At 44.8% G+C, this 576,716-nt stretch overlaps 1 protein-coding gene across 2 annotated transcripts; it reads left to right on the plus strand.

Annotated features, from left to right (window-relative positions):
• The first annotated feature begins 32,226 nt into the window (after nt 1–32,226).
• On the plus strand, nt 32,227–305,972 carry C1_2H1orf159 (chromosome 1_2 C1orf159 homolog). 2 transcript variants are annotated; one of them, XM_085609641.1, is made up of 10 exons: nt 32,227–32,356; nt 59,876–59,968; nt 68,433–68,526; nt 70,372–70,447; nt 144,336–144,446; nt 240,911–240,976; nt 258,122–258,256; nt 285,413–285,438; nt 290,138–290,168; nt 303,070–305,972. In XM_085609641.1, exons 3-10 carry the CDS (start codon nt 68,452–68,454, stop codon nt 303,165–303,167), a joined length of 618 nt encoding a protein of 205 aa, XP_085465767.1. In that variant the 5' UTR covers nt 32,227–32,356; nt 59,876–59,968; nt 68,433–68,451; the 3' UTR covers nt 303,168–305,972. The 2 variants fall into 2 exon arrangements, with proteins under 2 accessions (XP_085465767.1, XP_085465770.1); XM_085609644.1 differs by lacking the exon at nt 32,227–32,356 and adding an exon at nt 32,453–32,499.
• Nucleotides 305,973–576,716: the final 270,744 nt, after the last annotated feature.

The raw sequence follows: 576,716 nt of genomic DNA on the forward strand, positions 1-576,716 counted from the left end.
TACAAAAAAAACATTTATTGATTTTAAAAAAAATCACGGGGTACGCGTACGGTAAGCTTACGGTAAGCGTACGGTAAAAAAATAAAAATAAATAAATGAAAAGCAGATTTAAGAGTTTAGAAATTAGGGAGCTCTAAAAAGAGCTGTTGTGTTTATGAAGTCATTTTTTTAGTGGTACCTACAAGTAAGTACCGATGCAGAGTCTAAGGTTCAAGAGGAAGACTCTGTTCCCTTCATCATTGAAGTGCACACCATCTCCTCTATAAATGTCTTGCATGTCATAACGCAAGTTGTTGTGGTAAATGGCACCCATACCATAGTCACGGAGGAAAGCAGAAACAGATTTGTTGACGTGCTTTCTTGCTTTGTCAATCTGTGGACAGAAATGATTGGACCAGTTCCATTTTTGCCTTTGGCATATGTTGGAAAACACAAAGGCAGTTTTAGGGAAAAGTGTAAACAGTTGTGCAAAGGTGTCCTTCATAAGCATTTCCAGACCTACCCCAGTCAAAGTGCCTAGGTCATTGCCACCACAGTGCACTATTATGAGGTCAGGGTGTTGGATTTGAATGAAGGATTTCACCAATGGCATCAATTGGTGCCACTTTAACCCTCTCTGACCAATCCATTTAATGTCTACATTTGGCAAAGCAAGGTCTCTCACCATACCTGTTTTCTCTGCAAACTTTTCACTCCAGAAGACATAGCTGTGCCCTACAATCCACACTGTGAACATCTTCAAAGGAGAACTGGATGCACTCAGGAGGTGTCTTTCAGTAGAATGGCAATATGAAAAGAAAGACAGTTTGGAAATGGAGGCATACATATTTTTTTCAAAACAAAAAGAACTGATTGGCTGTTTCATACCATTCTAGAATAAAAACTAGGCTGTATGTGTAAATTAATAGAAGCATGTTTTATATTGGTAAAAAAAAATGTGTAACCAAAGAACAGTACTATGGATTTGCTGTTAGGTTTGAAAAGTCAAGCACTCTTGCTCTGTGGAATTGAAACATTGTTTGGCGAACTTCTGACCTAACTCAACACAGCAGTGTTCCATGAGCTGTTGCTATGGTAGCAGGCAGAAGTCAAGTTGGGGGAAGGGTACTAGGCAGAAGTCAAGTTGGGGGAAGGGTACTTTTGGAAAAGGGTTGGTTTTCAACCAATAGAAATGTGTGATTACATTTGAAAAAAAGGGGGAAGCACTGAGATTTGAAACTTACAAGTATATGTGTGGAAAAATAGAGGGAAAGTTTGCCATTATCTGGTTCTGCTGAGAGGAGAGAGGTGAACACAACAGAGATCCTGGCTCTGATAATCTGCTGTTTGAGTGTCACATTTCTTTCACAACTAACTAATTTTAAAGGTGAGTTTACAGTTTGAGAGGGGATGTATGTGGTAACTTAAGAAATGAATAATAGAAATGGAAATTGTTTTTGTTGTAGTTACACATGGTGGTTTCATAATGTGTCAGTCTGTAAAAGTGATTTTCACTTGCCCCGAAAAAAAAAAGAGCAGTAAGTGTGCTTTCAAATTGGCAAAGAAATTTCGTTTTGGGACTAATGTGAAAACATGACTCTGTGTGCAGAGAGGAATTATAGGCAGAGATTTATTGCGTCTTGCTCTGGTGATTTCACAGTTGCATTAGATGGAAAGGGGGAGCGAATTTTTGGGGGAAGAAGCAGAGTCTTAGCACACACCCATGTGCTTGCCATGTATAGTCATGCACAGTATTTACAAGCGAGTGGGGTTTTCAGGTTTCAGTCTGTAATGCAAATACATTCAGCATCACTAAGGCTGGTTGCCCTTGCTGTAGTGTAGCAGTCTGGACATGGGCTTTTTAAAAAATCTGAAAAGTGGTTTCATAATGTGACAGTTTGTAAAAGTGATTTTCACTTGCCCAAAAAAAAGAGCAGTTAGTGTGCATTCAAATTGGCATAGAAATTTCGTTTTGTGACTATTGTGAAAAGAAATGTAGTAATATATTTAAATACAATAAAGGAATTGTTACAGAGAATCGGTGAGATCTGTACAAATAAAACTTTAGAATTTTATTGGATTACCATTGGAAATTTAATCAAAAAAGAATTTTAAAATTACTATTTGGTCTAAAGGAAATGAAATCAGATGTATTTTGGAGTTATTTGAGATATAATATTGTGATTATACTTCTGAAACAAACATATCAGACGGTATTTTAAAGAAATAAGTATTGGTATTAGATGATATTTTTTTAGAATATTATGCATTTCTATAATGTTAAGTTTAAGTAAAAAAAGAATCAGGGCTTTTTTAATACAATCTTTGTGATTGTTATTTTTTTTTGCCCGCTGTAAAATGATGAATGCAATTGCTTTCACAATTTATAGTGAAATGCAATATATTCTGAAAACAGCAAAAATAAGGCAAAAATATTTTATGGAAAAAAATGTAAATATGTGTACTGTATTATAAAATGTTTTAAAAATATTAATACTTTTTTCTTTTTTTCCAGATAGATATAGAAAATTTTCGAAAACTACAAACATTTTTAAAACTATTTTTAAAAAAAACAAATGAATAAATATTTTTTCAGTGAGTATGGTAAGTCAATAATAATAATTGTAGTCTCTCAAGGACCTTGTAATGTGTTTATTGATTTTTAGTGTTTTTTAAAAAAAAAAAAAAAAAAGTACGCGCACCGTACGCGTACGGTAAAAAAAAATAAAAAAAAGTTTTTAAAAACATATGTAAAAAAAAGATGAAAGATAAGGTTGGCTCTTAAAAGAACCGTTGTGTTCATGCAGGGACAGAGGAAAGGAAGCATGGGAAAATTATTCAAAGCGACAAATGTGTTGATCTATTTTGTTGTTCACTAGGGAAACACTGGTCTCCCTATAGCAAATTAGATCTTGACAAAATGTGCATCGAATATCAACCTTCCGAAATCGAGGGTTGATTTCCAGAGGGCCAGCAAAAGGAGATTCTCCCCCCACAGATGAAGGGCTCACCTGACCTGCAGAAGAAGGAGTCAGCCCTGCAGATGATGGTTCAGGATGAGCTGCTGTGGATGTACTGGCTTGTCTTTCTGAAGAGTTACCTCCAAAAAGATGACCATGTGTCCTTCTGTGTACATCCTGGAGGTGTCTCTTCATGGTGTGATTCCCAAAGGAATACTTCCTGTTAGGATTACCTCTAGAAAGTACACGCTTACACAGCTTACAAGTCACTAAGGGTGCATTTACCTTTTGCTGGCCTTCAGGAAAAGTAAAATAATCCCATACATAAGAGGGCTTTTGTTTCCTCGATCTCTGCCTCAAGACAGTGCTGCTAGTGCTAGCCTCACTCTCAGAAGAGCTCTGCTGTTCTGCCATCGTATCCCAAAGACAAACCAGCTCCTTCTCCCAAGGGATCACAAGCAGAAATGAGGGGAATGGGTGTGGTGTAGGAGAGTTCTAGAACTGAAAGTAGTTTCAACCAATCAAAAGTTGTGTTTCATGATCACATGACCTACCGTACGCTTACGGTACGCTTACGGTACGCTTACGGCAAAAGTGCGCATGCGCATAAAAAAGACACGCGCTTGCGCGCATGCGCATAACAGTCACTCCCGGCACTTCCGCGTAACGTGCGCGTGTAGCGTACACGCGTACGCGTCCCACGCGGAGTACGCGCGGCTACGCAAATTGCGTAACTATACGCAAGCAGCGTAGGAAAATTACGGACGTTGCGTAAACCGTACGCTTACCGTGAGCTTACGGTACGCGTACTAAAAAAATTTAAAAAAAAATAGAAAAAAAGTACTGCAAATAAATTTTACATGTTTATTTTAAAAAATATATTAAAAAAAACATATTTAAGAATTTTAAAAATTTAATCATAGTCTTTATAAAAGGTAAGAAAATTAAAATAAAAATATGTTAGAAAAAATAGAAGAAAAAAAAAAAATAGCATTTAAAAAACCTTGCAAATTCACTGAAAAAACCATGGGTTTCACACACGTTATAGTTAGGAATTAGCATTTAAAAAACCTTGCAAATTCACTGAAAAAACCATGGGTTTCACACACGTTATAGTTAGGAATTAGCATTTAAAAAACCTTAGAAATTCAGTGAAAAAACCAAAGGTTTCACACACGTTATAGTTAGGAATTAGCATTTAAAAAACCTTAGAAATTCAGTGAAAAAACCATAGGTTTCACACATGTTATAGTTAGCTGGACATTTTACTCGTAAAAAACCAATGAAATTCCCCCGTTATAGTTAGTTCAGCTAACTATAACTCGCGCGCCCGCAATGAACTGCTGATGACGTCACATATTACATCACTCATGACATGGTCAGTGACATCACTCATGACATCACTGATGACATCTCAAATGACATCACTGATGACCTCACTGATGACATCATCCAGTGAATGTGTGTTTTTCTGAAAATTAAATATGTTTTATATATGTATATCTCAAGGTTGATGGAAGAATAAATGGGTATATTACTGTCTAAATGGATGATTTCTTTTTGAAAAATTGATTATGTAACTGACTGATTAAGTGTATCATAGTGAATACATGGCTTAGTGAGTAATGTTTAAATATATAAATATCTGTATCATTTTTTCACTTTGTGTATAAGTGGCTGCATGGGTTGGTGAGTAGCTACATGGGTGTCTATATAGGTTATTAGTTGGTTTTTTGAGTATCAGTCTGAGTGTCTGCATGGTTCGGTGGGGGGTATGACGTAGTGCATAGGTGCATGAATGAGTGACTCACTGTTTGTATGTGTTGAACAGAGCATGTGTGCAGGACTGCATGGGTGGATGAGTGTGTGTATGGGTGTGTTAGTGAGTGAATGACTGTCTCAATAGTGTCTTTATGAGTAACTACATATGTTTAAAACTAGTATATGTGACTATTGGTTTATATATGTGAGTATATGTGAGAGTGAGAGATTGAAAGAGTTCCTGTATGAATAAGTATGTATTTCCATAAGTGATTGTTTAAAAGACTAAGTATGTGTAAGTTTCCGTAGAAGTAAGTGTGGTGGTGTGTGTATAACTGTATATGCAAGTAAATGTATGTTTGATTCTTTATTAGCATGAGTGACTATGTGTGTGAGTAGCTCTATGGATGAGTGGCATTGTGTTACAGGATGTATAGGTGTATGAGTACATATGATAAGTGAGTACATGTATGAGTGACTGTATTGGACTGTTGGTGAATGAGTGGATGTGTATGTGGATCTTAGAATTACTGAAGAGGTTGTTGTAACTGTTATTGGTATGTCCATTGTTTTGTAAATTTTAGTCTCTATTTTTGAATGTGTGTATCAAAGGTTTTATTAGGGGAAGAGGAGGTCTGCCACTCTCTCACAAGGATGATGTCATCAGTGAGGTCATCAGTGATGTCATTTGAGATGTCATCAGTGATGTCATGAGTGATGTCACTGACCATGTCATGAGTGATGTAATATGTGACGTCATCAGCAGTTCATTGCGGGCGCGCGAGTTATAGTTAGCTGAACTAACTATAACGGGGGAATTTCAATGGTTTTTTACGAGTAAAATGTCCAGCTAACTATAACATGTGTGAAACCTATGGTTTTTTCACTGAATTTCTAAGGTTTTTTAAATGCTAATTCCTAACTATAACGTGTGTGAAACCTTTGGTTTTTTCACTGAATATATATATATACACACATATACACAGTTAAAATATATATATATATATATATATATATATTAACTGTAAAAAACATAGGTTAAGGTAACTTTATAGTTAGGTGTGATAAAAAGATCCGGTTTTGTGTTTTGATTAGAAAATAAAAACTTAGAAATTCACTGAAAAAAACAAAGGTTAAAGTAATGTAGTAATGTATATTTAGGTGGATTTGTCAGTCACATTTTGAACTAACAAAAAACCCAGAAATTCACCCGTTATAGTTAGCAGCGCTAACAATAACCTGCGTCCTCACCATGAACTGCTAATTACCTCACATTTGACATCACTCATGACATGTTCTATGACATCACTTATGACATCACTGATGACATCTCAAATGACACATTGATGACATCACTGATGACCTCATCCAAACTTCTTTTGTACACATTGCTCCATAAACGGGTATACCATTAGAGCTATGAATGTAAGTCCAAAAATAGCTAAGAAGAATATGAAGAGTCTTTATTGCTATTATATAATAATCCACATTTGTAAAGCGCAAACAATCACCCGTAAGGGTCTCTACCATACAACCACCATATGTAAAGCAAGCTTGTGTTACATTAACCCTATACCATATAGTTCATGGGTAGCAGAGTTCATGTTGACTATTAATCACAAATGAAAGGGTAACCTGTCCTGCATACATTGTTCAATCTGTATACAACTGTTCAGGAAAAACCAAGTTCCTCCAGGTACTCAAGCCCTGTTGTATAACTAATGCCATGCTACAGACAGTCTTTACCTGTATCAAACCTGGACACTCAGTGACCCTACATTGAGAAATGTAGTGAATATGAGTAGAAAAGTGGGTACTGTTAACATGGTTTACTCTGTAGAGAGAGTTTACTCTGTACCACACTGTTTGCAGACAGTAAACATCTTACGAGAAATACACAACAAAGTATTAAAAAGTATCTACTAAATACAGTGTACACTTGATGCAAACCTTGTGCATAGAGCGCATAGTCACTTAAAATAACCAAAGTCAGAAGGTGGTAAAGATCACACTAACTGCAGCCTTCATACTATGGTGAAAACTTTACAGATAGCCCATCTTCTAAAGCAAAACAAGCACATGTATATAGGTTAGACACAGTCTTCTATGCCATGTAGAAATTGTCATACTGAGACGATTCTGTCTAATAACTCAAGGCTACTTACAATACATAGTATGTACTATGTAGAATATTTGCCGTGCTGGAAACGTTTCCTGTAGCACACAAAAACGTGTGTGGAACATAGGGAACACAAGTCGTCATCTTTCACTTGCACAGAGAGTTACTCTAAATGTAAAGCTTCATAGCATGTTCAATACCTGTATGCATTGTTCAGCATTCCCTCCATCATCTGTTCTTTTTGCTTTTATCACCATAAGTGGGAAGGGTATGCTTAAACGCGGATCCCATGCTCTCTGTGCCACTGGATTTAAGCTAGCCTGGCTGATGAAGGGTGATACCCCGAAACCTGTCCCAGGATACTTGTTTCTAGTCCAGGGAGGATCTGGCCTGGCAGTTCAGGCTGGACTGCTCCCATGAGGGGAAGGGTCAAGACGGATATGCATATGGCTGGGTCCAAACTGGAGTGGCATAGTGAGCAAAAAAACAATGGATTAAATGCAGATCTGTGATTGGGGTGAATGTGTGCATTGTTCAGCATTCCATCCATCTTCTGTTCTTTTTGCTTTTGTTGCCCTAAGTGGGAAGTGCATGTCCAGACATTTGTCCCGCGCTCACTGTGCTACTGGATTCAAGCTAGCCTTGCTGATGAGAGTTGATACCCCGAAACTGGTTCCAGGATGCTTGTGTCCGATCCATGGAGGACCTGGCCTGGCAGTTTGGGCTGGACTGTTCTCATGAAGAGCAGGGTCAAGACTGATTTGCACATGGGTGGGTCCAAACTGGGGTGGCAAAAATGATGGATTAAACCCATATTTGTGACTGGGGGTCAATGTTTACACTGTTCAGCATTCAGTCCATCATCTGTTCTATTTGCTTTTGTCTCCCTAAGTGGAAAGGGTGTTCCCAGATGTAGGTCCCATGTTCACTGTGCCACTGGATTCAAGCTTGCCTAGCTGATTAGGGGTGATACCCCAAAGCCGGTCACAGGATGCTTGTTTCCGGTCCAGGGAGGACCTTGTCTGGCAGTTCGGGCTGGACTGTTCCCACGAGGGGCTGGGTCAAGACTGGGGTGGCGTGGTGAGCATAGAAACAATGGATTATACCCAGATCTGTGACTGGCAGTGAATGTTTGCATTATTCAGCAGTGCGTCCATCATCTTGTTCTTTTTTGCTTTTGTCGTCATAAATGATGTCATAGAATATGTCATGAGTGATGTTATATATGAGATCATAAGCAGAGCATGGTGTGGGCGCAAGTTATAGTTTACACTGGATACCATTATTCTGTAGGGCCAATCAGATAGCTGAAAATCTTACAAGTGAACCTACCAGTGTCTAAATAGATCGAGAAAAAGCAGTCAGCATTCTCGGTCTGAGACCAGGGTTCTGAAATCTAGTACCTGATGACATTAGAGTATGTCTGGAGATGTATACATCTAATACATTACTTTCCACTGGACTTTTTAATATGTTTCTTTGAACTGAATGAGGCTTCTCTATGATAATGAATGAGAGAGGACTTTGATGCTCAGGGCACAGACCAGGATATACAATTTTAGAATGATACATGCATACATGCATTTACTTTATATAAGTACTTGTGTGAATTCATCAAAATGTGGTCAAACTGGTGGCAGTGGGCATGGACCACAAGTTACCTTTATTTTCAAGCTGGTTGCAACAAGCCTAGTTTATATCGGTGTGTTCACTACAATGACTTCACCATTACATGTTCATTACAGGTGATGTAGCAAAGCCTGATTGACTAAAATATGCTTTGCCAGCTTCTCTGCCGCTACCTGCTGCCATTGGTCCAAGGAGGACCACAGGAGCCACACTGCCCTGCTTCACTGGCGCTCACTGACAGCGTCAGCAGACAGCGCCTGGAGGCGCTTTAAAATCGGACGTGGAATCCCGTAGCATGGGACGTGCGCGGGCGTGCCCGGGCCGCGTCCGGTCCAAGGACGGGCCCGTCTGTGCCCGTCAGTGACAGGAGGAGACAGGGCTGGGCCCCCCTCTTTAGCCCAAAGTCTACAACTCTGCTACTCTGGTAAGACTCTGCCATCTGCACAATTGTTGCTGTCTGCAGTCACACACTGCGCGCGCAAACTTAGTTTACTTCCTGGTCAATCTTGATATAGAAATCCAACTACAAATTTTTATATAATTGACCAGCTGCCAAGAAAAGCGTACTTGCTGTTTCCATACCTTTTCACGATCCTCTTGTATGCGCAGTTTCCGAAGCCAAGCATACAGCATTTCACTGTCCGAAATTATATGGGACTTTTGGGACTGTGCTGCAATTGTTCCCTGTGCTTAGTAACTGGTTCAGGTGTTGTCCCTATTTGAGGCATCAATTGGAAGGACTGTATTACAGAATATTGTTTTTATTTAAGGCTCTGACTGTCCATGATCGCCGTGATTCTAATACATGGTTATATCTGGGGGGGATTAGTACTCATAATCTAGCTACTTTATGTTCTGTATCTTTACTACAAAGGTCGACTGATTAAGTAGCTCAGTCGGAAGCTGAAACGAACTGTGATCTTAGGGGCATACAGCAGCGATAATGGGTAAGAGGAAGGCCGTAGAGGCTGCGAGGGGGAAAAAGAAGCTAGCAAAACTCAGTGGGCCAGCTAAGTCAGCAGCTGATAATTGCATTCTAGCAGCAATTCACAACTTAGTAGAAGAAGTGGAAACAATCCTAGCCGGCGAAAGGGACCTAACATCTAATGGCACTAAAAAGATATCTTCATTCTATAACAAACAGAGCAAGCCAAACACTGTCAGGCCTTCCATTGATCCTATTATAGTCCATCATGCTAACAGTGAGAATGCTGCACATATTCCTTCATCCTCTCCGACGCAAACCCAGAGCAAGTTTGTTTGCCCCACCCCCGCTATGTCAGGGCCAGTGACACCTGACCAAGTTAGTTTATCAAACTATGAGGCTCCGACAATACCCTGTTACAATAGATACTCATTGCTAGAAGTCCGTCAAGAGGAAGATCAGGTAAAGCAAATCCCAGTTACTCCCCATGTGAAAGCCAGTAGTAGGGAAATTGAGACCCAGACCGAGAGCACAGACATCTATGTACTCATGGTTACCCTACACCAAAGATTTGACATTATACAAGACGTGGACACCACACACTTCGAACCAATTTTATCTCAAGCAAAACTCAAGGGAATAGTAAACCTCCAATGGGGAAAGCCACCTGTAATCAGAACTCAGGAACAGTGGATAGGTGCTCACCTAGTTCTCTCCCCATTCCTGCCTCTATGGAGGCTCCTTGTAATAAGAACTTTTCAAATGGTAATAATCTTTGTCAATCATTACCAGCCAATAACCATAACCTACATACCAGCTTGGAGGCTAGGCCCAGAATGCCCACATTTTGGCAGCAAGAGGCACCTAATAATAACCCCTCTAAGACTTATACACAAAACGGCCCAAACCGTAGGGCACAGAAAGGGCTGCGCAAGAACTCCAGACCAGATCGGGGGGTTATAGGTAGCCAACAACTAAGGGGATCTTATCTATTACCCCAACATATAACTAGTCCTAGGGAAAACGCGTATAGTATTTTCCTTACCAATGTCCCAAGTTTAAACAACAAAACCAGTGAGGATGAAGAGTCTCTAATAAATAAAGTCACGCATTCGATCAGAAATAAACGTCACTGCTGTGCTATAATAAGATCTGACATCCTAAAAGCTGAACACATTCGGCAAGAAACAGGGAACCTGGACAACATAAAATTAACTTTTCGTGCCAAATCTATCATAGATAATTTGATAACTATAAATTTAATAACACACTCACTCTTTGAGTCAAAAGTCAGTTTTAGATTAACAAAAACATCAGCGGTGAAGAGAAACAGTCTATCGTTAGCACCTGAGGGGACTCAAAATCTAGAATCAGTGGATTGACTATATGCGTGGCCTAGAGGGACTCCATCCAAGGGAAGCTCACATAGTTATAAAAATTTGAGGCACCCCGAGTCCTGAGCGGGAGACAAATGTTTTACACGACGCCCATTTGCACAGAAACCGTCTACAAGATCCACTAACAATCCATATGAACACTGCCAATAATAGACATAGTTCCCTAAGTAGAACCCCCGATAGGCCTCCCTCCGATATAGCCCTGAAAATGTTAAAGATGTTGTCCTGGAATATAGCTGGGCTACATCAAAAACTTTCTGACCCAGACTGGCAGGACTATGTTAATAACTTTGACCTGTGCCTCTTCCAGGAGACATGGGTGGTTGAGCCTTTGTATAAACTAGGCTATAGAACCTTTCATATAGGGGACATACCATCGAAGAGAGGAAGTCCCTCGGGTGGGCTGATATTCTGGGTGAAAATTACTTTAAATACCACTATAGAGATAGTGAACTCTGGAACCAATGACATATTAGGGATAAAGATTAAAACTGAGAATGGACTACTCCCACACCTCTTTAACATATATCCAAGACCACGGGGTGTACAAATTAAGCATTGGGTATCCGACATCTAGAGGAAGTGCTTGATAGCATTGAGCCACATGAAGCAGTCCTGGTGGGCGGCGATATTAACTGCTGCTATGAACCGATGTCCGGAATGGACACGATCTTCCATGAGGAAGATTTGGCTAGGAGAATTCACTCTACTTGCAACAAACAAAAAGGTGGCATGCTCTACATCTACAAACTCAAATATTGCACTTTACCATTGAAAGAGGGCTAAGGGCATGCAATGGGCGGTTCCCTTCAGAAAAAGGGTGTTTGAATACTTTTACTAGAGGAAATGCCACTTCCCGCATTGATTATGTGATGGCAAGCATAGCATACTGGAATAAAATCCAAGACTTTAGAGTTGATAAAATATGGGAGAGCGATCATTTCCCATTATGTCTAGATCTAGCGGGGAGTTGGTTTGCTAAACACCCATCGAATCCAAAAAACCTAAGAGAAGAGATTCGGCTCCCACTAGTAAATAACAATCGGAGATCTGTCAAATGGCCAACAATATTAGATCAGGTTGAGCCCCTCACTAACATATATAACAACTTCTGCGAATTACTAACGGGCTACGCAGAGTCACGTCTGGGGTCCATACTGTTCACCCAGATCCATCAAAAAATGTCTGAGATTATAAAAATACAGTTAACCAAAACCCAGAGGAAGACCACTAAACCAAGATCACGGCCAGAATCCTCGAACCCATGGTTCAATAAGGAATGTTCCAATGTCAACCGCAGACTCTTGGGGGCTCTAAAATCTAAAGATGTAAACCAGATCAGAACTGAAAGATCAAATTACAAAAAAGTAAGAATGAACGCCCTAAAGGATTGGGAGGACGCTAGCTGGAGTGACCTCCTTGTAGCTGCAAAAACTAGAGACCAATCCAAATTTTGGAAATTACTAGCATTGGGGAACAAAGGAAGTAAGGTGACAACTTACCCCTTTTTGGATCCCGGGACATGGCGCAGACATTTCTCTATGCTTTATGCCACACCAGATGTACTCGTCTTAGACTCACAAACACTCACTGAGGCATCCCTGCCTGAAGCACATACTACACACCTTCAATTTAGCTTAGAGGATACTGTGCTAGCTATAGATTGCATAAGTCAGCAAAGGTGCCTGGTCCAGATAAAATTCCTGGGGACCTTTCGAAACACACCCCAGATGTATGGGCTCCATATATGAATCAATTGTGCAATGCAATAGCCAGGGAAGAGCCTATCCCAGATACATGGATGGGGGCTGAGATCGTCCCTATCCACAAAAAGGGTAGTAGGGATGATCCAGCGAACTACAGGCCTATCAGCCGGATAGACATTACCCAAAATGTGTATTCCAAACACATTTTGGCCAAGTTAAATGCTTGGATGGATGAGAAAGACATCCTCTCACCTTGTCAGGCCAGTTTTAGACAGAGAATAAGCACAATAGATCAAGTATTCAGACTCTTTAGTATAGCTTGGAAGTACACAGAGATAAAACATGATCACATATGTTGCCTTCATAGATCTGAAGGCAGCTTTTGATTCCATTCCCAGAGATCTTTTATGGAAATCATTACAGAGTCAGGGAGTCCCAGAGAAGATTTTAGATCATGACGGGAATTTTGCAAAGGTGCGCTGGGGCCCAGGAGGGGAGCTGACGGAAGAAATCCCAATCAGGAGAAGGGTGCGCCAGGGCTGTGTCCTGGCGCCAACTCTGTTCCTATTGACATGGTGAATGACATGGTAGATCATCTACAATCAGCTTTACATGATTCCCCCAGGCTTGGAGTCACCCACATTTGTGCCCTCACCTTTGAAGACGAAACAATACTGTTGTCGCAAACAGCTAGGGGTCTCCAAAATCTACTTTATAGCCTTGATAATTATTGCAAGACAAAAGGACTTGAGATAAACCCTAATAAAACTAAATACATGGCTATCAATCCGCATAAAAACTTTCAGAAAAGATTAACATTGAATGGGGTGTTTGGGGAATGTGTCCCCAATTTTGTATATCTAGGTGTTACACTAGACTCAAAACTTACATGGAAGTCTCAAATAAATAGGTCAAATACAATACTAATGCAGAACTCTATTCCTGTAGTGAAGAAACAGCACTTCACCTCATCAAAGGCCATTACTCCCGCATTAGAGGTTTATAAAGCTAAAGCTCAATCAAATACACACTATGGATCTGAGCTATGGGGAGGAGAAAATCTTCAGCCTCTTATCATTGGGGAACACAAAATCATGAGAATGCTTACACGTTTGCCCAAAAATACCCCGATAATCCCTCTTACACATGATATTCGGATAAAAAGAATAGGATATCTTGCTGTATGGAGGCTATTGGCCTATTGGATCAGAATTTGGACAATGGAGGAATTAGAGATCTACAGGCAGACCTTGAGGGAGCTATTGCATTTGGATGTTTTTGTCACTCTTCCCTGGTTGGCCCACATCTGCATATGGCTCACCGACTTAGGTTTGAGCCGTTACTGGGCAACCCTGAGCTTACTGACCCCTGACTCAAAGAGAGAGATCAAATCTAAATACTGGGAATTCATAACGCACAAAGTCGCTTTAAATCCTGAGTTGGGGTGACTGACAACTCAATTTTTGTCTTTTAAACTGACCCCGAGCATTGAGCCCTTTTTAGATGAGATTCAACCACAACTGGCGAAGTCTCTCTATATGAAATTCAGGTACGAGATATTACAAGTCAACGCTTTTACAGCTAAATGAGCAAAACCTCAATTGATGGCTAGTGATCCTAAATGCTCACTGTGTACACTAGGTGCTAATGAGGATATTGTGCATATTCTACTCTTTTGCACAGCATATGCTACCCCCAGGCGCAAGTGGATTAAGCCCCTGAGCAGAAGTTTGAACATCAGAAGCTATTTAGAGTCGCTTAGAATTTTAAAATCTGACAGTGGCCAAATTATTGTATTTGGCGTTAATATATTTTTGTTAGCAGCCAGTCATATAAGATATAGGAATGGGCTTAAGTTTTTTAAAGTTTTAAAAAAAATAGATTTTTAGAATTTGTTATGTATATTTAACTTTATAATGGTTTTAGATTGAATCATCAAATAATTCCAGCAGTAGTGGAGCCCAAATTGGTCCGCTCATGCTAATTGAATAGTTATCTTTGTACTGTATTGGCAATAACTCTAATTAAATCATGTGCAATAGGGGTCATGACTAAAAGGAGAACTTTTAAACAGTATATATGTCTTGCATTTTAGACCCTTGTCAATAAAACACGTTTTTATGTTTAAATATTTAGATGAATGTAAATTACAATATGTACAAATATTTGTTTTATAAGCTTTGATGATTCTTTGAATCGAATAAAGATTTTTGATGATGATGATGAGACTAAAATATGCTTGTTTGTACCCTGGTGGGGAAGATTTTAGAATAAGGACCTGATTTAGAGCTTGGCAGATAGGGTACTCCATCACAAACATGTCAAATTCTGGGTCCACCTGCCTCATTTAGAGATGGGTGGATTTTAAGTATTCTGTCTGGAGAGCCCCCGTTGACTCCGTCGAATACTACCTCTGATGGCCCCACATAGTGGGGGCCATCGGACAAAGAACATTACACAGTCCAACCTATTCAGGGCGAATGGTGTACTGCCTTTTTTGACAGTAGGTCGTCATTGCTGTGGTACTGTCATTAAACGTTTTCTACATTGACAGGAACCACCATGGCAGCAGTTCCTGTCAATGTAGAGAGATGTCCATCAATCTGGTTGGCATCTCTAAATGTAGTGAGTGGAGGAAGTTATGTTTTTCACCATCCCAGCGGAATACATTTTGTCCACCAATCTCCAAATCGGCCCCTATGATACATCAACATGCCACTGCTACAACTCCATGATGCCCTTAAAAGGCAAGCACTGCTGAGCAAGTACTAAATATATGTGTTTGTATATATTGGGCTCAAGGGTATTCAAAGCCTAAATGCTTTGCATACAACATAAGGGCAATGGAACATAAATAATTTAACGGATGCTGGTGACATAAACTCTGATTGTTGATTTGTGGGCTGGTGGAGAGGTAATTAGGGCCATGTAGAGTGAAACAGTCAAAATATATTAGTCAGTTACAACCTATGTATTTGAAACCAGGTTTACAAGCCCCAGTGGTGTTAGTGCCGATGAGTGTGACTGATCACATAGCCATTCAGGATCTTATGTCTTTTTAAATGTTATGCATAAACAGTATACAACTACATAAGATACAGAGAACTTACAATGATATGTTCATAAGTAAGCCTACTTCATATATCACACTTAAAGTAGAAAGATTTAATCTAGCCTGTGTTGGAGCGGTCATCTTCTTTCATCGGGACAAAAAAAAAGTAAAGAGGAGGCTGGTAAGTATCCAGTTACAGTAGACCTGCTTGCTGAAGCCTAGGATGTTCATTAAGGTACAGTTGATTCAAATATGAGGTGAAGACAGATCTTTTGAATCTCGAGTAGATCGAATTACTGGGTAGCTGTGAGACTGCTATGTGATGAAAGACAATATATGCATGTGGCCTTCAAAGTGGACCACCATATGTATTCATTTACCCATTCAGTCTCTTAAAGCTGAGTCACATTGCTAGAACCATACCGCTGAGCTAAGAAGCAAGTGGATTACTGCCGAGCTATAATGACCAACAATACCATTGAGCTATTGAACTGGTGCTGTACACCCTAATGGTATCATTGAGCTAGAGAATTATTATGTGCAGTAGGCTTACTGAGTTACCGAGAAGCAAAAAGTAGCTTACTATATACCTACAGAGTTAGAGCTCACAACTTTTCCGTGGATCTATAGTACCACGATAGCGCAGCAGAGATGAACATAGAACGTGTGCAGTCGGATTAGTATTAACATTGAGCTACAGATGCGTAACACACAGCCTTACCACTGAATGACAAAACAGGTGACCTACTAGCGTCCGGTGCAAGAATTTGGACATACTTTTTATGCATCAAAAGGCGTATAAGAGAAAATATTTTTTATAAACACTATATTTTTTTATTTGATTGTTAGTTGTCACATATTTAACAAACTGAAACCTATTGTATTTAAGATACAAAGCTGAATACAATGATAGAAAAGTAGATGGAAGTTATTGTTGGGTGCCTGAATTCTTCTTGAGAGAAAGCAGTCCTGGGGTAGGGGGTGGACATACCAAGATGGAAGCAGCTGTATTAACAACCCTTATCCTGGAATCATTGTGTGTAAAGACAGGGCACTGCAAGAGAAACGCCAAAACAGTGCAGTTGGAAAAAAGAAGGAGAGAGTGGAAGGAACAGGAGTGAACCATGGAATGGGGCTGGGCTTATAAAGGATAAACTTGCTCTTTGAGGCAGGAAGGTACAAGAACAAGTGGCATTATTTGTTGTTCTTCTCTTCTACTGCGGGGACGTTGCTTGTAGAACTACAAGTATTGTGATGAATTCTTATATGGGGCACATGGGTCAAATACGAAGTAAGACAGGAAAATCACACACTTTTGAGAAGTCTATTGTTGAAGAAAGAATATTGGTGAGGGTTGAAGGGAGGAGGAGAAACTACTTTACCATGAGTACTAAGATGACAGCTCACTTTAAATCAGAAAACATTGAATTTCTGCTGTACATGACTTCTTTCAAATGCAAAAAAGAAACTCCAGATACACCACCACTTGCTTCATTCACCATTCGCATCTTATTGCACTTTCTGTGGAAACATATTTTCTGATGCTACCCCCTGAACCTTCCCCTGCCCACTTCAGATCTGACTTATAGTTCTCTGAGTAATTCTCTGATCAGTTTTGAATAGTCAGCCACTTGCACCCTAGTTTTGAATTCCTGTTGCCTGATTGTCATGCCCATCACCTTCATCAATTCTTGTTTGAGCATGAATAGGGGCTTGAACATTTCCTCATAGGAATCATGCTGATAAAAACGCATTATTTTGGTTGCTTTGCTAAGGGTCCCCTCAAATGAATCCATCCGGAGATACTGAGCTGAATGCACAGAGCTATTTCTTAGTGTAGTTGTGTCATACCCTGAAATAGGAAGTGTCATCTTCCTTAATTTTCAGGAAAAGACATACTTATTCATATACAATAGCTGTAGACCCTTGAACTGAACACAATTAACACAACTGTGGCCTGCAGAACTGGACACGATTCTAGATGAGGCATTCAGAGTAGACAGAATAATGCAGATGTGGTCTCTGAAACTCAAGATAATATTAGAAATGATATTTGAGAACCAGGAAATTCTCCTGATGAAACCTCTAAATAAGGCCTCATAATGGCGACCCAACTTTCCACTGGTTGTACCTGTTTTGTGATACACCATCACACCTCTCGTTTTGTCCTTGAATTTGTTACGTTTTACCAGGACATGATAACTCCAAGAACAATGTCTTGCTTGTAACCTAATAAGACCTCACATTCCATCTTGTGTTATTCCCTGTGATATCTGTGCTGTAGACTCTTCACTATAGGGGATCCAAATTGCCAACCCTCAATCTCCTTTTTGCTTGGTTAAATCTGTCTTCGTTTTAGGCAGTCTGTCAGGCATACTAACCTTATGACAGACCCCTTGGCACTATTCAGCAGCATTGAAAAATACAAAAGCCGTCCTAGAGAATATTTACATGTGGTTGTGTAGCGATTGTGACCTTTGAAAGAAATATCCAATCATAGCATTGTCTTTCACCCAGTAGTAGTGCAATAGTTATATACTATAAAACAAATATATTAAGTGTGGATACTTATGCATTGAATTATAAACATGTATTACACATGGTCATGGGAAAAACATGTAAAATTCAATGCTGCTCTTTAAGACATTGTCTTTAAAAATGTATGATGGGTGTTTGATTTAATATAACATTTACCTATATATATGTGCAAACGAAGGCATGTTTTGAACAAAAGCATGTCTAGAACTTGCCAATATGTTACTGGAAATCTTTAACAACTTACAAACAAATTCCCTTGGAAATGTATGTGTGGCAATCTGAATGTATGCCTGCAAACAGGAAACCAGAGTTGGGAACTGATGGCACACTAACTCATACACTTAAAGGTGAGAATGTGCGTTTCACTTTGGTTTTAATCAGGATAGTGACCACGCTTTATTAAAATAGTTCTGAGTGGATCTCCTATTCCTGTTTTATCTCACTCATTTCACACCTCACACGCACCTACACTAGTTAGTAGCAGGAACCCCTTACACACCTCACCCATCGGCATTGGAAAAAAAGATCTCCGTTAAGAAGGCCCCATTTGGGTGCCTTATCGGGCATTGCACCGCCGGCCCGATAAGGAGCAAGACCCGATGATGAAGCAAGACACCCGCTTGTTGGGTGTGTGAGGGTCTCCTTTCCACAAGAAGTGATTTTCTCTCCTGCGTACTTCAACACCTTCACCTTGGCACCTTTTTGTTTTTCTACCACACCCTGCGACACCACTAGGAACTGCATACCTATTCTGTTTCACTGCCTGTTGGGCATGTATGCTGGACCTCAATAAATAATAATTAGTATTATTTATAAGCCCTCTATCCCCTCGTTTGTTTGAGAGAACTGATGGCACACGTCACTTTATGTTCACCAACAGAAAATAGCACTATGTGATGGCCAGTCTGGGCAGAGAGATCAATCTAGCTCACCAGTGACTATGATAATGTAGGTACAGTTACCCTACCAGGCGTTGTGTTACCATAAGTGCCCTGGGCATTTACTTCCACTTCTTGCAACCTCAGAGTTCTTCATTATTATAGAAGGGACTGCAGATGCTTGTATGGCCCCATCTGTAGTACAGATTGTGATGGTGCACATTTTGTGCCAGCATGATCACAATGAGGTATTCTCTGATGTGAAAGGTGGTGTGACCCCATGCAAATGAGGACATGTTTTCCTCTACTCCATGCTGTATAACAGACCTCAGTAAACATGGAAACTGAGCTTTCTGGAGGAGCACTGACTATGAACTAAATAGACGTGGCACACAATCAGTACGCCTCACAATGACGCCCCTCGGAAGGGGAGAAAGGGGTTTCCAAGAACCCCGAGGCATCCCCCTGCAGGTGGGTAAAGTCATTCAAACACTCATCTGTAAGGCGATATCTGCCCCTCCTTTCAAATGCAGGTCGGGTTGCCGCCTGCACAGTGACAGGAAGACTGGTGGCATCAAACAGCCAATCCGTCTTTTACTAATACACTGTCTGTAAGGCAGAAATGAGTTCATGCTGCGCTGGGGACAATGTTTTTACTGGAATAGGGCCTGTGGTGGGTGGGTGCGCCTATTTGAAGATGCACGGAGGTACACGCCTGATGTGGGCCCAGGTCTTCAGCTTCACTGATGTGTTGTTTTTTATTCTCAAGTGTTCACAGTCAGGTAAATGTCATTTCAAAGAAACCAAATTCACAGAATCCCAATTCTGAGAAAACATTTTACCTAAACTGTTTAATAGAAAATTTCTAAATTAATGGCAATTATCATTTTGTAGAAACCAGTTCATAAAATTATTTTTTCAAGCATTGTCTTTACCAAGTTTTTTTAAGGCATAAACGCCTTTAATTGGAAAAATTGGTTCTCTCTTTTGGTGTCTCTACTAGATTTGAATAGGTCTTTTTCTCTTCACTGTCTTTCCCTTACCACATCCTGGCAATGGGTGACAACTGTTTTCTGCGAAAAGCACACGAACTACGTTCCCCTCTTTAAACTGCTTTTCCCCTCCCACGTTTATTGTCCTTTCACTCCTCATCATCATACTTCTTATTTGAGGGGAGAGGACATCACAGGCCCACTCTTTCATCCGTTTATTTAAATCAGTTAAATACCCATGCCCTTTTTTCCGTACCCTCAATCCTCCATAAATCTTTGCCTACCCTGCTCCCTTTAGCTCGCCTCTTTTTCTACTCTAGTATAAAATGATGTTCCCCTATCGGGATTCACTTTGGGACAAGCAATCTTTCTTTCCTTTAAAAACAGTACTGTTTATAATTTCATATTAATACGTTTCTACTGTTTTATTTGTTTTTTATCTTATTTTTGACCAACTGTATTTCTGTTAACTTGTTTTCCAGGTAAATATGCTTTCGGTTATTTGTGTTCTCAGAAATGGCTTTTTGTCATTTGTCTTTTTTTCTGTGAATTTACATACTATATTCTACACCACGAGTTTTACATTCATTCACTAATGTTGCGCCCGTGGACCACATAGGCGTTTCCAGGATCCACTAACATTTATTTAGAAATTTAAATGTCTGGCATTACTGCTGCATCACTCCGTTCTCATAGTTGTGCGTGTCGGTTCTGTCCACCTCCATTTTCATATTGGGAGTGCTACACCTGTCCTCCGTCTATGTGATTAATACTCCTGTGAGTATGCATTCGCATCTTTGAGAGTGCTACTCAATGGAACGCTTAACACTGGCATGGAAGTTTTAATTTAATTGACATATTTAATGTGAATGGTATTTATGGTTGCTGGTCCTGTTTTCTTCAAAACGCATATTTCTGAGAGTTATTCCAGGTGCCCTTGAAACCGAACACAAACATCCAGATTTGGCCTCGAGAACAGGACATAATGCTCAAGATGTGGCCTCCGGAACTGTGCATAATACTCCAGATATGGCCTATTGAACTGTATACAATGTTCAAAGGAAGCTCTTAGAGCTGAACATAAGTCTCCAGGTTATTTGGCACAAATATTGGGTGCAGGAGATAACACAGCTTCCCTTAATTGCTAGTTATATCTCTCCAGGTGCATCCAAATTCTCCTTTTGCTCTCCTCAAACCCTTGATTTGCTTGTTCTAGTAGTAGGTCATCTATTTTGAGGACTACAACACCACTCCCTTTCCACCTTCATCTGCCACCCTTACACATGTACTAGTAGATCCTCAAACACTGCTGCAACTAGTTTACAGTAGCTCATTTTGCTATTCAGTGAAACAAACCTGAATTAACTAAAGTCTTCCTCTAGGGTTATAGCTTAGAGAAAAAAGCAGCTAGGTTATATACGAGTGCACAGCCTAGACCTGTCACCTTGCAGTAATGCTAGTATTGCCCACCTCAAATGGCCTGCTGCTTGAAAGACCACAAATACAACATGTTTTTATAGAAATATGAGAGGCAACACAAGAGAAAGCTGTATATAGGTAATACAACACAGGCACAAATTTTCAGTTCACACGAAATATTCGCAGTATTCAGATGTTCTTTATTCCAAGACGCAGTGCAACAATGTTCACAGCCAACGCGTTTCGCCCGAACATGGGCTTTTTCAAGGCTGTTTGGGAATCATACAAAGATATGGAATGTATCCTTACTCAGTACACATAGAGAATTCATTTACAAACCATAGTAAAAGCAAAACGAAGGGAAAGAGACGTTAAAGAGAAATGAAAATGAAAGGAAAAGAAAAGAGCATGCTGATGACAGATAGGGAAAAACGCCAACAAGTTGTTCCAAAGATATAAGTGCGTAATAGACCAGGTTGGTGAACTGCCGTGAGTTGACTTAGTCACCCATGTGCCCCGTGTGAGGCGTGCGAGAAACTGAACTGGCATAGAAGTGACAAAAGGCTAGCTCATGTGACTGGACAAGGTTGTCAAAAAAGAAATGCACGAGAGCACAAGGTCTTAAGCCCTGTTAGCGACACCTTAATACTTTCCCCAATTGGACAGGTGTCTAAAACAAACACGGACCCAATAAAAGATCAAATCTAAGGTGAATTATTTACGAAAGAGGAAGCGAGATGTGAAACACTTACCACGCAATATTAACCGTAGATGCACAAAGTATGTTCCACAGGTGTCGTTGCATAAAGTATAGGTAGAATCTATAGATAATAAGGCCACATATAAGTAAATTCTTAGGGAGAAATTAAAATCAGTTGTCCTTAAGGCTCAGAGACATAGAAATACACTCACCAAAATGAAGAGTGAAACGTAAATGCTCATAAGTCATAAAGTACATCCGGGATGAGATTTCTCAAGGAGTCCTAGTAGTATTAGGTCTAGGAAAAAATAAATATCAAATTTGAGAAACAAACTCTTTCGTGAGAAACTACACTAGGTAAAAGGGCTAGTATCTGCCCAAATGTAATACAAGTACGCCCTATCTGTAAGCGGGCCAATTATGATCAGTAAGGAAAATGAATAGCACAGCAAACTCGAAGTCAAACATGAAGTATTCGATGCAAGATCAGAGTGCCACTAAAGCGAACCTGAGTAAAGCAAAGCTAGATCCTACCCATGACAAAAAAAGAAAAAAAAAAACCCTCACTTTATAGAATAGTATTCATTACAAATACACTCGTGTTACTGAAGCTTTGCGCCAACATCGTCAATCAATCTGAAGAGCTGAACTACACGTATGTGAAGCCCCCATAGATAGAGCAAAGTCCCGTTAGCTACGTATGACCGTAAGACAGAAATTCTAATCGAACCGCTACCCTTCTCAACCATATTCGCAACATGCGCATAGTTGCCCTACCCTAATTTAGCAGTTAAAAAGCCATCATATGACTCGAGTAAAACGTTTGGCTGAAGTACATCTATTGTGATAACAAATCTGTAGTAGAATGCAAGGAAGACACACTAAAAACCCAGACCCATGCTTACTTCAAATAGAGTATTCCAGGTTGTACATTCGGGGGGTCAGTAACGCCGTGCTTGCCGTCGTGTCGGAACGGTTACCAGGGGAAATGTCACAGTCAGCTTTATATTTCGGCGCCAAGGCGTGCGCTTCCGGGATGTCCCCGATAAAAAGTATAAACTAGACAGTGTAAGTATCCTAACTACTCCATCTTGGAGTGGTTCCGGTTTTTAACAAATGATGTCATGTCCTGTGTATGGCAAGCACCAAGCTATCGGACGGATGTGCTGCGCCATCTTTGAATGGTTCCGGTACAGGGTAAATATTATTACGATAGCGTAAACATAGCCCGAATAATGTCCAACGTTACTTAAAACATGTTAATAAGATTAAAATTACGTAAGGGAGCGGTATTCGTCCAAATCAAAAACGGTTAGTCTGAAGGAAAACCGTAACGTTAATAAGTATGATTATGAATGCATTCAGAACGGAACCGGATCGTATCGAAACGAAACAATCGTGAGCATTTAAAGCCATGTGAAACCTAAAATGCACTTTAAGCAACATATGCAAAAACAAGGCTTAAGTGAGCCAAAGGTACACTGACTCCGTGTTACATAGACGCAGGGGGCCTACAATAAATTCAAAACCTTTATATTTTTCAAAGGAGTAAATCGTGCAAGATGCAGCAGAAACGACTGTAAAGCAGTCATATGTGTGGGACACGGTACGTCCTGAAGACATCTTATTTTTTATTGGATCCAATGTGTAAAAAGGTATAAAAGTCGTTTTGACAAAAAGTTATGAATTATGAGACTCGGAAAATACCCAGAGTCCGGGAGGATACGAGACCAGAGAGTAACAAGAATGGAACAAAAAGCATGGATGGAGTATATCCACACCAGTGACCGAAATAGTCCAAAAATTACACCATGTGAAGGAGTGTAATTAAGTTGATTCAATAGTACAGCCAACAAGAATAAAACATGAGTGAAACAGTACAGACAAAGAGATTACGAGTATCTTACAGTGTACGGGTATATAACATGTCAAACATGGACAGCACATCACAAAATACACATTTGTCAAATTTGAACACAAAGAACATAATTCACAGATAGTGACATGTTACAAGTCCAAACACATAGGTTTTTCAATAAGCATTGTGTCTCTCTACGCTGTACAGATTTATAGAAAGTAATGCATTTCGTTATCACTATTGAAACCTAGCGTAACTGATCGCAAAATACAAATCCATCTTGCCTCCAATTGCCTAAGTCTGAGTTCCCTATCCCCACCTCTATTCATTGGTAGAGCCACGTCGATGCCATGGAAACGGAACCTAGATCTATCCACTCCTTCTATACAGGTATGTGAGACTAGAGCGTACGTAGTGTCTCCATGTAAAGCTGCTCTGCGATGCTCCTGTATGCGACTCTTGAGTGGTCTCACAGTGCTGCCCACATAGATTTTGTTACACCCACAGATCAAAACATACACCACATAGCTAGAAAGACAGTTAATGAAGTGGCGAATTGTGTAACATCTGTCTGTGTTGAACTTGAATGTGAGTGTTTTGTTACATCCCAGATGACAGATGTTGCACGAACTGCAGGTATAAAAACCAAGAGGTTTTTTGAGCCAACTTTGTTTCGGGGGGTGTGGCAAAGTGTAGCTGGGGCATAGGGCATCCCTAATGGTTTTACTTTTCCTGAAGGTCATGGAGGGCCTAGATGTGATTATGGTATTGACCCCCGACGCTCCCTTAAGAATTGACCAGTGTTTGCCCAGTATCTTAAATACCTCATGGTTGAGAGTGGAGTGTGTCGTGATGAAGGCAAGTCTTTCTTTGTGTTTAATGGTGTTCTTGTTGGCACTGTGGAGTAAGTCCTTTCTTTTGAGTTTAGCCGCCCTATTCTTTGCCAACTGTAGGACATCATGTTTGTATCCCCTCTGTTGGAGTCTGTTCAGTGCTAGTGTGGTTTGGGACTCAAATTTGTGATCTTCACTGCAATTTCTGCGAATACGTACCAGTTCTCCAAATGGGATAGCTTTTTTGGTAGATGTTGGATGGGCACTGGTATAATGAAGAATGCTATTGACTGCAGTGTCCTTTCTATGAAGAGTGCTGTGTACTTTCTTATCCTGGACATAGAGTTCAAGATCCAGGAAGTGTATGGTTGTTTGGGACAACTCCATGGTAAAGACAACATTGAAAATATTCTGATTAAGGAAAGTAAAGTACTCCACAAATTCAAACTCTGTACCGGTCCAAATGATAATAATATCGTCAATGTAGCGGCCCCAGAACTGAATATGTCCAATCCATTTAGATGCCATACGTGACCAGGCATGCATGTGTTCCACCCACCCCGTAAACAGATTAGCATATGAGGGTGCGAATTTGGAACCCATTGCGGTACCTTGCTCCTGCTTAAACCATGTGTTGTTAAAAAGAAAAAAGTTATTATCCAGGATAAGGTCAATCATGGATTTGAGCATGTCATTGTGTTCCAAAAGAGTTGCCATTCTGTTCCCAAGAAAGAAGTCAACAGCCATAATGCCCAGATCTTTCCTAATGCATGTGTATAGTGAAGTTACGTCTAATGTAGCAAACCACATACCATCCTCCCATTCCAGATCTTCCAATTTATTCAGAATATCTGAACTGTCCCTGACATATGATGGTAAATTTATGACTAGGGGCTGTAGGAAGGAATCAACAAATTGGGCCAAGGCTTCAGTCATTGAGCCAATGCCCGAGATAATAGGGCGGCCAGGAGGGAAGGGTTGTTTCTTATGTACCTTGGGTAGTAGGTATATGCAGGGAAACCTGGGGTTCCGAACGCTAAGAAATTTATGTTCAGTCTCTGATAAAAGCCCAATCTCTTTCCAATGTGAAAGACGGTCATTGATTCTAGTGGAAGCTGTGGGACAAGGGTTAGTAGGGAGCCTAGTATAGTTAGTAGTGTCATTGAGCTGTCTGAGAACTTCCCTTTCATAGTCATCTCTATTCATGATCACTACATTGCCCCCTTTATCTGCTTCCCTGATGATGATAGAGTCATTTTCACTCAGTTGTTGTAACGCTATTCTTTCAGCCTTAGTGAGGTTGTCTTCAATATGTCTCCTAGAACGTGTATGTAGTCTATCTTCCAAACAATAGAGGTCACGAGAAACCATTTCATGAAAAGCATCTATGCTAGAAAGATGTGTGCCCTGTGGAGTAAATTTGCTACGAATGTGTAGGCCGCTGTCATTTTCACTCAGTTGTTGTAACGCTATTCTTTCAGCCTTAGTGAGGTTGTCTTCAATATGTCTCCTAGAACGTGTATGTAGTCTATCTTCCAACCAATAGAGGTCACGAGAAACCATTTCATGAAAAGCATCTATGCTAGAAAGATGTGTGCCCTGTGGAGTAAATTTGCTACGAATGTGTAGGCCACTGTCACAAGAGTAATCTTGTCTAATGTACTTTATGACTTATGAGCTTTTACGTTTCACTCTTCATTTTGGTGAGTGTATTTCTATGTCTCTGAGCCTTAAGGACAACTGATTTTAATTTCTCCCTAAGAATTTACTTATATGTGGCCTTATTATCTATAGATTCTACCTATACTTTATGCAACGACACCTGTGGAACATACTTTGTGCATCTATGGTTAATATTGCGTGGTAAGCGTTTCACATCTCGCTTCCTCTTTCGTAAATAATTCACCTTAGATTTATCTTTTATTGGGTCCGTGTTTGTTTTAGACACCTGTCCAATTGGGGAAAGTATTAAGGTGTCGCTAACAGGGCTTAAGACCTTGTGCTCTCGTGCATTTCTTTTTTGACAACCTTGTCCAGTCACATGAGCTAGCCTTTTGTCACTTCTATGCCAGTTCAGTTTCTCGCACGCCTCACACGGGGCACATGGGTGACTAAGTCAACTCACGGCAGTTCACCAACCTGGTCTATTACGCACTTATATCTTTGGAACAACTTGTTGGCGTTTTTCCCTATCTGTCATCAGCATGCTCTTTTCTTTTCCTTTCATTTTCATTTCTCTTTAACGTCTCTTTCCCTTCGTTTTGCTTTTACTATGGTTTGTAAATGAATTCTCTATGTGTACTGAGTAAGGATACATTCCATATCTTTGTATGATTCCCAAACAGCCTTGAAAAAGCCCATGTTCGGGCGAAACGCGTTGGCTGTGAACATTGTTGCACTGCGTCTTGGAATAAAGAACATCTGAATACTGCGAATATTTCGTGTGAACTGAAAATTTGTGCCTGTGTTGTATTACCTATATACAGCTTTCTCTTGTGTTGCCTCTCATCTTCCTCTAGGGTCTTCAATTTACGAATGCCTCCCAGTTTCTCATGTATTTCCTTCTCTCACACATGGTAGTAACTCAATATTTTGCCTGAATTCTTGTTGAAAATTACAGTTACAGTTTCTTGGTCTGCACCGGTGCTTGTGCTTTAACCTACTCCTAGTGCTTAGGAGCTGAGGCAAGTGGAATTTAAATACGTGAAAGTAACTCATGCATGCGATTCTGAAGTTATGCCATCCTATAACAAATCATGTCTGATGTCTCCTACCTGCCGCTTTTTTCGAAACCTCTGAAAGGATTGCTGAATACTCTCCACCTCTGCCTCAGTTCCATCTCCTTGCTGGTGGCACGGCTGAAAGTACACTGTGAAACAGGTGCTTATTCCCTCCTTTATGTCTTCCATGCTCTCTTCCATAAGCAGCTCTCTAGATTGGACATGGAATAGCAGAGAAATAAACTTGATAAGTAATGTTTTTGGCAGTGCATATTATTATTCAGAACTGGAATTATTATGAAGTCTCCACCAAGTATCCACCAAGGACAGCTTCTCTGCCCAGAAATCCAACACCTTATTTTCTCTACAGAACAGTGCTGCTATCATTCAAGACAGCAACATCTCGTGGCCAAGGACGACTGACCTCCTGGGTTACTGGACTCAATCCCTGTAGGCCAGTGTGTCAGTTTCACTGTGCCTGGTTAGTTACACTCAATACCTTACAGCTGAAGAAAAGCCGCAGAAGGCTATACCGCCAAAGGAAATCCACGTTACAGCTCTTTTAGCCCATCAGAAGTAGCCCCTTAACCTTCAACTGCTCTCTCCAGCTCTGTCAACAAGAATCAGTAAGACAAGTAATCTTCCAGCACCTAGGCCTAGGCCTAGGCCCTAGCTGAGCAAAGTGTGCCTGGGTGTTGAACTTTTTTGCTTCTAGAAACCGAGAAACTCTGAGAGAGATCTTTACTCAGATCAGATAAAAAATGCTATTGATTTGCTAACTTGAGGCTGTTATCTAGTAAGTCCTAGGATCTCACAAAAGGTAACAAAGTGCTTCAAAATGAATTGGGGTAAACAGAAATAAAAACAGATAAAATAAGAATAGGGTGAAGAACAACAATACTCCTTACAGGGAGTCGAAAAAGGTTAGTATAGCTATTACAAGATCAAAGGTAATAATGGATAGACCATATTCTTCTTGCAGCAAGTTGAAAAAGGATTTACTGCAGCTAATAGTATTGTGTGTATTTACTAGGGTGTCTAAAAGTATTTTTATAATACTGCAGAGCCCAGAAAAGCAATCAACCATGTGAGAAAGAATTTAGGGCCAGGTTTGGAGTTTGGCAGACAGGGTACTCGGTCACAAATGTGACAGAGTACCCTGCCTGTCCAACATTCGGTCCATCCACTTCATTTAGATATGACTCACATTATGTATTCCGTTGATGGAGCTCATGCTGGCCCCATCAATGGAATACTACATCTGACGGCCTGACAGCGTACGGGCTGCCAGAGGAAGGTCAGTACACCATCCACCTATGTAGGGTTGAATGGTGTAATGCCTTTTTCCCCCCTGTCCGTTGCCCCCAAGATAAGCAAAGCAGTGAAAGGCAAGAAAAAAGCAATGATAAACACCACACTTTGGAAGAAACCACTTAAAGAATGGTTGTCATAACTTATTTGTTTTTTTCTGAACTCCCAATGTGTGAGTTTGTTTTTGAAAAACAAAAAAAGTCCAACATTTTGGTGTAAGGCTATCAAAACCGATGGCACCTGTTTACCAAACTTTTCGTACATTGAAAGGAACCACCATGACAGCAGTCCCTTTCAATTTACAAAGATGACCACTAGGTAGGCGGTCATCTCTGAAGTTGGCAGAATTAGTACCCTCAGGATGGTGGGGGTAATGTCCTTTGCCATCCTGACAGATAATACTCTGTCCACCAAAGTTTAAATTAAACCAATTATTTTTCTAGCTGAAAGTACTTAGAAAGCAGATTAAAGGAGCTGATCAGAAATATGTTTATGTGTCACATACAAACAATTTAAATAACTAGACACGTTATGTTGACTTGCCAGATCGAAGCTGACATTAGAAAAAAGTAGAGAAATATTCAGCAGATAAAAGCCAGGTCCTGATTCAAGACAATGCTCTTAGTAAGGATAGGGAGAAGACCATGAAGGGCACGAGATATACCATTCTTAACCAAAGATGTACAGAAAAAGAACAGAAGATGATGTTAGTTTGAAAAGAATAATGCTTGCACAAAAAAAACATAGGGTGTATGGAGACAAACGTAATACAGTTCCTCGATGGTATGTTTAGCACTGGCATGGATGTATTTAATTTAATTTACATGTGAAGTAGATGATAAATAATTCTGCAACACTTTTTTAAAGTTTAAATCTTATACCCGAATGGAAAGATTTGAAATTCAAGGTTTGTTTGTAATTACACAAACATCTCTACTTCGACAATTCTTTCTTAAGCCATAGTACATAAGGACTGGAAATGGAGATAGGCATTTGATCAATTCACACTAAGATCTTCATAAAAGTTAATACCATCAATGAAGGGAAAACATGGGATTCAAGCAAACATAAAAGCAGTATATACATAGGGCAAGCATCCAGAGTATAAACGGATATTTGGTTCAGACAAGTCATTAAAAATATACAAAGTTACACTCCAGAAATGATATAGCTGGAAAAAAGGAGGAATATTTCACCCTGGGACTGAAAAATTGCAGAATGTTAAAACAAATTAATCATGGGGGAATAAGGTATCATTAGATATCGTTACATATTTGACTTGCTGATTTAGCAAAGTGCCTGCTGCTTCCACAAACTGTAATACATCTGTTAACATGCTGTGGGTGCTCACCAGATGGATAGAAAATTATAGACTGACAGCAATTTCAAATGTTAAATTAATTAGCTAGCTCTTGTAGCACTCATCTTCGTCGTGTTAGAAGGACAGGGCAAACACATAAAATATGTGTAAACAATTTAACCTGCTGGATTTTTCATGAGGTATGGTAATCCATTTAGTTTGAGATTCAAAAATGGGGATCAACTGAACCTTTGAAGAGAATGAAAAAGGTAACTATTTTTCAAGTGCAAGAATTATTATAAGGCATCCCCTATGCTATGTCGTCAAGTTCTGGGCCACATCACAAAAAAATCTAAACCTATACTTCCAATAATCCAGACGAGAGGTATGAAAACGACACAAGGTCTAGCTCAGAAATTTGATAGAGTATGCAGGGGCCTAAATCTGTCTAGAGAGAAAGGCGGGCAATGGATACTTTCAGACATACCATGTGTCTATTAACAGGACCTCAGAAGTGTTGATCTGTGTCAAGGAGGTGTGAAAGAACAACAATGTGGAACATTGGGAACAATATATACAAGTACTTCTTCACAGAAATAGTGGGAAATGTAAACAAATCCTAATTAACATGCTCTAAAATAAGATAAAATATTACAATAGTATGTGCCTTTTTATTTTCAAATAATTTGTACTGGTCATGCATCCATGATGCTTCACCTGGATAGCAGAAGAACAGTAGTGTCAGTCTAAAATGGATTGAGGCTGAACTACTGTAACTTTGTCTATCTAGGTATGAAAGCTTCTTTACTAGATTGTCTACATATTTTCCAGACCCAGGGAGCACGCCTAGTGCTGGTAGTTCCTAAAAAGCGTGACGATGCTACTATGTTGCATCCTTTACAATGGCTGACAATCCAGCAGCACATTTTCTGTACAGTATTATGCCTAACACGGAAAACATTCTATAACAATCTTCCTGCCTTAGTTTCTACGTCATAAAATCGTGAGCATAATGCTTCCCAGCCACACCACTCGTCTAACAAACTTTCTTTCCATATACCACATTTTAAATCTAGATTGGGTGGAAGTGAGTTCTCTGTTGTAACTTTCTTTTAATGAAACACCTTCACTGCAGAAATGTGATACATTTCTTCTCATGTACTCTCTTGTAAGAACCTAAAAATGCATTTGTTTTCTCAGCTGTACATTCATCAGTGCCAACAAACCGCACCAGTGCAATATATAGGATTCCTTATATCTTCATGCAACGTGAAAGAAAACAGTGCAACGAATTCGGGATGAAGCAGATTTCTTCCACGATTTCTGATAATCAGCAAACACTATACACACACATTATGAGATAAAGTTATATGGAAATCAAAATAAATTCCCTTCTGCTGCTGTGTCCTCCTGAAAGAGCTCAATGTTGTTTGGGGGTATAGTTACAATAAATAAAGCCGTCTGGCTCTTTCATGAGCCTCTCCTGCACTAAATTGTCAATAGTGCATTAAGTCACAGTGAACATTTCAGGCGTTCTTGGTGTCCCATTCACAATAATCGGTCCCACGTGAGTTATTGGTCACTTACATACCCCCCTTTAAGATAACTCCCCACCTCCCCCGGTTATTATCCTTGTAAAGATGAGTACGACACAACAATCCTCAATCTTCTTTTCACTCTTATAGATATCACAGCCTCCTCTATCTGAAGTAATTTACCTCATACCCACCCCTACGTTAGTTTTGCGACTTTCCCCCTCTTGTAGCTATTGCCCTAAACCACCTTGCAGTTACTTTTTCCGGTGTCATTCGGTCATTAATCCCCCTGCAGGCATTAATTGCCTCATTCACCTTTTTCAACCAAGGCGTTACCGTTTCTTAGCAACCGCTAGTCCTAAGCGTGTACCGAGCGTGCCCCATACGTATCTCCTCTAAAAGCCATAATGGAGTCGTAGTTTGTAAGCTTTCTGTCTCCTTATACTGCCTGGAATAAAATGATAAAATAAAAACGCCATATCCCATCAGCCTAAGCGACAGGCTCAGTCAGGGTGTGACTAAACGTAGCGTGTGCGGGAAGCTCGACACAGGTGGAGCGCGGGGCGTGCCAGCACCGTAGAGTCTGTCGGGAGTTGTAGTATTTGGGCTCGCATTGCATCTTCGTCGATCAAATGACCCCAAACGATCAGGACTCGGTTTCCCGGCAGGTGCCTTGCGTTCAAGGCCGGGTCTCATTTGAAAGGGGAAACTGGGGCTGAGTATTCGAGTGGGCACCGAAAGCAGGTGAGTCTTGGGGGGCATTAAAGGGGGTTGTGTGATTTTACTGAAGCGAGCGGAGCTCTGGGAGCTGTAGTTTACAAAGGAGGTCTCAGCAGGCATTGCCATTGTGCTTTGTGGGCGAAGGACGCCAGTACCTAAAACTGAGGGTGAAATGATTTTTGTTATCCTGAGATACCAGGGAATTAATTGTTGTGCCACACGCTGGCTGGGGAGCGGAAGGATTCCAACATAATTAGTATACACGTGCACTTCCTTAAGTGTGCCTCATAGTATCAACAGGACCACGAGCACTATTGTCTTGAAAGGAATGTTAAGCACAAGGGGAAATAACCGTCAACCTCCCAAAGACACTGTCAAGGAAACGTGCATCCCATTTTATTCTTCGTCGTAACGTCAGCTCTATCTCCTATCTATAAACAAAAGCGCATGCATGCCAATAGACCAGAACCAGGCGGGAGTCTCCCGATTTTTGAAGCAAAAACTAGCTTAATATTGGCTGTTTCCCGTCTGAAATTGCCTTTGTTGCAATTGAAGTCAGCGGGGGAAATATAATCTCCTGATTAGTTTGTTAAAATCTCCCTCATTCCTATTCTAAAATGTTGGCATACGCCATGCTGTATGACCTGTTTCCCCCTATTCTAGCAATGCGTAGCAATGTTTATAGGGCAACAGGGCATATACAATTAAGTGTGGGAATGGTGGTGGACACTTAGAAGGGCATCAAAGAGTATTTGTTTCGAATATGGGGAGGGAAAATCTCTTAGCATGGTGTTCCATAGAAGTGTTCCTCTGGTTTGTTCCATTCTTATACATAGTCTCTTGTTGTTTGGTGGGTTTGACAAGGCTTGTTCTTGAACATGTATTTCTTCTTAGATGGTAGTAACTGAATATCCACGGCCTTTTTCGTTTTAATTAAATATTTGAGTTTTCACCATGCCATTTTAAATGTCTGCTTTGTTCGGGCCAGCAGTCTGTGTTGATATTTCAGTTGTGTGTGTGTGGGGGGGGGGGGGTTGGTGTTTGTTTTGGGCCTGGTCATTGAATAAGGAGTCCTAGCCCATTGCCTTCCCACTGGATGCTCCCCTTTGCTTTTCCAGATAATTGCTGAAGTTGTCACTTGTAGACTTCTGGATTTCGTTAAATCTCGCCCCATTGTAACCGCTTACCATTTAAGATTTTTGCCAAGAAATGGAAGGGTGAAGCCTTGCTGACTGTCTGGCAAAGCATTTTGCCAGTCACAGATCGTGGATCATGGTTAATGCTCCGTGTGTCCTGGTCTGCCTGCTATCTTCTGCGTTACTGGGAAATACTCCCCTGGAACGGTTAGTAGGATCCGGCAGGGCACAAGTCCTAAAAAAAGAAGTGGGGGTACTAACCTAATAAGTCAGTATGCAAGTGGCATCACAGTGTGTGACATCGAGGCGCATGACTTCACAGCTCATGACATCACACGAAGTGGCATCACAAGAAGTGACATCAGATCTTAAGCCCTCGCATATATGTTTAGCAGGTCTATCATTTTGAGTATACTTGCAAACCCTCCTGATGAGGATTCACACTTTTGTAAGCTTCACATCAGGGGCGTAACACAGCCCCCCGCGGTGCAGTGGGGCCCCCAAGCTGCAGGTGCCCCCTGAGCACTGTACTGAGGCCTGAAAGCTCCAGATTAAATGCGGAGTGGGGGCCCCTCTGTGTACCTTGCAGGGGGGGCCCTTTAACTTTCGTTACGCCACTGCTTCACATAAACCAATGCTGCCTTTTGTCAGCGTAAAGCTTCCTCTACCCATAGTGCTTTAAAAGAAAAATTGTGATATTTGAATTATTACAACGCCTCCTCAGGGGTCATATGCGCTATATAAATGCAATTTATTTTGTGCAAATACTGGGAAAGATCAACACATCTGACGTTCTTACAGTGCATACATGTCTCCTAAACCGAGCCTGAACACAGTGAAAAGCTGCCTCTCTTTTTTTTGTTTTTTTTGTTTATATATCTTTATTGGTATTTTTCTTTTTAACATGACTATCATCACGAATCCGTACAAAAATATTTAGATGTGGGTTTCAGAAATAAAAATCCCATGTGCGGAATAGCTTTGCCTAGCGCAGCAATATATAGTCAACACAAATATGCTATTCCCTATTACAGACATTTATATCATACGTGAACATATGTACGAATGCCTCTGTATGCCATTGCCCACAGTTGAGCTACATCATAGTTTGCACATTAGTGTCATTGCTAACTACTGCTTACTCATAACACACCTTATCTGAGCAGTCCTGACAGAAACTTGCGTGTGTGCACCATATACATACAAATCTTTGCCAGTCGGGTCCTATCATCTATTCACTGCTTAGTAGAAGAAGGGACTTGAGTGATGATAGAACGCATATGGCGATCACCAGTGAGTACCAATAAATCACATTTTCCAAAATGTTCTAAACAAACTGAAACTTAAAACATAAAAAGAACATCTGCCATCCACTAAATACAAGCAATGTCAATTGTGCATGATTGAATGCAGAGATGTATTATCAGTTCATTTCCACGTAGCCACATGCCTGGTGGATAGTTGATATATTGCACATAACCGGGCAGGACAGTTTGCCAACAAAGAGGACCCTTGTGTCTGAGGGCGGAGGAGGTATGGATAGCTATCCAGGACAGACCAGGGGGAACGACATTTATCCATTCAGTAGACACTGAGGCGTGTCAATTCCCCTTGGCTGAAAGATGGGGGGGGGTTGGGAGGTCGGGAGGTCGGGCTGGTGGGTTTATCACTGATTGACTAACTGGGTGGTATCGACTACTATCAGGTTGCCGGTCTGTAAGGCAACAAGCAACGTGTCCCTGCTCTATGCAATGGGGAACTTACGAAGCCCAGCTATCTCCTCTCTATGTAGTGCCGTACTTTCCACCTGAGCCTATATTATGAATGAACGCTTCCAACTAAGTATCTCCGGTGGGACTGCATTTTTCCATTTTTTAGTTATGCAACGTTTTGCAGTAATGAAACCCAGATCTCGAAACTTCGAGGTGACTTTATTCTTTTTTTGATCTGGCGTACAGCCCTAGAAGGCAGACTTCCCATGACAATGGCATCTCCGTATTCGTGCATGAAGCTAGGATTGTGATTACTTCTTGCCAGTAATGCTGAAGGGATGCGCAAGTCCACATCATATGAAGCAGGTCTGCATCAAAATGCTGACAGTGTGGACATGCAGCAGTGGCAATGGGAAAGTATCTATCATATCTGGCGAGCGATATGCCCTCTGTATAATGTATGTTTGAATAAGCTTGAACCTCGAGTTTCTGGGTATGTTTCTAGCGCCTGCTAACATGGCATCCCATTCCTTGTCTGTCCAAGGTCGACCTCTATCTGCCGCACATCGGACTTAAAGCCATTGCATCGGTCTCAGCATGTGTGTGAGAAGTGCCTCCACCAGCCAATGCACCACGTGACCCCGCCCAGTACGTGTAAATATTGACTAACAGATGCGTCGATGGCTCAATTGCCAGATCTCCCCAGGCAGTTGACAGAACTTTCAGGAGGGAAGTGTGTAACAAGAATTGGCCCGCTGGCAGTTCATTGTCTTCGACTAGCGTCTCGAATGTTAGTAATGCGCCATCCCTATATAGGTTGCCCAATGTATCAAGCCCTGCCGCATGCCAGGCCATTAGGGCCGCCTCTGAGGTACCCAGCCTGCCCCGTGGTGTCCCCATCAGTGGTAGAATTGGGGCGTATGGAGGTGTCTTGCGGGTGAAATATAAACTACTTTTATAGCATTTATGGGCTAATCCCAAGTGTAACTGTGTTGGCCGTGGGAGTTTGGCAATGGGATGGAACAAGTGACAAATTTGGGAATGAGTCCAGGGCTGGTGCATGGTCGCTGTGTCTTCCAGGCACTTATCATTCAACCACTTTATCGCTCATTGGAGCGAAAAGCTGCCTCTCAAGTATGTGTGAAGTGCTAACAAGGTGTGAGCCTTAGTTTCCCCTCTGCTGCGGTTGTTTCTAGGTGTGAGGCTCCTGACTGCTGCCAGCCAGGAGACTCCAACAAAAGGAGGCCTGATGAACCCTCAGATTTGGCCTTTGTTATGGGCCCAGCAGGAGTCAGAAATAAGAGAGCCCCATCCTGTCCCTGCTTGCAAGTTGTTGCAGATCGAAAGTAGATAAAAATGTGCAGGCGCTGCTGAAAGTGTCCCAGTGTTTGGAAATTACAACGGGACGAATTCCACATCTTTTTCAGTGGGCCCCAACTTCTTGACTTTCAGCATCCACCCTGTAAAAACAGTGGGTGGACGCGTCCACGCGTGTGTACCCCCCCTCCACCTCGTGCCCTGGGATCCGGGATTGCTATTTTTGGTTGTTCTTCCTTTCCGATCCAACCTGGAAAAAGAAGTTACCTTTGAGTAATGAGTACACGGAGTACAAAAGTACTTTTTTGGCCAAGATGGTGGTATGGATGAAAGTTCAGAATTGTGTGTTGCTGCATTGTTTCTCCTGATTACTATGTTTCTTTAATGTCTAGTGGGAAATCTCCTTTGCCGGTCTTGCAAGGATGACTGGATAGTGGTAATATATCATAGATGGAGATTAAACTTTTCTTTTCGTTGCAGGGGCAAAGGAGTAGTGACTAAGGGCCTGATTATGAGTATGGCGGTCTTCCGACCGCCGCACTTGCGGTGGTGGAGCAGTGGCAGTCCACTATCTGCCGTATTACTACTCTCACCATCGTACCGGCAGTAGATCACTGGCTGCGGCAGGGAACAGTTGTTCCCTGGTAGTGGGGGAGCTGCGCCACAATGTAAAATGCTCAGTGGGACTGCACCAGTCCCGCTGAGCATATTACGAGTTCCTGCACCGCCAGCATGGCAGGAGCCTCACCATGAAAAGGCTTGCAGTGCAGAAAGAAAGTGGGCCCTACAGGGCCTCCATGCCCACCCCCACCATGGGGATACATTCAGGGGGGCACATCATATGCCCCCCGTCTGTATTCCCCCAAAGTTCCAGCACGGCATGGACGATAGCGTCCATGCCTTGCTGGAACCACTCCCATTGCGGTGCCTGTTTTCCAGGCACTGCCATGGGAAATGCAAAGGAACGTCAACCTTCCACAAGTTCAACTCGCACTAGGGTGGGCGGTTCTTGCACTGATTTGGAGGTGCTGTGTCAGCGGAGAGCCGGTGCAGCACTACCAAAGTTGTAATTGACTCATAAATCCTTCTCCCCTAAGTGAAGTATAAGCATTTCACCATGCATCAATGGTTGTATTCCGCACCAGGAGTCTGAAAAGAATGGGATGATGAATAGATTGTTGCTCTACTCTGGGGTTGCATGCTTGCATTCTTGTTATTTCCTGTGGCTACTCCACATTCTTTAGGTTCTACCTGCACAGGTTAAACAGCTGACTTGGTTGGGGGATGTTTGACTTGGTGCATAAATGCACATCCTGCTTGCATTTATGTTGCAACAGTCTAACTGGATTCAAAAGCAAAAGCCGGGGAAAAAGAAAGAGCAAAAATTATTATTTTACAGTTATCCTCCCTACGTCGCAGACCCGCCGTCACATTAACTCATTCACACACGCATTCATTGGTGGGGCCCATAACACCAATACTTGCACGTTCTCATTCACAGTTCTGCACACAGGAGGGGGAACGATGCGCTGGACATGTGGTTGGGGGTACCTTATTACCTATAGGGAAAGAAAAGTTACTTTACAAAATATACATTAACATTCGCCACCTATAGATTCTTAATCTTAAACATCAAGGCACTCCGCCCACTTGGTCGACGGACCAATTAGTTGGATTGGTTGATTGTGATTTAGAACCAGCTAAAACACATTTTAAGACTCAAAATCCTTTATTCTCTTTAACGAAGAACCACAAACTCATAATTTCTGTTAATCAATATTTGTAAATCTAAAATTTCATTGTAATTGATATTAGCATTTGTCTCTTCAAAAGTTTAGAATTTCTAGATCAATTTATTTAAATCACAGAACATCATATTTACCTATTCTGGCTATCTGGGTTTTCTCTAATTCATTGGCTCTGCATAACCGAACTTTTGTCATTAAAGTGTCCAAATAAGCAGGCCAGAGCTCAGAGTCCGAAAGTCCTTTGCTCAACACGTTACAGTCCCAAAGATCGCCAAAAAAACAGAAGTCGTGCCAGCATCTGTCATCGCCTGTGGGGTCAAAGAGGGTGTGCAGTCATAGTAACCGCCGAATGTGCTAACCCCTCCCTATTCTACTACTCTTTTATAATAAATTTCGGGATAACATGAAACATTTTTGGGTGGAGAATATTCGTGATTGGCTAGTGGTAAACGTCTGATTCTTAGTCAGTATGGTTCACATGGATTTTGCTGATATGTTTCCGGAGATGATTTAATACTGATGTTGCAAAGTTTTGATTTTCACTTGTATGACTCTATTGTTCATTTATACCAGTTTCTAGTTTCCGGGGTCTTGGCAGTCCACCAATATCCCATCCTTGACAGGGTGTCCAGAGGTTGTTTTGAAAGTTCACGGAGCCACCTGAGTCTGCGCAGTATACTTCGCGCTCACGAGACGGTGGCCACTTCTGAACTCAGTTTCTGCCACCATATTGCGATAGGCCCAAATGTCAACTTAAGCGACACAAACACAAAATAATAATTAATACAAATAAATGATGCTTCTAATGTTATACCCTTACTAATCCCTTTATGTATTAGTATTTTCCTAGCATATAGCGACATTTAAAGCAATATATTCACCTTTATGGTCCTCCACGAAGATGCAAACGTCACAAAAGCAACATATATCTAATTTCCACATATACTACTATTAATATGCGTACGTATTTTAGTTATTAGTTATTTTGCCATGCAAATAGCAAGTTCCCACATGTAATTTTGTGTATGCAAATGGTTAGATTTAATATATCGCAGCACACAATTAGTAAATTATAATAAGTAGGTTATTCAATTAGTATTTTCATGCATAATAGAGGAGGTATACAACATTTTGCTCTACCTGCTCCATCACTATCAATACCTGTTTTGGTTAATTGTAGCTGGGGCAGAAGATGAAGAATATTCCTGTCAGTTGGTGGTGTACACCTAAGATTACTATATTGGTTTGTGGGTAGGAGAAAACGGGGTTAAATGTAAAAACATGCATTGTATCAGCAGTTATAATTAGTGTGCCTACAAGTTGACAATCCAATTTGTAGATTAGGTCAGTTAATCTCTAACCAGTTTTGATCTGGAAGATGAAGTCAGTTATTTTTTGTCATTTTGTTTAAATAGTTGCTGTTGTCGCCCATTTGCTTGTCTAGTACTTGAATTTGCAGCTCTGTCAGTGGCCATAGATATGGGCTTCAACTTGCAAGTTCTATTTGGAAAAAACCCTGATTTAATTTAAGACATATGTGGTCTGTTTACATGGTAGCAACCGGCTACTCTGATTTGAGGATGAATGTGACCAGTACTTATTTTGGAGTGGTAGGCACTGCTTCTTCCAACCATCTGGAATTTGTTGCCAACAACCAGTGCTGGGTGTCACTCGCTCGAGTCCTTCATTAGCAGTACTTAGTATGAGGCCTGTTCATTGCATCATGAGGCAATTGATGGTTACTCTGCAGTATCTTTTATTAGCACTGCTGTACAGGGTTTAAGAGCCACAAGTAATGTTGCACCACAATTAGATAATCAAGTTATTCCGTTTTAGTTACCTGACTCTCCAGTTTTGGTAAATAGGACACTCCCGGTATATTTTAGGAACTGTAAGTGGTTTAGGAACTCTGGCGCAGGTTGATACAGTGAAAAACAATAAGCCTAATTTAGAGTTGAAGATATTACTTCTAAAACAGTCGGTCTTTAGCTGCAGGATGGTGAAGTAGGGCAGTTATTTGACAATGGTAGATATGACCTTGGAACATGTGTAAAGCATTTATCCACTGTGCCATAGTTTTGAATAAAATCTGGTCCAATGTTCTCTTACACGGAATTGTTTTGAAGCCTCTTCTGCCTTTGTGATTTCTTAGCTTTATCACAGTGTTCTTTTCCCCTTGCCAGTCAATGGGGCACACTTTCCAGGAATAGAGCTGAATTGCATATGTTGGATATAGTATGTCCATAAAGTTTGTAATGTCCAAAATGCAAAAGTATTTGTGTCCGGTTAACTGGGATGCTTTGGGCATCTGATATGTTGGCGTTCTAATGCACTGGGCTGTATCACATGTATTGGAACCAATTAGGGCTTCATGTGATCAATGATCACTGAGGGGAACTGTACACCTTGTAGATCGGATAGCCAAAGCAATTTCACTTGTGGGTACTCTACTTCTGGGACCCATATCGTGCAACAGGCCCGTTGCACTCAAGAGTTTGGTAGCCGGAGAAACCCACAGGGCATGTTGCAACCACTAGACACACGGGTTGGACTGGTTTGCAATGGGAAATGAGTCAGTCCTCCATCACATATTAAGATTTTTTTTTTTTTTAGGTCTCGCCTGGCGTTAGCAGCACGCATGTGCTGCTCACGCCATGCGAGGGCCTTTTGGAATCGATACGGTTTGAGAAGGGTACTTTAGGCCACGCCCTTCTTTTTAATTGGCTTGCGTCAGCGTTTATGTTAAAGGCTGGCGCGTGATTGGCAATCGGGCTTCTGGGTGACCGCCTTGTCCACTTTTAGGACGGCCCATTTGGACAGCCCGACGCCATCTTTGTTCCCATGACGTGGGAGGGTTCGGTGTGCATGTAGATGTCTAAGCCCTGTACGTGGAGTGCACTATCAGAAATGGAGAAAGTAAGTGTCTGTCATAAACCTGCAGGATAGGCGAATATCTACGCCGGTCATGCAGAGTCTCCATGCGGAGTGAGTGATCTAGTTCAAAATCGGTGTGTTCTATTTCTCTCGATACTACCTTGATCATCTTCTGCTTGCTTTGACCCAGGAGCTACACTTTCCTAAAAAAGTTCTTATCACCATCATGCGAATATGTGATGCGCTGGGTGCTAAAGCTGTTTGTCCTGCAGTACGTCACAAACAGCATATACATTCTGCAACCTGCGTTATCACGATAGCTTCACGATACGTTGGTTCTGCAGCAATAGACATTCGATAGCTCGGCGATCCTTCTTGTTTGGGTTGCATGTGTGCCTTCGGCTTTCGATTCAAACCGGAAATGCTTGAAAGGCTGGCTGGCAATCAACATATGAGCCTGTGGAGCAGTGGAAGGGAGAGAGGTACAGCCAGTTGGAACATCTACAGGTAAACCAGCAGGAATAGTGCACCGAGCCCCTGCAACTCGGTCGTTAGAAACGTTCGAATTGTGCTGGGAATTGGTCGCCGTTCACCTATTTTTGAGTTCCTTTCAGCTTTGGTATATATGAACTTCTCCTTATCGCTGTATAGAGGTTCATCAATTAGGTCGTTAGAGAAAATGTGCTGTTCAAACAGAGGAATTGTGGTGGCAAGTGTGCTGATATTTCTGAAGTAGCCTGTCTCTTCAGTAAAGGGATCAGTGGACACATTAAGCTGAGCATTGGTCGTTGTTGGAGAAGAAGCATTGACTGCATTAGATCTGCGACCGCGGAGTTTCTAGACTGAACGAACACCCAACCTATCCATGTCTAGTCATAACGACTACTGTGATATCCCCAGGTATTGATGCCAGTGCAGCACCGCCTAATAAATTTGGGTGGGAGAATATGGGTAATGTAGGATGGAGTCAGTGATAGCTTCTGGACTGTCGGTACATATGCTAATATTTACATATTCAACCACAAAAAAAATTAACAAATGGAGGAGAAATGTCGTAACACAACTCTTCCGGTTTACTTATTGATGTAACAAGCAGATCTTATTTTATGATAGTGGAGGGTTACACAGAATCTGCCCCTGAGATGCCTGTGTGGATTGGGATATAGTACTTTATAGAGTTTATGAAATGTAATCTGTTAATCGTTAGCGAAAAAGCAAAAGACGGTTCATTGTCTGCAAATATGCTGCGGTGCCATTCACATGTGTAGGGGCTGTTGCATTAAAACTTCTTTCGGCGAACCACGGCGATCCTGCCTCGTTATTACAATACTTAACTATAGAGAGTTGGATTATATGACGCTTTAAACAAAAAAAATCTGCAATTGAACCGTACTACTGTGTGCACTTCATGGAGTCGTATGCTCTTTATCATCGTTTGATACTCTGTTATATATCGTCCATAATAGATTGGGTTAAAAATATGTATACAAAACTGTGCATTGTGGGCATAATGCTGCATTTCTTAAGGAGTTGAGATTATTTTATGCGTTTAAAAAAAACAGCCTTGAGGGGAGGAGCCTAGCGCGCAACCAAGATGGCCGCGTAGGTGCGAGGCTCCCGAGGACCTCCGCGACCTCCTGCATAAATCCTGACAGAATCCTGTCCCAGATGAGGGGACTGTATTTGTGAGCCCGAGCAGAGGTGACGCCCGTTTTCCGTTTTTAAATCGGACCTCGGACACCGGCAGGAGCATCGATTGAGGTTTGCGGCCTTCTCCACGCCGGCCCCCCGTATTGGAGTTGTGGGGCGATCCGGACACAAAGTGAACAACAGCGGCGGGCGAGGCTGGGTGGCTCGCGTGCCCCGCACTTTCACTTTCGCTTTTGCGCCCTCCTCGCTGCCAGGCGAGGTTGGGTTGCGGGGCGGTGTGCGGTGCTGTGGCCTCGTTGGGCTGCCCTGCCGGCCCGCCGGCTGCGAACCGTCCTGAGGAGCGGTGGTCGCCCCCCCCCGGCGCCCTTGAACGGGATTGTCTGCCCCCTTTTTGAGGAGATTGGCTCGATTCGGGGATTGCGACCATGGCCACAAAACAAGATGGCGACCGGGCCAAGGTGAAGTCGACCCGTCGTGGCACGGCCCAACAATCCAACAACATGGACCGCTACACCCTCCAGAAGGGATCTCCAGAGGTGCTGCGTAGGTCCCCCACGGGCCCGACTGATGCTCCTGTTCCGCCCACGGACCTGACCCTCCGGGACGTCATGGGCGCCATCGCCGAGATGAAGGCCTCGGTGGACCAGCGCTTTGACACTCTGGCGCAGAAGATCGACTCGGTCCTCGTGGACGTGGGCCTCGTGAGAGCCGATCTGTCTAAAACGAATGACCGGGTCGATTCTTTGGCCCACTCTACCTCGGGCCTCACAACTGACGTGGCGGCCCTCCAACAGGAGGTGCGCAGGCTTGGCCAGGCGAGCGCCCTGATGAATCGTCGACTGGAGGATTCCGAGGGTCGGGCCCGGAGAAACAACGTCCGCATTATCGGGGTGCCAGAGGGACGAGAGGCGGAGGCAGCGGATCTGTTCGTGGAGGACCTGGTCCTCACCCACCTACAGCCTCGGGGGCTGAGCAAATTCTTTGCAGTGGAGCGGGCCCATAGGGTCCCCGGGGGTAGGCCTAGGATCGGCGCCCCTCCGAGGCCTCTCATCGCCCGGATCTTCAATTTTAGGGACAGAGACGCTATCCTGCAGACTTCTAGGCTCCAAGGGCCAGTCAGACTTGACAACATGGATATTAATTTCTATCCTGACTTTACCCCGGCGGTCCAAAAGCAGAGACTAAGCTTTCTGGGTGTCAAACGTCGCCTACGAGACCTGAATCTCAAATATTCGATGCTTTTTCCAGCTAAGCTGAGGGTGGAGGTAGATGGCCGCACGCACTTTTTTGATCGTCCCGAGGCGGCCGGGGACTGGCTGGACACTTTGCCCGGGGATCGGGGCCGGGGGGGCGGGGGGGGTGCGGTTGGTGGGGAGGGCCCGCCGGGTCAGGCCTAAGGGACTAATGGTAGGCCTTGCTCCGGGCTGTGTTATTGTCACCATTGTCACCATTGACTATTAGGGTAAGTTCCCCTCCTGTGGAGGTCGTGCGGGGTCTGTTGGGGGATCTCCCTCCTCCTCTGGGGGACTAGTTAGTTTTCTTTCTATGGGGCGACAGGCACACTGCACTTTGGGGGGGCTGTTTGGGCTCATGCAGGGGTGCAGGGTGGGGGGAGTTCTGTTGGGATGGGTGGGTTGGGGTGGGGTGTGGTTCGTTTCTACCGCAAGGCAAGCCCTTTATTGTACTGGTTTTTTTGAGTTGCTCTCGGGGGGACAAATGATGGCATCTGTATGTGATGGGGGGTAGGGACCTGACTGTGTTGTCCTGGAACGTTAACGGGCTGGGGGATAGGATTAAGCGGGGTGTGGTCCTGCAATATCTGAAACGGATTTCGCCTGATGTGGTCTTTCTGCAGGAGACACACCTTATTGGTAACTCCTTTTGTGCCATGAATCGACGTGGTTATCGTTTGGTGGCCCACTCGGGCTTTACGTCAGGCTCACGAGGGGTGGGCATTATGGTCAAGACCTCGCTCCCGCTAGAAATAGATGAGGTGCGCCATGATGAGAGGGGACGCTACACTGTTTTGGTGGGGAGAATGGAGGGCAAAGTAGTCGTCTTTGTCTCAGTGTACGTCCCACCGGGGTTACAGTCCACCACCTTTGCGGACCTGGGACGCCTCCTTCTTGACCTTCCGGGGGGGCTTCTGGTGGTCGGGGGGGACTTCAACGCGGTGGTTTCTGGGACTATGGATCGTTATCCCCCTAGGGACCTCCCCCGGGCACAGGCGTGGCTGTCGGGCCTTTTGGACACACTGGGATTGGTGGACTGCTGGCGTTTAAAGCATCCCACTCAGCTGCAGTACACCTTCCATTCGGGTGCCCATGGTAGCCTTTCGCGGCTTGATCATATCCTTGTCCCTGCGGCCTATGCCGGGAGGGTGGGGGAGGTGCGCCATTTGGCGAGGGGCATTTCAGATCACTCCCCGCTCCTGTTGCACTTTGATGTCTTCCCGAGGGGGGAGGGCAGGGTAGCTCCAATCAACGCTTGGTACCTGCGCGACCCCACTATTCGCGCTGACTTGATTAAATCCTTGCAACGGTATTTCGAGGAGAATGTGGGGTCAGTCCTATCGGCTATCTCCCTGTGGGAGGCTTTCAAGACAGTGCTGAGAGGGGAGGCCCTCTCCTTCATTTCCCATGCCCGGAGGCGCGCACAGGAGGAGGTGACCCGGATGGAGGCCGAAATTACTGAATTGGAGGGTGATTTGGGGAGTGGGGTGACTGACGCTGCGCTCCACGTTCTGCACCTTAAGCAGGCGGCCTATAGGGCCCTCGTCACGGAGGCGGCCAGGGGCCTCAGCAGAGAGCAACAGGGGCGATTGTATGATGTGGGTGATAAGGCGGGCAAGTTGATTGCGTGGCTGGATAAGAAGGAGAGAGCGAGTCGTGTGGTCCCGCTGATTGAGAAGACGGATGGTGTGCGTGTCATTGAGCCGGAAGGCATTGTTTCTTGCTTCGCGGATTATTTTCGCGAGGTATATTCCCCGGTTTCTCCCTGCTCGGAGGAGGATTCCCATGCCCTGCTGCGTGACATCGCGCTCCCCTCCCTTTCTGTGGAGGACAGGGAGTTGCTGGATGCCGCCCCCACCTCGGACGAAATCGCCCTCGCCATCCGCTCGGTCGCTTCTGGCAAGGCCATGGGCCCGAACGGCATTCCCATCGAGTTATACAAGCTGCGACCGGATGTACTGGCACCCCACCTCCGCGCAATGTTCCTTGCGGCCCACTCGCGGGGCTCCCTCCCACCGGACCAGCGTCTGGCTACCATCGTGGTCATCCACAAGGAGGGGAGACCTCGAGATCGGGTCACATCCTATCGGCCTATCTCGCTCTTGAATGCGGAACCTAAAATCCTCGCCAAGGTGCTCGCCAACCGGCTGGTCGGCGTGGTGGGCGACCTGGTCCACCAAGACCAGTCCGGCTTTATCCCCCACCGCAATACGGCTCTTAATCTGCGACGCCTGCACGGCGTGCTAGCGCGTGTTCCGTTCGTGCGGGAGCCGGCCATCTTGGCGTCTTTGGACGCCACTATGGCGTTCGACACACTCGAGTGGCCGTACATCTGGGCGATGCTGGCGAAATTTGGCTTTGGGCCGGGTTTCATCAGCTGGGTCAAATTGTTGTACTCGGACCCACTAGCACAGGTGGTGGTGAATGGTCGAGTCTCGGCCCCATTCGGGCTGGGACGGGGCACGCGACAGGGTTGCCCCCTGTCGCCGCTCCTGTTCGCACTAGCCTTGGAGCCCCTGGCGGAGTGGCTGCGGTGGCACCCTTCTATCCGAGGTCTCCGTTGGACCCCTGAGTATGAGGACCGAGTGTCTCTCTATGCAGACGACATCCTTTTGTACTTGGCCTCCCCGCGCAAATCACTGATTGTCCTGGTTGATGTTCTGCACTCTTTTGGCCGCAATTCAGGCCTTGTCATCAACTGGGCCAAATCCTGTGTCTATGTGCTTTCCGGGGAGGCTCCTGTCCTCCCGCGGGGCTGTCCGATCCAGATTGCCTCGGAGGGATTTCGATACTTGGGTGTCTACATTACGCTGGACCCGGTGGCCCGCTACGAGCGAAATTTGCTTCCCCCCCTCCGGCGCCTGAAGGAGGATGTCGCGCGCTGGAGGCGCTTGCCACTCTCGCCGCTCGGCCGGGCGGCGTTGTACAAGATGATGTCACTGCCGCGCTTCCTGTACGCTCTCCAGAACACTATGGACTTGGTCCCAGCGCGCTACTTCCGTGAAGTGGAAGGTTTACAGCGCCGCCTGTTCTGGGATGGGAGGCCGCGTATAGCCTTGGCAAAGTTGACGCTCCCGTGGTACGACGGAGGGATTGCCCTCCCGGATATTAAACGGTATTACTGGGCCTCCCAGTTAGCTGCAATTAATCAGGGCCTCTATGGGCCCGCCCTAAACCCGGCATTTGAAATGGACAAGATGCTCCTACCCGGTGGCGACTACAATCGAGCGCTCTACGCTAGTGTGCCCGATTCCCGCTTGACGGGACCCACGCGGGTCATGGTGCGAGTATGGCACGCGGCTAATGCAGCTATGGGTTGGAAGGACCGTTTGACCCGGGCGTCACCGCTGTATGCGTCTGAGAGGTTGGGCTCTCTGTGGACCTCGAAGGGCTTTGAGCAGTGGGACACTATAGGCATCAGTACAGTGGGGGATCTCTGGACGAGGGGAGGATTTAAAACATTCGAGACGTTGCAGGCGGAGTTTCAGCTGCGGGGCAGTGAATACTTTCGGTACCTGCAGGTCCGTCACGCGCTGGGCTCCGTCTTCCCAGACGTGGCCTCCATCCCGGAGTCCTCCCCCCTGGAGGATCGAGTGCTAGATGGCCATGTTCCGGACAGCACGATCTCCCTCATTTACAAGAAATTGATAAATGATCGTTTGGGCTTACTGACTGGCCTCCGCGAGGCCTGGGTTGCCGATGGGCTGGAGTTGGACGACGAGGACTGGATTTCCGCGGTGGCCTCTCCGAAGGAGGTGGCCATCCCGGCTCGCCTTCGTTTCGTCCAGCTTAAGATACTCCACCGGGTGTACATGACGGGGCCAAGGCTTCTGCGTATGGGCTATGCCGAGGACGGATTGTGTAAGCGTGGGTGTGGTGCTTCAGCGACCTTTTTGCACATTTTGTGGGAATGCCCGAGGGTGGAGCGATTCTGGCGTGGTGTGCATGAGGTCCTGCGAGCGGTTACGCATGTCGCGCTGTTGCCTGAAGCGAGGAGATGTTTGCTGAATGTGTGGGAACCGACCGATTACTCGGTTCCGCAGACGCGATGGGTGACTCTGGGCTATATGGTGGCTAAACGGGACGTTGCACAGCTGTGGGGATCCCAGAGGTCCCCGGCGGTGTCGGCCTGGAAAGAACACATGGATTGGTGCATGTTCCGAGAAAAGGTGGTGTATGTGGCGCGGGGTAAGCCTGGGGCATGGGTGAAGATATGGGGCCCCTGGAACGCCTACCGCGGGGATATCTGCGAGCCGCCGTTGTTGCCTCCCGCTTCACCAGCTCCATCCCCCTAGTTTGCTCCCTCCCTCAGTTCCGAGCACAGTATTCTCCCGGTCCCAGACCTGTTTCCCTTCCCCTCTCGGGGGTTTTCAGTGGTTGGTTTGGGGTCCCCCATTTGAGGAGCATGTGCTGCCACTTTCGATCGTGGGTTGCCTTGCGGGTGTGTGTTTATTTATGTTGTTGTGTTGTATAAAATGAAACCGTATTGTGGGCTCAGAGCCACATGGCCCGCGTTGTGGATACCTCCTGCCTTAGTGTCTATGTAAAGCTAAGTGCCTCACTGTATGTATGTCATTTGTTATCGTCACTTTAGCGGCCGGCCAGAAGGTTGTAGGCCCCTACCTGTATATATTTGAGATTGCAATAAACGGTTTCAAAAAAAAACAAAAAAAAAAAAAACAGCCTTATTCAAGATTGCGTCATATTGGTATTACACCCCCGATCTACCATCCAAATGGCAATCCCAGTGTGATGGCCTCTGCTGGCGGGGCTGCGGAAGCCCCGGAACACTTCTCCACTTACTCTGGCATTGCCCAAAACGTACCCGCTACTGGGAAATGATACTGGATGACATTGATTTGGCCTTCGGCACCTCCATTCCCAGGCTCCCTGCTTACACTCGCTTAGGCTTACCCAACGCGATAACCTTTCCCTTGCGCTCTACTAGAGGGAGGCAGATGTCGCTTGCATTGAACGCTGCACACAGGGTAATACTGGCAGGGTGGAAATCGGACAAGGTACCGGATCACACACACAGTGGTTCCACCAACTCTGGAGTCTTCTAGGGATGGAGGAGCTTTCAATGGCAGCTGCGGGGAAGAGTAAAATTATGCCAAAACCTGGGCCCCTTTCATAACCATCCTTTCCACTGAATTCCGAGAACTGACCTGCCCACACTACCTCCGCATTCTGAAGTTGGTTCCAGAGGACACCGCTGCCGCCCCATAAGATTGCATATCACTGGATCTCTATTTCTTCCTGACGCAGTGGGGCTGCAAGCCACCCAGGGCACACAGACTGTCAAGCGTCCTTTCTTTGTTTTGCTCACTGAGGAGAGGGAGAGGGGGGGATGGGGTTTCCTATGTTTTCTTTATTGATGTCACATTATCTCTTTTGTTTTGTTCAGTGTTTGAAAACGGAATACTACTCAGAGCCTACCGATTTGCGGTTGGTCAGCATACTATCACCTTTCACCTCCAGATTTTCTAACTGGCAAGATTACCCACTCACGACACGAACAGTCGGTTGCTATTCCCCCTTTCGTTCGCGGCCGGCCCTGTTGGGTTGTAGGCGACTTGCTGTGTTCAACTCTGTGAGACCCTACTTTCATCGTTGCTATGCAAGCATGAACAGACCACGGCTAGCCGGCCCGCTGGGTTGTAGGCGACTTAACTCTGTTTACCCTACTTTGTATTCTGCCAATAAAAACAGATTTAACACTAACAAAGCACACTTGTGTGACTGACTACAGGTGAGGCATGGCATCCAATATCTTTGTCCACTAAGACCGTTAAAAACCAGCCTTGGACCTTAGTTATTACACATTTTCATTATAGCTAGGCTCAGTATTTTCGCATACACTGAGTGAGCTTTGCATTATTGAGGAGCAGTTTTGATACTTCTCAACATTTGTGGTTACACTACATTTGTCTTGTGATCCACACCTGCTTGATCAAGGACATTTGCCTCTGCTATTCCCTTATATTGGATTAAGGCCACTAGCATTTTATACCTTTTTTGTGGAAAAGTGAACAAATTAGACATATTTATGATCTGGTGATACCAGCTATTTGGCAATTATCTGTACGTTCAACTATGGTTTCTGGCTTGCAAAATGATGACAAAATTAAGAGTTTTATTTGCTCAAGTGGAAGCTTTACTAGGGTTTAGCATGAATCGGGCCTGTGCTGATGATTGTCCAGCGGTAACTCTTAAGTTGTTAATAAATTCCACATAAATGTGATGAAGTTATATTGAAAAAACATATATCTGTGCCTTTTGATGTGTGAGATGTGCGTCAGATTTTTGATTGCAATAGACTGTTAAAAATGGTAATTGTTTTAGTTTTGAGTACAAAACTGTTACTAATTTTAATTTATAAAATCATGGATACCCTCGCGTAAAATTATACCAATAACCGGAAGATCGCACTGTATCTGTGTCACTGTGGGGTTCACCCATCTCGCGCTACTATCTGTTTCTCAGCTGCTCCTCGTTCCTGCAGGTATTGTACTCTTATAACAAGACTATATTCCGCTACTCAGTGCACTTCTGATCAACAAAATAGCTGTGTGCCCATGTTGTTCTTTATTGCTTACGTGTTTAACCGCTGTAATAACTAGTGTTCGTGCTGCCTAGCTCAATAGTATGCGTTTTAATCAATCTTCCAGGCAATATGTAGTAATAGTCCTGCAGTATTTTTATTTGTATGACTCACCCGCTTGGTGTTGCATTGTTATCTACATAAACCTTTTTGGGCCTGTTTCTGCTAATTATATTCCAAATATTAATAATTAGTGAAGTTTACTTATCATTAGGATTCGCAGGTGAGGTTTTGCTAACAATTAGTTTCTTAAAACCCACACTCGGTTGCTTCCCGTTCTAGTCAACACTTATTATTTTGTTTTCACAAGGGAGTGAAGAGATGTCCTGACGTCATATTAACATCAAGAACAAAAAAGCATTATTTTAATAAACCATGCTCATAACTTTGTTCGCCCTCCCTTCCACATCACCCATAAAAATACAGGTTAAATCGCTAACAAACACCATTGCATTCTTCACAGCACACAGGCTAGCACTGTTATAATACAGTTAATAAATAAAATGATACTCCACTCACTCTGACACGTTTTATCTAGTAGAAAACCTATACAACAAAAACCGTCCGAATAAGCACATCACTGCAAACAAAAACTCCTATTTGAACAAGCATTAAAAATGCAATAGGTCTCGCCTTTCATTAAGTTAAAGCCATTTGCTTTGCTATACAATACAAGCAAAGCAAATGGCTTTAACTTAATCAAAGGCAAGACCTATTGCATTTTCAATGCATGCTCTGGGATTGTTTTGGCCAGGAGGGACAATCAAACTATTCTGAAATCCGGGCGATTGGTTGCAAACAAAATAAATAAAACTCAAATCCGTTGATTGAAGAGGTAAATCCTATGTGACATTCTGAGGTTGGTAGATTGGGAAATGTGACTTTCTGTGGTCAAGAATGGTACCAGAAAGTTAGGAGCAATGCAGGCTCGCCACACTCACAATTTTGAAATACAGGTCCCTACTTCTTGTCTTGCAGTTTTTTAGGTCTCACCTAGGCACCGCTTATGCTGTCTCTTCGAGACATTGCTGACTTGAAGCTAAGCCAGTTTTCCTCCCATTCTTTTAAATTGGCTCCTGGTACTGTCCTTTCCAAATGGTTGCTTTTGATTTGTCAGTAGGCTTAGTAATCCCTCCTTAGTATTACATTTTCTCCTTTTATAACCTCCCATGAGGACTGGCCCTTTTACTGGGTTACTTGGTATGTTTTATTTACAGTCTGTGAGCACTATTTTCTTAAACGGCTTTCTCCTATTGGAGGCAAGACATGCTTTCCTGCAATGGGGTCACTTTTCAACTCTCTGCTGACTTTCATATTATGCGTGGTGTATCACCTGGGCATGACGCAGTACCAACTTTCTTTTGCTTTGCATGCCCCGGCGCGCTCCTTCAAGTTCTTTTTCTTCCCCCCTCCCACTTTAAATTAAGAGCCCTCCTCTCCCCACTCTGTATTCTTGTTTCGCATAGGCAGGGGAGGTGGGACCGGTCCACGCCACAGCTTGAGGAGGAGTCCTCAAAATACACACTAGGACTCCGCACTCTTCCAGGGCAGCTGAGGCCGACTCAAAGCCATGCTGGTGCCGCAGCTACTTGCATGGCAGGCGTCACCATAAACACTGACAATGCTATTATTTAATAGCAAAATGTATTGTGTACTTTAAAGTAATTTTCATTTCTGTTGATTAAGTTGAGCTAACACACCGGGAAACATTGTTTAAAAAAAACAAAAAACGCAGGACTGGGGCATTGTGTGCTCTGAGACATGGAGTTACCGGGTAACTAACCATACAAGGCAGTCTTTCCTGCGCCTGTAAAATATTTTGATATTTTCTTTTAGCTTAACAACCTGTTTCATTCATCCAGTATTAATGTTCCATAAGCGCTATTATTTATGCTTTAGTACAGACGGTTCCAATATATTTTTCCTAAAAGTATTTGTGGTATTAAGTGTTTGTTTCAAAGGCACAACACACGACTTTATCAGTCGCGGCCGGCATTAATTGCGGGTGGGGGGTGCGGGCGCTAACACGGGGAGGAGGAGAGGGGTTAATTTAATACCTGTCCCCCGGCCGGGTCCCGCGTTTTCTCGGCTCCTGCTCTCCTGCCTCCGGCAGAAACAGGAAGCAGGCAGCCTCCCATCCCTCCCCTAAGCCAATCACAACACTGCAATGGCAGCGTTGTATTGATGGGGACGCTGCCCAGCCAGGGGCTTACGGGGAGGCCATTTTCTCCTTGTAGGCTGCATTGCAGCCTGCATGGAGAAAGGGCAGATTGCGCATGACTGGTTTGGGCGGCCCCAGAGGGCCGACCAAACATTTATTGCGCCCTCAGGAGTGGGCACACCACTCCTCCCCTGCTTGCAGTGCAACCCTGCCCGCCCGCCCGCAACCAAACCCTCCTGCTTTTTCGCAGTGTGAGAAGCAGAAACATAAAATGGTAGTTCTTTCCACTTTGTTTCTGCGTCTCGCACTGTGAGAAAGCAGTGGGGCGACTCTCCTCTGCCATAGTGGAGGAGCCGCCCCTGAACTTTACTGATTTCACCCACATACCAACTTCTGGGTAAAAAATGCCAGCTTGTCAGTAACATACTAACAAGGTGGTAACCACAGAGGAAACTGGGAATTATTTTACCTCAAAGACTGGGTAAATAAGTGTTGCGTTCTCCATAGCAAGGTGGATTAACACTGCTTTGGAAACACCGTTTTGTTCATCTAACCTGTTTTTTACAGCATAGTTGTGGCAAAAAAGTGACGCAGCTGGACATGACACCTGTTTAACCTATACACTTATGATTTGGGTCCATTTGTTCAGGTCGAAGGGATCGCTGTTTGCAAATTTTTAGCTATATTGTGGTCCAGGCTGGATAGCACTTTTTACAGGTCAGAGAAATGATCTGTAACTTCTTTAGTAGCACTTTTGTGTTTATTACTGGAGAAACCTTTATATATGGCAGAAGGTACCCGCTACCTTATATTTCTACGGGTATGACTGGTTCCAAAAGAGACCCAGGGGAGTCCCGGGAGGTATGGCTTGCGTGGATACCCCAACGTTTCTGTAGCCAGAATCCCCCTGCAAACCTCACATTTTGATGAAAACATCTACTGTTTCTCGAATTCTGTGTGCAAAAGTTGTAGGATCACCGAACTGACACAAATTTCCTACCACCCAGCGTTCCCCCAGGTCTCCCGATAAAAATGGCACCTCACTCTTGTGGGTGGGTCAAGTACCCGCGACAGGCAAAGACCCAAAACGTATTGCAGAGAGATCTAAATAACCTATCACAAAACAATCTGGTTTTGCAAGGGGGGGGGGGGTCACCTGGGTTTCTGGCCCCGGCGGCCATCTTGGGAAACTACCAAACCCACTCATTTCTGAAAACTAGACACCCGGGGTAGTACAGCGAGGTTTGGCTTGCGTGGACCCCCCAATGTTTTCCTACCCAGAATCACCTGTAGTGTAGTTCCTATGTCCCTGATTGGCTCTGCGCATTGGAATAACATACACTATAGATTTTACATAGGACTAGGTCAGTATGTCTCTATCGAGTATATATTAAACTTAATTACTTGTGTGTTCCAGCTAACTCAGAGGTCACTAGAAACTTCTCAAATATATAAGAAGGGATTAGTCGCTGACAACCGCATAAACATGACAACTTTGTTTCCCTTTAGAATCGGAACAGTCTCAGAAACGTGGAAACAATAGATAACAGTTTCACTCAGTCAATCGTGCATGCTTCGTTTCTACAGAGTTGCACAGAAATAGAGAGACGGGCGTTTCAATAAAAGGCTTTATTGAACAGTCTTATTTCTCATGCAAGAGTTATGAATTGCTACAATCGTAAGACAGACTGTGAAGTACAATATGTACGTGGTTAGCTGTAAGATCAAATACTGCAATAGCATGGTTTGTAGCTATGACATATATTAATCAAAATACATACATACATAAATAACATAATGCTAAAATGTGATACTCATCTGATGCTTCTAAATTGTCCTACCCCAGTGTACCTAACCTAAGTGCAGTACGAGGTTTGAAGTAGGTGCTGTTTCTAAAGTATAGCTAGCTGTATTTTAGTGTAGCCAAGAGTTTCCAAAGGTTTCTCTAAGTTCTGGCCGGCTCCATACCTGAGAATGAGAGAGGTTGGATTCTCTTTAAGTGACTCGATAGTCTAACCCCCCCGCAAGGTAAGTCAGAGAGCATTGGAGCTGGATTCTCTGCGAGGAGGATGGCCGCGTCAGGTCAGTGCATCAGGCTGGAACTCGATCTCCTTCCGAACTTGCCGTGGCGATCCACGTAGTCGGGGTTGGATCGAATCCTCCGGGAACCGCAATTTGCCAGGGCAAGTGCTGGTATATTTATACCTTGAAGGTGTCTCGGAAGGCCAGTATTGACGTAAAAGTCGGGCAGAGGAATGTCATGAATGATCCTCTAAGGAATAGATGTTCATGCATACTTGATGAGTTCTTGGAGAAATCAATATTCAAGCTGAGGGAAGTTCCTAAAGGATAAGGGTCTGGTTTTCCAAGAATTCGTTGTGACGTGGATGGACGGATGTAGGTGGCCATGCCTGAATTTGGTTTGTACAGACAATGTCTAAATAAGGGCCGGATTTCTATGTCCAAATAAGGGCAATGTGAATTGTAACTATATAAGGGCATAAATCGGGAAACCTATATACGGAATCTAAATCTGCACACAACACCCCTACAAACCTCAAATTTAGCTGAAAAAATCACTCAAAGGAAAATGTATCTTTCTTTTTTTTTTTTTTACAATGTTTGGTTTGCAAGGGATTCTGGTTAACAGAACCTTGTGAGAGCCAGTCAAGTCACCCCATCCTGGATTCCCCTGGGTGTCTAGTTTTCAAAAATGTATAGGTTTGCTAGGTTTCCCTGGGTACCGGCAAAGCTAGGGTTCACAATCTACAGCTAGGCACTTTGCAAAAAAAAGGGCCAGTTTGCACTGTAAAAATAAAGTGTGTCCACGTTGCGTTTTGGGCCGTTTCCTGTCGAGGGCACTAGGCCTCCCCACACAAGTAAGGTACCATTTTTATCGGTAGACTTAGGGTAACCGAGAATTGTAGAGCAACTGTTATTACCTATTGACTTTCGATGCATTTCTGCCTTCCAAATGAAAGACAATTTGTAAAAGAAAGGAGTCACTTTGAAAAATGTCCTATAATTCTCATGCTAGTATGGGTACTCATAATTTCGGAAATGTGCAAATAGCTACTGTTCTAAACTCTATATTTTGCTCCAATTTTAGAAATACTAGGTGTCATTTCATCCCGATTTTTCACTGCATATATTTTCCCAAATTATTTGGTATATACCCGATACATTATAAAAAGCCATTGCAAGACGCTGCTTAGTTATTGGCTCTGGGTTCATTGGGCTTTTGATGAACCTACAAGTCCTATATATACCCACAACCAGAAAGGTCCAGCGGATGTAACGGTATATTGCTGTCAAACATCTGTTCTAATTAGAAGAATTTATAGGTGAAAACGTTGCCACAAATGGCTGTTTTTCAACTCATTTTCAATTGTTCCTATTTTCAACTGTTAGTTTCTATAAAGAAACCTTGAAGGATTTACACAAATGCCCACTTGCTGAATTCAGAATTTTGTCTACTTTTCCAAAATGTATAGCTTTTCAGGATCCATTATTGCCTTCATACCCATTTCTACCATTAACTGGAAGAAGTTTGAAAGCACAAAAAATAGCAAAAATAGACTATGTCCCAGTAAAATGCCAAAACTGTGTAAAAAATGTTGGTTTTCTGACAAAAGTAAGTCAGTCCCTGAAAGCTGGGAAAATGGTGATTTCAGCCCCACAAACCCTTTGTTGATACCATTTGCAGGGAAAAAAAACAGTCACTTTCATTTGCAGCACTTTTTACCCCCAAAAACAAAATTTAGCTGTATTTTGGCTAATTTCTGGGTCCCTTCCACGGGCAATCCACAAACCCTGGGTACCTTTAGAATCCCCATGATGTTGGAAGAAAAGGACGCACATTTGGCGTTTATACGTTATGTGGTCTAAAAGTTACAGGAGTCTAAGCGCCAACTACCCCAAATAGCCAAAAAATAGCTTAGCACAGGGGGGAAAGGCCTAGCAGCGAAGGGGGTAAGATGATGTACACATTTTATTCTATGAATACAATGAATTATTTTGTACTATGACTACATTTTGCACGGCTTATGCATTCTTGTACTGTACTTTGGCTATTTAAATGCCATTAAAATTATTGAATGCAAAAAAAAAAGCTGATAAAATGAGGACTGTTGAGTTGGGTAACAATAATAATGCTTTTTCTTGGCACCTAGAGAAGATATGGGTTTGCTACAGTTATTTAGCACACTGAAGAAACAAACAATATTATATAACATTAAATCCTTATAAGCTTGCAATCTCTTTATACATAACTGTTTGTTTCCTTACTGTAGTTTAGTAGTAAACATATTAGTCATCTGTAATAAGACATAATGACTCAACTGTAATAAGCTTTAAGGCCGGCTTAAAAGTTAGCTGCCACCTTCCATTCTTCTTAAAATAGTGCAGCCCTCTTTTGTATCTCATCGCAGACAAGCATGTGTGCTTATTGTATATATTTTAAGCCATACCCTTTAATCACCTACACCACGTCTTTTTAAAATGATCCATTTCATAGCCCACCCCAGCTTTTCTCATCTCATTAAAAGCACTGCTCTCACGTCCTAGGATTCCTTCTATCCTTATCCCTCCCTGACAATTCCTGATCATGCCTCCATGGCTATCTGACCATCTGCAAACAACAGAACAGAGCATGAAAATAAAAAAGTAAAAAACATTGTCATTTTTAAGGCCAACAGCTCTAACTTTCACAAATGCGAGACCTATCGCAATTTAACTATGAAGCAACATGCGCTAAAAACTGCTGCCACCTGCTTCACCATCTTAAAATGGTTGAAGAAAATCATCTGGATGCTCCCTAGTGCTACCCAAAATACTGTTTTCCTGGCACTTGTAACATCTAGACTGGACTACGGAAATATTCTTTACTTGGGAGCAAATCGGGATGTATTATGTAAGCTTCAGGTGGTTGCAGAATTCTGCCGCAAGACTGCTTTGTAAACTCCCAAGAATGTCCTCTACTTCTAGTGCCTTGAGAGAGCTACACTGGCTTAGAGTGGAAAATCGGACTAAGTTTAAAGCTCTGAACTATATGTTAAAGATCAAGACCGGTACCTGCAAAAACTAGTCCGCCCCTATCAGCCCTCCCGCCTGTTGCGTTCCACATCTCAGGAAAAATTTGTGGTTCCTAGGGTCAAGCTTACAAGAATGGGTGGTTGCTCTTTTTCCTATCTTGGCCCACTCTTATGGAATTCTCTCCCCATATTGATTCGTAGAGAAACACTTTATACGAATTTCCGTAAACTACTAAAAACTTGGTTGTTCAATCAATAATCTTTCACTTCCTTGGTTCCTTCAGCTCTGCGCTGGGAAACCCTTTTTGGGTAGCTGTGCGCATTATAAAACTATTTTAACATAACATAACATTGCGGATGCTTGTCTTTTAGAGATTCTAGCCCAGCTGAGGATGACCTTCAGAGGAATCACCATTTTGTGCTATCTTGCATTCTACTTTTTGGATATTCTCATGTGAACAATCCCCTAGCTAAGTAGGAGAGCGGCATACAGTTCACTACGCGCCACAGTGAGATAAATCAAGCACTATTGTTATGATGGGCTATGTGGATTTTGTTAGGGACAGTTCAGTGCCTCACTCACCCCCTCAAGGGTACAGTGCCCCTGCAGCCACAATAGTCTGTTACCAGGTGCCACATTGCGTAGTATACTCTTAACTGTACATGGGATTCAACTTTGGTGTCATTGCCTAACCACTACAGGTTAGGTTGTATTGTTAAATGTTGAACAAAGAAGATGATGCTCCTGCTCATGCTTGATATTTGGGCAGATACTTCCCTCGCTGATCACACACCACATGGTGTTCATAAGATTTGTAGTTTTCTTGCACCTTGTACACTGCTAGCTAAATGCCTTGTGTATCATTTGTTAGAATGCAGGCTGTGGATTTGGCACATGTGAAAGGTGTTGGTTTGAGAATGCTTAAGGCAGTGGTCCTCTGCTGCAGTCTATGCTTCTCAGTATTAAGCTTTTTGGGGATGAGGGCAAACAAACAATGCACCACAGATTCTGGTGACTGTCACTTTAAGAATTGAAAAAACATGTACAGAAGCAGTGTCTTTAAATGTTGATTTTGGCGAATGACTGCTGATAGTGGAGTACCTGATGGTGCTGCCTGACTTGGAGAGGCATGACCAAGGCCATAGTTTGCTTTCAAAGAAAACAAGCTGTATTAAATGATTCTACTTTTCTCAAATGATTCTACTTTTCTCAAAGCCCTATCAGCCTTTAGGTACTCGCTGCTTTCTGGTTTGAGTGGCGCTCATGGAGCTTGAGGACTCTTGTTTTTTCACAGTAATATATATGTGTAACACCATGTCATCTCTAATCCCTGCTGCTTGGGACTGATACAAGTGCATCTCACTCACCGACCAAACAATACCCCAACTCTAGGTTGTGCTTGCACTTACAACGAATAAGAAAGATTTAGAAGTACGACGTAGGAGTCTCAAGTGAGGTTTCATCTCTCAGAAGTGTAATGTAACCTTTGTTCATGAAATGAAAGCAATTTCTTTTTTGTTCACTTATATCTATAACTTCTTTACTTGCCATCAGGGCCGGACTGTGAACCAAGACTAGCTCGTGCAAAAATGTTAAGTAAGCTATACATAGCTCCATGCTAGTGAGCGAGCCTGGTACTCTTCATTGGAATTGTGTGTGTGTGTGTGTGTGTGCGTTGGGTAGGTTTAGCCTCTCAACCCATTTCCCCCAGAAAAATAGGTCATAATGGTGCAAATTACAATACAAAAATTTTAATATATTGGTTCCACTGTTTCTGAGCTGTGTCGTGTTAGACCAGCCAAACATAGAAGAAGCCCTTTGATTGTAGCCCACCAGAAAATGTTCCAATTGGCCATGCCGACCACGTCTGCCAGGGCTGTGCCTACATTGTTTTCAAAGGATTATTTAATTAGGGCGGTGAGCAGGTAGGATATGACAGGCGCCTGGGGTATTGCATGTAAACTGTCTCTTGGTGTGGGATTGAAAATTCAGATGTTAAGGTTCTGCAGTTGAGATGATTTGAAGTGGTAGAATTCCCTTGCTGATTCAATCCTTAACTGTTTTTTTCCTTCTAGATTTTCAGAGTATCAACATTCCGTGTACCATTGCCGCGTCTTGGAGGTCGAAACAAAATATTTGGGTGTCTGGGCCCTGACAAAATCATAGAGGTAGATTTGCATATCCTATTACTTCACTTTCACCTATGTCTTAGAACCTGTAGCCTCATCCCATTTAATGCTTCCTCTTAATCTTAAGCAGGTGCATGATGATACGAGCCAGTGCAAGCCAGACCCTTTAATAATCTTATCAGGTTTATTTTGATGCAGTGGTTGTTGGGATAAATACTTCACAGTACTTTCCTTTAGAAACAATGAATGCTTTAGAACAGCCAGCAGAAGCCTTTGAAAAATGTTTTCCAATAAGTACAATGGAGTACAAACCTATCCTCTTATAACATGCTTAAAAGCCCCAATTCAATATCAAGGGATCTCATTCTAGAATGAAGATGCATGCACATCTGTGGGGATGCAAATTCCCTGTTGATATGCTTCCCATTGACTGCTCAAAATAATATAAACTGGTAACATTGGTTTATGATACACTTGGTAATGTTAATAATTAAACACATTAACTCTATTTATGAATTAGTTGGGTGTTGTAGTTAGCTTCCACTTAATGAAATTAAACTTGAGATGTTATTTGTTTGATTAAACTTTAATGCTTTTCGCTATGCTTAAATGTTATTAGTTCCATTAGTGAACCAGGTTTTCAGTTTCTTTTTACATCTTCAGAAATCACTTGTAAGGTTTTGAGGCGTGATTATCATTGTCTATTTATCCCCTCCACCAACCCCAAACCAAGGGACTGATTTAGATTTTAGTAGACTGGACACTCTGTTACAAACCCAACGGAGTACCATGACCGCCAAACCCTGGGTCCGCCACAGGAAGCAGATAATTCTGGGCCCAATTTCCCCCGTGTAATTCCTCCGTTTCTGTCCAGACTTTCACCCAGAGAGTTCAAAAGATCTGCTGTGTTTCCACAGATCTCCGAATTCCGATGGGGCCCTAACTGCTGGGACCGGCCACATCAGAATTGGGAAACCAATTTTGCTAAGGGGTATAGCCTTCAGTTTCATACTTCGAGAGATTGTTTATTTAACAATTGAGCTAGTTATGTCAAAGATTTTTTGTTCTATTAATTTTGTGTTTGGTGGTTATCAGAAGTTAAAACAACAAATATTCACCTACATTTGGATTGCTGTTCGCATGTTGTTTGACCTTTGACAGCCGTCCTCTTATTTCCCAGTAATTTCCAGCAAGAGTTTGGCCTTGACCTGCAAACGGAATTGTAATACCAAAATAACACTAAACTATCTTGGTGTTGTTTTGTGTCATTAAAAACCAATTTCCTTAACTCCTGACCCTGGTGGGACTCTTCATTTAATTTAAATTGTCTAACTTATGAGATCATGTAAAAACAGCTGCAGGGCTCTGGGGGGGGGGGGGGGGGGGAAGACCCATGCAGTTGTATTGTCAGGTACACCAGCTACTTGAGTGAAAAAAAGGTTGCATGGTCTTGTCTTTCAGGGTGTTGAAATAGCATAAATTCTTTGCATGATTAGGGAATCAGTCTCCAGTTAATTGTGGATATTCTCTTATGAATGAGAGCTCTTTCTATGTGCATAATGGCTTATACAGGAATGGCTCCATAGTGGAGAGCTCTCTACCCGAGTAGTCTATTGAAGGGCTAGCTCTGTGATGGCATGCTTCATAGAAGATATCTCTCTATGCCCGGACTGTCTGTATACTGTAAAATTGGCACCTGGGTGGACTACACTGCCCTGTAAAATTGGCACCTTGGTGGTTGACCCCCCACTGTAAGATACACTTTAAATATTGAACTGGCTCCACTGTGGCGGCGTACGCATTATAGGCCTCGCTTAATAGTGTAACATTGTCTCTGCTAATAGTGGCTCCACAATGATTCACCAATAGGAGACAAATTTTGTAATGATCTCAAACATTATAGAGTCATAATCCACATTGCTTTCATTTGCAGTAGTGTTGTTTGGAGAAAGATTTAAAAAATCAGTGATATACTATGGCTCCGATTCCTGGGGTTTTAATGTTTGTTTGCCCTAATGGTTTGGATTTATGTATTTAAGAAGATCTCTTTGGGTTGCTTAGCCGAATGTTTATTTGTGCTGTTTTTGATTGCAAGTCTATCTGATATATTATATGCCTAGAGCACTAAAGTTTTAGAAAGGCAGAGAAAATTAGAGATGTTGGACCAAACAACACTTCTCCTAGATGACCAGTAGTGCTCCTTAGTATCTGGTGCTATTGGCAAAAATTAATACTTTCCAGTTGAAATCAAATATTTAAAATGTTTAGTTCAACCATCTAGAATATTTGATTTTCCAGTTAACCCTTTAAGAATAGGAAGATGTGTAGCAATGAGGACACGTTTTTATCAAAACTATGGCTAGAAGATATTCACAGAATAACACAGTGAGACTCTGATTAGCGTTGTCATCTTAGAAGAACGGTCAGCCTGTCCTCTCTTTGTAAATGCTAAACGTTAGCTTGAATGAGCAAAACGTTTGACTTTTTTGTAGCACGTTTCCTACAAGAAATCACTATGTCACTCTTCCTACAGGCACAGGATTTGGAGATGCCTCAATGTTTTGTCACTGAAGGAGTATGCCTAGAACTTGTAGGAAAAAGAAAATAGCAGTAATAGTTTCCGTGATTAAACGACCAGTTCAAGTCATCTAAGCATGGTGTCATGAATGTGATTTTTAATTTTTTAACTCTTTCAGTGCCCCTACTTCACTGAGCTCCCATGATCACACTGCTATTAAATGGGAAAGGGACTGAATGTACCTGTGCTTCGGATCCTCAGTATCTCCTAATTGGTAATGGTTAGGCATGTACTATCCTTGTATCGATAAAAATATTCTTCTAACATATTCAGAAAAAGGCCCCGAATTACGACAGCCTTCAAAGCATAAAAATCTAAAGTCTTACTTTTTGCTTTGTATTATTCTTGCCCATTGATTATTTGGAGCAAAAATATTAATACAGCAATGTATGTTCACTATCAAACTCTGGTGTTAAATTTCACAATCCCTTGCAGGCTACATTTTCCCATTATGTGTCTGATCCAATCCCAACATGTTTGTTTTCCATTTCCTTGATGTGTTCTTCTTCGCCCTGACGATGGGAGCGGGGTTCACCAGTGTCATGATTAAGATACTGTCTCCAGCAGTGTTGCTTATTGCTGGCGAAGGAGTGCCCTGGGTTGCCTAGCAAATCTCATGGTTTGTGATCTGCGCATTTATTGAGTTTGGATGCACAATTGACTGCTACAAAAAATAGAAAAGTAGACAAGAAATGTGTTGTGGTGAAACTGCATTTCTGGGAATTTTACAAATATGGAGTGCTTAAAGTCAAAATTTGTACCACTACATTGTCGTTCTTAACTATTTTGTAGTGTTTTGTTTTTTAAACTTTTTTGATCAATCTCTTTAATTTCATTTTATTTACCATGTTTTGCGCTTTAAAAAAACTAATATTTGTACAGGGGATACCCTATGCAATTCTTGTTTTTTCTCTTCTTGTTTGCATCTCAGTATCTGATTTTTCTTCAACCAACTTATACTCCTCATTTCGCCCCAAAAAACTCTTTCAAAGAAATGTTCAACACAGAAATGCCTTACATTATAACAATTAATTTTGAAATGTACTTTTTTTTGTCATTCAAAGTGTTCATCCATAATTTAAAAAAATTTCAGCCAACGCGTGCTTTGCGGCGGTACATGCCGCTTCTTCAGGGCTGAAATAACAAGACGGAGAAAAAAAAATACATTTTACATCTTGATACAACAATGATGGTCATAGTTCAAACCTTTATGGCAATCATGTTGTGTGGTAGTAGAACGTCAACGAATATTGTCATTCCTTGTCCCCAGTTATATTAAAACCAAAGAAGACCATCACACTATCCAATTCTCTTTAAATTATCACACATTTACTGATGCTTCGAAATATTCCTAACTCACCTAGTTTCCATGTCATTATTATGTTCCCGAAACCAACCATCTCTCACAGATAGTACTGTTACCAATGTATTCATGAACATTTGTCTCTATTTGTGAATTGTATTGAATGCTCTCACAGCAATGGATAAGATTGAATTTCTAAACAAAAGAGAGACAAACTTAGATCAGAAAAAAGAGAATATGTTCACTAATTCTGCATTATGTCATTTGTTGGAATTGTTTGCAGATTTGATTTGATCTCAACAGCTACAAAAATCCTCTGCATGTTAATCCTGCTAACCCCCATTCTGAGGGCATAAATATAACCATTTAACATTTGAAAACAATATCATCCAACTCAGTTCCATTATGCTATCTCCTAGTGACACCCAACACATTATTAGCTCTCATACTCCCCCCTCTAATATTGTGTCAACTGTATGCAGGCAGCACGGGTGAAGATGTTGTTTTCAAGTGTTAAATTGTTATATTATATTGTGAGAATGAGGGTTATCAAGATTAACACGAAGAGTCTTTTTGTAGCTGTTGGGGTGAGATCAAATCTGGAAACAATTACAACAAATTTCATAATGCAGACTTAGTGAACACATCCTCTTTTTTTTATCTATGTTTGTATCTCTTTTGTTTAGAAATTCAATCTTATCCATGCATCAAAAGAATGTCTCAAAGCAATAGTAAGTCTGTGATTTTCAGAGAATTGGATAGGGTGAATGTCTTCTTTAGATTTAACATAACCAGGGACAAGGAATGACAATATTCTCATCAATGTCAAGAGAGTAATTTACTGTGAACGTTTTAGGACAAATGATTGTCATACAGGTTTGAATTATGACCATGGATGTTGTGTCATGATGTAAAATTTCTTTTTTTGTCTTATTTCAGCCCTGAATAAGCGGCATGAACTGTCGCGAAACACGTGTTTGCTGACATTATTTTAAAATATGGTTGAACACTTTGAATGACAAAAAAGTCTTGATTATGAAAAGAATTGTTATAAAGTAAGACGTATCTATGTAGAACATTTCTTTTTGAGAACCTTTTTGGGGAAATTTGCGAGTCAATATTTTGGAAGAAATTGGTCATATATCGTATTATAAATGGTTGTATGTAATGTTAAAAAGTCAGGATCATGTAAAATAAATCTTAATGAAGAGTCTATGTTGTTTTTGTGTTATGGATTGTAATCTCCCTACAAACTCCATAATTTGTAATGTATGCTTTGTATTGGTTGGGCACCATTCTAGTGGGCAGAGCTCTCAGCGGGCCAGCAGAACCTTTGTCCATGTTTTCTTTTAGAAACAGCTTTCGCTGTCTGATGACAAAAACCTGTTGTCTACAATACATAGATTAGGCCTCTTACTAATGATTTAATGGTTATCTTGTTTGTCTTATTCTTCTGATTTGATGATTTTCCTCCCTATTCTTGCTTTTGTCCCGATTATCGTTTGCACAAGCGTACATCTTGTAAAGGTTTCTTTCAAGCAATAAAATCATTCCAAGACAGCCGCTGGTGTGTGTACACGCGTGGCCATGTGCAGCAGCCACCTTGTACTGGTTTCTTATACTTCACGAAAAGAAACTTCCGGTAAAGCCACTCTGCCGTGCGAATATATGCATGCACTCACATTGGAAAACATGTTGAATGGTCTTGCCCATAAAGCATACCTAACGTTTACCTCACCATTTAGCTCTGTGCCTGCATTTGAAAGGTAAGAACTACTGTCTTTGCCTGGATGTGCTTTAAGGTTTTTTTGTTTTTTGTTGCTCGGGTATACCTCCCAGCAACCTCCTGCCAATTTCTTCTACCAGTCTCATTTCTCTCTCCCCCTCCCACTTTTAATCTCCCTGTTTTTGCTCTGATCATTCTTCTGTGCTGCTCTTCTTTTGCATCTACTTTTTGCAAGTCCATACTTGATGCCTCCATACCCTCCCTGCTGGTCTCCTATTTTCCGTCCTGTGTCACTCCTCAGTAATTCATTCATTCTGCAGACCTCCAAGGTGCAGTTGTTTTGAAATATTTTGCTGTTTTAAATGCTGTTGGACCCTGCGCTTTCTGGTTGGCTGAGGGATGCCCACAGGCAAGCAGGATCTACTGCACCCATCGGGCGGGGTGATAACACTTGCTGTATTACCTGTGCTCACCCTTGGGTAGCTTGGCACTGACAAGTCAGGCTTTCCTCCGAGGTAATATGTTAAGCAAAAGCACAGCAGTCACACGCAATAAGTACACTGAGTGTCACAAAAGAGACTTCACAAAGGATGTATGTAAATAACGTTTATATTCAACACACATTCATCTCATTATAACATGAACATCATATACTTTTGGGCATAAAACACATTTGAAAATATTACTAGCATTACTAGGCCCACTCATATCGTTATGATATCAATTGTATGCACAATGTGGACAATTCCTAATCTAACCCCCCTCTCCCCCCCACCCCCAATAGAGAGCATCCTTGTGCGGTGCGACACGCTGTCCATCCCAGGCCTACCCTACTAATCCTGATAATACAGTCCCACATGGTCATAGGGTACTTCCCGGGTCACAACAATATCAAAGATATGTACATACACGAACATAGGACACTTTTTATGAACACTGCGAGCCAGAGCCGTGAGGGTTATCTCAGTGTCAACTGTATTGTGCTTTTGGCATGAAATCAATGTATACAGCAGCACCGCCGGCCAGTGTCGTGAATCAAAGGCGGTCCGCAGACTATCACTTCCACACACACACACACACTCACTCTGCACCGATATACGCTGCAACAGGTATCGGCCAGTCCGTACGGAACACTCTTGCACACATACGCACTCTGCACTCTAATGCGGCACCACTGGTACCCACCAGGTCAATGGATAAAGCCCTGCAGACTCTATGCCCCCCCGCCTCCCTCCACCCTCTAGTTCAGCCCGATTGTCCTATATCCCCTGATGGAAGATAACCAACCCCTCCTCCCAGATACTAGGCCGCATGCGCCGAAGTCACACTTAATCTAAGTCCTCGGAAAGCAGGTGGAGAAATGTAGCACGTTTTAATTAGGAAGTAGACGAAAACAAGGAGAGTTTAGCTGCCACTCAGGATGTTCACCTACAGGTCTTGAAACGCAATGGAGTCCCACAATCTCCTGACCTGTGTCGGAACTGTCTCGGAAGCACTCCTTCAATCCAGTCAATCTCTCTCGCTACTACCTGGCACTAAGATGTCTTCGGTCTGGCCTACGCCTTTGTTCTCTATCCACGACATACCACACATTGTCATTCTGATCTACGCCACTCTCTTCTCGCTATGCCAATAACTTTTAACCAAGCTGAACAGTAGCTACTCTACTGTACAACATGGCTAAAAGACATTGGCAAAGTCAATAGCTCTCACATAGTCGATACCTATTAGTTTTGCCAATGCTTGTTTATTAAAAACCGTTGTCCGGGGGAGAGCCTGCAATCCTGACATGGTCTGTGTCCCTGTCTCTCATCACCTACCCATTACCTTTTTAGGTCTGGTTTGACAGTTTTACCTATTGCTTTCACATACTGTTAAATATTCTTTAAAATATACATAGCGTGTGTTTTGATTCCAACCAGAGCAGTATTACTCACTAACCTAATACTGTTGTCTGGAATACATATGCATTATGTGGAGTAAGCAATCCTGTTATTTAATAAAAAAATGTAATACACCTTTTTTCCTCCAGCATTGGCAAAGCCAAAAGGGCAAGGTTTAACATAGCAAAGTATTTGTGAATGCCTTTGATTACATGCTGTGGCAGTTGAAAGACAGACCTGTTGGCTTTATGCTTGTTCTTCTTGTGTGTGCAGTACAGGCGCGCAACACCCATTGGGCTCACCGGGCTTCAGCCGGCGGGCTGGCGTCCGTCAAATTGCAGCCGGACCCGAGTACTTCACAGGTCTTTAAAAGACCATTTACTCGTTAATGAGGCTTTTGTTGTGTGTTCACCCCTTCTTACAGCCACTCTGCCTATGGCTGGAAGACTTAGCCCCCCCCCCCCCCCCCCCCCCCCCGAAATCTTTTTCAGCCCCCCTCGAAATTTGGCTCTAGTTGCCCGCCTGGTGCAGTATACTTCCACTGGTGCAGTGGCATGTAAGGTGTTCTCCTATAACCAATCTTTCTGCTTAGTGGCCATATGTCCTATTTGGCTCAATCCGCCAGTGAGAGAGAGAGAAACGCACTTTGCATAATGGTATGTATCAGTCTATATTTATTACGAAAAAAAGGAAAGTGCCAGTCTAGAATGCAAAGCGCTGCTGGCTCAAGTTTCAAGGACTGAATGAAGATGTCACTTATGGCTAAAGGCCTCTTGACAGCCCTAGATGCACACTGCTGCCACCACAATGCTCAGAATACAACCCCTAACCCTCAGGAAAAAGTCTGAACCACCTGTTCTAAGCCGAACAACTGCAGCCAGCCCAGCTAAAAGGCATTTCATTTGCGTTTTGTGACGTCAGTCCTTCCGCTCTGTGTCAGGGTGTAAGCTTCCTGCTCAGTACCGCAGCCTGATTTCTTACTCTGACTTATGTACTGTTTTTTTCCCCCCTAGGTTTTGGTTTTTGCCGGCCATGGCATGGCCAAACACCGCTCTGCTCCTGTCACGGCTGACTCTGCAGGTTGCCTCTGAATCTGTCGGAAATCTGGTATGTACTGAAAAAAAAGCCCTCCCTGGAATACAGCAGCCGCCAGCCCCGTTCTTCTCTTAAGCATGCATCTAGAACTCAGTTAAGAATGTTTTACAAAAAGAGGAGCTCCTGTTCATTATCGGTGGAGGAAAGTATTCACTTTTCCACCCATTCTTCTGCATCCCCGTCAGAATGTTTGTTTTAGTTTGAAGCCCATGGCTGGGGAGAGCCCCAAATGGTAGGCTAATTTCAAGGGAGTGGCAAGCTGCCGCCAAGCCTCAACAACCTGTCTGGGATGTCAGTAGTGCTTTCGACCCCTGTCTACCACATGAAGCAAAAATTGGATATAAGCAGAAGCATAGCCACCAATAGGGCAGCAGGTGCAGTGGCACCAGGGCGGCTGTACCAAAATTATTATTTTTTTTTTTTACTAACTAACACGTGGATTTCGTCAGCACACTTCGCATTAAAGTATAAAATGATCTAAAAAATTACTTTCCTCTTTAAATATTGTATTCATTCTAGCATTCACACAGGCTCTCTGTATACCACTGTAATATCCTAGTTTTAGATCTTTTTCCTTAGGTATGCTTTCTTTTTCCTTTTTTTATTTATCTCCATTTTAGGCACGTTATTATAAATGTTTATATACGCTGTAACCTTTTATGTATAATTATCCTCTTATGCAGTTACTATTTTTTTTATACGTTTGTATGCTTATATTTTGAACATTATTGACTAGTTTATATTTGTAATCCTGTGATTTCTTATATCCAATAAAAAATATTTAACTGAAAAAAAAGTATAAAATGAATCATCAGCCAAACACCATACGCTTTTGCTCCTGATTCTCTCGTCCCACCAGCTATGCCCTCCCTGCCTTCCCTTTTGTATAGTGTTCCTGTGTCTGAAGTGAGGCGTAAAACAGTGTATAATTGAAATAAATATATATTAAGCATCAACGCATTATCAAGTTGCAGTTAACTATGCTAGCTCCCTGCTGTCAGTCGTATGTCAGGTTCATGTAGTAAAGCCTTTCCAAACAAAGTAGCAGCAAAAATGTGCAGCCAGCGAGCTGTTTAATTTGAAGACTGCGTTGTCACCAGAGTCACCAAGAACACAGCCAAGAAGGGCAGTTCCAACCAAAACAAGCATATTTAAAAAATACAAATGTTTTATGCCACCTGCCAGGGGAGCTTATTTTGGATATATGGACTTGTGAAAGAAACAGTTTTTTTCACAGCTGTTGAAAATAAGGTCTTCCAGCGTTTGATTTCTAACAAGCACTAAATCACCCAATTCGGTTTCTATTAAGTCAGTAGCGACTGGTATTTGAACTGTCCTTCCCAGCTCTTATTTGGCTGGGAGGCCTCCGTACCAGTCTTGCTTCAAAATATCACTAAAGCTTAGGAACCATGGCAGTAGTTACTCATGCATTGGTTGCTCGCAGGTTCTGGGCATAAGCAATGACAGCAGAAGGCCATGGTCTAACACTTTGTGATCAATCAGCAGTCCATGGTGCAGGGAATGGTAGGAACTTCTCATGACTTGACTGACCCTTGTCGGTGACCAAATCCATTTCTCACACACGAGAATTTGATGATGTTACATGTTCTACTTATTCTATGATCTTGGAAGTAAACTATAGCTTTTTGTATCCTTTAATGCCCAATCAAATTATGTGACCCAGCCTCACCGAGTTTAATTTGTCTTAAAACTGGGATTTAACGTCCATTGAATGATGTGTATTGAATGTCTTAATTTAAGAATGCTTTGTATTTCAGTAGCACTGTACTGCACGTTGTACTCCCAAATGCAGAGGATGCTAATGGCACAATAATAAAATATATTCTCTTTGGGCAGGTGTCGCTCTTAGAATGTTGCATGGTGCAACTCGACAGCAACGGCAGCTGCCCAACAAGCAATCGATGCAGTCCAGGTAGAATATTGATTTGTTACATATTCAGATGGTTATACCTGCAAGAAAAAACAAGTTCCTGTGAGTGCAGTACTATTTATTTGTAGCTATGTTGTTTTGTACACTACAAACCTAGTTATCTTTACTCATAATCCAAAAGTCTGCAGTACACATTTTGATGACTTCCATAGGACATTGCTTGCTGTATTTGTGACGGTAGATATACATTTAAAGGTTTTCCTTTTGTACGCATCAGTGAGCTAAACCTTCCAATGTAAGTACAGAGCAATCCTGAGTTGGGGAGAATTAATAGTCAAGAAGTATATCCCTTTATAATGTGTCTGTGAAAGCGGACATGTAGGGTTTTAAGGGGCAAGGCAGATCATAACGCTTCTTAGGAACTTAACTATTCCTCAAACTGTCCCTCTCTGAGAAATTTTGTAGTGGCCGTCTAAAGAAGACTAAGCAAATACCCACTTTTGACATAATTACCATTTGTAGTAGAAGGCTGGAATACTAAAATATCCTTTCTTGCCCCCAGGCTTAAAGACTGAGATCTCCAACCTTTTCAGTAGAAAGTGCTACTTGTGTGTAATGCAAATTATCCAAGGTTCTAATATTATCAAGTGTTGTAATAGGGACCACAACAGACGAGATTAAATTAATAGCCACCATGTGCAAGATTATCAGCAGTTATCTCCTCAGTGCATCAGGCAGGCTTACCAGCAGTAATGTGAAAAATGCCTTATCAGTTTGGAATGCTGGTAATGCATATTAGCCATAGCCTAGGTCCCCTGACACCAAGATAATAATATTGGTAAAAGGTCTCTACAAAGCCATTATTTATCACTCCGATATCCGCTTCATTTATATTTTTGCAAAGTCAACCATTTTTCTCCAAACATCAGCCTATGAGTTCTGAGAATGCATACATTTTACATCTTGATTACTCACTTTTTAATATTGGCTTACATATGTTAATGGAGGTGTGTGAAGTGCACATAATTTGCTTTCATGTAATTATGCGAGATTTCCTCGACCGGCGCTGCCGCAGGATGGCTGTAAGACCGTTAAGATCTAAATCCGGGCCATATTCACATTGAAAAACCCAAGCAAATTAGTTTGTAGAAAATATGGTTTAAAATCAGTTTAGACCATTTCCCCCTTGGTGCAGAAACAGTAAGATATGTCCATCTCAGAATCAAACCCTTTTCCTCCCATTCCTCATTGTGACAGCAACAAGCATACATTCGATCCATATTTTGCATTGCTTCAAAATAATATGTAAATTGGCCTTTTAGCTTCACCAGACACCCATTGATAACCTCCAGGTTGTTGCATCTTTGTGTTCTTTTTCCTTCTGTTTGATTGTAAATAAAACCTCCAAACAACCAATTACATTGTTTCATAGTATTAAGTGAGCAAGAATACAGATTAAGCAAGTTGAAACTGTTTTAGGATGCAAATTGCCATCCTATATATTTTCCTTCATAGATATAATGCAGCACATGGGATGAAAGTAGCGGTTTGTTTGCTAGTGGGCATAGTGAAGTGTTGGGACTGATGGTTGATTCTCATATTTTAATCTTGCCTGTTTTATCTTTTTTACTTTATATACCGCACCCCACACCTGATAGGGTAGGAGAGACTTTACATAGGTACATTTGCATCGAATACAGTACACGGTACACAGTAGCAAACGGTACACAGTAGCTGTTAGCGCAGTCTAGTACAATGTAGCTATGAGCAACCAAATTCTGAAAAATCTATTGGAAATGTGAAAATATGTACTGAAAAAAACAAAGGTTACAGGGACGTTATAGTTGGGGGTCAGTTTTCACTCGTACAAAACCAGAGAAATTCAGCAGTTACAGTTAGCTGAGCTATCTACAACTTACGCCCCCGCAATGCACTGCTTATGACCTCACATATTACATCACTCAGGACATGGTCAGTGACATCACTGATGACCTCTCAAATGACATTACTGATGACATCATCCAGTGAGTGTAAGTTTTGGTAAGAGTTTGATTGCTAAACATATATGCTAAGCTACTACAAATCTTAAAGTAGTAAAGTATGCGTCCTAGGAATGAGTGATGCTACTTTTAATATACATTATATGAGTGAATGTGTGACTGTATGTATCCTAGTGCGTATTGGTGTGTGAGTGGGTGTATAAATGGTTGTGTAAAGAGCTGTGTGAATGAGTGAGATGCTGTGTGAGTGGGTATGTCAGTGTATGTATGGCTGGGTGAGTGATGGTGTGAGTGGCTCTATCAATGGGTAAGTGGGTGTGTAGTGACTGTATGGGTGAGTGAGTGGGTGTCTGAATGGCTATATGAGTAAGTGACTGGGTGTGTAAGTGGCCGTATGGGTGAGTGAGTGGCTGTTTGAATAGATGTTTTGTTATGTAACTGTGTGTGAGTGGCTGTATTGAGTAAGTGTCTGTGTGAATGGCTGTATGGGTGAGTACAGGAATGTGTGAGTGTTTGTTTGGATATGTGAATGGGTATCTCAGTGGTTGTGTAAGTGTATGAGGTCTTCTATGGGTGAGTGAGCGGCTGTGTTGAGAGGCTGATTGAGTGAGTGGGTGTGTGACTTTGTACGTAAATAAGTGGATGTTTAAGTAAATGTATGGGAGAGTTATGTGGCTGGCTGTATGGGTGAGTAACTGGTTGTATGAGTGGCTGTATGGGTGAGTGAATGGTTGTGTAAGTGGGTGTAGAGGTGAGAGACTAGGTGTGTGAGTGGCTCTATGGAGGACTGAGTGGGTTTGTGAGTAATGGTATAGGTCTGTGAATGAGTATGTCGGTGGTTGTACAGGTGATTGAGTGGGCGTACAATAGGTTTTATGGGGTGTGAGTAGGTGTGTTTAGTGGTTCTGTGGATGATGTCCTCAGTGATGTCATTTGAGATGTCATCAGTGATTCCACTGACCATGTCATGAGTGATGTAATATGTGAGGTCATAAGCAGTGCATTGCGATGGCGTAAGTTTTAGTTAGCTCAGCTAACTATAACTGCTGAATTTCTCTGGTGTTGTATGAGTGAAATCTGACCCTAACTATAACGTCCCTGTAACATTTGTTTTTTTTCAATGGCTTTCTAAGGTTTTTTAAAATGTAATTTGCTAACTATGCCCTCCCTGTAACCTTAGTTTTTTTTTGTGTGAATTTCTATGTTTTTTTAACTAGTAAAACTAGTAATGGCAGTGGCGGCTGGTGACATTTGAAAGTGGAGAGGCGTAAAATTATTGTCGTACTGCACTGCCGAACAACCTACGGGGAGTGCGGCGAAGGGTGGTTCTACCCCAGAGAACATTTTAAAAAAAGAGTGGACAAATGGTGCATTTTCAAGCAAATTTGAGAAAGCAGGAAGGTTGATAAAGCAATTGTGAAAGAGCAGTTATTACATTAATAAAGAGCTATCATATAACAACATAGGTACCTATATAAAACTGCAAAACAAGTGCCCTACTGTCCCATTCAAAGCACAATAGTACTGGAGTGCCATACTGTCTCATTCAAAGCACAGTGACCCTTGAGTGTGAAACTGTCCCATTCAACACACAGTAGAACTAGAATGCCCTAGAGTCCCAATCAAAGTACACTAGCACCAGAGCTCTCAACTGTTCCATTCGAAGCACATTAGCCATGGAGAGCCCTACTGTCCCACTGAAAGTACAGTTGCACTGATGAGAAGCGCCTTACTTTCCGATTCAAATCATAGTAGCGCTTGAAAACTCAACTGTTCTACTCAAATCATTATAACCCTGGAGTGCCCTTCCGCCCTATTCGAAGCACAGTTTCACTGGAGTCCTCTACTGTTCAATTCAAATACAGCAACCCTGGAGTGTCCTACTGTCTCCTTCATAACGCAGTAGCTCTGGGGTGCCCTACTTCCCCACCAAAAGTACAACTGCACTGGCGTGAATTGCCCTACTGTCCCATTCAAAACAAAGTAGCACTGGGGAGCCGAACTGCCCCACTAAAGGTACAAAAGCACTAATGAGAAATGCCCTTCTGTCTCATGCAAAGCTCTGGACCGTTTGGAAGCCCTTCAGTTCTTTTCAAACCACAGTAACGCAGGCGTGCACTAACTTCCCATTCAAAGCCCAGTATCACTTATTGCATTGTGCCCTTCAAAGCATGGTAGTGCTGAAGTGTTCTACTGTCCCATTCAAAGCAGAGTGAAGGGAAGGCGTCCCTCCCCTAGCCACCCTTCGACATCGCATGGTACCTTATTTCTGAAGCATCCAGATTTGTAACCAAAATTGTACTCCTATATGTAGACACGTGGTTCTGAACAGCTGACCTCACTCCCTAAATACACAACCGCCTGGTTTTGCACAACTGCGAAAGGCGCAAAAAACACACATCTAACCCAACAGGGATGCCATGAGTTGCGTCAGAACTATGCACCTCTTTGGTATGCGTTAGTTTCATTCTTCAGCCTTCATGAATGCTTTCCATGGCCGGTGCCTACAACTCACAATCATGGGAACATTTGGCCGACATACAGCCTAATGAGATGTGACCGGTCAGGTGCATGACAGCTATTGCATCTGTGTCACCTGATAACTCCAAGATCCTGTTCCCACACCCTTGCGTGCCATCTGAATGGACTTCAGCAATCCAGATCTGGGGCTAGGCACGCTGTCGATATGGTTTTGGCTCTGTCTCCTTATTAATTTGTTGGCTTGTCCACCCCTGTCTTTAACATCTTGATGTGTGGTGTGAAAAGAGAGGGGGCTTCCATGGTGGTGACAGAAATAGGTGCACCTATTTGCATAACATTTAACAATGCCGATACACACACGTACAATTATTATATATACGGGTCTGTGTTCTGGGTATTTGCGTGTTTATTCATTAAGTTGTTTTACATGCTGCAGCTGAACGCTTTCAAGATGCTATAAATGCACACAGATTCAAAGCACACGGATTGAATACAAAATGTACAGTCGCAGCAAACATTCAGTGCATTGTGCATCCACAGTGTCCCTACAGAGAAAGGATGCAAGCCTGCATCTGGGGGATAGATAGCTTGATGCATGCCGTGTCCCCCGGATCTAAACAGTGAACCCATCAGCAGATGAAGCATTACACATTTGTGGGAGATTACAGAAAATACTGGCTGATTTACCCAGATTCCTACCGCACTATGGAAATAACATAACAGGCGACTCTCGGGCAGGTCTTATATATACCTTGTTTATCAGTTCGGGTGATGGTACTCGAAAAATGCTCCATCTAGCAGAACACTTCATTGGAGGCAGGTGTGGTGTTCCTTAGATCATAATTAAACCCCTGCATACATTTCAACGAGCACATACCATAATGCATTCATTGCGTTTTTTCACAGTCGTCTGAAAAATCACTTTCCCCTTTTATGTTAATTTACTTCTGCTTTAATTCATATGCTAACATTGAGGTGACTTTTCGAAATTGTCGAGTGTTGATATTGTGTTTTGTAATGTCTAACATTCCCTTCATTATGCAATTAGCTATTTCTCTTGTCTGCATTGCTCCAACTGTAATTGTAGTCAAGTGGTATTTTACTGCAGTTTAGACTTTAATCTGCTACCCAAACAAATGGCCATTGTTCTCTTTTCCCATTGTTAACAGAATTGTGTACATCAAACGAGCAGGTCAGCCAACAAAGCACTTAGAAACACTCCAACTTCCCTCTATGCTCAAAGGAAGAACCCCGATCAGGGGGCCACTCCTGCGACACAGCCACGCACAGCCCAGATGGAGGAAGACACAGCAGACCCCCAGTCTGGTGAACTTCTTGGAAATAGGCCATGCCCACACCCCCTGTCTGGAGGAAGGCACAGCGGACCCCCCAGCCGGGTGAACTCTGTCAAAATAGGCCATCCCCCCCCCACGCGACAGCAAGGCCCTAAACCGGCCTAGAGAAGTTACAAAATGCCCGCTTGGGCCTTACCTGGGCTGGGGAACTGACCGAGTTCACAACGTCAGACGTCAGTCCAGTCCTACACCCCTACTCTCTGGACAGCAACCTGCAGTAGTGCTGTGGCAGCGGCAAGCAACTATTGGACTAGCTGCTGCCGGCACTGTGCAGTAATGATGATTTAGATGGGACAGACTGCCTCTGCTCTAAAACGCAGTCTGTCTAGTGACTCAGTAAAAAATTGCTTCCGCCACTCCGAATGCCACACTGCAGAGTTGTGCGCGGGTAGCCGTCTGGGGTTGAGTCTGCGCATGCTCGATTCCTTGGCTTCCCGTCTGCCACACCCTTTTCCAACTAGTCACAGGGTGGCTCCCACCACGCCCTGTAACAAGTTGGGAAAGGGTGGAGTGACAAGCTCTCCACTCTCTCTGGTTGACGTGAAGGGTTAGCAGTCCCGGGCTTGTATTTAAAATGCCTGGGGCTAACTTTACCTCCATGCCATCAGGGGGTTGAGACTACGCCGTGCAGCTAGGTCTTTGCCGAGATGATGACATCACAGCCTTCAGGTTCTCAGCCCGGCAAACACGTAGGCTTCTTTGGGCCCGCCCCCGGAGCAAACACCAGGGAAGAGACTAGAAAGTCAGTCACGTGATGTCCAACAGCGGCGATATTGGTGAGTGGGAAAGACAGTGCACTGTGTTCAAGTTCTAGCAGTATAAAAGTGTTAGTGTTGTATACTACAATAAATGGCATCTAACAAATGGGTATTTTTTTTATTATGAAACACTAAGAACCCTGAGGTCTAAACTGGCAAAGAAAGAAAAGAATAGGTGACGTGTGAATAACAAACAAAGCCCAATTGACGTAGTCAAAGGGCAATCCCTTTTAAGGACGTAATCCCTCACTCACCCTGGGTGACATGCTTCATCATATGGGATTCTCCTCCCAGAGAAATATCCTAGTTTCTCTGGGGGCTACAACCCCCTCTCTGAGAGGGAGGAGCTCAGGGATGTTTTGGTGGTACACTAAAGGATGGACTAAATCCACATATGATGAGCTGATTCGTATGAGTGAGGGGTGCAGTGCTAACAAACTGATTGTGCAGTGGGAAAAGTGTATTAAAACTAGTCACGGGACAGCAAAGGGAATGTGAAAGAATGAGCTAGAAAAGTTCTCTTAGCATAGCCGTGCCGATGCTAGATTAAAATAGTGTACACCACTAGTCAACGATGTAGACTATGGTGATAAACAACAATAAATGGTCAACATGTTTCAGCCAACTCGCCTAAAGAGGCTCGGCTTTCTTCAGGACCACAAAAGCTACTGCAACATAGAGAGAACTGTGTGAATCCTACACAGAAAAAAGGATACTGTGAACACCCATAGACTGCTTTAAGGGTGTACGCCAGCTTATCATCTCAACATCACCTAAACAAAGAAAAACTGGGTATGAAAACATAGTGGTTCTGAATGCAAAGTACTTAAAATACAGAAAATGTGATCCAGTAACTTTTTGCGTTAACCACTCACCCGTAAACACTGGGTGGGACCATAACCTCCACCTGGCAACCGCTCAGGAAGGGAACACCGCTCTGAAAAAGGGATGTAAGACAACTCTAAATTTGGTGCTTACATCTCATGAACGAGTGTTCAAGTGAAATACTCTCTATGTGAACTAAAAATCCTTACACAAGGGAGACTGATATTTTCGCTAACTTTGAAAGTAAGAAACAAGAGTTCTTCATATAAAACGAACTCAGAAATTCAAACGCACTCCAAAGTGTATATATTACAAAGGATATGCTAATCAATGTGTCATTGTTAATAAAGTAAATAAAAAACAATCCAAGAAAGCCTCTGTTTAAGGAACTGCTTGCAAAAAAGAAAAAAAAGAAAAAACCATTAAACCTGGTACTCGATATAGTAAAAGTTAATCATGACGCATTGGCTGTATAACGAGTAACCAGGATACTAGAAAGAGGCACAAAAACGCCTTCCATGTAGTCAGATAGACCTTTCTAAAACTGAAAGTAACTAGAAAGTATAACAAAACGTGCCCAAAGGCTACTCCACGCGCTTACCTGTCCGTCGGGGAACCGAGGCTTGAATGAGCCTGTAGCCGGAGGTCCCGCGGGACTGGTAGCATGTGAAAATAAAAGCAGTCTGTGTCTGCAAAGAGTGGCCAATCAGGAAGCTCACTATAGGGAAACCAATCAGGGCTGCTCAACCGCCCGTGTCCCTGTTCCCTTGACAACAGCCAATGTAGCGTACGAGACGGCTTCTTAAAGGAACTGTACGAGTGAAGCCAAAGTGCTTGATCGTACTTAGAGCTCGGCAGTGACTTGACTGCCAAAAAACGAGGAATCTTCAGTCTGGACAGACACTCGCTCAGCCAATAAAAACAAATTAGCGCACATACGCTCGTCAAAAGCAAAACTTGTAAAACACCTAACTAGGTGTTACAAAGGAAAAACGAACAAACGAATCGTACTATTATGGCAAACAAAACAAAAAAACAGATGTCTCGGAGAGAAAAACTTTAACAGCTTAAGGACACAATAGAACAATGAATCAATCCAAGAATATGACAAAATAATTAAATAAGGGCAAACACTCGGTAAAAATACCTAAGAGTCTTGTTGAAATCCTATCTGTCAAAAAGAGAGAGGAAGGAGAAAAGAAGGTGTATCTGGCTCTCACAAAAACCTCTCTATGGTGGATAGTGTAAAAGACCGGGTCATTTAGAAAATGAAAAAAACTAGCTCTATGAGATTCATAGTAACAACCACGGTATATCATCATTCAATCCACTAACATGCGTATTGAGTTTGTAAACCCACCTTTGCTCTCGTTTAAACAGAAAGGAAGAGCAATCTGTCAGATGGGAGGGTATGAATGGTTTTTCAAGGACTGTCCAGTGTAAGTCCTTTAGGGCATGATTGACTGATAGAAAATGATTAGTGAGTTTAGTTGAAGAACGGTCACACCGTATGGTGCTTTTATGTTCCAAAATTCGGGTTTTTACCCGACGGGTGGTCATTCCAACATATCGTAACCCACACGGACATGTTATTAGGTAAATCAAATTGGAGCTATTGCAGTTACTGTGACTTCTGAGGGTCCAAGGCCTACCAGTGCCTATGTCGATCTCTTTAGTCACAGAAGTATGGCAACAAGCCGCACAGGAACCACATGGGTAGTGTCCTACAACTGGCGGCAATCCCCACAAGGTATGTTGAGTGTCTGCTTGATGAGTCCGAGGACGGGTGTGTACCAGTTGGTCTCTGATGTTACTGCTACGTTTAAAGGCAAAAAGAGGTTTCGGCAGCTTTACCTCTCCTATGTTTAAAATTTTCCAATTAGTCATAATGATTTTTTTGATTTGATTGGAAAATTTGCAGTAAGTATGTACACAGGTCAACCTGTGGATTTAGGGACCTTAGGTTCTAATAGAGCCTCCCGATTGTTGTTTGAGGCTCGTTTCGAGGCCCTTCGGATCAATTTCTTGGGATAATGCCTAGCCAGTAGTTGTTTAGATAAGTTGCTCGCATGTACAGGAAACCCATGGCGGTGAACGCTCTTTTGAAATACGATAGCTTTCACCCACGGGCATTGCGGGACAACTTGCCTTTTGGTCAATTTTTACGCCTAAAAAGAAATTGCTCCTCAAATGACAAATATCAGGAACATGCGAGCAACTTATCTAAACAACTACTGGCTAGGCATTATCCCAAGAAATTGATCCGAAGGGCCTCGAAACGAGCCTCAAACAACAATCGGGAGGCTCTATTAGAACCTAAGGTCCCTAAATCCTCTGACAACAGGTTGACCTGTGTACATACTTACTGCAAATTTTCCAATCAAATCAAAAAAATCATTATGACTAATTGGAAAATTTTGAACATAGGAGAGGTAAAGCTGCCGAAACCTCTTTTTGACTTTAAACGTAGCAGTAACATCAGAGACCAACTGGTACACACCCGTCCTCATCAAGCAGACACTCAACATACCTTGTGGGGATTGCCGCCAGTTGTAGGACACTACCCATGTGGTTCCTGTGCGGCTTGTTGCCATACTTCTGTGACTAAAGAGATCGACATAGGCACTGGTAGGCCTTGGACCCTCAGAAGTCACAGTAACTGCAATAGCTCCAATTTGATTTACCTAATAACATGTCCGTGTGGGTTACGATATGTTGGAATGACCACCCGTCGGGTAAAAACCCGAATTTTGGAACATAAAAGCACCATACGGTGTGGCCGTTCTTCAACTAAACTCACTAATCATTTTCTATCAGTCAATCATGCCCTAAAGGACTTACACTGGACAGTCCTTGAAAAACCATTCATACCCTCCCATCTGACAGATTGCTCTTCCTTTCTGTTTAAACGAGAGCAAAGGTGGGTTTACAAACTCAATACGCATGTTAGTGGATTGAATGATGATATACCGTGGTTGTTACTATGAATCTCATAGAGCTAGTTTTTTTCATTTTCTAAATGACCCGGTCTTTTACACTATCCACCATAGAGAGGTTTTTGTGAGAGCCAGATACACCTTCTTTTCTCCTTCCTCTCTCTTTTTGACAGATAGGATTTCAACAAGACTCTTAGGTATTTTTACAGAGTGTTTGCCCTTATTTAATTATTTTGTCATATTCTTGGATTGATTCATTGTTCTATTGTGTCCTTAAGCTGTTAAAGTTTTTCTCTCGGAAACATCTGTTTTTTTGTTTTGTTTGCCATAATAGTACGATTCGTTTGTTCGTTTTTCCTTTGTAACACCTAGTTAGGTGTTTTACAAGTTTTGCTTTTGACGAGCGTATGTGCGCTAATTTGTTTTTATTGGCTGAGCGAGTGTCTGTCCAGACTGAAGATTCCTCGTTTTTTGGCAGTCAAGTCACTGCCGAGCTCTAAGTACGATCAAGCACTTTGGCTCCACTCGTACAGTTCCTTTACGAAGCCGTCTCGTACGCTACATTGGCTGTTGTCAAGGGAACAGGGACACGGGCGGTTGAGCAGCCCTGATTGGCCACTCTTTGCAGACACAGACTGCTTTTATTTTCACATGCTACCAGTCCCGCGGGACCTCCGGCTACAGGCTCATTCAAGCCTCGGTTCCCCGACGGACAGGTAAGCGCGTGGAGTAGCCTTTGGGCACGTTTTGTTATACTTTCTAGTTACTTTCAGTTTTAGAAAGGTCTATCTGACTACATGGAAGGCGTTTTTGTGCCTCTTTCTAGTATCCTGGTTACTCGTTATACAGCCAATGCGTCATGATTAACTTTTACTATATCGAGTACCAGGTTTAATGGTTTTTTTGTTTTTTTCTTTTTTGCAAGCAGTTCCTTAAACAGAGGCTTTCTTGGATTGTTTTTTATTTACTTTATTGACAATGACACATTGATTAGCATATCCTTTGTAATATATACACTTTGGAGTGCGTTTGAATTTCTGAGTTCGTTTTATATGAAGAACTCTTGTTTCTTCCTTTCAAAGTTAGCGAAAATATCAGTCTCCCTTGTCTAAGGATTTTTAGTTCACATAGAGAGTATTTCACTTGAACACTCGTTCATGAGATGTAAGCACCAAATTTAGAGTTGTCTTACATCCCTTTTTCAGAGCGGTGTTCCCTTCCTGAGCGGTTGCCAGGTGGAGGTTATGGTCCCACCCAGTGTTTATGGGTGAGTGGTTAACGCAAAAAGTTACTGGATCACATTTTCTGTATTTTAAGTACTTTGCATTCAGAACCACTATGTTTTCATACCCAGTTTTTCTTTGTTTAGGTGATGTTGAGATGATAAGCTGGCGTACACCCTTAAAGCAGTCTATGGGTGTTCACAGTATCCTTTTTTCTGTGTAGGATTCACACAGTTCTCTCTATGTTGCAGTAGCTTTTGTGGTCCTGAAGAAAGCCGAGCCTCTTTAGGCGAGTTGGCTGAAACATGTTGACCATTTATTGTTGTTTATCACCATAGTCTACATCGTTGACTAGTGGTGTACACTATTTTAATCTAGCATCGGCACGGCTATGCTAAGAGAACTTTTCTAGCTCATTCTTTCACATTCCCTTTGCTGTCCCGTGACTAGTTTTAATACACTTTTCCCACTGCACAATCAGTTTGTTAGCACTGCACCCCTCACTCATACGAATCAGCTCATCATATGTGGATTTAGTCCATCCTTTAGTGTACCACCAAAACAGCCCTGAGCTCTCCCTCTCAGAGAGGGGGTTGTAGCCCCCAGAGAAACTAGGATATTTCTCTGGGAGGAGAATCCCATATGATGAAGCATGCCACCCAGGGTGAGTGAGGGATTACGTCCTTAAAAGGGATTGCCCTTTGACTACGTCAATTGGGCTTTGTTTGTTATTCACACGTCACCTATTCTTTTCTTTCTTTGCCAGTTTAGACCTCAGGGTTCTTAGTGTTTCATGTACTTTAGTTGGGGATCCAACCCTGTGTGGTCTTAACATTTCCCTTTGACCCTCCGGCTTTGAACCGTTTCTTTGTATATTTTTTTTATTAATCAACTATGAGCTGAGCACTAGTTATTGTTGAATGAATGTAACTAGGCGGAGCCCCGACGCCCCCGTAGAGAAACCGCCACTGAGTAATAAGGTTTGCATAGTGGTGGAGAAAGGGGCTGGGCCTCTGACCAGCTTTCAGGAATCCCGCTGTGTTTACAGGAGGGCTTCTTGGCCCCTGAGGTCCCTCAGAAGTAAAGTGAACATCATCCCCTAACCAGTAGTGCACCATGAGCGGAGCCGCGTTTACAGAGTGGTAGAGAAAGAGGGTGTGATTTCCAAAGACCTCTTAGCTATCTCCCTGTGTGGGACTTACTAGAGGTAACAGGAGGGGGAGTTGTCTCTCAAATAAGCCCTTGAGTGCCAACTTCCCCTCATGTTACTTTCAGTAAGCCCCACACAGCAGGATTGCTGAGAGGTTGTCGGAGGCTCCTTTCTCCACCACTGTGCAACACGGCCCCTGGCTCACTAATAGTGGGGGGATGAAGTCTCCTTGGCTCCAGGGGATCCTTGGGGGCCAACTACCCCTCCTGCCACCTCCAGTGACACCCACACAGCTGGATTGTTGAGAGGTTGTCAGAGGCCACACCCCCTTTCTACACCACTTAGCAAACGCACCTCCTGACGTATTACTGTTTGGGAGACGTAGTCCACTTTAGTCCTGAGGCCCTCAGGAGTAAAGTGGAATTCATTCCCCCACCAGAAGTGCGCCAGGCGGTGCGTTTGCCGAGTGGTGGAAAATGGGGATGTGACCTTCAAGTCCTCTTACTTACTGGAGGTAGAAAGAGGACTTGCTGGCCACCAAAGACCCTCTGCATTCAAGGGGATTTCATTCCCCAACCACCATTGCGCCAGGAAGTGCTTTTCAGAGTAATGGTGAAGGGGGTGTGGCCACTGGCGACATGCGGAGGTGTTTTTTTTATTAAACATTTTTTTGGAGCCCCCCAAGCATTATTTGTAAATTCCACCCGGAAGGTGGCGGTCCCCAAACATGGCTCGAGCCCCACCCCCACCCCCAAGTATAATGTTTTAATATAGCCCCAGGGAGGGGGTGGTCCTCGTGGCAGCAGGGGGGCCACTTGACACCCCGCATTTCAGTGAATCAGCCCTGAGGAGGCGGTGGCCCCCACACCCCCATCATTATTTATTTGCCCCTGGCCCACCCGGGGGCCTAAATTAAACTAAGTGAGGGAGCCTGCGCTTCGTTATTTTTAAAAAATGCGTCTGAATTTGCATATCCATTGCGACTACCACCAGTTCTTCTTTTTTATTTTTTTAAAAAATGTTTAAATAGTTTTTGGGGTGAATAGGGCTGAGGGGGTCAGGGTGTTTCTACCCTGCCACCTTTTTCCTCTTCTTCTTTTTTTAAATGTTTTTTTTTCTTGCGACGCTGTTCAATAGATGGTCACAAGATGGCTGCCAACACTTTTTGGTTTGAAGTGTTGGCAGCCAATCAGATCTCCGGCACAAGATCAGTAGGAGTTGCGGATCCACCTCGGCCACAGTTGAATATCTGAGAAATCTTTAAATTTCGCAGAAACTACCGAACGGATTTACACCATTTAACAAAAAGTTTGCTTTCTTGACCAAGAGCTGCCTTTCTGTCTAATTTGGTGTAATTCCATTCAGTAGTTCGGGCTGTAGCCGTGTTTACAGTTTCCTATTGAAATTGAGGGCCGAGAAAAAGGGGGGGTCCCAAAATGCTTTTTCTCCATGTTACTTGACGGATCACCCTGAAATTATCAAGAGAGCAGCTGAAGTGACTGCCCCTACAGTTTTGAAAATTTCGTGAAGATTCGTCAATCGGCATCTAAGTTATTTGCAAATCAAAAAAGGCTCTTCTTATGGAAACTGCAGCCTAACTATAACTACCTACTGGTGACCGCCAGTAGGAAATGTTCTATCTATCTTGATCATGTCTTTTGACTTGGTTATATCTTTGGTGCTGTTTGATGAATCTTCACAAACATTTCCCAAAAATGTATGCTGGTGGTTCTAGTTGTACATGTAAAGTTTTGGGGCAATCCATCAAGGAAAATTTAAGAAAGGGGGGGGGGGGGGTTTGAAAAGAAAAGTGTTTCTCATTTTAATTCCCATAGGTATTTTGAACATGACTGCATCCCGAACTGCTCAACGGAATGACTCCAAATTTGGCATAAAGCTCTTGGTTCAGAAAGCTCACTTCTTGTGAGTTGGTGTAAATCTGTTCAGTAGTTTTCGAGATATTAAAGAAAATCAAAATTTGTATATCTAGAGTTGTGACTAATTCGCAGCTACTTCACGACGAATCAAGAATGCCAACAGGAATGCACTGATTGATTGCCTGGCTGCCACCGGAGCAGAAAGTTAAGTAATGGGACATCATTCCCACGGCTCAACATCAAGAACAAAAGTGGTAAAACGGGTAAGGATAGAGGTACCCTGAACCCATGGCTGGAATATAGGGGTGTTTGTGTGACACCTTATGCATTCAAAACATAAACTTTTTTTCCCCTCATTCGATATTTGCAAATGCTTTGTGATGCTCAGCGCCGCCCCCTGTAATGTCTCAAATTCGTGAATATCGCCGAAAATAATAATAATAAATATCTCAAAAATGTCCTCCCAAAGAAAGGTAACAAAGCCGTGTCTCAAGCGAAAACTTTTATTTGTCGGTTGTAGTCGACGCGTTTCGCCTGCACTGCAGGCTTGCTCACCAACATTTGAATAAAGTTTTCAACCTGTATTTAAACACCTCAATGTGCCGCATCAGACGAAAACTACAACAGTAGTGTAATGGAAGACAGACTAGTAGTTTCACAATTCTTTCTTACGCTTGGTGAGGGACAGACCAAGGTTCTTATTTGATTTTCAAAACCTTATTGCCCAAGCAGTCTATTACACATACAATTTGATTCCATTATCAATTAAAACAGAATGCATTGTGTAATTTCCATAAATCAACAAGCATTTAGGCAGTCATGTCGCATAATAGCCGAAATATTTCTGCCATATTTAGATACCATCCAGCCCCACGATCTTGCCAGTCCACAAGCGAGTGTTACAGCATCTTCTCGCTATAAAAAAAGGGGACAAAACGTATCCAGTGGCACGCCACTTTAACCAGTACCATAATAGAAACACAGTAGGTTTAACCTATTTTGTAATTGATGCAATCCCACATTATTCGTGGAGTTAATCGTGAAAAGAAGTTAAGAAGGCTAGAGTCTAGCTATATAATCAAACTTGATACAAAGACCCCTTCAGGACTTAATATGGAAGAAGACTTCCACACACTATAAATAATATAGACTTTCACGTAGCTAGTAACCAACTGGTGCAGCAGTTTACACAACAACTGACAAAGTGATACAGATATTCGCACAGTTTAGTCACTATCCAATATATTTAGTGAGACACTATAAATTAGTCAAGTAAACAGTCAATCACACTGCTACTAAATCCTCCATCCAGATATTTATATTTATATATCCACTCATTCTTCAATGCAAATTGCTATATATATATAATACATATTTAAATAACGAACCAAACCACATTCACTGGATGATGTCATCGGTGATGTCATTTGAGATGTCATCAGTGATGTCACTGACCAGGTCATGAATGATGTAATATGTGACATCATCAGCAGTGGATTGCGTGCACGCGAGATGTAGTTAGTGCAACTAACTATATCGGAGGAATTTCAATGGTTTTGTTCGAGTGAAATGTCCAGCTAACTATAACACCCCTAAAACCTATTGTTTTTTCAGTGAATTTCTAAGGTTTTTTAAAATGCTTATTCCTAACTATATCAGGCCTGAAACCTACGTTTTTTTCTGTGAATTTCAAAGGTTTTTTAAATGCGAATTCCTAACTATATCAGGCCTGAAACCTATGGTTTTTTCAGTGTATTTCAAAGGTTTTTTAAATGCTAATTCCTAACTATATCAGGCCTGAAACCTATGGTTTTTTCAGTGAATTTCAAGGGTTTTGTAAATGACAATTTTTAATGTATTGATTGTTATACTCATTTTTTTATACTGATTTTCTACATTTTTTAAACTATTTATTTTGAGATTTTTTTAAAATTACATTATAATTACATTATACATTACAATACAAAATATACTTTCTCAGAATGAATTACTTTAGTTTAAATACTTTGCAAATAGGCAATAGACTTTTAAGTACAGTAGTTACAGTTGTTGCAATGGGCAACACAATTTCAAACACAATGCAACATTGAGCTCAATGTGTATTTCTAGTCAAATGCAATTAGTTACTTTATGGATTACTTTTCTAACCACAGGACTGGATACTATATTCAGTCCTTGGACATCTGCTGTAAACAGTTGAGTAAAAGCGTTTTGGTTACAGTAGTGATTTTTAAGGAATATTATTGTATTTTAAAAGTTGACAAATATTTTCACATAGAATCACCAATGTTATCCTATGGCAGAAAATTCACTTAGCAGGTAAGTAGTGTTATTGTTACTTTTTCTTACTCAGTGGTGGATCCTGGATCCAGCACTGGTGAATCTCCCGTAAACAGTTGAAAGAATGTGTTTAAGTCATACAGACAATTGTTTAGGTATATTTTTAGTTTGTGAAAATAGACACTTAGAAACTTTTCTGCTGAAAACCACACAATGGATTCCTATGGAAGGAAATACAAGTTACTGGTAAGTACGCTTAGAATTACTTTTCAGGGTCAGTGCTGGTCTAAAAGATGCAGCACTGGGTTCTCTCCTGATAACAGGTGAGTAAATCGGAATTCGTAGTAAGTCAGGCAAATCAAGAGAGCTGTCTAGACTAAAGATAACAAGCGACACAGAATTTACGTTAAATCCTTTGTAGACGTCTTTACCTGCCAATACTGTTTGCCCAAGCTGTCTGGGGTAGATTGGGTTGCCCATTGCTATTGATATTGTTTCCAGGGAAGACCTGGCTTCGCAGTTCGGTCTAGACTGTTCCCATGAGGCACGGGTTCAAGACTGATTTGCATATGGCTGGGTCTGAACTGGGGTGGCATGGTGAGCAAAAGAATGATGGATTTAACCCAGATCTATTGACTGGGGAGAATGTTTGATTTGCTCTGTATTCCGTAAATGGTGTCCCTGCTAGTAGCAAAACAAGTTTGAGGTAGTAGAAGTTAATAAAGTAAAAAATGCAACATTATACCTGGTACAAAATATTTATTATACAAATGCTGATGTTGTTCAAAATATAAGGCACATGGAGAATGAAACATCACCACCAAGTGGTTAGATTGAGATGGTGGATTGATTGAGATCAGGACAAATTTATGAACACTATAACATCCATCCTCTGCTTTCTAAAGAAGTTATTGGTAATGCTATTGATTTTGTTTCAAATGAAGTAAGCAAAAGGCGTACCCATTAGTGGGTGGCAGAAACGTTTCAAGACTCACTGTTTTCCACTAGAGAAGGTGAACGCCATGATGACTGGCTCGTACAGATACCAGCAGTTGAATACCAGTCAACCAGATTATATTCAGAGGATCCAAGATTTCGCCAGTGTATTCCATACATGTTCCATCTTCTGTTTGAAAGTTTCATTGTCTGGACTTTTTTTTTCATATGCTGTAAACTATATACTAAAGACAGGAGTAAATCTTCAAAACGCTTAGGCAAAGGAGTTTGTTGACAAAGATGCTAAGATACATTTTATACAAGAAGTTGTTTTGGATTCCCACAACCCGTCATTTCACAAGGAAGTTTAAACCGCTTTTTATCTATAGGCAGACATACACTGACCCGAAAATCATTCAAAGCACATACAATCAAAAAAACGGAGGCCTCGAAGTAGATTAATGACTACAATCCAGTCATTCTGAAATTGTGGCATGCCAGCGGGTTATACAGTTTGTTGCAGACAACTCCATTGTTGTTGCTCATTACGTCACTTCATATATAACCAAATCAGAGAAGACCGAGATGAAGGAGATGTGGGAGGAGATTTCTGCAGAAAAGAGCTTTAGCAAGAAATGGTTTAACTTCAGCTTCAAAATACTTTCCCACCGAGAGAATAGGGTCCTTTGGGTGCTCGGATCCGTTGAGTTCAGCTGGTTTGATCTCAAAGTCAATGGGGAATTGTTTGGGTAGGTCTAGGAGTTGCAGGCATGTGAAATAGTGTTGGTCTTTTCCGTAAATTCAGTAGCTGGCAGTGTTTGATCCAGAAAGCACAGATATTGTGAAATCAAATATGTTGGACACGTACTATCCAAGAAGGAGTCCACACCTAGAAAGCATGTGCCTTTATGAAGAACTTCAACACTATAGATATAGAAGTAATGTAATAGAAAACCTAGATGAAGGAAAATATGTGGTAGTTGGATGTGACAGTTGTTTGGTGAGACATAGCTATGGAAATCTAATTAACAAGAGAAGACTGAGTTGCCAAACTCCAGATAGAAGAGAGTATTTCTGTTTGGCATTTTTGCAACTGTTCAAGTCTTGGCCTGCTGAATCAGAACTACTCGAAGACTAGGATTGCTACAAAGATTCTTTCAACGCTGTAAAAGACAGCATTCAGTTTTCAGTCTTTCCAAACTACTTGTAAATGTTGAAAGATGAGATTCAACAGGAAGGAACCATTGCTGAGGTAGCTAAGGAGAGTTCACAAAGCAGACAAAGTTCTCAGGGCTACATCTGCCTGTGGATTCCTCACCTTTTTAATTACCCCTTGTGCCATCATTCCACAGAAACTTCTCTTAGCTCTCCCACGCCGAGGAGGATGTCACAATAGCACGGCTCTGCTTGCGACTTCGTATGACGTCATCGGAGCCATAAGAAGACTTCGTCGTCATACTGACATCAGTTCCCTTTTTTCCTCCCGTTGACGCGCAACAGTTTTTTCTGGGACTTTGCATTTTCTTTGTGTCTACTTTGTTTCTGCTGTTTCCCTTGGTGTAGCAGTGGTACGGCCACAACGAAGAGGCCGGGATTCAACCCTTGCAGAGAGTGTTGCGGCCATATGTCCATCACTGATCCCCACGACGATCGTCTCTGGTGTTTGTCGTTGGATCTTGACGTTGAAGGGTGTTTGTCTTGTCGGAAGATGAATCAGAAGGAGCGTGAGGCGCAGCTCTTCATGGCACGGGCAAAAGATGAGAGAGGTCGTAAGAGATCCAAGTCAAGGTCGTCGCCCTCACATACCCCACCACCCCACCACCTGCGCTGCCACTGGCACCACCGATACCGAGGATGCGCTCCAGAATGAAGGCCCAAAGGCTGTTGGAGGAAGATGAGTTCCAGCAGGACCAGGCGGAACAAGGGGAAATCATAGACACAGTGGATTACTTTGAGGGCCTTCAGGAGGCCAGTGGCTTGGACACTTCCCCAGACTGTGAAATTTCTTCCCCTAAAGCTTTGCCTTCACAGGATGTTGCTACTTATCATTCATTTATCAGAAAGGTGGCTGATCTGTTGGATCTGCCCTCAGCTGAAGTGAAGTCAAATTTATTGAGTGAAGTGTTGCATTCTCCATCTTCTATGTTTAAGCCTTTGTTGGCTTTTAACAAGGCTCTGACTGAGCTAATTATGGAAGTGTGGCAGGAGCCCTTATCTGCCCCTGTGGTATTGAGGGCAGTGGCGAAGCGGTATAAGGCTGCTCCTGGTGATCCGGCCTTTTTATCTCCCACCCTTCGCTGGAGAGCTTGGGGTTCAGGCTTCTTGTTCGACAAAGCAGTCAGCTGGTTCATTCCCCACCACTCCGGGGGATAGGGACTCGAAAAAGTTGGAGCAATCGGCCAAGAAGGTTTTCTCCTTGGTGAGCATGGCCTTAAAGTCTACAAATGCCACGTGCCTGTTGGGGAGATATATTCATGCCTTAATGGATTTTGGTAAACCAGTAGCTCCTAAACTACCGGAGGATGATCGTGGTCCCTTCTTGGAGGTGTTGGTAGATACGCAAGCAGCTGCCCATAAAGTGATCCAGTCTGGTCTAAATACTGTGGAATCTGTTGCCAGAGTGATGGGTTCCTCTGTCGCCGCCAGGAGGCATGCGTGGCTCAGGTCTTCTGGGTTCTCTTCGGATGTGCAGGCCACTCTTCTTGATTTGCCTTTCGATGGGTCCAGGCTTTTTGGAACAAAAGCAGACTCTGCTTTACAACGTTTCAAGGATAGTAGAGCTACTGCGAGATCATTGGGCTTACAATCTCAGCCTAGAGGTTATGGTTTCAGGAGGTTGCGAGGTTTTGGAAAGGGGGCTTCCTTTCAGGGCCATCAACAGCCTCATCAGCAATGGCAGCAAAATCCTTTGTACAAGTCGTACAGAGGGAAGGGTAGAGGCTGTCTGCGGGGAGCCTCCCGACAACAGTCTTCCTCCTCTTCTCCTGCCCCCAACACCGGTAATACAGGAAAGCAGCACTAGATCACCCATCTTAGAGCATATTTGTCCCGTAGGAGGCCGGGTGTCCCATTTTCAACAAAATTGCAAATCTGTTACATCCGATCTTTGGGTTTTGAATCTTTTTAAAAATGGATACACCCTCCCCTTCCTAGAGTTTCTACCTCCTAACCCTCCGCGTCAGGGCTGGTGTTCAGATGACCTTCTGCTGATCCTGCAGCAGGAGCTTCTGTCTTTGTTACAGCAAGGTGCGATAGAGGTGGTTCTAGAGCAGGAGTACTCGGCAGACTACGCGTGGAGTCTTCACCCGGAGGTGTTTCGCTGCGTTTTCAGATTGTGGGGGGTCTCCTCAGGTGGACCTATTAGCCACTCGCGAGAACCCGCACAGTCCATTATTCTGCAGTCTTCAGTATTCGATGCAGGGAGCATTGGGGACGTGTTCCAACTGGATTGGAGCTTTCGGCTTCTTTACGTGTTTCCTCCCATACCCTTGATTCCTCAGGTTCTGAGGAAGATTCGCCAAGACCGGGCCCAAGTCATATTGATCGCCCCGGATTGGACAATAAGGGTGTGGTACACAGACCTCCTTCACCTCTCCTCGCACCCTCCGCTCCGTCACCCTCTCAGGGCAGACCTCCTCTCGCAGTCTCATGGGCAGATTCTACACCCCTACCTCCAGAGCCTGCACCTTCATGCCTGGAGATTGAACGGGGCAACCTGAGTTCTTTCTCTCTCCCATCAGATGTGGTGTATGTTATTATATCGTCCAGGAAAACTCCACCAAATCTGTTTATTCTTCTAGATGGACCAGATTTATGAAGTGGTGTGGAGAGTGGTCCATTGATCCTTTGAAGTCACATTTATCGATTGTTTTTAGTTTTTCCCTTTCTTTGGCTTAGCAAGGTTGTGCTGTGGTGACGGTTAAGGGCTACTTGTCAGCTTTCTCAGCTTTTCTTTGTTTGCCGGACCAGTCGTCTTTGTTGAAGTCCCCCATTGTTATGAGGTTCATGAAAGGCCTCACCAATAGGTTTCCTCCCACTCCCTTCATAATGCCTCAGTGGGATTTGAATTTAGTTCTTACATTTCTGATGGGGTCTCCCTTTGAGCCTCTTCATAGTTGTCCTTTGAGGCTGCTTTCTTGGAAGACTATTTTTCTGGTGTCTATTACCTCGGCCATGAGGTTAAGTGAGCAGCACACTCTTGGGTCTAAGCCTCCTTTCACTACTATCCATGCAGACAAGATGGTTCTTAGGAGCAGGGCTGCTTTCCTGCCTAATGTGGTTTCTCATTTCCACCTGGGACTGTCTATTACATTGCCTACCTTCTATCCTCCCCCTCACCCTTCCAAGGAGGGAGAGAGACTTCACCCCCTGGAACCTCGAAGGGCGGTCAACTTCTATCTGGACAGAACCAAAGACTCAAGTTTGGATGACCAGCTCTTCATTGGCTTTGTGGGAAAGATGAAGGGCAAAGCCATCACAAGAGAATGCTTTCCAGGTGGATCATCTTGTGTATCAAGATATGCTATGCCCTGGCCAAGAAGGAGCCTCCTGAAGGTATCGGAGCTCATTCTACTAGAGCTAAGTCTTCCACATCTGCTTTGGCTAGAGGTGTTCCTGTAGTGGACATTTGTAAGGCTGCCTCCCTTCACACTTTTCGCAAAGTATTATTGCTTGGATTCTGAGGTGAGGAGGGATGGCAATTTTGCTCATTCTGTGCTGCTGGACTTTTTGATATGAGTAGGTGGACACCCTCCTCCAGGAGCGGGACTGCTGTGGGATTCAATTTAAAAGGTGAGAAATCCACAGGCAGATGTATCCATCAGAAGAACAAGTTACTTACCTTCGGTAATGCTTTTTCTGGTGGATACAGTATCTGCCTGTAGATTCCTCACTGACCCACCCTCCTCCCCGTTGTCCACCTTTGTATACTGAAAAAGTTGTTATTGTTTGACATGGTTGTTTTCCTATGTATTTTGCTTGCCATACTGTTGGTTGTTGGGAAATGCTTTGTTTCTTTAGCTTTTCCTCTTTATATAGTGTGTGTATTGTGTATATATTGTATACTGTGTATACTACAATAATGTTACCGCTTCACCCGTTCGCCTCGATGGCACGGAAAAAATGGGTCGAACTGACGTCAGCACGGCGACGAGGTCTTCTTATGGCTCCGATGACGTTATACGGAGTCGCGAGCCGAGCCATGCCTTTGTGACGTCCTCGTCGATGTGGGAGAGCTAAGAGAAATGTTTCTGTGGCATGCTGGCGCTAGGGTAATTCAAAAGACGAGGAATCCACAGGCAGATACTGTATCCTCCAGAAAAAGTGTTACCAAAGGTAAGTAACTTGTTCTTCTGGACCACTGAGTCTAGATCCTCTTGGACAACCAGTTATTCAAAATGAAGCTGCCTTAGCTATGAATTAGGTGGCGACTGCAGTGCAACAAGCAGGAGAGAAAAGTGTTGATTTTGAACATTTAGTAGCACAACTAAACAAATAACAGAAATACATTTATATTAAAGTAAAAGATAAAATAGAGGATGGTTTTCTGCACAGCAAGAAAGAATGTGACTGTTCTTCATTTAAGCCAATACTACTATACATCAGTGCTCAAGCTGGCACCGGGATAGGCTTTTCTAATAAACGTTCTCACCGCTTATCTACAGAGGACTTCAGAATTAAATGTATCGTGCAGTAACCGCACCAGCTGGATTAGCTGCACACAACATTAGAGAAATTATTTTACATTGACTACTTATGCTACCTGTTGAACATGAGAATAAACTGGAATACCAGAAGTTATCTGGTAAAGCTTGTCACGAGGTGTCAAGAGTACTGTAGAAACTGAAGCTTATAATCATCGATAAGGTAAGCATGGTTTCAAACTTCATGCTTGCCTTCATATACTTAAGAATGCAGCAGATTTTTTAAATAGATAGGGACGTGCTGTTTGGAGGAAAGCTTTTAATTGTATTCGGTGACCTACTGCAACTTACCTCCATCAAAGGACCGCCTGTTTTCAAGACCCTTCACCATAATGAAACAAGAAATTATTTGGGAAATATTGGCAATGTAAATATTTGGTTAAACGTCGAATACAAGGAACTAGAGCAGTATATGTGTCAAACATCTGATGTGGAATATGGGCATATGCTGAAGGACATTAGCATAGGAGTTCTGACAAAAGAGGGGAAACGTGCTTTCGAAAGTCGATTTTATCAGGAAACTTTTTCAGTAGTACAACTAATGTACAATTTCATTGAAGAAGAGAAATCCATAGTCTGTTTAATGCCAACACTTTAAGAGTGCTCCAAACAATTACTGAAACTGGTTAAAGAGGAATTTTTGAAATTACATCTATCAATAAAATGGAACACCAGGGAGTAACACTACTACTAACTGGAAAAACAACAAGCAAATTTTAAATTTTTGGAGAAGTCTGTATCGAACTGCAGGATTAGGAAAGTGTTTACGCATGTGCAAAAGGTGTTGAGTAATTTTGAGACGTAAGTTAAATGTTGAGGAAGGGTAAAGTAAATGTTGCTATGGGTAAAGTTATTGATTTAATTAATTTTCCTAATAGGGATGAGGTGGAATACGTGGCCATAAAATATGATCAGATTGATATTTGTGGTAGATTGGCCAATGTGTTGTAAATGATTTGCTTTGTAAAGGACTTATATGTCCGGTAGCATCAGTTTCCACTGACTCTAGCATATGCTGCAACTATCTATAAATCTCAAGGCTTAAGTGTAGACGCACCTTTTATTAATATTGGTAGCACTGTATTTAAAGAAGGTATGTCATTTGTTGCATTGTCTCAAGTAAGAACATTGTCTGGTTTGTGGATGATTTTGATGACAGCAAGTTAGTGCCAATGCAAGTTATGTCAGAGACCACAATCGGTTAAGAAGTGAATACGCTCCTCATTTAGGACAGTATCCCATTTAAGAAAAACAGATAATCTGTCCAAAGCGGAAGCTCACAAAAGAATCTATGGATGTTGCTGAAAAAGAGAACAAGAAAGGTGTTAAGGAGAAACAATGGAGAAAGAGGGAGATATTGTAGTTTACCAGTCGTCAAACCCTTATAGTGTCAAGTGATATGCAAATGTTGTTCTCAAGGTACTGTTTTATTTACCACATCTTGTAAAAGCAATTGAACAGAAACCACAAAGTAGATTAAGTTCTACACCCTGTTGTTTGCTGCCACGTTTATATAGTGATAGGATGGTAATACATTTTGCTTCAGGCATTCAAGACCTAGTAGATATATGTAGTGGATCAGTAGTATTTACTCTCGACACTCGACAAGATGCACAGGAATTTATAATGGTAATCCTTGAGGTTGTAGAAGAAGAACTTGATTGATAACTTATTTGGACTGATTTATTCATGGAAATAGGAGTGTGAAGATTTCTCTTTTATGTTTACCACTAAAATAAATACTGAGTGATTCCTGTACTTAACACTACCGGATTCCAGGATTCCAAAACTGTGCCTTTTGGCAAATTGATTAAAAACGCAAACCAAAATAGGGCCTGCCCAAATTGTTGACCGGTTTTATGTCTACATTGCACATATGAAGAAGTGGAAGATATCTTATATTAATGTTACAACGATGCAGAACAGATGGATCTAAATTGGAACCCGAAATTACAAACTTCAAATGAGGACAAATATAAATTTCTGGAATAACCTCTGCTTCTATAGCTATTCTCTTTCACGAAGGAGTTAATGTAACATCGGGACATTACACTGTCTATTTAAAGAGTGAAACTGGATGGACGGAATGCAATTACATCAACCTTACATTCACACCAAATGTGCCTTTCAAGCTACAAAATTCTTACCTTTTTGTTTCTTCAACCAAAGTTCTAAGAAGTATTTCTGAAAAAAAGTAATGTACAGTGTTTCTTCTACTTGGATCATCAGCGTTTTAGACTCCATGCGGCCTATCAGGAGTGAAGTCTTTAAAAAGTTCTTCAAAGTTCAAGAGTCCTTTTATCTTCCACAAAGGAGTTAATATAACATCTGGATATTACACTGTCTAATTAAAAAGTGAAACTGGATGAGCTCAATGCAATCACCACAGCCTTAAATTGAAACAAAAACTGTTTTTCAAACTACAAAATTGTCACCTTTTGTTTCTTCAACCAAAGGTCTATGTACTATTTCTGAAAAAAAAGCAATGTATGGGATTTCGTCTACGTGGATCATCAGTGTTTTAGACCTCATTCGGCCTACTGGGACTTGTATCTGCCAAAGAGTGAGCAGGGGAAATGGTTTAACTAGAAATAATCTCCCTCTGGTGGCCACAGCCCCAAAGGACTTGCACAGCTGCTCATGTTGGGCGGGGAAATTTGGGAGCATATATACTCCAGGTGGTCTGCCAATCTGGGTGTCAGACCATGTCCATGTCAGACACGATTGTGCTAGTGAAGTCTTGTTCTGAACTACTGGAGTCCTCCATGTGTGTCTTTTGCACTCGTTATCTAGGTGGTTAGGCATGGAGATTCCATCTTGCAGGTGGACAGCACAACAGACAATCGAACACTGAGTAATGTAAAGAGTATGCGGTTTTCTGATTACACCGTGGTGGTGCAACAAAAAGACTCACCTTTCTGGAAGTTAAGCGATGCCGCAGATCAGCAGGCACTAAATATGCCCTCATTTTCCCTGCGCAACTAAAAGTCATGCATGCTGGTGAAGCTATGTTCTTTGAGGCTGCTGGGAAAGCATGTGAATGTATCAACAGTCTCAGAGGTTGGCCCCATGCAGAGAAGGGGACACAGGCACTGGCTGCTGCAAAACTCTTGACCCCGAGTAAGGGGTCGTCTGTCGGCATAACAAGCTCAGGGAGAAAGAGACAGCTGCCTGACCTCAGTGGCTCAATGTCTAACCACCTGGAGAACAAGCTTCAAAGAGACACATGGAGAGGACTCCAGTTGTTCAGAGCAACACTCCCTAGCACAGTCTGATCTGACATGGATTGGCTTCTGCTGACACCCAGAATAACGTACTCACTACCTGGAGTAGTCTACGCTTTCTAATTTCCCCTCCCAACATGAGCAGCCGTGGGAGTTCTTTGGGGCAGTGGCTGCAGAGGAAGATTATTTGTTTCTAGTTAAAACATTTCCCCTGCTCACTCTGTGACTCTGTGACCTCCAAGCTATGTTGTTCCCACATCCATCCCTTTTGGCTTACCAACCCCCCCCCGTTGCGTTAAGTTAACCCATAGTAATTAGCAGTTTGAGCTTGAAAAAGTCTGACGGGCAGTGTCAGTAGACCCAGTCCATGTGTGAGAGTTATGTTGAGTATAATAATTGTTCTTTATTTCAGGCCGAGTTTGGTGGGACCCTAATAGCTTAGGGTGGGGTGGGCTAAGGATTGGCAGGGTGGCACACCTGGGGAAAACTAATCTTTGTGCACCAATTGGGAGGTTGAACCCCCCCACCCCATCCACCCACATTCACTGCATGATGGCACACAACCCAGAGTGGAATGTCTGTCCCACTACTCATTCCTGACATCGAACTTCAAAGGTTTTAAAAGACTACCCAAACAATATAACATTTACAATTATTTATGCCAGGGGGACATTTCTATTGCTTTACTACAATGGACACGTGTCCCCGTGTGGAAACTCTCTAAACTCCATCACCAGTGGGGCGGCCAGCTGATTAACGCCCCTTACCAAGCTTTTGCCCATAGTGGGTTGATCTGGATCAAGCCAGGCATCCATTCCAACTCACCCGACATTCTATAGACCCAGAGGGGTCAGTATGTCCTCTTAGACGCGCTAGATGGGGTGAAGGTTCTCATAGGCAGTATCTATACCCCAAATGCAGGGCACGGGGACAGTTATGATTCTTTTTCTGCAGAGCTAGCCCATTTTGCCGGCTCCCCATTCTTTTGGGGCAGTGAGTATAAAGGCGTAGAAGACCCAGATATCAACAAGTCCCATCCACCCCTGACCCCTGCTCCTGCAGCTAGAACAGCCAAAACTCTTTGACCTTGGCAAGAATATTGAGGTCTAGCAGGCACTTGGTACCATGAATATCCGGAACTAGCTGAGTACTCCTTTTACTCTCCTGTTCACAAGTTATATGTAAGTCTATTTAAAATATGTAGCAGTGACTCACTACTGTGCCAGATATCAAACTTTGAGCATTTCGGATTTTCTGACCAAAGTCCCTTACTCAAGCGTGTAACAAGGGGACTCCAGCGGCTCTTAATTCACCCCTGGAAACTTCAACCTGTTGCATTGGAGGATCCTGCATACAGGGGCACAATTCACACTTGCATAGATCCGTATTTCAGGGTAAACACTGTGTGGCAGACATGCCCATCAATTAATGGGATGCTTTCAAAACAGTCATACACGAGGATGCATCCAGGCCACATATGGCATCAGATTTCCACTGGCAGCTGAGCTTACAGCAATGAAGGCTCAAAAATGGACAATGTATCGAACACTATACACAATTGTCCTCGGAACATGCTGAACTATTTTATTAATTAGTGTCACAACTGCAAGCCTTACTCAACCACTCATCACGTGGAAAGAGATCAGTTGAGACGACACCTGGCTTGGCTCATTCCCTCCAAACAGAGGGAGGGCCCAAAAACACTGCCTAGTGGGACAGATGGCTGTCCCATTTCTCACTCAGCTGGTGATTGATAAGACATTTCTCGACTATAACGGACATCTCTATGCTGGCCCTGTCAACCACTGCTACATGCTGTTGATACAGCACATACAAGTGGCCATTACATCTATGGTAAAGACCACAGGCTTAGAAGGGCTGCCCGCTCAATTTTATGAAACGTACTCAGTGAGGATGGCCCCCAAAATTTGAACCTTCACTGAGCTAGGGTGACTTCCAGCTTCCTTTAGAGAAGGCCTACTGGTTCTGCTTCTCAAGCTAACCAGGGCATGGGTGGGATGGAGAACTATCGACCCCTCTGTCGTAAAAGTCGACCATAAAATAATTAATAAAGTAATCGCCAGCCGCATCCTGGAGGTCCTGCCAGACGGACAAAAAGTGGCTTTGTGCCTGGCCGCAGAACATCCTCAATATCCTCTTCATCGTCCATATTCCAACTCTGATCTGGATAACTCTACCAGACCTATATTATTATCCACAGACCTGCTCAAAAAGTTTAACACCCAGATCCTATACACCGATCCAATCACCAGGTTCCAAACCAGGTCTGTATTCTCAGAACAAATTCATAAACAGATGAGGGGCACATCGGGGGTCCTCTTATCTTATTTGCCCAAGGGGCAGAACCCTGCACCTTTGGCAAATATTACGGGCAGAGAGCAATACCTTGGGCCGTTACAGTGTGTGGAATGCACCATGCCATTGCATTATACACAAACACCATTCTATTCCATTTAAGGTTTTCCCCCTTTGAGATCACTCTTAAACAAGTTTGGCTGCCTGTTCAAGCTTCAGGTCGTTTGGACAAAGTTTTGGCCTTTTCACATCAACTCGGACCACAGGGGTGACCCCCTTTGGGCGCCCTCCTTTGAATACCTCGGTATTCATGTTCTTCATTATCCATAGGATGCTAAAGAGGCTAATATTTGGAAGGCTAGGAGGTTGCTCGGAAACAGTGGGGAATTTTAGAAGGAACGCCTCTCAGACGTGATGGGCAGAATTGCCATAACCAAGATGGTGGTTCTTCTCAGACTGCTTTATTATTATTATTATTATTATTATTATTATTATTATGCTAACTTTCCCCATGAAATACCTCCCAAACATTTCCGGGAGCCTAACTCCTTAGTGAACTTGCTGATGTGAAAGAATGAGAGGAGAGTAGCACTGACGATGCTGCAGCCCCCCGTTAACCTGAGGGGGGGGGTTCCCAACTTTACCTATTATCGTATGGCAGCCCAATTGCAATGGACCACTGAATGGCTGGTGACTGCGCCTCTGGAGGAGACAAAGTGGGCATGGCTGAACAGATACTCGGTTTGGTTACTTAGGCTCCTATGTACACAAGCACAGCAAACAAAAAGACCTATAGGTCCTTTTAGCATCTATTCAGTGGAGCAGAAGAGAGAGTCGCCTAGGCTGACACACATGCCAGATACAGAGAATTCTGTTGAGACCATTGTTGGGAAATCCACCCTCCAGGACAACAAACTGGTAACAGTGTACACTAGCAATCCAGTGGGACATCCAAAATAATGTTCAATTATTGCCATATGAGGATATTATGGTCACATATGGGACCACCCCTGCCCTCTTCCAAACATATGGCAGACTAGTTGCCACAATACACAACTTATGGGGCCCGACAGCACTCGCTGAACCCTACTTAAGCTCTATGCTGACCACACTGCTAACATTTGCAAATGGGCAGAAAAATGTTCTTCTCCTTTAAAGGGCCTTGCATAATAGATAAATGGTCCCAGAACATAGGGCATGCCACCATCAAAAAGAATTAGCCTCAACATTAGAATACCCCATTCAAGTCTCCAGAAATACTAGATTGCACCTCCAACAATTCCATTTCTGACATAGAGCTAATCTCACTCCAAATCAATTAGGTGTTATACACCATCATACAATTCAGCATGCCTAGATGTGGCACTGAAGATGCAGGCTTTCACCAGATGGTCTGGTCTTGCCACAATATGCTGCCCTTCTGGGCAGTAGTAAAATCTCTTGAAGAAACCACAGATTGCACTTATCTGCTAAGTTCCAAGAGCAGCCTACTAGGACTATTCCCCTACCCCAGAAAACGAAAGTGGGTAAACCGCTTCATTAGCCTGACCCTCATACTAGTGAAGAGAATCATAGCTGCTAACTGCAAATCATCCAGAGGACTCCGAATTCCACAGTGGAAAGGCCTAGTGTAATATTGGGCACACAAGAATTGGAATCCCCTATAGAGAAAATTGCACATGGTTGGGAAAACATGAACACACGCAAGTCTAGGACATTTACCTCGCATCCTTCAGATTCTCCATGAAGGTAGATGTGGGCACTGGTTCCTACATGAACACAGCTGCAACCTACAAAGCCCCAAATGGGGAGGCCACGAAGACAACCCAGTTCCCATAGAATCCACTATTGGAACTTGTCTCCCGGTTATGTCTATTAATGCCAACCACGCAGCAGAGGAAGGACCTGCTCCGTAACTACAACTAATACCAAGTGAGGAAAGCTTATTAGGCCAAAGTCAGAAATCCAGCTGACCCCCCTCTCCCTCATTGTATCACCCCAAGTATTCTTTGCCAAATTTATTGTCTGAGGAGGTTTGCTCTGTTGACCCTGCCACTCACTGTGGACTCCCACAAACTATTATTTCCGGACTGAAAGACTCAGTTTGGTTATGTTATGATTACTGAAAGACTCTACCAGATCCTTGTGGGTTACTTATTGATGTATGCCTAAAATTAAAATGCAATAAAAACACATTAAAAATCTCGCTTCCGTTTACACACTTTTCTTTATACTGACCACACATGACACAACAGCATTGTATAAACAGATCTGCAGAGTATAACATGCTATTTGTTCTTATTATTAAGGGAAGTACAGGGCATCATGACCCACTCAAGGCTTTGCCTCACATCTATAATGATCCCTTCCCACACTCAACAATGGTAAAAAAAATAGCATAGTGCACACTGTTCTTCTCCGTGTCTGAAATTGTCATTGTTAAATATATGATTACTGGTTGAACTGGCCTTCTTTCCATGGACGCTTTGTGCTTTTGGTTGAAAGATTAATATCATCCTCTTATAAATGCATACTTAATTCCTTTAGAGTCCTAATTGTCTGATAGGCTCTGCAGTAGTTTGCAATTGCCTATACTCCAGTGTGCCTCAGAGCAGACAAGAAGGATTTGATTCATGTTTGTTCTAAAGAGTGCATTTCATTGACCTACATCTTGATCAGATACCTATCTTTTCAGTTTCACATTTATATGGTAAAGTGCCATTGTGTTGTCCTAGTGGCTAGAGACCTAGAGAGATTTGCCACAGTACAAACATTCTTTTCTACTGCCACCAGGCATTGACGTACATCTGGAGGCTCTCCTGATACTAAATTGTAAGGGAGTAGAAGAGGAGATTTCATGCTGAGCTCTGGCAGAGTGCATATGGGCCAGTTAGTCACATTTTGAATGGTCTACCTGGCTGCTTTCAACACACTGTCCCTCTTAATTGTGATTCACTAGGTGTCTCTCAGTGGCATAATTCAATGTATTCAGTTTGGCATGATAGTTGCACTAAAGACTTGCATACTGTTATATATGGTCCATGATCTCATTATTTCTGCCCAGCCTTATGCGTTATTGAGCTTTTATTAGAAATTGGATAGGCGGCATCCCGTTTTAATTGAATGCAGCTGAAGCTGCTGTTGTCTCTCTCCTTGTTACAAACCCTCACCTGAGTTGTATGACCATTGTCCCAGTTACATTGTATTTCCTGTGACGTTACAATTCGAACTTTAGAATGTTGATGTCCTCCTGTAAAGTGAGATAATGTTGGTGTTCCAAATTCTTACTGCACTTAAGAATAGTTTTTGGCAGGTATACCAAGTCAAGGTCATGACTCCATTCCAATAATACAAGGAGACATGCATAGTAAAGGGGGCATCGGTAAATGCCAGGCTGGGCTACTTCAGTTCTCTCGGAGCCAGAACTCCCAAACATCATTCCCACTCTCCAGTTTTGCAATAACTGAAGCTGCCAGTCGTCTTTGGGGCTGAAGGAATGCGACTATATCGAGCCAGCCCACAGATCTCGTTGTCCCAGTATTGGTTGCAATAAAAAAAATTATGGTTTGGTACTGAAATTCCTTCACAAAACCATCTTGCACTGTTTACAAGGAGTTGCCTGTGGGTATCTGCCTGCTTAACTTCGAAAAATGCAATAAATGAAAACCTGTTTGTCACATGCAATGAAGAACAGTGGTTTAGTGGAACTTATCAAGAGTGTCAAAGTGAGCAATGAAGTCCCTTTTAAAGTAAAGACACACTACACACGAAGGGGTAAACAAATGTTACAAAATCATCGAAATGCCTGCCTAAATATCTTTTTTGTTGTCTCAATTATAATAGAATTCTTTATTGTTTAATTCATTAAAATTGTTACAATCTGCTGCATTTTCGTATGTAGAGTAAAAGAAAAGGAGAGGATAAAAAGGGGGAAAAGGATCAAAAATACAGCTGTAAAATTCATAACCAACATGCGGGTTTCAGCTAAAATGTCTGGGTTTACAAAAATGTATAACATCATTAAAACAGCAGTCCAGGCTGAATCTGAAGTGCTAGTGCATTGAGATAGCAGCTGCATCTATAGTTCCTTTATATCTTGGGGCTTTGAATAGGCCCTTTAACGCAGTGGATTAATGTTTGTTTTAAAGCACACCTTTAACTGTTCCAGCTTTTGGTTAAGAGAGTACATGGTTAAAATCTGCATTTGTGGATATTGATCTCGGTTCCGTGGGTTTGGCTGGTCTGATGTGCAGTTGATCTTCTGAACTTGGTTTATTGTATTTCCTTCTTTGCTGTGCAAGCTGTAGAATTGCTGTGATTCTGGCTAAACGGCCAGCTAATTGTTGCTGGTGGCTTCGGTTGTGTTTGTAAGGGGGACTCGGACTGCGACTGGGAATTTCCCTAGTCTATCTGTGGTTTGTACTGTTTTGACAGAGAAACACAGGTCCGAGATTTCTCTGCAGTGTCTTAAGACCATGGGTCCTGCAAATAGGGACTAACAGGCGATGTCTCTCACTAGCCATCATTGCAGCACAATAGGTGAAACCAGGATTCGTGTTGGTAGCTACATAGTTGGCAAGTAATTAAGTTGTCCCCCCGGGCCCAAGATGGATTGAAGTTCTCGACTGGTAGTGCAAGAAGCCTCATGTACGAAATTCTCTTCCAGATGATATGAACTGTCAAGGCTTTCTCAAAGTAATGCTGGGGTTTGCCCAGGATATAGGAGGCGTCCAGTTTAGAGAAGTTGGGTTGGGGGCATAAGCTTTCCAGATCTTTCGAATGAGATTTTCTTACCCTGTGCGTTCACGGATTTGTTTTCCAGGCAGTGAGCGGAATATCATGATTTTGCAGGTTTTGAACTTCTAATTCAAGTAGGCTTCAGGCCTCTGCCTGGAGCCAGCCACTTCAAAAATTAATTTGATTTGGGCTTTCAATGAGGGTGCTGGGGTAAGCAGGGTGCTGATGTAGTATTTAATTATGTCCCCTGAACATGTAACGTCCGGACGGGCTAGTGCCAGCTCCAGTCTGACTCTGGATCTCCTAGCCTGTCGGGGGAGTGTTGGAACCTTCTTATAAGCTGAGATATGAAAATGCATGAGAAACCTGTTGAATGCACCGGGGAATGCAAGGTCTCAATTATAAGTGATGACCTCATTAAATTTTGAGGGTAAGAGAAGATTCACACTTCAGAGTTGGCCGATTTCCCAATTGTCAAAAATTATTTATTAGTCACAATGTATACTCGTTGATATTCTTACTTTCAGAACAATTATGCTGATTCTATCAAAAATGTTTAACCAAACCCCTGACCATTATTTGCCCCTTCAAAGAATATCCTTTGCCCCTTCAAAGAATATCCTTTCACAAAATCACCTCTCTAGCCATGCCTAACATAAATAAATTGCAAAAGCAATTTTTTCCGTTTTCACCTGCAAAGACTGTTGTGTTTGTGCGATCCCTTGGTTTTGGGAGAACTTGTCCTTCTAATTAAACATTCTTGACACCATTCCCATTCTTTATTTTATAAGCAATAGAAAGCCACATTGTTCTTTCCTGCTCAGATCTGATCAACTAAACATACAGACTGTTCTGTGGGATAAGTGAGCCACCTAGGCTCTGACTCGCTTCAAGTGCAAGCTGTCAGATATGTTAGACTGTCTTAAACGTTTGTACTGAGTCCAAGATCTTTAATAGTTTTATCACTTCCCTATGTCCTTCCCTTTTCTGTAAAGATCGCAAAGTTTGAAAGTTTCCATATAACTTTCAAAACATGTAAAATATACTTCATATTTTTTGCTTACAATTTTCATCTAATTTATTTTAATTGAACATTCTTATGTTTATAAACCTCATTGACACAACGTTTAAAATTAGAATGCCAGGGTAGCTTCTACTCAGTCATGTTGCTATATATAGAAATATAAGCGGATTAATGATTGACCAGGAAGTAGAGACAAAGAATGAGAAGAAAGAAAAAGGCAGTAAAGGAATAAACCTGCTAAATTCCAAATAATGTTGCTATTGAGTTTGCGTGGTACAACTATGGAGATAAAAAAAGATAGATATGCAAACGTTTACAATACATAGAACAGGAAATTGCTTTGTTCACAAAGAAAAGTGACCTATTTTTACTTTATACCTGTGAAGGGTTTATCTGATTGACTTATAGTGATATACAGTTTATCTCCTGTTAAGTTGAAAAGGTCTATTTATTTCCGGCTACCGGAATTCATTTGTGTAAAAGATACAGTACGCTAATTTTATTAATACGCTCCTAAAATGTGTTCCTTAAATAAGTGTGGTAACACTTTGCCTGTTTATCTCTTCTCTTGACTAATTTAAAATCCTCTGAATTATTACATTCATTAGCCATTGTTCTATTACTCATCAAGCTAATTCTATTTCATTGCATGTTACCTTCTCAGAAGGCAAGTGTGAGCTCTAATATTGGGGTAGAGGGTAAATCTTTATATACTTATATTTTGCTGGTGGTGTATAGTGACGCTCTGCTTTCTGACAGACAGTTGATAGTGTTTGTGACCTTAGAGAAATTTGGAGTGGGAGAGCTGAGCATGCCAAGAGGGAGAAAAGGGCAAAAAGCGATAGGATTAGGTGGAGCAAGGGAGAAGAGGTGTAGAACATAGAAGGAATCTCCATTGACTTTTTAGAGGGATAGCAATAGCCTAAATAGGCAAAAAAATATTAAACATGTAGAATTTAAATGGCAAAAGTCTTTCTCTGCACATTGATGGATTGTAAATCCACTTTCTATTGCCTCCTGTGCTTGCTTTTTTGTTGGTGAAATTCAGCAAAGGTCTCAACCCTACCTGTCCGTGTTCTTTCTGCATTCCTACAGTGTAACCCATAGTCAATCAATCAATCCGGGGATTTATAATGCGCGCTACTCACCTGTGGGGGTCTCAAGTCGCGGGGGTGGGGGGGGGTGCAGCTCCGGTTCAGTCACAGAGCCATGTCTTGAGGTTCTTCCTGAAGGTGAGGAGGGTGGGGGATTTTCTGATGTCCACTGGGAGCTCGTTCCAGGCTTTGGCTGCGATGTAGGAGAAAGCTCTTCCTCCTGTTCTGGTTCTGCGGATGCGGGGGGGGTCTCTGCGAGGGCGAGCTCTGCGGAGCGGAGGCTCCTCTTGGGTACGTGGAAGGAGACTCTCTCGTTGAGGTATTTGGGTCTGATGTTGTGGAGGGATTTGTAGGTGTGGGTGAGCAGTTTGACGGCAACTCTCTTCTCGACGGGTAGCCAGTGGGGGTCACGAAGGTGTTGGGTCGTGTGTTTGTGCCGCGAGGTTCTGAGGACGAGTCTGGCTGCGACGTTCTGGATGGTCTGTAGCCTGTGTAGGACAGTTCTGTTGATTCTGGCGTAGAGGGCGTTGCTGTAGTCCAGTCTGCTGGTTATGAGTGCATGGGGGACGGTTTTTCTGCATTCTGGGGTTATCCATTTGAAGGTTTTGCAGAAGATCCAAAGGAAGTTGAATCTGGTGGAGACGATGGAGTTGATCTGGCGGGTCATGGTGAGGGAGGAGTCGAGGATGATGGTGAGGTTCCGTGCATGGTCTGTCGGGGTGGGCGGCCTCCCGAGAGCGGAGGGCCACCAGGTGTTGTCCCAGGCGGAGGTGGAGGGTCCGAGGATGAGGACCTCTGTCTTCTCTGAGTTGAGCTTCGGGCAGCTGCTTTTCATCCAGGCGGCTATGTCTCTCATTCCTTCCTGGAAACAGAGTTTGGTGTCTTCGGGGTTCTTTGTGAGGGAGAGGATGAGCTTGGTGTCGTCGGCGTAAGATACTATGCTGAGCCTGTGTTGTCTGACGATGGCGGCGAGGGGGGCCATGTAGATGTTGAAGAGCGTGGGGCTAAGCGATGATCCTTGGGGAACTCCGCAGTTGTTCTGTGTGGGTTCGGAGAGGAAAGGAGGGAGTCTGATCCTGTGGGTTATGCCGGCGAGAAAGGATCGGATCCAGGAGAGGGCGGTTCCTCGTATCTCTGCGTCGTGGAGTCTGGCTGCGAGGGTGCGATGTGAGATGGTGTCGAAAGCTGCGGAGTGGTCTAATAGGATGAGGGCTGCTGTGTGCCCCTGGTCTAGTAGCCTTGCGGCTGTCGTCAGTGGCAGCGAGCAGGGCGGTCTCAGTGCTGTGGTTGCTGCGGAATCCAGACTGGGAGGCATCTAGGATGGAGTTTTCTTCGATGAAGTCGGTCAGCTGGGTGTTTACGAGTCTCTCGGTGACTTTGGCAGCGAAGGGGTGGAGAGAGATGGACTGGTAGTTTTTCAGGTCCGTCGGGTCAGCTGTGGGCTTCTTGAGGAGAGGTTTGAGCTCCGCCCGCTTCCAGTCGTCTGGGAAAACGCCGGATTCGAAGGAGGCATTGATGGTGTGTCCTAGTTCAGGTGTGGTGGCGGCCCTGTGGTAGACTTGCGGCAGGCAGGGGTCTATGGTGGCTCCTGAGTGGGTGTTCTTCATGGTCACGGTGATGTGTTCGACGGTCACTCTATATTTTTTTACCACACTATTGTCCTTATTCATATCAGGGTATCATGGTCAGAGTAGGTTCACACTTTACAAATACCCCAAATACAATTTAAAAAAAAATCAAATATAAAAAGTGTTCTTTCAAAAATATATTGGCAAGTCGGTGGGTGTAGCTTCCTGTCGAGTCATGGATCATATGTGGTTCCTTAATTGATGTGAGTCAAATAATTCTCTGAAAATGTGTTCCATTATGGATGTTTTACCCAGAGATTCATGTTTATAGTTAAGAAAAGAAACCTTTAGTTCAATGCAAAATTTTGCTTAAATTGGCGCTAACAAATTGATTGACTAATATATATATATATATATATTTGTCATATATATGTGTATATATATATATATAATTGCTCCACTGCACCATAAAGAAAACGGATCACTCGCTGGCGGGTGCTGTTTGCACGGTGGTGCTCCGTGTGAAATATACGGCTCGCAAGGTCCCTTACACCCATCCGGAGAAAAAGGCAACAGCACTCGCGGTTTCGGTTTTTAGGGCCAGTCTTATTCCTTTGCGCTTCACAGACACGTTTCGGGGTTTCCCTTCGTCAGTGTGATATTGATATTGATATATATATATATATATATTATCTACTGGCGGTCGCCAGTAGATAGTTATAGTTAGGACCACGTTTCCATAGGAAATCCGCAACATTCTATTTTGAATAACTTTGGCGCCGGTCGATGAATCCTCGCGAATTTCTCAAAATAGGTGGGGCGCTACGCTCCGCTCCTACCCTGAAAGTCTCGGGGGGATTCGTCAAGCGGGGGCTGAGATAAAAGGGGGGTCCCAAAACGCGTTTTTCCCATGCATTTTTCCATAGGACCTTTAGACAGAGCTACAGCCCGAACGGCTGAACAGAATTACTAGAAATTTGGCAGAGAGGTAGTCCCTAGGTCAAGGAAGTGCCTTTTGTAGGTTTGGTGTAAATCTGTTCAGTAGATCCTGAGAAAATAGCATTTAAAAGCATATATATATATGTGGGCGGAGCCTAACCACACATCTCATCCTGAGATCTGATTGGCTGTCAGCACTTCATCCAAGAAGTGTTGGCAGCCATCTTGGGACCAATATACATGATAGCACCTCATTAAAAAGCATTGCAGTTAATAGAAGGTTTTAAGACTTTAGTTACATTATAAATCATTTGTTGATGGTACCATACTCATTTTAGGAATTGTGGTATGTTCTAAGGTGATTTCACCATGTGAAAAAGCCTTCTGCTGGGATATCATGATTGAGAGAAAAATATTTTCTCATGCTTTTACCACAGAGGTTTGGAAGGTGATCTATAGGCTAAACTGAGAGCTTATTTTCTGTAAATTCACATTATCTTTCTCAGTCATGTGAGAATGAAGTCTGACATTCTCAGTAAAACATGTACATCCAACAAGGGCAGAGACTGTCAGTTGATTCCTTTGTGTTCTACTGCAGCTTCCCAGAGTGTTCCAAAGAACTACTAGAGCGCTAACAGTCCTACTTATGATAAACGTATGGCACACCTGAAGCCATCTTGCTTGGATTAAAGTGGTAACTCTTAAAACATTTAATTTAAAAAGGAACAAAATGAGGGGGTTCATTTTTCAATAAAAAGTATGATTAGTGCTGCAGAAAGAAAAATTAGGGCACATTTTGAGTGACTTCTCAAATCCTCTTCTATTTCATTAAAAAATTCTGACATGCAGACTGAAACATGCACTTTCAATACCAGCAGCAGTTTTCCCTGGTGAGCAGTAGCTTTACTACAGTGATCTAATGAGCAAAAAGAGTGCTAACATTCTGAATTTATGGCAAATGTGTGACACATCTGAATGCCTTCTTGATGGAATCAAAGTAAAAAACTGAAAGTATTTCCTACTGAGGAGACTGCAGTAAATGAGGAAATTAGGAAACTTCATAACAAATAAGTCTCCCAAGATGGCCACCAGAGACAAAAGAGCCCAAATGTAGCCCAAATATCACCCAGATGTAGCCCAAGTATAGCCCAATGACAGAATGTCCCAGAATGTTCTTAAAAACAACTAGAGCGCTTACTGTCTTCATTATGACAAAAGTATGGCACACCTGAAGCCATCTTGATTGGAATAAACTGGTAACACTTAAAACATTTAATTTAAAAAGGAACACAATGAGGAGGTTCATTTTGCCATAGAAATTATGATTAATGCTGAAGAAAGAAAATGAGGGCACATTTTGAGTGACTTCTCAAATCCTCTTCTATTTCATTAAAAAATTCTGACATGCAGACTGAAACATGCACTTTTAATACCAGGAGCAGACTTCCATGGTGCAGTAGTTTTACTACAATGATCTAATGAGCAACTAGAGTGCTAACATTCAGAATTTATGGCAAATGTGTGACATATCTGAATACCTTCATGATGGAATCAAAGTAAAAAACTGAAAGCATTTCCTACTGAGGAGACTGCAGTACATGAGGAAATTAGGAAACTTCATAACAAATAAATCTCCCAAGATGGCCACCGGAGACAAAAGAGCCCAAATGTAGCCCAAAATCACCCAGATGTAGCCCAAATATAGCCCAATGACAGAAGTGTGCAAAACACTTATTATTTTGTGTTTTTGCAGTGTTATATAGTGCAGACTTGTCAGGTATTGGAGTGCTTTACATGAGCATTGGTTACATCACACAAGAACACATTCATTTTGGTTGTAGACATGGGGAAACTAAGTGATTTGACCAGAATCACAGAATGTCGAGCTGAAGCAGAAACTTCAACCTGGTTCCCCAGTTGCAAAGTCTGCAGTTCTGGAAGTAACACCACATCATCTCCCCTAAGTGCAACATTTAATCAAGTGGTCAACTGGATAAAAAAACATAAAGATAACAAATAATTTAAAAGTGCTTTGTCGCTATTTGAAAACTCAGAAAATATGTCCTTATTTTAGCCTTTTAGAGCACTAACCATAATTTTGATGCCAATAAGACCCTCTCATATATGTAATTTCTAAAGGAAATGCTCTAGGTATTACAGTTTTGATTACATCAAGATGATGTCAGGCGTTCCACACTTTTGTGATAAATATAGAATGTTAGCAATCTAGTTGTTCATTAGGATACTGTTGAGAGGCAGAGGCCAGGGGCACGGACTCTGAAAATTGAAGGCAGGTAGGAGGGTGCAAAGGCAACAATTTAACCACACTGAGCAGGCAGGAAGGGCCGTGGAAGCACAACAGACTATGGAGGGCAGTGGAAAGGGGGGCAGGGGCAACAAACCAACAATACAGGACTTGCAAGAGAGGCTGTTGGAGGCAAGATCTATTACGGGTCAAGGAAGCTAGGGGCGGTCCCCAGATCCCCGGGAGCCACCACAGAACTGAGCAGGAAAGTGAGTCAGGGACAAAAGGGGCACCTTAATTTGAGCCGGGGTGCCTAGGAACGCTTGCTCCAAAAATGAAGAAAACAGACATATGAGACATGGAATTGGAGGCAGAATACAATGGCAGTTTAATGAGAAGATGCAACTTCAAAGAAACCGCAGAATAGAGACATAAAGTACAAAATACAGAATCCAGATAATCATACAGCTGTCATGATATTCTCTGTATCTCAATTAATGTACTGACAGAGAGAGAGAGAAAACACATCTATAAATGCATCATGAGAAACAAGTTACACCAAGGAAAATGTTACCTAGGAACACTCACGTTTACTCTTAGAGCAAGCATTCCTGCAATTACAATACAAAATCTTTTAAATGCAAAAGTAAAGAGAACAATGGTTAAACATAACATGACATTTCATATAGGTAAAATAGAATAAGATACTTCAAGCAAAGCAGAGCAAGACATTTTAAGCAAAGGAAGACAAGAGCTCCCAGCTCTTGGGGAAAACCTGCACTGCCTGTTAACCTACATACAGACGGCGAGGTAGTCCGTCGATATCTGTGGGTGCTCCCTTTTTATATCATTTTGTGGGCTCCTTTGCACGCTACATCTACCTACGTATGCTACCCAAAAGCTTCGTCTGCAGATTTTACCAGACATTTCGTCATTTACCCACTTAATGCTGACAATGGACTGGGTGAAAAGGTCAGTCTCTCAGGCCAATCGCTTATCGTAAGTTCCATAGAGCAAGCAGAAAATAATGGGTATTGTACGGGAATTCAATATATTCATGTATAAAATCTCCTCAGTTCTCCTAACTTGACGCTCTGCGGTTGCCACTTCCTTAAAAGCGGGAAACCTGCCCAGGAAGCAAGTACCAGTCCAGGATGCAGCCTACTGTATGTCGACAGCTTCAGGGGGATGTTGAACTTTGATACCGAGCACGGAGCACTCGGGTAGGGTGGGGGCTACTGGTTTGGAGCAGAAGGCCTCGCAGACCTGCCTTCAGACTGCTATACACTAAAATTGCAGAGCTATGGTCAATTTAACAAAGAGGCCTACATATTGAACAGAAGGGCCTACACAGGGGTTTTATACTGGCTGAGTGGTAAGGATGTCTCAGGATAATTATATAGCAACACAGGACCCGCTGGTCAATTTAATACGGCCTACAAATGCAGCTGGCAGGGCAAGGACAAGGGTCTCATACTTCAGGTGTGGACAGAACGGGCCAGGGGCCCCCTGTGATACAAAATCTACCCTCCTTCAAGCCTGTGGCAATGTAATAGACCATTGTGGGCAGAAGGAAGAGGCAATGGTAGTACAACCATACATGCCAACAGACCCGATTCAGCCAGGAAACGTCCAATGTTTTTAAGCTCAAATGGGCTTTATTTGATCTGTCTCCTGTCTACAATATCCTCTTTTTCAATGTAACTCAAAGGGGAAAATCAATACCCCAGTTTTTTTTCAAAATCTCCCTCTTACCAAGTTCAAAATGTTCGCAAGTATGGTACATTGGATCATGGAAGGAAATGGGATAGGGACATGGACTTGGATAACAGAGGACAGGAGGGACATGGAGAGGTGCACCAAACTGACCCTGCAGGGCAGGCATCAGGGTTTGCAGCAGCACAATACACCACACGGGAGTGCAGCACAACAATCCATAGAAAGCAAGAGGGAGGGGACAGGACTATGCACATGGACAACAGAGAACAGAGGGGCAAGAGGCAATGGTAGCTAGCTGACCATAATGGACAGACAGGAGAGAAAGCTGCAGCATAACAGACCATAAAGGGCAGGAGGGACGGATCAGGGGCATTACAATGGAACAGACAAGCCAGGAGGGAGGGAGTAGGGCTGGGGGCAAGGGGGCAGGGCAGGAGCAGCAAGATAGCCATGGAGGTCAGGCAGGATGGGCACTAGAAGCAAGACACACCATGAAGAGCAACAGTGAGACTGTGATGGCATACACACAGACCATGGAGGGAAGGTGGGAGGGGGTCAGGGGCAGCTAACTGACCACACAGGGAAGGTGGGAGGGGCCATGGCAGCACAGAAGACCATGCATGGCAAGTGGGAGGGTTAGTGGCAGCACAATGGCTATGATGGGCAAGAAGGAGGGTGGAGGGGCATGCACAAAGGACGATGGAGGATAGAAGGGAGGGTCAGGACCTGTGCACAGACAAGAAAGTTCAGGGGAAGGGACCTCACAACAGACCACACGGGGCAGGCAGGAGGAGCAGCTGCAGCACAACAGACCAGGGAGGGCAGAAGGATGTGGCAGTACAATGGACCATGTAGGACAGGAGGAAGAGGATAGGGGCATGGCATGTGGACAGGCAGGGTGGAGGTGACAGGGACAGGTTACAGTCATCTGACAATGCTAGGCAGGTGGGAGGGGAGTGGCAGCTCAACAGAACACTCAGAGTAGATAGGAGTGGCAGGTCCATGGGACATGGTGGGCAAAAAGGATGGAGCAGGGGCATGCACAAAGACATCGGAGGGCAGGGGGAAGGAGAATAGGGGCAGCAAGCTAAGCACAGAGTTTAAGCAGGAGGTCAATGATGGGGCATAGAATTGGGCAATGGAGGGCAGGAGGAGTGGACTGGTGCATCATACTGAGGGCAGTGGCAGCACATCAGACCATGCATGGCAGGAGGGAGGAGGCTAGTCCATGGATTCACACAACAGAGGATAGGGAGGAAGGGGATGGGGCAGCAAGCTAACTGTTCAGAGAAGGCGGGTATTAGGAACTTTATTGTTTTTAAAACATTGTGTCTGTGCGAACTACTTAAAATATGAACAAGTATGCAGCATAATCTCACTTTTATTCAGGAAGAAGAGGACGTTTGTGACTGACTCCGGGCTCACTTGGCAGAAACACCCCCTGACCCTCCACCCCCTATCGCAAAATGTAATGCCCGTGTAAAGGGTAGGTGAACACAGTGTTATATAGAACATAGTCCTGAGAGCACGATTGAAAATGAAAACTAGATATAGTGTATGGTATAAACTATGCACCAAAAAGTGTGATATAAGATGAACCGGGCGTGAAATATAATATGCAATACATTGTGCGCAATGACGGATTCATTGGAGAGCGCGAGATAGCACAGGCACTAGCGCGTGCTATGCGATATGCGCCTTGGAGTGTAATATGCACAGGGCAGTGTTGTGTAACCTAACTAGTCTCTAAAGTTGTAATATAAAATATGTGCTGGGGAGTGTAAGGTTGCATATGCACTGTGACAAAGATATGGATCCCAGATTGTAATATGTATGGCATAGCACTGTGCGTTATAACATAGGCATCGAGAAAGGCACGTTAGATGGGGCAATATAACCCGTGCGAAGACAAGTGTGGCATGACATATTCACGGGGTGGTGTTACAGTGCACATGGGCTAGAGAGTGTCATAGCATATGCACTAGCTAGTGGAATAAAACACAGAGGTGTGTGGCACACGGCAGGCAATGGTGGGTGTAACACAGCATTGGGCTCTGTCAGGAGCGCGCTGTGACTCTCAAGTGATGTTCGTCCCCTTTCCAGAGAGTAAAATAAAAAGTATTACACATCCGGCAGTGGATGTGTGTTTTATTAACCGTGAGGGGGGTTTCTTGCATAGTTTTGGTCGAATTTTTGTCGAATCCCCTTTGAATGGCTTGGTGTGCATGTGTATTAAATGTGCCCGTCAATAGCTACCCAAGTTTGTATAAATAAACGACAAGGGTGTCTACCGGGATTAGGCACGGTAGGGCATCAGACATGTCAGAGCTTCACTAGTGGTGTAAATACATTCCACGTGGATTCATTGCATGCATAGTCGCCTTTTAATGAATATCACGCAAATCGTCATGGTGATAGGTACGTACGGTTTGTCCAGCATGTCCTAGGTGTGTCTATAAATATATATTTTTTAAAAATAATAAAAAACAGTGGCCGGCCCTGGGGATTGGGGTCAAAAAAATATAATTAGGAGACTGGCCCTGGGGGATGGGGTCATCAGGGCCAATAAATTAGAATAAGAAGGGGAACCAAACAGCCCCCCTCCTTAAAAAACTAAAATAAATAAAAGACTGGCATCGTACAGGAGGCCATGCCCCCTCCGTGCAGCACTCTGCAAACGCGCCCCCAACAGGTATCTCCAGTATGCGCCAGGGAGCTGCGCTGCAGCCAGGTGTTCTGAGGCCAAGCCCCTTTTTACACCTCTCTGCAACGCAGCTCTGTGGCGCTTACTGGAGGTACCTAGTGGTCTAGTTTGACCCTAGGGACCCTTAGGATTCAAGGGGACTTAATCTCTCAACTTAGAACAGCCACAGGGCGCGTTTACACAGTGGTGAAGGGAGGGGACGGGGCCTGAGGTGACGTGTGCAAACACGCACTATGGCACGTTTTAAATTGGGGATATAATTTCCCTTCAATACTGAGGGCCCCTGGGGGCTAACTAGCCCACCAAGTGCTTCCAGTAAGCGCCACTGAGCTGCATTGCAGAGAGGTGTTCCAGGCCGTGCCACTTTTTACACCTCTCTGCAACGCAGCTCTGTGGCACTTACTGGAGGTACCTAGTGGGCTAGTTGGACCCCAGGGACCCTCAGGATTCAAATGAACTTAATCTCCCAACTAAAAATGGACACAGGGCGTGTTTACACAGTGGTGAAGGGAGGGGACGGGGCCTGAGTTAACGTGTGCAAAAACGCCCTGTGGCCTGTTTTAAGAGGTAGTTTTAATCCCCATGCCCTCTTATATACTAGGGGCTTACAGAGGAGGTCATGCTAATCACAGGGGGACCCCAACGCATAATGTTCCCTAGTGTATGTAGGTGTTTTCACTGTATTCTAAGTGTCTTTTAACATAGCACTGGCTCTAGGACTGGTTAGTCAGGCTCAGTTACCACCAGTATCCGTCTGAAAAAGTTGAGGGTACAGGATGATTTTGCAACAAGGCTTCTTTCTGCTCTTCTTTTTGTTCTTTCTGCACGTTATCCTTCTTCCTGCACTTATCTTCGTATTTGAGGACTTCTGTTGCTTCTTTCTGCACTTCTTTTGTTTCTTTCTGTGCATTTTTTCTTCTTTCTTCACATGTCCTATCTCTGTAGGCATAGTTAGAAATTAGCATTTAAAAAACCTTTGAAATTCACAGAAAAAACCATAGGTTTCAGGCACGTTATACTTAGGAATTAGCATTTAAAAAACCTCAGAAATTCACTGAAAAAACCATAGGTTTCAGGGGTGTTATAGTTAGCTGGACTTTTCACTTGTACAAAACCATTGAAATTCCCCCGTTATAGTTAGTTCAGCTAACTATAACTCGGGCGCCCGCAATGCACTGCTGATGACGTCACATATTACATCACTCATGACTTGGTCAGTGACATCACTCATGACATCACTGATGACATCTCAAATGACATCACTGATGACATCACTGATGACATCATCCTTGTGATAGAGTGGCAGACCTCCTCTCACCCTAATATAACCTTTGATACACACATTCAAAAATAGAGACTAAAATTTTCAAAACAATGGACATACCAATACCAGTTACAACAACCTCTTCAGTAATTCTAAGATCCACATACACATCCACTCATTCACCAACAGTCCTATACAGTCACTCATACATGTACTCACTCATCATATGTACTCATACACCTATACATCCTGTTACACAATGCCACTCATCCATAGAGTTACTCACACACATAGTCACTCATGCTAATAAAGAATCAAACATACATTTACTTGCATATACAGTTATACACACACCACCATACTTACTTCTACGGAAACTTACACATACTTAGTCTTTTAAACAATCACTTATAGAAACACATACTTATTCATACAGGAACTCTTTCAATCTCTCACTCTCACATATACTCACATATATACACCAATAGTCACATATACTAGTTTAAAACATATGTAGTTACTCATAAAGACACTACTGAGACAGTCATTCACTCACTAACACACCCATACACACACTCATCCACCCATACAGTCCTGCACACATGCTGTGTTTAACACATACAAACAGTGAGTCACTCATTCATGCACCTATGCACTACGTAATACCCCCCACCGAACCATGCAGACACTCAGACTGATACTCAAAAAACCAACTAATAACCTATATAGACACCCATGTAGCTACTCACCAACCCATGCAGCCACTTATACACAAAGTGAGAGACTGATACAGATATTTACATATTTAAACATTACTCACTAAGCCATGTATTCACTATGATACACTTAATCAGTCAGTTACACAATCAATTTTTCAAAAACAAATCATCCATTTAGACACTTATATACCCATTTATTCTTCCATCGACCTTGAGATATACATATATAAAACATATTTAATTTTCAGAAAAACACACATTCACTGGATGATGTCATCAGTGATGTCATCAGTGATGTCATTTGAGATGTCATCAGTGATGTCATGAGTGATGTCACTGACCATGTCATGAGTGATGTAATATGTGACGTCATCAGCAGTGCATTGCGGGCGCCCGAGTTATAGTTAGCTGAACTAACTATAACGGGGGAATTTCAATGGTTTTGTCCAAGTGAAAAGTCCAGCTAACTATAACACCCCTGAAACCTATGGTTTTTTCAGTGAATATATATATATACATATACACTCATATATACACTCACTCCCAAAGTTGCACCGGCAGCCAGGTCACTCGCAGGCGGGTGCTATAGCGTGGTGGTGCCCCACGTAAGTATGCAGCTCCCAAAACTCCCGTATTACTCAAACAGAGTTAAGCACTCACTGGAGGGGTTAGGTATCGATTTTTCTTTATTTCGGCAGAAACTTCAAATAGCAAGACAGAGGCGTTTCGAATAAATCTTCATCAGTGTCTCATTAGCAAAACCGCGCGCCAACATTAAATACACATTACGTCATGTATCGCGCGACAGCGTGAACAGAGTCAAAAAAACGAGAAACAGATGATGGCAATGGTCCCACGCTATCACATTGCTCGTGGGGCGGCCATCTTAGAGTGATGTATTCACAAAAAGAATGTCAATAAGATATGTCTCTTATCCCTCAAGGAACCATTCCAAATCCAATAATCATATTTACAGTGGTTCATTACGTGTTGCTATTAATATGCAATTTAAATGAGTTACAATCAACTGTTCATCATGCAATACATATAACATTGATGATCTCCGTATCTGGGAGTCGGCATTACGCCATGTATTGGCTGTGGCTCCATATGATTTAGAAAAGTCGATATCATAGTATCATCTATGAAATAAAAGAACCGAGGGTGGACAGTCAAAAGGAAATGGAGAAGAAAAGAAAAGGAAAAATGGTGCGAGGAAGACAACTGTTAGAGAAGTGAGAAAAGGCATAACCCTAAAAGAAGGGTTTTGATAAAATGTATGCAGATGGAAACAAAACATATTGGGAATTTCAACGAATTTGCAAAATTCATAGTTCAACAGTTTCACGTGTGCTGTAAATCCCAAGGGTTTCCAATACTTTAACTGGCCATAGGATGGCTCGACAACCACAAACACTTGTACATTCTGGGTTTCAGCTTTGTTTGTATACATTCTAAGCATACTGTCAACTACATCTATACAACCTGAATGGCACCACCAAAAATGGTCTACAGCATTTTCATCTACCCAGGTGTACATTTAATTCTTCCCCACTATTGAGACCGTGCGGGGCCTTCGTATGTAGGTCAATAATGTAGCGGGACTCTAGACTACGCAATCTTTGGACCCTATCGCCACCCCTGATATTAGCGGGTACATGATCCAGACCAAAGTACTGTAGAAGCTCCCTATTGCTGTGATGATTGATGGCAAAGTGCCTGGCTACAGGGTAGTTGGTGTCATTCTTATTTATTGCGCGCTGGTGTTCTAAGATGCGCATTTTAACGCTGTTGATTGTACTGCCGATGTATTTAAGCCCACATGGGCAAATCAGACAATATACTACATGGGTGGTGGAACAAGTGATAAATTTATCTATATGTCTTGGTTGCCTAACCCCTGGGATGTTATATGTGAATACTCTTCTACAGTTCTTACAAGCCCTGCACTTCCCACATGGGAAGAATCCATGTAGAGCCTTGAGTGTGCCTGTGGGTTGTGTCAATGGTGATAAAGGACTCTGTACCAATTTATCACGGAGTGATCTAGATTTCCGGAAAGTGATCATTGGAACTTTTGGAACGTCCTTACCGATAACTGTGTCAGTTTGGAGGATATGCCAAAATTGCATATTAATAGCAACACGTAATGAACCACTGTAAATATGATTATTGGATTTGGAATGGTTCCTTGAGGGATAAGAGACATATCTTATTGACATTCTTTTTGTGAATACATCACTCTAAGATGGCCGCCCCACGAGCAATGTGATAGCGTGGGACCATTGCCATCATCTGTTTCTCGTTTTTTTGACTCTGTTCACGCTGTCGCGCGATACATGACGTAATGTGTATTTAATGTTGGCGCGCGGTTTTGCTAATGAGACACTGATGAAGATTTATTCGAAACGCCTCTGTCTTGCTATTTGAAGTTTCTGCCGAAATAAAGAAAAATCGATACCTAACCCCTCCAGTGAGTGCTTAACTCTGTTTGAGTAATACGGGAGTTTTGGGAGCTGCATATATATATATATATATATATATATATATATATATATATATATATATATATATATATATATATATATATATATATATATATATATAGATATATAGATATATAGATATATAGATATATAGATATATAGATATATAGATATATAGATATATATATAGATATATATATATAGATATATAGATATATATAGATATATAGATATATAGATATATAGATATATAGATATATAGATATATAGATATATATATATTTTTTTTTTTTATTTTATAAGTTTTATAGAGCGCGAACAAGACCCAAGGGGGTATCAGAGCGCTGTAGAGCGTTGTCGTCAGCAATTATACAGCAATTATACAGAACATAGAGAAGGTAATACATTAGTATCATTGGTGCAATCTAGCGCTCCAAGTAAAACATCTTACAATAAACTGCTGATGCAGTTAAAGGGGCTATCTAGGTCTAGAACAAAAAGAGGGAAAAATATGTCATAGAAGATCAGAAGAAGTATTTCAAGACTAACATGATCAGCGCGCTTAACTTTTGTTCATTAGTAGTCTTTTGACCAATTTTTTAAAGGAAGTAGTGGAAGGATTTGATCTGATCTCTGAAGGCAAGGAGTTCCAAATTCATGGAGCAAGACCAGAGAACACACAGTTGTACGATCTTTTCTTTTTGAATCTTGGAGGTCTCAGGAGAAGGGTGGACGTACTTCTGAGGTTCCTGTTGGAGCCCGATAGTTCAAGTTTATTAGCTAGATAGTATGGGGTATTGTAGTGTATGGCTTTATGAGTCAGACAGACTATCTTGAGTCGGATTCTTGCTTCAATAGATAGCCAGTTTAGCTGCAAAAGGTCGGGAGAAATGTGATCAAATTTCCCGGAACCCGTTAAAAGCCTGGCCGATGCATTCAATGTAGCTCGGAGAGGGGCCAGGCTAGCTTTGGGAAGTCCTAAGAGGGTCACCAGCCCATATTCCAATCTAGGGATAATCAGGAATTGAACCACCGGTCTGAGATCTTCGGGGGGAAGGAATGGTTGGATTTTCTTCAGTGTGTTGAGTTGGAGATTGGCTCCCCTAGTAGTAGCACTGATGTGTGCCTGCATGTTTAGGTGTTTATCCAAGGTGATGCCTAAAGATTTGGCTACAACGTGGGGAGTGCAGTTCAGAGCAGTTAGGTGTTTAATCCAGTCTAGGGTAGGAGCGGAGTGATTAGGTGGGGTGATCAACAAATTCCGTTTTGAGAGTATTTAGTAGGAGGTGGTTCTGAGCTAGCCATTGTTGAGTTTGGGCAAGTGCAGTGTTTAACATTTTTATGTCCTCTTACGAGGAGATCTTCAGGTACAATTGCGTGTCATCCACATGCATGTGGTATTGGATGTTGGCTCTGTTCAAAATGACCGCAAGAGGTTCCATAAATAGGTTCAAGAGAGTGGGCGAGAGCGTAGAAACTTGTGGGACTCCAATCCGGACAGGGGTTCTGGAAGCGAGGGCATGATTAACTTTGATCCTTTGCGTGCCGTTGTGAAGGAAGGAGGCAAACCAGTTTAGGACCGGGCCCGACAATCCCATCCTATGTTGTAGGAGATCAATCAAGTTTTTGTGTTTGATGGTATCGAAGGGTGAGGACAGGTCTAGAAGGATCAGGAGACAAGGGACATTTTGGTCGAGGGCTCTCACGGCGTTATCAACAATGTGAGTTAGTGCCATTTTGGTGCTGTGCCCTGCTCTGAATCCTGACTGGTGGGAATCCAGAAGTTGATATTTCTCAATATATTTGCAGAGCTGCGAGTGAACGCATTTTTCAAGCAATTTTGTTAGTCATTCTGCTGGTGATAGGTCGGAAGTTGTTTGAATCTGATAAATCTGCTTTGAGCTTCTTGGGAATGGGAGTAACTTGCCCAACTTTTAGGCAGTCCGTAATCTTTCCCTGTAAGAGGGATTCATGAATGATCCTGGACCAAAGAGAGAGAACGGCCATGATTAAATCTTTATAGAGCTTGGGGGGGGAGAGGATCATCAAAATGGTTTGAAGGTTTGATGGATGCCATGTTGCAAAGTAACTCAGTGCTGTCTGGTAGGAGAACTGCTCCAAGAGGTGTTGTTTTTGAGGTCCAAAGGCGAGTGTATTGTTGTGGATTCTGCCACCTCCCCTAATCCTGCCGGCAGTATCTTGGATAGCAAAGTTGGGGCAGTGTGTTGCGCTGTTCATCATTTAGGGCACCATTAAACAATGGTTTAGAGAGTTTTACTGGGATCCTTTTGAGCTGTTTCAGAGCAACCGAGTCAAGAATGTTGGAAAAAGTGTTAATGTAATGCTCCGAAAGATCATCAAGGTTGGTTAAATTAGGGGGGGGGCTGTTGTCTATTTTTAGTGATTGAGGTTATCAAACTAATGTCGAGGTCTCTCATATTGCAAGTCATTTGTTTCGCTTTAAGGGGTTGACCCCGTTTACCCAGTCCCTTGTCTAGGATGAGGAAGGGCATTTGAAAATGGTCAGACCAGTCACAGGGTAGAATTTCTCCTATTTTTATGAAGTTGTCTTTGGCAATGATGAGGTCTAGAGTGGCGCCTTTATTGTGAGTAGGGCCTTTACAGAGCTGCGAGAAATTGCGGTCAGAGAGGAAAGTCTTAAAGGAATAGACAACTGGATCATTTGTGTCATTCCAATGAAGGTTGACGTCACCGAGGAATATATGGCAGGGTTGATCCGAGCTCGAGCTAATGACCTCCATGATTTGCTCTGTGAAGACTAGATTGTCATCAGGAAGGTGATAGATCGAGTGTAGCCCACAAACCTTCTTGTCTTTGTTCCAGATTTCAGAGACTAGCTGTTCACAGGAGGATAAGACCGTACTAGAGGATTGTTTTACTGTGAGGTTGGAGCGATGAATGCAGGCAATGCCCTCTCCTGTTTTATCTAGTCTATCACATCTGAGTATAGAGTAGTCGGGAGGTATTAAGATGTCAAGAATTGGGGAGGAAGTATCATTGAGTCAGGTTTCAGTGATGATCAGAAGGTCCAAGTTACGTGCAATGATGAGATCAGAAATGTCAGCTGCATGTTTCATAGCTGATCTACAATTGAGAATCATCGAGTTGTTGTGCAGGTTGGCAGTGACCACTTCTTGAGTCAACGTGTTTATATGACGTATGTTCTATATGTTCAACTTTATGAGATTAAAACTCGGTTCTCTGTAAGGGTCAGCAACGATTGAGGGTATGTTGAGAGTAGAGTAGAGTTGGGTTGGGAGACCGTTTTAGAGTCAGAGTAGGACCCAAGCAGGGTGAGAATGTCTTCATCAGATAACTGAGGTGGGGGTCTGTGGGCAGAGTGGTGGTTAGGTAGAATTCTCGATTTCCAGCTAGCGCCAAGATAGGAGCAGAAGGAGGTAATGCCTTTGGTAGAGTAAATCTTCCGTGGGTTGTGGATATCATTCCTTATCGCGGGGGGTGAAACCAAACGTTTCCCCATCTTCAAGGAGAGCTGCAGAATGCTTTGTACCAACTCTTTGACTACCGAGATATCATGCTTGAGGTAATCCGTCTTCTTCTCAAGGCCATGATTGTTCAGGCAGTTATTCACTGGAGTAGCCCACTCTGGTGGGATAGGATCCACTTTTGTAGGGTTATTAGAGGTTTGGGTAGGACCATTGGCACAGTTACAAAGGGAGATAGGGTCAAACTCGAGATGGGGATCAGAGCTTTGAGTGAGAATAGGGAGAGACTGAGTGGGATTAGGAGAAGTAGAGGGTGGTGAGGCGTGTTGTGATAGTTTGGGTGATTGTCTGTCATTGGTCAATGTACCGGCGGCACCAACAAGGTTCCTGGCCCTGAGATTGGAGCATACAGAGCCTAAGGGGCGAGTATCCAACCCTACCTGACAGAGTTGGTAGGGTGGTCATCACTCCCGTTATTGGAATGAATAGTGTGTGATATAGGGGATTGAGGATAGGAGGTGAGGCCAGATAGAGGAAGGGAATTGGAGTGGATAGTAATAAGGTGAGAGGTACTCAGGTCAGTTAAACCTTCCGCAGTACGAGACAGACGTGTGTTTTTCAGGTTCGTAGTATGGGGGTATGGGATGGTATCTGTTAGGTTGGGTCATGCTGTGGGGAGTGTGTTGACAGACAGGAGCGTGGGCAGTAGGGAGGAGTGGCCGTCCATCGTCTCAAGCTCATTTCTCTTTCCATGGATTGCATAGTGTGGAGCAAGCTCGTTTCTATTTCCCCGAAGCAAAAGCAGCAGGAGGGAACCAGCGTGACCCCCGGAGTTCAATCCCAGTGTGCACATCTCTCCTCATCAATCGGCTGAGGTCAGCATGTTCCTCATGTGAGTTTCAGCGTGTCTGTGGTTGTGTTTCATGCCCAGGGTGCCCAGGGTGCGGCAGCTATGTTGAGGTCAGCCATACACAGCCAAGGAGTCCTTCCTCCGGTGCTCCCAAATGCTTCAAACAATCAGCAATGAGCCTCTCCCTAAGCCACTATACGCCCCTTTGGTGTCCTTGCAGCCAACCAACCCGCCCAGCCGTTACCTGCTCAAAAGTGGTTCGATAGAGGTTAGAGCGGCCGCCATGCTGGAATCAGGCATTGGTCCTCCACGTGTGTTCCGTAGTTTCACCACGCCGGTGGGGATCATCAGTGCTACCTGTGTAGCTGCAGCCGGGCGCCCGGCACTCTATGAGGCCATCCATCAGCTGTGAGCTCACAGGGTCCATGAGGCCCGAGCAACGCTCCTGACCTCTCCTAAAGAGGCGGCACTCTTGTTATTCCTCACTGGCGGGGGGAGGAAATCCCGGTCGTAGGCGGCTTATGATGGCAGCATCCCGCTGCTGGGGGCCGGCTCGCGATGTAGATGTAGACCACGGTGACTCCGCTGGCCAATCTCCCTCCTCCAGGTCCTCTTCAGCGCCGCAGGCAGATCGGATCCCCGAGCTCCCGATCCAACGCCAGGCTCGAGAATACTCACCGACCACAGTCTCCCCCGCAGCATCCAGGAGCCACGGGAAACAAATCCACGCACTGTAGCAAGGCAGTCTCCCCAACGACAGCAGGGCTCTTAGAAGCACGGGTCCCAGCTCCCAGTGCGGTGGCAGGCAGCGTCTCCGATTTCAGCACTTACAGCAGCATCACCGGGGGCGCAGGCACTCTGTTCCAGCACGTTGCGGGACGAGGGCAATGCAATTCTGCAGAGTTGATCAGGCCAGCAGCAACTCCAGGCATCGGCTCCAACCTATAGTTGAGAGGCTCCGCTCCAAAGTCATCAGGGAGCACCGTCGTCTCAGAAAGGACCCAGGTAGGTTTCTATCACAGTATGCTTCTTCGCCTTGTGAATATATATTCACAAGGCGAAGAAGCATACTGTGATAGAAACCAAAAAAGTTCACCTCCGCTCCTTCCTGGGAAGTTTCGGGGGGTGATCTGTCAAGCAGGGTCTGAGGGAAAAAAAGGGAAGGAGGTCCCAAAACGCAATTTTATTTTCTATAGGAACTCTAGACACCACTGCAGGCTAAATTGCTGTGTGGATTTGCATCAGATTTGGGAGAAAGCTAGATATTTGTTCAGAAAGAGTGCTTTTTGGTGATTTGGTGTTAATCCTTTCAGTAGTTTTTGAGCTATTAATGCTCCAAAACTTTGTATATATCTTGCTGCGGAAGTTCCGTGGACCTAACATCTCTTGGAGAGTTCTGTTTGAGTTCCACCACATCAACAATGATGTGGCGGCAGGTACCTTAAAACTCAAGACTTCCCTCAGTCCTAAAAAAAAAAAAGTGAAAAAAGAGACATGAGGGCAGGATAAAATTACCCTGATGTCTTAGTGGTGGGGTCCCACCTGGACTTTTATTTTGCAAATTATATTTTACCACAAAACTGCAGAGGATCCGTGAATCTGCAGCAAAATTTAAAGAAAAAAAAGGGGGGAGCTTCCGGGCTTCTTTAAAAAAAAAAAAAAATCAAAAATGGGTTCGGCCAGGTCTCGGGAGCATTCGGAAATGTTTACCTTAGCGAGACCTCCCTCCCTGATTCTCTGGTAGGCCCTGGAGACCTCATTCTCATTCCCCTGGGTCCGAGGTATAAAATGAAGAGGGGGGACATACAGCCCCTCTCCCAGAGCCAGATAAGGCCCTGGGGCCGAATTCTTTAAAAAATTTAATTAAAAAAGGTGAGACTGGGTGTTGCGTTGTCTCCCTCACCCACCCCCCACACCACCCTTGTAGCTGCACGGGCAAGGAATTCGTCTTCTCCCAGCCAGCGGCAGACCCCCATCCCCCGGGGCTGAGGTGGTTGACTATAGGTTGTGTAGGAAAATCTGATGCTTATGCTAACTCGTAATTTCAAATTGTCTAGTAATTATTACATGGGGTAATTACCCTAATTTGAAGCATTTACTGCATGTGCTAATTACCACAACACAGTAATTCTTATCTAACCGATTTCAGCAGCAGACACATGCCAAAATTTATTGAGGTGGAGGGTAAAAAGACAAAAATTGCAGAGTTGGATGCAGTTTGTACACATTCCACCTATTATGCCTCAATCTGGCCTACAAAACTGGGAAAAGGAGGTAATGATTTGCACCCTCTAAATTGATCCCAACCTGATGTAATTGTATTTTTTGTGAGCTTTAAATACACCCCTTAATGCGACCTACTCATAAACAGAATCTAAATGTTGCATTTCAATCTCCCATTATCATGTACAAAAGATGAATAAAGGCACAATTAAATCTAGACGTTAATTTAAACCCGAGCGTAAATCGACGTTTATTTTAACAATTCTGTGAGGGAGGTAAGGGCTGCCAACTTTACTATGTTGTCATGCATCAGAACTTGATTACTGAAAGCTCACAGTAACAAACATTTGGTGCTTTTATCATAAGCAGACAACACACTCCTTATATCTAAGACTCCGGCAGGGCTCCAAAAGCTCTTAGATAGATTCCATCTTTTATGTGTCTAGGGGGCTGATTGTTAACACCTCTAAAACCAAGCTTATGGTGTTTAACCCCTACAGGCCATATAGAGGTAATTTTACCTTAGCTGGAGCCTGCTTAGAGTGAGTCACAACGTTCGATTAGCTACGACTAAATGCTTTTGAGCCACAAACGTGCGGCAGGAGCATTAGCTAGAGAACATCACTCCTCACAGAGCAGACCTGTGGCTCCTGCTCTTACGATCTATGCAGCTAAAGCAGTTGGTTCAGCCCTTTATGGTGCTAAATTATGGGGTTTTGACAATGTAGATGGAATTAGCAGATCTGAACATAAATTCTTAAGCGATTTAGTGACGCTCCCTTGCAGTGTACCAATAAAACCCCTGCTGAGCGATATGGGCAGGCGTTCTTTTAGAGACATAGCCAGGCTGCGGCCCTTGTTATTCTGGGCCCGCCTGCGACACACTCCTGAGCTTACTAGCTACGCCTCCGCGCTCACAAAATTGATGGCCCTAGATGGCAACCAAAGAAAACACTTTTTGCGCTTGGCCTCAAGGAGTCGTGGGATACTCAAACCCCACCTAGTAAGGCTGAGCTAAAAAAGCGATACTGGGCATGGGTTGATGCCCAAGAGCTTAGCAATACGAGATCAAGAAGGCTTACAGAAGAATTTTATCTTCCCCCATCAGTGCATAGTTTTAGAACCATATTTAGCTTTCATCCAGACGCCACGAGATAGGGCACTTTACATACAGTTTAGGGTAGGTTCACTCCCAGTACGAGAGCTAACTGTAAAGTGGAGTGCCCCACATCAGACAACAGCGGATTGCCCCTGCTGTAAGGCACCGACTGAGAATGTGGCCCATCTTATGTTTGCTTGCCCCGCCTATAAGAGGGCCAGAATAAGATGGCTCAAACCCATCTGCAGCCAGTTGGGCATCTATGAACATAGTGTTGCTTTGCGCATTCTGAAGTCGGATGCAAGGTCTCTCTTTGCCTGTGGTGTGGCCAAGTACCTTGGCCGCGTTTGGATAGTAAGGTTTAAATTTTTACGTGGGACATCCCAATGAATTATGTTTTTATTATTTTTATCCTGAGCTCAATTGGTCTGTTTTATTTATATTGCACTGTGACTTTATATAATATCTTGCATTCAAGTTGGCATCGAATTAATTGTATTGTGTACTAATTTTTATCTTGTGTTTATGGATTTGCATATTTTTAACTGTTGCTTTTTGATAACTCTTATTTCCATCGATGATTGTATGAATATTAATGCTTTTAAGATACCTGTTATCGAATAAAGCTATCTTTGACTTGACATAAGCAAGTGGGTTTTCAGCCTTCTTTCTCTGAGCAGCAATCACACAGAACAATGAAATGCCACTCAGCGCTCAAGGTTCCATCAGCCATATCCCTTGAACACAAAGGAAATTAGGATTACATATTTTTATGATTTTTCTTGCTTGTCTTTTTGATTCAGCTACATTTAACATTAACATTATACTGATCAGTTAAAAGCCCATTTGCTTCTTCTATCAGAACATGACATTCACCAGGTGAGCAGTGCTTGGTGGGAAAATAACTTGAAGGTGGAGTAAGAAGCAATATCTATTCTTCATTGTATATTTTGGGTCAGGTACTTCATTGTTTTTTTTTGGTCCGGCATTCATGTTGGTTGGTTCAAGGTGACATTGTTGTTTTTAAAATACTATCTCCTCTTTATTTTCCTTTATTGCTTTTGGCTCACATCCTTGCAAACACGTATTCAATAAAATAAGTATTACAATGTAACATTATATCAACCAACCTTAAAGCATAAGTAAAGTGCTTAATACAACCTCATAATTTACAATTTCGTATTTCTTATGATTCACATTTAATTTACTATTTGTTCATTTGTTACAATGCGCATACAGTTGGCACTCCGCAAAATGACAACCTTCTTTTCATGTTCTAGACACATAGGTCCCAATTCCAAGTAGTGTGCAAAAAACCGAGGTATTTACTGCATGCAGCAAATGCCATTATCCAGGATGCAATATTTGCTGGGTAGTGAATACCTTGTATTCCACGTTTTTCACTTGACAATGAGGCATGCGCAATCTGTTTTTAAAGCGCTTAATTCTGCATTCATAGCTCTTTTTTTTTTTTTTTTCTTTTTTTTTTTACTCTGCTTTTTTTTCCCCACGGTTAATTTCACCAGCTGTGTCCCGTGGATATTTGCAATTGTAAAACTACAGTGGTGCAAGAATTATCTGAACTAAACCTATTTCCTCACAAATTCCTGTTTGCGCATGGATTGGATTTGAACCACAAGCTCATAACTGTGCCTAATGCCCCCCAAAAAATCACCTGTCTCGATATAGCTTGAGGGGCATGAATGAGTAGTAAATCTGCCGAGATTATACCCCCTGAGGAGAATAATGGTAAATGGATCTTTCACAGTATGGTTCACCAAGATGTTACAGGTGTTGCCACCAGTTATTTCCTTTTATAAAATTCTGAAACATCAGAGGTTCCAAATTATTGGCCAGTGTTACCCAAGTGATGAAGTATCTTATACTGTTCTTTAAAATTTCCAATCTTTAACTGCTCATGCATTTTAAAATGACTTTTGTACCAGCGTCTAACTCCTACAAGTATTTGGTGATCTAAAGATGAGGCTGACTATAAGGTATAGAGAAACCTAAAATTACTTGAGGCAACAGGAAGCCCAGGACCAAAATCTGAACTTGAGTGCCCTACACATCTTTACTGTGAGCACATCTTCCCTATCTCAAGTTCTGAAATTCCTAACAGAAGAGTAAAAAGCGAGTACTGTGACCTCTCTTCAGACACGACTCCACAAGATTGATTATGGTGCCATTGGTATTATATGTCGGGACCGGAGGTTCAGATTATGCTTTACTGTTCCTTATTTTATTGCTCAGCAGCCTTGAGAGAACAAATAACAACAAAAAGACTACAAATCTCATGAGTCTTTGTAATGTTCGCAAAACAACCATAGAGGCAGTTACATATAAACAATATCAAAGGACAGCACTTCCTCTTTCTTCACTGCTCAGCAGCCATATAAGTGCCTTTCTTTGATATTGCTTATTTCTGGGCCTAATACTTAAAGTGTAGTTGGTGCTTATTGGCAATGCGTTTTGGTGCTTCTTTATTTATTATTTAGTCACTCGACAAACGTTCTGTCAGTTGCGGCCGTCTTTCTGTATGAGCTCGCGGCCGCTCCTATTAGTGTGAGCGGCTGATGAGGAATTGAACATTTCCTGAGCCCGACTAATGGTGCAGGCGACTTGTGCCTTTGATTATTCTTTCCTACTCAGAGCGTTCAAACGCCTGCTCTGATCGGGGGAGTGTTAGAGGGCACTGTGCACGCACACGAATAGGTGGAGAGAGGTGGGAATTCCAACCACATTCTTGGCGTACCTAGGCTTCCATCCGAATACGCAAGTGACAGTTTCCGGCCTTTGGCAGTCTGTCAGATCTTCGCACGCTCAACGGGAGTCGGAGGCTTTCTTTTCCCCTTGCTTGCATCATTGTTTGATAGCTCCATTGCAGAGGTCATCCCGCGGAGCGTTAGTTCACTCTGCCAAGTGAAGTATTGCTTTACATCTTTCACATAAGTCTTGGCTCATTTTTCTCCACATATTTGTATTATTATTAATATATATATATATATACCGTGATCAGGAGCTGTGTCCAGCTTGAAACGCGTAGGTGAAGAGCTATGTAGTCAATAAACACCAACTGACTACACTGGAGCGAGTGCGGCGTTTTTCTTCATTTGCTTTTGGGATATATATATATATATATATATTCCACACAATTTTGTTTCTCCTTAAAAAATAAGCTCAAGCCCAGATCCATTAAGCGTGAAAATTAAACAAAACATGAAACAAGCACAACACCCGACGCGTTTCGGTGCAGCCGCACCTTGGTCACGGGTCAAGGAACTGTTTGTCAAGTTAGAATAGAAATAGTGCACAGTTACTAAACATAAACTGTCACATGTATTCTAATACATTTAGAAAGATATATTATCAAATTCTTATGAACTTAAATTCAATTCAAAATATACAATTGAAGGTATTTACAATTCAATAACGGAAATTCTACCGTCATGCTGTATGTATTGTCCCAGTGGACTAGAGACAGGAATAATAATTGTCTCGTGCAAACTGCAATACTGCCCCAGTGGGCCAAAATTCAAAATTGATCCACAATTTTGACACAATTCTAACACAAATCATGACATCGTCTACCCCTGTCAACAGTTCATATAAGGTTTTTCATATTTCATCTCTCAAATAACATACAATATCGCAAACAGCAGTTTCAGCAATTTCTACTCCCATATCTTCGACCTGAACAGCTGATAATTCTGTCACCTACAAAGAATTAAAAATATTGCCTTTAATACATCAAAATAACAATTAAAACAAACATGGCGTACAAAATGTTAAACTAATTATTTCCAACAGAACAGACCTGGTAAAATACTCTGCAAAAAACATATTAACCCAAATGGACCCACATCTCCTTATCCTTGTTTAATCCCTTCGGGTGTACTGTATCATACTTGATGATTAGTTTAGATTCCAGACATCTCAGTTCTCTCACTCGATTCCCTCCTCTTTCTGATTTCGGAATTCTATCTAAAGCACAAAAGCTCAAGAGACTTATGTTCTTATTATGAACTTCTTTTAAGTGTCTGGCGACGGGATATTGTCTGTCCTCATTGACAATTGCCCTTGTGTGCTCTAGCACCCGTTTTTTAACTTGATGAATAGTACTCCCTATGTATATTAATGCACAGGGACAACTAAGTGCATATACACAGTAGTCAGATTTGCAAGTTAGGTGTTTTGTTATGGCAAACTGTTTTTGATCTTTGGACAATACTATGTGTTTGCACCTTGTACTGTTTCTTCAGGCTTTACATGATTTACATGGAAAAAAACCCTGAACTGGATTCAAAGCTTTATTGTCAGGTAACGTGTTGCTACACAAGATATCTGTTAAGGCACTGCATTTTCTGTATGTTATTTTTGGCTGACCACCCAGTAATTTACTTAATGTGTTATTGGTGTTTAAAACATGCCAGAACTTCTTTAGACAATTTCTCATTTCCTATGATCGATTGTTATATGAGGTTATGACCCTTATAGGTTCCTCATCACTCATATCTACAATTTTACTTTTTAGTGTTGTTGCTCTGTCAATTGTCATTACTTTCGCACATGCTTGATTGATGATTTTCAATGAGTAGCCTCTTTCCAAGAATCTACTTTTCATGTTCTGCAACTCGTTTTGGAATAACTGATCGAAGCTACAGTTCCTTTTTGCTCGCAAGAGCTCTCCTAACGGTATGCTACTCATTAGATTTTTGGGGTGGCAGCTTTTTGCATGGAACAAGCAGTTTCCCGCAGTTAATTTTCTAAACAATCTGCTGGTTAGTTTGTCATTTTGTACAATGACTTCTATATCAAGAAATTCGATTTTTTTCATGATGTACAGTATTAGTACATTTTGAGTTATGTTGATTGTCATTTAACCTAACTACAAATTGTGTTGCATCTTCTTCAGTTACTTTCCAAACGCAAAACACAGCATCTATATACCTTACCCAGAGGACTACATTTTGGGTGAAGGCCAAGATGTTACTGGCCACCTGCTGCTCCCACCAACCAAGGTACAAACCTGCATAGCTGGGGGCGAAGCAAGTTCCCATCGCCGTTCCCTGGTTTTGGCAATAGATGACATTATTGAACAGAAAAAAAGTATTTGTCAAGCATGTTTTCATCATAGTGAGCAACATTTCTGTATGTTTTAAATAAGATAGATCACGTTGTTTCAAAAAATGACATGCAGCTTCAATTTCCAAACTGTATGGTATACATGTGTATAAACTGTTGACGTTAAGCGTCATGAGTAACATATCATCAGTCCAAACCACCTTGTCAATCACATTCAAAAAATCCCTAGTGTCTAGTACATAAGACGGGAGAGCCTGCACCAAGGGATGTAGTAAGTAGTCTATGTATTTCGATGTGTTTTCATAAGTACTTCCTATAGAAGATACAATTGGCCGCCCGGTGGGGTCTTATTATATTTATGTATCTTAGGTAACCGATACATAATTTGGAGTTTGTGGTAAACACACAAGATATTTAAACTCATCATCTGACAACAATTCCTCGTTTGTCCTTGTTAACAATTGAGATTTAAAAACTTCATTGCTCTTTTCGTAACTACTCCTGTTACTCACTTGATAACTCTCAACATCTCCCATCTGTCGCATGCCTTCATCTAAATACATTTGCCTGGGCCATACCACTAAATTTCCGCCATTGTCCGACTTTTTTATGATTATTGATCTATTTTCTTGCAGTTCTTTAACTGCTTGCTGGCTTCTAGTAAGATTGCCACCTGATGGTTTGGAACATTTATCTAGTTTCTTAAATTCAGAAATTACCCCTTTCTCAAATATCTCGATAGCCTCATTGTGTATTTGGGGTAAAAATCTTGATTTAGGCTTAAAATGACTGTCACTGGCACGACTAACATACAGTGTTTCCTCCAATACAACCTCTGAAACAGATTTGATGTTCACATTACCACTTTCCAATGCCCTCATGGTTTGTAACACGTTAAAATCAGCAATATTTAAATTGACCTGACTACTGACATTCACAGGTGTCACTTCTTGTATTTTTCTTTCAAACCATTTTTTTAACTTTAATTTTCTAACAAAGTTAAAAAGATCAATCCTCCCTTCTGTATAGTCGAATTTACTGGTTGGGCAAAAAGTTAATCCTAGTGATAAAACATCGATTTGATCAATGGTTAACTGAATATTAGAGAGATTAACTACCGTAAAGGTGTCCTTAATTTTTTGGTCGCCTTGCCCCTCGTTATCATTCCCATGTAGGTGTCTAATATTCCTTGCTTCTTTGCGTTTTTCTGTTGCCTCCTCTTGCGCCTCGACCTGGTGTATATTGTGGTCCACGGCTTTATGGTCCTTGTCGACCTAGGGCCATCATGGAGAATTCCTTTAAAATATTGTTTTTTACTCCTCCACTTTCATGTTGTTCTGGAGTGGATCTTGTGTCATCTTCTGGTCTTTTATCTGTCATTGGATTTTCATCCTCCAATACTGTTTGTTCTGGCACATTATATATTTATTTATTTATATATATATATATATATATATATATATATATTTTCCTGTTTGAGGCTTTGGGGGAACGGCACCTTTGCTAGTGGAACAAGAGTTGTTCTTTACCTACTTTACCGTGGCGGTTGGACTAGATTCATGGGAACCTGCTGAGAAGGAACATCCTCTTCTCCCCATTCACATGGGTCTGGTAGATGCTATCTACACATCCCTTGAGAGGGCTGTGTCCTCAGCCCTATCACCCCATGAGCCGCCGTATTATTGAACTCATGGTTCGGCGCAGGGTGGTCACCTCTACTGAGGGAGGTTGGGGGGAGCCCAGGGTGAACTCGAAAGGCCCCTCCAACGGCAAAGCTAAGGCCAAGATTCCGGCCAAGGCTCGGAGGACTGCTTCCTCTCCAGATGCCTTGGAGAGGTTGCGCCAGGCATTTCTTAAAAGACGCCTGGATTTTAGGGAGGTGCTTGAGGATTCACGTCCGGAAGGGACCCCCAATAACGATTCCTGTCCTCAAGGTGGGGCAGTTGATGGTACCGGGGAAGACACAACCATTCCAGACCCGCACTCAGATGACAAGCCTGGTCCGAGCAGACCCTGGCGACTGGAAGGCAGCTCTAAGAAGTCCCAGCTGGATGTACCTCAATCTCAGGACTCATCTGACATCTTGGGTATGCTGAACCCCGAGGGTATATATCATCCCCACTCTGCGGATTGGATACCGGCACCCCTTGTGGCGTCTTATGTGGCTAGGCGAATTTGCAAGCTGATTGACCAGGAGGTCCGTGGTCGCCTTAAGGCAGAGTGCCCCCACCAACCCTGCCAAATAAAGTGGCTTTCACCCCCTGAAATTGATGCCAGAATGGCCACGTTTATCAGCAAGTTTATCAAAGACCCTAAGAAGGGTCTGGACCTCTCTTGGCGGTCCTGCCAAGATAAGGTCTTGGAAATGCTAGGGCCACTTACCAAGATATTGGACATGGCAGAGGATGCCAAGAAGACAGGCCATCTGATAGACACCGCTATATTCTCGGGATAGGGACAAAGGGCTCTATGTGTCCTCGGCAATGCGCATTGCGTGTTATCTACTGAGCGTAGATGCTTGCTTCTAATTCAGATTGAGCCTCAACTTGGTGAGTTGGCCTCTACTGAGGCTGGGTCTGTAGCGAACGGAGGTCTCTTTGGAGATCCGTTTATTAAAGAATTATCTTGCTTCGTGAATATCTTCTCCTCCTTGGAAAAGTCACAGCAATCGATTAATGTGGTGTTCAGCTAGCAAATTTTTTGGGGGGCCGGAAGAGGTAGGGGGCACTCCTCCTGCCATCCTGTGGAGAAGTGTGGCTCAGGGGTTAGAGGCGGCAGACCCGGAAGCTGAGATCGGTCCTGGACCAGGGTTCAATTCCCCGCCTCGGCGGGTCTTGGGCTAAAAATTCCACGGACTCGATAATTCTCGCCCCGGTGACTCTTCGACTCACGGGTTCACACTCTGCGACTCTGGGCAATAGCTTGCTTAATCTCCACAACGGCCCCTCGCGGCGGGATGCCTGACTTTCACCTTGTGGATACCCTGCTATCTCACAGGGGAATACCAGGACGGGTTCCCTAAGCAAGCGCCGGGAAACCCACTGCGGGTAGCTGTGCGCTATATAAGCTCAACTACATTTACATTTACATTTACATCCTTCCAACGCCAACCCTCACAAGTTACAGACCAGGAGATCCATGCAGTGGCAGGACCAACGGAAAACGGATGTTCGGAGGGTTTTACCCATCGAGAGGCCGCAGCAGAGTTTGCGGGGGATGAGGCAAACCTCGCGGAGACAACAATGCATCTGGTGGACCCACCGGTAAGGATTACCCCTTTTTTCCTACCAGAGGTGGGGGGGGGGGGGAGACCTCGCCTCCGCGTCCTTAATAGAATTGAAACTTCCCTTCACAATAGCTAAGGCAGTTTATATTCACTTACAAATTACATTTTATAAAGCAGGCTTCCCATGTGAAACCAACTATTGTGTTGTAGTAGTGTTGCCCAAGCAGCATTGCCTTTGTGTTATGCTGCTTAAAATGAGGTGTCTCGGACAAGGATTCTCCTATGCTGGGGGTCACATAACCCTTCCAGAACAGAGTTTGAGTCTGTTTGTCTATTGATTGTGTTTCCAGTGTTTGGAACACTTCAGGAAACAAGAGATGAAATGTATTGTCATAGAGCAGCCAGACTGGCTTGTAGTCCCCAAGGTGTTAACATGGTCCAAAAACCTTTATACTGAGACAGTATGTATCTTAGCATAGTACTGAATGAATACATGTCCAAAATATTGGGCATTCAAGTATTTCACTGGAGTGTTTGTAAACTGTATCATGAATTTGCCTCATCGGGAGAATATTCGCTCTTACATGCTGACATGGAAAGATGACTGTCATCAACTCGGTTTACTTTGCCTTTGAAAGTAACTTCCAATTACATTTGAACATAATTCATATTGTATAGACGAAGTTAGTTTATTACAGCAGCAGACGTATACATTTGAGTGGCTCCCAGCCTAAGGCGAAAATCCATCTGAATACCATCGCCCTCTTCAGATATTAGACAAGCCCATAATGTTTGTTCCAGAAACATCATTTGTTTGCAAAGCTTTCAGGGCAGTTGTATATTGTCATCTCTGCCAACATGCACTAATTAATATGTGAACACTGTGATTTAAACAAGTGGGCATTGTCTCTATGTACAACCATCAGTCCTTTAATACAGAGTATACTTGGGCAAAGTATGATGATTCCTTATCCCTAACAACACCACTTTAGGAATATATGTCGTTACTACACAAACCTTTTCTTGGCATTTTTTACTGCGATGTTTTTACATCACAAATACCATTACTTCGCAAGTTTTTACTGCGAATGCTTTTAGTTCGCTAATGCATAATAATCTACTAAAAATGCTTTTACTCCGCAGAAAATTACTACGCGTACCACTACAACTTGTTTTTGACAACAATGCTACTTTTCTAATCCACACTAATCAAAATATCCTCGTAATACTCATCTACTGAGAAGTACCTCTACTAACAAATAATATACACATTTAAAACGTCTTACCTGTACAACGTTCTTCCAAACTTCTTGTCCATAGCCCCTTTATTCGCAAAATGACGTAATTACGTTTTTGCGTCTGTCTTCTTTTTCCTAAAAATAGAAAATGGACAATTGTGAAAAATCAAACCATTTACAAACCGTGCTCAAATCTTTTGTTTTTGTCCACTTCACACAATGTTATTTACTGTGCAGAATAAATATATTAAAATATATTAAATCGTTCCTGTTAAAGACTTTTTTTAACAGATGTTTTCCTTTTTTTTTCTTCGTCCTGCATATAATCTGCACTTAATATTTGCTAAAACTCTTTGTTCTTTCTATCTCTTTTTTCTAAATTCTACTCTTTGCTTTTCCATTACTTACATGTTTTAATACTTTCATGTACGCATTGCCATTTCTCTCGCATCCCTTCATTTTTTTATTTAATATTTTTCAATATTTTTCTTATAAACATGCAACTATTTCAAATATCCTCCCTCTTCACAATTAACATAATTTATTTCTTCGACTGACATTAGTAAACATTTTTGTTTCCTTACGTATACTGCTATGTTGCATGCTTCTCTTCCTCCACTTACCGATCCACCGTATGACGTATTGACGTTGATGCGTGTACATTTGGATCTTTCATTGAAAATGAAAACGGACAATTGTTTCCATTGAAACCTATGTAAAACCGTTGGAAAATGTATTTTTAAACATACACTTTTTTTAATCCATTTTTCCTGTTTTTAATATAGATTACTACTTCTTTAAAGAATAATATAATGTACTCTTTCATTTAGTCAATTAATACTCTACTCAATACTCAAGTATGTTTCTGCATTTTTAAAATATATTTCATCATGTCACTTATTCTAAATACACTATAAATATATGCAAATGAAATATGTGTTTAATACTTTATAATACTCCAGTATTTTTTTTTACTTACAATGTATTTGCGAAGTAATGGTATATGCGTACTACAAGCATGCAAACTTAAAGCATACAAAGTAAAAAATCCTGCTAAGTAAAAAATGCGTAGTAATGGTAAGTCATAGTAGTGTCCGCGAAGTAATGGTAGATTACCCCACTTTAGTGGTAATAAGAGATGGTTTAAGTGCGCCCTCCCATTTGAATAAACCAGAATAAGTTATTTTCGTTATTTTCAATTGCTGTTTTTATTTTAAAGTGATTATTTCCATTAGTTCATCAATATTGATGTGTACCACAGAGTAACGTGTACAGACAGCTGACATGTGTTTCGCGCCCCTGTGACTCATTAGAAGGTTACTTTCTCAAGAATGCAAAATAAGAAAGAATAAATTGTGATAAGTGATTGGATGTCAGGTAAGGCCATCACTGTGTGTGGGGTTTGGACGTGAAGGAACACCTGTGACCTCCTAGACAGTAATGAGGACTTTTGGTTACCTCCTAAGTATGTTGCTGTGTACAAGGGATATATCCATCATTTGTGCAAAACAGATTATAATCTTAGGAGGGTTTATAAAAATGACATCATCAAGACAACCATTATCCCTACAGAGCAAGCCAGCTCCTGTGAGACTGTTCCATCCTCCGAAGTGGATTCAGTGGAGGAAGTTGATACCGGGAGAGCTACATGTCCTATGGTAAATTTTCGCGAGGAGGTACGCAGACACCACTTGAGGAATGCACAAGACAACCGCACAGGACCACCAAATACAAAAACCCAAGCACAAAATACACTAGGGGTCCAGACAAGAGAAAGGAACGGATCAAGAACAAACATCAGACAACCAACTAATTGTCAATCTGTTAACTAAGGACCTGCACCAGCTACACACCCAAATACTGAATAAAGACCTTTCATTCTGCTTAATGGCAAGATGGAACTTTGTGCACACAAAAAATGATCTCTTCAAATTTACTAGGAAATTGAAGCTAACATCCTTTTTTGCTGACCAGTAAGGCCATAGACCATCATTTGTGTCCATTACTCTATTACCTAAAATAGTTTTGATAATGCGCTAATTTATATCAGGCTTGCTGACCTATAGCGAACTATTTTAATTAGAATTTGATACGGTTATTGAAGATTCCTCTCTTACTCGATCTGCAGTACCAGGGTAATTACACATATCGACATAACAGCACCAGCCAAATAGTAATGTCCCATGGCAATGAAGGGCTGCCTCTGGTTCCCTCTTCTTAGGTATACTTTACCATAGTTTTCTGCCCAAGGTAGATGAAACTATGATTTATAGATATGGCCTCCTCAGCTAATTACACAGTTAGGTTTGGCCATGATGTGAAAGCACAGAAAATTCCTTTCACATGTTAGACAATGTGTCACCAATGTAAAATAATTACACAAGTACTCGTCTTCGTGGGATACAATTTTTACTTTCTGCATGTATGTATTTATTCCTGCTGAGATGGAACCCTTCAAGACTTTGCTCTTTTGACTGTATTTGAATAACAACACAAGCCATATGGAAACCAAACAAGTATATTGTACTCTATTTATGAGGTATTATGTCTTGTTCCTTTACTTAGTGTTTTGTTTCTGCTCTTACTATTAACTCGCTGCCACATTCTTATCTACAAAGCATGTCATGTAGCATTAATAGGAGGGCTCCCTGCCTTCTCCATGTTATCCATTTACCTTCATTTTATGTCAAAGGCTAAAGGGACTATCTCTGTAAGTTTTCCACTTCCTTCCACCCCTCCCATCCCCATTTTTTCACGTATTCTTGCACCATTTATCAAGACTGGCCTTCAACTAAGGTAGCTAACTGCATGGACTTTGATAGCACTCAGACTGTCTTTCACACAAACGATGGATATATTCCTGGGACATCTGTCAGATGAGGTTGAAGTTTGGTTGAGACAAGGCTCAAGTAGCACCCTTTCAGCAGAGAAGAGCAGGCAGTTGAACCGGAAGATTGGGGAAGGGGAAGTTGACACTGCATTAAGACAAGGCAAGAAAGGAAAAGCCCCTGGCCCCGACAGCCTACCTCTAGAGGTATAAAAAAGTACTGGCTAGTGCATTAAAAACTATCCTTGTAGAATTCTTTAACAAGTTCTTTTTGAAAGGGGCTAAAATGCCAGCCTCATGGGATGAGGCTAACATCTCCCTAATCCTGAAGCCAGGCAAAAACCCACAAAAGTGTGATTCGTATCGGCCAATATCTTTGTTCAACTGCGACTATAAGATCTTTGCAACGATATTGGCCGACAGGTTAAATGGACCAATGGCGGAGTTGATCCATACGGATCAAAAAGGGTTCATTCGGGGTAGGTCCTTGAAAGAGCTGACCTTCTCGCTGATAGGCTCGATCGACCTGGCATCCGCTTAGAGCTTCCACTTGCGGTAATAGCTTTAGATGCCACCAGAGCTTTTGACCGGGTAAACTGGGCCTTTTTGCAGACTGTGGCAGAATCTGTAAATCTTGGCCAAAATTGTTGTAGTACATTAGAGGCTATCTACAGGACCCCAAGAGCTAGCGTGCTAGTTAATGGCTTCCTGACCGATCCGGTTCTTATCAGCAGGGGAACGAGACAGGGGTGTCCCTTATCGCCACTTTTATTCAATTTATACATTGAGCCCCAGCCAGGAAAATAAGGAAGGATTTAGAGATTGTACCTTTTCAGTATGAGGGCTGGTGCAAGAAATTAGCTTTCTACGCTGACGATATTCTAATTTTTCAAATAACCTTCAAAACACCCTAAGCCGCATTACAGCACTAACAACAGACTTTGGAAAAATCTCGGGTTATGAAATAAATGGGAATAAGACGGTGGTCATGACTTGGAATTTGGAAGCAGGGGAAGCACCCAATAGGGAGGCAATGAGGTATCTGGGAGTCATTATTCCACAAGACATCTCCAAATTGACTAAAGTCAGTCTGGAGAAGGCAAAGAAAGAGATCAGTGGGCTCTTAAAAATCTGGGCACACCTCCAGCTTACCTTACTAGGCCGGGTAAACCTAGTAAAAATATGTTCCTCCCAAAATTAACTTTCTTGTTTGACACCATTCCCCTCTCGTTTGATAAGGAAGCGCTTAAAAAGCTGCAAGGTCAAATCGGTAGCTTTATTTTGTCAAGCAAGGGTCCCAGAATAGCCTGGAAGAAATTGAGAAGAAGGGTGGAGAAAGGGGGCATAGCACTACCAGACCTGCTATTTTATTCATGGGCCTTTTTATTAAAAAATTGAAAAATGCTGCTGAACACACCCACAATATCAGAGATTTGGAGACTGCTGGGAGTAATGGCAAGGCAGGAGCCAGGGGGTAGTGTCGGCTTTATGTTCAAATATGCAGACCCTAAATATTTTAAGAAAGTCAGGCTAAAGATTCTGAGAGGCCTGGCTGAGACCTGGTATAGGGTCAGAAAAAGCCTTAAAAATACCATACTTCAGCCAAAATGGCTCCTATATGGGACTCACTTGGCTCACTGGTCTGGACAAAAGATGCACTAGCTCGACCTCTGAGAGAGGCTGGCCTAACGAGATGGAACCATATCACACAGGATGGTCTTTTAATAAGTTGGGAATCGTGTAACCATCTCTGGGAACGGCAAATGTCCAGATTTAAATACATGCAAATACATAGTTGGTTTCGAGATCCAGGCACAGTGATAGGAAGATCAAATGAGTCGGAGGACAGACTTCTGAACGAGACTGTACTTAAAAAGGAGCTTGCAACAATATACTGGCTGATGGTGGAACTGGAAGATGGGGCCTTCACATTGCCAACGGAACTGTGGGGAAGATGCTTGCCGGAGTCTTCGCTGGAATATAAGTGGCAAGTATCAATGGCTATGTTATTTAAAATAGTAAAACGAGCACACCTAAGAAGAAATCGCCTTTTCTCCATCCATAGAGCCTACTGGACGCCCCAGAGATTGTCAAAGTTCGGGAGCAGAGGAGACGTGGTTTGTCCTAGGTGTGGTAGTCCAAGATAAGGTGACGTACATATGTTTGTGGAGTGTCCGGAGATTCAGCCTTTCTGGAATGATGTGAGTAGGGTTCTGTCTACTGTGCTGGATATGGACATTAAGGTAAGCGTCTTGTTGGTTATTTTAGGATGTATAGATTCCCCCACACGAATAACGGATAACAAAGCAAGGCTGCTTTTTTACTCTATTCTGTTGGCACGCAGAGAAATTTGCAGTGGATAGCTGTAACCCCTCCAAAGCTCATTGTTTGGCTAATCTCTATTAAATATGTTGCCAGCTTGGATATGAAGGCCTTCAAAAAGCATGATTTTTGGTCTCCCTTAATAGAGTGGTGTGAATAATGAATGAACAACGAAGTCCGATGATTACGCCTTCCTCGCCTCGTCTGGCTATCTGGTCCCCCCTTGCTTCCCATTCTACGCCTCCGCGCATGAGGGAGAGCAGGGGAGTGATAACAAGGGAACATAGGTGCTTCAAATGAACGAAGGCGGAAAAGGTTGTAGCCAGTATCCTCCCTTTCCTATCTCTGTCTCCCTGCTTCTAGCACAAAAGGGCATGATACTCTATTCACAGGTGCAAATGGAATGGAGTTTTTAGAGGCAAATGAGGACAAAAACATTTTTAAAAAACAAAACAAAAAAAAACATACTCATAAGTGTCCAGACGTCCTCACTCTTGTCTAGGAGGTCACAGGTGTTTCTTCACATCTCAACCCCACACACAGTGATTGCCTTACCTAACCACACACCTCTAATCACTAATCGCAATTTATGTTTTCTTATTATGCAGCCTTGAGAAAGCCCCAGACTAATGAGCCACAAAGGGCAAAACACAGATCAGCTGTCTTTACACGTTACTCTGTGGTACACATCAATATTGATGGACTAATGGAAATACTGTAAAATAAAAAGAACTGAAAAATAATTAAAGGAACTTAATCTGGTTCATTCAAATAGGAGGACACTCTTAACCCATCTCTCATTGCTACTACATTGGGGAACGGAAGATCCAACTCCCTTAGAGTGGTCCACCTGCACAAAATTTGGGTATTCTGTAACAGGGAGCGAATGCTGGACCTTGCATTTCATTACTGCAATGACTTTAGTGGTAAACTGAATAGGGATTCCCAAGACTAATGATGAGTGATCTTTCATTTTGCTCAAAAACAGTGGAATGTCAGGGAAGTGCCTGAAGGTACTGATTAAACTACCCACCTGATCACAACTTCTTACGCATAATTCAACAGCTTGCTGTTTTTTTTTCTGTATAACGTAACTATTAGTCATAGTGGTGCTTAATATTATTGGTGAATTACTGCCATGTATATTTATTGCATACTCTCGAAAATCAACTATTTATATTAGTTTTGCACTTCAATACAATAAAAAAGAAAATTGCTAACCCTCACCAAGCCTGTTCCTCTTCTATGATACATGCATATATATGACTTTTGTTTAGCGGGTATGGTGTCGTTCAGTGTGCTCTCAGCCATCTGTCAGTTCTGAGCTTCAATCAACATTGGAGTCTGTAAAGAGATGGGCTATGCCATGCACAAGTTGCTAAGCGCTTATTGACCTGCAAAACTGTACAACTCTACTCCTATAATCTGGTATATAATTGCAGACGTCTCAAGTTCATCTAGTTATATCGTTTAGGGGACTTTGATAAGACATGAGCGTTAGCTCTTTCTTGTCTGTCAGTGTCCATCTATCAGGTGGTTCTGATTGTATTCAGATATGTTTGGAGTTTGCTGATCTTGTTGATGATATTATGCTTATTAGGTTTGAACTCTACATTGAGCATAACATTCCAAGTCTTGTCTCAGATGCCTGGGCACTCTAACCATATTACCAACCTCTGGACATATTTCTGGATCTGCTGCGGGCCTCTGAGTTGACTTTGGGTCCTTTACATCTTTCGAACCACTGTAAATTGTTGAAGTGTACACGCTTTGTTGGTCTTAGGTGTTATCCAAAGTATGGAAGTTTCTAATTGCTTGTTAAATTAAACTTCTCTGAATTTTGTTTTCTCCATAATTTGCTTAATACTTTAAGACCAATGTGTAATTGTACTGTTGTTTATAAGGTAATGTTTCAATATGTATTTTATGGGACTGCTTTGGTCTTCAAGTTTGTGTTTTTTTGGAGTTGGTGTGGTAGTCTAGTGTTATTGTTACCTAGTCACCAGTTTTCTGTTCTGTACTCGTATGTAGGTTGTTTTCGCTACTGGTCGGAAGATGGTCACAGCACCTGTGTAAAGTGCAAGAACGAGAGCAGTCTACAGGAGGGAGAATCGCTTTTCAACTTGACAGAGTGTAGAAATGGTAAGTGCCCCATACCACAGCCTTGTATTACATTACTGCAGAGTACAGAAGTGATACTCGCACTTCCCCATTGCTTCTCGTGCTGCTGCCCGCTTAATGCTGAATTGTTACTTGCACTGCTTCAAAGCAAAGTGTGGCACTGCCAGTCTGCTGATAGCTTCAGTGCGCTGAAGCCCTGGCTGCAAGTACCGGCTCTTGTCGGGAATGGTTGAAGGAGCCTCATATTGCATTTCTGCTAATGGATCTAAAGTATTGTTTATTGTAGCTATACTCATTGGCATGAGGAGACCTTATCCAGGAAATATTTGAAGGAAAAACATGCACTTCTTTAAACACCTATTTACCATATTCTATTTTAGAGGGTCATAATACATACTGGTTTTGGTTTAGCACCTTAAAGATAAGGCTTGATGAACTTAGACCAGAGCCCTCCTTTCCACATCTAAGGCATACATTGTCTGCTTTAATCTTGCTTTTCCTGAGCTGAAGTATTGCTTTATCAGGGTCCCGACTCAGAGACTTGTAGTATAGAGTTTGTTTAGGTCTCGTCAACGCAGCGCGCATGCGTTGCATAGGAGGGGACCTCTCGGAATAGATTCGCTTTTTTGCCCAAAAACGTGCATGCTTCTCATTGCTTTCAATTGCCACGTGTTCACGTTTGGCGTTTCCCTTGCGGGAGCGAGTGGCGTCGTCTGTTAGCAATTACCGCGTTTGCTCCCGCAAGGTAAACGCTGCGCATCCCTGCTGTCGGCCGCACCCCTCCCCCCCCCCCCAGCCCTCCCACAATTGGCCGCTAGAGCTGTTCAGAGGCATGCGACATCTTCTGTTGCCACAAACTGTACTTTCTGTAATAACCCGCGCCGACCAAACGGGACACATTATGTAAAGAGCAAAGTTCAGCAACATAGCTGTGAACATGTCAGCTGGATTATATGTAACCCTGGGCGTAGTTTGCGCTACTACGCACTATGCGAATTGCACATAGCACAATGCAAAAACACGTAGCGTAACAGGCATTTTTTGCTTGCTCGCGGTCCTCAACGTCAAGATGGCGACTGCGAGCGAGCAAAATCAACATCCCGGCGAGACTTTTTCCTCGTTCGCCATCAGCAACATCGAGTTGCCGATCACGAGCGTGGAAAATAAACCTCCAGGCGAGATTCTCAACGCAGGGAGGTCAGGTTTCTCATTGTGAGTGGTCACGTATGGTCGTGACCGCTTGCTATGAGAAACTACCAGTCCGCGTCACTCGAGTACAAATATACTCGGGCGGTAGAAAACAACCGCTTGCTCTGTGCAAGATGCCGTTTGCAATGATTGCACAGTGCGGACAAGCATCCGGCACTGTGCAATCAGTGCGAACAGCATTTCCCTACTGCACTATGCAGTTCGCGTAGTGCAAAGTGCACTTTGCGTAGCTACGCGTAGCGCTACTACGCAAACTACGCCCAGGGTTAATAATATGGTATTCGGGAGGAGGGTAGGGAAACTAATGCAGACAGTTTACACCAGTTTCAATTCTTCCGCCTCCAGGGTCTTCCCACGGCTCCCGCGAGCTCCATTCCTCCTAATTACAGCAGCATTCTTGAGAAGTCCAATCTTGCTGCCGGACCGGAGCTCACCACATATTGAACACAGGGCCCCCCTGACTGGCAAGGATGGAGAAATCAATAAGCGGCAGACGAAAACCTCTAATTGTGGTCTTGTTCTGTTCCTCACTGTTTATTTTGGGGTACTTGACTCTCAAAAATAAACCCCTCGGTCTACAAAGCAGCGTCTTCGTGTAGGAAAAAACAGCAATTAAGGGACGTCCTTTTCGGCACGGCCCATTACATTGCAACAGAGTAAATATCATTTAGTGCACATGCAGTCGTTCCAGTACCACTCATCACACAGCAGGCGTAACTTATCTACAATTCCAATAGAACAATGGATTTTGTAGACCTGACAGATCCTTTCCAAGCAAAGTGCAGCCATGCTAAATTTGGTTTGGAAATAACTCCCTAAGGGCCATGCCATGCTGGTAAATCCATTCCCCAATGTAATGTATTTAACAATGGAAGTGAAGTATTTTATTTCACATAGCGTTCAGCGTTTTTACAGATGTGTGCTGCTTTGGGTGTGGTGTTTTCAGAAGATGGCAGGCGACCAGATTGCATATTTTTTCACAGATACTTGGCATAGGTAGCCAGAGCACCATGCAGTAAGGATGTAAGGATGCATTGGACACACAGTGGTAAATTAACTAATCATTAAAAGCAACTCAGGAAACCCCCTCCTTTCTGTGCTTCATTTATCTTCTATAAAAAAAAATGGTTGCTATAATCAGGCACCAACCTTTTTTCAATAATTAATTATCATTTATAAAACGTGTGCTAGGAATCACAAGCACATTTGCCATGAACAGAATATAAATGTCCATATAAAACTAACAAAGGATAAAAAAACTGAAAGCTGGATGGTTTAGAGTGCGGTATGTATGTTAGCATTGATAGGTACTCGAGTGCCCGCCTGTTCAAGAATACTTGATGACAATAACTGAATTCAGAGCTTCTTTAAGGCCTGGCTGTAAGCCTGGTGTGGCGTATACCAGATTGTGTTATTGTGTAGCTATTTCTTCGCGCTCTCTTGGTCAGGTATATGTGGTGTTTTAGGGATTTATCACGCACGACGGCTCACATGCAGGCTGAGAGTATTCCAGCTACATAGCTGAAAGACATTTGCAAAGCAAATAGCTCTGGCTAAACACGAATAAGGTAACAAAAGCGAGACCTATTGGCTATGCCAATGCTGGTTTATTTTGCCAACATCTAGGCTGTGTTCCACTTTGGGAGTGAATGGCTGGATTTGACGAAATGGCTTAAAGTATTAGCACAGCCTTATTACATGTGCTTTAATTTGAGTGATCTGAGGTTTCTGATTGAAGCTTCTGTCACATGTTTCTTAAACGCCTACCAGGGCTTTGGTTTAGGCATGAACTGGAGGTTGTTTTTCATCCTCTATTACACCCGTTTATCTTCCCTCCAGGCATTGTTAAGGAAATGTTATGTAGTCCTCCGGTTTTGATGATTTGCCTCCCTGACCTTTTGTTGATGAGGTTCTCCACCCCGCAATTTTAAATGCCACTCTGTCCAGGAAAGAATCTAGTATAATGCACATAACCTGCACAGGGACCAACGCCCAGACTTCAATGAAAAGGGCGGAACACATGTACAGAGCCCTGCACAAGATCTCTCTTCCAGCCTTGGAAGGATCACTTGTGGCATCAGCTCCCCTGTGGTAAATAATTTAATTACCGGGACTTAATTTGATACAGAAAAATAATAAATATAGCTCAGTAAATAAGAGGCAGAATCCGTGGTATTAGAGGTTCGGAATGGGCTTTATTCCAATGGACGATTCGAATCGTTGACTCCAGGTTCCATCACCACGGAGGTTCAGGAAGTGAAGTACATACTTTATTGATGAGTAAGTACTTTTATACAATAGGCATTACATTGAAGCAAATGCAAGAGGCGTAACAATTGATAGTGTAGATAAAACATACATGCGTAGCAAAAGTGGGCGTAACTGGGTGTGACTAAAGAACGTCATCAGGTGTGATGTCATAATAGGGTGGTTCCATGAAGGAATTTCGCAATGTCAGCAGAAATACTTGGCAGAAATGTGCGCGCAGCAGCATGACGTGTGATTGACGTGCAACTAGGGGGTGAAGGGGACTTGACATTTAGCTCTACATGTGGCGACAGATGTCTGGTGGGTCAAGTCAACCTTATCCCAAATCATATCTAACATCCTATGTTTAAAGAACTATGTTATCCAAAAGAGAGTTCTCTTAGAGTAGAATCTTATTCCATACTGACTATACTGACTGTTAGTGCGTGTACAAGCGTCTAAGTGTCTACACTAGATGCGAGGGCGAAAGTCTTCCATAATAATAGGGCTATGAATTACTTGCATAAAGACAGAGAAGCCGGGCCTTTGCTCGGTAGCTGGAAGAATGTTTACTTAAACTACTAGACAGGAATGCATTGGGCAGGGAGCGGAGCAGATAATTTCGAAGGTGAAATACAGTTTTTTGGCAGGCAGCAAGCTGATGTCAGGCACCGTGAGCCGCGCAGAGAATGAGGACAAAGTTCATGGATACAGATGCAGGCTCAGACTGGAGCTCTCAGAGGCAGAAGGCAGGGAAAGCTTGATGGCAGAATCAGGGCCTACTCGCCTGAACTGTAAAATGGCATAAGTGAACCATATAAAGCCGGTGGCCTTTCGTACTTAGGAATGGAATATCCGGCCCATTCATGGCGGATCTGAAAGAGGACATGTTAACGGTGGACGCACATGTATTTGCGTCTTCATAACTGGAACTGGAGGGAACATACATGTACTTGTGATTTATACATGGAACCGTTGGGGTCCAAGATAGGGGACATAACTGATCAGAAAAATCCATATTTCCACATTCCCTCCTTGTCCCCTACTTGCCCGTCAAGAGATATCAATCTTTATCAATCCATTGATCTGTTCATATAGCATCATTTGTTCTTCTTTTTTCTTCTGGGACGAACGAAATCTTGGTGGTGGAATACACGATGTGGCACACAGACCACAGATCGCTGGTCCACATTGTAGACATAGACAGCAACTGAATAGTATGAGAAAGCCAATACCTAGGAAGGATAGGACCTTCCATCCAAAGGTAGATAATACACTCCAAAACCAACCGGACCAAGTCCAGGTGCCTGGATTCTGGTGTATCTGGCTTACAATCTTATGAAGGCGGGTTATGGCTTTATATACAGATGGCGAATTTTCTGGTATGAAAATGCAACAACTTGATCCGATGACCCTACAAGCTCCGCCCCTATCGGCCAGGATGACGTCAAGGACAAGACGATTTTGAAGCACAACAATCCGCATAGCAGACTGCTCTTCTGTTAAATTGCCTAAGGCGGAAATAGTTTCATTCACTACTGCTTCAAGGGTTCTAGTTAATCTACGTATCAGCTTACTATTAGTAACGGTACCTATATAGGGAAAGAGACCTTTATTGAAATCTGTGTATTTTTCCCATGCTGTTTCAGTGTAATCGACTATTGGGAGATCTCTCCTTTCTCTATTGTGTACTAACTGAGTATTTCTGTGATAATCAGGAGGAGCTAGGAAAACAGGTGGCAAAAGGAATGCTATATAACAGGTACCATCCCAATCTAGAGGTAGGCGTATATATGCGGTCTGACCACATATAAAATAGGAATGGCGGTAAGCTCTAAATGTCGACTTGCCTTGATCTCTAAATTCTATTACAGTGGTGCATCTACTATGGCCCATATGTATGGAACCATTCTTTCTTACACATAATTCACCTTTTACTCGAAATACTGACATGGCGGATAAAATTGGAGTAGCTTCGGATTCGACATTTAGGATCATAAGATTAAGCGTAAAATTACCTAATCCATATACTTCATTTTCTAGATCAGTTCCTGTTCTTTTGGGAAGTCCCTCCTTGTTAGGGTAGCAGACTTTAAGTAAAACTAAGTTCAAATTTCCCCATACCCAGTTGTCTTGATAAACTGCAGAATTCGAATCTTGGGAATTAATTAAACTAAACCATGCTCCACAGGAGCCGTTGTGTGTGAACGGGTATGGAAAGAGAGGTAGAATTCCTTTATAATTCTGATAGGCAGGGAGTCGGCCACAGATCCAACAATTTGTAGCATTGCTAACCTGATGGGAATGATGTAACATACTAATAAAAGTGTTATTGCGCAGCGCAAATCTATATGACAATTCATGCGGAGGTAATTCACTAAAAGAATGTTCAGCAGTAACATTATAAACATGTCTAGAAATAGGATAATATATGTGCAACAATATACTTGCAGTAATTATTAAAAGACTTAAGAAAAACAAAATTAATAACGTCACTGTGCAATGACTACGCAGTGATTTACAGTATGCATGTCGTTTCAACATTTTTCGGGTTTTTTCTCTATTCAGGTCTAAGGGATACATGTCAGAGACAAATTCAACCGCTTCACCTTGGAGAGGACTTAAACAATCAAATTGCCTGACTGGTTAGACCTGAGTTTCAGTTTATATTGTTCGTGATTACTTGATTCAACCAAAGGAAGTTTTGAGTCAATGGGTGAAGACACACGAGGTGTGGTATTTACATCCGATGGTAGTCCATGAAATTTCTTGATATGACTTGAATGTACCCAGCCTTTCCTGCCTTCGATCTTCACGGCTGTCCTTGTGGTAAGCAATACGAGCTGAGGCGACCTCCACCTAGGATCCAGCTGAGACTTCCGATCAAAGTTCCTCACTAAGACCAGATCCCCCGGAACTACGTCATGGGGTTTCACCTCAGTGTTGTCAGGAAAAGCTGCAGCTACCTGTGAACGACAAGATTGTAGTGCAGACATCAAGGAAGCCAAGTAATCTGTCAGCATATTACAGTCAATATCAGTTATTTTACGTGGTATAGGCGTCCCCCACATATTTGGTGGTCTGCCAAAGATCACCTCATACGGGGATAGCCCTGTTCGAGAGTGTGCTACCATTCTCATGTAAAAGAGTGCAACTGGTAACGCTACTACCCAGTCGACACCTTTCTCCCTGCATATTTTGGACAATCTAATTTTCAGAGTTTGATTATGTCTTTCCACGAGACCTGCTGCCTCGGGGTGTCGGACACAGTGGAACTTCCACTGATAACCTAACAAAAGTGAAACGTGTTTCATTAGTTCGGATGAGAACGGCTGGCCGTTATCTGAGTAGACAACACGTGGTAAACCGTACCGTGGGAAGAATTCTCGAACTAACTGTTTGGCAGTAGTCGGGGCAGTGTAATCTGAAACCGGGTATGCCTCTGTCCAACGGGAAAGAGCACAGACAACTACGAGAACATATTTGAATCCTCGACATCGTTCCATCTGGATATAATCCATCTGGAGGACTTCAAAAGGGTGATCAGGAGGCTGAAATCCACCCTGTTCTACGGGAATGCTTTTTCCTGGGTTGAACTGGCAACAGATCATACAGGTACGAACTTTTTGTTTAGCTGCTGCTCGTAAATGTTTGTTGAACCAAATGTGTTGAATGCTGTCTAGCATAGCTTTTTCTCCTAGATGTGCTGGACTATGTACAGTGTTAATAACGACTTGGACCATTGAATCAGGAAGGAACCACACAGATTTTTCCTTTGTCATCCATCCTTGATCCGTTTGGATCCCTCCTAACTCAGTCCATCTCTTTATTTCGTCTGGTGTAGCATGTGTCTGTATGTCAATTACGTCAAGAGCGGGATCCTTAACCATCATGCAATGTGTTGGCGTCGGGACTATTGTCTTTGTCATGTCGGATGTTTGAGTTTGAGCAGTCTGTTTAGCTGTTCTGTCAGCTAGATCATTGCCTTGAGAAATGATATCAGTAACTTTCGTATGAGCTTTACATTTCATAATTGATATTGCAGTGGGTAGATGTATTGCATCTAATAAGGCATGAATGAGGGGTCCGTGCTGAATGTGGGCACCGTGAGAAGTTAAATAACCTCTCTCTCGCCACAGCACGCCGAAGTCATGTACAACTCCGAATGCATAACGTGAATCAGTATATATGTTGACTTTTTTATTTGTGGCTTGAATACAGGCTTGTGTCAGAGCGACGAGCTCTGCTGCTTGAGCGGACAAGGTATTTATGCAATTTGTTTCAATGACTTCAGTGTCTGTTGTGACTGCGTAAGCGGCCACTAACTCTCCTGTACCTGTTCTCATACATGAACCATCTACATACAACGTCAGGTCTGGGTCTGATAATGGAACGTCTGTTAAATCTTGTCTGGGTTTCGTCGTGATAGTGATAACTTCAATACAATCATGTGCAAGTGGATCTGTTCCATTTACAGGTAACAGTGTGGCAGGATTCAATGTACTACAACGTCTAATTTCTATATGTGGTTGGAACAATGTTAATTCATACCCTGTAAGTCGCGCTATAGTCAAATGTTGTGTTTGTGTGCGGTTCAAAAGAACCTCTACTGCATGTGGTACTTGTACTGTCAATGGATGTCCTAATACTATGGCATCGCTTTGTCTGATTGCTAAGGCTGTTGCTGCCACTGATTTTAGGCATGCAGGCAAAGCCTGAGCTACGGGATCTAATGTACTAGAAAAATAGGCACATGGTTTGTGTGATCCTGCTTGTTCCTGTGTGAGTACTGACAAGGCAGTACCTTCGCGTTATGTAACAAAGAGTGTAAACTGTTTATTGTAACATGGTGTTGCTAGGACAGGTGCTTGACATAAAGCTTTCTTTAAACTTTCAAAAACGTGTGTATGTTCCTGAGTCCAAGGGAGGACAGTCAATGTGGCTGCCTCCTGTGTTGTCAATTGAATGAGTGGTTTTGCTAGAAATGCATACTGAGGGATCCACTGCCTACAATATGAAGTGAGGCCTATGAAAGCCCGCACCTCCTTTTGTGTCTTGGGTATCGGCATATTTGCAATTAGCTGGATGCGATCTGGTGTAAGCTGCCTTCCCTCCTTGGACAGCGAGTGACCAAGGTAAACAACTCGCTGGACACAGAATTGCAGCTTAGAAGGGGACACCTTGTGCCCCTTTTCGGCCAAAAATTGTAATACCGTCAGTGATGCTTTCTCACATTCATGTTCGTTTCTAGCGGTGATCAGCAGATCATCGACATATTGAAGCAGGGCAGTGTTTACTGGCATGTGGATACTGTCGAGTTCTCGTTTCAGTGCTTGGCTATAGATGCTGGGGCTTTCGGTAAATCCTTGAGGTGCGCGTGTGAATTTAAAGCTACGTCCATTTAAACTAAATCCGAACAAGTATTGGCTTTCCGGATCTATTGGGACGCTGAAAAAGGCATTCTTGAGATCAATTACAGTAAAGAATGTTGCTTCGGAATCAATAGCTGTCAGTAATGACGAGATATCTGGGACCACAGGGAATTGTGGCACAATGCATTTGTTCAATTCGCGCAGATCAATAACCAATCGATATACTGGCGGAGCCTTTGGATCTGTTCGTTTAAGAATCGGAATTATCGGGGAATTACATACATTGGAGTCTGTTTCCACAACTACTCCTTGGACAATGAGCTCGTCAATAATTTGCAGTAAAGCCACTACAGCATCTGGTGGTAACTTGTATTGTCGCATTCGTGGTAGTACCACTCCTGCCTTTAATGTAACCCGATATGGTGTAATATTCATGCAACCCACATCAGTAGGGCCTTGTGCCCATAAATGTGTAGGTAAAGTCTGTAGTCGGGGATCCATGTCTCGATACACATAGTGACCTTTGAAATCACGTAAAAACAATCTTACTCCTTCCGGAGAACAACATATTATAGCTCCTAGAGCTTTCAGTGTTTTTATACCTAACAGGTTTTCTGGACATGATTTAGTAAGCAATAAATCTGTAGTTCGGGTTAAAGGTCCTATCGTAAGTGGAAGAGGCTGTGATACTTCATTAACAATAGGTTTTCCTGAAAAACCAAGGGAAATATTCTGTGAGCCTGAGAGGGGTGCCCCTGGAACTTCACTACGTTTTATAGTTGTTCGACTTGCCCCTGTATCAAGTAAAAATTTTCTATCTTGGCGTAATAGTTCACTATGTACATAAGGTCCTTCTTGGTCTACAGGGACCTCGATAAGGGGTAAGTCAACTTCCCTCTCTAGGCTGGTTCATGCGTATCGTTGATAATCAGGATAGTCGTACTGTGCGGTCTGGTACAGCTGTCGTGTCGTGGTTTGTGTGGCAGCAACAGGCAACGCTGGTGCGGCTGGCACAAACTGTATAGACTGTTGTGGAGCTGGCATGGACTGTGCATGCTGTGGTGCTCCTTGTTCATTCTGATCCTGTCTAGGTGGCCGTGGTCTTTCTTGTGTTTTACCTGTGGCGATATTACGCTTTAAGACTGGGCAATCGTGTATGTAATGACCTGGTTGTTTACAATAGTTGCATGTCCCTTTTACAGGTCCTGCTGAATCACCGGACTGTGTCGTACCCCTTTTATGACCTTCAGCTGGAACTGTCTGGGAGACTAGCATTTTCATTTTTGTGTCTTTCATGCGTTTCTGTTCATGTTCTTGTTCCTCTCTAATTCTATTGTAATGGTACTGTAACATTTGTAACATTTGTGATGGGGTATTACCTTGCCAGGTACTCTCGAATTTTAATACTCTATTCTTCACCTGGGGCAAGGAATTTTCAACTAATTTTGTCACAAACAGATGTGGGTATGACTCGCTACTTGCTTTTATACCACTATTTATACCAAAACATTTTTCGAATCGGGCATAGAAATCACTAGTGTCTTCATCTTGCTTTTGTTTACAGGCTGATATTGCACCCCAGTCTTCCTTTTTCGTGGTTAATAAACGTGGCAGTACCTGTACTAGTAAACCTGGTAGTGCTTTAGTTTTATCCCCAAGCCCCGAACCTGGACCTCGGGCCCTTTCTTCATTTTCTAATGCTGTCCAGTCTATCTTTTGGTCTCCTACCTCCCACTCTTTTTCCTTGAGTTTTTCATAAATGCCAGCAGGCATTAATACCTTTAATATTGTCATAATGTCGGGATAGGTATACTCTCCCATGAGTAACATGTCTTTAATTTCTCGGTGAAAACCCGCTGGGTCTTTGTCATGACTGGGTACCACTTTCTTCATTTCTAACAATTCTATTTTCGATATGGGCGTATATACATATACACGTTTAAACTGATTGTCCTCGCCCTTTATTGGGTGTACTTCTCGTAAGGCATTCTGTCTGTCCATGTAATACGTCATTCTTTCCTTGATGGGCAGTGAGACATGTTCTGGGCATACAAAAAGAATGTACTGCTTTCTTTATTCTAGTATTTCTCTAATTAACTTAGTACCTGAACCTCTCCATCTATTCGTGAGTAATTCAGTCAATATATCAGGTAACGGACCAGGATCGGAATGTTGACTTTTATATAGTATAAGAAGTTGTTGAATCATATAAATCCCAGCTAAACGCTGTTCATCTGGGGTGAGGTTCAAAAATGTGTGTGCTACTGTATCATCACCATATTTTCCGGGACTGTCAGCCCAATGAACGGCTGACCTGGCTAATTCTTGTTCATCCATAGAATCGAGTAAATGATAACCCCTTCGTTCTCGGAGTAATTTGTCAGCGGCTTGGAACGAATGCTCGGGGGACCTTAGATTTATTGTAGGTGTTTGGAAATTCCTGTTATTATCTGGACATATCGGACGTATCGGGTCAGTGAAACATCTAGTACTATTACAAGATCTTCCTCTACCTACATAGGCTATGGTTTCTGACTGTCCTGTGGGCAGTCCTAATCCTTCCTCCTCCTCATCTTGTTCAAACTGGTCTACCGCTAATCTCTCTTCGTGTAGGCGTTCTATTTCTTTACGGATCTTTCGGCACATGGCTATTATACATTTTTGCCTATCATGTCTCCCTTCTGATATATTCTGGCTCCATCTGGTAAGAGTTTGCATTGCTTCCGGGTCTACCCCCGGTCGGTCTTCATTTCTGATCACACAATTTATGAGGAAACGTAACAGTTCCCCCTGTATCTCCACTTTCTGGTATTCCATAGCTCTGTTAATACATTCAGAATCTCGCCCTGTTTGGACAAAATGATATATATTATCTAGATGCACAGTCATTCCTGGTAACTTCCCCAAATACACCGCGGCTCGTCTGATACGTAATGATGCCATGATCATTTCGTCCTCTTTGCCGGGCACAGGGTCATATCTACAATCTACAAGAAGTTCCTTAAGCGTGCGGGCATTTATGAGTTTGGGGGTACGTGGATGTGCTGTTTCTTGAAAAGTAAGTTTATTTATTCTGGGTGGCGTAGAAAAAATGTTGGTAGCACCTCCGGTAGCCCCGTCTGGGGTATCGGGCGTGAAAGGATTCGTTGAACGCGATACAGCAACTATAGGTGTGGGCACAGCTGTAGAAGCAGCTGTAGGAACAGACGTGGAAACAGATGTGCTTGCCGGAACTGGTGTCAGGATTTGATGCTGTAGGGATACAGATACAGGATCTTGGCGTTGAACCTCCCCGGCAGACGGTCTATGTGGGGCGGGGTTAGCATACTCGGGAGCTGCTTCATCTAAATATGAGGAAAGAAAAACATCTTCTGCTGTTCTAGGATGCCCTTTAGGATGCATTTTTATTGGGAACAATGGGGGTGGCAAGTCTTTTGGTATCTCCGGAGTAGCCTTAGGTAATCCCTCGGCCAGAAGGGGATACATACCATTCATAAGGGCATTTCTTTGTCTGTCTACTTGTTCTGATGTCACTCGTGTACCTTCTTTAATTAATAGATTTTCTCGGACTTTATTTGAATTTTCCTTACTCTTCTCTTCCTGTCTACGTGCTTTTTCTGTACGTCTATACTATTCTTTACGCCATAATTCAATGGCGTCTTTCTGTGATGGTCTAGCTTTCTTTTTCCATAATTCTTCCTCTACTTTCACGATGCAATCTGCATCCCAGGTCCCAGCTGCGGGCCACCTCTGACTTTCTGGTGATTCCTTAGTGTAGTCTACTCATAGATCAAGAAATAATATGGCGTCTAGGCCATGTTTATGATACATGAAGTACCCTGGAGTGTCCCTAGGAGGAATGGGAACAGCTTCTTCGAGTACCCCTTTTCTAGTTGTGATCTGTCTTAGTTTCGAAAAGAGCGGCATACTGAGAATTGATCTGATACTTGGTCTTGAACAAACTTAATACAATAAACACAATAATGAACAGTCATTCACACCACAATATGCAGGACGTATTAACACATTTAACATTCAACATTTAAATGAGCAACAATGATGATGACGATCTAAGAAAACTTTATCACAAGACATAATCCTCGGCATTTTAACTGAATTATTCTGAATTTATATACTTGATATACTAGATATACTGCTAAACAGTACAGATACACTGCTAAAACAGTGCAGACCGGATTTGTGTACCCAAACCCGTCTGGACCGGCACAACTTATGTGTACGCCAGAACGCCTCCCCAGTAATGGTACTCACTGGGTAGCTCGGAACGGAAGGCCTCGGAACGGAACTGAACTGGACTGGACTGGACTCGAAAACTTCGGACACTTCGGGACATCGGAAACCTCGGAACTTCGGAACTTCGGAACTTGGTGGGCCTCTGTATACCTCGGATCTTGCTCTCTCAGCTAGGCTCTGGTCGGGATACTTCGCACTTCTCACCGCCTCGTCTGGGTGTTGATCGCAGCCTCAGTCGCCCCCGCTTGACCGGAGGGAGATACAGGAAATCCTGCTGGTACGCGTTTTTGTCCGTCCAGCTGTGGCAGGAGACCGGGCCTGCAACGCACCGCCGGCGCGTGAGATGAGAAAATGTCCCTGTTCGGGCGCCATTCATGTGGTAAATAATTTAATTACCGGGACTTAATTTGATACAGAAAAATAATAAATATAGCTCAGTAAATAAGAGGCAGAATCCGTGGTATTAGAGGTTCGGAATGGGCTTTATTCCAATGGACGATTCGAATCGTTGACTCCAGGTTCCATCACCACGGAGGTTCAGGAAGTGAAGTACATACTTTATTGATGAGTAAGTACTTTTATACAATAGGCATTACATTGAAGCAAATGCAAGAGGCGTAACAATTGATAGTGTAGATAAAACATACATGCGTAGCAAAAGTGGGCGTAACTGGGTGTGACTAAAGAACGTCATCAGGTGTGATGTCATAATAGGGTGGTTCCATGAAGGAATTTCGCAATGTCAGCAGAAATACTTGGCAGAAATGTGCGCGCAGCAGCATGACGTGTGATTGACGTGCAACTAGGGGGTGAAGGGGACTTGACATTTAGCTCTACATGTGGCGACAGATGTCTGGTGGGTCAAGTCAACCTTATCCCAAATCATATCTAACATCCTATGTTTAAAGAACTATGTTATCCAAAAGAGAGGTCTCTTAGAGTAGAATCTTATTCCATACTGACTATACTGACTGTTAGTGCGTGTACAAGCGTCTAAGTGTCTACACTAGATGCGAGGGCGAAAGTCTTCCATAATAATAGGGCTATGAATTACTTGCATAAAGACAGAGAAGCCGGGCCTTTGCTCGGTAGCTGGAAGAATGTTTACTTAAACTACTAGACAGGAATGCATTGGGCAGGGAGCGGAGCAGATAATTTCGAAGGTGAAATACAGTTTTTTGGCAGGCAGCAAGCTGATGTCAGGCACCGTGAGCCGCGCAGAGAATGAGGACAAAGTTCATGGATACAGATGCAGGCTCAGACTGGAGCTCTCAGAGGCAGAAGGCAGGGAAAGCTTGATGGCAGAATCAGGGCCTACTCGCCTGAACTGTAAAATGGCATAAGTGAACCATATAAAGCCGGTGGCCTTTCGTACTTAGGAATGGAATATCCGGCCCATTCATGGCGGATCTGAAAGAGGACATGTTAACGGTGGACGCACATGTATTTGCGTCTTCATAACTGGAACTGGAGGGAACATACATGTACTTGTGATTTATACATGGAACCGTTGGGGTCCAAGATAGGGGACATAACTGATCAGAAAAATCCATATTTCCACACCCCCACTACGTGGAAACCCCAAAGTAGACGCATTTGCTCTTGAATCTTGGCTAATGCTTAATGTCAATGCTTTAGCACCTCTAAATGCTTGGAGAGTAAGTGGTGGAAAGCCTATAAACCAGAGGACAAAGTGGCTTATATGGCAGCTCTAAAATCCCAGTACTGTCAGGTTAGAGCCGCCAAGAAAAGCTTTATGCAGAATAAGATCGGGACCGCTAACAAGAAGGGAAAGGAGATTTATAACATTGTGAAGTCGTTCACGACCCCTAAGGCTGCCACTAAGGAGTCTCCACACTCTGCTGAATGGACTTGCCAGCTAGCATCGTTCCTACATGATAAGATTGTCAGGATCCAAAAATCCTTTTCAGAGGGGACTACGGAAGACCCAGCTTCTGGTCCTATCCCTACTAGGGCGAGCTTTACCCCGGCACCCCCTGCGTTACTGCAGATACCTTTTCTGCAGCCTGAGACATCTATTGAGATTCTTAAGGGCCTTAAGTCTGGCTCGCCCGCGGATGCGTGTCCAGCAAAATTGCTAGCATCTGTGGCCTTAGCCATTAACCCTGTGGTAAGGTGATGAACTCATCTCTTTCAATGGGCCTCATGGCTTCCATCTCGAAGCATGCACACATTCTTCCACTCCTCAAAAACCCTCTGCTGATCCGAAGGTGCCTGGTAACTACAGGCCCATCTCTCTTCTCTACTCTCTCTCTCTAAGGTACTGGAGAAGTATGTGAACAGAGCTATTTGGACTATGCTGAGTCATAACCTCCTGCACATCACTCAATCTGGCTTAAGGGCTAATTATAGTACAGAAACGGCTCTGTTGGAGGTCACCGAGCACATCAAGGAAAAGCTTGAACAAGGTGGCAGAGCTTTCCTTATTTTTTTTGGACCTATCTGCGGCCTTCGACATGGTCCCACATGACAGGCTCCTGAAGTGGTTGGGTCATATTGGCATTGGCGGATCCGCACTCTCTTGGCTATCCTCCTTTCTTGAGGATAGAAGCCAGGAAATGTGTGTGTCCCCTTTTGCATCCCCCATGCCCACTCTGAAAGTGGGGGTCCCTCAGGGCTGTGTTCCAAGCCCTTCTCTCTTCAACCTTTACATGTCGCCCCTCGCATCTATGGCGGAAGCCTGTGGGGGCTAAAATAATTTCATACGCTGATGATTCACAGTTGATATTCAACTGCGAAAAAGGAGCAGATTCTGATGGTGAAGGGATCAGATCAAGCCTCACTAAGGTGTTTAACTGGCTCATTAGGAACCAACTAAAATGTAATTCCAAGAAATCGGAAATTGTCTTTATTGGCTCTCCATCTGTGGTTGACTGGAGACAATGGTGGCCGGAGGAGATGTCTCCGTCCCTCTCAGCCCAATCTATGGTTCAGAACCTCGGCATCCACATTGACAGCGCACTCTCTATGAGACCCCAAGTTCAGTCCTTAGTGGGCATCTACTTTGGCATGCTGCGATTGCTAAGAAAGTTATTTTCCCTTCTTCACTCGACACCAGGAAAACCGTGGTCCAGGCTCTGGTCACTTCCATACTGCACTACGTGATCATTCTGTACCTGAGCCTCCCAGTCGATCTCCTCCAGTGCCCACAAGTGGTTCAGAATGCCGCTGCAAGACTGTGCCTTAGGTTTAAGCCCAGGTCCCACATAGGCCCTCATCTTAAGGCATTACACTGGCTCCCGATGAGTAAAATTATCAAGTTTAAGACCCTGGTAATGTTTTCCAAAGCCCTTTATGGTAGGGTCTCTGGCTACCTCAGGGCAAGAGTCAGCCACTACTTGCCTGCCAGGTCCCTGAGGTCATCCTCTATGGGCTTGGCCTGCGTCCCCAGAGTACGCCTTGACCGGGTGGGGGGCAGATCTTTCGGGCTGGGAGCTCAAGCGTGGAACCAACTACCGGCTTCTCTCAGATCTACGACTAACCTAACGGTTTTTAAGAAACTGCTCAAAACCAGGCTCTTTCAATGCTAGGCCTTTGGGCCAGGTTTCTGTTAGTGTGAGACTTTAGTGCCGGGACACTCTTTGCTGAGAAGCTGTGCGCTCTACAAATGCGGATCATTCAGTCACCCAACCCTCCATTCTGCTACTCGTATGTCTTTCTGTTGTTTTTTGAAGCATCCACTTATCAACAGATTTTTTTTTTAAAGGTTCTCTAAATGACTTGTCATGTTGGGACAAACACATTTAAAGATAATATTTTGAATGTTTATATGCAGTCTCGGAAAATTTGATCCTAAATTAGTTGGTTGTAAAGCATTCTGTAAGCTATTGGTGCAACATTCTTTGTGAGTTCCTGAACAGCTGCGTGTTGAATCGGGCTGTAGTATTGGCGGAGTCAACATACCTTGGGGCGTTGGCAATTAAGTGAATCAGGTAATTGGCATAGCCTACTGTGGCATTGGTAACAGGCAGCCAGCTTGACACACCTTTCACACTTTGTACGCATCATGTGATGAAACAATGCTGAGAAACTTGAGACGTCCTGCCACTGTTGAGACAGGTGACTTCCCTTTTAATCCTGGTAATACTAAAGGAATGAAAAGACAACATGCACCAAACATCCATTGTCTTTTTTTAGCATTTCAAGCATGCCAAACCTACAGTGGGTGTGTTCCTATACATTATTCCAGCTGTAAGGCAATAGAAAGACTATACTGCCATTATGGTGTTACACGTGGTGGGACGTACTCAGTCTGCCACTACAGGCTACTCTATCTGACTTATGAAGGCAACCAGGCGTAACTGTGGACTCTTCTAAAGCTATACATACAGCATCAAGGCTTATTACTGTTCTTCATACAATCACTGTAGTTATTACTGGAGTAGCTACTATACTCGTGGGACAGTGTACTGGTTATTATGGCCTGGTGGTAAGCAATGCAATGGTTTATTATTTTGCAGATTATCATGTTGCGCTTTACTTCTGGGATCAGAATCTTGTTCTTCTCACTACACCATAAAAATGGACTGGCCAACACACATTAGGTGTTACTAAAAAAAGTAGCAGAACAACTTTATGAAAATATATAATCAGCAGCTGTCTCGGTACCGGGAAAGCAATGACCTGCTTCATTCCAGTCAATCTGGCTTTTGCCCCAGTTGTAGCATAGAAATGGTACTAGTTGAGGTGGCTGATTTTATTAGGTGCACCCTCGATGTTGGTGGCAAAGTTGTGCTGATCATGCTGGATCTGTCGGTGGCGTTTGGCACGATCCCCCACCACACTCTTTTGACCCGTCTTCAAGCCGTAGGGTTTGGCGTACAGGCGTAGAATTGGCATTACATTTGATGGGGAACTCTCTTTTCTTCCACAAGTCAATACAGTGGTAGGGACTTGTTTTGGCATGTTACAGATGCTTAGGAGGTTTCTGCACTTTCTGTTACTGTCCTCTAAGAAACTGGTGGTCCAGGCCCTGATTACATCTAGACTGGACTATAGTAATACACTATACCTAGGCTTACCCAACTATCTGACTAATAGGCTCCAGGTAGTCCAGAATGCAGCTGCCCGCGTGGTGCTTAGACTTCCCTTACGAAAAACATGTGTCCTCAGCTCTCAGAGAATTGCACTGTCTCCTCATAAGGAAAAGGATTATTTTTAAAACCTCCGCACTGTATGGAGTAGGGCCTAGATTTTTTTAAACAAGAATCTGCTTCTACATCCCCCCCCTAGAAAACTGTACTCAGCTAACCCCTTTCTGGTTAAAATGTTATGGATTCATAAATCCAGAATGGGAGGCAGGTCATTGTCTTTTTTAGGCCCATCTCTATGGAATAAACTTCCGCTGGAACTAAGATGTTTTACACCCATCACTCTGTTTAGGAAGAGGCTAAAAAATTGGCTATTCTCTAATAATTAACTTTCATTGTCCGCCCCTCGGTCCCACAACTGTCAGTGCAGAGCGTTAGGACACTCTACTGAGAAGCAGTTGCACTATACAAGCGCCTGTACCTTTAGATTACATTACTCAATTGTTTTTTTTTCAATTCTATTTATCACCAACTTCCTTTCTGGTTCTCAAAAATTTTAAATCCTTTAATGTTATTCGCCTGTGGAAGACTTCTATGTAGGACGTTTGAATTCACTGCTCCTGCAGCAACATGACATCTACAGGATTGGCCCCTCAAAATTCCTTGAACGGGCATTCAATCATAGCCCTTGTGGCTTCACCCACAGATTTTCTGATAGGAGCAAGGTGTCTTTTTTTGCCTCCAGTTTCTTGAAAGAATTAACCATCCATTTGTGTAATTTATCTAATCCTGTCAACTTATTTATGGCATTTATATGTATATAAGTGATGTTGTGTAACGCTACTGATCTGGTGGTCTCCGACTTATTATGTTTACATATACCTAAACTAATTATAGCAAGGAAATTAAAATATCTGTTAGAGACCTACAGCAGCAGATTCCTTTTAGAATATTCCCCAGGCATCAGACTGGATCCAGAGATTTCTAGCAGAACCCCTGCATGCCAGAAGGTGGCTTGGTTTAGCTCTGTGTGGACCGTGCCAGAAGTGACGTGTGGTGCCCACTTAGGTGCCACCCCATCGCTCTGACGTCAGTTCTTTTCTTTCCCGACTAGTCAGTGCAGATCTGAGAGAGCTGCTTCAAGTCCATTTTTGACTGACCTTTTCGCAACTTTGTGTTAATAGGTTTTTGAGATTTTTCATTTCCTAGTGTGTTAGGGATATCTCCTTAAGGAACCTATGAGTTTAAAGCCATTTGTGCCTGTCGCAGGCAGATGTCTGTGACAGACCCACACTTGGTTTGTCTTTGGTGCTTGGAGCTGGATCACTACTCCAAGACCTGCAAGGACTGCACACTATGCTCTCAGAGGTGAGTGTTCCCCCAAGCTCCTCACTGCCACATGTTCAGATGTCCATGTGACTTCATAGGGCCCGTTCAAGTGTTCGGTGAGGCGTGGGAGCGGTAGCACTTTAGTCCTCTCTCCTCTGCAGAGCCTGTGGTAGGGTCTGCTCTGCACCTTCCTGATTTTCCCAGAGTGACCCCTGCCAAGCTCAAAGAATTTTATAAGGACCTGCACCTCTTATTTGGGTATCCTAGCCCTCTGTAGTACCTATGAGCCCCACAGGTCCTGGAGGGCCCCCACCGAATTCCTGCCAGCTGGTTCACGCTTGGCGCCAGTCGGACCCCTTGGATTCAGTGCTGGATCTGGCGCAGTGCCGCCCGTGTGAGCATTACCTTCTCTGTTGCCCACTCCAGTACCGACGCTGCCAACGCCCCACGGTAGCGCTATCCCATTGTCATAACAGACTCCACACAGAGCTGGACTTGTCGTCCAACACCGGCTCCAGTGCCAACATGGACCATGCCCTTCGAGTTGAAGGTCGGGCCTATTTCTTTTGAACAACCTGGAGAGTGCGACAAATGGGAGAGGTCTGATGCCCTTTATGGATACCAGCATCCCCTAAATGAGACAGACGACAACTGGTATGAGGATCTAGCTGATGCCAGTGAGTTAGAAACCTTACCGAACACTGGCTTGGTTTTCCTCCTACCGTGGCTGCTCAGGAGGGAGCCTCCTTTGAAATGGTGGTTCAGAGGGCGACTGAGGTCTTGGACCTTTAGTTGCCCTCAGTTGCAGTAAAGTCTAACATCTTGACAGAAGTGTTTCAACCGGGAGTTGCCCCCTCCGAACACTTACTCCCATTTAATGAAGCCTTTATGAATGTCCTACTCTGGGCCTGCTCCAGGCCTTGCACAGAGTCTCCAATGTATAGCAGGATTGCCCTCCACCATTATCCTGCTACTGGCGATTACAGTTTCCTCACCCTGCACCCCAGCCCAGTGAACTTGATGGTCCAGGCCTGCACTTCCTGCTCGCTTGGCAGAACAATTTCATCGTCTGTGGCCCATAGGCACCATGCCTGATTGAGAACCACTGGCTTTTCGGGGGAGTCCATGCTTTGCTCATGGATATTCCCTTTGATGGCTCTTGCCTTTTTGTTGTGAAGACGGATGCAGCGGTGGAGCGCTTTAAGAATAGCAGAGCTACAGTCCTTGCCCTATCCATGGCCCTGCCAACCCCGGTCTGCCTTCTGCGCCTTTAGTAGCTATGGAAGTGTCTCTCAGCCGTGTTCTTTCCCTCCCAGCTGCCACAGCCAACAGGTTTCCTAGCTTTTTCATGGCCAAGGACATGGTTCCCACAGACCACGTGGGGTTACCAGAGGTCAACCCAGTCTAAAGTGGCTGCTCAATCCAGACAAACCCCCTCGCCCAGTCCACCTACATGTGACCAGTTGATAAAGGACCACGTTCTGTCTTTCTTGGCCAAGGGAGCCTTCGAGAGGGTGCCGGCATCAGGCATAGTTTGTGGTTGCTATTCCCGCTACCTTTTGGTGCCCAAGAGGGACGGAGGTCTCTATCCTGTCCTATCCTATCGTATCCTAGACCTGTGCATTCTCAATTTCTTCTTGAGAAAGAAGTTCAAGATGCTCACCCTAGCTCAGGTCCAGTCTTTCCTTGACCCTGGAGGCTAGATGGTGGCCTTGGACTTTTCAAGACGCGTGTTTCCACATCCCTGTACTGCCTGCCCACATATATTACCTGCGGTTTATGGTGGGTCAGGAGAACTTTGTTTGCTATGCTCCCCTTTGGCCTTACCAATGCTCCTCTGCTGTTCACCAAGGCCATGGCAGTGTTTACAGCACATATGTGGAGGTTGGGGGTTCAAGTCTTTTCCTGCCTCGACAATTGGCAGTTGAAGGCTCGCCCCAGGCAGTCTCCTCCCTCCTCCAGGCTACCGTGGACCTCCTACTTTCGCTGGGGTTCACTATCAATGTGCCAAAGTCACACCTGACTCCTTCTCAGACACTCCCTTCCTATTGGAGTCTTTCTGTGCGGTTTCAGGCCTAGCCTTTTGAGCGGTGAGTGAAGGATATTCAGGCTACGATACCAATGTTTCATCCTCTATCCGGTGAGACTTAGTCTGAGACTGTTAGCCTTATAGCCTCCTACATCCTGCTAGTGACACATGCCCATTGGCATATGCCGGTTCTGCAGTAGAATCTGAAGTTCCATCAGGGGAATCTCTTTGACATTGTCCAGATCCCAGAGGGAACTGCAAAAGACCTGTAATGGTAGCTGACAAACCACTGTGGGTCAGTAGCAGACCCCTCTCCCTTCTCCAACGAGAGCTGACTATAGTGACAGATGCGTCACTCCTGGGCTGGGCCAGCCATCTGGAGAGGTGGCGAGCAGAGGACTCTTGTCTCTGGGCTCCACATAAAACTGCTGGTGCTTTGGGTGTTCCGATTGGCTTTGAAAATCTTTCTTCCCTCATTAAGGGGAAAGCTTGTGTGGGTGTTCACGGACAACACCACTGCCATGTGGTACTGCAACATGTAAGACTGGGTGCGGTCGTGGAAACTCTGTCAAGATGCACTGCGTAGCTGGAATGTCATGGCATTTCACTGATGATTTAATACCTGGCAGGTGCCCTGAATGCCAGGGCGGAAAAACTCTGCGGTCACAAACGGCATCTAGATACAGAAGTGGTGCAAGGTCTCTTTAAAGAGTGGGGAGAACCTTGATCTGTTCGCTACCACTGAGAATGCGAAATGTTAGCAGTTTGCACGCTGGAGTTTTTAAGGCAGGTCGCGCGCTGAAACGCTTTCCGTCTCAAGGGGACTGCTGGCCTCCTGTAGGCCTTTCCCCTGATATAACTCCCGCTCAGAGTTCTCAAGACGACCAGGAACAACTGGGCCCATGTAATTTTTGTGACTCCGGATTGGGCATGGAAAGTCTGGTGTCCCGAGCTATTAAGCATGAGCATTGGTCCTGTGATCAAGCTGCCTCTTCAAGAGGATCTTCTGTCTAAGAAACAGGGGAGCATTCTGTACCCGAACCTGTTCACCCTCTGCTTTCGCGCATGGAGATTGAGCAGCAACAGTTGACTGCTTTCCACCTTCCTCCCGAAGTATGTGATGTTATTTGGGCAGCCAGGTGTCCTTCCACTAAAATGGTATACGCTTGCCGGTAGGACAGATATGTGGCATGGGGTGCACTCCAGGACACTGACCCTCTCTCTGCACCCCTCTTTAATGTCTTGCTATTTGTTCTGGCTTTGGCCCACCAAAGCTCTGCTCTGGGTACGGTTATCCGTCAACCATTTAATCATTTTTGCGGTTGCCGGACCAAGCTTCTTTGCTCAAATCACCCATTTTGACTAGTATCCTCAAAGGTCTCCTGTACATGTTTACTCCCAGGCCATTCATCATGCCCAAGTGAGATTTAAACCTGGTCCTGACTTTTTTGATATGCATGTCCTTCGATCCCATGCGCATGCTCTCCCTCCTTATACCACTTTGTACCTAGACAAGCTGGTTCTTCAAACACGTGTCCGCTTCCTTCGGAAGCAAGTGACACCCTTTCATATTCTCCAAAATATCACCTTACATACTTTCTTTGCTCTGCCTCATCCCTCTAAAGAAGAGGAGAGACTCACCCATCTGGACCCCAAAAAAGCGTTGTCGTTCTATCTTGACCGCACAAAAGAACTCCAAGTGGATGATCAACTCTTCATAGTGTATGTAGGAGCCAAGAAAGGGAAGGCCGTTCAGAAACAGACCATCTAAAAGCAGCAGCTGGTGCATGAGAGCGTTGGGGCTCTGCCCATATCCTTAGTGGCCCCTTTACTTAAGAGCCTTTCACCCACAAATAAAGTTATACATTTTAAACCAAGCTCATGTCGGACTGCCTTGCTCTGATGCAAAGGGGCAGGCCGTCGGGCATCTTCAGTAGCTGAAATGTACATCTTGATGCTGCGCTGTAGCGTAAAAAGGGCTTATGTACATGAAGCCCTCATGTATCCCTGGATCCTGCGTGACATCACATCCCAGTCTCCTCCTCCCTGGCAGCACTATAGAGATTAGCCATGGGTGTTTCACTCTTCAGCTCAGTCTGCAGGAGGCTGAATGTCAATCAAGAATACTTTCCCCACCCTTTCCCATCTTGTCATGGGGTGGGGTGGAATCAGGAAGCATCAACAATCACACCCCACCATGTGACAAAATGAATTTAGGAAAGTATGAGATACTGCGTACTTCTTGTTCTGGAATGTCGGCCGTATCTACTTTTATTTTTAGGTCTCTCCTACGTAGTGTGCATGCACTGCATAGGAGGCCTTTAGCCGTCGTGCAGCTCTTTTTCCAAGCACATACTCGTGGCGGCATACACCTTGCGGTAGTGCGCAGCGGTGCGCCCACAACCACGAGTATGGGCTTGGAAAAAGAGCAGACTGCTCTCTCCAGAACGCGCGCAGCACTCACGTCGCGGGTGAAACCCTCCGACTCTCTCTCCCACTGCAGCGCGAGGTTTCTACACTCGAATTTTGTCCACTCCAAAGGCGACCTTGGCGAACACTTCCCTTTTCTGTCCGCATTTGTCTTTTCTTCTTCCTTTCATCTCTCTTCCACCTTGATTTTCGCTTTTTGTTTCACTCTCTGTGCCTTCTCTTTGTCTCTGACCCTTTTGGCCTTGCCTTTTTCTGGTTTCTCCCTCTGACCCATTTAGCGATATTCTAACCGCTTATTTCTCTGTCTTTCCTATCGTAACCCTTCCCTCTCGATCCACTTCTTTTTATTTTCTCTTGTGCTCTGCCCCACATTCAGATTTCTCTCTTCTCTTTCTCTCACCCTCCCTCTCTTCCCTTCTCTGCGCCTCCTTCACTCATTCCCCTACTCTTTATACTTTCTCACCTCTCTCATGCACCTATTCTTACACTCTTTCTTTTCTAGCCCTCTCTCTCGCCGGAATGCGCCCCCCCAACACTGCTCTCTCTGTCTTTTCCCTTACTTCCGTAATGTCTTATTTTCTTGGATAATGGGGTTTCAATGGCAGCCGCAGCAAATGGTTTCTCTTCATACTTCATACCAATGAGGGTCTTGCTGTTTTGTTTCTTCAGCGACATCCAGAGGTCCTAGAGTAGTATTCGTGTACTCAAAGCAAGATTTGTGGCCATATGCATAATAGCTTTAATGTTGACACTGATTGGTTAATGGTCGGCGTTTGGGATAGGCATTAGGGAGCGCAATATAGGTATCAATTTGACACAGACAATTTGTAATACTAGCCTAGCCTAAGTGATGATGTTGCCTATCTATAGGGCAGCGAAGCACAGCTCTGCTCATCTGGGTGTCTTTTAAGGACTCTTTGTACAGCGTGCTTTTAGTACACAGAGATTGTTTTGCCATTTCCTTACACCCTCCTACCACAACATGCTTGAAAGAGTGGGGCTTGCAAAATTGGTGGATTACGGGTCTCTTCTCATTTTTATAAAGCGCTGCATGCCACAAGCATTTGCTACGGTGACTGAATAAGCTGCACCCATCCCACTAACTGTGATTTAAAACCATGAAAGGCCCCACTCTCTCATGGCCTACCCTACACCAAAATCGAGAGAATTGCCAACTGATAACAAGCCTGCTGGCAGTGACACAGACTTTTGGTGCATACAAATAACCTGCAGACAGAAAAGGTTAACAAGCATTTGCAATGCAATAGGCCTCGGCTTTGCAAGAGTTTGAGCTATTGGCATTGTAAGTGACAATGCCTTTTATTTATGTGTTTTGAAAACCTGCAAGCGGTGAGTAAACACACACTTTGTACTTATAGTCGTTGCATACGAGAAGCAAGGCTGGCAGTAACTGTGCCTCTTTTACTGCCAGCTATTAGTACAAACTGCGTGTTTACGGACCGCTTACAGGTTTTCAAAACACATAAATGAAAAGCATTGTCATTTACAATAACAATAGCTCAAACTCTCACAAAGGCGAGACCTATTGCATTGTAAATGCTTGTTGCTTGTACAGTTCTCTGCTACAGAACAGTTGTTCACTATAAAGGATTGATTTTGCTATCCTGAAAAAAACAGGAAAAGCGAACAGGGCAGGGAAAGTGGACTTCAAAAATATTCACGATGCCGAGGGGTTCCTTCCTCACAGCGAGGGTCGACTTGAACTACAATCTGTTGCCTTGGGGTGGGGGGAGGGGGGTCCAGGTGCCCCGGATCTCACCCTGGTGGTCACAGGCTGAATATGGATTCCAAGGGATGCTGAAGGGAGCCTCCCTGCTGCGAGAGCAGCCCCGCGGTGCCCCCCTGGCCTGCGAAGAGAGAGTTCAGAGGTCACTCACAACCCGTGTTTTTGTTCTGCTAATTTGGGCGCTGGAGCGTATTTGATAGCAGATTAAACATGATTGACACCAGCTTTTTTGTACAGGCTGCATTGACCTAAGGATCAGCGTTTTTAAAAGGTTGATTAATGGAGGCCGTTAACAGGAGATGTTGTTTACTTCAGCAGTGCAGAGATGCAGGGCGCTTGCAGAAACCGATGTAAAACAGACATGCTGACACACAAACTCTTCTGCCCTTCACGCGCACTCTCGTACTGAAGCTCGCATCTCTTTTTGTCCCCACACCCCAATACATGCACTTCATAAACCATGGCACACACGGTAAGCATACACACGCGAAGGCAAAAAACACCTCCGCTCACACACAGACTCATCTGATTCAACTCAAGCACACACACACTTTCTCACATGCATACCAACTCTTGCCCACGCCACATATTCTACTTCTCAACGTTTATGCAGAATTTACACAGAATTGCAATAAAGTGTTAATATGTCTACATTCTGCAATAAGAAGTCGAACAAGAGAGGTTCTGAGATAAGTGGTCTTAATTATGAGAAATGTTTTTGAAGTAAACAAAGGAATCTGCTCGTTCACGAATTGGACACCTCTCAACTCAGCGGCGCGCCATCCACAACTGGCGCAGGGGCCACTGAACCTACCTTGAGGCTGCAAGCCCTCTTTAATTAGGCCCTATACATATAAATACATGAATCTAAAAGCAATTTCTGTGGCCCGTACGACTTATGACACGTGAAGTAGCTTGACAACGAAGAATGACGCAATGCTAAATTTAAATACTCGGCATAAAAGTACTTTGTCAGGACGGACAATAAACACGCCTCTGTACATGACTACTGCAGATTTGTCTGTAAGCATTCTCAGCGCACATTTGGATTGTAGCCTGAGTGAGCCAACGTGGCTAATTATTGGCCCAGCTTTAGCTTGGGGGCTGCGGCTTGCTGGGACATCCCGTGATTGATGCTGCGGCTTTCTTTCTCCCTATGTTTAAGCCGCACCTGACTGTGGATTTTTGTAACAGTGTTTTTCCCTATCAACCCCATATGGAAAGTTAAAATAGTTTAGCACCAGGCCTTCTTTGTTCAGCCACAGGCCAAGTGGGGGTAGCAGGGGCGCCTTCCCTTAGCAGCCCAACATGCATGTCCCCCAAGCAAAGACACAAGGCGAGCGCAATGTATCATACCAACTCGAGGACTGTGGGTGGGTGCAAAGAGGGCTGGGGGTTTGGGTGTCTGCTGCTTTTTCAGAAAGGGCAAACAAAAAATAGCTCTTCGCTCCACTAGTTTTAATGGATGCGGTTTGAAACGGGAATCTGCTTAATTGTTTAAAACATGTCTTACGTTTCGACCCTTTTCACGATGCACTCTTAGTACAATTTAGGAACAGACTTTATAGCGCACAAGTACAACTGACACAAACCACCTGTTGGACTTTGTTCGGGGCACAAAGCCTAGAATAGCTCAGGAAGGCATTTTGTAACTTTACGGGACAGATTCAGCTATGCGTTGAGAAATTAATGCTTCTGAAGATGATCGCAGAGGGGATAACAAAACAAGAAAGACGAAAGAGAAAGTAAAACAGGAGATGATAAACCAGCCCGGCGGAGCGTGGCGCGCGCGCGCTTGGGGGCGGGGGAGCGCATTCCAGGCGGGGGAGCGGACCCTTTGAAGTGCTCCCAAAAGCGGAGTGCATGGCGGCACGATGCGCGTGATTGTGCGCGTGCTAGCCATGCAATCCGCTTTTGGGAGCACTTTTCAAACCCGCTTTCAATAGTCTCGCTTTGCGATCGCTTACGCGATAGCAAGGCCGAGACCTAAAAACCGAGGCATGCGGCTTAGCCTATGTGTGCACGTTTTGTTCAGCCAGCTTCTGGTTGCAGCAGTTGATGTTGGTTGTTGTTTAATTATATCATTATTATTTCCTAGTGCCCTCAAGTAACCCAGATGCACCTTTCTTTCAGACACAAATGCCTATTTTCATTGTTCATATTGCAGCACAAGTCTGAAATCCTTTCATTTTCCAGCTCCAAACATAACTTTATCCTCCCCGAGGACGCTGCTCTGCGAGAGCTGCAGTATCTACTCTATCGCCACATACTACCAGATGGAGTCCAGCTGTTCACACAATATTTGGAAGTAGGCTTCCCTCTAGGTGGTTATATTCTGCAACTACAGTGGTTATTGCTCAGAGTTTAGTTCTTGCTTGCCTCTCGTTTGTTTTCCATTGTTTATTTTAGCTTCACCTCCTATTTTTGTTTCAAAGGGCAACATTTAGAGTACAATTCAGTTAAAGGCAGCGTATATTTGTATACCCTATCAGTTTTCCGTTTCTTTGGCTCCAACTAGTTGCTCTACAACATACATTAAACACATTGGCAAAGCCAATAGCTCTAGCCAAACACTTATAAGGTCCCAAAGGCGAGACCTATTGGCCATGCCAATGCTCGTTTTAATTGGTACAGGACGGGACGAATTGCTGCATTCCAGCAGCTATGAAAGGAGTTTAGGAATATCGGCAGAACTAATATGATCAATTCAGCCAGCTGTCCATGCTTGTGAATTGGCACAGCTGCGAAAGTGCCATGAAAGTGACCTCCAGATATGACCCACGATGTAACTAAATCAGCGCAACTTGGGATAAAATAAATGTCCAATCTGACTTCTGAATTCCTACATAGTAAAGATTAAAAACCTGTTTAAGTATTTGTTTTCCCTTCACTTCCTCATCTCGCTAGGGAATGTGCTCACTGGAAGGATCTGTGTTTGACTCCATCGTACAGGTAAAATCCTGTTAAACTGCGTCAACGTTTAATCCTTTTGGATAACATGAGTACCCTTAAACCTTTTGGGTTCATAGCATGTGAGTATCAAATTCCTCATTCCATCTCCCCTCAACTGAGTGGGCATGTTTACTTGTATTGATAAAGTATATAGTGCTTTATCTTTAATTTTGAATATGGTGTTCTCACAATATCACAGAGCACTGTTTCAGTGTCAATGCTAGCTATGAAATAGCTATACCAAAATGGGCTATTCCTCCGCACTAAACAAAAATAGAACACATACAAGCCTAGACAATAACACAAAATTGCAAGCAGGCACAAAAAAACAGATGCACACAAATACAGTAAATGCACACAAATAGACAACCAGACACATACACACCGCCTGCCCTGATAGACACATGGGCATACACGGACAGGAAAAGGGCAGAGAACTACACAGGCATAAACCTAGGCACACACTTATAAACCAGAGAAAACAAAATCTGCTCTCAAATTGTTTAATACTTAGATTTTAAATAGGGCCTCAAAAATGCCATGTGTTATGAGTAGAGAAAACCAAACTGTGTTCTATGCTTGGTACAGTGTTGGATATGCTCAGGAGACTTGTCGGCAACAGTTAATTTCTTAACTGGTGTGCATCGAGTGAAGCTAGTTTTCTGGTGGCATTTGATAAGAAGCAGCTCACAATGATTGCAGATCGCCTTATTGAAAATGGACACATCTGCAAGCGGAATGTCTGATGATCTGACCAGACCTCTTGCCTAGTCAAAATTTCCCTCATCTAGTGAAATTCTTTCAGAAATGTCTATTGCAATTGTGGTCTTTGGTCAATTTCTTAGATAGGGTCTGCTGTAAAGTTAATTATTTTAGTAAATTTTTTAAAAACAAATTCTAAGGGGTAGACCCCACAAACTCTCCTTGGGAGAGTCGGTCATTTACATGGTACAATTCCACGTGCAGACTTAAGCCTCACCACTTTTTGCAATCACCAGCTGCCACAGCCATCTAAAGATGGGTAGTGCTCTGCATAAAGATCTGCTATGCATTGGCCATGAAGCAACCCTCTGAGGGCTTGCGTGCTCATTCTGCCACAGCTAAAGCTGCGACCACTGCATTAGCTCAAATAATCTTTGTCCTGGACATCTGTCAGGCAGCAGTGTGGGCATCTCTGCACGTGTTTACCAAGCACTACTGCCTGGATAGTCAGGTCCGTCGTGACAAGCACTCTGCTCGTTCGGTCCTGCAGGCCTTTTTGATCTAAAATATGTTTTGCTGCCACACCTCCAGGGAGTTATTGCTTTGGTATCTAATCTAAGGTAAGGAATCTGTGGCTAAAATGCTTTATCAGATGAGGAATTCTGATGGATACATCTGCCAGTGGATTCCTCACCTTGTGACTATCCCCTGCGCAAGCATTCCACGGAACTTTTTTCCCCAGCTCTCTACGCCGACGTGGATGTCATAATGCATCGGCTCCGCTCGCGACTCACGCGACGTCACCGGAGCCATAAGAGAGCCACGTCGGCGTGATGACGTCAGTTCCCTTTTTTCCACGCCGTTGACGCGCAACGGTTTTTCCAGTACGCTCCTGCTACTTTGTAGTCCTGTAGTGTTACTGTTGGTAAATTCACCATGTCTTCGACTAGGAAGTCCGGTTTCAAACCTTGTAGGGAATGTGGGGGCCACATGTCAATGACAGACCCCCATGAAGATTGTTTGTGGTGCCTTTCTTCTGACCACGACGTGGAGGACTGTTCCAGCTGCAGAAGGATGAACCCCAAGGCCTTGAAGGAAAGAGAGGCGAAGCTCTTCATGGCCAAGGCAAAGAAGGAGAAGAGAGGTAGGAAGAAGGAGAGATCGAGGCCAGAGTCGTCGACTTCGCTTTCTTCAAAGTCAAAGAAACATCACAAGAAAAGGAAACATAGCTCTCGGCGCCGGTCTTCGAAAAGCAAGGCTTCAAGATCGACTTCGCCTTGACGTCCAAGTAAGGATGTGTCTCCTTCTCCATCTAAGTCTCCAGAGAGATCTCCTTCGCCGAAGCGGACTCCGGCGCGGTTCCCGGCGCAGTCTCTGGCGCAGTCATCGGCGCAGTGACCGGCGCGGTCACCGGCACCAGTGGAGTCTTCTGCTTCTGAGGTCGAGCAAGAACAGGAAAAGGAGCCTTCTCCAGAGCCAGCGGATACTGTGGCTCCTGTCGAGGACTTTGCGGTTCCGGTTCCAGGTACGCCTCAGCCGCATCCAGGATCGATCCCTTATCCACAGTTCCCCACTCCGGGTATGGTTTCTACGCATTTTGTAAATGCTATGTATGGGATTTTTCAACGGGCTGCCTTTTTTAAAAAGTTTTCAAAACCTTTATTTGAGAGAGTACATCAACAATACAGCCTCACGCCTACAACCCCTCGGGCCGGCCGCTGTCCATCACAATTCTAGCCATCATCTGTAAGGTACACAGCCATATATCCGACAGCCCGGAGGCCCGGTGGCGAGAAGCAGTCACTCATCTTCCGCCTCAGTTCAGTCCTGTGCTTACTGAGTTCGGGATCATATCGGTGCATTTATCTGTAAACTCGCATGTCTACCCTGTGCAGAGCCGGCATAGTCCTTCTCATGGACATCGGAGCAATATTCCACTGGCACCTGGAAGGCGCCATTGTCATAGTTATGCAGGAGACACAGCAGCGCCCTCCCCCGAGCCTGAGTGAACATGTCCTGCGGCATTATACTCTTCCGCAGCTCCCGCCACGGCGACCCCAGTATTGAGTCACAAGGAAAGACCTCCCCGCAAGCCGTGCATCCACAATCACCACCACCCATTCAGTCTCCCTCACCGACCGGACCATCAAGCTAGCGTTCCTTCTGCCACGTCTGCGTAAGGGGACCTCCCCCCCTCTATTCCTAGGGCGTCTCCGTACTGGTCAGCACACCAAGCCATCTCCGCAGCAGTGTCTCCTATCCCACGGCTGTACGGTCTGCCGTTAGAGGCATAGCCCACTCCGGCAGCGGTCGCCCTACACCCAAGCCGATCATCCCATCGAATCCAAATCACACAACCTCCCCCCGCACACATCAGTCCCCAGTCGTACCCCGCCCGCCTCCCGAGTTCCGTCCAGCCCAGAAGTGCCCTCAGCTCCTAAATATGCTCTGAGCGGGTCCCAAATATCCTTGGCCCTATTACGCGGTCGTTGTGTTTCTGCATATATTAGGTTCTGTTCCTGACAGTGTAGTAAGTCGGCAATCCACTCCTTAAACTTCGGGGCCCGGCCCCTCCCCCACCGACAAGCGACTCTCCGTTTCGCCATTAGCAGTGCGATATCCCCAAACTTCCGATGCGCCTTGGGTAGCCTCATGGTATAACCCAACAGCATCGTGAGCGGATCACAGTCAACCGTGTCTCCTATCATGGTCGTCAGCGCTTTGTGGACCTGTGTCCAGTATTCCGCCACCGCCGGACAGAGCCATGACAAGTGTAAAAAATCCGCCCCCTCCATGTGACAACGCTCACACCTGTCATCCTCTGCCAAGCGAAACCGCAACTTCCTCGCAGGCGTGTAATACATTCGCTGCAGGAATTTATAATGGATCAGCCGTAACCTGCAGCTAGCTGCTATCTGCGAGGTCATCCCGCAGCAATACGCCCATTGCGCTTCCGTTATATCCCTCCCTAGATCCGCACTCCACTGCCGGAGCGCTCTGCACCCCCCGTCGCCACCATGCTCTCGAATACTTCGGTACAGGTGGGAGACCAGATGTTTGCCATCCTCTGACGTGAGCACTAGTTGTAGAGGCAACACCACCGCAGGCTCCTCTGGGAAGTGCGGAAGGATGGCCCTCAGTCCCTGCCGCAGCCGAAGATAATAAAAGACCTCCAGCGGGGTATGCTGAACCCCATGGAACCACTGCTCCCTCGTCTTAAACCGCCCATCCAGGAAAAGGTCTCCCCAGGACCTAACCCCCAGACCAGCGCACATCTCCTGAAACCCCTTCTCCCGCAACAGGGATAGCTCTGGGTGATAAGCTAGTGGCAATCTTGGCGCGTACAAGAAGGGGAGCGCAACCTTGCGGAGGATCCGCTGCCACGCATCCACCGTGCTCGTGACCGTTGCCGCCGGAGTGTCGAGCACCCCGACCTGGCCGTAAATAATGCCCTTTAGTGGCAGCGGCCGAACAATCCAGTCCTCCACAGCCAGCTGCGGCATAAATGGCGTAGGCGCAAACCAGTGGTACGCAAAGTGGGCCTGAGCGCTAATGTAGTATGCCAGAAAATCAGGGACATCAAACCCCCCTGTCCCATAGGGCTGGGTAATGATGGACCATGCTAGTCTTGGCTGCTTTCCAGCCCAGAACAATCTTATCAATTCTGTGCGGAGTGTACGGAAGAAAAAAGCGCCCGGATAGTAAGGGATATTCTGGAACAGATATTAAAATGGTGGTGTTGCCTCGGTTTTTATAAGTGAGGCCCTCCCAGCCATGGTGAAAGGCAGGGAAATCCATCGTGTCACATCCTCTGTTAGCTTCGCTACCGCCGTACCATAATTTAAACGCACAGTCTCTTCCCTAGTCTGAGATATCTGTATCCCCAAGTACCGCAGATCGGTATCGCACCAATCAAGTGGGTAATCCAGTGGGAAGCGGCGCACTGAAGGGGTCAGGGGAAAGAACTGCGATTTCTGCCAATTAATTTGTACCCCGGATATCCGGCCTAAAACCAAGAATTCCCGAAGCAGGGGGTTAAGATGCGCCTCCGGATCCACCACATACAGCGTCAAATCATCAGCATACAATGACACGTCTATCTGACGTTGGACGCATTTAAAAGCGCTCGGCTTGTGCAGTTGTCGAACACGGCAGGCCAATGGCTCGATCGCAATAGCGAATAACAACGGGGACAATGGGCACCCCTGGCGCGTGCCTCTGGTCAATGAGATCGGGCGCGACATTTCCCCATTAATTAAGACCCTCGCCTTCGGGTCCGTATACAACAATCGCACCCAAGCAACAAATATTTTCGGAAACCCCATCCTATACAGAATAGCAAATAGATAGTTCCACTCCACGGAGTCGAATGCTTTGGTAGCATCGAGGAATACAGCAGCCACCGGCAACTCCGGCGCAATAGTATGCATCAGGGAGAAAAGGGTACGCAAGTTATTGGCCGTGGAGCGTCCCGGGATAAACCCGGATTGGTCTGGGAGGGCTATTTTGGGCATCAGTAGCGATAATCTATTAGCGAGCACCTTCGCCAATATTTTAGCGTCGCAATTTAACAGTGAGAGCGGTCTATACGCACCGCAGTCGGTAGGGTCTTTGCCCGGTTTCAACAACGAGGTGATCAACACCTCTCTCATGGACCCAGGCAATACTCCTACTTCCAGAGACTCCTCGTAGACCTCCTTAAGAACGGGGGCAATAATATCCACGTAGCTTTTATAAAATTCCGCCGGCAGCCCATCCAGGCCCGACGCCTTACCGTTGCTAAGAGACATAATGGCTTCCCGAATTTCGTCTAATTCGAATGGTGCCCCTAGAAACTGTCTGTGGTCATCGCTCAACCAGCACAGTGCGACATTATCGAGAAACCCCCCAAAATCCACCTCGCCTACACTGCGTGCTGTATATAGATCTTTATAATGTGCAGTGAATTGCTCCAAAATGCCCTTGGTATCTCGACTGATATCCCCCTCCGACGTGCGTAACTCCAATATGTGGGTGTTGTAGCGCGGCGGCCGAGTGATTTCCGCTAGCGCGCGCCCTGGTCGCTCCCCTTCGCAGAACCTGCGAGCCTGCCAGTATTTGCCACAAAATCGAGCCTCCCTATCCGCCTCTTTTTCATACTGTGTGAGACGTTCCCTGAATTCCGCATGGAGGGGGCCCATCTGCCCCTGACTCATCCTAGTCTCCAACCCTTTAAGTTCCTCTTCTAGTTGCGCAAGCGTTTGTCGTATGTTTTTCAAGACCCCAAAGCTTTTCGCTATGTAGTAGCCCCTAACCGTCACTTTAAATGCCTCCCAGATGGTTTCCACACTATCCACCGAATCTTTATTGCGGGGAAAGAACTCTGCAATTTCCTCCCCCAGCTCTGCTTGAAATAATGGGTCTAAAAGGGCCGTGGGTTGCATCCGCCATCTTGCGGGCACCCCCCCATACCCCGGAAGTGCTATCTGGGCTAGGACCGGGCAATGATCCGAGTATGTCCGTGGGAGATGCGCAACCTTCCCCAAGTCCACCGCTATGCCCCGGGACACAAAACAATAATCCAGTCTAGCCCAGGAGTTAGCAAACGCTGTAAAATGCGTGCCCTCCCGCAACCCACCGTGTACGAAACGCCAGCTGTCTATTAAGTGGCCTTCCTCCAAGATACCCGCCAGCGCATCTCTCGCTTTCTTATTGTAGTGAACACTACTATCCGATCTGTCTAATCCAGGGGCCAGCGCCACATTAAAATCACCTCCCCATAAAATGTGCATAGAGCCAATGTGGAGCATCTGTCCCCATAATTGCGCGAAAAACACTGGCGAGTCGACATTGGGGCCGTAGCAGTTCACAATCGTGATGGTGTCAGTGCCCAGCCTACCCCAAAGCATCACATATCTTCCCTCCGTGTCCACGCGCTCACCAAGCCTCACAAAAGGCACATTCCTCTTGATCCAAATCGCAACCCCCCTAGCATACCCTGAGTAGGACGAAAAACTGCGTACCCCCGCCCATCTACCAGCCAGCGTATAGTGCGCTCGGGGGGCAAGATGTGTCTCCTGCAACAGTGCTATCTGTACATGGTGCTGGTCTAGGTAAGCCAACACTTTTCTGCATTTTCTAGCGTCATTGAGGCCCCGAACATTCCACGATAGCACCGTGAGCCGTTCTTTCCTGGTCGTCTCAGTCATCGCTCGGTCCACACTCATTCTCCCGACAGCATCTCGTCTCCCAGCCCCTCACCTTAACATGCATTTGTGTAGTCAGCCAATCACCCCCCCCCCCGCAGCATCAGCAGCAGCCCCAAGAGGGCAAGCAGCACAGGTATCGTCATCCATTCCATCCCAAGTACTCTCCTCGAACAACATACTCCCTCCACCCCCAACTCTCCCTCCCCCATCCTCAAACTCCAAACATACCTCTCCCCAACGTCCCCCCCACTCACCCCCCACCCACTGAAGCAAACCCCAACCTGCCAGCCATGTCCCTCCCCGTCCCTCCCGCAAATACCCCCCGAACCGGGGCGAAAACAGTCCCCATAGCTCCCCATGAGTTCTCGGGTATTTCCCTTCGGGGAATCCGCCTAGGTGGCTTCACTAATTCCCCCTCACCTACCCCAGTCTCCCACCAATATGGCAGTCGGACTCGAGGACCTAGAGGGGGTGTCCGGCGTTAGAAGCTTTGGCAACCCTAGCATGCCATCCCAACCTCACCGCAATTCTCGACGTAAGGAGGAATCACATCCATATTATCCACAAACATCTCGTGCAAGAGCAAAAACCTGCAACCCTCTCCACGGTCTCCCCCATGTCTGCCTTCCCCGCAGCCCTGGAGAGGGCTACGGAGTATCCAGTCCAATGCTGTGCCCTCTTCAAATGGATTAGCAGTTCACTTACTCGACCCCGGGGGATAGTGGAAAATGTTCATCTGCTCTACTTACAGTTCGCCGTCCTGCCTCTCTCCGGGCAGCGGTGCCTGCTCAACGTCCACTTCCGCCCCCGAGTTGCGGGCACGTTTGTAGTGCTTGAGGAAGTCCTCCACCTGCTGCGGAGTCGTGAAGAACCGCTGACGGCCTTGGTATGTGACCCGCAGTTTCGCTGGGTAGAGCAGTGCGTAGTCTAGTTGCAGCGTCCGCAGCTTGGCCTTCACCGCCATGAATTTTCTGCGCTCCTCCTGGACTATCGGTGTGAAATCCGGAAACAGCGTGAATGAATTGCCCTCATATGAGAGAGACCGGGTGCCCCTCGCCGCTTTCAGGGCAGCATCTCGGTCTCGGTAGTTCAGTAGCCGGGCAATGATGGGCCTGGGAGTCGCTCCTGGTTTCGGTCTAGGGGCCAGGGAGCGGTGCGCCCTCTCCACTATAAAGTGAGGAGAGAACACTTCAGAGCCAATCGCTGTGCGGAGCATCCTTTCCACATACTCCTCCATTTTGCCCACATTGGTCGTCTCCGGTATCCCTATGATGCGAACGTTGTTGCGCCTACTTCTCGCCTCCAAATCCTCGTTCTTGGACGCTATGATACGCAGTAGGTTATCCATTCTGGTAAGCTGCGAGGTGTGCTGTGAAACAGTGTCCTCTGCGTCCGATATCCGTTGTTCCGCACCCTTTAGATGCTCCTCGTGCGCATCTAATTTATGCACCACGGCATCCATTCTCGACGATATCCTATCCACTTTGTCAGCGATCGTCGCGAATCCCTGGCGCATCTCGCGCAACACCTCCTGCAGGTCCGCCGAAGCAGCCTGCAGCTCCATTCACTCCAGTCGGGGCCTGCAGCGCTTCCGAAGATTTAGTCCCCTTTTTGCCGGTATCAAAAGACAGCTTGGGCTGTCGCACGTCCGGTTTGCCCATCACGATCTGCTGGCAGGGCAGGCCGCCGCTCCGGCCACTCTGCAGGCCCCTCCGCCTCAGGTCCGGGCCCGCGTCGATCTGATGACTCGTGAAAGGGGAAGACTGGGGTAGCTCGTCCGCACCGGGACCGACCCCCCGATGTGTCCCTGCGTCCGGCCCCAGCTGTCCCCCGACGTCAATAACACCAGTGCCCAGGCCGGTCCAGCCGATGGCCTCCACAAGTGTCCTCGCACGTGGCGTAGTCACCTCTCCCGAGGCAGGGTATACGATCCGCCTCTGCTGCTCCCCTTCACGCCAACATCCAGCTCCCGCTGGTAGGCAGTCTCAGGCAGCGGGACTCGCCGTGCAGGTGGCCTCCAAGGCCCGCTGAAGTACTGGGTATTTTAGTCCCAGCGGTGCAGGGGCACACACCCTATGACTTCTGGGTTTCACCCTGTTCCGGACCTACAGAAACACAGAGTCTTCTGGGTGAAGTCAAAGAATCGTTTATTGGCTGCAGACCAATGACAGGTATCCTAGAAGTACAACAGCGTGTATGTTCTCAGGAGACTGCTGCAAATCATAGAAACGGGCTTCACTTTAAATAGGCCTTTTCTGGCCTCAAGCATACATTCCTAGGTTTTATGATACGGCCATATACAAGTATATATTACAAAGAAAAGGCAGAGTCATGATGACCATCCCACATTCCAGTTCGGCCAGCCCACAATGATTTACACAGTAAGGTTCAGATCCCACATTTGATGTTGGCAGACCCCCCAATAAACATGAGCATCTCCTGTTTTGGGAAACAAGTCATAAAGTAGGAACAAGCAGGTGTGGAAGAGATTAGCCGGAGGTTTGTGTAGAATGAAAGGGTTTTATGATGGGTCAAGCCCTGATGCTAATCACAGGTGGACGGAGGAAGGGGAGCTCGTGAGACCGGTTTGACCCAGGGCAGCAGAGCCAGCTGCCCAGGTCACAGAGAAGTCACGGGAAAGCACATGTACTGTGAGGCCCGTGTTTGCTCCATTATAGCCTATGTGAGGGCAATGACAAGATGGCCACTGCTTCCAAAATGGAACCCGCGTAGTGAAGCAGAATGACGTGTACACAGTGCATTCATGACTAGAACGGTATATAAAACACTCGTACATGCCGCATTCACCATTTGCGGTTCGCTAATACCAAGATAGACAGGGGTAGGGCCCTGTCCCCTACGCGGTGCGAGAAAGTAGAGTACGACAGACCCTCCTTTTGCCCTTACATAGGCAATCACTATACCCATCTCAATCCGAGTCTAGGTCAATGTCCGCAAAGTCATGGAGATGTTGCTGTAGCATCATCCTATTACTTAGCTCGTCCCTCGATACAGGTTTCCTTACACATAAGGTAGCACAGAGGCCACATATCGCAGGAGCACACTGTATGCACAGACAGAACAGGAAAAGAATGGCTAAGATCATTCCAATGACCATCAGAACTTTCCAACCCCAGGCAGATATCAGTTCCCAGAACCACCACATCAGTGACCAGTCTCCCTTATCCACGTGTATGGCTTCAGATATTTTATGGAGCTTGGAGATGGCTTGATACACTGTTGGAGCGTTATCTGGTATGAAAATGCAGCAACTGGATTGAATAACCTTGCATACTCCACCGCGGTCTGCAAGGATAACGTCTAGAACCATGCGGTTTTGCAGAGTCATAAGGCGATCCGCTTGGAGCTCAGCTGTCAGATTACTAAGGGCACCAGCCGTTACATTTATAGTGGATTCAACCACACGTGTCAGTTGTCGCAGGTTTCTACTATTCACCATAGGTCCCCAAAACGGCAGGAAACCCAAGAAGAAGTCTCCTGCTTCCTGACCGGCAGTATCCTCCTTACTAATCACACCTCTCACAACTCTGGTCTTGTGATAGTCAGAGGCAGCAGTAAATGTCGGCGGTAGCAAGTTCGCAATATAACATGTGCCCGAGAAATCAGAGGGCAACCATGTATATGCTCGGTCATTACAGATGAAATATGTGCCCTTGGCAGCCAGAAACGCAGGGGAGAACTGTGACGGGAAAGTGTACGTTTCAGTACAGTCACTTCTTCCCAGTTGAGCTCTAGGATTCTGACCATTACCCTGTAAGCAGAACCGTCCCATGTGGGGTACGACCCAGATTGGAGAGGAGATTTTTCGCTGTCTTTCACCCAGACTAATACTATACCCCGTCGCGTTCCATCCTACATAAGGTCTCAACTCTTCTTTGGGAATGGACGAGTATGCGTCGATATCTCTACTCATATCGGCAACTCCTTTCATTAAAGCCTTATTATTGGTGATGGGTCTGATGGAACGCGGTTGGCGAGGGGAGTACGTATCTAGAGCATAGAGAAACATAGTCTGAAATGCCCATGACGATCCATTGTAACTATACGGCAGCACCAGGTAGGGAATACCCTTGTTAATGGTATGTGGCATTAACCCACACACCCAGCAATTGGTCGTATTCATTACCAGTTGGTGCTGGTGCAAGAGCTGGATAAACGAGTTATTTACAAACTCCGATCGTCTGGTCTGCTCGTGCTCAGGCAAAGGGTGAAAAGAGTGAGAGGAGGCGGTAGAAGGAGATATAGGCTGTTGAGTGGGTGCAATGGGCTTTTGAGCGGAGAAAAACACAAATCCAACAATGAACATTACTGTACTACACAGTGTAAAAAGGCACAAAAAGACAAAACATTTACTTTTCATAATTTTACATATCCTTGCTTTAAAGTTCATTTCCTCAATGGGTCTCTCCATCTTAAAAAACTCCATCCTCTACTCGGGCCGCTCGCGGCGGATGAGTTTCTTCCGCTAAGGAGTACGCCTGTCAGTCCAGGGAAACGCCCTAGACCAACCAGAACCGTCAACCTAGCGTCTTCGGCCTGTACCCCAAAGTCTTGGCACCGCGACCCTGCGGCAGAACCCGGATGGTGGTTCGAAAAACAAAAAATCAAGAAAGTCTTTCAGATGGGAGAGCAAAAAATGTTAAAAAAGGAAATAGTAAGGAAATCTTTATTTGTCCATGGGCCTAGGTCTCAAATTATAACGGAGACGGCCAGGTGCTGTTTGGTCTCGGAACAAAAGTTCAGGCTCAGTGGTGTCCAGTCGATTTGATGGTGGCACAGCTTCCTGCAGAATATTGTCACTCTCTTGGTCTGAAACTGTGTCTTTTAGGCGTGCGTCACTGAATGGTACAAAACGAGGTACAGTGTCTGTCTCAGAGTCGGCGATACCCTCCTGGACCCACTGGTCATATGGCAGAGGCAAGGGGACTACTTTGCAGTGGGTGCCATGGATCCAGTGCTTCTTCCCTTTCACTCGCACTGCTGATCTTGTCGACAGTAGAACAAGATGAGGGCCGATCCAGCGAGGCTCGTCGTTGCTCTTGCGCTGGAAATTTCGGACTAGCACCCACGTACCAGGGTTGATAGGGTGTCCAGGAGTTTCAGAGGCTTGAGGGAGAGTATCATGTACCTGTTGGTGCAAAACACGCAGTTTAACAGTTAAATCATACAGGTAATCGAGCAGTACTGGATGCTCTATCTCACTGAACTTCGTAGGCCTCGGTACACCCCATATGTTGGCCGGACGGCCAAAATCTACCTCGTAAGGACTAAGTCCCACTCGTGAGTGTACGGTCATTCTGGTGGACAGGAGTGCTAGAGGCAGAGCGTCAGGCCATTTAAGACCGGTGCCCGCCTGAATTTTGGCCAGCTTGAGCTTTAAGGCTCCATTGTAGCGCTCTACTAATCCAGCTGATTGGGGGTGGTTTGCAGCATGGAATTTCTGCTGGATGCCTAAACCTTCACATACATTCTTCATCACTTTACCCACGAACTCACTTCCATTATCACACCACACCATTCTTGGCATCCCAAACCTAGGGAAAAACTCTTTCACAAGGGCTTTAGCTGTGGATAGGGCAGTGTTATCTTTCAGAGGATAAGCCTCTATCCATTTCGAGAAAGCACAAACAACCACCAGTACATATTTCAGGTTGTTACATCTTTCCATGTGAATAAAGTCCAGCTGCAAAACTTCAAATGGACATGATGGGGGTGCAAAGTGACCGGCTGGAGTTGGGGTTCCCCTACCAGGGTTGTACTTCAAGCATACCATGCAATTCTTGACCACATTCTCTGCACACTTGGGAATCCCAGCATTCTGCCATACTGGAGCCAACAACTTACAAATACCTTTCGTACTAATATGCGCCATTCCATGTGCCATAGTAACCACTGGAAGTACATATGCATCAGGCAATAACCATCGCTTATGTTCTGTCAGATCAATCCAGCAACCATTCTCATCCAACTTACCCATACTTTCTCTCCACTTGCTTAACTCTTCCTCTGTGGCTTCAGCTTGAAGCGACTTCACACTCTCTATTGTGTTTTCACACATCCCAACATCATTAACCCATCTTGCGGGGCCTGCAACATACATTCTAGTCTTCACATTCTGTGCCGTTTCTTTCGCGGTCTCATCAGCAAACGCATTCCCACGTCCAACATCATCTGTAACTTTCCTGTGCGCACTGCATTTCATGATCGCAACTTGCAACGGTAGGGTCAGTGACTCAAGGAGATCATTCACCAGCTTGCCATTTTGAATTTTAGCTCCATGTGACGTCAGGAACCCACGCTCTTTCCACAGTCGCCCAAAATTATGAGCCACGCCAAAGGCGTACTGGCTATCTGTGTATATGTTCACTCTCATTCCTTCAGACAACACACACGCTCTCGTGAGGGCGATTAATGTGGCACTCGTGCAGTTTCCACGACCGTGTGTAAAGTCGTGATAGCATATGCAGCAGTCGTGTCACCATTAGGGAGCTTGAAACAGGAACCATCCACCCATAAAGTGCCATCACACTCAGTCAGGGGAGTATCTTTGAGATCCACTCTCCCTTTCGTCTCTTCTTCCGTTCTGAACAGACAATCATGTTGCTCAATCTCATCTGAATCTGCTGGTATTGGCAACAATGTAGCTGGATTCAGCGTATTGCATCTCTTACAGGCATAAACCTAGGCACACACTTATAAACCAGAGAAAACAAAATCTGCTCTCAAATTGTTTAATACTTAGATTTTAAATAGGGCCTCAAAAATGCCATGTGTTATGAGTAGAGAAAACCAAACTGTGTTCTATGCTGGGTACAGTGTTGGATATGCTCAGGAGACTTGTCGGCAACAGTTAATTTCTTAACTGGTGTGCATCGAGTGAAGCTAGTTTTCTGGTGGCATTTGATAAGAAGCAGCTCACAATGATTGCAGATCGCCTTATTGAAAATGGACACATCTGCAAGCGGAATGTCTGATGATCTGACCAGACCTCTTGCCTAGTCAAAATTTCCCTCATCTAGTGAAATTCTTTCAGAAATGTCTATTGCAATTGTGGTCTTTGGTCAATTTCTTAGATAGGGTCTGCTGTAAAGTTAATTATTTTAGTACATTTTTTAAAAACAAATTCTAAGGGGTAGACCCCACAAACTCTCCTTGGGAGAGTCGGTCATTTACATGGTACAATTCCACGTGCAGACTTAAGCCTCACCACTTTTTGCAATCACCAGCTGCCACAGCCATCTAAAGATGGGTAGTGCTCTGCATAAAGATCTGCTATGCATTGGCCATGAAGCAACCCTCTGAGGGCTTGCGTGCTCATTCTGCCACAGCTAAAGCTGCGACCACTGCATTAGCTCAAATAATCTTTGTCCTGGACATCTGTCAGGCAGCAGTGTGGGCATCTCTGCACGTGTTTACCAAGCACTACTGCCTGGATAGTCAGGTCCGTCGTGACAAGCACTCTGCTCGTTCGGTCCTGCAGGCCTTTTTGATCTAAAATATGTTTTGCTGCCACACCTCCAGGGAGTTATTGCTTTGGTATCTAATCTAAGGTAAGGAATCTGTGGCTAAAATGCTTTATCAGATGAGGAATTCTGATGGATACATCTGCCAGTGGATTCCTCACCTTGTGACTATCCCCTGCGCAAGCATTCCACGGAACTTTTTTCCCCAGCTCTCTACGCCGACGTGGATGTCATAATGCATCGGCTCCGCTCGCGACTCACGCGACGTCACCGGAGCCATAAGAGAGCCACGTCGGCGTGATGACGTCAGTTCCCTTTTTTCCACACCGTTGACGCGCAACGGTTTTTCCAGTACGCTCCTGCTACTTTGTAGTCCTGTAGTGTTACTGTTGGTAAATTCACCATGTCTTCGACTAGGAAGTCCGGTTTCAAACCTTGTAGGGAATGTGGGGGCCACATGTCAATGACAGACCCCCATGAAGATTGTTTGTGGTGCCTTTCTTCTGACCACGACGTGGAGGACTGTTCCAGCTGCAGAAGGATGAACCCCAAGGCCTTGAAGGAAAGAGAGGCGAAGCTCTTCATGGCCAAGGCAAAGAAGGAGAAGAGAGGTAGGAAGAAGGAGAGATCGAGGCCAGAGTCGTCGACTTCGCTTTCTTCAAAGTCAAAGAAACATCACAAGAAAAGGAAACATAGCTCTCGGCGCCGGTCTTCGAAAAGCAAGGCTTCAAGATCGACTTCGCCTTGACGTCCAAGTAAGGATGTGTCTCCTTCTCCATCTAAGTCTCCAGAGAGATCTCCTTCGCCGAAGCGGACTCCGGCGCGGTTCCCGGCGCAGTCTCTGGCGCAGTCATCGGCGCAGTGACCGGCGCGGTCACCGGCACCAGTGGAGTCTTCTGCTTCTGAGGTCGAGCAAGAACAGGAAAAGGAGCCTTCTCCAGAGCCAGCGGATACTGTGGCTCCTGTCGAGGACTTTGCGGTTCCGGTTCCAGGTACGCCTCAGCCGCATCCAGGATCGATCCCTTATCCACAGTTCCCCACTCCGGGTATGGTTTCTACGCATTTTGTAAATGCTATGTATGGGATTTTTCAACGGGCTGCCTTTTTTAAAAAGTTTTCAAAACCTTTATTTGAGAGAGTACATCAACAATACAGCCTCACGCCTACAACCCCTCGGGCCGGCCGCTGTCCATCACAATTCTAGCCATCATCTGTAAGGTACACAGCCATATATCCGACAGCCCGGAGGCCCGGTGGCGAGAAGCAGTCACTCATCTTCCGCCTCAGTTCAGTCCTGTGCTTACTGAGTTCGGGATCATATCGGTGCATTTATCTGTAAACTCGCATGTCTACCCTGTGCAGAGCCGGCATAGTCCTTCTCATGGACATCGGAGCAATATTCCACTGGCACCTGGAAGGCGCCATTGTCATAGTTATGCAGGAGACACAGCAGCGCCCTCCCCCGAGCCTGAGTGAACATGTCCTGCGGCATTATACTCTTCCGCAGCTCCCGCCACGGCGACCCCAGTATTGAGTCACAAGGAAAGACCTCCCCGCAAGCCGTGCATCCACAATCACCACCACCCATTCAGTCTCCCTCACCGACCGGACCATCAAGCTAGCGTTCCTTCTGCCACGTCTGCGTAAGGGGACCTCCCCCCCCTCTATTCCTAGGGCGTCTCCGTACTGGTCAGCACACCAAGCCATCTCCGCAGCAGTGTCTCCTATCCCACGGCTGTACGGTCTGCCGTTAGAGGCATAGCCCACTCCGGCAGCGGTCGCCCTACACCCAAGCCGATCATCCCATCGAATCCAAATCACACAACCTCCCCCCGCACACATCAGTCCCCAGTCGTACCCCGCCCGCCTCCCGAGTTCCGTCCAGCCCAGAAGTGCCCTCAGCTCCTAAATATGCTCTGAGCGGGTCCCAAATATCCTTGGCCCTATTACGCGGTGGTTGTGTTTCTGCATATATTAGGTTCTGTTCCTGACAGTGTAGTAAGTCGGCAATCCACTCCTTAAACTTCGGGGCCCGGCCCCTCCCCCACCGACAAGCGACTCTCCGTTTCGCCATTAGCAGTGCGATATCCCCAAACTTCCGATGCGCCTTGGGTAGCCTCATGGTATAACCCAACAGCATCGTGAGCGGATCACAGTCAACCGTGTCTCCTATCATGGTCGTCAGCGCTTTGTGGACCTGTGTCCAGTATTCCGCCACCGCCGGACAGAGCCATGACAAGTGTAAAAAATCCGCCCCCTCCATGTGACAACGCTCACACCTGTCATCCTCTGCCAAGCGAAACCGCAACTTCCTCGCAGGCGTGTAATACATTCGCTGCAGGAATTTATAATGGATCAGCCGTAACCTGCAGCTAGCTGCTATCTGCGAGGTCATCCCGCAGCAATACGCCCATTGCGCTTCCGTTATATCCCTCCCTAGATCCGCACTCCACTGCCGGAGCGCTCTGCACCCCCCGTCGCCACCATGCTCTCGAATACTTCGGTACAGGTGGGAGACCAGATGTTTGCCATCCTCTGACGTGAGCACTAGTTGTAGAGGCAACACCACCGCAGGCTCCTCTGGGAAGTGCGGAAGGATGGCCCTCAGTCCCTGCCGCAGCCGAAGATAATAAAAGACCTCCAGCGGGGTATGCTGAACCCCATGGAACCACTGCTCCCTCGTCTTAAACCGCCCATCCAGGAAAAGGTCTCCCCAGGACCTAACCCCCAGACCAGCGCACATCTCCTGAAACCCCTTCTCCCGCAACAGGGATAGCTCTGGGTGATAAGCTAGTGGCAATCTTGGCGCGTACAAGAAGGGGAGCGCAACCTTGCGGAGGATCCGCTGCCACGCATCCACCGTGCTCGTGACCGTTGCCGCCGGAGTGTCGAGCACCCCGACCTGGCCGTAAATAATGCCCTTTAGTGGCAGCGGCCGAACAATCCAGTCCTCCACAGCCAGCTGCGGCATAAATGGCGTAGGCGCAAACCAGTGGTACGCAAAGTGGGCCTGAGCGCTAATGTAGTATGCCAGAAAATCAGGGACATCAAACCCCCCTGTCCCATAGGGCTGGGTAATGATGGACCATGCTAGTCTTGGCTGCTTTCCAGCCCAGAACAATCTTATCAATTCTGTGCGGAGTGTACGGAAGAAAAAAGCGCCCGGATAGTAAGGGATATTCTGGAACAGATATTAAAATGGTGGTGTTGCCTCGGTTTTTATAAGTGAGGCCCTCCCAGCCATGGTGAAAGGCAGGGAAATCCATCGTGTCACATCCTCTGTTAGCTTCGCTACCGCCGTACCATAATTTAAACGCACAGTCTCTTCCCTAGTCTGAGATATCTGTATCCCCAAGTACCGCAGATCGGTATCGCACCAATCAAGTGGGTAATCCAGTGGGAAGCGGCGCACTGAAGGGGTCAGGGGAAAGAACTGCGATTTCTGCCAATTAATTTGTACCCCGGATATCCGGCCTAAAACCAAGAATTCCCGAAGCAGGGGGTTAAGATGCGCCTCCGGATCCACCACATACAGCGTCAAATCATCAGCATACAATGACACGTCTATCTGACGTTGGACGCATTTAAAAGCGCTCGGCTTGTGCAGTTGTCGAACACGGCAGGCCAATGGCTCGATCGCAATAGCGAATAACAACGGGGACAATGGGCACCCCTGGCGCGTGCCTCTGGTCAATGAGATCGGGCGCGACATTTCCCCATTAATTAAGACCCTCGCCTTCGGGTCCGTATACAACAATCGCACCCAAGCAACAAATATTTTCGGAAACCCCATCCTATACAGAATAGCAAATAGATAGTTCCACTCCACGGAGTCGAATGCTTTGGTAGCATCGAGGAATACAGCAGCCACCGGCAACTCCGGCGCAATAGTATGCATCAGGGAGAAAAGGGTACGCAAGTTATTGGCCGTGGAGCGTCCCGGGATAAACCCGGATTGGTCTGGGAGGGCTATTTTGGGCATCAGTAGCGATAATCTATTAGCGAGCACCTTCGCCAATATTTTAGCGTCGCAATTTAACAGTGAGAGCGGTCTATACGCACCGCAGTCGGTAGGGTCTTTGCCCGGTTTCAACAACGAGGTGATCAACACCTCTCTCATGGACCCAGGCAATACTCCTACTTCCAGAGACTCCTCGTAGACCTCCTTAAGAACGGGGGCAATAATATCCACGTAGCTTTTATAAAATTCCGCCGGCAGCCCATCCAGGCCCGACGCCTTACCGTTGCTAAGAGACATAATGGCTTCCCGAATTTCGTCTAATTCGAATGGTGCCCCTAGAAACTGTCTGTGGTCATCGCTCAACCAGCACAGTGCGACATTATCGAGAAACCCCCCAAAATCCACCTCGCCTACACTGCGTGCTGTATATAGATCTTTATAATGTGCAGTGAATTGCTCCAAAATGCCCTTGGTATCTCGACTGATATCCCCCTCCGACGTGCGTAACTCCAATATGTGGGTGTTGTAGCGCGGCGGCTGAGTGATTTCCGCTAGCGCGCGCCCTGGTCGCTCCCCTTCGCAGAACCTGCGAGCCTGCCAGTATTTGCCACAAAATCGAGCCTCCCTATCCGCCTCTTTTTCATACTGTGTGAGACGTTCCCTGAATTCCGCATGGAGGGGGCCCATCTGCCCCTGACTCATCCTAGTCTCCAACCCTTTAAGTTCCTCTTCTAGTTGCGCAAGCGTTTGTCGTATGTTTTTCAAGACCCCAAAGCTTTTCGCTATGTAGTAGCCCCTAACCGTCACTTTAAATGCCTCCCAGATGGTTTCCACACTATCCACCGAATCTTTATTGCGGGGAAAGAACTCTGCAATTTCCTCCCCCAGCTCTGCTTGAAATAATGGGTCTAAAAGGGCCGTGGGTTGCATCCGCCATCTTGCGGGCACCCCCCCATACCCCGGAAGTGCTATCTGGGCTAGGACCGGGCAATGATCCGAGTATGTCCGTGGGAGATGCGCAACCTTCCCCAAGTCCACCGCTATGCCCCGGGACACAAAACAATAATCCAGTCTAGCCCAGGAGTTAGCAAACGCTGTAAAATGCGTGCCCTCCCGCAACCCACCGTGTACGAAACGCCAGCTGTCTATTAAGTGGCCTTCCTCCAAGATACCCGCCAGCGCATCTCTCGCTTTCTTATTGTAGTGAACACTACTATCCGATCTGTCTAATCCAGGGGCCAGCGCCACATTAAAATCACCTCCCCATAAAATGTGCATAGAGCCAATGTGGAGCATCTGTCCCCATAATTGCGCGAAAAACACTGGCGAGTCGACATTGGGGCCGTAGCAGTTCACAATCGTGATGGTGTCAGTGCCCAGCCTACCCCAAAGCATCACATATCTTCCCTCCGTGTCCACGCGCTCACCAAGCCTCACAAAAGGCACATTCCTCTTGATCCAAATCGCAACCCCCCTAGCATACCCTGAGTAGGACGAAAAACTGCGTACCCCCGCCCATCTACCAGCCAGCGTATAGTGCGCTCGGGGGGCAAGATGTGTCTCCTGCAACAGTGCTATCTGTACATGGTGCTGGTCTAGGTAAGCCAACACTTTTCTGCATTTTCTAGCGTCATTGAGGCCCCGAACATTCCACGATAGCACCGTGAGCCGTTCTCTCCTGGTCGTCTCAGTCATCGCTCGGTCCACACTCATTCTCCCGACAGCATCTCGTCTCCCAGCCCCTCACCTTAACATGCATTTGTGTAGTCAGCCAATCACCCCCCCCCCGCAGCATCAGCAGCAGCCCCAAGAGGGCAAGCAGCACAGGTATCGTCATCCATTCCATCCCAAGTACTCTCCTCGAACAACATACTCCCTCCACCCCCAACTCTCCCTCCCCCATCCTCAAACTCCAAACATACCTCTCCCCAACGTCCCCCCCACTCACCCCCCACCCACTGAAGCAAACCCCAACCTGCCAGCCATGTCCCTCCCCGTCCCTCCCGCAAATACCCCCCGAACCGGGGCGAAAACAGTCCCCATAGCTCCCCATGAGTTCTCGGGTATTTCCCTTCGGGGAATCCGCCTAGGTGGCTTCACTAATTCCCCCTCACCTACCCCAGTCTCCCACCAATATGGCAGTCGGACTCGAGGACCTAGAGGGGGTGTCCGGCGTTAGAAGCTTTGGCAACCCTAGCATGCCATCCCAACCTCACCGCAATTCTCGACGTAAGGAGGAATCACATCCATATTATCCACAAACATCTCGTGCAAGAGCAAAAACCTGCAACCCTCTCCACGGTCTCCCCCATGTCTGCCTTCCCCGCAGCCCTGGAGAGGGCTACGGAGTATCCAGTCCAATGCTGTGCCCTCTTCAAATGGATTAGCAGTTCACTTACTCGACCCCGGGGGATAGTGGAAAATGTTCATCTGCTCTACTTACAGTTCGCCGTCCTGCCTCTCTCCGGGCAGCGGTGCCTGCTCAACGTCCACTTCCGCCCCCGAGTTGCGGGCACGTTTGTAGTGCTTGAGGAAGTCCTCCACCTGCTGCGGAGTCGTGAAGAACCGCTGACGGCCTTGGTATGTGACCCGCAGTTTCGCTGGGTAGAGCAGTGCGTAGTCTAGTTGCAGCGTCCGCAGCTTGGCCTTCACCGCCATGAATTTTCTGCGCTCCTCCTGGACTATCGGTGTGAAATCCGGAAACAGCGTGAATGAATTGCCCTCATATGAGAGAGACCGGGTGCCCCTCGCCGCTCTCAGGGCAGCATCTCGGTCTCGGTAGTTCAGTAGCCGGGCAATGATGGGCCTGGGAGTCGCTCCTGGTTTCGGTCTAGGGGCCAGGGAGTGGTGCGCCCTCTCCACTATAAAGTGAGGAGAGAACACTTCAGAGCCAATCGCTGTGCGGAGCATCCTTTCCACATACTCCTCCATTTTGCCCACATTGGTCGTCTCCGGTATCCCTATGATGCGAACGTTGTTGCGCCTACTTCTCGCCTCCAAATCCTCGTTCTTGGACGCTATGATACGCAGTAGGTTATCCATTCTGGTAAGCTGCGAGGTGTGCTGTGAAACAGTGTCCTCTGCGTCCGATATCCGTTGTTCCGCACCCTTTAGATGCTCCTCGTGCGCATCTAATTTATGCACCACGGCATCCATTCTCGACGATATCCTATCCACTTTGTCAGCGATCGTCGCGAATCCCTGGCGCATCTCGCGCAGCACCTCCTGCAGGTCCGCCGAAGCAGCCTGCAGCTCCATTCACTCCAGTCGGGGCCTGCAGCGCTTCCGAAGATTTAGTCCCCTTTTTGCCGGTATCAAAAGACAGCTTGGGCTGTCGCACGTCCGGTTTGCCCATCACGATCTGCTGGCAGGGCAGGCCGCCGCTCCGGCCACTCTGCAGGCCCCTCCGCCTCAGGTCCGGGCCCGCGTCGATCTGATGACTCGTGAAAGGGGAAGACTGGGGTAGCTCGTCCGCACCGGGACCGACCCCCCGATGTGTCCCTGCGTCCGGCCCCAGCTGTCCCCCGACGTCAATAACACCAGTGCCCAGGCCGGTCCAGCCGATGGCCTCCACAAGTGTCCTCGCACGTGGCGTAGTCACCTCTCCCGAGGCAGGGTATACGATCCGCCTCTGCTGCTCCCCTTCACGCCAACATCCAGCTCCCGCTGGTAGGCAGTCTCAGGCAGCGGGACTCGCCGTGCAGGTGGCCTCCAAGGCCCGCTGAAGTACTGGGTATTTTAGTCCCAGCGGTGCAGGGGCACACACCCTATGACTTCTGGGTTTCACCCTGTTCCGGACCTACAGAAACACAGAGTCTTCTGGGTGAAGTCAAAGAATCGTTTATTGGCTGCAGACCAATGACAGGTATCCTAGAAGTACAACAGCGTGTATGTTCTCAGGAGACTGCTGCAAATCATAGAAACGGGCTTCACTTTAAATAGGCCTTTTCTGGCCTCAAGCATACATTCCTAGGTTTTATGATACGGCCATATACAAGTATATATTACAAAGAAAAGGCAGAGTCATGATGACCATCCCACATTCCAGTTCGGCCAGCCCACAATGATTTACACAGTAAGGTTCAGATCCCACATTTGATGTTGGCAGACCCCCCAATAAACATGAGCATCTCCTGTTTTGGGAAACAAGTCATAAAGTAGGAACAAGCAGGTGTGGAAGAGATTAGCCGGAGGTTTGTGTAGAATGAAAGGGTTTTATGATGGGTCAAGCCCTGATGCTAATCACAGGTGGACGGAGGAAGGGGAGCTCGTGAGACCGGTTTGACCCAGGGCAGCAGAGCCAGCTGCCCAGGTCACAGAGAAGTCACGGGAAAGCACATGTACTGTGAGGCCCGTGTTTGCTCCATTATAGCCTATGTGAGGGCAATGACAAGATGGCCACTGCTTCCAAAATGGAACCCGCGTAGTGAAGCAGAATGACGTGTACACAGTGCATTCATGACTAGAACGGTATATAAAACACTCGTACATGCCGCATTCACCATTTGCGGTTCGCTAATACCAAGATAGACAGGGGTAGGGCCCTGTCCCCTACGCGGTGCGAGAAAGTAGAGTACGACAGACCCTCCTTTTGCCCTTACATAGGCAATCACTATACCCATCTCAATCCGAGTCTAGGTCAATGTCCGCAAAGTCATGGAGATGTTGCTGTAGCATCATCCTATTACTTAGCTCGTCCCTCGATACAGGTTTCCTTACACATAAGGTAGCACAGAGGCCACATATCGCAGGAGCACACTGTATGCACAGACAGAACAGGAAAAGAATGGCTAAGATCATTCCAATGACCATCAGAACTTTCCAACCCCAGGCAGATATCAGTTCCCAGAACCACCACATCAGTGACCAGTCTCCCTTATCCACGTGTATGGCTTCAGATATTTTATGGAGCTTGGAGATGGCTTGATACACTGTTGGAGCGTTATCTGGTATGAAAATGCAGCAACTGGATTGAATAACCTTGCATACTCCACCGCGGTCTGCAAGGATAACGTCTAGAACCATGCGGTTTTGCAGAGTCATAAGGCGATCCGCTTGGAGCTCAGCTGTCAGATTACTAAGGGCACCAGCCGTTACATTTATAGTGGATTCAACCACACGTGTCAGTTGTCGCAGGTTTCTACTATTCACCATAGGTCCCCAAAACGGCAGGAAACCCAAGAAGAAGTCTCCTGCTTCCTGACCGGCAGTATCCTCCTTACTAATCACACCTCTCACAACTCTGGTCTTGTGATAGTCAGAGGCAGCAGTAAATGTCGGCGGTAGCAAGTTCGCAATATAACATGTGCCCGAGAAATCAGAGGGCAACCATGTATATGCTCGGTCATTACAGATGAAATATGTGCCCTTGGCAGCCAGAAACGCAGGGGAGAACTGTGACGGGAAAGTGTACGTTTCAGTACAGTCACTTCTTCCCAGTTGAGCTCTAGGATTCTGACCATTACCCTGTAAGCAGAACCGTCCCATGTGGGGTACGACCCAGATTGGAGAGGAGATTTTTCGCTGTCTTTCACCCAGACTAATACTATACCCCGTCGCGTTCCATCCTACATAAGGTCTCAACTCTTCTTTGGGAATGGACGAGTATGCGTCGATATCTCTACTCATATCGGCAACTCCTTTCATTAAAGCCTTATTATTGGTGATGGGTCTGATGGAACGCGGTTGGCGAGGGGAGTACGTATCTAGAGCATAGAGAAACATAGTCTGAAATGCCCATGACGATCCATTGTAACTATACGGCAGCACCAGGTAGGGAATACCCTTGTTAATGGTATGTGGCATTAACCCACACACCCAGCAATTGGTCGTATTCATTACCAGTTGGTGCTGGTGCAAGAGCTGGATAAACGAGTTATTTACAAACTCCGATCGTCTGGTCTGCTCGTGCTCAGGCAAAGGGTGAAAAGAGTGAGAGGAGGCGGTAGAAGGAGATATAGGCTGTTGAGTGGGTGCAATGGGCTTTTGAGCGGAGAAAAACACAAATCCAACAATGAACATTACTGTACTACACAGTGTAAAAAGGCACAAAAAGACAAAACATTTACTTTTCATAATTTTACATATCCTTGCTTTAAAGTTCATTTCCTCAATGGGTCTCTCCATCTTAAAAAACTCCATCCTCTACTCGGGCCGCTCGCGGCGGATGAGTTTCTTCCGCTAAGGAGTACGCCTGTCAGTCCAGGGAAACGCCCTAGACCAACCAGAACCGTCAACCTAGCGTCTTCGGCCTGTACCCCAAAGTCTTGGCACCGCGACCCTGCGGCAGAACCCGGATGGTGGTTCGAAAAACAAAAAATCAAGAAAGTCTTTCAGATGGGAGAGCAAAAAATGTTAAAAAAGGAAATAGTAAGGAAATCTTTATTTGTCCATGGGCCTAGGTCTCAAATTATAACGGAGACGGCCAGGTGCTGTTTGGTCTCGGAACAAAAGTTCAGGCTCAGTGGTGTCCAGTCGATTTGATGGTGGCACAGCTTCCTGCAGAATATTGTCACTCTCTTGGTCTGAAACTGTGTCTTTTAGGCGTGCGTCACTGAATGGTACAAAACGAGGTACAGTGTCTGTCTCAGAGTCGGCGATACCCTCCTGGACCCACTGGTCATATGGCAGAGGCAAGGGGACTACTTTGCAGTGGGTGCCATGGATCCAGTGCTTCTTCCCTTTCACTCGCACTGCTGATCTTGTCGACAGTAGAACAAGATGAGGGCCGATCCAGCGAGGCTCGTCGTTGCTCTTGCGCTGGAAATTTCGGACTAGCACCCACGTACCAGGGTTGATAGGGTGTCCAGGAGTTTCAGAGGCTTGAGGGAGAGTATCATGTACCTGTTGGTGCAAAACACGCAGTTTAACAGTTAAATCATACAGGTAATCGAGCAGTACTGGATGCTCTATCTCACTGAACTTCGTAGGCCTCGGTACACCCCATATGTTGGCCGGACGGCCAAAATCTACCTCGTAAGGACTAAGTCCCACTCGTGAGTGTACGGTCATTCTGGTGGACAGGAGTGCTAGAGGCAGAGCGTCAGGCCATTTAAGACCGGTGCCCGCCTGAATTTTGGCCAGCTTGAGCTTTAAGGCTCCATTGTAGCGCTCTACTAATCCAGCTGATTGGGGGTGGTTTGCAGCATGGAATTTCTGCTGGATGCCTAAACCTTCACATACATTCTTCATCACTTTACCCACGAACTCACTTCCATTATCACACCACACCATTCTTGGCATCCCAAACCTAGGGAAAAACTCTTTCACAAGGGCTTTAGCTGTGGATAGGGCAGTGTTATCTTTCAGAGGATAAGCCTCTATCCATTTCGAGAAAGCACAAACAACCACCAGTACATATTTCAGGTTGTTACATCTTTCCATGTGAATAAAGTCCAGCTGCAAAACTTCAAATGGACATGATGGGGGTGCAAAGTGACCGGCTGGAGTTGGGGTTCCCCTACCAGGGTTGTACTTCAAGCATACCATGCAATTCTTGACCACATTCTCTGCACACTTGGGAATCCCAGCATTCTGCCATACTGGAGCCAACAACTTACAAATACCTTTCGTACTAATATGCGCCATTCCATGTGCCATAGTAACCACTGGAAGTACATATGCATCAGGCAATAACCATCGCTTATGTTCTGTCAGATCAATCCAGCAACCATTCTCATCCAACTTACCCATACTTTCTCTCCACTTGCTTAACTCTTCCTCTGTGGCTTCAGCTTGAAGCGACTTCACACTCTCTATTGTGTTTTCACACATCCCAACATCATTAACCCATCTTGCGGGGCCTGCAACATACATTCTAGTCTTCACATTCTGTGCCGTTTCTTTCGCGGTCTCATCAGCAAACGCAGTCCCACGTCCAACATCATCTGTAACTTTCCTGTGCGCACTGCATTTCATGATCGCAACTTGCAACGGTAGGGTCAGTGACTCAAGGAGATCATTCACCAGCTTGCCATTTTGAATTTTAGCTCCATGTGACGTCAGGAACCCACGCTCTTTCCACAGTCGCCCAAAATTATGAGCCACGCCAAAGGCGTACTGGCTATCTGTGTATATGTTCACTCTCATTCCTTCAGACAACACACACGCTCTCGTGAGGGCGATTAATGTGGCACTCGTGCAGTTTCCACGACCGTGTGTAAAGTCGTGATAGCATATGCAGCAGTCGTGTCACCATTAGGGAGCTTGAAACAGGAACCATCCACCCATAAAGTGCCATCACACTCAGTCAGGGGAGTATCTTTGAGATCCACTCTCCCTTTCGTCTCTTCTTCCGTTCTGAACAGACAATCATGTTGCTCAATCTCATCTGAATCTGCTGGTATTGGCAACAATGTAGCTGGATTCAGCGTATTGCATCTCTTTATGTGTATGTGATTGGCTAACAGTGTGAGCTCATAGCCTGATAATCGCGCACTAGTCAAGTGCTGTGTCTTGGTCCTATTTAATAATGTATCTACAGCATGTGGAACCATAACAATCAATGTGTTGTCCATTACCAAACCAGCAGATTGTCGGATAGACATTGCTGCAGCGGCTGTCGCTCTCAGACAGCTTGGCAATGCCCTCGCTACAGGGTCCAAGGTTGATGAAAAATATGCGCATGGGCGCGGTCTGTCGCCAAAAGGCTGTGTTAACACTGACAACGCACATCCATCTTTCTCGTGAACATACAATGTAAAAGGCTTACTGTAGTCAGGGGTACCCAACACAGGAGCCGAACACAATGCATTACGCAATTCCACAAAACTTTTCTGGCACTCTTCAGACCATGGGATAGGATTCGGTGTGTCTTTGCATGTTAATGCTAACAAAGGTTTTGCCAACAAAGAAAAACTAGGGATCCAATGCCTACAGTATGAGGTGATTCCTAAGAAAGCACGCACTTCTCTCTGTGTTTTCGGCACACTCAACTGTGCAATAGCTTGAATTCTTTCTGGGGTCAGTTTCCTTCCCTCCTTCGATAAGAGATGACCTAAGTAGGTCACCTCTTGTCGACAATATTGCAGCTTAGAGAGAGACACCTTGTGATGGAAAGCAGATAAATGGCGCAACAATGACAATGTGGCTTCTTTGCAGATTTGTTCAGTATCCGCGGCGATTAGTAAATCGTCCACGTACTGAATCAGGATAGCGCCACTGGGTAAAACAAGTGCATCAAGTTGTGCTTTCAAAGCTTGACTGTATATGGATGGACTCTCACAGTAGCCCTGGGGAGCGCGTTTGAAGCGGAAGCTTCGGCCTCCCAGACTAAAACCAAAAATGTCTCTGCTCTCTTCCGCAATTGGGATGCTAAAGAAAGCATTCTTTAAATCAATCACTGAAAACCATGCAGCAGAGGCTGGAATCATTGTTAACAAGGTAGTTATATCAGGGACAACCGGGAACTGTGGTACAACAATCTTATTAACCTCTCTGAGATCGATCACAAATCTGTAAACGGGTGGCTGTGAAGGGTCCGTTCGTTTTAAGACAGGTAAAATCGGACTATTGCAAACGTTGCCTCTTGTCTCTTCAATCACACCCTTATTAATCAAGTCGCTGACAATGTCTAACAATGCTTTCTGCCCTTCATTAGAGATCTTGTACTGGGGAATACGTGGCAGTCTGACATTAGCCTTTAAAGTCACCACGTATGGCGGTATCTCCAAGAGGCCCACATCATTGGGACCAGTAGCCCAGAGGGCATCCGGAAGGGATGACAGTTCAGGCGGCATTGTATTTTTGGACAAGTACATCGGGGAAATCACTTTCTTGCCTAATGTAAGTTGTACTCCTGAAGGAGAACAATACAGTGTAGCATGCAATCTTTTCAACAAATCTAATCCCAACAAATTCTCACCACAACCTGTTGTCAGAATCAGGGGTGCTTTCAGCTCGCAAGGTCCAACAGAAAGTGACATGGGACTGGAAATCGGGTTCCTAACAGGGGCGCCAGAAAAACCTACTGAAACATTTATATTGCCAGACAAAGGTGCGCCAGGGAGTTTGGAATGCATAATTGAACTCTTTGCAGCACCAGTGTCTAGCAGAAAAGGCTCCGTTACATTTGTTGTAGTCACCTCAACGTACGGTCCACTCTGATCCACTGGCACTGAAACAACTCCCTCTCTTTGTCTGTGGCTGTCCTAGTAATCATTATTTTCTGCATCACCATCCTCTGCATAATAATCATTATTATAATACTGAGCTGTATTACTAGTCGCATTAGGTTGCTGATCGAAGCTATTAATGGTATTTTGAGGCGGCAGAGGACGCGCGTTCTGGGGAACATTTCCACGCCCTCTACCTCTAGGAGCTTGCTGACCACCTCTACCTCTTGCGCCATACATATTACCGTTCCGCTGTAGTAATTTAGGGCAACTATATTTAAAATGACCTTCCTCTTTACAGTATGAACATTGGTTGGGACCTACAGGGACACGTGGTTGATAATACCCGTTCATTTGCTGATTGTTCTGAAGCTGTTGGGGTTGGTGATAGACACCTTGGGGTTGCCTATAATTATTCTGACCTCCACGTGGTGGACAGGCCTGCTGTAAAAGGACCTTTGTCTTTAATTCCTTCGTTTTCTTTTCTGTCCTATCTTTCTCGTCTTTATCCCGATTTTCGTAATACTGTGCAGTAGCCAGTATTTGCGCTGAAGAAGAAACAGCCCAAGAACTCTCTGAATCTTTCAACTTTTTACACAGATCAGGAAGTAAATTCTGCACAAATTTATCCACAAATAACCGTTGGCCACCCTCAGTACTCATATCCTGCCCACTGTGATCAATAAACGTTTCTTCAAACCTGGTAAAGAAGTCTGACACTGTCTCATCTTTCTTCTGCTTGCATGCAGATAACTTGTCCCAATTTACGCGCATCGCAGGCATTATTGTCTTCATATACGTAATGATTCTACCAGGCAGTTCAGCTACTAAAGGTTCTGGTTTCGCACCACCAGTTTGTCTAGCATCAGCAGTGTAGGAGAGTAGGGTCTGCTATCCTATGGTCACCCCAAATTTTTGCTTTTTGCTTCACTGGTTTTTGACATATTGAGGCTGTGGGCCTGCCAATCAGACCCCCAGCCTGCTGTTCTCTCTACTAAATTACAACTACGCACCCTAGGTGCATAACCAATTGGAAGTGGATCACCCTGTCAGCCCCTGTACCAGTGTACACTAGGTACCCAGGGCATTGGTGTACCCAAGGCCTGCCAGGGGCTGCAGCATGTATTATGCCACCCCAGGCTTGGCCTAACAATCTGACACAACTGGCTGATCACTCAGCTGGGGTAAGTTGGTGTAATCACCTCTTACTTAGGTGTAGTATACCTATACCTAACCTTAAATGGGACACCTGGTAACCTATAAGTCACTCCTATGGCAGGCCTTAACAATCCTGAAGGCAGAGTGCTTGGTTCCATGTGAGATGGTGCTCTGGCATGAGCTGAGCCTGTCTGCAGTGGTCGGAAAAACTTCCTTCTACTGTTTCCAGATATCGTCATACCATATACTCTTAAGTGCATTATGAACCTCGCGGTTAAATGCTAACTTTGGTTTGGCTTTATCAAAACATGTCGAGTAAGGTGTCATACGAATTGGAATACTAACCCCTCGCCAATTCTGGCGACGGGGTTAGCATTCCACCCTTCTAGAGGGACACGACATGTACAGTGCCTGAAACCCGGGTAAAATCAGACATAGCCTCAGCTCCACAAAATGGATGCTGCCACCACAGACACAAGTCTGCCCTCCTGCTGCTGGGAGTCCTTCCAGCTTGGGAGGTGTGGACAAAGGGTTTCCTGCCAGGGGAGGTGCGTGCACCACCCCAGACAGGATTTTGTGTATTGGTCAGGTAGGGCTTGAAAGAAACCAGACATGCCTGTGGCTCACAAGGAGCCTCGGTGCATATGCCAGTTCAAACCGGTCCTGGGGCACGCCAGTCCCGGGCCTGGGGCGAGCTGGACAAAGGATTGGGGGTGTAACCACCCCCCTTCCTGGTCCCACCCATAGGGAGGGACCTAGCAGGTAGTCCGGCCCCTAGAATCCGCTTAAAGGTAGGAGCTGTGTCCTAAGACTTCAGACATCCTGGAATCAACTTAAAACTAAGAAGAAGACGGGAACTTCGACGCTCTGCTGCACAGAGGACTGAAGCCAATCTCCCCTGTGGTCAGGGAGTGACCACCTTGCTAACGCAAGCACCATCCAGCGAATCAACGTCTGCTTTGCCGCCGCCTCCCGCCGGAGCCCGAGCCCAGAGACTGACAAGACCTGGACCTCCAGACCTCTCACCGCCCGATCCACAGTCCCTGAAAAGAGGAGACCCGTGGAGGCACCGAGACACGTGGAGCCAGCCATCTTGGAACGACTACGACAAGCTGACAAGTGCAACAACCGAGGCTCCCTCCAAGTTGTGCTTTGGGATCTGAGAAGCCCAACACCCGAGCAGCATCTGCACCAAAGGTGAGCCCTCCAGCATCTCCACGATCTGCGTGGGGCCCTTCTGCATTTTGCCACTCGACGCGCCTAACCGGTTGCTGGCCCGCTGGCTAGTAGCCATCTTGGCGACGAACTTCAAGAAATACACCGCTGGTCTGGTTGCTCCAGACTGGCCCTTGCTCCCCTCCAAAGGAGCAGTCCTTCTGACCTTGCTGGTCAGAACCATCAGCTTATTTCCTTTTCCTACAACAATTGCTTTTGCCAAGGCTTGTTTGCTTCAATCAAGTCGCCGACACCGCCGACAGCGAGAGCCTGCGTGGGACAGCTCGTGACTCGACTCCTGGACGTCGTCGACCTCCAGGGACCACGTGGCTGCAGAGACAAGCTACCCCTTTCTTCCTGTTTGCACCCGACATTGCCTGGTACCCACCTGGTGCCACGCTGGTCACTGGCTAGTGACTGTGAACACTGTCCCCTCTGCTTACAGGTCTTCAACATCTCCGATCCACTCTTGGATCCACTGCATCTCTCCCGGACCGACCGCCTGCAGCATCTTTGTCTTCAAGCTCCACGGAACAGATAGAAGAAACCCGACGCACTTCGAGGCCTATGCACCCGCTTCCTGTGGGTGAGGTAAAGCTGGCACACCTGTGCCCAAGTGTAGTATTACATCTCTAGTGCCTGTGTTCCAAATCTTGAGTTCCTAGTCCATCCGGAAGATCCTCTTTGCAGTAACTTTGTACTTTTTACGCACCCATTGAAACCTATGGGAGCACGCGTGTGACTATTTGCTCTGCACACGCCACCCGTGGACCTCCTGGTCACTAACTGACGTTAGCTCCTTGTAGGCCCAGCGATTCTAGAGGCCCTAGGCCTTTTCCCTTTTCTGTTCGTGGTACTTATACCACTATTTTAGTATATGGTTTGAGTGGCCACCAGGGCCTATCCATATAACGTGCAACTTCTGTGTATTCTGTGATAATCTTGTTTGACGATTTGTGCTCCTGTGCTCATAAAGAGACTAGGGGTTACTTTGAGAAATAAATACATATATATTTTGAATATATATCTGTGTGGTGTCCTTTCATTGGTATAAAAGGGGGTTGCATTTGGTAAAACAGCTGGCTTAACACGCTTCACGAGTTTAGCCTCAAAGACTGCTTAGCCTACGCTACCACTAGGGCAGCTAGTCCGAAAAGGTTGACTTACAACCACACCATAAGGGTTGCTTGGCATGGTACAAGGTGATCACTTTAACTAGTGAGCATCATATACCAGGCCAACTTCTCACATTGGTGAGCAGCGGTTGGATTTGAGCTTGCTGTGTTTTACCATTGTAATCTCTTGGTTACCAATTGAAAGATCACATAGGTACCTGTAGGTACATATAAAACAAGATTAGATATACATAAGTTCTACTGAACTTAGTTGTTGTAGAGCAAAGGGAGTAGCACACCCTGACTACAACTGCTAGATAGGTTTAGTAGGCAAACCCAAGTGTAGGTAGATTGCAACACATCCACCCACACTTAAGAGCAATGGCCGGGGCAGAGGGGTCCACTGTACCCATCTCTGTTGAGAGTGACCCCCAGAGGGCACCATCCAGCTTTGCTACCCTTAATCAGAATGAGCTCAGGCATTTGGCAACTCTTAGAGGCCTTAAACAGCCCAAGAACCCTAACTCTGCTGAGCTCAGAGAACTCTTACAGAATGATGAGAATCAGAGAGAACTCAAGAAAGCTTCCCAGTTAGCCCCCTTAGGGACAGGAACAGGAGGCCCCCCTTCTGAAGATGCCACAGAGGTACCCCCTTTCAATAGTCACCCCTTAGATGGGATGCCTACCACAGAGGAAGAAAGTGATGGGGATACAGATGTGAGTGGGGATGAAGGGAGAACTAGCCCAGTGCCAAGTGTTATACTTGGCCCAGCTAAACTAAGGCTATTGGGGACTGACAGTGGGTTCACCCCATTGGATCTCCCCAGTGGACTTAACACAGGGCTTGGAAGGCAAAGGAATCGCTCAGGTGACTCCAATGCTTCCCATGGCTCTAGAGGCTCTCAAGGTCACTCCAGAAGGAGACTGACCACCCCTCAGAGGAGGGAACATGAGGCCAGAATGCAGGAAGCCCAGCTGAGGATCAGGAAGCAGGAGCTAGAAGTAGCCCTGATGGAAGAAAAACTGAACAAGGCTAGGCAACCTAGAGAGAGTGGGTCTATACCCACTGGTGGCAGCATTGTCCCTAAGGACAAAGATAGGGTCTTTGATAATAGGAACCTGTCTAAGGTTGTGCCCCCCTACAAAAGTGGGGATGACATCCACAAATGGATAACTGCTCTTGAGAGAGCCTGCAAAGTACAGCAGGTTCCTGAAGACCAGTGGGCAGCAATCCTCTGGCTCTCCTTTGAAGGAAGAGGCAGAGACAGACTCCTCACTGTTAGAGAAGAGGATGTCAGAAACTACAGAGTCCTGAAGAGTGTTCTGGTAGATGGGTTAGGCTTAACCACTGAACAGTACAGGTTAATGTTCAGAGACACCCAAAAGACACAGACTCAGGACTGGTCTGAATATGTTGAATGTGCCACTAAGGCTTTGGAGGGTTGGTTGCTGGGAAGTAAGGTATCTGATTTTACAGGATTGTATAATTTGATGATGAGAGAACAGATTTTAAACAACTGTCAAAACCAGCAACTGCATCAACACTTGGTTGACTCTGATCTGACCTCTCCCCAAGAATTGGGAAAGAAGGCAGACAAATGGGTCAGAACCAGGGTTAAGCAAAAGAACCAGAACCAGGGCCAAGGGGGTGATCAGAAGAAAACAGACCAAAAGGGTGGAGATCAGAAATCTAAAGACCAGAAGTCTTCAACAGGGCCCCAAACTACTGCTAAGGAGGGTGGGTCTCAACAACAGTCCAAAAAGAAGAAAGAAGGTCAAAAGAAACCCTGGTGCAATCATTGCAAAAATACAACTCACTGGACTAGTGATTGCAAAAAGGGTGGAGCCCCCAACACTGTTGCCCCTAAGGCACCTGCTCCCAGTACTACTGTTAGCAGTGTTGGTCCCCAGACAAAGGGTGTAGTGGGAATCACTATGGGAACTGAAGGAGATTCTGACTTAGACAGAACCCTGACACAGGCAGTCTTGATCTGTGATGGGGACATTGATTTGTCCCTGACTGTGAGCCCCAGTAACCTGGGCAAGTACAGACAGACTCCTTTAATTAATGACAAAGTGGCTCAAGCCTACAGGGACACATGTGCCAGTGTCACTATGGTGACACCAGGCTTTGTGGACCCTGGACAGTACATACCAGGTGAGAACTACCTGGTGACCAATGCCAGCAATGCCACTACTTCACACAGTGTGGCAGTTGTTAACTTCTCATGGGGAGGGGTAACTGGCCTCAAAAGGGTTGTGGTTAGTGCAGACCTCCCAGTAGAATGTTTGTTGGGCAATGACCTAGAGAGTTCTCTATGGTCAGAAGTGGAGTACAGGACTCATGCAGAGATGTTAGGTATATCATCACATGTCCTTGCTGTGACCAGGTCACAGGCCAAAAAGTGCCTCACTGAACCTCAGGTCTTGGATCCTGGAACAATGGACCAAGCACCTACCAAGAAGAAGAACAGGAGGGTCAAGGCTGTGCCTTCCCCCCTGCCTCAGAGTGATGATCAGCCTTCCCAGGAAGCTGATCTAGAGGACCCTGAAGGAACTGTCCCTGAAGAGCTTGAACCTGATCAGGTTGAGTTTCTGGGGACAGGGGGACCTTCAAGGGCTGACTTGAGGCAGGCTCAGTTATCCTGTCCCTCTCTTGAACCCCTCAGACAGCTGGCTGCTGCTGAGGCTGCTGGGAATGCTCAAGGTACCCATAAAGTGTATTGGGATGAAGGGCTCCTTTATTCAGAGGCTAGAGACCCCAAGCCTGGTGCAACCAGGAGGTTGGTTATACCTCTGCAATTTAGGGGCTTCCTTCTTACCTTGGCCCATGATATTCCCTTAGCAGGACACCTAGGCCAGAATAAGACCTGGGACAGACTTGTCCCTCACTTTCACTGGCCTCGTATGAATGAAGATACAAAGGAGTTTTGTCGCTCCTGTGTTACCTGCCAAGCCAGTGGCAAATCAGGTGGCACAACAAGGGCCCCCCTGATACCACTACCTGTGGTGGGGGTCCCCTTTGAAAGAGTGGGAATAGATATAGTGGGTCCCATGAATCCTCCCACTGCATCTGGGCACAGATTTATACTGGTGGTAGTGGATCATGCCACCAGGTACCCAGAGGCAATTCCCCTTAGGACCACTACAGCACCTGTTGTGGCCAGGGCCCTGCTGGGAGTATTCTCCAGAGTGGGGTTTCCTAAGGAGGTAGTATCTGACAGAGGTACCAACTTTATGTCAGGATACTTGACAGCTATGTGGAAGGAATGTGGTGTCAACTACAAGTTCACCACCCCTTATCACCCACAATGCAATGGGCTTGTTGAGAGATTCAACAAGACCCTAAAGGGTATGATCAAAGGATTACCTGAAAAGCTCAGGCGAAGATGGGACATCCTTCTACCCTGCCTTCTGTTTGCTTACAGAGAGGTCCCACAAAAGGGGGTTGGCTACAGCCCCTTTGAATTGTTGTTTGGGCACCCTGTGAGAGGCCCACTGTGTTTGGTGAAGGAAGGATGGGAGTTACCTCTCAAAAAGCCTAAGCTAGACATAGTGGACTATGTACTTGGTCTCCGCTCCAGGATGGCTGAGTATATGGAGAAGGCATCCAAAAACCTTGAGGCAAGCCAGGCCTTACAGAAAGCTTGGCATGACCAAAAGGCTGTCTTGGTTGAGTTTCAGCCAGGACAGAAGGTATGGGTGTTGGAGCCAGTGGCCCCAGCAGCACTCCAAGACAAATGGTCTGGACCCCATACAATCCTGGAAAAGAAGGGAGAGGTCACCTACTTGGTCGACCTAGGAACTCCCAAGAGTCCCCACAGGGTACTCCATGTTAACAGGCTTAAAGCATATGTTGACAGGGCAGACATGGGCTTGCTCATGGCTACAGATGAGGGACAGGAGGAAGAGAGTGACCCTCTCCCAGACCTGTTGTCTCAGAACCCTGAAGATGGCTCAGTTGAAGGAGTGACCCTTGGAGGCAACCTCACTGCCCATCAGCAGACTGAATGTAGACAGGTTCTACAATCATTTTCACATATGTTTTCCTTGATACCTAGTCAAACTGACTGGTGTACCCATGTGGTGGACACTGGTGACAGTCTGCCTGTAAAGAACAAGCTTTACAGACAACCTGACCACGTCAGGGACTGTATAAAGGCTGAGGTACATAAAATGCTGGAATTAGGTGTCATTGAACCCTCAGAGAGCCCCTGGGCTAGCCCAGTGGTTCTGGTCCCCAAACCTCACACCAAAGATGGCAAGAGAGAGATGAGGTTCTGTGTGGATTACAGAGGACTCAATGCTGTCACCAGGACAGATGCACACCCTATTCCAAGGGCAGATGAGCTCATAGACAAACTAGCTTCTGCAAAGTTTTTGAGCACATTTGACTTAACAGCTGGCTATTGGCAAATCAGATTAGCTGAGGAGTCTAAGGCCAAAACAACATTCTCAACCCCAGGTGGGCACTACCAGTTTGTGGTGATGCCCTTTGGTCTGAAGAATGCACCTGCCACCTTCCAAAGGCTGGTGAACCAAGTCCTTACTGGGTTGGATGACTTTTGTGCAGCATATCTTGATGACATTGCTGTCTTTAGCTCCACCTGGGAGGATCACCTGATCCACCTGAAGAAGGCTCTTGAGGCCCTGCAGAGGGCAGGCCTCACTATCAAGGCTACTAAGTGCCAGATAGGGCAGAGTAAGGTTGTATATTTGGGCCACCTTGTAGGTGGAGGCCAAGTTCAACCACTGGAGAGTAAGATACAATCCATCAAGGACTGGTCCCCTCCAACCACCCAGACTCAAGTTCGAGCTTTCTTGGGCTTGACTGGGTACTACAGGAAGTTTGTTAAGAACTATGGGTCCATTGTGACTCCTCTTAATGATCTGACATCCAAGAAGATGCCCAAAAAGGTTCAGTGGACAGTAAGCTGTCAAAAGGCATTTGATGACCTGAAGGAGGCCATGTGCTCTGCACCTATCCTGAAAAGTCCTGACTACTCCAAAGAGTTTATTGTCCAAACAGATGCTTCTGAGTTGGGTGTGGGAGCTGTGCTGTCACAACTTAATGTAGATGGTCAAGACCAACCCATTGCTTTTATTAGCAGAAGGTTGACCCCCAGAGAGAAGAATTGGTCAGCTATTGAGAGGGAGGCCTTTGCTGTGGTGTGGGCCCTGAAGAAGCTGAGGCCATACTTGTTTGGCACTCACTTCAAGATTCAGACCGACCATAAGCCCCTCTTGTGGCTAAATCAGATGAAGGGTGAAAACCCCAAACTGCTTAGGTGGTCCATTTCCCTACAGGGGATGGACTTTACAGTGGAGCACCGGCCAGGTACTGACCATGGGAATGCAGATGGTCTCTCCAGGTACTTCCACTTAGGACATGAAGACGAGACTGGTCAAGGCTAGTTTAATGTCCCAGCGTTTGGGGGGGGGGGGTTGTGTAGGAGAGTAGGGTCTGCTATCCTATGGTCACCCCAAATTTTTGCTTTTTGCTTCACTGGTTTTTGACATATTGAGGCTGTGGGCCTGCCAATCAGACCCCCAGCCTGCTGTTCTCTCTACTAAATTACAACTACGCACCCTAGGTGCATAACCAATTGGAAGTGGATCACCCTGTCAGCCCCTGTACCAGTGTACACTAGGTACCCAGGGCATTGGTGTACCCAAGGACTGCCAGGGGCTGCAGCATGTATTATGCCACCCCAGGCTTGGCCTAACAATCTGACACAACTGGCTGATCACTCAGCTGGGGTAAGTTGGTGTAATCACCTCTTACTTAGGTGTAGTATACCTATACCTAACCTTAAATGGGACACCTGGTAACCTATAAGTCACTCCTATGGCAGGCCTTAACAATCCTGAAGGCAGAGTGCTTGGTTCCATGTGAGATGGTGCTCTGGCATGAGCTGAGCCTGTCTGCAGTGGTCGGAACAACTTCCTTCTACTGTTTCCAGATATCGTCATACCATATACTCTTAAGTGCATTATGAACCTCGCGGTTAAATGCTAACTTTGGTTTGGCTTTATCAAAACATGTCGAGTAAGGTGTCATACGAATTGGAATACTAACCCCTCGCCAATTCTGGCGACGGGGTTAGCATTCCACCCTTCTAGAGGGACACGACATGTACAGTGCCTGAAACCCGGGTAAAATCAGACATAGCCTCAGCTCCACAAAATGGATGCTGCCACCACAGACACAAGTCTGCCCTCCTGCTGCTGGGAATCCTTCCAGCTTGGGAGGTGTGGACAAAGGGTTTCCTGCCAGGGGAGGTGCGTGCACCACCCCAGACAGGATTTTGTGTATTGGTCAGGTAGGGCTTGAAAGAAACCAGACATGCCTGTGGCTCACAAGGAGCCTCGGTGCATATGCCAGTTCAAACCGGTCCTGGGGCACGCCAGTCCCGGGCCTGGGGCGAGCTGGACAAAGGATTGGGGGTGTAACCACCCCCCTTCCTGGTCCCACCCATAGGGAGGGACCTAGCAGGTAGTCCGGCCCCTAGAATCCGCTTAAAGGTAGGAGCTGTGTCCTAAGACTTCAGACATCCTGGAATCAACTTAAAACTAAGAAGAAGACGGGAACTTCGACGCTCTGCTGCACAGAGGACTGAAGCCAATCTCCCCTGTGGTCAGGGAGTGACCACCTTGCTAACGCAAGCACCATCCAGCGAATCAACGTCTGCTTTGCCGCCGCCTCCCGCCGGAGCCCGAGCCCAGAGACTGACAAGACCTGGACCTCCAGACCTCTCACCGCCCGATCCACAGTCCCTGAAAAGAGGAGACCCGTGGAGGCACCGAGACACGTGGAGCCAGCCATCTTGGAACGACTACGACAAGCTGACAAGTGCAACAACCGAGGCTCCCTCCAAGTTGTGCTTTGGGATCTGAGAAGCCCAACACCCGAGCAGCATCTGCACCAAAGGTGAGCCCTCCAGCATCTCCACGATCTGCGTGGGGCCCTTCTGCATTTTGCCACTCGACGCGCCTAACCGGTTGCTGGCCCGCTGGCTAGTAGCCATCTTGGCGACGAACTTCAAGAAATACACCGCTGGTCTGGTTGCTCCAGACTGGCCCTTGCTCCCCTCCAAAGGAGCAGTCCTTCTGACCTTGCTGGTCAGAACCATCAGCTTATTTCCTTTCCCTACAACAATTGCTTTTGCCAAGGCTTGTTTGCTTCAATCAAGTCGCCGACACCGCCGACAGCGAGAGCCTGCGTGGGACAGCTCGTGACTCGACTCCTGGACGTCGTCGACCTCCAGGGACCACGTGGCTGCAGAGACAAGCTACCCCTTTCTTCCTGTTTGCACCCGACATTGCCTGGTACCCACCTGGTGCCACGCTGGTCACTGGCTAGTGACTGTGAACACTGTCCCCTCTGCTTACAGGTCTTCAACATCTCCGATCCACTCTTGGATCCACTGCATCTCTCCCGGACCGACCGCCTGCAGCATCTTTGTCTTCAAGCTCCACGGAACAGATAGAAGAAACCCGACGCACTTCGAGGCCTATGCACCCGCTTCCTGTGGGTGAGGTAAAGCTGGCACACCTGTGCCCAAGTGTAGTATTACATCTCTAGTGCCTGTGTTCCAAATCTTAAGTTCCTAGTCCATCCGGAAGATCCTCTTTGCAGTAACTTTGTACTTTTTACGCACCCATTGAAACCTATGGGAGCACGCGTGTGACTATTTGCTCTGCACACGCCACCCGTGGACCTCCTGGTCACTAACTGACGTTAGCTCCTTGTAGGCCCAGCGATTCTAGAGGCCATAGGCCTTTTCCCTTTTCTGTTCGTGGTACTTATACCACTATTTTAGTATATGGTTTGAGTGGCCACCAGGGCCTATCCATATAACGTGCAACTTCTGTGTATTCTGTGATAATCTTGTTTGACGATTTGTGCTCCTGTGCTCATAAAGAGACTAGGGGTTACTTTGAGAAATAAATACATATATATTTTGAATATATATCTGTGTGGTGTCCTTTCATTGGTATAAAAGGGGGTTGCATTTGGTAAAACAGCTGGCTTAACACGCTTCACGAGTTTAGCCTCAAAGACTGCTTAGCCTACGCTACCACTAGGGCAGCTAGTCCGAAAAGGTTGACTTACAACCACACCATAAGGGTTGCTTGGCATGGTACAAGGTGATCACTTTAACTAGTGAGCATCATATACCAGGCCAACTTCTCACAAGCAGCAACAATGTTAGCCCATGTGTCCCCTAGTTCTGCATCGTGATCTACATTACGGATTGACCCCCATAGGGGCTGCGGGACAACATTACCAAACAACATGTCTATGTCGGCCAGATTCATAACGCATGACCCTGCCGTCTGTGACAACTCTTTATAATAACCTGCTGGGTTTTTACGGGGATCAGGCAAGGACTGCTTAAGCGCTAACACCTCAGAGCGCTTCCATGGAACATGCACCCAAACACGCAGGAAATGTGCTGCCACAGCGGGGTTACCACCGGCAGCTGCAACCGCTTCCTTCCATACCGGGGGAACTTCTCTCATAGGGTATTGTCGCGCTTTTACCTTTTTCCCCACAAGGACATCAGGTTCAAACAACGACTGTTGACAATCACCATTCCTGAAGGACAATACAACCGCGACTGCTTTATCTACTTCGCGATCCACAATTATACCAGTTTCAAAATCAGACCTCACTCTACACAATTCCTGCGGGCTCGGGTTTTTACCACTATCCTCCAATTCTTCACAGAGAATCTCACACATTTTCTCAAACACATATCTCTGTTTCGGGGCATCCCACTGATGGAAGACATTAACCACTGACTCCACATCATACAGTGAAGGGAAAACAATCCATCTGCGCGCCATGCGATCTATTACCTTTTTCTCATCGGGGTTAGGCAACTGACTACGCAATTGCTTACGCTGTAAGCCAGGAGTCGCACCAGACGCATCAAAGAGAGGCGACATTAACGTAGTAACCACATTAGCTAAACGTTGTCGCGCCGAAGGAGAATTTGAGGCGAAAACAGGGGGAAAAACAGAGGGAAGAAAAGAGGATGTAGAAACAGGTACTGAAGTAGTGCAAGGAAAAGTGTCAGAAGAGGCAGCTGCTGAATTAGGCAAAGTCGCAGGGAGCGCGGGGGCAGTCGGGAACACCGCTGGCGGCTGCGGCAAGGCTTGCAGTATATTCACTGGAGGTGGCATATTTACAAGCTGGGGAGGCGCCGTGGCATTTTGAGCATACGGGGGTGGCGAACTCAACAAATGTGACATCAGGGGATCTTTCTCCTTTTCTTCGGCTTCATTCTGCTTAGAGTGTGGTAAAACTGGGTAACATTTGTCGATACCTAACTTGCGCTGCCTGTGCAATTGCTCACTCATTTGCTCCTCCTCATTGTCTTTAAATTGTACAGCTGCTTGCATTACTGTCATACCTCTCTCTCTTTTATTCTTTTTCACTAGCTTAATTTCCTTTTGTTTGGCTTCCTTTCGCCATAAGCGGAAAGAGTCAAACATCGCCGGCCGGGCTTTCTTCTTGAACAATTTAATTTCCAAATTATCTAAAATATCAGTATCGAAACTACCATTTTGGGGCCATTTTAAAACACCATCTTTCCTGGTGTAGTGGATCCATACTTCGTTATATGCAATGGGGCCTACGCCATGTTTCACATAGAGCTCATAAGTTGGGGTTCCAACCGGAGGAACCGGACATGATTCCTCCAGCTGGAAATCCTTTCCGCAACCCAAACAGGATAATCTACCAAATATTCCAGAACCAGGCATCTTCGCTCACTAGTCTAGATCCCAAACGTCAAAGGATTATCGATTACGATAGTCTCGTGAATACACGAGTCCTCTGGTTTTGGCGTTTGCAAACTCCAAATCACTAATTTCAAATGATCCCGAAGGATACCAAAACAAATGGGAGACGCTCCACTTATACTTAACTGAATATTGCTGATCAATGGCGTCACCAGAAGACTCTCTCGATCGTTTCGCTCTCTCAAACTCGTCAAGGGTCCAAAACAGGTCGATTAATCAGGGCAGCAGTCCTTCGTAGCCGTCGGGACGCGGAGAACCTCGCAGAAAAGACTTTCGGACCACGTCGACATGCAGGGGTCGATGAAGTGGCGGCCTTCCTCCGGAATTTCCACACGAAGCTCCTCACGAACCTCTGGCTTGGACTGGTACCGCTGAAATCGCCCCACGTTGGGCGCCAAACTGAAGTACTGGGTATTTTAGTCCCAGCGGTGCAGGGGCACACACCCTATGACTTCTGGGTTTCACCCTGTTCCGGACCTACAGAAACACAGAGTCTTCTGGGTGAAGTCAAAGAATCGTTTATTGGCTGCAGACCAATGACAGGTATCCTAGAAGTACAACAGCGTGTATGTTCTCAGGAGACTGCTGCAAATCATAGAAACGGGCTTCACTTTAAATAGGCCTTTTCTGGCCTCAAGCATACATTCCTAGGTTTTATGATACGGCCATATACAAGTATATATTACAAAGAAAAGGCAGAGTCATGATGACCATCCCACATTCCAGTTCGGCCAGCCCACAATGATTTACACAGTAAGGTTCAGATCCCACATTTGATGTTGGCAGACCCCCCAATAAACATGAGCATCTCCTGTTTTGGGAAACAAGTCATAAAGCAGGAACAAGCAGGTGTGGAAGAGATTAGCCGGAGGTTTGTGTAGAATGAAAGGGTTTTATGATGGGTCAAGCCCTGATGCTAATCACAGGTGGACGGAGGAAGGGGAGCTCGTGAGACCGGTTTGACCCAGGGCAGCAGAGCCAGCTGCCCAGGTCACAGAGAAGTCACGGGAAAGCACATGTACTGTGAGGCCTGTGTTTGCTCCATTATAGCCTATGTGAGGGCAATGACAAGATGGCCACTGCTTCCAAAATGGAACCCGCATAGTGAAGCAGAATGACGTGTACACAGTGCATTCATGACTAGAACGGTATATAAAACACTCGTACATGCCGCATTCACCATTTGCGGTTCGCTAATACCAAGATAGACAGGGGTAGGGCCCTGTCCCCTACGCGGTGCGAGAAAGTAGAGTACGACACCGCAGCCCTCCTGTCCCAGCAAGCGGCTCCCCCTCACCGGCCGTCCAGCCCGAGCAGAGACGGTGGCCAGCGCTGCTCCCCGATCCCCCCCCCCCCCCGGCAGCAAAGCGGACGGCAGCGGTACCTTCCGCCGCCTACTCGGTCTCCGTTTCGGCCTCTGTGCAACGTCGCAGGTCCGCCTGATGGGTGAGCTGGAGTGGGGCCCCTCCGCAGCCCACCCGGTCCTGCTGCCAGCGTCCGCGTCTCCCCCGCAGCTCCGATTGGGGGGGGGGGGACAGGGCCCCCGACCTCTGACCCCGGGGGGGGGGCTCGCGCCGGTCTCTCCCCCAGCGCCGGCCGCCGGAATCCACTTCGCGCCTCGTTTGGCCGGCAGCGGCCTGCGGCAGTTATTGCAGCCTCGATCTCGCTTAGTTAGCGTCCCCCAGCAAGCCGGTTCCTGTCCTCCAGCCGCGTAGGTCGCCGGGGCTTCCGATGCGCGTATCTTCCCCGCTGTAGTGGCTAGCGAGCCAGGACTTGGACAGCCAGCACCGGACCTCTCAGGGAAGCGATGGGTGTGATCGCAGCCTTCTGGGTCGCCAATTAAGGAGTTCTGGAAGGATAAATGTCGCCGAACTGCGGGAGCCTTACACGAAGGCGACCATTCGCTAGTGCGCCACCTAGCGTCCCCTTCAACGGGCTGCCTTCCCATCCGGCGCACCTTCTGGTCCCGTGGGTCCTATGGCGTACACCTTGGGGGTGCCGCAGCATTATGCTCAGGCCCCATTTATGCCCTTTTTGCCGATGGCTCCTTCGTGGCAGTTTCCGGCGCCATCTGGGGATCCATCTCGACATCGATTGGATCGTCCTTATTCGGAGCCCTCCTCGACGCCGTTGCCAACTCCCTCGGCTCCGATTCCGGCGCCGCCGACTCCGACACCGCCGACTCCACGTTCGGTACCGCCGGCTCCTCGGATCCGCTCAAGGAGAGAGTCTCAGAGAGTCTTGGAAGAGGAGCGCTATAGGGAGGAGGCGGAAGAAGGTGAGTTGGATACATCTTCCGACGACTTTGAAGGGATCCAGGAGGCTAGTGGGCTTGATACAACTCCGGAGTGGGAGCATTCTTCTACTAGATCCTCTCCACCGCAGGAGCTGGCTCCTTATCATTTGGTGATAAAGAAGGCCGCAGAGTTGCTGGACTTGCAGTTGCCCTCTGCTGAGTATAAACCTAACCTTCTGACTGAGGTACTACATTCGCCAGCTTCGACCAGTGAACCCGTGTTGCCTTTTAATGAGGCTAGTTTGGAGCCAGTTTTGGATGTCTGGCGTAAGCCACTTTCTTCGCCGGCAGTCTCCAGACAGGTGGCAAGGAGATACAGGGTGGCTCCTGGGGATCCAAGTTTTCTGTCTTCTCACCCTTCTCCAGAAAGCCTGGTGGTGCAGGCTTCATGCTCGAAGCATGCTTCAGGAGCCTTCCCTCAGACTCCTGCGGACAGGGAGTCCAAAAAGGCTGATCAGGCAGCTAAGAAGGCCTTTTCTTCAGGGAGCATGGCGCTTAAATCCACTAATGCCACCTGCTTGCTAGGGCGCTACGTTCATGCTCTGATGGACTCCATGAAATCATTAGCCCCTTAGTTGCCAGAAGGGAATAAGGCTTCTTTTATGGAGGTGGTCACTGACACTCAGGCTGCTGCAAGGCAGGTAATTCAGTCGGGACTTGACACGGCTGATTCTGTGGCAAGGATAATGGGTTCGTCGATAGCCACTAGGAGGCAAGCGTGGCTTCGTTCTTCTGGCTTTTCTATGGATGTTCAGGCCACCTTGGTAGATTTGCCTTTTGACGGACAAAAACTTTTTGGCGAAAAGGCTGATTCCGCCTTGCAGAGATTTAAAGAGAGCAGGGTGACTGCAAAGTCTTTGGGTCTGCAGACTCCTGCTAAAGGATTTGGGCTTAGGAAATTCAGAGGCTTTGGCAGATCTTCATTTCGCTCCTTCCGGCAGCCTCAGCAGCAGCAGCAACAGCCGCAGCAGAATCCCCTCTATAGATCGTATAGAGGAAGACAAAGAGGACGAAGAGGTGCTGGTCGCAACCCATTTTCATCTTCTGCCTCCTCTGCTCCCAATGAAGCTTCAGGGAAGCAGCCCTAGATCCCCCATCCTAGATCATGTGAGACCTGGGGGGGGTCGGGTGTCCCACTTTCTGCGAAGTTGGAAGTCTGTTACAACCGACCTTTGGGTTTTGAACCTCGTGGAGACTGGGTACGCCCTTCCCTTTCGGGAGTTTCCTCCCCCTTACCCTCCTTGCCAGGGTTACTGCTCGGAAGACCATCTGCTTCTTTTGCAGAAGGAGGTTCTAGCTTTGCTTCAAAAGGGTGCAATAGAGGTGGTTCCAGAGCAGGAAAGGGGTCAGGGATCCTACTCCCGGTATTTCCTGATTCCCAAGAAGGACGGCAGATTGCGTCCGATCCTGGACCTCAGAGTCTTGAATTTTTACCTGAAACAGGAGAAATTAAAGATGCTGACCCTTGCACAGATTCTTCAGACGTTGCAGCAAGGAGACTGGATGGTGTCGATCGACTTGCAGGACGTGTACTTCCATGTCCCAATCCTGAAGTCGCACAGGAAGTATCTCCGTTTTACGGTTGGGTCGCAACATTACCAGTTTGCGGTCCTCCCGTTTGGTCTTACTACCGCACCTCGAGTCTTCACGAAGGTGATGGCAGTGGTGGCTGTTCATCTCAGGAGGTCGGGTATTCCGTTTTTCCCCTACCTGGACAACTGGCTTCTGAAGGCAGAGTCCCCAGAGATGGTGCAACATCATCTGCAGGTAACATCTCAGCTGTTATTCGACTTGGGTTTTTCGATCAATGTGCCCAAATCTCACCTGGTGCCCTCTCAACGCAACCTGTTCATAGGGGCGGTACAGGACACTACTGTGTGTCGAGCATTTCCTCCTCCTCAAAGAATTCTCGACATTCAGGAGATGATTCCTTTATTCCACAACGGAGCGATTGTTCCAGTTCTGAAGGTCCTTCGTCTGCTCGGTTTGTTCGCTCCCTGCATTCTGTTGGTCAACCATGCACGCTGGCACATGAGGGCGCTCCAGTGGTGCCTCCGCAGGCAGTGGTATCAGCACAACGGAGATCTCAGGGAGTTGATCAGGATCTCCGGAGAAGCTGCAGCGGATCTATCTTGGTGGAGCGTGGAGGGCAATCTGTCTCAAGGGAAGCCCTTCCATCTGCCTCCATCGGTGGCCACAGTGATAACGGATGCCTCCTCCCTAGGGTGGGGTGCTCATCTGGGGGATCTGGAGATCAAGGGTCTTTGGTCTCCAGAAGAAAGGTTGCTTCACATCAACCTTCTGGAATTTCGTTTGGCACTCAAGGCCTTCCTCCCTTCCCTTCGCGGTCAGTCTGTTCAAGTCCTGACGGACAACACTACCGCGATGTGGTATGTCAACAAGCAGGGAGGAGTGGGGTCGCTTAGTCTCTGCAGAGAGGCTGTGCGTCTCTGGTCCTGGGCTCAGCACCATCCGATTTGTCTGATGGCAAATCATCTGGCCGGGGTACTGAACGTGCGTGCGGAAAGTCTCAGTCGGCAGTTCTCCGTCGACCACGAGTGGAGGCTCCATCCAGAGGTGGTTCGTCATCTCTTTCGGACGTGGGGGACTCCTCGGATGGACCTTTTCGCCACCCGAGAGAACGCGCACTGCCTGTCATTCTGCAGTCTCCAGTTTCCGATGCAGGGAGCGTTGGGGGACGCGTTTCAGTTGAGTTTGGGCTCACAACTCCTTTACACGTTTCCTCCCATACCCTTGACTCCTTGGGTTCTGAGGAAGATTCGCCAAGACCGGGCCCAAGTTATATTGGTCGCCCCGGATTGGCCAAGAAGGGTGTGGTATACAGATCTTCTCCACCTCTCCTCGTGCCCTCCGCTCCGTCTCCCTCTGAGGGCAGACCTCCTCTCGCAGTCGGAGGGGCAGGTTCTACACCCCCACCTCCAGAGCTTACACCTTCATGCCTGGAGATTGAACGGGGCAACCTGAGTTTTTTCTCTCTCCCGCCTGATGTGGTGGATGTTATTTTATCGGCCAGGCGACACTCCACCAAGTCCGTTTACTCATATAGGTGGTCTAAGTTTGTTAAGTGGTGTGGAGAGAGATCCATTGACCCTTTAAAAGCCCATCTTTCTGATGTGCTTTGGTTTGGTCTTTCCCTGGCTCAGCAGGGCTGTGGCCACGGTCAAGGGCTATCTATCGGCCTTATCGGCTTTTCTATGTCTTCCTGATCAACCGTCATTATTTAAATCTCCTATTGTACTAAGGTTTATCAAAGGCCTTACAAACAGGTTTCCACCTACTCCTTTTGTGATGCCACAGTGGGACCTTAATCTTGTTTTAACTTTTCTGATGGGGACTCCGTTTGAGCCTCTTCATAGTTGTCCTTTGAGGCTGTTGGCCTTTAAGACGGTCTTTCTTGTAGCCATAACCTCGGCAAGGAGGGTGAGTGAGCTTCAAGCTCTTAGTTCTAAACCCCCATTTTAACATTGCATGCTGAAAGGATGGTTCTCAGGACCAGGGCTGCTTTCTTGCCTAAAGTAGCTACTCCGTTTCATTTGGGGCAGTCTATTACTCTCCCTGTTTTTTATCCACCTCCTCATCCCTCCAAAGAGGAGGAAAGACTTCATCGCCTGGACCCAAAGAGAGCTGTGAGCTTTTACTTGGACAGAACGAAAGACTTTCGTCTGGACGATCAGCTCTTCGTGGGTTATGTTGGTCATTCTAAAGGAAGAGCTGTGCACAAGCGCACTTTATCGAGATGGCTCATCCTTGCCATCAAGATCTGCTATGCCCTGGCTGGTAAGGTTCCTCCTGAGGGTATTAGGGCTCATTCAACTAGAGCTAAATCGTCTACATCTGCTTTGGCCAGGGGTGTTTCTGTGGCAGACATTTGTAAAGCCGCGACTTGGGCCTCCCTCCATACTTTCGCAAAGCATTATTGCTTAGACTCTGAGATGAGGAGGGAGGGCCACTTCGCGCGCTCTGTCTTGCAAGACTTTTTGGCATAGGAAGGTGGACACCCTCCTCCGGGAGTGGGACTGCTGTGGGAATCTATTCACAAGGTGAGGAATCCACTGGCAGATGTATCCATCAGAAGAACAAGTTACTTACCTTCGGTAAGGCTTTTTCTGGTGGATACAGCATCTGCCTGTGGATACCTCACTGGCCCATCCGCCTCCCCGTTGTCCACCTTTGTATACCTTAGAAGATGTCTTGCTTGAGATGTTGTTATGCTTTATAGCTTCTTTCTTTCTGGTACATTGGTAGGAAATGCTTGTTTTCTTTAGCTTTCCTTTTGTTTATGTACTATGTATATTTGATTGTATATTGTATACTGTGTATACTTTGAATCTGTCGTTGGTCCACCTGTGCGCCTCGGAGGCACGGAAAAAATGGGTGGAACTGACGTCCTCACGCCGACGTGGCTCTCTTATGGCTCCGGTGACGTCTTACGGAGTCGCGAGCGGAGCCGATGCATTATGACGTCCACGTCGGCGTAGACAGCTGGGGAAAAAAGTTCCGTGGAATGCTGGTGCAGGGGATATTCACAAGGTGAGGAATCCACAGGCAGATACTGTATCCACCAGAAAAAGCGTTACTGAAGGTAAGTAATTTGTTGGTTACTTACTTTTAGTAACAACTTATGGTAGAGACTCTATCTAGATGCAGATTCCTTACCAACCTTCCCGCTCTGTGAACTGATTGCAGTGTGTCACCCTACTAAGAGCCTTAGAAATGTACAACAGTTTGTAAGTGTTCCTCGTGCTCCCACACTTCTGGCGTGGAAACTCTCGAAGAGGAACTGTTGTCAGAGCACTGGAGTGGTGCCCATATAAGCACTGCACACACAATTTTCAGCATGACCAACGTGGAGCCAAACAATACCATCTACTGGCATGCAGGGATACTGATTCAAAATCTACAGCTCCAATCTGATGGCTGGGGAGTATTCTAAGGTAAGGAATCTGTGGCTAGATAGTCTCTACCAGATAAGGTGTTACCGAAGGTAAGTAACTTAGTTATCAAATTTGTATTTTAAAATCTCTTCCAGTCCATGATATCCAAAAGTTTATTCAGCCTGTACGTAATGGCATAGTTAATATTATTATATTCACTTTTTAGATTCTATTTGACACTTTAGTGGCTGTGAGTAGAACATTTGTGGACTAGTTTCTTCTCATTTCTAGCAAGAAATATTTGTGCTTTAATCAGGACATACAACTCTCAGGAGCTTATAATGTACATGAAAACCCAGTCATAAAGGATACACTACCAATGTTAACCCCTAAGATTTCCTCTTGGGAAGAAAAGATAACCTATTATATCACTGAAAAGGTAGTAATCTAATTCAATTAGTGTAATGGTAAAGCATTTTGCAGAAGGAAATGTACACTCGCTATATACTAATTTATCCTCTTCAGTTGTGAACAATCTCAATCATTTAAATGCATATAGAATGGACAGTAGAATTACTTTGCTACCTAGTCAAAAGAAACCATTTATATTCTAAACATGCTAGCCTAGAAATCAAATTGTCTTAGCTCTCTTACTAGGCTGTTTTACCACTATTTAGGGTGACCTCTCAGGACCAATTTTCTACGCAGAACATCTGATTGGGCTGCACAGTCCTCCATTTCCTCCAGATGTGGTTTTGCTGAAGGACTGATGTAATCTTCCATAATCCAATAGCGCATTTTTATCTGTCTTATTATGGTTGCACTTTAGTTTGTAAACCACTATTATCCACATTGATACCCAGATCAGTAAAGGCCAGCTGATCTTGGCTGCGAGTTTCAGTGAAATTCCACTAGCAATTTTTTTTTCTTACTGACACTGATGTTTATCACGCATTTCATCACATTTGTGTGGTTGAGGCATAGACCAAACCAATACACATAATGTGAATCTCAATTAAATAACTTTAAGAACTTGTGCAGCATGAGGTCTCCCCATTACCCTGTATTACCAGAAGAATAATTAGAGAATTGCAGTGGAAATGTTTTAGGGCTGGCCTGTGCAGACAATTTCTGTATTATATTAAGGCTGGGTAACTCTTCTACCACATCACAATCAAGCCAATAAGCTCTCCAGTAGAACTATAAAGCTGCATGACTAACAAAGACATGGCATCCTGAGAACTCAGACTCAGGCTGCCTGGATTTGAAAGTGTTACTAGCTCTGTCCGCCTAATGTTTTTGTAGAACTTCAATGCTAATGTGCATTCCTCGACTTTGTGTGCCCAGAAGATGTGTAGGTGCTGATCACAACTGGCGCCAATAACCTTCACAAGACACATGGGAGGTTTCGTTAAAAACCTGAGCAGAGCTTTGCAGGGGATAAGGGAATACTACTTACCTGGTAAATCTCTTATATGGCTTATATCAACCTTTTTGCTTTCATGGAGATGCTCAGCCTCTATGCAGTGCTCTATATTGGCAATTTATCCTTTTCTTAGGCCTCCTACCTTATACCGATGAGGAATGTAAGCCATAACCCCATTTGACCAGAACAACCAGCCCTCACCTGCTTATCTCCCAGTTATAAGACTAGCTCTCAGACTTTGTGTCCCTACCTCATATGGCTAAAAGCCTGTGACGAAAGCTTAGATTATTATATTTTTTTTTTACCTGAATATTAAACACAGATCCTTGCAGTGTGCCTTCAACTCGTTGGGCTATTTATGTGATGAGTAACAGTCCCTTCCAAATTGCTACTCTTCAGGGCATTTCAACACCGAGTGTCACAAGCAAAGGGCAGACACAGTCAAGGGTATGACCTTTTTGGCCAAAATTCCTATTCAGCTGAAACTTATAAGGCAAGCTATAATCATGTGCCTCATCCAATACCTAATGCTGCCACAATTGCACCCAGATCTAGACGACCCAGACACTCTGATAGCATTTGTACAACATACAGACCTAACCTCGTGCAAATCCCACTAACTACCACACACCCTTAAAGTAGAGAACTCACATTCCAACTCATGCTCATTAATGCTTGCTCTGCAGTACTCCATGTACTAGACTTTGCAGACCAACTCCCCTGTCAGAAGCTTGACACCCACTTCACCACAGAAACCTAGTACATCTCCATTTCCACACACCGCCTGGATGTACATCTTCCCACAGGCTACAGCATTCATCATGTAGATCACATACATAGGAAGGGATGAGGTCTCATTGTCTTTCAGAAGTCGTCCTGGTCCTGCGCCTGCACTGTAGGCGCGTAACCATGTAATCCATGGGGCTGCTGACCTGCTGTTTCTGGCTCACTTTATCTCAGAATACCATGCTCCAACTCATCTATATTCCTCCTGGACTAAACAAGGGCTTCACTGATGAATTTGCAGATCTCCATGTCACTTTGTCAATTCAACATGCTGACACCACCCTCTTGGGGGCTTAAACCTCCCAGACCTAAAATTGCAAACCCCTCTTCAACCTTATTCATGCATTCAACATGGTACAGCATGTCAAACTGCCAACATGTTTCAAAGTTCACGTCCTCAATCTTGGCTTCTCAACATTGCCAAATATCCATTGAAAACCCCCATACCTCTGCACCAGAGCAACTACTTAGTGATCCCCATCTTCCTGCTCAGCTTCCTTAATACAAAACATGGTCAATACAAAAGAGAAGGCCAAACCATCAGATCCTTTAAAGACTTGTATGTAGCCAAGCTAATGCTTAAACTCCTCTCATATCAACTCCATGTCTGACGCCAACACCCTTCTAAAAAAATGTCAACACTTTTTTGGAAAACGATATGGATATCCATGCCCCACTTAAAACATAAAAGTGCAAACCAAAGCCTTCATGACCGTGGTACTCTAAAGACCTGCTGACAAATAATCCATCTGCCGACAGGAAAGACAATAAAAGGAAAACCAAGCTCCAGATGATCTCGACACTGAAGTCCTTCTGTGCAGCACATAGAGAGCTCATCACATAAACCAAAGGAAACTACTACACCATCAATGAAGCCACCAAACGAAGCAGAATGATTTTCACAATAATCAATGATTTAAAAGTGCAATAACCTCAAACTCTTCTTTGCGAACATTCAGATGTTCTGACATCACATAGCCAGCCCCAAGCATACTTCATCTTTTACTCCCACCCCTCCCCGTAAAGTCTCAGACTAGTCAGCCTTCAAATACCCATCTCTTGCAGATCTTGCCAAGATACTTAACTCCCTTAAAGCCAGTTCTTCTGATGAAGAGGTACGGCCTCTGAGAAAGCTCTCTCACCCCTACTGACCATTGTCAATGCTTCCCTCACTCAAGGCATCTTCCCAAAAGCTCTCAAGACAGGCCAGATCCTTCCACTCGTGAACAAACCTACACTAGGCCCTGATGATTATGCCAACAACTGGCCCATCACTCACCTACATTCATCTTCTAGATCGTTAAAAAATCTGTCTGTTCATCTCGAAGAACACGTTTCCACTAACCATCACCTGCACAATTACCAGTCTTGTGTTGGATCATGCTGCAGCATGGAGACTGCTACTTTACACATTGTAGACCATGCCTTCTTAACCACAGATTAAGATGACCTCTGCCTCCTGATTTTGCTGGACCTCTCAGCTGCCTTCATCACAGCAGAACATCCATCCCCCATAAACACCTTGGAGTCTGGAATTAGATTCACCAAGTCCTTCACTGGTTTTCATAGCTTTCCAGTCAACACTAGTTTGTTAAAATGGACGTCTCCAGGTCCCTATCTTCTGGAGTCAGCTATGGTTCCATTCTGTTTCCTGTCATCTTTAACCTTTACAGGGAGCCATTTGTTGCTCTGCTTACAGATAACGTCATCAAGATTCACTGACATGCAGATGAAACACAACTCTATATGAAACTCTCCTCTGCTTCAGGCATTCAACGCTTCAAACACTGACTGCACATTATCCATTTCTGGATGTCCAGCATTAGCTTGAGGCGTAAAATAACCAACACTCAATTCCTGTTATGTGGAAGCAGGACAAATCCGGCTCAATGCCGTGAAACTTGATGGCTTTGAACCCCAACTTTCATTAAATGCCTAGACACTTCAATTAACCTTCAGCACCAACTAAAACAAAGATGGCCTTGTACCAGCTCTCTCTTCTAAAAACAAATTGTAAAAGTGTTTCTTCCAGAAATTGACTTTAGAAACACCTCAGACTGAATCAGCTACTCACAGATGGGCTTGGTTCTTCGGGCTGGACTGGCTGACAGGAGGCGGATACTGTGGGCTGACAGGAGGCGGATACTGCGGGCTGACAGGAGGCGGATACTGCGGGCTGCTGGCTGCTGACAGGATACTGCAGGCTGCTGAGAGGCGGGAGAGCTGCTCCGGTGCCGTCTTAGTTTTAGCCCCCGCTTTTGTTCTGCTCACTCGGCGGCGGTTCCGGCCGTTGGAGCGGGGAGCGCTGGGGAGCTGTGCCATTTTCCTTGGGTTTGCTCTGCTTACAGAGCACGGCTCATGACGGCTCGTGACGGCTGTTTGGATCCACCGGTCTATCCAATGAGGCTTTGGCGGAAGGGAAACAAAGTTTTGCAGAGGGCTAAAAAGGGTGAAGCGACTGCTTCATGGGCTGGCTGTTGGGGAAGGAGTGCTCCTCTGTTGGCGACGGGCTGAACAAGGGTGGGGAAAAAAAGCGGACCACTTCTCTTCTCAGCGGACCCTTTGAGGCGCTCAGGGGGTCTGATGGGGCACGAGGACGCGCAACGCTGTACAGTTAGTCTCCCCCGCCACCGCTGCCTGATCTAATCTTGTGCGCGGCCGCTGAGCGGAGAGACTACATCTCCCAGGGCCCCTTGCGGCTGGACGCCGCTTCCACGTTAATTCCGCGCCAGGTGGCGCACTAAAGGACATCGGCATCCCCCCGTCCGAGGCCGGACAGGGATCCACTATTGACACTTTTATTTTATATATAAGGACAGTTAGCGTTAAATTAATATCAGACTGCAGCGCTGGCTGTTGGGGGCTAATGTATTAATTGTTTGCAATGAGTAAAAGGAATGTGGGGGACAGGGTGGTGGGGACCCTTGATGCTTTTTTAATAAGAGCCGAATCGGTTTTAATTCATGAAATTGAGGCAACCGAGCATAGACTTTCACTTGAACCGATTTCTCTAAGGGGGGGGGGGTCCTTACCTAATGCCCAGTTGCCAAATATTCAGTCCAATTTTGACACTGCTCCTACAAATGAGCGGTCCCCATTGAGGCCACTAAGTTTGTCGCCTAATAGTCCTAACCCGATCTCTCCACAGTCTCAGAGTAGTGTTGGTAGCCCAGCTATGGTAACTACTAGAGGGAGGAAGGCCCTTGCTCGCACTGGCATGGAATCTCCAAATAAAAAAAGGAAAGGGCGTGGTTTAAACAAGCAAAAGATATTGCCAGGTAGTAGTAAATCAAGCGGGGCTTTTGTATCCGGTAATCCAAGTAGTAATATGGTAGATACCACCACCACTGCTAACACTACCCCATTGTTGAACCAATCCGACTTTAGCTCCCTATTAAGGGAACAATTAGTAGCCTTCATCGACCCTTTAATGGAAAGACTAGACTCCATCGATATTAGGCTTAAAAAGATTGAAGAAGCTCTTTTACGTTCCCCCCCAAGAGATTCCTGTACAGCTAAACCCCTGGGTAACAGGAGGGGTTGTCCCAATCAGAGTGGGGTAAATTCATAAGGAATAAGAGGGTACAATGGTGAATGCACAGATAATAGTGGACAAGGTGCAACCAGTAGGGTGGGCTACAGGCACAACTCGCTATGATGTTAGTAACGCTAAGCCTATGCCCCAGCAGCAGTCTGCTGGGGCTGAGGGAAAATGGAGGCAGGTGGAACTTAGCAATGATGGCGGGTCAGATAAGATCAGCTTCCTCCACCTCCCACCAGAAGCAACCCCATATTCGGTCATTTTAGCGAACGTCCCCCCTCTCACCCCGGGGGCACGTGAGCATTGGTCCACCCTTAGAAATAAGGCACTACACTATTTGAGTAAGAAAACTGGTATTGGGGAAGACTTATTTTATGAGTTCAAAATGGCTAGACGCATAAAGTGGGTCGGACATTCAACTAAATCCATGCCTGGCGATTGTGTGGTTCTAAGCTTCAGGTCACCTGCTTTGGTTCGTCACATTTTCGAGTTAGCTGGGCACTCGCCTTTTACTGCAGATGCGATTAGACTGCTCCCCCTTGGCTTCTTTTATAAACAGCACATAAGACATAGAAAAAGGGATTTTTGGGCACCACAGGGTTCTGACATCTGGAATGACCATCCCATAAAGATCAATAATCATTATGAGGTTTTATCCTCACTCAAAGATATTGACTGACTGGGAATGGATGAACGTCCGGGATTAGTTAGAGGGGTTGACATGAGAAGTGATATAGACCCTCCGACAGTAGGGTGTCCTATGGGAACTAAGATGGAGAAGTATTTACCTACTGGACCCGCTATGTCACCAGAATCCTGAATCCCTGTATAAACGCTGTTGAGGCAACTTCTAGGTGTGGTGGCCCGGCAACGTTGAGAACTTCAATGACTATTTCCTCTTGGAATATAGCAGGGCTGGAATCAAGTCTTGTCTCCTGATTGGATAACTTATATAGGAGACTCCGATATCTGGGCATTCCAGGAAACATGGTCTATTGATGGGGTCTTTCACGTCGGCTATTTGAATTTCTTCAAACCAGCAATAAGGGGTCATAGGGGTAGAGCAGTTGGTGGACTGACCTGTTGAGTGAGACAATCTGAGGGGATAAGGGTGGAGGAGGTCAGCGTTGATAGCCCAGATATTCTGGCCATAAGGGTCAGATCAGTAAGCGGCCTTGATTAAACTTTGTTTAATATTTACGCTAGGGGTCAAACTGGTGGGAGGTGCTCCCAGGTCATAATGGCTTTAGAGAATCATTTGTCCCAATTGGCCCCCAATGATGATTTAATTATTGCAGGGGATTTCAATACCTGCTTTGAACCACTAGATCCAGAAGATGGCAGGCTTAGTGAAGAGATTGATGCCCTTTGGGGGATCCCGCAACTGGATCTCGAGCCTATTAGAAAATGGAATGAGGCCGCACTTCAAATGAAAGGGTTATGCCTGGAACGAGGCCTAAGGGCGGTTAACGGTAGGACTAAGTCCGATGCCAAGGGTGCGGTGACATTTGATAATGGTAGATCCAAAAGCCGCATCGACTATATCCTTGTGAATGTGGAGAAATGGATACTAGTTTTAGACATGGAAGTGCAATGTCGCCCTGAAAGTGACCACAACCCCTTGGTTCTTAAATTTGATGATAGGTGATTTGTGGTCCAGTATTGATGGAAGGCGACACTTGCCCCAATATAGTAACTATTGCAAATGATTTAAGAAGGGTACGGTGGGCCAAGGTAGCAATGGATGGAAAGAACGTGGCAGAAATTAGGGCTCTATTGTCAGGTTCTTTAAGGGAACTTTCCGAATGTGGCTCTCAGGAGGTCCTAAATGCCAAGTTGGGGGGAATCCATAGTGACCTCTTTAGCGGCCTAAAAAGTTTTTTTTATAAACGCTGGACCTGCTAAAAAGATTAGTATGTATAAACCTAACTCGTGGTATAACAACACGTGTAGGTTAGCTCACAAAGCTCTAGTGGTAGCCATTAAATCTAGGATCCATGGTATTATCAAGCAGTGTAGAGTAACTTATAAAACGGCTATCAGACACGCCAAGAAAGAATGGGATGAGGATCGTTGGCGTTGTCTGTTGATAGCATGTAGAGGCAGGAATATGACCCAATTCTGGGATTTTTTTAAATGGGGGAATGGACATCGGTCAATAATCCCGAATAATAATGTCGAATCGCAGCAATGGGTTGTCTTCTTCGAAACACAATTCCAACTGGTTTCAGAGAGGTCAGGGGTTGTCCCACAAATCCAAATTGACGTCCCTCTGCTGTTTAACACAAAAGAGGTAGAGACAGTTCTTAAGTCTATCCCAAGTGGTAAGGCACCGGGGCCTGACTGTATTCCAGCCGATTTATTCAAACAGGATTTTGATTTATAGATACCCTATATTACAAATTTAATTAATTCGATAGCTGGTGGAGCCCCAATTCCTGCATCATGGTCCGGAGCGGAAATCATCCCTATCTATAAGAAGGGTGATCGTTCCGCTCCGGCCAATTATAGGCCCATCAGCTTAATTGACGCTATTCAAAAGATAACAGCACGTGTAATATTGGGTAGGATCCAGGGCTGGATGTCTGAAAATGACATTTTATCTCCTTTACAGGCGGGGTTCCGGTGTCATATGGGGACTTTGGATCAGGCTTTTAGATTTGTCCTTATATATTGGAAGGAGGTCTTTTTGGGTAGGGGAATGCTCTTTGCTGCCTTTGTGGATCTAAAATCTGCCTTCGACCTCGTGCCAAAAGCAAAATTATGGGAGGTCCTATTGAGACTGGGGATGCCTAAAGAGTTAGTCTCCCTCGTGGTTAGACTCCACGAATCAACGTATGCTCAGGTTTGTTGGGGGAAATTGGGCGAGGTTACAAAGAAATTTGAGGTAGGAAAGGGCGTCCGGCAAGTGTGTGTGCTGGCACCAACCCTGTTTTCTCTATTTATTAACGGGGTAGTGCAGTATTTTGTTGACCAACCAACGGACGCGCCGATGCTCGCCGGCCAAAAGGTGCCCCTGCTCATGTTTGCAGATGATTCGCTGATACTATCCAAGACGAGACAGGGGTTGCAGTTAGCTCTGTCTCGTTTTGAGGAATTTTGCTGCGAACATGAGCTTGTGGTTAACGTAGGGAAGACTAAGTTTATGGTGCTCCATGGGTCCAAGCCCGTTACAGCACGAGTCTTTATGGGTGGGAAACCTCTGGAGCAGACAAAAGTCCTCACCTATTTGGGTGTCACCTTTGGTGATAAGTTGAGCTGGGATCCCCAAGTTAAGATCCTCGCACTGAAACACACTCAATTAGCGGGAGCATTGACCAAGGAAAACAGGCTATCATTAACTAAGCCAATAGCTCCAGTGGTCAAAATTTAAACAACTGAAATTATTCCTGCTATTTTATATGGTGCTGAAATCTGGGGGTTTTTAACCTAACCCAATTGTCCACAGCCCAGAATAAATTTATGGGATCGGTTGTGGGCCTGCCCCAATCGTCCCCCCATACTCCACTGCTGTTTGACTTAGGCTGTCATAGTATTGAGGATACTGCCCGTTATAGGCCGTTGGCCTTTTGGAGGCGTCTCTGGATTACTCCAGAGCTCCATCTCTTTGCTAGGGCTTTGTCCGAAGTAAGGGGATTGGATCGCCTGCATAGGATCCCATGGCTGATTGGCATAAAATCTCTCCTTATTCACATGGGGATGAGGGAACTTTGGGAGAGCCCTGAATCGGTGGAATTTCCTTCCAAAGAATCCTATCGAGCAGCATATTGGGAGCTAATTAAAATAAGGAAGTTCTCCTCTGTCACTAGCCCCATTCTGTCTAGAGATTTTTTAGATCTAAAAGATGAACCCTGCCTGGAAAGCTATTGGGACCTTATATCAAAGCCATCAGACCGCATGCTTTACCACCAATTCAGAGTTGGGTCATTGCCACTCCGGAAGTTTACATGTAAGTGGCAACCAGGAATTGGTGATAAGTGCCGATTTTCCCCGGATCATACTGAAGATATTGACCATCTCCTATTTGTATGTCCGGTCTATCACAAACCTCGTATCTTGTGGCTAAAACCAGCATGTCGATCCTTAGGAACCAGCTTTGCGATGGCCGCTAAGAGGCTGCTGAAATCTGGCTATAATGAGATCGCAGTAATAGGAGTAGCTAAGTGCCTGAGTTGGGCATGGGTGTTGCGGATGAAAAATGGGGGGCCCTAATAGCTAAGATATTTTCCGTTTTGGTATTGAACGAACCACGTGGAATTATGTATTTTTATGGTTTTTGTATGATGTGCTCAAAGTCTTGTGCGTGGGCTATATTTAATCTTGTATTAGGAACTGTTTTAATATGTAAATATAGGTATTTATTTTTGGTTGTATCTAATTTTAATATACTGACTGTTCTGTCTTTTAAGATGAATAATCGCAATAAAGACTTTTTTTAATTGAATTGAATTTGAATTGACTTAAGAACTGAGGTTCTATCTTTTGTATTCTTGCATCTGGATGGTGGTAACACCCTGTTAAATGGCCTCCCTAACCCCACAACGGCACCCTTTAAGGACATCCTACATGCCTCTGCATGTCTCTTCCAGGCCAGAAGAAATACCACTTCACTTCCAACCTGTTGTGACTCTATTGGCTCCCCTCGCTTGCAAACTCAATTTTCAAAACCAGCTGCATCTTTTAAAAAGCCATCACGACCAGCACACACAATTATTTTGCAAACATGCTTATCATCTGTGGTGGTTCTCTACACACCTACAGCCAGGACACCATCAAAATAGAGACTAAGGTGTGTAAAGGAAATAGTAAAGCAGCAAGCCTTGTCTGTCTATGCACCCTTATCTGGAACCTCATCCTCATCCCTGATCACTAAAGAACGAGAACCATCAACACCTCAATGTTCTAATAAAAAAATAAAAAATCAGTACTTTTCATGAACACAAGTAAGACAGTGCCAAAAGCGGAAAGAAAAAAAGGCTTCTACTAGATTTTTTTTATTTATTTTGGTGCAAAATAAAAACAGTGTATGGGACCCACTCTGGGACCTCAGTGAGAATCATTTTATGAGCGATCAGAGATTTCAGATTGTCATTCTTCAGGTCATCTTGCCATCCACAGACCAATATGATTTCCTTACCTCTAAATCTGGTAGACCCCATGCTTTCTTTTCACATTATCAGTCATCCTTGTTACAGGAAGTACTTGCGTTTCATGGTGCAATGTCCGTATTGCCAATTCGACACTACTGTTCAGCCTGAAATAAGCTCTTTGCATCTTCACCAGATGAATGTCTTCAGTAGCAGCTTACCTGTCTATACAACTCATTGTTAATGGCACCAACTCCTTCTCAGGTCGGCACAGCAGTGACTGTCACTTTGTAAGAATTGGAAACTTTACACCTCACTCTGAAAAAGGCATTTTCATTGCAGTCACCAAACAGAGGCTTACCTGTCACATGCGAGAAAGGAATCAAAAAGCTCTAGTAATTTCCATTCAGCTCCAAACAAAAGTTACACCGGGCAAGTACAAATTGTTGTTGGGAGTCATTTCATTAGGTATCCAGTTTATCCCTCTTAGTTAACCTTGAAAAGTTTCCATTCTCAATCAACGTTATCACCAATGGAAGCAAGTATCAGGCCAATGTAAACATCAGGGGGCATATTTACAAGCGGGCGATAAAAAATTATCGCCGCTTTTGCGGCCGTTTTCGGCCGAAAAGCTGCGATAATTTTATCGCCTAATTAGCAAGGCCACGCTAACGCGTGAAACCTTGCTTTAGCGCCAGGATTCCTAACGCTGAGCTTTGCATCTCTAATGAGATGCAAAGTGGGCGTTCCTGACCTAACATGACAGGAGAAATGTCGTTAAGCGACATTTCTCATATCATCAAGCCCCACGCTATGAAGCATAGCGTCAGGAAAAGTAGCGATAACCCCAGTTATCGCTACTTTCCTTACGCCTGCTTCAGGACTGACTTAGCCATGATATCCTTTGGAAGGTGGATATCATGGCTAAGTTTGTGAGTTCCTATCAGCAAGCTAACGCCACATTGCGTGAGATTATCGCTGGGTTTCCAGCGATAAGCTCATGTTAGGCAGTTAGTGTGAGGATTTTTATCGCTGAGGAGATAAGCGTTGATAATAGCACGCTATCTCAGCGATAAAATTCCACGTTACCCGGCGATAATTATCCTCACGCTAAGAGCACTGAGCGATAATTATCGCCGGGTGTTGCTGATATGCCCCCAGATTCGGTACCAATCGCGGTAGATGAAGTTCTAGGCTGGTGAAAAGTCTAAAGCAGCGTCTCCAAAGTCCAATAACTGCAACTGCAAGAATCCGTTCCTCCTGAAAAAAAAATTGCTTATTTCAAAGGGTAGGGAGCACTCATTCAGGAGCTTTTCATTGGCAAACATAAATTCTAACAAAATCAATGCTCCTTATAAATGTTTTGGATCTCCCAGTGAGCAGACGGACCCCAAAGGCCTTTCTCCGTCTTAATAGAAATCCCCTGTCCTAAGAACGGACAATAGGACTCTCATTTTCTTTTTATCCAAAAATAAGGATGGAATGCGATTTCATGTCCCCTGGACAGGATCACAATGTTATTTGCAGAGGGCCTTTTTCTGTCTTCTCACACCAGAGCGTGTGTTTGAATTAGAATCTCTGTGGGACACCCTAAAAAGATAGAACAGAAGGTGCCACAAGTGGGACATAGACAGCAGACAACTGCAATTGGTGTTTCACAGTTATATCACTTCAGTGTGTGAACTGGATGCAACTCCCCATATAGCAAAACGCTGGTTCTTTACCAAGAGGTGGTGGTGCCTTGGGATGCAGAGCCGCTCATTCAGTGCCCTGATACATCATACTTTCATTAAGTTTTCCTCACCATTGACCCGGATCCTATGCACAATGACGCTGAACAGTGCAGGACCATTTTAGTGGCAACGTCGGAGGCAGGGTAATACGGCTGCACACACCTGTTGAAGAAGTCTCTAGAAAATTGAAATTAATTCAAAAGGAATGTGTGATGGTTGACCAAGAACTAGGGACCAGTTTTGAACCACTATATACCCTTTCTACATTTAACAGCCTAGGTGCTCATAACCTAAAATGCAGTTTTTGGAACATACATGAGAAATACTAATAGTGGCTTGCGCAAACTCTATAAAGAAGAAATGTGCATTGGAAGGGAGTCTGTATTTGGTATTTTAAAAGATAGTAGCCCGCTACAGATTGCTTTTTGTGATATGATACATTATTTGCTTCATATGATTAATTCAAGTTTGTGATACCCTTCAGTGAGTGTACGTCTGGCGGCTGAGAAAAAACTGCATTTATTACCCCAGAGATGTTAATGAATGGCTTTTTAAGAAGTTTCCCACCTTTGGTAATGCACCCTCTGGCAGGGGAACTGAAAATGGTCTTGGAGGCTTTGATGAGATCTCCCGTCAGGCCCATTCATGAGGTGTCTATTCACTTCCACTTATGAAAGACAGCTTGTCTGTTATCCACCACCTCTGTAATGCAAGTTGCATAGTTTAACACTTTTAGCACCAAATTGGCATTTTGGAAGTTCTACAAACGTAACGTTTCTCCTAAAACTAACCATATTTTATTCTCAAAGACCAACTTTGTTTCACCTGTATGAAAAGATCCATTTAGTCAGTGCTTTAAGTGAGTTGATAAAGGTGTGATGGTGTCTCTAAAAGGGGCATAGCCTAACCAGCATAGCAAGGAATCATTTCCAAGAGGCATGGCCAATGTTAATAAGAAAGTGGCTTAAAATGTGCACTAAATTCCTGCGCTTCACACAGGGAGTCGCCTGACCAGTACTTGGGTGCCTCTGTGGGGTTTCGGTTATTGCATCCCAACATGTCACACAGCAACTAACACCCACCTAAAACTAGTGAACCTATTGTTTTGCCAATGCTTGCTCGCAGTATCATAAATTAGTAACCACACTGATTTTTTTTTATGAATAATTAAAATTAGAAATGTTTCAGTTCGTAATGTATTTGACTGTTTGTTAAACACTACAAGGGTCTTCAGAAAGGGTAATGGTCTTCAGAAGGCTTCGATCACTATTGTTCTTCCTTTCACAACATTTACTTTTGCATTCTCACCCTGTTAGCCACTTGACACAATTTTTCTCTCCACCTTTAAATAAAAAAAAAAACTATTTGCATGTCATCTCCTTTCACGTCATCACTGATTATTTCAATCTGTCCTTCAGCTTGTAATCCCAGGTCCTTTAGGGCTGATTCTTATAGGGCAGGCAGAAATATGCAAGCATATATTCCTTGATAAGGGGTGCCATTCATAGTTTAGCCCCATATTACCACACAGTCTTAAAAATCCCTTGACAGTCTCCTAAAAAGCAAGCAAAAAACGACTCCATTGAGATTTAATGTGGGAGTACCCTTGATGTTCCCTCGGCAACTAGAAAACCGTGTCTTGGCTGCCAAGCATGTGGCGCTGAGACTTGAGTGTGCTAGAGGTCAGAGAGCACCAGGTTAAAAATAAGTAGTAAACCTTTCAGGGTTAAACTTTAAAACAAAGGATGGGGCAGCTGCGAAATACAGCTCCAGACTTCTGTCCTTGTGCGCACATACTTCATACCCTATAGGCATGTTCCTGACCTAGAGCTATGCTCCATCAGCCCGTTCAGACCTTGAGAATGTCCAGGTCCTGAATACCTTATAATGGTCTACTTGGTTGTTAGACGAGATACTCTGGAGGTATTCTATGGACATGTTAAGTCCCTAAAGCAGCACTGGCTGAGTTTAGTCTTGTCCCCAGGAGTAACTGTTTGCACATATTCCGTTTCTAAAGCATCCTGTGAGACATTTCACTGTACATGTAAGATATGCTGCTACAATGCACACTAGTATAGAAAACAGGGCTCCCTTTGCCCCTGGAACCAAGCTATGCCTGGCGGAAGAGCCCTAATTAGGGCGAAACCAGTCTTAGGTTGCTTGTGTTCCAGTTCAGGGAGGACCTGGCCTGGCAGTTCAGGTTGGATTGTTCCCACAAGGGGCCAAAAATGGCTGGGTTCAAACTGAGGTGGCATGGTGGACAAAAAACTATGGATTGGGATGCGACCTGTGACTGAGATTAGGTCAAGCACCCATCCATCACCTTGTTGGTTTTACAGTGCATTTTAGATCTCAACTGACAGTGCAGCTGTATGCCAAAGCATTTGTCACTTCTGTGCTAATATATGCACATTCAGTGGGGTTCAAGAGAGGATTATGCTCTTTCCATATGCTATTTACTGTTATTTAAATTGCAGTATGCTTCTATTGCCTTGCAAGATGGAATCTTTACATCTTATTGATTAAATAAATAAATAAATAACTTTGTCAGATGGATTTGTTTATCTCATAAATACAATCATTTATATTTTTCACTGCAGCAGGCTTATTTTTTAATGCTTTTGTCAGTACTCGAGTGTGAGCATGATAGTAACATTCCTGCAGATAAGTTAAGCCTGAATCCAAGATGGCTTCCCAAAGTCTTGCCTTGGGTTCAAAAGGACTCTGTCTAAAGATCAGCACTTCACTTTTTAGAACAAAACTATAAATGGTTGCTCAAACATTTTTAAAATGTGGTCTTGTTCTTTGAAAAAGACATAAACAACACTTAACCAAAACATGCTAAATGAAGAGCTTTAATAATAAAATACATAACAGCACTTGCCAAACTTGCTATGCGATAACCACTGAAAGCGGGATGCCTCATGGGTGTAATACATTTTCTCAAAAAGCAGACATTTTGATACAATAATGAAGTTTGAAACACTGAGACGATGACATGTGACACAGATACTGATTTATTTTTCCACTCAGGTTTTCAGAGTATTCTCTCCCTCCAATGGCACCCTCCGCATCCCCTCTTCCACGTTCTCTTACTCCTCATGTCGACTTGCAGGTTCACTGTGGCAAGTGTCCATTTACTATTCTGGCTTTCATCGCGAATAGAGTACATTTTCATGTTTGTGTGTATTTTGAGATTCTGAGCACCGTCCATTAGGAGAGATACCAAACGTTGATTGACGTAACTGCCTCTCTTCGGAGTAAAACTATTTTATGCTCAATAATCCGTGCCGCTCCACCAGCAATCTGTCATGTAAACGCAAGCATGAGCAAGTGAACATTTATGCACTAGTATATTGAGCACAGAACTATTGGCTTTGTCAGTGTTTGTTTGATTCTGTAAGTAATTCTTTCAACATCCTACTGCAAGCGAAGAAAGAAACAGTGCTTACATTGAATCAGGCATGCCAACGTGCATTTATTGAATTCGGGGGGCCTTTCTAGACTGTACCCATGTGAAATGGAATATGATGTCAGTAGGGGAGTCTTAACTTGGGGTTTGCCCATTTGGAGTAATAACTAGATCAATGCCTGTAAGGGTACGTATATTTATGATGATTTGGTATTTGTTAGTAATGATGACCCGTGGAGAGTACTCTCTAAGTTGATAGTCCATGGATCACCAGAGCATTGATGATCAAGCATTGGAAAAGTCAGTGGATCTTACATTTGGGCCTTTTGGCTTTGCCAGTGTGTCTTTTGTGATACCGGACAGCATCAGCAAGATGCTGTGCAACATGACCAAAAGTAGAAAAAAAAATGGTACCTATATGTGGCTGTATCATTTTGTAGGCATAGATTTGTGATGACGTGTGCCTGCATAATTCATTACACATACGTGCTTACAAAATGAAGCAACTAAACAAGAAGAAAAATAAGAGTAAAAGTACTTTACTTTTTTTGTTGGGCCTGACAGCAATTTTCTGCCTTGCACTCCTCCCACTCCCAGCATAAATTTGTAAAAAGAAAGGTGTGGGGGGGATATGTGGGAGCGTTGGGGGCTGAAGCAGTGGTGACTTGACAGGATGGGTAGAAGAGCAGCATGCAGGGGATGGTAACATGTGGAGCAGGGGATCCGCACAGGGACAAAAAGGGAACATGGAAAGTGGGGGAGCCAGGGAGTTTGGCAGGGGGCATAACATGAGAGAGTGCTTGCTTCATAGCACTCGGTGGTGGGGAAAGTAAGCGAGTCAGAGACCTGGAAAACACATTCACTCCCATGGAGTGCTTAAGCAAAAAGAAAATATATATATTTTTTTAAAAAGCGAGCAGTGGAAGGGTAGAAGCCAGGCCATCTGATGGATGGTAGAGAGGCTATGCTCCAGGGGAGGACAAACACAGGATGGACAAGCTGGGACAAGGAAATCAGTCAAATAAGAAACCAGAAATGAGGAACAGTAAAAGCAACCAATGGTAATCAATGGGTGGGCCATGTAAGTTCTTGGTGACATGGGGTTACCCCATTATATTTTACGATTAATTGTAAGACTCCATGAAGACACTTTTGCCCAGATTAGATGGGGACCAGAAGGCGAGAAGACTAGTAGAATTCCGGTTGAGAGAGGGGTCCGTCAGGGATGTGTTCTTGCTCCCACCCTTTTTTCACTATATGTCAACGGAGTGGTCGAGCATCTGTTGAAAGACCCATCAGATGAACCTTCCCTGGCGGGTGAGCGCATACCGACCCTCCTCTTTGCGGATGACACGCTCTTACTGTCTAAATCCCCGATGGGCCTCCAAAAATTGCTTAACAACTTCCAGCATTTTTGTGTACAAAGGGGCTTGATTATCAATACTGAAAAAACCAAGTTCCTGGTGATGAACCCCCCCAAAAAAAAATCTGTTCGTTCCCCACAATTGAACGCTATACCCTTGGGGAGGGTGGATGTATTTGACTACTTGGGAATTCGATTGTCACATAATATGCAGTGGGCTCCCCATCTAAGCAAAATGTTACTAGCACACAAGAGGGTAACAGGGGCACTTTTGAAAGAGCAGCGCGCCTGTGCATCTAGACCTATTGCCCCTGTCATTGAAATCTATGCTGCTAGGGGAGTCAGTTCTGCTCTCTATGGGGCCGAACTCTGGGGCTCATATAATATCAGTGAGTTAATTAGATCTGAGAGGAAGTTCTATAGAGCGATTATGTCACTTCCTCAGGGCACTCCAATGATCCCGTTGCTGTTAGATTTGGGTTGCCAACCCATTAGCGATCTAGCAAAACTTCGCCCACTACTCTTATGGGCCAGGTTGTGGAGAGTCCCTGAACTGGCAAAATATGCAAAGGGCCTTTCCGAAGTAATGTCATCCCCTGGGTGGCACAAGATAAAATGGCTGCGAGACTTGAAAGCCCTTTTATGTGATTTGGGTCTAAGTGAAGCCTGGGAGAATAGGTCCTCACCTCCGAAAGCATTCTTGAAGAAATTATTTTGGAACTGGATCGCGACCCAGCGGAATACTAATAACGCCTTGGGCAGCCTCACGGAGGACTTCCTGAAATTCAAGGACTTACCTTTCCGGGAACCATACCTAGATATCATCGAAAGACCCTTTGATAGGTCCCTCTACTTCAAATTTAGAACTGGTTCTCTTCCTCTGCACCATGTTGAAGCATTGCGCATTTTAATGTCGGACTCCCGCCCTTTTTATGCTTGTGTTCTGGCAAAATTTTTAGCATGGGCATGGGCCATTAGAAGTAAAAGGCTAAAAACACTTGTTTAATCCCTTTTAATATGATGATGTATTTATTTATTTTTACTGAAAAGGTATACTTTTAGATGAACTTATAATCAAATTTCTCTGTAAATTTTTAAATTGTGATGCTTTTATGATAATTTTTATCGAAATAAAGCCTTTTTGACTTGACTTGACTTGACATGTAAGTTCTTGGTAAACCCACAGTAATTTTTTTGCAACCAGAAAGCGTATGCTGCCTGGTAGATACAGGATAAAAACGTATAGCTGTCCTCATCAGTTCAGTCTTCTGACTCGAGGCTTCTCATTCTGTTTGAATAGGATGAGTCAAGCCTGCTCAATCCAGACACACGTTTTATATTGTTATCTTAGGATACAATTAAAGCTAAGAGAGCGAAGGGCTTTAGAATCCTTTTGAACTACTAGAAGCAAGGATATAGTGGAATGCACAGGGGCAAGTTGACAGACAGTGCTTTATTTGGTAATTATTGTGAAGGTTACCGTAAATCCCAGTGTAATAGTGTATTAAATGGTGGAAAGATGCAATGCAGTATTTAGTAGCTCTTAAACGTATTTTATTTCATATTTTTGTTCTGCAGCCAGTGGACGAGTGTTCGAGTTGCACATGAACACCAGCACCACTGCCCCTGACTTGCACAGTATAGGTACGTTTCTCAGTTGTTCTTGCATTACAGAAGCTGCTGTTCTATCAAGTTCAAAGGCAGTCATGTGAGAAAGAGTTTAGGATATTATGGGGATACGATCTGCACTTTATAGTTTACTATGTTGGGTGTACACATGTTTTTTCTTTTATTCCCTAAATGTTTTTGACTTGTTTCCCTTTGCATGTCTTTCATTTTAGGTAGGTAGTTGTAGAAACCCTATTCTTTGTTGGATCAGTAAGGCTGTTTAGAGGTGATTAGTGAGGGCAGAGGAGAAGTGCTATAGAGGTATAGTGTAGGAACTTACTTTATTTGTATTGCCAGCTTATGGTTTATTTGTTTCCAATTTTTCGGATCTTTGTTTGGCTGCAATTGATAAATGTATTTTAATTTGTGAGCGAATGCTGTGTTTGATATAATGTTAAACCATGCTTGCACTATTCTTTACCTGCTAAAAATATTGTTGTGGGAAGCTTCCAAAAATCAGTTTCTGCAGTGTGGCACACACAGTTGCAGTATGAAGAGAAAACACATAGGTTCCAACTGTGGTTGATTTGTTTCCTACATCCCCATTACATATGTTTGAGCTGTCTAAAAACAGACATTAATCTCTCAACTCTTTTATGGGTAGTGGTAACGTTTTAGATAGTCTGGTCTCCTAACTTGGTCAGTGTTGCTTTCTCTTTCGTACGTTATTGAGATACCTGCCACTTGAACATGTTCTCAGTTCCTTAAGGGCGAGAGTAAGAACAACTTGATGTAAGTATTTGTGTTTCACCATCATCAAGAGCTTTCGTGGTGCTAAAAAACCTTTGGCCGAGGTAGGCTAAGAAGGAAAAATGAGACAGAGTGGCTTATTATTCATCTTAGTTTTATTTATTTGTCAGGCTGCTTGCGTGGTGTGGAAGGAAGCATTACTGTTTAACACAAAATATTATTAGAATGGTCATAATGGGGTTAGGTTGGTAAGAAGGCTACGCAAGTTAAACGCTTTCTGTTGACATCTGTTCAAATCCTGGTAGAACCAACTCAGTCTTTTGTCCATCCAAGGTCGAATGAGTACCATTACATTGGGTAATAGTAACACTAATTTTCATTACACTGAAAGTGCACAAGCTTTGGGATGGAACACTATTCAGAAATATGTTATGAGGTTGTACTCTATGCAGATTGGATAAGGAGCGTGTTCAGTCTTTTTGTTTTTGGGGGCGGGGGGTTGGGGGTGGTTTCTAAAGTCATCTTAAAAGTTTGTTACAGTGATGAAGATGGGGTGGTAGGTAGCAATTAGCTTCGATTGGTGAGCCAGACAAAGTGAGAATGAGAACGCTGATATAGCACCTCTAATAATGGAGAGATGTAGTGAAATGTAAGAGACTGCTCAAAATAAAGAGTGTAAGAATCGGTATAGAGTCCTAAATTGAGAAACACTGAGAAAGGGAATCAAGACCATAGGGGGCAAACTTAGTTTATATATTTAGCCAGATAGTTCTGGGTACTTCTGTTTAACAAATTGACCAATTTTGGTGATGTGGTTAGCTGCGGTATTTAAGCTACGGCTCATTCAGCATCCAGGACAACATGCAAGGCCCTGACATTTCTAATAACTAGGTGCCAAGGGTAGCTTGCATAGATCCCACTACCTTTTCTTACACAGACAGCCTTGCAAACACCGAACATTGGCTAAATCATAGAAATGCCCATCATCCAGCATTCCCACGCATCCCCATTAAAAAACGCTACCCCAAATAGTCACCAAATATCGTGCGTTTAGTACAGTACTGTTATAGGACTTCATAATAGTAATTTATGGGCTAGGACCATAAATTAGATAAAGCTGTAGCAGAATTTCAAAGGGGTCAATACATATCTTAAGTTAGAATATACAAAACTCACAAAATGTTATTCTGTGTTCTGCGGAGATGTGTAGAGAGGTCAATTATAAATACTTTCAGCCTCCAATGCACCAATTATGGTTTCCACAATATTTGGTTCAACAATATGAATCCTTAGCATGATGAGCCTGGCAGGGTTATCTAGATATAAAACAATCTTTGAAAGATAGCCTGTTATAGCGGCTCTTTGTGACATGGCAGGCTGTATTAGGTCCTTTCAGATTCACACTACTGCTAGTTATTGTATTTGCCGGCCTTTGCAGCAGGCACGTTAACCTAAAAAACATATCTGGCTCCAGCAAACAAAGTAACGATCTCTAGAGCAGATACACTCTCTTGCCAGGCTATATTTCAAAACAGGCCAGTGTGAGCAAATGCAATGTCATTCAAATGTAAGGTGTACCTGGCTTGTGATAGCTTTGCCCTAGCACATTAGGCTAATCAAAGCACCATGACATATTGGAATCAGGAGTTTCCTGATTGGAAAATGCTTCTGAATGACTGGTAGGTTTAGGTAGTGAAACCCCATATGTATCTGGAATAGAAAATATCATGAAAGTTAGGGGCTTCAGAACAACATGACTCCATGTCCTGTACAGTTGTGTAATCTCTTCACGCAGCAAACTCTTGTTTAACATACCATAAATGAAAGGTGAGAAGGGAGTTGAGCTAATGCCCATTGAATTCTTGGCCTCTCAGTTGTGACAGTGAACTAGAGTTTGTACTATCTTTCATATCAGCTTCTCACACAAAACAATGGTATTCCACAGGGATCCAATATAGTCCCTCCTTTATTCGACATCTACCTAACCGACTTACAAACCTGATTAAATCATTCAGCCGTTACAACAATGTATATGACACCCAAATTAAAAAAATGATGGTCTGGATGACCTCTGCAACTTGATGACTACCTTTGGGCCATAAACACATGGATGACGAATAACCATCTAAAGCTAAATACCATATAGACCAAGTGTATGCCCTGCGGACAAAATATCAGCCTGCTGCCATATGGCCGAAGAAACATGAGGTCCCTTCAGCAGTCTCAAGAGAAGTAAGAAACCTAGTGATAACCTTGGATTCAGACCTATATTTGATGCCACATGTCGACACGTAAAACAGAATGCCTTCTACACAATGAAAACACTGTTGCATACTCCCATACTTTGGATACCAACAGAAACTGCAAGCCATCCTCACACTCATAATCTCCAACTTTGACAATGCTGAAAGCATTCATCATATGCAAAATACAACACCTCGAAAATGCTGCTGCAAGACTTTTTCTCTGCCTTCACCCAAGAAAACACATGACTCCGGTCTTGCAATCACTCCATTGGCTATCTATAGCAAGAAGGGCAATGTTCAAGGCACTTTGCTTTGTTCACAGAGCCTCCAATGAAAAGGACCACTATACCTAGAAGTTAAATTCAAGCAATTCAAACAAATCAGGACGTTGCACTCCAGGCTTGCACCTCTTATCATTCCACATTAGCATAACAAATCCATAGGAGACACTGCTTTCTCTGCCAGCCTTTGAAACATACAGGAGCCTATACACTTCAGATATTAGTTGAAAATGTGGATATTTCCAAGACCACTACATCACCCACATCCCAGCCGCAGAATCTGGAAAGACTCTCACACCATCAAGCTCATCTTTAGCTTACAATTCACAGGCTGTAAGCACCCCAACCAGCAAACTACTTTCAATAAGCAGGTAAGTTAAGAATGGCTGACCTATGCTTTGCCAGGGTATTTCACTGTTATCGAAGTTCATTCATAGCATTTCTGGCCCACACTAATACTAATGCCCTAAGATCCAGTGGCCAGAGCCAACTGTAGCTTACACCTCTTACATTCATTTAAGCCATATTTGCTACGAGGGTTGTCCATCACCAGTTCTGTGCAGCCAGCACACCAGACATCACTAAATGAACAGACATGGAATAACTGATAGAGATCTGTCCCATACTGCCGGTCAGTCCAAGGACTTTATTCCAGTCCATGACTGCAGGTCCTAAATATCTATACACTATGGCCACTTCTTTCATCTCACAAAGACTTTCAGATATGAGATGATAGTAGCAGTGTACATCCCAGCAGATCTCTCCATTTCTCTCTCCCTCCAACATTGCCAGCTCTGGGGGCAGATTTACTAAGATTTTGCGGTGCAGCCCTGATTCAATGTTTCTTTTGGTATTTACAAAGATATCAAAGCCACTTTACATGGCTTTGCGTGATTTAGTAAATACAAAGTAACGCAAGGCAGTGCATAGCGCTGCCTAGAGTTACCTTGCATTGAGAAGGAGCGTTCCATGGATGGAGTATGGGCGTTTCCATGCATCCACCCATAGATTTTGCAGTCTCATATTTACTAAAGCTAGTAAACCTGCACATGCCTCAAAATGCTGCACCTTCCCCAGAAAGGCGTAAAGAGGAGAAATAACTTTAATTCTCCTTGTTACTTCGTCTTTCTACTGTGCTGCATTCTGCAGCACATATAGAAAAAAGAATATGCCTCTAAGGATTGTTTTGTGCAGAAAAGGTGTTCCTTCCTCCACAAAAGCAATCGTGCCCTTAATGCAGGCACCCTTGCACCATGACGCGAGGGTGCTTGCATAAGCGCAAAGCAGCACACAGTGTGCCAGCACTAAGAGAAAGCAGAAATGTGCTCTATCGCTGTAAATACAGTGCATTTCTACTGCTTCTTTCAAACAAAGTGGCACAGCAGTGTGAAATGTAGTTATATATGTCTCAAAATTGATCGACAACCCAATTCAATAACAATCTAGCAGTTTATAATCACATAATACCATAAAGAGACCTGCAGAGCTGTTCAAAGCTTCCTGTGTACTGAAAAACCATAAACTGTGCATCTGTGTATCATCCACCACACTGCTACAAGCTGCATCCCAAAACATGGTAACCACACCTTGGAGGCCATCACGCATGGCATGGACTCCCATCCCGCATAGGATCACAAAACAAAGACACCACCCTTCCAACCACACATCACACTATGGGATGGTGCTTGCTGCCCATGTAAGTAAGCTCTTCAGTGCCACACATAGAGATAGTAAGATTAATACAATTAAAATACATTATCTTTTGTGCATCACCACGATTTGCTATGAGCATATTAAAATATTTGTTTCCATCTCACTTCAGAATTATAAAACAAAATGTGCTTCATTTGTGCTTTCATAACTTCTGGTATATGTTGAAATATTTGTACAATCCATTTACATGTGTGAATTAGAAACAAATTGACACCCTACAGTACTTTCTTTTGCACACCCTGTATGCAAAGTCACTCGAATTATGTGATTCTGTAGCATTTTCTGCATAATTATGAATTTGCTGCATTTTCCACATATTCCATCATCTGCCTTATGATCTGCAGATTTTAACAAAAGCCAATTTTTTTCAATTTCAAACACATCAGAAATTATTAAAAATGCTGCAACATGTGCTGCCTTTGCAAAAGTTTTGACTGGTCACAATTTAGGTAGTTAGAGCTGTATTTGGATGTGGACCTGGTACTTTTAAAGTGAAACCTTTGCCCAGACACTGCTAACGTGTAAAAATGGCAAAATAACAAAAATGTGAAGTGAAACTATCACAAAATGTGCCGCAATAAGCTGCATCATTTGTGTTTTCTTGTCACACAATTTAGTCAGCATTGCAAAATAATTTAGCCCTCCCACTATATAATTCCATTGTTTGTCTGTACCCGAGCAAGATTGTCACATAGTTCACTTTATAAAATACTCTAAATTTGCAGTCAAAGAAAGAAAAGTAAACATCTCTACTTACAAGAATAGAAACCAATTTTTCAGGAAACATAGCCTGACATCTAACTTATCTTGGAACAGAAGAAAAATGTAACAAGATAAAAATAAAATAGAAAGGGATGTTCCTTGCTCAAATACCTTCTTAACTCCTGCACCTCTATACTGTACCAGCTGCCTCATTCATTTACAGGGGGAGGGGTGTGGAGATTAATTTGGCCTGGCCCTCATATGCCGCCCTTGAACACTGCACTGCCCATTGCTTCTTCTCGTCAGGTAATGGTGTTTCATGCAACTTCCTCAAGTACAACCCTGCTGTTTCTCTTTAATGCTTGTTCAACAGGAGGGATGGGGGAGTCCCCATCTCTTGTGCCTGTTGTAAAGGAAGCACATGTGTCTTTTTAATCATTTCATAAGCTACCCTTTTCACAAGCTGGTCGTCTAATACATTCCCCTGCGATATGAAGTCCTTTGCCCCCAGTGTGGGTGGCACGCTTTACCACAGCCACAGGCTTAGGTAGAGTAGGGCGTTGTTTAGTTGTTCTAGGAGTTCCCTGTGCACAACGGTTGTGCTGTCTGATTTCAGGAACCCTCGCCTCTACCACCTTCCTATGCTAAAATGCACCGTGGTGGTAACGGAAGCTGAATCTGAGTAGAGAGTTACCATTTTCCCCGTGCTTTGGTTAAGGGCTTTGATTAGAGCTGTCAGCTCTGCTGCCTGTGCTGAACGGTGGGGGAGGTGAGTAAACTGCACAATGACTTGCAGTGTTTCTGAGGACACGTGGCTATGGGCTGTCACTGCTGCCGTCCCTGTGTGTCTTGCCCTGGTCTCTTGGTCTATCATGGAGGAACCGTTGATGAAAAATGCTTCACTATGCAGGATTGGAACCTCCTCTGCCTGGCTGATCCCCTCTGGGGTGTATGTGGCACAGTCCTGGATCTCCTCCCCCTCCTGAACCTAATGAGCTAGGAAGGTGTCTGGGTTTGCTAGATGACACAGTGTTATTTTTAATGATGTCCTGGCGAGTATCAGTTCGTAAGCTGAAGCCGTTTATTGTGGTGAGCGTGCTCTTGCTCTTTTGTATTACTGCAAACACTGAGTGTTCTGCATGCAGTGTCAGCAGTGCCTCCATCACAATGGAGGTGCTTTTCTCAATGGCAAAGGCTGCTGCGACTAGTGCCTGCTTGCATGGGAAATGACCTTGTATGACTGCTGTAGTACGCAAGAGGTTTGTGTCCCAGGGGATGCTTATTTCTGAGGCCCCTGGACACTCAGTGAACAGCTTCTCTTCGGTTACCTCCCGTGTACTGAGACCGGGTGTAACGAAGATGATACATGCCCACTTGCAATCGCTTGGTCGGTGGCCATCAGGACCCCTTATTCAGGCTGCACCTCAATGGCCTTCAAGCAAAGCAGCACCTCCTCTTGGGGTTCCATATCATGGTGATCCTCCTGGTGCAGTGGTTCCCAATCTGTGCGCCGCAGCACCCTGGTGTGCCGGCAAAACTAGCCAGGGGCGCCACGCACCATGCACAGAGTTTGGGAGTCACCGGCAGCTAATTATGGCGCCAACTGTTAGGCTCTTTTTCCTCTGGCCCACTACAGCTGTTACCAGCGTTGGCTGATCAATCTGAGAATATCGAGAGCCAGCTTCGCCTTTTACCCAGGCTGAAAAACTGTGAAACCACCACATGAGAATACCACATTGTGGCTTTTTACAGTATTTAAACGGTGTTGCCACTAATACGTAGAACAGTTTCATGTCTGACAATTTCTAAGAAGCTTTTAATTCTACACAAACAATATCCCCATTCTTGAAAACAAAAAAGAAAATGGAGCATTTTGTTCTGTGCAGTTTGTTTGGCCGATTTCCCAAAGCAAAAGATAGTCGTGTTGGGGGGTGCGAAATCTTTCATTTGCACATTACTCAAGTTGTTTAGCTCCTGTGTGTAACTTCTTCAGTGAAGTTTTCTAAAGGCAGCAAATGAAGAACATACAAGGCTCCATCAAACGTCATGCGCGCAGTCTAGATACCACTCACGCGCTGGCTAATTGAGCGCACAGATCAGCTGGGCTTCTCCCAGATTGATGGGCCCATGCAGCTGTCAACGATGTACAGCAGACATGAATATTGAATCGGCTGCTTGAGCTAAAATGCATTGTTCTAGAAATCTGTTGTTTCTTGTAGAGGGGACAAAAGCTTCCTGCTCTATTTACTGGGACAACAGACAACACCCACTAAGGCAGACAGAAACAATGGAAACGGTTTCAACATTTAAAATAAACATTAAAACATTTAAAAGAAAAGAAAACTAACTATGTATGTTAATCTGCCTCAAGAGGCCGTTAAAAAATGATTGACATGAAAATTCCCATTTTCAGTCATATATGTATTAGGAATTCAATTATAGTAGTCATAAATACACTTGCCTTTATTAGGAGGGGGCAGAAAGCTCCAAAAGGCAAATTCTATGTACCATACACATAACATTGGCTTTCTTAGAAGACATACATACTTATGTTTGGTACTTGCCTTTCCTAAAACTGATGTGATCAAAGATGAAGAAATGTTTCCCAGGGCTTCGTTGATGAGCCTCACAATGTGACATGCATGACATGGATGATTGGCCAGATGTTTAATAAATGCACATATTTATTCAGGGCTTTGGCAGACTAAAGAGAAAATGGCCATGGCTACTTTGGTTTGCAATAAAATCTGTGCATGTTAAACTGCACGCGTCTACCTCCTTGCAGCAATCCCAGATGTACAGGCTCTCCCACAGAAAGAAATACTTTTCACATGTATATATTACACTGCTTGGTCACAGAAATGCAAGCAACACAAACAGATCTAGAACACCCCATGACCTAGGTGGATGGCTATCCGAAGAGCCACGGAAAGGGGCGCTGTTGGCTTCTATTTCTTTGGCCTGTGGGCTGGACCTGTACAAGACTAGACGCTAGTTCCCTGTGGGCGTGGTCTTAGGGTTGTGGGCGTAATTCCCGGGTAATGGACGTGTTTCCATGCTTTCAGGTTGTATATGATTATAATTCCTTCAACCCAATTATTTTCAGGGAGAAATATGGAAGTACTCCTGAGGCCGAACTTGCACCTTCTCACCCAACATAATAAAGTAGCATAATGGGGAGCCGCGGCCAACGACCAATAGGTCAAGGGAGCCATGGGTTGAAACAGTTTGGGAACCACTGTCCTGGTGTAACACACATTCCCATGCAGCTGTAGCTTCCGATCCAGAAGTTCCGGTGCTTTAGCAATGATTGTGAGGACTGCTTCAGTGAAGGCCTTCAGGTCGGTGGGTGTTGCTCTTATCGGCCTATCTGTGCGATGTGGATGGGTTAAAGACATGACTCTTGATGGGGTAACCTCAAGGGTTGAGCAGGTTATTGTCCCATCTTCTGAAAAATGAATGGTCCTGTTTAGTTTGGCCATTAAGTCTCTTCCTAGGAGATTGTTTGGGGATTAGGGTGATGTAGCAGCTGTCCCTTTACACAACTGCCTCCCACATCTATCACCAGGGGTTTTGTGAAGGGAACTCTCATAACCGTGCCCGAGAACCCCCGCGTGTTCATGGAGTCTTTGGATAGCGGGACGATCCTTTCCTTTAGACATGACTTTGTTGCACCGGTTTCAATTAGGAAGCTAGAGGGCGTGTTATTTACCAGCACTGTTATGGTGGGTTCTTCGTCGGACCGTCGGGTCACTGACTGTACGGAGCAAGTGAGAGTGGTTCTGGGAGCGAAGGAGGAATAGCGACCCGGTCCCAGCTTTGAGAGTTCTCTGTACTACATCCTCAAGTCCTGTTACAATGTGCTTTATCCTTTCCGAACCTCTGCGTCGGCAACCTCATTGGATGCCGTGGCCATTGTGGCCACAGCTGTTCTGACCAGGGCCATTTGCTTCCAGCTTAGGGATTTCGCATTGACATCCTGATTCCGCCCCAACCTCCTCCTATTTTTTCTTCTTCCTTCTTTTCTGTACTTGCCTCCTTTCCTACCTTATGAGGCATTGCTGCATGTAGGGGAAATTCCTATCGGGATTTCCCTTCCTATATCTGATGCAATCCTCTGCCATAGCCATGTCCTCTGGCTCAGATGACCCTCTTCTAGGCCAGGACCAGCCAAATTGGTTACCCTCCTTAGCCCAGTCTGCTAGCAAGTCGCAGAATGGACGTGCAAAGATTTCTCCTTCATTTCTCACTACTTTCTTCTTCAGGGTCAGCCTATAATTATGTGCTCGGGCCCGGCATGCCCAACCTCGTTGTTGTATCCCAAAGGACTGGAACCCCTCTCCTCATCTACGCTAGTTGTATCACTATTCAGAACCGCTATGAATTTCCCTATCATTCGAGTGTGTTCACCTGAACCAGTGGTAGTGCATGTTCTCTGTGTCACTGGGGTTCGATGAGATGAACGCAATGGGAGGGGGCGTCAAACTTCGGGGAGCTCTAGCACTGGACTGAGGGGGTACTGGGATTGCCCAGGCCTGCTGACCTGTTACACTTTCATTGCAAAAATTATTGGGACCCACTCTAAACAATTTACTTTTCCAAAAGGTCAGGGAGAAGAGGGGAAATAATAAACAATCTAACAAATAAAGCTCCCTCACGACCCATGTATAATTTCTTGTATTTATCAAACTGTTATTGAAACATGTAAAGAAGCATGGGCTTTTGAGCAAACAAATCAATTTGCCACTCTAGTTTATTTCTTTAATCTTATTTATTTTGTTTTAAGATTATCCTTTTTTTTATAAATCAATATTCATTTATGACATTATCCCAGTTATTCATTTCCATTATTTACATCAAATCCCTAATACAAAATTATTATTCCAAACAGAACCCAGGTAGAGAACACACATAGTCCCCTTTTAGGGTCACAGAGACTGTAATCAATCTACAAGCGCTAACTAGGATAGCTATTTAGATTTACATATGGGATGTGTATGGTATGTGGATGTATGAATGGTTAGTATAAGTGATATGTGTTCTCTACCTGGGTTCTGTTTGGAATAATAATTTTGTATTCGGGATTTGATGTAAATAATGGAAATGTACAACTGTTATAATGTCATAAATGAATATTGATTTATAAAAAAAAAAAGGATAATCTTAAAACAAAATAAATAAGAGTAAAGAACTAAAATAGAGTGGCAAATTGATTTGTTTGCTCAAAAGCCCATGCTTCTTTACATGTTTCAATAACAGTTTGATAAATACAAGAAATTATACATAGGTCATGAGGGAGCTTTATTTGTTAGACTGTTACACTTTCATGCCTGAACCTAACAGTTTGTTGTGCGATAGGGGATCATTTGGCACCCTTAACTGGTGAGTTAGTGTATCCTAATGCAGGGATAGCTGGCATCGGGGAGTGCACCTCCATGCGGCGGGGGAGGCGTGGACGCCTTGCTTGGTGACTGTGGGATAGGATGATCAGTCTGGGCCTTCTCGAAGATGGCTCATGATTCTAATAGTGCCTATCTCCTGCCCTTCTTCTGTCCTGCATATTTGGTCTGCAATGTGTGTTCTCATGTGTTCGATTGTGTTAGTGTTGAAGGTTCCCTCCTTTGGCCGGTAAAATGTGTGTGCCTTAGTGTGTGCGTACCATTCGTGGCATAACGTATTAAGTTTTTTTGCCTGTGTGGGGACCCTGGTTTGCATCTGTTTTAGTTGTGACTCCATGATAAGTTGGATACTTAAGGGACAGATGCATCCTAGTTGTTCTGCTTTTAGGAAGTCTCAAGTTGTACTCTAGTTGTGAAAAATATATACACAGGGATTGCTGGTTCTAACTAATTAGTATGAGCTCAACGCGGTTTACAAATGCATCAACATGAACATTTCACAAACACAAATAGCAATGCATATGAATTTGGCAGCAAATAGCAGACTTTTCTTTAATATGAAATAGTGATTGTGAGAAATAGCAACGCCTTGATATAGCACATTGAGACATAGACAATACACAAAATACAGTTGCATTAATTTACGAGCACCACAACATCAAATATACCTTGCATCAATTTCAATACTACAGCAAGAAAAAACTGACAGAGAAAAAATAATGACTTTGTAAAAAAATATCTTGCCTTGCTCCTAGCGCATGCTAATCTGTGACCAGGGGAAGCCCTGCGTAGTACACGGGCCTAAGTGAGCCCTATAGTCTGTCAATACCTGCTCCGGTTCAAAGGCAATGACAATTTTTGTGGAAAAGAGGAATAACTCGAAGAACCACATGCCCCACTTGGCCAAACACAAGCTACACCTGATCCCCCAGATCCAAATCTTTTTCCCTAACGTCCAAATTGCAACCTGTATCACACCCGGGGACCAAGTGTACCATCTGTGTCACCCCCAGTGGTCCAAGCAAACCACACCTGTCACTTGTTTCAGATACCAACAGTGTTAAGAAACCGGTAGCACTGAGAAAACCCATTTAGGCTGAAAAATAAAATTGAGGTGCCAGCCCTCAATCACACCAAGGGCCCATTCGTGCCATCTGTGTCATGCCCAGCTGTTCAAGCAGTGAGGTCTCAACCGTGTATCACACTCAGGGGACACGCGTATCATCTGTCACACCCAGCGGCGGTCCAAGCGACAACCAATATTCACTTTTCCTAGTGTGCTGACTATTGAATAAGAGTGACCTCTACGGCAATGCCTCCGAGGCCGCCTTGCGACTACTCAGTTTGGACATATAAATGACATGCCAGATTTCTTTCAGTGGTAGGGCGCTAAGGTTAAATGTTTGTGTTTCTTGCGAGTTTGCCATATTCCAAATGCTGGCACTAAGGATCAGATGTAGTCTCTTACCCACTGACAGCGGCTTCAGGATGGACCTCTGCCCGCCGATTCAGCAGGACATCCAATCAGTTGTGGTGTCTGCTTGCCTTCCTTGGTGCACAAATGTTAATTCCGGGCGGGGTCCCTTTCCTTCAACTGCACTCTGGTCCGAGATATAAGTCTGGCTCTCCAAAATGTTGCTCAAATATGAATTTTCCTTGAAAAAAATGACTAGGCGTTTGGCAAAACAGGAAAAGTTGGTTTAATTAAACACTTTGGACAGGAGCACAGTTACAGAAGCGGGTCTCAGGACTGTATCAAAGAACAAAAAATCAGAACAGGGTTTTATACATTTATTTGGGCATCATAAAGTACTTCCGTAAATCCCTCTTTGATTAAAGAATGTGATCCTTATCTGTGGAGTCATAAATAAGACCCAATGATCTGTCCTAATTGTAATACCATTCTCCCGGAATTAGTATACGGGTCCATTGAACCGCGAAAACAGGAAAAGTCACCTACAATTGATCATGTGATACCAACATTAAGGTGCACACTGCTGAATTCAAGATCTCTGGTAAAACACAGTATCAAGTGTGCATCACTCATCGAGGAAGAGGAAATAAAGGTGGCATTCATCACTGAAACCTGGACAGATGAGGCTTCAGGCCCAGATTTAGTCAAAGCCACACCCCCTGGTTATCTTTGCCATACCGTGAAGAGGCCAGACAGGAAAGGGGGGGGACTAACGATAATTTGCCATGACTCAATTAATGCAGCTTTTCACACAGCCTCAAATACAGCGTGTGAGGCAGTGGATTTTAGCCTCACCTTTGCCTCGCACCATACGCTCAAAGGCACCCTATTGTATAGACCGCCGGATCCTAGGAATGCCTTTGTAACATCATTGGGAAATCTACTGGAAGAGGAGATGTGCGCCAACCCCTACACTATACTTGGAGACTTTAATTTTCATCTTGAGGCGCATAAGGATCTAGATACGGTCACCCTTATAGACCTGATGAACAGCGCCGAGCTTGGGCAAAAAGTAATCTGACCCACACATGTGGCAGGCCATACGCTGGATGGTATTTTCTCTAACAATCCATCTCTCGCATTTACGGGCCTGTTGCTCTAAGAGTGATCAGACCACCTGGCAGTATTGTTTGAGTAGGCCATCCCAAACCATTGCGCGGCTGGTAGACCCCTCAAGAGACAGAAGGAATCCAGAGCATGGAATAAAGTGGAGGGTTCAGAGTTAGTAGAATTACTCATAGCCACAGCACATTTTATGCCTCCAGATGTGTAGGAAGCCACCACGCTATACACCAATTGGCTGGAGGCAGCATGTAATAAATTAGCCCCGAAGAAAATACTATCTCTTAACAGGGCACAACCCTTTGCTCCTTGGTACACGCAGAAACTTAAAGACCAGAAAGTTTGTTGCAAACGGCTGGAGAGAAATTGGAGGAAAGAATACAAAGTATCAGAAAAAAGTACCTACAATCAAAGCTTCAGGATTTACAAATAACTACTTTTTAAGATTAAACAGGAGTTCTTTGCCAACCAAATTACCTTAGCTAAAAATTCGGCCAAAGAGCTCTTCAAAACAGTAACTAGTCTGGCTCAACCTCACCCAGCAAACATCTCAATGAGCCACGGACTTTGTGACAAAATTGCCAGATTTTTCCTGGCAAAAGTAGAGTCCATCTTTTCTACATTCAAAGGGCCAACCACAAAGGAGACAATGGACCAAAAAAAGGGTCATAAGCGAATGTCCGATTTACAACCCACTTTTGACACGTTTGCTCCACTATCCATCTTGGACACTTATACTCTTCTTATGTCCACTAAATCAGGATCCCCTTACGACCCGTGTCCGGACTCAGTGTTAAAAATGACCCCCAAACCTATTGCGCTGACACTCACCTCTCTGTTCATTGCAATGTTCTCAGAGGGGCACTTTCCTAGAGCCTGGAAAAATGCCTCAATACTACCACTCCTTAAAAAGCCTAGTCTGGACCCTAAGGATCCAAATAATTTCTGTCCCATATCATGTCTCCTTGTTCCGGCAAAAATGGTAGAGAAAAGAATGAATGCCCAATTGAGTCTTCATCTGCAAATTCACCCTAGCTTTGGATCCCACCCAAAATGGCTTTAGACAGGGTCATAGCACGGAGTCCGCACTTATAAAATCTATGGATGAGATCAGGGCAGCCCTAGACCCGGGTGGTAAGGCTGCTTTGATTATGCTGGACCTTTCTGCAGCCTTCGATACGGTCCATCACGATTTGTTGATGGACCGGTTGCGGGAATGCGGAGTTCAAGGTAAAGCCTAGAAACTACTGAATTCCTTTCTCTCCGACTGATGGCAAACTGTTTCATTGGATGAATTCTACTCCACTCTGTTCTGTCTGCCATGCGGAGTCCCACAGGGGTAATCTTTGACTCCTACACTTTTCAATGTGTATGTGTCCTCCTTGGCCCCCCTTATCAACTCCTTTGGTTTCTGCCTCACCTCTTACACTGACAACACACAAATTGTGCTGTCACTGCTGCCCGGGCAGGAGATGGGAATAGTTAAACGGTTCCAAGTTTGCATGGAAGCAGTGGGGAAGTGGATGTCCCAAAATTGTCTTCAACTCCAGCAAGACGGAGGTTGTCTTGTTTGGGAATGATCCCAGTTTCTGGAACCCAGGTTGGTGGCCGGACTGTATGGGTTCTCTCCCGACTGCCACTGGGAAAGTAAAAAATCTGGGAGTTTTAATAGATGACAGACTCAACTTTGGGCCCCAAGTTAATGCAGTAGCCTCGGCCACGTCATACGTCCTAAGGTCATGCGAGAAAATACTGCCTCTTTTGCCAAAGGACAGTCAGTGTTTGGTGATTACTTCACTGATCACGTCAAGGCTAGAGTACTGCAACAATCTATATCTGAATATTCAGGAGCGTTTTTTGCATAAACTCCAACTTTTGCAGAACGCAGCGGTGAGATTGCTCACACATATACCCAAATTTGCATCTGTCTCTAGTGAAATCCGTAGACTCCACTGGCTACCTGTCAAGCAACTAATGCAATTTAAATCACTCTGCATAGTTTTTAAGGCTCTACAAGGCACAGAACCTGACCATTTGAAGCGGCAATTCCAGTGGTATGTGCTCAATAGACCACTGCGCTCTATAGGAGCGAAATTGGTGATCGTACCACCTACAAAAAAAGCCAGGTTTGGAGGTAAAAGTTTCAGTGTCTGTGCGGCTAAGGCTTGAAATAACCTTCCTTTCCACCTGGGGATTATCTCGGATTTACTGGAATTCAGGAAGGCCTCAAAAACTTGGCTTTTTGATTAAATGCTCACCCTGGTTTCTTTATTTGGTGCTTCTTCGGAGGATTGTAGCTAGCGCCAGGAACCTTAGGGTAACAGTTGCGCTTTACAAATTTCCTTAGCATATCATAACAAATGCAGGTGGTCCTCGACCTTCCATGGACACAATGGGGGCCAGTGGGTAGCGTGTCCAGATGTCCGGCATGAGTTGCACGTGATCATTGCATGTACTGTGTGTGCTGTGTCCTGATTGGCTGGGTGTTCCTAATGTGTTACTTCATGTGGCATCTGATTTTATTGTTTTTGGGATTGCGTGCACCCCTCAGGCCATGTATGCTATATTGGGGCCAATCTCCCTGGACCATTGTGGTGTTGCTGTGCTTATCTGGGGGATTGACTTGAGCTTCCTGTTCGCGCATGTACCTTCTGCCTACGTGCCACCCCACATGTGACCTGTCAATCAGTAACCTCAGGCGTAGGTCGCAGAGCCTACCTGGATACATAATTCTGAGTGGAGGTTGATGGAGAGTTCATGCCGGGCCAATTTGATAATAGTGATGTGGTTTTGTTCCTTATCATTATAAACATTGGCATTGATTCTATCAATATTAACAGTTTTACCATTTGTATGCACTATTGCTGCCCTGTGGACACACATTGTGTATTTCCCTCATGTGGGTGAGGTCAAGTATTTTCTCCAGCCAGAGATATTCAGCTTCTACGGTCACTTTCGGGGAGAGAGACAGAAAGGCATTGATGGAAAAATTGCACATTACAAGATGAGTAATAGGCCCAGTTTAATTTTAAGATGGTGGGTATTAGTTAATCACGCAAAGTGGAGGAAGCTTTTAGGGTTATGGTTTTCTCAACCAACAGGACCTTTGCACATAACCTTCAAGTTTATTAATGGGCTTTTTTGAAGGGGGAAGAGTTTAAGTCTTGGAAAAACACTTAATGTGATATATGTATTCAATAGGTTTAACAGTGGATTTATGGAGGATGATACTTTCGGAGCTTCTTTTCTTGTGCTTCTATGGTCTGACTAGTCAAACTCAAAACAATTGTTACAGATTTATATCCAAATGATATATCCGGAAGTGTCAGCTCAAAAACACAACTGCATTTCTGGGCTAATTGAGAGCTTTTTCAAAGTTTTGATATTTCTTTAAAATTATTTGTCATGAATGATTAGAGAGATTTCTAATTAGGAAATGTTTGTCTGAATATGGTTCTCTGTTAGATTTTGTTTCTTCTATGCAGAACATTTGTTATGACTTGCGTTTTGTAACCCTGACTGATGAATTCATATGTTATTTCTCTTCTGCACAGGGAGCCCAGAGGTGGCTGTGTCTCTTCTTCTAGGCACCCTTTTCATCAGCCTCTTCCTAATACTGTCTGTGGCATCTTTCTTCTATCTCAAACGTGCTAATAGGCTACCAGATGTGTTCTACAGAAAGAACAAAGGTATGAACTGCTAATACAAACCTCTCATTCTTAGCACATGTATTTATATTGAACGCGATGTTAATTCAGGAAGGCAAACAAACGCCTCTCATTCCATTGGAGCCTTTGACACGAGGTTACTGTTGGAAAGTTTTAGTCCATATATATCTGTTACCAGGTAGGGACAGAGGGCATGCTGCATATTTTAAGAGTTTGTTTAGGGGCAGTGCTTAATGTGCCAGTAATTGCATGTGTGGTTCACTGGGACTTGTATTCGCAGACCGGAATTTACTTTTCATCATCAGACTTTGAGCCATAGCAAGAGAGATAAAGGGGGGCGATGAGAAAGAGAGCAACGCGGTTACAAATAGAGGAAGCAGGGATTGAAAATAACCTACAAGAGTGCGTGAAGAGACAGGAACTTACGTGGAAGAAAGAAAAATGAAGAGGAATGAAAATTAGGCAGTCTAAGTATCTGGCAACCCTGCATTCTGGGACGCAAATGGTGAATTCCCTCAGAGAAACTTTGAGGGCCTGCACTTATGCTTTTTTGAAAGGATAGGGGGTTTATAATGTTGCCTGCAAAAGTTTGTTTTACTCAGTAACATCCAAATGTTGAAAGGGGACATCATTATATACTTAATCTTAACACGTGCTGTAATTTGAGGCTTTTGTGCTCCTCTCTTGTCAAAAACCTATTTGTGCTTTTCTGCTCCACTTCTCAAAAACTATTTCTTCAACAGTAGTGACCAAAGCATGTACCCTGATTTAATTAACTAACCGTGTTCGAAATGCTGTGAAATTGCTCACATTTGCTGGGTGTCCTTCTTATTGCAAGGATTTCCAAAATAGTTTTTCTTAAAGAATCCGAACGTTTTGTCATTTTTTACAGTTCGTTCCATTCAGCAACATAAAAAGGTTACATCTATATTGCTGCATCACCCCGTGTTGTATAATCAGAAGGATCCACCCCATAACGTGCCCCACCCAGAGGTAGTCCCCTAAATTATGAATTTATTGTCGTCAAACATTTGTTATGAATCCTCTCGGGTATTATTTTGTATCCCTCCACATAATAAGGTAATAAAAATGAAACAGTTGAGCTTTCCCAAACTATTAAAAAGTTCACTAATCTGCTTTCGCCATTGGTTACAGCACTCTCTCCCAGGTCATTTCGTCTTCACTGTTTTGTTTATTTCCAAAGATTTCTTAATGAGTTTTCTGCACTTTTTTCTGTACAAATGAGACTGTCTCAACAGAGTTATAGTGTGTGTCTGTAGCCAGTTCTGATTAGATGTTGCCCAGGACCATGTACATCTTCACAGAACCTTAATTTAACACCCGTTCAAGTATTTCAATATTTCATAAGGAAGTCTGCTAAGTTTAGACTAGATCTTTTCATGTCATTCATTGCATGTCATATGGTAGACGCAAGGGAGCATGAGGAAGAGGGTGTTAGGAAATGGAAAGAGGATGGGCCAGAAAGAAGTGGGACATTAATGTTGGAAGCAAAGTCATGGAAGTGAACCTACCAAGCTGCCAAGATCTTACAGTGCCTTTGTGGACATCACCTAGCTTTATAAATGCTTTCAAGGTGTGAGCACTTGATCTCCAGTATCATAAAGTATGTCTTTTGGCTATTAGGCTGCCCATTCCGATGCATCTGTATCATCTGCCTTCCACCCAGTCTGATATGTCCAGGAGTGCTATTTTGTGTTTGATTGTCCAACCCACTACTGCTGATAGGGAGTGTTTGTATTATTTCCCAGTACTTATGGATTTAAGAGATTCGGGGCGCTGGAATTTAGGAAGTGGTGTAACTTGGGTATGGTCCTCTTCACCAACACTTCTATGGAGAATTTTGCTTCCTGTTGATTAAATTCTGGGAGCATCGTTAGCCACTCGCGATAGGGCTCCAGTACATCCAGTAAGCAATGATAATGAAAAATGTGCTCGCTAACTTGAAGGAAATATTCTATTCTATTAGGGACACAGAAGCTATGATTATGCCTACGTTATTCTTTAATGGCTCAGCAGCCAAACATGTAGCAAACGGAAAAATTAAATATCAGGACCTTCAAGTCCCCACAAAAGTTCACAAGGTCAGCCGGTCCTGTACATCAGGCAACATATAACAACATCTCCAAAGAAAAGTACTCCTATTTTTTCATGCGATACAGTAGGTTGTTAGATCTTCCTCACTGAAAATCCTGTTTCTGATCAGCGCCTGTAAAAGTACAAACCATGAACTATATTGCCAACTGAAATCCATAACAATACCATTTGCCACAAGTGGAACATTATCTGAAGTCAACTATTGATAACAATACACCCCGTTAACCTAGGTGGAGGAAGACTTGTAAACCAAACAATATACTTTACCTAACGAAGAGTTCAGCGTTAAAGAGTAGGGCAGGGCAAGAAGCTGACTGGAACCGTTCTGTTTGGGATAAAAATTCGCCTCCGTGTCCTTAATAGATTTGAAACTTTCCTTCATGTTAGCTAGGAAATATTTCATTGCACATCTGGACCAGAGGCTCAGATTATGCTTGTTCTAAGCTTACTCACCACAACTGATGCCATGTGTGTAACAGGCTTAAAATAATACTTCTTAAACGTTGAGCCAAATGACCAGTCCGCTGCTCTCAGAATGTTTGTCCGTGTTCACCTTATTAATCACAGAAGAGATAGGGACAGGAAGCAGTTAAAGGTCCAGCACCCTTGCTCCCAAGTAAGAATATTAATACACAAGGAGGGTAGCTGTTCCTGGAAAAGAGACATCTTGTTGGAATGTGAGTGGAGTGAGAGAATCTGCCTCATTGTAAGGTTGTGCCCTCACACACCCATGTGAGTGTTATGCGTCATCATCGGGCTTAGCTCCTCGTGGGGCCGACGCTGCAATGCCCATGGACCTTGCGAGAGGGCTCTTTCGTGTATATCTATTTGTATATAGCCGTGATGATGAGTGCAGGTGTGTGGGGAAAGTTCAGTGGCGAAATAAAGAGGCCTAAAACTACCCATGGGGTACCAGAAGATATTTTAATCAGTGGTCCCCTTGACCGGGTTAAAAAGGTGTGGACTGTCCGGAATCATTACGGGGCCTGACAGTCTTTTAATGGGTGCTTTAAAAGGTGAACATGTTTCACGCCTGTTAGGTCTAGGAGGGATCTGTGGCGTTTCTTCAGGACCAAATGAATGCGGTGTCCCTACTCTTAGTCAGTCCTGGGTATATATATCTAAAATATCCTATTATATCTAAAGATCTCAACGGCAAATAAGTCAGTAATACCTACAATCAATCAATGTGTTCGGATCCCCCGTTCTCACCAAATAACGGGCAACTGTAGTGCTTCAGGTCAAGGTAGACGACTGCGTAACAATTGCGGTGGAAAAGATCCCTACGAGGATATGAGGGTGTGACCTGCCCTACAGAGAAGGTCACACGCTCACCTCCGTGCTGAAAATCAGCGCAAACTGCACCATTGCATTGTGCAAGAGAGAGCAGCCATCCGTATTGAATTTGCTGCTGCTCAAGTAGAAAATGTATTTGTGTCTGCCGGTGCTTAAAATAGTGCCGGAAGGCTCCGTGGCGACTGGAAATCACGCCTGGGGCAGTAGATCTCGCTCCCAAGTGCACATTGTGGAGCCTCGCATTGTTCCTGTGCAGCCCAAACAGCTGAATAATTCCACCCCGCACCAATTTTCCTAATTTGGCAGGAAATCCCCATTACAAGCGTAAAACGGAGTTACCCAAATTCCGCCAATTCCGCCCGGGCCTAGTCCTGACACAATTGCATTTTCACCTTGGCTTCAGCAGAGTGTGTGACCAAAACCGTTTAGGGGAACCCTTTCTTGGAGATGGGCAGCCTTAAGATGCTGAGGGCCCCTATAGTGGAGGGGACCCAGGAAGATTGCCTGAATCGATGATGCCAATAAACTGACAATCCTGGTGAAGTATCTCAGATATACGCGCTCCTTCGAAATTGCATGGTTCAACTCTTTCCGAATTAAGGATAACTTCTTGTGAGTTAGTTTCAGAGCATGCTAAACCGAGTTTATCACGAAACCCAGTAAACCCATTGATTTGGGAGGGGAAGAATTCAGACTTAACTTCGTTGATAATAAACCCCAAATAGCTCAAAAGAAGCTGGTCCAAGACTAGATGCTGAAGTAGAGAGGACTGGTCTGGAGTTTAAACAGATTGTCTTGGTAGACGATCAGCCGGACCCCCCTGAAACACTATAACTTCACCACCAACCTCATAACCTTTCTAAAGCACCAAGGAGCGGAGGAGAGGCCGAAAATAAGTGCTGAGACCTTGAACCCTCCCCAAGCAAACAGCAAAAAACGCTGATGAGGGGAAAATATTGAGATTGTGGAGTAAGCATCCTGGAGAGCCAGTCTGACCACCAAGTCACTCTGTAACAGAATATGCCTTCAGGGATGAAGACCTTCTATTTTGACACGTCGATACACCAGCCACTGGTTGCATTCTCAGATGGATCACTAGGCATAAGCCCTTGTCTTTCTTTTCCACTAGAAGCAAATTGCTTAGGAAGCCCCTGGGATGTAGAGTCAATAGGACAATTGTCCCTTTGCAGAAAAGAGAATCGATCTCCTTGAAAAAAAGCGCTCTGTCCTCTTATGATAAAAAGATTGGTTTGGGTCTTTTGATTTGGACTGGGGTGTTGTAAAACTATCTGTGAACCAGAGTTTGTTTGTAATACCCAAGCGTCCCTGGTGAAACACCTCCAATTGTGCAGAAAAAGAGCCAACCGCCTCACTACATTTGGTGGGGAAGAAGAGATAGTCCTTACCTGATGGCCGACTGGGGCATTCGCGACTTCACAGAAGCTGCCTCTTTCGCCTCCACCGTGGGTGTGGGTTGGGAAGAAACTGCAGAAGCTGCAGTGGTCTTGGTATTGATAGCTGAACTGTCAACTACCTTGTGACCTCTGGAAGGGTAGGGAGTATGGGCAGTTTGAACTCCCCCTGCCTCTGCCGACCCCTTCAAAAAGCTGTTTGTCGAAGGCCTTCTTCATAGATAGCTAGGCTTTCTTCACCGAGTAAAAGGTTGTAACAAATGTACCTAATCCCTTTAAGAATGGCTCCCCAAATAGGCAACCATCCACAACTATACCAACTTCAGAAGTAGCCAGTTCTCCCAACTTGGTTTCAGATTTGATCAGTAAGGAGCGCCTTCTCTCAGTAGCGAGCGCAGTTAGCATTTCTGAGGAAACATATAGCCCTCTGTGCCCAGCCCAACACAACATCCGTTAAAATTATTTTGACCGTTTCCTTAGCCTCCTCTGCCATACCTAAAATCTTTGTCAGGGTCCCTAGGATGTTAAGTAGTTTATTCTGCCAGGCTTTCCAGATGCACTCTATGTCCTTCTTAGGATCTTTGATGAACTTGGTAATAAAAGTGCCAGTGTTCTAAGAGGCAACTCCAACCCGGGGCGTTTTGGACTGCCTTCCGGTCTCTAAGGTCTGCTGGGCCCTGGCTCATTATCTGAGTCGTGTGCATTAGGGTCCCCATAATCTTCTTCATCATCCTGGTTCTCGCAGGGAGAAATTGGGTCCTTATTGACGGGGGTTATCCCAGGTTGATTGGGGTCTAAAGTATCCCCTAGACCTTAGCTTACACTTCAAGAGCTCCATTCAAAAGTGCCAGATGGAGGGGGAAGCAATCTTTAGATTGGGCCTTAATAAGTGAGGGTGCCAGAGGAGCATCTTGAGGTACTTGGAGGGGAGGGGTGGTCCATGGGCTTATAACTCACCTCATGCTCTGTTGTGCAGTCAACATCAACAACTTCCTGCTCACGGGCTCTAGAGCCAGTGACTTGGCCCTCTGAAGAGTGACATCCACTGCGTCCACAAACTCCTCATCCAGAGGCATTTCGGCATTTCAATTGTCTCTCACTCCTCCTCTAAACTACCCTCTCGCCAAATTCCTGCCATGTATGTTCAGGAACAAGATGATTAGGACAGAAATTACCAGTTGGGCACACAGGGATGAAGAAGGCGGGTATGCACCCACACAGTTGTTGATGGAAGAAGGGCCTAAGCTGGGCCTCAAAGCAATGGTAAGAGCTCTCCTAAGCTCAATCGTGATGAAAAAGGCCCACCACGAGGGCGTGCAACCTTAACATATGTTAATATTCCCCTGACACAGAAAACGATGTGTATCGCACTCACAACAGAGGACGGACAGGGTTGAGCAAATCGTGCCGCACATCTTCTTCAAATGCAGGGCAGAGAGACACAAGCATCTCCCCAGCACGAGTTCCCCTAGCGAGGAAGAATGTGTACCACACTCTGCGACTTCTCTCTAACATGTCCTCTGTGGAAGCATGCAGGCAATGTGCTGAGAGGCTCTGATCCTGCTAAAAAGCTGAGCCAACGTCCTCCCCTTTGGGTGGACCAAAGCAAGAGGCAGCCGCCAAGGAGAAAGCTCAAGGGACAGGGGCCTCTCCACTATCCTTCAGGGTTCGAGAGAATCGAGGGTGCGAACCCAGACTGCAAACATGCCAAGCCAAAGCTACAAAGCAGTACTAATATTGACATACGCACATTTCTAAAGACAAGCATATAACAATAATTCTAAGGAAGAGCACCTATCTGGCTGTGAGCAACGAAGAAATCATCCTTTTCCTTGAATATGTTGTTATATGATGTCTGATGTGCTCAATTGGCTGGCCTTGTGAACTTTTGTGGGGACTGATGGGATTTGAAGTCCCTGATGTTTAATGGTTCTGTTTTCTACATGTGGGGCTGCTGAGATATTAAAGAAAGTATACAAAATAATTTGAGCCTCCTACCCTGACAGACAATTCTGTGTTTAGTTTATCAAAAGATTTCATATATGTTGCCCAGTTTGGCGATCCCAGACAGTGTAGTGCCACACTCTAAATCCTTGCAGTTTCGCCATGCATGAAGGCCAGTCTCCCCACCAGAGGCAGGGGTCTGCTTTCTCAGCCACTATGAGTCATTGGTCTCCGCATGCCCGTAACATTAGTTTTGTGATAGTCGAACGTGAGCCGGGAGCCTCAGCTCTGTATAGAAAACCAAGTATCTGGCTTCCCAAATAAGTCTAGCCTATGTGCTGGGCTGCTTCTCTCGCCAGCGAGGTAATCGTTAATGTTGACAAGTTGAGCCACCCAGTACAGCTGTAACCATGTGATGAAACCAGCATTGCTGCTTTAATAATTCTAGAGCCGCACTGTTTCGACATGCACAACCGGGTCAGTCGGGCAGTTGAAGGTCAGGTAGAGGAAAGGATCTGTTGAACGCCAAACACCAGAGCTGTGTCTCGCCCATGCGCTGGTGGGTAGGATGTTGTGATATGAATTGAGAGAAAATACTCATTTAAGAAACTAAGACTGTAAAGGTAGATCAAAGCAGGAGTCCTTGCAGTATGGGTGTAATGCTAAATAAAAAAGCAAGTAATACATTGAACGAGGCCCATGAAACCTCAGGGGTTCATTGTACTCTTACACTCTCCTTTCACTCTCTACCACTCACTTGTTTCTTTTTTGTCAACTCACCTGTTTCTAGGCATTGCCATCCACTTTCATATCTCCTTTACAAATTTTCTCTTGTGTCAAACCCTCCTGCACTTTGTGCTCTTAAAAGGTGGGCTGATTTTAGAGGTTGCATTGTGGGGGAAGATGTGAGGAGTATTAGTCACTGGTGTGCAGGTCGCATGGGCCTGATCCCCTTCAGTAATTCTGTAGTTGCAGCAGAAGGAACTCCAATCTATTGCAGTCTAACTGTTACCTTTATTGAGACTTTTATCCCTGTCTGGTCGAGCTGTTGGTCTTTTCTGTTTCCTTCAATCATATGACTTTAATCCTTGGTCTTGTTTCCTGTTCAGTATAACTCATGCCCTCAGGCTGTTGATCTGTTTTATAGCACTTTGGTCATAATGTTACTTCCTTGTGCAGTGTGTCTGGTGCCTAAGTTGATTATTCTATATACACAACATTGAGAATGTCTAGCTAGGTAAAAATAAATAAAACCCAATTATGTAGCAGATAACAGTTAAGGAAATGAGTAAATAACTTGACCTCTTGTTACCACCAGCTCTATAGAAAAGTGGATGTGTGGACCTTGGTCTGTGTTAGTTATGCCAACTGTAATTTCGCTCCAAACTCTCCTCCGACTAGAGAGTAATAGCACTTGCTGGGGTGGTGTACCAAATTTATTTAGCAGCACAACAGACTCGTTTTGGAAGACTCCATCTTCAGTGTTTACACATCACACTGGAAGGCGCCTCATTTAAATATCATAAAAGAGCATTGCAATTGAAAACGGGCTCCATTTCCAATGCCGATAATCGGCGCCATCTTAAAGTCATGCATTTTAAGAAGATCATTATCATTAAAGACTGACTAGAATTACAATGCCGACTATCGTCGCCATCTTAGAATTATACTTACTGACCTTATACCTGATTTGTGCCGTGTATCGGCATTCAGCAATATTTGCTCGGTATAATTGCACAGATCATTAGTTCTTGTTTACATTACACATATCGTACTGAAAACAAGGCAACCGTTTAAGTGACTTCTTTACAAAAATGCAGGATGCAATTATCTATGCGATATAAATCACGCCGTGTATCGGCACCCGCATGCTTTTTAGACCACCTCATTAGTCCTCCATTGTTGGAATCGGGTAGCGTGGTGCAGAGCAGGCGGGCCAAACTCCAGAGGAAATGTGCAAAGCATCCACGCAGTACACACATGCGACACACAAGGCACACTACAAAAAGAGACACTACACCAGTTTAGGTAGAAATAACTTTTGTATTGGCAAAACCACTAGGTGTCAGGAAATCTCTACACTGCGCCAACTGGCGCCCGGTTCCAATTTACAGGGGGGAATTATGTACAGGGCAGGGCCAATCGGGCCCCTGCCGGAATCATTGCGATTTACAGATAAAATAATTGTACGTGAGGAATAAAGCTCCCATCCATCCACATTAATCCTGCAATAAAATACATCAGGGCATGACGTGAGACATTAGGCCGGAACACCTGTAAAGGAAACCTCACAGCATCACAATAAACATGACCGTCCCGGGCATCCCTTGAGGCAGGAAATTAGATTAGGCAGAGCATCAATACATTAACCTGGCATTTAGACATAACCATTAACATAGCACGTAAGCACATGACATTCAAAGATAGCGCTGCACCTTTCACGGCGATAGCGCGTTAAAACAAGGCCTTAGCGCGCAGGGCATGGCAACTAAACATAGCGCTGCACGGGGCAATGGAATCGCACTTTAAATCAGGCATTTACCCTAGCGCTGCACCTATCATAACATTAGGCCAGCAATCACAGCTCTACCCCGGCACTTCAAATATGGCAAGGCCATAGCGCTCAGCACATGGCACATAAACATAGCCATTGGACCTAGCGCTGAACATAGCACATCATTAGCGCTGCACAACCCTCATTTACCATAGCGCTTTGAACATGACACTATAGCATGGTGCTACACCTGGCAAACTGGCGCTTAATATATGGCCCTCACTGGGCATTCCGCATAGCAAGCTCTTGGAGCCGTAGACTTTGCCAGCTCCTACAGCGCTTCCCAATGTCAGGGAACCAAGCGCTACCTCTGGTTCTGGCTTGGAGCCTTCGTTGGGGAATATTTCCCCGGGTCCCTTCTTCCCGTGTCCCGCGTTGGCCAGAGTCACACTGGTGCAAGGGGGGGGGGCGGGCACCGACAATGTGCCCCGTCGCCCTCTCAATCCCAATCCCCCGCTCCTAGAAAGGCCCTGTCTGTGGGGGGAGCCTTCGCTCCAGAAAGGGCTCCCAAACACTGAAGCCGGCTCGTTGCAGCTGCCCGCTGTCAGGTGGGGCAGCTGTGCAGGCTCCTGGCACTAGGGGCGGGCACCGGCAATGTACCCCGACACCCCCCCACCGAGCAAAACCCCAGGCCCCACTCACCAGCTCCTGGGGCCGGCTCCGGACTTCGGTTGCTGTAGGCGCCGCATGCGGGGCTCTCCTCAGTCCCGGGGAGCCCCCGACCACAGCAGCGCGTCTTCAGGCTTCGCCCGGGCCCCCCCCTCCTGGGACCCGGGACTTCGTTCTGGAGCCTGCGAGGCTCAGTGCAGGGCAGGCTTCACGCGGGGCTCTCCTCCGCTCCCGGGAGCCCCCGCCGATGCCAGATCCTCACCGGACTTCACCCTAGGCCTCCGCACACTTCTCCTCACAACCGCGGGGCTCTCCCAGCCTCCCGGGAGCCCCGCTCGACCGGGCGATCACTTCCGGCTTCGGCTCCGCCCCCGCCCGGCGATCCACAAACCTTCCGGGTCGCTGCAGGCAGCGCGGCGGCCTCCAACGCTACCTCGGGTCGCGGCGGTGATTTTAGTCAGTTTTGAAGTGCGGGGTAGGGTCCCGCCTTCAGCCGAAGACGCTGGCGGGGTAGGCACCCGCGTTGGGCATCAGAGCCGCGGGGTAGGCTCCCGCTGGCACAAACACCAACACCACGTGGCGGCACACACACGGGGTGGGCTCCCGATGTGGTGAGTAAACCTTCAAAGGTGGCACACACGCGGGGTAGGCTCCCGAAGTAAGGAATAAGCGCCGAGGCAGTGGGCACTCGCGCCGACAGCGATATCTCGCGGGGTGGGCTCCCACTGGCGTCGCTTTACCAATAATATGGCGACATCACAGGGGAGTGGACAGACAGCGCCCCCCAGCAGAACACAGTCACTTCAGATGTAGCGCTCACCGGATATAGCGCTCTCCTTCCTCGGGCAGCTTGAATAAAGCGCTCTCTGGTCCCTGCCCCTTGATGGAGGGTTCCTTGAGGGGGGGGAAGTTGCGTTGGTGGCTGCAGGCGGACTACTCAGTCTCTGCCTGTCGTCCCTGGATTCTCCCCTCGCCGGGCCAGATCAGTGGGTAGTTCAGGATCCCTCACTCACTTGAAAGGCAGCACCTAAGCCCTGTCACTTTCAGAGGCATAGGTCCCTGACTGATCCTACCGCCTAAACTCCTGCGAAGGCTTTTCCAGGTTTGCGTTGCCCCCACTATAGCTTTCCCTCGCCCTGTGGACAGTAGGGGGGGGTAGGTAGGCTCAGGGCCCAGCACACAGGCCTATGTGGCGGTAACCCCTGGCAGCAGGTCCCCTCTCTCCCAGGTCCACCCTCTGACTGACTGCATGGCAGCCCAGCTCCGCCCTTTTGACGCCCCTCACCCCACCTTCCAGACAGTGCCAGAAGCTTCTAGAAGCGTCTGGGGAAACTGGCTCTAACTGGCCTAGGGGGAGGGGTAGAGCACCCTGGGTGCCAGGCTTCCCTCCAAAAGCTGGGGCTGCTGGGAAATAATGCCTAGACTGTCAACCCTGCTCAGTCAAACGGCGCAACCACACAGCTTTGGCATCCATCTTAACTTACATTTTTAAAATGGGGAAACTCAGTCTGCACACATTCAGTCTTTCCATTTACACATTTATTTTCCCAGAAAAGCGAAAAATTTCTGGGAAAAAGGGCCAAGTCCAACACAACCCCCTTCCAGCCAAAAGCCAGGGTAGACCGATCAATGCCTTGATGGGCTTCCCTGCTTAGGGCGAGAAAAGGTGGACGCAGGCCCGCAACTGCAGGAGCACCCGCAGGTTCTCCTCCACTCTGGAACCCGAAGGTTCCCTCTCTCAAACCTTCCTCGACCGACTGAGCCACCACCCGGGGGTCCCCTAGCTGGTTGTGGCCAAGACTGGCCCCTAGGCCACCCAGATGTCTCTGGCCCTTGCGGTCTCACAGAGTGGGGGGCAGTAACCCCAGGCCCGTAGTACCCGTTGACCACTCTCCTCCTCCTCCTTGCAGCTCCGAACTGCCACTGGTCCTCCCACCTGGGGTCCGCACCCTCAGGCTGACCATCCCTCAGGGGCGAGGCTCTCCTCCCCCTACCTCTCCTTCTGGGGTTCCTCACCCTACTCCCATGCGAGGCACCCTCAGACCACCACTCTCTCCCCAGTCCAGGGCCTTGACCCTTCAACTGGTTCCCCAGCCTAGGGTCTAAACCCTGAGGCTGCACCGGTGCCGGGGGTGAGACCTCCCTCCCCCTGCACCCCCTCCCAGAGTTCCGCACCCTCCCAACGGGAGTAGCACCCCTGGAAGACAATTCTGGGGGGACACTGCTAACAGATGTCCCACCCGCCAGGTCAGGCAGTACCCATCCCTGGCCTCCCAACCCAGGATCTAGGCCCTGTGGCTGAGCCGGTGCCCGAGGTGAGACCTTCCTCCCTCGGCACCCCCTTCCAGAGTTCCGCACCCTCCCACCTGGAGAAGTACCCCGGGAAGTCAATTCTGGGGGGACACTGTTAACAGATGCCCCACCCGCCAGGTCAGGCAACCCCTGAACCTGGCATCCCAGCCCAGGATCTAAACCCTGCAACTGGGCCAACCCCAGAACCTCGGGAGCTCTAATTACAGATGCCCCGGGTCCTCCTAACACTAGGGGCTCCCCCTCACCGGGCGGCACATCAGGACAGCCTAGGCTCCCAACCTGGGGCCCCCTTACGGAACTCTCCAGGCCCTGAGACTGCGGTTGGGGCACCTCGGGACACCTCCCCGTCTCACTCCTTCCTATGGATAGGTCGTGAGGCCCTACAACCCTCTCTCTTCCCGGGGACCTAGCTGGGCTATTCGCCACCTCTCCCACCTCGCTGGGTTGGAAGATTCCTGCACCACCCCCTTCAGGGTCACTCCCCAATGCCTCCTCAGACACCCTGGCCCTCTCCCAGAGGTCTGCCTCCTGTGCAAGCTCCCTTGGGTCGGAGAACCCACACTGTACTAGGTGGTGACGCAACCTGGGGGAACAATTTCTGAGCATGTGCTCCCGGATGAGTACCTGGCACAGCCCTTCCCACTCATTCACTGCACTCCTCACCACCCAATCCTCCAATGCAGTCCCACACACCTCCACAAACTCCCCCCAGGACTGGTGGGACAGTTTTCCCCTGCCCCTGAACTCTAACCTGTCCCCCTCTTCCTGGGAATCAGGCACCGTCTCCTGGGCTCTGGGAGTGGGACACCCTACATTGGAACCACTCTCGCTGCCACCACTGGATCCCACCCTTACTGGTGAATCCAGACCACAAAAACCACTCTCAGGGGACAACCTACCCTCCCGAGCTGGTCTCTCCCTGGCAAAGGCCCTCTCTGCCTCCGCCATCCTCTCTTGCGCTAGGACCTTCTCCGTCTCTAGCCTCTTCTCCTGCACACTCAGCCGCGCTAGCTCCACCTTGAGCCTTCCCAGCGCCAGCTGATGCTCCCTCTCTTCCCTCCTATCTACCCACTCTTCTGGGGACAGGGAAAGGGACGGGGCAGTGCCCCCGGGACTGGACCCAGCGCTGGACTCCCTAACTCTGGTGTCCTTACTCGATACTGGCGTCTCCCCCCGGTCATCTTCCTCCTCCTCGTCAGTGTCACCTACCTCCTGGGTTATGGACTGGGCCCCCTCACTCTCGGAGTCCTCCCTACACTGGAGGTCCTCCTCCGGGTCTCCACTAAATCCACCCTTTAAATATGCGGAGGGGTAATCTGACAGGTCCCCACCAATCTCTAAGGGTTCCCCCCTCTTGAGGGCCTCATAGAGAAATAGCTTCCTGCATGTGTTGCCTACTGGGGGTATCCCTCTCTCCCTGCAGAAATAAATCACTTCCTGCTCCGTGTACTCCCCAAGATCACCTTCGTTGTAGGTCAACCCCATCCTGGCAAGGTACACCCGGGACACACCACCCACAGTGCAACAAGGGGACACAATTTAAAAACACTTCCAGGAGGAAATCACAATTATGGAAAAAACAATAATTCCCCAAAACCTGAGATTACATTACACACTCAGTTTGCAGTGCAACCCGTGGTCGCTGCGGTACTGCGCAAACACAAGTCCTATCCCACCGCTGAACACCAATGTTGGAATCGGGTAGCGTGGTGCAGAGCAGGCGGGCCAAACTCCAGAGGAAATGTGCAAAGCATCCACGCAGTACACACATGCGACACACAAGGCACACTACAAAAAGAGACACTACACCAGTTTAGGTAGAAATAACTTTTGTATTGGCAAAACCACTAGGTGTCAGGAAATCTCTACACTGCGCCAACTGGCGCCCGGTTCCAATTTACAGGGGGGAATTATGTACAGGGCAGGGCCAATCGGGCCCCTGCCGGAATCATTGCGATTTACAGATAAAATAATTGTACGTGAGGAATAAAGCTCCCATCCATCCACATTAATCCTGCAATAAAATACATCAGGGCATGACGTGAGACATTAGGCCGGAACACCTGTAAAGGAAACCTCACAGCATCACAATAAACATGACCGTCCCGGGCATCCCTTGAGGCAGGAAATTAGATTAGGCAGAGCATCAATACATTAACCTGGCATTTAGACATAACCATTAACATAGCACTTAAGCACATGACATTCAAAGATAGCGCTGCACCTTTCACGGCGATAGCGCGTTAAAACAAGGCCTTAGCGCGCAGGGCATGGCAACTAAACATAGCGCTGCACGGGGCAATGGAATCGCACTTTAAATCAGGCATTTACCCTAGCGCTGCACCTATCATAACATTAGGCCAGCAATCACAGCTCTACCCCGGCACTTCAAATATGGCAAGGCCATAGCGCTCAGCACATGGCACATAAACATAGCCATTGGACCTAGCGCTGAACATAGCACATCATTAGCGCTGCACAACCCTCATTTACCATAGCGCTTTGAACATGACACTATAGCATGGTGCTACACCTGGCAAACTGGCGCTTAATATATGGCCCTCACTGGGCATTCCGCATAGCAAGCTCTTGGAGCCGTAGACTTTGCCAGCTCCTACAGCGCTTCCCAATGTCAGGGAACCAAGCGCTACCTCTGGTTCTGGCTTGGAGCCTTCGTTGGGGAATATTTCCCCGGGTCCCTTCTTCCCGTGTCCCGCGTTGGCCAGAGTCACACTGGTGCAAGGGGGGGGGGCGGGCACCGACAATGTGCCCCGTCGCCCTCTCAATCCCAATCCCCCGCTCCTAGAAAGGCCCTGTCTGTGGGGGGAGCCTTCGCTCCAGAAAGGGCTCCCAAACACTGAAGCCGGCTCGTTGCAGCTGCCCGCTGTCAGGTGGGGCAGCTGTGCAGGCTCCTGGCACTAGGGGCGGGCACCGGCAATGTACCCCGACACCCCCCCACCGAGCAAAACCCCAGGCCCCACTCACCAGCTCCTGGGGCCGGCTCCGGACTTCGGTTGCTGTAGGCGCCGCATGCGGGGCTCTCCTCAGTCCCGGGGAGCCCCCGACCACAGCAGCGCGTCTTCAGGCTTCGCCCGGGCCCCCCCCTCCTGGGACCCGGGACTTCGTTCTGGAGCCTGCGAGGCTCAGTGCAGGGCAGGCTTCACGCGGGGCTCTCCTCCGCTCCCGGGAGCCCCCGCCGATGCCAGATCCTCACCGGACTTCACCCTAGGCCTCCGCACACTTCTCCTCACAACCGCGGGGCTCTCCCAGCCTCCCGGGAGCCCCGCTCGACCGGGCGATCACTTCCGGCTTCGGCTCCGCCCCCGCCCGGCGATCCACAAACCTTCCGGGTCGCTGCAGGCAGCGCGGCGGCCTCCAACGCTACCTCGGGTCGCGGCGGTGATTTTAGTCAGTTTTGAAGTGCGGGGTAGGGTCCCGCCTTCAGCCGAAGACGCTGGCGGGGTAGGCACCCGCGTTGGGCATCAGAGCCGCGGGGTAGGCTCCCGCTGGCACAAACACCAACACCACGTGGCGGCACACACACGGGGTGGGCTCCCGATGTGGTGAGTAAACCTTCAAAGGTGGCACACACGCGGGGTAGGCTCCCGAAGTAAGGAATAAGCGCCGAGGCAGTGGGCACTCGCGCCGACAGCGATATCTCGCGGGGTGGGCTCCCACTGGCGTCGCTTTACCAATAATATGGCGACATCACAGGGGAGTGGACAGACAGCGCCCCCCAGCAGAACACAGTCACTTCAGATGTAGCGCTCACCGGATATAGCGCTCTCCTTCCTCGGGCAGCTTGAATAAAGCGCTCTCTGGTCCCTGCCCCTTGATTGAGGGTTCCTTGAGGGGGGGGAAGTTGCGTTGGTGGCTGCAGGCGGACTACTCAGTCTCTGCCTGTCGTCCCTGGATTCTCCCCTCGCCGGGCCAGATCAGTGGGTAGTTCAGGATCCCTCACTCACTTGAAAGGCAGCACCTAAGCCCTGTCACTTTCAGAGGCATAGGTCCCTGACTGATCCTACCGCCTAAACTCCTGCGAAGGCTTTTCCAGGTTTGCGTTGCCCCCACTATAGCTTTCCCTCGCCCTGTGGACAGTAGGGGGGGGGTAGGTAGGCTCAGGGCCCAGCACACAGGCCTATGTGGCGGTAACCCCTGGCAGCAGGTCCCCTCTCTCCCAGGTCCACCCTCTGACTGACTGCATGGCAGCCCAGCTCCGCCCTTTTGACGCCCCTCACCCCACCTTCCAGACAGTGCCAGAAGCTTCTAGAAGCGTCTGGGGAAACTGGCTCTAACTGGCCTAGGGGGAGGGGTAGAGCACCCTGGGTGCCAGGCTTCCCTCCAAAAGCTGGGGCTGCTGGGAAATAATGCCTAGACTGTCAACCCTGCTCAGTCAAACGGCGCAACCACACAGCTTTGGCATCCATCTTAACTTACATTTTTAAAATGGGGAAACTCAGTCTGCACACATTCAGTCTTTCCATTTACACATTTATTTTCCCAGAAAAGCGAAAAATTTCTGGGAAAAAGGGCCAAGTCCAACATCCATATTGTTATGTTGCCGTGTATCGGCTAGCCCTTACTGTGCATTCATGCTCGATTAACAGAAGAAAACATTTCATCATGCAGGTACAACCTTACCAGACCTATGTACCCAAATGTACCGCCAATTCCTCCCCACTATTTAGACCTTTAGGGGTCTTTGTCTGCAGGTCGATAATATATCGAAACTCCAGCCTCCGGAGTCTCAGCACTCTACCCCCCCCCCCTCTGCTGTTTATCGGGACGTGATCAATACTGAAGTATTGTAATAGATCCCTATTGCTCTTATGTTTGATGGCAAAGTGTCTTGCAACAGGGTAACTCAAATCTTTGTTTGCGATAGTGCGCATATGTTCCAATACGCATATATATATATATATATATATATTACCTACTGGCGGTCGCCAGTAGGTAGTTATAGTTAGGACCACGTTTCCATAGGAAAACCTCAACATTCTATTTTGAATAACTTTGGCGCCGGTCGACGAATCCTCGCGAATTTCTCAAAATAGGTGGGGCGCTACGCTCCGCTCCTACCCTGAAAGTCTCGGGGGGGATCCGTCAAGCGGGGGCTGAGATAAAAGGGGGGTCCCAAAACGCGTTTTTCCCATGCATTTTTTCATAGGACCTTTAGAACGAGCTACAGCCCGAACGGCTGAACAGAATTACTCAAAATTTGGCAGAGAGGTAGTCCCTAGGTCAAGGAAGTGCCTTTTGTAGGTTTGGTGTAAATCTGTTCAGTAGATTCTGAGAAAATAGCCTTTAAATCAATATATATATCTGAGCCCGCTTACGGTACGCTTACCGTACGCTTCCGGTAAGCGTACGGTGGCGTGCGCGAGCGCGATTCTGATTGGCTCTTAGATCTTAGTAAACATTCGAATCGGCCGAAACCAGGAAGCGGCGGCCGCCATTTTGTCTCTCGCACTGAGTGTTGTTTATCAAACATGATGGCCAAAAACATGTTACGGGGCTGTTTTGACAACTCCCTCCCACATAGTCATGTTGAGGGAGTCCACAAACATCCCCCAAGAGCAAAAACGGTTTTATTTTTTTTTCGGCAATTTCGCAGGGTACGCTTACCGTACGCTTACCGTAAGCGTACGGTAAAAAAATAAAAATAAAAAAAACACTATCCACACTTACCCCACCCCCTGTGCTTTTGGTGGCCGAAGGCCACCAAATGTACAGGGCTTATTAATAGGTAAAAAAAACTAAATTTTGGCAACATGAAATTATAAAATTGAAATAAAAAAAACACTATCCACATTGACCCCACCCCCTGTGCTTTTGGTGGCCGAAGGCCACCAAATGTACAGGGCTTATTAAAGTTGATAAAAACCATGCACGGAACGAACTGCGTTAAGTGGGCGCGCACACCTCGAATGGCGTAAAGTAACTTAGCATTTAAAAAACCGTACAAATTCACTGAAAAAACCATAGGTTTCACACACGTTATAGTTAGGAATTAGCATTTAAAAAACCTTGCAAATTCACTGAAAAAACCATAGGTTTCACACGTTATAGTTAGCGGAAATTTTACTGATAAAAAACCAGTGAAATTCCCCCGTTATAGTTAGTGCAGGCAACTATAACTCACGCGACCGCAATCTTCTGCTGATGACATATGTGTCTTTATGAAAAAAAAATATTTGTAATATATGTATAGCTAAAAATGTATGGAAGAAGACATGGGCATATAAGTGTCTAAATACAGTATTAGCATCAGCAGAGGATTGCGGTCGCGTGAGTTATAGTTGCCTGCACTAACTATAACGGGGGAATTTCACTGGTTTTTTATCAGTAAAATTTCCGCTAACTATAACATGTGTGAAACCTATGGTTTTTTCAGTGAATTATATATATCTATATGAACACAAAAATCCAGCTCCCACAGAAACTCCATGGAAGAAGGCACGGACTCGAGGAGTTAGAAGAATCAGCATTAATTTATTCTGCCAGGTCGCCCTCAATCCAAGAGTTAAGGAGAGACGCGTTTCGGATTTCAAAAATTCTTTGTCAATCTAGTTTGGCGCCAAAATACATGCACAATAAATAGCCCTTCCCATTAGACCATAAATAGACATAGAAAGCATATTCTCGTGTATGCAATCGGCGTGTGACCCAGAATGTTACATTACATTATTTACTACAGCTAAAATACCAGCCTGGTTGCAAGTAAAATATTAACTGATCTAATACATTGCATAATACAATTCATGGTGTAGCTGGAAATATCGTGTAGCAAACAGTTTAGGTAACCACATACACATGGATATTATAAAAGCATCCATCATGATGAGAAACGAGCTTTAAAATGAGTACTGCCAAACCATTAGTCCTGAAATTAAGGGTGGGCGTAGTTCGCGAAGTAGCACTTCGCGAAGCTACGCAAAGTGAAGTTCACACTACGCGAGCTACGCGTAGCACTTCGCGAACTGCGTAGTAACATGTTCGCACTGTGCAAGATGTTGTTTTCAATGATTGCACAGTGCGGACAAGCAACCGGCACTGTGCAATCATTGAAAATGGCATCTTGCACAGTGCGAGCTGTAGTTTTCTGCTGCTCGAGTAGATTTTTACTCAAGCGGCAGCTTTCTCAACGCGAACTGGTAGTTTCTCATCGCGAGCGGTCGCGAGCATACGCGACCCCTCGCAATGAGAAACCTGACCTCCACGCGTTGGGAATCTCGCCGGGAGGTTTATTTTCCATGCTCGCGATCGCCAACTTGATGTTGCTGATCGTGAACAAGGAAAAAGTCTCGCCGGGATGTCATTTTGCTTGCTCGCGGTCGCCAACTTGACGTTGAGGACCGCGAGCAAGCAAAAAATGACCGCAGCACTACGCAACACTACGCTACGCGTGTTCGCACTGTGCTACGTGCAGTTCGCGTAGTGCGAAGTAGCGCGAACTTCGCAAACTACGCGAGCGTAGCGTAGTGCTTCGCCCAGGCTTACCTGAAATGCCAAATTTACAGAGTTATGTAAAATGTACTTTAAAAGTTGCTGCTCCCAAATGTCACTGAAATTAACCAAAAATAATGTCTGCCAATGTCCCGGTTTCAGCTCACTCGAGTTAAAGACACAGCTGCCCCAGCGTGACCTCTCTCTTTGTATATTCTATTCCTGCCGTACTGCTGATAACACAGTCATTCTGGTCACTCCTCATGAGGCACTGGGAGTGGAAAACTAAAACTTCACCAAGGGGCCAATTACATGACAAAGAGTAATATTAGAACTCAAAGTCGAATTGCGAGCACGTGCTGTTAAACCCCTCGGGACTACCATACGCATATATATATGTGTGTGTGTGTGTGTATATGTGTGTGTTTGTGTATATGTGTGTGTGTGTGTGTGTGTGTGTGTGTGTATATATATATATATATATATATATATATATATATATATATATATATATATAGATCAGAGATATTATATGGGGGGGGCTCACGGCCCCCCCCCAGCCCCGGGGACCACCACCCCCCGGGGCTTATAGAAAATGGGTGGGGGGGCTCGCAGCCCCCCCAGTCCCGGGGACCGCCACCTCCGGGGCTTGAAAGTATTTGCGATGGGGGGGCTCTCAGGCCCCCCCAGCCCCGGGGACCGCCACCCCCCGGGGCAACTTGTGCGTGTGGGAGGGGGGCCACGCGGCCCCCCTCCTGGAGCCAATGATGGCCCTGGGGACCGCCACCCCCCAGGGCCGGCTCCTGCAGTGTCCCGGGGTGCCCACCCCCGGGACACTGCTGTTTGCAATGACAGGGCGGGAACCTCGCGGCTCCCACCCTGTCATTGCGAACTGCTTTGCTTCATTGAAGCGAGAGCAGGGAAACCTGCTCTGGCTTCAATGAAGCAAAGCTGATTGCTTTTCCACATGGGGAGCAGCATGTTAGCTGCTCCCCATGTCGAAAAGCAATGCCGGCAGAAAAGATCGGGATCGGGCCGGAGGCCACGCCCCCTCCTTACACCACTCGGCAAACGCGCCCCCTGGCGCGTTTGCAGAGGGGGAACTAATTCCCCTTGAATACTGGGGGTCCCTGGGGGCCAACTAGCCCACCAGGAACCTCCAGTATGCGCCAGAGGGCTGCGTTGCAGAGAGGTGTAATGAGGCCACACCCCTTTTTACACCTCTCTGCAACGCAGCTCCGTGGCGCTTACTGGTGGTACCTGGTGGCCTAGTTGGCCGCTAGGGGACCTCAGGATTCAAGGGGACTTAATCCCCCAACTTAAAACGCGCCACGGGGCGCGTTTGCACAGTGGTGAAGGTTGGGGGCGGGGCCTGAGGTGATACTGTGCAAACACGCCCTGTGGCGCGTTTTAAGTTGGGGAATTCATTCCTCTTCAATCGAGAGGTCCCCTAGGGGTCAACTAGCCCACCAGGTACCTCCAGTAAGCGCCACGGAGCTGCGTTGCAGAGTGTTATAAAAAGGGGCGTGGCCTCTGAACACCTCTCTGCAATGCAGCTCCCTGACGCATACTGGAGGTACCTGGTGGGCTAGTTGGCCCCCAGGGGACCGCAGGATTGAAGGGGAATTAATTCCCCAACTTAAAACGCGCCACAGGGCGTGTTTGCACACGTCGCCTCAGGCCCCGCCCCCTTCCTTTACCATTGTACAAATATTCCTCTAAAATCAGCCGAACTACAAATTCCGATTTACTCACCTGTTATCAGGAGAGAACCCAGGGCTGCATCTTTTAGCCCAGCACTGACCCTGAAAAGTAATTCTAAGCGTACTTACCAGTAACTTGTATTTCCTTCCATAGGAATCCATTGTGTGGTTTTCACCAGAACATTTTCTGTGTCCATTTTTGAAACGTAGAAATATACCTCTAAAATCAGCCGAACTACGAATTCCGATTTACTCACCTGTAATCAGAAGAGGACCCAGTGCTGCATCTTTTAGCCCAGCACAGACCCTGAAAAGTAATTCTAAGCGTACTTACCAGTAACTTGTATTTCCTTCCATAGAAATCCATTGTGTGGTTTTCACCAGAAAATTTTCAGTGTCCATTTTTGAAACGTACAAATATTCCTCTAAAATCAGCCGAACTACGAATTCCGATTTACTTACCTGTTATCAGGAGAGAACCCAGGGCTGCATCTTTTAGCCCAGCACTGACCCGGAAGAGTAATTCTAAGCGTACTTACCAGTAACTTGTATTTCCTTCCATAGGAATCCATTGTGTGGTTTTCACCAGAAAAGTTTCTAAGTGTCTATTTTCACAAACTAAAAATATTCCTAAAAAATCGTCTGTATGACTTAAACACATTCTTTCAACGGTTTACAGGAGGTTGGCCAGTGCTGGATCCAGGATCCACCACTGAGTAAGAAAAAGTAATGATAACACTACTTACCTGCTAAGTGAATTTTCTGCCATAGGATAACATTGGTGATTCTATGTGAAAAAATTTCTAAGTGTCAACTTTTAAAATACAATAATATTCCTTGAAAATAACTACTTTAACCAAAGCGCTTTTACTCAACTGTTTACTGGAGATGTCCAAGGACTGAATCTAGGATCCAGTCCTGTGGTTAAAAAAGTAATCCATAAAGTAACTAATTGCATTTGACTAGAAATTCACATTGAGCTCAATGTTGCTTTGTGTTTGAAATTGTGTTGCCCATTGCAACAACTGTAACTACTGTACTTAAAAGTCTTTTGCCTATTTGCCAAGTATTTAAACTAAAGTAATTCATTCTGAGAAAGAATATTTTGTATTGTAATCTATAATGTAATTATAATGTAATTAAAAAAAATATATCTAAAAATAAATAGTTTAAAAAATATAGTAAATCAGTATAAAAAAAATCAGTATAACCATTAATACATTCAAAATAGTCATTTACAAAACCTTTGAAATTCACTGAAAAAACCATAGATTTCAGGGGCGTTATAGTTAGCTGGACATTTCCCTCGTACAAAACCCTAGAAATTCCCCCGTTATAGTTAGTTCAGCTAACTATAACTCGCGTCCCCGCAATGCACTGCTGATGACGTCACATATTACATCACTCATGACATGGTCAGTGACATCACTGATGACATCTGAAATGACATCACTGATGACATCACTGATGACGTCATCCAGTGAGTGTGTGTTTCTGTAAATTTTAAATATGTTTAATATATATATATATAGGGAAAAACCTATGGAAGAATGAGTGGGTGTATAAGTGTGTGAATGGATGATTTAGTAGGTGCGTGACTGACTCTATAAGTGAGTCATTAAACGTATCTTACTCCAGACTAGTGACTAAACTGTGTGAATGTCTGTATCTGTCTGTCCGTTGGTGTATAAGCGGCTGCATGGTTTTGTGAATAGCTATATTAGAGTTTCTGTGGGTTATTGATTGGTTGTCTGAGTATCTGTTTGGGTGCCTGAGTGTTTGTGTGGGTGGGGTGTGTGTGACTCTGTGCATACATGTGTGAGTGGGTGATTCTATGGGTGCATGGTTTTAAGAGTGCATCTGTGATGGAGTGTATGGTTGGGTGAGTGTATGTATGGGTGTGTTAGTGATTGAATGTATATCTCAGTGGTACATGTGTGAGTAACTATATATGTGAAAGGCAGTATATATGTGTGTAAGAGTATATAAGTGGGTATATGTGAGAGTGTGTGATTGTTAGAGTGGCTGTATGGATGAGTGTGTGCTTGTATCAGTGATTGTATAAGAGCGTAAGAATGTGGTACTATTTTTATGAGTAAGTGAACTTGTGTGTGTATAACTGCATAGGTGAGTAAATGGGAGTGTGATTACTTATTTGCATGACTGACTAGGTGTGAGAGTACCTCTATGGGTGATTGGTGGTGTGTGAGTGTCTATGTAGGTGTATAAATGCATATGATAGTCCTGTACTGAGTGACTGTAAGTATGAGTGACTGTACAGGTGAGTGAGTGGATGTGTGTGTAGATCTAAGAGTCAATGAGTGGGTATGTAGTTATTGGTATTGGAGTATCTATGGTTTTGAGAATGGACGTCTGAAATTTTGATTGAGTATATCAAAGGGTGTGAGAAGATGCACTAATTTATCACATGGATGACGTCATCAGTGATGTCATCAGTGATGTCATTTCAGATGTCATCAGTGATGTCATCAGTGATGTCACTGACCATGTCATGAGTGATGTAATATGTGACGTCATCAGCAGTGCATTGCGGGGGCGCGAGTTTTATAGTTAGCTGAACTAACTATAACGGGGGAATTTCTAGGGTTTTGTACGAGGGAAATGTCCAGCTAACTATAACGCCCCTGAAACCTATGGTTTTTTCAGTGAATATATATATATATATATATATATATATATATATATATATATATATATATATATATATATATATATATATATATATATATATATAATGTATTTATTTATATATTTATGTATTTATTTATTTATTTTTTCTGCATCCGTTGTGGGCCTATCTTCCAGGAAATGCATTGTTGGCCTTTTATACACTGAAGGTTCACCACTGGCCTCCAGGTGGTGAAGATCACATGTAGTTCCAATTGGTGTCCCATTCATGCTAGCCTTCTACAGGTACCATCCGGACAGGTGAATGATGTTACCTATGTCTGTCCGCTTTTTATCAAAGGTACTGGACAAAACTGATTGACTAAACATTTGTATTACTGATATTTTGACTCCTCCTCCTACATGCCATTCGCAGATTCTCCTGCATGTTGGGACTCTGAAGTGAGCCTAGCGTTTAGTAGACAGCCCAGACCTACGAACCTTTAAAAGATACTGAGCATGTAAGACTTTTTCCACCCCAGTCCTGCAGTCCCTCCATCGGCCATTGACTGAATACTTACCCTAGTGGCCACTCGGACATATCAGCTTGACTTGCAGTCTTATCAGGTCTGACCCAAAGTAAATACCCTGTGAGGGGGTTACAAGAATTAGCTCTAATTGCCTGCATAAAATGCTGGGTGGACAGCACGCCCGGTTCTGTGCATCAACCGAATACCCACAATGTGTGGCCGGTTACTCTGAAATACAAACCTTGACTTTCATGGATAGAAAACCTGCGAAGATGCAACCAGCATGACTGGCTTACACCAAAACCTTGAACTTTTCATAGACCCTGGTTGACAATGGGTTGTTGGCCAAGCTGCATCAAATTGGTGATATAAACTGCAACTTCAATCCAGCAGTTTGAAGATCCACACTGATCTGGATCTATAGGGATTGGTGGTGCACTGGGAGCAGCTTGCTGCCTGTTTCTTCAAAGCTGGGACCAAGCCTGAAACCCTGACTTGTAGCCCTGTTACTTTCTTTGACTGGAAGAACTGCCTGAGAAGAAGCACCTAACCGGAGAAACCAGACCAGAGGAGCTGCAAACAGCACTTTGATGCCTTATCGAAACCCCTTACCAGATATGCTACAGAGATCAACAAAATGCAGGTAAGCTGCCAGCAAGAATGATGACTGCCCAGCTAGCCTGGTTTCTGGCACCTCTAAATGGTTGTGGAGACTTCCTTACAGTCACTTTGCCACCTACTATCCTTTATCTAGTGTGATCTGAGAATGCACCCCCTTCCCCACCACTAGCCTTCATCCTTGGGCTGTAAAAGTATTTTTAAGCCATCCTTGCGGGCATACTTGACCTTGCCAGTTTGTGCAGACTAACGGCAACTAGCTGGTCACTACATCCTGGATCCTTATCTAGTGGATGAAAACTGTACGGTCTTATCTGTAATTTGTGGCTCTTTTGGACTTCCCAAAGTGTTCCTTGGGTTTGTAGTCGATGAGAAAAAGGGCCTGAGATTTATTTTCCGAAAGAAAAGCGAGTCCCTAACCCTACCAGGACCTTTATGCAGCAGTGGGTCCTGAAATATTGGTCTTGGTAGATGGTACTGTGTCCTGATTTCAAACATAAGATCCCAGGAGGCTCTAGTGGACCAGAAAACCTTTTACCACATCTAGTAGGAACTTTGTATAACTGACTTTTATCTGAATAGAATATCTTTAATGTAGTATGATTCAGACTTTGGCCCGTTTTAGTAAAATGCCCACAAAAGATGTGGCTTTTTTTTAAGAGGTTCAGTCGAAAATCCCTTAGACTACCTTTTAACTTTTATACTTGTGCCCTCTTTGCACAGTACACCCAGAGCAGGGATGTTGAATTCAGTTTTAGACTTTCAAGACTACAGAAAGGCGAGATTCGTTTTTTACCACATCCGTGGGGAATTGGTAAGACACTGAGGGCGATGTTGCCATTTCCACATCTTCCTGCCCCGAATTGGAAACAAAAGGAAGCAATGCAAGCGAAATAACCTGCAAAACAAGAATTCCTTCTACCGGGAATTTAGGAATGCAAGTAATGATGAATTCTTGTGCCACCTGAAATTGTCAAGGGCTGCCATTTTATTAAACTAGTTAATTACAGTGGTTGTCCCCATAAAGTGCTTTTCAAAGAAACTTTCCTAACATGAGAGCTTGGGAGAGGAGCACCCAAAAAGAGAGCCAAGTGGGAAAATGTGGCTGGGACGCCCTCCCTCCAGTGACCTAAAACAAACGTATAATGTTATCAGCGTTTTTCGACTGTCTGATCAACACAGAATTTCTGTTCGCCACTGACTTCATGGTGTTTGGTCATTGCTCCACCCCGTCCATAGTCATTTACCTTCTCTGGAATTCCACATCTATTTGCCAGTACAACGGCTCTTCACAGGCCTAGAATTAAGTATTAACGGATAAATAAAGACCACTTTTGACAGCTGCGAACCAGAAGCGCTTACAATATCGAGCACCATATTTGATTGGGGATCATGGTAAGAACACACAGAATTGGGTTCAGGCTCTTAGGAGACTTTGTCAGTGGGCGGTACTGACCTCTGGGTCTGATTGAGGTTGTAGGAAATTAAAGATGTCGACCTTTCATTAGACAAGGTCTCATCATGTCCATAGGTTTTTAATAGGTACAGGGGACATAATATATAAACGTTGCAGGCATCAACCGCTATGTTTTAGTCCTTTTTTTGTTGCGGACTTTCACTATTTGATCCCGGTTTTCTGACTTTTCTCCCTGTCTGCTATGCAAGATCATAGCCATAACAACATGTGGTAGTGTTACTTTTAATATTCCACAACCAAGCCTAGGCCTCCCCACTTTTAAGGAACAAGAACCGGTGATGAGAAGCCTGGGACACATTAACTGCCGGCATCTGTCTCCCATCTGTCACTCCAGTAAAGTGTCTCCTCTTAATACTGTAGTCTTTAGACTCTGATTAGTCCTTGTTTGACTTGTGAGCGAAAGCTAGACTGCTTACTGTGAAGTCTAATTGTATTAACCTATAAGTGTACTTTATTAATATATGCATATAGTACTGCAAATATATAGATTATTTTTCTTTCAGCAGTCTAATATGTTTGATTTCCTCCGCAGCTTCTATTTTGCAGCCAAGTGAGACGGTAAGTAAATCTTCCTAAGAAAATAATGTCTGAAGGTCCTTCTCCTGCCCTTTTTAGCTGTTAAGGAGGGATGTTTGGTGAGCCAACGGAGATCTTGTGTGTACTCTGTAGAGCAGATGTTTCAATGTTGGCAGGCATATTCCTTGAGCAATAAAATGAGGGCCATTATCTTATGTAGTCCCATTTTCTAAGGTCCAAAAGGAATGTTTCTGCTTCTTGGGTGTGGGTTTATTCTTGTTCTCAACCTGTTTGCTTCCTGCCACTTAGTATCCATAACCTGTTTCTGAAAGCTGTTCAGTTCAAAGGCTTGCCTAGCTTATACCAAAAATCAGACCATGTAAACATACTACCACTTCCGTCTCGTGCATGTGTGCTCCTTTGTCAGTTCTCGTTTCTCCTGCTTGTTGTTTTGCGGATTGGAATCTGCTTCTCTTCCACTCAGTGATTTTGTACCATTGGCTCTCATGCTTAGCGATGCTGTTCTGTCTGCTTCATTCCTTACATTCCCACTGACATTTTAGCTGTTTTCTTCTACTCTTCACTTGGAGCTTATGGCATAGCCCTCAGGTTTGAAGTCACTTACGAGGTGCAACTAGCATTTTTCAGCAGCCGACCTGCATAACTTCTGCAACTTTTGACTTCTTCTTCAAGAAAATGTGTTATGTTGTATGCACAGGTTTTTGGCAGGTGAGTACATTTCTGAGCACCTCTTCAGTCAGTGAGAAACTGAAACACCCTAATTAATGACTTTCCCTACTTAGGGCAAATGACATCCCAGTTCCCGTGAAATGCACCTAATGCTAGTGACACCCTGGAAAGATGTTGCCACCAGGTCGATAACTTGTTTCCGCTAGATTATGTTTGTCAAAGGTCATGGAAGAGATGCATCTTATAAAGGAGCTGAAGTCCCTTATGGGACCACAATTGATTCCTTCTTGCCAGTGCACAAATGAGCAAAACTGTTTCTTTTTCTGTTCACCGAAGGCCTAGTGAACAGTTATACCATGAGATGCCTTCCTGCACTCAGTGTAGCTGAAGCCATCAACCTAAAGCTCCTTTTGTGCATTTCAGAGGACCAGGATTTCCTGTGCTTCAGTGATTGGGGATTGTATCAGGACATGAGTTAGCGCTCCCTGTGGGTGATTGCCTTATTAGCTTTGACTTGCCATTCCTCGTAAGCAGCAATTTCTCTCTCCCATTCTGTGCATGGGATAGTTGAGAGGAAGTAGGCTACTAAGTTGAGTGAGGGACTGCACCACAAAATGAAGCAGAGGAGGTAGGGTTCCTCCAATTTCCAGCACCACACAGCTCTCCGGTGCCTAAAGAGCACAGGAAGACACTTAAGTGTTTTAATGCAGTAGAACACAGTCCTCTTCTTTCTCCTGCTTACATGAGTCCACTTGTGGACTTATTAGTTACGACGGTCTCTGTCACATTTCCTCAGACTTGGGAGTACATAATCCCTCTGACCCCCTTTCCCTCATCTGATTTTGGAGGACTTTGCTTTTGTACCTCTCTTCATCTCTGGGTGGGAGTTCTCTACATCTCTTTGTCCCATATTTTCCGCATCTGCCAGGCTTCATTGGTACCGATGTCCCCATTGACTTTTTCCTTGCTCTGGAAAGTTGACTTCCTGGAAGATGCCTCTCGTTACACCAACCACTCCGAGCACTGCTAGAGCGCTGAACAGATTTTGAGATGCACATTCTATTTGAATCACACTTGCTTTTTCCCCCTCCTGGTCTTACATTCCTTCTTGGGTTCCTAGATCACCAAGCTACACACAAGATACAAGGATGTGACTCCTAAAGGTTCAGGCCATTTTCAACCCACACCATTCTCTGCACCACCCAAAACAGTCCATCTGATGCCAGCAGCCCATGCACCATCCCCTTTAGCTCTCCTCGTTACAATGCTTTTGCTGTGAGACTTGAACGCAAGCTCATTTCCCTTTCTGGAGACTTTAGCAGGCCTATTGTACCCTGTTGTGGGTGAGACAATCCATCCCCTAAGCTGCCTCCTTATGAAAGACAAAGGTTGTTTGAAACCGGTATTTATCCTTTACTATCTATGGCTGTAATAAAGAATTTCATCAGACAAGATATTTCTATTTCCTTGCAAGTGCTGTATATAGAGGCTTCAGCATTGTCACTGGAGAATAGGATTGTGCTATTAGCTTCCCCATCAAAACATTTTCTCCAGATGTCACACCAAGTCCACAAGGTTTGTAGTTTCAGAGTTCCAAGACAACAAGTACAGGGCCCGAAGAATGATTCCATGGCTCTTCTGTGAAAAACCTCATGCTTTGTCTACAGTGATGAAGATATCCTTAAAGAGAAATGCTTCATCCTTTCATGTGATCAACAGTTCTGGGTAGAAAATATTCCAATTTGGAGCCTTTTATTGAAAGACTTTCATGCCATCATACACAGTGATCTCCAACTGTAGCCCAGGTTTGATTTGTGCATTCCACTACTATAGAGGTCAAAGAGGAGTATAACTTATGCTGGAACTGGGTTAAAATGTAGCAGGCAGAAACTACTAATGTCCAATGATATCTTGATGCAGGAACATTAACACTAGTCTTTCAATGCACCTCCACGTGTGTGGGAAGTCTCACATTTAAACAGTGATTTTTAACAGATTTTCTTTAATTTATACAGTTTATACAGATTTCATTTATTTCCATATAATGATAACTTGCTTCGGTAATCAATAAACAACTATTGATGGTGAACCTGAAGGCCAAAAATTGCTTGAAATTAAGTACAAGATAACTCAGGAAGATAACCAAAGCAAGTTATCATATCTGGAGATACATGAAATCTGTATAAACAAAAAAAAGAAATCTGTTCAAAATCCCGGATCCATGAAACGGAAAGATAAAGGATTTGGATTGAATTAATATCGCTTAGGAATCCATTGCAATTTTGTATCCCATTTGGGACAGTGAATCGAGCACAGTTTATTGAATTGGGTCTGAGGTTCCCCTATGTGATGTCTTATTTGTATGATTATGTCGATGCTTTGCTGGTGTGGATACTCTTTAACTGGGATATTATTGTGTGGCTGAATTGATTTTAGTGTTTGTGGGGTGTGTTTGGAACTGCTTCATGAGATCATCTGTGATCGTCTATATTAGTTAGATTTGTCCAAGATGCCAGTTGGAAATTATACATGTATATTTGACTATTAACATATGCTTCTTTTGAAATGAAAAATTAAAATACATACACTAAATGTTTGATATGAATTGATTTGATCTGATGAGTTATTGAACATGTTGGCTCCAATGTAATATTTGTATCAGTTCGGAGTTACACCAGTGTTAAATTGGGAAGTTTATTATTTGTGCTCCTCAGAACCATGACACTGTTTTTACAGGGACAAGCTAGTTCTCCACTCACACTGTTTATTCCCCCGAAAGACAAAAAAAAATATTTTTCTTCAAGTTTTTGCTCTTTTCACTCACTCCTCCTCGTCTGAGGAAGTTTAGTGTAACATTGATGTTAGATGCAGTCTTGCATGTTTTTCAGCAAAACTAGCCATCTACATCCAAGCGCATTTTACCACATATGGCGATCAAGACAATCCAAAACAATTATTTCAAGAAACGTCAACTCTTGCATCTCTCATTGCGGTGTTCGGCTCGGAAATGTGTTACATCAATTGCCCAAGCAGCTTCAGCCAGAACCGTAAGGGCATACATACATACGATACTCCAGAGACCAATCCGCCCAAAGGTTTGTCAGGCAGCTAAATGGGGCTGAATGCTAAGGCAATGCTCTCTCTGTTAGCTCGGCAGAGAAGCTCTAGAATGCAGCTAATGCTCTAGATGTAGAACAGTCCTGTGTCACTTGATCGAGTTCATGTTCCAACAATGCTCAAGAGAGTGACATGTGAACAGTTGCTCCACCTGGGATAGCAGATATTTCACATATCCTTCCAGTGGCCTTGGCACCCATCTCTGCCACCTTGCAGGCATTCTGCAAGCTCTGTGCTCCAGACGTTTCATCCAGGGACGATGCACCGCGTGGCCAGGACAAGAACTATTCAAAAAGCTTTGTGCATAATGCTGTGCCTGGCCAACGTTGCTTTTCAACCCCCGTTTAGTATTTCTTATGCTGTGGGAACAATTTTGAGAGTAGTTTCTGATCTCAGTGGTAGGTGTAAGGGTTAGCAATAGGAGAGGGAGTACAGAGTAGGAGTAACTACGTTTAGAAAAGTACGTTTTCTATGGTGTGCTCAAAAATATTACGTATAGGCTATCTGAACGAGTCCTGTTTAGCGACCCCAGGAAAGCATGGGGACGTTGTTGTCTGATTGCCTGCACATCCTTGGTAGTGCTTAATTATCGAGTACGTTTGAGAAATCAACCTGGTTGCTCTGCAACACTGAGCAAAGCTTTGAAAGAAGAAAATGTAATTTATTTCAATTGTTGAGCAAGGAAAGAGCAAGACAAAATAGTAGTTGGGTGGGAGACTGTAATTTTTAAACATCCTTCTTTAAACGATCTTTACTTCTAAAAGATAACGAGAAGAGTATATATTTACTTTAATTTAGGTTATAATTATTTTAACAATATTGTAATTCTGTGTATGTTGTTCTGGTGATAAGGAAGTCCATACGTGGGTGAATTCAGATGCCATTGGTAACGACTGTAATTATTCTCCATATTTTCTCTTAATCTGTTTCTCAGGCCTCTATGATCCCCACACCTTCATCGTCGGGTAAGTTACATTTTTACTGTTAAACATTCAGTCCTGCGTGGATGCAAAAACATTTTTTAATTTTTTTTTTATATCAGTAGTGAGTCAGTCGTACTTTGGGGACAGGACTCGGGACAATGCTTCTTCTGCGCAATGTCAAGACCCAACAAGGAAACGGGTTTCAGTGACACAATGGGCTCTGTCTCATGTGGGGGTCATCATTTCAACAGACATCTTACTCGGATCTCTGGTTTTCAATTTTAAAAAATACAAGTGGTTTTAATGCCAGTTTAAAAAGCACAACAGGCAGCGTTCCGCTTGCTATTGTTTCTGCTTTCTGGTGTTTACATGGCCCTGGATCAGGGCTCCACCGCACAACTGATTTGACATGTAGTTTCCCCTTTTCAGTTCGCCAGGTGCACTGGCTCCGCACCCACCTCTAAGCATGTTCCCGGGGCAACGAGTATTACTCTTCTTTAGGAGAGTGGATTGTCCTCATTGGTTTACAAATGTATTGACATCATGTAGATACTCTTTTGATACATCTAAACTGCTAGAGTTGCTGCTTGGTGCAACACTTATTCGTTGTCCAGCTTTTTTTCAGGTCTAGGGTCCGATATAATGTGTCAATCTGTGTCCTATCCAAACGTGAAAGCTGACTTGCAGCCCAAGTCCATTTGGGAGTGGAGTTGCTCACTCAGAAAAATCAACTGCTTTCCATGGTATTAATGTGATGCTTAGGGGGCCTAGCGTCCTGAAAAAGCATCACAACGTTTTTTTTTTTTTTTATATTTGTTTTACAATTGTTGCCACAGTAAAAGAACTGGAAGAGAACTCCCTGAGTTTGCTATTGTATCGGCCCCAAATACATCAAACTCTATTTTGCAACACTTAAACTGCAGACTTTTCTGACTTGTCCAGAACTGACAACCCGAAGAATTTATTCAAGTGCTATTATTGATGTTGGATCTTTTAAGAATTGAACATATGCTTGTGTTTTGTGCATAGGACTGTATGTACACTGATTAGTCTTGATGAATATAAAACATGAAGTCGGGTAAATATTGAACAGCATGGTGGAGAGGGAGGATTTCTGATAATGCCTAGATTAATATTCAACTTCTTTTCCAGTAAAGTCTCAGATCAGGCTACACTGTGCTGGCTGACATGTGCCACTATGGCCAACCTATGTAAAAGGATAGGATCGTTAGTGGTGTTGTAGGTTCCAGCCGCGGCCCGTGCAGGTAAGGGGTGGGGGAGGATTTCAGACGACGAGGGGAAATTATTTATTTAATTTTTCCTCGTCATCGTGCTCTTACCTGCACGGAGCATGGGTGGTAGGCTCAGAGATCCAACATAGTCAACAAATGGACCACTTCAGTGTCTGCCATCATGAGTGCCTCATCCCAAAACCCCAGAAGGGCAGTCTCTGTCCCATAACATGGACATATCATGGACTGAACCCTGCTTGTATTTGGAGTCGATGGTGAGTATGCTTCAGAACTCCTTGGGGCTATTGGCATAAGGATAGAAAGTAAATATTTTCCAGAAACTCCTGGAGCTGTTGGCATACAGTGTTCTCCAGAACAGAGATTAGTTGACGGACAAAGGAGGTGAAAATTGCGAACATGTTTTTAGATGCCATGTTGATAATTGGTCACCTGTAGAATCTGTAGGCTTAAGGGCACTCAAATGTTTTCAGCCTCTCAACAGAGGCTGGACTTGATGAGAATTACAGCATGTTATCTATAGAAGGGTCTATTTTCTTCGAACATGGAAACACCGGGAATAGACATTTCGGATTTCGATCCATCCTTCTCTGTTTTCTTTGTCATTTTCAACTTTTCATATAAAGATTGATGCGGGCGAAAATCAATGCCCTTGTTGATGTAATCTGACGTGTTCTTGTCTTTTTTCATTTAATTGGCACTCACTTTTTCACAATTTTAGAGAGTGAAATGGTGTTAGCTCTGGCTGCTCTGCCCTCTCATTTCTTCATTAGTGTTGTCTTACAAATTTGATGGTCTTGCTTTTTTTTGGTGATTTCACCTCTTGCACAGGTAGCAAGATTTTCTCCAAATACCTACACTTCGGATCCGTCTCTGTGCTACATAGGACTCAGTCAGACCGATGTGTTCTAACCAATACACATTTGTTGTAGCTATATCACAGGATCAATTTCCCCAAGACAGGATATTTGTAATCTGCCCACAATTATGCTATCCAAATATTGTCCTTTTGGTCACAGGAAGGCAAGTCGGGCACACTTGCAATGCATCGAGAAAGGCACCCTGTGGTTCATAAAAGATAGTGCATCAGGTTTGAATCTTTAGACATGCTAGCTATTGGATCATGTTCGGGCTGTAAAAATCCAGACTGGATTGCGAGAAGGAAGGGACACAGTTCAAAAAATGTTCTGGTTGAGTACTTATTTTATTCCCCACAAAAAGTGCATTGGTTTTGTAACCACTGCTATTTTAAGTTATTTGATGTTGTAGAGCATTCATACGACATGTGGCACCATGAAGCTGCTAAGCCAGAAAACTCTGACTTAAAATTAATAAGAGTCAAATTCTTTAGCAGCCAGCGTATAAAAACCGTAATATTTTCTGCTTTCCTAAAAGCCAGAGACCTTTGGTAAGCTTCAGTTCACCTGGAGTGGTATTCCAAACGTCAGTGAAAATGTTCAAAAAGACTGTCTACATCTGGAAATTTAATAATTAAAGCAACATCACTAAACTGAATACACACTTGGCTCAATTTTTAATAATTGAGAAAATAGAATTGTATTTGTAATACAAACGCCCTTTTTTAATAGATTAGCCTGGCTTGTTTTGCTGATTTGTCACAGTATTTTGAGCTGGTTGACCACAAAGGTATGGTCCATGGCTTTAATCCTCATTGTGGCTCTGGAGTTGCCAATGATGCCACCGCCCAGCTACCGAGTGCTTGCTCCTTGTAGATCCAGCCAGGTTGTTCTGTGGTGTCTTTTATATTAGCTACTAACTGTGTTCAGATAATAATACATTTTATGTGCAATACAAGCTAACATTTACGCTGTATTATTAAAATATGTCAGAAGTACAGCTGTATCAGTTTATTATATCTTTTTATTGAAAGTTAGAAGCAAGGCAAATATTGTTAATATCACATTGTAACAGTACATGTTAACAAATACAATTCTTTCACATTGCAGGGTACGCGTCGGTTACAATATGAACAAAGTTATCGGTAGCATGTGTAGTATTTCCCACCCCCCATTGTTCCCTGCGTAAGGGCGAATCGTCAAACGGCATGCATATCATTCCCCTGCTTTTGTTCCAAGTCCCCCAGATCTTGGTCCACTTTTGAGGACAACCTCTTCCCTCATACATCACTCTTTCAGCCTGCATGCACCAGTCCATGTAGTTTTCCCACTCTCGGAGTCTAGGCCCGGCCACCTCTCTCCACGTCTGTGCAATATTGCGTTTCGCCGCCATACAACCCAGGGCGATCCAGGTTCTTTCTTTGGATGTAAAGTCGTTGTTGTCCCAGACATCAAGGAGACACCATCGGGGCGAAAATGTTATTTTATCCCAGCGGTTTTGAATAATCGGGCAATCCCACCACTGAGGCATAAAAGTTCCCACTTGACCACAGTTCTTAGGGCAGAGTGAGGAATCGGAGACTCCCATTTTGGCTAGTGTCATACTCGTGTATTATGTTCTATGCAGGACCTTTAGTTGTATTAATCGGAATCGAGAAAGCACTGCCACCTCCTGGTATGCCAGTGCTTCTTGCCACTCTTCATCTCTCATAGCTCCGACATCATCCATCCACCTATCCCATATTTTCCCCAGGTGATCTGGCATATTATTTAATATCTTTTTATATGATAATGATATTTCTTTTTTCGTTAGTCATCTAAAAGTCTATCCTCCAGGAGGGAGGAGGACGGGAGCTCAGTACCCGTAGGAACTTCTTTTTGAAGTGCGCTGCGCACCTGTAAATATCATAAAGTTTCCCCTATGCCAAGTTCATAGTCCCTTTGGAGATTGCCAAAGGGAACTGTCTCCCCTTTCGCCCATAGGTCCCCAACTATGGAGAGTCCAGTGTGGTCCCATTTATCAAATCCAGGTTGTTTAGCCAATAGTCCCAGTTGTGCCGACTCCAATACTGGAGTAGCCAATGTTATCTTATTTTTCCACCCCAATGTGGCTGTTGCCATATGCCATAGTGCGGTTGTTGTTGATGTTGGTGTGTGCAGCGGCGCGTTGCCTCACCCACCGTAAATCACTCTTAGGTAATTTCCGGATGACATATTGTATCTGTCAATCCTATATGCTGGATCTGTTGTTGGCCAGTGGTTTGTAACTGCAAGTTGAGCCGCCCCATAGTAATACTGGGTTGCCGGGAGGGCTATACCCTCATCGTACCAACTTTTCGTGTGCTTAGTCAGTGCTATGCAAGGGACACCATTATCCCAAAGGAGTGTATGAATCTCCACATCAATCGCCTGAAAATACTTTGGTGGAACCAGATAGGGAGCGTTCTGTAAAACATATACAAATCGGGGGAGCGCCATCATTTTGTATAGGGTGGCTTTTCCAAGTAACATGAGAGGAAGTGCCCTCCAATGCCTCACATCTTCTTGTAGCTGACGTAATGGGGGGAGTTTATCATATCTTATAAGTTAATTAGCTTGATCTCCGATATTTCTGTATTCAGGATTCATTGAAAGAAGTATCACTTCAACGAGTCTGAGCTAGGGGCAGCAATGCAAACAATTACAATGGGGTACTCTTCACCCAGTGGTACGGTAAGAGACCTAGTTTGGGTGCAGTGAGTCCCTCGTGCCCTTCTGTCACTACACCTATTCAAAAGCTTGTAAAACTGTGTGGAAGGAGGGATTACAAAAGCAGTGGGTATATCCCTGAATCTACTTCTGCCTACAATGCCAAAGAACACCTTCATTCTGAGTGTTCTGTACTTGTGCACTTTTCTTACCAATGTAAATTAAACGAAGAAGCAGAGCTGCATTGACACCAGGAGGAATAAATCAAGCAGGCTACTCCAGTGCCGCGTCGCGCTGTGTGTGGCACAGGGCAAACCTCCAGTAGTCTGAGGACCAGGGATGCAGGGCTTCCTACCTGGGGTCTGACTTGCTCAACATGACGGTGTCTCAATAGCACAAGCATACATATACTCCTCTGAAATAGAGTAAATGCAGCTACAGTGTAACATTTTTCAAGCAACATTAAGAGTGGGACATCTTCTTGGGACCTGATGCAATATTGTAATCTCACCATTGCATACAATTCTTATTGGTCCACGCCTATCCGTGGCAAAAATACACTAATGCATAGACCTGGTTGAGCCAAAACGAATGAATTAAGGACATAGCTTCCTGACCACAACTTTTAGTCAGATATTTGTGACATGCACAGGCACATATAAATTAGAAGGAAGTTGGTTTGTGTAGCCTGTACATGAGTGAGCATGTTGGAGAGGTCTAGAGGGGGTACCATTTGTATGTCACTGAGGGGGGTGTAGAAGGAAACCATTGCAATTTATTGTGCAGAAAACTTACAGACATGCCTTTCTGCGTGATTGTGCCATAAGAGTGTCTGCATTGTTTAGCACAATGAACAAACCCTGTGGTGCTTCTTGACTAAAGAGCTGATGGGTACCAGGTTAGAAAATGTGTGCAGCCCTTTAGTTTTTGAGGTGCTGCATATTGAGATTGTGTTGGCAGAGTGGAAGGAATGAGCTAGAGCAGTATGTTATTGTGTTGCTGAGGTATTTGACAGCTTTTCATTGCATGCATTTGCATCTGTAAGACACAAAAAGGAACCTTTTCCATTGAGCAAGGGTGTGCAACATTTTATGGAAAACATTCAACACTCAAAAAAACTTTGAGTAAAATATCATCCAAAATTGTGCGTTTTCAAGGATTGGCTTTGTTTCCCTAAATGCTGTGGGTCCCTTCCCAAAGATAAATTTCAGTGGTTTAAATTCTTGCAGGACTAGCATATGTTTTATTATAACATATTACTATAAGGGCAGCCACTCTTGTGATGTTTTTCTAGTCATGACTGAAGATTTGTTAATGCTTTTCCTTTCGGAGGGCTAACTGGAATTATGTGGGGATTGTAGATGTTGAACATGTGATCGGAGTAAAAAGTAGCTGATCGGTTAGTGTCTCTAGGATGTTAGTGTGTCTTGGCCTTGTATGACAGACAAGATTGCCATGAAGAAGCAATCAACAAATGCTCAAAGAAACTCTCTCACAAATAGAATAAATTAAGGTCAATAATATACTATCAAACTCTGGAATTGAAAAAGAACAGTGGATTTAAACCATATTTACGTAAAAGACGAATAAAGTAATTGAAGAGTGAACAAAAAAACTGACAATCAACGATGTAATAACAAAATCCCCAACGCAACCTACAATGATCTTGTGAGTAATAAAAATGAACCCATTTTTAACCAACCAGAACAAAATGAATCAACTCGACCAATGCCAATTGTCCATGAAACCTTCAACAAGGCAACTAAAATCAACATCCTGTGTACCTAAATTCTTCTCTTCATTCTACACAGCCTGATGCGACACCAACTTTCAGTCACATAAGCAGATTTTAAATGATCTTTTCCTAAGAAATGTGGAATAACTCATTGTTCAGTTTACGAAATCTTTCTACACGTGAAACTATAGCAACAATAACTACATTGGGTCACTCGGGTGGTGGATTTCTAACTAATAAACAACAATCTTGAAATGAAGTCTTCCATTATCAAACCTAAATCAAATTATATTGTTATTGTTTTGTCGATCTTCCAGATGCAGAAAAAAGATCACATATTTGCAATAAATGTCTACTTTCCACCATAACTAATAAAGGAAAAAACTCATTTTACTCTGATTTAGATGAATTAGAACTGGTTCTGGAAGGTGTGCACACTGAATATCGAAACCAGAATATCAATGGCACAGAGTATCAAGGATAAAATATCAACAAGTAAGTAACCCTAGATTTTCTATACCTGACTCCAGATATATGTACCTTTAGATATATAGTTTCCCCTTTTTTTTTTCTTTAAGGTACGTAGATGTGGAGTTAGGAATAGTAAATCTATATTTACATACCTTTCAACAGTTTTCCCTGCAATATTATGGCACGATATTGTGGTAGGTCAATATTCTGGAGGTCAATATTAAGTAGTACAACAGTTCTGGAAGTATATGCCTAATTCCTCATCATATTGACCAGTAATTCCAACAAAGATTTACTGTCACCGTCACAATTGGGTACCACAGAAAACTCACCAGCTCTTATTTATAACATTCAAGAACCAATTCTTTCAAATCAAAAAAATCTAAATTTCTAAGAACAGCAACTACACATATTATTTTTTTATTCATCCAAGGTTACAGTTTATTATTCATAAATAATCAACCTTATAAAATAACATTTCAAAATGTGAACTCAAATAGTATGTGTACTTATACATACATTCAGTATTCAAACTTTTACATTTGTAAAAACTATGAAATCATCCAATGACTTGAGTGATCACATCCTCCAGGCGATATTACTTCGCCTCAGTTGCATTCAGAACAACTCGGATAAGATCTTAAATAATGTATGACATCATTAAACAACAAACAAATAAGATGGGGACTCAGACCGAACCATAAAGGCGCAACAATTGAAGTAGATTTTATGATGCCTACATTATCTGATTACGAAACAAGCAAAGATAAATTAGTTATCAGGCTGGGAATCACTGTTGTCCTTAACCCTCTTCCTCATTTAATCCAAATCAGTGAACCACAACAAGCTTAGGAGCAACGGTCAATCATGCCCCAAAACACACACAAAAAAGTATAATCCGTAAGAACTGAGAGCATTTTAAAAAACATCCTTGGTCCACTGAACGCAACCAACAGATTCAGCATGCAAAGTTTCAGACACTGCAAAAGATAGAAGGATAAAGAGAAACTGCCAGGAAGATGCTTAGATTAAACTTTTAATGCTATAAAATCAAACAACACTAAGCTATTCTGGTCCCTGATTGGACAAGTGTCAGAAGCTGGGTCTCTACTTGGCAGTGGGTTGCACCCTGACCACACAGGGACCCTAGCTTTCGTTAGGGTAAGGGAGTCACACAGCTAAGATAACCCCTGCTCACCTCCTTGGTAGCTTGGCACGAGCAGTCGGGCTTATCTCGGAGGCAATGTGTAAACCATTTATACATACACACACAGTAGCACAGTGAAAATACTACAAAATGAGTTCACACCAGTTTAGAAAAATAGCCAGTATTTATCTGAATAAAACAAGACGAAACGGCAAAAGTTCAACACACATAAGTAAAGATATCACTTTTCAAAGGTTACTTTGGTTCAGTCACTAGAAATCTATGGATGCGTCCCTTTTAGCACAAAGTACCTTGGATGCATCAAAATTCAAAAGCAAAACAGGCGCAGGGAAGGTGAAGCACCTGAAAAGCAAAGTGGTGCATCGGTTCCTTACTGTCAGGGGAGGTGATGCTTTGGTTTCTTATTGGAAGGGGAGGTGATGCGTCTACCTTGGGGGACACAGCCTCTGTTCTTCACTGCTGAGCAACATCGATGAAGAAATCAGCACCTAGGGATGATGTGTCGAAAATCCAGATGCACTGCATTGATTCCACAGCAATGAAGCTGGCTCTGCATCGGAGTTGGGGTGGTGCGTCACGGACTTCGGTGATGCAGTGCTTGAAACTCATGCTGTGGTGGATCTTCTTACTTGCTGAGATGGAAAGCTTTGGGTTGCGGTGTAAGCTGTGGTTGATGCATCGATCTGAAACCACGTTCCGGTGCTGGTAGCGGCGATGCTTCAAATGTTGTAGTGATTCATCGATAGAAACAGACACTGAGAGTAGATGAGTGGATTGTCTCCTTCAGTCCAACAGATTCCACTTCCAAGGGCCAAAGACTGGATTTGGCACCACTTGGCAAGTCCGTACTCTCAGCAGAAGAGCTCAGGTTCTGGTAGGGGAAGTCTTTGATGGGCCTGAGACTTCTTAACAGGAGGCAAGGCCACACAAGCCCTTGGAGAACCTTTGAAACAGGATACAGAAAGGAAAGTCCAGTATTTTCACTCCCTGGACAGATGTTGCAAGCTGCAGGCCAGCACACAAAGCGACAGGCAGAGTGTCAGTCTCTCCTACAGCATGTAGCTCTTCTTCATTGCACAATGTCCTTTAGTCCAGAAGAGTTCTGATTTTGGGGTGTCAGAGGTCCACTACTTATACCCCTTTCTGCCTTTGAAGTAGACAAACTTCAAAGAAAAGTGTTTGTAGTGCAAAAGACTCTGCCTTTCCCTGACCTGGCTCCGGGCACACTACAGGGTGGTGGAGACAGCTTTGTGTAAGGACAGATACGGCCCTATTCAGTTGTCCGTGACAACTCCTCCTGCCACTCTAGCTCAGGAAGGTCCATCAACCTGGTGATAGCCCATCAGGATATGCAAAGCACATCGCATCTCCCTTTGTGTGACTGTCTAGAGGGAATTCAAAAGAGCACAACTGCCATCCAAACCCAGACTTGGATTCTACAGACAGGCAGAGGCACAGAATGGTTAAGCAAGAAAATGCCCACTTACCAAAAGTGAAATTTTTAAACATGCAGTTTAAAAACCAATTTCACCAAATGATGTATTTTGTAAATTGTGACTTTCGAGGCTCCAAACCTCTATCTGCTCCCAATGAGAAATTACACTTAACCGATATTTCAAGGCAATCCCCATGTTACCCTATGGGAGAGATGGGCCTTGCAATATTGAAAAGCACAATTAGCAAAATTTCACTATCTGGACCTGTAAAACACTTACTGTAGGGGTGGCGTACATATAGTAAAAGGGAAGGTTTGGGCCCGGCAAGTGGGTCACTTGCCAGGTCGAAATGGCATGTAAAACTGCACACACAGACACTGCAGTGGCAAGTCTGAGACCTGTTTTCAGGGCTACTCGTGTGGGTGGCACAATCAGTGTTGCAGGCCCACTAGTAGAATTTGATTTACAGGCCCTGGGCACACCTGGTGAACTTTACTAGGGACTTACTAGTAATTCAAATATGCCAATCCTGGGTAAACCAATCACCAATACAATTTACTGAGGGAGCAGTTGCTCTTTTATCACTGGTCAGCAGTGGTAAAGTGTCCGGAATCTTAAAACCAGTGTAAACTAAAATGCAGCACACAGTCCAAAACAGGCGGTCAGATGCAAAAAAACACATGGAAATTCATGCCAAAAGATGCCTGCTTTAACATCAAGGTACTGCATCACATAACATATCAAATGAACTTTTCATCTCAAGTGACACTTAGGCAGTCCATATGAAAGATTTATATGTAAGTAATTTCAATGTATCAACTCCAACAGTGTCTTACTCCCAAATATCATGTACTAGAAATGAAAATGAAATCATCACTTTAATCAAGAAAAGTCGTTTTTCATGAGCTGTGGGGCTGAATGTATTACTAATCACTGGTGTAAACCCGGATTCCGACTTGCGGAGTTCTGTACTACTTTAACTATTTTTGTATGCCTTTATCACTGGGATTGATTTCTACATCATGGAAAAATTCCAGCATCTTAACAAATTAACAAGATGGACAAATGACAAAAATCTAATACCATTTCCTCAAAAAGGATTCCGAACTAGCTGCTCAACTGTCAATAACATAAAACCAGTGATTATCTTGGCCTACAGGGCAAGAACTAAAAACTATACCCTGTACGCTTGCTATATCGATTATAGCACAGCTTTCAACAAAGTAAAATGTTAATGGCTTGGAAACAAGTTATTAAGTTGGGAAATAGATCACTCAATTTTGCATTTCATAATAGTTATACAAGGACATCTGGTTGAGAATCAAACTAAGAAGCAAAAAATGCTCTGTTTGCCAAAATGCAAACCTTGGATGGATCAAAACAATGCTACATCGTGGCCATTCTGTTCTCGCAGTACGTTGGAGATTTACCGGATCACTTGATGGCAAACAAGGTTTACCACCTAATTTAGACAATCGTCGCATAATTAATTTAGACTTTTAAGTCAATATGGTTTGCCAGTCTTTATGGAGGAAGAACAAATGGGATGATATAACCGCATTAACTATGATGCTTGTATCTCTGTTGCTCTATGCTTCTTCGATATTTAATATAAAAAATAGCTAAATTAGAGCAAATATATATGAAGGATATGTCCATTTTTAAGCTTATGTGCTGCCACTCCTCAGAGTAAACACAGGCTATATTTGATTGTAAAAAAAACTGCTACTTTTCATACAGATGCAATAACAAATTATCCATGGAACTGCAGTAATGCTAAAGTTTCCACATCACATTAAAAGGGTTAATTTTTCAAAGAAATGAAACAAAATAGATACATCAACTTGGAATGAAACCTGGACAATATTGGCAAAAAGATCAAAGAACAAAATATCCTGGAATTTATGTGCTTGCTAACTGCTAAAAAACAAACAGGCAAAATTGTCATTTGAAGGAACTTTTATCGCTAATGAACTACAAACATTCTGACATGTTATATAACTCATGCTTAAATGTTAAACAACAGTATCTTGATTCAACCTTGAAGGCAGTCAAAAAAAGAAAATACAATGGGATATAAGAATATGAATCTCGGGTATCAATTTGAAGGAACTAGTTTTAACCCTTTCGCTGCAGCGGGAATTCCGCCGCAGCGCTGGGGGGGGTTTGGGGGCAGCGCGGTGGCGCGGTGCTCATGACGGAACCACTCCGTCATGAGCCGCGGTTGAGCTGTGCTCATGACGGAGTGGTTCCGTCATGACTCCGCCCACTGCGCTAATCGCCCGCACAGGCGGGGAATTAGCGCCGCGTGGGCGGCGCGGCCGCCAACGGCCGCAGCATGACGGAACCACTCCGTCATGAGCACACGGCGACCGTGGCTCATGACGGAGTGGTTCCGTCATGAGTGGGGAAGGGGTTAAAGGCAAGAGCACATGTCAATTATGTGGTCACAGAGCAGAAACTTAGACCGTATCATCAGTATTTGTCCTAAACTGCTAACCTTGCGAAAAACAATATCCTCCTTTATATAAGCAAATACAGGGACAAATAAAAAGGCGATAAGCTATTGTTTTCCGTCTCAATCCCCTGTATTTATCAGTAAATTAATGCAGTTTCCATCAGTGTGCAACAGGTTACTAAACACAGTTAACTGTCGGAATCTCTTGAGCAGGTTTTCAAATTTATTTATTGTCTTTTTATGGTTTTTAACTGATATTGTTGCATTTATTTTAAACAATTAATGAATAACATAAAATTATTACTTGCTTACATTGAGACTGTAAGTAGGGCTAGAGTAGTGGTAGTGGAAGAGTTACACGGGAGGCATAATCTTAACTGATGGCTGGTAAGTCTGCATGGGCAGGTCATGAGGAGAAGCTTTTAGGTTCTACTAGATTCTGTTGTCCATTTCAATGACTATAGGGCAATGTATTCGCTTTAGCAGTGAATGGAGGGAGGATTATTTCTCTGCTGTAATGAATTCCTGCTAATATTTTTAGGTTTCCTCATGCTTGTGGTTTGCTGTGTTGCAGGTGCTCTTCAGGTTTGATTTCTTTAGTCTTCCTGTTCTTATTACTGAAATTTGCTAGAGGTGGTGAAATGATTTTCTTGAATCTGGGTTATTTTCTGAGAAGGAGACTGCTCCATTGAATAGGCTGATGGTTGGTAAAATGTAGTGTAGTGATTCTGTGGTTTCCCAATATGTGGCGAGATCGATAAGATTGCTATATTGCTGACACGTCTCCATTTGTGATTAAATCCTTTGGGCTGGAGTGTGAATTTAAAAAACGCTCCGATCAGTTAGTAGGAACTAATTGTTTTCTGCTTGACTATTTCAGTTCGAAAACCACGCTATGTCAGAAGAGAGAGGTCGCTGGTGATGTCAGCATCTGCGGCACCAAATCAGTCAAAGGAGACCAGAGTCAGCAATGTGTAACCTTGCTTTATCACAAACTTTGACATCAGTGTACTCCAGACTGTGACGTCCGAATGGTCCGTTTGTGGTCTTGGAAAAGAATGGCATCCTCATTTGCCAAGGGAAGTGAGCTAATACCACACTCCACGGAAAGGTAAACCACTGTGCCAAACCTACTGAGTGAGAATACTGAAATTCTGGGCCTAACTTCATCGCTGGGGTAGTGGACAGTACCTCACCAAAAACTGTTTTCTTTAGTTCTCTGACCTGGAGGTGCAGAATCATTTTATGAAGCCAGGAGGACAAGGCTGGATGACCCTTTGAGAAGTGGTCAATATAAACGTTGTCCCTCTGTGATATTTTCAGTTACCTTATGCTCTGTGTGGTCATCAAGTGTAAACTTTAGACTTATCAGTCATAGTGGTATACTCCTTTCCTTTTACAACATGAAGTACAGCAATGGTTTGCATGTAATGGGATGTGACAAAAGCTCTAAAGGAGAGAAAGGAAGTTATGCTTCCCCTATAACCACTCAGACCTCTCTCTGTTATACTCGTCCCATATGCTTTGTTTTTACTGTGACCAGACTAGCTTTGAGTTTATGAACACTGGACAAACAAGGATAACTTGGAGGATGGGCTGGCATAGCTGACCTTCTCGCAGGCCCCCCAAAAATCTGCCCAGTATCCGGTCTAGAAGTACGAAAATAATGTTCTTTGTGCCAGATAAATAAAAATGGGCAGTCTATTTTCTTTTTCTGACTGGTGTATGCATTGCCAACCTGTTAACCTCATACACTAGTGATAGGATGCCAGAGGCTGGCGGAGAGATCCAGGAAGCAGTAGTGTAAAAGGGCTCAGTGTCCTTTCCTGAGAGATTTTTGCAATTTCCGGTCAGTTTAAAAAACCTGTTTCAGCTTGACCAAAAAGTAGGTTTTTTATCTGGTCGTCAGTCTTTCCTCCCTTAAACAGTTCCCTAAAGATATAATGGCACTGCAGTTATAATTAAATTAAAAGCTCTCTCCTGTGAAGGTTGACTGCATTGCGCTGCTTCTGACCCTCATAGCAATGGCGCCTTTATTGCCCCCTGATTTCCAGGACTTAGTGGCCTCCTTTCATTTTCCTTTTACAACTGAAATCTGATTTAATCAGAATGTAAAAAGGCTAGGGTAAACATTTCCTCATGTTAGAGGTGATGTGGACCAAATGAAAAATAATACTGTTTGCATCAGATGAATTTGAACTGACGGTTTATTGGGGAGCTACTTTTATGGCGATCCAGTCCCTAGATATTTTCTACCCGGTGCCCCTCTTTTTCAGATTTTCATGGCAGTCGTCTGGAAATATTTCTAATTTGACTTTTGAGCATCTTTCCCTGTTTTCCAAGCGCTAGTTCTGAGCCCACTAGTTCATTCGGCCACTGGAGGAAATTACTTATGAAAAATGTACATTTGTGAGCCAGTCCGTGAACAACTCATTGCCACTTGGTGACTGATTTTCTATTATCCTCCTGATGGCTTGCATTGATTCAGAGGCCCTCCCTTTTTATTCCTTCCCTGCATAATTTTAGTAAGTCAAACTTGATTTGAGATGCAGTAAGATCTATAATGATCTACCAAGAAATCGATTACATATGGGGCCAAGGAGTTTTCTTTTCTGTAGATCTTGCCGGGCATACCCGTTTGGTCCATATTGGCCTGAGAGGGATAGTTTCCACAATGGGTTCAATGAAGAAATACTCTTAATGTAATAGTGACCAGAATCTGCCGACTCCCCGTCTCCGTTGTGGTCTGGAGCTGACAGGCATGCTGAGTAGATGTATCACCTGTCCTTAGCCTATAGGAACGTAAGTAGGATAATGCACAGCAACAAATTCAGATGCTTGGAAGTAAAATTGCATCATGCCTTATTTTGTAAAATATTCTCACTCCACAACTACATATATCACACATATGGGCATATGTGGGTGCTATGCACTTTTGCCTGCACACTACAACATTTTTCTTTTTTCCAAGCAATATTGCTGTCAACCGTTGAGTGCTCCCTGCTATTGTACAAACCCCTTGACCACTGTACACGCACTTATGCAGCTTAGTCCTCTGGCAACAGCTTAACGTTGTCTCATGGCGTCTTGCAACATGTGGATATTAAAGGAAGCAGGGGTTTGTTTATCTAATTTGTGAGCTTGGTTTCCCATGTCTGCCCCACACCCCTTAAAACTCTGGAAAGTTTTGGGGTTGTTTTCTTTTTTAAATACTTTTATGTTGAATCTTTTTTTATCAGGTTCTTGTGGCTCAGCATAAAAGCAACAATAAGTTCTTTATAAGTTATCAACCATAACTGTGGTTGATAATTCTAAGCACAGGAGGGCTCTTTCTGGGAATTGTGAATGCTGCATCGCGCTGGTCCAAGAAACATTCCCCCCCATTTTATGGTGCACTGACAGTTGGGCCATTTGTCTCCAACAACAACACATTCCTAGAGGTTGTAGCATTTTTGCGTAGATAACAGGCCTCTTAGGCCATTCCAGGTGTTACTCTTGGACTGCAGCCTTCAGGCCAGTCATAGAGTTCCAAAAGCCAAATTTTTAAAGAGTTCCTGTCAACTTGCCAAAATAAATGTTCTGCTATGATCTCTTGTGAACACTGTTGCCATAGGGTACCCACAGTAGTGTCTGCAGTTTTTTCTGCTCTTTTGAAACATTTTAGTTGGCTTATCGTTGAAGAAACCAACACTTGTTCTCAAATTGCGTTTTTGCACTGTGATGTAATGTGAACTATTTTGTATTTTTATACAACTATCTGTAATAAAATCTTCTTAAAATTGTCTTAAAGTTTCTGTGTACTTTTTTCATGGACGTTGTGGTTTTTGCACAATATTCACTTCAGTGGATTGTGCAAATAAATGTCAGAACACCAGCATTCAGGTATACTAATAGTTCTATTCACAGGGAGAATGCTATTAGCTACATAAGGTTTGTGAAAACTATGGAATGCCTGATACATAGGTGCATGAAGATGTGTAATTTGTATCAGTAAGCAATGTATTATTACATTAATTGTAATGTTCTTTAACAGGCATTGCTTTGCTCATGTCGGCATATATTTTGATTAACTCAATTTCATTCTTAGCAAAACCCCATACAATTCTTTGTAACCAATTTGAGTTGTGTGCCAGACATCACGTTTAGTTAGCTTTAATCAAACCAAATGCGGGTATAGCGGAATATTACACCCATATCCACGCCTGTGAAAATAAGGGTGGTCCAATAAATCATGTTATTTAAAGCAAGTTTTACAAGTGCAGTCATTTCCCTCTGCCAAATGCATTATTGACACATTGAGAAACTGACGTTTTTTTGTGTACCAACAGTGCCCATTACTTCCTTCCCCCTGGGCTCATTTGGATGTTCTGGTTAGAGATCCGTGGGAGTCCTTATGCTTGTTCATCTAGTAGGCTCTGCTTTCTCTCGCATTGCTTGTGTGCCCACAGATTTCAACTGCACAGTCCTCTCATACAGCTCCTCTAGATCGGATTTCTTGAACTTTCTATAGATGCCACTTACTAATAACAAGATACCTCAAAATCGAGGCGATGAAAGTGATTTGTACTCTAAGCAAGGCGAATACAAAATAATCCGTTATTTCTAAAGGCATTATCTTCTACTTGGGTGGTGAGGAACATAAGCCGAGCTACCTTCTCCGAAATGAAGTGGGTGGTGACCAAAGCACTGCATTTGAGAGTTCAGTGCAAAATAACGGAACTCACAGCATGTAAGTGATCAACTTATTGCAAATTTCTGTGTGTTTTCACCGCCAGCACTCTATGGTAGAGCTGTGAGCTGAAGGTTACTGCAGATTGGTAGGATTGTTTATTGGTGGTTAAGAAGCCCTGTGGCACTCCATGCCACAGGGCTCAATAGTAACACTGTGTGGTGCGGATATCAGGGCTTGAAGGTGGTGAAGTGTGCACATGTCTGCAGCTGGCCCAGGGCCTGAGTTAAGAGCTGTGCGTTGTAGTTGAGGATCTTGATGGTTGTGTTGAGTGCCCCATGGCCTGGGAGTAGGGTTTTCAGGGGGGAGGTGGGGAGGACCAAACAAGAATCAAACGCTGAGAGGGCCAAGGGAATCGGTGTACATTCTAGGGGTGGGGAGTAGCAAGGAGAGCAGGAAAATTCGGGTGGAGATGTGATGGGAAAATTAACACAGTCAAGAGAACAACAAAACAAATGCAATTTTATCGAATGCTAAAAGAAAAAAGTAGTTCCCTGAATGTAAGCGCAGAAAGGATACAACTGATCAACATCTATGCTCCAGTGGTGGGACAAACAAAAGAAAAGGAAAAAAAGCCATCAAACAAAAAGCAAGCAAATGATAAACATGAAAATCAGCCAATCAGATCTTTCGATAGCAGACAACTAAAGATGCTTTTGGCAAGACCTAAAAATGACTTGTAGATGTTTTCATCACTTTCTTGGAAAAACAACACTACTGGAGCAGGGCTCATTTTTAGTATATCATTAGGAATAAGTTAACTATCTTCTCCCACAGCGATTTGGGACAGAAGGCGACAAGATAATTGGTGTGGGGTTAGGAGCAAATGTGAACAGCGAAAGGCAAAATCAGACATTTGCTGGAGAAAGGGGCCATTTTATCAGTGAGAACTCAGGAAGTTTGTAAGCAGTCTTTTTATGGTAGAGATGAAGGACAAAGGATGGAGGTCAGTAATAAATTAGAGCTGAACAAGTTTTTAGTTTACAGTTATTTCAAGGAGGGAATCTTTCTTTTAAGGGACATGTTTCAAGAGAGAATGATTGGATGGTAAATCTAGACTTGAAGAAGAGCGTATTTCTCTACTCCCGGGGAAGGGATCAGACAGTCTTCAGATAGAGGAATCAGTTATACCAGTTTCAGTGTTTACTATTCAGCCTATTGTCTGCCCCATGGTGTTTTACCAAGGTACTGAGGCCTGTGGTAGAATATTTAAGAAAAAGTGGTGTTTCTTTATTAATGTATTTGGACCTCATTCCGTTGATGTCTCAGAGTATGGAGGCAGAGAAGGAACATTTGTCTATGGTGAGGAGACTCTTGAAAAGCTTTGGGTTCATAATAAATGGAGAGAAGTGAATTGTAACGCTGTGAGAAAGTGGCTCTGTATATACTGTTCCCAAATAGGTACAGTGTGAGTCCACAGTCCCCAGAGGTTTGGCAGAGGTTAAAGTTGGATATAACCTTACTTTCTAAGGTGGTAGCTTGGTCGAGCAGTAAGGCAGTATCAGAGGACAGTGTAAAGCATTTGTTGTACACACTTAGTCAGCAAATGGTCTCACACACTCAAGAACTGAACTCTAGGCAAATGGTTTATATAACAAATATATGGTTGTTTTATTTTAGAACCAACAATAGGTATCAAAATATACTTTCTCAGAATGAGATGATTTAGTTAAATACTTTTGCAATATGCAATTGACTTTTGTAGGTAATAGTTACAGGTTGTTGCAATAGGCAACACAATGTCAAACGCAATAATACATGGAGCTCAATGGGAATTTTAAGTTATGTGCACTTGATTACTTTCAGGATTACTTTTCTAACTCCAGGACTGCATCCTAGATTCAGTCCTGGGACAGTTCTTGGAAACAAATGAGTAAATTCGGTTAAGTTACTGTTGTGATTTTTAAACAATATTTTGCTATTTTAAAAGTTGACACTTAGAAACTTTTTCTGATCAAATTACCAATGTTATCCTATGGAAGGAAATTCACTTAGCAGGTAAGTGGGGTTACGGGTACTTTTTCTAGGTCAGTGTTGGATCCTGGATCCAGCACTAGTGTACCACCTGTAAGCAGTTGAGAAACTGCGTTTAAGTTATATAGGCGATTTTTAAGGAATATTTATAAGTTTGCAAAATCGACACTTAGAAGAAATTTCATAGAAAAACAGTCAATGGTTTCCTATGGGAGAAAATTCAAGTTACGGGTAAAGTATGTTCTCGTTACTTTTGTAATCCAGTGCTGGGCTCCTAGACTCAGCACTGGGGCATCTATCTAAAACAGGTAAGTAATTCCGTTTTCACAGTTGGTACGATTTTTAAAGAATATTTGTATTTTGGCAAAATCGACAATTAGGAGAAATTTCACAGAAAAACAGTCAATGGTTTCCTATGGGAGGAAATTGAGTTAGTGGTAAGTACGGTTGTAAGTACTTTTCAGGGTCAGTGTGGGCACCAAGATCCAGCACTGGGATTTCTCCTAATAGCAGGTGAGTATTTCCGTTTTCGTTACTCAGTTGATTTTAGGTGAATATTTTAAAGTTTAGAAACTCCACACTTAGAAGAAATTTCAGAAGGAACCAGTCAATGTTACCCTATGGAAGAAAAGTGAGTTATCGGCTTTTGGGTAAGTACTCGCCTGGCAGAGTTAAGGCTCTGGGCATACACTCAGGGGTCTCCCAGGGTCAGGTAAGTACAGTTGGTACACCCTCAGCGGCACAGGGGCAGCCGGGTGCAGAGTGAGTTAGGCTCAATGTTATCCTATGGGAGGCAGGGGGGCCTTGGTTGGAGGCTGCTGACTAGCAGGCCACGTGGCTGTGGGAGCTGAGCTCCTGGTCACTTGCTCAGGGCAAATGGGGAAGTATGTAGGAGTAGAAGTTGCACTGCCAGGGCCACTTGGGCGGCTTGGTGCAGGGTGCTTTCGAACCATCGGGCGCTCAATGGATTTCAATGGGAAAGCTCAAGGACGAACAAAGGCTGCAAGCTTGGGGACGAAGATTCTTCAGGTGCCACCCCCACTTTGAGAGGTAAGTTGGGTAGTTGGAGGATAGGTAGGTACCCAGGAGTCGGGCACAGGGGGCCGCAGGGCACCGGGTGCAGGGGTGCCTTTTGATGTCGGGAAATCTTACCCTCTGTTGATCGCGGTTGGGGGGTTCTCTGGTTCTGAGGCTGCAGGCGTCGTCAGGAGCATCGAGGTGGGTCCTTGGGTGCCGGATTCAGGGTCACAGTCGCAGGGGGGACGTCCTCGGGGTCTTTGTCCACTCCGGCACAGGTCAGGCTTGGCGGGTGCAAAGTGTGCAGGGTTCGCAGTTCTGGGCTGATGCCAGGGGTTAGAAACTTGCTTTGAGCAGAGCCACTGCTCATGAGAGACCCAGATGCTCAGAGTCACAAGGTAGCCAGGTCCTCCGGGGTTTGTGAGGTTGCTGGCCAAAGGAGGTGCCGGGATTTAGCAGGAGCAGGTTCGAGGGTCAACAGGTCTGTAGGGCTGGGGCCAAAGCAGTTGGTGTCTTCCTCTTCTTAACAGCTGCACGGCAGGTCTTCTTTCTTCTTTCCTTTTTTGGAATCTGGAATCTGAGGAGGGAAGGTTCAGGGTGCCCCTAAATACTAGATTTAGGGGCGTTACAGGTAGGTAAAGCGCAGGGACCAATGGGTCCCTGCCCTGAAGTGGGTACACCCCCTATCCTGCCACTCTCCTGTGGGAGGGGGCAGTAGCCTAGTCCTGATTGGGCAGGGCTTCCCATCTTCAAGATGGCGAGAGCCCGGAGATGTGCTTCAGCTCGCCTCCTCCACCTGAGGGGTGGGGTTGGCAGAGGCTGGCACATCCCCTGTCCTTACTTGGGGTTTTCGGCCAGTCTTCCTGCCAGAGTGGGTGTCAGAAGCGGTAGGGGCCAGTTGCTGGGTACAGCAAATGGCCTGGAGAAGTTCACAAAGGCGGCATGCCTTTGAAGCTTCCCCCTGCCCATCCTGGGGGAGGATACCTAGCACCTCGCCCAGGATGTGCATTGTTGCAGGCCCAGGAGAGCGGGGGATCTCCACCCAGGGGTCCAGCAACCTGTCTGCTGTGTGGCAGCCTAGGTAGCCTCTCAAACAAGATGTGGATTGTAGGGTAGGTTTCAGGGGGCATCTCCAAGATGCCCTCTGTAGTGCTTTGTACATTAAATCCCACACTGGCATCAGTGCGGGTGTAATGTGCTGAGAAGTTTGATACCAAACTTCTCAGTCTTCAGTGTTGCCATTATGGTGCTGTGGAGTCCGTGTTTGACGAGCTCCCAGCACCATATACTCTTAAATGGCAGCACTGCAATTACAGTGCCCAGGAATGGACCTGGGTACTGTAGGGGCACAGGGCCCATGCTCCTGTGCCCACACCACTGGCATAGGGCACCCAGCTAGAGGGGTGGCTGATGTATGCCAGGGCAGAGTAGGTTGTGGGCAGGGCACACAGGGATGTCTGCCATGTCGACTCTTTGTTTTGTCTTGTACCCAGACACTCAGCCTGCAAGGGCAGTGGGTTTGTGTTAGGGTACAGGGCCTCTAAGGGTGGCACAATAAGTGCTGCAGCCCTTAGAGGTCTTCCTGGTCACAAGGCCCTGGGTACCTAGGGTACCATTTACCAGGGGCTGACATGTGGCCAGGGTTTGCCAATTTGGGGTTTAGGTTTTAGGGAAGGAACATAGGCCCTGGGCACCTGATTGGCAGGAGCCCAGGGCGCACTCGGTCAAAGTACAGTCAGCAGTTCAGCAAAAAGTGGGGGCATACCATGCAAGAAAGATGGCACTTTCTCACAAACGCCTTCAAGGAAATTTGAATTTTTGAGTTTTCTAATTATTACCAAGATAGAAGGTGAGATTGATATAACCTGTTTTGGGAAAACTACATTTATCATTAAAGAACTTGGCAAGGTTTTCTCCCTTCGTCAGTTCAAGCAATATTTATAGATCCTTTGCATTAACAACCATTGCAAAGAGTTATAGCAGAAGCTTTGGGAAACGTTTTGCAGTATGGCGACACTAGAAGTGAAGAAAGAGTAGATCTGATGGCTAGAGAATAGAGGCATGGTATGCCTAGCAATTTTTGGATGTGTACCAGATTTTGTTTTAGAGACGGATGTGAGATGGGGTGCATGTTTAGACCACTAGGAGACAGGAGGCCGATGGTCATCAGCATATAAATTGTCTGGAACTAACAGCAGGATTGAATACATTGAGAAGTTCATTTTGAGCGGGGGTGCAGTGTTTAAGTAAATGGGCAATGTGTCTGTGATGACACAAATCAATTAGTGGGAGCAAGTCTAATTGTCAGATTTGGCATAGGAACTGTAGTTCTTTTGTTTAGAACAAAAATTAAAACTGAAAGCGGAATATTTGTCTGAGGAGGAAAATACAATAGCAAGGATTATAGAGATTGGAATCTAGATCAATTTTGTTTCAAGCGAATAGACAAGGAATGAGGTCCGCTGGAGGTGGATCTTTTTGTGCGCAAGTTAACGTTTCAAATAGATGGATACTACGGTTGGATAACAAATCCTGGGGCAGAAGTGGTGGCTGCTTTCAAGCATACATGGATGAGATGTCAGGCTTATGCATTCAAACCTCTTGAGTGATTCATTGAGGTTTTCTGAATGTAAGCAGCGCCTTTTGATGGTGTGGTTGTGCTACCCCACTGTGTAATACATACACAAATCCATCCGGTTCCAGTTAGGCTAGTTTGTAAAACCTTAACTCAACCCTGGGCAGCCATGGCGCTGAGCAGTCGTGCTTTACCAAAGGACAAATGCAAATCATTTTGAAGTACCAAAACAGCTGAATATAAAAAAGAAATGCAACACACAGGAAATCAGACACCCATTTATACAAATGGATCTCATATTTATGAATATCTGATAGAGACATCTAACTGCAGATTCTTTATCTTAGAATTCTCCCCAGGTGCCAGACTGGATCCGGAAATATTTTCAGCAGTACTTCTGCGTGTCGATAGAGGGCGTTGAATGACTCAGCTGCAACATTGGCTCCCGAATGTAAGATTAACAGAGTTCATATAAGCCCACCCCTGATGCGCTGACGTCAATTCATTTGACATTCACCTGCACTGGACTGGAGACCTGGTGACTTCTGTTGGATGGGGGGGTTGGGGAGGTGGAGGGGGTCCCTGGATAGCTCTACTAACCGCTCATTGTATAATGGAGGAATTGCCCTCCCACACTTCAGTGGTTTCAACTTACGGAGTCAACCCAGTAACCCTAAGAACTATGGTAATTATATGGAAACAAATGACGGTGGTCCACTTGGGATAGCAACAACCCTCAGGAGTAATGCTCAATCTTCCAGGCTGCATTTTAATGGTCAGTGGGGGTCAAGCGATTGTAGCTACTGACTCACCAAGCCAAGCTTCTTCAGCTTTTGTGGCCCTGGAGTTGTAACAGGAAGTCAGCCAGCCGACTCTTGGAGCTGTCTGGTGCTCAAGCAGGGCACCACAGGCACAGTCCTCTCTTTGCTAGCCCAAGGATCAATCAGTGCAGTCCAGTCTTTGGTGCAGCCTTTCTTTGCCAGGTCCAGGGAGCAAAAATAGTTGGAGGATTTCCTTATTTTGTTGGATCCTATTACTATCCACAAAACAGAATGTTGTGTTGACACTGTTTTACTCAGCTGTAGGATTGTTCACCCAGGTAAATCAGTAACAATCACTGTGCCCCTGTGGGATATATTTTAGGGTCCTCACACACAGGTACCACCTATGGCTTGCTTCATCATCGGACTCTCGTCCCGCTCACCTAGTGGAGGGGGGAGGGCTCAACACATTTGTAAGTGGAGTACCTTGGCTATGTGGTTTTAGGGATTGTGAGAAGAAATCCGAATTGCCTGCCAGATCCTACTACTTTTTTAAATATTTGGTCCATTGGCAAGGTTAAAAATAGTACGATGTCATAGGGGAGTAGTGACCCTATACATCTGGGGTTGACATGTTTCAGCCGTTAGAATAGCCCGTGGGGTCTGTCGGTTTTCAGAATCATATTTTTGCACAAATCCCTCTAAGTGTAACTGATCTTACAGGGAAGAAAGAATAATTTTCAGTGGATTGCCTGTCGAGACTACCAGTTGAATGTGAGAAAATTCAAGAGAGCATGATTAGAAGATGACCTCTTAGTGACAAGTTTGCCTGGCAGAAGTGAAATAGGGTAGCATTTCACACGAGGAACAGATCAATGCTTTGGGGAAGATCAAGTATTATGTAGTGTAAAGATTACTTAGCAAATGGTTCTGTAATGGATTGGAATGTTCATGTGCAAATGTTTTCTGTAAGTGGAATTGGGTTTAGACCGTACGTTGGTCCAGAAGCAATGAAAGACAAAATTGTATCTTTAGCCGACGGAGAACATAATGTGTATAAATGCACATATTTGGTGCACATGTTAGACCACCGTGTTCGAAACTAGATTATAAATTGTGTTCTTTGTGCATGTGAATGGGTGATCTCTTAAAAAAGCAGTGCCTATGTGTAGTTTCTGAATGCTGCAGCTTAGCTGTCTTCGTGAACCTCTTTTCCTCCAGTTTCCCTTAAAAAAAGTTAGTGAAAGATGTTTCCAGGTGCACGTAAATACAAGTGTTGGGACGGAAGGTCCCCTTTGTGGCTTTGGAGTGTGCAATACCCAGCCATGTGTTGTTTTCTTATATAGACTGTAATTAGCTTTTTCGGCCCTACAGTGAGTTGGCAGTCATGTAAGGTCAATGTTCACTAAGCGGAGACTCCAGGGCTGCGTTGTGAGGTCGAGGGGGCACCCAAAGTGCTACCATTTTATAGAGAGTAGATACTGCCCTCTCTGCCTGCTCTTTGTGGAACTAGCACTCAGGCGTCTGTGTGAAGTGGCATGCTTTGTTCCCTGTCTTCTTCAGGGTAATGTCTCCTGGTCTCCCTCTTATGAAAGTTCTGTCTGCCTCCCTTAACTGATATCTTTTACTTTCATGTGGATGCATTATGAGCGGAAGAGGCCTAAATACAAAGTGTGTAGATGGTGAGCACTTTTGTTAGAGGGCTTGGTGGAATCCATTTTAGGTTCCAAAGTTTGTGCAGCAACCTAAAATAATGGAGCATATTGTTTGAGGATCCATATGTCACTGCGAGGCTGGGAGCCTACCCTCTGTGCATTTCTTTCCTTCTGTCTCTGTAAACTGTAATACAGCCTTATGGGTGGGGGTGCAAGGGTCTCTTCACTTTGATGCTTCTCATGGTGTCTCTGCTAGAATGATGTCCTACCCTTCCCTTCTTCCTACCCAATTTCCATCAGCATGAGGCATGGGCTACAGTCTAGAGCCCATTAATCATGTCACCGGAGCAGGTAGAAGTCCGCTCAGGAGAGGCTTCTATTTTCTATGGTCCTGGCATGAGCTGATCATGTAGTGGCCAAGCAGTTTTTGATTGAATGAGGCCCCTACCATTCCAAGAATTTCACCGATTATAGGGGAAGGGATTGGACAGCTCCAATTATAAATACTGGTCCCCTTGGATAATAATTGTTCCTAGATTTCTTATTATTCTAGTGCAGTGCTGCACAACAGTGTTCCGAAGAGAGAGGTGATACAGGAATAGTGGTTTGCTAGAAGCTAACAAGTTGGTAATGATCTTGGAACCCTAGAACGCAAGGAGAACAGATTGAGTGTTTTTTTTGTTTGTTTTTTTAACCATTTTTGTTTTTTGAACTCATATGACCTCCGTAGCTATAGCAACCTCTCGGTCAGATACACCCCTGCTGCCTATAACTTGGGGATTCCAATCTCAGCTGATGTTCTTACGGGGACTACCCGCAGCACACATCTTGAGCTGACCAAGAGGTATAATCATTGGACCTTATAAAGTAGTCTAATCAGGGACTATATCATATAACAAATTCCAGACTAACCCAAGTTATGTTCTTTCTTTATATACATTAACCTTCTGGTCTAAGTCTCTATAGTATCTTACTGAGTTCCACCAGACTCTCCATGTTGGGGGTGCCACCTGACGCCATAACTTACAGATCTCCCTCCTTGCCAAATGGATCAGATAAAACACCAATTTATTCTGTATCTCCGTGAAGCCTAACGCCCCTTCTGGCGTCAATACAGTGCCAAACAAGATAAGAGTAGGGCTTACCTCAACCTCGATGCCCAAGGTCTCGGACAGAGTCTTACCCACATTGCCCCAAAATTCTTGAATCATGGAACAGGAAGTGAACACATGGATATCGTCTGCCTTCTGGGCACCACATCTCATGTATCTGGCTTCTCCACTGCCCTTTATTCTGGATATTTTGAGTGGGGACCAGTATATCCCGTGGAGCGTAAACAAGTGGTTTCTCCTTAGTGAGGCAGATTTAATCACTGAATAAAGTGTGTCTACTGATACTTGCCAAAGATTTTTCAGCTCCTCGCTCGGCAAGCACTTCTCCTAGGCCATGTATGGGTGTTCCAGCTTCCTATCCACTACAGCGAGGAGATGATTATACCACTGTGCTACTTCCTTTGGAGTCAGGTCTTGTAACTCATCTTCCATGCAATTGTACTCTAAGGATGGCCAATGTTGGCTCTTACACCATGATGAAATTTGGTAATGCCTGAACCTGGAGAGAGCTCCGCTGGTAAGATTCCTCCAAATGTCCCAGGGGAGATATTTGTTGCCCACCACAATGTCCTTCCAGTGTGTGACTCCTGCGTCTTTTAATGGCTGAACTAAAGAGTCCAAAAGACATTCCGGTGTTCCAGGGGAGTCCCACACTGAGGCCCAATCACTGTAGTAGGACAATCCCAAACAGACCCGACAGTCCGACCAAAGATTGTCCGCCACGCGCAACATCTTCAGCCGATCTTTAAAAAACATATTTGGAGTGCCAAATTTATACATAAATCTTATCTCCTCTACGTCCGATACCATGGCTTTAAACATGCTGCCAGACATTGAGCTGTCTGGCCTGAGAAGTAGCATCCTACAGTTTTTTAATTGATACGCCCAAAAGTACAACTGGAAGCTCATACCCCCGTGAGAGAGTTTACCTCTTAATTTTTTCCAGGACAACCCGATCCCTTTACCTGCCCAAATGAAGAAAGAAATCTTGCCCTGTATTTTAAGCAGATCACCTTTACCAAACTCCAGGGGATGTTATTAAACAGATAGGCATATTTCGGGAGAACACACATTTTAATCAAATTCACCCGCCCATAATGGGATAGCGGGATATTCTGCCACCTTTTTAATAAAACATCCACCTCTTTGGAGACTCTCTCCAAATTAATTTTGGGAATATCTCTGAGATCTTGGGTTATTATTATTCTAAGGTATCTTAGCAGCTTCACCCCTTGATCTATGATGTTCCAGTCCATGATCTCAGTCTTCTCACCGTTGACTTCATAGCCAGATAGCTTCCCAAAAACCTGAACTTCAGTGAGTAGCTCCAAAAGAGCAATGTTAACATTTGATGACAATAAAATTAAATCATCAGCATATAATGCTAGTTTCCTCGTATACCCATTTATTGTGAAGGGGGTCATCTTTTAATTCTGCCTTAAACTCTGGGCCAGGGGCTCGATGTATAATTCAAAGAGAATGGGGGACAGCGGGCACCCCTGCTTAGTACCACGCTCTATTGTGACCGCCGCGATGAGGCCTCCATTAACCAAAATCTGAGTCAGAGGAGCTTTATATATTTTCTTAAGGACCTCCCTAAAACCATCGCCAAAACCAAAAGGCCTCAAGGTCCTATTCAAATAGTGTCAGTTGACTCGATCGAAGGCTTTTGCTGCGTCGACAGTAATGATTGAAAGAGGGAGGCCCTGTGCATTTGCCCAATCAACCGCACCAATTAAGGTGTACACCAAATGCAACATCTGCCTGCCCAGGAGGAAGCCCTTTTGATCTTTATGAATTATTGGCCCTACGATCTTACAAAGACGGGCATTCAGAATCCCTGCGAAGATCTTGTAATCACAATTTAGTAATGAAATTGGCCGGTAAGACTGGCACTGGGTTGGGTCCTTCCCGGGCTTCAGAATCAGTGTAAGGACAGCCTCACTCAAAGAGTCAGGCAGAGGGGAAATGCCTCCTAGAATTTCATTAAACAGTTTCAGCCAGACCGGGATAATTTCTTCAATCATTAAAACATAGACCTCAATTGGAATCGCATTGGAGCCTGCCGCTTTCCCTTTCTTAGCTTTATTTAGGACAGCCAGTATCTCACTCCCCGTCATATCTTTGGTAAGAATTTTTTGGCTATCCGGATTTAGCTTTGGAAGCTGTTTCCCATTAAGCCAACTATCAGTGGCCTCTTCCTCAATCAATAGATCTTCACGATATAGACCTTGGAAAAATTCCATAAAAGCCTGCTCAATATCCCCTTTGTCCTCCGTAACTTGGCTGCCCACCTTAATCTTGCTGATATAATTGCATGATCTATCTACTCTGCACTTCATGGCGAGAAGTTTGCCACAGTTCTCACCCTGAACAAAATCCTTCATTTTGCTTACCTCCCACTTCTGAAGCAATATCTCTTACGTTTTGAGCCTAAACTTCAACTGGAGATCTTCAACCCTCCCTAGTATGCTTTCCTTCTCTACGCCAGAGGCCTGCCCAGCCTTTAGATCTGCCTGTGCCCCTGCTAGCTGCACCTCCAAATCTGCCATCTCTTCTTTTTCAGATCTGGCCCAACCCGCAGCTGCACCCTTTAGAGTCACTCTCAACCAGGCCTTAAAGTCATCCCACACAATATATAAATTGGCCGACCCCAGATTATGCTGAAAAAAGATGGCTGTTTCCCTCTTTATCATGCCTGGGATGGATAGTTGTAGGAGAAGTCTCCTATTCAGAGTCCATCTTCTTAAAGAGAGCTCTGGGGGAAGTTCCAAGTTTAGGGCTATAGCCCCATGATCGGAGTGTTGGATATAAAGATATCCCATTAGCCTTACTTCACCTAGTTCTGGATGTTCCATGAATACATAATCAATTCTGGAGAAATGGCTATTCTTCTTACTGTAAAAAGAGTACTACCTAGTATCCCCCATTTTTTTCCACCAAACGTCACAAAGATTAAGATTTTTTCATATTGCAAAGAGATGGGCTTTGACCAGTGGAGCCGCAATCTGAGTTCTAGGGGAAGATCTATCTAACTTATTATTTAAGAGAACATTGAAGTCTCCACCTAATATCCGGGGGGCCTCAAAATCTGCCAAAGCAAGACAAAGATTATTCAGAGGAGTAATATCATCCTCGTTGGGACCATAGTAGCTGGCTAAAGTATATTTGGCACCCTGACACCGAACCTCAGCTATTACCCAACGTCCTCTATCATCCACCTGCGTCTTAATAAGCTCAACTCCTGAATTTACTTTAAGAATTATGGCCACCCCCTTCGAGCAGCATTGTTGATCAGAGGCTACAATCTTAGCAACCCATCTTTGTCAAACAATGCTTTGCATTCTGACTGTAGCAGGTGTGTCTCTTGGATCATAAGGATCCTGGCTGGACTTTCTTTGAGATAGTGCATGATCAAGCGCTGTCTTCTCCTAACTCTTAATCCATTCACATTCCAACATAAAACTTCATGGCGTCCGCCTCCACCACGAGTAGGTCTATCCCCAATCATTGTCCTGATTCCACCCCCAGCTATATCTACAGGAGGTTATTAAGTCACATGAGGTCCCTATAGTGGATTTTTTCCCCCCAATGCTCCCCACCCACACACATACAACACCCCCAAGCCCCCCACACCATCCATGGGAACCCTCCCTTACCACTCATTGGCAATTAACAATTGCCATTTTGAGCCGCAACCCACTCCCGAGAAATGTGCTGGATCTTAGTTTGTACCTTTTGCCTAATAATACCTCGCTATCCATAGTAAGGCTAGTAGGGAGGACAGATAATGGCTTATGTAGCGTTGGAAGATCCCCCTTAGAAAATAGTTTTTCTCCCTACCTTGCTGAGCAGCTAACTCGATAGACTTCGAGCCGTATCATACCTTGCCTTATCCCTTTTTATCTGGCATAAATCTATAAAAGGGCTAACTGCTAAGAGGCGCCCTTCAGAAGTACCCAGGGGCAAAGTACACAGCTCAGATTGGGACCGACAAGTGCTCTGGGTGCTGGCTCTACCAAAATCAACCCAATGACAAGGGGACAACTCAAAAAAATGGCACCAGGCACGACGGGACTCACTGAGAGCTCCGGCTGCCCTCAATAGCGGGAAAACAGACCCACCACACATCCAGAATCAGATCCGCTAGCAGCCCAGACAGGGAAAGCTCGCCAATGCCACCGCTTCCCCCTGTTTCTGAGGCACTTTTATCAGACTCGCTCCCCACCGTTAGCCCAGTATTACACAACTCCTGCCATTCTGTCAAATCTGCTTGTAATTTGTCATCTCTACGTGTGAGCTTCATATGTGCTTCTTCAGCCAGTGTCCACTCACGAACATCTTTGAGCCAGATCAGTACCTCCGGGCCTCTCTGCCCCATCTATGTTATGGCCACCCTACATCTGGCTAGTACTAGCATTAGTTGCAACATTTTATATGGTAGTTTCCATTTTTTGGGCTTTTTTACGTTGGCTAGTAGGAGAGAGAGTAATTTTAAGAAATAAATACTCGATAAATGCACAGAGGATAATCCTTCAGTGGTATGAACACCCTAATTAAACCTTCAGCTTGCACCATCTGCTTTTATTTCTATACTTCAAACAGCTTAGATAATTGTGAATAAAACCTATTGCCAAATTAACTGGCAAAACTCAATTTAAAATCCGTAATCCGAGAGGGCGTTCGAACAGCTATCACCCAATCACGCTATAGGTATAAAACAGCACTAGATAAAGCAAAACATGATTGGGCTGATAAGAATTGACAGGAATTGCTGACCGCTGCAAGGTGTAACGATAATCTAACATTCTGGCACATTATATCACATGGGAGTCTAGAAGGGGTAACCACACCGGATTACTTTATCCAACCAGAGAAGTGGGTTGATCACTTCACCTTATTATATAACAAGAGGAAAGTTATCCCTCATGTGGGTAGTAGTGATAGCCTGCTCGAATGTGAACCCAATGAAACAAGGAGGACGGCAGACAGCGCAGGACCCCTTTTTAGCCTGGATGACACTCTTACGGCTATAGAGATGATGAAATCCGCTAAAGCCCCCGGCCCCGATTAGATACCGGGTGATCTGTATAAGTCTGAACCCCTTAAATTTTGTCTTCAATGCAGTCTCAGAAGGGGGAAAATTACCTGAGCCCTGGAGAGGGGCTAAAATAATAACTATATATTAAAAAGGTGACACCTCCATCCCATCAAACTATAGGCCTTTTTTTTAGCCTAGTAGACAACTTGCAAAAAACAAATTGCCAGACAGGTTTTGGATAAATTATCAACCTGGATGGATGACAATGAGATCTTGTCACTCTGCCAAGCCGTTTTTCCCACAAAAACTAGTACATGTAATCAGGTGTTTAGGCTTATCTTGCTTATCTGAAAATATGTGCAATTATAGAAGCAAAAATTGTAAGTTACTTTCGTTGACCTCCGTGCCACCTTTGACCTGTTACCACGGGAAATACTTTTGTTAGTTCTAAAAGGAATGAGAGCCCCTGAACAACTGGTGAATCTGCATGTTAGGATGCAAGAGAACAACTATTCACAGGTCAGATGGGGGAAGTCCGGCTAATTAACTACTATGTTCCCTATTCGGCGAGGGGTACGCCAAGGCTGCGTCCTTGCACCCACACTGTTTTCTCTCTACGTAAATGGGGTGGTCAAAGAACTGCAGGATTGTGAAAATGATTCTCCAATGTTAAATGGAGAAAAAGTACCGATCCCGTTGTTCGCTGACAACTATCCAGGACCCCAGAGGCTAATTGATAAATTACTGGGATTCTGTGAGTCCAGGGGCCTGGCATTAAATGCCGAGAAGGCAAAATATATGGTATTCGGCAGGACGAAGGGAAAGTGTAGACCAATAAAGATAATGGGAAAACCACTCGAAGGTGCTCAAATTTGATTATTTGGGAGTAAGGCTAACCGAAACTCTGAGCTGGGATCCCCAAATAGATAAAAGCCAATTAACTCTATGCTATAAGTCCAAATCCATATTGCGATTTCATAAGCAGTCTTAGTCTCGGTCAATTACTCCTGCTCTGGAGGTATATCGAATAAAAGCCCAAAATGCTGCACTCTAGGTTGCAAAGTTATGAGGTCATGGTGACTTGCACAAGCTAGCGGTGAGTGAAAATATATTTGCTTGTACCTGATACATGTCCCAGCTAGCACTCCGTTGACCCCACTTTTTATTAACCTAGGGCTGAAGAGAATTGGTGATGTGGATGCAATTAAACCACTGATTTACTGGCTACGCATCTGGTCCACTCCGGAGATAGGTCAATACCTTGAATCTCTGAAAGAAGTTCTAAACCTGAATGGTGCCAAAAGAATCCCTTGGCTTCACCATGTAAAATTCTCGTGCAGTTGGCTGGGGATGATTAATTTGTGGGATTGTCCAGAATGCATTAGCAAGAATGATATTGCCACTGTGAAAGCGAAGTACTAGGCATTTCTAGAAGAAGGGTATGTGACTGATAGTCAATCAACGATTAGGGACAGTGGGCTTTTGGAAAGGTCCAACGTACTTGCCCTGATATACTACAAGAATTGAGTACGAAGTTCCTCAGTGGGTCACAGAACACAGTAAGAGAGTTTATGTGATATCACATTGATAGGTTGTCCTCCAAGGAGGAGGGAATTCCTCCTTTCGGAACTAAGGCCCACACACACACCCAGCAAGCTAGGTGTCATGCTTTATCATATGGGCCTGCTCCTCGTCGGGTCGGCGCTGCAATACCCAACGGGCACCCATAAAGGGGCTCTTTACCGGAGATCTTTTGTTCCTTGCCGTTTAGGTGCCATGGGTGTGAGGGGCTAGTACGTATAGATGTAATGGTGGATGTGCAAGATAAAACGGGAGGGAATCCTCTAAATAAACTTTATTCTGGAAGGATCCCAGCCTGGTTAAAATAAGGATTAGGAGAGGCGACTATCTGGCTATAATGTGTCAAAAAAGTGCTCTACTCCTAGATGGTCAACATGTTTCTCACCTAGTAGTCAAGAATGATCTGTGGCGATTCCTCAGGACCAAAATGGAAAGAAAACATCGACACCTAATGGTGAGGTGAAAAACTACCTACCACTCAGTGGTTCTATGGGGACTGTACCCGCAGGTTTTGAGGCCAACCTGTGAAAGAGACAAATATATTTGAAAACATAATACATTAGTTAGGCATTTGTGATCACACATAAGTTCACTCTATGACTCTAGACATATATGCGGATCAAAATTGACCCAATCAATACGTAGTGATACCTGTAGTTATCACTCATAAAAATTATAGGTATGTAGTGCTATTAAGGGGGTAATTTTAGCACACCCGTGACTCTCCAAAAACGACAGTGATGATTAGGCTGTGACAACGGTGGTGATCAGAGTTATCTAAACCTCACCTAATGTTTGTAAGAAAGCGCCTCATCAGTTACAGCGGGATACTAGACACACGTAGTAGTGTGTCTAAAAATGAATACATCGCTTTAAAATGACGTGTATGTCATTGAAATCAAGTCAGTGCAATGTTAATCTGAAAAGCAACACTTTAGTATTCAGTTCTCATACAAATAGATTGAAATTAACTAGAACACAACACTCCTGAAACACATTTACAACTGACACTAAACAAATGTAATCACAGGGGTTAACCATATACCTTTAACTGCTAGCCGAACACTCTGAACCCTGTTCCTCAAATCATTAACCCTACAGTCTTAACCTCTGTGCCCTTAACCCTGTAACCTTCATCCATACCCTATAACCTAGAGCCCTACCCTATAACACAAACAAACAAGTAATCCTATCAACCAAACTCTTAACTAAGTACCCTTAACAGTGGACCTTCTACCCTAAACCTGTATGTCATAAATCTATATCCCAAGCCTTTAATCCTACTTTCCAAACTGTAAACCCTAGACCCCTAATCCTATACCCAAATCCTGAATCTACTCCCCAAACTACCTTATACCCCATAACCTTAATGACTAAACTCTAATCCCATTTCCTTAATCAGCAGTCCCTTAATCCTGCAACATCCATCCTTAACCCCTAATCCTTTACCCAATACCCAAAAACCTTACTTTTGTTTCACTAACCCTTCATACTGTATCCCAAACTTTTGACCGAGTACATTTAAACCCTGTACCCAAAACCATAACCTTGTATCCCAAACTGGCACTTTTGACCCTATACACACACATCCTTCTACCCATAACGCAATACCCTTGACCCAATACCACAAGCCTTTAATCTTATAGCTTTTAACACTCTACCATCAACCTGTATGACCAAACCCTTGATCCTATACCCCTTTGTCTATATCATAACCATAAATACTTAATTATGTACTCTAAACCGTGTACCCCTAACTCTGTACCCCAATACTCATACCCTTTAGCCCGCTAACTACTACATCCCAAACACTTGACCCTATACCACAAACCCATAATCCAATACCTTTCGGGCTATAATTTTCAGAGTTAAAGTACCCAACCCACTTTACCCTTAACGGTTAACTGGTTACCAGAACCACTAACTCCTTAAACCCAATACCTCATACCCTATACCCTATAACCTAAACCCTTATTCTTCTACCTGATAAGATTTTCCTTCATTTACACTGTCCTTAAATATATTTTGGGAATAAATAGTAGTGTTTCTTTCTCAGACTGTTTTGCTTTAGAATTAATTATTAAGGTTCTAATTAGAATTAATGTTCTTTTGGGAGTGTTCTTTTCGACGTTTTGAAGCAATACTGTTTCATCATTGCTCCCATTTAACTGCATTGAGTACTTCAGCCAATGACTGGACACTGAATATACTTACTTGCTATATTTAATTCAGGAATTGGGAGAAATATTTCCCTGAATTGGTAGGCTTGTAAAGGGTTGCTTTGTTCTCAACCACTGGTTCTGAAGCAGGAGTTTTGGTAATTGAGCAATCTGAGGTACTGAGACTGCTTTTTGATTTAGGATTCAATATTGACTCATCCCACTGTGCTAAGCTAGGTAGTTCAGGGGTGTCCGGTACGGAAAGTATAGCCCTTGCTTGACTGGGTGGAACAAGGAAGTAGAGTTTCATGACTAGAGTAAGAATCTCTACTACACAAAGGCATAGGAATGTGTTGTGCTAAAATCATTGAATTCCAACCCAGGGGCCAACACTGGCCACAGTGCTCCATTAAGTTCCATTTATGAGACATACCGGAAGGGTCAAAAACCACTTTGGGTTACTCCTCGGCCTTTGCTTTTCCTTTTGCATTGTTCCTCTCTTTTATTTCCTGTTAATCCCTGTTGTAACTTAGATATATTATTTTTACAAGACATTCTTCTGAGTGCCCTTTTGCATTGATTGTACGTTATTCTGTTTCCTAGACCTACTCCACTCACCAAAAGTAAGCCAGACTACTGGCCTCTGTCTGTCCCCAAGACTCCAGGAGATGTTTTGTTATTTAGACTGCAGTTAAATAATACCCGCCCCCAGAGGTGACAGAAAATAAGATATAAGGATTACTCAATACTTCTTGGTCCCTAGGAAAGATGGGGAGTTGTTTTACTCTGATGCTGAGCCTAGGCTACCTAAGCATCATCCTTTTAGAGGAAGTCAATTTTACTCTTCTGTGATACTGAGGAGGGTAAGTTTACTCTTCTGCCAGAACATTTGTATTACCGCAAGGACAGTAAATTTCCCCCCTCACATTTGTTTTTCTCTCCAGCGAGGGCAGCCATTTTATCCCTCCATGGCAGTGAGGAGGGAAATTACATTCTTCAGTGATGACATTTATTTTACTTTAGTGAGAAGAGTAACTTAATTTTCTGTGATGGTGAGAAGAGTAATTTTGCTGTTCAGGGAGAACATTTATTTCAGTCTGCACTGATGGGAGTCCTTGTTTTCTACAGTTTTTTTTATGGTGAGCAGAGTGATTTTACTCTTCAGTGAGATCATCTGTTTTACTGTTCACTAATGGCAGTCATATTACTCCTACATCACATTTCTGAATATAATTTTGCTCTTCAGCTAGAGCAGCTCTAACGCTCATGGATATCGTTTAGGAGTTGCCAGGGGTTGCAGCTGCGACCCCTGGCTTGCCCCCTGCAACCCCTAGCACTGCTTTTGTGACCCTCCCCGCCCCCTCGCCTCCAAGGTGGCAAAAACAGTGCCAAGCACTGAAGGCATACAGAGTTCTGAAGAACACTGTTTACCTTCTGCATAAAATAAAATCAGAAGTGGAATGACACTCTTTTTAGTTTAAATACATTTCTTAATATATCACATTTTTTAAAACTTGGAAAAGAATTGTTTTTGCACAACATCACCTTTGTGTTCCACGTTTGGGATAGTTCCTTAAAAAGGAGGATAAATTAAAACATATTCCCAATAAAAAGGGACTACATCAATCCAACAAGATAGTTCATGTGCAGTCAATCTCTTTTTGTGCATCTTCCAGTGATTTAGCAATAATTTCTCCCTTTGGGGTACACATTAGACTTCAGTGATATCACTTGTTATGATGTCCTCAGGATCAACGTCTTGTGGCATCATTTCTTAGGATTCACAGGTAAATGTCATATCATGTCACTTCCTTTGATGAAATTGAGGTGTGAAGTCACTTCTGCTACTCCTGGTGTTTTGGTGATTTGATGTTCATACTAACTTCATACAGCATTATGACTCATTGGGTGGTGATCTTGTGTGACTAATACGACAAGATAGTAGCGGAGGAAACAAATCGCTGTAAGCCTATGGGAAACTAACTTGTTTTTGTTAAATACCAAAGCTGTGAACTAGATGAATGCTGAAAATGCAAAGAAACAAGTTTACTGAGTCACTCTATTTGGAAAAACAAAGGTGTGCTGAACGTGTCAAGGCATGATCGGTCACAAGTAAGGTCATATAATCAATCACCATGCAGATCGTGGGAATCCCAATCGAAGATAAATTACTTGACACTTGAGACCTTCAAGAACATCAGAGTGAAAATAAGACCTCACAGAACAGGAAAGGTAAGAATTTTGCTAAACCCCATGAATCAACTTCTTTATGTCACACATGTTTTTTTACAGAGCACCCCTTTTCGCTTTCTTGTTGCTGTCATTTTTTAAGCGTCCTCTGTGTCTGTCTGTGCTCTCTGTGTGAGAGTCTTCATAGTGTGGCATTTGGTACTAATCTGATTCTTGGACGTGTGGCGTTTAGATATTCTATTGGGGTGTCACCCCAACTATTTGTTCATTGTCTTTAGTAGGGACTTGTGACCTCTTCTCATTCCATTTCTCTTAATTTGCAATTTCTTGGCCTTGTGTTCTTTATCTGGTATTCAGTACCGGTGCAATGATTTCAATCTCCGGAAAATAAAGTTATTTTGCCCCATCTTCCACCTGTTTTATATCCATCACTTCCTGTCCTCCAGTCATTGAAGATGATGACATGTTTTGGCAGATCAGGGCTCGAATTCAGAAGGAGACTGATGGCCAGAGTGAGTGGTGTCTAAGCACCAAATTGGAATTTATGTAGGCTGGTAACTGCTGTCTGAGAGGCCGTTAGGTGAGCTTTGAGGCTCAGATGAGTGTCTCCCTCAGGGTGAAAGAAGGATCTTTTGATGACCTCCTGGATGTTCCTGAGGGCACACTGAGGGTCTCTACTGGCTGGCTGGGGAAGTGTTATGACCAGCTAGGGTGGCTAGAGTAAAGTTCAGGGTTTCTTGAGGGCATTTTTGAGGTATCAGAGGTCACACTAACAGTTTTGGGTCTTCAATAGGGAGCCTTTAAGGCCCATCAGAGAATAGAGTACAGTTTGAGGGTCTTTGAGAGAACACTCATGGATTTCTAGGGCATGTTGGAGGTGCCTAAAGGTAAACCAAGGGTCTCTGAGGCATGCCTGAGCTGTCTAAAGGCCAGATAACGGTGCCTCAAAGAAGGCTGAGGGGCTGCTGTGTGTGTCGAAGGGCTACATTGAGGTGTCTTAACGGGCAGGCTGACAGCCTATTGGAGTCTGAGGATTGGTTATGGAGAGAGAGCAAGAGTATCTAGAAGCTCGTTGAGGATCTCCGACTGTCTACTGGGAACGTATGAGTGTAGCCTGAGAGTTTCTGATGATATGGTGGGGCCCAATTTTCTATGGCTTAAAGCTGGTGGCAGTTTATATCTCACGGCCTAGCCGAGAGTGTCTCTTGAAAAATTTTGAGGGTCTTTGGCTTACCACTGGTATCTATGGGGAAAGTAATAATCCCCAAGGGCCAGCTAGGGGAGTATTCAAAACTGCTGAGGGTCTTGTTTTCTTTTAGAATATGCTCAAACTTTCTGGGAGGACACCAAAAGTCTTTGAAGCCCAGCCAAGAGTATTTTAGTAACAGCTTGGGAAACTGAGGATAAGGTGAGGGTCTCTGATGTGCTGAGTTCCTCTGATGGCCACCTAGGGTTGTGTAAAGACAAACTGGTAATACGTTGTGAATCTTTAATGCCAGGTTCAGTGAATAGGAGCGTGGGACAGGAGAATTTGGCTGGAGGCTTCTGATGGCAGACAAAGGGTCGTTAGGCCATGATGCAGTGTCCAGCTCATGTCAAGGATCTCAGAACGTAAGTGCTATTGGACATTGAAGGAACAACTCATGTGTCTGGTGTGCAGCTACGGGCCCTTCATGGTGAGATCAGTCTCTGAAGACTATCGCAAGGTGACCAAGAGCCAATAAGGCATCTTTGAATCTCTGAGGGCAGCCTAACAATATTTCGCTGGAAGCGTCTGAAGCAGGACAGTTGCAAGGGGAGCAGTCAGGTTATTCGCTGCCCAGGCCCAGTGCCACTAATGGCTCCCAGGTCTGTGATTAATTCCCAGATTCATGACGACAGCATGAAGATAAAAAAAAAAAACATAAAACCTCAATATCTTTCTGCCTTAACCTGTGCTGATAATGAATGTGTCCTAAAAGAACAAATGTTGTTCGAGTGTATCTGAGTTGGCCTCCGCTGAAAACTAGACTGCTTTCAGTTTTACCTTTCATCCAGAATGCTGACTGGTGTATCGTATTCCCCAGCCCGGGAGCATGCAAATGAACATGCCACACACGGAGCTCTGTAACCGACGTCTTTATTCTTCAAAGTGCGATTAAACTCTGCACGCATTACGTCATAACTTACATAACCACACCTTAACACCTCCCAACAGACTATGTAATTCCTGTTTAGAGTCCACCTAGTACAGCATGTGTAACAGGTTGAATTACTTGGCAAATAACATCCTGAAATACCTCCGCAGCCGAAGATAATCCAAATCTCAGTTTTTTGTATGTGAACAAATCAACATGAGTCGAAAAAGTAGTAATGTACTTATAGTTATCTTCCAGCTTGAGTTGATGGTATCCTTTGTTCTGGTCAAGACAGGAGAAACCTTAAGCTCCGTTAAGCTGCATGATGATGTTCGCTATGTGAGGACCAAGGTGCCTTTCTCTCTCGATTTCTTTCTTGGCCTGGCACATATCAACAAAAATGTGCACTGCACCTCCATTGTCCTTTTTTGACACCACAACTATAGTCGAAACCCACAGCTTAGGACTGGTGAAGCATGCAATGGTGTCAAACTTCAACAGTGTTTCTAGTTCTTTCTCAACAGCTTCTTGTAGGTAAAAAGCAACTCTGCAGTGCCGTTGGGCAACAGGGTGAATGTCCTCATTAATATGAAGTTGCACTTTCATTTTCTTGATTCTTCCTAGGTAATGAAACAACAACGGGAAATGACTCACAATTTCATACTGAGCACGGATTTTGTAGTTGAGAGATATCAGTCCCATGTCAGCAGCAGTGGTAAAACTAAGTAGGCATGCACTAGATGAAGTTCCCTGAAGGACATGAATTGGCACTTGCACTGATGTTGTTTTATGTCACATGGTTGTTCTCGAACGGTTTAGAAGCAGCCTATGTGTATACCATTGTATTTGATGGAGTAAGATGTGTCACAGAAGTTTGGCTGTTAAACCTTTCTACTGGAATGATGTTAATCAACACACCACTGTCTATGATGAAGGGTATGAGGCAGCAGTTCACCTTTAATGTAATTTTAGGACAGTAGATTCCAACTAGTACACTACTATGTCTTGCATAGAGCATATCACACCCAGGCTAAGATTAACAAATATTTTGGGATCCAAACGGCAGCCTGCCCGCATTGTAATAAAGAAGGAGCAGACTTTCGACATATGTTCTGGGAGTGCCCACAATTGGGACGTTTTTGGGAAGAGATAGTGGCAATATTGGCTGGCATAACTGATAGAGAAATAGAAGTCTCTGTGGGAGCCTGTCTCTTGCATTGGTTCCCCCATACAGCCAAGAACAAGGTATCAAGCAAGTTTTTAGATTTGGGCTTACTATTGGCTAAAAGAGACATCACTATGCATTGGAAAGCAAAAAGAGGACCGGGGTGGCCAGATAGAAGTAGGAATTGGTTAAATGGGCAGAATGTGAGGGGACCACCAGACTGCAAATAGCGAAAATAACGAGGAGTGAGTGGAATTTGCAAATATCAAAGGCGTGGGAAGCGCTGGTGCAAATGCTGCGAGACCCTGAGGAGATGAGTGATGACGATCAAATAGAGGAGGCCCCTGATGCAGTAGCATAGCCTATGCACCACAGAGCGATGTACAGGACTGCATAAACAGACCAATACAATATTCCATGCTTCCAACGACAGTAGAGCTGAGATTGGAGTACTGGCTATTAGAAACATGGACAGCAAGGGGGGTCAGAACACCTATAGCGACCTGCCGATCTGTACAAATGTGGCATGCCTGGAGGGAGGGTGGGGAAAGAGTATAGACTTAAGGGTAGAATAGGTTATTGTTTATAAGATGCAACCCATGTAAGTTGCATAAAACCAGAATGGTATCCCAGTAGCAATTGTAAGAAAGGACGAGTGGGAGGGCACCAAATGTTAAATTAGTCTCTGCATGCAAAATGTCACGTAAATATGGAATGAAATCACTGACTAAGTGTTATTGCATCAAACTGCTTACAATTGATGGTTTATGTAAAACTCAATAAAGTTTGTCCAAAAAAAAGAATGTAATTTTAGGACTGTAAGAGGTAGTAGAGGCAGAGGACCGGATCCCATATGTATAGATCGCCCTTGGCCCTTTTTCTTTTCTTTTCAGTTCTTTCCTAAAAGAACTCTTATGGGGAAAAACAGAAATAAGTTCCAGGGGAAAATGAGAAAAAACACACACAAGTCCTCAAAGGCTGGTGTTGTCAAAATCTTAGCGTTTTCTTAACGATGGAGTTGTTCCAGTGGTCTGTTTTAGGGATCTTGTAGTTCTCTTGCTTGTGTCCGTTGCAGAGAATCAGGGAAAAGGAAGAAAAAAGAAAAGAAACAAACGTCAGGCTGCTGTCCTGAGTATTGGTATGTCTGCATGCAGGATAGTGTTCCCCTTATGCTGTCCCTACAGGGAAAAAGGGGGGTGCATTCACTCGGTGCGGCTCCGAAATCCCTCCCACCAACCCCGAAAAGAAAAGTAGCCAGGCACTTGCCTGACCCCACGGTCCTCCTGGACCGCGGGGAGGGAAGTCTCAGCCTCCACTTCCCTGGGTGGAATGCTGGACTCAGGGGCTCTGCTCCAAGAGCGGATCTCGGCGTCTCCCTCGGTCTCGCTTTGCGGTGAGGTCCCAGCGTGTTGCATCTCCGTCCCTTCGTCTCCTCCCGGTCTCGTACACACAGCGATGGGGTTCTCCGTCATTCGAACGCTGTCCGTGGATCCTCCTTCCGCCTTTGAAGACGCCGATGCGTGGCTTCCGGTGTATGCGCTGTCTAGTCCGCTGGGCTTCCTTCTGGCCTGGCGTGATGTATCCGCCATGTGGGGGTGGTGGGTCATGTCGAGGGGAATCCACCACTCTGCCTCCCATCCAGGAATAGACGGTCGGGCCATTCGGATACCGGATACTGGGAGAGAAAATCCACGTTGGTCTGTCGGTTCCCCGGGACATGCAAAGTACGAAAAGAAAAGGGTTGTAAGTCAAGGAACCAACGGAGCACTTTTGGGTTTGAGTCTTTATGTAGAGAGAGCCAGGTGAAGGGGGCATGGTCTGTTAGGAGAATGAACTGTCGTCCAAGGAGGTAATACTGAAGGGCTTCTCCCGCCCATTTGATGGCCAGGCATTCTTTCTCTATGGTAGCATATTTGATCTCCCTAGGGAACAATTTTCTGCTCAGAAAAAGGATAGGGCGTAACTCGCCTGTGGCATCAGGTTGGGAAAGGACAGCCCCAAGTCCTCTACCAGAGGCGTCTGTTTGCAGAACAAACGTTTTTGTGTAGTCGGGACAGTTAAGGACAGGGGCACTGCATAGGGTCTGTTTTAAGAGAGAGAAACTACGTTCTTGAGGGGATGACCACTGGAGTGGTTTTCCTGGTGAAGAATTACTTAGGAGGTCGGTGAGGGGGCTGGCAATGTCAGAGAAGTGGGATATAAATCTCCGATAATACCCAACCAAACCCAAAAAGGAGCGGACGTCTTTTTTGGTGAGGGGATGGGAAATATTCATAATAGCTTCTAGCTTATTTAACTGAGGTCTGATTTGTCCTTCTCGGATTTCGTACCCAAGGTACTCAACGTGATTCGTACCTAGAGTGTTTTTTTTGGGATTGATCATTAGTTCAGCCTTTTTAAGGGTGCCTATAATTGCCTCCAGATGCATAAAGTGGGTTTCCCAATTCGGGCTGTGAACAACTATGTCGTCCAGGTAGGCCACAGCATATGGGTGATGCTCCCTTAAGAGGACGTCCATTAGTCGTTGGAATGTGGCTGGGGCAGCATGTAGGCCGAAGGGGAGAACCTTAAAGTGAAAATGGCCTGATGGGGTGGAAAAGGCGGTCTTCTCTTTGGCATCCTCAGCAAGAGGTATTTGCCAGTAGCCTTTTGTGAGGTCGATTGTGGACATTATTCTGGCATCCCCCAGTCGTTCGATGAGTTCATCCACGCGGGGCATAGCATACGCATCGAACTTGGATATGGTGTTGAGCTGTCTGAAGTCGATGCAGAACCTTATGCTCCTGTCTGGTTTGGGAACTATGACGACTGGGGAGGACCAGGCACTGTGTGACGGTTCGATAATGTCTGCCTTCAACATGATGGCTATCTCCTGGTCTATGGCCTGTCTCCGTGCAACTGGTATCCGGTATGGTTTTAGTCTTATTGGTTTAGCCCCTGAGGTATCGATCGTGTGTTGTACTAACGAGGTCCGGTCAGGTGTCCCTGAAAAGACATCCGAATAGGCTTTGCATAGGGCACGTAATTGGTGTTGCTGTTTTTCGTTCAACTGTTCTCTAAAGCGTACGGTTCCCCCTTCTATAGAAGCAGGCACATGTAAGGGAATGTCAAGGGGTCTGTTAAACGATATGTGCAATACCGGATGGTATTCTCCGAGAGAAGCCGGCAAGGGGCCTTCCCAGGCCTTTAACAAATTTACGTGGTAAGTTTGTCCGGTTAGCTGCTTATGGGGGACAGCTATGCGATAGGAGACCGGAGTAACCCTATGCAGCACTTTATATGGACCCTGCCATGTGGCTAACATTTTTTTATCCACACTAGGAAGAAGGATCAAGACATAGTCACCCACTTTGAATTCTCTGAGCTTAACGTTCTTATTGTACTGTGCTCTTTGTGTGGACTGGGCCCTTTCCATATTTGTATGCACTTCCTCCCAGAGTGATGTCAAAGTGTCTCGCAGCGTTTGGGTATATTGAAGGAGTTTACTCTCATCTTCTTCCTCTACCCACTGTTCAACTGTCCTGTCAAGCAGTATACGGGGCTTCCTCCCAAACAGCAGTTCGAAAGGAGAAAAACCCGTAGACCTTTGTGTATTGGCTCGTATAGCAAATAAAACTAGGGGGATTTGGCGGTCCCAATTTTTTCCTGCTTTGTCTATCATCTATTTTAACATGACCTTTATGGTTTGGTTATAACGTTCAACTAAACCATCTGTCTGGGGGTGGTATACGGCAGTACGCAGTTGCTTGATGCCTAACAGTTTACATATGTGCTTCATAAGGCGTGACATAAATGGGGTACCCTGGTCGATTAACAACTCCCTGGGAAAGCCAACACTGGAAAAGGAGACCATTGCTTAGGCTACGGCTGTGGAGGATATGTTGGTTAGGGGTATAGCTTCCGGGTACCGAGTGGCGTAATCTACTAATACAAGCAGGTATTGATGCCCATGGGAGGATGGTATGAGGGGTCCAACTAGGTCCATTTCCACCCTTTGACAGGGAACGTCTATAATGGGGAGCGGTTCTAATGGTGCTTTGGAGATCAAGGGGCGGTTGACCAATTGGCATCTTTTACAGGAGGCACAATGTCTGGCTACCTCTTGGTAAACCCCTGGCCAATAAAATTTATCTAGTAGGTAACTTAGCGTTTTTTCCTTCCCATAGTGACCACCCCCAACCTGATTATGAGCCAGATCTAACACCTGGTCTCGAAAGGGTTTCGGGACCAGTAGCTGCTCTTTTACTCGTCTGGCTCCCCGGGTTATCCTATACAATAAACCCCTTTTTATACAAAACAGCGGGCCTACCTTTTTGGGTTGGTCTTCTTGGGCTTGATCCCAGGCATTATTCAGGGTGCTGTCGTCCCTCTGGGCGGCACAGAAGTTCTGGCCTGGTGTCTGGGTCATCGCTGGGGAAAGAAGGACAGGAGACGGTAGGATACAACAATTCTTAAGGTACAAGTTTCGTTCTTTCCTCCTCTCCTCTACTTCCTGGATTTCAATGTTTTGGGTTTGGGGCTTTCTATTGTTTCTTGAGAAAAGGGGGCGTTTTCCAGCCATCCCAGTATAGGAGACTGCGATGTAAGGGAAGAGAGGTATTCCTGGAACCGAGGGTGATCAGTGCCTATAAGGACGGATTCAGGGAGAAATGGTAACACCCCTACTTTTCTCAGCTGGGATTCCCCATCTATTTCTAGTAGTACTTCAGCTAGCGGGTACATCTTTTTTCTCCGTGTACGCATGTGACCTGTAGGAGTTCGGTATCAAGAAGGTGGGAGTCAGGAATAAGGGCTTTGCTGAGGACAGTGTGATGACACCCAGTGTCTAGAAGGGCCGTAACTGGTTTCCCATTGACGCGTATTATTTTTTTGTACAGTTGTGGTGTTTCTCCTGCTACCAGGACGCGACCTCTGGTGTAGCCTACTTCCATGGGTTCTTGGGGGGAGAGAGGGGTGGATGCGAGTAGGGCACTGTTGGGCTATGTTCCCCCACTCGCCACAGTGGAAGCACTGAGGACCCTGTAGGGTGGATGTACTCTGGGTAGGTTGGGTAGTAGTCCTTGTGGGGTTTGGGATCATGCTTTCTGGGAGCCTGGTCAGAGGTCTGGGTGTATGCGTCTGTTGACGTTGCGTTTGGGTTTTAAACTCAGGAGATCTGTGGAAGGCACATGCCAAATCCACAGCTGATGTAACGGTTAAATGGGGGTGCTGTTTAACCCACGTTCGGGTGTTAAGGGGGAGGGCTTCGAGATATTGTTCGAGATATATCATCTCTGTGACATCGTCCATGGTAGAGGAGCTGGGTTGCAACCACCGGTTTCCTAGGTCCCGTATCCGGTAATACAGGGCCGTGGGGTTGTCCCCTGGTGACCACTTTTCCTTCCGGAAGCAAGTACGATAGTACTCCTGGTCACAACCCAGTCTCTCTAGAATGGCCCTTTTTATGTCATTTGGTTCCGTCTGGATTAGAAGCTTGGAACGCGGCTTGTAATTCTCCTGATAATAGGGGTGCTATGTCCTGGCCCCACCTCTCCTGGGGCCAGGCAGCCGTGGAGGCGACCCGTTCGGAATTAAAAAAAAAAAAATCGGGTTCGTCTCCTTCTTGATACTTCTGTAAAACAGTACCGGGTATGTTGGGATGCACCCTTGCGCTGGCTATGGCGTCTGTCAGGGTCATTATGGCTGTATCTTGGGCTTGCTGGTTTGATGCCATGAGAGACGCTTGGTCTTTCAGTGCGGTCTGTAGGGCTTCTCGTTCTCGCTGAGCTGATTTAGTCTGCTCTTCAACCACGAGTTGAAGATGGGGTTGTCCCTCCACCAATTGGGCTGTGACAGACTCCATGGTAAGGGGTTGTGTCATTTTTTTCTAGACACACATCCCACTTCTGACACCACTGTAAGAGGTAGTAGAGGCAGAGGACCGGATCCCGTATGTATAGATAGCCCTTGGCCCTTTGTTTTCGCTACCCAGAAAGTCAAAACAGTGAGCAACAGATGTGGGAGAGGGCTTGTTTCTTTATTGGGTTCTTCGATTATTTTATTTCCTTTATCAACATTTTCTTTTCAGTTCTTTCCTAAAAGAACTCTTATGGGAAAAACAGAAATAAGTTCATGGGGAAAACAAGAAAAAACACACACACAGGTCCTAAAAGGCCGGGGTTGTCAAAATCTTAGCGTTTTCTTAATGATGGAGTTGTCCCAGTGGTCTGTTTTAGGGATCTTGTAGTTCTCTCGCTTGTGTCTGTCGCAGAGAATCAGGGTAAAGGAAGAAAAAGAAAAGAAACAAACGTCAGGCTGCTGTCCTGAGTATTGGTATGTCTGCATGCGGGATAGTGCTCCCCTTATGCCGTCCCTACCCCAGTGAAGTGTCTAGGTGAAGGGAAAAAGGGGGGGTCCATTCACTCGGTGCGGCTCCGAAATCCCGCCCACCAACCCCGAAAAGAAAATTAGCCAGGCACTTGCCTGAACCCACGGTCCTCCTGGACCGCGGGGAGGGAAGTTTCAGCCTCAGCTTCCCTGGGTGGAGTGCTGGACTCAGGGGCGCTGCTCCAAGAGCAGATCTTGGCGTCTCCCTCGGGTCTCGCTTCACGGTGAGGTCCCAGCGCGTTGCGTCTCTGTCCCTTCGTCACCTCCTAGTCTCGTACACACGGCGATGGGGTTCTCTGTCATTCAATCGCCGTCCGTGGATCCTCCTTCCGCCTTTGAAGACACTGATGCGTAGCTTCCGGTGTATGCGCTGTCTAGCCCGCTGGGCTCCCTTCCGGCCTGGCGTGATGTATCCGCCATGTTGTGGTGGTCGGGCCATGTCGAGGGGAATCCACCACAAGGTCAGTGTTAAATGCATTATGTTGCTTCTTTTGGTGATTCTTCTTTGACTTTTGGTCTTTTTTGCAAGCAGCTAATCCTACATGTGCATGCCGTTCTTGCCGATATCATCAATGCACATATGTCTTTTTTGCTAGCGATTGAAAAAAATGTTGAAGAGCCTTAATATGATTAACTTGACGGTGATGAGCTGTGCTTGGTTTCTACTTGTCCTAAATGATGTTGCCTTTTGGCCTCGTTAGCATGGCGAGAATTCTTCTGGAACCTTCTAGCATCCATTTTCTGTTCTCGCTGTGATCTATTTGGTTTCTCTTTCCAATTGCAGACCATTATAAAGTGTTTTTCTTTCCCGCAGTCTTTGCATATCTGTCTTATGGATGGATATTTACTTTCATCGGCAAATAAAAAATCCACATCAGAAGCATAACATTTTCTTCTTTGGAAACATCGACTTGTGTGTATCTATTTTGTTCTTATGCTTGATTTTCATGATCAACGCTGATTCGTTGCACGATGTTCCTACTTCCATATCAGCAGCTTGTCGATCTGCTCATTCTTCTGTCCTTGTAGCCATTAACTTTTTCTCTAAACTGAGTGTCTCTCTCAACATGAGTCTCCTGAAAGGAACTGGAAGTACTCTGAGGCACAGGGTTCTTCATCATTAAAGTCACAGAACTTAATGTTTGATAAGTGCATCAAGTCTCTCAACAAACTCATCCATCATATCACCAGCCTGTTACCTTGCTTGGTTGAACATGTATACCTTTCAATGTCTACATTCAGCATCAAATTGACTTGCCTTCCAAAGCTTCTTTTATCATTTGGTACGATACTGCATCAGACTTTCTTTAGCACTTTCACTCCATCACCGGCAAAGTTTTTCAAATATTTAATGATTTTCTTATCTTCTTCTGGCGCATCTATGAAGTGATCGAACATTTCAATCCATGCAGTCCACCTAGCACCAATGTTCTGCTTCTTTGTTGTGTCGAATGGCTTGGTGGTTTCAGAAACACAGCAGGATTGTAGTTTGCGCTCCCTTTAGTCGCCATTTAGCGCATGTGCTGTTCAGACAGTGTTCTCTGTGAACAGCAGGATCAGCAACCTCTCCACACAACACCCTTGTGGCTTGAGCCTTGTTGTCTCATCCGATTTTGAGATCGTAAAGTGCTTCACTCACTTGTGCCGGTAAGTACATTTCTTTTTTCGTACCTGGTCGTAACTGCCTTTAGTGTTTACTTCATATGGATGATGGCTCTGTGTTATGGCGTGACACAGTTTTTCTTCTTTCAGTTTTACCAGCATGTTCTGCCAGCCTTTCCGAATGTGCTCCTCTGCAGGACCTTCAACTGCTTTGGCTCTGTAAGGGCTGGAGTAGAGCTTTGTCTCCACATACGCCAACCGCAGACTGCTTTGCATTGATTTGGGGCCCACGCATGGCACGCATAAGCAGTTTTGCTGTACCTTTGTAAGCCCTCAGGGAGAGCAGCCTTGTTTCTTCAGGGCACGTATCCCCTACTCGTCGCCAGTTGTAGTGTCTTCCCCAGTCCCGGAGCATGCAAATGAACAAGCCACACATGGAGCTCTGTAGCAGACATCACTATGCTTCAATGTATGATCATACACTGCACACATTGCGTCATAAGTTTCATAACCACACCTTAACACCTCCCAACAGACTACACAAGTCCAACAGAGTCCGCTTAGAACCACAAGGGTCCTAGCCCACATAATATCAAAGACAATACAGCTGTAAACTTCTCAGCTACTTCCCTACGTTTGTTTGATATTATGTAATTTAATTTTATTGTAAAATGAGATTTCAGTGCGATCACAGAACCAGCATCATTAAATTAGTGCTATATTTAAATTTGGAATTTATTTGCCATTTAAAATGCCGCTAGTACTACTGAATTTCCTAATCTGTCATCTTGTTTTAATTGCTCTATTGGTTCTCATTTTATATTTTTTTCTCCCACATAACACGTCCACAACTCTACTGAAAGTTAATGTGGGAATGCAAATCTCCCTATTTTTTTTATTTTTTTTACCATTCTTTTTATTGAACAACATGAATCAGTATGGATACATCAATCAAGTCAACAATTTCAGAAAGGAGGAATTCATTCAGCATAGTGACAGTTATGGTGGTCACAGAGTGTAGTAATGGAATCTCATGGGATACAACATTTATGGTGAAGGGAAGGCATCAACTGCAGTGTTGCAGGGAGGGCTACAGAATTCCCCTCTGTATGTATTCCATGCCCCCCAAATTTGGGACCACTTCCTGGGACAACCCCTTGCAATATAAACTGTCTTTTCCCGAAACATACACCAGTCCATGTGTTTTTTCCAGTCTGTTATAGTGGGTGGATTTGCGGCTCTCCAGAGCTGAGCAATATTCCTCTTAGCCACCATGAGGCCTAGTGTTACCCAGATCTTACCCATTCTGTCAAGGTCCGTAGGTTCCCATACATTCAATATGCACCTCTTCGCTTCAGGGCGGATAACCAGTTCCATCACTTCATCAAGTACTACATGTATCTGGTGCCAATACCTCTGGATCAGGGCACATTCCCAGAGGATATGCATGAATGTTCCCTCATGACCACACTTTCTTCTGCACTCTCCCCCTTCTACCCTCCCCATGCGGACCATACAGAGTCCAGTAATGTACACTCTGTGTAGGATTTTAAGCTGTTCAAGTCTCAGCCTGGCTGAAATGGCTACTTCCCTTGGAGAGGCCAGTGCCTCTTGCCATTCCTCGTCATCCAGATCGAGGCCATCTGTCTCCCATTTTGCCCTAGTGCCCTGGAGAGGGTCGACTGTGTTGTTTACCAGTTTCTTATATGTTAGGGAGATTGCTCTCATTGGCAAGTACCCATCAAGTAATCTATCCTCGAGAAGGGTGGACTCTGGGGGGCAGGAGCTTTTAGGTAGTTGGGACTGTAGTGCATGTCGGACTTGGAGGTAACAGAAGTATTCTGGGGTGGTGAGTTCATATTTCTGCTGCAAAGTTTCGAATGTCACCACGTCGCCCCTCACCCACATATCCTTGATACTTGAGATCCCTATGAGGTCCCATTTGTCAAAGTCTTTTGACTTCCATAGGTCGCCCAACCTCTCGGAGTCCCAGAGGGGCGTTGCTAGTGTCAGTTTCCGTTCCCATCCCAGACTTTTGGATGCTGTGTGACATATCTGTACAGAGTGTCTCATTGGTACGGTGAGGGTAAACCGCCGCTGGTTGGAGTAAAGAGCTCTGTTATAGTTCCCACCCGGGAGGAGCCATCGGTCCATGGCATAGCCTGGGTCATCCATATGGCGATATGTGCCTTGATTGATAGCTGCGAGGTGTGTCGCCCAATTGTATTTTTTAAGGTCTGGGAGGCTAATCCCGCCGTCATACCAGTTAAGAGTGAGTTTGTTTAGTGCTATTCGGGGCTTCCCTCCCCACAACAAGTCCCTCTGAAGGCCCTCAATTTCTTTAAAGTAGCGAGTAGGCACTAAGTCTGGGCAGTTTTGTAACACATACAGGAAGCGAGGCAAGGACATCATCTTAGAGTGCTGCCCTGCCTAACAGTGAGAGGGGAAGTGCCTTCCATGCAGTTATGTCTCGTTTCAACCTTTGCAATGGTGGGAGTAGATGGTGATCATAACGGAGCTAGGGATTCAATGTAATATAAATCCCCAGGTATTTAAAGCCACACTGTGGTGATTTGGATAGGACAGCCTCTGGGCACAACAGGCGGGTCTCCGTGAAGGACGTAGATGAGGGATTTACCCCAGTTGATAGAGTAGCCAGAGAATCGTCTAAAGCTCTCAAATATATCCAACACTGCTATCAGGGACTTTTTCGGAGAAGCTAGAAACAGAAGGATATCATCCACATATAGCGAAATGCGGTCTTCCCATGTTGCTGCCCAGCGCAGCCCACGTATAACTGGGTCTATACAGATCCAAGCCGCCAGGGGCTCCAGGGCAGGGGCAAAGAGGAGGGGGGAAGCAGACAACCCTGGCGGGTCCCTCGACCCAACGCAAAGACCTCAGATTTTTTGTTATTCACTACCACCTGGGCCAGGGGTTCCGAGTAGAGGAGTTTGATCCAACGGATAAACTCAGTCCCAAACCCTAGCTTCATCAGCACAGCAAAAAGATAGGGCCATTCGATAGTGTCGAATGCCATGGATGCATCCAGTGAAACTATTATTGCCGGCTTCTGTATTGATTGTATGCGTCCCATAACCCCATGCACTCTACGGAGATTCAGCGCAGTGTTGTGCTGGGGCATAAGGCCTGAGTGCTCTGGGTGTACCAGTCCGCTGATCACTGTGACGAGACGGTTGGCCAGGAGCTTGGCGAGGATTTTAGGTTCAGCGTTTAGGAGAGCGATAGGCCTATACGAGGCGCAGTTAGTCTTAGGCTTGCCCTCCTTGTGAATGGTAATGAGTGTGGCTACCCGCTGATCTGGTGGGAGTATTCCCTGTGTCTTGCTAACCATAAGCATGGATCGTAGATGCGGAGCTAGCTTGTCTGGTTCCAGCTTATACAGTTCAATCGGTAGGCCATTAGGACCCATTGCCTTACCTGACCAGAGGCTTCATATCGCCAATGCAATTTCGTCGCTAGTGGGGTCGCTATCTAGCAGTTCCCGGTCATAAACTGACAGGGTAGGGAGTGTTATGTTCCTGAGGAGGGACTGGGAATCTTCTACCGTTTGAGATGTGTGTGTGCTATATATGTCACTATAGTGAGCTGCAAACAGGTTGGCAATAGCCTGAGGGTCTGTGATGGATTGGCCATCTTTGTCTATTAATTCCGGCACCAACCTGGATACCAGTTCTTTCCTGTCTAGCCATGCTAGGAGCTTACCTGCCTTGTCTCCCAGGTCATAGACTCTGCCCGCTGTCTCCCTCCCCATGGATCTGGCCCTGTCTGTGGCTATTGCTTTGTATTCATCCCGTTTGAGTTGCAAAATGTGAAACTTTTCCTGTGTCACCTCCACCTCCAGTTCCCCTTCTAGCCTGAGGACCTCACTTTCAACAGTAACCAGATCCTTCATTTTCTCCTTGCATGCCGCGGTTGTCAGGGAGAGTGCCTGCCCTCGTATTACCGTCTTAAATGCCTCCCACGGTGTCAGAGGTGAGTCTACCGTACCTTCGTTTTCTCTGAAGTATTGGTCAATAGCCTGCAACAGGGCCTTGCGCACTCCTGGGTCCCGGAGGTATCATGGATTTATAGGAGCTATCTTACCCCCCCCCCCACCTACCTCCAAATGGGCCCGAAGTGGGGAGTAATCGGAGATGCCCCTCGCCAAGTGTCTGATTTCACGGACATATGCTATTTGGGACGCTGGGATAATAACGTAGTCTATACGAGAAAGGCTGTTGTGCGTCCCGGAGTGAAACGTGTGTTGGAGACTATTTGGATGGTACATTCTCCATGCGTCTGTTATACCGAGTGCCTCCAAGAAGTCCGGCAACCATCTGGATGGCTTCCCAGTGACTCATGGGGGATGGTGGTCTAATGTACCCGAGACCACAGAATTGAAGTCCCCTCCCATCAACAGTAGGCCATCCGGAATCGTGAGCAATATGGTTCCCAAATCCTTAATTGTGCGATTCTGGAGGCCATGGATAGACATGCAGGTGAGCGTACGTCCCTCCCACTGCCCTGTGATGCCAGTATATCTCCCAAGGTCATCCGACCAGGTAGATTGGAGCATAAATGGGAAGGAGTTTCGTATCAGTATTCCTACACCCCGTGAGCCACTGGTGAAGCCTGCGTGGGCCACCAGTTTATAACCCCATTTATTGAGTGCCTTGCAGGAATTACCCACCAAGTGTCTCCTGAAGAAGGACTACGTCCGGGGTGTGCCTCTTAATGTGCTGGAATACCACGCTTCTCTTAACCATGTCCCCAAACCCGTTAACATTCCAGCTCAGGAGTTTAATGTTGCAATCCCCATAGTTTTTCATGGTGATGTGTGTGGGTCACTTGTTCCTCCCTTAAAATACAATCTCTACGTACTGATTCATTGAGAACTAAACAACTAACAATACCCCAATCCCAACAAACACCCTCCCTGCTTCCCTGCACCCTAGGCCTTAAACCGCCCATGAATTCAAACATGCAGAGTGCCTGTCGCCCAACTGAAGAACTAATTGTAGAAAAGTGGGGGTGAACTGGGTGCTACGTATTCCCAACCCTCCCCTGAGTCGATCAACATCTATTCGCTCCCCGAGAGGGTCTAACCCTCAGAGTCTTGTCCCATCACACATGTTGAGTCCCATAAAGCAGTGACTGTCTCTGACACAAGGTACCTGCGTCTCCTGTCGATACGGGGAAAGTGCAGTAGTGGGCGGATCTCCATGCGCCTCGGATATGAATCTTGTCATCGCAGGGGCGGGCTCTCTGGGTTATTCAACGGGAGTTATGTTCCCTCACCCCCCGCTAGCAATTCCGCTACATTTTCAGGGTTGTCGAAAAACCAAGCCCTGCCGTCCGCCTCCTCGCAAAATCTTGCCGAAAACAGCATGGCGTACTTTACACCTTTTTCACGGAGCAGCTTTTTAACGGCGAGGAATGATCTCCATTGTTTTTGGACCACCTGCATAAAGTCCGGGAAAAAGGTTATATCAGCATTCTCATATCAGAGGGGTGGGGGCACTCTAGCATTTTGTAGAATCACGTCCCTGTCGCGGAAGTTCAGCACCTGCGCCAACAATGGCCACGGGGGGGCCCCAGGCTTTGGTCGTCCCCCAGGGACCCTGTGCGCTCTTTCTATCACAAAAAACTTTGATAGGCCCTTAGGCTGCAGATGGGTGAGAATGAGTTCCTCCACAAATAGATCTGGTGTCTGCCCCTCCGCTTGTTCCGGTACACCTAGGATTCGTATGTTGTTGCGACAGGTGCGACCTTCATAGTCATCTAGCTTACTTTTGCCAGCTTTCAGGAAGAGTTGTACGTCATGGATCTCAGTTTGGAGGTGTGAGGTGTCATTCATCAGGCTTGTTGATGTAATCTCCAATTGTTTGACCTTTTCGTTGATTTTCGCTAGGTCCGCCCTAATGAGTGTGACGTCCGCAGAAATCGTGTCCATCCTTTGTTCCAGTGAGGACCGGACCCCGGAGATGGCTTCCAAGACGTCCTTGAGCGTCAGTTCAGGGGGGGTCTCCTCTGTTTCACCTCCCGGTCTGTTGGTCCTGCGGCGATGTCTTAGGGAATGTATATTGGTCCAGTTTGCTCTGTTGGACCACTTGGAGGCCTTCGTCCCAGACATCGCGATGGTCCTGGGGTCAGTTTCAATACTGGGTTTCAGCTAGAATGTAGAATAACTCTGTGTCTCTTTCTTTGCCAACATATCGATCAGGTGGCGCCGTGCCTGTGGGACCCCGTTTTGCATGTGTAGCTCAGCTTGTGGAGGGAGGATAAGGCAATATCACCCAGTCATCCAAAGATGACCTCGACTGGGCACAGGATCCACTCCCCAGGTCTGTAGTTAAATCCTAGGTCTTTCAGTCCCCAGACCAAGCTCGACACTGGGTTATAGGTTGAGCCCCAGCGACGTTAGACGCAAGCTCTGTGGCCACTCTGCACTGCAGAGCTACCACACCCCCAGGGTATGGGGGGAAGGGAGGGAAGGCATCCTGCGCAACAGCGTGCGAGGCAGTCAGGCCTCAGTGAAAGTCTAATGAAATCCAGGGCTATACATCAGCCCCTCACCACGTTCACACCTTCTCTATGTAGTCTGCTCCAATACTGCTAGGAGGGATCGTATCTCGCTGCAGTCCACTCCCCTGCAGGGATGCGCCAATATACGTGAACCGATTATAACTGACAAGGCGGCAGACGTAGACTGCAGCCCTAGATCCACAGCCATTAGGGCAGGCGCTGCACCCCGCGTCGAGTCACATCAAGTTCCTCCTTGGTTCAGGGACTTCACTCTAGTGCGGGTCCTCTGCTCTTCCAGAGTCCCCAGGCGGAGGTCTGTACTGGTGCGCTTCTAGGGGTTTCAATGTTGTTTTTGGTTGTGTGGGCCCATCGACCAGGCCGGCCCCTGTTGTTCCCTGCCGTGCGTCGTTACACACTCTGCTGTGGCAAGTACTTTAGCGCCCAGCTGCGCCTGTCGTCAAGGCCTTTAATGACGGTGGCAAGATCCTTGTCTACGGAAGTCGCACGGATGCGATTTCCACACCGATGGGAACCGGAGGACTTCCTCTCTCAAACGCTGGCCTCTGGGAGCAGTATAGTTGTCACGGATAGGCAGGGGAAGGAAGGGTGCGATGGAGCAAACTTAACCAGCGGCCATACTGCCCCCAAATCTCCCTATTTTAGTCTCTAAATCTTCCTCGTAAATGACCGTACATAACATTATATGCATGATTGCTTTACTTGGGTGCTGAAACTCTGACCTGCTTTGTTTTGAGCCTAGTATCTGTTGGTGTAGTTCAAAAAGCAAACGCGTAAAATAACTTTTGTGGGGTACAATCCAGCTTGCCAAATTGTCACATTAATTTGTCACACCTTCAGCCAGTCCTAAATTATTTTTTTTGCCATAATCCATATTAATGTTGGGATTTTAATGAAACACTTATGATGTTAAAAGTGAAATGTAAAGCTAGAACAGGCACTTAACTGACATGGTACTTGGCATGTCTTTTCAGCATCTTCTCTTCCGATATCCTTCACACCGGGATATATGTCATTTTGTTGATTGTGTGCTCTCATTTGCCCTGCTGGAACGAGCTTATCTGCCAGCTGCCATGTGTATAATAGGTAGGGAACCATACTTCTGCATCAGGATGGCAGTATTTGTGGGAGCAAGAGAAACAGGCCGAAGACTCGGCATTGCATTCACCCTACCTCTCTATTTGTACCCGTTCGTTTGAGCTCTGTTACTAATATTTCTTGAAACTGGATAATGTTATCTCACATTATATCTAATTACATTAGATAATTAGATTGAACAACGTATACTAGCTGGATAAAGCTTAGAAACGCAAGGTAGAATTAATTTAATTGCCGATGTTTACATGCTAGGTTCAGTAAAGCTATACATTTTAGCAAGGTTGCTGCCTTCTAACACTCACTTCATGGCACAAAATTACAAGTACACAGCAGAAGAAATGCTGTTTTTAGGTCTCGCCTGGTGTGGGCTGCGCACATGCGCAGTCTCGCTGGCGAGATTTAATGATTTTGGATATTTTCTGTTAAGGGCATTAAGCCCCGCCCCTCTTTTCCATTGGCCGGTGTCACCATTTATGCTAAACGGTGGCCAGCCATTGGAAAAGAGGTGTTTGTGATGTTTTCATTCGGCTTTCGGAGCCGTCCCATTTGGACGGGCTCGTCTGACTTCCGTGCGTCGTGAAAGCTTTCTTCTCTTTATGGGGCCATGTGTTTCAAAGACAAGAAAGCTTTCACAACGGATGAAAGTGAAAGCGGACTGTGCTTGTTCAAACTACGGTGTATTTTGAAAGGGCACGCACTGCGCTTGAAATAAATACAGTTGAACATGGTAACACATCAGGCTCGGGGTATTTCCATAAATACTGTGCCATAGATAAGCTAAAAAACACAGCGCTGTTTTAAAGCCAGCTCGGAGCCTTGCCTAGTGCTCCACAAACACGCTGCTGCTGGAGGCGGATCAGGATGCAGACAGTCAGCTTCCTGCTCCTGTAGCATTGTGTCCTCGGTCTCCTCCCGCCCTCCTCCCCCATAGGCGTCTTTAACTGAATCAAGTGACTCATCAGAGCATGCTGCAGAGAAAACTCTTCCGTGTTTGCAGGCTCATTTCCTGCAAATCTTCCAAGTGTACTCAGCAGCAGGAGAGAACAAAGCGCTTGGAGGACAGCCTTGTCTGTACAGCACGGCACAAGGGTCTGCTGAGACCACGCCAAATCACAGAGCTCCAGCATGGTTTGCAGACCGACGCAAAGGCATACTTCCAAGGGGTACCTCTGACGCCACGTGTTACACACTCCTGTATTTGCACAGTCTTTCCTGACAGCAACTCTGGACACAGGACTTCTTGCTAATAACCGGGCTGCCATTCGAGACCCCACTGAGAGGTCAGTGATCGGCTAGTACTAAACCACGGCTGCAGGCGGCGCCCTGCTCTGCCATCATGTTCGGGAGTGAAGGGGGCACGGCGACCGGCACACCTGTCCTAGAGCCAGCAGCAAGGCCAGCTGCTGGGGCCGTAGATCAGTTGGGGAAGCATTGCGTCTACAATATCATCCTACGACTGCACACGGTTTTGGGACCACCTGGTCATGGACACCTTGCTTCCCCTGGAATAAAGATGCCCGCTTTCTTTCTTGCCTCGGTCTTTGCCCTCCTTGTCCAGCATTGCAGAGCCTCGGACACTAACTTGCTAGAACCCTCAGGCGGACCGTAAGCCCGGGGATGCTGATAACAACACCGTCACTGCCTCCCCAGAGCCGCCCTTGGTCGAAGGGGGCAACGCCACCTTTGTGACCCGCATCTCCATTTTCAAAGATCTTGCCACCATCAAGAATGTGGTGATCGCTGTGTGTGGCTTCACGGCCTTCCTCATCGCCTGCCTCATGTTCAAAATCTTCAGGTAACTTCCACAATGCACAGATGCAATGATTTGGGCTGCCCGGCTTCGTAACACTACACCTTTTACTACCTCGGGCCATACACAATGCTTTCTTTATTCCTGCCCAATGAACCGAGATGACTTATTTTTACTACCTGGTGACAGTTTTCTTTATCTTTTGCTACTTGATTGCTGGCACTCAGTGCTGATCACCTGAGCTCACCCACATTTTCTACTCTGTTACTAGGTTCACGTTTCCCCCTTTCTCCTTTACTGCTTAAGTTCAAGTTGCCCCTTTTAATCTTACTGTCTGAGTTCTGCCCACCATTTGCACAGCTTCCAAGTGACCTCATCTCACAAGCAAGACCTTCAGACTTTCTCAAGTTTTAGCCAACATCACTTTGCTTTTCGGGGCGTGTGCTTTCTCTTGTAGCATTTAAAGCATGGGTCTTAAAAACAATATACAATGTGGTGGGGGGAAACAACCAAGGCTGTCGGGGCCACGGCTGAGGTGGGGTCGGTAGGGAGCTGTGAGTGCATCATGCCGGATACTGTCTGAGATCAGGTGCTCCAGCATATGCACGGCCTGTACTTCCTGAGATCAGATGCCTGGGGTCCAGGATGCTGTTACTTGCTGCAGTTATGTGAGTTCTGAAACGTTCGATCCTAAAACTTTTTTTTTTTCTTGTGTTGTGCCCTATGTGGCAGTGTCACTGGATAAGAGCATATTTAGGTACCCTGTAGCATGTTTGGAGTAGTGTGCACCCCGCATATGCCCACCCACCGTCCAATGCCTCCTTATCTCTGAGGCAGAAATGTTTGACCCCCCCCCCACATGTTTTGCAGTGAGAGAAGTTATTTTGTGTTTCTCCGTTGCACCCAAAGGGTTGCAGATACGGTGCGTTTTACAATATATTTTTCATTTTCAAACATTGTCCAATCGTTGAATGGGTGGGCAGACCAAGCGCTGCTTGGCTCCATGAATTGATTGTTAGCATTGAGTGGATGAATGGATCCGAGAATGGATGGTAATGAATACAGACTTTTAGCTATGTGAAACAAATTGTCTCGATGCACTGACCAATGGTGGGTGGTCTGATTTTCATTTTAACCTTTGCATTACAACAACCTTTCCCCCAAACACTACTACCAACAAATCCTTTTGAACCATACATAGCCTGGCTTTATTTAACAGAGTGCACTGATTTATCTCCTTAAAGAATTAACCACAGTGCATGCAAGTTTGCTCAAAAATAGGAGAGAGAGTGAGATAACTGCCTGAATTGTACAATGTGAAACCAGGAAACCTTGCATCAATCCTGGCTTCCACTTGACTACGTTGTGTGATTTCAGGCAATTACTTTTTTCAGAGTGCCTCCTTTTCTTTTGTCATCACAAGAGTAACTTCAACTACATCAGTTCTGGGTGTGTGCTGCACAAAGCAAAATACTATAATGTTACTCCATCTATACTAAACTCTAGCCCAGATAAAGGGGCAAAAGACAGCTGTCTTTCCACTTGGTTGACTAATACCTTTGTCGTCAGTGCAGAGGCGGTTGGGGCACAAATGATTGTAAGATCATGATTAGAATATGTCACTTCTAACAAATGCCATTCAATACAATGGTATAATTGATTATACTTAGTTGACATCGGTTGCACAGATCACGTTATAAAGAAATAAACTGTTTTGAATTTTGAGGAGTCCTTATCATCAATGTACAGGACTCTCCGAGTCCAGCAACAGCAGACCCCTCCCTCACTCTTTAAATCTCTGAAGGCTAGTGCTGCTGTTGGCGACCCTGTAGGAGCCAGGAACCACCTACACTGTTTTAAAGAACTATTTAAAAACTTTTTTGTTGCATTGTCTAATTTTAAAGAGTGACAGGCAGGAAATGTGGCCAGCCAGTCCCCTGTAACAAACCGGTCCCCACATAGTTGATTATCCATCTTGTAAAGTTGAGGAGTTGTTAGTCCTGCTGAGATTTGAATCAGTAGCCTAGAGGCAGGGTTGCTAGAAAGATGCAATTTTTGCGGCTGAGGCTTATGCTTCATAATTATAGATTTTCTGCATTTGCCACACAATACTCAATCTGCTGGATACTCTGCAGACTTTAACCCAAACATTGGTTTTTATCTCAAACAGATCAAAAGTTACTAAAATGAGGGTGATATGTATTGGCTGAAACACGAAGAAGTCCAATTAAGTTACAGTGTCTGTGGACCATCGCGTTATGGTATCCCCTGTTTCCTCCTATGGTGTATTGGAAACTGTCAGTAACATAACCAACTGAGCTATGCTACCCGTTTACTGCAAGAACACATTGTACTCCGTGTTGTGTAGCCAAGAAAATTATAATGTGAGTGCAAAGCATGATACAGCACCTTTTCAATATTCCTTTTACGTTCCATTTCCTTACGATAACCTTAGGACTAAGAGCCCACCCACACCCTTTAACTCTGTCTGTAGATTAGCTATTACTAGACTTGGTGATTTCTGTCAGGGTAGAAATCCACATCAGAAACCCCATTCAATAATTGGTGGCATATTTTGTGTCACCAGAAGTGTGTATAATGCGACACTATATAACATAAAACAACATGCAGCTCGTCGCTTATGGGATTCTTTTGATGTTTACCTGTAGAAATCTGAACTACCCTAAAGGTCCATACAGTTCCAACGTACAGTCTGATTACTTGGTGAATTCTATCGCCTTTATTTTGAATTTGTAATTGGACTCCCGTACAAGCTACACATGTCTATTGCCTTCCCCTCTTTCCTCTACCCCGGTTCTTCTTTTGCTTACGCACTCTGCAACTTTTTCTTTGCTTTCTCTTGTCTTTCTTTTTAGTTGTTTCACAGTGCACTCACTGCTGTGATTAGGTTGACTACCTTTCAAAGAGCTTCCATTCAATGCTTTTTCAGGATTGTTTTTACGACTTCTCATATGACTAAATTCACTCATTCCGGTTATAGCACTTACATATTGCTCTAATCTGATCTGCCGGCTATGAGTTTTTTCACTCTGTGATTTTACTGTCAACCTTTACAGAAATTGCACTGTGTATTCTATGTCTTATACAAACTTGAATACAATTGGTTGAAATCAAATAATCTGATAGCTAGTAGACCAGCTGTTAGGTTACATTTGTACATTGGGTTCAAAAGCAGAATTAATACCTGAAGGTGAAAACTTGCATGAAGGTGTTGGTAGCTACATGTTGTATAACATACCTAAAGGGTCTAAAACTTCCCTAAACAGTTATAACTAATCTAGAGATAACTGAAGGCCTGTGGTCTATATATGGTCTTTATAAAGCACCAATTCACCGAAACGTCATCGTGTAAATAAAGCACTGCAGCACCGACCAGCTTGAAACCCAAAATAAGTAAATTTTAAAGTCTCCTAAACTATAATAAATTGGCTTCATATTTGAAGTGCAGTTGAAAAGAATCCTTGTCTTTGAGGCTGCAGTTGAGATAGGTTTTGTTTACTCATTAATTGTACAGATTCTAGCAACAACAGTTAGAGTTTGTGGCATTGAACAGAGAGAACGATTGGGGATGTAAAGGTAGATCTAAGAATAACTGCGAAGATGTCAGGGGGTCCTAGATAATGACTATAAACAATCACAAGGTTTTAAAAAGGTGTATGGCCAATAGGTCAGTCAGAAACGTTTTAGACAAGCTGATTTACAAGAGAATTAGGAACAGCTAAATATAAAAGAGACTTCAGTGTTGTAAGTTGCCAAAAATACTTTTTGAATAGATTGGTAACCTGACTCTATTGCAATAGGCTTGTGTCAATGTTAAAGCTAAGATTGTGGACTGAGGCCGTTAAAGAGAGTTGAAAGCCCTCTCCATCAGGGCACCTAAAGAATCAGCTGGCAACGCCTTTAGATGGCAAATGAGGAGCTGAGTCTTTGGAGAGTTGAGTTACATAAAGTTAGAGGCCGACTGCCAATGAATGATGGAAAGATAATCTGCCATAGTTGATTGACCAAGCACTGGGGTTAGGCAGGGCTGGCAGGACAGAATATCTAGTTAGGTGCTATTGGCATGCATTTAGGATTGAGCCCGTGGCTGATGGAGTAATTTGGTTAGAGGGAGCCTGTGTATATTGACCAACATTGCTGATAAAATAGAGCCTTGAGAAAAATCACAACTGGGAATCTTTGCATTTGCTTGAAAATGTGTTTATAATCCTCCAAGAAAGACTCAACCCCTTTTCAAGTCTACTCCTGAGATACCCACATACAAAAGTATGGAGATGGGTGCAGTGTGATCTTTGGTGCTGAACACTGCCAACAGGTAGAGAAAAATCAGTGTCCTGTCTCCATCTTTATCTGTTATTCTGTGCAGAACATCAGGGCAGTCAAGACAACGAGTTTTGTGTGTTTGGATGCATGGAAACTCACTTAATAACTATCCAGGATGATTGTTACCCCCAACAAAAAGAAGACCAGTGTCTCTAGTATTTTGTCCAAAAATGGTGCAAGTCATATAGATGTATAATTACTGAGCTCTCCTGGATTTAAAAAAGGGCCTTTTCAGCAGAGGTTTAAACATTGCGGTCTTCCACAGAACTGACATAATGCTGCCTAAATAGAATTGCTGAAAATAATAGTCAAAATGTTTGGGAAATGAGCTGATTAAAACTTGCAGCCAATTTGCAGGGCCCATGTTGCTCGGTGACCTAAAGGAATGCGAGTTACAGGTGTTAATTAGGGATTGAGCTGACTCCAGATGCAGCTTTCAGATACAGAAATGGAGGGACCACTATCACCCACAAAGAGGTCCGGTTTAGATAAATGTTCAGTTAAGATTTTAGCCCAAGTCCTTTAAATTGTATCTTCAAAAAGGATGGCCAGATTGTTGCATATGGATACTGAGGGAATGATTTAAGTTTTCGCAGCTACAGGAGATCGAAGCTTATTTATAATTCTACAGATTTCTTTGGCTATATTGGGCACTATCACAATCTTATTTGATTAATAGGCTTTTTTAGCAGCCTTAATCTGAGATTACTGATAACATTTATAAAAAGTAATGTAGTTGACTTTTAAATGGGATCATATGACTTACACCATTTACGCTTAATCTGCAAGCTTGAATTTTCAATTTACATTGATTGCAAACTTTGTGTTTTTGGTGCTTGGATCTGACCTTCTGATTTTGGGAATTAGGGGGTCTACAGTATACATCAGGGAATCATTAAAACATTTTAAGATGCTGTCGGAAGTGTTTATTAGCAAGTAGTTGATACTGGATATTAAAATTATGAGAGGTCTGAGTAGGTATTGATTTAGAGGAACAAAAGTTTAAGTTTTTTTCCATAATGAAATTCAATTTGGATGTTTAGCTTGGGAGACTCAGAAAGAGGGTTATCAAAAGAAATTTCAAAATGATCATTCCATACTAAAGAAATGGGATCACTAACTTCCTTAGTATCTATCATGGAAAAAACAGCGTCTCATGGACGACTTGCCTTGTGTGTATGCTGCTGGTTTACTAAAAGCATATTATAGGTTTCCATACTTTGCATAAATTGAGATGCGCCCGAGGGTAATCAAACCACAGGTCAGGGTCCCCTAAAAGCATACCATTAGCATTGCTTAGAGCATACTAGCCAACCCCTGTATGAAGGCATGCAATTTAGCAGTGCGAGTGTTTGGTGGGTGTTGTATCAAATGGAAGTAGAACGTGGATTTATCAACTTTCCAGGAAAAAGTAAGGCACTACATAGCAGAATCTGAGATGAAAGGTTTCATGTGAATTGTAAAATGCAACCGTGCAATAATTGAAACTCCCTTACTAGGTTTATTGGGCAGGTCAGAGCGATAGATAAATTATTGGGTACAAAAATGCCAGTAAAGGATTGCTATTACCAGTAGGCCACCTTTTAGTCAGGCAAAAAAGGTAAACTCTAGTTTGCTCCAAGAGCTCTGCAATCAAGTGTCGGTGTACAGTGACTGATCTTACATTATAAAGAAGGACCTTTTAGTTTTGTTTTGCCGGTAGAGTTAGACAGGAAGGGAGGAAGGGATCCATAATTGAAACTCGGGCAGTATATATGTTAATTGGGTAAAACCTGTTTTTTGGTGATTGAGCATTCAGCTAGCACAGTGTAATGCCTAAAATTTGGAAAATGAGTAGGTTATTGAAGCATTATACAAAAAACAAACAATCGTACGACTGACCACAGGCTAAGCACCTCAAAATCTTAAGTATCAATATTCATATAGAGTCTGTGCAATCTCATCCGGAGTGTGTCGCACTTATACCCCACTGGAGACCAGATAGATTCGAAATAGAAGAAAAGGATGGTGCACCAGGATAAAGTCAGGTTACTTCATGTGTGTTTCAAAATATACTTCTTTAATGTTTTTTCAATTTAAAATCTTGGACATCAGCCAGGTTATTGAAGCATTACTTATAAATTCCGAAGGGATGGTAATGGACGCCATTTGGGCCATAGAACTGTCTCCGGTCACTCTAGGGCATGAATGGGCACCCTCAGCACTCCTGCCCGCGGCACAGTGGCAGAGCAGCCCCGGTTTCAGAGGAATTATTAGTTTGACACGAATTATCCCAAACTGGCAGACCGTATAAGCTGAAGCAATATGGCAGACAAATTAGATGCTAAAAAAAGACTGGCTGGTTGGCCTCGGGGTCCAAAACTAAGAGAATCCTGAGCTAACTAGTTACACAAACGTTTTACACTTTAAAATAATTCACCAGCAAATCCTACCTAATGACAACAGATACAAGTGCTAAAGACCAAAGTGCATATAATTCGAACACTCAAGAATCTAGACGTAGTCTTTTCGGTATTTGAATAACAAATTTAAATTTAAATACAAACTATAGCCTATAAGGAGCAGAAAAACAAACTCTATGAAGGTAGGTAAACCGCAGTTACTGTGTGTGTGGCTGTGGAGCAGTCCGGTGCAGTTCATTATTATTGCCTCGGCACATAATTGCTGGACCACAGTCTCACAGGCACTATGCGGCAAAGTAAGATGGCAGAGAAAGTGGAACTGAAAACTGACTGGCTATTAAGTCCTAGGCAGCCAAGCTAGCTCTGCAGACATTTACAGTTTAAAACCATCTACCAACAAAACCGATTTAAAGCCAAAAATTCATTTTTAAAAGTGCATATAACCACATCGTTCAGTCATCTATACCTAGTTAGGTTGGTTTAGGATAACCTAGTTTAGATTTAAATACTAATCTATGTCGAGGTAGGTGGAGTGCAATCATTAAGGCAGCTAACAGGCAATCACTACGAGTCTTCATTCTGGTATGTAGGAGTCCTTCCATGTATCTAATGTGCTTTCAATGAGTGATTGTGATTTTACAGGTTTCTTTTGCTGCAGCACCGAATCCACATAACTAGATGAGGCTAGTGCTGGAAACCGAAAAAAAATACTTTGGGATCGCATACATTGGCAGGCAAAGGTGGCAGCAGAAAGGGGGTGAAGTCATGAGAGTGGAGACTGACATGCAACTCCTACATTTATTTTTCTAAATAGTCTACAGCAAGGAATTTGGCAGCAGTCGGTCGTACTTACCTACTTAAGTGGACCCGAGCAGGCTGCATTTTATACATAAGACACCTGCTCTAGAGATATTTATGTGCCCAACGCTTTCCAGGAAATAGTAACGTATAGGATGTAGCATAACAGCCAGAGCTGCCGACATTGGAACTGGGGAACCATGTTATAGTCTCGTTGTCGGTTCAGCATCACGTGATTCTGGGCAAATCACGTAATCTCCCTGTGCCTAACAAGAAGAAATGCTGTGTGCAATCTAGTCGCATATTTGACTCATCAGAAAATAGGATACAGAGTTAATGAGCTTGTTGCAAAGCACACCATATAACATACAGACCACAGATTTGTATATTCCGTAGTCAGCTCAGTGGGTTACTTGTTCTTGCAGAGTTCTTCTGTTACCTGCAGGACACAAGATACAATTTTTGTAATCTAGCTCATTGAGTTGTGAACTGGCATCAAGGAGATGCATGTAAATTGCAATGCATAGGTGTAGAACCTTACAGTTTTTTTCTATCTTTCTCTGTTCTAAGATTTCTGAATATGATTCTTTTGTGAAGTAATAATGACTTATTGGAAGTTGATTAGCTCCTATGAACTTGTGAGGTGACGGGCTCGGTGTCTTTGTTTCCTGGATGGTATTTGCATTAAGGTGTTGAGCTTTAGCTAGTTCCTAGCCACATGAGACTCAAACTAAATGTGTAGTGATGGCCCATTACGTGAGGCATTTGTGTTGGAACTGAAAAGAAGAGAACTCCCTCACCCCCTGCAACTGCTCTGAATGAAAGCACACAAAGGTCCTCCTTACCGGTGGCACGATAACTCTGATGGGCCCCGTAAGGCTAGTTACAAGCACCAGTTAAATTATCAGTGGTGTTAAGAGCAGGTGAAATCTCTGTGTGAAATATTGGGGGGAAACATGCAGGAATTGGCACAGAAACACGGATTCCAGCATGTTACTCACAAAAACCTTGCAATCCCTATTATTTCACCGACCTCTGGAGTGACCAGGACCCTAAGTAATGGTAATTCCGGGGCAAGGAATAAACACAAATTATTCCAGGCAACTGAAAATGAGGGGCAAGGTTCAGGCACTGATGAACGTGTCCCAGTCTTGGCACGTTTGGGGGAAAAGTCGTGATATTTCACTTGGGCTGTCTCGGATCGGATTCAATAATAGTTATCACATCCAGGATCCGGCTGGATCCCCCTCATGTGCGGCACTTGATGTGCCTCTGGTCATTGTAAAAACTGTGCTTGCATACGATTATTCCTCACTTCAAAGTATGTGAACCAGATGAATGGCTATAGAAAGGAACATTTTAAAGGGAAAGCAATTGGGACTGAATCAAAAGCTCACACTTTCTTCCATTACACAAGTTGTAGAGTAGAGATCAAACAAATACAATTGGTGCATTAGAAATGGGCTATATAGAATTTAGTCACTGACTGGCACATTTTAATTGTACAACTAGGCAAACAATTATGTTTCCAAAATAACAATAGAGGTTTCAAGTAAACGCTCAGGGAATCTTGAATACTTCATATGGTCTAGCTGGAATCTATAGAAACCAGATAAAGCCTCCAAATGTAAACAGAAATCAACAAGCAGATCCTTTTTGCTGTTTTTAGGTCGAGCCTGGGCAGCGCATGCTCTGTTCTACGAGGCATGCTGTGTTGAGGTAGAGACTTGAAGCTCCACCCACTAACCACCTACATAATCCATTGGCTTGTGTCATTGTCCACTGTAAACTGTGGCAGTTCATTTGTCAAAAGGCTTAGTAATCCCTCCTTAGTACCGCTTTGTTTCATTTTGTAACCTCCCATGGCCACACCCCTTTAGTGTTGTTGCGCGGTTGCGTTTTTAATTACAGCCTCAAAGCACTATTTGCGAGGGTTTAAGCTATTGGCATTGCAAATGACTATGCCTTTTATTTATCGGTTTTAAAAACAAACCTAAATAAAGGGCATTGTTGTTTACAATGCTAATAGCTCAAACTCTTATAAATGCGAGACCTATTGCATTGCAAATGCTTGTTTTAGTTGATGTTGAGTTCAGCAGCAAATAATAGTTTACCTGAAGTACCAAACATACTTGCACGTTTCCTGGCCAAGTACCCTGACCTGTAGATTGTAATCTGATTTCTCTTATACACAGTAGACTCTGTTATTTGTGGCCTTAGAGAATGCCCCTTGAAATCAGCTGCCCGGATTATTTTAGAGAATAGGTAGCCAACCAGATCTTTGCTAATACTGGTCATTTTATTGGAAGATCCTGGGTACCTTTGTACCATTACAGACTAAACATCTTTTTTCTCCACCTCTCAGTTTAACCAAAGGAGGTCTGTGAGTTGCATTTCCACATTAATGCTTCTTAGGTGGTTGGTAAGCTTATACCAGACACACGCCAGCCATTAGCTATTCTGATGTTGCGGTGGGTATGGTAATTACACGTCAGTGCTTTCGTGCTTTTATTTTTTGAATTCCCTTTTGAGGTAAATTAATTGGCAAAAACATATCTATGAATACCATAAATGTATTTTTTTTACTTGTTATAGGTAGCAGTTTGGCGTTGTAATAGCACTATGCATATTCATTGCTCCGTTTTATAAATGCTGGATTGAAAAGAAGTTAACATGCCTTAGGGAAAAAAATCAGTGTCCACAATTTGCAACAGAATTGTCAGGAGAGATATATTAGTGGCACACAAATGCAAAAAAACATATTGGAAAGAAATTTAATAAAAAGAGATGAATAGATATACATTCTTAATTTCACCTAAAATATCCGACGAACCAGATTAATAAAGAGACCTATGTAGCAAAACAGTTGGTCAAAATGAGCAGGCCGAGGGGTTCTTGAAAAGGTGCACCAAACCACACGATAATACAATAGACAATAACACAACAAAGCAAAAGCCATGGATTTGTAGAGTCCAACCAAGCACCAGATGATTCTTGGAGACCATGAAACACCCACAAATTGAGGAGGTTGAAACTGATCCGTAGATTCCTCGTGTTCTCGGTGCCATGACAATTACCTTGTGCATGCATACTTTTGTTCAAACTATTCATCAGAAAGATTCCTTTTTTTTTTTTTTTTTTTTTTTTTACAAGCTTTCTTTCCTAACTTTATTTCGACCAGTTGGTCATAAAAGTTCATACAGTAATACAGAAAATACATAAAAATACAATCAAACATCTGTCGAAAAAAGGAAGACTTAACAGCAAGCACACCGATTTCATGTCTCAAAACTAAAAGAAAGAAAACCAATTTTAAAACTATAGGATAAAAGAAGGACAACCAACAATTTAGTGAGGAGGACCAGATATATCAGGTTTCAAGTTAAAGACACATTTAGTCTTCTTTTCCTCCACATTGAGGCAAGAAATGAAGAAACTGCAAATACTATTTGCCTAGATAAGTCTGTTTTGAGTACCCTATAGGCTTCTCTGCAATGTGTAAAGCCTAGATTCCTACAGATAGGGAGAATCCAGTAATTCCTTTTTTTTTTTTTTTTTTTATTTGTGAAATTTTTTATTTTTCTTCATTACAACAGTAGATTATGAGCATTACCCATATCACAAGACTTAAATACTAACTTATACAGTAAATCTGACCGATCAAAGTGTACACATTTATAGAAATCAGCTATGATTAAAATACTCGACATCAAAGTACAGGCAACAACCTACCCCTCTCCCTAGCTATTCCTTCTTTGTCTCTCTTTCCATTTACATAATGGCTCCCAGATTCTTTTCCCCAAACGTCTTCCACTCCTCCCCTTTCGTGCAAAAATTTTTTCCTCTATATTATATGCATATAGGGTATTTGCCAGCCAACATTGCATTTTCGGAGAACTTTTATCTAGCCATGCCCTAGCTATTGTTAGTCTATAGACAGCCATTGCTACAAAAAGGAAATCAGCATATTGAGCCTGCTCGTCATCACTTACTCCTAGCATAATCCAAACTGGTGTAAGGGATATCTCAATATCAAGTGAGTTTGCTAAAAAACCCTCAATTTCCCTAATCAGAGTTCTTAGTTGTGAACATGTAGCAAAAATGTGTACGCTATCTACTTCCAGCTCATTACATCTAGGACAATTGATTCCTTGATTTCCTCCCCATTTTGCGATCTTTGCAGGAGTAAAGTACAAAGAGTATAATGTTTTATAATGCTGCGACTGCAGCGGGGCAGCACATAGTATCGTAGATCCAAGATTCAATGAATCATAAAAAAGTCTATTATCAATACCCAATTTATCTTCCCATTTTTTACTAAATTTGACTAGATCGTCCTGCTTGTCTTTCACCAATGCTGCATAAAAGGACTTGATGGTACAATCCCCCGACAGTTTTATTTTCTCCATTATTTCCACTTTATTAAAACCTGCCGGGCCCCCCACTTTATTATCAAGGAAACTTCTAACCTGTAGATATTTGAAAAATCCCCTATTATCTAAGCCGTATTTTACTCTCAGCTCTGAAAATTGCATAAGGCCATCTTGTGTATACAAATCTCCAATTTGCATAACCCCCTTTAATGCCCACTCTGCCATAGTATAATCTCCAAAAATTTCCTTAGGGAGCGACCTGTTGTTACTTAATGAGACATATCTATTATACCTCCCAAGTTTTACCCTCTTCAAAAATGCATTCCACGTCGTCACTGCCGCTTTAACAGTTTTAAACTTGGTCCTCTTGAAATAGCTATAATCAATGCACTTCAGAAAGCAATTCTCAGCATTTACCCCTAAAGCGAGAGCATACACATCTGTAGACATTTTCTGCATTCTAACATCATCAGAGCTTCCACCGATAAGACCTTGAATATATTGCAGTACAGAGGCCATATAATATAAGCGAAAATCTGGTGCCCCCCATCCCCCTCTTTCTCTAGGGAGCGTCATGTACCTATACGCTCTCCGGGTTTTACCTTGGGCCCATATAAACCTGTTACAGATAGACTCTATGCGATTAAACCAGCTGGCTTCAATCAACAATGGGACAGCCCTGAATACATACAGAAATTTGGGTAAGATCATCATTTTGATAGTGTTTGTACAACCAACCAGTGACAGATGTAAATTGTTCATTCTTTCTAAGTCTTTTTTCATTTGAGTTATCAAGGGATCCATGTTTTTTTCCACAATTTTGCTTACTTCTGCCGTCATTTGCACCCCTAGATAAGTTGCCGTGTTTACCACTCTTGCATCATTACACATTACCCACTGATTCTTGACTATCTGGGTTTTAGTTGTATTCAAACTATAACCAGAGAACTGACCAAACTTCTCAGCTTCTGATTCAATTGCCCTGATGGCGGCTACAGGGTCTGGAGTCAGGATGGCAACGTCGTCCGCGTAGGCTAGTGATTTAAGTCTGCACCCATTTAGTACTAGTGGAGGTATTTGTTGATTCATTTCCAGTTTACGAATATAGGGATCAAGATACAGAGCAAACAATAGGGGAGAAGAGGGACACCCCTGCCTTGTTCCTCTCTGGATGTTAACTGCAGCTGAATAACCTCTATTGACTCTTATCTTGGCCGTCGGTGCTATGTATAACGTCTGCAGAGCCTTTGTGAACCCTGGTCCTATACCATGCCACCTTAGAGCATCCCATAGATACCCCCATGAGACCCTATCAAAGGCCTTTTCAGCGTCAAGAAACACCGCCGCCATTGGGTCCTCCAAGATGTCTGCAACATCAAGTGCCGTTATTACCTGCCTGGTATGGTGGGTTGTGCCTTTCCCTGGAATAAATCCATGCTGAGAGGGTGTAACTAACGATTCAATTATCTTGGATAGTCTTTTTGCCAACATTTTTGAAAACACCTTGACATCGGCGTTCATTAAGGTAATGGGTCGATAGGAGCCTGGGACATCTGGCGGTTTACCTTTTTTTGGAATAACAATGATGTCTGCACCACCCCAGGAACATGGAACAGTTTCACCCAGTTGCGCTGACACCATTATATTGAACATGTCTGCTAGCAAAAAGGTCTGAAAGACCTTATAAAATTCAACTGGGATCTGGTCCGGGCCAGCAGCCTTCCCCGATGGGAGTTCCCTCAGCGCTTCAACAAGTTCTTCCACCTTGAATTTCTCTTCCAGCTCTAATTTGTCTGCCTGCTCCAACTTTGATGGCTCAATATCCCTCAAATAAGCCCTCATGTCCTCCTCAAATCCCCGCCCATCTGCCCGATACAATTCCGTGTAAAACTGCCTAAAAACCTCTCTAATCTGTTCTGCACCCTTAACTTTAATTCCTTGATCATTTTGGATCTCCTTAATATTAGCCATACCATCTCTTTGTCTAGCTCGCACCGCTAATATATGACCCACTCTTTCGCTAAGCTCATACGCCTTTTCTTTATTGGCTAAATACTTCTCCACCGTTTTTTTTGCCATCTCTTCCATGGCCATTGCTTTGAGAGCGACTAATTTTAGCAATATCTGCTCAACTGGTGCATGCATATGTATAGCCGTCATGAGTTCCTCCTCTGCCTCTCTAATTAATTCATTATTTCTTTCTATTCCCTCCCTTTCTCTTCTTTGAGTTCTAATAACATAGCTAAGGGTCTCACCTCGTATTCCAGCTTTAAAAGCGTCCCAGACACTCCCTGGTGACGCAGTACCTCTATTAATTACCCAGAACTCCTTAACCCATTCAGCCATTCTTTCCCTATATTGCTGATCCTGCAGGAGTGCTCTGTCAAATGTCCATTGCGTCGGCTCCTTATTTCTCCTTTGCCCAATGTTTACCTCTAACACTAACGGGCTATGATCTGATATGATCCTAGGTTCTCTTACTATCTTTGCACCATCTATCAGCCCTCTTGTGATTAAAAAATAATCCAGCCTGACTAAGATCTGATGGGGCGCTGAAAAGAAAGTACTCCCATCGAGATTCGGATGGCAGTGTACCCAGGGATCCTCAAGAGAGTTATTCCTTGCTAAATCTGCTAGAGCCCTATATGTTCTTTTTTTCCTCCCCGCATACTTCCCGTTAGGGTCCAAAAAGCTACTATCTAAATCATGAATGTTCAGATCGCCGCATAATATAACAGGCTCAGGCCACTGAGCAAGTTCTGCATCTAAGAATTGAGGAACATCTGGATCATCTCCAGTAGAGCCATAGACTGACACAAGCGTGAAGGTTTCCCCCCTAAACAATAATTCTACTATAACCCATCTTCCCCATTTATCCTCCAGCTTTCTTTTAACTATTGCATCCTGTTTCCTGCCCAGTATTGCCACTCCTCTTGTCTTGGTGTTCTGATTAGTTTTTGCAAGTACATTAAAACCTAGTTGCTCAAGTAAATAAACCTTAGTGCCCTCGATGTGTGTTTCCTGAAGGCACACTAAGTCCGGTTTAAAAGCTTTTAGCAGTGACGCAGCTTTTAACCTCTTATTAATTTCATTGAGTCCGCAAATATTTATTGATACTATTCTACACGACATTTAAATTCATAAACTTCCCTGTTCCGCTTTCCTGATTTAACCAGCAAAATTTAGTAATTATCTTTATACTTTGAGCTTTCCAGAACACTTTCTCCCCTCCTTTAGTTTGTTTGTGTACCTTGATCCCTGCATCTTTTTTTAAGTCTTTTTTACCCCTTTCTTCTACACCAAGAATGTGCCCAAAACCAACATGTGTGTCTCCCCCCCCCCCTCCCCCCTCTCCCCTCCCCCCCTTACCCCCCGCCCCTTGAGACCCCCCCCCCCCTCACTACAGGCAAATAGGCCAATCCTGGCCTATGTGTAGCCAACCGTACTCTGCAGCGTCGCTACTCTCTCCCATCCTGTTTACCCCACTGTCTGATATTGCCAAATAGACTATATATGGCATTACCATCTAACCATTTTACGGAGTTTTTGGTGCAGCCCTCCGGGGAGATTGCGACGGGGTTCTGGTTCTAGCTCTACTCTCCTTCCCTTTGTTAATATCGGAGATTTCTGCTAGGTATTCTGCTGCTCTTATCTCAGATGTAAACATTTTGGTATAACCTTTCATGATAACTTTCAGCCTAGACGGAAACAAGAGATATGCTTCTGCCCCTTGCTTTTGAAAAGGCCCTATCATCTGTCTTAATTTCCACCTTCTTTCCACGGTAACGTGGCAGAAGTCTGGTCTTGAAAAAAAAGTATTTCCATCAGCTGTAATTCTTGAGTCCGGTCTGGCTTTATCGATTATCTCTTGTCTTGCTAGGAAATTACCCAAGAATACCAACATTGCTCTTGGGAGTTCCTTATCCTGCCCTCCTCGATTTTTCTTTTTGAACAGTGGATACCTATGTGCTCTTTGCACTTCCACATCCCATTGCCATTTTGAGTCAGGAAAGACCTCTTCCAAAATCTTAACCACGTAACCTCTGGGATCCTGCCCCTCTTTCCCCTCCTCTAGGCCCAAAAGTCTCACATTATTCCTTCTTTGGCGATTTTCAAAACTTTCTAGCTTCCACTGAAGATCTTCAACCACCTTCTCTTGATCCATTTTAAAAGTCTGCCAGTCTGTCACTTCGTCTTCAACCCTACTTGTCCTTTCCTCCACTTGTAGGACTCTTTCTTCAACCTCTTCCTGCTTTCTACTTACTTTCCTTAGTGATGCCTGCAGTTTTTTTGTGTCTTTTTTCGCCCTTCTGCTCTCCATTCTTGCCTCCTTCTGCATCTGTTTCAAAGTACCAAAGAGCATTTCGAGAGTTACATTTTGGTTATTCCGCCTCCCCTCCTTCTCCCCTCCTTCCTGCTCACTTTCTTTGTAGGTCTCTGAAGTAGCGGAATAGTCCCATGATAATTTTTTAGTCATACTGCTTCTTGAACCTCTTCCGCTTCTTCTTTTTACTCCCATAGTACTTTTCTTCTTTTTTGTGACTAATTCGCTAGATCCGTTACTACTATCTGAGTCCGAAGTACGATCAGTTCGACTCCCCTCTCCCTCTGATTCTACTTCGCTCGGATTTGATGAGTCCGAGCCTTCGTTAACCGAAAAAAACTCAGGTGAGCCTCCCCTCATGCTTCTATCTATACTTTTATTAGTTCTGCTCAAGTCCAGATCCAAGTGTAGCCCATGCTGCTCTGTTAAACTCTGTGTGCTGCCCCGGCTTGCCTCGGTGCCCTTCAAGTGCTTATTGTATAGCCCTGCCTCTACTAACAAGAGAGCATCTAACATTTGAGAGTTGTTTTGTTTCTCCAGTTGCTTAGCAGCAGTGTCTATGTCGGTGTCACAACCCGACTCCTTACCGACCTCCACCCCTTCCTCCTCTCCTCCCGCGGCTTCTGGGGCTTCTACACGCCGTTTAGAAGCAGTGTCAGCAGTGTCAGCGTCGGAATCACAGCCCAGTTCCTTACCGATCTCTACCTCTTTCTCCTCGCCTCCCGCGGCATCTGCAGCTTCTACTCGCCGCTCTGCGTTCACCGCGCCAATTCCTGCATTGCTTTCCGGTTGCCTAGCAACCAGGCCTCCGCTGCTTGCGTCCTCGCGGTCCGGCTCTGCTTCCGCGTTTGTATGACAGCTGTCTCCCAGGGCGTCGGTAGCCTTCGGCAGCCTCACCTCCTGTCGCTCCTTGTGCTGCAATCCATCTGCCTGGATCTGTATCCGTGGAACAGACGGAAGGATCCTTGTGACAAACGACTCTGGTAAGGTTGCTTGGCGCTTCTGATCTTTATCTTTCGCCGATTTAGACAACGCTGAGCGGGTCTCCGGGCCTGCTTCCAGTTTCTTCTCCTGTTTCTCCGCATTCTTTACTATTGCACTCTTCGACCTCCGACTTGAGAATTCCGCCGCTTTTCCCACCGATGCTGTTTTTGGGATGGCCCCTTCTCTTACGGCAATCCCTAAGGGCTTGATCGGTCCTGCTGATGTTGCTTTTTCTCTCTCCGCCTTGAGCCTTTGGGGCATCTTCAGAGGCACTTTCACGTCGTTAAGTAGATTTTTCCAGCAGGTCAGCCAGTCTGTCACCTTTCTTCTCACTTTCTTTATAGGGGAGCCCCTGAGCCAACCTGGGTTAAATGTATCCACTGTATCAAGGATTATCCGATAAGTCAAAGCCCACATCTCTGGATTCACCAAAACTCCATCACCCTATGATAGGAGAGAGTAGAGTATGCGACTTCTCTCTACAGAGCCACGGCGGCCATCTTACCCCTTTCATCAGAAAGATTCCTAAAGGAATCGTAAACAAAAATCCATTTAAGAGACCTCTGTTACTTTCAAGAAAACAATGTCAAAGATAAATAAACTGTCAACAATTGATTTGAGGAGTACCGGAGTTCTGAAAGTGAAAGGTAAAGTTACTGTATTGTGATGCAGTGTTCTTTAAAGTGGTGTGTCTTCAGATCTTTCCTAAATCAGAGCAAGGTTGGACGAGTCCTGATGGATACAGGGATGTCATTCCAGAACCTGGGTGCCTAGGCGAAGAAGGCCTGTTGCCTTGTTTTTTTATTTTTTGCACTTCATGTCTCCATTTTGGTGGTGTCCTGTCGGAGAAGGTGGGCTTGTCACGTCAGCCAGACCGTCGTGGGTGCCAATGATAATAACTTTCTAGAAGGCTTTTTTTAAGTGTCATGGGTATGCAAACGGTGCCATAACGTTTTATGTCTTTGCTCACATGTGTGGTATTTTGTCTGTTGTTTTCTTTTAAAAAGCTTTATAACGCGAGCACTCATGTTAAGTGATATTTTTTTCACGTTTGGCCAAATTTCATCAATAATGAAGAACCATCTGTATATTCGATGGCAGTTTGGCCCTGCATTTGAATACTGCTATATGAGACAGTGCAGCACTGCATTTAAAGACTGGTACAGGAGCAGTGTGGCTCTGCATCTAAATACTGCTCCATGAGACAGTGCAGCACTGCATTTAAAGACTGGCACAGGAGCAGAGTGAGGCTGTGCATTTGAATGCTGCTACATGAGACAGTGGAGCACTGCATTTAAAGACTGATACAGGAGCAGAGCGTGGGTATGCATTTAAATACTGGCAAATTAGAGTGCAACACTGCATTTAATGACTGGTACAGGAGCAGGCTGTAGCTATGCATTTAAATGCTGCTACATGACAGTGCAGCACTGCATTTAAAGACTGATACAGGAGCAGAGTATGGCGATGCATTTAAATGCTGCTACATGACAGTGCAGCACTTCATTTAAAGACTGATACAGGAGCAAAGCGCGGCGATGCATTTAAATGCTGCTACATGAGACAGTGCAGCACTGCATTTAAAGACTGATACAGGAGCAGAGTGCAGCAATGCATTTTAAATACTGCTATATAAGACAGTGAAGCACTGCATGTAAAGGCTAGTGCAGGAGCCCAGTGTGGCTCTGCATTTAGGTACTACTATATGAACACACTGCAGCTCTGCATTTAAATACTGCTATATAAGACAGTGCGGCACTGCATTTAAAAACTGGCACAGGAACAGAATGTGGCTTTGCATTTAAATACTGCTACATGCGACAGTGCAGTAAACGGCGGGTACAGGAGCGGAATGTGGCTATGCATTAGAATACTGCTACATGCCACAGTGCAGCACCTAATTTAAAGCCTGGTACAGGAGCACAATGTGTCTCTGCATTTAAATACTGCTGCATGAGACAGTGCAGCACTGCATTTAAAGACTGGTACAGGAGCAGGCTGCTTTGATACATTTAAATACTGCTGCATGAGACAGTGCAGCACTGCATTTAAAGACTGGTACAGGAACAGGCTGCTTTGATGCATTTAAATGCTGCTTCATGAGACAGTGCAGCACTGCATTTAAAGACTGGTACAGGAACAGGCTGCTTTGATGCATTTAAATGCTGCTTCTTGAGACAGTATAGCACTGCTTTTAAAGACTGATGCAGTAGCAGAGTGTGGCGATGCATTTAAATCCTGCTACATGAGAAAGTGCAGCACTGCATTTAAAGACTGGTACAGGTGCAGGCTTCAGCTATGCATTGAAATGCTGTTACATGAGACAGTGCAGCACTACATTTAAAGCCTGGTATGGGGTAAAGTATGGCTATGCATTTGAATACTGCTGCATGAGACAGTGCAGCACTGCATTTAATGCCTGGTACGGGAGCAGAGTGTGGCTATGCATTTGAATACTGCTGTATGGAACACTACAGAGCTGAATTTAAAGACTGGCACAGGAGGCGGCTGCAGCTATGCATTTAAATGCTGCTGTATGAGACTGTGCAGCACTGCATTTAAAGAATGGTACAAGAGCAGACTCCGGCTATGCATTTAAATACTGCTGTATGAGACAGTGCAGCACTACATTTAAAGACTGGTACAGGAGCAGAGTGAGGCTATGCATTTAAATACTGCTGCATGAGACAGTAAAACACTGCATTTAAAGACTGGTACAGGAGCAGGCTGTAGCTATGCATTTGAATGCTGCTACATGAGACAGTGCAGCATTGCATTTAAAGACTGATACAGGAGCAGAGTGCTGCGATGCATTTAAATGCTGCTACATGAGACAGTGCAGCACTTCATTTAAAGACTGGTACAGGAGCAGCTGCGGCTATGCATTTAAATATTGCTTTAAGAGACAGTACAGCACTACATTTAAAGACTGGTACTGGAGCAGGCTGCTGCTAAGTATTTAAATACAGCTACATGAGAGTGCAGCACTGCATTTAAAGACTGGTACAGGAGCAGTGTGCGGCTATACATTTGAATACTGGTATATGATACAGTGCAGCACTGCATTTAAAGTAGTACAGGAGCAGGCTGCGGCTATGCATTGAAATACTTCTGCATGAGACAGTGCAGAACTTCAATTAAAAACTGGTATAGGAGCAGGATGCATCTATGCATTTAATTACTGCTGCATGAGACTGTGCATCACTGCATTTAAAGACTGATACAGGAGCAGAGTGCTGTGATGCATTTAAATGCTGCTACATGAGACAGTGCAGCACTGCATTTAAAGGCTAGTGCAGAAGCCCAGTGTGGCTCTGCATTTAGGTACTGCTATATGAACACACTGCAGCTCTGCATTTAAATACTGCTATATAAGACAGTGCAGCACTGCATTTAAAAACTGGCACAGGACCAGAATGTGGCTTTGCATTTAAATACTGCTACATGAGACAGTGCAGTAAACGGCTGGTACAGGAGCAGAATGTGGCTATGCATTAGAATATTGCTAAATGCCACAGTGCAGCACCTAATTTAAAGCCTGGTACAGGAGCACAATGTGTTTCTGCATTTAAATACTGCTGCATGAGACAGTGCAGCACTGCATTTAAAGACTGGTACAGGAGCAGGCTGCTTTGATGCATTTAAATGCTGCTTCATGAGACAGTATAGCACTGCTTTTAAAGGCTGGTACAGGTGCAGACTGCAGCTATGCATTGAAATGCTGCTACATGAAACAGTGCAGCACTACATTTAAAGCCTGGTATGGGGCAAAGTATGGCTATGCATTTGAATACTGCTGCATGAGACAGTGCAGCACTGCATTTAAAGCCTGATACGGGGGCAGAGTGTGGCTATGCATTTGAATACTGCTGTATGAAATCCTACAGAGCTGCTTTTAAAGACTGGTACAGGATGCGTCTATGCATTTAATTATTGCTGTATGAGACTGTGCAGCACAGCATTTAAAGACTGGTACAGGTGCAGAGTGCAGCGATGCATTTAAATGCTGCTACATGAGAGTGCAGCACTGCATTTAAAGACTGGCACAGGAGCAGAAACTGCTAAGTGTTCAGATACTGCTACATGAGACAGTGCATCAGTGCATTTAAAGACTGGTAAAGTAGCAGAGTGCAGCTATGCATTTAAATGCTGCTGTACAGCACTATATGTAAAGACCAGTAAAGTGCAGCTCTGTATTTAAATTTTGTGCTGACCTCAGTAACAAATTAAATGCAACATGAAATGCATAGCTTAGCTCTGCAAGTGAAACTTGAGCACAAAGCACCATGCAGCTCTGATTTAAAACATAGGCAGATGGAAGACTGCATTTAAGAACTACCTTTGCCTCCTGCATTGTTTCCAATACTTGCGCCATCACCTTTAAAGATGTGTATGAGAGACTTCACTATACCTGGCATGCAAGATCAAGACATTCAAAGGAATCTGCAAAACTTTGCCTCGCCATAAGGACTAGCCCAGGTGGCAATCCTTGTCCTGCTACCCTTTAAGAGTATGGAACTGCATAACATTCGCACTCCATCCAATACTAATCCTACTCACGTTTATTTATACAAAGGTGAACAACCTAAAATGTTGTATATAGCTGCATGGCCAGTATAGTGTATGATAGTTACATTTAATGAGTGACATATAAAATGATGGGTACCAGACAATAGAAAAAATGCATGAATGGTATATCTATCTATCCATCTATCTATCTATCTATATATAAGCGAGGAATTGCAATATATATATATATATATATATATATATATATATATATATATATATTAGGTATTTGTTTTATTCTGCGAGAGTGGTATCATCAAGGCAGTTGTACATTCATTGAGTAAGGGCATGCCTGAAAATCGGGAGGTTCTTCTGATGGTCTTCTGTGAAAGTTTGAGACAGAAACCTGGATGTTGCACAAGACTTTGGCTAGAGTTAGAAGGCTCCTGGCAAAATGATGTGGTAGACTTGCTTCTGGCCAGGCTGAAAAAGGTTCACGACAAAAAATCACTGATGCATTTCAGGGATGTCAAAGTGGAATCTGGGGTGCCACTTCAGCAGTGTGGCCTCCATACAGGTGGAATAGTGCAGGGCTCATTCTAGTGCTCTGAAATTAAATCCGCTTTTGAAAGAAAGGGTTTTCAACTTTTTGGGAAGGGGAGCTACCGCACTGCTTTATCGGATTTCCTGATGATATGTTCTTTGAATTTGATATCTGTCAGTGGTGAATCTAAATTATACGCACCGAAAACCATGTAGTGTCAGAGCCACCCAGCCTGAACACTACAATGTTGCAGCCTGTATCACCCCGGAGGGCGGGCTTGCCCGAGGGCATAAATAAACGGGCCCTTACTACCATACTGTGTGGAGTGTATTTGTATTCTGCCCTTACCAGTTATTGACCTCAACGCGTGGCGCCCTGCCGCACGCCACCCTCCACACCACATTGGCGACGAGGCGGGTCCCACCCACACCTCCGACTCATCCAGCTCAAACTTGCCTTAGAGAGCAGATACATAACAGCCTTCTCCACGCATGTGTGGCTACGGAGATACAAGCGGCTGAGCTTCAGGGTGTCGTGGGCTGTGGAAGTCTTCCAGAACGACATCCGCAAAACACTCTCAGGGCTACAAGGAGTCATCAACCTTAGTGACGACATTCTCGTGTTCTCCAAGACCCTCGAGGAACACCACATGCACCTAAGGGGCACGCTCCAGCACGTTGCAGACAGCGGTGTGACCCTTCACCGGGCAAAATGCTCATTCTACCAGGAATCGGTGGAGTTCTTCGGGTACATCTTCTCCCACGAAGGGTTACAGGTGGACCCAAAGAAGGCCGTCCCCATCCGCTCAGCCCCAGTGCCCGCATCCCCGACTGAGGTATGCAGTTTCATAGAGATGGCCATGTACTTCGGCCGTTTCATTCCGAACTTGGCATCTCTATCAGAATCCCTACGAGCTCTCAGAGAGAGCAGAGTACCTTGGGACTGGACAAACAGAGCCGACGCATCGTTCCAAGCCATCAAGGAAGCTCTCATGGACAAGACCGTGATGGCGTATTTCCACCCCAGCCGCTGCACGGAAGTGGTCATTGATGCCAGCCCTGTTGTACTGGGGACATTTCTTCTACAAGAAACAGCCAACAGGAAGTGGGTCCCCGTGGCCTATGCCAGCAGAGCACTGACGGAGATGGAAGCACGGTACGCCCAGATAGAGAGAAAGGCCCTTGCCATTAAGTGGGCATGCCACCACTTCCACCTATACCTCTATGGGTGCGACTTCAGAGTAGTGACGGATCACAAACTGTTAATCCCCCTATATGCAGGAATGACACGGCTGGCTCCACCGAGAATTGAAAAGTGGGCAGTGCAGTTGCAAGCATATCGTTTTGAAGTGGTGTTCCGTCCAGGGATTAACAACCTCGCGGATTTCTCGTCACGTCACCCTGTCCCAGTAAGACCCTTGGCATCATCTACTGATGAGGAGAATACCGAGAAACTTGTGCGGATGATATCACAGGAAGCAGGCCCCAAAGCACTAACCCAGGAAGCGATAGGAGCTGCAACAACTCTCAATGAGAGTCAGATCAAAGTGAAGGAAACATTGGCCGACCAGAAGTGGCAGCACTTCTTGGATGGTGCCCGGGCACTGAGCGAGGAAGAACAAACGACACAACAACTATGGAGGGCTCACAGTGAACTTAGTGAAGGCCCACACCAGGGAATAGCTAAGACGAAAGCCTGCCTCCCCACCAAGGTGTGGTTTCCCGGGATTGACACCATGGTTGATAATACCACCCGAGCATGCCACTCATGTGCTATTACCAGCAGTGACCCAGCGCCTCACCCCATACTCACTGAAGAGCCATGCCTGGACCCGTGGTCACAGGTAAGCATTGACTTTGGGTCTTTCCCCAACGGATGCAGCCCAATCGTCTTATAGACTCTCATTCCAAATTCCCAATTGTGGAAGTTGTATCGTCCCCGGCGTTCCTGCAAGTCAAGGCCACCCTCGACACGACCTTCGCGATGATGGGCCTCCCAGAGGAACTACAGTCAGACAATGGAACGCCCTTCCAAGGAAAAGACTTCCAGGACTATCTGGCGGCCTATGCAGTCCGACACCGTAAGATAACGTCACAGTGGCCGCAGGCCAATGGGGAGGTGGAGCATTTTATGAGGACCCTAAATAGGGTGCTGAGGATCGGGGTGGAAAGAGGTGAAAATGCGGAGGAAGACCTACAGCAGTTTCTGAATGTATACCGCCAGACCCCGCACTGCATGACCTGGTGCGCACCACCATATTTAGTGTTTCGGTGAGCTCCTCGAGACAGCATACAAACAGACCGTGCTTGGTGTCCTGGTGACCTTGACTGCGGAGCCACGCAGGCAGGGGGACAACCACGAGTATACAGGCAAGCAGAGCGAGAAGAGTGCAGGTGACCAGCCTATGTGTGGGTGACCGCGTAATCGTCAAGGATTGGCACCCCAATTGGAAGTTCCGAACACCCTACGAGCCGGATGTGTGGGAGGTCACAGATGTGCGAGGGTCTATGGTGTCCACAAGAAGAGGTTTGCACACACTTGCGCGGAACATAGCGTGGTTTAAGAAGGTCGGTGGATCCCAACAGGCTGGAGAAGAAGACTCCAAACAGGACGCGCTAGAGGAAGAGGCCATGTGACCATCACACACTCCAAGGATGGATGGTGATTCACTCCAGACAGAGAGAATGGGAAGACCAGTCCCACAAGAAGATCCAACTTGCTCAACTCAGAGACGCTTATCTCTTTCCAATAGCCCTGCCGAACCCTGCCCCAAGCCAAAGGCTCAGAGACTTTGTGTGCTGCATGCCATGAGAAGTATCACAGAGCACAGAGACAGACCATAGCTAAAGAAAAGGAGGGATGTAGTGTCTGAGCCACCCGGCCTGAATACTACAATGTTGCAGCCTGTATCACCGCCGGAGGGCGGGATCTCCCGAGGGGACAAATAAATGGCTGCATGACTGCTCGAGGTCTTGGCCCTTACTACCATACTGTGTAGAGTGTATTTTGCATTCTGCCCTTACCAGTTATAGGCCTCACCGCGTGGCGCCCTGCCACACGCCACTTTCCATACCACAAACCAGAAGCCCCAAGGTTAATATCAGTCATTTCTGCGCAGTGACTGTTCCTCTGAAATTCTGACATCCTTGAAAAGCCAGGGCGAGCAGCGCAGTCAGCCATGACAAAGCCACCACGAGGGAACTAAACCCCATGTAGGCTCCTGTCCGAAAACAATGGTAGACCTTTTTTTTTTTTTAAGCCGTATAGCTATGAAGCCTCATAAGGGTGGGGTCTCTCTGAAAGACATTGGGATTTCTGAAAATGGTAATTCCCTGTCTTTCACACAGATAACACACCAACCATCCTGGGGGTTACAGCTTCCATCCCTGCGCCAGTTCTGCCAATTTTTGGTATTTCATCAAATAGTGGGATTTTGACTGCTGATGCTTATCTTATAGCTAAGTTCTGCAGACTTTAGAACTAATTCCAGCAGCAGCCTCTTAAGCTCTGACAATACTAATGTTGCCACTTTTGTGCAGGTTTAGTGTGCTTGCAGTTCTCTCTGGCCAATTTGTGACAGACCACCCATCCATGAAAAATAATAAGGTAGGGAGTTGCATTCATGAACTGCAGGAGACTCTCTGGGCTTTCTTTTTTTATCTGAGGCTGGCAGCCTTGCGCTACCTCTGCTTCAGAGTCACAGCCTGAAACTGAAGCCTTAAATGGGAAGCTATGAGTTGTTGCTGACCTGTGTAATGGGGGGATGTGGACCCACACTGCGACCTAGTAAACAATTCAGAGAAAAAGGGCAAAGGGAAGTCTTCGCTTTCTCTCCAGGTCAATATGCAAGCAGCAGGTGGCTCAGATACCTGGAGGAGGGACAGTCTAAGAATGTAGATGAGTTACTTTGAGACTGCCAAACTGACTCTCTGTTCTACTTCGCCTAGGCAAAATATGAGCTCTCACAACCAGGGCAAAGAGGGAGCTGACTTGGACACCAAAAATGCTGTTGCTCCTTCATTATCATCTATTCATGACTTGCTTCATTTTTCTAGAGAGGAGTACTAGAAAGAATCCCTAGCTCTAAAGAGTTCTCATCTTAAAACGCAGGTGGGCTTGAGCCTCCTGCGCTACCTATATACACTGCCAAAGTTTCCCCATTCCGAATCCTCCGGCATGGTTTCGCTCCCTCACTTTGAGGAGAACGACCTTCTTTTGGGTGGCGATTGGTAGCGAGTGGCCTTTTCCTCTATGAGGAAGTCCCCATATGATGGGGGCTTCGGTGTGAACGATATATATGGGAACCTTGCTGCGCACCTGGTCCCAATTAATGAGTGGTTTACAGGAGGTTGGGATGATCCCACGTACTGTGTTGAACTGCATCTCATGGGCCTTGATGGTCTCCTTGGTATGCTCTATGGCAACCAGATCTCCAATGCTGTTCCCTCTTGCCCCTGGGTGACGTTGCTATGAGAGCGGCCCTGCGTTATATCGACTGGGATCGTCGCCTTATGGAATGACGCCATTGTGACCGGGGATTCGACTCCAGCAGGTGTCAAATCTTCAGGGGTTCACCCAGTGGGATAGTATAGGAATTACTTATCTGGGGCATGTTCACCAAGGGGGAACACTGAAGTCCTTTCAAAGCCGGTGGTACCATTACCGCCTCCCACAGGCAATTCTTTTGCAACCATCAGCTCCGTCATGCCTTTCTTGTCCATATCTTAGTGAATACTCAGATACCAGAATATAATCTCTTAGTGGCTAAACAGCTGATGGGATGCCTGGGCAAGGCAACGATTGCCACACTTTACGCTCCCTGATGCATAATACACCAGATCATTTCCTCCTATTGGGACACAGATGGGAGAACTGGGTGGGTCATCAGGATTGGAAGAGGGCTTGCCTGGCCCCAAGAGAATTTGCAATCTCCTCACGTCTTCGGATGGTTCAAATCAACTTTCTACACGCAGCATGTCTGATCCTCCAACAACTGCAGCGCTTGGGCCTTGCTACCCAGGCAACCTACCAGCTGCTGATTTTTTTCATGTGGTCTGGTCTTGTCCAGCTCTGCCTAACTTTTGGAAGGATGTGAGATGAGAGATATTGGGGTGCTGGGCTGCCACAATGATCTGGGTCCTTGAATGGCCCTACTGGGTCTCCTGGAGGAAGCTGGAAGATTGCAATATGAAAGGACTTTCATAGGTTTGGCCTCATTGGTGGCTAAGCGGGACATTGCCCGTGCCTGGAAGAAGCCGGAACCCCCTTTGTTGGCAGTCTGGAGAAGGGGAGTAGATTGGTGTGCAATCTAGAAGTAGCCAATCTATGAGGCGAGGGGCTGCGCTGAAAAACATAAGATATGGGGTGTATGGTGGACATATCATGGACTGCCAATGTAATGCTGTTGTTGTCTATTGACATTGATGTTTCACTTCCTGGTTCACCACGAGCTATGCTATTATTCCTTGATTGCTGGTGGATGATGCTACTTACTGTTAAAACAAATGAAATGGGGTGCCGTTCGCAGAGGGTGAAGAGTGTGCTCCAAAGCTTGCTGCTTGTATTTCCCTGAATACACACCCTGGAGCTTCCATAGGAAATCGCTCTGCGCTGTGTAATTGGAAGACTTGGTGGACGGGACTGCGAGGACCAGCAGCCCCGTAATTTCCAACAGCTATGTCCTCTTCCCGCCCCTGCTGCCTGAGACTTTATCACTTCTCACGGCCCCCGCTTCGCGGGTGCCGTTCGCAGAGGGTGAAGAGTGTGCTCCAAAGCTTGCTGCTTGTATTTCCCTGAACACACACCCTGGAGCTGCCATAGGAAATCGCTCTGCGCTGTGTAATTGGAAGACTTGGTGGACGGGACTGCGAGGACCAGCAGCCCCGTAATTTCCAACAGCTGTGTCCTCTTCCCGCCCCTGTTGCCTGCCGCTGGTACTTATACAACTAGCTTACCCGCAGCGCGGTCGCGTGCGGTGGCGCGCCGGGACAAGGGCGGGACCGTTTGTGGCCGTCAGTGGCCGGGTGAGGCCGGGACGGGCCCTGTCTCTAACGTTTACCTTAGGGGAAGATACACGTGTGATATATTGTGCGTACTGTTCCTGTGAGTGGTTTTTTGTTATATTGTATTGTAATTATGAATTCATTATCAGGGTGTTCTGTTAACAAGTCCCCTTTTAGGGGTTCAGTTGCAGGGACTTTAGATAAATTTATTATAAAAGCTTCATCCTTATTAGCTCATGAAATTGAACTCACAGAAAGGAGCTTGTCATTGGATACAGCTGCCGATAAAAGTTCTTCATTGGGCTCTATTATACATGCTAAATCTCCTACTCCCTCTCATACATTTATATCGGGTACACTTGATGGTACTACGATAGGCAGTAGGAGTTCTTTGTCCTCGCCGGAGAAAATGCCGTAAATTAGGCAAAGGTGTTATCCAATCTCTGAAGAAGAAGGCATGCTCAGTAGTAAGATCCCATGCCGACCTAATTGTTCAAATCCTCTAGTTCCCTCTATTCCATCGTCCCCAGTTCGTACTAGATCCACTTCTGTTATTAAGCAGGGTTCGCTTAAGCTATCCTCTGCTACTGCCCCGAAGGGTACAAGTTCTAAAAGGAAAAGGGGGATGGAAAACGTTAAAGGAACGTTGCCAAAAAGTCACAAACTTGGTCCTCCTAAAAATAATCTAGTAACCCCTGTAAATCGAGGCCAAGGGAAGGATTTACATGAAGACCCGCCTATCATCTCGGCTACGGTAGATAATATGCCTAATAATTTGGGTGATGAGTTTTGGCCTAGACTAGAATCAATGTTAAAATAATCTGTTTCATCGATCCATGACAGGCTAGATTGCATTGAAAACAGGCTTTCTTGTCTTGAATTGGCCTTTGCTTCATCCCAAACTAGACATGATCTACGGGGTATTGCCATTAATGGAAATGCACACAATAAGAGTGTGTCGAGATCAACATCTTATGATCAAGAGGGACAGCAGGTTATTGCAGGGGTAGCCCCCCCACTCCAAGTAATTCCAACATCCCCGGTTGTATCTTCTAGTTCAATGGCCATTAGGGCGCAACCTAATTTACCTGGAGAGAAGGGTGGGCATGGACATAGGACTGGAGGTAATGTTGTTAGTACTAAACCCATAGGACAACGGGGTTTTCAATCCTCTGGCCTAGTAGTCCGTAGGCAATCTCTAAATCTCCCGCCTGAATCGACCCCTTATGTTGTTGTCTTTACGGGAGTCCCAGCATTAATTGATGGGAAGCGGGAGGAGTTTTTGGACTTAAAACACAAGTGTATTCACTGGCTAAACCAACATAGGCCGTTACCAGTGTCAGTTTAAGCAGAAATCATTTTTGCCCGTCGGGTGGATTGGGTAGGCCCCCAAGCTAAATTGGTGAAGGGAGACTGTATTGTCCCAAATTTTAGAGACAGAAGGGCTGTGGAGCATATTTGCGCTTGGCCCGCAAATAACTTGGCCTCTCATATCAATTCTTTTATAGCAATCATTTTTATTGACTTTCAGAACAACAGTATCATTGCACATGTGTAGTCATACAATCACAAGTAACTGCCGGGTGTCCCCTGGCCATAGGTATCTGCAGAATGCCCCATAGGTGGTTCAGATGCTCCATATGCGGCCCAGGGGAACCCCTCCTCAGACTCCTCCGGTACCCCGTCCCACCCCCCACCCCCCCCACTACCCCCCTCCCCCCCCCCCCCCCCCAGAGGCTGCTGCAAAGCGTCCGAAAAAAAGGGGAAACAGTTTCAGTCTGTGGAGTGCCAGGTCCGGAAGATACGCAACGTCCTCCACGCGGGCGGGAAGACGGCTGCCGGGAGGCCCCTAGATAAGTAGGCCAGCAACGAGCCCCAAGACTCCTCAAAGGCTGTGGGATCATCCCTAAAGCACACCGCCAGACGCTCCATCGAGAGCAGGCGCCACAGGCGGGCATGCCACAGTGACATAGCGGGAGCAGCCTGTTTCTTCCATGCCGCAGCCACCGTGAGCTTAGCTGCCCCCACGCAGAGCCACCATATAGCTTTATCTCCTCTGGACACCCCCTCCCAGTCCTCTCCCCGAAGACCCAGGATGACATGAGCAAGGTCCCCGGGGGGTTCAAAGCCCAAAATCTCTTTAATCTGCGCTAAAATGTCTGCCCAGAAAGGTTGAATACTAGGGCAGTCCCACCAGATATGTTTGAAATCCCCGAGGAGACCACATCCCCGCCAGCAGAGTGCAGAAGTCCCCGGGAAGATCCTAGCCAATTTTGTGGGGTATAGGTACCAATCAAAGATGGTCTTGTAGTGAGCCTCCCGTAAGCCTACCGACAAGTTATGCCTGGGAATGTCCCGCCACAAGCCCCTCCACTCAGCTTCAGTTATTTCTCTTCCCAGGAGTTGCTCCCAGAATTCCATATGTCTGGCCCTGGGTGTGTGTAGTGTAGTCAGCAGCATCCCATAGAGAGACGAGATTGCCCCCTTCATCGAGCCCGCCCGCGACAAAACCAGTTTCTCCATATCCGTAAGGCTCCGGCAGCCCGCCTTACTGAACGGTGGCGCCGTGGCCCAGTGTTTGAGCTGCAAATAATGGAACTACTCACTGTTGGGGACCCCAAATTCACTCTTACAGTTCTGAAATGAGCGGAACGCCCCCTTGTCGAATAGGTCCGCCAGCTTTAGACACCCTCCCTCTCGCCACCCATCAAAGGGACCCTCCTCTCTGGCTGGGGCGAAGGCCGGATTAAAGTGTATCGGGGTATATGGTGAAGGGAATGTCGTCCACCCCTCCCTCCGCGTGACCCTATCCCAAACCTCCAACGTAGTGCGCGTTGGCGTGCTAAGATATGCATTCGGCGGTCTATCTCTCCTCGGTTTCCACAGCAGATCCCAGATGGATCTGCCGGCTATTGCGCGGTCCATATGAAGCCAATGCTTCTCTGATTCCCGTACCGTCCATTCCAACACGACCCGCAATTGGGCCGCTTGATAGTAAAGCTCAAAGTCCGGCAGCCCCATCCCTCCATCCGCCCTTTGTTTCCGAAGCACCGTGAAAGGGAGACGGGCCCTCCCTCCTTGCCACACAAACTGAGTGATCAACGTCTTCAGCTGCGGGAGAAATGCCTTCTCCAGCGGGATCGGCAAGGCCTGAAACAAGTAAAGGACCCGGGGCAGCACCATCATCTTCACCGCGTTGATTCGCCCCAACCACGATATGTACAAGGGCGTCCACCGCCGCAACTCCTGCCGCAAGTGCGGCAAAACTGTGGTGTAGTTGGCCCCATACAGTCCCGAAACCGTCGGCGTAAGCTGCACCCCTAGATATTGTAGCGAGTGTTGGGCCCATGAGAGCGTCGTCTGGGATTTGAGCAAGGCCACCTCCGCTCTCGAGAGTGTGAGATTGAGTATGTAGGATTTGGTCATGTTGACCTTGAACCCTGCCACTCTCTCAAAGTCCCTCAATTCCCCCTGCACCGCGGGCAGAGAGACATGTGGCTCCCCCAGAGTCAGCAGAATATCATCCGCGAAGAGGGAGATTTTGTGGTCTTCCCCGCCAAATCGGATCCCTTTAATGGAAGCATTCTCCCTCACCCGAATGGCTAGTGGCTCAATGCTGAGGGCGAAAAGCAGAGGGGACAGCGGGCACCCCTGTCTAGTACCTCTAGTCAGATGGAAGGGCTCGGAAGGTGTCCCGTTGACCACCACTCTCGCGGAGGGATGGCTGTAGTTAGCTCGCACCATCTCCATGAAAGCGTCCCCGAACCCAAATTTTTGCAAGGTCAAGAAGAGGAAGGGCCAGTCCACGCGGTCGAACGCTTTTTCAGCGTCCAATCCTACTAGCACAGCTGGAATCTTAAATCTGGATGATTTCTCGATAAGGTGGATGGTACGCCGTATATTATCGTGCGTCTGGCGCCCTTTTAATGAAGCCCGATTGGTCCGGGTGGATCAGTCGAGGCAGCAGGTCATCCAGGCGGCTAGCTAGGATCATGGAGTAGAGCTTGGCATCTAGGTTCAGAAGTGCTATGGGGCGGTATGATGCACACACCAGTGGGTCCTTGCCCGGTTTAGGCAGGACCGTAATCACCGCCTCTGCCATTGACTTGGACACTCTCGCCTCCTTCGCCACCGCCCGAAACAGAGCCGTCAGATGCGGGGCGAGCTCGTCTACAAAGTGTTTATAAAAGTGGGCGGTATAGCCGTCGGGCCCAGGTGCCTTGTGGAGCTTGAGACGCTTTATGGCATTCCGCACTTCCTCCACGGAAATAGGTTCGTCCAGCCTTTCCCGGTCCAGCGCTGATAGCTGGGGGCACTCCACCCCATCGAGATATGCCGTTTGCACGTCGTGCTCCAGCGGGCTCCCCCCATACAGCTCGCCATAGAAATCCCTAAAGGCTCTGGTCTTCGCTGCCTCCTCGTGTGTGACTCGGTCTGGCCCTACCCGAATGCCTTCCACATAGGATTTTGCCCGCTGAATGCGAAGCTTTCGAGCCAACTGAGAACCCACCTTGTCCCCCTGTTCATACCCCGCGCAGCCTCAGCAGGGTATATTCCGCCCTGGCGCTGTAAATCGCCCGCAATTTACCCCTCACCGCCGTGAGTCGTCGTTGCAGGTCGCGAGTGGGTTTATCTTTATGTCTGCCCTCCAACCCCCTAAGTTCCTCCTCCAGTGCCTCCCGTTCCAATGCCTGTTGTCGCCGCAGCGACGCCTGTAGTTGGATGCATTTGCCCCTCATCACCGCCTTGAATGCGTCCCACGTATTCTGATGTGAGGTGTCTTCAGGCGGGTTGTCCTGGAAGTACTCCCCTATGGCCTCGGTCAGCTCCACCCTCCGCACTTGGTCTCGCAGGAGGGCCCCCGGAAAGTACCATCTGCCACGTCCCCGCGCCCCCCACTGAAGCTCCAATAGAACCATCCCGTGGTCTGAGACCGAGATGGGGAGAATCTGCGCCCCTGTCGCCTTCCCCACTAATGCCTGGCTAATGAAGATGTAATCTATTTGAGTGTAAGTCCGGTGAACATGGGAATAGAAAGTATAGTCTTTTGCCGTCTCGTGGAGAGCCCGCCACCCATCCCGCAGACCTAGGGAATCGAAGCGGTCCTTGACTCGCTTGGAAAACACTGATGATCTGGCCCCCGTAACGTGGGAGCCGTCCAGGACGCCATCCCACAGGCAGTTAAAGTCCCCCATCAGAATGATGGGGCCCTCCGCGAATCCGCCCAGGGACCCCAACATGCGGGCTGTGAACACCGCCTGGCCCGTGTTCGGAGCATACACGACCGCAATGGTGCATAGTTGGCCCTGAAGCCGCCCCTTGAGCATGAGCCACCTCCCCTCCTTATCTCTCTGTGAATCCACTACTTGGAAGGGCATTGAGCTATGGAACAATATCGCCACTCCATTATGTTTGGTGGTGGCCGCTGAGTGAAAAATCTGCGGGAATGCCCTATGCTTGAGCCTACCCACATCCTCCCTTGTAAGGTGCGTTTCCTGCAGAGCAACTACCTTGACCTGCCGTTCCACAATGTACTTCAAGACCTGCTGTCTCTTCTGGGGCGAGTTCAGGCCCTTCACGTTCCATGTAGCCCACGTCACCATCTTAAGTGAGTGTAGACCCCCCTCTCCACCCCGTGTTGTGGGATCCGCCGATACCAGACCTCAGCGCCTGTCCGCCTCCGCCCCCCAGGCCCCCCTTCTAATGTCTCGCCGTCCCTCCCCGGACCCTCTCCACGTCTTCGTTGCAGCCTACCCCTGTCACCCTCCCCCCCCGCCCAGACCCCCCCACATCCCCCCCCCCTCCCGCACCCCCCCACCACAAGAACCCAGCCATGGAACCCCTCGTGCCTGGGGTAGTTCCAGGGAAAGTAACCAAGACCCCGCCCCATCGAACTCCTAACCTCATCAACTTGCTCCGCAACCGGCAGAGCATCAACAACATGTGTGCCAGACAAAGGGCTCATAGAGAAAAACAAAAACCTCAGTGTCCATGTAACCTCAGTGTCTCTGTGGAGACTGCCGCATCTCTCCGCTGGGCCTTCACAGACTCGTCACCAGCCACCTGACTTCGCCGCTCGGGCTCCCGGGTCCCTCCCGGCCGGAGGACCCCCCGCGGTCGTTCTTGAACTGCATCCCGGAGAATCCCATTCTTCCGGCTCGCGACCTCTACTCACGGTGAGGCCCTCCTTGCTGGCGTTGCGCCCTGCGCCACTGCTCCCCTTGAGAGCCGACTGTCACTGACCCGGATGGCCCCGGGCCGCCTCCTTTCTCCGGTTCCGTCGGGAGGCCCAGGATACGCAGCCCATCTCCCAAGTCTGTGATGTGGTGTCGTTTATTTTGCCATTCGAAGCTGAGCCCAAAGGGATAGGTCCAACGATAGCGCACATTGTCCTCTCTGAGTTTGCTGGTCACTGGGCGGAGCTGCTGCCTCCGGACAAGGGTGGCCTGCGACAAGTCCTGAAATAGAGAGCAACTGTGGCCCTGGAACGAGACCTCCTTCTTCTTCCTAGCCGCTTCCAGGATGGCCTCCTTGACTGGGAAGGCGTGCAGCTTTGCTAGGACATCCCTAGGTCTCCGGCGTTCGCCGTGAACCGGTGGTCCTACCCTGTGCACCCGATCCACTTTTATTTTCAGGTCTGGCTTGTTCACCACCTCTCCAAAGAGGCCTATAATAAACGCCTCCAGGTCCGGACCCTCTGCGCCTTCTTCCAAGTCTCTCACCCGTATATTCTCCCTCCGGGAACGATCCTCCAAGTCCTCCAGCTTCAGAGCAGATTGCGCCAGCTGAGCGCGAAGCTCTGCGCACTCCGACCGGGAAGCCTGTGCTGTACTATCCAGGGATTGCACCTTCTCCTCCACCTCCAGGATTCGCGACCCCACGGCGTCCACATCACTGCGCAGATCACCAAGCTTCTCCGTCAGGTCCCCACGCAATTGGTCCAGGCTGGCGTGGAGGTCCCGTTTAAGTTCACCACATAAATCCCTCTTGAAGTCCCGGAGCGTAGCCACCAGGTCATCCTTCGTCAAGGCCATGCTGTCCCCTCCGCCTGGACCTCCCTCATCTGCAGTGCTGGAGAGCGCCTGGAAGTACTTCGCCACGCGGTTTTCCTGAGGCTTCGGCGCCTTTTTTGTCGGGGGCGCACGGGACGACCTCCCCATCAGACCGTCCCCTCCGTGCCACACGATGTCGCCTCCACCAGATCTATGGCCCTGTCGCGTCCGACCACCACTGCTCAGCCACCGGGACCCCGGAAGCCAGAGCAGGGACCGACTCGTCTCCGCTCGCCGCCTCCAGGCACTCAGCTGGTCCCACGTGCCGTGCCTCAGAAAGTCCTCACCAGCGCCGACCCGCACCTATATCTCAGAGCACCCTTCCCATCTAGCGCGCCAGAGAACCAGTGCTGCGGAGGCTCCCCCGGTGCCGACAGGTGTCTTACTTGGCCGCCATCTTGGAGTCAGGCATCGTCTCTCGCCCGGGCGCGCGGTGATTGCCCCCTGCGCCCCTACTCCCTCCAGCCTGGCTCGGTCACCGTCAGGGCGGACCACTTATCTCCTGTTGGCCCTCCGTCCTTCCTCATGGGCTCCGTGGTGGCCGCAATCTCCGCTTCCTCATGCACTTCCCACGGTGAGGTGTCCCCGTGCGTTGTCCCGCTCACTGGCGCCGGCAGATTCCGGTTCAGCCGCACTCCAGCTGCGGCGGTCACTCCCGCTGCGCGGTCACCGCGACCAGCCTCCAGTCACTCTCCTGAATCCGGGTGAACCGCCGCTCGGCGAGCGATCGTGGCCGTCCGTCGCCATTTTGCTCGGTCATCGCTCCCGGGTCAATGCTCGCTTTCTAGCCGCACCGGGGCCGCCTCATCCTCGCCGCCGGTCCATTCGCCTCCACAGGTGTCCCGCGAGTGTTTTCCTCGCAGTGCGCCCGTCCAGAGCCCCCGTCTAGCCGCTCACAGGAGTCCGTGGGGCCGGAGCTGACTCGGTGCACTACCAGTCAGCCATCTTACTTGGCCACGCCCCCCCTCATATCAATTCTTTACCGCTTACATTCTTTTACCCGCCTTTGCAATGTAATAAGAGTCCCTCGCAGTTGTTAATATCTGGTATTCCCGTGGAAAGGTTGGGCGCAGGAATTCCTTTGTTCACCCGGTTTGAAGGTCTGTCGGGTCTGGAAGACTGTGATTGACAAGATGAAACCCTGGAGAGCTAACTGATATGAATAATATTATGTCCCCGGATAGGTGTATTGGTAAACCAGGCATGATGATAGAGGGGACTTTGTTAGAGAAAGCTGTCATTTATATTGATCCACCCGCCCGGGGAGTGGCGGCTATTCCATCGGATGCAGACGAAGACACGGGTCCCAGCTTGCTAATAAGTCCTATTCTTATTGAGAATGTATTTATGCCTTCAGGACAATTGCCCCAGATACCATATGATTGTTCTGGCCCCCAAGCAACTCCCACCTGTCTAGGTTATTACTTAGCCACCTGGAATATTGCCGGGTGGCAACGCAAGTTGGATATTCCGGGTTGGAGGGAGTTTGTTGGTTGCTGTGATCTATTTTGCATGCAGGAGACCTGGTGCAAAGAACAAATCAATTTTGATGGGTTTGTTTCCTTTAATCTACCAGCTCAGGAATCTTTGTCGGGCCGAGCAAAGGGTGGTCTTCTTATATTATTGTCAATTAAACTGCCTGTGGTTGTCAAGGCTTATGAAATGATTGGCCACCATTCTCAAGTGTTATGGGTACAGCACGAGAATGGCCGCAATGTCTTGATTATCAACTATTATAATAATGTATTTAATCAGACGCGATCACTTGCGGTCTTGGAATTAATGGGTGCCCTTGACAAATTGTGCTCTGATAATTTTATTAATTTTGATTTTATTTGGGCGGGTGATTTTAATACCCCTCTTTGCCCTCTATCCCTAACTAAGGCCTGTGGGTATACTACTGATAGCGATGAGGCGGAGGTCCATTTCCCTCATAATTCTTATGGAGAGATGCTGAACTCCGCCATGGCTAAATATGATTTAGAAGTTTTACAGAGTGTAAAAGATGAACAGGGTAATCTGGTTCCTACATTTACTGGTAGGGGCGCTAGTACTGTAATTGATCACTTGATTATCTCGGCGAATATTAATGTCTTTTGTGGATCCCCGGTAACTCTGGACTTATCCGTTAGTGATCACAATTGTATTATTTTATGTCTGTCCCTATGGGGCTACAAGAAGCAGGTGACTGAAACTATTGTAAATGATGTTGTTTTAAGCAGACCTAATGGACACAGGATTAAGTGGACTGTCACTAATTCAGACACGTACTTGAACAGAATTGTCACTCTCTGTTTACCGGAAATAAGTACGTGTCTAGATGCCAACATCGGTCACTTGGGTATTTTACAATGTTTCAGTAAAATTAATGAAAATATCAATAAAGTTTTGACCACCTCTAATGTAAAGCGACATAAACAGAATAGTGGATGGTTCGACAAAGCTTGTACCAAGGCCCTACAGAAGTTAAAGAAAGCCCTTTCGCGTAGTCCCCGGAATAGGTCTATTATTACCCATCTTAGAATAGCCTACAGGGAACAGTTAAAACTTAGGAAACGTGATCTTCAGGCTGAAGCGTGGGATAAATTGACAGCCGCGGTGGAGCTATCTAACAGTAAGCTCTTCTGGGATACCGTCAATAGTCCTTTTTTAAGGAACGATGACGCACCCAAAATTACTTCCCAAGTCAGTAAGGAAAGTTGGGTCCTCCATTTTTCTTCTATTTTTAATTGTAGCGATATTCCCTGCATGTCTAGCTTATCTACCGTTGTGTGGCCTATTATCCCCCTTAATATTACACCATCCGAAGTAGTAAATGCTTTAAGATGCAGTAAAGGTGGAAAGGCCCCTGGCTCAGACGGAGTGCCAATCGACCTTTATAAAGCTGACACAACAATATGGGGCCCTGTTTTATCTAATGTTTTCAATGCGGCCGTAGAGGAAAAGATTCCGACGTCCTGGGGGGAGTCTATAATAATACCAATATATAAAAAGGGCCTTAGATCTGAAGCCAAGAACTATCGCCCTATATCTCTTTTAGACTCCTCTTTAAAAACTATGAGCCGGGTCCTATTGTCTAGATTAGAAGAATGGGCGGAGGATAATGGGATTCTGGCCCAATCCCAATATGGGTTCAGGAAAGGTCGGGGGACCCTGGAACAATGCATAAATTTAGATCTAATTATTGGGAAGTATACGCGCGCAAAGCAGGGATCCCTTTTTCTCTGCTTTGCTGATCTTAGTAGCGCGTTTGACCTAGTAGATCATGGCTTATTATGGTAAACCCTTTTGGATCTAGGTGCCCCTCAGGCTATCATTTTTGTCCTGGCACAACTCTATGCTAAGTTATCCGCAAGAATACGTTATGGCCAAGCAGGTGAATGTACAAGCCAAATTTTGGTGAGTCTTGGCATTAGGCAAGGCTGCGTGTTGGCACCCCTCCTCTTTTCTCTTTTTATCAATGCCATAGAAGCCGATCTCAAAAAGGTTAAATGTGATGCGCCGCAAATTGAGGGACAGGATGTTCCTGTGCTGCTTTATGCCGATGACAAGGTACTCTTCTCAAGAACTCCCATTGGTTTACAAAAACTAATGAATAGGTTCTCTGATTTTATAAAAGAAAGGAAATTAAAACTCAATAACTCTAAGACTTTTATTTTACTGTGTGGAAGTAAAATAAGAAATTTGAGATCTTTCCACATTGAGAACCATAAAATCTGCTTATTGAATAAGTTCTGTTACCTTGGCATCATGTTTTCGAGTAACGGCATGTGGTATGATGAGATTTTAAATACTAAGGCCAAAATGGCCAAAAGCGCCTATGGCGTTTTTAAATTTGCAATTAAATTGGGGGATCGTCGCATATTTGATATGTTACACATTTATAGAAACAAATGTGTTTCGGTTGCGCTCTACGGAGCAGGGGTTTGGGGCTATTGCCCTCATGGAGAGCTTCAGGTTAAGGAAAATGTTTTTCTAAAAAAGTTATTATGTCTACCTTCATCCGCCCCTACCGTTTTGATTCATAATGAGGTGGGGCTGAACTATTTGACTGATCTGGTAGGGCTGAAACCCCTAATGTTATGGAGATCGATTTGGATGAAGAAAGAGACTGGGTTCAATAGAAGCATCATAAAGGATTGCCTTTGTCTTGACAAATGCCTACAAATCCCTTGGTTAAAATATGTGGTTTCTACTTTTAAGGATTTTTTTCAGGTGAATATTTTGGACAGTCCGAATTATGCGTCTGATTTCCCTAAGTTAGAATTTAAACAAATGTATTTGAGGGAAAAAGCTCAACGTCGTCAACTTAGGAATATGCAGCTAGTAACTGTGGCTTTTTACTATTCACAGGAGCATATTACAGGGTACCAACAATACCTGTCTAAGGTTACCAGAACATCGCATCGGTTCGTATTGACCCGATTGAGATTAGTTATTGTCCACCATTTGGTGGCTTTTCCATCTATAAAAAAAATACCCCACTGTTCCTTGTCCATGTGATGGAGTCACTAAACAGAGTGTTGTACATTTTCTCCTTTCATGTGATTTATATACGCATTTGCGCATTTTTTATCTGAAACCACTGTTTAAAAAATACGGGTCTCGAACTTTGAAATCTGCTTTGAGCCTGTTGTTCACTCTAAATGAGACAGATGTATGTTTTTTTACTGCCACGTTTATTTTAAAATCTATTGCTGCTAGAAAAAGTACGATTTTTTAACCTTCATGTTTGGATGGCTGATTATTCTATTTTAATACTTGCTTTGCGATTCCTTCAAATTGTTTTTTGGTTTAAATACTTAGGAAGTTTTACATTTGCTGCTTTGTGCTTTTGTGATTGTTTTTAATAATCGAATAAAGCTTATTTTGAATTGAATTGAATTGAAATGTGGTTATTAAAAAACAAGCACAGATGGTCTTATGCAAAATGTATAAGGATATAGGCATACTTCCTAGTCAGCTCAATTATATTAAGACTCATTCTTGTAGTCTTCAAGAATCCGCTCATGAAAATCAAAACCATGTAGGTCAACATGTAGTCAAAATAATTAATATGGCCTCTAAGATGGAAGATGAGAATCACATGCGATGTAACATCCTTCCGGTACTGGGCATTCCCGAGGGAAATGAGTGGGACGACGCAAAGGCATACATTCTTCATTTATTCAAACAGTCATTCCTGAGCTGAATGATTGGAACATGGATTGCCAAATACAGAGAGCTCATAGATCGCCTTTTCATAAGCTGACTATTTGCCTGCTAGTTTGATTTTATGTAGGTAACTACATTTTTAGGTAACCGATTTACTAGCTTTCATGCCCCCGGAGTTCGATTAAATCATGTGTAATAGAGTTCTTTGCCAGTTCTGACTTTTGTCACAAGACTGTGAAATGCCATTGACGTCTGTGTGAAATGATACCATAATTCCAGAAAATTGGGGGAATCAGTCTCTTTGATGGAACCTGAAAATTTAAGAATTTTCTATCAAGGGCAGACTGTATTCTGTTAGGAACCAGTTAAGGCACAAGATATTTTAAATCAGTGGGGTTACGATAAAACATAGTGATGTTTAGTCTGTTGCATGACTTCAGATAATGAAGAAATATAGCTCAGTTCAGTTACTCAGCCTAGTTTTTGGCCTGGCTTTGGATATGTGAGTTTCATACTTACTTTTCCGATTAAATAATGTTGTGAAAACACTTTGCCTAACATGTTTTTTTCTCCTTTTATTTTCTTCTTCTCTTCCATTTTATCTCCTCCATAATTAATGTTAGAACCTGTTTGCTCAACTACAATCTGGTATCTTCCGTAGCCTTGGCGCCAGTGGTGGTCGACGCCTGTTGAAATCTGACCATGAGTTGGTTAATATCGCAGTGTCTCACATAGGGGGTATAGATCCTCTTTTTCTTTTGGAAATCAGGACCGGAATGGGTTTTGACGGGTTGGGTATGGGGTGGGCAGTATCTGGGTGAGGGGAACAATCTTTTGTCTGGCAGGTTAGGATTTGCACAGGGTGGGTGTTGTGTGTGGACTGATACTGGAGTATTACAAAGGGGAGGGAAGTGAAAAATGGGAAACTCTCGAATTGTATAAGCAAATGCTTCCTCATATATGCAAACAACACAAGCTTTATGTCTAGGTCTAAAACTCTGCAAGTGGGTGACCAGGATCTACATACTGTTAGCTGGTGCGTTAATGGGATAAGAGTTCTGAATAAAATTAAATAGATCAAAGAAGAACCTGGCACGCTTAAACCACAAATTATATGTCTTCAGGAGACACACCTCACCTCAGAAGAATCTTATAAATTTAAAGTGCTTTGCTATAATATTTTAGAGACATCTGGTTAAAACGCTCCACAATGTGGGGTTGCCTGCTTTTGTAAGGGGGAGATTGTATTGTGCCTGAAGTCAAATCAGATAGCACTGGTTGTTGGCTTATTGCTAATATTATAAGGGAGGGTTAAACTTACCATTTGTACTGTTGACACCTACAATGTAGATGACCCTGCAGTGGTTAATTTTTCACTTGGAGAGAACTATATCATTGACCAGAATCAATTCTTTATGTACGTGGACTTTAAATCTTGGACCCGATCTGAACTCTACATCACTGGAGGAGGCTGATCAAATACGTTTGAAGAAACTAAGACTGGCTGTAAGACACATTATCAAATCGTATGCCCACATGAAAATTCCTTTGTTTTTTCTATGTCCCATCAGTCTCACTCTGATATGTTTTTTACTTGTCATGCTCGTATCAGTTACTTGGATATAAAACTTAACCTGAGAATCATTTCGGATCATAACACCCTTTCCTTGTACATCAAGGTTGACTATTTTCAAATACCTGTTGCTCCACGTTGATGAATCTATGACTGTATATTATTACTGGAGAGTTCTTACATCGGCTTTATAGAGGACCGCCTTGTAGAATTTATTGATCATAATATTGTCACTGCTGTAGTGTGGTATACTGTTAAAGCATTTAGTTGTGGTCAGACACTGAGCTTCACTACACATAAAGGGAAGGCAGATAGAGAGAGAGAAAGGCACATTTACAATCCACACTTCTTCAGCTTGAGCAAGAGTGTTCATTAAGAATACCTTACCGGGCATCTCTTATCGCTGATCAGCTCAATACAATTCAACTGTTGCTCAAAAAAGGCTATCGGATATGGCCGATAGAAAGACACAGGTTTATCAGAGTTTACATTTTAAAAGCAGCGAAGAAATGGGCTGTCTATTGGCATGTCATGTCAAAGGACAGAAAGAACTGGAAATTAATTCTGAACATTAGGAAAGTTTCAGCTGAGGTAAAATCTAGTCCTTCTGATATACTGCCAGTATTCAAACATATGTCCAGATGATTGTATGGCTTCTCAAAAGGAAATAGATAGCTACTTGGATACAGTTCAATTACAAAGGCTGACCGATCACTAAAGTGGCGCCCTGGATACAGAGATCACGCAGGGCGAGAGAAGAGTGCAGACTATTTTGAAGGTCACTTCCAGTAAAGTGCCTGGTCCCAAATCAATCCTTATGGAGATTTATATGGTCTTTTCATGCATATTTTCTCCATTGTTGCTTTATTTATTTAATTCAGTAGCATTTCAGGAGGTGATACCTAACTCAAGAGGTGAAACACATATAGCGTTCTTAAAAAAATAAAAAAGGATTCTTTAGATTGTGGCTCATATAGGCCATTTTCACTTATTCATTTTAAATTTAACATTTATTTGCAATTTCTTTACTATCTGTCTTACCACCATTATCAATTCTTTGGTCAATCCATGCAACATGGTCATGTCCCTCTAAGGGACACTATGTCTCATAATAATTTGGCCATTTCTGCTCTTGAGGTTGTGGTCAACTTAGGTATCTTCCTAAAGCACTCTTTAAGAAAATTGAGGCTAGCTGGCAAAAATTCTTCAGGCATTATAAGAAAACTCGAACCGCCAATCATTTTCTACAACTCCTTCGCAGTGCAGGCATAATGTCACTTCCAATACTCTGGTTACATTATATTCTTTCATGTTTAGCTTATCAGCAGTTATGGGTAGATTGGAATGGCCCCTGGCAGGCCATTTTTCTGACTATAAAAGCCATGATCAAGTCACCATACCTTGGAAGGGTTTGGTTGATGCAGTTAATTTTAAACATACCCGATTCAAAACACTTGGGATATATAATAAGATTTGGTAGGCCCTTAAATCAATTTGTAATTTCCAGCTTTAGTCTACACACTTCTTGCAGTTTTAATCCCAATCTGCCATCATTTGTTCGCGAGAGCTATGTGAGATGTTGACAGCAATTGGTACTAAGGACTCCAGGCCAGGTAGCAATGGATGGCCTTTTACTTTTATTTGAGGATTTGCTAAAAGGCTTCTAAATTCCCAGGCATGGTTTTTAACATACCTGCAGCTGATGGACTTTTTACAACATCTTTCCACTAAACATATAAATTTAACACACAATACATTTTGGGAATTTTTATTAGGATACCGAGGCGTGGGATCATCCATATTTTCTATCTATAGATGAATAATACTAAGGAATACAATTTTGAACATTTGGCAGCTAAATGGTCAAGGAAATGGGTATGGTAATTGTAGAACAAGACATCAGAATTAGTAATCAGCTAATGCAATTGATCCTTAACATCTCGTATCATAAATTCCGCATTTTTAAAATACTCAATAATCTATACCATACTCCTTATTGATTGCATAAATGGATGCTGAAATAACCTCAAGGTGTTTTCACTGTAATTCCATCGATGCAGACACTATCCATATTTTGCTTCCTATCCTAGTATTATATCTTACTGGTCTCAGGTATTCTATCAATGTAACCAACTATTAAGGAAGTGTAGCTTTTGGGATTATAAAATGATGATATTTGGTCACTTAGCTGAGATTGCTCATTCTAAGCTAAGTATTGTCTATTTTGCTATCACCATTGCTAGACTCTCAATTGCATGTGCTTGGCTTCAAAGGATCCACCGGATCAGAAAGCTTGGTGGTGTGAATTTGTATCTCTTTGTGGTTTGGAAATTTCAATCATTCCAACCGGTCCTCAAAGGTGCCAACTTAAAAGGATTTGTGATTCTATTATGGGATGGATCGTCTCGATCACTCCTGGTTATACCCCGCAAATCAAGTAAAAATAATTTGTTTAATGATGTTTGGTTTTAAATCTATTGTGTAATATTGTCTTTTAATGTACGATGCATAAGGTATAATGATTGACCATTTGTATTTTATTTATTATGTATTCTTGTAGCGTGGTGGGCACATTTGTATTCATACTTAAATATTTTTTGATACTTTCTGCATTAAAAAACAAATATCCATGTAATAATAAATATATTTATACAATATTTTGCAACTAATAAATCACTATTAGACACATTTTTCAATAAAAAATGGTATCAGCAAATAAGTATTTGTAATAGTTGCAAGTAACATTAAATTTAAATTGTGTCATTTCTTTTAATGAAAAGGAGTATACACAAGATACCGAATAGGTTCATTTGAACAGTTATCATGATAAGTATAGAAATCATAGTTATTAACTCTCTCTAGCCCATTACAGTTATACTATTTCCAAGGAAATGCTTTATCTTTTCTTTGTCCATAAAATGTAGGCAGTGTGTTACATTTTTTGGAAAAGAGTTTGGCCAAATAAATTGGAGCATAGTAAGGGCTAATAAATAATGGAAACTGATATCTCTTAACAGTATGAGATCTACCTCACCATGATGAAACAAGTGAGACCACCTATCACGGAGTATATTCTTGCTTACTATCATCTAGTTTAAAATGTACTCTATGTTTAAAAGAATCTGAAATACAGATGTCAATTATTTTATTTTTAGCTATTCCATATTAACCCATAACAATCAAATGAACATTTATGACACATTTAAATTTGAGGTAGTACGTCTGACTTATCCATATTTAGTCTATCGGCAGGCCATTTGGTTAAGTCCCACCACAAGAAGTAGTCGAAGCGTTCTTCAACTTCACCTCATCCGTCGGCCGATGAAATGAGGGAGCATTGACATTCGAGGCCAGCTCCACACTAGAGCCAGCACCTGGCCCATCTCCGTGCCTCCCCGAGTTTCTGGGAGATGGAGTGACCCCGTCCGATTAAAGGAATTTTGATTCTATGCACCTCATATTTGGGTGGTCTGTTCCCTCTGGCACGCCTTCAGGCCCTGCAGGTTCAGGAGGGGCTCCCACTTGATCCACCACTGCGGCACCAGCCCCGATGCCAGTTGGGGTCCCTTAGATCCACAGATGGATCTGGACTGGCTCCAGTAGTGCCATCTTCGACCTTCCCTGGCACCGATGACAATGCTCCCGGTACGGCAAGCACCATCCCATTCTGATCCCCTACTTCGACACGTAGATGAAAAGGTGTCATCCAACTCCGACTGGAGCCATCCCTTCCAGGCCTGAGCCCATTTCTTATGGGCTAGGACTCGGGAAGGTGTGGGAGGGGTTGCTGGACCCTGAAGAATACCAGCCTTATGACACAAACATACACTGATGTGAGGATTTGGCGTACACCAGCGGACTGCATACCTCTTCACTCTGCTGGCAAGGAGTGTCATTTGCAATGGTAGTGAGGAGGGCTGCAGAGGTCCTGGACCTTAGTTTGCTGTCGGTGGCAGTCAAGATGAATGTCTTGATAGTAGTGCTTAAACTGGGAGTGTGCCCCTCGGAGCCGAGTGTCTTGTTTGATGAAGCTCTTAATGATGTCCTGCTTTGGAACTGGTCCAAGACCAACAAAGGGGCTCCTGTGAACAGGGCTTTTGCCCGCCACCACAGCCCCATTCCGGGGGACTCGAACTTCCTCACACAATCCCCTACCCCGGAGAGCTTGGTGGTCCAAGCCTCCACCTCCCATGTAAATCCTAGCACATTCCCACCCGCACTACCAGATCAGGAATCCAAGAGGCTGGACAACTTGGAAAGAAGCCTGGCATTGTGGTTCACGAACAAGCATGCCTTTTTGGCCCATATTCCCATGCTCTGAGGGATACAGTTGCGCAGATGCTGCCAACCGTTCCTGAGGAGGCCCGGGTTGTGCTCTCACAGGCTGTTGCCGATGGGAGGCATGCAGCTAAGTTCACCATCAGATGTGGACTGTATAGCGCTGATTCACTGCGCAGAGCGGTTTCATTGATGGTGGCCTTTCGGCACCACACCTGGTTGAGGACAAGTGGCTTCTCTGGGGATGTCCATACATCGCTTATTGACATTGACATGCCCTTCGATGGCTCCCGTCTCTTCAGAAACAAAGCAGATTCAGCACTGGGTTGCTTTTAAGGACAGCAGGGCTACAGACAGGTCCTCTGGACTTTCCATGGCCCCATGGCACCCCCAATACACCTTTTGCTCCTTTTCTGGCCACAGAAGGGGCTTCCAGCTGTGTCTATACCTTCTTAGCCACCTCTGCGCACAAGCTTCCCAGCCTCTGCGTGGCTGAGGACGCAGTTCCTACGGACCCACCGGGTCGGGCAGCCATAGGTCAGACCAGTCCCCCATTACCCTGGCAGCTGCAGCCTCCAGACTATTATTGTCTGCCCTCTTACCACCATGGCACCCAGCCATCACCTGTGCCACCAGCAATCTATAGCATCAGACCGAAGGGTGCTACAGATCGTCCGAAGGGGCTACTCTCTCCCCTTCGAGACTACCCCTCCTTCCATGCCACCTTCTTACAACAGGATGACAGAGGATCACCTATCCCTTCTCTACCAGGAAGTGAAGTCTCACTTGGCCAAGGGAGCCAGAGAGATGGTGTCGGCCCCAGAAGTAGGTCATGGTTGCTATTCCTGCTACTTTCTGGTGCCCAAGAAGGATTTTCGCCCTATCCTTGTCTTGTGCCCTTTCAATTTCTTACTCTAGAAGGAGAAGCTCAAAATGCTCACACTCACTCGCATCCTCTCTGCCCTAGACACGGGTCTTGCAGGACGTATATTTTCATATCCCTGTCCTACCTATCCATAGAAGTTATCTGGGGTTCACGGTAGGTCACATGCACTTTCAATTCACCGTGCTTGCTCCCCACTAGCCTTAGAAGCACCCCTTTGATGTTCACCAAGGTGGTGATGGTAGTCGTAGCTCATCTGCAGAGATCAGGGGTGCCAGTCTTCCCCTATCTCGACAACTGGCTGTTGAAGGTAGGTTCACCCTAGGCTGTCATCCCCTACCTCTAGACTATGGTGGACCTCATGCAATCACTCGGGCTCACTATCATTGAGCCAAAGTCACACCTGACTCCCTCTCACACTCCCTTTCATCTGAACTGTTTTGGAAACCGTGCAGTTTCAGGCTTATCTCCCCGGAAGGCGAGTCCTGGATATTCAGGCTATGATATCAATATTTAATCCTCTATCCTGAATTTTGGTGAGACTGACTTGGAGGCTGCTGGACCTCATGGCCTTCTGCATCCTGCTGGTGACGCTTGCCCTCTGGCATATGCGGGCTCTGCAGTGGGACCTGAAATTTCAGTGGGAATCACAGATTGGCTTAAATTATGATTACAAAATTTGAGAACATCTAAGCACACCTTTATAGTTATACATAGAATGACAATATGCTTCTTTGTGAAAACAGATTTTATATTGCATTTTGGGATTTGTGGTTCTGACTATACATGAATTGGCTCATAAAATTAAATGAAACATTCAGTATGTTCATGCAGTCTCCATATGTTTGGAAACTTATACAATATTAAGATTAAAATGACTGACTTCTTTGTCTGTTGTCTTTTGCTTTTTTTACCTGTGTTGAATAGAGGGCCATTTGAAGTATTCATGTCTGTAACTCCAGACACTGCTTCTGGTGTAAAAGTGATTTTTGTCATTTCCTCTATCGAAATTGCAGGGGCACCACCTCCAGTACACCGAGCATCAAACGTTCTTTGTGGCAACTTTTGTTTTGTGTGAGATAGTAAGTCATATCATTGCCTACAAATTTCATCAATGCTGCGCTTAGCGAGACCAACAGCATTTAATTGTTCTTATTAACCAGATTTTTGTTTTGGGTGAACTCAACTACAGTCAGCATAGTAAGTAATCCATAAATTATAAAAGGAGCTGTCATGATATAAGACAGGGCAGACTAACCCTCCTCCCCTTCTACAGAAGCAAAGTAATTATATATCAGAAGATCTCTGGGTGTTTGCAGCAGACTCTGTACCTTAGCATGCACAGATTAAAGTTCTACATCTCAGGTGTAGTTGCGATCTTCTCCCTGAACTCTCTCTCCAAGTGTGTCTTTGCATGTCTGTGCATACCTATATGACAAAGAGTATGTGTTCCCAAACAACCTCTGCATTTGTGTGTTTTGTCTAGGGTGTTGACCTTGTCTACGGTGTTCAGACTAAATCCCAGGAAAGGACAGACCGTAAAAAAAACAGCAGGTTCTGTTTGAAAGTACAGCGTGGCACAAGGCAAAATACGTTTGGATAGTAATGTGCGCAAAGCAGAGTGTAGCCTGCTACGTGCTCAGGCTAACATAGGGAAAACGACCAACGGCCAGCAAGGAACACATGACATTCCTGTAGCAGTGTAACTCTGTCCTGGGCGATCAGGCTTGATCCATCACCGTCCCGTGTTTGTGTATACCATCCATTGGTCTACCATTCTCCGTACTTTCATAGAGATGGAAGTGTAACTTAGATTCGTCATTGATTGAAAATCAGACTCTTCCACTGTGGGGCTCCCTGCTCTTCCTTGCCAAATAGCAGGCAATTCTCTCAGACATCATTTGTCCTGATGATCCCATCATTATGTTAGGGATCAAAATGTCGTCGACATTATCACTTTGACACTTTTTTTTTAAATTCTGTATAATTTTTATGTGCAATGGTGCTTTGTACATGGTTATGGCCGGATCTTGAATTGTTTTGTGACCTCTCTGTACATACGCCTGAGCTGAGTACCTGACTCTCCTTGTGAATACTGTCCCACTTTTATGTTTCCCTTATCCTCCAAATAAATCATATATAAACCATTTGAATTTATAAATGACATAGATAACATTGTTTCTCTGTGTTGCTTACATGATCTATTGTAAGCTGTGAGGGACCGAATATTTCTATACAACTACTTACACTCCAGGTCCCTTCCAGACTCTTGGGTTTCCTTGTTCCTTTATAATATATAGGGGAAAATAAGCATAACACAACAGGGACTATTTCGGCTCCAGAAAAGCAAATGTCCTCCAGTAAACTAAATCTCTTCCACTAGACTTAATCTTTTCCACTAAGCTACGTTTCCTCCAGAGGGCCACATCTCCATCAGACCACTTCTTTTCCAAAAGTGGAGTAGCTCCACGAGACTTCATATCCATGTTCGTTTCATGCTAAAGAACAGCAGATGTCACAGCTTTACCATGCCGGTGATGCCCCAAGAAGCACACAGTGAGGCAGAGGAACTACCTGCATTTCTCAGCTTAACCAATCTCCCTACACTTCAACAAATCCTTCCTCTCTACAGCTCCTGTCGTCAATCCTGCACTGTCCCTTTGCAATTGGAGAATGGACTTGCGTTATGAAGGCAACAGCATGAGTGCCAATGAAAAAGGTTAAGTGTGAGTGTAAATAGAAAGGAAATGCACACACATGTAAAAAAAAGAAAACTAGGTGAGATAAGATGCATGATAAAAATGACAAAATGGGTAGCATGGGTGACCGTATTGTCATGTGAAAAAAATACAGAGGACACATATTACAGGTTCACTTGGGTGTTCCAGTTGTTAACATAAAAATCCTACAGTGCATTAAAGGGTTTGCAGTTGCTGCAGCGCTGGGCCTGATAAGAAGCATTGAAAGGGAGAAAACATCAACTATACAATTTAACTTGTGAAGCCCATGTAACTCCACAATGAGGACCAGGATCCACTGAATATGTCTAAAGGGTTTTATTTGTATTACCATCAATCCAGTGAATATACAAGCCAGATGCAAATTCAATAAGTACATTAGTACAATTGGCAAAGTGAAATACCTCAATTGATTGAGACGCCAGAGAATGAGATACAGAATTGTGATAGCTACAATTATGCAATAACAGATAAAAGTGAATAGGAGTTCCATAAAGAAACTTCCCTTCTCTACTCTAAACATGGGTCAAAAATGGATTTGTCTATAAAGAGTCTCTAATTCGGGAGCATAAAGAAGGCAGTGTCGGCATGATCAGACTTCATTAGAAGTCTAAGGGAAAAGGAAATAAGTGTTTAGCATAAAGCTTCACACTTGCAAGAATATAGCAAGCCAAGAGGATTGTACCTCTCAAAGTCTAAAGGCAATCTCCCTTAACTTAAACTATGGGAACTCCAATTTAAAAGTAACAAGAGGTTCAGAAATGTCTTATCTTCCTCTCACCACCAGTAACCAATCAGAGCACCACTTGAGTACATCTGCAACATGGCTCTGAATTCCCGAGCATCAAACTGAGACTGCGTTTCTCAGCCTTGAAAATCTTGCCATCTGGTACATGAACAGAAATCTTCTTTCAACCATTGTTTCTCCATGTTCACTGCCAAGTCTCTCTCCAGGCCTCTCTATCTGCAGTCCAATGCAGACAATAACCCTTTCTCTAGCTAACAAAATGTTAAACCTACAAGAAAAGAAAAGCATGCTGGTGAACAAATAGATTTCAATTGAGGCCTGCAGTCAGGCTAACTTAAATGAACATTTTAAGTGTACTTTCAATACATGAGTATACATGCACATGTGTAACTTTAAAAGAACTGCAAACGTGATTAAGGGAAAACAAATATAGCTTGAACTGTAAGTGTTAAACGTGAATACAGAATACATGATTCATGTTTAAGCTGAACATTAGTGCACATGTATATAAATCTCCAGCCCCTACAGTAAAAACATTTCAATAATATGTTTAAATACTTCATACATGTTAATAAAGTTAAGGCACACAGTGAATATTATGTCAGGAGGATGTATATAATTGCATTTCTGTGATGTGTAAAGATGGAGGCTAAATTGCGCTGCTCCACAGTCAACGCTTAAATTGAGCGGGTTATTGCTAGTGACAGCACCGGAATTATTCTTATTGGCCGAAACATATTGTGCACAATGACTTCATGTGCAAAACTAGGAAGTGTGTGAAGGTATTTGCTGCTTTGTAGTGACGTTGTGGAGCAACCTGTTGGCCCAGGGATGTTAAGCAGTAACAGAGTGCACAATGTTTTTGCAATTATCGTTTCCACAACCTTTATTTTGGACAATAAGCCTTTCATATCGTCTGTCATAATTATCATATCTGCATATACAGGTAGATCAACCAGCAGTCTATTTTGCATGCAACAAAACCAGCCGACACCTGTTTCTCAGGCTGTACCCACTTATCCAAGCTAACTTGTGGATTTCAGTTCGAAGAGAGGCCTGTGCTTAATAATAGTTAATAGTATCTAGGATAATGAATTCCAAATCAGAACTTCTTTTCACAATATCATATGCTGTGTTTATTTTTATTTATCAAAGTGCCAATAGACAAAGGACAGCCGACACGTGTTTCGCCCGAGGGGCCAGCAGGCCGAGGGCTTTTTCAAGGCTGACAATCATTGTAGGACATAGTGTTAGGTGAAATCGTCAGCCTTGAAAAAGCCATCAGCCTGCTGGCCCCTTGGGCGAAAAACGTGTTGGCTGTCCTTTATCTATTGGCACTAAATAAAAATAAACACAGCACATGTTATTGTGAAAAGCAGATCTGATTTGGAATTCATTATCCTAGATACTATTAACGATTACTAGGCACAGACCTCTCTCCGAACTTAAATCCATGGCTCTTTGGTGTAGCCATTTGAGAGGCGCGTGCCAACCATGACATTGGGTCTTGACTCCTTTTTGCTGTGAACCCTGGCATCATCCACCCGTGATCTAATTTGTGTTGATATATTTACAACAATTTGATAGCAAGTTTTGTGAGATTACTCTGTAATTTATTCAGATAGTTCTCATTGGTACAGTATAATAGATCAGTTTGCTTTAAAGCATCTGACTTTTCCACATTCGGATCATTCTCGTCTCATGGTCCTGAGCGGCATCACCACCATTGTAAAATGTCGATTGAAGTTTTTTCAGATTTAAAAGTTTCCCACAATATGCCTCTTCTCTGTGAAGATTCTTTGGCTTCAGGAGTCTTCTACAGGTTGATGTTAAACAGTTCATTGCTGGAGGAACTCAAAAGAAACCAGGGTTGTTGGTTCCACGCTTCATATTATTTCAGATAGAAGCATTGTTTTCGGCTTCGTGTTGGAATCACAAGACCCAGTGCCATTAGACCCACCTGCTCCATAGATCTCATATGAGTAAAAATATATATTTTATTCACTGATTTTGTGGGTTCGTACGGGACCCTCAAGTTCCTCTGCAAAGGCATGAGATTGTCTGACACTGTTGTTGGATTTCAAGCACCTCTGATTCTCATGAGTGTAACTCGGAGGAAAGGGTGACAATCGCCTATTTTTTCTTTGCCAAGGTCATAATCTACCTTGAGAGGCTGAGGAAATCTACCTCGTGTACCCCTCAAATTATTAGGGTACTCCTCATATGGGTCAGGTCTATCACATCACCATTCTAACTGGGTTCGACTCCTCCCACAGTCGTTGCTACCACTGCAGGTTGAGACACTCATTATTAGGCTCTCAATATTCTGCAGCCTATATCACATCACAGCATGAATAATATATCATGTCGTGGAATATATGAAAGGCCCCCATTTCCTCCTGTGGCCATAGCCCCACCACTCATTCTTAGGCTAAGGTATAGCATGTTTACTGGGACAGGAGTTCCCATTATAGTCCGTTAGGTGCGAGATCTGTGACTTCTTAGCGCATTGCCAAAATACATAGGTGGGCAATGCTGGCAGTGCCAATGTAGCAGTTACTTCCTAATAAAACTTTGGGTCTTGGTGTGTGTGTGTATGTGTGTGTGTATATATATATGTATGTATATATATATATATATATTATTTTTATTTTTTATAAATTAAAATGAGCAGGTTGGTACACAACACATCCTAAGCAACTACAATCCAGTGGGCATTATTTCCATTTTGTCAGGTGGAGTACCATAATTCAGTGCCCACCACTTTCATATGTAACGTATATACTCAGCATGTCTAATTGTATTATATGTATGCGTTTTATTAATCATTTGCAGTAATGGTAAATTTAGCTGGCTTATAAAATTAATGTTTACACCATGGAAGAAAATGTATGCTTTCTTTAACATTGCATTTAGTTTATTAAATATCCAAACTGTATTAATTTCCGACTTGTTTAAATCTTGTGTTGGGCTAACCTGTAACCAGGCCTCAGTGCACACATTATGTTTTATAAAACGTTGCAAGCGTCTTGTTTTTCTGTTTCTTTACAGGTGTGTTATCTATGTTCTTGTTAGCTTAGAATAGGTTCATTGTATTGGATTAGCAGACCACTGAATTTTTAATTAATTCTTGGCCTCTGATATGGAGACTGAGACAGTGGAAGATACCATCCTGTATCAGGCAAAACAGACTGATGTTATATCCAAGGTCATCCAGATGATTGCTTCTTTGATGGAAGCTGGAAATATAGAGAGTCTATCTGCACCCCAAGAACAGTCTTTTGATTGGCTTGCTCAGTGGAAGAGAGGGAAAGCATTGTGTAAATGTCTTTCATGCTTTGTGTGTTCTTTAGAATAGCAGATCAGACTCCATCCTCACTTTGCTGAGAGCAGGACCAGCCTTTAGCATATGCAAACTGGGTCCATTCCCAGGGCGCCAACCTCCAGAGGGGCCCTGGAGCTCCTTGCAACAGTCTCCCTTCGACATAGGTTCAAAGAAAAGTGTGTAAGGGGGCACCAAATTTGGCTGGCCCAGGGCGCTCTCCAATCAGAGGCCAGCTCTGGCTGGGACTGAGAAATACCTCTTCTCATCTCTTCTGATTTCCCCTGCCCAGAATGTTAAGCTTCATGCTTCAATACTCAGACACTTTTAATTGAACCTAAAATCTGGTTCATCTGATGCTGGCAAATTCCTCATAAAATTACTTTCCGTATTTTATTTAGAATAGTAAATACCTTTATGGAACCAGCGTGGGCTATATTATGTTTGCTGTATGTTATTCTGTATTGCATATTTTTTAATTCTATATAAATTTAGATTGCATGAACATTTAAATATGTATGCTTTTACCATATTTTTCTATCACTTTTTCTTAATGATTTGATATGTAATCAGAACTACATTTGTTAAATAAAACCCTTAAGGTTTGTGGAGCCATATTGGTTTCACTGTTCTTGCAATGTATTACTGATGTTAGCTTCTTTCATGCACTTCATGTCGACAATCTAAGATAAATACGACCAGTGGAGGATGTTGTTTGATTTTACCAAGAGATTAAGACTTAAGAAACTCTGCTGGATCAAGTGGTAGCACAGGATGCTTTGTCATGGAGGTATAGTGAGCTTGAATACTCAAGAAAAGATCTAGAGTTGCCAAAGTTCAGTCCATACCCTAAAATCCATGTCCCAATTTGGAAGATCTGCGATGTTTTGGTGGTTCTGAAAACGGTCGCATTGGCTGAGGCGTTAGTAAAAATAGTGCTGTGTGTTGCAATTTGTTTATGTCACTCTTGCGGTGTTTTGTCGATGTACTGTGTGTCTTGCTCTATAGTGATGTATTTGGGCTGATTGTGTGAATGCATATGTGCTTAATGTTAAGCATTTAAAATTGTTATTAGGCACGTCACAGTCTAAGATCCCAGACTAGACAAAAGTGCATTGTTGTTTAACTAGTCTGCTAAGGTTTGTAGTGTTGGTCATGAGGTAGCATTGACCACACAATAAAGATAGGGATCTGTAACTGATTGTTGTGCGTGTCCTGATAATGAATGGTGTTGGTCGAATATGTTGCACATAGGAGAAATTGCACTAGTTGAGGGTGATTTCTTTTTGGCCCAGATTTCACTTGTGTGTTCAAATGTTGGAAAGCATTAGTCCCTGTATAGCCGTCTTGTGAGAGAGAACTTTGGATTTCTTTAGTAAGCAGACAAGCAATTTTTTAAATGTGCTTACTTTGTGTTTTGAGAGAGTTAGTGTGCATGGAGGAATTCTGAAGGAGGATGAGTGAGCCTCTGTAAAGAGCTGTAGATGACGTCGGATGATGCTGCGCTGTCATTGGTCAGTTAGTGTAGGTGCCGCGCTGGTATTGGTTGTTGCGTCATCAGGTGCCATGCTGGGATTGGGTACTATTGTTAACACATATTGGATTGTGATTTGGTGAAAGTTATCACTTGTTTAAAGTTCAATTGTTTACCATTGATTGTTGAAATCACAATAAAAATGAAATATTTTAGTGCTCTGAGAGATTTGGGGAGGGGAGATGTGAGTTTTTGCCCAAGAGGGCAGGGAAGCTCCACCAGAGGGTACACCAGGTCATTACATGGCCAAAAATGTTAGACTACACACATGTATTTGGTTTACACAATGGAATAAAACTACAATGGAATAAAACTACTGAGAAGTAAGGGTCCTTGCATTTCTCAAATTATGCACCTTTAATATAAACATAATGTAAAGTTTTTGGGTGTTATACAAAAGGCCAGACCAGTGCAATAAAAAGCTTTGAATGCTTGGGAGCATGCTGCCTACGCAAACAGTAAAGAAAAGTACCAGTGCTAGAGCAGAGTTTTCAGTTTGAAAATTAACTGGGTTTTGAAGCTCTGGCATGTCTATTTGTTATATTAATTTATTAATTATTAATTATTAATCATTTGTCTTGTGTAAGTGTTTATACTAATCAACTCGTTTGTTTTAACAAGAGAGAATTACACGTGGGAATGCATAAGTGTGCTGTTTAATAATAATGTGCGTGTTTACATGTTTAAAGATTGCTGTGTGTTGTTTATTTTTAAGCACAAAACGCTTTTCGAATTAATGCTTTTCTATGTTACAAGAGCTAGATAATTGCATACACATAAGGGTATTAGTGGGGTTAACACTGTTCAATCACTATGCTGTGGTAACGTTGTTTTTGTCTCTTTTAATTAAGATGGTCTATTGTGGCCTATTGTGGCCTAAACAAAGATGGCCGATATGTAAAACCTGGCCTCGAGTAGAAAACTGTGATGAGAGAGAGCCTTGCTGAATATGGTCCTGAAGTCAGCTGACCACAGTCCTTGCTTTGCCTGGTTAAAACTTTCCGTGAGGACAGCAGCAGTTTTGGGCGATCTCCAAATGAAATGAAGCGTCCTTGGCAGCTTTGGGAAACAAAGGAGCTTTAAAGAAAGACTCTGAACTATGATCTCATTGCCGAGGAGACGTGGAAACTACAAGATACAAATGTATTTTTTGGTTCCTGTTCCGTTATGTTTATTTTGTGATTTTTCCTGAGCGGAGATTTTCAAATGTAGCGATGCTACATCCTTTCCTTCTCGCTTTGCTCAGAGGTTTGACGGAAGAAGTCAATACAAATTATATTTTCCTTTGTTTAATTTACTATAAGAATTGTTAGCCTAGAGAGGGTTTTTGCCACTTGCCATTTGCCTTTGCCGCGTTCCGAATCTGCGTTGGTGAAGATCGTTGCTGAGAGGACTTCGTCTTGAGAGACTTTACCGAGAGACTTGTCCTGACCCGTTCTGACATTTAGCTAGAATAGGTAACTATGAGAAAAATGATTTATTCTGATTGATTTTCTTTGACTAATTTTAGATAAAGCAATATAATTTTGAATATGGTGTTGGTTATTATTTCTTGTCAATTATTGAGTATCCTATTTTGATTATTATTGTATAGATTGTTTAGATTATGTTTAAAGGCAGTCTCAATAACTAGATCTTATCGACCCGATATAGATGCAGGGTGTTTAGGAGTTTTTCTTTCCACAGGTTATTGCTGGTAGAGTATTTGAGCGTATGTTAGTGAAATGGGCCCTAGTGTATGAAGAATGTATGTGCGTGTAACTGTGAGATTACTCTATCCGTGGAAGTAGGGATATTATATACACCCTGATCTCTATCAATTTCCTGGTAGCAGAGTAGGATGGTTATTGATGATTGTCTTGATTTGATTAGATTACATATTGATTATTGATTATTGATGTTGGTATATGTACTAATACTATATGTTGGAGTCGTCATGTTGAGTTATATGTAGTGCTTCTGGAACTTGGAAGCTGGTAGCAGTTCCGTAGTAGGGCAGAGGGAAGTATATGCTGCTCTCGGGAAAGACAGGATTGTTGGTCCTGTATGTATGCAGGAAAATTCACATTGTCTGAGTTCGGAATCAGTGACATTATTGTATGTTACTATTAGAATATATTTCTGGTATGTAAGGAGTGTGTATGGTAGTGAAGGTTATCTGTGAAACTCTGGTCTTAAGTCCCAGGGATCCGTAAGGTTTACCGTTAAAGCTTATCGCGGGAGGAGTAATAGGTATTCTCTGAGCTTGTTTGAGGAACTGGGCAGGGTAAGCTGCTTGGTTAATGTGTGTTATAATTCTGTAGTGGAGCAGATTGTTCGCTGTTCTCGGGAAGCAGGATTCTGTGTGTATGTACTATATTTTCTTGTATGAATGTGCGTGAATGCATATACATTTAATTGATTGTAAGACTCTTTGGATAAGTCCTGGAGGAAACAGTTAAGAGATGTATGAAAGTTTGATGGTTCTTGTGAAATAGATTTTTTACTATTCTGTGGTTAGCGAAGCAGACAATGGAGATGTTTATATGTTGTAACTAATAGATTTTGTAGAAATTTTGACACGAAGTCTACTGAAAAGATTTTGTAAAGGAGGGGTAGACGAGTGACAGGAGACGGGAGACAAGCGACTGCAGCGACTGCTGACGTCAGGAAGACCGCGCTCTGATTGGATAATAGATCAGAATAGTGTTCGCGCTGGGATTGGTGCGTTGGTGTGAGCCGCGCAAGGATTGGAAGAGCTATTCTAGTGACGTAGACGCTCCAGGATTGGTGCGTTAGTGTGAGTCACGCTGTTATTGGTTGAAAATCTGTATTGTATATTTATAATACGGGAAAAGAGTAGAAGTTTTGGTAAAAGCTAAAATGTATTACCAAGAAGAGAAAAAGAAGAAAACATTCTTTGGAAAAATTAAAAAGTGGTTTAACAAGGATAAAGATGTTAAGACGAGAGAGGGTGAATTGTTACCTCCACCGAAAACACCTGCATCCTATATGGCTGCAAGATATGGGTATCATACCTGTATATGGTTGGAGAATTGGGTTAGGTATACCAAAGAGGATGGTGTTCTAGCATTTCCAGAACATGGTTCATTTAATTTGGCCGTGTTGAGAAATTTACGGGAAAAGATGTTATGTCTTGACCCGAAACCAAGACCTACACAGTTTGAGGCTTTAGTGGAATGGGATGAGGAAGTACATGAGCGAGAAAAACAGAGATCTGGAGGACAGTACAGGTATATGTTTGGGAGGAGACATGATCGTGAGACTCATCATGATCGAATGAAAAGAGGGCGAGATGCTAGTATGTCAGAGGGATTATATCCAATGAGAACAGTTGAAGAAGGAGCAGAGAGGGTTCCTGAATCAGAAATGAGAAGATATGGAGTTAATGAATATGACGATGAGGTCTTGAATGACATGATTTACAAAAGACCACCTCCATATAGACCAGAACCAGATGAGAGTACGCCAGTTGTTTCTCCAATAAGAGATACAGTTTGTATCATTGAGACAGAAAATGTGACATCTGAATCGAGAAGTGGTAATTCTTTCAGGGAGAAAGTGAATCGAAATAGTGACGAAAATGCAAGAGAATTAGCTAGAACTACAACAGAGCTGACTGAAAAGATAAGGGAGTTAACGAAGAATTTGGAAGCTGTTACGGTGCCTGTAACAATAGGTCCGGTTATGCCTGTGTTTGACAAGCAGAGAATAGGTGAAAATGGTTTGGTGATTCCATATGTTGGGAATAATTTGATAAGTTCAGTTGGTCCTTCAGGAGATTCAGGGAAAAAGACAGAAAGTAGTGACCTGAGACAATCCAGACATGACACATGTAGTGAAATATTGGATGCTAGTGAAGCTAGTTGTTCAGGGATGCCAATTTTAGAACCGCAAAAGAGAGTGGTTCCAGTGAGAAAAACTACTGCAATAACAGCTGAAGATTTGAATGATTGGATGGAAGTTCTTCAGAAAAAGGATAAAGATTCACAGGCAATTGATGTGGCTAGGTTACGTGTAGAATTAGAAGAGCTTGTTACAGGGACAGTTCCAACAGAAATTCTTAAAAGTCATCATGATGGTGAATTAATGTTCATGTGTAAAAACATTACCTGGAGAGCGAGAAATACACATGACAGGTTAAGAGCAATAGCGAATGAGCAGGGAGTTGACATTGATAAAGTTAAAGCTTTGCAAAAAACCTACAGGATGGATTTTTCAGAAAAGGATATTGAAAATTTGAATGCAACTGGTAGAACAGGACAGATTAAAGAAATGGTTGCATTATTGCGAAGATGGGGAGATGTAGAAAAATGGAAGGATAGGTGGTATAAGAAAAGAGAGGAATCTGAAGATAGAACAACTTATTCAGCTTTTCCAGTGAGAGAAAAAGAGAAACCAGTGGATAATTATCCTATGAGAGAAATACCTGGAGGAGGATATGTACATGTTCCATGGACCAGACAGGATATTTTATCATTTACGAATGATTTCCCTCGATTGAGAGAAAAGCCCGTCGAGTGGTATAGGCAGGTAGATAGGTTTGTGAAATTGTCAAAAGTACTGTGGATTGACCTGAATAGTCTGTTTGATGTAATTGTTCCAGCAGACTTGTGGACTGAGTGTAAAATAGTTGTGAGTTGGCCTACTGAGGAATATCCAAGAGATCCAAGAACAGGAGCACCAGATCCAGAGGTAATGAGAAAGTATGATCAGGTGATGGTATACTTGAAGAGTAAAGTACCTGCAAAAGAGACAGACTGGGTAAAAATAGATAGAACACAACAGGAAGCAAAAGAATCAGTTCATGCTTTTTACGAGAGGCTGATACTGGCGTTTAAACAATTCAGTGGAGATGAACACCTGGGTGACAAAGATTTGAGTCATTTTGTATACAGATTTGTATATGGCCTGAGACCTGAAATTGGTGAGAGAATTCGTGAGCACACAGTGGATTGGCAGAGTAAGAAAATAGATGAGATTCTGAGACATGCTAAATACTTCAGTGATGAAATTGAAGCAAAACAAAGAAAGCTGAAAGAGAAAGCAATGTGGGCACAAGTGAAAGTTGCAGAAAGACAGGAAGCACAGTTGATGGAACAGGCGAATAATCCAGGAAATAATGCAGGGAATAGACCTAGATATGCAGGGAAAGGAAAGGGGAATCTTGAGGAAGCAAAAAAGAAGTTTCCTTGTCACAACTGTGGCCAATTGGGGCATTGGAGATCGGAGTGTACCAATCCACCATTAGTGAATAATGAGGGAAATTCCTTGAATCAACAGGTGCAGAACGAGGGGAAATATCAACAGCAGCAACAGCAGAAAGTTGTGAGACAGCAGAGTCAGAGCCAAAACCGCCCTTGCCGCAGAATAGAGGAGCACAAAAGTATAATCAGGATTCAGGATTCTACAATGATGAACAGGTAAACAAACCAAGGCGTTCTAATCAGGTACAACAGTACTTGTTAAAGAATGAAGGGAGTGAATCTGAGGGTGATTATTGACGGTGCCGAAGAGAGGAGGAAGAGTGCATACTTGGTGCAACTCTAGAAATAGACCAGGCAGGACCATTTGTGGATGGGAAAATAAATGAAGAGTGTTATTTTTTTAGTAGACACAGGTGCGACAAGATCAACTGTCAGGTCAACAGATGTTAGAAATCTTCTTCTCTCGGATGAAGCAATCCAAGTAGTTGGTGTAGCCAATACACAAATCAGAACACGTCTTACGGAACCAGTAAGAGTACAGATAGGGAAATTTTCAGACATGCACAGATTTATTGTCTGTGACACGAGTCCAGTGAATCTGTTAGGTAGGGATCTGTTGTGCAAGATGAACTGCACAATTTTTTGTACACCGGATGGAATAGCTTTTGAAACACCAGATGAGGATGTTTTGTACCGAGTGACTCTAGAAAATAGGGAAAGTGAGTTAATTGGTGCATTTGCTGTGTTTGATCCAGAGGATTTGCCTCGAGAGCTGAGGGACACAGTGAAAAGGACAGTTTGGGATTTTACTGGAGAGGATGTGGGATTGATGAATAATGTAGATCCAGTGAAAATTGCAGTGAAAGAGGGAATTACTTATCCTAACATTCCTCAGTACAAAATGACACCAGAAATAATTGAAGGAATAACTCCTATAATTGAGAAAATGATTCAGCAGGGAGTCCTGAGAGAACTACTGAGTAGTCCGTGTAATTCACCGATAATGGGGCTAAAGAAGCCTAATGGGAAATTTAGGATCGTACAGGATCTGAGAAAAGTTAATCAAATTGTGGTGGCATGTTGTCCTATTGTGCCAAATCCATCAGTGATCCTGTATCAGATTCCACATGATGCTGAGTGGTATACAGTGATTGATTTGTGTCATGCGTTCTTTTCAATTCCATTGCATCATGACAGCCAGCCGATTTTTGCATTTAGGTTTGGCCAGCGTATTTTAGCATGGTGTCGAATCCCACATTGGTATACAGAGAGTCCTTCGATATTCAATCAGTTGTTGAAAAAATCGTTGGAGAGTTTGATCATGCCTGAAAATTCAGTACTAGTACAATATATTGATGACCTACTTGTGGCATCAAAGACACGAGAAGCTTGTGAAGTAGATACCATAGCTTTACTGAATCATCTGGCAGATGGAGGGTTAAAGGTATCTCCAGCCAAATTGCAATTTTGCAAGGAAGAGGTGCATTATCTTGGACACAATATTGAAAAAGGTCTGAGAAAAGTGACTGATGACAGAATCAGAATCATCAGGGAAATGAAGGCCCCAAAGACCCAGAGAGAAGTGAGGATGTTTCTGGGAATGGTGGGTTATTGTCGTCAGTGGATAATTAATTTTTCGCTGATAGCAAAGCCACTGATTAAACTGACAAAAAGTGAGATGACAGACCCATTGGAACTAGATGGAGAACAAATGGCAGCATTTGAAGAGCTTAAAAATAGAATGTGTGAGGCTCCAGCTTTGGGTATGCCTGACTACGAAAAGGAGTTTGAATTGTACTGCAGTGAGAGAAATGGATGTGCACTTTCAGTGTTAATTCAGAAGCATGGATTACTGAGAAGGCCTATTGCGTACTTCTCATCGACACTTGACCCTGTAGCTGTGGGTTTACCAGGTTGTCTGAAATCTGTGGCTGCAACATGCAGGAGTCTGGAACAAAGTGAGGGAATCATAATGGGATATCCTGTAAGGGTATTCGTACCTCACAATGTGGCAATTCTTTTGACAAGAAGCAGAACTCAGTACATGTCACATAGTCGGTTGACTAAATATGAGAAAGTGATTCTAGGAGCATCGAATGTGACTCTTGAGAGATGTGTAAATGTGAATCCAGCGACACTTTTGCCGGATATTGAAAATGTGGGTGTGAAAACAGAAGATGATCATGATTGTTTGGATGTGCTTGATTACTGTACAAAACCGAGACCAGACATAAGGGATCTTCCCTTACATGAGAGTGATCATGTGTTGTTTGTGGATGGTTCATGCCTGAGAAATGATGATGGTGTGCTGTGTGCAGCATATGCGGTGTGCAAAGTTTCAGAGGTTATGGAAGCATCACCATTGAAAGGAGTGAAATCTGCACAAGTTGCTGAATTGGTGGCATTGACAAAAGCTTGTGAAATTGGGAAAGATTTGAGGACGACTGTGATGACTGATAGTCAGTATGGATTTGGAGTGGTGCATGATTTTGGCCAGCTTTGGCTACAAAGAGGTTTCTTGACATCGAGTGGAACTCCAATAAAGAATGCTGAAGTGATTGGGAAATTACTTGAGGCGATACAGCTGCCTAAGGAGTTAGCAGTTGTAAAGTGTGCTGCCCATGGACAAGGGGAGGATTTTATAACGGTTGGAAACCGTTATGCGAATGACATTGCTCAATATTGTGCGAAATCCAATCAGTCTATTAATAGGGAACGAGAGGGGGAAATGTCTTTTTGCTCTGTGATGTTTACTAATGCCTTAGAGACATGGGATGAAGTGAAGCAGTTGCAGGATGAGGCAGGAGAGGAAGAGAAAAAAGATTGGATTAAGGCAGGATGTGCCCCAAGAGAAACAGACCATGTTTGGGTCTATAGGGATGGCAGACCAGTAATGCCAAAATCCATTTTGTCGTCAATGGCAAGGATGTATCATGGCCAGGGACATTTGGGGAGGGATGCGATGATTAGGTCGTTCAAGCAGACCTGGTACAATGCAAAGTTCAGGACAATTGCAGAGAGCATCTGTCAAAGGTGTTTGATTTGTCAGCAATTTAACACTGGGAAAAAGACAGTGGTGAGTCTGGGAACAATAGGCAGAGAAGGAGGTCCTTTTACAAGAATGCAGATTGATTTCATTGAAATGCCCCAAGTGAATAGACTGAGGTATGTTCTAGTGGTAGTCTGTTTGTTTTCAAGATGGGTTGAAGCTTATCCGACTAGGAGAAATGATGGAGTAACAGTGGCAAAATTACTGTTAAGGGAGTTGATTCCTAGGTACGGGTTTCCAGTAACGATTGAGTCTGATAGAGGTGGACACTTCTATAATGAACTCATGAGTTTGATTTGTGAAGCATTAAGCATACAGCAGAAGCTACATTGTGCATACAGACCAGAGGCTTCTGGTGTGGTTGAGCAGATAAATGGCACAATCAAGAACAGGATTGGTAAGATGTGCTTAGCCACTGGCATGAAATGGCCGGACGTCTTGCCTCTAGTGCTAATGACTATTAGATCTACTCCAGATAGAACTACTGGTTTAAGTCCGCACGAAATAATCATGGGACGTGCAATGCGCCATGCATTTGTACCTGTCAATAAGTTGATGACAATAACTGATGACATGATTTTGGATTACTGTAAAGGCCTGGCTGACGCAGTTCATTCTGTGTTTCACCAGGTTGGAGAAGAAGCTACCACACTTGAGAAGAAGCAAGCTCATGATCTGAGTCCAGGAGACTGGGTGAGGATTAAGGTGCACAGAAGAAGAAATTGCTTAGTTCCAAGGTGGGGAAGACCGAGACAAGTCATTCTAACAACAACAACTGCAGTGAAGTGTGCTGGTGTGAAAAACTGGGTGCATGCGAGTCATACTCTGAGAGTTCCAAACCCAAAAGAGGGAACTGGTAAAGAGTACTTTGAAGAATCGGATTCCAGTGATGATGAAGACCCAGAACCAGTGAGAAAAGAAGCAGAAAAAACTCCAAGAGAACCATTGGGAGTCTCAGAAAGGAGATCAGATTCTTTAAGAGAGCCTGAAATTTCAAAGAGCAGTGAAGAAAAAAGAAAAGAAAAGAGCAATTCCACAGAGATTACTCCTGAATTGGAAGAGGAGGAGACTGAAGAACCACTTGAGATTATATCTGAAGAAGCAGGGTCAGAAAAAGATAGAGAGGGACAGATTGCGGAAGACCCTCGAGGAGGTGTAGGGAACATTCTTGACAAGCTAGGTGAAGGGACAAGTAGACAGCAAGAAGATTGCGTGTCGGAGACCCGAGGAGGGACAGGAGTAGGGAAGTCTCAAATAGTGGTGAAAGAAACTGTGGAGGAAAAGAAAACTGCTAGAAAACGAAAACAGAAGGCACTTGAAACAGAATTGGATGAGAGTGAGAATGAACAAACAGAGGGTCGAGTTCTGAGAAAGAGAACTTGGATTGGAGAAAGAGATAATAAAGAAATTGGGCCGAAAAAGGTGATAAAAGGAGATCGTTGGCCTAACAACAGAGTAAAGAGATTGAGATACAGAGTAATAAGAACAAATACATCAAAAGCTGAACAAGTGAATGAAGTATCGAGTCAAAATGAAGTAAAAAGAAAGGAGCAAGAAGAATCAAGAGAACCTGAGGAAATAAAAAGAATAAGAAGACCCAACCAAAAGTACAGATCACCGGAATGGTCTTATGTGGCACTGTCTGAAGGAGAAGAAGAAACAGTGACTCGAGATAATCCGGAGGGGATCTTGAGAAAAGTGGTTGAGGAAAAAGAAGGAATCTTAAAAGTTATCCTGACTGACATTGGAGAAGAGTCAGATGCACAGGATGTTGTTGATGATCTGATACAATTTGATGTTACTGAAGAAGAAGGAGTGAAAACTGATGAATATCCAAATTGAGTGAACTGAGAAATCACTTGGAGGAAAAGTGAAAAGAGAAAGTCTGAAATTCAGTTGTCTGAAGTAATCCAAAGTATAATAGTAGTGGAGTAGTAGAGGCTAAGTCAAAAGACAAGGTCAAAGTAGTAAAATGGCTAACATAGAGGATAATCAAAGTAGATGTGCCTTCTTTAGAAGATGGTGTAGAATGTGCTGCTGCTGTACTGGATTATTAATGCTACTGTGGGGAGTTTTAGTTTTATTAGTTACTTTTAAAGTTACATTTGAGATGCATACAGAAAATATGACAGATATAGAGAAGAATTCGCAAAAAGAAGTTTTGACTAGAATTAGTAATACTTACATACACAAAGATAGGTCAATTAATAATTTTTCTAGTAATGTTTTTTCGAAGTTGTTGTATGAATATGTAAAAACAATGGAAGTTAGGGATTGCTACGTTTGTATGCAATTACCTGCATCCGTTTCAGAGGGTGTTACTTATCATCATTTGCCAGCTACATATGGTATTTCATGTAGTATACTAAGTAGTGTTTTCTATCTGTTAGGAAAAATAGATTATAAGATGTCTAACAGAGATAGTATTTTTGGGCATTTGCCAATGAACAAAGAGCTGAATCCAGCTAAAGAAGCTAACACTTTTGGTGAAATTTTTATTGAAGAGAAAGGATTAACATTAGATTACATTTTTAAGAATAATTTAACTTGCAGTCTGAGAGAAGAGGAGAAAGCTTTCCTGGATATGGTAGAGGAAAGGAGATTGAACATGCATGAGAGAGCAGGGAAATATAAAGTGAGTGAGACAATTTGGGACATTGAGATGGGAAAAGAATTGAGAAATGGGGCTAGTCCAACTTTAGCTCTAGATGTACCACAGAAGGGTAAGCTATGCATTACAAGGAGGAAATCCCAATATGATACATATTTTGTTGGGACTAGTGAGTGCCATGATACATACTTCATTGCAACAGGTTGGGGTTTCAGAGGTGGAGAAGATACAGTTTTCCCAGGAGTGTATTATGTTTGTGGGAACAAGGCTTATTACAAGTTGCCTGACCATTGGTATGGCACGTGTTATGTGTGCCTGGTCTTTCCAAAGATTTTCCATATAGATAAAATAAGAGATGTAGAACATATTAATTTACTAATGCGTTTCAAGAGAGAAACCTGGTCTGAAATAGTGGGTGATATTTTTGGGGTTTTAATTCCAGCAGTGGGAATTTCTTCAAATGCTTATGGAATTCGGAAACTGTCAACAGTGGTGGATCGCTTATCGACAAATACCGCTGGAGGGTTTCTTTTAGTGAATACGGAATTAAGTGCCGTACGTGCCATGTCAATGCAAAATCGACTTGCCCTTGATATTTTATTGGCCAAGGAGGGTGGAGTTTGTGGAATGCTGAAAGTTCAACATTGTTGCACTTACATTCCAGACGAAAGCAAAGACCTGAAGGTCTATATCAAAAATATTACTGATTTGCATGAAGAATTAGTACCACTTGAAGCTGAGAGTTTATGGACTAAAATAGCTAATAAGGTGATAGCTGTTAAAGATTTTATTGCAAAAATAGGTAGTACTATTATAGGTAGAATATTGTTTCCTTTAACTTGTATAATTATTGCTTTATTGATACTGAGATTAGTGTGTGTGTGTTGTAAAAACAGGGGAGGGAAGAAGAAATTGAATAAAGACATGAAGAAAAACAAAAGGTTGAAAAGAGAACCACAAGAAATTGAATTAGAAGAATTGAGGGAGAGTGTTTATTTGGAAACAAAGAGGGATGATGAAAGAGTGACTGGTGTGTAGTGTTGTGTAAGGAGGAAAAGACATTTCCGATTTCTCCTAAAATGGGACTAATTTATTTATTTTTTTTGGGTTTATTTGGTGATAAAATCACCAAAGGGGGGATTGCTAGAGCAGAGTTTTCAGTTTGAAAATTAACTGGGTTTTGAAGCTCTGGCATGTCTATTTGTTATATTAATTTATTAATTATTAATTATTAATCATTTGTCTTGTGTAAGTGTTTATACTAATCAACTAGTTTGTTTTAACAAGAGAGAATTACACGTGGGAATGCATAAGTGTGCTGTTTAATAATAATGTGCGTGTTTACATGTTTAAAGATTGCTGTGTGTTGTTTATTTTTAAGCACAAAACGCTTTTCGAATTAATGCTTTTCTATGTTACAAGAGCTAGATAATTGCATACACATAAGGGTATTAGTAGGGTTAACATTGTTCAATCACTATGCTGTGGTAACGTTGTTTTTGTCTCTTTTAATTAAGATGGTCTATTGTGGCCTATTGTGGCCTAAACAAAGATGGCCGATATGTAAAACCTGGCCTCGAGTAGAAAACTGTGATGAGAGAGAGTCTTGCTGAATATGGTCCTGAAGTCAGCTGACCACAGTCCTTGCTTTGCCTGGTTAAAACTTTCCGTGAGGACAGCAGCAGTTTTGGGCGATCTCCAAATGAAATGAAGCGTCCTTGGCAGCTTTGGGAAACAAAGGAGCTTTAAAGAAAGACTCTGAACTATGATCTCATTGCCGAGGAGACGTGGAAACTACAAGATACAAATGTATTTTTTGGTTCCTGTTCCGTTATGTTTATTTTGTGATTTTTCCTGAGCGGAGATTTTCAAATGTAGCGATGCTACATCCTTTCCTTCTCGCTTTGCTCAGAGGTTTGACGGAAGAAGTCAATACAAATTATATTTTCCTTTGTTTAATTTACTATAAGAATTGTTAGCCTAGAGAGGGTTTTTGCCACTTGCCATTTGCCTTTGCCGCGTTCCGAATCTGCGTTGGTGAAGATCGTTGCTGAGAGGACTTCGTCTTGAGAGACTTTACCGAGAGACTTGTCCTGACCCGTTCTGACATTTAGCTAGAATAGGTAACTATGAGAAAAATGATTTATTCTGATTGATTTTCTTTGACTAATTTTAGATAAAGCAATATAATTTTGAATATGGTGTTGGTTATTATTTCTTGTCAATTATTGAGTATCCTATTTTGATTATTATTGTATAGATTGTTTAGATTATGTTTAAAGGCAGTCTCAATAACTAGATCTTATCGACCCGATATAGATGCAGGGTGTTTAGGAGTTTTTCTTTCCACAGGTTATTGCTGGTAGAGTATTTGAGCGTATGTTAGTGAAATGGGCCCTAGTGTATGAAGAATGTATGTGCGTGTAACTGTGAGATTACTCTATCCGTGGAAGTAGGGATATTATATACACCCTGATCTCTATCACCAGAATAGGCCCAAAAGGCAATTCGTAGTTCCGCAGATGCTAAATGGGATGCGGAACAACAAATGTGGAGAAGAGACATGATTGAGGGAGCTAAGTTATATCCTTTAATGACGAATGAGAAATCTAAGAGAAAGAAAGCCCAGGGACAGAAAGATGGTGATACGCAAGATAAGATTGAAACTGACAGCGAATCTCGTGCTGATTTCTTGGACGGCTGCTATCCTTTCAAGCTCCACCCTATGACATTGTCCAGCCTGCTGGAGGTGGCGGTGCTGCAGTGTAGTGGTGCTATTGGTCCCATTGACCAAAATGTAACCTTGATTGGGGGACCTGACCCGACAGCCCCATTTGTGACTATTCAAGCACCAACAGCTATTGTTATGACTGTTCCAGTTACTATTGTCCTAGTTCTGCCTGTCCCTGGAGAGACAGCTCCTGTTATAAACACATGGATTGTTCCTGCTGTAGCAGCCCTGATGACTGTGGCCTCAAGGCCTAAGGTTGCTGGAGTTATTGGTGGAATGCCTGCTACTGTTATTACTTCTACAACATAGAATTCACAAGTGGCAATTTGGAATCTTAACCAATTTGCACGGCCATTAAGACAAGGAGGGATTTTAAAGTTTATAACCCCAGTTGACCAAGTTATCATGGGACTCTTGGACTTTGGAGTGATACACTGATAATTTGGGCAATAACTAGATAGTGAAAAGACCGAGGTAGTTGAAAGGGAACCAGTGGTCTGGCCGAATTTGAGACCTTTAGATGTTTCTAGATTGAGGAAAGAGTTAGAGGAGCTAATTAGGGGGAATCTTGATCTTCGTCATCTGGATCAATATCAGGAGAAGGAGCTTATATCTTTAAGTACAGATATTACCCTGTAAGCGGCTCAAGCACATGACCTCTTAATAAAAGTAGCAAATGTGTATGACATAAACCTTGCTTGAAGCAAACCTTTGCAGAGAAGCTCCAGAGCTCAATTTGATTATGAAGCAATTGTGACTATGAGGACCCCTGGGACGAAGCTATATGTCAAGGAATTAGCTGGACGTATGTGGAATAGGAGTAACCTATATCCATTAATGGAAAAGTTGTCCAGTAAAAATAAAGAATAGTAAGAAGAATAGTAAGATGCTGGGGGAATGATAAGAATATCACCACCACCCCAATATGGAAGTACTACAAATAATTATCCTTAGAGGGAGTTACATGAAGGGGGATACATGCAGATCGATTGATTTGTAACACTTCCGAAAGTGTTGTGAGAAGATTTACCTTTTTCAATATAGTGATTTCCAGTGATTTATAGGCAGGATGCAAAGTGTTGATGCAGTGGGCAAATGTTGAACCTCAGAGAGTGGCTGGGATGAATGCACCATCTCCCATTGTGATGCCGAAGTAAAAACACGTGATTAACTTTGGGAAAGGAAAAGTTCCACAAAAAGAGATGATTGGTTAAAAATTAACGAACTATGCAGGAGACTTACTATGAAAGCTTGTTTCAGGTGTTTAAAAAACATGGTGGTGTTGACAACCTAGAAGGGGGTGATATGTGCAACTTTGTGTCAGTTTGTTCTTGAATTGCATTCATATATTCAGCTTAATGTAAGCCTTCGGGTGAAATACTTCGATATGCGAAGTATTGTAGCTTATGAACAGGAAATAAAACCGAAGAGGCTTAAGCAGGCGTTCATGTGGCCGAAACCAAGCTTGCGCAGAAGGGATTTCACAATGGTCTGTTTGTGGGAAATGTAGGTGTAATGCAAGGTGTTGGATACCAAGGTGGAGGACAGATGATGCAGGGTGGAAGTGGTATACCACTGGGTGGAGGTCGTGGTGTCACAATGGATCCAAGTAGAGAGATAGACGTGGCGACTTTGAAGCAATCAAATCCGTGTAATTATTGCAATAAGTTGGGTCGTTGGAAGAGAGAATATTTTCTCAATCTCATTAGATTGATGGGTGATGTAGAACGTGAATCCTGTGCAGATGCAAAATATGCCAATGCAGAGACCTTAGCATTCTAATATGCTTTGCGCCTCGATAATGCAGGTTCCACAAGCACTGTTGCCTCAAAGGAATATGGGAAATCAGAGGTTCAATGTGAGCCAGGTTCCGAGGATGAATCAGAACATTTTTGCAAACCAAGCTGCCTTTGAACAGTTCCCAGTTTTTCATGCCTGTGCTTGCTATTGTTCTGACCTATCACAATAACGTGCCTGAGGCGGGAGGAAGATTGCGTACTTGGCACAGTCTTGAAGGTAGACCAGAGAGGTCCATTCATAGAAGGTGAGGTGAATGACCACCCAGTGTCCTTTTTGAGAGACGCTGGTGCTACCGGTTACACTGTTAGAACAGTGGATGCCCCAAACCTACCCCTCTCGGTAAAACCGATCCGTGTTGTAGGTGTTGCAAATAAACAAATTGTTATCCCTGTATCAGAGAAGGTTCCAGTTAAAATAGGTTCCTTAGGCGAGAATCATCAATTTGTGATATTTGATTCTAGTCAAATCAATTTATTAGGGCATGACCTTTTTAGCACATTAAATGTCACCATATACAGTATACCGGATGGTGTTGAATTTCAGTCACATGACGAGGATGTTGATTTTAAAATTGTTGAGCAGCATACAGCTATTGGGTTGTTTTGCCTGATGACTCTGGGAGGCCTACGCCCAGATCTAAAAGATACTGTGAAACCTGAAGTTTTGGATTTCTCAGGTAAAGCCATCTGACTTATAAAAGTGTAGAACATGTCTAAATTATTTTTAAGCCCAATGCTAAGTATCCCCAAATGTCGCAGTATAACCTTACAGCAGAAACAACCGCTGGGATACCCCAGTGGTTGAGTCCAGGATACAACAAGGAATATTTAAGGAGTATGGGAAGCCTATCCAATTTCCCTATTATGGTTTTACAGAAACCAAGTGGCAATTACCAAATTGTGCATGACCTGCAGAAAATGATTAACTGTTGTTCCATGTTGTCTTGTGGTAACAAATACTGCTGTGAGTTTGTTTCAGATACCATGTGAAGCCGAGTGGTTCACTGTAACCGATCTGTGTCAAGCGTTCACTTCCAACCAGTTGCACAAAGACAATCAGTTTCTTTTCGTGTTACGGTTCCAAAATAGAATTTTGGCATGATGACAAAATCCATAGGGGTATAAAGTGAGCCCTTCAATCTTTAACCAAATCCATAGAAGAGATATGGAGACTTTGAAGCCACCCTGGAATTTAGTCTTTGTTCAATACATTGATGACCTGTTGGTTGCGTCAATGTCGCAAGAGGCAGACAAGACACCATTGCTTTGTTGAACCATTTGGCTGCGAACCGACACAAGGTGTCCCCTAGTAAATTACAGTACTGTAATAAAGAAGTCCTGTACTTAGGACATCATATTGAAAAGGGAGCAAGGAACGTGTTGCGAGTGAGAATTTCCACCATTTTAAAAACTAACCCTCCTACTATACAGAGAGACGTCAAGATGTTTCAGGGAAAGGTAGGCTACTGTCGTCAGTGGATTCCCAGCTTTTTCCTAGTGGCCAAACCTCTACAGAGGTTGACACACAAGGAAGTGTCCGATCTTATATCATGGGACAACAACAGTACGATTGCCTTCCTAGAGCTGAGAGAAAATATCTGCTGCGCCCCAGCTCTGGGAATGCCAGACTACACTAAAGAATTTAGTAACGAATCCTCATAAAATTCTGTAGGAGGCAGACCCGGAGGAACTAATTTGTCAATCATCTCCTCATTTCTTCAATAAATATATCCCAAATATGTCTCCTTTTTCTTTCTTTTGCTCTTTCTTTTTTTTAGGTCTCATCTGGCGTTGCAGCGTGCATACGTTGCTCGCTCTGCGAGGGCTTCTTGGAATCAATGCGGTTTCAGAAGTTGAGTTTGGTCTCCGTCCATAATTTTCATTGGTGTGCGTCATTTGACGTCATTCATTATGCTGAACGTAGTGTGATGATTGTACAGGAGGCTTTGTAGTCCCTCCTGGTTACCACCCTGTACTTTTTTGGCCCCGCCTACCGGGACTGGATCTTTTACTGGCGGCGTTCTACTGTCTCCTTTAATTAGTTAGGAGGCACTTTTTTTTTTGTCATTCGGCAAAGAATGAATGAGGGCAGTGTGAGGTATATTTATTTAATTGTTTGTTCTGTGCTTTAAAAAAAATGAGTTATCCCGTGACGTATCTTAATGCTTCTCTGACACGTGCTTATTAATGTGCACGTGTCGGTGTGACCGCTAGTTGGACATCTACTGCTTGCACAGGAGCTCTTGCATAGTTGTTGCCTCGCTTGCAAGCCCTTTTACATTATACTAATCTGTTTTTCACCGCTCTCGTATCCCTTTGCTATATTTATGTTGCTCCTCCTATCTCCGTTTCTGAGCGCTCCCGCCTTCTCCCGTTGTCCGGGTTACCTAAGCGCCATGACAGGAGGCAGAGCTGTGCACTTTCAGGCGGGGGCTTCGCTTGTGGTACAAAGGTTCTCCGCAGAGGCGGCGCACCTATGGACACTTCGTGTTTGCGACGGCAATGCTCTCAGTGAGTCCATCTGGCACCCCGTCAGCAACTTAGCCAGTAGTAGGAGGAAAGCAAAACAAGTCAAGGGCCCTTTTGCACAGAGTACGCCAGCATTCCTGCTAAGAGAGAAGAATGTGCCTTTTCGCTTTTGCACGCTTTTCCCTCTTCTTATTGCATAATTGCCAGACACTTGTGTCTGGATAAAGCCTGCATCTCATTAGCTCCTGCACACAAAGGACTGAGATCGGATGTAGCCACACTAAGAGCTGGTCACAGGAAGCCCCGTCTTTTTAATGTTTTGTCTCTACACATTTATTTCATCCCAGAGCCAATAACAAAGACACAGCTCTTACCAAAGATCTCACGTTTCCCAGGACCATGTGCGAGAAGCTCTTTCAATGCAAGTTTTTGCTTTGCATTGTGAGACTTTCTGATTTTATAGTAGAAAGGACAGGAATAAAAGTTGCAGAATGCAAGCACATCAGGACCAAATGAGGTGCTCGTGCATGGATCTGGAAACTTGAAGAGCCCTGCTCTTACCAACAAGCATTTGCAATGCAATAGGTCTCGCATTTACATGAGTTTAAGCTATTGGCATTGTAAATGACCATGCCTTTTAGTTATGTTTTAAAAACGAAAACCAAAAAAAAGGCATTTTCATTTGCAATGTCAATAGCTCAAACTCGCGTAAATGCAAGACCTATTGCATTGCAAATGTTTGTTTAAATTGAAGCTAAAACAAAGTGTCACACACCAGCAGGGAGTTACAGAGTATGCCGGCTAACTGAAAGCATAGATCGTCTTGTTAAACGCTCGTAGGAAAGACATGCACTATAGAGAAAGACTTCCAGTGCAAAAAACATAACCGCCCATAAACTAAATCTGAGTCCCTTTTTTGACTGATATGTGTTTGGTCAAGGGTTGGGACTGAGAAGACAAAGCCATGATCGGGCATGCCTCTGCCTTCAGCTGAGCTCTGCGATTGGACGCGCCTCTCCCTTCGGTCAAATTCGGGGGTCGGGCTCGTCTCTCTCTCTTGGGTGAGCTCCGCGATCAGGTGTGCCTTTCCCTTCAGTCAGAGTTGGGTGAGCTCCGAGTCTCACTGCGTGCATACTTGAAAGGAAAAGCAAGCATTGGCATAGCCAATTGGTCTCGCCTTTGGGACCTTATAAGAATTTAGTTATGCAGCACAATATCCTTACTGCAACAACATTAACTGTTGCATGGCTAAACACTTATAAGGTCCCAAAGGCGAGACCTATTGGCTATGCCAATGCTTGTTTTTACAGGGAGAGGTTGTAAATCGAACATAAATACAATTTCGAAAATTGAGAAAACTTAGGATTTACCGTAATCAGCACATTACCAAAAACAATAAAGTTTGAATGAAAACACATTACAAGCTAGAGAGCAGAGTAAGACACTGGAAAAGGAGCAAGGAGGCGAACATGCGTAGAAAATGTTCTTTTGGCGAAAGTGAAATAGTGCTCGAAATAGAAGGGAATGGTAATAATGCCATTTTAAGACTGAATTGCGTTATGTGTCGCTGCAGTGTGCACTGGAGGGCTCTGTAGCTGGGAGAGCAGACGTGGGTGAAGGGCACGCTGGGTTGTCACGTGCTGCGGTGGCGTGGACAGCAGAGTAAAGAGTAAGATAGGCTGAGGACGAAAAATGGGGTTAAAAGGAGAGATCTTTGACCACTGAGTATTTACCTACATGGGAGCAGGCGAACACCTGTTGCTTAGAGCGGTTCCAGCCGTGAAGCCTGTGCGGTCGCAGCTGCACGCGCTCCCTGCCGCGTGGCCTTGCTTGTGCAGACCCTCTCTGACAAACACAAAGAGGCCTTACATTTAGATTCTATAAGGAAAGGGGCGACCAGTAACACACGACCACCAGGCTCAGCGACACTATCACAGGGTTAATGTCAACTGTCAGGACCATGATATCACGGCTGAAGAAGAGCTTTGGGGAGGCTTGAAACATGTTGACATATGCTGAGGACTGCTAACTCATTATGGTTAGGTTTCTCTTCCCAGTATTCACCCCTGTTTTCAGATTATACCAACTAGGAGCTAGAATAAAGGTACTGCGCCCACTAGTTAGGTATTTTTAAGTCACTTCTTCCACTCCACATCATCACCACATTACACATATTTCTCACTAAATTTCTCCTACGTAACTCCGCAAGTCGCAGCTCGCCTCAATCCGTAGCAGATTGAAATGGCCCCTATGATGAAGCATGCCACCAAGGGGAAACCCTGGTGAGAGAGGGGACTCAAGAAAGAAATTCTTCTTTCCTGTCCACAGACTTTCCCACTCCAATTGAGCGGGAGTCGATCTCCCATACCTAGGTCCTTTGTCCGACATCCCGGATCTATTGTTGGTGCACATGAACCGGTGACTGGCTTGCAGCTGGGGTGATTGGCCATATCAAGTGATCCAATCTGTCTCTTAAACTGCAACAGTTTGTATTAGTGATGCTGTGCCCACTGTTGGACCCGCAAGCCCACCAAATGGATGTAAATTTAAAGAGATGGGCATGCTTCCAGTGCACTCATGCTTTGTCTTTCAAGTTCGGTTTTTGTGCCAACATTTACTGTATCCCTCCTCAATATGACATGAAGCCCCTGTGGGCGCCGTCTCTCAGATAATCTGCATGATAGTCACACCACCCATCACAGGGTCAGGGACGGGGTTGTACTCAAGAATAGATGTGGCAATGCATCCCCAGTGATCAGATTCAAAACAGCATTTCAAAATACAGTGAATAATAAAGACTGGACTCAAAAACGGAGTTTGAGAAATTTAGAAAAACCATGAAGGTTTATTAAAATATTAAAGTGCAATACAGAAAGGTAAAAATGTGTCATTCTCGATAAATCAGTCAAAAGATATAGAAATCAATTACCATAAATACTCTCAGAATATAAATAGATGCAACATCAAGCAAGATCTGTCAAATACATTAAGCACGAATTGTGCAACAAATTGACAGACAAACGGACAGCATCGCTAATAGAGACCTAACAAGTTCTGGCTCACCCTCAAATTCAAGGGTTTTTATAGCAAACTTTACCATGGAATGTAATAGGAATTGCACTGTCAGCACTGTATGAGCAAATGTATTGACAAATCACAATTAAACATTATAAAACGTCATATAATACCACCATTCAAGCACTGTCGCAAAATATGAATAAACAATTAAGGCTCCTAGTTTTATGGCATTTATTTTTTTGAACATTTTCCCCTGTATTTATCAATATTTACTTTTTCAAACTTCTAATTGGTATTTATCCTTATTTTGTGGCTTGTGAATAAATTAAGTTGTAGCTTGCAATTTTTCACATCGGGTTTTAGTATATTACACAACATCAATATAATAAAAAAGTTACACCTACAGGAATCTATTAGCATCATAGCACGAGCAAATGCTGACATATGAAGTAATTTAAGGAAATCTCATACTGTTTTAACTCGCCATGCTGCAAATCTGCACAGCCATTGACATGGAATTTGTGAATGACAGCATTGAGAGTCAGTCAAAAGAAGCCACAATTTCAGTTTTTTTCCACTCAAAAACAAATGTTGTTTTCTATCTGTATTTCTCTTTAAAAATCAGTAAAAACAGAAAACTTTGAGCCTTTATAATAATTTGCTACTAATTACCTCACGTCATGGGAGGTGTCAGTACAAATTAGTTATATGAACAATGAAAATACAACTACCTATATGAAAATACTCATAAATGAATGCAAGACAGCATGCAAGCAGGGAGAGCCTTGAAAGTATCTAAAGAGTTTCTCCAAGAACAAGATGTCATACTAGATAAACAGTGTGGTGTCAATGAAAAATATAAACTAGTGAAGAATATTATGAAAAAGAACCCATGTTATTTTAAAATGAAATTGGGTCCCAGTTAGCATAGGTCATAAAAATGTTTCTACAAAATGTTGTTTCAATTCCAGATGACATATTACTAAGCACATATAATTCTAATCAGGAAATAGCCTCTAAATCCCTCCCCACATTACATTACCACATGAGGTCAAGCATTGCTTAAAAAGTGCTCTGTTTGCTATGGGGTCGACTTGTAGGTGTGTCCCAGGTCCAAGTGACATGCTTGTTTGAGGAGTTGCTTCGATAGCTCAAGTCACAAAGTTAGCAACTTCCACTTTGGCCTGTTACCTATATTTTCACCTTCTTCTGGCCAGTGGGTGAAACAGCACCATTAACCTACTGTCTGCACTGGTCGGCCTACTGCCTTTCTCAATTATACTGTTGCAGCTGCCAGGGGTAGCTGAAATGGTGCAGGAACACCTGGGCCATGGGTGTGAGAGGCCCTCAGAACTCTAACTCTAGTTGTCGTTTCATATAATGCCAGAGGTGGATGGGGTATATTCCTTGCTTGCATTCAATCCCATGGCCCCCTTGCCACACCACTTTAACCCTATCTCCTATGCCCCTTCCAGAAAAAGAGCACATTGAGAGTTAGCAGTTCCTTTTATCTCTGGGAACGCAGTGATTCATGGCTCATACAAAGGCCAGCTACAGTTTTTCACACCGCTGTGTCCGCTGCCCAGATGTTGAAGGGCTCAGTGTGTCAAGTTTGGGAACTACACTGATGAACCATGCTGGTGTACTCCTTGATGCTCTAACTTTTCCTTTGGAGCATTGATGCCCCTATCAAAGGCAATGAGTCTCAAACCTGATGTATAGCACCACACACATTAAACCTGCTTTACTCCAAGCAAACATACATGCAACATCTTCCATAGAGAGCTGTATGCTGCCAAACTCAAAAGGCTTTCTCTAATTTTTGCACCTTGATGCTGAAGGTTGATATCTGCTGTTCAAGACCAGGGATTCTTTCATCATCAAATCCCAGAGAAAATGAGAGAAAGATAGAATGGGGACCTTTTAACTTTGCCAATGGTTTTTAGGTCTGGCTTGGCAGTGCAGCTTTCAGACCTTATATCATGAACCTAAAAGTGCTTTCAGGAGTACTACAGAGAGAGGCTTTGGCCAGTGGACAGTAGCACATGTTGAAAAAGTGCTTATTGTGCAAGAGTTGTACTCATTTGTTTTTCATGCTGCATGAGCCACAGCTCTTTATCAAGTCTAGCTATTGTGTTACAACAGAGCTTCACCTTTATGTCAAACACATGCCACTGCAATGTTATATATTTAGATTTTTTCGTGTTTTTTCTTCTCTGACAGAAGCACAGATGGGAGGAGGGCAGTCAAGATGTATGCGTTGCTGTACTGTGTTCCCAGCTCCCTCCCCTTCTCTTTCCAGCATCAACTTCAGCGATACCTTAATATGTATCCCTTTGATAGAATGATGCCTTTTCTTTTTAATTCCTAGTGTAAAGATTTATGGGCTATGGAAACATTTACTTAATAAAAAAAAACACTAATGATATTTAATTTATATCAATCAATCAATCAAAAGACCTTTATTCGAATTACTTGAATTCATAAAAGTACAGACATAAAAACAATTCATCATTACAATATACACAACACAATATCTCTAAAAGTTATAAGGAACTAAAACAACAGTCTTTCAGGGATTTTCCATCATATTGCGTACACGGATTATTAATCTTACAAAGGTGCTAGTGCGAAAAATCAGTTCCTCAGAGTCCAGGGAGAGTAACATTTGACGAGACTCCATAAGAGAGAGGGGTCTGTGTTTTCTAAAATAGGGTGTTAAAAACCAGTTAATATATTTTAAATAAAATTTACAAAAGAATAAAAAGTGTAACTCATTCTGCTTACTGGTGCCATCACAGGGGCAAGGGTTGCGGTCAATAGTAGAATTGTAACCCAAAGGGAAACCCAACATGAATTTTATGGAGCCTGCCCTTAATCGAAATAACAGAGACCTCTCCCAGCTAGTCATGGGAAGAGTAAGATAAAGTGGGAGAGGTTGCCTGGGCAGGTCATTCTCAATATATCTGATAACCGTAGCTTTCAATGTTTCCCTTTCCAACCGTTCTGCCTCATAAAGTGCATATAGTGCTTGTTTGACCTCTACCTTATCTTGACGTCCAATGCTGGTGGGATCTATAAAGAGATCGCCTTTATTCACGGCGCTTAATGATTTTGAAACACCAGCTAACCATGGGATTAAAAGCCCGTGATCACATTTAAGACAGTCTTTGATTATGTCTTGTGTTAGGGAGGCTGCGTTATTCCTCCAAATTCTCAACCAGAATAAAACTGGTCTGCTTCTAATGAAATCACAGACGTAAGGGAGGTTTAGCTCTTTGTGGCAGATAAATTCAGAGGACGAAATTGGGGCACCCAAAACTTTTCTACAGAAACGTGTCTCTTCTCGTTGGATGCCGGGATTTTTAGCAGTAGCCCAAACTTCGGCCCCATAGGTGGCAACAGGAACACACTGTAATTTAAAAAATGTATATCAAATTTAATATTACTAAATTATTTTACTTATTTAATGTACTGTAATTTTAAATTACCTTACTCTGAATCCTAAAAACCCTTGCTACCCCATAATGCCATCCTGCACTGAAAACTAAGATTCCTTTAATACTACCCTTTCCTGAACCCTACAAACCCCTTAATGCTACCCATACCTGACCTCTACAAATACTGTACTACCCCCTTAGCATTACTCAACTGTGAAACATAAAACACCTTAACCTCTCCTTAACACAACTCTTCCTTGAACAATAAAATACTCTACTACCCTTTAACTGTAACCATCCCTGAACTCTAAAAATCCCTTAATACCCTCCCATGAAATCTACAAACCCATAATACCCCTTAACGCTATCCATCCCTGAGCCATAAAAAACATTACTACGCCTTAATGCTACTCATCCCTGATCCCTAAAAACCCATTACTACCCCTTAACACTAACCATTCCTAAACCCTAATACCGTTACTACATCTTAATGCTACCCTTCGTTAAATGCAAAAAACTCCTTACTAGGGGGCGCGACTTGCGCCCGCGGAGAAAGGCAGCGTCTGGGTGAGGCGCTCCGACGGGTCTTGGAGGTTTCGTGCTACATCGCTGTCAACCGCGAAACCAAAACACGGACAGGACGTCAGAAGATGCATTGAGTATCCAGAGACTTTCGGCGCCTTTTAAATCATAAGGATAACGCTGCATTTCTACAAGTGAGTTTCTTCAGCGGAGATGCGTTATCGCGGCCGCCATCTTAGGATCTGCATCAAAGGCGGCATTCTTCAAAAACAAGGAGGTACCGGCTCCAAAGTCCTTAATGTCTCCTTGACTGTTTCTTATAGCACGCATTGCCTGCACGTGTTGTAATGCACATTTCCTGGATTTTCTTTCATTCTTCCTGGAGGCAGAAGATTATTTGATGTTTTAATACTTCATTCTTCCTGACTGAGAGGAGAACCTTGTCGGCCATTTTGTGCACCCTTCCCCATATATATGGCGCAATAGCCTTCATATTCTTTTGGATTGTTGGTCACTTTTAGATCCCTTGCGTTATATTTATAGCCTCAGCTGCTATGATTTCAACATCAATGACTATTTATTTCTAGGTCTATACCAAGCATAGTCATAAATAGGTAATTGTTTATTGGGCTTCAAGTTCAATGGACGCTCAGAATTTGATTTTCTCTGACATTACTGCATATTTTGTATAAATTCCACGTGGTTATTCCCTCCTATTTGCATATTCTTTTGAGAGTCATAAGTTTTATACCTTTTTCTCACTGAATGGTGTGCTGTTGGCTCTATGGGCAGAACGAAAGGAGCTCTACTTATGAAGTCGCTCCCGAAACATATTTTTGTCAAAAATTCCAAAATCTTCACTGCTTACTCTAAATTGGAAGAATCTCTACTGGTTACGCCACATTCCTCGGTGGCAGATATGGATCCCTCACTGGCGTCCTCTGGGAAAACTGTTACTAAATGCCTAAAACAAAATCCTCCTTCTCCTCCTAAATCAGTCTCACCAGTATCCATGGAGATGTTGCTGGATGAAATAAGGGCCCTTACGCCATTTATGGAGGAGACTAATTCTAAACTACAAATCCTCACAGACAATTGGTCTCAACGTGACACAAGAGTCACTGCAGTTGAACAAAGTATTTCCTCATTTAGAGATACTAATGCAAACGTATCCCAGCTTCAGTCTCAAGTTCCGACGCTCCAAAAGCAGATTGAGGACCTTGAAAATCGAAATAAGAGGAATAACCTGCAAATTTTGGTCTGGAGGAGGGAGTTGAGGGGCTGGGTCCTCTCGCCTTCTTTAAATCTTTTCTGCCCAAGGTACTACACTTAGCAGAGAGCACAGTACTTAATATTAAAAGAGCACACAGATTAGGTTGTCCTTCTTCCAATACTTCACACTCACAAAGGCCAAGAGGAGTTATCATTTACTTTCTGGAATACACAGATTTGTTATTGGTGTTATCTGCGGTCAAATCTTCTCAGCGGATTACTTGGTCTGGTTTAACTTTAATTTTCGCGCAAGACTATGCTAAAGCCACTGCCAACAGGCGTAAAGCATTTATCAACATGAGACCAGCCCTTCGATCAATGGGTGCTCGCTATGGTCTTTTTCATCCCTGTTTATTCAAGGTTACATATTATAACAGGACAACAACGTATTAGTTAGGTTACAAAGTTTCATTAATTCATGTAAACCAACCGCTATGGACGTCATACAGCCTTCTGCTTCGAGTAATACTTGACTTTATGGACATATTGGAATTAATTAGTACCTAATTCTTCATGGATTGGTTCTTTCTTGATCAGAAGGATTCTTACCTGATTTGACTATAATATGTTGATTGCTTTATTTCTAATTCAAATTTTGTTACTCTGTTGATCTATTACGTTTTTATTGTTCATTGTTCAATGTTCTCTTATTAGTATCGCATTTTTGTCATCTTCCTCACTCATTGCTATCCTCCGTTACCATGGATACATATAGTTGCATACCCCTACTTGTTAACTAGTCCAATGTTATTTATACTGTTTGGTCTTCAGTTCCTTTATGTATCTAATTATTGGTTATTCCTTGGCTATTTTATAATTATTTTACTCTTTGCCTTTTACAGTTATGTTTATTTTCTGGCGTGGTGTCTCCCTGGCCCGGTTGGTCTTCCCTGGATGGTTCCTCTTCTCCATGTGGTTTCACCCACCCCCACTTTCCTATTTCATTTTTGTAGGTATGTTTTATGTATTGTCTTTTGTTCTGTTTTTGGTTGTACATTTCTTTCTCTCCTCTTCTCAAGGTGTCTTTAATACTTCTATCTCTTTTCTCATTTCTGAATTGATATCTTTATTTCTCATAACACATCCAAATATTTATCCTTTGTACTTATTGCGCTATATAGGTATCTTTTCTCTCCCTCATGGCTCTGTTCTATCAAAGCTCTTTCTCTGGAATCAACCTAATACTATTTGTTCTCCTTGCTGGCTCTGGATTACTCTGTTTGCGTACTTTTTTCCTCCAGTTTCTCACAATCTTTTCTTACGATTCACTATATTGGACTGTCCATATCCCCTGTTATTTATGCTTTTCATTAACTACATATGCCATTGAAGCTAGTCTCATGGAACATTAGGGGATTAAACTCTCCTATAAGGAGACAGAGGGTTTTAACTCACCTGACCAGGCTAGATGCAGACATAGCCTTCTTGCAAGAGACACACCTCAAGGAAATTGAATCTTTGAAATTAAAAAGAGGCTGGGTGGGGGAAGTATATTTTTCGAAAGGTGATGGTAAACGAAATGGAGTAGCGATCTTATGTCGTAAATTTCTTCCAGTTACATTTTTTTCACAAGAATCAGATACAGAGTGTAGATGACTAAATGTTAAATTATCATTAAGAGGTGTTCTAGTTTCTTTCCTCAATGTCTATGCCCCCACTGGAGGAGAAGCCTCATTTTGGCCTACATTGGCTAAACATCTTTGAAGCTGTATGGAAGATAATTTTATATTAGCTGGGGATTGTAATCAGGTGTTCGATCCTTTCATCGATCGTAACTCTAGGGTGTCTTTCGTTCCTAACAAACCGCATAAATCTTTCATACGCACCATTACTCAATATAAACTCCTTGATGCGTGGCGCCTATGCAATCCGACCACTAGCGAATATACATTTCTTTCCCCTGTACATCAAACTCAATCCAGAATTGATTATGTATTTGTATCCCACAATATCTTGCAATCCCTTACACATGCTGAAATTGGTCCAATTCTATTATCATCAGGCCATGCACCGGTATCGATTGGATTTGATTTATTACACAAAATTAATGCCCCAAGAAGATGGCGTTTTAATAACACACTTCTTTTAGACCCAACCTTTACTATCTCCTTCTTTATTGAATGCTTTGAGATAAACCAAACAGAATCCTTACAAATCCCGACTATTTGGGATGCTTTTAAAGCTGCAGCAAGAGATTTTATTATTAATTTTGTTGCAAAAAAACGTAGAACAGCACGTAAAAATACTAGAGATCTCCTCCAAGACATTAAGAAACTGGAACAGTCTTATTATGTATCCAATTCGAAAGAATGTTTAACGGCTATTATAAATGCTAAACTGTCATTTAACAAGAAATCAACAGAGGACGCTTCACTTTACCTGTTAAAGTCCAGCGCAAAGTTTTATGGTGGTAAAAACAAGGCAGGTAAAATACTAGCAAACTCTTTAAAAATCAAGCATAACAACATTTATAAATCCTTATATGCATCGAAAACCCATCCTACTGATCACAGTTTTTTTCAAACATTCAAAAATCCCAACAGGGCCAGCTGGATCTTTCTCCCCTAGAAGCGGATCTCAATCAACAAGAGCTTTTAACAGCTCTTCACACCTTGAAAAGAGACAAAGCTCCTGGTCCAGACGGATTCACTGTTGAATTTTATCTCCATTTTTCTAATCTTTTAATACCTAAATTGCATTCTTTGATAAATTTCTTTTACTCTTCAAACAACTCATCTGGTTCTTTTACAGAAGCACATATTTGCCTCATCCCTAAAGAGGGTAAAGACTCCAAACATAGTAAAAATTACAGGCCCATTTCCCTGGTCAACATTGACTATAAAAAATGTTCTAAAACCCTGTCCATACGATTAGATTCATACTTACTGAAATTAGTAGGAAAAGAACAATCTGGCTTTGTTATGGGGAGCTTTATAACAGATAACACAAGACTTTTCTTTAATTTCCTTTTCAAATCCTCTCACTTAAACCATCCTTTAGCAGCAATTGCGCTAGATGCCGAAAAGGCTTTCGATAGAGTTGAATGGAAATACTTATTTTATACCCTCAAATGGTTTGGCTTTGGCCCCAATTTTTTAAACCTAATTTCTCTCCTTTATTCTAACCCTCAAGCCGCTGTTTGTGCCAACGGATTGGTCCCCCCATTTTTAAACTTGGGTAGAGGGGTACTTCAAGGAGGTCCTCTTTCCCCTTTTTTGTTTAATTTGGCTTTAGAACCATTTTAACCAAAATATGACAGAATCCAAATATACATGGATTGCAGACGCCGTACGCTCATATAAAATTAGCAGCCTACGCTGATGATATCTTACTTTTTTTGTCAAATCCAAACGACTCAGTTCCAGCTTTTTTAACAGAAGTAAAGTCTTACTCTCTCATCTCTGGGTACAAGTTAAATAATGACAAATGTGAAATTCTGCCCTTGACAAAATACACTTTTATCTCTGATTACCTTGCATCCAAATTTTCTTGGAGTTCAAATCATACTAAATATTTAGGTTTATATTTTCCACCTTCAATCTCAGGTACGATACTATTATGCATGAATGAATGCATTCAAAAACTTTCAGAACTAACCTCTAAATGGCATCCTCTTTATCTATCTTGGTGGGGCCGCTTAGACACCATAAAAATGATGCTAACACCCATAGTTTTATACTCCATTTCTAATATACCAATTCCAATTTCTGCCAAATTATTTAAGAAAAGTAATTCCATTTTATCCTCCTAACTATGGAACAACAAGAAACCTCGGATGTCTATATTAAAATTAACAAGACCCAAAACAGAAGGAGGTGTAAATTTTCCGGACTTCCGAACCTACCAGAAAGCTTTCCTTTTACACTAAGCGTCTCTTTGGCTACTTGACTCTAAGGACGACTGCCCTCTTTGGACTACATTAGAAGGCAGTTTTTTATCTCCCTTTTCATTCCAAGAGTACCTTTCCTTCTCACAAAAGCCACAATCCGTTTCTACCCCAATAATAAAGCATACTTCCAAACTTTTTGACGTGCCTTCCACTCACACTTCCATTATCGCAGATTCTTTCCTTAACTCAACAATTTGGCACAATAAAAACTTGATGATCCAAAATAAGCCCTTTTATTGGAATACTTGGAGAAACAAAGGTTTAATATGGGTTCATCAACTATTTTTGGACTCAAATTTTTTTGTCTTTTGATATTCTTAGCCAATTATTTAACTTACCAACCTTTTTTATATATAAATACAACTTGCTAAAATAAAACGTGTTGGATACCTATGATCAACTCCGAGCGTCACATACTACCTCTATTATCTCACAGCCCTCTCCAACTCTTCACAAATTATTAAAGACTATACCCAAAGCATCCACTATTAATTTGGCAACGAAACGCCTGGATTTATGGTCACCTGTTACAATATACTTTGATGTTTGTGCCAAACGAAGTTCCATGTTAAAGCCCTCTCAACAGGAAGTTCTTAAACCACCTTGATGCTCCTAATGGCTCTGTTACTTTCTTCTTATTTCCAAATGGAATCTTTGTTCACATATCCTGTTTTATCTTCCTTTTTAGGTCTCGCCTGACCCAGCGCATGCGCTGGTCTGGCGAGACTTTTTGTGAGGGCTCAGAAAAATGCTACCATGGCCAGCCTAGAGCTACAGTGCATGTGCGCGGACGCGCGCTTAGGAGCAGAGGCTGGCAAACCTTGTCATGCTCATTAAGCGCCCGCGATCACTTTCACTTTCGCCCGCGATCACTTTCGTGGCGCTCCTTTGATGTTCTCGTTCAAAGAACATCACACATCAAAGAACATGTTGTTGTGTTAATGCTTTTCTGCGCCTGTTTGACTTACAATGTGCTTTCTCTTTCCACAAACTCGATGTTTGTGTTCCTTTATTTTGAGATGCTTTTAGTATTACTGTTTTGTGACTTAAAGAACATTAAGGAAATGTTACTGTGAAACTGGACAACGTTCACAGTGTTTATTTCTGATCGCAGCGGCTGCTTCATGTCCGTTGCACCATTCAGGGAGTCCCTTCGTTGGCGCTTTCATGAGGACATGATGAGGAAGCTGGAAACTTTTGGCACATTCTCTTTAAAAGCACAGCATGTTGGCGACTGGTTAATTGATTAGACCTATGTAGCGCTTTAGATCTCAAAGCGCTATGGTGGGTGTAGCAGTTACAACTCATGAAATATGTGGTGCAACTCACAAGGAGGGGCCAGGATTGAGTGCACATTGGCTGCAATCGAACTCATAAGATGATGGGCTGTGTGTAGCCATTATCAGCACTCAGTCTTCGTTAAGTGATCTTGTTTGTTTTGTTGTTGTGTTCATGCTTTGCTGCGCCCGTTTGACTTACAACGTGCTCTCTCTTTCCACAAACTCGATATTTGTGTTCCTTTATTTTGAGATGCTTTTAGTATTACTGTCACACACACAACCACAACCACACACACAACCACACACACACACACACAACCACACACACAACCACACATACAACCACACACACAACCACACACAACCACCCACACATACATATACACAACCACACCCACAACCACACACACAATCCCTACACACAACCACACGCACAACCACAACCACAACCACACACACAACCACACACACAACCACACACACAACCACACAACCACACACACATACACAACCACACACACAAACACACAACCACACAACCACAACCACACACAACCACAACCACACACAACCACACACATAACCACAACCACACACACACAACCACACACACACAACCACAGCCACCCACACAACCACACACAACCACACACACAACCACACACACAACCACACACAACCACACACACAACCACACACAACCACCCACACATACATATACACAACCACACCCACAACCACACACACACAACCACACACAGACAACCACACACACAATCCCTACTCACACAACCACACACAACCACACGCACAACCACAACCACACGCACAACCACACACACACACAACCACACACACACACAACCACACACAACCACACAAACACACAACCACAACCACACACACAACCTCAACCACACACACCACCACACACACACACACAACCACACCCACAACCACACACACAACCACACACACAACCACACACACAACCACACGCACAACCACACACACAACCACACGCACAACCACACACACACACAACCACACACACACACAACCACACACACACACAACCACACACACAACCACACAAACACACAACCACAACCACACACACAACCACACACAACCACACACATAACCACACACACACATAACCACAACCACACAACCACAACCACACACACAACCACACACACAACCACACACACAACCACACACAACCACACACACACACACAACCACACACAACCACACACACACACAACCACACACACACACACAACCACATACAACACACACAAACACACACACACACCAAGCATTGGCATAGCCAATAGGTCTCGCCTTTGGGACCTTATAAGTGTTTAGCCACGCAACAGTTGATGTGGTTGCACCAAGGATATTGTGCTGCATAACTAAATACTTAGAAGGTCCCAAAAGCAAGACCTATTGACTATGCCAATGCTTGTTTAATTTTGACGTTCAGAGTCCAATATCTGTATTTTAATTGTAAAAACTTTCATTATATTAATTTGTACTTCAGATTGTATGTTATACTCTGACACCTTATTTTCTTACAATAAAATTATTTTTGAGCTAAAAAAAAACTCCTTACTACCCTTCACTGAACTTTCAACTCCTACACTGCAACTTAACTTTACCCTTCCCTGAAGCTCCCTAATGCTACTCATTCCAGAACTATCCATTAATGCTGCTGATACCTGAATCCCAAAAACCGTAACTACACTAGCATAACAATAGCCCCTGCGGTGTGGGGGGTCCTGAGGTCCAGGGGGCCCTCTCACCACAAATACAAACTGTCTCTGAGACTGAGCTGAGAGCACAAGAGCAGAGCCTCTCTGATTCTGGGACTAGGCTGGGGGAAGATGCCGATGGTCTCGGGGCTAAGCCAATTAGTTTAAATATTAGCAGCATCAGTATCACTTACACTGCCACGAAAAGCTCAGCGCACAGTCTCTGCACGTTTTAAGAATTACCTGCCACTGCACCCGTGCACCACACTTGCTGTATGGATATGGCGATGGGCGGCAGGCCAATGTAAATTTAATATAGATTGCCCCTGGAGACGAAGCTTCGGCTCGCACAGCCGTGCAGTGACGCATGTTCACATTTGTGAAAAGCACGCAAGCAGCGCCGCCGGTGCACTGCTGCTACGTGGTAACCACCAAGCACCGTGGTCTTCAGGGTGGGGCACAGGGGGCAGGGTCATGAACGCTCTTCGTAGTGGAAACAGTGCACGACCAACCAGCATCTACTCTGTTCCTGGCCCCAGCACTGCTGCGGACGCCACGGTAGTAAGTGAACTAAGTGAAGCAGCCTGAAATGGAATTGGTACTACTACACCCACCAAGGTGCAGTATATTTTCCGTCACCCTGCCACGACTACCCAGTAGACTCAATGAATGGTGCCGGTGACGGTGCAGGTTATCTGGGGAGTGTACTGGGCGGCAGCAGTATTATTGATGCCTCTTACCCCGCCCTTCCCCATCATCATGAAAACATAGCGATACAGGCTGCTTTTCCTGTGCATGGCCAGGTTACTGGCCACAGGGCAGAAATGTGCTACAGGGAAAGAAGTCCTCCTTTCAGGGGCATAAAGGCTCATAGGCTGTACTGCAGACATACATTGTGCTTTCTCTGGCCTGTCTTGTTAAAGGCAGAACATGGCGTCCATAACTTCTGCCCTGGCTGAGGATGGTGTTTACTGGGCCTATCAGGTTGACAGAAGAAAGTGTGTAAAGCTTTTGTGGTGCAGGGTTTTGGGTTTCCCATCCCGGCCTTCCAAAAAGTGCATAGGACTTTGCCTATGTTATTTATGGTGCTGTGGGAAGGTCACTGTGAATCACCCTACTACCGCATTGTGGAAAGTGTCTCTGAACTGTAGCTTGGACTTTTTGTGTACACTGGGTGTTGTTTGTCTAAAGATGCAGTGTGTAGGCCAGTGGTTCCCAAACTTTTGACTCCCTAGGACCCCATTGAGGCACTACTGGAAGCTGGGGACCCCCAAGCAATTTGTACAATTAAAATTTCAAACACTAAAACAGTAATTCGCAAAAAATACAAAAACAAGTGCACATCAAAAAATACTCTAATTACTTAAGATTTTCTTATTTTAGATTGAAAAAATAACAAAAATTGAACTATTTTAATGGGAAGGTTAGTGATGCATCTCAGGGACTAACTTTTAAATGCTTGCTTTTATTTCGCGGTTCGAGGCTCCGGCTCCTGCCGAACCCGGACTTAAAACTCAAAGTAGCCCTGGTAAATGCTGTCAGACCAGTCCCCGTATGATGCACACCAGGTGCAGCGAGTGAGCCTGACCACTACAAAGGGGGCTTTGGGGGGCTCGAACCCCAAGAAAATTTGGGAAAAAATATTGCATTCTACACCACATTTGTCATTATATATTGAATTGCATTAACTTTAAACCACCAAATGTAGATCCTACAGTGCACCAGGATACAACAATCTTCTTTGGGGCTCTTCAATGATTCCCTCACTATTACCCTCCAACAGTGCCTCTCATCTCTCCACAACCCCTCTCTGACATGTATTTCGTTTGTTTTATAGCACCTCACACACCAGTGTAGGGTATCGGAGTGCTTCAAAACACACAGATACATTTGAAAGGAGACCATGCATCTTAAGAGTGTAAATCAGTGTATAGAAAATGTTACATAAGGCAAAGGGGACTATAAGGTGTAGTATTCACAAGTCATCCATACTGGTAGGCATTTTTAAGAGTGCTTGGTCTGGAGAAGCACAAACTCAGGATTCAGAATATAACACAGTGGTCAGATTTGACTTCAATAATAAAGGTGTATTTCTATACAAAAAGACTGGGGAAAACATAACTTACTAACTTGTACCATGCAGTCTGCATGCAGCTCTCTAATGGCAGTTCACAGCTCACTGTGCTAGTTGACGATTGTAACTTATGAACTGAACAGTAACAAAAGAATCTCTGTGACAAAAGCAGTAACCCTCTGAGCTCTGCACATAAAATACAGTTCTTTTTAAATGCATGGTATACGTTCTTTGCAGGAGGCATATTAACCCTCTGTGCTAACTTAGATGAGTCAAAGCTGCCACCCTGACAACTCATCTCTCTCCAGCAAGTACATCAATCGCCTGAATTTTCTTGACACTTTTATTGTTGCCCAACAACTGCTGATTATACAAGGAACTTTGCAGTGCTTTTAAAACTGCTGCCTGCGGACCCCCTGGGAATGAGTCAAGGACCCCTGGGGGTCCACGGACCACAGTTTGGGAACCACTGGTGTAGGCCATAAGTATATTTTCTGTTTGCCTCTTTTTGTATTTTGTGGTGCTCTTTGTGATGTTCAGTTGTGCCACAAATAAAACCTACAGGTAGAGGTAAATCTCAGGGCTGCTGTTGCTGTGTGTTGTTTGGCAGACCATTCACACTGTTCTTGTTAATGCCTCAGCATTGTGAGCTTGCCCACCCCAGCAGCCAATATAAAGTCTTCTTACACTGTTTTCTTGAAACCATGCATATACTTATGAGTTTGTATTTCAAGGCTGAGTTTTTTTGTAAAGCACTATGTCATAGTGCTTATCATGGATGGCTCTAGTCCATGTTAAGCCACTGATGGCATCCAGACATGATGCTCTGTTTGCTCCACACTATGGTTTTATGAATATCATGAAATCAGTCACTACCATTTTACTGCAGTCTAAAAATGTTGATGAGCGCACAGAAGCTCAGGGTCTTAGGAAGTGCATGAATACTTTTGAGTTTGGGTTAATGGTTGTAATCCAGTTAAAGGTGCTGAAGACGATAAATATTGTGTCCAAACTGCATCAGTCTAAAGATCTGGACCTTTTACAAGCATCAAATATGTAAGTAGTGCAGCGAATATGTTTGTCTGTTTTAGAGGACTGTTTGAAGACGTTAAAAGCTCAGCATCTTCACTTGCAGCTGCATGGGGAATTCAATTGCATTTTACACAAAAACGACCACAACGCAAAAAAAGCACTTCGATGAACTCTGTAAAGACCAAAGGTTATGCAATCCTGAAGACAAAGGTGTCTGTGTTTTATGCTAACATAGATATTGTTGTTAATCAGATAAAAACGCAATTTACTGGAATGAACACCATGATAAAAATCTTTCACTTTATGATGCCATCAGAAAATCCTCGGAGTTAGTGAGGAGGAGTAGTTTAAAGCAACCATGACAGCTCATTACAAGGATGACTTGTCCCTAGAGTTTCCACAACAACTCAGCTCATTAAAGGCAGTGTTCAAAGAACAAATACAACTTTTCTCAGGTGGCACAATAAAGGACCTAGCTGACCTTTTATTTTTGAAAAACAATGCAATTCTGCCCAGATTGGATGTTGCAACAGCACTTAACGTTGTTCTTACAATTCCAGTTACTGTAGCCAGTGCAGAAAGGTCATTTTCAAAATTAAAATTGATCAGCACTATCTTCGAAGCACAATGACACAGGCAAGGCTGACAGGAGTTGCAACTTTAAGCATTGAGAGTGATCAGGTAAAAAATGAAATGTGAAAGCTATAACAGGAGAGTTTGCACGAAGAAAGGCAAAGAGGCAAACATTCTTTTGGTCAAGTTCATCTCTCCAATTCAGCGAAGCAAGCAGCAGTCTGATTTATCAGTCACCCTTCCTGGTGTAAGCAGCCTTCAGCCTTGTGTCCAATTTTTAATTACTGTTTTCTGCCATTCCAGACTTCAAACATGAATGAAAAATTAATAAAAAAGCATTCCCAGCGCTAATAGTAACACAGACAATAACAACTACTAGCAGCGTTAATGAAAAACCATGTTTCAATAGATTTCCGGAAGGCCAAAGGATTATGCTCAAGACGAATGTGAAGGGGAAGGGTGTTCCACATCCTGGCAGCACTATAGGAAAACAGACAGCCCCCGCTTCTTGCCTTTTTTATTCTAGGAACTACAGCAAGACGGAGGTTGTCCGAGTGCAGGCACCTGTTCGAGCGGTAAGGCAGAATAATGACCGATTAATAGGCGGTCCTTTCCCTGTTAATGTCTTGTGAACTACACAGACAGCCTTAAATGTAATTCTCTCCTGTATGGGAAGCCAGTGAAGGGTATTAAGAGCTGGTTTTGCGGATTGGCGGTTCGGAATCCGAAGGAGCATATGCGGCTGCGCAGTTTTGCACAGTCTGTAGATTTGCAATGGTGACACGTGGAGTTCCTAAATAAAGAGCATTTCCTAGTCCAGGCGGGAGAGAATTAACGCCTGACCATAAGTCTCCTTGCAAGGAAAGGTAGAAGGGGAAGAACTTTCCTGAGCATCATAAGGATTCCGTAACAAGTAGCTGCCAATGTCAGGGCCTGATACTTGAAGTTCAGATCATGATCGAGCCAGATGCCCATATTTTTTAATCTGGTTCTTGCGAGTGGGAGCGGGGCCAAGACAAACTAGCCTCAACACTCCAGTATTATTAATCGGGGAATTACCTAGGAGCATCAGCTCCGTCTTATCTTCATTCAATTTCAAATATGAATGCTCCATCCACTTGGCCCCTTCTCTAGGCAAGGGCCTAGGCCAGGGGAGGAATTGTCAGAGTGGTTTAGGGTCACAACGAGTTGTGTGTCATCAGCATAGGTGACAATCTGGACCCCAAAAAAGCGCACTATCTCTGCTAACCGACTCATGTATACATTATACAGAGTGGGGCTCAGAGAAGATCCCTGCGGAACACCGCAGCTAAGAGGCATGCGTTTTGAAATAGCATCTCTTTCAAAGACCTGAAATGACCTGTCTCCCAGGAAAGATTGCAGCCACTCTATGGCTCCCCCAGTCACCCCTACGTTCCTGAGTCTTCAGACCAAGATTTGGCGGTTGACAGTGTTGAAGGCTGCGCTAAGATCTAAGAGGATGATAGCCGCAGAGCCTCCACAGTCCAAGATTTTCTTGGACTCTTCGTCAACTGCCAAGGGGGCAGTTTCGGTACCCTGTTGGGGACGGAAGCCAGTCTGTGAAGGATTAAGGAGATTGTGAGACTCCAAAAATGTGGAGAGGACTGAGTTGACATGCTTCTCAACAATCTTACTGATCCCTGGAAGAAGTGAGATGGGGCGATAATTCCCGAGGACATTGGGGTTGAAACTCTGCCTTCCCCATGGCACTTTTCCATGGAGTGGGGACTACTCCACTAGAGTTAGAGGCGTCAATCAGCTCCAGCATCACTGGAGAGACTGTTCCAGCAACTCGGTTCATAATAGTGGGGGGTGCTGAATCTCTAGGCGAACCAGATTTTACCAGGGCCGAAGTAATTCCTAATGACTTGAGGTCCATCAGAGGGATTTCCTCCAGATGGTGCTCACTGATCTGAGGCACGAAGTCTTGACATGACGAACTGCTATGGCCAACCGTGTGAGGAAAGGAGGTGTAAATAACTTAGATTTTGTTGTAAAAAAACTCTGCCAGTTTATTACAACGAGAACAGACATCATCAGTACTAGCTGTGGGCGAAGATGGTCTAAGAAGGCTTTTAGCAATGCAAAAGATTTCACGAGGAGAGTTAGATGCCAGGGTGATTCTTTCTTCAAAATATAAGGCTTGTGCAAATTTATTTCCTGCTTTATAGATTTTAATGGCCTCCCTGTATTTCAGTTTATTAAATAGGGAAAAGTCCTTTCTCCATATTCTTTCAAATCTTTTACAAACTTGTTTAAGCTCATGTAGCTTAGGGGTGTACCAAGCCTTTCTGTTGGTCCAAACTGTATTCTGAATACACTTCTTAGGACGGATCTGGTCTAATGAGAACTCAATCCGTTTTTTAAATTTATCATTAGCACTGATAGTATTAGGATCAGGGATCGGCCTGGTATTTTCCAGAGCTGAGATCCAGAGTTCTGGCGAGAGTTTAGACCATATGCAAGTTTGGCTTCTAACCGGGTTGACAGACAGGGTAGGGCATGTGGGAAACTAGGTAAAGGGAATCAAGAAATAGCCAGACCAAGGCACTGGAATAGAATCCCTTACCAATAATTCATCAATATTCAAGAAAATGGGATCCAGTTAGTGGCCTTTCAAGTGGGTGGGACTGATAACTTTTTGTTTGAGCTGAAAAGCTGCCAGGGCATTAACCAACTCAGAGGCGGCTACATAAAAGGGGTCATCAAAATGGAGATTAAAATCCCCTAATAGCGTAAAATTGGAGGGGGAGCTACCTAATTTGGCTAGCATTTCAGGGATAAGTTTACAAAATTGTCCATATGTGCCAGGGGGATGGTAAATTAAAATACCTGAAAAGGTAAGAGTGGGTGAGAAACCTATCGCTAATGAGAGATTCTCACAATCAGGTAAGGGGCCTGCTAAAATGCGGCATTTAAATTGATTTTTAAATATGATAGCAATGCCTTCACCTTTACCTGATTCCAGATCTTGCTTCTGAATGAGGTAAATAGGAGGGAGGGCTTGAACAAGGTCGGGGTGTGACTCATTATTGAGCCATGTTTCAGTTAGAAACAGAGCTTCCGGGCGTTCTTCCTCTAATAGAGTGAAAATGTCTGCAAAGTGTTTAGAAATTGACCTGCAGTTTAACAAGAACATTTTATAGGGTTCCTGGTAGTGTGAAGCAACTTGGGGTTCAGAGGACGGGTAGAATTTAAAGGGACAATAGGAGCAGCAGATGTCATTGCTAAGAGGAGAGATGGAGTGTAAACAATTGCCATCATTTGTTCCCATTAAATGCCGAAGCTGGTCCGATGAGTAGGCATGATTACCTGTGGGGAAACGAACAGGGGTTGTGGCCCCTGGTCCCGGTCGGAGGCAGACAGGCACAGACAGGCTTCCCTTAGGCACGCCTTTAGCGCGCCAGCGTCGCGCCCGCTTTGCACGTCCGCTGCGTGGTCGCGTTATGAAACCCCTTTGTAGCGTGAGCGTCAGCATCCAACTACTGGACAGCTGACTGAAATGGTGAAAATACTATGTGCAAATTTAGTGAAATGGTGAAATAATGCCCCGCAGAGCTTTAAAACAGCTCCTAACAATGGAAGTACAAAAGTAAAGTGCTGAAGTTTAAGAATAAAAACAGAATAAAAGCAAGTGAAAAAATGCCCCTCGAGCCTTATCACAGCTCGTAATAGTCAAAGCATACCGCTGCCTGGTTGAGTCATGAAGCCCCTTTGTAGCGTGAGAGTCAGCGTCCAACTACTGGACCGCTGACCCAAATGGTGTGAAAATACTATGTGCAAATTTAGCTAAATAATGCCCCCCGTAGCTTTAACACAGCTCCTAACAATGGAAGTTTGTAATAGTCAAAGCATACAGCTATAGGATTCTTCATTATCAGCAATTATTGCTCCTACTCATAGTGGGATTTTCTAAAAGTACCTACCCTTTGAATTCTATGAGGATGCTGAAAGTAATATGGTATTCTGCCATTATATATTATTATAAATATTGTGCTATTATATATAGGCTACCGCAATATGCGTTTATAAAAGCAAGAAGAAATGCATTTTATTTAACCTGACATGTGTGCCCCTCCTTGACACTTTCTTTTGCACAGACAAAAGGGACTTTGCTTTAGTAAATGGGTTTGTTTATTATGCTACCGAACTTGTTATTGTTTCACCAGCCACTTTGAAATATTTGTGCATTCATCCGCAAACATAGGTGCCATTGTTTTACTTGACTTGTTTGATGTTTATGCTGCTGAACTTGTTATTTTACCAGTCACTTTAAAATATTTGTGCTTTCACGCTCAAACAAAAAGGGCATATTTTGACTAAACGGGTTTGATTTTTATGCTGATGTAATTGTGATTGTATGACCAGTCACTTTAAAATATTTGTGCCGCCAAAAAAGGAATTGTTTGTTTAAACTGGTTTGATTTTTGTGCTGCTGATCTTGTAGTTGTTTCACCAGTCACTTTGAAATGTTTGCACCTTCAAAAAGGGAATTGTTTGTTTAAGCTGGTTTGATTTTTATGCTGCCTGCTGAACTTGTTGTTGTTTCATTAGTCACTTTGAAATATTTGTGCCTTCAAAAAGGGAATTAATTGCTTAAACTGGTTTGATTTTTATGCTGCTGAACGTGCTATTGTTTCACCAGTTGCTTTGAAATATGTGTGCCCTCTAAAAGGGAATTGTTTGTAGAAGGGTATGATTTTTATGCTGCTGAACTTGTTCTTGTGTTATCAATCACTTTGAAATATTTGCACCTTCATGCATAAACCAAAGGGGCATAGGGTGACTAAACTGAATTTGTTATTGTTTTAACAGTCACTTTGAAATATTTGCGCTTTCATGCACAAACCAAAGGGGGAATTGTTTGACTAACCTTGCTTCATTTTTGCATATTGCTGGACTTGTTTTTATCATGCACTTTGAAAGTATTTTCACCTTGATGCAGGAAGAAAAGGGGATTGTTTCACAAAACACACTTGAGTTTTGTATATTGCTGGACTGGTGATTGTTTTATTATGCACTTCGAAAGCATTTGCACTTTTTTGTTGCTTCACCAGCTACAATTAGTATCGATTCTGTCTATACTAAAGGCACTTGCTAATATGGTTCTTTTTTATCCTACATGATGTATTATTTATGGTGTTGTTTGCACTTGTCTGTAATATGTGTGCCTTAAAGCTTGTAATTAGCATGAAATACAAACAGACAAACACCTGCATCAATCTTCTGCGGCATCCACGCATATTTCTTCTTCCCCCTCGTATGCCTGTCTGTTTTTATCCTGCTTATTAGGAAAGTCATGATGGTAAAAATTGAAATTGCTTCTTCAGTTTCTTTTAAATACTATAGAGTGGTTATTATCATGTACAACTCCTGACAGACGCAAGTGTGTGGCATGCAGATAATTCATACCAGTTTATTTCTCTTGGAGCTGGCAGGATATTGAGTTATATCTTGTGTACACCTTGTGTATATTGTCCGTCGAGTCTGTGAAATTGTGGGTTTTGGTTTGTCTTTCAAAGTTTCAAGTTATTGTCCATCATTGTAAATTCTAATTCAGATCCAACATAGTTATTCTTTAGCGATAGGCAGTTCCTGAGACAATAGGACCGCTCCTTGGCATTGTTCTGATTGCTGTCTCAGGTAACTAATCTGCTCTTGACAATAATGTTACAAATGGCATAGCTTGTATGTTAAGAGTGTCTCTCACTTTCTTATTCGAACTTTGAGCAAGAGAATATAGAAGCATTTCATTAAATGTTGGAGGTTTTATATCAAAATATACCAGATTTGTGGCGGTGGGGCAAAGTGATATTTGGTGAGTCTCCATGTACTTGACAGTGGGGTACCCTCAAGTTGCTTTACGCCACTGCCTAACTACCCCTTAACAATGCCTTTCTTTGAACTCTACAACTCATCACTACTCCTTGACGGTACACATTTCTGAACCTTTACACCCCCTTAACAATAGCCTTACTTGAATCATACAAATCTCTTACTACCCTTTAATGCTGCCCTTTCCTGAACCTAAAAACTCCTTGAAACCCTTCATCATTAGGCTTCCCTGAGCCCTAAAAGCCCCTTACTACCGCTTAATGCTGCTTTTCCCAGAACCCTAAAAACTCCTTACTATCCTTTAATTCTATCCATCCCTCGGCCATAAAGACCCTAACTTTCCCTTAATGCTACCATTCCTTGAACACTAAAAATCCATTACTACTCCTTAGCGATGAACTCCTGGGAAGAATTGGGAATCAAATTACTGATTCCCATGGTAATTCCTCAAATCTTATTAAAAGTGTTCAATCTTACATCACAGTGTATAAGCATTAACATAACATGCAGTTGACTTCATAAGTTCACACAAGTTGGGTATTGGTATCATCACCGTGCTTCATATTTCTATAATCATAATGTTATGTGATCAATTATGCCTCACTGCCAACCGTTAGCTTTGATAATAAACAACAGCAGGGAAAAGATAACGAAAGAGAAGAGAATTTCAGGAAAGATAGGGAGTGTGGGGTCCTTTCAAGTGAGGGGTCCCAAAGTTCCCCATCGAAATCTAAGGAGTAGGTATCAGGCTCCCTGCAATGTCATGTTGAAAGGCCTCATGCGAGGTGTCAGTGTACTGGGTTGGTGGAGCATCCTAGAATAGTTGAAGGGCACAAAGCCTTGGTGGAGTGAAGCATAAATATTGTAGTTTAAAAAAAAAAGGTCTATTAGAGGTTGCCATGTACTTATAAATTTAGGGTTAGTGTGTATTATCCAGGATGTAAGGAGTTCCATCGCCATAGTGTGCCATAGACGGGTAAACCACATGGCGATGGGTGGTGTAGCCGGTTTCTTCCAATAAAGGGCTATTAACTGTTTGGCGGCTCCAAGCATATGTGATATAAGGCGCCAGTCTGCGTGGGTCATATCTAGGAGCGTTAAGGGCCTAATTCCCAAGATGGTGACAGCAGGGGTGGTTGGTATGGGAAAGCTTATGACGTCTTTAATGTGGCTTAGTACTTCTTACCACTAGAGGGTCAACAATGGGCAGGTCCACCATATGTGTAAGAAATCCCCGATCGCATTTTGGCAACGCCAGCAATTGGGTGAGGAGGTGGGGATCATCTTGTGCAGGCGTTGCGGGGTGTAATGGGGGTGTAATACCATCTTGTCATGACTTTGTATGTGGTTTCCCGCTGGGGTATGATTTTGAATATTTTCGGTGATTCTCGCCATAGCTGCTCCCTTTGCTTTGGGGTGACCTCTTCTATAATGTCTGTTTTCCATTGCATCTGATATGTGTGAGGTTTGATCGGGGTGGAGTTTTGCAGTACTTGATAAGTGCGGGAGATCAAGCCCCGCGAACCATCATATGAACACACTAGCGTTTCAAAGGGGGTGAAGGGCCGGGTTGCCCCTTGAGTATTCAGTGGAGTGTGTAGCCAGTGTCTGATCTGATAGCATTGTAGTCCAGTTTCCTCAGATAGGTGGTATTCTTCCTTGCACTGTTCGAAAGTTTTAAACTGATCTCCTTCAAAAAGATCCCGGATTATGCGGCACTCTCCCTCATTCCACGCCGGAAAGGAATATGGTTGCAAAGCAAGGGGAAAATTTAGGTTATGTGCCAATGGTGTGTTGGGGGAGGGAAAAGAGGTGAGGCCCCTGGAAACTGCGATTTTGTCCTAGATTTCTAGTACTGTCGTTGTGGGAGTAGCTATGTAGGCGCTATGTGGTCGAGATACCCGTGGAAGCCAAGCTAGGTCCCAAAGCAGTCTGCAGGCTGCTGTCAGATCCATATGGAACCAGTGCTTCTCGCTCTCGCGGACTACCCATTTCGAGATGTATCGGAGGTGTGATGCCCTATAATATTCCAGGAGATTGGGACATGCTAACCCACCTCTGTCTCGAGGCAGCATGAGGAGTTTGTTTGAAAATCTTGGCCGCTTTCCTACCCATACAAAGTTGGTAAGATCACGCTGCAAGCATGGTATGGTAGCTTGCGGTATTGGGGTGGGGAGCATTTTGAATAGGTATAATATTTTCGGCTCAATGGACATTTTGATTGCATTAAGCCATCCCAGCAATGATAGCAGTAGCGATTTCCAGATTCACAAATCCTCAAGCACTGCCTTCCTATAATCTGGCCAATTCGCCTGCGTCCATCTAGATAGAGATGGGGTTCAAATTTAGCCCAAGATATTGCAGTTCTGGGATGTCTTTGCTGGGAATTGTCAGATTTAGCACCCATAACTTAGCAAGGTTAATTTTAAGCCCCGAGGCAGCTTCGAATGATTTTAGAATTGTTATCAATTAATCAATCAATCAGGGGGTTTTAAGCACGCTACTCACCCGTGAGTGTCTCAAGGCGCTGGGGGGGAGGGAGCAGCTCCAGGTCAGCTGAAGAGCCAGTGAGGTCTTGGGTTCCGACAAGGTGAGTAAGAGATCATCCGCAAATAATGCTATCTTGTGTTTCATACACCCAAAAGGAATGCCCCTAATATCTCTTGATTGACGAATGGCTATTGCTAGTGGCTCGATCGCTAGAGCAGAAAGCAAATATGCGTATGTGTATTGCTTGTGTGAGCTGACCATTTATCCTGACCTGTGCGTGGGGAGAAGCATAAGATGCCATAATTATGGAGACCATTGTGGGTCCCAGCCCTATTTTCTGAAGGTCCGCACGTAGAAAGTCCCAATCCACCCAGTCAAATGCTTTTTCAGCATCGAGAGATAGCAGGCAGGCAGGGATACCCCGACGATTAGCTTTTTCTACTAATTGGGCTAATCAACACACATTGTCTGCCCCTTGACGTTGGCGAATGAACCCAACTTGATCAGGGTCGATCAAGCCAGGGAGATAGGACTCTAGGCGGTTGGCCAGGATTTTTTTGTAGATTTTAGCATCCGTGTTGAGGAGCCCAATTGGGCAGTAGGATGAGCATAATGTGTGGTCCTTACCTGGTTTGGGGATAAAAGCTATTTCTGCCATTGCCATTGTAGGTGTAGGACCAATATTATCTGCAAATGAGTTAAAAAGTCGTAACAATTGGTCCTGCATTTGCGTAAGGAACATGCGGTAGAAGTGGACCGCATGTCCATACGGACCTGGAGTTTTTCCAACTGGCAGGTCTTTTAGAGCCCGTTGAAGCTCAGTTGATGTGATTGGTGCCTCAAGGAGTTCAGTGTTGTGAGGGTCCACAGGCAATTTGGGAGTAGAGACTGTATCCCGCCTCGGGGTGAGGGGCCTCTATCATACAGAGCAGTGTAAAAGGTGTGGAAGGCTTGTAGTTTGTCCTTCTCAAGTGCCTAATATAGTTTTGACTTTTGCGATATGTGTCCTGGCCTCCCTCTGCCTCAGTCTACGTGCAAGGACAGACCCCACCTTATCTCCCTGTCATAATACCTCTTTTTCAGCGCCAGCCCTGCCCTATATGTCCTATGTGCCCTCAGTGGACCACGAAGCATAGCGAGGCGTCGTTTGTGGGCTTTAGTGGGTGCCAAATGATCCAGTCTCTCCAGAGCTTTAATGTTGCTCTCCAAGCCAGCCTCTACTAATCGAGCTTCACAACTGCGCGCTATCGCAATTAATGTAAGAACACCCCTGGTTGTCGCCTTGAAAGCATCCCACAAGGCAGAGCGGGGGTTTCAGGGAGGTCATTGGATGTGAAGTAGGCGGAGATCGCTGTCTGTATCTCTGCCACATCTACTGAGTCGTGCAGGATATGGGGGTGTAGTTGCCATCGAGGGTTGGGCCGGCCCAGGTTTGTGTGTCCCTGCAGTAGTACCTCAAGTTGGGCGTGATCAGAAATGGAGATATCGGATATAGAGGCAGATTCTATGTTCCGTACAAGTGAATGGGAGAGGAAAAAGTAATCAATGCGGGAATATGTGTGGTGTACATGAGAATAGTAAGAGTAATCGCGTACGTCTGGGGAGTAGTTGTGCCAAGCATCTATAAGGCCTAAGTCAAGGAGGGTTCACTTCAATGCAGCGGACATTGCCCCAGCGCCCTGGAAAGAGCTAGAGCTACGGTCCAAATCTGGGTCCCAAACCAAGTTAGTCTCCCCCGATATTAGTTGGTTCCTTTCCTGCGTCACTTGGTCTCTCAATAAGTTTCTAAGAAAGAGGTCTTGTGCTTGATTGGGTGCGTATATATTGAGAAGAGTAAGAGGTCATGTCCCATGTTGGATGTCAATCTTAATGTACCTGCTCTCCCTGTCTCTCAGTACCCGTGGTTTGCTGCGACATGTCCCAGGCTTGCATAGTATTGCTACTCCAGCAGTCTTAGTTGGGGAGGATGCCCAGTATTGTCTCGGGTACTTAGGGTGGGTCATGTGATGTGTGTCTGATTTCAGAAGGTGAGTCTGCTGTAGAAATATGATATCCAGGTTTTGGATGAGCAAGTAGCGCCATACCTGGCTCCTTTTATTTGTGGCATAGAGGCCTTTTAAAATAAAAGAAAGAATTTCGATACAAGAAGTGGTACCCGTTGTTGGAGATGAAAGAGATTGCTGCTTGTGTGGATTCGGTCTATAAGAGGGCCATTCTCAAATGATGGCTCACACCCCCGCCCCCACCCCCCCGGAGTCATTGATCATAAACATGGCTTGATATTGCCAGGATGACCACAAAGGGAGAAGGGCTCGATGTGCCCGCAAGAGTAGAAGCCAGGGCTAGTAACAGCAGATAAGTGCCTCAGTAAGTCCCACGTGACATCTACCTCCAGCCATGGGGCAGCCCGATTCAGGCTTGTCTTCCACACCCACCCCTGTCAGGTTGGGCAAGAAAAGAATAGAAAGAAGAAAAAAGGAGGTCAATAAGCATGAGAGGCCATCAGGGCCAACAAGTTCCATTCCAGTCCAAGAATAGCCCCATTGCCGAAGTACGGGTCATTCAAGATGTCACTCTCCCATGGGTAGGATTGGTCAGGGTGGGCTGAAAGAAAAGTATACATCTCAGTTCGAGGGTCCCGTCCCCCGATGCCAGCCTGTGTCAGGACAGTGGGGGAGTCCCCTCATTGAGCCTCATTCCGTATTCATTGCAGGACTCTGGACATGGATAGGTTTGTTAGCAGTCTGAGGTGACAGAGCTCAAATGCTCATTCCGCCTGGGTAGTTGTTCTCGGATGCATAAGTTCAGGATGTTGCCCTTCTAGGCATATAACAGGTATGCTAAGTTAGTGATATGTTCAGGATAAGCAAACATTCCGTGATTCGGACATGTCTGGGTGATGAGCACTGTCATTCAGATGCCACTGAGGAAGGGGTGGGTGACTTCCCGCTATCCATGGTCCAGAGGTGTTGTATGATATCTTGCTTGGTTTGGGCGGAGGACTGTTCCCTAGCCCGGGCTCCCCGTCCTGACCTGGGCATCATGGACCATAGTGGGCGTGCAGGTTCCCTGGATGAGGGGAGCAGAGGAGAGGGGCTAGCCTCCCTGGAGGGTATGGAAAGCTGCAAGAGCTGTTTGGCTTCTCAAAGGGAAAACATTACTCGGCTTTTGCCCTCCCAGGTAAAGATCAAGGCAAAAGGGTGACCCCATTGATATTTAATATCTACCTCACACAACTTATTTGTAATTGGCTTGAAGTCCCTGCGACGTCACGATGTTACTGGGGCAATGTCCTGGTAAAGTTGGATGGTTTACCCCTTATGAGTTAATTCTGGCTTACTTCGTGAGGCCTTCGAGGTGGTTTCTTTCTCCGTGAAAAAGTGTACTCTAGTGAGGATGTGTGGCACAAGATGCAGGCGTCCTGGGGCCATAGCTATTTGGTAGGCTCTGTCTAGGGTAGGCGGGGAGGCATCATTGTCACCTCTGATTCTGTGGAGTAGCTCTGCTGTGAACGTCAAAATGCCTGAGCCCTCCGCTCCATTAGCGATGCCTCTGATTTGGAGGTTGTTCCTTCTGCTTCTGTTTTCCAAATCCTACTGTTTTAACTGGAGCTCAAAGTGTTGATCTTCTAATGCAGCCATTCTCTTCCAGAGATTCTCCTGTTCTTCTGCCCGATCATCTACAGTATGTTCCAAATCGTCGATTTGTTCCCCAATCTCCGTGATATCTTTCTTCAACTCTTTAAGGCAGGATTTGAATTCAGCTTTGAGAGAGCTGATCTCTGATTTAATTTCTTGGAGGAAGGTGTTCATGTAAACTTGTGTAAGCGGTTTGGTCGTCACCTCCAGCAAGGACTCCATGGGGTCAGGAGTTGGAGGGCCAGACTTGTGCCAAAAGGAAGTAACTAAGTTATCTTTGGTCAGGCTTGGGGAAGGTTCTTTACCCACTTTGGTGCGCGGCATATTCCAGGGAAGGTGCCCCCCTCTAAGTACAACCGGGTCGCTGCCGAGACTCACCGTCCCCAATAGTCTCCGCACAGCCCCCTGTATCCCAGACGGGCAGTGACAGGAACGGTCTTCCAGCTGAGTTGGGCACCGGGGAAGGTGGCGATCAAGTGCTACAATAGCCTCAGCCTTTCAAAACAGGTTATATTAATGTCCAAAGTGCAGCACTATGCAGCAGTTCAATTCCTAATGTCTGGGTATGGTCCCTGGCCTACCTGGCGCGTGGAGGTATTCAGGAGTTGTAGTGGGTGATAATGGTGAAGCTGATGCCTATTGTAAGTCAAGCCGTCACACCACAACGTTGACTGAGTGGGGGCTAGAGCTCGCTAAGACTTCTTTCTCTGGCGGCTGGGTAGGGCCAGACAACAAAGAGAGGTACACTACTGAGGATGAGAGGGCAAGGTAATGTGTTAAAGGGGTTCAGGGTGAGCCAGGTCTAGATAGGAGTCCCCAAAGTGTCACAGGAGCTGCCAGGGAGGTCGGGTCCCGGTCTTTTGCAAGCGGACGGAGCCAGACTGTGCCCCAGGAGCCAGAGGAAGAGAGAAAAAAAGGGTTGGGGGCAGAGCCCAATGCACAATGCCACAGTCGAACCTCCTGTGTCCGGAGACGCGACCCGTAGTCAGGCAGGGACTCCCGACTATTTAAGGGTCCAAGTAGTGGACTTGGCAGTAGGCCAAGGGTGTTAGTAGACATTACAGAAGCAGGGGTGGGGAGTCAATCCCGCTGCAAAATTCAACAGCCGATCGCCCCTTACCTTTCCCGCATGAAAAACTTTCGACAGGCTGTCCCAGTCTCCGGAGGCTTCAGTCCCAAGCCACCGGGTCAGATTCACCTCAAAGTGTGATCCAGGGCCCAGTACCAAGTCCAAGGGGGGCAGCCCCTGCGGCCCTGGGGCCGAAGGGGTCTATCTGATCCAGCCACACAGGGTGTAGGCCCACAACCTCAGTAGTGGATAAGGGTGTGCTATGGGGCAAGGTCTAGCGGGGCCCCCAGTGCTGGGGCTGCCACCGCTCACGTGCCGGCAGTACCAGTGTGGTCCCTCAAGCAGGCACAGCAGGGACCCCAGGCCCGACTCGGATCAGCATTCAGAGGGGCACTCACACCGCCCAATGACCCCAGCTGGTGTCGGCTCCCATGGGCGGTTAAGTGTGCAGCAGGCCCAGACATGGCATGCGAGGTCGCTCAGACCGCCCGAGGCCGCAATCCTCCTACCTCTCCTGCTGGCGGTTCTTCGAGGCTGGGCGCCCCCCACTGGGTTAGGTCCGCTGGTCCAGTGCAGGGCCTCCAGGCCCGCCAACAGAAATCATTCAAGGCCGTGGAGACTGCTCTATGCCGTGGCCCTCACACCTTCCTCCCCGCAACCTCAAGCGACCAGGCACCTCCCTCCAATCGAGTCCGCCACAGGGCCCTGGTGCACTGGCAGGGAATCTCTCACCCCTGACGCGGGGGCCCCATTCCTCCCCGGTGCGCCTCCACTGATGATGCTGCCTCGTTCAATCGGTCCCCCTCAGACTGCCACGCTAAGGTGGTCCATCAGGACCGGAGCAAGGGGTCCACAAGGCTCGCCCAGTTCAATGACTCCGTCACGACCCTCAAAACGGCAGCCGCTGTCCGGTAGCGAGCTCCGCCTTGCAGGATCGCTAGGGTTTCAGATCGGCAGACAATGTGCCTCCAGGCTGTTCTCTGCCACCACAGGTATGCGGGGAGCCCATGGATGGGGAGCCCCGATGTGCTGATGCTGCAGATTTGGCTTTGGAAGGCCGGAGGGACACGGAGACCTCACGAGGCATGTCTTACTCCACTTGCTAAGCCACGCCCCCAATTCCTCATTTATAAGGTGACCCCAAGCTCCTACTTGTGAGCCCTGTTATTTCTTTTGCAACCTCCCTCCCCAGTTATCAATGCCCCTGGTTTCAGAAATTATGCGGGGTTGTTACTTGGAAATATCAGAAAGATTGTTATAAGGCCCTGGGTGGAGTCGAGCAACAAAAGCATACCTCTTTAAACAGTTAGAATGACTTTTTAGGACATCAGTGAAAGCACTTTCAGGAGTACATTCTTCTGTACATGTACAGTGGAGCTGTGCTTCATTGCCATTTGGGGAAATGAGCTCCGTCCAACTAATAGAGTAATTTGCAGAATGTTGGCTGTTTTGCTGTTATACCACAATACTGTTATCACATCAGTTATCATGACATTACCACAAACTTGGAAATAAATGTGGAAGCAATGCTTCCTCTCTTTTCACGCAATTATTCATTTTAAAATAGCACCAACTTTTTGCTTGTGCTCTGGTACTAATAATCATGGACTGTGATAGATTTTTCTAAATAAAACATTGAATGCACTGGAAAAACGATTTCGACATAGTTCACTGGATTTTTTTACAGCATCCAACATATTCTAATGTTCAAAGTTGTATGTCTGGGGCGTGGCGTGGACGCCGACTGGAATGGCCGCCTGACTTCGGAGCTCCGTCGCACCGGGACGGACTTTCAAGACGTACGGAGGATTTTCTGCCCTTTTACCGTCTCTTCTGGCAATTCCCAGCATCGGAGCGTAATGTGCACCTGGTGAGGTCTGGGGGGCCGCTCATTTGTTGAAAATGCCTCATTTTCGGCATATTTACTAAACGCCTCAGCGCGACCGCCATTTTGTTTCCATCGTGACGATTTTACGAAGTCACCGCGTTTGAAAGGAATGCTTCTACTGTGGCTCATTGCTGTTCCCTGAGTCTGCCACGTCTGCCTTGATGCTCCTGAGAGGTGAATTAAATTGATTATTGCACAATGTGGGCGCATAAAGATAGATTCTGCACCAGGGGCTCTTTTGCTGTGACATTTGCGCAATTTTAATGAAGCACCACAGAACTTATTTTCCTTCCAGATAAGTCTCACATGGCGCTAAACCTGCTATTGGGCAATGTTATCTAGCCACCAAGGCTGTATGAATTGTTTCTGGTGGATGCGTTAGGGGGATATATCATTTGGCTCCATGTGGTGTGTTTATTAGCATCAGCTCCTCTGAAGGTCTTTGTTTTTCCTTGAAGTACTGGGAGCCTTTGTGACATCCACGTTAGCAACCAGTATTGTGTACCTGACAGCTCTTTATGGAGTCGGCTGGAAACTAGTTAAAATCTCAGAGTATTAATAATATTTGAATTTCGCTGAGGCGCAGCGCAGTTGAAATGTTGTGAAGGATAACAACTAAACCGCCTGTGCTTTGAACCACTTTACCAGAAACGTATCTTTGGCACTGGTTCAGAAGACCACCAACATCCGGTGCTCCATTCATGCTGGTTTCTGCGCTGCCTCATTGGTCTTTCTGATGGTTCCTGGTTTTCTAACCTGTCTTTCCTCAGTTGCCATTATTAGACAATTCATTGCACAGATCTTGCTGTTTTGCTGTGTTACGCCTTTCCAACTCTGAGATTTAAGATATGCTTACGCAAGGCTAATACACCAGTCTGGAGGAGCTCTTTCATATTCATACTTGCAATTATCTATGCTGCGCACCTTCCTTTCCCATATTGTGGCTCCGACACATTTCACCTAATTGTTCCTGCTGGGTATCTATGTGCTTTAGTCACGTTTGTGCATGTGCTTGCGCTGCAATACTTCCTTCATCTATTCTATTGTCTGTCTACTCCAGTATCTATGGGCAAATTACGCAATCCAAAGTTCGTTTTTGTGCCCTCGAAGAGTTCTTCTTCAGCACCATCTTCATCTTCCTCAACAGTTGACTCTTCTTCTACCACGGATCAAATGGCGTCACCAGTTCCTAATCGCCCTTCCTCGTCCCAGCCAACTTCAAGTAAGTCCTCTCCTCCTACCACGCCATCTAAGCGCCTGAAACAAGACTCTCCCCCGCTGGATAATCCGTCATCTCCTATCTCCATGGAACTTCTCCTGGAGGAGATACGTGCTTTGCGACCGTTTGTTGAGGAGACCAATAATAAAATGCAGCTTTTTGAAACGAAGTGGTCGACTATGGAAAATAGAGTCTCTTCCGTTGAGCACCAGGTTTCAGAGATCCAAGTTAACTCTCAACGTATTTCCTCTCTGGAAAAGTCAGTTCTTGCCCTCCAGCAACATACGGAGGATTTGGAAAATAGAAATAGGAGGAATAACTTACGCATTAATGGTCTACCTGAGTCTTTGGAGGGAGATGATCCTGTTTTGTTTTTCTCCTCCTTCCTCCTAAAATTGTTGGATATGCCTGCTACCACCTCTCTCACTATCCAATGAGCTCACAGACTTGGTCCTCGTTCATCAACTTCAACTAAGCCTCGAGGAGTCATTATTCTCTTTCTGAAATTCACAGATCTACTTCTTGCCCTCTCTGCGGCTCGCTCCAAACGCCAAGTCTCCTGGTTGGGTCAGAGGGATTTTCTTACTCAGGATGTTTCTACTGTTACTGCAGCAAGAAGGAAAGAGTTTTTGAGCCTTCGTGCCCCTCTACGCTCTCTTGGTGGCAGATATGGTTTATTCCACCCTTGCACCTTCAAAGTTACTCATCAGAATCAGACTTGGACTTTTCAAGATCCTGCTGAACTTAAAAACTTTATTCATATTCAGACTAACGCCGGCATGGATACTTCTACTTCTGCTTGTGGTTGATTGTTTATCTCTATTTTTTTTTCTTGCAGGTTTTCTCTGATAATGTTTTTACATTGCTTTTGTTTATTATATTGTTAATTCGCCTTTTGACTAACTCTTCAGACTTTCTATTATGATGCTTTTTAATGTCTGTTGTTATTTTGCTGGTTCTCTTTCTTTTACATTCTCTCTTATACTCCGTTCTTAATACCACTTTTACCTGTTTGATGGCCTGTCTTGTCATTATAGCGTTTCTTATACTTATTTTTCTTATCCAGATCGATTGGTGTCCTCCCCTACTCCCTTATATGGCTCGTCCTCTCATCTCTCGTCCTGGTGCGGTCTGGTGGTCTCCTGGTCCCGGGAGGTCATTCTTGTTTCGTCTCTCCATTGCCCCGTCGTCCTCTTCATGTCCCCTTTAGGTATGTTATCTTCAGTCGTCCTTTTTGGATTTGTACTGTCTCTTCTTGTATTTTTCTCTTTTTACCCTCCCCTTCTTTTCCCTTTGCCTCCGCTCCACTTATTATTTCTTTTTACTCTTCCTCTGTTTATCTTATTCTCCTCTCTTTTTAGTGGTTATGTTTCAGTTTTGTACTTTTTATTTTTCTTGTCATTTATTTTCACTCAGCCTTCTTGTCTAGCTTCTACCCTTTTCCACTTTTTGTCATTTTCTTTCCTTCTATCTGTTGCTGTAGGTATTGTTCCTGTTCATGTTCTCCAGTGTTTAAATTCAGAGTAATTTCCTGGAATGTAAAAGGTTTTCACAATCCTATTAAGCGTCAGAGGATTCTCTCCCATCTCGCTTCATATAGTCCTGACATAGTTCTCTTACAAGAGACTCACCTCTCTGAGGCTGAGTCTCTCAGGTTAAAGCGTGGATGGGTGGGTACGGTTTTATTTTCTCCTTCTACCAATAAGAAGAATGGTGTTGTTATTTTGTGTCATAAAAAGTTAAAATGTAAGGTTTTGCTACAAGAAACAGATTCTGATGGTAGGTGGATATTAGCTAAGTTATCAATCAATTCTCTTCCTCTGACTGTATTTAATGTTTATGGCCCTACACAAGCTGACTTGCTTTTCTGGGGCTCAATTACGAGCAAATGTATTCAACATAAAGATGACCTGTTCATTCTAGGTGGTGACTGTAACCAGATTGTGGATCCCTTTCTTGACCGAAAGTCAATGGTTCGGTTTTTACCTCACAAACCTCACAAACAATTTTTAGATACCATATCTCAAGCATGTCTCACTGACTCTTGGAGACTCTCGCATCCTGACACTCTTGACTTTTCTTTTTTCTCTCCTCCTCACTCATCTTTCTCTCGTCTCGACTATATTTTTCTTTCTCTCTCCTTATCACAAAGCCTGCTTTCTTCTTCTATTGAACCTATACTTATTTCGGACCATGCTCCTATTGTTACGGATCTTGACCTCCTTCCTCCGCATCCCAAGCCCTCTCGTTGGCGATTTAACAATTCTCTTCTTAATGACCCTTTCTTCTCCTCTTCTTTTCGTTCTTTTGCCATTGATTTCTTCCTGTTAAACGATACTTCTGATATCTCCCCCCATCTTCTCTGGGACTCTTTTAAGGCTACAGCTCGAGGGTTTGTTATTGATTTTGTCTCCAAGAAGAAGAAACGTTTTCTTCAGAAGCAGAAATCTATTCTTGCCCATATTAAATCTTTAGAGCATAAGTTCTACTCTTCCCCTAATAATTCCGTCTCTCCGGATCTTATTCGTGCCAAGCTTGAATTCAATAAATCTACTACGGATAATGCTTCGTCGATGCTTCTTCGTAGTAGTGCTCGTTACTATGGCGGTCGCAACAGGGCAGGGAAGCTTCTAGCTAATTATCTTAAGTCACGCAAGGAGCGCTCTTTCATTGACTCTATTTATTCTCCGGACAACACTTTATTGCATAAGGCTCAGGATATTCTTGACCAGTTTCAGTTATTTTATTGTACTCTTTACACACCGGAATCTTCTCCTTCTCCCTCTCTTATCCAAGCTTATTTTGACAACCTTCCTAAACCCTCGTCTTCTCATCTTAGTTTCCCAGATCTGGAAGTTGATCTTTCTTTACATGAGCTCTCTGCAGCTTTGAATACTCTCACCAAAGGTAAAACTCCAGGTCCTGATGGTTTTTCAGTTGAATTCTATTTTCACTTTTCTGACCTTTTACTTCCCAAACTTCTTTCTCTCTTTCAATCGTTTTATCTGTTGGGTAAGGCAGAATGTACATTTCAAGAAGCTACCATATGTCTTATTCCCAAGGATGGTCGCGATCCCAAATTCTGCAAGAACTATCACCCGATCTCTTTAGTAAATGTGGACTATAAGTTGTTTGCTAAAGTACTGGCTTTACGCTTAGATCCTCTAATGCCCCATCTCATTGGTAAGGAGCAATGTGGTTTTGTTAAAGGTCGGCTTACCTCTGATAATTCTCGCCTCTTCCTTAATGTTTTAAATAAGGTTTCTTCTCTTTCTATTCCCTTAGCGGCTATTTCTGTTGACGCAGAGAAAGCCTTTGATAGGGTTGATTGGTCTTTCCTATTTGCATCATTGCGTTGGCATGGTTTTGGTCCTCATTTCATCTCTCTTATTTCTTTGTTGTATTCTTCTCCTAAAGCTTCGGTTTTGGTCAATGGTCAGGTTTCCTCATATTTTCCTCTTCAGGGATGCGTTCGTCAAGGTTGCCCCTTATCTCCTTTACTCTTTGTTCTCGCGCTTGAACTCTTTTTGTCTTCTATCCGTAACAATACCTCCATTTCAGGTTTTCCTTATGGTAATGATCAGTTGAAACTTTCTGCGTATGCAGATGATATTCTTCTATTCATCTCTGCTCCAGAAACTTCTATTCCCTCTCTGCTATCTGAGTTTGATTCTTTCTCACAGGTCTCGGGATATAAAATCAATTCGGATAAAACTGAAATACTTCCTCTTACAAAATTTTGCACTCCTCATGACTTTTCCTCCACTGGATTTGCTTGGAATAGCTCCAAAATTAAATATTTAGGAATATGGTTTTCCAACACTATTTCCTCGTCAATCACCCTAAACATGTCTGCGGTTTTGTCTCGTATTGAACGATTGTTTTCCTCCTGGAACCCCCTCTTTCTCTCTTGGTGGGGGCGAATGGATTCAATTAAAATGATGATAACGCCCATTTTAATTTACATTTTGTCCATGTTACCTATTCATATCCCCGCAATTTATTTTAAACGCAGTGACTCTTGTTTGTCACGATTTCTTTGGAACAAAAAGAAATCTTGAATCTCTTTAGCACAACTTCGTAAACCCAAGTCCAATGGTGGTGTCAATTTTCCAGACTTTCGTCTCTACCATAAATCATTTTCTCTTCGTCAGGCGTCCAGATGGCTTGTGTCAGTTCCTTCTCCTTTTGCTCCTCTTTGGCTTCATATCGAAAAAACGTTGTTGTTGCCTTTCTCTTTTGGAGAGTTCATACGTTTTTCTGCCAAGGCTCCGCACATGTCATTTCCTTTATTTAAACATACCTTTTCTCTCTTAAAGCCTATTTTCAATTCTACACCTATTACTCGGGAATCTTTTCTAGCTTCAACGGTGTGGTATAACTCGCTCATCCTTATAAATAATAGGCCCATATTCTGGAATTCTTGGAGGTCTAAGGGCATCATATGGGTAAACCAGTTTTTTGACGGAGTATCTCCTTGTTCCTTTCCCCAATTTCAGATGTCCTATCGCTGTCCTCGTTCCTTTTTGCAAAAATTTGTTACTCTGATTACACTTCTCCTTGATATTTTTTATTCTCTTCCTTCTTCCCCTCCCTCTGTGTCCCAGGCTCCTCTTCTCAAAATTCTTTCAACCCTTCCCAAAGCCTCTCTCATTTATAAATTCTTTTTATCTCCTAATCCAGATCGCCTTAAGTCTAAAACGGAGCTCTCTTGGGAGGCGGACTTGGGTTGTGATTGGTCCGTTGCCCTATGGGATAAACTTTGGTCCAGATCTTTGAAAATTTCTCGTTCTGCTTCCCTCACTCAATCTTTGTTTTACCTGTATCACAGACTATATTTCTCTCCACTTTCTCTAGCTCGTTTTTCTTCTTCTTCGGAGTCTAATTGTTGGACATGTTCTGCCCCTAACGCTAACCTTTTTCATCTTTTATTCTTATGTCCTTCTGTTTCTCAGTTCTGGAATAATGTTTGGCTATACATCTCTCGTATTTTCACACTCTCGTCTCAGTACTCAATTTCTACCCTTTTTCTAGGCAGTTTATCTGACTCTTTAGATCTTCCTCTACACTCTCACGGTCTTTTTGACCTTATGCTTGCTCTCGCCTTTCAACACATTTCCTCTGATTGGAAATCCCTCACAAAGCTTTCCATACGTCATTGGTGGAACTCTCTATGTCACTTTCATAGGCTTGATACTGCTTTTGCATCCTCCTGTAATCCCACACATAATAGGGATCTCTTCTGGTTACCTCTTACCTTATATTTAGATCGGATGGTTCAGAAGAATGTATCACGTATCACTTCGGAAAATTTTGAGCCACCTTGAGGAAATTGCCTCTTCTTTTATTATATTCACAGTATATGATTTATTTATTGTTATAGTTGTTCTTCTAAGTTGTATTTGATTATTGTTTTGCTTACAGCACTTACTCTTCAGACATACTTTTATTTTTTCACAATATGTTATCAGCATTTTCCCTTTTTCCCCTTTTTTATTTCCTTATCCTTTCCTTTCCTTCCCTTTTTCCCCTTTTTTTTCCTTAACACTGTATAAAATGCTTTTGCTCGTTTCTATATGATATTAGCTTGTTACTGTTATTTTGCTTCTATTTGCTTATTTCTTAAGCCTCTGCTGATATCTTTGTATTGACATTTTCTTGAATAAAGCTTTTCAAACCAAAGTTGTATGTCTGGGAGTGACAAAAAAACTAAAATATTACTGCGTGACTATTCTAAATTTTTCACAACAGTGGCCTATTTATGTGAAGTATAATCCCTTTGTTAAGTCTGGAATGAGAACGGATCTGCGTGGATGACATATTTTAGCAATTATCTAAATTAGTCATAGGCTAGGCTTTGGCATGGCTCCACCCAGAGTTTTACTCTCTCAGCTCATGTTATCAGCTGGTGATGTATGTATAAGTGCTTCCATAAGACTACACAAGGGATCATTTTAAATCTGGAAAAGTAAACAAAACTAATTTGTCGCATTGTTATTTTTCTCCTATATGCATTCCACACATAAAACTATATTTTTTACTACTTTTGCCCAGCATCTAAAACGAGTTTGAAAGGCTTTAATGTGCTAAATAACATTTGTACATACAATGCACTCAAACAGCATTTGTTGAATGCCTGGGTTTACAACTTTGGGGAAACTAAAGCCAGGCCTTTTTGTTTTTGCCAATGCTTGTCAACGCTGCTGAACAATATCCCCGACACTGTGCAGCATGACTATTGTGGAAAAAAGGCACTATGACAGGGATGCTTTTTTGTGTTTTTTTGTATTTACTGAACTGAGTTGGATGTGTAAATAAAACAATAAGTAGTACAATATTATCATGGCATTGTCAAAGGAAGCTAATCCAGGGAGGAAAGCAATACAGAGGTTTGCGGAAGGATCACAAGGGGTGGTACTAGCATGGGTGAGAGAAGAGAACATGGGTAGCTGGAGGAGAGAGAAGCGCACAGGCTAAAGAGACGAATTTGGAGCTGTTGGGGAGAAGCACACAAGGGCGAGCACAACATGGAGGGGGTCGGGGTAGAAGCACGAGTGAGAGACAGCAACATGGAGTGTGTCAAAGCAGGAAGAGAAGTATACGAGGGAAACAGCTGTAAAACACATCCACTGTCACAGAGTGCCTAAACAAAAGGAAACAATTGTGCCGGAAAAGTAAGCAGAGGAAGAACACAAGTAATGAGGTAATGATCCAAGGGAGAGAAAGACACAAGGAGAGGAAGGAAGCACACACAACTGGACAAATAGAAAGCAAGTAAAGGAGAGTGACAAAGTAAAAAAAATGTTAAACAAGGGGTGAGCTCTAAGCCCACTGTAAGTTGACAGCAGTTCTTTGTGCAAAAAGACAGCTTTGATCTCTGGTAAGTGAGACAAAGACAGAAAGTAGGGATGTAGTTAGCTAAAGAGACAGGAAGGGTAGTGTGGTGAAGGACAGAGGACAAGGAGGAATCAAGGCTATACATTTCCAATTGTTCGCCGATACCGCCGCTCTCTTCTGGGCAGGTGCCGCTCACTCTCGGTGGCGAAGCCTCATATTTTACAAGAACAATTCCTTTGCCGACGCAAAGTTAGTGGTGCACACAGAAGTCAATCTTCTTAATACATTTATTTCACCAGTACTGACAAATGTGTTTCAGCCGTGGCGGCCTTTCTCAATGTCAGCGTGAGATAGTACATCAGGTATTTTTAAAGTGCTTAAACATGATATTAGAAAACGGACTCACACAATATCCTGGTTAGTCCAAAATGGCTCCGTCATCTTGGTAGAGTTCCGTATAATAAAACTATACATTTGATAAAATATATATATTTAGTTTAGTGCTTCTAAAAATGAAAAACTTTCAAAATCACTTAACAATTCTGACTGAACAAGAAAGTAGAACTCAGATTCAATTGCTGAGTTCATCGTTGGGAGATTGAAACAACTCTTTTGGGACTTGATGAATTTTGTAATTGAATCTGAGTTGTACTATCTTTCCTTTTGCACATGGAGGATGAGAATCGCTGGAGAGTATCCAATATGATCTTACAATGTGTGAAATATCGATGAATTAGAATATCAGAATTGTTAAGTAAGTTTGAAATTTTTGGAAGCACTAAACTATATATATTTTATCAAATGTATAATATGGCAATGTATTATGGTACTCCTGAAGCCTGCTATAATGGGGTTGTGATTAAACACAGGGGAATACGGAACTCTACCAAGATGGCAGAGCCATTTTAAACTAAATCAGGATATTGTGTGAGCCCATTTTCTAATATCATGTTTAAGCACTTTAAAAATAACTGATGTATTATCTCACGCTGACATTGAGAAAGACCATCAAGGCGAAAACGCGCTTGTTAGTACCGGTGAATTAATGTTATTAAGAAGATTGACGTCTGTGTGCACCATTAACTTTGCATCGGCAAAGGAATTGTTGGAATATATATGTATGTATATATGTAGGAATATATATAGATATATATATATGTGTGTGTGTGTGTGTGTACATAAATGTACAATTTAAGCACTGCCTGTGAAAACTGGACCTTTGTTCCTTCTTAGTCTCAGTTGTGTCGAGTCATGGGTGACACACCCACCTCGTGGGGATTTCAACAGATGCATGTGCACGTGATTTGAGAAGAAACTTGAGTTGCAACACCACAATGAGCTCAGAAGAAGCTTGGAAAGAGGAACAAGGAAGTGTCCTGGTGTAGAGGCGTCAGTAGTGAGGCAGCCCTTCGTGATGAATGTGGCTTGGTGGCCTTCTGTCCTGCATATAGTGAGCTCCTGTATTTATATCCTGACCATCACTAAGATTATTGTACGATTAATTCAAATTATTACAAATCCATTGTGTACCATACAATTATGGAGTAAAATTAGTGTACAGACCGCTTTCATTATCAATTGCCATTAGCAATAAAACCCTTGACACATAGGGCCTGATTGAGCCCGTCGGAATCACTTTGAAATCCCCCCGCAGGTTTAACTCTGACCGCCGTTATTTTAATACGACGGTCAGACCAGAAACCTACCATGTCGAGTGGAGAGCCTCCGACTGCTGGTCAGAGACTTTCCGCCCGACATCGTAATAAGGCCCAAAATTTTAAAAGTAAGTGGACCCTGAAATCTTGCTAAAGGTATTGCTATTGTGTGACTCTACTCATTTTATATGTAGTGTGACTCTTTTAATTTTAAACCAATAGACATACATTTAAAAAAACTTCCATTTCATTTTGTGTCAAAGTCTGCTTAGACTTTCGATATACTTAAATATAAAACATTGATTTGAACAGTTGTCTCCTTATTAAGGTCAGTTCTTTACAAATGAACAAAATGGGAGTGTAAGACTCTTTCGCCGCAGAAAGTAGGTGCCATTTGGAATAGGCTTCACAATTTAATCTTCCACATCGAAAGGCTCCAAGTGGGAACAAGGAGAACCTGAATCTGATTAATATTTTATTTTGTTTTAAACTAAATGCTAAATCTAGGTGTTTTTTCTTGAGCTAAACTCATATGTTTTGTAGACCATGTATGAATGTCTACTTGACTCTAATTGGCTCCATCTTCATGGAATTATATTACTTTAGCCTGTTTCATCAAGAACTTTTGTAAATATTTCAATACTTTGTTCCATATGTCTTTCAATTGAAATGATTTTTAAAGCAACCAACTAATAAGCACTCCAAGCATTCCTACCCACCATAACTTCTTGCTATAATAGGCACTTCATTGTTTTAGTTGTAGCTGATCTCAGTTTCGAATAGTTAAACAAAAATGAGATTTGAAGTGTAAACACTTGATTTGATAAGGTGTAAGTCCTATATCGAGCACCTGTTACTCATACACAGCGCTATGAAACTCATAACCTGATTCTGACTCCTTGTTCCCGATAATCAGTAGCTTTCTGTCCCAGTGCTGACTTCCAGTCATACATTGTTTCAGCAGGGTGTATGTACATGTTTGGGTGTGTCCCTGTGTGCTTTAAAAGTGGGATGGAAAAGACTGAGGGGGCTCTAAAAGGGATGTGGCCTAAGGAATCTCCACAAGAGGCGTGATCACTGTGTCTAAGGGTCTTGCTTTTTAATACACACATTTTCACAACTACAATAGACCCTCCCTTTACACCACACATAGTCCTTCATCAAAAGTGCTCCCACGTAGTCGTAGGTCGCAGCACGCCCCGTCCTGCAGCGGGACGGGAAGACCCCTATGATGAAGCATGACACCATGGGCCATTCTTGGTGTGTGAGGGGTATTTAAACCACACTGAGTGTGCCCAACCACGTTTTGGGACACTCACTCACCACCACCCCTGTTATTTAGTCTCTTTAGTACCTCCTTTTCAAGGTGGATCCTTTTGTTTATAACAGACACTGAAGTGGAGGACGTATCCACCCTAGCGCCTAGGCAGGCCCTACCTCTACACTCCCTAATCTTGTTATATTTAGCTATTTTGACAGCGTACAGCTGTGGGAGTTTCTATCCAATTTCTTTGGGGATGGTTAAGCCATTGTACTTATTCCCCCACATAGCACTACTTAATTAGTCAGTTTCTTAGACACCACACTTCCTACACACACTCTAACTTACACAGATACATCATTTCACATTGCACTAACATGGCTGAGTCGGCAGGCCTCACATTTGATGATGAGGAAGTGGACCGGATTTTGGCGGCTCTTAACCCCTTTGAGGGTCTGAGTAATACTGATCCTGGTCTTAATGGATCGGACTGGGACGAGTTGGCAAACCTAAGGAGAACACAGATCAAGACTGCTCTACATGGTCTACTCATGACTGAATATCTGAGGGCGAACACAGCACCAAGGGGCTTGATTGTTCGGAATGAACCGTTCATCTTTCAACATGATAAAACCTTCAAAAAAGATTGGTCACTGATATCGTGGCATTGCACACGGGACTGGCTTGTCTTGATTATAAAAACAGCCACCCGCTTAACCCAAGAACTCAAGATTGACATACAGAAAATTGAGGTTCAATTGAAGAGTTATCAATCTACGGCAGTCCTCAAGAAGAGACTTGAAGAACTCAATCAAGAGATGAGCGAATATGAAATCTCACTCAAACAGAGTAAATATAAAAAACTGAAAAAAGATGTCACAGCCTTTAGTCATGAACGTGTATATCCCTACATAAGGGATGACTATGTTCAGAGCAGAACCGGTAGTGACCTGGACACAGATAGTGACCATTCAGACACCGCATCCAATGACTCCTACTCTAGTAGAACAAGTAACCCAAGGAATCAGAGGAGCAGGGGCCAACAACAAAGACCTTTCAGACAAAGAGGCAGAGCCTGGGGAGGCTACCAGGGACCACCACTATACACACAATATCCATTTGGTCCACCACCAATGGGCATACCATTCCCACAGTGGAATCAGCCCCCCCAAGATTATAATTACTATGGTCCACCCCCTTTTTTAGGGATGCGCCAAGGACAACAACGGGGAAGAAATCGGAGAGGATACCAGGTCCATTGGAACAACGACCAAGAAGACCAGACCAGAGTATCCACACGGAGCATGACAGCGGCGTCCATTCAACCATCAACCAGCCGAAAGGACAGTTAGTGGTTAATCTCTCCAACGTTACACTAACGGATCCTCAGGTGGCAGCCTTAGAAAAAGGCCTCGGTTTCGTCCCCACTAACAGGGTAGATAAATTTAAACTCTGTCTAGAAATCAAAGAGTTTGTACGTAAACTTAAATTAAGAACTTTCTTTGCCGACAAGACTATCTCTGACAGCCAACCTTCCGATACAGGTTTGAGACCAAAATCCACCTTTAGTCCTTTGGACTCGACTATACCCATTGAATTGCTGACCTTTGAAAAGGCCGTGATGGAAGATCTGAACACGATATTCAAGAAGGAACACCAAACTTTTCAGAACACGACCAGATCTGAAAAGGAAGCACTACAGCAGCTTGCCGATAATTTGGACATTACCATAAAACCAGCAGACAAGGGTGGAGCAATAGTCATCCAAACTACCACTAACTACGACACCGAATGCAGGAGACTCCTAGGGGACCAGCGGAATTATGAAATCCTTCCCGCTGACCCCACTGAGGCGATTCGGATACGGATAATGGGTATGGTTGAAGAAGCAATCACACATGACTGGATATCCAAGAAAGAGGCTGATTTTCTCACTCAGAAATCACCCCGGACACCCTACTTTTATACCATCCCCAAAATCCATAAAAACCTCGATAATCCACCAGGACGCCCAATTGTATCGGGTATTGGCTCCATCCTAGAACCTCTATCAAAATTTTCAGACGCTTTCCTCCGCCCACTAGTTCAAGCTACTGATACCTATTTAAAGGATACCAAAGCAGTGCTACAACTCCTTGAAGGTCTCACCTTCGACCCCACTCAACATCTACTACTCGGACTAGATGTGGAGAGCTTATATACCAGTCTCCCACATAATGAGACTCTTGACATCATAGAAGAGGTTCTTTTTTCCATCACCTGGAATTACCACACACCCAGGAATTTGGTCATGGAGTGCATCACCTTAGCCTTAAAAAAGAATTTCTTCTTATACCAGGGTGTATACTACTTGCAGAAACACGGTACCAGCATGGGGAGTACCTTCGCGCCGAGTCTAGCGGGCCTGTACGTCCACCACCTGGAATCACAGAAGATACTCCTTCAACATAGCCCATTCTTCGACAACATCATTCTCTGGAAACGCTATATAGATGACGTTTTTGTGATTTGGAGAGGCGATTCTGAATCAGTATCCAGTTTCATGACCTGGCTCAATGAACAGAACACGTTCCTCAAATTCACCCACACTGTCTCTAACAATAACTTGGTGTTCCTTGACCTCAACATATATGCTGAAGAAGGAAAGCTAAAATCTAGAACACACTTCAAACCAACGGCAAAGAACTGCCTGTTGCTCTACGATAGTTTCCATCCGCGGCATCTTCGGGATAATCTCCCTTACGGACAATTTCTCCGTTTACGGCGAAATTGCTCAGAGCTGACGGATTTCAAAATACAAGCAAAAGATCTGGAAAGGAGGCTTCTGGATCGCAACTATCCAGAACGGATAGTCAAAAAAGGACTCAAGCGTGCCAGAAATAACAATCGAGATGCTCTTCTGGAAAATCAAGCACCTAAAGAACAGGAAACCAGACCAATTTGTGTAACCACTTTCAATACCCACTCTAACCAAGTGTCCAAAATTATCAATAAGAACTGGAGGATTCTAAACTGTGGTGGTTTGGACCTCCCAAAACCTATGTTCTCCCACAAACGTGGTCGCAGCTTGAGGGACATCTTGGTCCATACCAGACCACGTCTTCTTCCTGCACATCACAGTACGTGCAGTCTGTTACCACCCATCAGAGGGCATCACCCATGTGGCATATGCAGTACGTGTTCTCTCACAAAAAAGAGCACCCAGCTCACTTTTTCAAATGGTACGTCATGGGAACAACGCAAGTTCACGAATTGCAATAGCAAGAATGTGATATATCTCATTACGTGCCCATGCGGTAAGGAATATGTTGGCATGACCACGAGACCAATAAAGGTGCGGATTGGAGAACACAAGAGTAATATCCGCTGCAAGAAAAGCACAACAAAAATGGCCACCCATTTTCTGAACATGAACCATGGCGTGGATGAAATCAAGTGGACTGTCATTGAGCAACTCAACGATGAGCGTGGACTCTTTGAGAAAGAACAACGTTGGGTGTTCCGTCTGGGCACTCACATGATGGGCCTGAACGACGATATACCTTGGGCACAATTGACATAACACTTATCAGCAGCGCATTGGTGCATAAAGCCGTTTTTTTTGTCCCCTTATCACTAATAACCCCACCATGTGGACTCAGCTTCCCCTATTACGGTGTAGGTTCACTCGCCTACACCACCATACCTTTCTCCTCCGTGTTACACTCCCTAATTTTTGGTGCAATCACCTCTGACTGGCGATCACTATCGATAGCGGGCCATACATGCCTATATTCTGAATTGTTACTATCCCAACATTGACTATGAGCTCAGCATTTAATTTTGCCGCATCTTTAGCACTATGGCATTATTATGTTCACCGACACACCTCCCTCTAATTCCCCAGTGGTGTGTTACGCCCCCTGCTTTCGGTGCGATTAGCCCTTTAAATCATTTTCATTCGGTGAACCGGACTAGCGGCAGGCTATATTTATCTACACTAGCCCTTTAAATCATTTTGATTCGGTGTACCTGATCAGCAGCGGGCTAAATCTATTTTGGAACTATTAACATCTGAAGGGATACATGTATCTTTGTTTACATTTTATTACGAACTCAGCTTTATTTCACCATAACACACGGTTAATTTTGAGAAATGTTATAATTATAAATATAACGTCTATACTTTGACATTGGTTTCCAGACATCTCTTTACGATTAAAACCCACGAAGAGTTGTTTATCCACTTCCGTAATTCAATTCACGGATACTGCAGTCTAGTTTCCATGTAAACCCCGACCCGGAAGCACTTCTGTACTACCCGGCGCCACCAGCTGAATCCATTTTCTGATCCAATCAGGAGCTTTAAAAGTAGTCCACCCGCCCTGGTTCCATTACACAGCGGAACCGCGGGAGGGACAGACTCGTAGCTGATACTTTCAGTCAGGGCACGTAAGTACGGAGCCACGGCTCCGTTTTGCAGACTTCGCCCGGCATTTCTGGCAATGGAGGTAACAATCTGACCCCTTGTTTTATCTTCTTTTTTTCTCACCACTAGAATTGAGGCTCCATTGCGATCCCACCCGTACTAGGTTCATGAGGCATTATCCTCATTACATATAAGTATGCACTTTTCGTTTTTAATCACGTTTCTCACTTGAAATGCTGATAAACCTTTTCACTATTAGTTATAGAGTGTGTGTTTTCTGTTTTGTAGTGTCTTGTACTGTCCTTTTTTTTACAGGTCACTGCACCCCTTCCAGATAACGCTAATGTTACAGATGAAGCACGCAATCTATGTCACATTGCGGCGTTTGTTTGCGTTTTGCATTTACAGGTACTACGTTCTCCTGCTAGGGAAATTTATCTAGTCTTCTATTTTTCCTTGGTTTGCAGATTCACATACATACGATTAGGTATTGTATATACGTGCACTATTTACTGCATTTGTTTCACTTTTGGTATATTAGTGAGCACTTGCTCCAAGTTGGGAGGGATCTTTTTCCCCGTCCTGATGAAGATGCTCCGCATCGAAACATGTTGACCCACATGGAGTAACCACACATTACGTAGGCAAACTCCGCACTTTTGTTTTTAACAGCACCAGCCCTCCTGGGACAAATTAAAGTTTTTTTCTCCCCCTGGGCCAGTTGCTTTTTAATACACACATTTTCACAACTACAATAGACCCTCCCTTTACACCACACATAGTCCTTCATCAAAAGTGCTCCCACGTAGTCGTAGGTCGCAGCACGCCCCGTCCCGCAGCGGGACGGGAAGACCCCTATGATGAAGCATGACACCATGGGCCATTCTTGGTGTGTGAGTGGTATTTAAACAACACTGAGTGTGCCCAATCACGTTTTGGGACACTCACTCACCACCACCCCTATATTTCTACCTAAACAAACCCTTTCTTAGCAAAGTTAGAATCATTAAAAAGACTCAAACGAAATATAACATTCTAACCTGTACAATATAGTTTGCATGTAGCTTTTTGATGACACTTCATAGCTCACTGCGCTAGATTATGATTGTAATTTATGAACTGTAGAGTAACAAAAGGGTCTCTGTGACAAAAGCAGTAATCCATCAAGCTATGTACATACAATATAGTGCTGTGATCTTCACGGTACACTTCCTTGTAACATACATATTAACCCTCAGCGCTACCTTTGTTGAGTCTAAACTCCCACTACACAAAACCCCGATCCCTCTCCAGCAGGTACATTAATCACCAGAGGTATCTTAAATCTTTCATTGTTGCCTGATAACTACTGGATATACAAGGAACTATGCATTGTGTGCATTCAAAACTGATGCACTGCTGCAAAAACGGCCTCAGTAACAAAACCAGCCCCAACCCTTCCAGCCTCCCGGGGAAGTGCCCGATGTCCAATATGGCCAGTCCGGCCGTGCATGCCATACCCTGCAAATGACTGGTCCCAGGTCCTGTAGGGCAGGGCTTGTAATCAGCAGGTCACATGTTACAATAATCTTGCGGAGATTTGGGTAAATTCCACATTAATTTGATCACGTTTGATTTGTGCAGGACCAATTCATTCTTTCACCATCAAGAAATGGTAACTTTGGATGTGGTAATAAGACCTGTTTCTGCAATCCTAAAATAGGTTAGCCTGTATGTAAGCCCCTTTTCCAGATCCATACATTTGTAGGAACTTTATACCAATATCCAAGGTGAGACTACTTGTTTTTCATACTTACTTGGTCTCAATCTCTGGGGAGATTGAAAACTGTACCTTTGAAGACTCCTTACCTCAGTGGGTTAGGTTGATTGAGTAGTCAAGGTCTAGCACATGGGCGATGGAGTGACTTTTGATTGTAGATGCCATTGCAATCGACTATTGCAACGAGCTTTACTTGGACATCAACAAGACATCAAAATGACTGCAATAGCCAAGTTGCAGCTGGCTCAAAATGCGGCTGCAAGACTGGTCCTTGATATTCCTAAATATCAGTCTGTCTCGGCAGGGATATCCAAGCACCAATGGCTACCTTAGAACAAGCATGTTATCTTTAAAGCTTTATGCATTGTTCATAAGGCTTTGCATAACACTGGGCTTGGAGGAATGCAAGCCATATTCCAATGTTATAGATATCCCTCCAGATAGCTCTGATCTTCTAGCAATAACTGAGTAATTGTTCCTAAATTCCAAAGGCAAGGAGGGGAGGCAGAGCCTTCTTGGTGGCCGAGTCCAAGCTCTGGAACTCCCTCCCCTATTCCATCTCCAGCTTCCAGGCCCTTTCCCCATGCCGTAAGGCCTTAAAAACCTGGCTCTTCACTCTCTAATGGAGGCTCAGGGTCCTTGAGATCATTGATCTCTACTTCCGCCTACTTCCTTTTCTCAGGACTAACCTCTTTAGTGCCTTGACGCCTCTGGGCATTTGTTGTGCTTTATAAATCTTTTTTCATTTCATTAATATATAACACTAATGAAAGAATGTCCAGCCAAGGTTATTCCTTTATCAAAAGACAAGCTTTTAAAACAACTTTAAAATTGACACACATTACACATTGCGCAAGTAATGACAACCAGAAATCTGTGACATAAAACAATAACAGATTGTGATCCCAAATATAATATTCAGATGATTTTGCACATCACAATGAAACCCTGATAACAATCTTCCGTCATTGGAAACACAGCCCAGTATTGTCCTATATGGATTCAGCTCCCTGGATGATGGAATTTCTTTAACATGGTAGCCTCTGGAGTTGTGTCTTGGATACATCACTAAGAATATACAGGTATTGGTTTTAAGAGGTAGCACTGGATGAGGAACTACTCATGCCCCCATCAAAAGTTCGGGCCTTCTCATACATCGCCCATAAAGCATACCTACCAATACATATCAGAGTCTCCTCCTCTCTTCTTGAGCTCTACAAGAAGCTTAAAACCTGGCTCTTTAAATATCCCCCGAACGCCCTTGGAGAGGCTAGGATCTCACCTTCTCAGTTGCAGGATACCCTCCTGGGTGATAGCTCATCTTACAAATACTCATAGCATAACACATCAATTTAGGCAAAACAAGTTCATTGCAAAGGAGTATAATCACAATCATATCAAAGGTGTCATTGTATCTTACTATATCGCAATCTCGTATGTTTGCGGTTCTGCTTTTTGTGCTCTCCCATTCTACTTGGACTTCCAGTACCATACCTCAGGTTCTACCAGACATGGTGACAAATACCAGAGTCTCAGGCTAGTCAAACATCCAGTTTTGGTAGCACACACATCTGTAACTCTTGAACGAGTAATCATGAACATGAATTTCCTAGTTTGGATTACTCCAGAAGACGACACCTGTCGCCTAGAGGGCTTTAAATATGGATATCTGAGACTGTATGTGCTAACAACACCAGGGCCCTGTTTACAGGCCCACAGGACTGCAAGCTTACAAATGAGGCTTGTGGCGGGGAAGGGTTGCAGAGAGAGCTTTGACTCTTAGATGGAATCAGAGAGTGAGCCTGAAGCAAACAGCACATAAATAACCTCATAATTCATGCCCAAAAGCATCAGACGTGGTTAGGCTCCACCCTGTCAGGTGGTCGACCTTCATTCAGCCAACCAGGCTCAGTAGGAACGTCAAGCGAGGCCCTTGAACACACTTTTTCTAGCATCAAGGCCATGAGGCCCATCATGGAGTAAGCTCGCATCACACCAGCAAAGACTAGTGACTTCCACGGATGGAGCAAGTTTAGGGTCCCACAAACACAAAAACAAATGTAGGAAAAGGAAGGATCATGCTTACCAGGCAGTCACCAGCCATGGGAGTGTTCACTTGCACTTGTAAGAAAGGCTGTTGGTACCTCTTCTCTTCCTCTTGTGAGAAGGAGGGAGAGCTTGTTGGTGCTGAGTTGACAGAGCTTGGGATCCTGGTGTACATGCAGACAGGCTCAGACGCTGCAGGCCTGGAAGCATGGTGATCAGCAGACCTTCATACTCGGGCCTCGATTTACTAAAGGTGCAAAGGTATACAGGAACTTTTGTGCGGCACCTGCGGGCTTTTCTAGTGGTAAGTAAATGAACACAATGCTTTGCATCACCAGATCACCCATGCAAAATGTTAGTAAATAGCCTACGTAATCTAACATTGGCAAGTCGGACATCATACAGCTCCGGCAGGGAACACACTGATGCAAAGTCCACTTAGGTCTAGTCGTGATGCAGATCTTCAAAATGCTGTAGTGGGGCTCTACCTTACAGTCCTGGTTCATGCTAGCCAGGACATTTGGATGTGTACTATCAGGATGAAAATCATGTGTGGCAATAGATATGTTTGGAAATGATGAGGTAAACATTGGTATAAGACATGTACTAGAGAGTCTTGGAAACGTAAAGTGCTCAGATCCCTGAAAAGACATGGTCCACCATATAAAAAAACCTACAAATAAATAGACACTGGGTTTGAAGTATTTTTCTGCAGCCAGCAAAGAGTTGTGGTGTTGAATGAAGTAAAAGAGCAGTATAAATCATTTGCTGCAAAGGCCACAATGTGTATGCAAATCTAGTACAGCAAAATACTTTGCAATCTTCACAAAACTGCAAAGTTTTTTAAGAAAACCTCAGGAAGACGGCAAAAACAAATTGCAAGTTTGCAACCCCTCTTATCTCAACAATGGCCCAGATAAGGCTTCAGAAGGTAGGCCATAGGTATTTGAACGACTATCTCCTGTTCCATCTGGTAATTTGAGGTTAGATGAGTCATGACCAGATTTACATAAGTCCAGAGAAGTGGACGCTCCCAGGGGACTGGCGGTGCTAGATTGTGGAAACTGTTGTTGATGGGTCTACAAAACATATAGGAAAATCTACAATTTGGAAAGGAAAGAAAACCTATCCTTTCAGATTTTTATTTTCACTATGCTTCCCTAGTTCCCTTTGAAATTTCATGGTTGACCTTGGATGATACGACGGTACATAGGAACTTTAACCCATGCAAAGAAGGCTCCATGGTGTTTCTAAAGGGGTACATAAAGTAACATAATATAACAGGTAAATTCCAATTTAACCTGAGGGTCAGGCAACAGATCTCAGGGTTGGATGGTTAGAAGAATTGTAAGGACCTTATTTAGCAGTTGGCAGATAGGTTACTTCTTCAAAACTTGACGGCTATACCGCCCGCCGTATTACACGTTCCATAGGCTATAATGCATTTGTAAAATGGCGAATAAGACATCCGTCACATTTGTGATGGAGTAATCCATTAGCCTATCTCTAAATATGGCCCAAAGTTCATCCAACTTTGGGAGCAAAAGACAATTAACCTACTGGAATAGACATGATTAACCCTCCTAGTTTCCTGTTATTACTGATGTTTACATAAAAACATTCAGAAAACTACATAGCTCCTTGTCTTTATAATTTCAAGGCCAATTTCGGTGAAAATTAACAGCATCCGGCGTTAAAAAAGAATGAGAATTCCTTAAATAGGTGCAGATGTGTTTGCACTATAATGCTAATCTTTTCTTGTGAGTGCACGGTTGTATTAAAGTGCTAACCCCCCCCCCCCCCCTCCTCCAGCGAATCTAAGTACGAGTGCGCATCTGTCAATTAAATATCTAGATTGTTTGCAATGTTATTTTATCACGGAACACATAACATATATGGAATAATACTCGTAACATGAGCAAAAATAAATATAGATAAATTCAGATGAAAATGTAAGAACCACCCCACCCCACCCCACCAAACTCGGTATTCTAAAGATGATAGACCACTGCAGAGGTATTCTAGGTGCATTCAACGCTCCCCATTTAAGATAGATACCTTATATAGATTACATTTGTTCCTCATTTTATTTTCATTTACTGTGCATCATTTTCCTCCCTTATGGAGCGCTTTTTGGGAAAGATCTTTCTAAATTAAATTAAATTACATTAAATTACATTAAACTCTGCTCCTGAAATTTCCTTCAAAAGAAGCTTCTGGGAGAGTAGTGGTCTCAAGTAATGGGGTGGAAACAGGTAGGGAGAGGTTTCTCCCTGCTCAGCTGTAGACGGAGACTGCGTTTTTGCCCTGCGTCTGTGTGCATCGCGGGATGTGGCGCATATTAAAGTGCTCAGTACTTCCTTCAGGTTTACTTCAGGCGTCGTAATAAAGTCATCTGCTGAGTGGCAGGTACCAGCCTCGAGCATCCTCTCCAGTGACACACAACCCACTGGCCCATCACCTTTTTCCTGGCACCGCTCCCCCCATCTCTCTCACTGGCCTGCCCCAGGTACCTTTGTTCTCTGCAATCTACCAGGAAGTGCCCATCTGTTCCCGTAGAACAGACGCTTTCTGTTTCCTCGTCCAGAGGTTGATTTCAATTGGAAATTCTGTGTTTTAATACCTTCTCTCCTCTCCATTGATGATTAACCTAAATCAACCAGGAAGTGAAATGATATATTTAGCGGCAGATCTTCCGCTCTCTTACCGCCACAAAGGCATATCATAGCAACAGAGGCAGTGTGAACACAGGATCAGAGGAGGTAGATCCAAGGGTGAATCTAAAACAAGCCCCATGCAGACCTTTGCTGATCGCGTTTCAAAAACACGAGGACAGGCATGACTTCCTGCTAGGATCTGACCAAAGCATTTCTGGATTTCCAACAGACTTTCCGCAACACCACAGAATACAGCACATTTTATTTTATTTTATTTGAAAATTTTTATATAGCGCTGGCTAGACCCAGAGGTATCAGAGCGCTTTACATGAGGTAGGACATTGTTTCTGAACATTGTTACATAGGTACATCCGTTTCTGGAGCGCCGCATAACATAGAAAGGGAAACAGTATAACATAGTTACATGAGTTACTGAAGCATAGCATAACATAGAAAAAACCAGGAAGGGGAAAAGTACTTCAGGGAACACAGAAAGGTCAGGCTGGAAAAGGGGAGGCAAACAATGAATAACGGAAAAGAAACACAACGGGGAGACGAGGAAAACAAAGTCCGATGTCCAGCTGGGTAGGTGACGGCCGAGTGGTAAACCAGAGCCAAACCCCTCTTTAGCTGCATAGAACAGCTCCACCGGGCATCGACCAAGGTTGCTCGGGCATCGCGGTACGTAACAGATAGTTATGGTTTCCGCCTAGGGGTGAGACAATGAAACACGGAGGGTGGAGGCGGGGGAGGGAAAAGAAAAACAACAGGGGGACGAGGAAAACAATGTCCGATGTCCGGCTGGGTAGGTGACGGCCGAGGGGTGAACCAGAGCCAAACTCCTCTATAACTGCATAGGACAGCTCCACCGAGTATCGGCCAAGGTTGCTCGGGCATTGCGGTACGTACAGACAGTTATGGTTTCCGCCTAGGGGGCATCATCAAAAGTTCCATCGAGAGCACCGGTTACGGTGCTACGATCCAAGTGGTAGTGGACCACTCCCAATCCTCTACTGAGTGTGTCTCCCTTGCCGCTGTGGTCACTCTCAAAGACGTCTCTGTATCCCCCGGAGAACAAATGCTGGATCCCTCACCAACAAGGGGAGAATGAGTGCTTTTGTGGAAGGCCCATTCGTGGTGGCCATCTTAGGGACAGTCAGGCTGATAAGAATGACCCTCACTGCTGTAGGGGGGATTGATAGTTGAGTCACTGGTTCAGGTGCTTGGGAATCTGCTGCCCCAATACAGCAAATGTTGGTGGTAATGATATTGCAGGTAAAGTACAGCATTAACATGTGCTGGAGACCATTTTGTTCATAGCTCCTTCAGTTGCTGCCACACTCTTGGACTAAAGTGAGTGAGACAGCAGTTATAACGTGTCAAGGGGCCAAAGAGTGAAGAGAGCACTTGCAAACTTTGGGTTCCGCATTGCACAGGAAACAAATATTGAGGCCAGATGTGTGTAGACGAGGATGGAGGGATATTGCGGCCGCCATTTTAAAGTCAGGCAGGTACAGGCAGTATCTCGGGAGTGATCGCCGTGAAGGGCGAATAAAGCACAAATACAGATTAGAACATAAAGGGCACCTTGAGCAGAGGATTACAAATGGCTTTTTCTTCACAAGAATCATCCATTCGATGAAGAAAACAGATGAACCTCTAGACGCTTAGATCGGGAGCGTCGGCCATTTCGGAGCTGATGCAATGTTCTACTACGGTAATCTTCGGTACAAGAATATGCCGTAATTAGTGTGTCTTGTCAGCTTGTGCGTCTCCTCCCCAGGTGGCATAGATGCAGTCACTCTCCACTACCAGGTGATCTTGGTCCCCCACGGTTGCCAGGGGATCCTTCTTGGCGCTGGTGAGGGGCAGACGTGCTTGTAGGGATGTGGCCTCAATGTGTACCCCAAACCCTCCTAGAGCCTGTACTGGTGGGACTTCTCAAGGCGGGAGCAGCTCAAGGCGGACATCTTAGTGTCAGGCATAGACTTTGTGCTCCGGTGACTCACTGAATTTAGAGTGTCCTAAAGTCCTCCCAGTACCTTTCAAATTACCTCAATATTCTTCTCTTGTCCCTTCAGCAGCCTCAGTGGAGGCACCTGCATTGTCTCTCATGTGGGGAGACACATTCTCCATCTTAGGGTCAGGCGGGACGATGTGAGAGCTGTTTCTGCCTTCCTGTGACCAGTTCAGTGGTCCCCCTGCCCTCTGATGGCCAGCAACCAATATTGGCAAGACCCGTGGGGGTCCCCCTGCAGCTTACTCACCCCCACGGGGTCGGTGCAGTACTCGCCCGGTGTGCCCTCCAGTGCACGTAATTCCTGCAGTTTAGTGCTGTATTCGCACTCACCGGGATGCCCAGAACTCCTGCACCGGCCGTCGCGGGCACATCAAGGGCCTCCTCTCCACTTCTTCTCCTCTCAGACCCTGGCTCCTGGCTAGCGTCGGGCCTCTCGGCGAGCCGGCGCCATGTGCATCTCTCTGAGAACTCCTCCATGCTTGACCCAAAACAGGACTGTGACTTCCCCCTTGGTGTCATTTCGGTAGGCCTGAGGTAATGGCTGCTACCCCGTGCTTTCCCTCTCATACCCCGGCACTTCCCTTGCATCTCTGGGAGATGGCAGCAAGAGGAGAAAAAAGTATTTTTTTTTCTCTTCCTGTTTTTTACAAGTCCATAACTTACAACTGGTGAGTTATGGTCAATATTCTTTTGATGCCCCGGGAGGGGGGGTGGTGGGGGTAGACCCTTTTCAGGGGGTTTGGGGGTCGCAGTAAAAGGGGCACAGGGCAGATTGGTCAGCATATGCCCAATCTGTAGTGGCTGAGGTCTTTGTCCACTTGTGTCCTGAGCTCCGTCCTACTATGGCTCAGCAAACTGGGCGACTTACTATCTCTTCCAGACTTGACTCTCAGGGCGGGGGGCAGTCAAGGGCTCCTTAGGGATTTCATGTCGGGCGGGGGGGGGGGGGGGGGGGCAAGAGCTTAAAACTTAACAGTCAACCACAACACACAATAATGAATGTCCAACTTGGTGCTTATCTCTTATGTAAAGTATTTTACTCTCACAGCAGAAAATAGTACACAATTTGATGATGAGAACGTAATACAGAGTTGTAATCTAAGTAGCGTTTATCAGTGAGGCACGCCACCTGCCCCACCAACTGTGTTCTTTTCCCTGTCAAGGATGGGATCCTAGGTCTACTGACCCAACACACTATGGCTTAGGCATCGATAAGGCTGATAGCATCAAACTCTTTCGGACATGAAATGCAACTCAGTTCAATGTCTTTAACCCTCTTTGTCAAAAGTATGTGAAGCATACTCCTCTGCATCCGTTAGCGTTATGTCCCAGGTGCAGGCTAAGTCCTGTCTTTACCTGCTGTTTATCGATGGAACTGAAGTAGTGCAGCAGATGTGGTTTGTGCTTCCACCCTCACACTGGCACCTCATCTTCTGTGGGGACCACAACAGAAGCATCACCCCGGAACAGCGTTCATCAGATAGGATCAGTTAGTCAATTCTGTGTAGTAGCCCACAACTTAAGCAATGGTGGCCTTCCTGGCAAATTGCAGACTGGAGTTTAAATTCTGTGGTTGGGCCTCCTGGCTGAGTCAGTTGTGATGGGTGAACTTCAGCAGTTGCAGCTGATCATATCTTCCTGCATCCGCAGTGACACAGCTTCACTTACCCTCACATTGGTAGTAGCAGCACAGGTCTTTTGAGCTATTGGAGGTTTACTGGGTGTCACTGTGGTACTTCTGTTAGTCTGCGGGACTGATTTTGTATTTGGCGTTCCATTGGACCACCAAACTTGCGGTGGCGGTCGGGTACCGCTGCACCAGCAATCTGACTGCCGCATTAAGGGTACGGCAGTTGGAACGCTTTGGGACTGCTGCAACCGCCAAGGGATCCGTGATCCCTGGCAGTAGCGTGGCGGTCTGGGGAAGCAATATACACAGCAGTGTCCCTGCGGCACTGCCATGCATATTACGTGTTTCCCCACCGCCAGCCTTATATTGGAGGTGAGCTCACCATGAAAAGGCTAGCGGTGGGGAAACAAAGGGGGCCCTACAGGATCCCCTGTTGTCCCTGTGCATGGGTGTGCATGGCAGGGGGCAAATGTTGTGCCCCCCTGTGTGCATACACCCCTGTTCCTATGTGGACTGCTCAGTTCGTGCCGTGCCTGTACTTTTAATGTCGGTCCAGCGGCGGTACAGTTCTAAGGCTCACTTATGAGCCTTTACACTGCACCGCCGCACCGCCCGCCAAACCACGCATTAACTCCAAATTTAGTGGGCGTTGGGTGGGCGGGTTTGGTTGTGTGGTAGAGGGGTGGCGGCATGATGGGCCGCTCCCACACCACCAAACACGTAATCGGGCTCTAAGTGCGGCTCACTGGAGAAAGGCCAAGGGGACCACTTCACAGCACAGGCCGCTAATTAGAGGGTCTCATCAGGACTGGATAATTTTGGAAACTAGAATGCTTCAATGTCTCTTTCATATCAAGTGTAATGTTACAGACTCACCCCGGGTGGTATGTAAATAGGAGGACTGCATCTGCTAGTTCACAGTGGCCAGGCGGTAAAGCGATGTTCTCCACCACTGATAATATCACCTTAGACTTGCAGTTCTCCAATTCAGAGAATCCACTAACAACCAATGTGAAGTGCTCGGTCTCACTGATATGAATAATTAGTGTGAACTTGTACATTCGGGTCTCCTCCATGATAGTAACAAATCGTCTTGATCATCACAGTTTAAGATGAAGACACAGATTTGCGCTTTCTCTTACGTTGACGATCTGCAACCGAGGCTTGGAACGCAACATATGTTCCAGCACGGACTTCCAAGAAACAACCCAGCCCCACTCAGATGAGGGGAGGTCATTATTCCTCAAATATGAATACATTCAATGATTAAAGTAGTAAATACATTTAAAATACTGCTCAGTAACAATATTAAAATATATATACACCTAATCTCAAAATCGCTCACTTTCATATGCATTAATGTGCATCAAGAAAAAAAAACTCTGACAACCAGTAACTAACACAAATTCACAAGTGAAACGCATGTTGCCGAAGTTTGCATAAATAATGCAGATCACTGTTTTGTTAGACTTTGGTACAATATGGAAATATATGTGGCAATACTTTGATCAGACCTTTTCCTCACACCACAATAGCGTTTAAGAGAAATTAAATCTGTGCATGTACCTCCGAATATTACCCAATGTTTGTGAGTAAAAGAAGTCAAAACAATGTCTGTTGCTCTCTATCATATTGACGACCTTCGTATAAAATGTAGCAACCCCGCTAGAAACAGTCTTGACAACAAAGTATACCCTGCTGCAACTTACACTGGAACTACCGTCATTCATTCAGAGCCAAAGCGTCGCCATTCTTCGATGGTATTCAATCCTTTAAAGATAGAGTCACTAACTTCAATCCATCTACATTCCCTTTTCTGTAGTATGCGTTGAAGATCTGCATCTCTATTTGGTGGTTTGGCGACTTCAAGAACTTGCCATATGATAGTATCTGCTTCGTGGCTCTTCTTTATAACATGTGTAATGCAAGGTGTGTTTATTACTTTATATTTGATCCTGCACCGATGTTGTCCTATCCTGGGATTTAATTGTTGGGTTGTCTGTCCTATGTAGATGCATGGGCAAGGGAAACATGTGCAATAAATTACATTTGGCATATCACAGTTGGAAAAATGCTTCAGTTTTACATTTATCTTGTCATGTACAAATCGTTTATAGTCATAGTAAACTGACGCCGTACAGTTACCACACCGATAATGACCTTTGAGTGTTTATAGGCCCCTTAATGTTCCTACCCCTCCTGATCGTGAACATGGGTAGTCTCAAGGATGCATCTATGTTCTCTATCATATGCCAGTCTTTATTGATGGAAGTTTTCACCAAATTTGTGTGGGGGCAAAACACAGTGAAACACACCAGCCTGGAAGGTAAAGGAAACGAGAGTGGGAAGAGTGGGAAGAGTGGGAATGAGCAATGAGACAAAGTGTTATGGTGATCATGCAATTAGGAGATAATGTTGTCATTATAGAAGTTGTAGAATGGGGAAGTTTGCCAAATTATTGTTTCACTTCCACTATTTCTTCCTTCTTGCATGATGCACCTCGATACCAATAGAAGGAAATCCTGTGGGGTGAAAAGGGAGCTATCATTGGAATGAGGATATTGAGGGAGAGTGATTTAAACAGTGCCAGGTGTGCAAATGCCCTGCAACAAAGCTTGAGGTGTCCTGTGTGGTCTCTCCAATACTTTAAAACTCTAGAATTCGACCCAATATACGGTCATGCTGAAGAAATACAGGTAATTCTTTGTATTGACTGGTGTGACCTGGTTTCTGCAGCATGTTATGCATAGCCTACTGGATGTCTAACTACAAGTGCTATAGCTTGGGGACTTTTGCAGTTTAGGGGGCCAACCAGGGGACACAAAACCTCTTCCCGTGTCCCGACTCGGCTGCTAGCTTCCCCATACGCCATTTCCCACTTGGGCTTAAGAAATTATTGAATTTTCAGGACCATAGCTCGATAGGAGCATCAGAGGCAGAAAAATTGTCTACAATCAGTAAGATTAGATGAACATTGGGAGAGAATAGAAGGACCGTAATTCAACAGCAATCAAGGCAGTGCCATTGAATTACCACCTGAGGTGGAAATAACATAAATAACATGGTACTCCGTGCTCTGCGGCAAGGACTAAAGCTTTCCTCTTATCCTCTGCTAGTTCTATACATGCCATTATTTCCATAGAGAAGATACCTTGAATCACTCTGCAACCAGCCAAGTTAAAAGAGTCTGCTCAAAACCCCAATAGTAGGTGTCCAAGTGAATCTTCGTAAAGCAAATTCAAAGGGTCACGTGTCATCAGTTGCTCGTTTAGCTGGTCACCTCTTACGTCAGTACATAATCAATGAGCTATATAACAAATCAAATACCAGCCGAACATTTTAAGCAGAATAGAGTTCGTATTTTTTACTGACTGGACAATGGAGTTTCAATAAAACTGTTAGTGCTCATGAGTGATCCCACGTCAGCAAGTGAGTGTGGAAACAGTGTGTCTATTCAAAGAGAACAGTTGACTCAGTACTCATAGGCTAATGGGAATGTTCATTGGTGCAATCAATTCCCAGTCACCAAAACTGCACCCAAGAGCAAGGTCCAGTGGTCTGACTACCATCAAGTCATGGAGTTTCAACCTTATCAAGAGTTTCCATGGTCATCTTCAGGGCTGTGAGGGTGCAGCACATCAGCAATGCTAATGGAGGAAGTAGAGATTTGTAAATATTTAGAGTCTGAGGCGGCAGGAAAGAATAAATAACTAGACGTTGTAAAACATTTACTACAAGCAAATGGATCCCAAAAGGAAAAAAAATGAAAACGAGGAAGGAACGACTCACTATCAACTGGGAAACTTTACAATGGGGAATGGAGTGACTCATGCGCGAGGCAGACTGTACTCAAGAATTAATAAAGGAGATTATTTATTTTTTAATAAGAAGGGGCTCAATTAATAATGATAACAAAGAGGCACAATAATCCAACGAGTCTGTGTGTCGACAAACTTGTGCACCTCTCAGCATTAACACAATTCCTGCCTAGCACTTAAAGATACATTTCTTAACTTGTGTTTAGCAGGTAACCTTAGAAGGTGTTCTCATGAGAAAAACCCTAATGCTACCTAACTCCCTCCTGAACATTTCTTTGTGCTTATCAAGATCTCGATGACTATCACTTATCAGACAGGAAATGCAATAAATGGAAAAAAGTATCAGACCTAAGAGTTCAACCTAAGTTTCCCCAGTGTTGCCAACCCAAAAGATGCTTGCCACTTTTTAGCAACATATACCTTGTCCAAAGCTTTACTTACTTTAAATGTAATGGAAGAAATGGTAACTACCACCATATTAATGATGTTGGCACAGTATATACATTTCTTAACATCCGGTTTCTCTAAATGTTTGTTTTGCCTGTACTATTGAAGGTAGGATTCTTGGAGCTATGATTTTGGTTGATCTGTGGCTTCCAAAACTCATTATAGTCTCCAGTATACATGCCAGGGGGAAGTGATAGGCTCCTTGCTGAGTTATTGTGTTGACGAACTCGGGGATGCACCTCAGCTCCGGGAGTAGTACTAAATCTGAGAAGATTGTGAGCAGCATTACCAGAACTCCCAACTTTCACTTGTTATTCTCTACTGAAGTCGGACAACAATCCTGCAACAGGGGTCTCGAGATACATAATCAATCAATCATTGCATTTGTAGAGCGCGCTACTCACCCGGAAGGGTCTCAAGGCGCTGGGGGAGAGGGGTCTGTTACTGCTCGAAGAGCCAGGTCTTGAGTTGCTTCCTGAAGGAGAGATGGCCTTGGGTCAGCCGAAGGTGGATGGGGAGGGAGTTCCAAGTCTTGGCTGCCAGGTAGGAGAAGGATATTCCTCCGGCGGTGGCTCTGCGGATGCGTGGGATGGCGGCACGGGCGAGGCTGGTCGATCGTAGCTGGCGGGTGGGTGTGTAGAAGGTCAAGCGGTTGTTTAGGTACATGGGCCCAGGTTGTGGAGAGCCTTGTGTGCGTGGGTGAGGAGCCTGAACGTGATCCTCTTGCTGACAGGGAGCCAGTGCAGGTCTCTCAGGTGGCCGGAGATGTGGCTGTGTCGAGGGATGTCCAGGACGCGTCGTGCGGAGGCGTTCTGGATGCGTTGGAGTCTTTTCTGAAGTTTGGCTGTGGTTCCGGCGTAGAGGGTGTTCCCGTAGTCCAGTCGGCTGGTGACGAGTGCCTGGGTGACCGTCCTCCTGGTTTCGGTGGGGATCCATCGGAAGATCTTACGGAGCATGCGCAAGGTGTTGAAGCATGATGATGAGACGGCGTTGACTTGTCTGGTCATCGAGAGGGAGGAGTCCAGGATGAAGCCCAGGTTGCGTGCGTGGTCCGTTGGCTTGGGAGTAGTGCCCAGGGCAGGGGGCCACCAGGAGTCGTCCCAGGCGGAGGGCGATGATCCCAGGATGAGGACTTCCGTCTTGTCTGAGTTCAGTTTCAGGCGGCTGTTCTTCATCCATTCGGCGACGTCTTTCATCTCTTCCTGGAGGCTGGTTCTGGCGGTGGCGGGGTCATTGGTGAGGGAGAGGATCAGCTGGGTGTCGCCGGCGTAGGATATGATGTTGAGGTTGTGTTGGCGTGCGATGGCTGCGAGGGGGCTCATGTAGATGTTGAAGAGGGTTGGGCTGAGTGATGATCCTTGTGGTACGCTGCAGATGACTTCTGTGGCGTCGGATCTGAAAGGGGGAGGCGGACTCTCTGAGTTCTTCCGGTGAGGAACGAGATGATCCACTTCAGTGCCTTCTCTTGGATCCCGATGTTGCTGAGGCGCTGTACTAGGGTGCGGTGGCAGACAGTGTCGAACGCTGCAGAGAGGTCCAGGAGGATGAGGGCCGCTGTTTCTCTGTTGTCGAGCAGGGATCTGATGTCATCGGTGGCTGTGATCAGTGCGGTCTCGGTGCTGTGGTTTGCTCGAAAACCGGACTGCGAGGGGTCGAGGGATCCATTCGTCTCGAGGAAGGCGGCGAGCTGTCTGTTGACGGTCTTCTCGATGACTTTGGCAGGAAAAGGGAGGCGCGAGATGGGGCGGAAGTTCTTGAGGTCGGTGGGGTCCGCTGTTGGTTTCTTCAGGAGGGCGCTGAGCTCGGCGTGCTTCCAGCTCTCCGGGAAGGTGGCGGTGTGGAAGGAGGTGTTGATGATGTCCCCGAGTTGGGGTGCGATGATGGAGTCGGCCTTGTTGAAGACGTGGGGGGGGCAGGGGTCGGTTGGAGATCCGGAGTGGATGGTGTTCATCGTGCGGGTGGTGTCTTCGGTGCTGACCGGGGTCCAGGCGCAGAGGGTGGTGGTGGGGGGTGTTGGTTCGGCGGTTGGGTGCGTGGTTGGTGCGCCGAAGCTGTTGTGTATGTCGGCAATCTTGCGGTGGAAGAACGAGGCGAGTGAGTCGCAGAGGTGTTGTGAAGGAGTGATGTCGTTGTTTCCAGCGCTGGGGTTGGAGAGCTCTTTGACGATGCTGAAGAGTTCCTTGCTGTTGTGGGCGTTGTTGTCCAGTCTTTCTTTGAATGCTGTCTTCTTGGTTGTGCGGATCAGCTGGTGGTGCTTGCGGGTGGCGTGCTTGACGGCGGTCATGTTGTCTGTGGTCTGGTCGTGGCGCCAGGCTTTCTCGAGGGTGCGGCAGTTCTTCTTTGAGTCCTTGAGTTCGTCAGTGAACCAGGGGACTTTCTTGCTGCCGGGTCTGCTGGGAGGGTTCTTCAGTGGTGTGAGGTCATCGGTGCAGGCGGTCAGCCACTGGGTGAGGTTGCTGGCTGCTTCGTTGGGGTCCGTTGTGCTGGCGGGAGGGTTCTGGCTGAGGGAGGTGGTGAGCTGCTCGGTGGTGATCTTGCTCCAGCTCCGGCGAGGAACCTGTTGCGGGTGGTGGTGGGTCGTGGTTCTTCTGAAGCTGAAGTGGACGCAGCTGTGGTCAGTCCAATGAAGTCCGGTGGAGTGGCTGAAGGAGATGTGCTTGCTGGAAGAGAAGACGGGGTCAAGCGTGTGGCCGGCGTAGTGGGTGGGGGTGTTCACCAGTTGCTTGAGTCCGAGGTTGGCCAGGTTGTCCAGCAGGGTGGTGGTGTTGCAGTCCTTGTTGTTCTCCAGGTGGTAGTTGAGGTCCCCTAGGAGGATGTAGTCAGCGGAGGGGAGGGCGTGCGGGCTGATGAAGTCTGCGATGTCTTCGCTGAATTGTGTGCGTGGTCCCGGGGGTCTGTAGATGAGGGTGCCTCTGAGGGTCGTCTTGGGGTCGGTGTGTATCTGGAAGTGGAGGTGTTCGGCGGCGGTGAAGGTGTCGTCGGAGTTGGTCGTGATGCGGATGGTGTTCTTGTGTACGATGGCGATGCCTCCTCCGGTCTGGTTGACGCGGTCCCTCCGGGTGATCTTGTATCCGTCCGGGATGGCTGTGGCGATGTCGGGCGCTGAGGAGGCGTTCATCCAGGTTTCTGTGAGGAAGGCGACGTCTGGCGACGTTGTGTCGAGGAGGTTCCAGAGCTCGACGGTGTGTCTGTGGACGGAGCGGGTGTTGAGCAGGATGCACTTGAGGTGGTTGTTGCTGGTGTTCGGCTTGGCAGGTGCGGTGCAGGTCCGGAGGCAGGTGAACTTGCAGGTTTGGCAGGGGAAGGGTCCGTGGGCGCGTTTCGGAGTGGCTCGGTAGCAGGCGGGGTTCCGTCCGGCGTTGAGTGCGTTGAGGGTGGCGGCGTCGTAAGTCCATCGTGTGGGCTGGCATCTTCGGGGGCCAGGGGACCTGGCGTTGGGCGCGGTCCAGGCGCGGACGGGCGTAGACGGGCTTGCCTTTGGCGCGCCTTCGGCGCACAATCGGCACGCCCGCTGCGCGTGACCGCTGCGCCTACGCGCGGGCTCCATATGAGGCGAAGTGGGAGGGCGGAGCAGCTGGGAGGAGGGAGCGGGGCGGCCAATCGGGTACAGAAGGAAAAAGTGGGCGGGGCCGCGATGGAGCAGCGGCGGGAAGCGGGGAGCGGGTGGGGGGCACCAGAGGGATTAGCGAGGCACGCTAAACAAAACAAAAGCACAAGTGAATACAATGCAGGAGTTAAAAACACAAGTACAGGAACAAAGATACAGTGGGCACGAAAAATCGGGCTAAAAGGGAGCAAGTACAGAAAAAGAAGCAGTGAGCATGAAAAAAGGGCCAAAAACGGAGCAGGGACAACGAGCAGCAGCGAGGGGGCACCGCTGGCGGGCCGTGCGGCGTGGGGGGTGTCCTGAGGTCAGGTCACACTTACCTGCGCCGCGCGGGCTCCATATGAGGCCAAGTGGGAGGGCGGAGCAGCTGGGAGGCGTGAGCGGGGCGGCCAATCGGGTACAGGAGGAAAAAGGGGGCTGGGCCGTGATGGAGCAGCGGCGGGAAGCGGGGAGCGGGTGGGGGCACCAGAGGAATTAGCGAGGCACGCTAAACAAAACAAAAGCACAAGTGAATACAATGCAGGAGTTAAAAACACAAGTACAGGAACAAAGATACAGTGGGCACGAAAAATCGGGCTAAAAGGGAGCAAGTACAGAAAAAGAAGCAGTGAGCATGAAAAACGGGCCAAAATCGGAGCAGGGACAACGAGCAGCAGCGAGGGGGCACCGCTGGCGAGCCGTGCGGCGTGGGGGGTGTCCTGAGGTCATAGCACTGGCTGCACCAACAATGGCCAATACTAAAGACTTTCAACTGAAGTGAATGTTATCATGCACTGCATTTACCACAATGCATCTGGGCTAATTGTGTTATGGTATTCCAGGCAGTGTGCTCCCTCCTCCTTTTGGAAGTGAACAAGTGGGCAATGCATTTAGCATTTTTCTGCCCATTAAGTCCAAAAGTAGAGCTTTATCCTATAATTATCAAATATTATTCTAGCAGCAGCTACCAAGTATTTGGAGATTAATTCAAACAACGTTTCCCAGTTCCTTTCTGGCTCTCTGGGTTAACCATGAAGATCAGAGGTTGATTACACATTTGCATGATGGCAAGGACAGAGTGCATTGATATGAGTGTCAATTGCACAATTGAAAAGACAGTACTGAAATAATGTGGTTGTTTCAAATATGCTTTTGTATCAAAGTTTCTCCAAGTAACCTTAATGGTGAAATGAGGAATAACAGTCAGCGTATCTTTGACTTCATATTTAAGAGGGTCACACACCCTGAAAGTGAGACAGTCCACCTTGTTATGCATAAAGCAAAAATATGTGACATTTAATTTCCGCCCACAGAACTTCAAAGCGGGTGGAGAAAAGACTCTGTTGAAGGGGAGGGCAGGGCACACCTGAGGTCCCAAGCAACACACCCCAGTGCTGTAACAAGTCAGGTATGTGTAGCAATGACCTTGTGAGGAGACATACTTGCCAACTTGCAGAACAAACTCACAGTGTGAGGAGGGGTAGGGTCTTGAAAGGGGCGTGGCCTCGTGCTGAGAAGTCCCTACAAGGCACTTGTGAAGGCCACTCCGCCCCAAGCCCCCTCCTCCCCCCCAAAAAAAGAAAAAAAAAGAAGCTTGCTGGTGCTGATGTCCTGGGATGTTTTCATACCCCTTTAATGGATTTCGTCAGTTCAAAGCCTTGGAAAACGAGGTGGGAAACCACTATTTACAGTGGTTTTCAGCTAGTTTTCCCTGCCACCGTGTGATATCGGCTCCCCACCAGGAGACTGTGTGATGGGAGCCGATACTGTGTGTCACATGGTGGCACCGTGTGAGTTGGCCGGTATGACGAGATGTAGAAGAAAGCAAATGGGAGATTCAGCAATGAGGTGGCTGAGGCTTTGAGCAAGGGGCACTCGTCAAATGCTGTACTGAATCGAGGTTTACAGTGCTTAATTTATTTTAAAAAAAAATAAAAAATGCCAGGGCTTTTGTCAAGAGGCCAGCGCAGCTTGCACCACATATTGCACCTGCTATGCTGCAAATGATAATAACAACACGTATACAACCATCAGACTCCTACAAGTGTGACAATTCTGGCTATTTCAGGCCTCCAAAGCCAAAAGAATGGTGTGGGTGGCTGGTAATAGTCATTTTTAATGTATATTGAATTAATAATTAACGGATATAGTGGTCATCTCTAAATCAGCCAGACAGCACCCCCTTGTGGCAGACTGTCACAAGCGCGGGTGTTGACAATGAAGTGCCGGTGCAGCACTGGAAACCACCGGCTCAAATTAAGCACTGGGTATGCAGTGAAGTGGAAGGAAAAGCCTTTAGTCTCTAGACAAGAGCACAAGACAGGAACATTGGCCAAGGAGAACAGGGATGAGGCATGGAGCGCGAGGACCGTAACAGACCACTATGAACAGGTTATCATGAGGGCAGTTGGTGAATGGACAAGCATTACCCATTAAAACACTTACCTTAGAATTAAGTCATACCAACAGTTGGCTTTACAAGCATCGCTAGGTTCCTGTCATGAAGGTTTTGAATGTTTGTTATAATAAAACGTAGTTTCTAATTTCCCAGTTGAGAATATGATACTGAACCATAGGCGTCTGGGGTTTTGTTTAAACAAAGACATCTTTCATCATCTTTAGGTGGTTTCAGGTTCGACTTCCCAAAGCCTCGTGAGGTTTGTTGTGAGTTCTCACTCTTTCCTCTGTTTGGGTGGACTTGAAGGACAGGGAACGTCACTGATCTGCCTTTTACAGATACTGATGTCAGCTTTCAGAAAGCTTTGAAAGAATTTCTTATCCAGAGTGATTTCTTGTAGCAGCAAGATTTGTTTTACCTGACTTCTCATACTATGTTTGATGCTTTTGCTGTGTGTGTATTCTCCATCAAGCCACTTTACTCAGCCAAGCTAGAACATCTTTCACATTTTTCTCTTGGAAAATTTGGAGATTGGGGGCAGGTTTATCAAACTGTCTTGCAGCGCAGCAGGCCCCCTTGCTCCTCTGCGTGAAAGGGAAAGGAATGTGCCAATTCAATTTATTTCAATTTATTTATTATGTTTTGGCTCTCAAAAGAGGGCCACATAGAAGTTTACAATGATAAAAGCAGAAGACAAGTACATATCAAGATTATGACATTTGAGAAACATATTTAAGTACAAAAATAACATACAATGACAGATCTACAGCAGGAAGCAATGTCAAACATCTCCAGAGGCATGTTAATAAATAGCTAAAAAACCTTTAAAAAAGTTAAAAATATAGAAACAGAACATTTCATTAGGAGGCCAATAAAGTGCTTGGAGAAAGCCGTTCAAAGTGGAAATGCCCAGACGGATACAAATAGGTTTTAACCATCTGAGACGCAATATACGGAGCGCAGGGCAGGTCAATAAAACATGCATACAATCCTGGGTACTCAGTTTACATAAATTGCACATAGGAGAAGAACCGTACCATTTGGATAAAAGTAGATTTAAAGGTACTAGGTCGTAACGTAAAAGAAACCAGAATCTACGAATACCATGCGGCAAGTTCCATGTGACATAGGGTTGGGCCAACTTCATCACATAAGAATTAAGGAGAAGGTCTACATCCCTTTTTTCACAGATTAACTTCTTATCAGACTGAAAACATAGTTCCCACGAGGCCTGTTTTAATACGAGTTTTAACTGTAAGGGAGAATACAAAAACAAGGTGTTTTCATCTAATTTTAGAAGGGTTACGGCTTTTCTAAAATTCCTTACAAGTTGTGAAAACTCTTTGAAATTACCCAGTAATTCACTTCTGAGGAGAGCTCTCATCGTCCCTAGTTCAGCTCTAGCCAGGCAGGCCACCCATTTTACTAGGGCACATAGTCCCTGTACCCAACTGCTCCTGAGACCGAAATCGAGCCTACAAGCGGCCAAAGAGCACGCAGTATTCAGAGAAGATAGAGATCTTAAGAGTTTCCCCTCAATCTTATGGCAAAAGTCCCAATATTTCACCTCTATAAGTTCTATACCATACAGTATCGTTGCGGGGATTTTAGACCTGTACACCTCCAGTAAACACGAAAAGTGCCTTTTCCCCGTAGCCTGATAGAGGGAGTTTAAACCTTTGCCATGGGCGAGGGCTTTGCGTGAACTATGCTCAATATGGGGCCTCTCACTCAAGTTAGCCGTGATAATTTCCCCCAGGAAGGTATAGGAGTTAACAACCTCCAGTTTTTGGCCGCCGATATACCATCCAAAATTTACAGATCGGCACTTCTTCTTACCGGCTATGCACATAACTTTACTTTTAGATATATTAATCTTCATGCAATGGGCAGCAGCAAAAACATGAAGGGCATGTAGCCGATTTGTAAGTCCTTTAGGAGTCAAGTCTAGAATAAGGACGTCATCGGCATACATCAAGCAGGATATTGGGGTCCCCCCCACCACCGGAGCAATACCCTCACTGGCAGACAAGGCGGCGGGTAGGTCTACAGTATATAAGGAGAACAAAAGGGGAGCCAATAAACAGCCTTGTTTAAGGCCATTCAAGGACGAAATTTGATGGGAGAGCCCCCTTTCGCCCCCTTGCAAGACACTACACCAAGTCTCTGTATGGAGAGTCCGAACAAGCTCCAATAGACAAGCTGGAACACCAAGAACTGCCAATTTTCTCCACAGCGTTCTACGATCTACTTTATCGAACGCTGTGGAGAAATCAATAAAAGCCGTATACACCACCCCCCCTCTCACCTGCACGTATTTATCAGTAACCACATGGAGAGCGGTGAGGTTATCTAAAGTACCATGCCCCCTACGGAAGCCAGTTTGTTCAAAAGGCAAGATATTATTCTCCTCGACCCAGTCGGAGAGGAAATTTAACAGACATTTCGCAAAGACCTTTCCGATAGAGTCGCGGAGGGCTATCAAACGATAATTGCTGGGGCTATCCCTGGTTCCCTTCTTAAAAATAGGGACCAAGATACTTCCCCTCCAGGAGGCAGGTACCGTTTTAGACAAGAAACAGGCTTTAAACAATGGATACAGGATTTTACTCCACCTTAAAGGATCCTGCTTCAGGAGTGTCATAGGGAGTTCGTCAGGACCCATTGCCCCAGAGGCATGCATATTTTTTATAGCCATCTCAATTGCTTCCTCTGTGGGATAATTAATGAGTCCTTCGGGCGTTGCATCTAGGACAATATCTTCACCTGTAATACCATTCCCTGCATAGAGGTCCCGAATATAAGTGATCCATACCTCTTCAGCTATGGGGATGGGGCAAGGGCTTATTCTAGTACCACATCCCTTCCCAATTATTGCCCAAAATTCTCTAATCCTACCATGAACAACTGATTCCCTCAAGTTGATCCAAACTGTATCTTCCTTCTCCTTTTTTATTTTCGCCTTTAGTCTGCATCTCTTTCTTTTTAGTCTAGAAATTTCTTTTTCTCGTTCCATAACTCTATCTAGATATTGCTCACGGACTAGTTTATTTATTTCCTTGTTCAGGATGCGTAGTATACTAGGCACCACTACCCCTTTTCTAGGGCGGGAAGTCTTTTTTACATGTAAAATAATGTTTCGCATGAGTTTTTCAAAATTAACTATTTCTAGACCACGCCACTCATTTAATTCTATTAAAGTTTCACATAATATATCCTGGACCCCATTAATGGCAGAAGGATTCCAAAAACACCTTCCCGTGGAAGCGTGGAAAGCAGCGTCACTGCCGTTAAGGGACCATGGCGCAGTGGGCATGGAATTTAAAGAAATAGTTATGAGCATTACACTATGGTCGCTCAGAGATGTAGGAATAATCTTAAAATCCTGAATACACGGAAACAAGCCATAATCCGAGATTGCATAATCCAAGATAGAAGACCCAAAAGGAGACTTATGTGTAAATTTGGCAGGCACATCGGACGGGAATCTCCCATTTAATATAAGTCCCTCAACGGCCGCTAGTTCTTTTAGCAGAATCTTCCCTCTTTTGTTAGTCACTAACTTATCTGGGAAGAGGGGTAGGGGAACAAAATGCGCCTCTTCTTTAGATTTATTTCTAAAAAGTTTCAGACTAGCATTGGAAATTTTGCAGTTCAGATCTCCAACGAGAATGATATCCGGAGGGGATGGAACATTTTTAATTTGATCAATATATCGAAATACCTGCTTCAATATGAGATTAAAACGCTCTTCTGGAGGAATATACACATTAAGAATAACAATAGGTGACTTTTTAAAATTACTAAACAGATTTGCTATTGTTATAGCGTGAAAAAATTTACTTGGGTCGGTGTAATGGGAAAATCTCCACTGCAATTTATTTGATAATAGACAAGCGATTCCCCCCCTAGCGTGACCTTTCTTGGAAGGGGCAGCTGGCACTTCCAAAACATAGAAATCCTTCGAAACGTCCAGCATATTAATACACCAGGTTTCCTGTATACAAATCACATTTGCTCCTAAAGAGAATAAAAGGTCAAATTTCTCTGGGCTACTATGAATCCCTGCCGCATTCCAAGAAATAATTTTCAATGGGGTGTTAAAGATGGTGAAACAATTTGGGGTTATCTGTGGTCTTAGTAGATAAGGCACTGTGCAGCCAATTCCACCGATTATTATCCTCTATGAAGGAGGAATTCTGAGGCAGAGGGAGTGGCTTTACCTGAGAGACCGAACGTTTCCCCTTAGAGACCCAAATCTTCAGGTCTCTAAGAGGGGAGGCTACCCCATTTTGTTTATCGCCCTTTAGTGCCATCCCAAGGGAAGGGTTGGTATTACCAAGGTTAAAAATAGGGAGAACATCAATACCTGTGCGTTGAAAATTCTTAGCTTGCTGTAATATCAAATTTACAATGATAGGTGAATAAAATTTAACCCTTATACTCAAAACCCTGTCTCCACCAGACAAAGAGACTAGCTCAATGTCCCTAGATTGAATAGGGTGAAGACTTTCAATCTGGCTAAAACGCTTAAGTAGCCATGCTCTGTTTAGGGGTATATCTGCATCGAATAAAGGTAAAAAGTCTAACACGAGAGTGTCCACATGAGCCTTTGAGTTTTTTGGATGGCGCGCAGGAAGAGAGCGGTCTCCAATCTCTGGGGCAGGAGAGAAAGAAGAGGCCAAAGGGTTAAGGGGCCCAAGTTGATATAGGATTGGGGCTCTTGTCGCAGTCGATGGAGAGGAACTCGGAAGAGGGCCCTCCATTTGCGGCAAAACTTCCAAAGACATTGGTGGGCAAAATTCACTTTCCACCTTTAAAGACGTAGAAGTTGGATCCAAGTCTATTTCTTCGTTCTCCGATGCAACTAGAGAGTTTTGGAAGATTATCCGTCGTTGTCTTTTCTTCCTGTATTTTCGGATTGGTTTCCTTTTATTCCCTTTATTATTTCTATGTTTACAGTTTTTTACCTTTACCTCTTGTTTATCTTCAGAAAGTTCTTTTTTATTTTCAGACATGAAGATTGGGAATAAATCTTGAACCACTTTAGAACCGGAAATAGATTTGTTTTCTTCCTCAATCTCTAGAACAGAGTTCTTAACACAATTGGGCACTGCGGTTAAAGGCTGAACTGTAGTATGAATTTCATGAACTATTGCTGCAGCCTTTATGCCAGTATCCACTATGGGCGCATTTATTTTCCCCTTTGGAGAACTGGGTTCAGCCTTGGAGGGGGAAACACTCCTCGTATCTGGTGATTTTTGTAACAATGTCTTCAGTATTTGGGTAACTGAATCCAGGATACAATCCGAGCTGCCTACAAATTTCCCCAGGAGAAATAGAATGGAGGCTAATAATTGTTCCAAAGCAATCATGGATTCTGATATCGGTTTATCACTAGCTTCAGCTGGACGACAAATACCAGAAAAATTGAGACCCGAGCTCCTGGAAACATTTAACAGATCAGACATGTCCTGTCCATTTAACGAAGGGGTACTACTATATAACATTAGCCCAGAGGGAGTAGCACCCCCAAAAGGCTTAATAGGATCCAGAGTCTCCAAATTAGCTGTATTTACATAGCGGCCGCAAAGTTCAAGATCAATGGATAACGGTGAGGGATCCCCACCTAACCTGTCATTCAAAGTAACAGCTTGAGGCATAGGTGGTTGATTCTCTAGTTTTCCTTCAGATACAAGAACTCCGAGATTACTCTCCCCCTCCCCTTCAGGATGTACAGGGCAGGCATTCACCGCTGCTGCTGTTTGCGGTGGCGCGGTCAGCAAGGATGAGGACAGAGAGTTTGTAACAGCTTGAGTAAGATCCTCCTGAACTGCGGAGCGGAGAGCTTCCTTTACAGCAGAATTAGACTTCTTATCCATAGGAATGTCCCATAGCTCAAAGAGTTGGCATTGACCCTTCAACGGGGGATTATTCACAGATTTATTTCTTGTGCGGATGGTATCTATTTTAGCACCAGGTTTTCCTCCCACTAACCTTCCTGAACGGAGTTTTTTAGACATCTTCTGCAGACTTTTCCCACAAATCGATGTTATACTAGTAATTTACCTCCAGAAGAAAAAGTCACAAGATAGTACAAGGTTCTGTCCCGCGACGTGGATGTCAGACTGGATTTATGGCGCCTCCGGGCGCGTAATGCGACGTGCGCGCCGCTAAGCCCCCCTGGGAGTAGTAGTCCTCCCCTCGGCTGCCGGTCCGATGGTAGTGCGGCAGCGGGAGGACTACGGGGCTTTAGGAGCAAGTGGCAAGCAGGTAGGGCTTACAGGCAGCAAACAGCGGGTCCTCGGGGTCCGCAAACAGTCACACCCGCTCCACCCTCGGGGTCCGCAAACAGTCACCAGTCCCCAGGGTACCACTGAACTCGAATGACACTCGAAATTCTGCCAACTACCCTGATGGGAGGGCCGAGACTGTAGAGGACCACCAGACGAAGATTAGGTACAGGGCTGCCCAGGATGGAGAGGATGTACAAAGTTCCGTCGTAATCTGCAAGTCCAAGCCTGAAATATATAGAGGGAGCAAGAGGCAGGGCCCAATGGAATGCAGCAACACTGAAGATGCAGGCCACTACGATGATCAATGAGGCAGGAATGGCGGGCAGCCGAAATGTAAAACGAACAGTCCAAAAGACAATCAGGATAGAGTTTCACCACTTAGTCTCCAAAGAGGAGGGAGGTTGCCTACGAGTGAGGACAAGAGAGAGGCATACCAGGAGCACACGCAGTCACAAAAGTCCCCACGTTCAGAGAGGAGTTCAGGAATCCAATAACCAACAAAAAACAAACGAGCCATATTTAACATCACGAGGCGCATTACTGTCCTCTCCATGCACTGGCGCACATTTGGTAGCCTAGTGCCAAAGCAGGCCCCCTTGCGCAGTTGTGCAAGGGTGCCTGCGTTGTAAGGAGGATTGTTTTTGTGCAGAAAGGGACACTTTTCTGCACAAAAACAATCTTTAGAGGCATTTTTCTCTTTCTGTATAAAGAGGAAAGAATCAGGAGAAATAAAGATATTTATCCTTGTTACGCCTCACCTGGGGAGGTGTAGCATTTTAACTCATTACCAGGTCAACCAGTATTGTTAAATCTGGGAATTCGCCAAAATCCATGAGAGGTGGCACAGGAACACCCACGTTTCACCCATAGAATGCCTCCCTGGGGCAGAGTGATGCAACGCAGCCATTTGCACTGCGTTGCGTTATTCCAGATTTATCAAGTCATGCAGGGCCACGCAAGGTGGCCTTGAGTGATTTGATAAATCTGACTTAGGTTTTGCATCACCCTTGCACCCCCTTGCGTGGTGCAAGGGTGACATAAAACCCTTGATAAATCTGCCCCCAGGTTTTTCTTAATGGTGAGCCATGACTCTTCCCCAAGCTGGCCTTGAGGCTCTTGGTTGGCTTCTGTATTCTGCTCCAGGCCGAATTGAGTGACGTTTTCTCCTGCAGTCCGTGAGGATTTTACTTGAGTTACATTCATATTGGGGTCTTCGACCAGCATTCAGCCAACCCTCAGCCAAGCTCCCATGTTGGCCAAAGTCATGGGAATGATTTCTTGGAAAGACCCATAAGTCCAAGCCCAATTGTTTCACTGTATCTCCCTCCTCAGACATCTTCTTCCTCCTTCTCATGCTCCTATCTAAAATGTGATGCACACGGCTGATAAAGGTCTCTTGTGTAACTTGGGCAGGTGAGAGGAATCCGACATCTCAGCGAAAAAGGTACTCTAAGTTTACCTATCATGGGGACCATCCATCTACTTTGAGTGGTGACAGTATGCAGGGCACAGCAGCAGCAGGTGAAAATAATCTTGTACTAGAGGTGTCTGAAGCTTCTTGCAAGGAGGGGATAGGCGCTGCAGTCTGGCATTTAGGAGACAAATATATCTGAGCTATTGAAAACAGTGTTGAAACTCTTTGAAAAGAAATGAAATGAAATTGGGATCTGTACAGGGCGCGGCTTCTCAGAGGGTGTCCCACCACTCTGTGACTTAGGATTCCTTTCTGTGGTCTGGTACATGTGTCCAAGGACGTTCAAGCTGTTGTACTGCTTTAGAAAGTGCCTGTATTGGGCTAAAGTTTAAAAGGAGACAACTCTCACAACACTAGTGCAGGTGACACTATCAGAGAACATATGGGCTGAGGGACAAAACAGGAGGGCCGGGCCAAAAAGCAACTTCAGGAAAGGGAATACAAAGCAAATATACCGGAGAAGGTAAAGAGAGGATTATGGTTTGCATTAGACCGATTAGTTGCAAATCACCCACAGTGAAAATGCAGTTAACTCAATGAGACGCCGTCATTGTCTCTATTCACCCATTCAGCAGCCCCATCGCTAACTCACAACTTCCTTACAAACCACAAAATGACAAAAGTGTATCTCAACATACATCTAGATGTCCCCTGCTATACACACAGTAACAGTACCTCAACAGTACCTGTCAAACCCGGTGTACAGGTACTGACATCCTATCTCACATGAAAGGGCCATTTTAGAAGGAGCGAGGAACTGAGGGTAGCCTAGGGGCGACAGGGAGGGTATGCATTATAACCTTCAGTACTACAATTGAAAAAAAAAATCAGTATCCCAGACCTGCAGTACTGTCCCATTAAAAGTATAGCACCCCTGCCCGGAAGTGCTGGTAATTTCCCTTTCCAATAAAAGTTACTCAGTGCCAGACAGTACCTGCCCATTTAAAACACTGAATTACCTACCGACCCAGTCTCTTTTCGGTGGCTGCTCCCTCCCTGGTGTCAGTATTCCTTTACCTCAGGTATGAAAGTGTCTCATATGACTGCAGCAGAGGGATCCCAGTGCAACACAGTGTGTTCCTGCAGAAAGAGGCAGGCAGCCCTGAAGATGCTGAGACAACAGGTGCAGGAAAATGTCCTTGAGCCACACTAGGGATTTCGGATGCCAGGCTGTGCAGAGGGCCAGCAACAAACTAAATCCTGCATCTGTAATCATGAGTTTGGGATCATAGGCAATGAAGACCCCATGTAGTTCTCTGGTCCATCTAGGCTGGGAAGAGTAAATTGACCAAATTATTTCTTTAGGCGTCAAACCAGTCCAGACTTGTGCTGCTGTGAAGAGGAATTTACCCTTGTGCTCAGGCCCATCAACCCGGTGAGTGATCACCCATAGAGATCAGTTCAAACACAACCGACAGTTCAAAGTCATGGTCACTTTAAATGTATAGAGTAACCTAACCCTATCTGTAAACTAGCCCAGGATCCCAATTGCCTGGGGAACTGGGATTTTTCAGCTGCACCTGATACTCCTGATATATTGGTCCCGTTAGTGTATGGTGGCCCTTCTGTCAGCCGTGAGGTACCAGGATAAGAGGGCTAAAGGGGAACCACAATCCATCCAGAGTACAAGAGAAATTAGGATAATACAACTTTTTTGCAACTTTGGTGTGGCCTTGTTCCGTCTTTATCTTATTTCACAAAAGTAATTGTTCCATCTTCGCCTTAGTTCACAGAAGTCATCTAAAACAGGGTTAAGATTTGCTGTGAGGATCATTGATGAATTTCCCAGGGATTGAACTGTGAGTTATTTTTCTTCTGTCCGAAGTTAGGTGGGTGGAATTTGCGTAGTCGCGCTATGCAAAGCTCCGCGAAACGGTAAAAAATCTCCGCGAGCACGTAGAAATTCCGCGAACACGCGGAAATGCTAGTTCGCGATGCTTTTTTCCTGTTCGCGAATGTTCTTTGCGTGCTCGGGGGGAAATATCTTACGAACACGCATTTTGAGAACGTGAACAAGCAAAAAAAACTCAGCAAAGCCGCGGAACGCAGAATTTTGGGCAATTCCGCGTTCTCCGCGGAACGCAAAATTACCCAAATTCCGCCAGCGGAACGGAATTTACCGCCCAGGCCTAAGTACCTTTGGCGCACCTCAGTAGACATTAAGTCTTTCAGCCCTCTGGATCACCACGGGACTATCTATGGTAGAGATCGATAAGAGGATTACATTAAACCGTTGTTTCTGATGAGCAATATCCTGAGAACCATGGAATGGTGTTGTGAATTGTGGAGCGGAGACATTAAGGGACTCTCCCTAAAATATATTTGCAGTATCTGTTGAGCAGCAAGTGAACTGGGCTTAAAGCTACCACAAATCTTTTCAGTTTTTTCAATACACCGATTTTAATGAGTTTCATGGAAATTATGGAGGCCCACCATCAATCTAGACCCATTATCCACTAGCCTCAAAAGGGGTGAACACATGCAACCTTAGCTTTGCTACTGCCAATTGGTCCTCATTACTTCAGGATCTAAAAAAAAATCACAAAATATATGACTCAAAAGAGGAATAGGACTTTACGTGTTAAAACAGAGGGCCTTATACAGGGTAGACCAATAAAAATCTGTTACCATTCAATTTGAGTTATTTCGCAAGAGAACGTCCACTAAAACCCAAAACGTAAAACAATGGGGAATGTTACTTAACTCAAACTTGTTTGTATCCACTGGAGTAAATGGCCTCGTTCCGTGAAACATGAGACCTAGAGAGGGGATGGAACGTTTGGAGTCTGTGAAAAGTGTTGGGTCAAAATGAAGAAAAAAAAACTTCACAAAATGTGTAGCTTACTTAACGAAGGATATGGTCTATTACATGTGGACTGATACACAATGCGTGAAACATTCGTAAATAGAGATGTACTCAACAACGAATAATTGAAATCAGCGAGTGACACCAATTTTATTTTACAGTTTACATACCACTCACCTCCTCACGCCATAAACAAAACGCTTTACAAGATCCATGTGCAAAAATTAGATGGTGCAATTCACTGAAAATATTAACTTTTACTGTTTTGCTTATAGGGCGCATGTCTTTATGTATCACTTTCAGCAGGAACAGGACAAAGAAGGAGGATGTGGGATGGAAGAGGGGTGAGAATCCTTTCTTGTCCGATCACTCTTTAAAAATTTTCTCAGTTCTGGTACTTACTCTCAATGCTTCAAACGAGGTATCTTCTGGCCATTACCCAAGGAACCTACTACTGATCAATTTATCCCTGCTAACTAGCTCCAGTATCACAGCTTCCCTTCTTTTAAAAAATCCTGAAAGTTTTTTACTTTAATCACTGAGCTCCTTTTCTCACTGCCCATAACCAAATTAAGCAATCTGCAATCTAGTTTCAGATTTCTAAACGCCAATAAAACTGCGCTTTTGCCACTTACGTTGTTCATCATCATAAACACTGTCTTCCATACTAATGCCCCCTGACAATTTGCTACTTTTGACACTGTCAAACACACTCCTCTCCTTGCTACACTCAGCCTTCATATTGTGTTGAGATGCTTTGTTTAGTCCTGTCACGGCCCAAGGGACACAAAAAATGGCCCACACACATGCCCCTTAAAGTTGGTCCATTTGGTAGTGCCAGACTGCCTGAAAAGCCAGATCAACACTTCTACCCAAGCACTCAGCTGTTTTTTTCTTATCTCTCTGACTAATCTTTTACTATCTCATGGTATTCACCTCTGTCCAGTGCTTAATTTGAGCCGGTGATTTCTGGTATTCAGCACCGGCAGTTAATTTTCAACACCAGCACTTATGACACATGGTGGCAATGTCTGTCAAATTTAGAGATGAGCACAACAATTATTTATTAATTCAGTAAACATTAACATAATGACTAATACGTGCCGCCCAAGCTATTCTTATAGCATTAGGGGTGTGGAATAGTCTGAATTGTCACACTTGCAGGAGTGTGATGGTTAGTAGCTGCTGTGGTTCGGTTATTGACAGCACCGGCAGGGGAAATGGCATGGTGGAGGCTGCAGTGGCCTCTTGACAAGAGCCCTGGCACTTACTTTTTTACAAATTAAGCACTGCCGCTGTCAAGCTCTACACCTATGCTAGTGGGTATGCCACAAGGTTCTGTTCTAAGCTGTCTACTTGTATTTCTTTGCACACAATCTAGATGATTCTCATGTTGTCATTTTCTTCTCTACATTCATAGGTGGACTCTCATCCAAAGTCTCACACTCTCTCAGAGCCATCATGAAAAGACCACCCATTCGCTGGTGATGATAAACTCTTCCATGCCACAAATTACCTACTCCCATGCCAAATCAGAGCCTGGAGGTTCTCCCACACATCCCCTTTCCTATTGCCAAGGCACTACTCTGTCACTTATCCTTTGCAAGTAGGGGAGGTTATGTATGTGTTATGTATGTGTTGGTATTTATATTGTGTGCACCTAGCTTGGGAGCAATCGAGCGCTCTACCTTACGTGGGAGGTTGGGAAATGATCTACAAGCTTGTGCACATCAAGTGTGGATCACACAAATACATTTCACGCACTTTTAGGCAGTAAGTGATTTGGCCAGGATCACACAGTGTTGAGCCAAGAGCATGGCCATGATTTGAACCTTGGTACCAGGTTCTAAAGTCAACACATCTAGCCACTAGGGCGCGTCTCCACGTGTGAATACTCGTTCCTTCGATTGGACAAGTTCCCATTTCTACACTTCGCAACTCAAACTCTCTTTCACCTTCCACAGCACAATGCTACACCCTCCTACCATCATCAAACTGCCAGGTTATATTAAACAACAGCTTTTTTACAAATTGCTAACTAAAGTTGGTCTTCAAAGCTATTAACAATCTATCCCCTAACTACTTATATTGAAGGCTACCAAGAAATGTGCCTTCCTGAAACCTTTGATCGCTAAACCGAAACCTTCTTGTCTTTCCCCAAACCAACATGTCCTGCTTCACGAGTTTGCTGTTTTAATCTCCGTTGACAAAAGCTCTAGAAAAAGCTCTCAGGTTAACTGCACTGTACCTGCTGTTGTGCAGCTTTCAAAACCACACTAAAGTCTCAGCTACATATGCGTCGACATTACTTCAACCAATTAGTTCCTACCATTCTGATAGGTCCTTCTACCAAGCCACGTTGTAAATATGTATTTATCTATAGGCAGAAAGCTGCCTAGCTTGTCTATGGTAAACATTTACCTAACCTGCACGTGTATCTCAGCTAACATCCAACATACATCCTACACACAAATGTCTGCCTTTTAACACCCGAACTGCCAATAGACTTTGGTATTGGGATTCTATTGCTATGTGCAGCATTTCATGGAAATGTTGTCTTACTCTGTTCAAGAGTAGAAATATAAAAAAAACGAAGAAGAAAAGAAAAAAGAAGCAAGAGGAGAGGAAACAGGAGAAGAAAGAAGTAAGAGGGAGGAGTGGGGAAAGCCCTGTGCCTGGTGTGGTTACTGGTGTAAAATCCTTCCACTTCTGCTGCTACCCTGGTCGTCTCTAGCCCAGTTAGATCTGACCCGACCGGCTTCCTGCAGCTAAGCCTGCCTGGTTGGAACAAACATCCTATGCTGCAGGTTGTACCACTGCATATCGAGCCCAGGAATATCCACACACAAGAATATCATGGGATAAAATATCTCAAGTTAAATGCATGTGTATATCATCACCAAGGTACATATATGTGAAGATAAGTATAGAAAATCTATACTTACCTTTTGATATTTTGGATTCAATATTTTGTCCTCTATAGTTGCATGCCTCAATATTCTGGATTCGATATTCAGGGTGCCCAGTCCTATGTAGCAGATTTGCTGTCTATGTTGTAGGCTGACATAGCACTTGTCGGTTAGGGATCATACAAGAAGCCAAATCCAAACCCCAGGGTCCCCTGGAGCACTTTCGAGGTGTGCCATAACCATTGGATCCAGACTATCCTGTCTGTTATTAATTTGTACTCTGTTGCAGGTGCCATTCCTATCCTATTCCAGAGAATACAACCAACCTGCCCACTCACTGCACAACCTACAACTCACTAGCCATCCAGCCCCACACCACTCCTGCATCTTAACATGTCTAGGGAAATGCATGGCCTGCTCTCTAGTTATGAATAGTTCCAATTATGTCCTATGGCCAGGATGTGTGTTAACCCACTGCAGAACAGACAGCTGGTCCCTGCTGAAGGACATGAGGTGTGGGAGCTAAAGCTATCTGCAGGGCAGGTTGTCACAGTTGTTTTATAGCTTGGCTTCTATCCCCAAGGCAAGCACTGTCTGCAGGACCAGTGAAAGAGCAGAGCATATTCAGCCTTGCATACACTCTGTAAATATATATTCCCTCACTGTGTACATTGTAGGTTTGCAATCTCATCTCATCAAATATAGAGTTCAGAAACAAAAAACGCTTAAATGTTTGCAACTGGCAAAGACGCATGACTTGGATGGCAGCAGGCTGGACGAGGTGGTTGGAGGAATGACTCCCTGGCTGGACACGCAAACAGGAGTGGATTGGCTATTTACCCCAATCGCTGCCTGCCAGATGAGTGAAAGGCTTTGGACTCGATCAGTGACGGCTGGGCTTGGCCTGCTTCGCTTTGGGTGATCACTGATATTCCTCCTTATTTGCATGACTAAAGCTAGGGAGCATATTTTTTTAGAGCTTTGCATCACGTTTGCACCACGCAAAGTGGTACAAGCGTGGCGCAAGGCTCTGAGTCAGATTTTTAAAGCCACGCAAAGCCACATTGCATGACTTTGAGTGGCCTCATAAATCTTGATTACGGCAACACAGCGCAAATCGCTGTGTCATCTTACTCTGCTCAAGGGAGGCGTTTCATGGGTGTTGCGGTGGGTGTTCCCAAACAACTCCCATAGATTTTGATGCATCCCCAGATTGACAGGGACTGCGTCAAAATCCTACACCTCCCCAGGGCAGGCGTAACAAGGAGACATTTATTTATTTCCCTGGTTTTTATCCTCTTTCTATGTGTGCTGCATTTTGCAGAACACATAGGAGGAAAACACCTCTATGGGTTGTTTTTGTGCAGGAAACTGCCCCTTCCTAAACAAAAACCATCCTGCCTAGAACACAGGCAACCATGCACCATGGTGCAAGGGTGCCTGCATTGGCACTGGGCTGCTAAAATGGCACCAGCGCAGGTAGAAAGGACAGGAATGCACTCTGTTGGACAAATATGGTGCATTCCTGGCATTTCACTTTGACGTCGGCAGCGCAGCAAGGTGACTTGCTGTGCTGCCCTACACCAAATCCCCATAAATGAGGCTGTAATGTGCTTCTAAAACTACATAGTGCAGCGCACCATCAGCGTAGCAGTTCTCCATCTCAGACACATCTTGCTCGTTCACAGGCATCTTTGCGCAGTTCACGCTCTAAGGGGCTAATTTATGGGGATTTTAGCATGGTGCAGCGCATCAAGTCACCTTTCTGCGCTGCTCTATGTCAATGTGAAAGGGCACGAGTGCACAGTATTTATACAATACGGTGCATTCCTGTCCTTGCCACATACGCTGGCACCGTTTCAGCAGCCTAGCGCCAACACAGGCACCCTTGCACCATGGGTGTCTGTGTTGTTTTTGTGCACGAAAACAACCACTAGAGGCATTTTTCCTCCTTTGTCTCCTCGTTATGCCTGCCCTGGGGAGGCGTAGGAGTTTGACCCATTCCCAGGTTTACAAGTCCTTCTAAATCTGTGAATGCATCAAAACCCATGGGAGTTGCATGGGAACACCCACCGCAATGCCCATGGAACACCTCCCATACGCAGGTTAAGGTGACGCAGCGATTTGCCCTGCGTTGCCTTACTCAAGATTTATGAGGCCATTCAAAGCCACACAATGGGGCTTTGCGCGGCTTCATAAATCTGACTCATGTCCTTGTGTCCTGCATGTACCACTTTGCATGGTGTAAACGTGACGCAAGGCTCTCATAAATATGTCCCCAAGTGTACAGACCCCCTTGTGCATCCCAATTTGCACCTCAAAATAAATGAGCTCTCAATTTTGCCAGGTTCATTTGTGAGTATCTCATACATTTTTTTTCTTTCCATAATGATACTGTGAGACCTGAATTTATGATGGGATAAGCAGAAAGTCAAGCATCAAATACAAATGAAAAACCAGGTTTGTACAAACTACACATACATGGACATGGGAAACTCTAAGGAGCATCTCTGTGCTAGGCTTTACTTTCCATTCAAGCTACACCGGTGGGGTAAAGGAGGTTTTGGGGACTATTTTTCATTTCACACCAAGAATTTAGTGTCTTAGTGAACAGGGCACTGAGGATTATCTCATTTGTTAGTGCTAGGTGGTCCAACAACTTCAAACACCTGGGGAAATCCATGGTAATAGGAATGGTCTAATTCTGCAGCACCAAAGTCACAAGAAGCGTTCTAAGGCCACCTTATAGTCCTTGACACTTTTCAATTTGCATGTGCATCCACTTGGCCATAAAATTAAGCTCAATCAATGCCATGTCCAGGTGTATGCAGACAATACCTATATCTGCTTCTGGCTGGAGCACTGATGTGGGATAGGACTAATACAGCTGATAACCTGGATCATATTTATTTTTTGATGGTAAGACCCAGATGCCTGAATGCTGCAAGAATAGTGTGAAATAGCAACATCACACCAATTCAATGCACAATTCTTGTACACATCTTCTCTTTCAGTAAAAAGAGGTCACAGCCTGATTGTTATGTTTGTTGGCAAACTGTTTATCTGATAAACAGTGTGGCCAAAGGGAGAGACTTCCAGCTACTTCCATGAAGAAGAATACTCCTATAAATGTTCCTATTGCTCAAGGCAGATCATGGATATAGTCAGAGACCCCATCCTTGTGCTTCACCCCTGCAGCAATATGTGTGTATATGGTAATTCTATAGCACAACCCTAGCTGAAAGACAACAAAGTGTTAAATGCTTAAAGTCTAACATAAAGCCCATGAGTGATAGGAGCGGTATCTGGGATGTGGATGGTTAATGCACTGTAATGTTGTATTATTTAAAAAGCTACATGTTCAACTCTTCCCTAAGTTGGAGCAGCCTCAGCGCGGTCCCGATGGATAGGAGGATCTAGCTCCAGATCCTGGGTGCACGGATGAAAAAGCACTGCTGCTTTGTGTTTTTCCTTTTTTACTCTTCTTAGTCTGCAGTCTGATGGTGTTCTGGCAGTGGGTGTGTGAAGAACCACCAGAGATGGTGAGCCTGTCTGCAAGATACGCTGGGGTGCTTGTCATGATAGCTTTATAAATGATACAGTTGATTTTGAAGATAGATGGTGGGGGCCAGCAAGTGAAGCCAATGAAGTTCCATCAGGATGGGGATGATTTAATCATATTTCTTTGGGCCTTGGATGAGATGTGCTGTGGCGTGTAGGATGCCCTTAAGGAGTGACAGTCAGGGAGACCATGGAGTAGGCCATTACCTCCATTCAGATGCAAAGTACAAGGGCTTTAACAGCAGTTCTAAAATCCCCTTCTGGAAGAGTTGGTTTCACTTACTTTAGAAGAGAGATCTGGTACCAGGCCTTTTTTGTCTTTTGGCAATGTGTTCCTTGGGGGTGAGGTTAGTGTCCAGGATGAATCTAAGTGGCATGGCAATCAGTGACAGTTGGGGTTCAGAGCTGTCAAAGTTAATTTCATTGAGACAGGTTTGTGCTGTTTCATGTGTGTTCTTGCCAATTAGAAGGAATTCTGTCTTTGGCTGGGTTGAGCTTTGGGTAGGTGTTTAACTCCAGGTGTGGATGATGTGCAGGCAGTGTTTGAGGCTCTGAATTTCTGAAGAGAAAGGAGACTTTCCAGTGGAGTTGTGTATCATCAGCATACTGATTAATCAGGATGTTGTTTTCTGTAAGAACACCACCAAGGGGCTCTATGGTAGAGGCTGATGATGATAGGAAAGTATGAAACCCTGGGCAACCCCTAGAGTGATACGGATCTTTTTAGGGTCCTGGAGGCGCCCATGTGAACAAGCTGATGTCAGTTGAAAAGGTAGGAGGAGAACCAGTGAACAACATTGCTGGTGAATCCCATTCAAGACTCCAATGTGCATACAAGGGTTGGGTGGTAGACGCTGTTCTTCCCAATACACAAATCCAGAAACTGGATAATCTATGACTAGGTGACCAGGTTATGTTTGGATCCAATAAAGTACAGGCACACTTCATCCACCAGTTGAACAAAGGACAGTTTTATGGTTCCTGTGCACCATGATCAAGCCCTTCTAGGACAAAGCCTCTCTCTACCTCTGAAAGGTGCCTAGCGTCACCTTCCCACCAGGGCCATGAGGTCCAAGGAAACTGCATAAGTGTGCCATGGCAAGTGAGATGCAGAAACAGATAGGCAGAACCCTCGGGCCCTAGGTTTGAAGTGAACCCAACTCTGAGACCTCAACCACTACCACAAACCGATAGACTTTAAAGATATCCTACTGAAGGAAGCTTTTGGGATATGCATGTTGGAATCAGACTACCCACTCCCACCTGTTGACAGCATACTTCATGCAACAAAATAAGAATATTTAAGGTTCACCGATTCCCAACTGGGCAGAGTGTCTTCCAGTCACATTTATGTACTCCAAGGCTTACCGCTCTTCAAACAAATACCCTGTAAAGTGTAAAAAATTAGAGGGCTGTTATCAGAAAGGCAGTACCCAAAGTGACAATACATGTACTGTCTTTACTGTCTGTCAGTTTTCTAAGAACATTGGTTTGTTGGTGAGGTGACTTGCAAATGCTTTGCATAACAGGTCTGTTTAATAAATAGATTAGATATTGTGTAATCATTTCAATAGTCCTTGTTCTAAGAGGTATTCCACCACCCTGCCTACAACAAACCAACCTCAGAGTTAATGGATTTAATATGTAATGCAGCACGCCACCTCAAGGAACTACAATGAGGGGTACTAGAAGAGAAGAAAAGGTATCAGCAGTGAGGAGGAAACTTTTAATTGAATGGTCTTCCCAACCATTCCTGAATTTTACTAGATGGAGAGGTGGTGCATTACAGATAGTCAACGGTAAGTAGACAGGAAGAAGGAATCAGACTAAAAGATAGTGTAGAAGAGAGGGGGAGGTAGAAGTCACGTGACAGAGCAATGATTCAGTGCCCGACTTGGAGCTGGAAATCATGATAAATGGCTGGAGGCACTGGTGTAATTGTCAGACATCCCTGGGAAACAAGAGGCTTCCCCCTTCCTACAGTGTTTGCTATCTGGAGATTCTTCTTGCATCCACCAAATCAGAACATGTGCAGGTGTCTCACAGCTTAGGTAGGGTTTATAGGAGGAGAATGCTGGGCATTACTGCCCACGCTCTTCCTCAACCACCTGCACTTCCTTCCTTTCACTGGTGCTCAGGCTTCTGGAAGGTGAGAGGTGTAGGAGTTGGAGAAGAAGCCCTTCACAGGACCCGAAGGCCTGGTTCTGCCACTCCTCAAGCCTAAGCTGACCTAATATTTCACCCTATGGCTGCTACCTAGATTGCTGCTCTGCGGATGGCCTTGTACTCTTAGCCCCACCAGGGTTTGGCCTCGCCAGTGCAATTTAGGGACATGTTAAGGAGTTTTGGCTGGTCTTAGGTGCAGAACGTTGCCTGCATCACTCCAGATTTTCTGTGGCAATAGGAGGGATTTGCCAGGTCTGAGTCTTATGACCAGAGGCTGGTGCTCAAGTACGAGAAGCGTTTTCCTATAAATGATACATCACCCCTGTACAGCCTACCTCCTCCCAATATACAAACACACACTGATAACACTGCATAAAAACACCATGGTCGCCACACCCTCTAACTGCTCACCCAGTAACCAGATTTCAGAGCATCACCTTGCATGTCCTTGGCTGTGTGACATTAAGCTGGATTCCGGGTTAATGCTTTGCTGGGAAGTTGTGCTAAGGTGGGAGTGGGAAGAGGGATCGTTTTATGACAAATATAGGGCAGTCATAAGTTTTGCATCATATATGCTTAGCATATTAGAACACTGGAATGTTTGGAGTTCGTTCTAGGGCAATAGAGAGTCAGAAGGCCAGTATGGCCTGCACAAATATCACAAAATGTTTACCTTTCTGTCTGCTTAATCTAGAGCCTTATACCCTCACTGGGTGGAATGTTTCAATAGCATTACAGTCCATCTGCCTTGGGCCTTTACAGTTTGTTAACGGCCCTCTCCATTGGTATAGGCTCTCACTTGCGTCTTGGGTCAATAACTAAGGTAGTCTCCCTTTAATGACCAGTAAAGCCCTCTACAGCTGGATATAATCCTATATGATACATGAAGCAGGTTTCATTATCATTCTGCGTGATGCTGGGAAGTTGAGCATTCGGCATGATATGGTAGTGCGGTTCAAGGGAATTTATCTGCTATTTGAGCTTCAGGTTGATGGATATTACTTTATGGCAGATTGAATGTGTGGTCCACGTTCATAGTTTCCAGGTCTACAGGGAGAAAGTGCAAGTGCAGAGGACCCAGCAAATTTAAAGTGGAATCTGGATGCATTGGATGAGGCAGACTTGGGAAAAAGCTATCTGTGCACTGTGCCAGAAGCTACTTTGCCTCCAAGGATCAGGAGTTTAAACACCATGGCCCGAGTTTATTAATGCTGTGTGCTGGGTTTGCACCACGTTTGTTGGTGCTGTAGTTGGGATTCACAATCCAGTGCAAACGTTTGTGATGGAAAGGATTCTAAAGTAATGTTAAGTTGAGCTATGCACTACTTTGCATCACAGAGGCATTCTATGGGTGATTCATGGGCGTTCCCATGCAACCACTCCAGGGTTTGAACCAAATCCCTATCTACTAACACCCGAAAACAGGGCTTTGTGCCAAAACCCTAATTCTCCTCTAGGCAGAGGGAACGAGGAGCATTGTACATCATACATACAGAGCGGGAAATGTCTTAAAGGATAGTTTATGTATTGGAAGGGTGTCCTTCCAGTACAAAACCTAAGCTTTAGAATACGCGCTGCCTTGCACTATGGTGCAAGGGTGTGTGCTTTCGCACATGACATCCAATAGTGCGCCAGCACTTATGGCGATTTTGGGGGAGAGGAAATGTGCAATATCATAGTATATATGGTGAATTTGTATTCCCCTCCCTTTGACACAACTCAGTGCAATACAGAAACTTTGGTCTCTGCTCCACTTTGCATCAAATATTGGTATATCTGGTCCTATGTTTGGATGATAATGAGCCGGCTTGAGTATGGTTGGTTTGTGTGTAATAGCTTGAGGTGATTAAAGTTAAAGCAAAGTTAAAGACATAGAAGCTCATTTAGAGCTGGCAAGCCACTTTGTTGGCCAAACGACCAATATCTGTCAACCCCAAAGTGATACACCTTGCATATTTAGAGATCCACGGTGTACAAGGTGCAGATTTTTCACCAAAAGTGGTAACACGGAAAGAGCAGTGGCACATTCCGCAACAATACTCAATGCCAGTTAGCCCTCCAGGCAATGGCGACATGACGAAACACGGACTACACAGTATTTTTGTTTGTTGCTTTGTTTTCATATAAGACTGAGAGGTGGGACTGTCTCTGCATGAGAGACACTTACAGCAGTCTATGCAATCGAGACTGGAAACAGTCTCTGTTTAGAGCACAGATTACACTATCAGGGGCATTTAGGCACATGAGGTAATAAGGGGTGCAAAAACGACTTGGTGCAAATAACATTGGGCTGGGTTTGGGGTGTGTTATTACACTAACTTAAAAACGCTTAAAATGGGGAATAACTTGCACAAACGTATCTGCACCTACTTTGTATCTTTTCTTAATTATTATTCCCATCTAGGCCTGGCATTTATTCCCAAGTTTAGGGCGTAGGCTGATATTAGATATCAGAACCAAACCAATGCATAGACCTCTCCTAACTGATGCTGGTGTAAAAGGTGTGAAGGTACTGCAGGTATAGATTGGGGGCGTGTTTTACACCTCCCACCCTACCCTGACTCTGAAACTCACCCATGAGCATCATCATGCAACCCAAATGTAGCCTGGAGGCTGACAAACTCTCTGATGGCTTTAGCGAGTGCACTGAGGCCAGGTCAAGCGGACACCAGGGCTGCCAGGGGTGTGTCTGCAGGGCAGGCTGACTCTGAGGGCTGGGGTCCATGAGTAAGGGTGGGACCTCTAGTGTTAGGGTCACTCTAATGGGTCTAGGGGTCTGAGAGGTAAGAAAGTGCAAGCAGAATTAGAGCGATTACAAGTAACATGGGGTCTGGGCGGTAAGAAGGAGCCTGCACAATTAGGGCGACTTTAAGGGTATCAGGGTCTAGATGGGTGAACTTTTTATTCTGTCTGTAACTTGTGATCTCATGTCGGTGGGAGCTTTTGTCAGCGCTACTCACATATTGACCCCATGCCAGTGAATGCGCTTGTGGGCACTACTCAGACCTCGATTTAGTTCTCCCTGTAAATTGAGATTATATGATGGTGACCTCTGCCATTGGCCATTGACATCTCGGGTTAAGTTTGTCTGTAACTATGATTCCACCACACTGAGTTGCCTCATCAGCACCACTGACACATTCTTAGGATTTTACTTCTGCTTTGAGTGCAAGCAGTCTTGTTGGAGCTGCTCACGTTGGTATTCTGTCTGTAAATCGAGATCCCCTGTCAGAGAGCACTCTCCTTGGTGTATTCACATCTTTTTGGAATGTTGATTCTCTCTATAAGATGTGACCCATGCCAGTCAGTGGTCTCATCGTCTCCACTCACATACCGATTCCATGCTAGTAAGTGCCATGGTAAGCACTACTCGCATCTTAATTTCATGCTAGTGATTGCTCTTGTTGGAGCTACTCACATTTAAATTTAATTCCCTCTATAATGTGTTATTCCAAGCCAGTGGGCAGCCTAATCAGTGCTACACTTATTTTTATCCCATCACAGTGAGTAGTCTTTTCGGTGCTACTATTTTCTTGATTTAATTCTATTTGTGCATTGTAATCTCATTCCTATGAGCAGGCTTCTTGCTGCTACTCATGTATTGACACCATTCCAGTGAGTGGTCTCTGCAGTGCTACTCGCATATTGATGCCATGATAGTGAGCGGTCTCTTCTGTGCTACTTACACATAGATGACATGACAGTGATCTCTTTTACTGCCGACTTCATTGAGATTACTACTCCTGTGTATTACTCAACACCAACTTCTATGAGTGAGACGATCGCTCCAGGACTTCATGGAATATCATCGTAAGTATTCCCACTGGTTTCACCGGAATTACCAATCCTGTGTATCACCCAACAGCAACTTCTGTGATTGGGATTTGCGCTGCTGTACTTCAAGGATTGTCACTCACAGATATTATTAGTGGATTCACTGGAATCACCAAGCCTGAATATTACTTTGCAGCAGGTCCCTTGAGTGGGGAGAGCTACTCCTGGACTTCATAGATTATCACCCGTAAGTGTTCCCACTGGTTTCACTGCAATTACCAATCCTGTGTACACCTCAACAGCAACGTCTGTGGGTGGGATAGGCGCTCCTGGACTTCAAGGATTATCACTCACAGATATTATTAGTGGATTCACTGGAATCACCAAGCCTGAATATTACTTTGCACCAGGTCCCTTGAGTGGGGAGAGCTACTCCTGGACTTCATAGATTATCACCCGTAAGTGTTCCCACTGGTTTCACTGCAATTACCAATCCTGTGTATACCTCCACAGCAACGTCTGTGGGTGGGATAGGCGCTCCTGGACTTCAAGGATTATCACTCACAGATATTATTAGTGAATTCACCAGAAACACCAATCCTGATTACTACTTTGCACCAGGTCCTCTGGGTGGGGGGAGCTACTCCTAGACTTCATAGATTATCAATCCTCGTTTGAGAAATGGTTGAATTGATATTACATACTTTTTGTACCCTGCGTGATCCTTGTATATCAGTTGTAAATAAGATTCTTTTGGAATGTGCAGAACTACTAAATGCTCTTTTGTGTCCTCCCAAACATCCGTAGCTTGCTGTTCAAATACATATCCTTACTATACCTTTAGATGTCCACCCTCACTAGACTAAATGACACTTTATGTTGTTCTATATAGCCGAATCCATTCCACAAATGATGGTGTGAAATACAGTGCAAGAATGACATGACAACCAGACTACAAAGAGCATGAGTAAAAATATTTAATGCATAAAAGTGCAAGAATGACATGACAACCAGACTACAAAGAGCAGGAGTATAAATATTGTATGCATAAAGAGATTACAGATAGTGTGAATTACTCCATTAATTTGAGTATATGAAATCAACATGACATATGGCATCTGCACAATATTGCAATAATTAAGAAAATTATATAATAAATTGCATGGCAGTGAGTGACTAGTGATAATCAAAGGGGCATATTTACAATAAAGTGGCGGAGTTCGGGTTAGCTACAAAATAGCTAACGACACGCTCCGTCACTTTAGAAACGCAGGGATGCACCGTATTTACAAAAATACGGTGCACCCCTGTGTTTCTCCATGCCCTGGTGCTAACTTAAAGCTGCCTAGCGCCAACGCAGGCACCCTTGCACCATAGTGCAAGGGTGACTGCATTGAGGGAATGATTGTTTATGTGCAGAAAGGTGTCCCTTCCTGCACAGAAATAATCCAGAATGGTGACTTGTAACTTTTATGTGTGCTCCATTGTGCAGCTCACATAAAAGTTGCAATTCGTAATTTTTAAATGATTGTTTATGTGCAGGAAGGAACACCTTCCTGCACATATAATCACTCATGCACAATGCAGCACACATAGAAACAGCTAAAATGAGGAGAAATAAAGCATTTCTCCTCGATTCGCCATGCTAAAACCAGGTTTTCCCTGGTCTTAATTTTGGTGCTGCTTCCTATTTACGCCACCCTTGTAAATAAGGGCCAGTGTCAAAAATCAATGGGTGTTGCAGTAGAACGCCCACAGCAACACCCATTGCTCACCCCTTTCACGCTAAGTATAGTGTGAAAGGGTGCCTTATTTATAAGGTGCATTAAGCCACGTTAAGTGGCTTAATGCTGCCTTGTAAATAAGGCAAAGCCCCTATCACCACAGGAACATCATTAAAAGTGACGTTCCTGTGGTTAGAGGGGCTTGTAAATATGCCCCTAAGTGTCTTACTAAAGTAACACGAGGCTCTTATGGTGTAGCATACTATCAGACCAAAAGTGCTTAAGTGCCTCGTCACGGATAGTGAGTACTATATATGCCCATACCATACCCAACCATACCTTACCATACTATACCATAGCACACCATACCAAGTAACAGCTTCTTCACTCTGGGGTAAACTCACTAGTCACTACCAGTTCCACTGGGTTGCTACAGTTGCCCCTCGAGCTCAGGGGTTATTGCTCCTAGGTATTCCCCATTCCTGGGTATTGCTGAACACCAGCTTCTCTGGGCTCGTACAACAATTCTTAGACTTCAGGGATTATCACTCGTGGTATTACCTTCTACGGAGTTCAATGGAATTCCTGCTTCTCCAATATCTTCTACTAAGAGTCCACGTTACAAAACACTCAAGAACTACTTGCAGTTTTGTTGTAGTGCCCGAGATCTACCTCCCGATTCATGAAACGAGGACTGCAATCCTAATCCATTCCTAATCCATTCCTGCAGGTCTAGACCCATTCTGAAATCTCCACCTCTACTCTAATCATACATGAGATTATAATCATTTGTGTAGTCGAGGCTAATCTCCAAACGCCCTTCCTTCTATAGTTGGCTTGCCTTGCTGTGCCACCACTCAGGCAGATAGCCTCCGCTGCAACCTGTGGAGAAAGAACCCGTCTGGAAATTCACAACTTCTAAGGATCTGAAGAAACAATCGTGGACCACCAGCCATCACAACTATAAGCTTTGCTTCTAGCTCTATACCCATCATACCTCGCTGGTCAATCATGCATGGCATGAAAACATTTCCCACATAGGCTCAAAACAAAGACATCACTTAGCGAACCACACATCCCGCCCAGGGTAGCATGCTTCGGCACCCCACTGAGGGGTCGTAAGTGCTATATACATGCTACAACAAGGTCTCTCACGTCTCCAGAAGTTCTAGCAGAATCTAGGCTTCTCGCCTTGGAAACGCACCTTGGAAAAAATCAGCTATTTGTTGCGATAAGTGTTAGGTGCAGTCAAAGCCTCGTAAACTCGTTCAAACTGTGACCTTGAAGAGATAATTTTAACTGGCCGGGTTCCTAGCCCACTAATTTAACATTGCAAAATTCAAGTGCCTATTTGTTATTTATCCTGCGATCAGCAATTAACTGTTAATTAACTCAGGATACAACTAGATCTGATTTAGAGTATTAAAGGTCGGTCGTCATGGGAAAGCGATAACCATGGGTTTTGTATTTGCGGATCACCAATTATGTGTCACCTTGAAAATTTCCTTTTAACTTTCCCTTTTTACCATCTAATCAGCATCACTACTCTGTACCAGGTGTTTATTTAAGAAGGCATTAAAAGTAGAGCTGATCGATGTTTCTTTTTATTAGGAATGGAAGAAAAGATAAAGTCAAGGCCCTTTCAGGTTCAACTAAGTAAAGTTTATTTGAGTGCAACAAAATGGTAACGGCGGCAAAAGATAGTGGTTAGTAACGGTGTTTAAAGAGGTGTTCTCTGTCTTCTATTGTAAAGTTTTAAAGACTGTCTGTCTAAAAAGCTATTTTAAAAATCTCAAAAAGATCCTAAATTGGAATTGTGCCCATCTTCAACACTAGTTCATTGGTTTAAATGGCCCTTACATTTGTGGCCTTTTCTCTGGGTCTTTGGGCAGTGACTTATAGCGTAGAATCTGTGATTGGTTCTACCCAGTAAGTTTGGTAGAATGTGTGGCAGGTGCTACCCAATCATTTTATCAGTGGTGTCGAGGGCCCCAAGTAACTTTGTATTTCAGCTGGATAGCTAGATGGCTGACTTTGTACACTTGACTCTCCAGATGCCTGAAGGTCGAGCAGTCAAGGCTTATTTCAGCAGGATGAAGTAGGTGTGGAACTTGGAAACATGACTCACACAAAAATGATGGTGGTAGAGCACAAAAAAACTGGTTACAAGTAAATGTTTATTAAAAATGGGGGTCTCTAGTAGGCAGAGATAGGTACCTTTGTCCAAATTGGGACCCTACTTCCTTGTCAGGGTAAGGGGGATACACTTCTAAAATAACCCCTGCTCACCCCCTTAGTAGCTTGGCACGAGCAGACAGGCTTATCTCAGAGGCAGTGTGTAAAGCATTTGTGCACACATACAGTAATACAGTGAAAACACTACAAATGGACACCACACCCGTTTAGAAAAATCGGTAATCTTTATCTTGACTAAAATGACAAAAATCCCCAATACAGTGATACAAATATGATTTTCAAATGGTAGAAATAGATCACTTCAAAGCAATTTGCAGATGCGACACTTTTCACAAAAAGTACCTTGGATGTGCCACGTACACAAACAAAAAGGGTCGCAGGGAAGGTGATGCGTCGGTTCCTTACAATCAGGGAAGGTGATGCGTCGGTTCCTTACTGCTGCGCAGGGGAGGTGATGTGTTGGTTCCTACCGGAGAGGAGGTGATGCGTCCGTTTCTTACTGCATGGGGATGTGATGCGTCTGTTTCTTACTGCGTCCCCCTACGATGCGACAGACCTGGCACCTCAATGTGATGCAATGATCCGGGACGATGCGTGGGTTCTTGCAGCTACACAGCAGGGCTTGCATCGGAATCGGTGCAATGATCTCGGACTTGGGAAACCGGTGGGCTCGATGTGGCAATTTCTTAAGCCTTTGGCAGGTGCTGCGTCGGAAAACAGGTACGGTTGCTTCGGGCTTCTCGTCATTGCGTTGCTTTTCCAGCTCCCAACAGCCAGAACAACCTCCAGAGGCCCAGAGCAGCTACATGCACCTCTTGGTAGGTCAGAACTCCCAGCAACGAAGTTCAGGGGAGCTGGGGGTGAAGTCTTTGTGTCCTTAAGACTTCAAAACAGGAGGCAAGTTTTTCTTCAAGCCCTTGGAAATCTTCCTCAAGCAGGGGACACAGCAAACCGCAAAGACCTTTTCCCTTTCTTTGGCCGAAAGTAGCCACTGCAGGCCAACCCCAGACAGGAAACAGCCCAGGGGCAGTATTCCTCCTCAGTTACTCCAGCTCTTCTCCTTGTCAAAGGTTCCTCTTGATTCCCAGAAGTGATCTAAAAGTCTGGGGTTTTGCCCTCACTTTTTATACAGTAAATCTCTTTGTTCTCTTTGGTGGAGAAGCTCTTTGCTCGGCTATAACCAGTTCTGTTCTCTCTGGTTCACCTTCCTGGCATGAGGTGGAGGAAGCATTGTCCTTGGCAGACCAGGCCCAGTCAGGTTTAAAAACAATCTCCTCCCTCTACTCTGAATGCAGCCTAGGTCTATTCAGCCCAGCTCTGACTCACCCTGGAAAAGCAGGACACACCTCAACCCCCACCCCCAAGGGGCTGTCTGAACAGAATGCACATCCCAAGCCCTTGTCACTCCAAAGCCAGACAGGCAATACACAACCTAGCAGAGGCACACTGGATGGTTAGGCAAGAAAATACCTACTTTCTAAAAGTGGTATTTTCAAACCCAGAATGTAGCAATCATCCTCACTAAAAGATGCATCTTAACGTTCTGAGTTCAGGCATATCAAAATTATTTTCCTATATTGTTCCCATGGGCAGTAATGCTCATAAGATGTTATGAGCAAATTCCCAATTCTATCTTATGTATAGTGAAAAATAGTGAAAAACAAAATTGGCAGTATTTCACTATCAGGACATACCACACACATCAAGGCATGTCCTACCTTTCACATACTCTGAACCCTGCGCACAGGGGTACCTTGGACCTACCTTAGGGGTGACTAACATGTAAGAAAGGGAAAGGTTAGGGCCTGGCAAGTGGGTGCACTGGCCAGGTCAACATGGCAGTACCAGACTACACACAGGCTCTGCAAGGGAAGGCCTGAGTTACATTTACAGGCTGCTTATGTGGGGGCACAATCAATTCTGCTGGCCCACTAGCAGCATTTGATTTACAGGCCCTGGGCACACACAGTGCACTGTACTAGGGACTGACTAGTATATCAAATATGCCAATCATGGAATCACCAATCCATAACAACAGTTGGATGGAGGCTAGCCGCCTTAAGCTGAACACAGACAAGACGGAGATCCTCATCCTCGGGCCCAACCCCTCAGCATGGGATGACTCCTGGTGGCCTGCATCGCTGTGGACACCCCCATACCCACCAACCACGCACGCAACCTGGGAGTCATCCTCGACTCGAAACTCACCATGACCAAACAAGTCAACCCTGTCTCCTCCACCTGCTTCAACACCCTCCGTATGCTCCGCAAGATCTAGAGATGGATCCCGACAGACACAAGGAAAACAGTCACCCAGGCCCTAGTCAGCAGCAGACTCGACTACGGAAACGCCCTCTATGCCGGAGCCCCGACCAAGCTCATCAACAGACTGCAAAGAATCCAGAATGCCTCTGCACGCCTGATCGTCGACATCCCGTGCCGCGCCCACATCAACCCCCACCTGAGGAACATGCACTGGCTCCCTGTCGACAAAAGAATCTCCTTCAAGCTCCTGATCCACGCACACAAGGCACTCCACAAGACCGGTCCAGCCTAACTCAACAGTCGACTCTCCTTCTACGTACCCAACAGGAAACTCCGCTCCGCAGACCTCTCCCTGGCTACCATCCCACGCATCCGTAGAACCACAGCCGGAGGCAGATCCTTCTCCCACCACGCCGCCAAGACCTGGAACACCCTCCCCCTCAACCTACGACAAACCGAAGACCTTCTAACCTTCAGGAGACGACTCAAGACCTGGCTGTTCGACCAGTAGCAACAGCACCGCCCCCCCACTCCCTACCCTCAGCGCCTTGAGACCCTTGCGGGTATGTAGTGCGCTTTACAAATTATTTGATTGATTGATTGACAAAGGGAGCAATTGCACTTTGGCACTGAACAGCAGTGGCAAAGTACCCAAAGCATCTAGACCAGCAAAATAACAGGAGACAAAGGCAAACATACAGGGGAATCCTACACCCATGGTGCCAGGTCTAACAAAGTTGCAGTGTTCAGTTAACTGGGCAGCCGTCTTCAGGTGGTTAGTGGCAAGAGAGCATTGGACAGTTCAAATGGAGTCCACTTAGTGCCTCCAATGTAAAAGTCACAAGAGAGGACTGCTGGTCTTGACATTGGGCTAGCACCCAGAGTAGGTGCCCAGAGGCTCCACAGTTTAGATCCCCCTATTTTGTGAATGATTTAATTTTAAAGTTTATGAGTGGCAGGTCCCTCATAAGAATTGGGATCCTAACCCTGACTCTGGCTATAATTTGCTCCCAGTTGTAACTAGATAGATTGTTTTAGCATCTTGTTGTGGCTTTAAAGCCATTCTATTTCTGGAACCATACATTTGGAATAAAGGTGACACATATTAGCCAATGGGGTATTATTTTAAGACCTAAGGCCAATAGAAAAAAAATTCACACGTCTCTTTTGGACTAGAAAAGGGGAGCTACAGAGTTAAAAGTCGTATTCGCTGCTCTGAGATGGTGTAGAGTGAGCCCACTTATATTTGAAGGGAGCCAGAGGGTACCCACAAGGATGGGCATAATATCTAACTGCACCCACCCTCATGGATATTGTCCTTCGATGGGGGTTCCCAGGCTGGGTTTCCAACGTCAGAAGGTGACATTGGCCCTCTTGGGGCTGCAGGTGTAATGGTTTACTCTACCTCAGGCAGTGGGTGTAGTATGTGTAAATATATATACACTGGTCTGGCTTTTCTCCACTTACAGTTGTTTGAGCGTGGTACCTAGCATTTTCAAAGGAGATGATACTACATGTTCTCCATATTATCACATATTATCACATGACTCTGAATAGGACCGCAAGGCTTAGACGAGACTTGGTTTTTTTTTCACTCTTCAATGTTAGCTGTGGCCAAACAGTCAAGGTCTAACTCAAGGGAGATGGTGTGTAACTTATTACCACATACAATAATGTATACATCCTTAGATTGACAGACCAGTTAAAATAGAGATATCAAGATATAGCCAGTAGTGTGTCGCTCATGCAGTTCATAGGTTTTTAAGCAATAGCACTGACTACCACTTATTGACTGAGGTAAAGTAACTACCTGGTAATTGCAAAGTGTCAATGTGTTCAGGTGTTTATAGCGTAGCTTGCAAATCCACAATATAGTATTTGCGAAACCGCAATTCCTATTTAAAAACCTGTTTGTAATTTTTTTGTATACATTTTTATTGGTATTTGAGTAAGAAAAAGGCATCACATTAATATACGGTTTGTGACCTCCCCACCCCCGTTTTGCTCTTTGAAAACAATCATAAAGGACATTATGCTTGAGCGCCGTCTGCAGAAGATGGTTCGTACAAGTGCCCCTACTCCTTGCCGTTGAAATGCAGAGCAATCCTAGCCTAACCCCCCAATCAAGCATTTTGCCTACCCACCCTCGTATATAGCTCACTTCTCATGGGGCAGGACATCTGTGGGTTCTGGAAGCCTCGCCGCCCAAGCATGAAGGTCACCCGCAAGCCTGGTATCCCTGCAAGTGTTTTTGCACATGGCTCTCTTCTGCTACTGCCCATTCAGCCATCTACCATAACGAATCAGCCACTCTCGGGGCGCCAGGGGACAGCCATCTAATGGGCACCCTACGCTTAGCAAGCACCAACCCCAACAGGAGAAATTTCATACTAAGCCAGAACCATCCCCAACAGACACTCTCCAACATATCTGGGAACAGACTACCCTGTGATTGTATTCAAAGTATCCAGTATTGACTGCCAGTATGTGTCTAGCTTGGGACACCCCCAGAACATATGTAAAAGCTCTGCCCCAACTCCTGGGACAGCATGGGAAGGAGGATGATCACGTGGATAAATAGCATGCAATGTGGTCGGGGTGAGGTATACCTGGTGTACTATGTTGTACTGAAGCAGTTTGAATCTCGCATTTGTAAAGGTCCCCCTCACCCCTTCATGAATGCCCCTGAATTGTGTACCAGCAGGACAGACACACAACAAGAGATTCTCCCACAGTGCACTGCACATATGCGAGATCAGTCTCTGACCCCCACCACATTAAGCAGTGTCACCGACGTCTGCAATTCCTGTGGAAAGTGCAAAAAATGTCCTGTACCCAACTTAAATGATGCCATTGCGTCAGCCAGAGTGATGAATCTATCATTCGGATACAAGTCCCACAATGTGTCACACCCCCAGCACGCCACCTATCCCCTGACATCCTCCGTGCTATGACCGCGAATGGGCGCAGTGTCAGAATACACATGTCAGGCACATAGGGAGCCCGCGGCAATACCCACCCGATAGCTCTCTCTCAGGCTCTGCATAACTGTCTAACCACATACGGACGCTGCTTCCAGGATAGAGGGCGAGAGCGGCAGCAGCGGGTCCAAGGGACTCCCAACGACCAGGCTCCCTCGCTCCTCCCACATCACTCTTCGCCCCCGGAGGCGCATTTAAACAGCGGTGAGCCCCCGTAGCGGGGGACGCTGATTCCAGGACAGGGGACAAGAGCCAGCAGCAGCGGGTCCAAGGGACTCCAATGACCAGGCTCCCTCACTCTTTCCACGTCACTCCTCGTGCCCGGGGGTGCATTTAAACGGCGGTGAGCACCCACAGTGCGGGGCGTGCGCGGGCCAAGCCCGGGCCAAGGGCGGGCTCATCCTTGCCCATCCTTGCCCGTCATTGCCAGGAAGAGGCAAGGCAGGGCCACCTCTCTTGGCTTTAGGTTTTTGCATTTTCTTTCTGGCGGAGACTGTTTGGGACTCGAAGAGCGAAGGCTGTAGCTATTTTAAACTGGCTTACTAGTCACCTGACCAAGATTGAAAAAATAGCCCCCATGCAGCAAGCATGCAAGAAGTTTGGCGAGAAGGAGGCAGATGAAAAGCACTTGCCTATATACTGCCCAGCTCCAAGCTCTTTCTGGTAGAAAGCGTTCCGGCTCTCAGAAGGGGACCTTCGGAAAGCTTGAGGAGGGGAGCAGTACATCAATAGAAAGGGACGCCCATATTGACGTCATCGCCATACGGAAGGAGTGGAGACCATTGGGCAAGTAGGGAGACTGGGGGACGCTGCAGACGCCAACTCCATACCGAACTGCATTTCCCAGCAGGCAGGTTGTTCCAGGGGGGCACCACGCACTTGTGCCAGGAGGCGTTTATCACTGGCACGGTACTCCCGCAGTGCGGGACGCATGCGGGGGGCCCGTTTGCGCTGGTTTGCGTCCGAATGAGGCTGGGCTGGACCCACCCTCTTGGTTGGCCATTTGCTTCAAAGGCGCTTCCCGGAAAGTAGCTGCTCAGTCCTCACACAAAGGACTTGGGGGCCCCCAAGAGTCAAATAAGAGGAAGTCCAGGACATTGGTAAGCAGCTCGGAGAGACTCTGTTGACTGTATTTCTTTCTCTTTGAACTTGCTGTTGCTCAACGGGTACGTGGGGGGATCAGATAAGCCACATTTTACGAATATGGGCAAGAGGAAAGCAACTACCGCGGACCTTATTTCCACTAACAAAAGGGCAACCATTGACTCTTACTTAGTCAAAGTGGTGGGGGCAATTACACAGGAGATTGACAAAGTGGAGAGGAGATTGTCCATGGGTCCTACGGGCTCAGTAGTGCTCGTATTAGCTCCGGTGGACTTGGTAGGAGTAACTGACACTGGCCCCCAGGTAAACGGGATGGACAGCACACTGTCCACAGAGGCAGTGGCACAAAAAAGAGGTGAAACCGGCATAAGTCTCCCATACCCAGCTATGGTGGGTGAGGGTCAAGGGTCTACCCAAATTGTGGATAATAAAGGGATCGGAGGAAGAGGTGTCCCCAGCCCCAAAGAGATCACGCAAAGAAGAAATATGAGCCAGCAAGATAAATGGAGGCTCCAAAACTCCTGCTTGGCCAGACTGGTATGGAGGAATTTTGGAGCTCGCTGAGGGGCACAATCACGAACTTGAAGACCAATCTATTCTCGAAGCTCTGGGACAAGATGGAAAAAGAGCTATCAGACTCCAGAGAGACACTGGGGAAAGTGCAGAACACGCTGGAACCTATGTCTAATGCACCGACCCAGAGTTGGGCTCACTCACAGACAGTGTGTCCTAGTTCGCGAGGGCAGTGTGACTTAGGAATCTACCCACCAAACCCAAATAGGCCTCACTGGGCTGGCCCGCAAAATGGTCAGGGTGATCAGGTGATTGAGATGAGGAATAGGCCTAATCCCAGCATACAGGAGGAGGAGGGAGGTGGCAGGGTTCTGAGAGACGGACATTTCCCATCATATTTGCAAGCAAAGGGAGGGGCCTGCTCTAAGAATATTTATAGCACAGGGTTGCCCGTGATCGATCTCCCCCCGGCCTGTTGTCCCTATGCCATAGTGCTGGTGGGGGTGCACAGTTTGGGAGTGGGGTCGGAAGAGTCCACAGTCAACCTTATTAATAAAGTGGCCGACTGGCTAGGGAAATATAGCAGGTTTAATATAGGGGACCATCCTCATATCCTGATGGCCAGAAGGGATGCCTAGATTGGAAAATCAAGTAAGACCTTCAAAGGTGATGCGGTGATTGTCACCTTCAGATTCCCAGTACTAGCCCGTAATATTTTGAGACACTCGGCTGAGTTCCCCTTTTTTGCTTCAGACATCAAACCTCTACCATTAGATTTCTTTTATAGACCAGCACCCAACATCAGAGGAGTCAGTAATGGTAGAAATAGGAGTCAGACAGAGGGAGGCATGTTTACCGAAGAGAGGAGGAGTGGGCGCTTAAACGTTTATGTTCTGCTGTTGGATCTTAACGATCCAGACTGACAGAGGGTGGGCATTGTATACAGCCTAGCTCAGTCAATAGTGACTGACTCCCAAGCTCAGTTAGCTATGCCCTGAGGGGAACGGCAAAGAGAGAGTGAAGACCTTCCCTTAAGTCACCACTATCAGGATCTCCAAAGAGGACAACAAGACGATAAGAAATATCAGTTGGGCTACCCAGTTCCCAGGGAGGGAGCGAGATTTATCTGATTTCCTGGAATGTGGGCGGGCGGGCTGGATGCAAAATTTAAGGATAAAAAATTGATTCAAACCATATCCGAGTACAAGATCATTTGCTTACAAGAGACCTGGGAGGTGGAAAATATATATTTTTGGGAGGGATTTAAGTCGTTCTTCCTCCCAGCAGAAGGTTCGAGACATGGGCGAGCGACAGGGCCGGACTGGGAACTGAAAGCAGCCCTGGCAAATTTTGGCAGACCAGCCCCCACCCGGCACGTAGCAAGCGAGCGTGCCCGTCTGCTACTAGGGGGCTTCTCCCCCCAAGAAAATTTTGGAAAAAGACAGACAAAAATGGTGAATTTTACAGCACCTTTTTCATTACATATTCAATTGTATCAACTTTCAATGCACAGTAAATAGTAGATTATGACCTTAACGAGCACCAGGTTACCCACCTAGTCATATGTACCCATAAACATTCTTTCGAAGAGCACCAAAAAAAGACACAAGTAGTGAATCAGAGAGAACAAAGTAAAACTGAGACCAGCCCCCACATGGTGTGTAGCGAGCAAGCGCAGTAAGCAACCACTACTAGGGGGAGTTTGGGGGGTTGTCCCCCCAAGAAAATTTTGGAGACAGAAAGGCCAAAACAAAGCATTTTTCAACACATTTTTCATTACATATTAGATTGTATTAACTGTTAAAGCATAGTAAATGATTACCTTATGGAGCACCAGGATACCCAGTCATTAATCACAGACATTCCTACAGAGAACACTAAAAAATTAAATGTCTAGCACGAAACATGAATTTAAATATAACCAATTTATTCTTCATATAAAATAGCATTAAGACATTTAAAAACGCAATTAACCTCAAACAATTGTGCAAATATGTGCAAACCTTAAATGATTTTTATATCCTGAGTTTTGTAAACAGAGCTCAAATGAAGCATCTTATGTAAAGTGAGGCCTGAAACCTAATTCACACATAAGCACCTAGGCACTGACCCAGGCCTGATCACAACAGGCCAGAAAGCACAGAAACATCACACATAAGCACCCAGGCCAGAAAGCATTGAAATGTCACAAATGAGCCTCCAGGTCACAGAGGCCAGAAACTAGGAAACGTCACACATAAGTACCCAGGCTGCCAGAAGGCATGGAAATGTCTCACATGGTACCCTAGCCAGAAAGCATGAAAAATTCACACAAAGGCACCCAGGCCAGTGGCACTGGAAAACTTTTAAGAGTGTGGGTGCTGCCATCACTGTTGCCTGTACATCACTGAAGTCATGGGATTGTGAAAAATCAAGAATCACACAAAGAACAAGGGTAGCAATTCAGCCTTGCCTATTCCGGGACATATAAAACTTAAAAGTATATGCCAAACCATTTAAATACACTGCACTCTGCATACTGCACCCTGCCTTATGGACAGGGCTTCCGCTAGTGGTGACATCCTGGTGACATATGTAGTAAAAGGGAATATTTTTAGGCCTGGCAAAAGGTTCCTTTTGCCAGGTCAAAATGGCAGTTTTACAACTGCACAGGCAGACTGCAATGACAGGCCCTGGCCTTGGCACATGTTTAAATAGGCTACTTACGTGGGTGGCTCAATAAGTGTTGCAGGCCCACTGGCAGCCTTTAATTTACAGTCCTTGGGTACATGTAGAACCACATTGCTAGGGTCTTACAAGTAAATTTAATTTTCCAATTCTGTGTAAGCCAATTTTACCATGTTTAAAGGAGGGATCAGCTTATGCAAATACGAGTTCCGGAGTCCGTGACAGAGTGCAGAGCAGCATCTAGAGACAGCACGGGCCTCACTATCACCAATGAGACACAAGCCTCTGATGTTGCAAGAGCCACCAGGCTGCTGTTAGTGACAACAGGGCAATGTTCAAAATTATTTTAATAATGCTTGAGTTGAAGGCGAGCCAGAGCATCAAGTATAAATACAGCACACAGATCTGTCCCGGATAAGTAGCCCATAAATGGGTGAGCCCACTTTGGAATGAGATGGGGGTTTGGACAACTTTACAAAGAATCCAAGATGGCAGAGCACCTTGCATACCTGAGAAGTGACATTCTGCATGACTCTTTATTAATCATCCAGTCTTTCAGGCATGAATGGACAGAGATCACCAGCTTGTGGAGAAGTCCCATGAATGAGCTCAGAGACTTGGTGAAGACACAGAACAGATTTAAGGCTGAAGAATAGGACCCAAAATGAAAGTATAGCTCCGCCACACCTGCCGAAACACCTTAACCCAATGTGTGTGTTGTTTGTTACCACATTATATATACAGTAAGGAGAAAGCACTACAACATGTACAGGTAGTGTAAAACAAAATATAGGAAGGACATTGTATTCAATTAGAAATCATCTCATTTACTCATTTGTTTGTGGTGATTATAGTTATTCTCTAGCAGAGTTTCCTGGTTATATGACTTACATTTTGAAGGCTCAACACTTGCATTTATTCCAATGTAGTTGCGTAGCTAATGCCTTAAAGAGGTCCACAGATCACATCCGCGATTATGAAGACAGTACCAGTGCATCCTGCTCCAAATGCTTTGGTTACTATGTAGAGCTTCTGGGGGGTTCCCGAACAGAATCCGCCTGACCTCCATGATAAGTTGTTCTGCAGCCTCCTACTCAGATCCCCGCTAAGCCCTCATCATTGTGTTGTGGGACTGGGGCAGCCCTCAGGCCTCTAGGGGTCTCGCAGAATGTAGTCAGAAGAGACAAAGCGTTGGGCTTCATCTTGAAGACTATAGGGTTGCCTGAAGACCCTGTAACCCGAGGAAGAGCTCTCCGGGACGAGCCTGTGGGAATTATTTCACCCCCAAGAGATAGCTTTGCTGTCAGTTGCCTGGAACTAGTCATCTGTAACCGGAAAAATCTCTCTCCTGGCTTAGAACTACATAATTCTGAATCCCCTGAATAAAATCCCTAGGCGGACAAAAATGAATTAAATAAATCGTCAAACTATTTCTCTTTCCAATCTTGTGTGTGGGGTGACATTCTGGTTTGGCTTGTGTCTTTGTAATTTGTATAGGTTCAAATGCCGGGACCTCAAATTAGGTCGTTGGCCGAGGCCTAGGATTGTTTAACATGATCATGGCGACAGGTTTAAAATGTTCTTCAGCAGGGCTTTAAGTGGGATAAAAAAAACTCGGTGGGGGAGGGCACCCAAAGGGGCATGGTCGATGTCATTGAGGCCGTGGCTTAAAATACGTAAGCAAATAGCCTGTGCTTAGCAGAGTGTGTCCGCCCTACTGGTATTTTGATGCGTCGGTCATTGCATCCAGATACATAATACAGCAAGTAACATTATACCTACAACAAGCCAGCACTATTGGCTTTGTCAATGGATGTTAATTGCACAAGATAAATAAGCTACAACTATGGCTTCGTAGTATAGAATATTGAAAATGCTTCAGTTCTGAAATGATGAGACCGTGAAAGAACGATAACGAGGCTCTTTGAAGTTGCATTGAAGGCAGCGAAGGGTGGCACTGCTGCAGAGTTGAGGGTGAGGGCAAAAATGGAGAACCCGATAGGGACCCGTCTCAGTGCATGCTTTTTAGAACTACACCGGCAGGACCCGGCCCACTTAAAGCCCTGTTCCTCAGCAGAACGAGACTGAGTGTGGGAAAGCAAACGCCTTCCATTGCTGCCCTTGTGCTACCCCTTCCGTGTAGCATTGATGCTGACTAACATTATCCACTATACAAAAGCCCAATCAATTGGCATTGGCTGTTCCTGTTTTTAAATGAGTTTGTTCCACAGCTGGGCGATAACTATTAGTCTGGCAAGGAAGTCTGTGAGAGTCCCAGAGATGATGGAATGTACCCGGGGGAAGTAAGGCAGTATTTATTGCACTGCACAACCAACGTGCTGCTATTTCACAAGCATCTCTTTGCAAGGAGGCTCATGAAGGTGGATGTCACTGCATCTCCCACTAGAAGGCATGGGGCACTGTGTTCAATGGCATCATTTTACAAGTAGCGACTGAATACACAAAGTGCTTCCGGATAATTTGGAGAAATAGAAGAACACAAACATAAAAAGAAGAGGATACACTGCGCGGGTATTCTGATTTATGTACTGATAGGCAATATTCTGAAGCATGCACGTCCTTTGCTTCATGGCTGATGCTCACGGGGCTCCAGCCAGATCAAGCAAGAAGTGTCCCCACCTGCTGAGCAATTCACTTCTATTTCGAGATAAGGAAATATACCTGCCTGAATGGGCAGTTTCTCCGCGCCCTGTGCTGGCATCACATAGCATGGGAGTCGGTGGTTCAAATCTCGAAAGTATGTGCATCAACTAATATGTTACACTTCAGTGCTGAGACTGGTACCGCCGCAGCCAGAACCTGGTGCCTAGTGTTAGCGACTAGAACAGACTGCTTGGTAATGAATTACGGTGGCCATAACATTTAATCAGATGTTAAAGGCAACATTAATCACGGGGGCGCCATCTTGAGGCCTTTCAGGGTATCCCGTGAACAACGCCGAGACGCCAACACCCCGCCTAGCAGATCACAGACTATGAGAAGAACCAGCCCTCGAACACTGCCAGCCTGACCTGGCCCTGGTTTTTTAGGTCGAGCCCAGAGCAGCGCATGCGCTGCTGCTTGCTCAACTTTTAGGAAGGGGGTTTTAAAAATGCTACCCACAAGCTTTTCCTGGCCTAAAGCTTGCGTGCACGCGCGCCATCTGCCTTTCTTATCTCATTAAGCCGTCAAGGCTCAATGCTTGTCAATTAGAGGCAATCACTGCTGCTTAGCCCTGGCCCAAAAGTCAAACAAATGTCTGCCTTTCCACGTGTACGTGTTTTGGGATGTACCAAGTCATCAAGCAATCCGTTCCTCATTACACAGAATGCCTTTGCAGCCCACTGAAAACTCGGGAAAAAACGTCGGTACTTTCTAATTAAGGTTAATATTGCTGATCAGAGGCCCGCCTGTGTCTGGCTCCCGCTGATCTGACTGTTCAGGCGCAGCAGAAAGTTCACGGTTCTTTTGGGATGCAAAATGTGTACATTAACATAGTGTTTCGTTTCAGTCACTTGCTGCTGCTGGCCTCACAGCTTGCTTTTCTCCGACAACCAACCGCATCACTAAACATTTCGACTCACGCTATTTCATGGTCTTGGTGGTAAGACCGTGCTGCTAGGTGCAAGCGTCTTTTACCCCCACATCATGAAAGCAGGTTTGTGTAGGTGGTAATATGTGGCAAGACTATCTCTGCTTATTTGTTCTATTGGTTTTGATGTGTTCTGTAGTTTTAATTTAGTTTATTTGTGCTGTATTATTGCTATGTTGTACTGTACTTGATAGTATGCGTTATTTTGTGATTGTTTTTTTGCATTGTGTCCTGTTAGGATGTGTTATTTTGTTTGTATTGATGTTATTTTGTTTTTATTTATGTTATTGTGTTCTGTTATATCACTGCTCCAGCTCTTTAACTACTTAGGATGCCTGTCATCCCAAAACTGCGCCTTAAATGATCACGATCATTGCTTAGTTACGCGCTACAGCCCAACACATCAGCACCAGTGGCCTTTCTCTGAAGACTTCAAGTGCCCTTCGAGCAACTGACAAGAGGAGTTTAGATTTTTTTCCAGCATAAAAATGCAATAAACGTCAATGGCACATAGAAGTGATGACACGCCTCTTGGGTGCCACTTTCTAATATCTCACAGCAGATGGGCAATGCGATTTGAGCTAGCGCCAGCAACTGTGTGGGGGCAGAGAGCTCATGTAACAATCTCTGCAAATACACAGTTACTGCACAATATGTTAAACATCCTTTTTGCTTATAGGCTATCTCTAAACAGGTTACCACCAGAGGCCCAAATAATTAGGAACTGAGCATCATGCAAACCAGTTTATGCATGTACAGTACGAAAAAAGGCAGCTGCTGCAGCACACAGACAACTCAAACTGTGCCTAAGCAAACAAACTAGCATCAGAGAATAAAACTTGCAAAGAGCATTCACTCTGATTAAGCACACCTATTGGCAACTGACGAAACACACAGAATTCAATTGAAGGGACCAAAGGATATGTTAAGCTTCCTTTTTTTCTTTTTTTCTCACAAAACTCTGTACATCAAAGTAGGGTCTTTAAGCGATTGATTAGTTTGGGGTTCTCTGGAAAATCTATGGAGACCATCATCTTTAATTTTCTGTGATTTCTCCATGGTTTCTTCTCCTGTTTCACAATCTGGTCCAGTTTACTTTTTAGAAAGCATGCCAGCTTGCAGCCATCAGGCTATTTCTAAGACTAGGCAAGGGATTGTTTTCTCTAGTAGGATTGTAACTCCTGCCCGCTGGTTCCTAAATGCTGTCCTCTTTGCTTGGGAGCAACTAAAGCCCCTCCCCCCACGTCAGGGCGACACGTATGTGGCCGGCAATGGCCGCGATCGAGGAGCCCGAGTCTGAGGAACTACAACGCCTTCCTCACCACGGGTGCTAGATTATGTTAACATTTTTGATTATTCTTGGGAAATTCGACCGCATCTTCCCAATGGATGTTTGCCTTCACAGCTGAAAGCTGGAAAAACAAACATTGGCATAGCCAATAGGTCTCGCCTTTGGGACCTTATAAGTGTTTAGCCATGCGGCACTTGATGTTGTTGCACCAAGAATATTGTGCTGGATAACTAAACACTTATAAGGTCCCAAAGGCGAGACCTATTGACTATGCCAATGCTTGTCTTCAGTATCTCCGGGAAGGAGAGCCTTCCACTGCCATCAAGGTTGATGGTCTCTATGGACTGAAGGAAAATGACCACACATGTCAATCAAAGCAAGAACCACTCCTCTGCTGCAGGCACACAGGCCCGTACGAGCCCAAAACAGACTACATTAATAGCTGCATTCTCAAACATGAGTCAGTTCGTAAATATCCGTATACAAAACATGGCTGCTGCTAAAGAAAATAATTCAATACAAGTTCAATGTTTTGCACATGCAAGTGAATTCGAGCTTCACCATTTCAGAAATGTACATCAACAGCACAAGATTCCCTAACGCAGACAGCACAATTACGAGATGTGCATCAAGCATGCACACTTTCCTAACAGGACGGGCGCAAGGCAACATAAGAGGAAGCAGTGCAAGCTTCCCTCTCAGGCAGGTACATATCACGGTCTGCAGTATTTTTATTTATTATTTTAATGCAGAAGACCAGTATAGCACAGCGACTGTGCACACTTTGCCAACATGCATCAACACAATAGCATGGGCAGAATAACTGCAAGGTTTCTTCACACAAATTTCAGTGAGTAGGATAAGCTACCCTCACCTTGTAACCGTATAGGAGAATGTGGGTTGAAAACAGCTAAAGCCATGGCAGATTTAGAATGCCCACAAAAGAAATGTGCATGCATTTAAATCCAAACGTGAATCATTTACGCAATTCACGATTACAAAATAGATGTAGAAGTACTTCTAAAGCATGAATGTGTCTGGCGAAGCAATGGAGCAATAAAGGTCAGGAGCCCAAGGTACAGTTTAGATGGGTAATCAACAAGTAAGGTGGCAGTATTTAGTAAACAAGGGCTTCTTCGGGATCTTCTGAACTGCAGGATTTGAGCAGTTTTTAGGTAGGTCTGGATGCTGCTCCAGAACGCTGCTATAGAGGGCAGCGTTCCAGTCTTTTGGCCCAGCCTCTCCTGGACTCCAATTTGGCAATGTTTTTGCTTCCTGTGCGCCATGTCCACCTGAGATTGCCAAGTTCTGGTCTAGGTAAGCAGGGTTGTTTCTGAAGTCCGTTTAAGTTACGCATGATGGTTTTAAACATGATGCAGCTCCACGGCCAGAGCCAGCATGGCTACTTCAGGGAGGGGTTGCCTATTTTCTACATGCCAATGAGGAGACCAGCAGCAGTATTTGCGATTAGTTCAACATAGCTGCCAAGGTTTCAGAATGTTGTGTGTGACATTTTGACAATTTCAGTGTAATTATGAGTGACATTTCAACTTCTATGAGTGACACTTTCTTGCAAGCACAAATCAAGCAATGAAGCGGGGAAACATAGAAATATCAGACATTACACCCATTGGAGCATCGAGAAACTTTAAGAAGATCTTGCAACCGCTGCAAAGCACCAGAAATCAGGAGAGTGAGGCACATTACAGCTAATCAGGACACTGCATTAGACTGGACTATAGAACTGCTTGCTCAACCCTAATAAAGGGTATTCCAGCACTGCTGAGTGGTGTCTGCCCCCGTGGGTGCCCCGCTGCCTGCTGCCCTACCCCGCAGCACTAGATAACAGCAGCAGGCGGTGGCTGCGACAGAGCTACGACAAACACCAGGCTCTTCACTACGTGACGCCGGATGCACTGAAAGTTGGACCAGCACCAGCGTGGTCACTGAGCGCTTGATCTATAATTATAGGCTGCACTGACTAGGGCTGCCTGAAGCTCCAGAGGAGTTATCTCAGGCCAGTTCCTTAGGAATCACTGTGTGGCCCTCGTCCGCGTCCCACGCAGTGTGGGTGGTGCAAGATGGCATCAGGTTGACCACTGCTTCGAAAAGGTAGCTGCGTCTGATACCCGTTCTGCACACCATGTGATCATTGCCCAGACTGACCAGATAAGTTGCAGAGCCAGTGGTATCAGGCTAACACCATTGGCGCTGCGAGGCACAAGCAGGGACCAATGTAAAAGTATTCAGAAAGCCACCACTGTAGACTTTGATACGAAGTGTACAAATACAGGCACAGAGATGCACGTATTCAGCAGATGGGGCAAGACAGGTATGACTGTGTGCGCATTATCAAGTATATGGTACCAGGTAATGTAGCACTCTAGTATTGTATTCAGGGGCTGATGCTGTTCCTCCGTCTTTGGGTTTCAGGTGTGATGATCAGCTTGGCTTTCTGGAGTATCCGAAGCTGTTATTGTGTCTGTTAGTGAACTGAATTAATGCTTTTACCGTGTTACGGTGTCTAGTGTCACTATAAAAACAATTACAGAGGTTAAGCCCTTCCCAAGCAGAGCAACATATGTCCGGGATTTGTCATCCCCGTGTGCACTGTAAGAAGGACCCGAAAAAGCTCCTCAGAAGGTGTGATCCTTGTGTACGGCGATGCTTGAAGAGCTGTTTCAGACACTGGCTTACGTCTGCCCCTGGGGATAGGAACACCTGTTATCTAGGCCACGAAGGCATCGGCTACAAGTGGCATCTCTCAGGCTGCTGCCACTGATGGCTGTCATCGCTCAGGCTGGAGGCTGCAATGGCGGAAGTCCCGCTCGCCAGAAACTCATTCACCTACAATCCACCCATTCCGGAAATGCTAGAAATGTGACGTGTGTGCGCGCCAGTACAGTATATATATCTACAGCCAGTTACTAGGAAGAGAATCGAGACTGCCGATCCTGCGCTTTAAGTTCACTGCAGAAGAAAAACTTTTTTTTTTCCATGTTGCATTTCTATTTTTGCAATGTCTTGCTACGTCACATGTCTTGTCTTCTTTATTTGACACTTTTATGCTTGGAAAAAGCTTGTGTCATTACAAATAATGAATTTCATAATTTTTACCTTCTTGTCCAATACATTGAGGCGGCAGGCAGTGGCTCCAGGCCGGCCCCAGGGCTCTGGTCCTATCACCCAGACAGAGCCGCCCTAATGCCTAGGAATGCAGGCAGTTCGCTTTCATCCTTTTCCTGCTCTGCCTCCGACCAGCACTTGTTTCTGTCCCTTGTAATCTGCAGCGGCTCTCTCGTCCAGCCCTGCCGCTAATTTAAAAGTCTGAGCTGATCACGACTTGGTTGTGTGCCTGTGCCTCTCTGCTAGTGTCCCTATGTTCAAGTGATCCTCTCTTTGTACCTGTGTCTGGTTGTGTGCCTGTGCCTCTCTGCTAGTGTCCCTATGTTCAAGTGATCCTCTCTTTGTACCTGTGTCTGGTTGTGTGCCTGTGCCTCTCTGCTAGTGTCCCTATGTTCAAGTGATGCTCTCTTTGTTCCTGTGTCTGGTTGTGTGCCTGTGTGTCTCTCATTGCATCTCTATGTTCTAGTGTTCTCTTTGTTTAGTTGTGTGCCTTATCCTTTCTTTCCTGCTGGTGTCCGTCTGTTCTAGCAATGGTGCTGGTTCAGTTTTCAGAGTGGGGGTGCTGCCATCAAGGTAACTGCACTGAAGTCACAGGGGTTGTGAAACATCCAAACATCACACAAAGAGCAAGTGTTACAAATGAGCCACGCCCCTTCAGCAGGAGAGGGGTGAGGGTGTGGTGTGTAGCCAGATATGTATTAGGGCACACTCTCACAAATATACTACTAAAGGAGTGTGTAGTAGCACAGTCATTTACAGACAGCACCTTTTCCATCGAGATGGGCATTACATGTGCACAGGTATCCAGTTTTACTTGTGAAACTACCTACAGCACAAACAATAATATTTGTGGAAATCTGTTTTCAACAAATATTTGTTGTGTGCATCACCATGTAAAGTCTAGTGACTTTGATCCTATTAAAATCGTTGTTTCCTTCACACTTCTAAATTACAAGTGCTTCTTTTCTGGTTCCCTAACAGCTGACGGAGAAAGTAAAGAAAACACCAATCTCCAGGTTAAAAGAATAAGCATCGATTTGTCTAAAGGGATGGCCTGGCGTTTGACCTCTGTCTATGAACTCACAGTAAATGCGACAAAATAAAAACACAAGTTAAAGCGTTGTATTGCTCATTCACTTCTAAACTCCATGGTGGTTATTTTGGGGTTGCAGCAGCACCCCTGCAGCCCTACACTCAGTGCCTCTGGGATGTAGCATTCCTCTCTATGTTGTATCTTTGTCTAGTTGTGTGTTTGTGTCTCTCTCCTCATGTTCATGGGTTCTAGTGTTTCTCTCTTTGTCTGGTTCTGTGCGTGTGTATTTCTGCTCATGTCTCTTAAGTTCTAGTGTACCCCTCTCGTCCTCTTTGTCGGGTTGTGTACCTGTGTCTCTCTGTTGATTTACCTCTGTTCCCCTCTCTGCAACTTTGCGCAGTTGTGTGCCTGAATCTTTCTGTTCTACTGGTATCCCTCTCCTCTTCTCTATCGTTCCTGTCTCTTTATCTGGTTGTGTGTCTGTGTCCCTCTGCTCATGTCCCTGTGTTCTGGTGTTTTTGTCTTTCTATTTGTCTGGTTGTGTGTTTGTGAATCTATGATTGTCTCTAAATTCTCTTCCTCTTTGTCGGGTTGTGTACCTGTCTCTGTCTGTTCATTTACCTCTGTTTCTGTATCTGTGCTCAGTTGTGTGCCTGTATCTTTCTGCTCTACTGGTGTCCCTCTGCTCAATTGTTCCTCTCTCTGTATCTTTATCTGGGTGTGTGTCTGGCTCTACCTGCTCAGGTTCTCCAGAACAATCCGTAATGTATGTTAACAACTGCGCCCCACGGTAATCTGTCTTAATACAAAGAGCCCTTTTCACGGCTGAGATGCCAGTTCCAGCGAACTCCAGGCAGGCTCTGTGTTTTGGTGATTAATAATCACGTGCTGTCGCAGGAGCCTCACTGCCGAATATCATGGGTAGGCCGGGGCCTAATGGCTTTTGCTTTTAATTGCGGCCCGGGCCTGATCGCGCTGCTCCTCCTCCCCCCTCCACCCCCCGCCCAGCCTGGACATGAAACTCACGCAGGCAGGGCCGGCTTTAGGGCGGTGCGAGTGGTGCCACCGCACCGGGTGCTGGCTTCCTGGGGGCGCCGTGTTCGAAAGTTTATTATGCTTTTGAAGCACCTGCTGCCGCGTTTCTTTCCCCCGACAATTCCCCCGACAATTACCAGGCCTCACATAAATGTCAAGATAACTCGTGTGATTAATTATCTTCTGAGATCAGCATTTTGTATAGTTGAGGTTTTGACTTGTATGTGACGTTAGTGCAGAGGGTTAATGTGCCTGCTGCAAAGAACGTGTACCATGTAGATTACAGAGTGCATATGATGTAAACAGATCTGCAGGTTACTGCTTTCAAAAGAGACATCCTTTTGTTACTTGCAATTCATAACTTAAAGTCCTAATATAGGATAGGGAGCTATTAACTTTCATCCTAGAACTGCATACACACTGCAAAGTATACATTAGACCATTGATTAATGTTGCAAAAAGGGTTAATTTGGCTAGAAATCGATTCTTATTTTGAAAGAAAACTCCCAACTATGCTGTTTCTTTTTAGACTCTGAGCTTGTGCTTCTCCACACCAAGCACTCTTAAACTATACTGCCTACCAGTATGGATGACATATGACTCCTACACTTTTAGTCCTTTGGCTTATGTAACATTGCCTATACACTGATTTACACATGTTTGATTGATTGTCTCTGTGTAATGTGCGTGTGATGCAAAGTGCTCGGACACCCTACACTGGTATGAGTGGTGCTGTATAACTAATTCAATGCATCTGAGAGGGTGTGGTTATGGAGACTTGGTCACTGTTAAAGGGTGCAAGTGAGAGAATCCGTGGTGGAGGTGGTCATTGGGGGGGCGCCAACAAACATTGTCGCACAGGGCGCCACCAGCCCTAAAGCCGGCCCTGCACGCAGGGGATAGCCTGTCACTCACCTTTGGCAGCGGGCACCAGGCGACAGACACGGGGGCAGGCTCCACTCCATCCATGCCAGCCTGTCTTTCAGTCGTCTCTGCCACGCGCACTTTTTTTTGCCTGACCCCCAATGCGCTTGCGCTGTCTCCAGACTCCACCCTAAGGGTGAATGACTTTACCGCAGCGCGCAGACTGAGAGTAGATGTCACTGCGCGCCGCGCATCACGGTACACCCACCCAACCCAGGTCAGAGGTCACAGGTGGAATTTTAATAAATAAAATAAAATCGAGTGACATCAAGAACACGGTCCCGGACGTTGCATGCAGTACGCGTAGCAGCTGCATTTTATGCAGATTGTGCTTGTTTGCTCGGTCACGCCTGAGGGTCCAAATCGGCCCCAGCAACAAAACCGGCCCCCTGTCACCAAACCGGCCCCCACCCCGTCCAGCCTACCGGGGGATTGCCCGGTGCCCGGAAGTGCCAGTCCGGCCCTGGCGAGCGAAGGGTGGCCTAATTATCTTTAGTGCCCTAGAGCTGTGTGGGTCAGTGATTCAATTAAACTGGAACTCGACAGTGGCGTTAGGAATAAAACTGGTATTAGGCAGAATGAAAAGATTCACAATAATTATTTTTTATATTGCTAAAAATAAGAATCTGAGTGCTTCAAACTTGAAGGAGCTAGCTGGGCTCCTAGACCAACTGCAGGGGGACAACCTCTCACTGGGTTATTTGATTATGCTGGGGGATTTTAACTATCATTTATGTCCAAATATTGGGCAAAATACTGGGGTCATTTCGTCATCTAGGAAAGCAGAGGTGGTCATTTGACACATGGAACATTCAGGAGAGGGTCAAGAATTAAACGCTCTCTTAAATAACTACGATCTAATGTTTACACTTCCAATGGCCGTAATACCACCTTCTAGTCTTTATCCGCCTACCTATAAAGGGAGGGGTCGTGCATCCATCATTGATTTCATTTTTGTGTCTTCAGCTCTGACACATAGTATTACGTATTGTAGGACTATAGAAAGCCCTTTTAGTGCTCATAACCCTCTGGTTATGGGGATGCGGATTCAGTGGCCGAAAGCAGACAATAGCCGGAGTGTGGGGGGAACATTAAAGTCAACTAACCAGGGGAGGCGCCTGCGATGGTCACAGGTTGACAGTAATGTTTTCTATTTATCTCTGTATAGGGAGAGGCAAAAGGAGAACCTGAAGTGCCTAGACATTGCACCATCAGAGAGGATGTATTAAGATCTTTTGACACCATAGCAAAGTCAGTGAGGATTCTTCTAAGTGTCCCTGCAGTCATCTCTCTATCAGATAATTCAAGGTGAATCGACAGGGAACGCTCACATGCTCTGAGGTCCCTTAAAGCGGTGCTGAAAGAGGCACCTCATAGTAGTTCTAAGGTCTCTAATTGTTGCAGGACTTCTAACAAAGTCTTGAAGGAACGGAGGTCAGTTCTAGAAAAGCAGGCCTAGGATGAATTGGTTGAGGCCAGTGAGTTGAAAGATAGCTCTTTATTTTGGAGTGTTATTAACAGACCTTGCTTCTCTGAACTGGACAAACCATCCATGTGTCATCATATTACACAAGATCAGTGGAATAGCCACTTCCAAGCAGTTTATAATTTCAGGGAGGAATCTCACTTTAATAATGCATGGGATCCCCTCCCATGTGATTCATGTATCGAATTCCAGTTAAACAAGGTAATAATAGGCATAGAGGGACTGTCCAATAACAAGGCGCCGGGTCCATATGGGATCCCCCCTGACCTGTTCAGAAGTAATATCGAGGTGTGGCCCCTATTTTAACTAGGGTTTTGAATGCGGCAGTGTCATCGACCATGCCCCAATCTTGGTCAACAGCCATCATCATCCCTATCTACAAAAACGGGGACAGAGACAACCCTAATTGTTATAGACCTATTTTGTTGATTGACTCGACCATTAAGGTCATAGGGTGGGTCATACTCAATAGGCTAGTGGAATGGGCAGACAAAAATAAAGTAATCTCGGCGGCCCAAAATATGGTTTCCGAGCAGGCAGATCCACAGTGGATCAGTGCCTGAACCTCTACCTGGTGATAGCCAAATACACAATTGCTAAAGCGGGATCCATTTACTTAGGCTTTATGGATCTCACTGCAATATTTGACAGGGTGAACCGAAGCAAACTATAGGCCCTGTTAAGATGATTTGGGAGTAGAGCGCTCAATTATAAATGCCCTGATGTCCTTATATGCTCACACTGCAGCTGCGGTTCGTTATACTCTAGAGGGCGACCTCACGAATAGTTTTAAATGCTCAAGAGGAGTGCGGCAAGGCTGCATTTTTGCCCATTTTTTATTCACGTTGTATATTAACGGGTTGGAATCTGCCATGATATCCCTGCATGCCGATACACCGAGAATAGGTACAAGATCAGTACCAGTCCTACTTTACGCAGACGATGCCGTGCTCATAGCACGAACCCCAAGAGCATTGCAAATCTTAATTGATGGATTTGTTTCCTTCATGAAGGGACTGGATGTGTCCCCCAATTATGCAAAGTCATTTGTGATGGAAGTGGGCTGTCGAGGGAAGAGTAACACTGTTTACAAGGCAGGCTCCCATAGCATAGCTAAAGTCCCAGATTTTAAATACCTTGGGGTTTTATTTGATGCCAAATTAAATTGGAACATCCTGAAAGAAGAGAAGGTGGGGGACACGAGGAAGTCAATGGGGGCTATTGCGAACTTTGCACATAGACTAGGCGCATGGTCACCCGGGGTGATTTTAAAATTATATTGATCAATTTGTGTTTCTAAACCGGTGTATAGGAGTGAAATCTGGGGCTATAAGGGTATGGGGGAGCTTCAGACGACACACAATAAAAATCTAAGGCGGATATTAAAGATCCCTCGAGGCACCCCCGCCTATTCAGTCCACAAAGAACTTGAGGTAAGGCATGTGGGGGATCTAGTAGACGTTAAACCCCTTCACTGCTGGTTGAACATTTGGGCAAAGGAGGAGGCCTCCCTTAATCATGAGATAATCCGGACCTGTAGTTCAGGGAAGATAGGCGATAAAAACGAATCAATTATCTCTTTTTTAACAAGGTCAGCATGGAACGAGAAGACAAGGAATTGCTAAAACCGTCCCTTAGAGCGCATGCTTTAGTGAAATCATTGCAAGGAATTGAACACTGCTTAACTATTTTAACTAGTGCTTATGACCATTTTTTAATCAAGTGTTTTAGATTCAATATGTTCCATCATTTAGTGGCTGTCCCTATCGGATTTGTAGCGCGAACTGAAGATAGAAGACCCTGTGGCTGCGACATTTTAAATCTTGTAAATTTTGAACCGTTTGAGCTAGAAACAAATTTGTTTTGTTGGTAAAATCTGCAGATTTTGCGGTAAATAATGGAATACATGGCAAATGCGGCAAATCTATCACTGTGCTGACATCACTGCAGCCGCACAATAGCATAGTTCCAGTGGCCCTCCTTATAATATAGGTGGCCATTTCGTTCACTGTACTCTTATGGAAGGTGACTTATCGACCTTTATGGGACTTAATGTACGTTCATCTCTTTATCAAAACACAGGCAATGCAGAAGCACACGTACACCACTTACCCCAGTGAAAATACGTCGGCCAAAACGAACCACGCGAGCACAGATGGCAGGGTGCCCTCCTACGCCTCGTCAAAGATCAGTAAAAAGAGTTGAGTGTTCAAAGCAGAACTTTTATGAGCCAATAATGTGCAAAACAGCAACTGGTGTTTACAAATCATTCATGTTCTTTCAAGTTTTGATGACATCGCATCAGCAGCCAAAGCTAAATTGACATATTGGGACATGGCCTTGCTGTGCCATTCAGCATCCTTGGAGGTGTTGTGGTTCTGCCTACAAAGTGTTGACACTTATTGCCATAGCACATGCCCTTTGTATTTAAAATACTCCACAAATATATAGCCATCAACCCAGTCACAAACAAGCTCATAACTTTTTTAATGACCATAAGTTGGCCAGAGCCTCTCAACGCCTGACCCAGCTGGCGTGGCTCTGGCCGCACCCTCATAGGTTTTCCAAGGCTTTAAAAATCCGGATCCCCGTTGTGTTTTTTGGCAACTGACAAGGTTTGCAAACAACATCCTTATGGCACCTACGCTGTTGTTTGTCTAGATACTCCTTTTTTAAGCGTCATCTACGCTTTATGTTTGTGTACATAGCATGTCCACCTCGTAACCTGACAGCTCCAAACAGCCCTTTGTCCACGTCAGCAATGGCAATCATTGTCCCTGACTTTCCATCACGCCAATGAACTCTTCTGAAATGGTTGCACTGGTCCTCGGTGTTCTATTTGATGGCGCTATGGAGAATTTTGATACAAAGATGCCCATTGTAAACAAGCATTGGCATAGCCAATAGGTCTCGCCTTTGGGACCTTATAAGTGTTTAGGTATGCAGCACATAATCCTGTGTATTGTGCTGCTAGGTATTGAATAGCGATACAATTATTATATATTGGGTTAGGCAATCTGATTTATGATGAAATGCTACGTTCTGTCTGCGCTTCTTCTTGCTGTGCAATGTTATGATAATAAACGTGCACGGTATTATATATTATAGAAAGAGAACAGTAGAAGACCGCGCTCACAAACTTTATAATTTGCCAATTGGGTTTGGCTTAATGCGCACAAGCATCACAAATTAAAAAGACATAAAAAAGGAGAAAAATAAATAAATGTGAACGCTACACTATACAATAAAAAGAAAGCCATGGAAAACATTGCGCTCAAGCTTCACAATAGGCCACTGAGGTTGGGATTATTGTGCATAAACTTCACGTAATTCAGATTCCAAAAAAAGGAACATTTAGAAAAGCGTGGATGCTATACTATATTATTAAAAAAGAAAGCTGTAGAAGACATCGCACACAAGCATCAGAATAAGTAAATAGGGTTGGGATTATTGCGCACAAGTTTCACAAAATAAAGAGATGAAAAATGAACATTTATTTAAAAAATTTGCCCGCTATACTATATTATAGAAATCAAGCCATAAAAGACTATACTATATTATAGAAATCAAGCCATAAAAGACATCACGCACAATCTTTATAGTAGGCGAATAAAGTTGAGATTATCGACAAAAAATCCTTTTGAAATAAAAAGACAAGAAAAAGGATCTTTCATAAAAACGTGGATGCTATTTTATATTATAAAAAGAAAGCTGTAGAAGACATCGCACGCAAGCTTCAGAATAGGCCAGTGGGGGGTTGGGATTATTGCATACAAGCTTCACGAAATAAAGAGACAAAAAGGGAACATTTATGTAAAAAAGTGCACACTATACTATATTATAGAAATTAAGCCGTAGAAGACATCACACACAAGTTTCATAAAAGGCTTTTAGAGTTGGGTTATCGTGTAAAATCTTTTCAAAATAAAACGAAAAAAGGGATCATTTAGAAAAAACTTGCACTATACCTATATATATTTTATAGAAAGAAAGCTGCACAAGTTTCATGAAAACAGTGGCAATAACATAGGGTTGACTTTTCCCTTTATAATACTCTATTGTAAATAAACAAAGTGAAATATTGCGTGTAAAATGTGCTAGTTAATCTGTGCATATTCCACCATATGGTAAAGCAGTCTGTGAAACAGACATAGCCTTTCATTCATGGTCCTTATCTTAACAGGCCTGGCTCCTTCCTGGAGCCCCCATAAAACAGCTTGCAAGTGGTGTGAACACTTTGCAAGAAACTGTACATAGTATTAACAAAAGGCTGGCTTCCACAGAATGGTTAACTGCACCCTCCTGTGCCACCCCTTTCTTCCATTTGCATTTTCAAAAGCGCTATGTTTTTCCAAGTGTAATGTGCGTCTATAAAACATATCATTTGCATTGGTAAAGGGCGAGCCCGAAAACTGCCTTAAGTGACAATATATTGGATTTAAAGGGTGGAAAGTATAAACTAGTGTTACAAACAAAATTCAAAACCTATGTAAAAAGCACACAGTATAATACAAAGGCTGCTAAGGCTGGAAGCCAAATCAAAATGTTAAACTAGTGTAAAAATACAATAATGAATGTATCATTATAAAAAGAACCGCTGACTTTAGAAATGGTGTTCTAGTTTAGAGTCTTAGCATAGGTTTCCCATCTTGTGCTTTTGGGCAAATTATTTTCACACAATACCATTTTATAGAAAGAAAGCGGTACAAGCTTGTCAAAAATAGACATGTTTTTTTTTTTTTTGAGGAGGAGCCTAGCGCGCAACCAAGATGGCCGCGTAGGTGCGAGGCTCCCGAGGACCTCCGCAACCTCCTACGATTATCCTGAAATTATCCTGCCCTGGATGAGGGGACTATGTTGGTGAACCTGAGCTGAGGTGGCACCCGTTTCCCGCTTCCGAATCGGACCTCAGACACCGGAGTGAGCACCGATTGAGGTTTGCGGCCTTCCCCTCGCCGGACCCCGGATTTGCGCTGTGGGGTGATCCAGTGACAAAGTGAACAACAGCGGCAGGCAGGGCCTGGCGACTCGCGTACCCCGCACTTTCGCTTTCGCTTTCACACCCCCTTGCCGTCTCTGCGAGGTTGGGTCGCGGAGCCCTTGGTGTTGGTGTGGCCTTGCTGGGAGACCCTGCCTGCCTGCAGGCTGTGATCCACCCCGCTGCTCTGAGGTGGCCCCCCCGGAGCTCGTGGCCCTGCTTTCCTGCCCTACACGACGTGGCTGGTGCGACTGGGAGACTGGTGGCCATGGCCACGAAACAAGATGGAGACCGGGCAAAGACCAAATCGACCCGGCGTGGCGCCGTCCATCAGGCCAACAGTATGGACCGCTATACCCTCCAGAAGGGATCTCCCGATGGATCGCGCAAGTCCCCTGGGAGCCCTCCTGATGCCCCAGACCTGCCCGCAGATCTGACTCTGCGAGATGTCATGGGCGCCATTGCCGAGATGAACGCCTCGGTGGGCCAGCGGTTCGATACACTGGCGCAGAAGATCGACTCGGTCCTCGTGGATGTTGGCCTGGTGAGGGCCGATCTTTCCAAAATCAACGACCGAGTAGATTCTTTGGCCCACACCGCATCGGGCCTAACGACAGATGTGGCGGCCTTACAAACAGAGGTGCGCCGGCTTAGTCAGGCGAGTGCGCTTATGGATCGACGCCTGGAGGACTCCGAGAGTCGGGCACGGAGGAACAACATCCGCATCATCGGGGTGCCCGAGGGACGCGAGGAGGCGGCGGCGGATCTCTTTGTGGAGGACCTGATTGCTACCCATCTCCAGCCACGGGGGCTGAGTAAACTCTTCGCTGTGGAGAGGGCCCACAGGGTTCCCGGGGGAAGGCCGAAGGTCGGAGCCCCTCCGAGAACTCTCATTGCCCGGATTTTCAATTTTCGGGACAGAGACGCTATCCTGCAAACCTCCAGACTGCATGGACCGGTCAAGTTTGACAATATGGAGGTAAATTTTTACCCTGATTTCACCCCAGCGGTCCAGAAGCAGAGACTGAGCTTCCTAGGCGTCAAACGCCGTCTTCGGGACCTAAACCTCAAATACGCCATGCTCTTCCCAGCCAAGCTGCGAGTGGAGGTGGATGGTCGCACGCACTTCTTTGATCGTCCCGAAGCGGCCGGGGACTGGCTGGATACTCTGCCCGGGGATCGTGATCGGGGGGGAGGGGGGGGGGGTGCGGCGGGGGGAGACGGCACGCTGGATCGGGACTGAGGGTTTAATATTGGGCCTCACTCTGGACGAAAATGATGCCACTTTCGATTCTGCGTCAGTCTTTGTAAGTTCCCCTCCTATGGGGGTTGTGTTGGGTCTATTGGGGGTTCTCCCTCCTCCTCTAGGGGGTCTAGTTAGTTTAACTATATATGGGGCGACAGGCACACTGCACGTTGGGGGGGCTGTTCGGGCTCATGCAGGGGTGCAGGGAGGGGGGAGTTCTGTTGGGGTGGGTGGTTAGGGATGGGGTGTTGTTCGTTTTTATCACAAGGCAAACGTATTTTTGTGTTAGTTCTAAAGTGCTCTCCGGGGGACGAATGATGGCTTCTGTATATGATGGGGGGTAGGGAATTAACTTTGTTGTCTTGGAATGTGAATGGACTGAGGGACAGGATCAAACGAGGTGTGGTCCTGCAGTTTTTGAAGCGAATCTCGCCCGATGTAGTCTTTCTGCAGGAGACACACCTCATTGGCAACTCCTTCTGCGCCATGAATCGGCGGGGCTATCGCTTAGTGGCTCACTCGGGCTTCACGTCTGGCTCAAGGGGTGTGGGCATCATGGTGAAGAACTCGCTCCCGTTGGAGATTGATGAGGTGCTCCACGATGACAGGGGACGTTACACGGTCTTGGTGGGAAGACTGGAGGGCAAAGTGGTTGTCTTTGTGTCAGTATACATCCCACCGGGGCTGCAGTCAACCACCTTTGCAGACCTGGGGCGCCTTCTCCTTGGCCTTCCGGGGGGGCTTTTAGTTGTGGGGGGGGGATTTCAATGCGGTGGTATCTGGGACTGTGGATCGTCACCCCCCTAGGGACCTCCCCCGGGCACAGGCGTGGCTACCCGGCCTCTTGGATACATTTGGATTAGTGGACTGCTGGCGTTTAAAACACCCCACGCAGCTGCAGTACACTTTCCACTCGGGAGCCCATGGTAGTCTCTCACGACTAGACTATGTCCTTGTCCCGGCGGCCTATGTTGGGAGGGTGGGAGAGGTGCGCCATTTGCCACGGGGTATTTCGGACCACTCCCCGCTCCTACTGCACTTTGATGTCTTTCCGAGGGGTGAGGGTAGGGTGGTCCCAATCAATCCTTGGTACCTGCGCGACCCCACCATTCGCGCTGAATTGATTAAATCCCTTCAGCGATATTTTGATGAGAATGTGGGGTCCGTGCCTTCGGCTGTACCGCTGTGGGAGGCCTTCAAGACAGTACTCCGAGGGGAGGCCCTATCCCTTATTTCCCACGCCCGGAGGCGCGAGCGGGAGGAGGTGACCCGGATGGAGGCTGAAATAGCCGAGTTGGAGGGTAATCTAGAAGGTGGGGTGACGGATGCCGCATTACATGTCCTCCAACTCAAGCAAGCGGCCTATAGGGCCCTCGTCACGGAGGCGGCCAGGGGCCTCAGTAGAGAGCAACAGGGGCGACTGTATGATGTGGGTGATAAGGCTGGTAAACTTATAGCGTGGTTGGACAAAAAAGAGAGAGCGAATCGTGTGGTCCCGCTGATTGAGAAAACGGATGGTGTGTGTGTAACTGAGCCAGAAGAAATCGTCTCCTGTTTCGCGGATTATTTCCGTGGGGTGTATTCCCCGGTGTCTCCCTGCTCGGAAGAGGATTCCCGTGCCCTGCTCAGTGATATCGCGCTGCCGTCCCTTTCCGGGGATGACAGGGTGTCGCTGGACGCCGCTCCCACCTCCGACGAAATCGCCCTCGCCATACGCTCGGTCGCTTCCGGCAAGGCCATGGGTCCGAATGGTCTCCCTATCGAGTTAAGTTGCGACCGGACACGCTGGCACCCCACCTCCGGGCTATGTTCCTGGCGGCACACTCGGTGGGCTCCCTCCCGCTGGACCAGCGTCTGGCTACAATCGTGGTCATCCACAAAGAGGGGAGACCTCGGGACCGGGTTACATCCTATCGGCCCATTTCGCTACTGAATGCGGAGCCCAAGATTCTCGCCAAGGTACTGGCCAATCGGCTGGTCGGCGTGGTGGGCGATTTGGTTCATCAGGACCAGTCCGGCTTTATTCCCCATCGCAACACAGCCCTTAATCTGCGGCGTTTGCACGGTGTGCTCGCACGTGTCCCGTTCATACGGGAGCCGGCCATTTTGGCGTCCTTAGACGCCACCATGGCGTTTGACACGCTTGAATGGCCATATATCTGGGCGATGCTTGCGAAGTTTGGATTTGGCCCAGGGTTCATCAGTTGGGTCAAATTGCTGTATTCGGGCCCATTGGCACAGGTGGTGGTGAACGGAAGAGTATCGGCTCCGTTCGAGCTGGGCCGAGGCACACGGCAGGGCTGCCCCTTATCGCCGCTCCTCTTTGCACTTGCCTTGGAGCCCCTGGCGGAGTGGCTGCGGTGGGAGCCTTCCATCCGTGGTCTCCGCTGGACCCCTGAGTATGAGGACCGCGTATCCCTATACGCTGATGACATCCTCTTGTACCTAGCTTCCCCACGTAAATCACTCATAGTACTGGTTGATGTTTTGCATTCATTCGGTCGTAACTCCGGTCTGGTCATCAACTGGGCTAAATCGTGTGTGTATGTTCTCTCCGGGGAGGCTCCTATCCTCCCGCGGGGCTGTCCGATCCAGGTCGCCCCGCAGGGATTTAGGTACCTGGGTGTCTTCATTACTCTGGACCCGGAGGCTCGGTATGATCGGAACTTGCTTCCCCCCCTCCAGCGTCTGAAAGAGGATGTCGCGCGCTGGCGGCGTTTGCCGCTTTCGCCGCTCGGCCGGGCGGCATTGTTTAAAATGATGTCGCTGCCGCGTTTCCTGTACGCGTTGCAGAACACTATGGACCTCGTCCCAGCGCGCTACTTCCGCGAAGTGGAGAGTTTGCAGCGCCGCCTGTTCTGGGACGGGAGGCCACGTATTGCCCTGGTGAAGCTGACGCTCCCATGGTATGACGGGGGAATTGCCCTCCCGGATATTAAACGGTACTATTGGGCCTCCCAGCTAGCTGCGATTAATCAGGGCCTATATGGGCCCGCCTTAAACCCGGCGTTTGAAATGGATAGGATGCTACTTCCAGGTGGTGACCATAATCGAGCGCTCTACTCTAGCGCGCCCGACGCTCGCCTAACGGGCCCCACGCGTGTCATGGTGCGAGTGTGGCACGCGGCTAATGCAGCTATGGGGTGGAAGGACCGTTTGACCCGGGCGTCACCACTATACGCGTCTGAGCGGTTGGGCTCCTTGTGGACCTCGAAGGGCTTTGAGAAGTGGGACATAATAGGCATTAGCAAAGTGGGGGATCTCTGGACGAGGAGAGGATTTAAAACGTTCGAGATGCTGCAGACGGAATTTCAGTTGCAGGGCAGTGAGTACTTTCGGTATTTGCAGGTCCGTCATGCGCTGGGCTCCGTCTTTCCGGACGTTGCCTCCATCCCGGAGTGTTCCCCCCTGGAGGATAGAGTGCTGGATGGACATGTCCCTGACAGCACGATCTCACTGATCTACAAAAAACTGATCAACGACCGCTCAGACTTGTTGACTGCCCTTCGTGAGGCTTGGGTAGCCGATGGGCTGGAGCTGGACGACGAGGACTGGATCTCCGCGGTGGCCTCCCCGAAAGAGGTGGCCATACCGGCTCGCCTTCGTTTCGTCCAGCTCAAGATACTCCACAGGGTCTACATGACGGGGCCAAAGCTCCTGCGTATGGGCTATGCTGAGGACGGTTTGTGTAAGCGTGGGTGTGGTGCGTTGGGGACTTTTCTGCATATCTTGTGGGAGTGCCCGGAGGTGGAGGGGTTCTGGCGTGGTGTGCATGAGGTGCTGCGAGTGGTTACGCATGTGGCGCTGTTGCCCGAGGCGAGGAGATGCCTGTTGAATGTGTGGGAGCCTACCGATTACTCGGTGCCGCAGACGTGGTGGGTGACTCTGGGGTATATGGTTGCCAAGCGTGATATTGCCCAACTGTGGGGATCCCAGAGGCCCCCGACTGTCTCGGCCTGGAAGGAACATATGGATTGGTGCATGTTTCGGGAAAAGGTGGTGTATGTGGCGAGAGGTAAGCCTGGGACATGGGTGAAAGTATGGGGCCCCTGGAACGCCTACCGCGGGGGAATCTGTGCTCCACCGTTATTGCCTGATCCGTCGCCGGCCCCGTCCCCTTAGCCAACTCATCCCCCCGGTACCTGGGCATTGGGTTTACCCAGCCCTAGTTCTGATCTCTCCCCCCTCTTGAGATTCCTATGGATGGCTAGGACCCCCCCTCTAGGGGAGCACGTGTTGCTATTTCCGATTGAGGATTGCCTTGTGGGTTTGTTTGTATTTGTTGTTCTTTAAGTTTAAAATGGAACCGTATAGTGGGGTCTGGATAGTGTGGCTCGCAACGATGTTAACTCCTGTGCATGCTCAGCCGCAGCACCATGTGTTTTATAAATGTATATCGTATGCTCCTTTCATTGCTAGCGGCCGGCCGGAAGGTTGTAGGCCCATATTTGTATATTTTTGAGTCTTGTAATAAACGGTTTCAAGAAAAAAAAAAAAAAAAAAAAAAAATAGACATGTTTAAAAAACCACCGAACTACTGGAAAAAGGGGGGAGAAAACCGGGCTACAGTGTACTTAACAAATGGATCACCTGTTAACTCCAAGTTCAGCAAAAGTACACTGTAAATATATACATTTATAAAAAAGAGATTTAGAAAAACTAGTTGAAAAATTCTTTAATTTATTTTTAATAAAACTACTAAGCATAGTCACCAAACAAAAACTGGCATTTACAAAAGAGAGTAAAGGAACCAATGAAAAAGATGGGCGGGGCTTAAAGTCAATACTGTAGATACAGCATGTCTCGAAGAAACAGCGCACATGTGCTGCCTAGGCGAGACCTAAAAAGCAGTTTTAGCTCTCAGATACCCTGTGGCAACAGCATCAATGTTTTCACCTAGAAGAAGCAGGCTTTGAACAATCTCTACAAAAGGGAGGCAGGAGTAAAGCTGAGCATGAATGAAGTCACAGGAAGCTAATATGGTTCCAATCATAATTAATGTACCATTCAGGAATGCCATTAATGGAAAAATATGGGCAGAAGGAGATAACATACAGGTGAAAAAGAGAATGGAAAAAAGAAGGAAAGATTCTGGTGGTTAAGTGGTTAATTGTGGAAAAAGGTTACCTGATTTCAGTTTCCCTCTTGACCTAAGCTTGTGATTCTGGATAAACAGCTTTCTTCCTACAACTCAGAATCTTTTGTCAGTGCATTATTTTAACCCGTGGTTGCAGGTGAGGCCTACCAGCACTTATTTTTGGGCCCCACCACTTATTTTTCCTCATAAGACTTTGACCCTGACAAATGAGAGAAAAACTCAAAAATGGGGAAGAAGGAGGAAGTGAAAATGGGAAAATAGTGGCAAAGGAGGAAAGCAGGGAATAAAAAAACCTGCATGAGTGAGTTAAAGGGACTGCTTGATGGTGGATGAAAGTGGAATACGGTGGAATCAAGACTATGCAGTCTTGGTATTCAGCAACACTGCCATTCTACTGCCAGCTTCTGAGTAGTCATTGGGCACATGCACTTAATGTTTTACAAATTAAGCCCTCCCTTTGGTGCCACAAAACTAAAGATGACCAAGAGCCCACCTCTGTGGGACCTCATGTATGGGTAGAGATCCTCTACGAACAAGAAGAGGAACTAACTCACTGACGACCATAAAAGAAATAGGAGGTGAAGCAAGAACATAGAGGTATAGTTGACAATAAGAAGGGCCGAGGAAAGTCCAAGGAGAAGAAGAGGAAGCAGAGAATTGCGATGAATGACTAGAGCACAATCAAGGGAGTGGCCTTTAAGGAAACCTCAGTGGGAATGAGTGGCTACAATGAGGGGGTTGGAAACAATTAATCACATCAATGATGGTGGAGACAAGAGAGAGAAGAACTGTGAAAGACAATGAGGAAATCAGAATTATTATTAGTTGTGTGCAAATTAATGTTCTGCCACCTACGTTTTAACAAATTGTCAAACTTGTGAAGTGTTAACATTTTTCTTTTTCCTTCAATTTTTTGCCTTTCAAATTAATATTTGCAACAAATCTCCCACAGAAATGTAATGTTAGCTTTTTTAAAGTCCCGGCTGCTTTGGGCTTTTTGACACACAATCTCACCTTTTGCAGGGCAGGTAGATGAAGTACATACCAAGCCTAATTTTGAAAAATGTATTTATGACTAAAGGAATTTCAATAAATCAAAGTAATCTTTATTTCGGTCATAGACCATAAAAGATAATCATTCCTAAAAACATACATTGCAAAAATAGATATTATAATTCATAAAAAGAATATATTACAGTAAAGATTACATTAGCTCATAGACAGTTCATTATAACAATAAATGACTAATAAGGTAAAATGATTGTAAAAACAATGGTGACCTAGAATTTGATGGCTAATTAGATAGACTTAAGAATTGGATAAAAGAGAACATCTCCTTCGCCACACAGCATGCCAGTAGCGTGCTACCGAGAAGACTATAGGTAATGATGTATCAGTCTTCAGGATTCTGTAGGCAGCTTTTCAGTGTATAGTACCCAAATTCCTATAAAGTTGAAGGAGCCAACGTTTTCTAATTAGTTTATATGTGGGGCAAAAAAATAAAACATGTAGGTCAGTTTCACTTGTAGCTCCAGAAGTTGGGCAATCAGAAGGATTATCTGCCAACCACTTTCCTGAGAAGGCTCTCAAGGGCAGTGTACCATATCTGAATTGCATATACTGCTTTCTAGAAACATTTGGCTCGATCAAATCTAGGGCAGGTTCTATTTTGAACTCCTCCTTTATGTCAAAAAAGGCCATAGTCAGTGAGCCTAGCTTTTTATTGGCTAGCATCGTATTTTTGCTATTTGCCCAAAATGTGTTAACCAATTCAGCTCTAGAGAAATTTAGGGCAGTTATCTCGGGGTGATACCACAGAGTAGAGATTCCCAATCTAATAAGCTCCTTTTTAGGTCTCGGCTGCGAAAGGCTGCGCTTGCGCAGTCTCGCTCCGAGATTTAATGAGTTTGAGTGACTTTGAGAAGAGGGGCTTGCACCCGCCCCTCTTCTCTCCTGTTCTCCATTGGCTGGCCTCTTAAATGCTGGCCAGCCACTGGAGAAGAGGTCCAGTCACTCCGTTGAAGCCCCGTCCTTTTCGGATCGGGGGGCGTGTTTTTTGCGAAAAGTCTCAGGGAGGAGACACCAGCAAAACACGCCCCCCAATCCGAAAAGGACACTCCCTTTCTCCGAGGCATTTTCTGCTGTGCCTCGGAGAAAGGCGGTGGTGCCCCGGCGTTGCTCCCGCGCACACACGCTATCGCTTTTACTTTCGGAGCTTTTCCAGTCTCCCCTTTGAATCTAATGACCCATAAAACGTCCCCTTCTGCCTTTCCCGTTCTACCGTCCCCCGAACCCCCCCCATCGCCGTCCAATCTAATTCTGCCCCCTCCGTTGCTCCCTTCCTGGCCCTCTTCACTGTTTCTCTCCCTGCCTCCTCCCCCTCCCGCCTCTCTCTGTCCAGGCTCTCTCCCTTGCACCATCTTCTTCCCCTCCTCTCGCTCCCATGGTGCGTTTTAATGACCCGTAAAATGGCCTCTTTCATATGGATCTGAACAGTCTTTCATTGTCTGCTGCGCTAAACTGGAGTGCTGTGCCCGCTTCGGTCACTGGTCTGCCGTTCGCCTTGCCACTAGAAACCCTGTGCACATGCGCACTACTATACCATCGACGAGCCCATCCTCACATGAGCCAGCCATTTAGATGAACATGAGGAGTTAAACTTTATTCTTGTACATTCCTCGCTTGTGAGGGCCAGTTTGTGCCTTTCCCCACCCCCTAATTGTGTGTGCTCATTATACTGGCGTCGGTGACTGACCAGTTCTCATGCTCCCTTTGTGCGGTGGCCATGCCTCCCGTTCGTTAGGCTTGAGGACTTTGAACGTTTCCGATGCAATCGGACCTGGGTTGTTGTTTCTTCTTCCCATCTTTCTTTTATATTACCTCAAGTTACTGGGATTCAGACTCAACCACTGCTTTTGCATATGAAACTCGAGCGCAGTTCTCTGTACTTTTAGTCTCATTCTTTTCTGAAAGGACACCACCACCCCAGTAACTTGGAGCAGTGTTTGATTTCAGGGTTTAATTTGACTAACATGTCCTGCGCAGCCACATGCTGCGACTGGAACAGCATGCTCCAGGAAGTTATACTGAACTTTGCAATTAAACCATTGCTGATGCGATAGGCAGTAAATCGTAAATCGTCCATCACCAACTCTGGAGCAGTCTTGACTGGAAAGGCAAAGAATAGTTTTTTTTAAAGCTTTTTCTAATCTGTTCTGAATTTTTTAGCACTTATTTCTCCACATGGCTTCTCAACCTTAAACAAGCATTTACAATGCAACGGTCTCGGCATTGTTAAAGTTAGAGCTATTGGCATTGCTCATGACAATGCCGTTTCTTTAAATGTTTTAAAAACATAAACAAAACTAATGTCACGAGCAATGCCAATAGCTCTAACTTTACCAATGCCGAGACCGTTGCATTGTAAAACTGTGCGGGGATCCCTGCATTTTATGAATGTGACTGATGCTGGCTAGCTTCCCGTTCAGAGGTCGACAGGGTGACATCGCGTCTACGCTCGGCCCGTGCATGTTAAATCCACAGTTCTATATATGGCTCTCTAATAGCAGGGTGAGCGTCGAGCTTCCTGTTCTCAGACACAGCCTGGCTCCCTCACACCGATGGCGAAATCTGTCTCCTTAGCCTTCCCTGCAGAATGATAATTTTGTAATTTTGCAGAGTGCTGTTGCATTAGGAGCCCTGGTTGTCAAGGGCGCCATGTGGTGTTTATTGGGAGCAGGCTTTAGTGGTGGAGGTGTTTAACGTTGCCTCTATGCACTCCCCCGCCCCTACCCCATGCTGCTTTCCTAGAAACTGTTGTCAAGGGGGGGCAGCCTGCTGCAGTGAGCAGATGTGCTCTTGCCACAGGAGGGTCTAACTGTTTGTCCCACCTCTCTCCCTGCAGAGGCTGTAATGTGGACATGGCATGCAGCACCGCGCTTCCAGGCGCCTCCCTTCCGTTCGAGCTATTGTTCATTTTCTGTCAGATATCAACCTCCTTGGAAAAGATGGAGAGAAGGCGGGAGTAGCAATAATTCACTAAAAGCTTGTTTTACGTCGCAATTGATTTAAGCTGAAGGGTGTCTGGGAGAAAAGCCATCGAAAGATTATCTGATCTTTTGTTTAAAGAGAGAGAGAAAAGACCTGGTTAGCTCTTTGTCAGAGCAGTCCACGCAATTTTACTAAAACTAGCTTCTTGAATTGGGGGAGGCTGCTGTACGGGGAGCCAGTCCTAAATCTGATTATCCCCTTGTTTCTTTGCACTACCGCTTCCCCGTTGACATTGCAACTGCCTCTGGCTGGAGGGGAAGGAAACAGCCAGAGCTTTAAAGGGTATGACATTCGGAACAAGCCCTGCGCGCGCGGAGAGCCGCAGACCCAGAGGGCAGGAGCGGCAGCGGAGAAACGCCGCGCGCTCGCAGATGACGGCAAACCGGGTCCGCATGTTACATTTTGAGGGCGAAGGGCTAGGTTTTCATGCGTTAGGCACTGACATTATTCATGTTTATTAAAATACGTTACGGATGGAAAAATCAAATTAACAATACCAATATATGCAGCTACTCTCGATCAGCAGGTGCTACTACAAAAATAGATTCATTACATTAGAGGGGGCTTTAAATATCACAAACCCCAGCCCCAAATCACATTGTTTTCTTAATTATATTTTTTTCCTACAAAGTTTGCAACAAATCTCTGATTATATAGGTTTTTAATTAACGGACGTAAGTTTTATCCAGCCCAGGGAATCTCGTGGCACCTACCTCTTAAAATACTGAATCAAACATAAGACTTTCTGGCATTAGAAAATGTCTGCAGCGGGCATACACCACACAATTAGCCCTCCAACGTCCACTGATGTATCTACGTTCTAAAAGAAAAAAATTAAGCAGGTAGATATTTTCAAAAAGCGACAGGACGACTTATTGCCACATTCAATAAACTGAGTGCTAGTATGCACGTTCAGGCGCGCAACACCCATTGGACTCAAAGGGCTTCAGCCACCCCGTCGTGTGTGGCAGCCGGGATGAGACAGCTTCCCGGGCATCCACACAGCTGCACCGGAGCACTTCACGGGTCTTTAAAAGACTGTTTGCATGTTAATGAGGCCTCGCTGTTGTTTCACCCCTTCTAAGAGCCCCTGCAGATCCACTATGCCTATTGCTTAAAGATCCAGCCCCCCCCCCCAATTTTTTCTTAGCCCCGCCCCCGAAATTTGGCTCTAGTTGCGCCTCTGTGCACGTTCATACCAATAAAATGAAACACCCCCCCCCGCCGCACCTTTCAGGCGCTAGCTGTGCGTGTGCTTGTATTCAGCAACCGACCAGAGATTACCCGTACACAGTCTGTAGTAACCTCGCAGAAATGGAAGCTTTTCTCAAATCCCACGTATGCGCTTATTAAACAATGCCCGTTTCTCGCTGCACAATGTAAAATCGGCCATGTTTTCTTCACTAAATTTGATATTTCACGGAACAGGACGTTTGAAGACCTGGCACAAACATTATTCATGGTACGAACTGCCCTGTGCTGCGACACCTTTGGGTACCCCCGCCTTAATCTGGAACCACCTCCACCTATATGATTTCTGAAACTCTCGGGTTGACCTGCGTCACGTGTGCATGTATATCCCGTTGTTAATTTCTCCTGTGAACTCTGGTATTTGTCGTTCATCTCTCGGCGACTTATGCAAGCAGAGCTACCCAGTGGTCCTATGACAACCGACCATGGCAGCCATTCATGACTTTTCAGTAAACAACACTTCGCTTCGGATAATATGTAGCCTCACACAAGAGAAAGACCTGTATAACTACATTTCCCAGAATACACCGTGTTGGCTAAAAAGCCAGGTTAGGATCAAGATATCAAAAATTATATAACCAGATACTGCGCCTGAAAATGAGAGAGACTGGAGAGCACTCAAGCCTTCTGCAGCAGCCGCACTCGGAAAAGAGGGGTCTGGCCCAGTACACAGCCCTGCCAAGTTTCTCATGTAAATGTGCACCATCTTCATGTGTAACTTACTGCTCAAGTCCAGGTGTTTTGTTTACGTTCCGCGATGTGTAGTCTTGTTTATGCCATTATACAACCAGGGCTGCAAGTCCCAGAATTCACAGAACAAACATTTACAATGCAACGGTCTCGGCATTGTTAAAGTTCGAGCTATTGGCATTGCTCATGACAATGCCGTTTCTTTCAATGTTTTAAAAACAAACACATAAACAAAAATAATGTCATGAGCAATGCCAATAGCTCTAACTTTACCAATGCCGAGACCATTGCATTGTAAATGCTTGTTAATGTATGCTAGCCACGGTATATTGGCTAGACCGGCGAGGGCCATTAGTGATTTTAGATCGTTTTAGTAATTCACTAACTCCGGTGTTGACCACAGCCTCCGCCAATACAATAGTGGCCTTAGTGCAATTTCTTCTTGAATGGATCTAACTCCCAAGTCCATTCTAAGTGGGTTGAGTGGTGTACTGGGCGGTAGGGTCAATAGAGACCTTAGAAACGAGTTCTCAAATCTGCCAATGTCTCCAGTTGGACAGTGCCCCCAAAGTTCAACCCCATAAAAGGTTGCACCCCGTGCTTGCGCTTTGTAGATCTCAATGATGGGTGCTATGGGTTTGGAAGTAGATGCTCTATGCATTTTGAGGATCCCACCGCAGGTCTGTGTGAGTCGCAATTTGGCTTTTGCTAACTGGGAATCCCATTCCATCCTATCTGAAAGTGTGACTCCAAGATATTCGAACACTGTTACCCTGTCCAATATAGTACCATTAAGAGAAGATTAGGGCCGCTTTTTTGGGGGGTTACATACCATAAATTTAGTTTTTGATGTATTAACCTCAAGCCCTCTAAGGGAACAGAATTCGGAAAAGCTATCAAGGGCACGCTGAATCCCCACAGGGGATTTTGAGACTAAAAGGGTGTCGTCAGCAAACATTAGTGCCACCACCTGCTCGTTGTTAAGTTTAGGGGCGTCGATATCCTTGACACCCCTCAAGTGGGCCACTAATGCGTTGGTGTAAAGGGAGAATAGGGTTGGGGCCAGCACACATCCCTGTCTGACTCCACGGTTAACAGGGAACTTTGATGTCAAATTTCCCCTCTTACCACACCTTACTTGGGCAAAATTATCTTTATGGAGCCGTTTTATAATCCCAAGTAGACAGGCGGGCATTCCCATCTCAGCCAAACCCGCCCAAAGAGTCTGCCGAGGTACTAAGTCAAAAGCTGCTTTGAGATCGACGAAGATAAGGTAAAGACTGCCACCCTCTACCCTCACGGTTTTCCAATAGAGGAGTTGTAGGCGAAAAAGTTGGTCAACCGTGGAAGTCTTCTCTCTAAATCCAGCCTGGTATGGGGTCAGTATTGATTTTTCATCCATCCAGGATTGGACTCGATCTAGAATGATACGTGCAAAGAGCTTCTGACTGACATCAATTAAACTTATCGGGCGGTAATTGTTTGGCATGAGTGGGGAGCCTTTCTTGAAAACCAGGACTATTTCAGCACCTGCCCAGGTGTTGGGAATAGGTGCACCATGGAGTACAGCATTGTAGAGGGAGCAAAGATAGGGGATCCAAACCGCAGGTTGGTGCTTGTATAGGTCCCCGGGAATTTTATCCAAACCCGGCGCCTTTCCTACTGGGAGCCTATTTACAGCCTTTTCTACTTCCTTTAGGGTTACGATGTCAATGGCTTCATCATTCGTTAGAGAGAGGTAAGGACTCAGTGGCCGGGGCCAAGGGAGCATATAGACTCTGATAGTGTTCGATCCATTGGCTCGGTGCGATATTAGGGTCATCGGCCACTAGGCCCTCCTTTGTATCTGATCGAATGATTGCCCAAAATTCCCTCATATCTTTATTAATAAGAGCTCTTTTAATATCATCCCATTTATTATTTTCCCAATTCTGCTTGGCCACTTTTACAGTCTGCTTATATTCGGTTCTCCTCATAGCCACCTTTGTCCTATCACCCGATTTTAATGAAACCAGGAGAGCTAGTTTGGCCCTCCTACATTCAGTATTAAACCAGGAAAGGACCTTCAGGGTTTTTTTTTGTCTTAGATACAATTGGGTTCAAAAGATCGCCCAATGTTGTAACTAAATCTGTGTGAATTTGAAGTAGATAATTTTCCCTGTTATCACTGTCCTGGTCTAAAGTATAACATACTTGTGCGAGGGCTTTATATGTGGCCAAATAAACAGAACTGATTTTATCCGGGGATTTGAGGATCAGCGGCCACTTGAGCCGTCTTCTGTCACCAGAGAGGAATAGGGGTCTAAAGTCGTTCCCCCTATTTTGTGTAGGACTATTCTCCATCACTAAGGTCAGGTCGAGGATCAAAGCATTGTGGTCACTATCGTGACGAGGGTGAATCACGAAATCCTTAATCCTAGACCATGTTTTGGCCTCTACCAAAATATAATCAATGCGTGAAGTCTGTCCAGGTCGATTAAAAGTGTGGTTCCCCTCTAGGTCAGATAGGGTGCGCCCGTTGCAGGCTCTCAGTGAATTTGCGAGTGTTAAGGAGTTTATTTGCAAGGCCAGAGGTGTCCATGCCTTAATAGGTGGAATTTGGAGGGCCGGTATGGACCACTGTTCATCCTCCTCTCTGGTAATGGGATCAATGAGCCCCGGTAAGGGCTCAAATTGGCAATTGAAATCGCCGGCAATAATCAGGATGCCCTTGTCTGCTACTGTTTGGATAAAATTATCCAAGATTTCTAATGTGGGTGATTCACTACCTGACTTAGTGGGACGGGAGTAAACGTTAACAAAAATAAGACTAGACCCTGAAGGGAATGTGAGTAGTATGCATTGAAAATCAATGCTTGGCGTGGTAATTTCAGAGATTACACATCCCAGATGTGACCCTATAAAAATAGACATCCCCCCAGATGGTCTTCCTCTAGGACCTGCAAGGGCTAGACTGTTAACTGTAAGAAAGCCCTTTTTTGTAAATTCTTCTTTTGCCCAAGTCTCCTGCAGCAAACAGATGTCGTGCTGGTTAATAAAAAAATTCTAGTCAGGGCAGAGAAGTTTATTTACAATGCCCGCGACGTTCCAAGATAATACTTTTAGGTGGTTATTTGGAAGAGTATTCTTACTTTCTGGTTGCAGCGCAGGGGACGAGGGAGAAGAAGAATGGAAAGTCACCTCAATAGGTGTAACATTACGAGGATGGGGGTCGATGGGGGCAAGAATGTTTTGGGGAACGGTGTATAAAGGAGAGGGGATGGGACTAGTTATGATGTCCCTGTATACAGGATTTGCCTTTGCTGGAATAATTCCTGCCACCTGGACACCCAAAGAGGCTGTACTAGGATTAATCAAGGTGTTGCCATCAGTAAACAGAGGACACAATGAAACATTTTTATCTAGTATTGGATCAATCGAATCATCCAGTCAATCAACGTCCTCTAGCGGAGCAAATCGATTGTACACAGGAATTCTGAATGGTGGAATATTCAAATTAAATCTCTGTGGGAAATTTTGGGATAACCCAATGTCTGTGGCAGTAGAGCCAGTTCGGTGAGGAACAGGGACCCAAGTTAGTTGAGGGTAAAAAAATTCAAGGGGGGACGCATTAATTGAGGCTTGGTAACCTAAGGGTAATGTGGGTTGTGCAAGGATTTTTTGGTTTATCTGCGGATGTCTAAAATTGATAACCACATGTTGGAAGGCGTTCCCCGGGGAGGCTGCGGAATATGTTCCTGACCACCCTGAGGCCCACCTTTCCCAGAGTTAGGCCGAGCAAGAGCAGGGAGGCCCTTCCTGGAAGGGTCTCGCACCTAGGATCGCACACCCTACGCTTCTTTCTTCTGCGGATAGAGTGACACCACACAGTAATTCGTTTGTAAGACAATAGACTTTTATCAGTAGTTGTCAGGGATCTTTATGATCCGGAAGGCAGGTGCAGAATTATGGCCGCAAGCGGCAGCGATCTCGTGATGAGGGAAAAGGGGTAGCGGGACAGTCTTTGAATCAGTGTCTCTGCGAGGTATCCGGCGCACAGCTCTCAATCCTCGAGCTGAGGGGATGTTGCTTCTCTCGGCAATCTCTGCTGTTTCTCTTGGAGGAGCGGGCCGCGAGTCACTCAGCAGGCACCGGAGGTTCGTAGTTCGGGGAGCCGCGACGGCGTCAGCAGGGCTCAGATGGTTCAGAGTTCGGGGAGCCGCGACAGCGTCAGCAGGGCTCAGATGGTTCAGAGTTCGGGGAGCCGCGACAGCGTCAGCAGGGCTCAGATGGTTCAGAGTTCGGGGAGCGTTCTTCTGTTCGGGGAGCGATCGAGCCGCGACCAAGTCCGCAGGCTCTCGTCAGTCCATATCTTCTTTGCCTCTCGTCCCTTCAGCACCCCTTGTTATACTCCCCCTCCTCTTTGAAGTCCGGAGTCCTCGCGGAGAGGGGTCTGGTGCCTGGGGGCGGTGTGGCGTTTCCTGTCGCTCTGCCCCTTGATCTGTCCAGGTGGGTCTGGGAGGTTCTCCAGACACCCAGAAGGCGAGGCGCCCGCTCACCGGGGGCCTAGTGGTCGATCGAAACCTCCCTCGGGGGAGAGACCAGAGGTGTGACAGGGTCGGCGCCTCTCGGTCTGGTTTGGGAGGGGGGTTTCGTTCTCCCTCGGCCGGGCATGCGCGTTGGGGATCTGGTCGGCCCTCGGGATGTTGGTCCACGGAAGCCGGGATTCCGTGCCCACGAGGTTCGGCGTGGTTGTAGTGTAACTTGCTGGTCGGGAGGGCCCACGCCACGAGGCCGGTCTCACACCACACAATCCCCCCTCAGACTTTTTTTCGTTGGTCCTAACCATGCAACCCTTCTCACCATCAGAATCTCATTGGCCATCTCGCATGGGAATTGCTTATGTCTTGCCAACCAGAAAAGAGCTTTATTTCATAGATCTAAATGATTTTCCTTAGTGCCTTCCTTAAGTTCAGGGACACCAGTCAATATGGTCACGTAGGGGGACGCAGCTGAGGGAAGATTGATCGTTGGCAAATTTGTGGTAGTAGTCTCATTATTGTTATCCAAGAGATTTTTGCGAATCAGGGTAGGTGTAGCTATGGTCTCACTACTGTTAGTGTGCCGCACTGGAGGAATAGGGTTATTTAGACATGGATCTTGTGCGTGAGAAACACGAGGAGAGGGCCTTCTGATCCCATTATTTACAAGAGATTCATCTGTCGCTGTGCAAACGTTGGTTACCTTAACACGCCCAGTTTCACGTTGGGCAGACACTAAATCTGATGATGGAATCTGGCCTATAAGCAGCCCATCATTTTGAGCGTTGGATGTACTCGCCGTAGAATTTTGGGAAGGATCAGTATATATTTTCATGAAACTTTGGACCAATTTTAAGATAGGGGCTACCTCCTCTTTTATAATAGACCTACATTGGTCAACAATATCAATCACCACAGCATGTAGCCAAGATGGATATGCTGCATCCTGAGAAAGTGTTGGTGGTGGGGTAATAACAAATGTTTGAGTACTAGGGTGTATGGTTCCCTTTGGCGGGCTCCCCTTGGTCTTCCTACACTTTTTACCAACCCTTGTAGCTTTCCTTTTTCCCCTGTTTTTGGGGGGTACGGGAATAAAACCCTCTGTATCCATAGATGTTATTATGGGATCTTGGGTAGTTGCAACCGATAGAGAACAGTTCAGACTTGTATATGGTTCGTTAGGATCTAGCTCGATTGGGTGGACCGATGGCCCCATAGATGGAAAATCAGGGGTTAAAGAAAGACGACGCTCAGTCAGTTCAATTTCGGTGGAGACCACACCAATCGCTTTCTGGAGCATTAAGTCTATTGCAGTTGGGAGTTTACCCTCAGGTGCTCTTGGTTTAGTTTGTTGGTGTTTGGTAGCACATGCACGAACCCCTTGAACACGTTTAGGGAGAGCAGGTTTAGGCATTATGCAACAGTTGGTAGCTTATCCAATATAAACCCCAAAAGTCACTAAAACAACACAATATCAAATCTCAAGAGTACCTTTAGTCCTTCGTAGGGGAGATATAATGCCGGATGATAGGGATATGGCCCAGCCCAGCCTCTTCCAGTCACTGACGGCCACAGACGGCCCGCCCTCTGCCCGGGCTCAGCCCGGCGCCGCCCGCGCGCGTCCCGGGACGCGGAGGGAGCCTGAGCTTTTGAAGCGCCTCCGGGTGCGCTGGTGGGCGGAAGTGGGCTGGTTCCGCAAAGGCTCACGGGAGCTGTAGTCTCCCCCAACTGCGGCCGATGCTGTAGTTTGGCGGCAGGGGAGACTGACAGCGTTGCCACCCCGTATCAAATGCGTTGCACTGGACCCAGGAACTTCTCGTGAGGTTGAGTCCCGTTCGCTATACTGCTGGTGAGTATGGAAGTGTCCCCCGCTCCACCGAGGGAGCCTGAGCTTTTGAAGCGCCTCCAGGCGCGCTGGTGGGCGGAAGTGGGCTGGTTCCGCAAAGGCTCACGGGAGCTGTAGTCTCCCCCAACTGCGGCCGATGCTGTAGTTTGGCGGCAGGGGAGACTGACAGCGTTGTCACCCCGTATCAAATGCGTTGCACTGGACCCAGGAACTTCTCGTGAGGTCGAGTCCCATTCGCTATACTGCTGGTGAGTATGGAAGTGTCCCCCGCTCCACCGAGGGAGCCTGAGCTTTTGAAGCGCCTCCGGGCACGCTGGTGGGCGAAAGTGGGCTGGTTCCGCAAAGGCTCACGGGAGCTGTAGTCTCCCCCAACTGAGGCCGATGCTGTAGTTTGGTGGCAGGGGAGACTGACATCGTTGCCACCCCGTATCAAATGCGTTGCACTGGACCCAGGAACTTCTCGTGAGGTCGAGTCCCGTTCGCTATACTGCTGGTGAGTATGGAAGTGTTGAAAGGAATTTCAATTATGAATTAAATGTGCTGAAATTTCATTTTCTTAGGATGTAATTACATTTCCGAGGATGGGAAATGAATTGTATTTTAAGTGTAATCTTATATGAGCAAGAGTAGAAGATTGCAGACGCTGATTTCTAAACATTTGGTTCACAACAGAACTAGGAGTTTAAAAACTTTGAAAATGTATCATCTTTTTACACTCGGAAATAGAATTGCCCTAGCTTTTTAAATTCTCTGTATTTTAGCTATGGACTTTTGCACTCTGACAGGGTCTCCTGAAAGTTTCAGCAAGTTGTCTTTTCCAGTTTTTTTTTAACCTTTCATCTTCCTCTGTAGCGCCAGTTTCATCTAATTGCCAGTTACAACCTCTTCCATAACTAGGGCCACGAGAATATGCCATTTTGAAGCTGCTGAGTTTTCTGCATAATTGTGAATTTGCCGCTTTTGCCACGTAATCCACCATCTGCAGCATAATCTGCAGATTTCAACAAAAAAAGGTGTTTCTGGCTCAAACAGATCAAAAGTTTCTAAAAGCACAGGCTGAGCAGTGAAAGGCCCTTTAAAAAAAGTTGACTGATCCTTTTCTATTGCTCATTGTGTGTTTGGGTGTTGACTTCTTTGCATAGACAGAGTTAACCCTTGAAAAAAAAGCTAAAATAAGAAATTAATACTCTCATAAAATTTGCTGCATGAAACTGCATCATTTAACTTTTCTTGCCACATAATTTAGTCATCACAGATGCATAATTGGGTCTTCCTCTGCCGCATAATGCCAGTAGTCCTACATACAACTTTGATTTAGAGTGAGAAGATCGTAATATTTTTGAAGTGCGTGTCAAATATTTCTTACTGGGACGTACTAACCCTAAAAGTATACTTTAGTTTAATCCTTTTGCGATATTTTTTTGAAGATTTGGTTATCTGCTACCAGTCCAAAACAGCGGAGATATGAAACCCTGATTCTTTGCCTCCACGATGCGTTTAATATTATTAATACTAGAAATGTGGTGAATAACAGGATGAGTTTTCACAGTTTTTAGCAGCTATTGATTTGGTTGTATATAAATATTTTCTCCTGGAAGGCTATAGGCTGAGAAAAGTGAGCATTCATCCAATCAGATCGCAAGACTCACTCCTCGTTGTCATAGATGGCACCTTTTAATTTTACAATAATTTTGTGTGCAATCCAATATCTGCGAAAAAATGGAAGGGAAATTGTGTTCTGAAATATTATCACAGAGTTATTTTGTGTCTATATTTGATTTGCGTGATTTTTACTATTTGGCTATTTCAACTGTACAGTATGTGAAATTAAAGAATGGTTTGATCAAGCAGCGCCTATAGAGCAAGTGGTTCGGCCCCAGCCCTCCTAGCCTTTCATGGGAACCGGCCACCCTCTCAATGGGTCTACAGTTCTCATCCTGGCCATCCCACTTGTAAAAGCAGGACCAAGGACTACCCCAATATCTGACCCTCTTTGGACTTGGATTAAGGAGCAGATGAACAAGTGAACAGGACATTGAAGGCCAAGAACCTGCCTCGACCAGGGGGCCTGTTTCAACACAGCGGCGCCCCAACGTTTGCTCATAAAAACGGATTTATGGGCCCTACGTCATCAGACCAAGGTTGATTTACACCATCGGATCTGCCTAAATCAGTCTAAAAACAATCAATTACTGCAATGAAAATGCACCAAAGTACAATTAACCAGTTTAGCATAATATAAATTAAGAACATCTATAAAGAATTGGTCATTTATGAGTGGTGAGAAAAAGTAAAGAACACCCCACAGTTCAACAGATAAGTCTGAAACTTTAGACCATCGACCAGAATATCGGAAATACGTAAGCAGAAGCCAAATAGAATCAGAATCCGGTCTCTGATAGAAACCTAGGAAATATTTGAAAATTAATTGAAGAAAGGGGCTATCCGTCAGCACTAGAAGGAGCAAACGTAACAGAAAAATAGTGGGGTAAACTAATGTATGCAGGCTACTCAGCGAGGTGCACAGTACAAATATTATCTCATAAACATATCTTGCCCTAAATATGATTTACAAATACATCCCAATAGGGCAAAATATCGTCCCTTTGGGTGTACATTTACTACTATTAGGTCTAAGGAGCTGATGTTTTTGTGGCCCATGTTTGGGACTCAATATTTTAGTCAAACTATATTTTAGTTACGATATTCTGGTACCACGCCCACGCGTTGGTAAGCAGCACTGTAGAATATATGCCCTCTGCAACTCCTGAGACGAGTTTAACTTGCAAGCGTCACCAGAGACTCATCCGCGTAAATTCGTGAACGAATGAGTCGGATAATTGCACGAAGGGGCTGGCGTAAATCACATTTACGCACTGCCCGCACTCGTTTTGTGAAGGACTAATGGGATTGTCCCTTGCAGGCGCGCAACACCCATTGGGCTCACCGGGCTTCAGCCCCCCCCGTCATGTGTGTCAGCCCGGCTGAGACAGCCTCGCGGGCTGGCGTCCGTCTAATTGCAGCCGCACCAGAGTACTTCACGGGTCTTTAAAAGACCATTTACTCGTTAATGAGGCTTTTGTTGTGTTTTCACCCCTTCTTACAGCCATTCTGCCTATGGCTGGAAGACTTAGCCCCCCCCCCCCGAAATCTTTTTCCGCCCCCCCCCCCCCCCCGAAATTTGGCTTTAGTTGCCCGCCTGGTCCTTTGTCACCAGATTCGTGAGAGTGGCAAATACAGGACATCAATGCTGTAAGCCGCACCTGCAACGCTGCCACCAAACCGGATCCCAGCGGCTGCGCAGATGGCCCCGAGTTACTGCAGTAGTAGTAAAAGCTTAGTGCCTACCTGCGTAATTCCCTTTTACGAGAGCTGATAACTCTTCTGAGGTAACCACTGTGATCCTTATTCCTTACCGAGGCGGGAGACTGTAAATATTGCCTCACTGACTCCTCGTCATGGGAATTACCGTATGTGAACCGTGTCTCGTGCTGTTCACCAGTGACGGACAGGCCGACCAGGAAGTGAATTATTTACCTGAAGGCCCTAGCGCCTCTTTGTCTATGTACCCACCGTCGTATTTCTCTTTGTATCCGGCGTTCCCCTGTATTTTAACTGTGTGGCTCGGATGAATGACCCCTCGTTCACAGGTAATAGCTCCAGGTCTACAAAGGACTCGGTGCACTCTCTGGCGGCAGTGGCGTCTTTGTGAATGTTTGTTTAGGGTTGACACTTGAAAGGCCTGATACAACTGGTGGAGTCACCTATTAAACATTACTAAGGTCCGTGGGCCACGTAGTGGTCTTCTGAGTGTCTCAGTTCCTTCCGTTCTCATCTTCACATCACGCTCTTCTGCAGTCTCTCGGGTAGAGACCTATGCCCCTCTTTACGCCGTCTCCTGCATGTACCTCCTTCGATCTCTTCCCTTTCACCTCCACCACACACACACACACAACACATGCGCTCACCTGCGGATATTTGGGCGGGAGCCAGAAAGGGTAACAGGAACCGAGATATGGCTGCTGGTCAGTCACTTGTAGAAAGAGTGCATCCGCGTGAATCTCGCAGCAAAATGGCTGCAGATCCCCAAGGTCAACCTACTAATACGGGTGAGCTGTGTTGGGCCACTGTGGCAAGCATACTGTCTCTATCTAAGCCAGAGGACTCCAACCTTTCTGTAATAAAAGCTACTTATGTTCAGTGATGATCACCCCAAGCTAGTTGTATTATTAGTGTTGTAATAGTGAAAACTCTCCTCCAAGTGCTTGATTTATGCACTAACGCTATACAGAGAGCCATGTTTTGAGTTTCCATGAGATTCTCATTAACTCTAATCTATATTCTGAATGTTTCCTTGGGAGTGCCAGTAACGCCAATCTGTATTTCGAGTTATTCCTTGGGAGTGCATAACTGCACTCTGTGGTTCTGGTTATTCTGTTCCTTGCTGTGTTTCTGAAAGAGACTGTAAGTGTATGTTACTGATGTATTTGGAAATCCATTGTTTGAGAGGCTTAGTGTATTGTTGTGAATTGCCTCTTCTTGTTATTTATAGTACATTGGGGGGGATATTCTCAAGAACGTGTGATAACTACCGCAAATGTAGCTTAACGCAACTCTTCACATTGCAGTCCATCGTGGGAAAATAACTCCGTGTCAACGTGGTATTCCCAAGCCGGCGGCACAATGCGATAGTCCCATGACAACGCGTCAAACCAATGCATTAAAATCAACGCGACGCCGCAAAAATGCAAAACACCAATGCGAAAAAAGCGGCGATGACGCCAATCGCGATACAAAAATCAGAGAGAAAACCAGCCACCAGCCTGCAATCCCCACGTGACATGCGGGAAAATGCACTACAAAAGGTGAAAAAAAAACCATACAAAAGCCAAACAACAGCAAAGCACAATGGAGTCAGCCTGAGCAAGTGCTGAGGACAACCAGAACCCCACAAGCACCCCAGAGGATCAGCCTGGGACTTCGGGGTCAGGGAAGGGCAAGGAGAAGAAGAGTAGGAAGAAAAGGTTCAGTCCGCAGGAAAACAGGAACCTGATAACAGAGGTGATAGAACACCATCAACTACTGTTCGTCACCTCGTGTACAATGTGTCTAATGTAAAAATGGCAATAAAAAAAAGTTAAAAAAAAAAAAAAACTACTGTTCGTCACCTCCACTGTGTCACTGACAACTAAAAACAAGCATTTGCAATGCAATAGGACTCGCATTTGCGCGACTTTGAGCTTTTGGCATGTAAATGACAATGCCGGTTATTTACGTTTTGGTTTTTAAAACATAAATAAAAGGCATTGTCATTTACAATGCTAATAGCTTAAACTCTCGCAAATGCGAGACCTATTGCATTGCAAATGCTTTTTTATATTTATAACCTCACCTCGCATTCTATCACAGTAAACACTGTCTTCTAGGAGATGGCTTTACAGATCACACCATATTGGCAAGGTACTACTATTCAAGGCCTGGGCTTTCATGTAACTATTTTACCTAGAGGGAGAAAGAGGGATGATGCTTGGTTGTACCCTCCTCAGGATGAATTTCAACATTTTAATAGCCAGATCGTAGTTTTATGCCTCATCAGTTTCATTACTTTCTGATGCCCCCATTTCTGCAGTATGGCCCTCCATTCACAGTAACTGTTTTGCACCTCAAGTCCTGGTTTCTTTTACAATGAGGCATTTTCTTCACAAGATGTAGTTCTTCTAGACATGGTGCATTTCACAGAGGGCATGTAGCTACTGCACTGCATAGCGAAGCAAAACCTCTACATGGCCGCGGTAGTCGCAGAGAATGGAAATGGAAGAAAAGTAGACGAGGGAAAGGAGGAGGAAGAAAAAAGAGATATACCAATAGAACAGAGTTAAGGGAAATAAAGGTTAGGAGGAGAAGCAAGGTGAAAGAGGAGAGAAATGTGGGCGGAGGAAGACAAGAGAGAGGGGAGGAGAATGCAGACAGTATAACAGAGAGGAAGAGAAATAGCAAGAGAGGGAAACGGAAAAACGAGTGAAAACGGGAAGCAGAAAGAGGAGAGCAGAAGTAGGGGAGACATTGAAAGACATTGAAAGAAAGTGGCATCCACGAATAAAGAGAGAGAAGTATAATGGGAATTAAAAATAGAGGGCAGAGGAAAAAAGGGAGGGAAAAAAAGAAGGCAGGGCGACAGGTGGAAAAAAATCGGAAAAAAATGATGCAGAAAAAGGTTAGCCTTCCCCAGAGTATTTGAGATCAGACCCCTCGTGCATCAACCTGCTGCACTACACAGGATGGATGGATGGGACCTGCTGCACTACACAGGATGGATGGATGGGACCTGCTGCACCACACAGGATTTATTTATTTTGAAGGTTTTATATAGCGCGAACAAGACTCTTGCGAGTATCAGAGCGCTTTTCAGGTAAAAGAAGGCAAAGTGTGGTATACATAGACAACAGACAATAAAAGAAATACAATGAGTAGACATAGAGTTCAAGTGAATTTAGCCATGAGGATAGCTTTCACATCTCTTTTGAAGGAGGAAGTGGAGGGGTTCATTCTTGTTTCACTGGGCAAAGCGTTCCATATCTTCGGAGCCATACCAGAGAAGGAACGGTTGTACGTTTTTTTCTTGGCAAATCGTTGAGGTTGTAGGAGAAGGGTTTTGGCGCTCCTAGAAGCTCTGTTGCCCGCAGAGAGAACCAGTTTCTGTGCTAGGTATTGTGGGGTTTTGTGGTAGAGGGCCTTGTGCGTCATGCAGGCGATTTTTAGATGAATTCTGGCTTCAAACGGGAGTCATATGATGGCTCTCAGGTCAGGGGAAATGTGAGCGTTTCTTTTAGATCCTGTGATGAGTCTAGCGGCTGAATTGATCGTGGCTCTTAACGGTGCTGTTGAAGATCTTGGGAGGCCGCATAGGGTAACTGCTCCATATTCCACTCAGGGATTACTAGGGCTTGAACTGCTTGTTTGAAATCGTGTGCAGGCAGAAAGGGTTTCAGTTTTCGCAGGGTCGTTAGTTGGAAGTTAGCTCCTTTAGTTGAGGTGCTGATGTGTTTCTGCATCTTTAAGTTACTATCTAGCGTTATCCCCAGAGATTTCGCTCAGTCGGTTATGATTGGTTGTCCATTGAGCGCTGTTAGGTGTTTCATTCAGTCCAGGATAGTGTGGGTTTTGTTCGGGGGGGCGATTAAAAGGAATTCTGTTTTGGATGGATGGATGGGACCTGCTGCACCACACAGGATGTGGATGGATGGGACCTGCTGCACCACACAGGATGGATGGATGGGCCCTGCTCGCACCAGCTGTCCAACATTCATGGCACTTCCCTGCAAGGTTTCTAGCCATGGACTCTAGGCAATGCCTGCATTTAGCCGAACTCATTGGAAGCTGAAAGAAAATGAAGCCCAAAGATTCCAATATGGCCTCTCTGCCCAGTATCTGCCTTACTTCTGTGTTACTTCCCCAGGAAGAGAGAAGTCGCCACTAGTCACCTCGGTGCTAAAGAAAATCATAATGCCACCTCCACTGCATGAATGTGAATAACAACCACAAGGGCCTGTGAGGATGTCCATGAAGCTGAAGATTTGTGTGTTTCCTGCGTGAGTGAGATGTGTGTGTTACCAGACTTTCTGAAAATGTGTTGTTGTAATTCCTGCTTGATTTTGCTCTGCTGTGGCAGGCACTACCGTCTACAAATCGGCCTTGTTCCAGAATGAGGGTTTACTGGACCACGAGTGTAGTTGATGATGTTTTATTTCTCCCACAGTACACTGCGCGGTCCCAATGTGAAGGTCAGGGCCAGTCCAGACTTGTCCTCCAAGGGGCTGAATTTCACATGTTAGGGAACTAGGGATGTCAGTTGTATAGTAGTCCACAAGAGCTGCAAGTGGAAACTTAGAGGAGATGCAAGCGCAACACCTGAGTCACCCATATATTGCACACTTCCGTCCCTGTTGGCCCTGAAGTCTAACAACCATATCCACACATTGATCAATACATGAGTCTCCCTTGTAATACTGCTATTATATTTTGGTGTTCTTTTTTAGAAAAACAAACTGAGTTCTATGTCTGGCTAATACAGCCTTGTCCTTTACTTGCCAAAGTGACCATTTCCTTCACATTTGTTGATGAGTTATTTCTGATGCTGCTGAATGTCTTCTATGTGTTTAATGAAAACCGAAATTTCAGTTTCTGTCGTTTTTCACAAACTACAATGGCACCACAAAAAGAAGACCTGAGGCGATGGAGCAGGCCTCAGCCTTCGTATATTAGAAATACTTGCTAATAGGTTCATTTATCACTTATGTAATGGATTACATGTGAGGACGCTCTTCTGGTGTGTCAGCTTCCTCGGATTGTCTGCAGTACTGAATATTCACTCTTTGAGGTCCCCCCCCCATCCCTCCGCAACACCCACTCCCCTTCCCCCGGTGCGGCCTAAGCAGCTATTTGCTATTTCTAGAAGAACGCTGCGCCATTTATAAATGATCGACCTTGCCTGTGGCAAATATATGGAACCACATATATTCAGTACATTAAGACTGTTTTAACATGTACGATATTGGGAGTTTCTTGAAGGTGAAGCAAATTTAAAACTTCATTATAAAACTACGTCCTATCAGAACACGAAAACCGGAAGCTAAATAAAACAAGCGGCCGTGAAAGTAATCGCGATCAAACATCAAAGCGGCCGCGAAAGTGAAAGTAATCGCGGTCAAGCGCGCGCGCCCGCGCACATGCACTGTAGCTCTAGGCTGGCCTGGTAGCACTTTTTGGAGCCCTCTCAATAAGTCTCGCCAGACCAGCGCATGCGCTGGGTCAGGCGAGACCTAATGAAACATGGCAGACCATCGTGGACAAGGTGAATGCAGTTGGAGTGCTGAAGAGGACAATGGACGAGGTCAAGAGGCGCTGGAATGATGTCAAGCGCAAAACCAAGCAGAAACTCGCAAACAACCGGAAGGCAGCAATTCAGACTGAGGTGGCAGTCCACCGCCACAGGAGGAGCTGGACAAGATGAAGGAAATGGTGTCCACAGTCATCAGTGGGGAGATGGTGGCAGGAGTTGGGGGACGGGACACTGCTCAACAGGACAGGACACAACAGCAACAGGGTGAGTAACGACCAGGGACTGGGGGGGGGGGGGGAGATGGGCACAATGGCACACATGCACAAGTAAGCATAGCACATCTTCAGACAAACCATGCCCCAGACCCTAAACTCCCACCAAGATAACAATGCACCCAAGAATGCAACATCCCAGCACTGTAGAAGCACAGAAGTCAAAGGGCACACTGCATGTAAGGGATCAGGGGCAGCCAAATCAGAGCTGCAGGGGCGACTCCCACAAAAAGTGGCACACACATCACATGCAGAGTACATCAACATTGACAACGATGTGGCACAATCTGCAACACGTCCACAACAGAACAGGGGACACAACTGGTCCCGCTTGTGTGCAGTAACTGGCCAATCACATATGGCCTTGCAGGGAAATGTGAGTTGACAATGTACAACTACAAACACACATCCGTGAAGTTGTCAAAATGTCCACTGTCCCCCATTACATAGGCAGCTCACCACAACAGTAACAATGTACACTGTCAGTCAGTCTGCATGTAAACATGTACAATGCGTCAACATATATGTGCAGGGCCGGTTTTAGGGCGGTGCGACCGGTGTGCCAAGCCTGGGGGGGCTCTATTTGCGCACCGACCAAAACGTGGAAATAAAAGACAGACATTGGAGCTCATGAGGTTGCAGTTGGAAAGGTAGGACATCCCGAGCGCCTCGGGCATACATCCTTCCTGGAACCGGACAGGCCCTCAAAGACATCTTCTCTGACTTAGTAGATGTCGGACAGCCCTCCCCAGAGCAATTTGCAAAACAGGAGACAGCACTGGTCTTTCCTTGAGCAACCCACAAAGAAAACGGAGGAACAGCACCAAGAAGGACAACAGTGCTTCCGTCTCGTATGTGCAAGCTTTCCGTGCCGCTTCGCAATTGTTTCCTATTGAGAACAACCTTCTCGTGCCAATACGTTTTCATGTGCACAGTCTGCATAGCTCTCTTTTCAATGTACAGCTTTCCCCTTTTTCAATGCTGTATGGATCTATTGTGTCTTAATTTACAGTGGTGCCCTGAAGAGCACAGCTTGCTAGTGCCTCCCCGCTCCTGCTGTAGTGTAGTCAGGGTATCCAGGGCCCTAATCCAAGGACAGAAATGGGCCTACCGGTCACTGTTCGAACTGTAAGTAATAACATACATGCCAACAGAGCTGATTTTTCTCCTGAGACTCCAGATTTTTTAAGCCAAAAATGGCTTCATTTTAGCAATCTCCCACCTAAAATTATTTGTGCTTTAATGTACTTTAATGGGAAAATTAAAGTCTCCCGATTTATTTTTCAAAATTCCCCTCTCTGTAGTGTTGATATGTTGGCCTGTATCAGAATTCACTGGGCCTTTGGAAACTGGTGCCAATGCATCCGCTGCACCAGTGGAAGCTATGCCCCTGCCTGCTGTGTTCAGTCTGGGCCCGTCTGTACACTGTTGACCTGATCTGTGCAGAATTCCCCAGTCTCTCTTTGTACTCCTCTCCTGGTGTGCATATTGCTTGTGTGTCTTTACACTGCTATCCCCGTATATGCAGTCTGCTTTTTACACTGCTGTGCTGGTGTGTACTGTTAACTGGTCTCTCTTTAGATGGCTGCTCTCGTGTGTACAGTCTTATCTATTTATGCTGCTTCCCTAGTGTGTACAGTCTGTTCTTGCATATTTGACACAGCTGTCGACATGATACAGTCTTGCAATTTGACAAATCTGAGTGGCCAGTATGGAAGATGTGGCCTAACAGAGCTGCCAACTTTAGGAACTAGGGAACCAAGTCCGAGTCTCTAGCGCGTCTAGTTCTCTTCTTAACTTACGTCCCTCTATTCCTTTTGGGTTCTGTGGTCATTTTTGTAAAGTTCTGATGCACAAGGGCCAAGGCTTCTAACATTTTCACTTTGGGTCTTCTACGGTCGAAATGTCAACTTTTTGCTTTTCGTTTTCAAATTCTCACTGTTCCAAGCAGCGTGCACATGGCTGATTTTCACACAGTATTGCACCTGTCACTGTGTGTCACACAATGCCTTGCAGCAGAGTGCGCTTATTGACTCTGCTACTCTATGTGCTGCTCTTTCCCCCCTGTACTGTGTGCCTCAAGATTCAATGTTTTTCCTATTTCAAGGAATACAGTAAACGCTACATATTAAATGTTATTCGCTCAGAACAGCATACATCTGAGCCCACAAATAAGCATGAAATCAGCACAGTTTTACTGCGTGAGTTTAAGATATGAAAAAAAGGTTGTTTGGAGGGGGCGCCAACAAAGAATGTGGCACTGGGCGCACCAACTCTAAAGCCGACCCTGTACATGTGAACACAATGTTAAACTGCATCTCCCCTTCACATTGCACAGGGAAATTCAACTCCTCCTGCAGAGCAGTCCCAACCTCTCTTCTCTGATGACAGAGGACAACCAGATCTTCGACTCCGACGCCCTCCAATAGCTTGTGTACAGCCTGCGCAGCCCGCTTCCAGGAGCAGGGCAGCCCAGCTGCTACGAGGAGAACCCACCCCCTGCACAGTACACACAGCAGGCAGCACCCACCACCACGGCTGCCTCCCAGGACCCCCACGACAAACACATGGCCGTCCAACTCCGTGTGTTGGGGTGCCAGGAGAATCTGGCCGAACAGGTGCAGGTGGGGTTCGACCGCATGGCAGCCAAACTAGACAGCATACGTGGGTGTCTAAGTCCCATCAGGGACCACTCACAGTCCCTAGCGGTCACCGACAATCCGCTCTATGCTCTCCAACGAACCATGGCTGACATCGCCAGGGTCCTGACTCAGGGGCAAGAACGACTGGCCAGTCATAGTGGCTCCAGCGAGCTCGCCCGGGAATTGGGACTCATGCGGAGGCTCATGGAGGACAGGGAGCATCAGCGTGCGGAAACAGCGGCTGACACGGCTGTACACCAGTGAGAGTTAGCTGGGTCCCTCAATGCCATAAAGACCATCCTCATGGCATTGCTGCCACAAGGCCTGGTGCTGATACATGCTGCTGCTACCACTCCATCCACATCTTCGGCCCCTTAAGTGTCAGTGCCACACAATGCGGCGGACATTCCACCTCCGGCCCCTGCGGAGTCACTACAACACAGTGCTGGAGACAGAACACCACCACCCACATGTGAGGCACATGCAACAGCTGAGGATGAAGATGCGGATGAATCTGCCCCCATGGACAGAAAAAAGTGGTAGCATTCATGTCCGCCATATAGCCTGTTTCTGCTTGGTTCTGCCCTCAGCATTATTCCCTTCTACTGTCCCCCAATGCGCTCTGCGACACTCACCCTGGACCTTGACGTGGACTGCCATATTCTGTTTCGGCATCAAGGACACAGATATCAGACTGTGGACTGATCTCCTCCACTGCTGATGTACATTTCATTCCCTGAAGGACTCTGGCTGGCCCTCCACGGGCCAGCGCTGAAAGGTGGGGTTTGCATGGCCCTGTACTGCTCCAGCTGCAACACTCCACTGAATGTTGATTAAACATTCATTTACACAACGGAGTGTCATGTCTATGATCTTGCAAGTGTGGAGGTATGATTTCACCTTACGTTCATGTTGCTTATGTTGTGGGACTTGGGTCACAGGGTGACACATTGCCGATTGCGTGCTGGGTGGCGCCGACACTAGAACGGGGAAACACGCATTTGTTACTTCCTTGTCCAGGCCAGAACGGAAGCATGCCCACAGCCCCAGGGTCATTGTTCACACCCTTACGCTGGACTGGCATACGCCTGGCCAGCCCACTCCGCTCATGCTCACGGGGTGGGACGACAACGCTACATGTCCTAGGTCTTCTCTGTAGGGATCTGCTGCTCACAGGTCTAGTTGTATGCATGCAACTGCCACTCCCTCACGGCTGGTTCACACCCACACCACACCCATTCGGCACCGGGGTCACAGGACATGTGACCCTGCATATAAAAAGGGCCTGGCACACGTGCTGGACGCCATTTCCACTCTCCAAATGGGTGTCTCTATGTGGGTATCCGTTATGCATGAGGGCCTTGGGCCCTGCCACAGCACTTTGCCCAGTGCCGGGGGTGACATGATGGCATCCGCACCACAGGACTCAATCATAAAGGGTCCATGGCTTGCGGTGCACAGACTTGGTGGCACCAGATACACTGTGGCAGGCACAGGCACCCCACCAAGGGACGGTGTCTTTCGGTGCACTGAGATAGGGGCACATTCAGTGCTGAGCGGGTGTGCAGCCTGCGATGATGCGCCATCCGGGCGGTCCGGAATGGTGGGACTGGTGTGAGCCCTGCTGGACCGCAGTGTAGGCCTAATCCAGGGGGCAGTGCGGGCCTACCGCCACGTGGCGTTGCCTCGCGGTTCACAGAGTTAGTGGCACCCATTGGGCTGAGCAGGTGTGCAGCCTGCGATGAGGCCGTGTGCACTGATATG

Source organism: Triturus cristatus, chromosome 1_2, assembly GCF_964204655.1.
Source record: "Triturus cristatus chromosome 1_2, aTriCri1.1, whole genome shotgun sequence".
NCBI classification, from domain to species: Eukaryota; Metazoa; Chordata; class Amphibia; order Caudata; family Salamandridae; genus Triturus; species Triturus cristatus.

Coding starts and splice junctions, on each gene's coding strand:
- C1_2H1orf159 (XM_085609641.1), top strand. CDS start 68,452: ATGGCATGGCCAAACACCGCTCTGCTCCTGTCACGGCTGACTCTGCAG. Junction 144,447..240,910: donor CTTGACAGAGTGTAGAAATG/GTAAGTGCCCCA, acceptor TTTGTTCTGCAG/CCAGTGGACGAGTGTTCGAG. Junction 240,977..258,121: donor CCCTGACTTGCACAGTATAG/GTACGTTTCTCA, acceptor TCTTCTGCACAG/GGAGCCCAGAGGTGGCTGTG.